Source organism: Dermacentor albipictus, unplaced genomic scaffold (genome assembly GCF_038994185.2).
Source record: "Dermacentor albipictus isolate Rhodes 1998 colony unplaced genomic scaffold, USDA_Dalb.pri_finalv2 scaffold_16, whole genome shotgun sequence".
NCBI classification, from domain to species: domain Eukaryota; kingdom Metazoa; phylum Arthropoda; class Arachnida; order Ixodida; family Ixodidae; genus Dermacentor; species Dermacentor albipictus.
The window spans coordinates 2175708-2752423 of record NW_027225570.1 but is presented as its reverse complement, the minus strand read 5'-3'; the positions used below and the strand labels follow the sequence as shown (position 1 = coordinate 2752423).

Below are 576716 nucleotides of genomic sequence, written 5' to 3'. Positions count from 1 at the left end.
ACATGTTGAGACGAGTGTAGTGACTCATCCGCTGGGCCGGCGCCGGTCAGACCTCCTTGCTTCACACTTGGGGAGCTCCTCTCCCCGGCTGCCACGCTTTGACAAGCATGGGCACCAACACGCACACGCACACACACACACACGCACACTTGAAGACACGTGGCACTGAAACATGCCTGGACGCGCTTGGCGGGGAGACGTTGCGGCGGCGCTGAACGGGCCAAAATGTCCGCCGCTTTGAACGAAGCCCCGGCGTCCGTTGCATCCGCGCCGGCTATACCGCGCGTCGTAGGCGAAACGTAACACCATGTTCGGGTACCGCCCGCACCGGTCCGCGCAAGATGTTCTGCTTCAACTAGACCACGAAATTCTGAATCCCGTTGAATACCCCCTCAATGACAATGCAGTACTCGCCCTCGATATGAAGGGGGCTTTCGACAATGTCACACACGGCATAATTCTGACACACGTCTCCGAAACCAACTGTGGCCACAACACGTTTCAATACGTTAAGCAATTTCTCTCCGAGCCGTAATCGTACATCCGGATACAAGATGAAGAACACGGCCCCTACCAATCATGGCACCAGAGGTACCCCGCAGGGCGCGGTTCTCTCACCCCTACTATTCAATTTGGCAATGCTGAAACTTCCGGCTCAGCTGGAGAATGTAGAAGGCATACAGCACGCGCTGTATGCCGACGACATCACCATCTGGGCTAAAAACGGATCGGTAGGAGACATTGAAGCCAACCTGCAGCAAGCGGCGGAGATCGGGGATGCCTACGCCCGTCGCTGCAGCCGTCAATGCTCCCCGGCCAAATCTCAATTTGCGCACATTCGCCCCTCGCTGAAGTGCACTACCAGAATCGAACTGTCCTTACCAAATGGACCCATCCCAGAACACGATCAGACCAGAGTACTGGGTCTCTTTATTCATAAACACCGCTGAGTCGACAGAACACTGGCCAAACTGCGCAAGGTGGGGGACCAGGTGGGCCGCATGGTTCGCCGGAGGTTACGGAGGGTTACGGTGCAAAGACGCTTTGCGGCGGCTGGCGCACGCATTCGTAACCAGTTGAGTGTTGTACTCGACTCCTTACCTCCAACTTCGCAGGTTGGACGAGAATGCCCTGGGGGCAATTCTCCGTAAAATATACAAGCGTGCTCTCGACCTCCCGATCAACACATCCAACCAGCGCCTGCTCGGCCTGGGAATGGTCAACACCTTCGCGGAGCTCCGAGAAGCACACTTGACGAACCACTACACTTGGCAGCAGCGAGGGCAGCGAAGAGCACGCCTGAAGCGTCTTTCTTGTCGCCGCAGATAAGCCCATCAAACAAGCCACAGCTGCTGCTTGCCGCGGATCCACGTGCCTACGTTGGGGGTGTGGCAACAGTATCTTCTGGAATCTGCAACACTGTACCGCCACCAGGGGCGATCGAAGCCTGCATAAACCGGCCATCATCATGCGCCTGACCACTTGGCAGCAGCGGGGGCAGCGAAGAGCACGCCTGAAACGTCTTTCTTGTCGCCGCAGGTTGGTGTTTCCTCTCGCGCTAGTTTTTAAACATGTGTTTGCTGCCGCTGCTGCCACCCTGATATTCCTGCCGTTTGTGCTTTTTTTAGGTACTTTGTTCTTGTAGCCGTAGTATATTCCTGCTGTGTGTGTGCTTTAAGTAATTTATTCGTGCAATCAAAATGTGCGATGACTACAGATGTCTGCTTTTCCTGTAAGGATACGTACGCGTCAGGTGAAAGTTTTGTATTATGTGATGACTGTAATCATCCATACCATTTTGGAACGTGTGCTGCGCTAACAGAGAAACAATACAAAAAGTCAGCGAAACAGAAATGGGTTTGCGCAACGTGCAAAACTATGAAACGCAAAGGAGAGAACCTGCATGAAAAGATTGCTAATGAGGAGGCAGCCGACATAAGGTCAATCCTAGTTAGCATAAACGAAAAACTTGATGAATTGATGCCACTCAAAGAGACTGTGCCAGACATGGAAAGATCTGTTCAGCTGATGTCAGAAAAATATGACGAAGTTCTAGAGCGTCTCGCCACTCAAGAAAAGGACGCAAAAGAAATGCGCAAGAGAATGGAATCCCTTCAACTAAAAGCACAGAGAATAGAAGCCGAAAATGAAAAACTACGAAGTGAAATTAACGACCTTGAGTGGCGAGGCGAGGGCTAAACCTTGAATTTCACGGAATTCATGTATCCACTGATGAAGGTCTGTTAACCAAAGTGAATTCTCTCGCCGACGCGATCGGTGTGTCCAGGCTTGAAGATACAGACATTGATGCTATTCACAGATTGCCGTCCAATCTTGATAAAATTCCCGAAATTATCGTAAGATACGCAAGGCAAGCAGTGACGGATCTGTGGTTTGAAAAAAAGGCATAAACTGAAGGAGAGCAAATGTAGCGCTTCCATTCTAGAAAACTTTACAAACCATAACCGTCAGTTGCTACAACAAACAAAACACTGGGCGGAGCAAAATGCGCACCAGTACGTCTGGCACAGAAATGGTAAAATTTTGGTGCGGAAATGCAATGGTGATTCAGTTATTGCAGTGCGCAGTGCACGTGATCTTCCTACATAATTCTTCTTATTACGTTATAGCCATGTGTATGAAAGATATTTTTGATGTTTGCCATGGCTAATCGCAGTTACCGTCGTCCTGAAGAGGTAATCACAGTTGAAGCAAGTTACAACAAAACTTCCCTCAAATGTCTTCACTTAAAAACCGGTTCACTGCGTAAGAAGAAAACCGAAGTTGAGGCTTTTATTTCTAGCTTTTCCTTTTTCTTTGATGTCGCCATGTTTACGGAAACTTGGTGAAAAGACGGCCAAAATAACTACACATTCTCCTCTTATCAGTCGTTTTCGTTAAATCGATCCACGCGTCGTGGTGGTGGTGTTATGTTGCTGATAAAGCCGTGTGTCAATTGTGAACTGCTTGATTCGTTTTGCGTTGTTTGCACTGACTTTGAAATACTCTCAGCACGTGTGAACAAACACGTATTTTCTGTTTGCTATCGGCCTCCTGATGGAAATGCTCCGAACTTCTTTCACTTTTATGAGCAATTCCTGGATTTCATTTCTAACAGTGGTTATTATGTGATTTCAGGCGGTGATTTTAATATTGATATGCTGGCAAATACTAATCTGCAAAAAGCAATGGAAACGCTCATTATCTCAAATGGGTGTGAGAATACAATTACATTACCCACAAGAGTAACAAAAGACTGTGAAACACTACTTGATCTTTTCATAACAAACATTGACAAAACGAACATCACGACGGCAGTTGTATCATCCGATCTTAGCGATCACCTCCCGATAATTCTCATGATACAGAAACACAATATGGAAGCCCGTAAAATCCGACAGCGCGTTGTTTGTCAACCCATTACGAAGGTTGGTCTCGACAGTTTTAGAAACGAATTACTGCAGTCTGACTTTGAATGGCTTCTGGAAATAAAAAATGCTGATGACGCATACCACAGGTTTATTAATAAAATAACGGAGGTTTATAAGAAACATTCCCGCTAAAAACGTTTACCCTGGGTAGAAATATTCGTAAGCCCTGGATTACACCCGCACTGCGCAGCAAAATTAACTACAAGAACTCGCTTTACCATAGTTTTGTTAAAACAAAAGATCCGAATCTTCTCAAGAAATATAAAACATATCGAAATAAGCTAAACGAGGAGATTAGAACGAGCAGATCTCGTTACCTTTACTCTGAATTCGAGAGTTGTCTATAAAAAGTGATCAGCTGTGGAAAAAACCAAATACCTTTATAAGGCCTATAAAATCGACAGCAGGTATCTGGAAATTGTCATTGGATGGCCGAGAAGTAAACGGCAACGCACTTGCCAATTCCTTTAATGATCACTTCCTTCAGTATTCAGAATGTGGAGTACTCAATGAGTTCATCGACTTCATGCCTGCTCACAACCAACGTTGCGTTTTTCTCAGTCCAGTAACCGGATCCGAGGTGATGTCAGTTTTTTCCTCTCTTAAATATAGTCCAAGCTGTGACGCAGAACTTATGCAAATTCGTCCAATTAAATATGTTCTTGACATTCTGTGCCTCTATATAACTTACGTTTTTAACATCTTCTTGTCGGGCGCCTTATTTCCGGAAAGAATGCAAATTGCAAAAGTGACTGTACTGTTCAAAAAGGGTGATGTGAATGGCATGGATAATTATCGACCAATTTCTGTGCTACCCATATTCTGTAAGGGATTCGAGAAAGTTATCAACATTCGAATGTCCAGCTTCCTTGATAAACACAATTTAATCTCACATGCACAGTTTGGATTCAGCAAAAACAAATCTACTGAAATGGCATTACTTGAACAGAAAGAATTTATTTTATCACATTTTGAAAAACAAATGTTAGTACTAGGTACTTATGTGGATTTCTCTAAAGCCTTTGACTGTATTCATCACTGTACACTACTCAAAAAACTTGAAATATATGGAATCCGCGGACATTTCCTACAGCTAATTCAGTCATACCTTAGTCACCGGCAACAGTTTGTAAAAATCGAATCATATCAATCTGACTTAAAATCTATTATTAGAGGTGTTCCCCAAGGGAGCATTCTGGACCCACTGCTCTTTAATCTTTACATCAACGACCTTACAAATATCTGTACAAAATCATAATATATTTTATATGCGGATGACGCCAGTATTTTTATAACAGCTCCGGAATGTTATCAACTGGTAGGTGCAGCAATCTCCCTCCTTATAAACCTGAAAAAATGGTCAATAGCAAGCCAGCTGAAAATCAATGTTAACAAAACAAAAGCTGTTATATTTAGGCCGAAATCGAAACAGTTCGACGCTCCAGCAAACTTAACATATAAGGGCGAACCACTACAAATAAATGATCAGATTAAAATCCTTCGCCTAACTTTTTCCGATAATATGCTTTGGGATAACCACATTGACACCGTTTTGACAAAGTTAACTCGTGTAGTTGGCATCTTATCTCGCCTAAGAACATACCTGTCATTCACGGTCAAACTTCTTCTCTACAATTAGCTTTTTTACTCTCATCTAAATTACTGTTTATTGGTTTGGGGCACAACTACTCAAACTAACTTACAGAAACTTTTTGTCCTCCAGAAAAAAATGGTCAGACTGCTTTATGACTTACCGTATAACAGCCATACACACAGTTTCTTTCAAAAAACAAACATTATACCAGTAAAAATTCTGTATGACTATAAGCTAACACTAGCCTTCAAACGCGAAGTATTTGAAAATAGAACGTTTCTGCGCGAGTTATCATCACTAAAAGAGAAAATTTCCATACACACTACCCGGCACAAAGAAAAATGGAATGTTATAACCCCTCGGGCTAACTACTCTACAGAAAAACTGCCCTTCAACCTGCCCACTCTCCTCAATAATTACAACAAAACTTCCACTGATACTTCAAAAATAACTAATGCTGCAATACGACAACACTATGTATAAGGTATCTCATCTTTCTAATTGTTTGATTTTTGTGTTCATTCCCAGTGTCCATTTTGGTGCCTATGTATGTTTTCGATGTTCTTTTCTGTAACCCTTTTTACTGCCGCCTTGTAGAGGGGGCTGCGGGCTCCTCTCAAGCTGCCGTTTGTTCGTGCAGCTTTTACCTGCAGCCTCCTCCATCTTGCTTGATGGGAAATAATAATAATAATAATAATAATAATAATTATTATAATAATAATAATAATTATTATTATTATTATTATTATTATTATTATTATTATTATTATTATTATTATTATTATTATTATTATTAAGATTCTCGAAGACGCTGTCGGGTCGCCGCCTTCTTCCCCGACTACACATCCACCATCCAACACTGACGGAAGATCGCCTGCGCATCCCAGAAATCTGGAGATACGCCCTGCACGTGCGCCCTTTTCCAGCCAACACGAGACGACCATAGTGGCCGGCGCCTCGCGCGGGCGGAAGCATTGGAACGTCACTATGGGAACAAGCACGCAGTATTTTACGCAGAGGCCTCCACCCCACACCATGGGGGTTGGTATAGGGCCGCAGTCGTCCACCTAAACACCGCATGGAACGGCCTTACGTTCAAAGCACAAGACATAACACATGCGGAAGAGGTGGCCATCGCGCTCGCCGCCGCAGATCAGGACTCGCGGTTCATTATCAGTGACTCACGAGGGGCCTGCAGAAATATCGAAAGGGGCTTTATTCCCTATTTGGCGTACCGCATACTTCAAGGCAGCGATTATCTCGGGGTCCCAGCGTCCCGCACAATAATATGGACTCCCGCGCACGAGGGTCTCGAAGGCAACGAAGCGGCCGACGCAGCTGCCCGCGCGCTCACTCTCCGGGCATCGCCCTTGCCTCCCGTCGCTTCGGACTCCAACCCCAATCCGGCATTTACCTTCAAGGAAATCCTAAGCCCTGTAAAGGCCTCATGAAGGCGGAGGAGCATTTACTCCTTCGCCTCTGTACTAAAACACTGTTGTGCGCGGCAGTCCAAAAACATTCCGACCCTGCGGGACGGAAGAAGACGAAGCGGAGCAGTGCCGACGTTCGTCGCATGGGCTCCGTAGATTTCGACCCTCACGGTCTATCTCGACCCACCAGGCCGCCAACTTTTGGGTTGGATATGAGACAGCCCACAAGCTGGATCACCCGGACACCGATTTCAAGACGGTACGCTGTAAACAAAAAAAAAACACCCAGATGGGCGTTTTTTGCTTGTCCTCTAGCGCATTCCCTTTTGTACATCTGTTTCCTCCCATTGAACGGGCGTACGATAAAACTCCCATTGACATGGGCAGTAATTGCGAACACCCCTTATGAAAATGACTGTTGAAATGTTGTTGGCATATTGTTGATGAATTGTTGACTCAATAGTCTTTCAACAATACCTCAACAAGTATTGAAACCACAGAGCAATAATTCAAGAGTAAAGTTGTTGGGCAGTTCACAACAAAAAAGTCGTTGACTAAATGCTGTTGGTATATTGTTGAATAGTGTTGAGTAAAATTGAGCCATTGTTGAGTAATTTTCAACAATAAAGTCGTTGACTAAATTCTTTTGATATATTATTGAATAGTATTGAGTATTATTGAGCCATTGGTGAGCAGTTTCCAACAATGAAGTCGTTGACTAAATTCTCTTGACATATTGTTGAATAGCATTGAGTACTGAACCATTGTTGAGTAGTTTCCAACAATAAAGTCGTTTACTATATGTTGTTAACTTATTGTTGAATAACCTTGAGTCACGAGCAATATTGAATTTCGAAGTATATGTGAAAAGCACACGAACATACGTATGTGTGCGTTTTTTGCATATATATGTTGCTTTACTGATCACTTATCACCATTGCATATATACAGGGTGTTGTTTCACGTTACTTGAACCGTAGACGTATATACACGTGTTTCAGCTAACTTTGCTCAGAGTTTTAAAATATGCCGATGCACCATAAGACGATGCGACCAAATGCATGTTGCTCACTCTTGTATGTGTTACGCTATTCTTGTATTTTTCCTAAGTAGTTAATTAGTCAAGAAAATTAGCCATTCTGAAGGAACAAAGTTAGGCGAAAAATTTCAATTAGAAAGTTCTAGAGCACTTTGTAAAACGTCCGATTAAGCCATTTCTAACTTTCTATCTATTAAGTGTTATTGTTTTTCAGCTTACTGCGGATGCCCGCGAAATACAAAAAATATCACCTGACATACCCGCTTGCACACCGTGCTTGCAGCGCTCTCAAACGAGCATACCATCGAGCAGGGTGTGTTGCCGCTTAAAAGGCGACAGGGCAGTGACGAAGGCGTTGGCTGTGGTATTGACGCCAGCGACGTGCTTCCCTGGCTGCGGTTCATGATGGCGATAAGCAGGTACGCGTGTTCACACCGGTCAAATGGTATGTTTTCGTTTGTGCGCGGAAGGCTTAGGAGCAGTGCAATCACGACTCGCAGGCAGGCATGTCACGTGGTGTTTTTTGTATTTCGCGAGCATCCGCAGTAAGCTGAAAAACACTAATACTTAACACGTACATAGAAAGACAGAAACGGTTTATTCGTACGTGTTGCCAACTGCTCTGCAACCTTTTAATTGGAATTTTTTTCCTAACTTCCTTGCTTCAGAAGTTCGTTAATTATCCTTGACTAATTAGCTAATTAAGCAAAACACAGAAATAGCGCGACACGCTGCATACCAAAGGGAGCAACATGCATTTAGTCGCGTCGTCATAGAGTGCATAGAGTTTACACTCGGCCTAAAGTTAGCAGAAAGAAACACCCTGCATATATATATAAATATAATATATATATATATATATATATATATATATATATATATATATATATATATATATGTGCATATATATATATATATATATATATATATATATATATATATATATATACATGCAGTTTGAGAAGACAAACGTCCCTACAAGCAGTGACAAACCGGTGATTGGACGCATCCTGCATTTCCATAGGCATCCATTATAAGGGGGCAGTGCCCTGGCTGTGTGTTAGGAAACGGCATTGCATGCCTCCGTGTTAAATATGGTCAAGGTGGCAGAGAACGTTAACAAAATTCAAGTCTGGGGTTTGACGTGCCAAAACCACGCTTTGATTATGAGCCGCACCATAGTAAGAAACTCCATATTTATTTTGACCATCTGGGGTCCTTTAACCTGCACCGAACGCACAGTACACGGGCGTTCTTGAATTTCACCTCCATCGAAATGCAGCCGCCCCGGCCGGCATTAGATCCCAAGCACTCGGGTTATTAGCGCAACACCTCAGGCCACTATGCCACCACGGCGGGTGCGGCGGATAAAGGAGTGAACATCGTTTTTACAGAGTGCGTATCGCTTAGATGTTACCCGTTAGCGCGCTACAGAACGAAACGAAAAGCTTGGCTGATATGGACGTCATCGGGCTCATATTTCACATGGAGGCCAAATTCTTTTCTGTGACCTAGACGGGGTGCTGGCGAATGTGTTGGGAATCTGCTCGGCCACCAAGCAGAATATGCGCTGCTATACGTTTTCGGTGACAAATCGCACAGCGCAGAAGCACACGCACAAATGTTTAAAAGAATGGGACGACAGACCGCCTGCAGTTTGCCGTGACGTCGAACGAAGAAGCACAAATAGCGACGTTTCTGTACTTTTCTGGTCAATAGTTCAGTCCGCATGGTTGCGGCACGCATTACTTTTTTTTTAATACAAACGACGAAAACTGTGCGCGCAAACATTAGCACGGCGTTTGCTACGTTTGAATTTGGCGCCTTTTCCCTCGCACTCCATTAGCTCCGGCCGGTGCACCGCGTTACTGCGCTAAAGAAAGTAGTTCATCAAAGAAGTGAAGCAAAAAACTTTTATACACTTGCAAAGCGCAACAATTGTTCTGTAATAACATGACATCAAAGAATTTGTTATCAAATGGTACAATTTATGATAATATAAGCGTGTATTTGTATGAGTGTACATGTATGATTGCGCGTGTGCGCTGTTGATGCTTGGAGCATTCTGTCGAGTTGCACGCCGGTTGTTTGAAAGCTTCCTCCGTTTTTTGCGTTCTTTGTGTGCTTCGCTGTGACATCTTTGGAATATTCCTGCGTGTTGCTGGCTTTTTATGGGCTTGTTGCCTCGAAGATCGCCATGATCGCCTCCGACTCATCGACATCAAAGGTGAGTGAGTGTTTTCGAATTCCCCTTGTTCGTCCATTGCGACGCGGTGCAGCTATGTGGTGCCAGCTAAAACAGGGCATGTTGTACGTCATGATTTCTGATACGGTGTTCGAGCACCGATTGAGTTAGCCTTATTAATGAGCGCATAACAATGCGACGTGAAACCATCCGATCTGTACTGTAATCGAAGATATTTCGTTTGCGCCACGCTAGTACAAGGCGTGTGAGTGAGCTGTAGCAACGGAGGGGGGGGGGGGGGGCGTGGTGGGATCAGCGAAAATGTATTCTGTTGCGCTGGTCCTTTCAGGATCGAGTGACTCCGCGGTGCTTCAACGCCACTATCTGTCACGCCGTGCGGCCGACGTTCGCGCGACTGAAAAACACAGAGGAGGCTGTCTCGCAATAATAAAAAATTTCAAGTGTGTACATGCGATTCTATGCGATACGTGACATACGATAGGGGTGATGCCACAGAGTGCTGCGAAATCATCGAGTTATACGCCTTGCCAACCGCGTGTGTTTTGTTTTCCACCTTTTAGCGCGCATTCAACTTTCTTTTTTTATCTTCTCCGTTCGATGCCATCGAGTGCTTCGCCCAAACGGCTTCGCGTAGGTGCTCTGCATTCACGGAAAGGCAGATTTCATGGCACTCCAGGTCCTACTTTACTGGGATAGAACATTAAAAAAATGTAACAGCGTGAAATTTCAGCTTTTCGCACTTTAGTAACTGATTGATGTAACAAAGTTTTAAAATCAGTAAAGGAACGAGATGCCTGGCATATCTGCCTTGTCGTCCCACTGTGTTTCGAGGCGGCATGTATATGTTATCGGCAACATTGAACATCAATAATTAGCATTGTTTCTTGTGACCATAGGAGTAGCTAGTTATGTCGAAAAGCCATTTTTGCTTTGAATCCGAGCACTACAGAGTGAGCAGATTGAAAGGGGAGCGCATCGTTGTGAACTAAATGACGACGCTTCGCCACAAGCTTGGAATAATGCTTTGTCGAAAGAGCAGGTCTGTGAAATTCTATGAGTGTAAGCAAAACTTCAGTAGCATCAGGTAGACGGGGAGTAAAAGAATGCAACACTGTGGCTTTATATGAAGGAGCTGCCTTTAATATGTGGCCATAACAGTTAAGTAGATGCATGGAAATAATTTTTAAAATAAGATGAGGAATGTGAAATCAATTATTTGACAAGCTCACACTGCCATTGGCAAGAGCGGACACACTTTCGTGTATTCAATGACTAGTCATTTGTATCCGTCCATTTATGTCAGCCTAATGGTCCATGTAGCTCTTTTTATTGTCGCTTTTGCTGCATCGTGGCTTCCCGTTTTAATACTGACATCTCTTTTCAGATTCAAAGTGAGCTGGGAGACGCCCCAGCTGGAACGCTAAAGGTGAATTCTTTGGTCATCCATTCTGTAGCGTCACCATGATCAAATCCAGTGATGCCGTGAAAATGTATTGCAGGAAGCAGAAGAAAAAAAAAACAACATTGCTGATGCAACTGCAAGGCATTTGCTCCAGTGATCAATTTGTGCAGAGTGCCTTCATTAGGAGACATGCCTTTAAGCACTCAGCTGAAAGACTTAACATCTGCACCGGGACTGGGAGTGAATTTCAGTGTCACTTGTGAACATATTAAATGCAGAATGTGCCTTTTTCAGTGTATATGACTGATATGAGAGGGGCGTTCACAAACTTAGTGTGGACATTAGTGGTCTACATGAGTGAACATATTTATAGTTTTACCAGAACGAAGGTATAATGACCTATGTCATACAGCAGTGCACTCCTAGAGGTATCAAACCAGAACAGCAGCACCCTTTGAGAAAGTTGGCTGAAGAACGAGCAATCATCGGGGCTTTCTGCATTTCAAGGGCCAAATTCCAAAACGATTGATACCGAGCTAGATGGTGTAAAGTGCCGGTCACCACATGCTCTATCATGGCATTATGTCTTGTTAAGATACAGAAATTGCATCACTGCTCATAAAGAAATTGGAAAATGGGAGGTTGAGGGGAAGTGGAAGGGCTCCCCTCTGGAGCAGCCAGTGCATGCCCTTTGCTATACTGATAATCCTACCTTAATGAGAACCAGTGATGCATGTTAACCTACTACGCAGCCAAGTGCATTCCTTGTTTTGTATTAAGGGGACACTAATGACACCCTAAATGAATTTTAAATAAAGCACCGTCTTAAATAACTACTTCTGTAAATTTCTTGGTAGTTGCTTGATTATTAGTGAAAATAAAGCTCAAAGTTTAATTTTCTGAGTATCGCCCCAAAATCTTAGTGCTGACACGTCATTGTGACATCATGGATTCCAAGTATGTTTTCCAACTTGGGTTGTATTGGTTCTGTAAATGTTCCTGACGCTTTTTATTTTGGGTTTTTGGAATACGATGAAGAACATCTTTATTTGTAAAAAAATTGCTACACCTGAACAGACATCATCTAAATCCATGACGTCACAGCAAGCGGGTGTGGTAACTTCAAGGCAGCACTGCCACCAATCTTTCCTCTTGCTGCTTTTACAGTTTACTCAGCCTCTTGTCACGGTATGAGTGAATCTCTTGAATTGTAGGAAGGTCACGTACAGATACATCTAAAATAATTTTTCTCTTTAGTGCTTTCATGCCGTAGTTGCTTAGGGGTGTTGGCACAGCTCCTATAAGCACGAGGTCACAGGATCAAACAACCGCATTTTGATGGAGGTTAAATACAAAACTGCCCAGGTACCTTGCAGCCTGATTTGGTAAAAATTAGTCCAGAGTTCCCCACTATGGCTTGCCTAAACATCAGATTGTCAGTTTGGCACTTAAAATGCCAGAATTTAATTAATTTAATTTTGCTTTAGTGCTCCTTTAAGCTGTAGAATTCATGATCTCTGCAAAAACACATGCTCAAAGTATTCTCCATAAAGCATAAATAAACAGTAGATGTAAGTGTCTATTTATATATTGAATTGTGGTGATACGTGATGACTATTAGAACGGGGGTATATTGAGACAGACAGAATTGTAATACAATATGTGACGGCACGATAATGCACATCGACGAAATGACCGAGTCTCCCTAGAAGTCCCTGACATGGACATCAACTGAATGTCCACAAACTTCTGAGTTCACTCCGTGATCTTGTGCAGCCTGTGCTTTGCGAGTCGAATGATTTAATTGAGGTGGTGGTTGGCACATACTGTCCTTGCAGCTTATGTACATTTCATACAGTGGAGTGGAATCTTACAGATTACATCTAGAGCACAGGAAGTGAACATGATGTGTAGTGGTAATCTTAGTAATGATCGACAATCATGTCCCTCTTCGAGCTCCTACTGCTGCTTGCCAACACAAGCAGCAGCAGTTGCCCAAGATAGCGGGAAAGAGATTCATTGAAAAGTGGCGTATGCCCAGGGTTGCATAACCAGTCACCCAAGCTGGTCTGACGGTTGATTTTGAACTCTTCCCTCAACATAGCAGCCCAATCTCCCCTTTAGACCATGGGCTACCTATTGACACAAATGGATGGGAAAATAGAGACAAACTCCTGAAAATATGAAGTATCCTAAGAATGGTAATCACAACAAATAGTACTAGATGTGCATTAGCACAAGCTCTTGGGCCAGTTGGTGCATGAACAACTTGAAAAAGGGGGGTACTAGCAAAACAAAGGACTCGCACCCACGGAAGAGGCGTTAGACAGGGAGTCCGTGTCTAATGCCGTTTCCTTGTGTGCGTGTCATTTGTGTTTCGCTGGTACTCCCCATGTTCAAGTACTGCATGTTTGGATACTTTGGTTTACTATTCTTGTTTGTGCTGGATTGTTTTTCTGAAACATGTGACATCCAGACAGCATAAGAAGTTTGTAAGAAGTCAAGTTTAGCATTCTAGATTTGCAACAGATACTTTTGTAATTTATTTGCAGTAGGGCTGTTGTGTGAATGTGCTTGAAAGGTTTAAAACTGTTTTGCTAACATTTACTTAAACGTGCAGGTTCACATAGGTTGAAGGAGTGCACATTGAGAAAGTTATCCTGGCACAGCTTACCATGGCCTGCCATGGTGGACCAGGAAAGTTTGCAAGGGCCTTGCTTCACCATGTGTTCACAGAGGAGGAGCTCATGGGCCATTTGGGCTTTGGAAATAACACCAAGGGGCAAAAAATTACCGACGATTACGTTACTTCCTAATGCGAAATTTGAGCGCAGCAAATAAGCTGTTTCACCTTTTCGATAGATTGAGGCAAAGAAATCGAGCAACACATGTATGCGCTATCACAGAATTTTTTTTTTATTTTTCACACGTATTCCTTTAACAAAGACTCCATTAACAGTTCTTGACAGTCATGAAGGAAGCTTTGTGGTCGGAGAAATAGACTGATATATGTTCGACTTGGTACACCAATGCTTGATTCTCAAAGACGAGATCTATACAAGTGCCTCGCGAGGTTGTCACAGCCGTGGGACGCGTTACGAGCGAGAGGAACGGGATGTTCTCCCGCATAAGTGTTAGGAAATTGCTGTTTGTCTTTATGTCAACATTAAAGTCCCCCACTACTAACATCGGTGTGGATCGATGGACGGTTAATGCGAGTTGCAGGAAGTGCACGACGTCTTTCGTGAGTGCGGTAGCGGACTCACGAAAGCTGTATCAGTCGGTCGCTGCTAGCGCTGGGGGGATGAAAGGGGGGCGGAGCTGGTTATGAGGCCGACGACAACGCGAAACCCAGGAACGGACGCCAAAGAGCCATTTGTGTAGCCAGCCCTCCTCCACAGTCTCTCCTCCTCCCTTCCATCATCCTCCCTCGCCTGGAGAGCCGACAGCGCGCATGCGCGGCGGCGGAGCAGCGGCGCATGCGCGGCGGCGGAGCGCGGCGGCGGAGGCGAGCTGGTTACGAGGCCGACGCCGTCGACGACGACGCCGAAACCCAGGAACGGACGCCAAAGAGCTGCGCTCTAAAAAGTCTCTTGACCCCACCAGGGTCAGTGCTGTTATAGGCAAGTACCATATATCCTTTCTGGTTGCATTTTTACATTCACATTTTTTTCTAAAATTATGAACTTGCCATTGGCATAACAAACGACTTTCAAGTAGCCCGTGTGTGCAGTTGTGTGCTACAATAACCTATTATTTGGAATGACTGTTCATATGATCATGAGTGCGTAATGCCGCCATACGCAAATGCTTCTAAAACTTGAAAGCTGCCTTCACTACTGAAAGTTTTTAGTGGCTCCACCACATAACATGAGCGGCATTGGCGCATTAGCAGTGCTACTTGGCTGTCATTGCAAGGAATAGTTGTCTGTGAAGCACGCTCCAAATCTACTGGCATGGAGGATATGTTTAATTAGCCTGAAAGTGTTATTCTAATACACGAATTGCGGAGAAGCTATGCTCAAATGTGGTTACTGCTCAGCTCGAGCAGGAGCACATTCACCAAATTGCAGAAATCAAAACAGCTCTCCAGGTTCTGAGATGTGAAACAGTAGTTTCACCAATTTTAACAGACCACATCGAATTAAGGTTGCTCCTATATTGAAGGAGGTCCATGTGATGCCAGACAGCAGCCTTTTAGCAGAGGGAACCTGAGTGGTGTGGCAATTTTCTTTTGGTTGTTTCAATCAAAGAAACAACATGGACAGAGTTGCAAGCATTGCTGTCAACAGTACTACGTTTAGTGGGTGCTTACTCATTCTAAGCACTTAACCTATGACTCGTATTTATTAACGCACACTTTATCTCTTTGTATTCTAAGATATGAAAAAATTATTTATGTGGCTTTTCCCCATATACTTCAATAAATTGAAGATAGGCTCTTGGGGCCTAATGTATAAAGCTTCTTACAGTCCATCGGACATGTCCACTACTCCCATTCTGAAATTGTTAGAATTGATTCCTGCTTCCTTACTTCACCTACCTGTTAACAGGGTTATTATAAACCATTGCCAAGTAGATTATGGGCTTAAATTAATCGAAAAAATGAATGGGCTTTTCTGTCGCTCTTGTTTAGCCCGTTGAGGGTCACATTTTGGGGAGAAATATGCCTCTCTAATTTAGGAGTTATATATTTTTTGTGGTGTGCAGATGTTCAAAACTTTCGAATTGAATAGTGTCCTATTCAATTTAGTCTTTAAATGGTCACTATTTGTAAATGCGAGTATTATTCTAATATTTCTAAAGACCAATAAAACATGAAATTTGAGCCACAGTAAGGTAAATTTTCACTTCCAATAAGATAGTATAGACATAAAATGTAAGAACTTGTAAGAATAGGAGACCAGGCTACATTACTTAAGTAGCTGTACTTTAGAGGCTGTACAGCGATCATTTATGTTTACTGAAGAGTCCTGTGCATGTGAAGAAACTTTTTGCTGCTCCATTTCTGCTTTTAATAAACAGCTCTTTATAACATAACAATGACAGAAACTTGCAAACAATAATAATACTAGGATGTGAGCCTCATCTTACATTAATTCTGATATCAGCTGTTCATTATTCAGAAGCTATCCATTATTTGATTTGCTTCTAGCATTATTCGGTTCAGCCTCAAAAATCACTTTTCGCGCACCGTTAATATTTTTATTGCAGATTTAAGTTCTTCAGAGTGACTTTCCGAGAAAATAAAGTGGTAAATAATATTGTTAAATAACGATGAAGTGGCAATACCATTTCAGTCTTTGCAGTTTTAGATGTTTTTTTATGCAGGATAAAGAAGCATAATTTTTTTGTCTAATGAAACTTACAAAAACGTGTGGCAACACTCCCAAATTACTGCAGTGACAGACACCAAGGAGCTAAGTGAAAATCGGTTTTGGAGAAACCCATGGAGCGACAGCAATTTAAGAATATCTTGCACAAGTCTCAGAAGGTTGCAGCACCTCCAGTGGCATGCTAGGCAACACTTTGTTCTGAAAAGGCAAATTTTTTCAGAACGTTCCCTCACAGCCACAGATGTACGGCAGTAAACCCTAAAAGGGTAAAAGAAGTCAGTCCTATGGCATATGGCTCTTAAAAGACAGCATTTCTTCGTATCTGTCACATTCTGCATGTGTCATGCTAAGCAGCTTGGTGCACAACTACATGGAATCCTCATTATAACAGTAATTCAGTCGTTGAGGCAGAAAACATACTTTGCTGTAAGCAGTGTCTTCTTTAATGTAGAAAGTCCTAAGTCATTGTAAGGCGAGAAGTACATTCCGATTGCATGTGAACTCAGGAAACCTAACTTCAAATGAAGCTACACTCAATTGTAGTGACATGACAGTATTGACTTTGGAGCATGACAAAGCACAGTTAAGTGCTGCACATTTTAATTATGAAAGTTACAAGAAATAATTTAATTGTCAGTTCAGGTTTATTTATGAACAACATGAGTTTTTTTCACCATTTTGTTTCTCAGCAAGCAAAGTTCACATCTTCGACATTGAGGATATTCGTAAAGTTATTTTGCTATAGTGTTTTGTTCCTCTTTGCCCTTTCCTGCATTTGAGACTTAGTGGAGTCCTGTGCCGCACAGAATAAATTTAAAAGCTGTACCCGTGGAAAGTTGGAACTAAGCAACACAAATACATAAATCAAATTCATTATAACAAGGGCATATTGCATGCCATTCTTTTGCATGTAGAAGTTGCTTTTTAAAACTTGTTCTGGCTTCTTGTTTTTGCAGGCTTCACGTGTCACATTTTTCCTGGTACCAACATGCCCTATGTAAAGAACTCTTGTCTCGCTTCTCGCATGGGACCAATAGCCTCTCAAGAGCCCAAGTTGGACAGCTCAAACCAAAACACAAGTGTTGTGCTTTTGTAACTCTCGACATTTTTATGTTTCATGTTAGTCTCCTGAAGGGCCCAATTTGGATTTCTCAAACGAGCATACAAATGTTGTGCCTTTCTATGCCTTGACATTTTTATGTTAATTTTATTTATGTTAATTATGCTAGTCTCCTGAGAAGCCCTCATTGGATTGCTCAATCCAGAATACAAGTACTGTGCTTTGTTATAGTTCACTACATTTTTATGTTAGTTTTTGATATGGTTCCAGTAAGGATAGTGTTTCCTTATTAATATATTTTTTAAGTATCTTAAGTCATTTCATGCCAAACCTCTCAATTTTGTCAAGAACTGTTCCACTATGGCACAGTATTTCAAGTTTGCTTGATTTTGAGTAGGTACAATGAGAAAATTTTTGAGAAAATTTGCTTTCATACATACACTTGAGTCATTCCAGGGCAACCAACCAGCGTTTTTTTGACCATCGCAGTTATAGTTGAAGCTCCGAACTCTTGCTCCCCATTTATTTTCCTTCGCAAAAATGTTTTTGAATTTTGGCAAAAATTTATTGTTCTTGCCCAGCTAAGCTAGAAGGCACTGATAGACGTTTCTTTTTAAAGGGAAATCGTATGATCCAGATATTCAGATGATGTTCATATCAAGAGACTGAAGTGGTGTGACTGCCAAAATTTGCAAAGTTTGAATTTTCTTCTAATGTAGGGAAATACAGAAGGCACAAAATAAATATAAAATCAGACTGGTTGGCTTGGGATAGCTGCAAAATATTTCAAGACTTGTAGGTTCTTGATCAGCTAAAAAAAACTGTAAAGTTCCAATTTTTTGCAAGAAGCTTCGTGTTGAAGGTAAAAAATTAGCTTTGGTGGTTGGCACAAAAGTATATCTCGCCCATCATTACACAGCCCTACATGTCTGCTATGCATGTGACAAGTAACAAAAAGGTATTATTCTTTAAGTGCGATAAATTAGTTTAATAATGTGCATTTGTGGATCACACATACAGCATAAATATAGCATAAATATATGAAGCCGTCATCTAGCAAGGAAAGATTGTTAATATAATTAGCCACAAGAACTACTCAACAGACTGACTGCCTTTTTTTATCATTACGAAGGCAGGTGACGTCAAGCGCTGCAGCTATAGTCTCAACTCGTATTTTTCTCAACATGAATGCAAGAAGTGGTTGCCAATGGTGTCTGACCACATCAGACTGAACATGGCACATATGACTTTTACAGATGAGCATGTTCCGGCTCTGAAACAGTGGTAGCAAACAACACCACAAGAATTTGTTCATGCTCATGTCGGTTTTCAGTCTTAATTATGAAGGTGTTTTCTACTTGCATCATCATTGGGCTTCAGGCAGCAGGGCACAAAGTGTCCTGCTCCCTCTATGTTGCATTGCGATGCGACATGCCCTTGAAATGCTTTGTATGAACAACTTCAGCTTTGATGATGAACTATGAACTTTGAACTATGATCAGCTTTAACAGAACAGGTATTCAGCTTTAACTCAGGAAGAGGACCTTAGTGTTGAAGCAATGAACGACAATCTTGTGGGCATCATTAAGGAGTGTGCAATGGAAGTCGGTGGTAACTCCATTAGGCAGGATACCAGCAAACTATCGCAGGAGACGAAATATCTGATCAAGAACGCCAATGTATGAAAGCCTCTAACCCTACAGCTAGAATAGAACTGGCAGAACTTTCGAAATTAATCAACAAGCGTAAGACAGCTGACATAAAGAAGTATAATATGGATAGAATTCAACATGCTCTCAGGAACGGAGGAAGCCTAAAAACAGTGAAGAAGAAACTAGGGATCGGCAAGAATCAGATGTATGCGTTAAGAGACAAAGCCGGCAATATCATTACTTATATGGATGAGATAGTTCAAGTGGCTGAGGAGTTCTATAGAGATTTATACAGTACCAGTGGCAACCACGACGATAATGGAAGGGAACATAGTTTCGAAAAATTCGAAATCCCAAAGGTAACGCCGGAAGAAGTAAAGAAAGCCTTGGTAGATATGCAAAGGGGGAAGGCAGCTGGGGAGGATCAGGTAACAGCAGATTTGTTGAAGGATGGTGGACAGATTGTTCTAGAGAAACTGGCCACCCTGTATACGCAATGCCTCATGACCTCGAGCGTACCGGAATCTTGGAAGAACGCTAACATAATCCTAATTCATAAGAAAGGAGACGCCAAAAACTTGAAAAATTATAGACCGATCAGCTTACTGTCCGTTGCCTACAAGCTATTTACTAAGGTAATCACAAATAGAATCAGGAACACCTTAGACTTCTGTCAAGCAAAGGACCAGGCAGGATTCCGTAAAGGCTACTCAACAATAGATCATATCCACACTATCAATCAGGTGATAGAGAAATCTGCGGAATATAACCAACCCTTATATACAGCTTTCATTGATTATGAGAAAGCGTTTGATTCTGTCGAAACCTCAGCAGTCATGGAGGCATTACGGAATCAGGGTGTAGACAAGCCGTATGTAAAAATACTGAAAGATATCTATAGCGGCTCCACAGCCACCGTAGTCCTCCATAAAGCAAGCAATAAAATCCCAATAAAGAAAGGCGTCAGGCAGGGAGATACGATCTCTCCAATGCTATTCACAGCATGTTTACAGGAGGTATTCAGAGACCTGGATTGGGAAGAATTGGGAATAAAAGTTAATGGAGAGTATCTTAGTAACTTGCGATTAGTAACTCAGGGGACCAATTGCAATGCATGCTCACTGACCTAGAGGCAAAGCAGAAGAGTGGGTCTAAAAATTAATCTGCAGAAAACTAAAGTAATGTTTAACAGTCGCGGAAGAGAACAGCAATTTACAATAGGCAGCGAGGCGCTAGAAGTCGTAAGGGAATACACCTACTTGGGGCAGGTAGTGACGGCGGATCCGGATCATGAGACGGAAATAATCACGAGGATAAGAATGGGCTGGGGTGCGTTTGGCAGGCATTCTCAGATCATGAACAGCAGGTTACCATTATCCCTCAAGGGAAAAGTATATAATAGCTGTGTCTTACCAGTACTCACCTACGGGGCAGAAACCTGGAGGCTTACGAAAAGAGTTCTACTCAAACTAAGGACAACGCAACGAGCTATGGAAAGAAGAATGATAGGTGTAACGTTAAGGGATAAGAAAAGAGCAGATTGGGTGAGGGAACAAACGCGAGTTAATGCCATCTTAGTTGAAATCAAGAAAAAGAAATGGGCATGGGCAGGACATGTAACGAGGAGGGAAGATAACCGATGGTCATTAAGGGTTACGGACTGGATCCCAAGGGAAGGGAAGCGTAGCAGGGGGCGGCAGAAAGTTAGGTGGGCGGATGAGATTAAGAAGTTTGCAGGGATGGCGTGGCCACAATTAGTACATGACCGGGGTTGTTGGAGAAATATGGGAGAGGCCCTTGCCCTGCAGTGGGCGTAACCAGGCTGATGATGATGATGATGAACAATATCAGCGCTCTTTCTGGATTAACTGTCTACATAATAGCTGATATTTCTTTTTGTAAACTGCATGAAACATATCTTTTAGCACTGCAGGATTCCCTCACATATTTAATACGTACGAGGTCTGTTAGAAAAGTATTTGACCTTTTCTTGCGAACACCTGATGAATATGAAACAAGCGCATTTTCATCAGCCGCCCTTGAACCTTTGTGCGCATGCACAAATTTTTCCCGCCTGCCAATAGCGTGAATTGCTGGGATGCAGCGTTTGAATGAGGTAGTACAGTGCTCTCGTCGATTTTTTATTGCAAGCAAAATGGCGGAGCGACTGGAGCAGTGCTACTGCATCAAATTTTGCCAGAAACTGGGCGACAGCCAAGTGAAAACCATTCGGAAGAATAAGTCTGCTTTCGGTGACTGAGCAGCACACAGATTAAGGAGTGGTACAACCAGCTTAAAGACGGCCACACATCGGTGGAGAGCGAGCCACGCTTCAGTCGGCCATCAACATGCCGAAATGACCAGGTCTTTGCCGAAGTGAACCCTGTGGTGATGCGGGACCGTCGTGTGATTATCCAAGAAATTGCGGAAGAGGTGGGCATCAGCACATTTTATCCACATTCCATTATCACCGAAGATTTGGCCATGAAGAGAGTTGCGCCGAAATTCGTTCCAAAACTGCTCACGGTGGAGGAAAACCAACTTCGTGTTGAAATCTCAGACATGCTGGATTCCACAAACAGTGACCCCAACTTCATGAACACCATAATCACTGGTGACAAGTCTTGGGTGTATGTTTACGACCCAGAAACCAAATCCCAGTCTTTACAGTGGAAGCATTCCACGTCACCAACCAAAGACCGCTAAGTGTGCAGCAACGTCAAAGTGTTGCTTACTGCTTTCTTTTACTCCCGCAGTGTGGTACACCACGGATACGCACCACAGGGTCAAACAATCACTAAAGCCTACTACAGGGATGTCCTCCATGGCCTATGTGATGCGGTATGGCGCAAGATACCAAAGTTGTCAACAGGAAATTGGCACATCCATCACGACAATGCTTTTTCGCCTCGCACTTGATTGACTTTTCTGGCGAAAAACCAGACTCCTGTGGTTCAACAGGCTCCTTACTCTCCTGATATGGCCGCCTGCGACTTCTGGCTGTTCCCCAAACCAAGAGGCCATTGAAATAAGTGCGATTTCAGACAAGAGAAGACATTATAGCTGCAACGACACCTGAGCTAAACTCCATTCGGAAAGAGGCCTTCTCGGAATGCTTCTAACAATGGCAGCACCGCTGGGAGAAGTGGCTGGATTCCCAAGGAGACTACTTTGAGGGTGATTAGGTTTCCAATGCTCCAGTTATGCCAGTCTTTTTCCTCTTCAGCCAAAGGTCGGATACTTTCCTAACAGACCTCGTATTGATATTTTATGTGCAATGGCTATATAGTTTACCTGGCCCACACCAAACACAAGCCTCGTTGCGTTAGAGCATGTGTCCCTTGGCAATAAAATGCAGACCCTAACCCCGCTTCTATGTCATCTGTGTTGCATACGAAGCCAGCTTTGTCGTCTGCATTCCCGGCTGGCACGCTGTGCGCACATCTGAGAAAAGTCGGAGCTGACAAAATTTCAAAAAAGAATTTCTCGCATTTAAACATGCCTTTTTTAACTTCACACAGGCATAGCAGACATGTAGAGCTATCCAATAATGTATCACATATTTTTTGGCCAACTATGAAAGCTGTTTTTTCCTTGAACATGAAGCTTCTTGCAAAAGATTAGAATTTGTTTTTTTTTTTACAGCCGATCAGCTGAACTTTCAGAGCTTCATATATTTTTCTGCTATACTATGTCACCTGGGCTAACATTTATTTAGGTTCTGTCCTGTGAATTTTTTCTTACGAAAAAAAAAACTAACGGTTTGCACTTTGACTCATTTTTGCCGGTGCCAAAAGCAATTGTATTCAAATATTTGAAAAATGGGCTATTTTGGCAGTTCCATCACTTCACCGTATTTCCACGCACACCATTTGAAGGCCTCGATTAATACAATGTGCATGTGAAAAAGAAAAGTATTTGAAGCATTTAAAAAAAAACAATGAAAAGCTAGAGGACATTTGATGTCCTCTAGCTCAGCTGAACAGGAAAACTAAACTGCCACCAAAATGCTACAAAATATCTGGCAAAAATAAATAGAAGTGGGTAACGAGCTTTAAACTCTAGTACACATATGGTAGTGTTTCAGCTATGCTTGTCGATTTGGCATGAAATCGCATACCTGCAAGTGCATCTGTGCCATTTTCAGAGTTCAGTAAAAACTGCATTTTACATAACTTTGTAAAAACGGTTTATTGCTATCTAAAATACATGAGTAAAAATTAATAGGTATAAGTCGGCTTAAATTTAATATGCAACAAAAAATCTCCAGTAATGGCAATGGTGTGCCTTTCATGTTTGCATAAAACCATATCTTCTGAATTCTTTCGTTATTTTTTGTGACAGTGAATAAAATTGAAATGGAACTCACACAAGGAGTAACTTTGCTGTATTCCAGCACATCACTAATAGCTGTCTTTTTTTCATATAAAAAATCTGAAGAAGTTAATATGAATAAGTCGCTTGATATGAAATGACCTGCATAGGAACGTTATCATGGCAGAAAACACAACTGGATCATGCAACAGCAATGCAGCATAATAAACTGCTCCCATAAGCATCACTTATTGTGATTGCCATGTTTAAGAAGTATGTAAGGTTTACTGAAATTGGCACACACCATTCAACCAACAAATAAGTATTGTACAGGGATCCTTTTTCAGTTTTACATATTTTTTTTTAAGTTGTCTGCTAGGTAGCATAATACTTGTTCTTGAGCTGGATTATTCAGAGGTAGACATCACTGGCACAGGCAATAGAAATATTAAACTGATTGTCATAAATTTATTAATTCACTTATAACATCACGGCACATATTACAGTTTGCAAATTGTAGCCAGTGAGTTTGAAAGACATTCACTTGAAATTAATTTGCAGGATGACTCCAGTTTTGAGATTTTTCCATAAATGTGAAATACATGGGCATTCCGGTTACTTTTGTGCTTCAATGCATAACAGTGGGTTTAAAAAAAAGTAAGTGCTACAGCAGTGCATTTCTACAGCCAGTTTGATGGCATGTGTCTCGTTACTAGTGTCATTTTGGAGATTCATTCTAAGTGCATACACCTTGCAAAATTACCGGCTACAATTCGTAACAACTTTATTAGGAACTGAGCTTTTGTTAATCAGCTGACTATGGTGTCTTGATATCTCATGCAAGTAATATTTGGCACTCTGTATCTAGAATTATGTTTTATGTTAGCTGCAACAGTTAGTCTTCAATAAGTTCCATGAAACTTAAAGATAACCACCCTGCATATCAGGTCTCAGTTGAGTATTGTAGGCTCAAGCAAATCGTGACGTGGTGATAGTACCACTGGCTACCTAATAGAGAAAGCAAGTACCTTTTTGAGTGTTCTTATTTAGTCATGTCAGTCTGCTTGTACATTTATTTATTTAGGTATTTATTTTTTTAAATTTATTTCTTTTGGTAAATGTGTTCTACTTGAGGGCCACGCAGACTACATCAGTATTCAATTTTGTTATGGTGTCAAACTGCAGGAAGTTTGTACTGTGCGATAGTTTTTAAGAAGTTTCTGATCTCAAACTACAAATGGTTGTACATTTACACAGATGTTTGGTTACGAATAAACAGTTCACATAGAAAAATGGTTTTTGTCTGCATCAGTTCAGCACTCTTGATTTTTTGGAGGACCATTCACTCTGACAATTGAAAAAAGTGGCATAATAGTACTGCTAGCAGTTTTACAATATGGCTTATTACAGGCAATCTAGGAGCATGCTTTTGAGCCTAGGGTGACGGAGGCCTGCGATACAAAACGCCTGTATTTAAATTTTATCCGTATCCTCTCACAGCAAAAATACCACTGTCACATCAAAGGTAATTATATGCAACATAGCTCAGCAGTATCTTAAGGCAAGTGCAGGTTTAAACTGCTAAATACCCAGTGGGGCATAAAGGGCTTTCAACATCATTTGTGTTGATCTTCAACAGATCTGCAACAATTCTTCCATGGGCTTTCAATATTGACGAACAACACATTTCAACAATACCTTCATGGGCTTTCAATTTTGAGACTCAAAACATCTGCAACAATGCTTCATTGGGCTTTCAACATTGACAAACAACACATTTCAACAATACCTCAATGGGCTTTCAATTTTGAGCTTCAGCAATGTTTCAATAGGCTTTCAACATGACAAACAACACATTTCAACAATACCTCAATGCGCTTTCAATTTTGAGCTTCAACAATGCTTCAATGGGCTTTCAACATTGACAAACAACACATTTCAACAATACCTCAATGGGTTTTCAACATTGATAAACAACACATCTTCAACAATGCTTCAATGGGCTTTCAACAGTGAAATACACCATAGTTTTAACGATATACCAATGATCTTTCAAATTGAGAGGCCACAATGATGTTTCGACAAAATGTCGCGGGAGAATTATCAACATTCCTCAACGATGTTTCAAATTTCAATTATCAAATTTCCTCAACGATGTTTCAACAATTCCCCAATGATCTTTCAAGGTCATTTCTTGACGTTGAACAATATTTCAATAAGCTTTCAACAATTTTTTTTTGTAAGGGACAACGGGGGTACCGTAATACGCCCACTTCACCTCCTTCACCCCCATTTGACGGGGAGATACAATGGGAGTTTTGTGAAGGAATTAAAGGCATTTTAGTTTAGGGGCGGCAAGCACGTAGCGAAATGCTTGGTGGCGCGGGTCCCGCGCTTACGCAGCACCAGACGGAACGCCGCAGGCCTAAATGTCGAACGCCGGCGATCAAGGCTCAAGGGAACTCGTCCGTCCGTGAGCTGCCACCCGAGCAGGCGTCGCACCTGCTCGGAGCGAACGCCGGCGTCCGACACTGCGGCCTCCGGTACTCCGTCTGCTGCTGCATAGGCGCGGCGTACCGCCACGAAGCATTTCGCCGCGGGCTCGCCACACGTGGTCCAATCGACGGCACACGGCCACCGCTGAATCGACCAAGTCACGCGCACACGTGGTCCAATGGTGAATGAACCCGTCACTGCCCGTCTTCATTTTTTCCTTTCGCTGATCACAGAGCCCCTCGTTGCAAAGCTTTTATACAATCGTCCTATCGAAAATGCTAGTTACCGGAAGTGCCTCCGAGGCCAGCAAACGCCTTCGAGATCAGTTGCTACTTACTGAAAGGAAAAATGCACGAGACACACACTGACAGCAAAGAAAATTTATTAAACACCAAATGTAAGAAATATATGATCACTTTCGGGCCCAAAAGAAAGCAAATTTCTGCCCCAGTAAAATAGTTGTCTGGATTTTAAAAAAGAATACTGTACATTGTAGGCATGCATGCCAGTTACTAGTATTCTACATGTCCTAACACAGTGAAATTAGCACATGAATGAAATGCTAAGAAATCTTATCTCGTTTCATACTGAACTGTAACTACATAGCCATGTGTTTGAACGGTTACTTTGCACTGACACTCCACACATTTGCACAGACTATATATTGAGCTTGCTTGACTAACACTAAAACTCCATTTGGGCCTAGTTGGTACATAATTCTGAACTTAAACTTACAGCGCAAACACCTAAGACGGACCACAAAAGGCAGATACGGCACACACTGGCGCTAACTGACAACTTCTTTATTTCTTTGTCATCGATGCATATTGACACGTGTATTTATATTTATCGGGCGACCAGGTTTCACCGCCTAACAAATCTTATCGCGCAGCGCGGGACGCGCTTGCATGTATCCGAAGTTTCTGGAAAGTTATCGATGCTTCTATCCGCGTGTCTGTTGTCGCCGAACCTTGTGTTATCAGATTTCATCGCGTGACATGAATGGTGTAGAACTTTGTGGAAGACACGCGGGTCCCATCAGGTAATCTGGAACATTCGACGACTGATCTATAAAAGCCGACGCGCTTGACCCGCTGATCAGTTTTTCCGACGATCGCCGACCGTGTTCGCCGCTCTGCGAGCCCATATCCGGAAAACTAAAAGCAGCAACCGATGGAGGTGCGGTTGCTGTTCGTCGAATTGACGAAGATCCTCCGCCGCCGACGAAGACGACGAAGAAACCATCTCGACGACCTAATGACGACACGCCGCCGTCCCGACGAAGTCAGGAAGCCAAGACTACACCGACGAAAGACGACTTGACGAAGCGACGTTCCAGCTTCAGTTCAACACGACGCAGCCGTGATCCGGCGCCACGACCTAACTGCAACGCCAGACAAAGAACCACCGACCTTGACGTGCTTCTCGACGGCCACGCAGTCACTGCCTTAGTCGACAAAGGGGCCGATTACTCCGTAATGAGTGGACGCATCGCCGCCCAGTTGAAGAAGGTTAAGACTGCATGGGAGGGCCCCCAAATTCGGACCGCTGGAGGGCACCTCATTACGCCGACTGGAATCTGCACGGCAAGAATTACCATTCATGGCCGGACTTACCCTGCCACCTTCGTTATCCTGCAACAGTGTTCACGAGACGTCATTCTCGGCATGGACTTCCTGAACCAACACGGTGCCATCATCGACCTGAAGTCGCAGTCAATAACGCTGTCGGAAGATCAAGCGATACCATCGGAGCGCCCTTGTAGCCACCACGCCTTGAGTGTGCTCGAAGATCAAGTGAGCATCCCGCCTCGCTCCAGCATCGTTATTTCGGTCGGCACCGAAACACCCGCTGACGTAGAAGGCGTCATCGAAGGCGACCAACGTCTACTGCTAGACCGTGAAATTTGCGTCGCAAGAGGGATCGCTCGACTGCACGGAGGAAACACGATAGTGTTGCTGACAAACTTCAGCCAGGAGTTCAAGCACATCAACAAGGGCACGACGATCGCATTCATCGAGGAAATACAGGAAACCAGTGATGCCTTCGTCCTCTCGGATTCTGTTGCATCTACCCCGACGACCGTAGTTCCCGAGCCAGACTTCAACATAAATCCAAGTCTCCCCGTGATTAAGCAGCAACAGCTCAGAAGTCTGCTTCGACGATACAAAGACTGCTTTTCGACGTCATCAAGGATTCGACAAACACCAGTCGCAAAGCATCGCATAATCACCGAGGAGAGCGCTCGACCACTACGCCAGAGCCCTTACCGAGTTTCGACGCGAGAACGCGAAGCTATAAGACAACAAGTCGACGAAATGCTGCGCGACGACATCATCCAGCCGTCGAAAAGCCCGTGGGCGTCTCCAGTTGTTTTAGTGAAGAAAAAGGACGGAACCCTACGTTTCTGCGTCGATTATCGTCGACTGAACAAAATCACGAAGAAAGACGTATACCCCCTCCCACGGATAGACGACGCATTAGATCGGCTCTGCAATGCTAAATATTTCTCATCGATGGACCTCAAGTCTGGCTACTGGCAAATAGAAGTCGATGAAAGGGATCGCGAAAAGACCGCCTTCATCACGCCAGACGGCCTCTATGAATTCAAGGTTATGCCGTTTGGACTGTGCTCGGCGCCTGCAACGTTCCAGCGCGTGATGGACACGGTTTTAGCAGGATTGAAGTGGCAGACCTGTCTTGTTTACTTGGATGACGTCGTCGTCTTCGCCGGAAATTTCGACGATCACCTTAAGCGGCTTGCGACAGTATTAGAGGCCATCAAGTCATCAGGGCTCACCCTGAAGCCGGAAAAGTGTCACTTCGCTTACGATGAGCTTCAATTCCTAGGCCATGTCATCAGCAAATCTGGAGTACGCCCCGACCCGCAGAAGACAGCTGCCATCGCAAAGTTCCCGCAGCCAATCGACAAGAAGGCAGTGCGCAGATTCCTTGGCATGTGTGCCTACTATAGGCGCTTTGTCAAGGACTTTTCACGCATCGCTGAGCCGCTGACGCAGCTAACTAAATGCGACGTCGAGTTCAAGTGGGAAACGCCGCAGGCCGAGGCATTTCAAGAACTCAAACGACGCATGCAGTCGCCGCCCGTACTTGCGCACTTCGACGAACACGCCGATACCGAAATCCACACTGACGCCAGTAGCCTAGGCCTCGGCGCCGTCCTGGTCCAGAGAAAAGATGGACATGAACACGTGATAGCTTACGCTAGCCGGTCGTTGTCAAAAGCGGAAGGCAATTATTCTACAACCGAAAAGGAATGCCTCGCCATCGTTTGGGCTACAGCGAAATTTCGCCCTTACCTATATGGCAGGCCATTCAAAGTCGTCAGCGACCATCACGCCTTGTGTTGGCTAGCGAATTTAAAGGATCCCTCAGGACGGCTGGCACGGTGGAGCCTCAGACTACAAGAATACGACATCACCGTAACATACAAGTCCGGACGAAAACACTCAGACGCCGATTGCCTATCCCGCGCCCCCATTGACCCGCCGCCGCAAGATGACGAGGATGACGACGCCTTCCTTGGAATAATAAGCGCGGAAGACTTCGCCGAACAACAACGAGCGGACCCGGAACTTAAAGGCCTCGTCGATTATTTGGAAGGGCACACCGACGTTGTCCCCAGGGCATTTAAGCGCGGATTATCTTCCTTCACGCTTCAAGACAGTCTACTCGTGAAGAAGAACTTCTCGCCAGTCCGCGCCAATTACCTTCTTGTTGTCCCGTCAGGACTTCGTCCAGAAGTATTGCATGCCCTACATGACGATCCGACCGCTGGACACCTCGGATTTTCCCGGACACTATCAAGGATACACGAAAAGTATTATTGGCCGCGCCTGACCGCCGACGTCGCCCGTTATGTCAGAACATGCCGAGACTGTCAGCGACGCAAGACACCGCCGACAAGGCCAGCCGGATTACTACAGCCAATCGAGCCTCCTTGCCGACCATTCCAGCAAATCGGGATGGACTTGCTGGGACCCTTTCCGACGTCAATAACCGGAAATAAGTGGATCGTCGTGGCGACGGACTACCTCACCCGCTTCGCTGAAACAAAAGCACTGCCGAAAGGTAGCGCAGCCGAAGTGGCGAAATTCTTTATCGAAAACATCCTGCTGCGACATGGCGCCGCAGAAGTCCTCATCACCGACCGAGGAACGGCCTTTACAGCGGAGCTCACCCAAGCCATTCTGAAATACAGTCAGACAAGGCACAGGAGGACAACGGCTTACCACCCGCAGACGAATGGTCTTACGGAGCGGCTGAATAAGACCCTCGCCGACATGCTAGCGATGTACGTCGACGTCGAACACAAGACCTGGGATGCCGTCCTGCCGTACGTAACATTCGCTTATAACACGGCGGTGCAAGAAACAACACAGATCACGCCGTTCAAGTTGGTTTACGGCAGGAACCCGACGACGACGCTCGACGCCATGCTGCCGCACGTAACGGACGAAGAGAATCTTGACGTCGCTACCTATCTCCAGCGCGCCGAAGAAGCCCGACAGCTCGCCCGCCTGCGAATCAAAAACCAGCAGAGGACCGACAGCCGACACTACAATCTCCGACGACGCTTCGTCGAGTACCAGCCCGGCGACCGTGTTTGGGTATGGACCCCTATACGCCGACGAGGACTGAGCGAGAAGCTTTTGCGTCGCTATTTTGGACCGTACAAGATCATCCGACGTATTGGTGCACTGGACTACGAGGTCGTGCCAGGCGGCATTTCGCTGTCACAGCGGCGCCGCTCACGACCTGAAATTGTCCACGTTGTGCGGCTCAAGCCGTACCACCAGCGTTGACGAACTTTGGGACTTCGCGTAACTGACCTTTGGACTTTATTTCTTTTCGTTGTTTTGTTACTTATGTTTAATAAGTGTCCCTTTGTGTTTCGCTCTCTTTGTAGCATCGGGACGATGCTTTTTAAGAGGGGGGTATTGACACGTGTATTTATATTTATCGGGCGACCAGGTTTCACCGCCTAACAAATCTTATCGCGCAGCGCGGGACGCGCTTGCATGTATCCGAAGTTTCTGGAAAGTTATCGATGCTTCTATCCGCGTGTCTGTTGTCGCCGAACCTTGTGTTATTAGATTTCATCGCGTGACATGAATGGTGTAGAACTTTGTGGAAGACACGCGGGTCCCATCAGGTAATCTGGAACATTCGACGACTGATCTATAAAAGCCGACGCGCTTGACCCGCTGATCAGTTTTTCCGACGATCGCCGACCGTGTTCGCCGCTATCGTTGTGCTATAAGTGTAGCCTGTTTTTGTGGGCACAGGTTCGCCCAATAAAAGTTAGTTTTCTCGTTCACAGTATTGCTACTGTGTTATTGCTTCTTTCTTCACCGTCACTACCACGTGACAATATATAAACCCTAGGCCACACAACCGCACAGACTACATTACAGAGATCTACCAAATTACCGCATAGGCAAACGTAGGAAGTCAAATGCAGATGGGTGCAGGGACAAAGATATGTCACGGATGCAATTATCGCCTTGCCTTTTTATATGGTAGGCCTCTAAGGCAAGCTGCGCATGCTCATTCTTGCTTTTGCCAAGAATCGACGTCCTATCAAGTCGTGTCTCACAACTGTTGTAAAGGTTTGCATGCGCAACAAGGTGCACTCCTCTACCTACATTCTTGTTTACTTTTTTGCGCATGTTCCCTGCGTGGTCCGTTAAATACATGTCATTTATCAACTCAAGGGAGTAGCTTGCAGGCATAGTGTTCCTTTGGCTTTTTCTTCGCCGAACAAGCTTTTAAAGCTATGCTCACGCACTTGCGGAGAGAGCAGAGGAGGAGGCCAAATTCGGCATAGTGCTTCATACGTGTCGCGCGCTGTCGGCGTGGTTTACGCCATTCCACTCTCATGTGGTAAGATATAGCTTGGCTAGATAGGGCATTGCGTCAATGAGCTACTCAGGGAACATGCGCAAAAAGTAAACAACAATGTAGATAGAGCAGCGCACCTTGATGCGCATATAAACTCTTGCAACAATTGTGAGGCACAACTTGACGGGACGTCGATTCTAGGCAAAAGCAAGAATGAGCATGCGCGGCTTACCATAGAGGCCTACCACATAAAAAGGCAAGGCGATATCAGTGAGATATCTTTGTCCCTGCACCCATCTGAATTTGACTTCCTACGTTTGCTTATGTGATAATTTGGCAGATCTCTGTAATGTAATCTGATTGCCTGCACGGTTGTGTGGTCTAGGGTTTATATTGCATCGACGACGAAGAAATAAAGAAGTTGTTAGCCTCAATGTGTCGTATGTTCCTTTTGTGGTCCGTCATGGGTGTTTGTGCTGTAAGTTTAAGTTGCTTGACTAAGCCATTCTAAATTAACAGTGGCTTGTATAATGAGGCTGATCAGTGGTATTTTGCATGGACTAGCACACAAATATGATAAATGTCAAAGTACTAAATTAAGAAATTGGGACTCAACACACAAACAAGCTACAAAATTTAATGTAGTTATTGGGCTGTATTTCCGAGCAGGCTATTAAAAATAAACCGTATTTTACAAACCAGAACCCACCTGCTGATTATGAGACGTGCCATAGCGAGTAACCCCGGATTAATTTGGACAACCTGGGGTTCTTTATCATGCACCTAAATCTAAGTACACGGGTGCTTTTGCATTTCACTCCCACTGAAATGCAGTTTTGTTTACGACTAGATTTGCGAAAGTTCCCAACAGGATCCCCCCTATATTTTTACAGTGGGCACTCTTTAAATGGATACCCGCCGTGGTTGCTCAGTGGCTATGGTATTCGGCTGCTGAGCACGAGGTCGCAGGATCGAATCCCGGCTAGGGCGGCCGCATTTCGACGGTCTGTCGCTCTTGACGACGCTTGCCGAGCCAGTCACGGGGGACCCGCGCATCTGTGACACCAAGATGCTGTTGGCGCGCTTGCATAGGCAGTCGCTCATTCGCCTCCATCACGCGCCCGCGCATGGCGGGGTGTACGGCGGTGGGTTGGCCGACCTGGCGGCGGGGGCGGCGGCGTCGCGGGGGCTGTGTCGGGTTCTTGAAGCGCCTCTCCTGGCGGTTCGCGGAGCGTTTCGCGCGTCTGTCGCCGCCCGGTGGACACAGTGGTGCTGGGCTCTTTGGATGGGTTCCGGTGGCCTCACGCATTCCGCGGTTTTTTCCGCCGCCTCGGCCGCTCGTCACGCTGCTCACGGCACATGGACGTTTCTCTTACTATTTTGCTCGCTTTCACCTCCAGCGTGGGTCGCAGTGTCCGTGTGGCATGCAATGCGCGGACAGCGGCCACTTCTTTACCGAATGTCCGCTAACGGCGGCGGTGGCGGCTCAACTGCGAACGCCCGAGGCGCCTGTTTTAACTAGTCAACATTACCCTCGCCCGTTGCGTTGCGCGCGCTCCCAATGCGTATGGTAGCCATTGTGAGTGCTTGCATCCCCGACATTGTCGGATCGCACGCAAGATCTGCTCCAACTACAGCTCACGTTTGCGCGCCGCCCGGCAGCTGAGTGGGGGGAGCCATCGGTGGGCGGCGGCGCGCCGTCTCGCTCAGGCGGTGGCGGGCTGTCGTAGTGGATTCCCTGCTGTCCGCCGGGTCGCTGTCTGTCCTCCCGACTGGCTTCATTGCCGGCTCACCACAGGACGAATGGGAAAGGAGGCCCTCCTGCTCCATGTAGCGGGCAACCAAATACCGTCTACGGGGGTTCAATCCCCGTAGACGGTACCACTAATTTTTTTTTGTTTATGATCATTTTTATTTTAATACGTCACACATGCAGTTGACACGCCCCACCCTTGCTCTTCCGACATGCTGGCCTTTTGCCCTATTATGGAGAGGCCCTGCCTCGCCAGCATGCTGTTGGCAAGTGGTGTATGTCTCCCTCATTGGCACTTTGGAACGTCATACTGTACCTGCGTATGGGCGCATGCGTGACAGCAGGTTACTCTGCCGGTTACATAAAACATGCCATCTCAAGCCTGCAGGAATACCACCATGGAACTTGCAACACCATCCGCGACGTCTGTGCTGGTGTGTGGGCCGGCCGCCGTGACATCTTTTGGCGGTATCTCCAACGGCCGCACTCCAACCGTATCATGTGTGCATGTCTCGAAGGACCTTCACGCGGCCAACCTTTTGGACGACTTTGCTGTGATGCTTCCTATGCTGGCCGCCGTTACCCTTGTTTGCACTTTGTCTTCCTTCCCCATAGCTGTTCCGTGCGTCCTTGCAGTACAGTGGGTGCTGCTGACCCTGGATGCGGACCCGCGGCATCGGCGATGGACGCTGGGGATTTCCGTCATCGACGAGTGCGATGGCGTGTGGGCCGGTCGTAGTCGCACCTTTTGCGGCATGTACCATGGCTGCACTGTGCCCGCGTCTCGTGTGGATGCCCCCTGCTCGCGCTTCTTGGCTCCTACGCTGCTGACGCCTTTGATCGGGCCGACTTGAGTGCCGGATGACGATGCCTTTGCGGATTGTGGAGGCCCCGGACCAGTGCCCGGTCCCGAAGCGCCGACCAAGACTGTTGGTGCTGTGCGGCTCGTACGCCTTCGGCGTTTTCATGGGCCGTTTTTACTTTTGTTTTTTACTTTTCTCTTCTTGACTTTGCTTTCGTGCACTAACTTTTTAATTTTTTGTTTCCTTTTCCTTTTCGTGACTTTGCGTTCGTGCATTGACTGTGCTGCTTACTTCTTTCTGTCTCATTTTCATTTGTTCTTTTCTTTTGCTGGGGAAAGGGGGGTTTTTCGCAGTTTGTTTTACGGCATGTCCATGCCACCCCGTCTCTGCCTCTTCATTCATAATCATTAAAACGCCCGACGCGAGGGCTTCTGAGCTTCCTGAGACGTCTCAGGACACAAACGCGTTACCTTTGCCCACACTTTTATTTTCTAATTGGCTTTTTCTTTACCAAAATATGCGCTTTGGGTATTACGTAACAACCCCTCTTCATTTATTTTTAATTGGCTTTAAACCTGGTATGCATTTCTGCAGGTGCAGGTTTTCCCCACCATTTATTTTTGTTTTTGCTTTCGGGAATAAGCGGGGAAGCAGTCGGCCGGGGGCGAATGCGAAAACACCCGTGTGCTTAGATTTAGGTGCACGTTAAAGAACCCCAGGTGGTCTAAATTTCCGGAGTCCTCCACTACAGCGTGCCTCATAATCAGAAAGTGGTTTTGGCACGTAAAACCCCAAATATTATTATCTTTAAATGGAGCCTCAAGGGGCCAGGGAAATTGGTTCCATTTACCAGGCATTCTATTTAGTGCGAGACATTGCAGAGAGCCAACCAACCATTAGGATGGTGTCCTGTTTAAGCGGCAGTTTCGCTTAAGCGATTTTCGTTTATGAAGGTTCCACTGCAGTCCTTAATAGTGGATGAGTTGTGTTCTGCATGGACACTTTAGCATGGCTACCATGTTTAGTTGAATATTGTGCAAGCAGCAACATTTCACTGTACCCAGTGCAATATATAAAGCCAGCAATGTAACATGCTGCAAATGCAGGCACGAACAAGTAACTCCCCTATCATACCCAATAACAGCATCTTTAGACAAGATTAGTACTGGTTTCTCAAGTTTAAGTGCCTTGTTTTCAGAAATCAAATCCCCCTGATCGCATTGGTTTCCAATCGTGTCATTCCCCGAGCTGAGGTCATTTGAGATTGCATTTAATTGCACTTCAGATAGCATATTGGTCTTATTTAAAAAGCACATGGCATCACAGTCACAACCTAGATATAGAATTCGAGCTACAACGCAGTAGCAGACATTCTGAGGTAGATGCCTAACTATTCTTTTGAATTGGGATGCATACTCAAAACACTGCTATGCAATTGCAGACAGGGCTGGTAGTGTAGCAACCAGGGCAGATTTAACGGACATACAGGAGCAAAATTGTGTGAGCTTCGAATAAATATTCTCTCTGAGGAACCATGCTGTCCAGTTATAAAATGGGGATCGAAGTAAAGTAGTTTGATAGCAGACCTGCATTTCATTAAGTAAATAAAATACTGTTCATGCTACCTTCCAGGGTGCACACTACATTCTCTTTCTTTGAATGTGAATTTGTTACCTTGCCATGGGTTGCCAAATGTATGGGTGTATTGTTGGTCGAGGGTGGATATAGGTCTCAGCCAAAGGAAATATTTCGACAAGGAGACTTGCCAGGTTGCACAACGAATGTCTCAGGCTGGAGCCATTTGGTTCCCTTGCAATGATGTTGGCTCCAGCTTGAGACTTTTTTTGTTGGACAACTGTTGACAATTAATGTCGCCATCTTTTCATTTACCCTCGTCTTATTCAACCCATTGCTCCACGCAGGAGCTGCACTTTCTTTAAGAATAAAAATAATAATGAGCTAAAAGGCTTTGTGCATGGCTGCGTCCCCAAGTGCAAAAATTCGTTTTCAATGAATGACAGAGTTGGTGCCTTTCTTGAGAATTCAATACGAAGTACCAAAAATTAAGCAAACAGACTGGTTATGACGACAAGTAAACATGAAATGATGTGGAGTGCCATTTCTTCATTTCACACCAGGCTTGGGGCCAGCCGGACTTCTTCCTAAAATTGAGAAAATTTTTCTGATTAATTACATATTAAGAGTATTCTCTTCATAACCTAAAAATTAAAAAAACGGTTATTTGGTTATTCATATTTAGTTGGGAACAGCGCGAAGAACACTGACGAAGTAAGGGCGTATACAGTAATGACACATAGTGCTGGCTGACTACAGATTTATTATTAGAACATACAAACAGGTAAGTACTTTGGAATGCTTCCTAAAAGCCATAAAAAACCAAAGCAGGAAGCAGTTGTACGAAATAATGTATGTGCATGAAAAATGCACCTGATCATCGGTTTGCAGATATGTGTGCCATTTACTTGTCAGTTAACAAAACATGTGTTACACTGAAACATTTCTCCTACAATTTGGCAATTCTGTGGGCATTGATTATTGCTTGGGTCAGTTGGTTCCTGTTGTTACTGCTATTAGTGTATAGTGAAGTGTAATGTAGATGGGGAAGTGCTACTGACAACTCCGAACATTGGCAAATTTTGCTGCACCAGGATAATGCACGCATTGTCCTGCTGGAGCAAAACTTTCCAGTAAACTTTCACAGTTCTCTGTAGTACTTTCCCATCTGTCTCGCCTCACACTGTTTCATCTATAGCGCTTCACCATACCATAATATGCGCCACCAACTGACACAAAATTCTACCCTTCTGAAGTTCCTACTGCTACTTCGCACTCGTCACATTCAGGCTGCCAGCCGTACTGAGCGCAATGTAGTATAACTGCATGGACTGGCAGCTCTTGTCATGGATTTACTCTGGTGTAATGGCACCACAGAAGCAAACGAAGACAAAGACATGCAGGACACAAGTGCTTAACCTCAACTCTGGCTTTAATATGAAAACAGACATATACAACACGTAGTGACACGAAGTGACGTTATTAATTCAAAAACAAATTTTTTGTGCAATTTAATTGAGAATGACCGATGCATTTGTCCTTTTCACGCTAATCTGTCAAAGCTTAATTATCTTATGTACATTTGCTCATAATTTCTGGCAACGAGTTTCGAAGAACACTGGAACGAACCACTCTATTTTGCAGTGCATCACAATGTGCGGATGTGAGTTGTTGCACACAAACTTCATTAGCCTCAATCTCAAATTATTACAAGGCGTGTCTATGCAATGCAAGCATGACTGGATAGGAATGGCAGACTGTACATAACCTCCGTTGCACAGAGCAACGCCTGCAAATTGTGCTGCACGCAACAAACAAATTAGTTTGTTTTCTTGGCTTCAGTCTTTTTTTCGCATCAGAGCAAATCTCTCTTCACATGTTTCATACAAAAAAAAAAAATGTTTGCCCGTAGGGACCAGCTACACAATTACTCACGAAAATCCCAAATGCATACGAAACAACTGCAACCACTTCTTTACTTCATCATCTCATTCATTATATTCCCTAGTCATGCCTGATTTAGTTGTGCAAATCCTTTTTCTCAGGCCCTTGTTAGGAGAGTTTTGTGCTGCAACAAAAGGCAGAAGCCAAAAAAAGAAAGAGGTTGGTTGTGGCTTGAAGCACAATATGCATCTAGTGAGCTAGGCCGCAAGCGTTGCGTAGTCTGCTGCCATCACAAGGCCGTGCCTACATCGGACAGATGGGATGTTCTATTAATGCAAAATCAGGGAGATTGAGGCAGTATGAGTCATCTGTGTGAAACAACCCTCCTTCACACAATGGTAAATGCTGCAAAGAATGTGACCGCGGTCCTGTGTTCCATAAAACTTTCGTTGTAGCGAGGTATTATGACCTGACAACACGCAAGGTAATTGTGGTTTGCAACATTTAAAAAGAATGATAAATGTATCAGTGATCCATTAGTTGCACTGCATAATGAATTTCTTTTAACATATATCGTCACATAATGTTTCCACCTGTTATTAAATATTGCGTTTCCTTATTTTAAAGCTTGAAGTGAGATCCGGTGCTTGTGTCATGCGTACATATCTTTCTTCGATTACTTTTCGTGGTGCCAATACACCAGAATTTGTATAACCAAATGGCCACACTGCTTTTGTCGCGTTATAGTGGTGCTTGCAAAGCCTCGCGAACAGCAGCCTATTTGGTCAAAACGTGCTTTTGTACATATGCTTTTCCAAAAAGAAAAGCTGCGAAAAGGTAACAGAATCAACAGCAGTAGGTTAAATCCACTGCAATGCTTTACTTTTCTGCCTTTATTATTCGTTACACCTAAGTGGATAAGCCAGAGTGTGAATGTTACAGAAATGCACCAAATAAGTTGTTGCACTTATGCAAAAATGTTAACGCAACTAAGCATAGATTTATGTGCAATATTAGACACCACTCAGTTTCTTTCCTTCTGACACAAACGTAGTATATCTTATTTTTTGGCATGAAGAAAAGCATATGTAGACCAGGCAATATTTCAATGAGAGCCTTCACGATTAAGCACCACTATGTGACCATTAGGGTACATACACTGTAAATAGTAAATAGGGAAATTCCTGGTTAGCTCAGATCGTAGACCGGCTGCCCCGGAAAGGCGGTGGTCCCGGGTTCGAGTCCTGGACCAGGACGAATTTTTCTTCAACTATGAGGCCTTTCTTTCGAGGAATCCGTATGGGTTTCCTTTGTAGCAATTGCTACTAACGGGTGGATGTCTGATTTTCCCTTCATTCATTGCTTCTCTCCACCTTGCGGGTTTCCGCAGAACTACTACGTCAAACTCTTGCCTTTGCTTTGTGTTGTCGACAAATTCGACTTCGCCCTGCCATCTGCTAGCCGCCTGGTTAGCTCAGATTGTAGAGCGGCTGCCCCGGAAAGGCGGTGGTTCCGGGTTCGAGTCCCGGACCAGGACGAATTTTTCTTCAACTATGAGGCCTTTCTTTCGAGGAATCCGTATGGGTTTCCTTTGTAGCGATTGCTACGAACGGATGGATGTCTGACTTTCCCTTTATTCACTGGTTCATTCCTATTGAGAAATGTTATGCACATGGTAGAAAAATTATGAAAGTAGAACATTTTATTACTTCTCACCCCTCTCAGTTGAAATATCATACAAATGCATAATAGCCATTTTTGCCTTGTTTCGTCTATCTAAGATGGTTTTTTTTTTTCATGCTGAAAGAAAGGCATGTGTTTAAAGAATAAGCTTGGTTGCAACATGTAAAGGAATTGTGTAATGTGACAAAGGTTGCTGAAATCAAAATATATTTGCGATTTCCTTGCGACTGGAACACTCAAAAGGAAAACGACCTTTTAAACAGACTAAGAAAAAGCCACAGCACACGCACGCATACTAAGCCAGGGACTAGTATATCAAACTGATATGAGAAGACTTTCAAAAAAGAATCTTTCCCGGTTTCGTCAAATTTTTAAAACAATGGTTAACACCCAGCCCCACACCTTAAATCTAGAAGAAATAAAGTTCTTAAGTTACTCTGTGTTCTTTCTTGAACCCAACGAATCTGCCTAGAAAAATGGGTCAAGTCTACATCTGTGGCAAGGTGTGAACACGAAACTAGCTTTAGCTGGCTGCAGTGCTCCCTGCGATGAATATTCAGGCAGAAAATTGTTACTCCAATATGACTGTGCCCCCAAGAAAACCAAATGTGGTTGACTACATCAATGCACATGGGAAAATCTTTAGTCCATGCTTGCTGGCACCCTGTCTGTATTGGCCTCTAGAATAATTGTGGCCCCCACGTGCTGTAATCTTTCCATGGCATAGAAAACAACATTGTGTGATACCAGCTGTGAAGTGTTAATCAGTTTAATCAGCAGTTTAATCATGGCAGCAGTTTATTCACAGTTACTTCCAAGTGTTTACATGTTTTAAGCATTGCTTGTGGGCATCTTGGCTCCAAAACAACCTAGACCTTACATCCCAGTCTGGTGTGTAGTGTAACAAAGGCTTTTGTTGGAGCAACTTGATGCTTTTATATTAGTTATTCAGTTGGCATGATCTTTCACAAAAGAGCTATAGGCAATTTTGCCGCAATAACCCTACTGTTTTTATAGCATTTGTCGTGGGGAGTGTGGCGTGCCCCTTTTGTCAGAGTTCTTGCTGAACGACAATTCATTATCAGTCTGTTATATGTGGAACTTGAACAGCTTATATTTTTCTCCTCAATCCACACATCTGCTGCACTTCTGCCAGCATCTCTACGCAGGGTTTTCTAGGTATTCTTTGTGGCGCAAAATACATTTCTTGAAAAAGGACAGAAAAAAGGAAGACAGTGAAGTGCCAAACTACCAACTGCTTAATGACAGCCTGAACAAACGTGTAGAAGAAAATACAACTTCCGCTCATGCGCAGGGAGCCAAGGTGTCACAGAACAACATGGTCATGATAACATACTTTGGATGAAGCACATTTCTGCGGAATATAGTACGATAGATGTATCGCTGACACAATCAAACCCTTTCTTTTTAATATAAAATGCTTCCAACAACTCCCTTGCAGTTCCGTAGAAATGTGCTTTTTTTCCGCATAAATGTGCTTCATCCAAAGTATGTTGTCGCGACCATGCTGCTCTGTCGCACCTAGGCTCCCTGCGCTTGAGCGGAAGTTGTATTTTCTTCTATACGTTTGTTCAGGCTGTCATTAAACAGTTGGTAGTTTGGCACTTCACTGTCTTCCTTTCTTCTGTCCCTTTCAAGAAATGTATTTTGCGCCACAAAGTATACCTAGGAAATCTAAGCACCAACTTGCCCAAGAAGTCCTTTTGGAACATCTACACAGGGTGTTTTGACTGTCATACCAAGTGAGCACACTACAAACCTTGCGTGCATCGTTTTCATGACTCTTTCGATGACCATATTTCGTTTTCAGTGACTTTATCAACTAAGTATCTAGCGGCAGCTTGAACATAGGCACTCATGAGAACTCGCACCAGGCTTGGTCGAATACGTCCAGCACTGCATCACTGAGTAGCGAACCATGCTGTAAGAGTTGGCAACTAAATTGCCACCTTGAGATTGAAACTTTTCCACCTTACAATCAAGGCTTCAATTGCCCAGCCAGCGAGCTGCAGCAAAGGTATGAACTATAGTCATCTAATGTCACATTCTATGTAATAGCGATAGCAGCTGATCTCTCTAGTGGTGGCCCTCAAGGCCAACAGGCGTCCCTTTCTGTGCACGTGCTTGTGTAGGACTAGGCAGATGGTGCCAGTTTGTTCTTCAGCATTAACACTATGTTCACGCTGTATTGGGAACACATTTTCTTACTCAGTGCAATAGCCCTTGAACCTACATAATTGCCACCAAGAGTCCTTTGTCCACCAACCTTTCCTTTGCCATGTCATTTGCTTCTGCCTTGATGTCATGGAGCAACTTCAGCTAGCTGAAGCATTGATGTTGTTTGAGTACCCAGACAGCCTTGCAGTTTTCCAACCTGAACGTTGCTTCATTAAAAGCTGACATCATTTGATCTCAGCAGACAGATCAGAGTTAAAAAAGAACACTCATAAACTTCTTTCAAAGTCATTCTCACCTCGTCAATAATCCCGGGCCTTTTGATGTGTTATTCAGCATTGTCCAAAGCAAGTCGGCTCTTAAAAATCAAAAAAACAACTTTGTGAGGGCAGCTACTGGGCTACCTGTCTCTTCAGCGAGCCTGAAATGTCTCCTAGCCATCAAAGCAAGAGCGCAAAAAAACGACAATGAAAAGTGTGGCAGACAAAATGTTCATCTAAATCCATATGTTTATGGACTGTTACACTAACTGAAAAAGATAGTGGCTTCCCAGTACAGTCTTGATGTACGTAGTTGTTTCGGTCACGAACAAACAGCCAGTTGCCCAGTCCTGCACAAGCACAGGGTAAAGATGCTTACGGATTAAAATTTGTTGAGTGTGCATGTGGTGCAGTGTACCACATTTCATTTTCCTGAGGCTGCAGTACACTGGGAAGACTGGTTGCTACTTCAATAGGAAGCCCTTACAGTATTGCAGCCCTTTGTTCAGATCTTGCTGCAGATTGTATCAAATCTGAATGCAAACTGTTTTGCAAGACACGTCAGTTCAGTTCAAGCAATTAGACCGAGTAACCCAAGAAATACTTCAAGCCTCCAAAACGTTTTAATACAGTCCCTAGTTTAGTACAGGTTTTCGCCTGATGTTTTCGCTTCTACGGTATAATGCTGTGTATAAGGCTTGCTAGGTACTAGTGGTTTGTTGTGCACACTCTCTTGTGTTGCTATAATTACAACTTGTAACAAAGATTTTCCTTCCTCACAAACGTTTTGACACAGTGCCTGTTAGCTCATCTTTTAACCTGTTTTTCATTCGATCTGTGCATTTACATTGAACGTAAACTACAAAATATCAGTACTGAGAATCACAAAAGAACACACCTGCGTAACGATTCTGCCGAGATCGTTGGAGTGGTCAGTCACAGGATGCAACACCGGTAGAAAGGCACGTTGAGGTAAAGCAAAATAACAATCGTTGTAAGATTTGGATCAAAAATTTTATTCTGTGAGGCTTTTGGCATGTATACTAATTACTACATTTGTATGTAAAATAGTTTTGCATAATAGCTGAGCAAGTTTAACGTCTCGCCCTGTGACTGTCAGCCAATGCTACTCATGGCAATGGTGACAAATATGGCACATCCTTTCAAATGGAACTTTTGTGCATTACATGAATTGAACTTAGCAAACATGAGAAGGACCTAAAATGAAGGTCAGAGAAGCCAAGCAAATTTTTAACCATTCTTCTCTATGTTGCTATGAATGTGAAGGTGCCAGCAAATGATGTATTTGAACTGTAGTTTTTAATGGTGCAATACTAGAGAGCACATTTTTGCAATAATAATGTGACAGAGAAGAATGACAGAAACTAACTTAATGAATATTTTTCTAAACTTGCACGAGGGTTTCGTCATTATGCTGATGCACACACCTGCATATCTCTACTGTGAAGTCTTGTTTTGGTTTCCTATTTTATTTTCACATAGTAATTTATATCATACACTTGTCCTGAAATACATCACGTTAGGCTCCTTCAGTATTTTTTTTTTACTGGAACACACATGCCTATAGAGGGCACACACTCAAATACATGCAAAGCTGCCACGGGACTGGCCATTTGAGGTCGACATGTTTGTACAGCGCAAAAGACGAGGACTGAAGGAAGAACACAACAAAGGTGCTGTCACACACACACTCAAGGCACTCTGCGGGATTCTCAGGCTTCTTTCATGCTCTTACAAACACGTTATGTAGCACATATTGAGCCACAGAAAGCTGTACTGGAAAACGTTCACGTTGCACTACAATTTTATAATTGAGACTTTTTATGTAATTATAATATGTGAGTTGATTATTTGATTAAGAATAATTAGGTAATTAGGCAAAATGCAGAAAACCTAAGTATTTCCAAGAGACAGGAAACATTACCTAGGTTAGGTGCAGCTAGGTGGCACATGCATATTTTTTTAAGTTTGCTAAAGTTACGTGGGATAACCTGCATACGTCCCATGGAACATGTGTCACACCAATCACTCTAAGTGATGCCGCTAAACTAGCCATTGCACTTAAAACATATAGGGTAATAAAAGTAAACTCTAGGTAAGAGCATACCAAGACCTCTATTGATGAAAAGGGAAACTGATGGGAGGCGACTGATCTCCGGTTGTGAAGCTGCTTCATCCTCACAGCTGGCAACGAAACGGCCGCAACCACAGTCCTGAAATGAAAGAGAAAAAGTTGACACTACAATGATCACATGGAACACGAAAAAGCTGGTCGCCAGTTTATCTTGGAGAGCATCTGCTGCTACATTAGGTTTTGTATATATGTCAGCTTATTGTTAAACTAAGCTTGCCAAAATTTTATACCTTAATGGCTTTGCTCTTTACAAACTAAAACCTTTGCCTAACTCATACACTTATGCACTACTTAAGCTATGAGATGTTTACTGATCCCTTACAATGAGTGGCTTCTAAGACAAATTATTTCACACAAAAGGATGCATAACTTAAGAGTGTTACTGACATTGAATACCAAGGTATTACCTTTTTATAATAGACGATGGCAGACTTCAAGCACATTTTTCTCACAGATACAGGTTGATCGGTCTGCCTTTCTTTTTTCACCAGCAGTAGAAATTTTGTTATTAATATTCGTGCAATATAGGATGATGCTATGCTGTGTGATATGATCCCGAGTTGAAAAGCGCCACTTTTTTGTGTGAATTTGGCACCTAGAATTCAAAACTGAATATCTGTACCCAATACGCAACGGCAAAGCAGCAAAGTAATTAAACATTAAACAAGTCCAGGTATCCGGTGCACAGCGCCAGCTGTTGAATAACAACACTGCACAAGCATCGACTGTATAGATGTAGCGTAGTATGTGCACGGCAGGCGTAGTGGCGGCCTCCAGCAAAGAACACAGCCATGGAGCGACGCGCCCGTATGAGCCCTCGCCGGCAATTCCATCGCGTAAATTGATATATCCCGTCACGGCACAGGCATCATTTTCTGGCCGCCGAGGTGCCGACGCCACTGGTACTCACCTGCTCCGGGCGCCGAGGTTCAAGTGACGGCGTATCCAGTAATCTGAATCAAAGAAGGCCACTGTTACCGCCAAGCAGTACGCTAACTATAAACTATAAAGCGTTTCTTATACTCTGACCGGCAGTTCATGCGGCGATGACCCGTAGTGCCGTTGGAAGCTCACCACACGCTTTTAATACCACAAACGCGCCGCAGACATTTCACGCCCGTAGATCAAAGTCGACGGGCGCAGGCTCTACATGCTACACGCCGCAGTCGCACACTCCCTGCACAATCAGCGGCGTGGGCGCGAAGAGACACAGACGATAGCACGGAGCGTACTGGCAAATCTGCACAATGCGCGCTTAGTGAGAGACCTACTGCACACAATCGCACGAGCTAGGGGACTGGCGCCGCGTACGCGCCAGCTAGCAGATACCGCGCACAAAGAAGCGCCGCCGGTTCTCGCTCAAATGATCGCTGTACAAACACTCACACACGCGCACCGCAGTAAACCCTTAACGAGCCGCCACATTTTCAGGCCGCGGTTAGGCGGCGAAGCTTAGCTCACCTCGCACTGCACATAACTATTATGGTAGTGGCTTGCGCTTCGGGGAACATGTCGAATGCTCATATCCACCCTATTAAAGACGCGGCACAGTCCCGCATCATGTAAAATTCTAATGTTTAAGTACACTCGCTTGACCTTAAACACTCAAGTCACCTCGATTACGACAAAGCTCGAAGAAACACAGTGATGGCGCAAAATGGTTCTAGACGGCCAACTGTCGCGCCATGTTGTACTGAGACCTTCAATAAGTCATATCAGCGCGTCTGCTCACTTAGAACATATGCACACTCATAGAACGTGCAATCATCGTTCAAAGTCACTTACCGTGGAGTCTTGAGGGTTCAAAGCAGTGTGAAACATCAACCACGGTAGAAGAATGTGCAGCCGCTGACAAATGGCTGCTCGATCGCAGCTTTCAACGTGCGCGCGCGAGCGCTCCGAAGGCTTGTGTTCGTCCGCGCGTAGTTCCGACTTTCGGCGTCCTCTGCAGCACCAAGGCGCGGCCACTCCGAACAGAAAAACAGCGCCGACACACATTGCGCGGGATATTTCAAATCTGACTGCAGAAATAATCCTACTGAAATTGTCGCGCGGCTGCCTGCCTTGTTGGTCACGGCTGAGTTATTCTTTTCTCTATTTGGCTCGTCTAAGATATGGGCGTATTTCAGCACTCCCACTTTCCCGTACGCCACCGTTATTCCTTGAAAACCCCCATTTTACAACCGCAATGGCCCTTGAAATGGGGCCGGGGGTATAATAATGGTTCTAGCTTATTTTACTTCTTCTCGTGGGAGTACTCATTTTAGGCTAGAGGGGAAAAATGGCATATCAACTGTTAAAACGCCCATATGGGCTCATTTGTGTTTACAGTGTAGGACCATTTTTTGGCAAATTACCGGACTTTGGCGGGAAACGCTTGCCGCTAAGCCTACCGAGGTTTAGCATGACTACGGGCGTTTGCGGGCAGCCAGACCCACCCAGCGATAGCGATGCAGCCTGGGCCCGACTCCCGCTCCACGAAATACCCGAATTTTGAGCCATCGACGAGTAGACTTGCCCAGAATTTGCTAGAAGCACAAGAGATGGACGACGACCACCTCGGCGCCTCCGACTCCGAGAATTCGGCGGACGGGGAGATCGAGGACTCCGCCATGCAGGAGCAGCAAGACACAAAGACGAAGCAAATTGGGAATTGGTCATGACCAAACGCCAAAAGTAGCGACAGCGGAAGAACGGACTGAACGCCGCCAGCGCCGGGAAGTCCGCGGCCCTTAAAGGGAAGCTGAAACACTTTTTTAAAAAAAATTAGTTCTCTGCGGCATACTACAGTTTTGAGTCCCCTGAACACGAATATCTCGTTCAAAAAGGGCGGAAACAAGCGCAAGCGGCTGTTTTTTCATGAAAACGCGCACCAGCGCCTCAGGGTATCGCGCGAACGCCGCTGTTGCCCGTGATTGGTCGGAGCCGCTGTGACGTCAGTGGCGGCAGTCGCCGGTCGGCGCCGCCGTTTGAGAGCGTAGCACGCTGTTCTGTTCTGGCTGCATAGCTGAGTTGTAAGCATTATGGAACGTTCTCGCTGTCTCGGATAGCTTGTATTTTCGCCGTACATGTTTGAACCGACAGCCGATACGGAAAACGATGGCGGCAACGACGATGTTGAGTGTGCCAAAAGCGAGAGCGATGTGTACACCTTATCACGCGCTGGAAATCTTAGCTGTTACGTATGCTTTTTTTTTCATGTAGCTGCACGTTCCAATGACGGGAGAAAAAATGCGCTAAAGTGTCACTGGGAACTTGCTGCTGGAAGAATGCCGAAGCACTAACTTCTCATTAGATTGTAAACACGGGTACAATTCCGCGATGTCAAGCACCTTGCCGCTGCTTGTCTGAAGTCCCGTGGTTTTCTGAGCGTTGATACACGATCGCGAACACAAGTGCCGCGTTTCAAAGCGCGCACATGCAGTGCTGCGAGGTACAGTCATGGAAGTTGCTTATCATACACATCCAGATCGAGATGGTCAGGGGGATTATATGTGCAATATTCAGAATATGGTTCGACGACTTTGCGATTGTGGCTCGATCAAGAATCGGTATGCGCGCTCCATGCTAGTGTTGACATAAAGATATTAGGCAGTTTTAGCACCGCCGTGTGGTAAACATGATAACTGCAACCGTACGTCGAATGTCACTAGGCAAGCCTATACTCAAATTTATAACTGAAGTGCAACGCTGTGGAAGCTACGCACGAAGTCCGGTTACCAAAATTTATTACTGCGCGCGTTTCCGTCTATGGTTCGCAGCGTGCCAGCGGCATTTGCTCGCGCGAGCATGCACGTGAAGCTGCCGCGACGGGCTGCAATGAAAGAATGCCGAAAAGAAAATTGATTTAAAAGAACGTGTTAGCAGCCGTATAAGTACACGGATTGTTTCTATGGGTAAATTCTTTTTTTTTTCATTCAGAACTGAGCTTATATATGAAAAGTTTTCTCAAAAATCGGGTCAGGAAACACCGAACTTTTTCTAAGTGCGAACGCAGCCACTGCAAGAAGTATCTCAAGCCTCCACAGCGTTGCACCTGATGTATGAAACGGAGTATAGCAACGCTAGCAACAACGCGTTTCCGCATTTGTCGTAAGGCTATCCGGCTATCGCGGAAATGGTCCGAGCACAGCACAGTTGATTTCGTCGGCACGAACTTATCTCTCGTCACCGCACTGCGCTGCAAGCTTCTTGTGCTTCGGGAACCTGTGAAACACCACATCGTCTCGCCCGCGTGTGTTCGCGCAGCCGATTGCTGCACAGAACGAGGGCATGTTGGGCGCCCTTGGCTGTAGGCACTCACGCAGCACAGAAGGAAAGAACAGTCTACGAAAATCGCAAAACAAACGTGAGCGGCGGCGCAGCAAATGTCTGGTAGCGTCGTTCAGTAAAGCGCAGGACGGAAAGAGGCATGCCAGCGCATGCCAGCACGCCGGTGCGGCAGCTCGGTCCCCGCCAGTGACGTCACTCTCGCCGGTTCTCTCCTCTGGTAACCTCCTCACCCGGCGCTCCGGGAAGCGATGGGGGCGTGTCCGCGGGGGTGATTTAGAAAGCGATTTCCGCCCCTTATATTAACAAAACGAAGAAAAAAATTTCGGAACCGTAAATTATTAGGTCTGTTCTTCCCAATCCCAGCAATTCATGGAAATTGAAAACCGCTTCAGCTTCCCTTTAAGGCGGCCTCGGAGGGGAATCCCCGGCCCCTCCGCCGACAGCTGGCGCGCCAGCTTCCGGCGCCCTGAACAAAGACGGGAAAGGAGCGCAGCAACAACCTAGGCAGAGGCTGCCCCCGCTCCCCAAAGACGATTTTAAGATTATCTTGCGACCGAAGGGACTCTAGTCAAGTCGCTCCAGCAATTTCAAGGAGCCCGGGCCGTAGCCGCGGCATGCAGCAACAAGTTCGAGGGAAGAAACCTGATCACCAGGCTCCGCACAGGATCCAGCATAATAATCGTGAGCACGCCGAACGAGGAGGCCGCCCAGCTCGCGAGGCGCATCACTAAGGACGTATCACATCGAGGGACGCTCATACGACGTGAAAACTTACGTGGCCGCACCGGAAAACACCCGGCGTGGCGTCATACACGGAGTGGACCCCGGAGCGACACCGGAGGAACTGAAAGCCGACTTGTGGACGCGCACACAGGGTGTCACCATCCACAGCGCCCGAAGACTAGGCAAGACCAAGGCGGCCGTCATCACCTTTGACGGACCCATCACACCGAAACACGTCATCTAGTGCGGATACGAGTACAAGTGTTACCGTACCGGCCCACAAGACAAATCTGCTACGTTTGCTGTCAACAAGGTCACCGCTACGACGTGTGCCCCTCACCGGACGCAAAGGCTTGCAAACAGTGCGGGATGCAGAACCCGCCAAACGACCACCAGTGTACCCCGAGATACCTGATCTGCGGGGGCAAGCACGCTACCGGATCGAGGGAGTGCCATGACCGACTAAAGAAAGCCAGGGACCTGCGAGACAAGGCAGCCGGGACGACCGCGGCAAGAAGCCGAGGTGGTTCAGCTCGGAGGGGGAGACTTCGCGGAACCGTTCGAGATCCCGGGAACCGCGGAGCCGTTCATGGAACCGGGCACGGTCCTTCCCGCCCCTGCCGCCCCTGGCCATCAAAGGAGGCAGCCAGCAGCAGCAGAAGCAGAAGACGAAGAAGGAGCCTGCCCGAAAGGGCAGCGGCGTCAAGGTGAGCTGGGGAGCCGAAAACCCCTGGTTTGCTCCGCACTCCGGTGGGGTAGCTAACAAAAAAACAACACAAACAGCAACCGCGAACATCTTATACAGGAGGACGCGGAGAAAATAGCGCTGAGACGCGAATTAGAGCTATCACGTGCTAGGCAGGGCCGCTATTTTGTAGCGATGCCTTATGCCTAATTCTATGCTATTCTTATCATCCACCATACACGGCCGCCTGATCGCGTTGATAATGTGGGCAGACCGTCGTTCTGACCAGTGGCCAAGCGCGAAAAGCCTGAAAAGGCATAGAATCGGAAAAGGCATCGCTACAAAATACCGGCCCAGAAAGAGCCAAAACGCCAAATAGCAGAGCTAACGAAGGCAGTGCGAGACCTTAGGTCGAACAGCCCTCCGCAACCACAAATCGTACAAACCCAAGCCCATGGCAAGCAGGCAGCGAGGATTTCGCCAAGTTTAAAGCAGAGATTCCACTGTAAAAAATTTCCGTAATTTTACGGTCAAACCTGCCGTAAAAATTACGTAGACCGTTCAGTTTCATGAAAAACGGCGGAATTCTACGTAAAAAAACGGACGTGAGCTCTGTTTTTGAAATACGGAAAACCGTCCGTAATTTCATGTGGAGGGCAACTGAGTATGGTAAGAGCGAAAAATCACCACGCAACGAATATAAAGAAAAGACACGGCCCACGTTTACCAGCTGTTACATAATATCACCATAGGTAACGCTGCTTGAACATTATTCATAGGCGAATCGTAAGTACGCACACACAAACGGAAGAGGTTTCAGTGGTGGCGCTGCTTACCACCCTTCATCGCTTCTACACGACGGGTTGCATTTCTCCGCCGCAACAGTACAGAGTGGACAGTGGCTGGAAATGGCGGTGTGTGGTGGTGGTAGACCTGTTGCATTTGGGATTTCACTGAGAGAATAAGAAGGAATCGACGATGGACTGCTACGCAAGTAAGTGATTTAAGTGTCCTTTTTGTTGTTGGTGCACGTCGCGCGTGCGAAATGCACCGCGATGGCCGCTGACGGGCTCAACTGTGTTGTGTGAGCATGCCCTGTCAATGCCCTGTAACGACGTTCCCGCTTGGCCGTAAGGATTGATAAAGCCGCGGCATTGGGAGTCTGTGATAAATGGCGTAGCGTTTGTTGTGCTGATTTCATATAGAGTACATTGAGACGCGTAGGCAACATCAGCGACGATGTCGTCTGTAGCAGTTCGTTATCGGCTGTATGTGGCAGCCGGTTTACTGGCGTTGGCATTCCAGCTTTGCAGTGTGTTGTGATGTGTTCTTGGCATTCCAAAATAAAGTGAAGTTACTGTTCTCCTTAGCAATCTCTCACGGCGCGTTGTAACCCTATGTTAGCCGTATTCGGCGACGCATTGCATCACAGCGAAATTCTATTTTTCCTTAAGCTTAGGACGCAGTGTGCTTGGCGTGCATAATCGCTGTGTTCATACCCGTAATTGAAAGACTGCTTCTGGAATTGAAAGTCTGCTTGTGTATGAAGACCTCATGGAGCATGTTGCATGCGATGCCCCTACATCACAGTGAATGGACGGTGTAGCGTGCTTGCTGCCGTAACCTCGTGCGGTCTGCAGTGTTAGGCAACACTGGTGTAACACGGTGCCTTGGAACACTTTGGGATCGAGCCCGAGCAATCGTGCGCGATCGCACTTGAAAGTGTCCGCGTGATACCCATTAAGGGTCGCTGGAGAAGAAATTGATTATTTTGCTAGCTGGTAATCGGCATCAGATGTTTCGCGAATTTTTGTTTTTGTTTTGTTTTTACTTCATACAGCTACCAGGCTGACTATCAACGTTCTGACGCAATACGTCAGCATTTAACGTAATCTGGGAGTGGATTGCCACGTAAATTTTGCCCATCTGTGGCCGTAATTGTAAAGCAAGTGCATGTGATAAGTAATTTTTACCGTAACCTTGACACAGAATAGCGGTGCCCAAAAGTGTGTAATGGACATCCAAAGTTACAAATGTTCCAAACTGGTATAAAAAAATCAAAAGATGTGTCAACACTGATGTTAAAGGCTGGTTCTAATACTGACTGTCTCTAATTGCGTAGACTAATTTTCAGCATACAGGCATCAATACAATAATTATTCTAAAATACATGTTGTGAGTTATGTAGAGCAAAATGTCTGCTGTTTTGCCGAATAGAAGGTGCTTCATGAAGTCCTTTCTTTAAATGAGTTGAACGATACAATTGAAGACACCAAGCGATACCACAGCAATCGGTAATTCAGTGACAAGCTTATGTACAAGAGTATTTGTATATGAAAATGTTTTTGCTTTACTGTGGACGACCGGTCTGAAAATACCTGATATTATTTGCTTCAATTGCAGCTATTGCACCTGTCAAGGATGTCTGTGTGCCGGTTTGTGCACAATTTCTCAGCCAGCGGGCCTGAGAAAGTGTGCCACAGCAGTCTGTGTAGTGGTGCTCTTTGTTCTGGTAAGCTGTGCCATTCTATTGTATATTTGTCTTGCATATGCAGTCTTATTAGACAGTGATTGCAAATGTTGGTGGAATGACGAGGCCTATGCAAGTAGAGTAATTTTTGCAAGTGCATTCAAAGGATAATTGATAATTTGTTTTCCTGTGGCAACAAATTGGTTCAGTATGAGCACGTCAACTTGAAAGGGATATTGTTTTATACCTGACTTGGTTGCACATATAAGTGGTGTTTAAAAAACACTTATAGTGCCAGAGTTCAAGACTTGAGGCAACAGATAAAACACGCACCAATAAAATAACTGTTTGTCTAGTGTTGGCTTAATGAGTATGCAACAACACTGCACACTGATCGTTAGCACTGTTATGGCTCCATGGTAACTAAGATTAGCCACGAATAAGCTCACTGTAAGCTAGTGTTGAGCTAACTATAACAGGTGAGTATGCGATGATGTAATTAAGTGCAACATTGGAAGGCAACGTAACAATGTAAAATTATAGCCTGAGCTCGCAGCTACGTTGCGTGGTCAGGCGACCAAAAGATATGAATATTTAAAAGGGAACGAACAGTGCTACTGCCAGTACGAAGTGACAGCGTTGTACACAGCAACGTATTCCCTTTGTCCTGTCTGTAGCCCTGTTCGGTTCCCTTCTAAACATGCACCAACAAGCAGCCCAATTCAGAATGCTCCGGCAGGTTGATCTGAATACTTCAATTTGCCAAGCAGGTTAAGTGATGACACGCTAGCATAGTGGGAGCTATTCTGAAAGTTATGTCTGCTATGAAAATGTGTCATGAAGATACTTCACTGCTAAAAATTTGGTGTACAACTGCACAAAGCGGCATCAATAGCTATGTTGCTCCCCCATGTTGTGTCAAGGGTCTGTGCATGTTTTGTAAGATAATCCTTGAGTCGTCGGCCGGTTTGTCCCACATGATTGCGGCTGCAGGACAGTGGCATATTGTAAACAGCACCAACCGTAGTACCTATGAACTCCAGCACATACTTTTTGATGTAAACTTCACGTGTTGCCCTGGTCCGTTTAGCATTTTGAACGTGCCCAGATTGCTTGGCACTGAAAATAAAAAGGTAGTTTCAACTCTCTGAGTAATTTGCTTGAATTGATGGTTGCCTTTGTGTACAAATTGCATAACAGTCATCGGCCTTGGCTTTCTCGAAGTTGTCTGACCTGAGACGTCAGCTACATTCAACTCCATTAAATGCTTCTTGGCAATGCATGCTAAAAGGCAGTGCGAACGCACTGTTGAAAGCAAACGTATTTGGTTATGGAGGCTCCCCTCCACGTCGGGGTGGTACGAAGTGTTAAATGTGCTCTCCGGTGTTCCTGCAGCAACAACATGCTTCAGTGTTCAGGTGCACCAATAGAAAAGGTAGAAACACCTTTGAGTGCAGGGAATAGCTCCAGCTCTATGCTCACCACAGAAAATCTTCAGGCCCAGATAGTGGAGCTTGCCTTTCAGTAGTAGTTTTGCTTACTTGAACATGCGTGGTACTTTGTAGGAAACATTAAAAAGTTGCTCAACCACTTTAATTGCGACTTTTCACTGCCGAGAACACTGTCAGCTAGTCGTAAAACACTAGCTGCTGTAAGAACCAGCGTAGTAAAGGTATTCTGCTTCATTGGAAACTTTCTACCCTATATGACGTGAAGTAAGCCTACTAAATGGGTTGAGTGATTTGTTTTCTGTCTTCTCTACAGTGCTAGATGAGCTCATGGAAGCAAGAAAACTACATTTCAATGGATGAAGTGCCAACAGAGACAGCACAGTCAGAAAGAACAAAGACAGGACAAGGTGCTACTTGCAACTGTTTATTAAGGTCAAAAGCACTGAATATATAGCCATGGGGAGAGGGGGAAGAAAAAAAAAAGAAGCACTGATTACGTGAATGCACATGTGCAAAAATATGGAAGAGGCATATGAAGGGAATCATAAGATTAACCAAAATCTAAAACTTATCTAAAAACATGCGTTCATTTCTGTAAATAGTCGGAGACGGGGTGTCGACACAGGCGTCTCCTCTTTTCTTAGTCTGGTTGGCCTCCAAAAGTTCACATGCCACAGTGTCTTTGCTTTTAAACATGATTGTTGTATCAGGAAGCCTTGCTTCACGTGCTTGCTTATTCTCATTCCCAGATGCCTTGCAATGAAGCAGCAAGTTTGAGCCATAACCATTTTTGAGTGAAAGCTTGTGCTCCTGCAGGCGTTCATTAATACATCGGCCAGTTTGTCCTGTTTACTCCTTCCCACACTTCAGCGGTATGCAGTATACGACCCCTTCTCCGTACTTCACAAAAGGTTTTGTGTGTTTATTAGAACACTCTACTTTCTTAGTCATCATATCCAATCAGACGGCACAAAGTAGCAAGTTTTTGGGGCTCGGAAGAAACCACAGGAATTTTGTATTTCACGATGACATGTGTAATATTATGCGCTGCTTTGTGAGAATACGATATCACCACTGGTTTAGCTTTCTTTTCCAATGTTTGACCTTCTTCACTGCTTCAGTGTCTTTCTTTATGCACCTTCTTCAACAACGCCTCCAAAACTTTACTCAATACCAAACAAGGAAAGCCAGCTTTCTTCAACTTCAAAATCTGTTCCTCAAAGGTTTTGTGTGCCTTATGACAGCACAATTCTTTAAGGGTAAATTCAAGGCACATAGTGGCAATCGCACGTTTAACAGTCTTGGAGTGCATAGACTTATACTGCAACAATTAATTGCAGGGTCGGTATACCGACCTCGTGCCCACAAAGAATTTCTGCCGTATCCAGTGGCGATACCGTATTCTCACGAAGTAGTGCGTAATCTTAAACACGTCGCCGCAGTATATAAAATTCCTGTGGTTTTTGCTGCGCCCCGAAAGCTTGCTACTTTGTGCCGCCTGATTGGATCTCATGACTCTAAAAGTAGAGTGTTCTATTAAACATACAAATCCTTTTGTGAACTGTGAAGAAGCAGTCGTATACCGTGGAAGTGTGGGAAAGAGTATATCGGGCAAACTGGCTGATGTATTTAGTGAACACCTGTGGGAGCACAAGCTTTCGCTGAAAAATAGTTATGGCTCAAACTTGCCACTTCATTGCAAGGCCTGCAAGAATGAGAATAAGCAAGTATGTGAAGCAAGGCTTCATGATACAACGATCGTGCTTAAAAGCAAATACACTGTGGCACATGAACTGTTGGAGGCCAACCAGGTTAAGAATAGAGGGGATGCCTGTGTCAGCATGCCTGTGTCTGAATATTTACACAAGTGAATGCATGTTTTCAGATAAGCTTTAGATTTTGGCTAATCTTATGATTCCCTTCATCTTCTGTGTTCTCGCACGTGTGCCTTCACACAAGCAATGCTTCTGTTTTTTTCTTCCCCTTCTCCCCATGGCTACATATTCAGCTGCTTTTGACCTCAATAAACAGTTGCAAGTAGCGCCTTGTCCTGTCTTTGTTCTTTCTTACTGTGTTGTCTCTGTTGGCGCTTCATCTTCTGACAGCTCTGCACCAAGTAGCCCCACAACGTGTTCTACTGGAAAACTACCACTAGACAGTGATCTTCCATTTCTTGACCTCATTGTTTTCTTTGGTGAGTGTCATGTGCGCTGCATCTATGCCCCATCTTTTAAGGAGGGAATTCTGCCTTTCGCATCAGCGCACTGTTCGGCTGTGAAGCTCTGTCACAGAAGCACGAAATAGCATCCTCAACAAGTCGAGGAGAACTTCTATACCCAGGTCTAACATTGGTCTACAGTGGTGTGACCACTGTTAGATCACATTCAGAAGGTCAGCCATAGTCTCAAAAAGACTGTTGGGAGAGCTAGAACATTTATTTGTCACGTCAAGCAATCTGGGTTCAAAAAGGTGAATCAGACCAGGCCTTGACGCAAAGTGTAGCAATAGGCACATGCAGCAGTTCAAGTGTGTGGTTGTTTACAACATCCCGCTGTCCTGCAGCTGCAACTAGGCAGGATAAATAGGCCTAATATTTATTTGTGTGAGTGTGCGTGCGTGTGTGCGCGCGCGCATGGCGCGCTTGTGTGTGTGTGTGTGTGTGTGTGTGTGCAATTAACCAAAAGTCTTAGCCTGCGCTCGTGTTGTTGGCCTTCTCCCGTCTTTTCGTGTTGTCCCCAAGTAATCAGTTGGTGTCACATTCTTATAGAATTTGCAGTTATGAGATTCATGCTTTGGAACATGATCAGAAGCTACCAAATGGATGACATAATCCATCTACATGTGTTGGTGTAGATAAATGTGTCTGTGCAGTAGGAGTAGGGCATCATATGTGCTTGTTTAGCACTTATGCACTTTTGTTTCCAGAGCTTGTGACACAGTGATTCAAACTATGTCTGTAAAAACAGTGCTGCACGTTGCAAGGAAATGTTACAACACTTGTAGGTGAAGCTCGGTGTTGTGAGAGGTTATAGAAACTTGCTTTCAACTTGCGTTTTGCAAGTTTCTAGAGCATTTTTTAAAGATGCTTATTTAACTCCCGCGTCCATCGTGTTCATGACTCTCTATGAAACTCAACAAGTATGTCCTTTATGCCATCCGTTTCTGAAGATTACATGAATATAATTAACCCTTTGAGGGTCGATCTTTTTCACCATATTCGACCGCCCAGGTTCTTTTTTTTTATTGCAGATTCCAATTCTTAGAGACTTATTTCGAAAAAAATTGACCGTAATTTTTCTAGGGTGTCCGTAAAGCGAGAAAAAAATTATTTTGTGTTGGTACTTATGTACTCTGTATTCATGAATAACAATAATAAAAAAGGAAATAAACCTATAAGAGTAAAAAATTTGATACATTGTTATAGTTCAAAGCTTTGAAAATGTGCACACGAGAATACCTTGCAAGACTCAAATGTTCCTGCTCTTTGTACTGTTATGTACAAATATGTACTGTTATGAGCAATATGAAAAGGAACACAGGAACGCGTAGAAAACACCCTCAGACCCAGCTGTATGGGTGATACGCAGCGCCCACCATCGGAAACAAAGTGGAAAGGGGAACGCTGTTCTAACAGCTGTTCGCACTCCCGCCATGTGTCTGCAAAGTGCGGAATTTCGCATCGCCAGAACACTGTTCGATATTGCGTCACTGGTAACCTTTTGCGTCAAATCGTTACAAAAGATAGCACTGTTCCAGACTTCGATATTGATTTATGGTAAGTCTTCTAAACCGGGAAAATATGGTCTTTAAGGGTGCGTTCCAAGTTAGTTTATTGGCACTTGCCGAATATTAAAAAGATATTGAAGCAAATGAAATAAGGCAATAGCGTTATCGCAGCTTATCCTCGTCCTTTGTTTTGTTCGTTGGTGGCCTAATAATGCGTCATGTCACCATCGACTTGAACGATGGCCTCCATTCTTTGAGGCAAAGACGCGTAGAGAGCCTCGATGAATGCGGTATCATGCTGAAGGCGCTTCCACTCATGTTCTATTGCTTCCCATAGTTGGTCGGAGTTCGCCAATTGTAGTGAGCTCTTCGAAAGGTTCACTTTCATACGGCCCCAAACGTGCTCTATAATGTTCATGTCGGCACCCTTCGCACACCACTGAAGTTGCATTACCCCTCGCTCTTCCAAAAGGCACGCCACGTCCTTCGATGTGTGAATGGGAGACAAGTCCTGCTGGAAAAAATAACACCCATCTGGGTGCGGCCTGTTCAACGCATAAGGGATCATCTGGTGCTCGAGCAGAGTGCAATACGCAGCACTGGTGAACCTCCCATCAATTCTCGCCAGTGGGCCTAGGCCTGCGTGGGAAATCGCCCCCCAGATGTTCACAGACACGCGTCCACTGGCGGCCACCTCCTGGATATTCTGCAGACTAAAGCGCGTGTTTGCGGTCCACCACACTCTCTTTCGTTGGTCCCAGCGGCTCGAGAACGTGGACTCATCAGAGAAAACTGCATACTTCTACCCACTCTCGCTCCACCTGCGATGTTCAGTAGCGAACCTCAGGCGAGCCGCTTTGTTGGTTGCGGTGAGCAGAGGTTCCTGTGCGGCGATGCGACTTCGCAGTCCTGCTTCTCTAAGCCTTCATCGTACCATGCTGTCGCTCAAGTTGTTCAAGCCAAGAGCACCTCGAACGTCCTTTGCACTTTGAAATGGTTTGTCGCTGACGGCAGCCACGATGCAAAGGTCTTGGTCGTTCGTTGTCGATCGAAATCGTGTGCGGTGCGGCGCATCGTTTATGCGTCCTTCGTCTTGGTAAGCCTAGATAATCCGGTTGACCGTTTTCAATGGGCGGCTTGTCACGAGAGCAATATTGCGCTGTGTATAACCTCTTTTAGACATTTCTATTATGTTTTCCCGTTCTTTAAAAGGCACTCGAGGCATCTTGAGGTTACAAATTCAGAGTTGACTGCTCTGCGTGGGCCATTGCAGTGTGCGATGTGAATTTTTCTGAACGAACTTCGTGCAACAAAGTCGGGCGAGAGGCACTTTGTCAATGTTCTTTTTAAAAAATTTTTCTGTATTCTATTCCTCTGTTGTCATTGGTTCGAGCGTCGCCGCTGTTCGAGGTGCCACTTACAACTGAGTGCGTCTATTCAAATAAAGAATCGGTTTGAAATACAGGGCAAACTTTTTCTCAGAGTACTATCAAGCGGTTGCACGAAGAAAAAAAGAGAATGAAAGAAAAGAAAGTGAATCGGTGTAAGTCGCTGGCGACGATCTCACCGTCTTATCGGCTGTTGGACGATCCATGACGTAAGCTGCTCCTTTGTAGAAATACCAGCGTGGTGGGAGTGCCAACAGTTAGTGGAAGAGCGCTCTCCTTTCCCCCTTCGTTTTTCACAGCACCATCCGCGTATCGCTCCGAGTCTGTTTGCCACACGTTCCTGTGTTCCCTTTCATATTGCTTATGATAGTACATCCATAGCATAATTGAACTGTGTAGGTGCACGCACTCAAGAAAACTGTGCAGTTGTGTGCCCATCAAAAAAGCAAAACGTGTACAAACTTCCGCTAATCTTCATCTTATCGCCAGCCAGATGCAATTAGTTTTCGCGAATCTCAAAAAAAAAAGAAAAGGAGCAACAGAAGCTCATGCACAGCAGCATCCTTCCTATGCGCACCCCTGCGAGCACTAAATGAGCGAGAAACAAGCAGTAGCCTTTTGAGCGATTAGTAACGAGATAGCCATCAGTTTTGCAAGCGCAAGAAGCCAAAACCGCCCGCGAAAACAAAACCCAAACCGCCACCCGTCCGCACGCACGCCAATGCGCAAGCGGTAGTACATAGACGCGCAGGAGCAAACTAGCGCTAAAACAAACCATGCAACGAAAACTGAGAGAGTGAGGTGTGCAAGAGAAATTCCCTGTATTTCCACATAGTGGCAGCACATGACAGAAAAGAAAAGGTTAGGAAATTGTTGTGCTTTTTAAACCTACAGACAGCGCCGTAAATATACGGCCTCTACCATTTTTGTACTGCGCGGTGCGGTATATTTACGTCATTGACCCTAGAAGGGTTAAGGAGTCATGCTCCTTGAAACAATTTCCCGTAACAACATTGCAAAATACCAGCTGAGGGTCTCGCATCTCTTACATATGCTGTTTTGCACATCATACTTTAATAAAACTGCATTTAGTAGCTGCACAGCACAGGCCCCATTTTGTTTTATCACACTTCTTTGTCTTTTCTCCCCCTGCCCCAGGTCTTATTTCAACAACTGCTATCTGCAGGCCGTCATAAAATTGCTTCAACATTGTTGACAGATTCCAATATTTTTTTCGAACCATTCTCTCATGTGAACCAAAGAAAATTAACTTGATTAGCCTGACATGAAGATGAATTCGAAATAATTTATTTATTGTACTTGCTTGGTAGCACTGAACTATTTCTTTAATCAATATAATGCTAACAATTCACCTTTGTATTGCTGGGTGCCGGTAGAGATATGGTTAGTTATTCACCAGAAAGGATCCCGAATTTTCCACCTTCTTAGTGCAGGTTAGACACTCACTTGTTGCACTTCACAAAGAGCAACTTGTGGTTGCTAGGAAATAAAAGTTTACTGAGAATTTTCATGCATCCAATTTGATTCTGTGTACTAGCATGTTTGTATTAGCATGTATTTCATAGAGTTGAGGCTCCATAAATGTACATTCTGTCATTCAATGTCTGTGACATGGTTAAGCAGGTTGACCATATCTAATTAGAACTTCCTATGTTCTGGGGCACTTGTTTGCAACTTAAATTATGTGGTTTGGTGCTGTCAGTGTAAGCCTAATGTCGTCTTTTGTTCTCCCAGGAAGGACGCAAGCATTGCTGAGAAGCCAGTTGACCTGCCGCCACACTAATATTGTATTTGGTAAGGTCTATTACAGATCTTATTTTGTGTAGTACGTGCTATAATTGTGTACAATGTGTTCAAAACTTCAGTAAGTGGGCTGTTCGACAACAGGTGTTTACAAATTAATAATTATAAAAGATGTTCAAGGTCATTAGTGATACAATTGCTGCTCACTGCTGAATTTTTTTCCAAATTAGATGATGAGCCATCCAGCAAGTGCGGCTCTCCTGGCTAATTATACAAACTTTCAAATATGGTTAATTTTTTATCACAAGTGTACAGCAGTCGGGGACAACTGTTCACAGCGACAATTTCATAATATTTACTTACATGCAAAAGTGAGTCAAAGGTCAGGTGTACTTATGAAGTTTTATGAAACAAGTTCATCATCATATTGCTTACTTCATTGGAAAGTTTGTCGCGGAATTATCACTTCTATGAACAGATCAACAGTTGCCGAACGATGGTCGTCTCTATAGCCAATGTTTGGGCAAGAGGCTTGTCTTCAGAGCACTAACTAGGGGCTTCTTTGCCTTGCAGCTTGAGCTGACCATTATGAAGAGATTACATAGGATAGGAACACAAAACATTAGTGAGCCTCTTCGATTATCAGTCCTTGACAGTCCTGGACTTCTTAGCAGTGCTGTCCCGCATTCGATTTTCTCAATCAGCTTCGGACGCCCCATCCACCAGTCCGAGAGCACCCAGTATCGCATTCGTTTTACCAGAAGTCACAGACTCTGCGGACTCGAGCTGTCAGCAGATATTTGTTCTGACATATGCAAGTAGCTAGCAGACGGCGGCTGTCTTAAAAAGATGCACGCGGGCTTGACGCCATGTTTTAAAAGAGGCTGTGTGTTTATGTGTACTTTGCGCGTTCCAGACAGCAAATATCATGCACTCAGCTATTGCTTCCGTTAAATCGATGCTTCGTGTGCCATAATGCGAGGTTTTCATGAGTGGTCTAATTGCTGCAACCTTAGTCCTTGTGTTTTTTAAGACAAAGCACAGTGATCACGCGCAAATGCTTGCTTTTCTTGATGTGTTTCGTGAAATCTGTCATGCTCATTGCTATATGCATAGTAAACAGGTATATTTCGCTTTTCAGATGAGTGAAACTGGTGAACGAGGAAACGTATCATATTGCATGTAGATATTTAATGCTGGTAGCTGGCATGGCGTACAGGGTGTTTCACGTAACTTGAGCCAAACATTAAAAATATGCAAATGCCACATAACTGGACAGAACCAAGGTAATGTTGTTTGCCCTCGCTTCGAGATACTCATTTTTTTTTCATTTTGCCAGATTAAATAATTAGTATTCAGTAATTAATCAAATTCTCAAATATTATGATTAATACATGCTACATAAAAGTGTTTTTCCTAGCGTGAAAGAAGCCTGCAAATACACACTAAATTGTTGCGTGACTGTCCATTCGCAGCACTTTGCGTGTATTCGCGAGCTTCTTTCTCGAAAAAACACTTCTACGCAGCATGTCTCGAACAACACAAAGCTGTATGGGGAGCTTTTCATGTTGCTCTACAATTTTCTCATGGACACTTCTAATCTAGTTATAATATTTGAAAAGTTGATTAATTAACGAAGTTGAAATATTTATTTTGGTGGAATGAAAAAATATCCGAGTATCTCCAAGTGACGGCAAACAACATTACCTTGGTTCTGTCGAGCTACGTCACACTTGCATATTTTTATTGTTTGGCTCAAGTTACGTGGGACAACCTGTATAATCAGAGCTTCACCGATTGCTGTTGTCATGTGTGCTGATCCCTTCTGTTACCCAAATTCGAAATTTTGCTTTTGGATGTGCAGGATTAGTAGACAGTGTAGACGCGCTTTGTCCTAGACACACGTCAGGCCTTTAGTAGACGGTTTCACAAGCTTTGAGGATATCGGCTTGTGCTTTGTGGGTGAACAGTGATCTGGCACAACCGTGCTTTTGCTTATTTTTGTGTGGCAATGACGCTTAAATTTTACAGGAAATAAATGAGCTGGCTTAAATACAGCGGTTACAAGGCCCGAAGAGCGAGAGCACGATGTAAACTGAGCTTTGTTAACATGTTCAATGTGCTCAGGCTGCGATTCCATTATGCAAGCTTTATGGTTGTGCCGGTGACATGGCCTCTGAGACTGCATTATTTTGATGACCACGCTACTGAATTTGCTGGGTAGGGCGCAATCTACAAGTAGCTAAAAGCATGAGGTCACGGGATTGAATCCCGTCCACGGTGGCCGCATATCAATGGGGGCAAAATATGAAAACACCCATGTACTTAGATCTAGGTGCACGTTAACGAACCCCAGGTGGTCGAAATTTCCAGAGTCCTCCACTACGGCTTGCCTCGTAATCAGAAAGTGGATTTGGCACGTAAAACCCCATAATTTAAGTAGCTAATAGCGGACAACAGCAGCCAGGAGAGCGACCTCCAATCGCGGTGCTTTCAAACAAAACCTCGGACAGTCCCAGGCAGCGGGATCACATGACTGTGATGCGCCCTTCTGTCAATGCTAGCCAGACCAGAAGCCGCAGGTGGTTTGCGGACAGTCTGGGACTACATAATCGAAGGGGTGCAGACATACATACGCTCTCACATACATTATGTCCACTGCGGGATGAAGGCCTTTCCTAGTAATCTGTAAATATATATGGCTTGCGCCAACTGACTCCATCCTATGCTTGCATATTTACAAATTTCTTCATGGTGCCTAGTTCTCTACCGTCCTCAACAGCGGCTTTTTTTAATTTATCATGCATATCATTTTTTGTCGTTCCGTTGCTTGTTGAGCAAACCTTCATTCTCAAGCTCCATTTTTATCATGCCAGGTTTCAGTCTCTTAGGTTAGTTTTATCACAATGCAATGATGGTACTTTTAAGACTAATGGTAAGCTATAGACGGTGACTCAGTAATGTGTGACCTAAGTCTTCTAAACAATTTATAGTCTTTAAATTTTCTTCTACTGATCCAGGACTCCTGAGACTAACTGCCTTAAGTAACATACTTCATTGCCTTCTTGCCCTAGAAAATATAACTGGTGCCTTCTTGCAGGCCTTTAAAGTGGCAACATGTGTACTGCAGACAGTAGGGCATGTTCAGATAAATTCAACTGGACATGCCTGGCGATCACTTTTAATTTTGATTTAAAAGTTTATTTTGCTGCCCGAGCCTGGCGACAATGAAATTAACCTTAGTTTTCCAAGAAAAAAAAGGTGTCTCTGCAAAAAACAATATAGAATGAACTGTTTAGTTAGGAGTGAAATCCAGGAGTTTTCCTGGATTTCACCGAATCTGCATTTTGGATAGATCCGAAGGAAATAGTGTTGTCGCTGCGGGTTTAAAAATATTTTGTACCAGACTGCAGGCCAATAGCAATAATTTCAACTAATTACCACAGAGTATCCCCACTACGGTATAAAGAAGAAAAATTTCGGAACGAAACATTGCACAAATTGACCAAAGTTTTTTTTCTTTGCATTTACTAACAGCACGGAATTTGGCCATCCTGTTCCCATGAGTCGCAGAAATTTGAGCAAATAGCTCTGTCCTCATTGGCTCTCAAAATCTATGGGAAGTGCTCATGTTTAGGCATGTTAATGAATTACTCTACTTTAAAATTTTTTAGGAGAGGCTTGATTCATTTCAGAAATTTCCCGAATTAAGCGCATTTGCATGAAGCAATGCAATCTAGAAAAATATGTTGCATTATTTGTTTCGTTATGGGATTGCAAGTCAAGAAACGGACAGAATAAACAGTACTGCCTGCCAGAGCCATGTATGGGGTCCAGGTATAATTGCAGGCTTCTTTACAAAAAGGGCAAATTTTTTGGTGAACACAGTGCAATATTATAACTTTTTATGAAGATGGGAAGGGTATGTTGATACATTCACGACCGTAACTTTCAATTTTCACTGCTTGAGTAAAAAGAATATTACACATTGATACTTCTTCCGTGACACAACAAACCATATCCGAAAGGGGCTGACAGCTGTTGTGACACAGTTGTGGTGCAAGCATGGTTTTTTTGTATTGTCGCTATTCTACCAGCCTGTCAGCTGGACAATATCTTTGGCTTGCTTGTTCTGCGTCGGAAGTAAACAACATGCATAGTTTGCGCTTGTTTCAAGAGTGCTTAATTGTTTAGGGAAACAGTAAAATCTGCAAGGTTGTTTAATGGAGCAGTGAAAGTTGAAAACTATGGTCTGCAGTATGTGGCCATGGCAGCTCTACCTAAATATGGGAGATGTAATCTCCGAATGTCATAATGTGCACGTGACATCTTTGACTGTTCCAAGCAAACCATCAATTGACTTGGGTCCTTTCTATCTGAAGCTTTTTATGCTATTAGGCTACGAATGAATATATACCAACATGGCTGAGTCTGAACCATTTCTTTTGACAAGAGCACTTGTAGTGACAGTTGTGAATACGAAATCATTGTTTATCTGAGTAACAGTAGTGATGATGATGGTAAATAATTGAACAGGCTTAATTGATTGGTGTTTCTTACTTTTCAGTCAAAGCCGAAGGACTCTGCAAGCAGCCAGTCATTCCAAGTCTCAACCAATCCTTCCTCTAGTCAGCCAATTTCTAGTGTCTATGCGGAAAGGACTTGCGCAAAACTGGACACGGGACACTAAAAAGGCGACAAGGACAGGCGTAAACTTCCAACCGGTGTTCATTACAAAAAGGTATGTATATGTACTCTTGCACACTTGATCATAATCTGTTGAAATCGTGCAAGTCAACATGGTCATCACAAATAAACAAGTGCACCAAGGCCTAAGGCGGCTTCCCGCATACAGACCCCAGATATTCAGATTCTTTAACAGTCAGTGCTATAGGGATGGCTTGTTAACGCTGTTGCATTCTGCAATAGCCGCTGCCTCAATGATGAGTCTAGTGTTTTCTTTCACACTGCTTGCTATTATTTCTGTTTTTTCAAACAGTCGATGACATTTGCATTGGCAGCAATGGACTCCAAGGAAACCTCCTTTCCCGTTTTGTACTTTCCGATTATGTTCCTGTAGTCTCAAGTTTAGGGAACTTCCCATTTGTCCCACGTAACGCTGCCTGAGGAAGGAGGTATGCTATACACTATTCCTCTTGAGCATTTGATGAAACCCTTTCTGTGCACAATGTTGCATGATTTTGATTGTCTGCTGACAGGGCTGGTTTTGGCGCATAACTTGGATAGCTTGCGGGGCACGGAAGAAATGACCAAGACTGCAGTCCTTTGGCCTATTTTCTTTAGTTACACCTATGTGATACTGTTCACAGGAATCTAGCAGTCATCCCATACATTACGCTATCTTGCATAAACTAAAGAAAATAGGCCAAAGGGCGGGAGTTTCGGTCGTTTTTCCCGCACCCATCAAGTTATCTCAGTTATGTGCCAAAACCAGCCCTGTCAGCAGACAATCAATTTCATGCAACATTGCTCACAGAAAAGGTTTCGTCGAAATGCTCAGGGGGAGTAGTGAATAGCACACCTCTTTTCTGTGGGCAGCGTTACGTGGGACAAACGGGAAGGTGCCTAAATATGAGACTACAGGAACATAATACAAAAGTACAAAAGGGAGAGAGGGTTTCCTTGGAATCCACAACTCCCAATGCAAATGTCATGCACTCTGAAAAACCAAATAATAGCAAGCAACGCATAAGGAAGCACTAGGCCCATCATTGAGGGGGCAGATATCGCATAAGGCAACTGCGTTAGCAAACTATCCCTAGCGTTGACATTAAAGAATTTGCATACCTGGGGTCTGTATGTGGGAGGCCACCTTAGGCCTTGGGGCGGCCTTAGTGCGCTCGTGTAACTGATTATGATCAAGTGCACAAGAGTATATATACATGCCTTTTCGTAATAAACACCAATTGGAAGTTCGCACCTGTTCTTGTCACGTTTTTAGTGTCCTGCGTTCACTCTTGTGATGGTCACTTCAGCATGGAATACCAACTAGCCCGGTCTCATACACTGCTTTTTTCAGTAAAGCAGAATAAACACAGGTTTTTTCAGATTCAAGTGGCTTGTTGTTTCTCGAACACAAATCTGTATGTATGCTGTGTACATGTTGGGTGTAGAACCCAAGTGCAACATGACAACACTGACACGAAGAATAAGCGGTGTAGAAAACAATTACACTAGGAGGAAACATGCAAACACAGCACGTTCTGTCTGGTGTATTTCCTGTGTGCTATGATTTCTGCCCCATTTCCAGCTATATCTTAAATGATGTTGCAAGTTATCCACGTTCTAATGTACGACTTGGGTGGTTCATTGCCCAAAATAACTTATTCCAATGAACGAAACAATTTGGCTCAAGAACACGAGCGTTCAAGTCCCCGTTTCTTCATTACCAAAGTACGGTCATGTACTATAATCACAAGTACGGGGCTCAATTTACAGCATTTCCGTTTTACGGAACTCACCGTTTTTCTTATTTGCAAAATACGGTCGATTCTGTTATCACAACTGCGGAGCTCACCGTTTTCCATTTAACGGAAATAATTTTACGGCCTGTCCGGTTTACGGAAACACCGTTTTCCATTTAACGGAAATAATTTTACGGCCTGTCCGTTTTACGGAAACACCGTTTTCCATTTAACGGAAATAATTTTTACGGCCTGTCCGTTTTACGGAAACACCGTTTTTCATTTGACGGAAAAGTGTCCGGCAACGTTTTACCTACAGCTTTGACCGTAAACTGAAGAAATTTTTTTTACAGTGCAGCAAATGATGCAGCAGGTGATGCAGCAACAGCAGCAAGCAATGCAGCAAGTGCATTTACAAGTCGCAGAGCTCCGGAGCAGCATCCGCAAGCAGAAGTTTACAGAGAACATTAGAGAGAAGGCCTACTACCGCTCCGCTTTGGCATCCCTCGCGGGCACATCCGCCAACAACACCGAGACTTAAACATGGCCAGTACAACTTTAAGCAAGCAAGAAACCTTAGCTATATGGCAATAGAACCGCAGAGGCTACCGTAAGAAGCAGGGCCTCCTCCAACAATACATTCACACACAAGAAACACCGCCCGACATCATATCGCTTCAAGAGACGGGCACCAGACCAACACTCGCAGGATGCACATGTTACGAGACTCAAGAGAAAGGAAGAACGGCAACCCTAGTCACCAAGGCACTCATCGCCCTAAGTCACGACAGGATAGCCGACACCGACGTAAAGCACGTGATCGTAGAAATTATACCAACGAAGAAAAGAAAGAGGGGCAGTATCTTTATTATAATTGCATACAGCCCCCCGAAACAGAAAAAGGCAAAATTCTACGAGGTTTTCCATGGCGCACGCAAACTAGCGAAAGACAGCACGCTAATCATCCTAGGAGAATATAACGCCATAGACAAAATCTGGGGATACCAAACTGCAAACCCGAAAGGCAGAACGCTAGCGGAGGCAGCAGATAACACCGACTGCAACCTCCTGACAGACCCAGACATTCCGACTAGAATCGGAAACGGCGTTAGTACCTACACCTGCCCCGACCTCATACGAGGAGACGTTCATACGAGGAGCGGAACAAGCAGTGTGGGAGAACCTGTTAGAGAACCTGGGTAGTGACCACTACATACTCAAGGCGCAAGCAGCTTCGGACAGGCTAAGGCGTCAGCTGGAATCGGCAAAAATTACGGACTGGAGCGTTTTTCGAGAGGCATGCGATAGGAGTCTCGCCGAGAACGGGATCCAATCGATAGAAGAATGGGGGAAAATGCTCATTGAAAAACAGCGCAAGTACACCAAAGAAATCGCGCGAACGACGCAGACGCCCGAGGTAGACGCCAGACTGCTCAAGCTGTGGGAAGCTAGACGCGGGCTCACCAAGAGGTGGAAGAAACAAAAATACAACAGGAAGCTAAAGATAAAGATCGCAGAAGTCACAGCGAAAGCAGAGGAGTACGCGGCGGAATTGGCAAGGCAAAATTGGCAGCAATTAAGCGACTCTTTCAACGAAACCTTGAACACAGCGAGGACGTGGCATATCCTCAAGGCTCTCATAGATCCGACCAAGACCAAGGCAGAAAACAACAAAACCATCTACCGGTTCATCCACCAGTTCGAGGGACCAGACTCGGAACTCCTGGAGAAGGTACGCGTTAAGTGATTCGGGGACACAAACCCAGCAGCTGACGCAGAGCGCTACCGGGGAAGAGAAAACGTTAACCTGGACAGACCCATCACGGGAGAAGAGGTGTACGCAGCGATTGGAAACACAACCAGAAACATGGCTGCGGGTGCAGACAACATCAACAACGCACTCATCCGCAACCTCAGTGAAGAGTTAGTCGCAGAATTAACCGACTTTCTCAACAAACACTGGGAAGCTGAGATCGTCCCCGAGTAGTGGAAGCATGTGGAGGTAGTTATGATTCCTAAACCGGGCAAGAAACTGCAAATTGAGAACCTCAGACCGATCTCGCTCACATCGTACCTGGGAGAACTCTACGAACGAGTGATGACGCTGAGACTACAACAGTACATGGAGGACCACGAACTGTATCCCCACAACATGTTCGGCTTCAGAGCAAAATTATCGACCCAAGACGTACTGCTTCAAATCAGAGAAGTACTCGGGAACGTACCCAGTAGCGGGGAGAAAATAATAAAGGCATTGGATATCAAGGGGGCTTTTGACAATGTAAGCCACGAGGCTATCCTCACGGGCATGAACGACCTGAACTGCGGGAGGAGAGTCTACGGCTACGTCAAAGCCTTCCTTTTAAACAGAACGGCAATGATTGGCCTGAGATAGCTGCAATCAGAGAAGTTCCTTACTACAAACAAAGGGACGCCTCAAGGGTCGGTCATCTCCCCCACGCTTTTCAACATAGCCATGATTGGCTTGGCACAACAGTTAAAAGAAATCGACGGCATACACCATGCCATGTATGCCGACGACATCACCATCTGGGTTAACACAGGCACGCTCAGAGAGAAAGAAGTTACAAGAGGCAGCTACCTGCGTAGAGGACTACGTCAGAGCAAGAGGGCTAGCGTGCTCCATTGAGAAGTGCGAGCCCCTGAGAGTTTGGAGAAGAAAGCAAAAACGCACAGTCCCCACCAGCGACGAGTTAAAGCTCAACGTCTACCTCGAGGGGAAGCCGATACCGGAAAAGACGCTCATCAGAATCCTGGGGATGTGGATACAGTCAAACCAACTCTGCTCCACACCCTCGCCCTGCTCAAGGCATCCACCCTACTAGTGGCCGCATGATCACGCGCATCTCACACAGACGCCACGGCATGCGAGACGAGGACACACTCAAGCTGGTCAGAAGTCTGGTGGTCAGCCGAGTGGCGAGTGGCATACAGCCTCCCATACTACAATCCAATCAAGAGTGAGGTACAACAGGCAGACGCGATTCTACGCAAAGCCTACAAAACCGCACTCCACCTTCCCCACTACACCTCAACCGAAATACTCCAAGCCTTAGGACTACACAACAGCTTTGAGGAATTGAAAGAGGCGCAGCTAGCCTCCCAACAGCGCAGACTACAGCAGACCCCATTTGGCAGGGAGCTCCTGAAGAAACTAGGCTGCGCCGATCAACTTCAAGAGATGCAGAGGACCGAAACGATTCCGGACGAGTATCGCAGCACAATAAAAGTCAAACCCATACGCCGGAACATGGATCCCAACCTACACAAAGCACCCAGAGAGGCGAGGACTGAATACCTACAAAAGACACTAGCACCCCAAGAAACGACGGCAAACGTGGACGCAGCCACATACACCAGAGCAGCGGGGCAGAGCAACAGCAATGCGGTAGTAACGGTGATTGATTCGAACCTACGCGAGATCACCAGCACATCACTACTAGGCTGTACGATAGTCGAGTCTGAAGAAGCGGCCGTCACTCTAGCGGCAGCGGAGGGATATTGGTCTAGACGGTCTCTAACAATCCTTACAGACTCCCAAATGGCGTGCCGCAACTACCTATGCGACACAATAGGGCACGGAGCCCTCCGCATACTCCTCTCCGGAGACCACATAACACAACGACAACCAAAAGAACCAATTAGGCATACGATAGTATGGACGCCGGGACACACGGGAGTGACAGGGAACCAAGAGGCAGACAGGATAGCTCGAGGGTACACTTATTGCTGAGCATGCAATGTAGGCGACCTCGAGGGAACCGAACGTGTACCCCAAGACTATTCAGCGATACTACATTGCTACAAGGGCTGCAGAAAGAGGTATGCACCACCGCACAACCCTTAGCAGAAAGGACTCTGTCGCGTGGAGGCAGTTACAAACGAGCTGGTACCCGAACCTAAACGTACTCAGCAAAATGTATCCCACACGATACAATGACAAATGCCCCTGGTGCCACAAAACACCCACGCTGTATAACATAACGTGGGCATGCCAGAACATAGACGTTGTACCCCTTATACCAAACCCGAGTGCGGAGCAACGGGAGGGAGTGCTCTCCAGCGTTCGCCCGGTCGACCAAGGTCTGATTCGGCGAGCACAACTGGCAGCAGCATACAGCGGAGCCCTGGACTAAGGGCAACTGGCCGTTGTGCTAGAAGATGGACGAAGCCATCTTAAGACCGTAGAAGACCAGCGAATCTAGAGCTAATAAAGTTTTTCACTCACTCACAGTCGACCCTTCGTGCACCGGGAAGTGCCCGCACTGTGAGGAAAAAATTGGCGGACGCTTAAGCTTCGCCTTCAAGAGTGGGACGCGACAGCGTTCCCGTCGACCCGCCAAGGGGTATAAGACAATGCGCTACGGCACAGCGATCACTTACGATGCGCCCCGCATCGGACTTGGCGCCCACCTATCACGCGGTGAGCGTCGAGCAACGCAGCGTTCGGCGCCGCAACGAAACGTGCGCCTGAGCGAACGGAACGAAGCAAAGAACTCGGCGTCTCGGAGGGGAAACGATCTACGCCAGCCAAACGTCGTGATCGGCACGGGCAGAGAGATAGATAGTAATCTAAAGAAAGGAACGGCGCTTGATTCTGCAACCGGGAGCACGGCGAAGCGTCGTCAGGGGAGAGGGAGTCGGGACCGCGACGCGCCTGGCAGCGGTCCCAATGCGCGCGCGGCGCGCCTCCTGTCGGGGCAGCGCCGTACATTGAGAGGAGGGGGTCTTCTGTGTTTGCCGCAAGATGGCTCTGCGTGTGCGGAAAGCGCAGAAGAAATGCAGCGGAAACGCACTTCGCAACTCGTGTAATTGTGACTTCTGTAAGTTACATGTTCATAATTACCGATATACACCGCAGTATAACTTTCCACGGCTCGTTTCGAAGGCAACACCGCATTCACTAGAGGCGCGTTTGTACCGCTTGGAAGCATCGAACTCGTGGCTGAGTGGTAGCGTCTCCGTCTCACACTCCGGAGACCCTGGTTCGATTCCCACCGGGCCAATCTTGGAAGTTGCTTTTTATTTATGAAGCGCCTGCCGTGATTTATCGCTCATGGTCAACGCCGCGGACGCCGACACCCGACGGCGACGACACCGGCTTTTCTGCGACACGAGCTCCTTAACGCTATCGCGTTAAAATCTTCGGACGTTTTCCACATGATGTGGGCATGCCAATCAACCCCCTCACCTTCCCCCTATACCCAACCCTACCGGGGAGGACTGGGAGGCGGCCCTATTAGGCTGCTCCGACCTGGAGAGCCAGAAGGCCTTGGTCGGCCAAGCCCGAGCCGCGGCTACAGCAAATGGGCTCTTGTAATGAGGTGGCCACCTAGTCTTTATAAGTAACGGCCCCTTAAGGACTGCTCCACACGCTCCCTAAAAATACTTCGAACAATAAAGTTTTTCAGTCAGTCGATTCGTTTGCTGAATGCTCTGAATTTCGCTTCCATGTTCTTTTGGTCATTCTTGATAGCTTTAATATCGGCGGCTTGTTTGGCTAAAGTTTTTGAGGACTGGAGTGAGCGGGTGGGCATATTTTTAATAAAGCGAAACATAATCTTCATTTGTTCTGCAGGGTCATGAGGCAGTGTTTCAATATCAAAACGTGCGTCCGCCCTAGTATTAGGCCAAGGGTTTGTCTCAACATCTCCTGAAGAGATCAACAATAAGGCAAACGACGACGTCAAGCATTTGCAAATGGTCTCACACAGCGACCTTGGGCACGGGAACAGCCCTAGGAAGCGGTCATCACTTTTTGTCGCGTATAAGGAAAGTTTAGTGCACGCCTGCACCGGACAGAAGCAGAGGTTACGGGCCATGCCAAAAGTGCTGCTCGAGTGCCAACTGAAGGTGAAGCTTCCAGGGAAGCCGTTTAAATGTACACCCGTGAGCAAAAGTATACGGACCACGGGAGCGCGTGCCGAACTACATTGACGCGCCGTCTACCGACGCGGTGCCTGCTGTCGAGAGGGCCGCTAGAGCAGCGGTGCGCATGCGCGTCCCATCGTATCTGCTGGCCTGACGTGTAGCTTCGCTTTTACGTGGTTATGGTGCTCGTAGACTAAACGTCCACTGGGCGTCGTTTTCTCTGCTCCGTCGCATCTGGGCCATTGTTATTCGCAGCGGCTGCGGCCGGGCTGGCCCGCGCGTCCGCCGCGCTTCGCTTTCATTCTGTAGGGGGGATATCCCGTATCGCCTTCTCTGACGCCTTTAGATGACTCGCGCAAAATGGCTCTCTGCGGCGTTGTATTATCTCGAACTGTTCCGATGCTTGCGGCCGCAGGTGGAAGCAAGGTTTTGCAATCGGTGTCCGGCATCGCGTTAAGAAGTAGAAGTGAGTTGCAGGCGCCACTGTGCTCCGCAAGCAGCAGGATGCTAAAAGGAGAAATTACCGGCACCGTACTGGCCTTTATTTCCTAAACCCTTCAACAAGGCTTGAACAAGAAATGCACGCGAGGGTGTCACTACAGACAGCTGCGCCAACGCTGACACATGCGCGAGAACATAAAATCAGGTCCACCTGTGCGGTGCGCGCTGCCATGAAGTTCGAATTGCAGTTTCCCCCTTGCGAATCGGGTTGGGGTGACCACCGACAGACTCCGGTCTTGAAGGCAATGAGCACGAGCCTACGTGCTGCTGTTATTTTCGGAGACTATAATTTTCACAACTGTATACATGATTTCACAACGTTGTCAATTTTCCATAGGCGGCGATGACGCCTCAGAGGTGTCGTCGTATCCACTCGTAATGCGATGCCACGAGGAGACGCCTGAACGCGCTGCCATTCATTGCTAAGTACACAGCATAATGCGTCTGCTGCGGCGCTGGAGAAATGACGCGCTAACCAGGCGGCTCTCCACGATACCCCACACATGTTCGATTTGGTTGAGTTCGAAGCCGACTGGATTTTTCTCCATTATTCTACTTCCAGCGTTTCACAGGTAATTGTCACAATCACCTAAACAGAAAATAGGGTAGAAAAACAAGTCACTCCATATAGCAAGCGTGCTGATTTTGCTAATCATCGAGGTTTCACACATACAGAACACAAAGTTTGCACCAAGGAAAATAAAATACGTTCATAGACAGATTGGCTATGATTTAAACTTGGTAAAACGAGGAGAGGTCCGGAACTGAAGTATGACTTGGATTGAACTTTGACGCACCACATTTAATTAATGCTTTATTTCAATGCTAAACAATACTGAAGTGAGCGAGCCGAACCAATACCAACATCACTTAGAATTGTCGACATCGTGGCGCATAAGAGAGGTGTGATGAATAATTCTGGACGCAACGCCCTTGCGTGCTGCGTAGACAGGCTCTGCGGACGCTGGACAGCCTAATGTTCACAGTGAACTCTCGTTAAACAGAATTCAAGAGCTCAAGTAAATAACTTGGTTTTTCGGAAGAGTTTAATTTACCGGAAGTTTTGAGCTAAATGGTTGTGGTGGGGATGTCGCCGCTAGCGAAGGACGAATCCCAACATAAAAACGCAACGCGTGTTTATTCGGCGAACGATGTCAGCGGACGGGCGTACCAACGCTACGTTTGTCACAGTAGCTGGTGGTAGAAGGCGGCTTTTATCAGCCAGGCAGCCTGTTCTTATAGCCACCGTCGGTGACGCATACCTCGGGTGACATGGCGGTGGCGCTATGCTTTATCGACCATGCAATCCAGCGTGCAGCTGTGGGATGCTTGGCCAGATGATAACATGGCAGGTGCGCAGAAATATGCGCAGAGTGTGTCGCCACATCACCCCCCCGCGGAGTGGAGAGCCCTCAGGGCTTGAAAAAATCTGGGCAGCGTACGAGACGTCCGCTGCGCGTAATGACGGAAGCAGGCTGCGATGTCGGCGGTCGTGGATGGACGTCTGTGGGTGTACTGGTATTCGCTGGTTCGGCGGAATCGGTGTAGGCCGGCTTCAGCCGGTCGATAGAGACGCGGACGGCGTTCCCTTTAATGCGCAGGGTGAAGGTTTTGTCATCGCGACGGATAACTGGGTAGGGTCCGCTGTAAGGTGGCTGCAGAGGCCGGCGGACGGTGTCGTCGCGGAGAAAAGTGTGCGAGCACGTTGCCAGATCCTTGAAGACGAAGGGCGCTGTCTGACAGTGGTGAGCTGCAGGTGACGGGCGGAGGGTAGCGATAGTGCGTCGGAGCCGGGCGATGAAATCGGTGGGATCTGACGTCGCGGTGGTGGATGGCGGTGCAGCGAGAAATTCGCCTGGGAGGCGGAGAGGTTCCCCGTAGACGAGCTCTGCGGGTGTAGCCTGAATGTCGGGCTTAAATGTGGCGCGAAGACCTAGGGAGACGGCTGGGATGGCTTCAGGCCAGGTTGAGTCCGGGTGGCACATGATGGCTGCCTTGAACTGTCGGTGGAAACGTTCGATCATCCCGTTGGCGCATGGGTGGTAGCTGGTGGTCCGCGAGCGTTCGAACCCGATGGTCAGCCCGAGCAGCCGGAAAAGGTGCGATTCGAACTGTCGTCCTTGGTCGGTGGTGACGCGGCGAGGGGGCCCGAAGCGGGCAATCCAGCCGGCGAAGAAGGCCGAGGCGACGTCTTCCGCAGCGATTCCCTCGAGGGGCCATGCCTCAGGCCATCGAGTGTACCGATCGATGGCGGTGAGGCAGTAGCGATAGCGTCCAGCTGGAGGCAAGGGCCCTATGATATCAAGGTGGACGTGTTGAAACCGACCAGAGGTCTGGGGGAATGCGCCGAGTGGTGAAGTGACATGCCTGGTCACTTTAGCGCGCTGGCATTGAATGCAGGAGCGCGCCCAAGTGCGGCAATCACGCTGCATGGAGGGCCAGACATAGCGGTCAGCCACGAGGCGTGCAGAGGCGCGTATGCCGGGATGGCTGAGATTATGTAGCTGGTTAAAGAGGCCACGGCGATGGGAAAGGGGCACGTAAGGCCTGCTTCGTGCTGTTGACATGTCGCAGTAGATAGTCTTTGTCGATTCAGGTATGGAGACTTGCTGCAGTTGTAGCGAGGACCCGCCCTTAAGAAGCTCCTGCAGTTCAGCGTCCGTAGTCTGAGCCTCGGCGAGGACATCAGCTGTTATCTGTGAAGGGCTTATAGCTGCCACACGTGAAAGCGCGTCGGCGACCACGTTGTCCTTCCCGCTGACATGTTGGATGTCGGTGGTAAACTGGGCGATGAACGAGAGCTGGTTCTGCTGAACCGGTGGGAGTTTGTCGCGGCGCTGAGAAAAGGCGTAGGTCAGAGGTTTATGGTCGGTGTAGATAGTGCAGTGTTGCGCTTCGAGAATGTGGCGAAAGTGCTGAACTGCTTCGTATATCGCCAGAAGTTCTCTGTAGTAAGCTGGCGAACTCGACGGCGCGGGGGTCGTGGTTTCGTCGGTGGGAGTGGCCGCAGAAGGGGTCGTTTTGCGAGCTGAGAGTTTCTTGGAGAAGAACGCCAAGGGATGCCAGGTGTTGTCTACGTGCTGCATAAGGGCGGCGCCTACGGCGATGCTAGAGGCGTCCGTGAAGAGCCCCAAGGGAGCGTCTGGCACAGGATGGGAGAGAAGTGTGGCGGTGCAAAGAGCAGCTTTGCATTTTTCGAAAAGTTCTGTTAAAAGCGGTGTCCACGTGATGGGTTGGTTTCCTCGTAGACCAGCCAAGGCATCATGGAGGGGAGCCTGGTACTCGGCTGCGTGTGGCAAGAAACGCCTGTAAAAGTTCAGCATGCCGAGGAAACGGCGAAGGTCTTTAGCGGTGGTTGGTTGAGGGTAATTTTGCATGTCTGAGATGCGTTCAGGTAAGGATCGAGTTCCCTCTGACGAAACTTCATGGCCGAGGAATTTGACGACTGAAGCGCCAAGCGTGCTCTTTGGGACATTGACGAGAAGGCCGTGGTCATCGAGGCGTTGGAAAAGCAGGCGAAGGTGCCTGTGGTGTTTGTCGGCGTTGCGGGAAAAGACCAATATGTCATCAAGATAGACGAAGCAGAAGTCGAGGCCGCGGACGACTTCGTCGATGAAGCGTTGAAAGGTTTGCCCAGCGTTCCTCAGGCCAAAGCTCATGAAGGGAAACTCGAACAAGCCGAAAGGAGTAATGATTGCAGTTTTCGGGACGTCGTCCGGATTGACGGGTATCTGCGTGTAGGCCTTGACCAAGTCTAGCACGGAAAAAACGTGGCAGCCGGAAATGCGATGTGCGAAGTCCTGCATGTGGTGAACGGGGTACCTGTCCGGAATTGTGCGGGCGTTGAGGGCACGGTAGTCCCCACAGGGCCGCCAGCCTTCGGTCTTCTTGGGGACGAGGTGAAGTGGTGAGGCCCATGGGCCGTCAGAGGGGCGGGCGATTCCCTCCTGGAGCATGGCTTCGAACTCTGCTTTGGCTATGCGCATGCGGTCCGGGGCAAGGCGACGGGCGCGACAGAAAACCGGGGGCCCTGGGGTGGTCCGGATGTAGTGCAAGGTGGTATGCTGCACGTCGCGTGGCAACCCGCTGGGGCGCGTCAAACCGGGAAATTCGGCGAGAATGGCGTGGTACGGTGAATTATGTTCGACGCTGAGTACTTTGATGCTTGGCTGGTGGGTATTCGTTCGTTGACCTGGCGCAGAATGTCCCGTTGTCGCGTCGATGAGACGGTCGTGGCGGCAGTGCGGAAGGAGGTTGTAGTGCGCCAAAAAGTCTGAGCCGATGATTGGCTCTGTGACGTCGGCGATGACAAAATTCCAATGAAGGTCAGGGCGTAGGTTTTTGAGCTGGACGTGCAGGCGGAGCGAGCCGTAAGTTTTGATAGTAGACCGGTTTGCCGCGCTGAGCTCGAAAGACGTAGAAGGACGGGGACCCTGTAGGTGGGCTCGCGGGTAGCAGCAAATGTCGGAACCGCTGTCGACAAGGAACCGCTGCTTTGTAATTTGGTCGGTGACGAAGATGCGATGGCCTCCAGGTTGGCAGCTCGCAGCCGTGGCTACGAGCTGCCGTTGGCGTTTCCCTGATTTCTAGCGGAGCAGGGCGGTCGACATTGCCGTGCTCTGTCCCCGAAGCGTCTATGGTAGTAACACCGGTCGTCGTCACCAGGCTGCTGCGACGGGGTAGTGTTCTGGCGACGGCTTTGCGAGTGGCGTGTCGGGAAGTGTTGATCCAGGCGTCGTTGTATGGAGCTGAGCTGTCGGTTGATATCGTCGATACGCCGCGCAAGCTCTATGGTGTTCGGCGGTGCGGCGACAGCCTGGACGGTGGGCGATAACGGCGGCAAAGAGACCTCAATGACGCGGTCAGCGATCCCGGCGAGTTGGTCGAGAGGTAGCGTAAGCTGAGCCTGCAGAATTGCCTGGACGTGCGGTGGAAGTCGTTGAAGCCAAAGTGCTCGCAGTAAGGAATCCTGGACTTCCATGTTGCCCGCGAGAGCACGCATGTGGAGGAGGAGCTGCGAAGGCTTGCGCTCGGCAAGTTCTGCGGACTGAAGTTGTCGCACCTTCTGGTCGTCCGAGAGTGACAGGCGGCGAATGAGTTCCGTCTTGAGGTGTTCGTAAAGGTTGGCCTTTGGTGGATTGGCAAGGATATCCCGGACCTCGCTGGCGTAGCGGGCATCTAGGTGGGCGACGACATAGTCGTAGCGGGTCCGGTCTTGTGTGATGTGCGCAAGAGAGAACTGGGCCTCGACTTGGGCGAACCATACTTCGGGCGAGTCGGCCCAAAACGGCGGAAGCTTGACAGCGACACGCCAGACGCCGTGCGGGGCAGCGTGCGGGATGCCGTCTGCCGGGGTTGTGGCGTCCTCGGCGGAACCGGCAGGATGCTGCTGCACGGAACCAGTGAGCTGGTCGTGCCGTTCCTGAAGCTGTCGCTCTTGCCTCTGGATCACCTCTTGCTGCGTGTGAAGCTGTCTGTTGAGGAGTTCCAGCTGTCGTTGAAGGGCGTCTTGTTCGTCCATGGCGATGCGTTGCTGTTCGTTGTCCGGGTCACCAGATGTGGGGATGTCGCCGCTAGCGAAGGACGAATCCCAACATAAAAACGCAACGCGTCTTCATTCGGCGAACGATGTCAGCGGACGGGCGTACCAACGCTACGTTTGTCACAGTAGCTGGTGGTAGAAGGCGGCTTTTATCAGCCAGGCAGCCTGTTCTTATAGCCACCGTCGGTGACGCATACCTCGGGTGACATGGCGGTGGCGCTATGCTTTATCGACCATGCAATCCAGCGTGCAGCTGTGGGATGCTTGGCCAGATGATAACATGGCAGGTGCGCAGAAATATGCGCAGAGTGTGTCGCCACATGGTAAACAACATGCTCTTTTGAAAGGGGCACATTCTTTATGGTCGACACCATAGAATAAGTGCAGGCGATTTCATTACAAAAGTTATACACGCACCCGATGAGTAGAACTAGCAACAGGAAATAGTTGCAATGCTAAAAGAAAGGCATCTAAGCAATAAAAACATGTGGCCTCGTTGAACTATATATATATATATATACATGCTTACCAATTGGTTTGGCACACATCCATGCGCGGGTGCTAACAATAGCAGCATGGGCGTGCTTAGCACGTCGTTTGGCAGAAATCCAAGTGTGCGCTCTGTTCTGCATGACAAAACAATAAAAAGAACGTTGCTTAGCTTAAGCGGCAATTCAATTTACCAGTACTCTACAACATCAAAATGTACACAATTGTGCGCGTTGTCCCGTACGCTGTTAGTTTTCCTTCGACGGCCATGACGCTTTGCACGCGTCGCGGCATGGATTCATACAGCGACACCACCACCTCAGGAGAATGTCGAAGACGCTCCCACTCCTCCCTCACTGCACCCCAAAGTGCGTCTGACGTCGCGCTTGAGAACCGGCGCGCGGACAGGCGGCTCTTCAAGATGCCCCATGCACTTTCGATGGGATTGAGATCGGCGCCAACGGGTGGCCAAGGAAGCGTGCGGATGGCAAGGTTCTCAAGGACTGTGGTCACAGTGCGAGCTGTGTGAATGGGACTCCTGTCGTGCTGCAATAGGTAGCAGCCATCCTTGAATGATCCTTCCAGGGCGGAAGGCACCAGCACTTCCTGGAGCAATTCGCAGTAGGCTGATGCAGTCAAGGAGCCATCAATTCGAACTAGTGGACCCAGTCCGTCCTTGTTGATGGCTCCCCATACGCTGACGGTGCATCGGCCGCTGGACAGGACGCTGTGGCAGTGACGTGGCTCGTATCTTTAGAAATTTAACTGAAAGAAAGTCGGTCATCGGTCTGAAATTGGTGCACTTGATACCCAAGAATCGTGGTGGTTAATCTAGCCAACTTGTAAATATGTGCCACGTTGGTCACAAATTATTTAGTCATGTGCAAAAAGAAATATAACTCTGGCATCGGAATGAGACCAGCGCTGGCATTTGTAATAGGCGTATTCTCATTGATGGAAAATTTTGATACAAACCGGTACTAAGCTGACATATGACATTATTGAAGTAAGGGAAATTTTTTTTTTACTGCGAATAATTCAAAACTGCTATAAATTCTCACCTGCAACTCAAAGGGCGCCAAACAAGCCGCTACTGATCCCATCGCGATGAGAAGGTGGATTCATCGCTGAAAACCACTTGGCGCCATTGATCCACCGTCCAATCTTCCACAGAGCGCGCGAACTCAAGCCTTAGCTGCCTCTGGCGCTCTGTCAGATGAGGCTTCTGAGCAGCCACGCAGCTCTGCAGCTCTGCTTCTCTCAGTCGCCGCCAGATTGTGCTGGACGAGACGCGTAGCTGAAGCTCATGACGAATTTCGTCAGCGTTCATGAATGGATCCCCCACAACACAGGCAACGATGAGCAAATAGGTGTAATCGTTTGTTGCCCTTGGTCGCCCACTGCGCTCTTCGTCAGCAAAGGTTCCCTCACGGTCGCGGTACGCCCTAATAATTCTGCTCACCGCTGTCCTCGACTTCTCCATCAAGCGGCTGATGTACCCGCCGTGGTTGCTCAGTGGCTATGGTGTTAGACTGCTGAGCACGAGGTCGCGGGATCGAATCCTGGCCACGGCGGCCGCATTTCGATGGGGGCCAAATGCGAAAACACCCGCGTACTTAGATTTAGGTGCATGTCAAAGGACCCCAGGTGGTCGAAATTTCCGGAGTCCTCCATTACGGCGTGCCTCATAATCAGAAAGTGGTTTTGGCACGTAAAACCCCATAACTTATCTTAAGCGGCATATGTCACGCTGCGACCACCCCTCAAGCGACAGCTCCACAATGCGTTTTCGTTGTTCCAACGATATGTATGGCGCCATTTCGAAATATCAACTGAAGCACAACTAATGCAACGCCGCTTTCAAACAGTGTTTCACAGCTTTATTACATGCAATTTTAGGAACCATTTCAATCATGCGTCACTGACGGTGATTGTCTACGCATCTCGCTTCCAATGATAACGGAGGCAGCGCGTCGGCTAAAGCGCGCGATAGATGACCACGCAGTTCTTTCAACGAATTGTCACGGCACACCACCCAAGGCTTCTACGTCTCACTCCTGTTCATCCTGGGCAACACCGTCGTTCAGGTAGCTTTTATCGACGCAAGCTGTCCCAAGAGATCAAGCTGATAGTACATTTATGACACGATAATTTTCAGTTCTTGCTACATGAACGTGTTTCTACATGTTTCCAAACCAAACAAGGCCATATATTGTATAGCCTGGTTGTTCTGTGAGAAATCTATCTGTATAATTGCTTTATATAAAGCTCCATCACTGCCAAAAGTGTCCTATCTAGCGACTGATGTGCCGTCACCGTAAGAAAGTCTGTCAATGTAGAGGCACTCGGTCCACTTGTACGGATTGATGGTCTTTAAATACGTTAAACAGCAGCCCATTGTATACCTTGCACCCTGGACAGACCGCTGCAGCCGCATTACAATTGGGGCAAAACGCAAATGCGCTAGTGCACTTTATTTAACCGCATTTAAAGTCCCATGATGGTTAGAATTAACCCGGAGCCTCCGACTATGACGTGCCTCCTCATCATATCGTGATTTTTGCAGGTATAACCCCACAATGTATTCCGATTTTTTTGCCCAATCCGACATGTGTGGGGTATCGTGGAGAGCCGCCTCGTTAGCGCGTCAGTTCTCCAGCGCCACAGCAGATGCATGATGCCGTGTACTTAGCAGTGGCGTAGCCAGAAATTTTGTTAGGGGGGGGGGGGCTACGCCACTGACCCAATATATATATATATATATATATATATATATATATATATATATATATATATATATATATATATATAGCTGCACGTTGCACCTCAGCCTCCTCCTTAAGAGGAAGCTTTAGCTCGGGTGCTCCTATTTAAGTACACGTAGAAGGGGAATTCGTTTTTCCCTGCAACCACTTCACCAAATTTGAGCAGGTTTGTGGCATTTAAAAGTAAAAGTTTAATGCTAGTGACTACTGGCTTCGAATTTTTCATTTAGGAGGTCAATTATTTATTAAAAATTGGCCAAAATTGAAAATGTTCAGGAAACGAAACTATCAAGCTTAAAACTCCGTGACACAACAATGAAAAATGATATCACAATTCTGTGAATTGCATCTAATGTACATCTACAGCGGACAAAATAGATATGTTACACATGAATCTCAAAAAAAATTTAGTATTGTGGAAATACGGCTTTTGCAGAACCCTTGTACACAACGTAACCAATTCACGTAAGATACAAATTGACACAGCAAACTTGTCCGCTTTGACTGTTATAATAAATGCCGTTTACAGAACCACAATATCTGTTCTTCATGCATAGCTATTAGTTTGTAAACGCCGTGCTTCTATTTTTTCAAACTTTCGAATTTTCCAGGAATATTTTAAACAAAATTCAGGCCCTAAATCGAAGTTCTGTTTCCAACAGACACTAGGATTTAACTTTCTCTCTCAAATGCAACCAATTTCAATAAAAGCGATTAGCAGAATTATCTCACAAAAGCGTTTCTGCATTTTACAAGTATTTGAATAGGCCGCGTCGGATTGGGCCCGAGCTAAAGCTTCCTCTTAAACAATTTATCGAGGGATCAAATACATGAATAATAACTGCATTGTCATTGCCAAAGATGCTGCAAACGAATTCTTGAAAGCTATGCTCTGTATATGCAAGTAAAATATGTCTTTTTTCATAAAATAATATACTCGTATGTGCCAAAAATTGTGCCCAACATAACTGACGTCAATGCTTCCATGTTTTTTGTCTATTTATGAAGTAAAGAAAATATCACACGAACTTCAGAACTATATCAGTTCGAAACCAGGAAAGCAGTGCATGCCGCTGATATGAAAAATTAAAAGGCAATGAACTGAACAAGTTGAGGACAAATATCCTAATGAAACTTTGTCATTCAAGAACCGTGCTTACATTCTTGTATATATGCAATGCCCAGTGAAAAATCTCAATTACGCTGTCGTTTGTTCCAATGTATTACGCAGGAGTAGCTGTCCCTTGTCGTGTATCGTGAGTAATTGCACCGAAGTTATAGTCGCGACAGAGAGCACGTATAAAAAGCAGGCGTTCTGCAAGATACATGAGGGCAAGTCAAATGAATGAGCCAGCAACGGGGTACTTTATTTAAAAGTAGTCTTCATGAGAATTTAGACATTTGTCCTATGGACTAACGAGTTCCGTGATTCCCGTCCTATAAAACTCCTTGGGTTGCTGCTTCAAAAAGTCTGTATCTGGTTCCCTTGAGCTGTTTTTTCGATTGCCCCAAAATGTAGAAGTCGCAAGGTGACAGGTCTGAGCGGTATGGTGGATGTTGCAGCATTTCCCACTTGAACTTTGCCAGTTTTGTATTAACCACATAAGCGACGTGGGGACAGGCATTGTCGTGGAGCAAGGTGACCCCATTTGTCAATTTTCCACGTTGTTCGTTCTTGATTGCGACACGCTGCCGTTCTGGCGTTTCACAATATCGGAAACAATTGATAGCCTCTCAAGATTTAGCAAATTCCATCAGTAATGGACCCTGTCGATCGAAAAGAAAAGTCAACAACACCTTTTCAGCGGAAATGATGGCCTTTACGTTCTTTGGGCGTGGTAAATTTGAATGTTTCCGCTGTAAGCTTTGCCGTCGTGTTTGCAAACAAGAAGTTGCAAACAAGAAGTCGTCATGCTCATTGTGATACCCGATCAGATGAGTCAAGGCAGCGCGAGACTTCTCCGTCTTCTCGCGATGGATAAAAATCTTGGGGATCGATTGCACACCAAAGAGCCGATAACCGAGAAGCTCATGAATTATGGCGTGAACCGAACCGTGACTGATGTTCAGACGGTCTGCCAGTTCATCGATGCTTATCCTCCGTTCTTGTTTCAGCAGCTCATGAACCTTTGAAATTGTGTGGGGGGTGATTGCACGATGGTTTTGGCCCGGTCTTGGAATGTCTTTGCAACGTCCTTGGAACCGTTTACTCCAACGATTCACAGTGGTGAATGAAATGCAGTGTTCAACGTACACGGCAGTCATATGGTGATTAATTTCTGTTTTGGAAACACCTTCAGCTGTCAAAAACTTCGCGACACCGAGTTGTTCAACTTTTGAAGTGTCCATTATGTGACGCAACCATATTCAACCCAGTGTATGAGAGCATTAAAGAACATTTATCTTCACACCTGCGTGTCACTTTTGTAAATGAGACATGCCGTTCTACACGCATGCCTCGCAAATAATGAACCGAACCATTATTGCGCGGTGAGGGTAGGCTCACTTTCATTTGACTCGCCCTCGTACATTAGAAATGCAAAATACAATGGGATATGCAAATGCGAAAATACGGCTTGATAAAGGACAAAAAAGTGTCACTGGAAACAAAGTTCACTGCATGTATACACAATACCTCGCAACAAGATATTTAAGTATACGTATAAGTCTCTAATCAGTCTATGTATGTAACTGTATAAGTTAACTGTATGTAATGCGTGTAATAACTGTATAACTGTAATAACTGTATAATGCGTATATAATACTGTAATAAAGAAGTAACTGTATATATTGCGTCAAACAAGGCAAATAAACATGTTGCACAATCATAGATTCACAGAATCCTAGATTCCGCCCCCATTCCATCCACTCCCCCCGATGTATTGCGCGCGACGGAAGGCGGCGCGCTTGCTCTTCGCTTTTCTCCTTTGCGCACACAAGACTGAGCCACCATCGTCGGCTCAACCATTCCACCTCCCCTCCTACGCTTTCACTCGCGCATACAGCATGCAGCGCGTGGTCACGATGTTATCACCCTTGGACTTTATACGAAACATGAGGGCGATGGCAGGAATGCACCTGGAGTGTCCATATAATTGCTTTCGCAATAATATAATAAACGTATCCGGCAACTGAAGCGTCCCGTCGCCCATTACTTTCCGCAACAGAAGTATCAAAATCGACCTTTCACCATGCGACAATTCGCTGCGCCGCAACAATGTATTTTTTTTTCTGTGAGGCGGAGGCATCGAAATGAAAAAAAAAAACGCATAGGAAAGTATCTTGGCCAGAATCTAATGCCTACTTCGGGCACCTAATGGGGCTACGGAAGGAATACCGAAGAAAACATGAGACGATTGGTCCACTGAGAACCATACGCATACTGCTCAGTATCCTACAGCGGCGAAAGAAGACTTTCCGGAAAGGTTCCGCTCAAGGAATGCGGTGCAATCCTTCGAGTCCCCACAGTGATGGCGGCAAGCGACCATTGTTTTTTCTTTCTCGTCTGCAAGCCAGAAAGCGTCCAAAACTCTGTCCGGTGAAAATCCACTCGGCCAGAGCAAACCGAACGCGCACCGAAGTGTACCGCACGGTGGTCGGGGCCATATGAGAAAAACGTATGCGCTCTGGTTGGCTCTCGCAGCCCGCGGGTAGGGTAGCGAGAACAAAAAAAAAATTGAAGAGGCTCAATGTGTCCTCGCGAATAAAAGTCAAAGTAGAAAAAGTAAATAAGAACGTATTTACTTTGGTTGGCTTTAGTGTCTTGACATGGATGTTCTGGCGTAGGTTAAAAAAATGTTGATATTTTTTTATGTGACATGACGACACAAATGAACCACCCCAACGCTTCGTCTCATTGGACCTCGCTGCCTGCTTTGTCAGCTCATCTGCTAGTGTGTTGATTTGGCTTGTCTCGTTGTATGTTCCGATGTAAGACTTTAGAAAAGTCAATAGACCTTTGGCGTCAAATGTTTATAACAACATTAAACCCACCAAGTTCCTCAATTGAAAATCTAAAGCACAACTTTGGAAATGTCAATGCACCTTTCACATCAAGAGCTTATGAGATTTATACCCATAAAGTTTCGCAATTGATATCCATGCGCTCCATAGATTCCGTGGCCTCAGTGAGATGCCGCGGCGAGCCCGCTCACCATCAAAGCGCCCTTGAAACTGTGTGCTCGGATGGGACTGCTTGGCGTTATGTGACTCCCGGTGTATGGGCGTTGCCACGAAATACAGCCCGAGTTTGCAATCTTCGCGGTTAAATGTCTTTTCGAGCGTCAAAAAGACATTCTAGACAAAATCCAGAGTGATTTCCGGCGCCGGGGGTCGCTTTGGTCGGCGGTGCATGGACAGCACGAAAAAATTTCGGGGGGGGGGGGCTGAAGCCCCATAAGACCCCCCCCCCCCCTGGCTACGCCCCTGGTACTTAGCAATGAATGGCAGCGCGTTCAGGCGTCTCCTCTTGGCATCGCATTGCGAGTGGATACCACGACACCTCTGAGGCGTCATTGCCGCCTGTGGAGAATTGACAACAATGTGAAATCACGCATACAGTTGTGAAAATTATAGTCTCCGAAAATAACAGCAGTACGTTGGCTCGTGCTCAGTGCCTTCAAGACCGGAGTCTGTCGGTGGTCACCCCAACCCGATTCACAAGGGGGAAACTGCATTCGAACTTCATGGCAGCGCGCACCGCACTGCTGCACCTGATTTTGTTCTCGCGCATGTGTCAGTGTTGGCGCAGCTGTCTGTAGTGACACCCTCGCGTGCATTTCTTGTTCAAGCCTTGTTGAAGGGTTTAGGAAATAAAGGCCAGTACGGTGCCGGTAATTTCTCCTTTTAGCATCCTGCTGCTTGCGGAGCACAGTGGCGCCTGCAACTCACTGCTACTTCTTATCGCGATGCCGGACACCGATTGCAAAACCTTGCTTCCACTTGCGGCCGCAAGCATCGGAACAGTTCGAGATAATACAACGCCGCAGAGAGCCATTTTGCGCGAGTCATCTAAAGGCGTCAGAGAAGGCGATACGCGATAACCCCCCTACAGAATGAAAGCGGAGCGCGGCGAACGCGCGTGCCAGCCCGGCCGCAGCCGCTGCGTATAACAATGGTCCAGATGCGACGGAGCGGAGAAAACGACACCCAGTGGACGTTTAGTCTACGAGCACCATAACCACGTAAAAGCAAAGCTACACGTCAGGCCAGCAGATACGATGCGACGCGCATGCGCACTGCTGCTCTAGCGGCCCTCTCGACAGCAGGCACCGCATCGGTAGACGGCGCATCGATGCAGTTCGGCACGCGCTCCCGCGGTCCGTATACTTTTGCTCACGGGTACCATAGACAAGAACGGCACCGAGAGCGGCGCTGCTGCGCCGGCGTTGAGAGCGCCGCATGCGGAGCAAAATTCTATTAGCGGTGGTACCCCTCTCCCATCTCTCGTTCGCGCCGCCTTGATTGCCTCCTGCACTGCGCGTGTTTGGGCACGTTTCGCGCCGCGCGCGGTGTGTGCGCGTGGACATTTCCTTCGAAGGGCGGTGTACAGTCTCTCTCACATTTAGGGGAAAACTCGAAGCGCAGCAGCTCGCGCAGATGCTCGAGCGGCGGGATCTTGAACGGCGTCGTCTGCTACGGCGGCGCACGCTGGCCGCATTGTCGAGAAACGTTCTACTGTCAGGTGCAGGGCGCTGATCACATCGTTACTGCGTGAAATGAGCAGGTATCCTTTGCTAAGCGTTGCGCGACGCCCACTGTTACGCCTCGAATGTAAGTTCATCGCTGCATGGCAGTCATAGACGACGTACTGATTCCATACATTCTTGACGGCCCGTTTCTGGAAGGCGACTATATATTCTAACGCGATAGGACGCCGATCCACACTGCTCGTGCTGTGCAAGAACTGCTAGAAGAGCGCGCAGTCACTCTCTTGGAGCGGCCGCCTCAATCCCCGGGCGCCAACATCATTTAAAATGTCTGGGGCTCGTTGAAAGTATCGCTGGCGCAACATCCCTCTATCAGTCGCCCGAGGATAGGCTTCGATCCACCATCGTCAGTGACTGAGACGTGCAGCGAATGAACACATCCCTGATCAAGTCATTCTACACTTCACTGCCTTCCAGGATGAGCGCTGTCATCGCTGCCGCTGGGGACATGACGAGATACTAACTGAAGTTCCGAGCGTGACGTGTCCAATTCCCCACCGGCGGGCAGGGTCTGTCTGGTGTAGCGAATGATTATCGAGAAAAATCACTTCCAGCTCATTGTCTGAACCTAAAACGTTCATTTAATCGTGTCCGTTTGTTTCACCGTGTTCGACTCCCATTGTTGAGTGCTTTGTTTTCCTTTCGAGTCAAACAAAGACTGAGCACGTTGCGCGCACATCTTGGTGCGTTTTGTCGCTGCTCATTACGGTAGCACACACAGTGAAGAAATATACGTGCACACGCTCAGTACTCCGGCCCTTCGAAAGAACAAATGAACCATGTTGTCAAAAGAAGCTTGTGGAACTCCATTAGCGCCAATGAAGGATCAGAGTGTGGCGACGCACAACGTTTAGTAAAGAATATCAGCTCAGTTCCCGCAGTACCGATGAAATCGGTGCACTGCCCCTGACAGTACCACGCTTCCCGAAAATGCGGCCAGCGCGCGCCGCCGTAGCAGACGACGCAGATCACGACACCGCCCCTCAAGCGTGTGCGCCTGCTCGAGCTGCTGCCGCCGCACGACTCCATTGCTTGCCGCATCGCGATGCAATACGTTCCGAGTTTTCCCCTTAGTGTGAAACAAACTGCACACGCTATATTTGCCTTTAAGAAGATCGGTACGCTTGACGATTATTTTTATGGCTGCAATGCGGCGAAAGGGCAGCGTCTGCTTAACCATGTAAGGGACGCTGAGCAGGTAATTGGAAACGACATCGTATGTGCCGCCGGAAAAATCGTCAGCACATACGATGCGGCACATACATACGGCACCTACGAGCTAAAGTCATTTTTGCAGTTTCTCACATTATGTTTGCTACAAATCCGTGTTGTCTCCGATGGCGACAACGGACTTCTATCGACACTGTGCGGAAATAAACAAGATATATCGCTGCATAGCACAAGTACGACATGCGCACACAACTTTAACTAGTACGTCCCCTACAATATGGAATAGAGGCAGCAATGTAGACAGCTTGGTCATTTTTTAACAGTACTCAAGAGACGGAAGTTGAAAGTATTATTAATCATTCCTGCTTCAGCAATGCCGGCGCGACCAAGACGCGGGTGTGTATCGTCCAGTAACCCGATCGATCGGTGCGATGGTGAAGCGGGAATGAACTCCGGTCATGTTCAATGCATCATGCACATATTCAATTTCTCGGCACGCGTGAACTTCGGCCACTGCTAGCGCATACAACAGACGTGGTTTCCATTCTTAGACAGCGCACACACAAACGAAACACGAGAAAGAAGACAGGACAAGCACTCGTTGAACTTAAAAGTTTTTGTATGAATAAAAGGATTATGTACCGAGTAATTATTAATTTCACGTGGGTTAGATATAGAAACCGTCATACACTCAGGAGTGATCAATAAACGATCTCGCTTCGTTTGCCAGATGTTTACTTTGCTCGGCGCACCGCAGTAATCCATGTCTGTCGTCTGCTTCTTTCGTACCATTTTCTTGTGAATCGGTATAATTTCACTGGTGGCATCAACCTTTTCATGTTTACATTGCTGTCGTGACAGTTAACAACACAATAATAATTTCCGGTCATCCGAAGAGGCGCCGTCGCAAACAAGAGACGTTTCGAGCGCAGCGCGAACTGAACGCGGGCGCGACCGCGAAGGGAAGCGGCGACGGAAACCTACACCTTCTCGCGTGCAGCGAGCGCGAGAAAGCCTTCTCGCGTGCAGCGCGCGCTCAGCCTGGCATCCTCTGGCTCAGCGCGAGCGAAGGGAACCGGCGGAAGCAAACCCCCGGGGGATTGGAAACCGTGCCGCCAGGGGAGAAACGAGCGCTGGCGTCTCGGGCAAAACTTGGCGTGCGCTCGTCTATAGAGAAAGAATACAAGAGCGGACACTCCCATAGAGCCCAGCAGCCGAATTGACTGCAGCGCACCAAGCCGTGGATGTTAGAACCAGAAGCACACTTCCGGTTTCGGTTCTGTGCCCGCGCGTTTTGAATTCTAGCTGGTGCGCGTCACGCCGGCTCCGTTTTTTTTTTTTGCAGCAAATGTTTATTTACATACTTATTCTTTATTTATTAAACATTTATTTGCAAATTATTTTATTAAGTAAAATTGATTGCGAACGATCTTCACAAGCCTCCATTGAATATGTGCCACGTGCAATTTCATGTGAATACGGTCTATTGTTAAGTAGCCTCTACGGAATCCTGCCTGGTCCTTTGATTGACAGAAGTCTAAGGTGTTCCTGATTCTATTTGCGATTACCTTAGTAAATACTTTGTAGGCAACGGACAGTAAGCTGATCGGTCTATAATTTTTTAAGTCTTTGGCGTCCCCTTTCTTATGGATTAGGATTATGTTAGCGTTCTTCCAAAATTCCGGTACGCTAGAGGTTATGAGGCATTGCGTATACAGGGTGGCCAGTTTCTCTAGAACAATCTGACCACCATCCTTCAACAAATCTGCTGTTACCTTATCTTCCCCAGCTGCCTTCCCCCTTTGCATAGCTCCTAAGGCTTTCTTTACTTCTTCTGGCGTTACCTGTGGGATTTCGAATTCCTCTAGGCTATTCTCTTTTCCACTATCGTCGTGGGTGCCACTGGTACTGTATAAATCTCTATAGAACTCCTCAGCCACTTGAACTATCTCATCCATATTAGTAACGATATTGCCGGCTTTGTCTCTTAATGCACAGATCTGACTCTTGCCTATTCCTAGTTTCTTCTTCACTGTTTTTAGGCTTCCTCCGTTCCTGAGAGCCTGTTCAATTCTATCCATATTCTAGTTCCTGATGTCCGCTGTCTTACGCTTGTTGATTAACTTAGAAAGTTCTGCCAGTTCTATTCTAGCTGTAGGGTTAGAGGCTTTCATACATTGGCGTTTCTTGATCAGATCTTTCCTCTCCTGCGATAGCTTACTGGTTTCCTGTCTAACGGCGTTACCACCGACTTCTATTGCGCACTCCTTAATGATGCCCATGAGATTGTCGTTCATTGCTTCGACACTAAGGTCCTCTTCCTGAGTTAAAGCCGAATACCTGTTCTGTAGCTTGATCCTGAATTCCTCTAGTTTCCCTCTTACCGTTAACTCATTGATTGGCTTCTTGTGTACAAGTTTCTTCCGCTCCCTCCTCAAGTCTAGGCTAATTCGAGTTCTTACCATCCTATGGTCACTGCAGCGTACCTTGCCGAGCACTTGTACATCTTGTATGATGCCAGGCTTCGCGCAGAGTATGAAGTCAATTTCATTTCTAGTCTCACCATTCGGGCTCCTCCACGTCCACTTTCGACTAACCCGCTTGCGGAAAAAGGTATTCATTATCCTATTCTGTTCTGCAAACTCTATTAATAATTCTCCTCTGCTATTCCTAGAGCCTATGCCATATTCCCCCACTGACTTGTCTCCAGCCTGCTTCTTGCCTATCCTGGTATTGAAGTCGCCCATTAGTATAGTGTATTTTGTTTTGACTTTACCCATCACCGATTCTACGTCTTCATAAAAGCTTTCGACTTCCTGGTCATCATGACTGCATGTAGGGGCATAGACTTGTACCACCTTCAATTTGTACCTCTTATTAAGTTGCACAACAAGACCTGCCACCCTCTCGTTAATGCTGCAGAATTCCTGTATGTTACCAGCTATTTCCTTATTAATCAGGAATCCGACTCCTAGTTCTCGTCTCTCCGCTAAGCCCCGGTAACACAGTACATGCCCGCTTTTTAGCACTGCATATGTTTCTTTTGTCCTCCTAACCTCACTGAGCCCTATTATATCCCATTTACTGCCCTCTAATTCCTCCAATAACACTGCTAGACTCGCCTCACTAGATAACATTCTAACGTTAAACGTTGCCAGGTTCAGATTCCAATGGCGGCCTGTCCGGAGCCAGGTATTCTTAGCACCCTCTGCAGCGTCAGCGATCTGACCGCCGCCGTGGTCAGTTGCTTCGCGGCTGCTGGGGACTGAGGGCCGGGGTTTGATTGTTGTATTCATATGGGAGGTTGTGGCCAAGTACTGCACCAGGGTGGCCAATCCTGCTGTGGTGAGAGAGTGCGTTACCGGTTCTGGTCGCCGGGATCAGGCCGCACTCCAGGCCTGTTTGTGAAATTTTCTCAACACACGGGTTTTTTATTTTTTTTATTTTCCGGTGGAGAATCGCGCGGCACCGGGATTTGAATCACGGTCCTTTCACACTATTCACGGTATTTTCACACTATCAATCAAGTGATAGAGAAATGTGCAGAATATAACCAACCCTTATATATAGCTTTAATTGATTACGAGAAAGCGTTTGATTCAGTCGAAACCTCAGCAGTCATGGAGGCATTACGGAATCAGGGTGTACATGAGCCATATGTAAAAATACTGGAAGATATCTATAGCGGCTCCACAGCCACCGTAGTCCTCCACAAAGAAAGCAACAAAATCCCTATAAAGAAAGGCGTCAGACAGGGAGATACGATATCTCCAATGCTATTCACAGCATGTTTACAGGAGGTATTCAGAGGCCTGGAGTGGGAAGAATTGGGCATAACAGTTGATGGAGAATACGTTAGCAACTTGCGATTCGCTGATGATATTGCCTTGCTTAGTAACTCAGGAGACCAATTGCAATGCATGCTCACTGACCTGGAGAGGCAAAGCATAAGGTTGGGTCTGAAAATTAATCTGCAGAAAACTAAAGTAATGTTTAACAGTCTCGGAAGAGAACAGCAGTTTGCAATAGGTAGCGAAGCACTGGAAGTGGTAAGGGAATACATCTACTTAGGGCAGGTAGTGACCACGGATCCGGATCATGAGACTGAAATAGCCAGAAGAATAAGAATGGGTTGGGGTGCGTTTGGCAGGCATTCTCAAATCATGAACAGCAGGTTGCCACTATCCCTCAAAAGGAAAGTATAACACCTGTGTGTTACCAGTACTCACATATGCGGCAGAAACCTGGAGGCTTACGAAAAGGGTTCTGCTGAAATTGAGGACGACGCAACGAGCTATGGAAAGAAGAATGATGGGTGTAACGTTAAGGGATAAGAAAAGAGCAGATTGGATGAGGCAACAAACGCGGGTAAACGACATCTTAGTTGAAATCAAGAAAAAGAAATGGGCATGGGCCACACATGTAATGAGGAGGGAAGATAACCGATGGTCACTAAGGGTTACGAACTGGATTCCAAGAGAAGGGAAGCGTAGCAGGGGGCGGCAGAAAGTTAGGTGGGCGGATGACATTCAGACGTTTGCAGGGACAACATGGCCACAATTAGTACATGACCGGGGTAGTTGGAGAAGTATGGGAGAGGCCTTTGCCCAGCTGTGGGCGTAACTAGGCTGATGATGATGATGATGATGATGCAATTTCATAAAGACGCAAGACACCTTGTGAAATGTGGAAAAATTAACGTTTATTTTATTCTTTGTAAATCTTGAAGGGCAGCGCAAAAAGACGATAACAGAAGGGAGGAACACAGAAGACAGCGCTGATCTCACAGCATAATCTACACAATTGTTTACAGTCTCATTTTTCGAGCGCCTCGCTCCTGATCGTCCCAGCAGGTCCACACACTCTGCTATGAAGCGTGGTCTTTCTTCGTCGGACCCCCGGTGGGTGACTGTCCTAGCCATAGTAACCTTGTTCGCCGGGGTGAAGCTTGGCTCGTAGGCGAATTTCGGGCCGAGACCAAGGGTCTTCTGTGCTCTTCTGGTAGACTGTCGTCGCCAAGAACCAACACTTTTGCTTCGGGCATCTTCTTCTTTTGTGGTTTTGGAAGGGTAGGCCAAGCGCTGTTCCACAACCAGTCGGCTACATGATAGGATGTCTTACGCCACTCCAGGAAATCCCTTCTGCTCTTGCCTTTGTCTTTTTCCTGCCAGCAGGCTGTGCGGAGACAATCTTTGAGGTATCGGGCTTGATTCATCCATTCTGCGCGCAGGAGTCTGCAAATCCTTTTGGTATGACCAGTCGATGGTTGTAGGTAGCCGCTCAACGACTGCACTTCTTGGGGGCACAAAGCGTGGCGACAGTACGCTACAAATACACAGAGGTGGCCACAACACAGGCAGGCTCTCAACCAGGGCATGCTGGTTGAGATGCGTGGCTGCCGTTCAGAAGACAGAATTTTCGAGTTACTAGTTCCTGGCGTTTGACCTCCTTGGCTTATCACTTGTGTGTTCTGCAGGCGCAAGCAACGCACTCCCGTGTTTTCACTCTTGACGATTGCTCGTCGCGTTTTCGACAAGCGTGGGTACCGAAAGAAGGCTTAAATTGTTGCGGGGACATAAAAATTGGACAAATTTGTCGCAGTAAGATTCAGTACGCGCCAAACTAACTGTCACCACGGCCGAGCCGATTTTCGCTAACCGAGTCACAGCGCCAGGCGCGCCCACTGTGCTCGAAAGGTAGCCCAAAAAGTAATGAAATTAGTTTCAATAATGTTGGCATTCAGACAAAGCGCCAAAACTTGTCGCAGTAAAATTCAGTACACGCGAAACGGCGTCACAGCACCCTGTGCGAGAACAATATTGGGGCTTATAGGAAGCATCGCAAACATCTTCCAGTGCGATTCTTTAATTCAAATTAACTGCTCCACGATGGCCACGCTGTTGTTCGTTAACTGCGTCACAAGTCTAGCCTAGTTGCCGGGCAGTAAGCCTAATTGGTTGAAGTGCGTCGCAGACTGTCGAACAAAGTTTCTCACCTTTCCGTAGTCCAATAGTGCAGTGCTGCCTTGTCGAAGTTCCGAATGAACGCAATAATTCGCCGGGAGGCCACCAAACCAGGCACAATACCAAAATAGAAACACAGGCGGACGGGTGCCCGAAGAGTCCAACGCTCAGATGCGCGGCCGGCCTCTCTCGCTTCGGCGGCGTGTCTGACAAATGACGCAAACATCTGGCTCGTCATTCGCCGGTTCGCCTGTCGCTAGGCAACGGAAGTAAGCCGCAAAGTTTAATTTAATTTATACGCAGATATTTTTAATTTTTCCGGAAAAGAATAAAAAAATAAAACAATTTCTGTTCATCTCATTTCACATTCTTCTTTTTTTCGATGCTCGCGACCCCAATTCGTCGATGTTAATACCATAGCGTGACGTGTTTCCTGTTTCCAATTTTCGCGGAGTGTCCGCTCTTGTTCAATCCCTTTCTCTATGCGGGTACCTTGATGGATGATGCAGCGGTCGATGTGGTTGGCGCACGGAAGACCAGCCTTGCTGATGACACCACGATAGGAAAATGCGTGTCGACGTCGGTGTAAGCACAGGTTGCGTCAGGAAGATGCGCGGAAACGCATTCTCAGTCGGTGGGTGTGTCCGTTGATAGCGCCAACAGGAGTGCGATGGCAGCCTGCACAGGACAGAAGCAGAGGTTACGGGCCATGCCGAAAGTGCTCCTCGAATGCCCACTCAAGGTGAAGTTTCCACGGGAGCGGTTTAAACGTGTTTTTATGGACGATGCAGCGGTCGATTTGGTAGGCGCAGGGAAGACCAGCCTTGCTGATGACACCACGGTAGGAAAATGCGTGTCGACGTCGGTGTAAGCACAGGTTGCGTCAGGAAGATGCGCGGAAACGCATTCTCAGTCGGTGGGTGTGTCCGTTGATAGCGCCAACAGGAGTGCGATGGCAGCCTGCACAAGACAGAAGCAGAGGTTACGGGCCATGCCGAAAGTGCTGCTCGAATGCCCACTCAAGGTGAAGTTTCCACGGGAGCGGTTTAAACGTGTTTTGATGGACGATGCAGCGGTCGATGTGGCTGGCGCACGGAAGACCAGCCTTGCTGATGACACCACGGTAGGAAAATGCGTGTCGACGTCGGTGTAAGCACAGGTTGCGTCAGGAAGATGCGCGGAAACGCATTCTCAGTCGGTGGGTGTGTCCGTTGATAGCGCCAACAGGAGTGCGATGGCAGCCTGCACAGGACAGAAGCAGAGGTTACGGGCCATGCCGAAAGTGCTGCTCGAATGCCCACTCAAGGCGAAGTGTCCACGGGAGCGGTTTAAACGTGTTTTGATGGACGATGCAGCGGTCGATGTGGTTGGCGCACGGAAGACCAGCCTTGCTGATGACACCACGGTAGGAAAATGCGTGTAGACGTCCGTGTAAGCACAGGTTGCGTTAGGAAGATGCGCGGAAACGCATTCTCAGTCGGTGGGTGTGTCCGTTGATAGCGCCAACAGGAGTGCGATGGCAGCCTGCACAGGACAGAAGCAGAGGTTACGGGCCATGCCGAAAGTGCTGCTCGAATGCCCACTCAAGGCGAAGTGTCCACGGGAGCGGTTTAAACGTGTTTTGATGGACGATGCAGCGGTCGATGTGGCTGGCGCACGGAAGACCAGCCTTGCTGATGACACCACGGTAGGAAAATGCGTGTAGACGTCGGTGTAAGCACAGGTTGCGTTAGGAAGATGCGCGGAAACGCATTCTCAGTCGGTGGGTGTGTCCGTTGATAGCGCCAACAGGAGTGCGATGGCAGCCTGCATGGGACAGAAGCAGAGGTTACGGGCCATGCCGAAAGTGCTCCTCGAATGCCCACTCAAGGTGAAGTTTCCACGGGAGCGGTTTAAACGTGTTTTGATGGACGATGCAGCGGTCGATGTGGTTGGCGCATGGAAGACCAGCCTTGCTGATGACACCACGGTAGGAAAATGCGTGTCGACGTCGGTGTAAGCACAGGTTGCGTCAGGAAGATGCGCGTAAACGCATTCTAGGTCGGTGGGTGTGTCCGTTGATAGCGCCAACAGGAGTGCGATAGCAGCCTGCACAGGACAGAGGCAGAGGTTACGGCGGTTACGGGCCATGCCGAAAGTGCTGCTCGAATACCCACTCAAGGTGAAGTTTCCACGGGAGCGGTTTAAACGTGTTTTGATGGATGATGCAGCGGTCGATTTGGTTGGCGCACGGAAGACGAGCCTTGCTGATGACACCACGGTAGGAAAATGCGCGTCGATGTCGCTGTAAGCGCAAGTTGCGTCAGGAAGATGCGCGGAAACGCATTGTATGTCGGTGGGTGTTTCCGTTGATAGCGCGAACAGGAGTGCGATAGCAGCCTGCACAGGACAGAAGCAGAGGTCACGGGCCATGCCGAATGTGCGGCTCGACTGCCCACTGATTGTGCCGCTAGGGACGGAGCGTACGAGAAGACTGGCGCCAGTTACGTTCTGTTCGCTGTAGTTTGCTTCTGCGATCTGTTCAGCGCTCGTGCTGCCATACAGCAGGCGCAAAACGCTTGTACTGGTGGTAAATGAATAAACTCACAAATATAAAAAGAAAACAAAAATTTTCCAATGCTTTGCGTTCGAATAGTGAAATGAGAGGAGGGAAAGGAGGAGCGGTGCACGAAAGGTAAACAACGAGCGTAAGTGGCCGCTGCAATGCTAGGCGGCATAAATTTCCCTTGCCTAGTCTCCGCAAAAGACTAGTAAAAGCGTATTAAAGGATTGATAGGATAATGTAGCTTTTTCTAGTTGATTACAGATAGCATGATGTCGTAGATGACATTAGGATTTACTACTTGTCGCGATCCGCCCGGATTCGGGAAAGACGGAGGGCTGGAGGAACCCTCCGATAGACGGACGCTCCGCAGCGTGGTGGTGGCGAATGATGACTGACTGCCGAGCTACTGTGCTCGTCGGTAAATATTGCGGTGCGGTGGCCAATGTTGCCTACCGAGCCTGGCAGGCCACCGAGCCTGGCGTGCAAATGAAGATTATGACCGAGGGTGCGTCACATGCTTGTTCTGGGGCTTAGGCGCCTTGAGCACAGCACCAATTTTGCAATGTGCCGAGGCTAGGCCACCGAGGAAATGACATGTCCCAAGTACTGAACAAAGGGGCCAGGAAAATGCACTTTTCTAGCTTGAGCTTGAGACCGGCGTCCTGCAGCGGTGCCAGGACGTTGCACAGGTTCTGCAGGTGGTCCCCGACCTCGCTGCCAGTAACCAGGATGTCATCCAAGTATACCGCCACGTGCCTCATGCATCTGCAGAGGTTGTCCATTTCCCCGTGAAATATGACTGGGGCTGAGGCCCCGCCAAACGGTAAGCGCATGTACTGGAAGAACCCCAAAGTCATCGATACTGTGAGATACTTTCGGGAGGCATCCTGGAGCACCAGCTCCTGGTAAGCATCTCTGAGGTCAAGCTTAGTAAACTTCTGTCCACCACACAACGCTGACCACAGATCTTCTATGCAAGGCAACGGGTACTTCTCGACGGTAACGACGTGGTTGATGGTAACCTTGAAATCCTTGCAGATCCTGACACTGCCATCTCGCTTGAGGACTGGTACGATGGAAGCGGCCCATTCAGATGTTTTGACCGGCACCAGGATGCCCTCTCTCTGTAACCGTTGCAGCTCCTTGATGACCCTGTCCTTCAGGCCGAACGGCAGTGTGCGAGGCTTGAAAAACCGTGGCCGGGCTCAATCTGGTGCATAGATGCCAGCCGTCGTGCGGCAAATATTCCCAACCCTGACTGGAACAGGGTCTTGAACTCGGTAAGGAGACTGGGGACGTCTTTCACCACATGCAGGCTGCCTTCCTGGTACTCTGGCAGATGAACGCCCAGTGCATGAATCCAGTTTCGAATCCCATGGTTAAGTAGAGGGGAAGGGTTGCCTTCCTGTCGCCAAAGCGAACGCTGTCCTGTGCCTGACCCTGGACCTGGGAGAGCTGCCCGGAGTAGCTATACATCATCACGCCCGAAGCCTCGACGAACACGCCGGGGAAAGTACGCTTGAAGAGTTTCCCGGCCATTAATGACACGCTGGCCCCTGTGTCCAGCTCCATGGAAATGGGGTGCCCGCAGATTTCGACAGTCAGCATGTACGGCGCCACACACAACGGAACAAAGCCTGTGTACCACATGTCAAAAATCGGCGGGTCCTCGGCCACGACGTGGAGTCTGGCCGCGGAAGAACTTGAGCCTGCTGCCGCACGCCCCCGCCGCGTACCCTTGCGACGGCTACCCTCGCCGCGGACTTGTTTGCTACCTGGGCTTGAACCAGGCTGCTGTTGCTGTTTGCTTGTTCGTCCTCCCCTTTCGGCATACCCATGCCAGGTGCCCAGTTTTCCGGCACGGAAAGCATTGTGCTTGAGGGAACTGGCACTGTCTGGGGGAGTGGACACAACCACAGCGACCGCAGCTACTGCCCTTTGTCGCCAACTTGCTGACCGCCGCTTCAGCCGACGGTGAGCCAGTCGCACGGGAAATCTCGCCGGCGTCCTTGGCGACAGCTTCCATTGCCAGCGCTGCCTTAACGGCGTCGTCCAGCGAGGGGTCGGAAAGCTCCAGGAGTCATGTCTGCATGCCGGGGTTGTTGATACCGCAGATGAAACGGTCCCGGAGTGGCGAGTCCAGTTGGTCCCCGAAAGCGCAGGCACTCGCTAACCTTCGTGGCGCAGCAACGAGCGGCCTGACGGTATCTCCTTCCCGTTGGCTGCGGTTGTTGAAGCGGAAACGCTCCATTAGTGTGGACGGTGCTGGGTTGATATGCGAGCGCAGTACGGCAAGCAGTTCACGCAGCGTCTTAACATGCGGCGGGGTTGGCTTGAGAAGGTCGAGCAGGAGACTGAAGATGCGGGTCCCGCAGCTGGCCAGGAAAATCTGCCGCTGTTTGGCCTCGGGTGTGTCGTTTGCCCTGAAGAACACGCCGACTTGTTCCTCGTAAATTGGTCAGGCGGACCCATCTCCCTCGAACAGCTCGAGCCTTCCGTACAGCGGCATGGCGGCAGCAACGGGGGGAGGTGTTGCGCCGCTCGGTGCGGCGCGGGACGGTCCATGGGTACTCGTCGCCATTCTCGTCACCAGTATCACGATCCGCCCGGGTTCGTGAACGACGGAGGGCTCGAGCCACCCTCCGTTAGACGTACGCTCCGCAGCGTGGTTGTGACGAACGATGACTGACCGCCAAGCGGCTGTGCTCGTCGGTGTTTGTTGCGGTGTGGTGACCAGTGTTGCATACAGAGCCTGGCCGGCCACCGAACCTGGCAGGTCAACGAAGATTATGCCCGAGGGGGCATCACATGCTTGTTACACTGCTGTGTGCCGTAGTGAAAGGCAGATGATCTGGTAAACGTATTCACAAGTAAGACCTGCGCCCGATATATGCAATAGGTTTATCGAGTCTGTTTCAAGGGAAGATGAGCATAGCTTGTCTTTAACGGTTTTGGATGTCTAGCTCAGTAGAAAGCTTGCAAAAGATTCATCCCCGTGCTTTAAAAGCTGCTGCACTGCAGACCTTGTGTCACCGAACTCTTTACCAACTGCACAGCTATAGCTTTCTGCGTGGTACGGCGACAGCACAACGGTGGCGCGAACAATATGTATGCAGAGGAGCTATATGCGCTATTGTCCTTTTGAACTCACGACGCATTCACGGACAACTTTTAAGGGGTAGAATGAGTGTAACATTTATGTCGCCGAACGCTATGGTGGTTTGCACTTTCAAAGGAGTGCAGAGAAGAACTTTACAACGAACACAATGAAACTGTTATGTACTTTAAGAACTCTAGAAACAATGTAACTTTTAATAATCTGCAATATCTGTGCGGTTTGGTATTGCCTGAAAAAGGCAACAAGAGCGGCTATTTAACGCTATTTTAGAGAGCAGCGGACAGTACGCACAGACATTTTTCAGACTCGGGCGGTCAACGTTTGGAGCCAACGCACCTACCAAAGCCTTGTGAGGTCGCTGTCACTGTGTTCACAATAATCATCAGCTAGGCAAGCAGTTCATCATAACACAGCAGTAGCCGTACTAATTAAAACGCCGCACCCTTGAACCGTAGAGTAGCAGATGGATGGATGATGTTAAAAGCATCCCCTTGGGAATGGTGCAGTGGGTTGCGCCACCTAACTCTTGCTATTATACTGCCTGATGTTCTACCTAGGTTAAACAAGAAAAAAAAATGCTGTTAACTCTCACAACCAAATTTTCTGATCCCCTATTGCGAATTGTGCTTTTGTACGTCTGTGTCTTTTGTCGTTTCCCCACTTTTCTTCCACGAATACTCCAATCGCCTCTTACTAATGCCTACTGCGGACATGTTCACTTTACCACTGCTCTCCCTGAACCCAAAGGCTTCAAGGACGCCAGTGGTGCCTAAATCGACCGCTGGGCAGACGTCTTCACATTCTAATAAAACATTCTCCATAGTTTCCCTAGATTACCGCAGCAGGCACATGCTTGTTCTTCCTTCTTATATCTCGCTTTATAGGGGCGTATTCTAAAGCGTCCCGATCTCGATTCAAAAAGTAATGAGCTTCCCTTTGAGTTATCATAAATTGTTTCTTCCCTCATTTTGTTTCTTCGTCCTAAGTAGTTACTCATGATGAACAGGTTATAAAAGCGACCCCAATGGCCAACGGTTGAACGAGAGTGGGCGCAAGTGGCTACCATAGAAGCCGGATACGTGTATAGGTCTGGAGTTCTAATAGGTCGTGCACACGCTTATGTATACAGGATTTATAGAAACTAGAGTTACTCTATATGCTACCAATGGTAGCACCTACCTTTGGTAGCATATACGGTAACTCTAATGGATGGATGGATGTTATGAGCGTCCCCTTTGGAACGGGCCGTGGGTTGCGCCACCAAGCTCTTGCTATTATACTGCTTAATGTCCTGGCTACGTTAAACAGTAAAAAAAGAAAGAAAAAGCACTATGAACTACCACACCAAATTTTCTGATCCCCTATTGCGAATTGTGCTTTTGTACGTCTCTGTCTTTAGTCGTTTCCACACTTTTCTTCCACCAATCCTCCCTTCGCCTCTTACTAATGCCTACTGCGGACAGGTTTATTTTTCCAATGCTCCCGCTGAACCCAAGGGCTTCAAGGGGGCCAGTAGTGCCTAAATTGACTGCTGCGTAGACGTCTTCACATTCTAATAAAACATGCTCCGTCGTTTCCCTATCTTTACCGCAGCAAGCACATGCTTCTTCGTCCTTCTTGTATCTCGCTTTAAAGGTGCGAGTTCTAAGGCGTCCCAATCTCGCTTCGAAAAGTAATGAGCTTCCCTTTGAGTTATCATAATTTGTTTCTTTCCTGATGTCTCTTTTCCCTCTTAAGTAGTTACTCATGGTAGGTTTCTTTTCCATTGCCGCCACCCATGAGACTTTTTCCGCCTCTCTGAAACATGGCCTAATGGAAACTAAAGCCCCTCAATTTTCCAAAAGTAGCGCCATTCTTAGATCTTTCCGCCACCCCGCTCACCCAGGCGCTTCCTCCTCCACCCTCCTGTCGCCCCAGCCTCCTCCGCTCCCCCATTGGCCAATCTGTGTCACGTGAAAGCGGGCCCCGCGCTTTTGTATATTTTTTTCTTTCCGGCGCAGAGCAGGCGCCGCGCTTTTGTGTATCTTTCCTTTCCAGCGCGCTGCGACCCCCAATCTTGGGCCTGCGACCCCCATTCTTGGGCCTGCGCGACGAAGTACGGCAGGCGGTTTGAAGGAGCGCGGTAGTTTTATACAATGTGTTAGGGCCGAGTGCTTAATTGCGATGCCGTGCTGCTGCGCCTACGGTTGCCACAACAGACCCAGTGACGGCAAAAAGCTTTTTGTTTTACCATCTGCCGGGCGCAACGCAAAACGAAGAAAAGTGTGGATTCACAAGATCGGGCGGGCTGACTTCGAGCAAGTGGCAAAGAACGCGCGGCTTTGTGAAGTGACACGGCTCCTCCAACCTCTTCTTTTGACGCCCGTGTCAAAACGGGCCCGTGTCCAGTGCATTGGGGGTGCGTTAAAGAACCCCAGCTGCAAAAAAAATTAATCCAGAGCCCCCATTATGGCGTGCCTTATGAGATCGTGGTGTTGGGATGTAAAACCCAAGAATCAACTTTTCTTCTGTCTTGTGTGCCTTGACTGTTCCAGTTAACGCAACACTGCTTCCTTGTGAAAACTTACAACGCAAAAGAATACAGACGCACGTAGTATACAGAGATAAAATTAGCACTTCAACAAAAGTGTTGCTGGTGCCAATGAGGGAGGGGGATAATTATTTTCTGAACCTCTTTCCAGTTGTCCCATCAAGTTCCTTCTTTCTTTTCTATCAAATTCTAACCATTTGCACTGTAATAAATAAGTAACGATTTCATATGCTGGTGCGTTGTTAAAATTATCTATACCGTCTATGTGTGAAAACGCTGCTCATGGCCACCACAACCTGTGCATGAGCTACGTACATCTGTAAAAGGCGCGGAACAGAAACGGCCCTGCTGCCAGGCATTGCTGACCGCAGACAGTCGGAATCTCTCACGCGCCGGCCGAACAAAAGCATCCTGCAGGTACGTAAATTAACCTACGAAACCACGTGCACATACTTTCGCGCTGTCAAAACCTGAAACTCTGGTAATTACTCGCGTGTCTGAGCACACCGCGTGCTTGTGTCGTGTTTCAGCAACACGAAATTTCAACGTGCGCGCGCTTTACGCCTTAAATACGCCTTGAATAATGGTGCTTTTCTCTATTTCTTCCGCAAATCCGACACGACATTCTTAAGGCCAGTTACCGACTGACAAAGCAAGATCTAGATTGAAAAAACTGCTCCGCAGGACTCGAACGAACTTTTCCGCGGATTTCCTCCCATAGCGTGTTAGCCGTCGTCTGCTACGGCAGGCCCACCACCAGCGGCGCCACCATCGAGGCCGCGCCGAGCGGAGGAGGAGGGAAGTGAATGGCGCTACTTTGGGAGATTGAGGGGCTTTAATGGAAACAACGCCCTAGCGCCACCTAGAGAGGCTTCAAATTCCTAAACTGTACAGTTACTACGCGCTTCGATAGATGGCGCCAAAAGCTAACAAAAGATAGTGTTCCTGTATAAACTCCCGCAGGGAGCAGAGTTGCGCATAGGTCCGCCGTAGTGATCCAGCTCTGCAGCAAACCCACTCCTCGCGCGTGCAGGAGCCAAATGCCGCGCGGTGTTCCGCCTTTTAACGCGATAGCGTTAAGGAGCTCGTGTCGCAGAAAATCCGGTGTCGTCGGCGTCGGTGTCGGCGTCGGCGTTTGCGGCGTTGACTGTGAGCGATAAATCACGGCCGGCGCTTCATAAATAAAAAGCAACTTCCAAGATTGGCCCGGTGAGAATCGAACCAGGGTCTCCGGAGTGTGAGACGGAGACGCTACCACTCAGCCACGAGTTTTTTTTTTCTTTATTTACCACTCAGCCACGAGTTCGATGCTTCCAAGCGGTGCAAACGCGCCTCTAGTGAATGCGGTGTTGCCTTCGAAACGAGCCGTGGAAAGTTATACTGCGGTGTATATCGGTAATTATGAACATGTAACGTACAGGAGTCACAATTACACGAATTGCGAAGTGCGTTTCCGCTGCATTTCTTCTGCGCTTTCCGCACACGCAGAGCCATCTTGCGGCAAACACAGAAGACCCCCTCCTCTCAATGTACGGCGCTGCCCCGACAGGAGGCGCGCCGCGCGCGCATTGGGACCGCTGCCAGGCGCGTCGCGGGACTCCCTCTCCCCTGACGACGCTTCGCCGTGCTCCCGGTCCTTTCTTTAGATTACTATCTATCTCTCTGCCCGTGCCGATCGCGACGTTTGGCTGGCGTAGATCGTTTCCCCTCCGAGACACCGAGTTCTTTGGTTCGTTCCGTTCGCTCAGGCGCACGTTTCGTTGCCGCGCCGAACGCTGCGTTGCTCGACGCTCACCGCGTGATAGGTGGGCGCTAAGTCCGATGCGGGGCGCATCGTAAGTGATCGCTGTGCCGTAGCGCATTGTCTTATACCCCTTGGCGGGTCGACAGGAACGCTGTCGCGTCCCACTCTTGAAGGCGAAGCTTAAGCGTCCTCCAATTTTTTCTCTAGTGGTCGCGAGCTACAAGCAGTGGCGTAGCAACAGGGGGGGGGGGGCCGGGGGGCCGTGGGCCCCGGGTGCACGGGGCCAGGAAGGGGGGGGGGGTGTCATATACGTCTGAAGACACCCGAAAATTGTCGATATCGTCACATTCCTCGACTACACCCGAGGGGGGGGGGGGAGGGGGGTGACGGAAGAGCTAAGGGCCCCGGGGGCCAGACGACCTAGCAACGCCACTGGCTACAAGCGCCAATTTTTCGCAGGCGCTTAGCAAAGGGCACTTCTTAATACAGGCTACGCTCGAACGAGTCATTCGTGCAGTCGGAGGGGGTGGGCTTCCAACCAACCGAAACTTTGTATGTACCTATGTAAACACGCATATACAAACACACACATGAACGTACAAATAGCGGGTAGGGCCGCCTTCGATTCCCCAAAGTAAAATACTCTCGTGGCTCGAACAGCTCCTAAGTTCGCTCGCAAACGCGCAGTACGTTGCCACAAAAGGCGGTGCAATAAATTTCAGCATGCATATGAAGTTGTCTTATCATTCTCAGAAAGCAAGAAATGTTTTAAAGTGTGTTTAAAACTTCACACACGTAAGGTGGACACTTAGCGCATTTTGGCTGCCGAAACCAGCCGAATAATGACCGTCGCGAAGACAGCTATCTTGCCTGCAGTTATGTCAGTGGCCGTTAACAGACCGTCATTTATCACTAACTATTGTTCACAACAGCTGCACGTTTTCGATGCATGCGGTGCAGACACAGATTTAAGCGCATTTCAAATGTTCACATGCGCACATTTTAAGCGAAGCTTACTTTTACGATCCATTCATACCGCAGACTAATCAGCTATATAGTAGCAGCAAATCTGCAAGTAGAAAAAGATTCAAGATGCAAGAGCTTCTAGATCAAATTTATTTCATACAAGGAAATGTATCAACGGCTGCTGGCAGCAGGCCAAGTGTGCTGGTTCTTGGAACCTTGGGGGCAGAATTCAAAGAAACTGGAAAGGCAACAAGCTATTAAGAGTAACAACAGGTTATTTTTATTGCACTAATCACATCAAGATGGCAAACTTGCAGAGTAATTATTCACACAGTGCAGACTGTAATCTGACAACACATTTTTCTTGATCTCTTACCACTCAGAGAAAAGCCAGTATTTGAAGACACTGTATCAAATCAATGAAATCACTGAAGCAGGCTTTGGCCAAAAAGCCAGGTTACAAAGCCTTGTGACCTATCGCATCAGAGGCAAGGAAATTTTACGTCATTGAACAGTGCATTCACTCCACTCCCGCCCACAGGAAACAGCATTCACCAAAGCACAACGTAGATTTCTAGCGTGTTTAATTGAACGACAAGTTTTTGTTACACTGCCTGATACATGATGCTCACAAGCTAGCACACCTACAATTGCGGCTTAGCTTCTATTGGCAGCAATTAGTTAACAAAATAAATAAGCCTATGCACTTCAAGACAATAAACTGACTAGAATCAATTTTACTGTTCTCAAAACTTCACACTGAGAAGGAATAATTACAATTATCACAGATAAAGAGCTAAATATGCATATGCCAACTTAGCAGCCGTTCTGTCCTTGTTCCCTTGTGTGCTTTCTGCAAAGATGCCCTAGCTCTTCAGAAATTGCGGTTGACGAGAGAGGTACATATTATTCATTTCAATTTTAAACTCTGAAGGGTGCATTTAAAGTCAAGAAGCCCAGACTTGTTAGCAACAATACTCTCACTATAGTATCAGTGTGCCTCCAGCTAGTTTGCTTGTCTGAAACATTTACTCCTATGGGTGAATTCCGTGCGGTTTGTGCAGTGTGGTGCGCTGCACCCCGTCATACTGGAATATAAATGCCAGTACGATGTGTTTCGTATCACTTCACCAAGGTCCTTGACTTAACATCGTCGAATACCGTACCTGAAACCCGCAGCTGCTCCTCTCAACGCACGATCAACGGTCCGCTGATTGCAATGGCGATGGCATTGACGGAAACGACGAGTTCGCATGAGTCGGCGATGCACCCGTAAAGTTGGCTTCGCAGCGGCGCGGATCATTTGACGTCATTTTTCGCGCTCGGCCAATAGCGGTGCGAGCGGCGCCGGAAAAGGTATGCGCAACTCTGCTCCCTGCGGGAGCATATACAGGAACACTAACAAAAGAGCCGAGGTTCTAGACGACGTTCCCGTTAGGCTGATTAATGAACTAGGACCAAAAAGTAAGGAAGCTCTGGCGAAAGCAGTGGAAAAAAACTTTGAAGGATAGAAGAATGCCAGACAGTTGCCGACTAAGTAGAATGAATTTAATTTATAAAGGTAAGGGGGAGAAAGAATTCACTCGTATAGACCGTTGACCATTACATAGGTAATATACAGGATAGCAATGCAGGCAATCAAATTAAAGCTTCAAGTATGGGCAGAGAATAATGGCATTTTGAGAGAACTTCAGAATGGTTTCAGAATAGGTAGGCGTTTAGATGATAACTTATTTGTTCTTATTCAGTGTATTGAAATCTCCAAAGTAGAAAGCAGACCGTTATATGCAGTCTTTGGACATTACACGAGCCTATGACAACGCAGACCGCAACATTTTGTGGGATATCCTGGAAGGGGAAGGCTTAGATGACGATTGTCTTCAGCGTTTGAGAGAGATTTACCGAGGAAATACCGTTTGCGTTGAATGGGAAGGGATGAGGAGCGAGAAGAAAGTTCATACCAACAAGCGACTGAGGCAGGGGTGCCCTTTATCCCCGCTGTTGTTTATGATGTACATGGCGATGATGGAGAGAGCGCTAGAAGGAAGTAATGTCGCGTTTAATCTCTCATACAAGCAGGCGGGTACAGGAGTAGAGCAGCAGCTCCCAGGTTTATTTTGCGCGGACGACCTTGTGTTACTAGCTAAAAAGGAAAGTGATTTGCAACGTCTGGCTAATATCTCTGGGCAGGAATGCAACAATTTAGCTTTGAAATTTAGTGTTACAAAATCAGGTGTTATGGTATTCAATAAAAAGAGTGGACAGTGGAGATACAGGGCCAGGAAATACCTCGGGTAACAGAATATAAATACCTTGGTATATGGATGGACGAAGGCGACAGATATATAGAAACACAGGAAAAAATAACCATGGAGGGGAAGATAAATGCAGCCATAATTAAGCACAGAGCGCTATGGGGATACAATAGGTACCAGGTTCTCCGAGGTATGTGGAAAGGTGTAATGGTTCCAGGACTTACCTTTGGAAATGCGGTTGTTTGCTTTAAATCACCAACACCAACCAACTCAATCACCAACCAACTAGCCCAAGCAAGAGTTTTACTTGTACAATCAGGACTCAATAGGAAGACTACAAATGAAGCTGTGCAGGGTGATATGGGCTGGACTACTATTGAAGTAAGGGAAGCTCGAAATAAAATTGAGTTATAAGAACGGCTGAGGAATATGGAAGAAAGTAAATGGGCTCGGAGAGTGTTCGGGTATCTGTACAGAAAAACATTGATTCACAGTGGAGGAAAAGAACTAGGAAGCTTACCAGCAAGTATGCGGCCTGTAGGGTTGGCAACGCAGCCACAAAGAAGGTCAAGCGCAAAGTCAGAGAGGCTGAAATAATCTCATGGGTGGCGGCAATGGAAAAGAAACCTGCCATGAGTAACTACTTAAGAGGAATAAACGAAGTCAGGAAAGAAATAATTTATGATAACTCAAAGGGAAGCTCATTACTTTTCGAAGCGAGGTCGGGATGCCTTAGAACACACAGCTATAAAGCGAGATGTAAGGAAGAAGAAGCATGTGCTTGCTGCGGTAAAGCTAGGGAAACGACGGAGCATGTTTTATTAGAATGTGAAGACGTCTACCCAACGGTCGATTTAGGCACCACTGGCCTCCTTGAACCCCTTGGGTTCAGCGAGAGCAGTGGAAAAGTAAACATGTCCGCAATAGGCATTAGTAACAAGTGATTGGAGGATTGGTGGAAGAAAAGTGGGCAAACGACAAAAAACGGAGACATACAAAAGCCCAGTTCGAAATAGGGGATCAGAAAATTTGGGTGTGGTAGTTCATAGTGTTTTTTTTTATTGTTTAACCTAGGTAGGACATTAGGCAGTATAATAGCAAGAGCTTGGTGGCCCAACCCACCGCCCCCCGTTCAAAGGGGACGCTCATAACATTCACCCATCCACCCAAAGCTTGAGGTTGCTTGAGATTTTGTGGCGAATGGATGCGCTTTTCGGGGCTCCCTGGCGGCGACGAAATCATAAGTTTTTGTGCATGCTTTCAGCTTGTTTATGCTTTTGATTTGCCGGTTTCTTTTTTTTCCTTTAAATAGGGATTGGGTTGTTTTCTTTTTTCCTTTCTTTTGTCTCTCCTATTTCATGTGCGCGGGTGTGTTTCGTGTGCATTTGGTTTCGCAGGATGGTTAGAGCGCCCTATCGCGCCATGTGCTTCAACACGTGCAGCCGGGTCGGACGTCGTGTTATTAGAGACATTAAGAGCTATTCGTAATAGTCGAGACTACTAATAACGGAGTTGACTACTAATACACTACTAATAGTTGACTAATGGTTGAGACTTATAGCTATTAGTGGTTTTACTGTGCGCGTTTTGGTAGGAAAGTTGGAGCGTGGGCGCGTGGTAGAGCGCGTGCGAGAGCGTGTCATATCTTGGGTCGCCACAGTATGGATTGCTTTCAAAACAGTGGTGAGAGTTGCTTTGCGACATTTTGAAAATTTGGATCCTGTGCACATCAGTTTTTCCTAAAAGGCACGTGCTCCACATTATTATATTATTACAATACCATCGAGCGCTGCTCAAGAGACGAGCCGCCGCGAGAACGACGAAGAAGTTGGTCGGTGCCCTTAGGACGAGCGCGTGTCAGCCTGGCTGCCTGGCTCCAGTGTAAATAGCGTGTTAATAGCATCTTTCGTCTGTGTCTTTACACACGTAACATTTCTGGTGGAGGTCAGCTACCCCCGTCCTCACCACGGAACTCCGAAGCGGTCGGCACACCGAGCTTGTCACCATGCCTCCCGGTGACGAGCCCGCCTTTGCAACGGCTTCGGCTTGTCCGACTGCTCCAATCGTCACGGTTGCCCCACACCGTGACCCAGGTGTGTTCTCTGATGGCAGGATGTCGACGATTGGATCAAGCTGTATGAACACGCCAGTGCTAATAACAGGTGGGACCCAACGATTATGCTCGCCAATGTCATATTTTATCTCGGCGGCACGCCGCGCGTGTTTCACCAAACGCATGATGACGAAATAACCAGTTGGGACAGTTTCAAAGAAAAACTACGCGAACTGTTCGGCGAACCCATTAAGCGCAAGGCTACCGCGACAAAGGGTCTAGTGTCTCGCGCTCAATCATATACAAAGCCGTACGTTTCCTACATCCTCGACATCTTGGCTCAATGCCGTAAAGCTGACGATAATATGTCTGAAGCAGATAAAGTGGCACATGTGCTAAAAGGCATCGCCGACGACGCGTTCAATTTGCTTGTTTTCGGCAACGTCTCGAATATCGACGCCATTATAAAAGAATGCCGCCGCCTTGAACAGGCTAAGAGCCGCCGTATCTCACACCACATTGCGCGGCTACCCAACACTGCTGCTACATCGACATGTGAGGGTCAAACGCGTCAGACCACCACTGTGACGACGTCACCCGTATTGTTCGCCGCGAACTCGAGGCCGCCTGTTCGCCAGCTACTCCACGAAGCCTCCCGATCCGCCAGCAACCACCATTGCGATGATTCGGGCTGTCGTCAGACAGGAATTTGAAAACATGGGTCTGAACACCGTGTGTTCAACGTCTCGACCCAGCGTTCCCCAGTGATCAAGCGGCGCTCCTCGTCCCCGGCAGTCCTTTTCTGCCACATCTCGCCACAACCCGTCCGAATGGCGTACCCCTGATGACAGGCCGATCTGCTTCCACTGCTGTCGCATCGGCCACGTCGCCCGTCACTGCCGAAACCGACGGCCACCACCCCCTCGACTTACGCCGCCACTTATTCCCGCACCTTTGGACCTTCTGTACGCTATGACACCTGCCATGAACCCACTACCGCCGATGCCCCTGTTCCGAACCTTCGCTACAGCCGCTCGCCCTCACCTCGACGCCACCAGTCTCGTTCGCCCCAACCCCGCCGCTTCTCTTCGCCGCCTATCGCCTTTCGGACCCAACCGGAAAACTAGGTACTGCAGCTTCTGGAAGTGAAGCTGCGTTGTCGGCCCTGCCCTCAAATCCTCTGCTCATGTTACCGACTAACCGAAACTTTCTTGACGTTGACGTTGACGGCTACCCTGTCACGGCACTCATCGATACAGGGGCACATCTTTCTATTATGAGTGCTGCCTTCCGACGACTGAACAAGCTCCTCACCCCAGCGTCGGCACGCGTCGTCCGCGTTGCGGACGGCGGTACTGTGCCTATCATCGGCATGTGTACGGCACGTGTCAGCATCGCCGGCCGCCACACTCCTGTCCTCTTCACCGTAATTGCTCATTTCGCCCACGACCTCATTCTCGGCCTCGATTTTCTCTCCGCCCATTCTGCTCTTATTGACTGCTCTTCCAGTACCCTTCGCCTTGCGTTGCCGATGCTCACAGAACCTTCTGACGCACCCCACTGCCGCTTACGCTCCACCGGCTTTCTTCGCCTGCCGCTAAAGTCCATAGCCTACATTGAACTGTTGTCTTTCCAACCAGTTCCTGATGGCGAGTACCTCGTCACTCCTCTGCCCAACATCCCAATACAGTCTGACGTCACCGTGCCTCACAGTATGCTTACTATTACTGCGAACCACACTCGCATGCCTGTCTGTAACTTTGGATTGGCAAAGCAAATTCTACCGCAAGGTATTTGCCTTGCCACCATTGATTGCCTCGGCGACCAATACGTGGCAGCGTTATCGACCGATGGTTCTCGCGAGCTTAGCATGCCCCTCGCGCCAGCCTCTGGCGTTGATACCAACATGAAGAAAATGGTGGCGACGGACCTGTCTTCTATGCAGGCTGCAGACCTTTGCGAAGTATTATCGTCCTAACGCGATATTTTCGACTTCGACGATCGCCCTTTAGGCCAGACGTTCGCGGTCAAGCATCGGATTCTTACTGGCGATGCTGCGCCTATTCACCGACGACCGTACCGAGTTTCTGCGTCGGAACGCCGAGTAATTCAAAACGAAGTGAACAAAATGCTAGATAAGAACATCATTGAGCCTTCATCCAGTACCTTGGCGCCACCTGTAGTGTTGGTTAAGAAGAAGGACGGCACGTGGCGCTTCTGTGTAGACTACCGTCATCTGAACAGCATTAGAAAGAAGTACGTCTACCCGCTCCCACGTATAGACGACGCCCTTGACTGCCTGCACTGTTCCAGCTATTTCTCGTCTATTGATCTTCGTTCGGGATATTCGCAGATTGCTGTTGAAAATATGGCCAGAGAAAAAACGGCGTTCATCACGCCTGATGGCCTATACCAATTTAAAGCAATGCCGTTTGGATTATGCAACGCCCCTGCCACCTTTGAGCATATGATGGACTCCTTGCTCCAAGGTTTCAAATGGTCCACATGCCTCTGCTACCTCGACGACTTCATCGTCTTCTCGCCAACGTTCGACACTCATCTTGAGTGTCTCACAACTATATTTGATGTATTTCGAAAGGCGAAGCTGCAACTTATTTCGTCCAAATGTCGTTTTGGCCACCGACAAATTACTCTTCTGGGTCGTCTCGTTCACGCTTCCGGAGTACAGCCTGATCCCGACAAAACTCACGCTGTCCGAGAGTTTCCGGTTCAGAAGACAGTCGCAGACGTTCGAAGTTTTGTAGGGCTGTGCTCGTACTTTCATCGTTTTGTTCCATATTTGCGACAATTGCTAGGCCCCTAACTAATCTTTTGAAGAAAGGCGTACAATTCTCGTGGGGTACTGCAGAAGCCGCCGCCTTCTCTCACCTCGTCACTCTTCTCTCCTCACCACCCATTCTCGCCCACTTCGACCCTGATGCCCCTACACAATTACGTACAGATGCCAGCGGTCATGGCGTAGGTGCCGTCGCAGCCCAGCGTCAGCGTGGCAAGGATCGCGTTATTGCTGATGCGAGCCGCCTCCTAGTACCATCGGAGCGCAACTATTCCATTACGGAACGCGAATGCCTTGCTGTTGTCTGGGCGGTTGCGAAGTTCCGTCCTTATCTTTACGGTCGCCCTTTTTACGTAGTCACTGACCATCATGCTCTCTGCTGGCTCTCATCGCTAAAAGATCCTACAGGCCGGCTTGGTCGATGGGCTTTGAGGCTGCAGGAAATTTCATATTCCGTGGTGTACAAGTCTGGCCGCCTGCACCAAGACGCTGACAGTTTGTCGCGTTACCCGGTTGACGACTCTGACTCCTCCAATACAGCCTGTGCTTCTTGCGTATTATCTGTATCCCAGCTGCTTCATTTCGCCGACGAGCAACGCTGTGACGCCTACATCAAAGCACTCATCGAGTGTTTTGAACACACTCCGGCCAATCCGGCTCTACGCCTCTTCGTCCTCCGCGACGGTACTCTGTACCGTCGTAACCTTCATCCGGACGGCTCTGAGTTCTTGCTTGCAATACCTAAACACCTCCGCTCCACCGTTCTATAAAGAGCTTAACGGCGCACCAACGGCAGGACACCTCGGCGTATCTCGAACCTATGACAGTGTACGTCACCGTTTTTTCTGGCCGGGCCTTGCCCGTTCCGTACGACGTTACTTCGCTGCTTTTGAACTTTGCCAACGACGCAAGAAGCCTTCCCAGCTCCCCGCTGGTTACCTGCAGCGCTCCACATCCCTGCCGAGCCCTTCCATCGTGTCGGCTTGGACCTTCTCGGCGCATTTTCGGAATCCACATCAGGAAACAAGTGGGTTGCAGTCGCGGTGGACTACGCGACCCGCTATGCCGTAACCTGTGCTCTTCCGACCAGTTGCGCAACTGATGTTGCAGACTTCCGCCTACATGATATCATTTTGATACATGGTGCTCCGCGTCAATTGGGTACACATCGCGGCCGCACCTTTTTGGCCAATGGAATTGACGACATCATGCGTGCCTGCACAATACAGCATAATCTTACCACCTCCTACCACCCTCAAACGAACGGCCTCCTGAGCGTTTGAACCGGACCCTTACAGACATGCTATGCAAATACGTTTCACACGAGCACCCTGACTGGGACCTGGCTCTACCTTACATTACCCTTGCATACAACTCTTACCCTCTCGAAACTGCTGGCTTTTCCCCGTTTTACCTCTTGTATGGCCGCGAACCGACGATACCACTGGACATTGCGCTTCCGTCCGCCACAGCTTCAACTAGCGATTATGCCCGTGATGCAATCGCCCATGCTGACCATGCTCGTCAGCTTGCGCGTGCACGTCTGCAAGTGTCTCAAGACAAGCAGAAACAACGCTGCGAACTCCGTCATCGTGATGTCCATTTTGTGCCCGGCGCCATCGTGTTGCTTTGGTCACCATCGCGTAAACTCGGCCTTTGTGAAAAACTGCTTTCCTGTTACACAGGCCCATATCGCGTGATACGCAAAGTGACCGATGTCACTTATGAAATCGTTCTAGCCACGCCCTCTACGTCCTCCGCTGTGACAACTAGTGACATTGTCCACGTTGCACGACTCAAGCCCTACAACTCTCCATGCACCTTGGATATTTAACAGAACCGTGACGGTGCTTTTGCCGCCGGGGGTGGGGGGGAGGGTAATATTACGATCCCATCGAGCGATGCTCAAGAGACGAGCCGCCGCGAGAACAACGAAGAAGTTTGTCGGTGCCCTTGGCACGAGCGAGTGTTAGCCTGGCTGCCTGGCTCCATTGTAAATAGCGTGTAAATAGCATATTTCGTCTGTGTCTTTCCACACGTAACAATATTATTATAGTATTTGCATCAGAAAAAGCCGTGCAATACATGGCAAAAATGCCGGGTAAGCAGGCAGTGCGGGAGGGGGGGGGGGGGGAGAGGTCCCTCAAGTCATATGAGAGTTCGGATGCGAATGGAGAGGGAATCGAGTCCACCGGCACACACTGTGATGTCAATATGTAAATAAATAAATAAATAAATAAATAAATAAATAAATAAATCATTTTTATTTCTGTATCAAAGGCACTTTGTGGGTACAGACAAAGAGCCATTCATCAGGTTTGACGAGGTCTGCACCCCCGAATACTAAACGACAAGGCGCATAACAAATACAGCATGCCAACATAAATAAACCGTTCTTTGTTACGGTCTTAAATCCGCTGCTATTGTCATAAATACTAGTAAAAGATACATCCAAATGATACAGCTACAGATACAGCCAAATGAGACTAAATCTGATCTAAAGCTCAAAGTAATTACAGAAACGCTCGATCATAAGCTAGGTGTTAAGTGTGTTTCCATTGGCCGTATTCACAGACTTGGTAAGGCAGGCCCTAAAAGACCGGTCATAATGTTTCTTCAGGTTTATAATGAGAAAGTAACAATATATAAAAATGGTTCTAAACTGAAGGGAACCAAGATTTTCGCTCAAAACGACTATTCGCAGGTCACTTTGAAGAAGCGCAAGCTATTATGGGAAAGCGCCAAACATGACAAATCACTCGGAAAGAAGGTTTCACTTCAGCATGATAAGCTACGCATTAACAATGATATGTTCATCTGGAATGACAAAACAAACCAACGCGAGATACCCACTAATTCCCCTACTGGTCAACATTCTGACTGACCAGTCAAAGAGAGACTTATCAGATTACTGAACATTAACGCACGTAGCATCGTGAATAAGACAATTCAACTAGAATCAATTCTTTTATCGCACTCGCCACACGTTGCAGTTATAACGGAAACCTGGCTTCATAGCGAATTCAGTGGCAAGGACGTAATCCCGCCTGCCTACAAAATAATTCGTAGAGACCGGACTACTAGGGGTGGTGGGGTAGCTGTTTTTGTAAGGTCGTCCGTGGAGGCCATTCTGTTATCAGAGTCAAGCAACACCGAAAGTCTGTTCGTAAAACTGAATATTTATGTTCATGTTTTTATTTTATGTGCGGTGTACTGACCACCTGACTCTTCCCCCGATTATTTATTCACGATAAGTGAACAGATGGCACAGTTCAATATAAATAAGCTTTTAGTTGTTGGGGATTTTAACTTGCCGGGCATTGACTGGCATCGTATTATGTCAAGTGCCGGTTCTGTTACCGACGCAAATGTGCTTTTTGATATGATGCTCGACTACAACCTTGTACAAGTAGTTCGTGAACCTACCAGATTTGTAATGGTCCTGGTTCGCTCCTTGACCTTGTCTTTCTTGAACGCTCCTTTTCCGATTATTCTGTATCTATCGAACCTGGGCTGTCCGACCATGCTCTTATTGTTGTATCCTTCCCCTTGAATGTTACCCGCGCGCATGGCACGCATGCGCTTACAATTGTGAAAAATTTTGCGCAGGCTGATGATGTGCGGATAACAGATTATCTGGACTCTTGTCTTTCTGAATATTGCCAGAATGACGTTCTGCAGCTTTGGGAAAAATTTAAAGCAATGTGTTTATTCTGCATTGATCAATTTATACCTAACAAACTTAAAAAGCCTGCTAAACATACACTATGGAAAAATAGACGCACTATTCAATTAAAACGTAAAGCCAAACGCCTAAGAAGAAAGGCCCAGCTACTGACAATTTAACCAGTGTTCGTGTCGCCCTTTCAGAGGCCATTGCAGAAGCAAAAAGTTTTTGTTTCAGTAACACTTCACCAAATTTTATTAAGGACGATCCCAGAAGTTGTGGAACTTTATTAAGGAACGGAATAAATCCATAACGAACATTATCCATGATAACATTTCAATAACTGATCCCAAGGCTGTTGCTAACCTTTTAAATGACCACTTCCACAGTGTCTTCTCACCACCAACTGAACCCTCTTTCCAAACTTCACCATCCTGCTCTTCTGACGTTAACATTTCTCATGGAGGTGTGCTTAACATGCTCCTCCAGTTAAAAGTAAAATCATCTGTTGGTCCAGACGGCATTCCCAACACCTTCCTTCGGCGTTATGCGGAACATTTAAGTAAATTCCTTGTAGTAATCTTTCAGGCCTCTCTACATTCCGCGGTACTTCCGCTCGATTGGAAAGTAGCACGTGTTGTCCCTATATTAAAGAAAGGTGACCCAAGCTCAGCTCTAAAAAACCGTCCGATTTCCATATTATCCTATTCTTGTAAATTAATTGAACACATTGTTGCTGACTACATTAATGATTTCTTAAACAAGCGTAACACTTTATCTCCTTTCCAAAATGGCTTCAGGGAGGGGCTCTCGACAGTCACCCAATTAAGCACAGTCATTCACTCGTTTGCTTCTGTCCTTGACAAAGCTGCCCAAGTGGATGTGATATTATTGGATTTTCAAAAAGCATTTGATGTAGTTCCTTATGACAAATTAATTTGTAAATTAAAATTCCTTGGTCTTCCTGCCTTTATCCTGTCCTGGGTTTCAGCTTACTTGACGCGTCGCAAACAGTACGTAGTGATTAATGGCCAGCAGTCCGATTCTCTTTCGGTAACCTCTGGCGTGCCTCAAGGCAGCGTCCTTGGCCCGCTACTATTTCTTGTTTATTGTAACGACATAGTTGATGTAATAGAGGCCCCTGTCAATATTCGTCTGTTCGCAGACGACTGTATCATTTTTACCGATATTAATACAGTTCATGATCAACTATCTCTTCATTTAACCTTAAACAACATTCTTGAGTGGAGCAACAAGTGGGGAATGAAACTTAACTCAGATAAATCTGTGCTTCTACGTATAACAAACAAAAAACTACCCCTAAAATTTTCTTATTCTATTGGCCAAGATCCCTAGGCCGAAGTGAGCGAATACAAGTACCTTGGAATTACAATTACTAACAACCTGAATTAGAATAGCCATATTGCTGCTACCGCCTCCGCTGCTTTCAGAAAGCTATGTATACTTCGCCATAAGCTTAAACATGCATCCCATGAAGTAAAATCCTTAGCCTATACCACATTTATTCGACCCAAATTGGAATACTTGTGCGTTATTTGGGACCCGTTAACCAAAATCAACATTCACGCCCTTGAAAGGATACAGAGAAGAGCCATACGTTTTATTTTTTCCAAATACGGCCGAGAAGAGTGTGTTTCTGAATTACTGCGGACAAATGGCTTTCACACCCTTCAAACGAGGAGAAAAATAATACGCCTGCAGTTCCTCTACGCCTTGATCAACCGTAAATTTTCTTTAGATCCTAGTCCATACATAACACTTTCCGCATCCAGGAAAACCCGTCATTCCCACCCCCTCGCTTCCTCCCCTTACGTTGCCAGGACAAACCTCTTTAAATTTTCATTCTTTCCTCGAACCACAGAAGAATGGAACCTCATCCCTTTCCATCATCTGAACTCACCTGAATCAATTCAAACTCATATTATTAGTATTTCGTAACTAACATTGCTGTTTCGTGTTATATGTTTTCATTTCTTGAATTTCATATTTTTGCAATTCTGCCTTTTATACATGTACTTTTATTTGTTACCATGCCCCTCCTGCTTGGGCCACATGGCCTGCAGTATGCTGTAAATAAATAAATAACAAATCATTGTGTAGAAATAAATAATAGAACAAGAAATAAATCAAAAATAACGTACAGCGCAAAGGACAAGGACAGCGATAGACGACATACACAGCGCTGACTTCCAACAAGATTTTATTGCGTTGCCACATCGTGTGTATATATACAGGAAGAGGCATGCGCAGAAAATGTACGACATTCACAGGGGGTGCCCTACCAGCAAGTCATTGAACTAAGCACATGGTCATCTGAAAAAAGTTAAGCATTACGATTACTATCTGTTTAGAAACGCGACTTCACCAGGGGTCAGCGCGATTGAGGGCGCACTAACGCACATACTGCCAAGTTTTCTGATGAAATCAGCTTCCACAATTTCCCTGGTGAGCTGTGAGCAGTGTATCGCTAAAACTTGCGGATCTTCAAAAAATGGCACGCAGCCGCAGTCCCGGCAATGAATGCCCAAGTGGCCTTGTACAGTGCTGCGGACGTTGTTACAATGCTCTCTTAGTCGATCGTTTAAGCACCTGCCCATCTGCCCTACATATTTACTGCCACAAGATAGGGGAATTTGGTAGACTACATTAGTTGTGCATGTCACAAACCGTTTTGTGTGCCCGACAGAACAACAACTCTGATGCGATTTTGGCGCGTTTACACGCTTACAGAGCTTTGCCAATTTTTCCGGGGCTGAGAAAACGACTGTGATCCCTGCACGCAGCCCAATTTTCTTCAGCCTATGGGATACATCATGCACATATGGCAGCACTGCAAACCTGCGTCTTTCAGCCCCCTGGTTCCCTGATTGAGCGGGATCGTCACGTTTTGTGCGCCTCAGAAGCTGTTCCGCTAAGGCTGAAATTAAGGCCAAAGGGTAACCAGCCCGAGAAAGACGATCAACCTGAGCAGCCAGACTGTGTTGCATCTGGTGTGGGCACGATTTATTGAGGCTGTTAATGAGACATAACTTTATAATACCTCGTTTAACGAGTTTTGAGTGTGCGGAGTTAAAAGGCAAGAGTGGCTTCTTACTTCTCGGTTCGAAGCGCCAGCACACATGTTTGTTAGCGAGGCTCAGCCTGAGATCTAGAAAGCGCAAGGAATCATCGATGGGGACCTCATGCGTAAGTTCTAGAGGCTCCAGCTCTTTCTTAAAGATATCCAAGACTTCAGAAACAGCAGGCTCAAAAGCGGGATTAGTGCAATCAATAAATAAACGGTTTGCGACATGCACAACTAATGTAGTCTACCAAATTCCCCTATCTTGCGGCAGTAAATATGTAGGGCAGACGGGCAGGTGCGCAAACGATCAACTAAGAGAGCATTGTAACAACGTCCGCAGCACTGTACAAGGCCACTTGGGCATTCATTGCCGGGACTGCGGCTGCGTGCCATTCTTTGAAGATACGCAAGTTTTAGCGAGACACTGCTCACAGCTCACCAGGGAAATTGTGGAAGCTGATTTCATCAGAAAACTTGGCAGTATGTGCGTTAGTGCGCCCTCAATCGCGCTGACCCCTGGTGAAGTCGCGTTTCTAAACAGATAGTAATCGTAATGCTTAACTTTTTTCAGGTGACCATGTGCTTAGTTCAATGACTTGCTGGTAGGACACCCCCTGTGAATGTCGTACATTTTCTGCGCATGCCTCTTCCTGTATATATACACACGATGTGGCAACGCAATAAAATCTTGTTGGAAGTCAGCGCTGTGTATGTCGTCTACCGCTCTCCTTGTCCTTTGCGCTGTACGTTATTTTTGATCATGAATTACCAACTAGCCCACGCAACCACCCAAGAAATAAATACGCTTGAACACACGACAGGGTCACATGAGTACATGAATACTGCATGAGATTACACTTTTTTTCAGTTTATTTTTTAATAAGCAGGAGACATACATGTTTGCACAAGTATACAGAAGGAGGTCCCAGTGCATGGGGCTGAAAGGGGACCTCCTGTCAGAAAATATATAGATTAAAGGAAATACAAAGCATAAAACAGCAATACAGTAGTCACTATGAGGAAGATTATACAAAGTATATGTACAAACTGTAAAGTAATACACAGTCAAGACTGAGAAGAAGAAGCCGAAGGGCGCGGATGCACTTCACGTCGGCTCCATCTTTCGTAAATGATTTCGAAGTGTTTTTGCAAAATATCTCTAATTTTGCACCATCATCTCCCGCAAGTTATCCTGACTCTACCGATATTCGTCTTCAAGGTGGGAACTGCTTTTTCACCTCTTTATTGGACCATTTCTGCCGAGCCGCTGCGCCGCCGAGCTAAGCTTACTGCTAAGCTTAGTGCTCCGGCCGGTATACGTGAGCCGCAGTTACGGCTGCGCGTCAACTTTCTTCAAGCCGCCATGGAAATACAAGTTGAAGGAACTGATATCTCACCCACCGAGATTTCCGAAGAAGCAGGATGGTGCACCATTGGCCCGCGCGAGTGAATTTCTCCTTGGGGCAAGCGCGCTAACCCTAAAACTGCATCAGTCTCCCAAACCGGCGTTGGAGGCATGAGCAAGGCGCAGCGAGGCCCGCGCGCTCACAAGCAGCAAGTTCTTAAGGCAGGGAAGGTGCCCACCCTTCCACGTTATCACCACAAAGTAGTTATCAGGCCACGGGGCGGCTTGAACGTTGCAATAGTCGTTGCGCTCAATAGGGCAGCAAACGTATATCCACAAGACGCCACAGAAGACACTGCCCAAATATGCAGCAATACGTCATCGTTGTGTGTACCACTCACTCTCCTAATGCAGAACGATACCGCCGACTCGACAGCTGTGAGGTCGACGGACCCCAGTTCGAGATACGGGCAAGTTTGCTTATGCCCGAGCATGTTCCCAAATGGTAGCTGTAGTTACATTCAGAACACGTAGGATTCACACAATTATCAGGGAGCAGCTCATTACAGACCAAGCACAACTCCGACATTTCGGTTCAAAGAGCAGAAGCTACAAAGCACTTCAGCGCCCAAATGTAAAGGAAGTATACGCAGCAGTGGTGGTGGCAGAACCAATATAGCACGTTAATGTAGTGAGAAATTAAACCAACCTGCAAAAGCAGAGGATAGCGATCACTGTAGAGCCGTTCCGTCCGTTGCCACCACCACTGAGCAAATGCGCTCGTCGAAGGCTTGCCGTCGTCTCTAAGTCAGCGCGGCGGCGACGTGGCTCATGACGTAGAGCTGTAGCTGACACGTGGTAGCGGCCGCTATCGGGAAGTTGCAGCAAGCAAGCGGTGATTTTGAAGACAGTGAAGTGTTCCAACGCAGTAACTGCGAAAGCAGAGGATAGCGATCACTGTACAGCCGTTCCGTCCGTTGCCACCACCACAGAGCAAATGCCGTAAATGTTCGTAGTTTCCGGCCGTGACCACTGCTGCCAAATGATGCCAAGTCAATTCTACCGTTCTTCGTATACCAACAAGAGCGCGACGTCACGATCAGGAAGGTGCGCAGACGAGGATATCCACTCAGGTGGTCCACGCAGCCAGCTTGCCCCGGTGATGCACGAAGCTGGATGACGAATACGATGCAGAGGAGGCAGACACATCACGTGGGCCGAAGTGACCATGCGTGGCTTGCAGGTATATAGGACGAGCACTGCAAAAGCAAGCAGAATATTTTTCCTCAAGTTCGTAGTTTCCGGCCGTGACCACTGCTGCCAAATGATGCCAAGTCAATTCTACCGTTCTTCTTATACCAACAAGAGCGCGACGTCACGATCAGGAAGGTGCGCAGACGAGGATATCCACTCAGGTGGTCCACGCAGCCAGCTTGCCCCGGTGATGCACGAAGCTGGATGACGAATACGATGCAGAGGAGGCAGACACATCACGTGGGCCGAAGTGACCATGCGTGGCTTGCAGGTATATAGGACGAGCACTGCAAAAGCAAGCAGAATATTTTTCCTGAAGTTCGTAGTTTCCAGCCGTGACCACTGCTGCCAAATGATGCCAAGTCAATTCTACCGTTCTTCTTATACCAACAAGAGCGCGACGTCACGATCAGGAAGGTGCGCAGACGAGGATATCCACTCAGGTGGTCCACGCAGCCAGCTTGCCCCGGTGATGCACGAAGCTGGATGACGAATACGATGCAGAGGAGGCAGACACATCACGTGGGCCGAAGTGACCATGCGTGGCTTGCAGGTATATAGGACGAGCACTGCAAAAGCAAGCAGAATATTTTTCCTGAAGTTCGTAGTTTCCAGCCGTGACCACTGCTGCCAAATGATGCCAAGTCAATTCTACCGTTCTTCTTATACCAACAAGAGCGCGACGTCACGATCAGGAAGGTGCGCAGACGAGGATATCCACTCAGGTGGTCCACGCAGCCAGCTTGCCCCGGTGATGCACGAAGCTGGATGACGAATACGATGCAGAGGAGGCAGACACATCACGTGGGCCGAAGTGACCATGCGTGGCTTGCAGGTATATAGGACGAGCACTGCAAAAGCAAGCAGAATATTTTTCCTCAAGTTCGTAGTTTCCAGCCGTGACCACTGCTGCCAAATGATGCCAAGTCAATTCTACCGTTCTTCTTATACCAACAAGAGCGCGACGTCACGATCAGGAAGGTGCGCAGACGAGGATATCCACTCAGGTGGTCCACGCAGCCAGCTTGCCCCGGTGATGCACGAAGCTGGATGACGAATACGATGCAGAGGAGGCAGACACATCACGTGGGCCGAAGTGACCATGCGTGGCTTGCAGGTATATAGGACGAGCACTGCAAAAGCAAGCAGAATATTTTTCCTGAAGTTCGTAGTTTCCAGCCGTGACCACTGCTGCCAAATGATGCCAAGTCAATTCTACCGTTCTTCTTATACCAACAAGAGCGCGACGTCACGATCAGGAAGGTGCGCAGACGAGGATATCCACTCAGGTGGTCCACGCAGCCAGCTTGCCCCGGTGATGCACGAAGCTGGATGACGAATACGATGCAGAGGAGGCAGACACATCACGTGGGCCGAAGTGACCATGCGTGGCTTGCAGGTATATAGGACGAGCACTGCAAAAGCAAGCAGAATATTTTTCCTGAAGTTCGTAGTTTCCAGCCGTGACCACTGCTGCCAAATGATGCCAATTCAATTCTACCGTTCTTCTTATACCAACAAGAGCGCGACGTCACGATCAGGAAGGTGCGCAGACGAGGATATCCACTCAGGTGGTCCACGCAGCCAGCTTGCCCCGGTGATGCACGAAGCTGGATGACGAATACGATGCAGAGGAGGCAGACACATCACGTGGGCCGAAGTGACCATGCGTGGCTTGCAGGTATAGAGGACGAGCACTGCAAAAGCAAGCAGAATATTTTTTCGGAAGTTCGTATTTTCCGGCCGTGACCACTGCTGCCAAAAAATGGCAGCAGTGGTCACCCCTATTGCGAAGGCAAAAAGCACTGATAAATAGAACGTCACAGTGAAGCAAATAAGACAGTTAGGTGTGGCATTGTGTAATATTTGGAACTCGTGATTATTAAGCAGCGCAGGTATCTGGTATTTTAACATCTGAGTGCCGTACTTTGTACGTATTCTAGGCACCTTCGAAAGCTCACGCATTCTCAATATACGGGCATGCTCAAGCCTGCGTAGTCCGGACAATTCCGTAAGAAATGAATTGTTATTTTTCACTTCAAATTTATGGCGTTTATTTAACATTTTAGGGTAAAGCTCATTTACTGGTAATAGATTTATGGCTTTAATTATTGGTGCCGTGTGTGTGTCGTATGCAGCATTAACGATGTTGCGAAGGGCCTTCTTTTGAAGTTTATGCAGTTTCTGAGTGTTTGTTTGTGTTGTCGTGCCCCAGACTAAATAGCAGTACGATAATTTCGACAAAAACAGGGATTTGTAAATTAACAATTTTAAATTCTGAAGCAAGATGTGGCGATATTTGCACAATACCCCTACAGTTTTTGAAAGTTTATTTATAGTTTCATTTATTTGAACTGTCCACATCATGTGTTCTTCAAGAACGACGCCAGGACTTTTAGCTTCGCGCGATATTGGTATATCTGTTGACCCAATTTTTAGACTGCTGGTTATATTGAGTGCTTTGTGATGAAGGCGAAATAAAACTGCTTTCATCTTTTCAGCATTTAAGTTTAATGAGTTAGCGACACTCCAAGCGTAAAGTTTATTTAACACGACGTTGCCTTTTTCTATGAGGCTAGACGGATCACACCCTGTTATGAAAATACGTGTATTGTCTGCGTATATAATAAATTTTGCGTTTCTGCCTATGTTTGCTATATCATTCACATATATGTTGAAGAGTAATGGGCCGAAGATACTACCTTGAGGCACACTAGCATGAATTGCTTTTACTTCAGATAGAAAACCGTTAACAGTGGTATGCTGCCGACGATGATGAAAATACGATGTGAGAAGTGTTAGGAAAGTGCCTCTAAAGCCATAATATTCCACTTTCTCTAGTAAAGACTGGTGATTAATTGAGCCAAATGCTTTAGAGTAATCAACGAATATGCCTAATGTGCATAGTCGATTTTCAAAGGACTGCAAAATGTGTTCTTTTTGGCTGAGAAGGGCCGTTTCGGTTGAGCAACCTCTCCTAAAACCGTACTGACATGGCGTGATAATACTGTGCTTTATTGTAAAGCTGGACATGTGTTCACATATCAACTTTTTAATGCATTTTAAAAACACGTGGATAATTGAAATTGGCCTGTAATTATAGAAGTCGCTAATATTGTTGCGTGTGGAAAGACACAGACAGAAGAGGCTATGTACAGGCGATTTACACTGGAGCCAGGCAGCCAGGCCGACACTCGCTCGCGCCAAGCGCGCCGATCAACTTCATCGTCGTTCTCTCGGCGGCTCGTTTCTTGAGCATCGCTCGATGCTATCGTAATACTACCCCCTCCCCCCCCCCCCCCCCCGGCGGCAGAAGCACCGTCACGGTGCTGTTAAATATCCAAGGAGCGTGGAGACTTGTAGGGCTTGAGTTGGACGGCGTGGACAATGTCACTGATGGTCACAGCGGAGGACGAAGTGGGCGTGGCTAGAACGATTTCATAGGTGACATCGGTCACTTCGAGGAGCACGCGATGTGGGCCTGTTTAACCAGAAAGGAGTTTTTCACATAGGCCAACCTTACGCGATGGTGACCAAAGGAACACGAGGGCGCCGGGCACAAGATGGACATCATGATGACGGAGGTCGTAGCGTTGTTTCTGCTTGTCTTGATACGTACACTTGTAGACGAGCACGCACAAGTTGGCGAGCATGGTCAGCATGGGCGATTGCATCACGGGCATAATCGCTAGTTGAAGCTGTGGCGGACGGAAGCATAGTGTCCAGTGGTAGCGTCGGTTCGCGGCCATACAAGAGGTAAAACGGGGAAAGGCCAGCAGTTTCGAGACGGTAAGAGTTGTATGCAAAGGTAATGTAAGGTAGAGCCAGGTCCCAGTCACGGTGGTCGTCTGAAACGTATTTGGATATCATGTCTGTAAGGGTGCGATTCAAACGCTCAGTGAGGCCGTTCGTTTGAGGGTGGTAGGAGGTGGTAAACTTATGCTGTATTGAGCAGGCACGCATGATGTCGTCAATGACTTTGGCCAAAAAGGTGCGGCCGCGATCTGTAACCTATTGACGCGGACCACCATGCATCAAGATGATATCATGTAGGAGGAAGTCCGCAACATCAGTTGCGCAACTGGTCGGAAGAGCACGGGTTACGGCATAGAGGGTCGCGTAGTCCGCCGCGACTGCAACCCACTTGTTTCGTGATGTGGATTCCGGAAATGCGCCGAGAAGGTCCAAGCCGACAGGATGGAAGGGCTCGGCAGGGATGTGGAGCGCTGCAGGTAACCAGCGGGGAGCTGGGAAGGCTTCTTGCGTCGTTGGCAAAGTTCACAAGCAGGGACGTAACGTCGTACGGAACGGGCAAGGCCCGGCCAGAAAAAACGGTGACGTACACGGTCATAGGTTCGAGATACGCCGAGGTGTCCTTCCGTTGGTGCGTCGTGAAGCTCTTCTAGAACGGTGGAGCGGAGGTGTTTAGGTATTACAAGCAGCAACTCAGAGCCGTCCGGATAAAGGTTACGATGGTAAAGAGTACCGTCGCGGAGGACGAAGAGGCGTAGAGTAGCATCGGCCGGAAAGTGTTCAAGACGGTCGATGAGTGCTCTGATGTAGGCGCCACGGCGTTGCTCGTCGGCGAAAAGAAGCAGCTGTGATACAGAGAACACGCAAGAAGCACTCGCAATATTAGAGGAGTCAGAGTCGTCAGCAGGGTAACGTGACAAGCTGTCAGCGTCTTGGTGCAGGCGGCCAGACTTGTACACCAAGGAATATGAAAATTCTTGTAGCCTCAAAGCCCATCGACCTAGCCGGCGTGTAAAATCTTTTAGCGAAGAGAGCCAGCAGAGAGCATGATGGTCAGCGACTACGGAAAAAGGGCGACCGTAAAGGTAAGGGCGGAATTTCTGAACCGCCCAGACAACAGCAAGGCATTCTCGTTCCGTAATAGAATAGTTGCGCTCCGATAGCGCTAGGAGGCGGCTCGCATAAGCAATAACGCGATCCTGGCCTCACTAACGCTGGGTTAAGACGAAACCTACGCCATGACCGCTGGCATCTGTACGCGATTCTGTAGGGGTATCAGGGTTGAAGTGGGCGAGAATGGGTGGGGAGGAGAGAAGAGTAACGAGACGAGAGAAGGGACGAAAGTACGAGCATAGCCCTACAAAACTTCGAACGTCTGCGGCTGTCTTCGGAACTAGAAACTCTCTGACAGCGCGAGTTTTTGTCGGGATCAGGCTGTACTCCGGAAGCGTCAACGAGATGGCCCAGAAGAGTAATTTGTCGGTGGCCAAAACGACATTTGGACGAGTTAAGTTGCAGCTTCGCCTTTCGAAATACGTCAAGTATGGTCGTGAGACGTTCAAGTTGAGTGTCGAACGTTGACGAGAAGACGATGACGTCGTCGATGTAGCAGAGGCATGTGGACCATTTGAAACCTTGGAGCAAGGAGTCCATAGTACGCTCGAAGGTGGCAGGGGCGTTGCATAATCCAAACGGCATTATTTTAAATTCCTATAGGCCATCAGGTGTGATGAATGCGGTTTTTTCTCGGTCCCTATTATCAACAGCAATCTACCAATATACCGAACGACGATCAGTAGACGAGAAATAGCTGGAACCGTGCAGGCAGTCAAGGGCGTCGTCTATACGTGGGAGCGGGTAGACGTGCTTCTTTCTAATGCTGTTCAGATGACGGTAGTCTACCCAGAAGCGCCACGTGCCGTCCTTCTTCTTAACCAACACCACAGGTGACGCCCAGGGACTCGAAGAAGGCTCAATGATGTTTTTATCGAGTATTTTGTTGACTTCGTTTTGAATTACTCGGCGTTCCGACGCAGAAACTCAATACGGCCGTCGCTGAATAGGCGTAGCATCGCCAGTAAGAATTCGATGCTTGACCGCGAGCGTCTGGCCTAAAGGGGGATCGTCGACGTCGAAAAGATCTCGGTAGGACGATAATACTTGGCAAAGCTCTTGAGCCTGCGCCGAGGACAGGTCCGTCGCAATCATTTTCTTTATATTGGGATCGGCACCCGACGCCGGCGCGAGGGGCCTGCTAAGCTCGCGAGAACCATCGGTCGATAACGCTGCCACGTATTGGTCCCCGAGACAATCAACGGTGGCAAGGCAAATACCTTGCGGTAGAATTTGCTTTACCAATCCAAAGTTACCGACAGGCATGCGAGTGCGGTTCCCAGTAATATTAGGTATACAGTGAGGCACTGTAACGCCATACCTTATTCGAATGTCGGGCAGAGGAGTGACGAGGTACTCGCCATCAGGAACTGGCGGGAAAGACAACAGTTCAATGTAGGGTATTGTCTTTGGCTGCAGGCGAAGAAAGCCGTTGGGACGTAAGCGGCAGTGGGGTGCGTCAGAATGTTCTGCGAGCATCGGCAACTCAAGGCGAAGGGCACTGGAAGAGCAGTCAATAAGAATAGAATGTGCGGAGAGAAAATCGAGGCCGAGAATGAGGTCATGGGGGCAATGAGCAATTACGGTGAAGAGGACAGGAGTGTGGCGGCCGGCGATGCTGACGCGTGCCGTACACATGCCGATGATAGGCACAGTACCGCCATCCGCAACGCGGACGACGCGTGCCGACGCTGGGATGAGGAGCTTGTTCAGTCGTTGTCGGAAGGCAGCACTCATAATTGAAAGATGTGTTCCTGTATCGATGAGCGCTGTGACAGGATAGCCGTCAACGTCAACAAGGTTTCCGTTCGTGGGTAACGTGAGCAGAGGATTTGAGGGCAGGGTCGACAACGCAGCTTCACCTCCAGAAGCTGCAGTGACTAGTTTTCCGGCTGGATCCGGGAGGCGATAGGCGGCGAAAAGAAGCGACGGGGTTGGGGCGAACGAGACGGATGGCGTCGAGGTGAGGGCGAGCGGCTGTACCGAAGGTTCGGAGCAGGAGCATCAGCGGCAGTGGGTTCATGGCGGGTGGTATAAGGAACGGAAGGTCCAAAGGTGCGGGAATAAGTGGCGGTGTATGTCCGAGGAGGTGGTGGCCATCGGTTGCGGCAGTGACGAGCGACGTGGCCGATGCGAGAACAGTGGAAGCAGATCGGCCGTTCATCAGGGGTACGGCAATCGGACGGGTTGCGGCGAGATGTGGCGGAAATGGACTGCCGAGGACGAGGAGGGCCGCTAGAGAACTGGGGAACGCTGGGTTTACGCGTAGAACTTACGGAGTTCACACCCATATTCTCAAATTCCTGTCGGACGACGGCCTGGATCATCGCAATGGTGGTTGCTGGCGGATCGGAGGGCCTCGTAGAGAAAGCTGGCGAACAGGTGGCCTCGTGTTCGCGGTGAACAATACGGGTGACGTCGTCACAGGTGGTGGTCTAACGTGTTCGACCCTCACATGTCGACGCAGCAGCAGTGTTGGGTAGTCGCGTGATTAGGAGTGAGATACGGCGGCTCTTAGCTTGCTCAAGGCGACGGCATTCTTTGATGATGGCGTCGATAGCGAGACGTTGCCGAAAACAAGCAAATTGAAAGCGTCGTCGGCGATGCCTTTTAGAATATGTGACACTTTATCGATTTCGGACATAGCATCGTCAGCTTTGCGGCATAAAGCTACGACGTTGAAGATGTATGAAACGTACTGCTCCGTAGATGACTGAACACCAGGTGCAAGAGCCTTTCTCGGGGCAGCCTTGCGCCCAATAGTATCGCCGAACAGTTCCCGTAGCTTCTCTTTGAAATTGTCCCAACTGGTTATCTCGTCGTCATGCGTTTGGTGCCACACGCGTGGGATGCCACCGAGATAAAAGATGACATTGGCGAGCATAATAGTTCGGTCCCACCTGTTATTAGCACTGGCGTGTTCATAGAGTTTGATCCAGTCGTGAACATCCTGGCCTTCCAGGCCAGAGAACACACCTGGGTCGCGATGTGGGGCGACCGTGACGATTGGAGCAGTGGAGCAAGCCGAAGCCGTCGCAGAGGTGGGCGCGTCACCGGGAGGCATGGTGACAAGCTCGGTGTGCCGACCACTTCTGAGTTACGTGGTGAGGACGGGGATCGTTGACCTCCACCAGAATCTTGCGAGTGGAAAGACGCAGACACAAGAGGCTATTTACAGAGTGAATTGGTTCTTGTGGGGAAGGAGAAAAGGCTAGCGCTATTTTCTGCAACCCATGCGGGAGCACGGCTCAGCGCCAGCAGGGTGTAGAGGATGGGGTTAAAAGAGGGAGAGGGTAGGAAGGACAAAGGCAGAGGGTCGTAGAGATGGAAGCGAAGTAGTGGCCTATCAGGAAGCCCGAGGTGGTGGGATGGCCGTTAGACCATCCGTCTTTGTATAAATGTCCTATAGTCTCGCCAAGAGCCCGGACGAGTCGAGGTACTCGACGACACTTAGGAAGGCTGGTAGCTGATTACGACAGGGGGAGAGGATATCTTCCTGTCGTGAACATGGGAGCCCCAGGCGGTGTAACTCTTGAAGAAGTCGACCGCGGTGCTGCAGGTGAGCAGGGCAGGCCAGCAGGAGGTGCTCTAGAGTTTCTGGTTCACTACAGGAGGCACAGACTGGCGAGATGGCTTTCCCAAGGCGGTGCCGGCGGCCTGCCGTCCAGTAGCAGCCAACTCGCAGTCGGAGCAGCAACGAGGCATCCCTTCGTAGGATGCCGTGCTGTGGAAGAGGCCGTGGAGGCCGGCCCACGGATACCCATTTGTCCGGGTGACAGGCGATGATGTGCCGGCGCAGCCTGTCTTGAGAAGTCTGCGGCCGTTACAGCAGGGCTGAGGGCGACGCTTGAGTGGTGGACACTTTTTGCCAGACTATTTACACTGGAGCCAGGCAGCCAGGCCGACACTCGCTCGCGCCAAACGCACCGATCAACTTCATCGTCGTTCTCTCGGCGTCTCGTTTCTTGAGGATCGCTCGATGATATCGTAATATTATCACCGCCCTTGAATATCACTAATATTTTTGATGTCTCAAGTCCTTTGGGGAAAGTTCCGATGGAAAACATAAGGTTGACTACATGTTCTAAGATAGGTGCGATTATATTCATGGCATATTTTGCAGGTTGTATCTGGAACTCATGAGCATCGGTACACATACTATTCCGCAGGGTAATGACGGAACTTACAATTTCGTGCACCGTAGTGGGAAAGAAAAATGCACTATCCATTATGCGAGTTGTTAAGTACTCAAGGCATTTGGGATCGTGCTTACTTTTGACTAATGATGTGAAGTACTCGTTAAAGGAATCCGCTAATTGGGTATCTGTTAATGTCTCGCCTCTATTGGTGATTGATGAAATTGATTACACTTTGTTGTCGCCTTGCAGTACGGCATTTAGTTGTTTCCAGACTAGGTGGGGTTTCCTGCACACTTCGGGAGAAAAAAGATTGGTCATGTGTATCCGTTTTGCTCCTCGGAGCTGTTTGTTTAGATTGCTTTGGAAACGCTTAAAAACCTGCAAGTCAGTCGGGTGTCTTGTTTTCATGAAACGCTGGTAGAGCTTATCTTTTTCTTTCACACTCTGCAGGTGTTCCCATGTGACCCATGGCTTACGGGCTTTCCGAGTTCGTTTTCTTAACTTACACGGCAAACTTTGGTCACACGCCGCCTTCAAGACCCTTATGAACTTTGTATAGGATCCTTCTGGTTCAGTACAATGTATGACTTGGATCCAATTAGCGAGACGCAGATTGAAGCAGATGTCGATACTAGGCTGCAGAAAATGGAGGCCTTCCAGGAATAGCTTGTTAAACAGATGGAACAGTTCAAAATGAGCTAAACAGTGAGCGTGATGCACGCAAGGTAGTTGAAAAAATACTTGAAGCAGCCGAGGAAAAGCTGGACAGGGCCATCATTGTGAACGAGAATGTGCGAGACAATGGAACGAAGACCCCCGACGCGACAGCAGAGAGAGTGTCAACAAAGTACGCGGAAAGCGTGCAGCGTGATGAATGATGGAGCTGGAAAGAGCGGCACCTACTTTAAGGCCGCCACGCGGAAAAAGCAGGAGCCAAGGGGACAATGCCCCTTGTCGAGTCCGAATCACGCGGACAAGGAAAAAGAGAAGCAGGGAGAGGTGGTAGGAGAGAGTGAAAGGATAATTATCGCCGCGACTCAAACCTGGCTGGGTGCTCAGAAGCAATTCTGGAGAGGGTGAAAGACGATAAAAATTGGCGGCAGGGACATTTTCAGGGTGGACACTGGAGTCCCTCATGGAGCGAACAAAAGAGGAGCTCGCGGAAATTGCCCACGTGCGCAACCTTGCCATAGTAGCTGGTGGGCTAAATGACGTCCTAAACAGGAAAGGGACAGGACTGGCCCAGCGCCTGGCGAAGGTGGTGGACGACTTGCGCGAGCTATCCCCTCAGGTGCAGATCGTGGCGTGCACGGTGCCGCAGGTGCCTGTACGCGACTGTCACGTACAAAGAGCCGTAGTGGCTGCTAATGAGACGATATTGAAAATGAGCCGAGAGAAAGGCTTCGAGGTTGTCGAAGTAAACAGGGAAGTGAGAAGGCGTGGTGGTTTTCAACGAGACAGGATCCACTCCAATTACAGGCTAGCATGAGAAGTGGGCTGGCGGCTTGGTGGTTGCGCTGTTGCGTATTTAGGGGGCCCACGGGCGCTCAGGAGGCCAGCGTAGGTAGTAATGACGAAGGTTCCCTAGGGGAATTTCAGCAGAGCATCGCCGTTGATAACAGAAAAAAGAGGAAAACAAGAAAGATAGCTCGCCACGCAATAGGCTACATAAACATGCAAGGCGGCAGAAGAAACGAAATGTGGGCCAAGATTGAGGAGCTGTTAAATAGCGAAAAAATAGGAGTGTATTGACACGTGTACTTATATTTAACAGGCGCCAGGGTCTGTCAGGGAGCCCGAGGTGGTGGGCTCCCTGACAGACCGCGCCAGGGCCCTGTCACGCCGCAGTTCCGTCGTCCGCCGCCGCCACCGCCAGCACGACCACCCGTCGCCCAGCGCACCTACGCGAGGAAGACGGACATATGGCGCGCTCCTGACCACCGCCCGCTCTGCTAGCACTGCGGAGAAGCGGGTCATGTCTACCGACGATGTCCCTACCGGGAGATGGGACTGCGAGGGTTCGCCGTGAATGCGCCGCGTCCACAGCTTGGCGAGCGCCCACGTGACATCGCCGATTACCTCGCCGCTACTCAGTGGAGCCCTCGACGGCCGTCCCGTTCGCCGTCACCAGGCCGCTACCTGTCGCCGCAGCGCCGACCATACACCGGCCCAGGCCGGGGCCGCTCTGCGAGCCCATATCCGGAAAACTAAAAGCAGTGACCGATGGAGGTGCGGTTGCTGTTCGTCGAACTGACAAAGATCCTCCATCGCCGACGAAGACGACGAAGAAACCATCTCGACGACCTAATGACGACACGCCGCCGTTCCGACGAAGTCAGGAAGCCAAGACTACACCGACGAAAAACGGCTTGACGACGCGACGTTCCAGCTTCAGTTCAACACGACGCAGCCGCGATCCGACGCCGAGACCTAACTGTAACGCCAGACAAAGAACCACCGACCTCGACGTGCTTCTTGACGGCCACGCAGTCACCGCCTTAGTAGACACAGGAGCCGATTACTCCGTCATGAGTGGACACATCGCCGCCCAGTTGAAGAAGGTTAAGACTGCATGGGAAGGCCCTCAAATACACACCGCTGGAGGACACCTGATTACGCCGACTGGGATCTGCACGGCAAGAATTACCGTTCATGACCGGACTTACCCTGCCACCTTCGTTGTCCTCCAACAGTGTTCACGAGACGTCATTCTCGGCATGGACTTCCTGAATCAACATGACGCAGTCATCGACCTGAAGTCGAAGTCGATAACGCTGTCACAAGATCAAGCGATACCGCCGGAGAGCTGTCGTAGTCACCACGCCTTGAGTGTGCTCGAAGATCAAGTGAGCATCCCGCCGCGCGCCAGCATTATTATTTCCGTCGGCACTGAAACACCCGCTGACATAGAAGGCGTCATCGAGGGCGACCAACATACACTGCTCGACCGTGAAATTTGCGTCGCAAGAGGGATCGCTCGACTCCACGGAGGGCAGGTGGAAGTTATGCTCAGCAACTTCAGCCAAGAGTTCAAGCACATCAACAAGGGCACAACAATCGCATACATCGAGGAAATTGTGGAAACCAGCAATGCCTTTGTCCTCTCGGATTCAGCCGCATCTACCCCGATGAGCATTGTCCCCGAACCAGACTTCGACGTGAATCCAAGTCTTCCTATGAGTAAGCAGCAACAGATCAGAAGTCTTCTCCGACGATACAAAGACTGCTTTTCGACGTCATCGAGGATTCGACAAACACCAGTTGCAAAGCATCGCATAATAACCGAAGAGAGCGCTCGACCACTCCGCCAGAGCCCTTACCGAGTTTCGACGCGAGAACGTGAAGCTATTAGGCAACAAGTCGACGAAATGCTGCGCGACGACATCATCCAGCCGTCGAAAAGCCCGTGGGCCTCTCCTGTAGTCCTGGTAAAGAAAAAGGACGGAACCCTACGCTTCTGCGTCGACTATCGTCGACTGAACAAGATCACGAAGAAGGATGTGTACCCCCTTCCACGGATAGACGACGCATTGGATCGGCTCTGCAACGCTAAATACTTCTCATCGATGAACCTCAAGTCTGGCTGCTGGCAAATAGAAGTCGACGAGAGAGATCGCGAAAAGACTGCCTTCATCACGCCAGACAGCCTCTACGAGTTCAAGGTCATGCCATTCGGACTGTGCTCGGCGCCTGCAACGTTTCAGCGCGTCATGGACACGGTGTTAGCCGGACTGAAGTGGCAGACGTGCCTTGTTTACCTGGATGACGTCGTTGTCTTCGCCGGAAATTTCGACGATCACCTTAGGCGGCTTGCGACAGTGTTAGAAGCCATCAACTCATCAGGGCTCACTCTGAAGCCGGAAAAGTGCCGCTTCGCTTACGATGAGCTTTTGTTCCTAGGCCACGTGATCAGCAAATCAGGAGTACGCCCCGACCCACAGAAGACAGCTGCCATCGCAAAGTTCCCGCAGCCAACCGACAAGAAGGCAGTGCGCAGATTCCTTGGCATGTGTGCCTACTATAGGCGCTTTGTCAAGGACTTCTCACGCATCGCGGAGCCGCTAACACATGTAACCAAATGTGATGTCGCGTTCAAGTGGGAAACGCCGCAGGCCAAGGCATTTCAAGAACTCAAACGACGCATGCAGTCGCCGCCGGTACTTGCACACTTCGACGAGGACGCCGATACCGAAATCCACACTGACGCCAGTAGCCTAGGCCTCGGTGCCGTCCTAGTCCAGAGGAAAGAAGGACTTGAAAGGGTGATATCGTATGCTAGCCGGTCGCTGTCAAAAGCAGAAAGCAACTATTCTACGACTGAAAAGGAATGCCTCGCCATCATTTGGGCTATAGCTAAATTCCGCCCTTACCTCTATGGCAGGCCATTGAAAGTCGTCAGTGACCATCGTGCATTGTGTTGGCTAGCTAACTTAAAGGACCCTTCAGGACGGCTGGCGCGGTGGAGCCTCAGACTACAAGAATATGACGTCACGGTAATATACAAGTCCGGAAGAAAACACTCCGACGCCGACTGTTTATCGCGCGCCCCCATCGATCCCCCGCCGCAAGACGACGAGGACGACGACGCCTTCCTTGGGATAATAAGCGCGGAAGACTTCACTAAACAGCAACGAGCAGACCCGGAGCTAAAAGGTCTCGTCGAGTATCTGGAAGGGAACACCGACGTTGTCCCTAGGGCATTTAAGCGCGGGTTGTCGTCATTCTCGCTACAAAACAACGTGCTCGTGAAGAAGAACTTCTCACCAGTCCGCGCCAGCTACCTTCTTGTTGTACCGTCAGCGCTGCGTCCAGAAATACTGCACACCCTACACGACGATCCAACCGCTGGGCACCTCGGATTCTCCCGGACGCTGCCGAGAATACAGGAAAGGTATTACTGGCCGCGTCTGACCGCCGACGTCGCCCGTTACGTCAAGACATGCCGAGACTGCCAACGACGCAAGACACCACCGACAAGGCCAGCAGGATTACTACAGCCGATCGAACCTCCTCGCCGACCATTCCAGCAGATTGGGATGGATTTGTTGGGGCCGTTTCCGATATCAACATCCGGGAATAAGTGGATCGTCGTGGCGACGGACTATCTCACCCGCTTTGCCGAAACTAAAGCTCTACCAAAAGGCAGCGCAGCCGAAGTGGCGAAATTTTTCGTCGAGAACATCCTGCTGCGACATGGTGCCCCACAAGTCCTCATCACCGACAGAGGAACGGCTTTTACAGCAGAGCTCACCCAAGCCATTCTGCAGTACAGCCAGACAAGCCGCAGGAGGACAACTGCCTACCATCCGCATACGAATGGTCTCACGGAGCGCCTGAACAAGACCCTCGCCGACATGCTAGCAATGTACGTGGACGTCGAACACAAGACTTGGGACGCGGTCCTGCCGTACGTAACCTTTGCGTACAACACGGCGGTGCAAGAAACAACTCAGATCACGCCATTCAAGCTGGTCTACGGCAGGAACCCGACGACGACGCTTGACGCCATGCTGCCGCACGTAACTGACGAAGAGAATGTTGACGTTCTTTGATTGATTTGGTTGATTGTCTTTGCGTGGTAAACGTAGTCATGTACCAAAGAAGATCATCCGCAGGATAAATGATCAGTCATTGAAACTCTTTTGCGTTCTGGTTGCTACCGTTGATTGGGCATGCGTATTAAAAGAAGACGACCCTAGTAAGGCGTACAATATTTTTCTTGATAAACTTATTGCATGCTACAATCAAGCATTTCCAACGGAACTGAGTAGGCCAAGATGTAAAAGAATACGGAAGCCCTGGATTAACAACTCCTTATTAAAGAAAATAACAAAAAAGAACCGTTTGTTCCATATGTTTTTAAAAACGCGAGGAGAAGATGCCCTAATCACTTTCAAACAGTATAGAAATAAACTGAGCAGTGAAATTAAAAATGCTAAGGTAGAATATTATGAACAGGTTTTTGCCAAAATAGGTAAGGATCCTAGGAAAATATGGAATGAAGTAAAAAATCTAACTGGGAAGAAAGAACAATGTACCGTACTAAAAATAGTCACACCTACAGGCACACTAACCGGTCTTGAAGCGGCCACCGCCCTTAACGCCTATCTTGCCACGAGCGCAGTGTACGAGCAGGAAAATGATGAAGAGCATAACTTGGTTGATAACAGCGTTACGATAGTGAACTCCATGGTTCTCGCACCAGTAACTCCTCACGAAATCAACAAACTTATCAATGGGATTAGAAATGATGTTGCTTCTGGTTCTGATGAAATTAAAGCAATACCAATTAAACATGTGTCTGAAATCCTATCCCCCATCCTAGCAGACATAATAAATAAAATGTTTGAGACTGGAATCTTCCCTGACTCGCTCAAGATAGCCCGCATCTGTCCTATTCACAAGGGTGGTGCTGAAGGAGACATAAGCAACTATAGGCCAATCTCGGTCCTGCCTGTTCTATCGAAAGTATTTGAAGGGGCCATAAATATAAGACTAGAAAAATTCTTTGCGAAATATGGGGTAATAAGTGACATGCAGTTCGGATTTCAAAAAGGAAAATCTACCGAGGACGCACTTCTCAGTATCAAGCATGATATTATACATAACTTTGAGCACAGGCTTTACACGCTAGGACTGTTTGTAGATCTACGAAAAGCTTTTGACTCAGTGTGTCATGATGTGCTATTAATTAAACTAAAAAGATACGGTGTTCGCGGCGTCGTCCTTAAACTGATAGAGAGTTACTTAAGCAATAGGCTTCAATATGTAAGTGTCCACCAAGGAACGACTACAAAAATAGTAATTAAACAAGGTGTTCCTCAAGGCTCTATTCTTGGACCGCTATTATTCTTAGTCTATATTAATGATCTCTGTAGCATCTATAATTCCCCTAAACTAATAATGTACGCAGATGACACGAATATTTTCTTCACTGCACGTACCCTTACAGAGCTTCAGGAGATTGTTAATAAGTATATGGAGTCACTTTCTGACTGGTTACATGCCAACAGGTTACAGTTGAATACTAATAAAACCAAATATATTATATTCGCCCCGATTAACAAGCCAATGAAGAATGATATTCATATTACCTTTCGGGGCACTCCGTTAAAACAAGAGGTGAAGCAAAAATTTCTGGGAGTATGGTTCCAAGAAAATTTGTCTTGGAACACCCACATTGATAATCTTGCTTTGGAGCTCAGTAGATCGCTCGGCTGCTTGTATAGAATAAGCTCACTTATACCTTTGTGGCTTAAAGTTTCTCTTTATTATACTCTCTTTTATTCCAGACTTTCCTACTGTATTTTGGTTTGGGGTACAACCTCTAGTAGAAACTACCTCCGAATACTAAAGTTTCAGAAGCGTGTACTTCGCCTACTTGAAAGATATGCAGGACACCCACAAGACTTGCCAACAGGTCCACTGTTTGTAAAGTATTCTCTGCTAAGAGCTGATGAAATTTATTGCTTCAAGTTATTGCAGTATGTACAAAAACATAAACTACACGCATTTAGCAATCCCGCTGAAACACACACGCTCGCCCTTCGAAGGCAAGAGCGCAGATAGCCTCGAACACGCACGAATTATGGAAAACAACATTTAAATTACCAAATTCCGGTGCTTCTAAATAAACTTCCAGATGATGTCGACCTCAACAAATCGATTAAGAAAAAAACATTCAAAACAATGGTTATCGAGAAAGAAATTCGCTACCAGTGACATCTCATTTAAAACCATATGTAGCGTTTGTCTGTAAAACAGTGCTCTTTTACTGTGTGTTGGATGTCGCCTTTTTTCTCTTTTTTCATATGTTCGCTACGATGATTGACCTTTTGCATTTGCGTTCATATGTTTTTTTTTCCCGTTCTGTCACATCTATGACAAGAAATCTGTTTTATATATTTGTGTGCAGTGATATGAACTAGATCCTCTATGACATAGAACTGTGTAGAGTGTAACTACAAATGTGTGTGCTGTTTTCTCAAATCTCTTTTGTAATGTTGTCGAAACTGTATGCGGAGGGAGGGCCTCGTCAGGCTAGTAGCCTTTAGCTCTCCCTTCGCTTTTTCCTTGTATTGGAAAGAAACCAATAAACAAACAAACAAACAAACGTCGCTAGCTATCTTCAGCGCGCCGAAGAAGCCCGACAGCTCGCCCGCCTGCGAATCAAAAGCCAGCAGAGGACCGACAGCCGACACTACAACCTCCGACGACGCTTCGTCGAGTACCAGCCTGGCGACCGTGTTTGGGTCTGGACCCCGATACGCCGACGAGGACTCAGTGAGAAACTGCTCCGACAATATTTCGGACCCTACAAGGTCATACGACGTATTGGCGCACTGGACTATGAGGTTGTGCCAGACGGCATTTCGCATTCACAGCGGCGCCGCGCACGATCTGAAGTGGTCCACGTGGTGCGCCTTAAACCCTTTTACGGACGCTGACGAACTTCGTTATTTTTGTTTTCTTTTCTACGAGTGCTTTTGTTTATTAACTTCGTTTGTTTGCAGCATCGGGTCGATGCTTTTTAAGAGGGGGGTATTGACACGTGTACTTATATTTAACAGGCGACCACGTTTCGCCGCCTAACAAATGTTATCGCACAGCGCGGGACGCGTCTGCATGTATCCGAAGTTTCTGGAAAGTTACCGATGCTTCTATCCGCTGTGTTGTCGCCGAACCTTGTGTTATCTGATTTCATCGTGTGACTGGAATGTTGTAGAACTTTGTGGAATGCATGCGGGTCCGAACGATAATTCTGGAACATGCGATGACTGCTGTATAAAAGCCGACGCACTTGACCCGCTGATCAGATTTCCGACGATCGCCGACCGTGTTTGCCGCTATCGTTGTGCTATAAGTGTAGCCTGTTTTTGTGGGCACAGGTTCGCCCAATAAAAGCTAGTTTTATATTCCACCGTATTCTTGCTTTCTTCACCGTCACTACCCCGTGACAGTATGGGGGGACAGAAATGCACCTTAGAGGCTCAGAAGAGCCGCCAGTGATTGAGAATCATGTTTGGGAAGGGTGCAACAGAACTAAGTCGGAAAGACAGGGGGGGGAGTCGGAATGCTCATCCATCAGGGAGCCAAATGAATAAGAGTAAATTCAATATGTCAAGATCATGTTTGGTTATCAGGTACAACGAGTGGGAAAAAACTTGGCTGGGCGTTACGCCTTTGTGTATAACTACAATTACGTATTTACGTATAATTGCACAGACAATATTAAAGATTTAGTGGAATGCATAAACGCTGATATTAAGGGTTTCGGGAATGGTACTGAAATTGTCCTATTAGGTGATGAGAATTCCCACATACAGGATTTAGACAGCTATACTGACAACATAGTTTAGTAGAACTTGTTGTTGGGCGAGTTGGTAGATATTAGCGAACATTGTTTAACTGCGCGAACAAACGAACCACAAAGACAGAGAGGGACAAGGACGGGCGCAGACTTGCAACTAAAGTTTATTCCACAATGTACACATATAAGTACACAGCCGACATGCATCACTGCGCGTGCGCGAAAAAAAACAAAGGTAAAAGAAAAGTAAAACCTTGTATAAGCGAAACGCGACCTACCTACGCTCGTCAATAAACCTCATCTCACTGTGATGTAAATAAACTGAGGTGTCACTGACACATTGTTGCCCCTTCTTTCTGATGTGGTACGCCTCAAGTAGCTCTCTGGCTCGGCTATCTCGGCATCGGCACAAAATCTTCACTTCCTTCATTATCGGCTTGCACGTGCACGCCAGGCAGTGGACAGGCAGGTGTCCATTCGTTTTATTTCTAATAGATAATTCATGCTCACGCAAGCGCACATTCACACACCTTCCTGTTTGGCCTATGTAAACTTTGCCGCATGATAGAGGTATCTGATATACTACTCCAACACAGCAATCTACGTGGGCAATGGAGTGCTTAGTTCCGCACCCTTGGAAGTTATTTTTACTGCTTCCTATGCGCGAGCATAGCCTAGCGAGCTTGCCGGGAGCCGAGAACGCTATCTCAACTCCATACCGTTTCACAACCTTCTTTAAGTTGTGGGAAGTCTTGTGAACATAAGGCACAACTGTCTATCATGCGGCAAAGTTTACATAGGCCAAACAGGAAGGTGTGTGAATGTGCGCTTGCGTGAGCATGAATTATCTATTAGAAATAAAACGAATGGACACCTGCCTGTCCACTGCCTGGCGTGCACGTGCAAGCCGATAATGAAGGAAGTGAAGATTTTGTGCCGATGCCGAGATAGCCGAGCCAGAGAGCTACTTGAGGCGTACCACATCAGAAAGAAGGGGCAACAATGTGTCAGTGACACCTCAGTTTATTTACATCACAGTGAGATGAGGTTTATTGACGAGCGTAGGTAGGTCGCGTTTCGCTTATACAAGGTTTTACTTTTCTTTTACCTTTGTTTTTTTTTTCGCGCACGCGCAGTGATGCATGTCGGCTGTGTACTTATATGTGTACATTGTGGAATAAACTTTAGTTGCAAGTCTGCGCCCGTCCTTGTCCCTCTCTGTCTTTGTGGTTCGTTTGTTCGCGCAGTTAAACAATGTTCGCTATACTGACGACAACGGGAATTTAATGCTAGATCTTTGTGAGCAACATAACCTCGTTATCGTGAATATAGGGCCTAAGTGTGAAGGGCAGGTCAGCAGGGAAGTGGGAAACCGGCAATCAACCATTGATTACTGTCTGAAGACAGAAGGAATTAATGATAAGTTGAGAGAAATAGTCATTGATGAGGAAGGGTATAGCAGCATAGGGAGTGACCATAAACGCATCATTTTGAAAATAGGATATGAAGTTCGGAATAAGAGCAAGGAGTGTGAAATGGTTAGTCCTAATTTGAACGCTGAACAAATAACACATATAGTCACTAGAGTCGAGGAAGGACTTGGCAAATGGCCAAATAAAGAATGGGAATAGAGTGAGCTTCTAAGTGTAATCACAACAGAAATACGGAAAGAGAAACAACATGTTCGTTGGAAAGGAACAAAGAAACCGAAATGCTGGTGGAACACGAAGATACGAGCAGTGATCGCCGAACGACAGAAAGCATCCCAAGAGCACAGGCAGGCAACGAATACGCTGTTGCCTCAGGATGAAGTAGCCAGTAAATGGGAAATATACCGGGAGAAAAAGGCTATGGTTCAAATACTGGTGCAAGCAAAATTAAAAGGTGAAAGTGAACGTTGGTTGTGAGAAATACGTGAGAAAAGGAAGCCCGCACCTAGAATATTTTGGAACCACATAAAATTATTAGGCAGGAAGTCACATCACATCACTTTATTTTTCTTATAGACCCCTATTGGGGTGTTACATATGGGGTGGGGTTTACAAGATGCAGCCGTTTATAGAAGTCGAAAATGTGGATGGACAGGTTATGGCAGCGATATGGTGGAAGTGGCCGTTCCAGTCAGTTGTCGTTCGTCAAAAATTGGAGGACGCTTAAGCTTCGCCCTCAAGAGTGGGACGCGACAGCGTTCCCGTCGACCCGCCAAGGGGTATAAGACAGTGCGCTACGGCACAGCGATCACTTACGATGCGCCCCGCATCGGACTTAGCGCCCACCTATCACGCGGTGAGCGTCGAGCAACGCAGCGTTCGGCGCGGCAACGAAACGTGCGCCTGAGCGAACGGAATGAACCAAAGAACTCGGTGTCTCGGAGGGGAAACGATCTACGCCAGCCAAACGTCGTGATCGGCACGGGCAGAGAGATAGATAGTAATCTAAACCGGGAGCACGGCGAAGCGTCGTCAGGGGAGAGGGAGTCCCGCGACGCGCCTGGCAGCGGTCCCAATGCGCGCGCGGCGCGCCTCCTGTCGGGGCAGCGCCGTACATTGAGAGGAGGGGGTCTTCTGTGTTTGCCACAAGATGGCTCTGCGTGTGCGGAAAGCGCAGAAGAAATGCAGCGGAAACGCACTTCGCAACTCGTGTAATTGTGACTTCTGTACGTTACATGTTCATAATTACCGATATACACCGCAGTATAACTTTCCACGGCTCGTTTCGAAGGCAACACCGCATTCACTAGAGGCGCGTTTGCACCGCTTGGAAGCATCGAACTCGTGGCTGAGTGGTAGCGTCTCCGTCTCACACTCCGGAGACCCTGGTTCGATTCCCACCGGGCCAATCTTGGAAGTTGCTTTTTATTTATGAAGCGCCTGCCGTGATTTATCGCTCACGACCAACGCCGCAAACGCCGACACCGACGACACCGGCTTTTCTGCGACACGAGCTCCTTAACGCTATCGCGTTAAAAAATGAGTTCCTGAAGGTACGGGCTCGTAGACGGAAAAGTTGAAGAGGGTGACCGATGAGATGGGATCTGCGTGGAGGGGGTGCGCAGATGTATGGTTCTTGTCTTAGGGGCGAATAAAAGAACTTGTCATACGAAACGAGATTGGCCATGCGACGGCGAGCAGAAAGATCACACAAACCTGATTGCAATTTTAGAGACGATATGCTAACGTCGTATGAGTATGAGGAGTGAATAAATCTGGTAGCCGGTTTTTGTACAGCTTCGATGGCATTTGTTAAATATGCTTGATGAGGGTTCCAGATGGGCGATGCGTATTCCAGTTTAGTTCTGATAAGAAAGATGTATGCTTGTAGTCTGACGTGTTGTGGGGCTTCCCGCAGGTGACGTTTTAAGAAACCTAATGTTTTATTAGCTGATGATATTAGGTTACTCACGTGCAGTCGCCAAGATAAGTCATCAGAAATGGTGATACCTAAGTATTTGTAAGACTGGACGAGGTCAACAGGGGAGTTAGAAACAGGATATTCAAAAACAACAGGGTTGCGACGGCGGAGACATATACAAGACATGTACTTACATTTGTTAGGGTTGAGTATCATCATCCACTGCCAACACCAGTTTAGCACGTGGTTTAGGTTTGCCTGAAGGGATTCTTGGCCAGAAGGGTTAGTTACCGAACGATGAATAACGCAATCATCAGCGAACAAGCGGATATGACAAGATACGCGCTGGGGTAAGTCGTTATTGTAAATGAGGAGTAACAAGGGACCGAGGACAGAACCCTGCGGGACGCCGGAGGTGACTGGGAGCGGGTTGGAGGATTGGTTATTGATGAAGACAGACTGAGAGCGACGCGTGAGGAATTCGTTCATCCACGCGATTATGTTTGGATGTAGGTTCAACTGGGAAAGTTTAAGAAGCAAGCGTTGGTGAAGAACTTTATCGAACGCCTTAGCGAGGTCTAAGAAGGTGGCGTCAGTTTGTAGATTAATATCAAGATTGGCGTGAATGTCATGAAGAAAAATGGCTAGTTGAGTCTCACACAAAAACCCTTGCGAAAACCGTGCTGTGACAGATGGAAGAAGTTATTGCAATCTAAAGATTGCATGATTTTGGAGTAAATGTCATGTGCCATGATTTGGCAGGTTATAGTTGTTAATGAAATGGGCCGATAATTAGGAGGTGAATCAGTATTACCTGTTTTCTGCACGGCAACGACCTTCCCCACTTTCTAGTCGACTGGAATGGTCGGAGAGTGATTGTGAAAACAATAAACAGAACATACTGGAACAGGCTAGGTTAGCATTTTTCAAAATTTTTGGATTGATTTCATCTATGCCGGCGGCAGAAGAATTTTTTACTTTATCTATTATGCACGAAATTCCACTACTGCTAAACGTTGTGGCGTACATGGCTGTAGTAACAATAAGTGCTAATGTAAAACACAGTGCTTCGGATTCGTTGTTAAAACAGATGCAAATGCAGTGTTAAAGATGTCTGCACAGTCGGTATCAGCCATGTCTTCACCAGCACTGTTCCTTGGGGTTTATCACCTTCCACAATTTCTTGCGGTTATCGACTATCATTTTTGGTAGCACTACTTCGTAAAATGAGCGCTTAGCACTTCCAATCTCGGCCAAGTATGCGTTCTCAGCTTCATATTACGTGGGGCTTTGCGTAGCATTTAGCTGTACAAAATGCACGTTTTTTCTTGTTTTCGAGTCTTTTTATTGTCTCCGTGAACGGGGGTTTCCGATTACTCTTTTATAAGCTTCATGACGGAATGTATTTATTTGTTAGTTCCATAATTTTATGTTTGAAAAGGGTCCAGTTCTCATTTACACTTCTGGTAAGATAGGTCGTTTCAAAGACCGACAGAAAGTTCATTATTTCAGTGTTGATTGCTTGGTAGTTTCCCTTATCGCAGAGCCTAATAGTTTTCTGGGAAGTTTGTTTTAACTCAGGTGAGAAGCTAAAATTTCCATGGATAACTATATGGTCGCTGATTTCACGGAGGCCTGTAATGAAATTAAGACTGTCTTGATGAGTGGGCAGTATGCGATCCAGACGGTTAGCTGCTTTCTCTGCGACGCGTGTCGGTTCGGATACAACTTGGGTCAAGTTAAAATTAAGGCAAACGTCAATGAAGTCATTCGGCTCTTCTTGACGAAATATGGGCTGAGGTTGATTACTCCAGCCGATATCGGGGTAATAGAAGTCCTGAAATATTAGGATGAGCGCTTTAGGGTGCTTTGAAACTAGTTTGTTTCGAGCATTGTGAAGCTTGCGGGGAAAGTCGGGTCTTTTACGAGGTGGCCTATAACACACGCCAATTATTAACATCAGTTGTGAAGCGCGGCACATAATCCCCAACATTTCTAAGTCTGACGCGACATTAATGGCAGAACAAGGCAAGTGTTCGCTGACTGCGATTAGAAATCCTCCCCCGCGAGAATACTTGCGATCAGCACGAAAAAGATTAAAATTGGGCAGGTCAAACAGAATTTCTGAGTCAGTGATATCGTTGTTCAACCATGTTTCGGTTAATGTAAGTAGATTGCTTCCTGACGAAGTTACAAGGTTCAATACGATGTCGCGTTTCGGCAGGAATCTGCGAATGTTAGTAAAGATTACGGATAGTGAAACGTTGGCACATGGCATAGGTGGAGGATAGCGCGATGACCGGCAAGGATGAATTGATTGCTAAGACATTTCCTTTACGGATTCTGAAAGTTCATCAAAGACGTAACGTTTTGGGCCAATATGCAAAGTTTTAAATCTCAGGGAGAAAGACACGGACTTCGCCCTGTCGATAGCGATGTTTCCGGTTTCACCTACGCGGTCTTCGCCTACGTGGTAGTCAGTACCTTTGAAATTTGAGCCTCTAGAAAGAATTGATTCTTTAGTTTTAAAGGATGTAAACTTAACGATAATTGGGCGTTTTCTGTCCTTAGGGTGTTGTCCGAGGCGATGGATGCGTTCAATGTCGATAGGGTTTAACTGGGTGTCCAGGTGGTCAGAGCAGTGGCGAATGATTAAGTCTTCTGTAAGCGAATACGTTTCAGTGGGGTTAGTATCGGGTAAACCATAGAAAAGTAGGTTGTTTTGCCGAGAGCGATTTTCTGCGTCATCTAGACGAGCTTCTAGCACATTAACTAAACGAGTCATTGCAGCTGAAGTAGCTTGAATCGTCTCTACATCACTGCGGAGTGTAGATCGACTTTCGCAGTGAGTTTATAAGGCGCTGAGACGCGTAGTCAGATTAGTCATTTTCTGGTCTATTGACAGCAGCCGGCTCTTAAGCTCTTGCACTTCATTAACCAATTCAGCCTGGCCAGCAGACATCTTTTTGAGTTCGTCAAGGATTACGTCTGGCTTGTGGGGGCCAGCGTTGCTCTAAATGTAACCGCACATCAGCAATAGGGACAGAACACCATGAAAGCACTCGATACAGGTATCAAGGCAACACTGGGGGCTCGGAAGCTCTACCAAAAAGTAGTTGCTGATTTTTTATGTGAATAGAGTTTGGTGGTTACCAACCTGTATGGCGAAGACGAGTGGATTCCACAACTGTGTGGTGGCACAGCCACCGAGCCCACAGGGTGCAGCAGACGGTCGCTGCTCATTTATAGTTGGCACGTTCTGGGTCAAGTTGAGTTGAGTCGGCAGAGTGGAAAAGGGGGAATTGGGGGTTGCTGCGCAGAATGCCCCTCCATCAGCCGCGCCGCCCAAGGACGCTTTAAGGGTTCTATGTCGTAGGGAGGAACTTGGGGGACAGGACTAGGCGAGCAGGATTTATTTACAGATATTTACATTAGATCAAGGGACATTCTACAGTCTAGCGTGGCTCCTAAATGGAGCACGCAATACGAAGCATACAGCATGCGAGCACGAAGCTCCAAACACGCAGCACAGAGCACGACCACACTGTTCTCGAGCACGATACGAGCACGTAGCTTCCGAGCACACACCAGCAGCGACAAACAGCTGCTTATAAACACTCCGTGTTCCCTAGATCGCTAGGTGGGGGACACGTTCGACCAGTCAGCGTAGAAAGTCCTCGTGGCCGGCCCGCCTTTGAGGGAAAGGGGTAGGGGGTTTACACACACATACTCCGCACAGGTTTCACTGCCCCCTCCGAGGTGAGACGGGCTTCGCAGAACTCGAGGCTTACGTCTTGAAAGGCGCGTTGGTTCCTCTAGCTGACCCCCACAGCGGGGCCGCCGGTTGTCCAATGTCTTGCGTCTCTAAATTCCAGAGCTGCCTTTCTCCTGTAATCGCCACGAGCGTCAGCAGACTGTGACGAATCCTGGGGCCCACGTACCGCAAAGCACCCTTTTGTTAGGGAAACTCTTTTCGCTGCAGAGAGATCATGAATACCCGGCAAATCAGTCAACAGTACACGGGGAGCCATACGTGGCCAGCCCTGTTGCCGTAGTTTCCAGTTCTCCGAAGAGAGTTCATGGTCATGGTTCATGGTTAGCGTTGTCGTCCACGCTGGTTCTCTGAAGGACGCCACTACCGCGGGTCGATCGAACCGGCTGCAGCTGGCTGAGATAGTTTTGCAGAGCACTACCCCTGAAGGTCGATCGTAACAGCGCACGCTCTATCGTGGTCGCCCAGGAAGCGCAAAATACAGCAGGGAGCATGACGTAGATGATCAAGGGCGAGTACACGTCCATGACGAAGACGAGTGGATTAGACAACAGTGTTGTGGCACAGCCACCGAGCCCACAGGGTGCGGCGGATGGTCGCTGCTCATTTATAGTTGGCAAGTTCAAGATTCAACATTCAAGATTCATTTATTTCTCCAAGAGAAAAAGGCCGGGGACAAAAAGCCGCCTTGGAGCAGCTTGACGGGGTCCGGGGCCCATTAGCATAATGGCAGCAGTGAAGGGAAAAAAGTACAATTTGAGATACATCATGAATCAAGGAACCATACACGATGCAGAATTACAATTAAACTTAATGTAAGACAAAGTAAAATTCAAGTATACAGTGCGCTGAGAAGTAACAAAAAAGCATAAAACAGCGGTGTAGCTGAAACAGAAGGATTAAAACATAATTGCAATTCAACACTACAATATAATATATGAAGTTCAAACACAAATCATAGCAGTATTTCTTTTTATACGATGGCAAAAAAAACTATTAGCCTAATTTGGGTTTGAACCCACCACATGCTCAAAAAGTTGCTGTACAATTGTTTTTTAGTTTAGGTTCACACTTTCTGTGTACCATTTGTTTATGTTAAGGGTGTTCGGAACCAGAAAATGCAACATATGGGAGTCATACGTTGTGCGAAGTCGGAGTAGATACCATTTTTCTTTGCGAGTGGTGCTTGTATGAGTGTGCGTTTGTGTCACCGATGAGAGTTGGATTATGAACTTAGCCCGAGGTAAGCTCAAGTTATTCAAGGCGCGAAGAATGGTAAATTACACTAGATGATGAATGGGAGATATACCATGTTTAATAAACAGTGGTCTGGAGTGAGGTAGGTAATCTGAGCCAGAAACTATGCGGATAGCTTTTTTTTTGCAGAAGTAGTAGTTCGTTTAGATGCACGCGAGCCACAGTTCCCCACACAAGATGACAGTAGCTTATTTGAGAATGAAATAGTGAATGATATATTAATTTTTTAACTTTCACGGGAAACAAGTCGCGACCTCGGGAAAGAGCTCCTACAGATTTCGACAAGCTTAAAGAAAGATGACGGAAGTGATCAGGCCATTTAAGATGGTCGTCAAATATTAAGGCAAGAGATTTATATTTACTTACTATTTCGATAGCGAAGTCTACAATAAGCAGTGGAATTGATATGGTTACTTTCTGATTTATCGAACGAGAAATAACCGCTTTTGTTTTATTATAATTTCCGTTTAAACTGCATACACGTGACCAGTTACAGAGGCTTTCAATATGACGTTCACTTCAAATAGGAGTTCCATCGTTGAGTTTCCAGATAAAAATAAACTAGTGTCGACAGCATATGTACTAAATTTAGCCTTTTTGGAAATATGGACGAGATCGTTTATATACACGTTAAAAAGGAGCGGACCTAAGATACTGCCCTGTGGTACTCCGCATCTTATATATTCAAAACTGGAGCTACAACCATCGACACATACAGGTTGCTGCCGTTTTTCAAGGTACTACCTTATCAACTGAAGCGGATTGCCTTTTATACCGTAGGCATAAAGTTTATCTAAAAGAACGTTATGATGATTACAGTCAAATCCTTTGCTGAAATCGACAAAAAAATGCCCAGTGTTAGAAGTTTATTTTCAATGTTTTGCAAAATTAGTTCTTTTTGTTTAGGTAGCGCAGATTCCGTACATAATCCTTGTCTAAAACCAAATTGGGAATCTGTGAGAAGGCGATTATCATTACAGTAAATTTCCAAACGCTTAAGCAAAATTTTTTTCGAGTGTTTTCGAGAAAATTGGCAGAATCGATATCGGTCGATAGTTCCCCATGTCTTGCATCGTCCCGCATTTATGGATAACAATAACTTTGGCTAAATTTAGTCTGTCTGGTAAGGCAGAGGAGGATATCGATTGGTTAAACATATACGATAAGTGAGGTGCAAGAAGGTCAGCTACAAATTTTATTGGTTACACTGGCATAACCCTTGCGTCAAGGCTGGAGCTACTCGAGGCCATTAGTGTAGAAAAACGTCGAATGGGTGCCTATGGTGGAGAAAAAAGGAGTCAGGTGTCTGTAAAGAAATTAGGCAGGTAGCATCTTTGTTGTAGTCTGTTTTAGGGAGACCAATAAGGTGTTTATTAAAGCTATCCGCTAGTTCAGTAGCCATTAAGGTTACACCGTTCATTGTAAGACCTCCTATAGAATTGGAGGGCTAAGACCTCCTATAGAATTTGGGCATGTTAATGACTGCGTTTATCGTTTTCCAAGCTAATTTTGCATCAAAGCGGCCGTCTTTCTCAAATATATTCGCATAATATTCCTTACACGCCTTGCGCGACTCGCTGTTTATTTCTGAACTGTTTGAAGGCAGTCAAGTCGGCCAAATCTAGGCTGGATAAAAAATTTTGAAACATGTTGTCCTACTTTTTTATCTGTTTATAAAGAGACGGCGTCATCCATTGTTTTCCTTTTTTTTTATTCGCGCTTTGTGGACCACGGGAAACATGCTTCATATATTTCACGAAATTTATTTATAAATATATGGCACGCTTCATCTGCACTGATATTAGTATACATTTTGCACCAGTCTGCACTGTTTATCATTTCTCTGAATTTATTAAGGTTTCTGTCATTATTTGACTGATAGGTAGTAAGGGCTTTTCAGTGAAAGATGAAAGTTTTTGTACAACCGACACAAAAATTGGACAGTGGTCGCTAAGGTCGGATGGGAATGTACGAGCGCACTCGACAGTAGTTTCTGCATTCACGACCTATAAATCTATAGTTGTCTGGCTGGAACCAGTAATTCTTGTAGGAGACACTATTACGTTTCTAAAACCATTAGATTCAATTATGTTGGCAAGACTAAGGGACGTGTAATTATCTTCAGCTATATTTATATTGAAATCGCCACCCAATACCACTCTATAACGGCAAAAATTTTTTAGCTTTATTGAGAAACTGGTCACTGTTCCCGCTCGGGGGCCTATAGACTACTGATAAGAATTGATGGTTATGACGTAATGTGAGAATTTCATAGTCATTTGTTATAACTGAAAATTCATCAACACGCTCCAATGCGTAACAAGATTTAATACAGACTGCCAGGCCGCCCCCACGGGTCCCTCTGCGGAGAATGACTGCATCGAAGTGAGATCATTTTCTTGTGCGCACCATGTTTCCGTAAGCATAAAACAATCAAAAGTTACCGGAAGATTATGTATCAACTGATCTAGTTGCTCGTGCTTATGCCTCATTGAGTGAACGTTTAAATGCAACGCTGAGAACACGCCTTTCTTTTTCATACTACATCCCGTTCACAGGGGCAAATACGTTCAAAATACCGATTGACAGTCATCAAGGAATGATAAAAAGAATAAAGTACGTGACCATACGGAATATGGTTGGCAAGCGCAACATGTGTAACTGCAAGGCCGAGTTCTTGCTGACATATGCAGATATCTCTAGTACAGTAACAATAACCAGGTGGGACTGTCAATTGGTACGATATGAACTTGGGCAATCAAACTGGGTGCTTCATCACAACTGAAACTGTTTAGTGCCACAACCTTAAGCACAGGGGCACAACAACGTAATATGACGCAATTCGTTTTGGGCATAATATCCTTACAAGCATGTACGAGGGTACGACAAAACTTCTACAGAATAAACATGTCGCACTGCAAGTGCGCTTGGTTTCAGAAGCATAGACATGCGACATGTTTTCAAACGTTACCATTCCTGAGCCAGTGACACCTTTTGCTTTAGACACTACCTAATTATGCAGTGAGCCTCGCAATGTCCTCTCTGCATGCAATTCTGATTGTGGGCGTATCGTCGGTATGACGAGCAAAGATTTTACCATTGCGCACACAAACATGCTTTCATTTGGCTTGGTGCTTCTGCGCAGTTGCCTCGCCCAAAATGCGCCTGAGTTCAAGGCAAAGGTGCTCATTAATAAAAATTCGCATGTCAGAATCAAAACCGATGTCAGAGCATACCAAATTAGCAGCGCGCGCTTTCTGAAGAAAAGCGTCACGGACCTGCCTCCGATTGAACTGCAAAAGTATATTTTTTACTGCCGAGTTTGCTGTCGGGACGCGTTGAATTACGTCAATGTCAGTTGGCAAAATAGAGGCATTCACTTTTGCTGCAGTTCTACTTATTATGTCGGTTAGGTTCCCTGGCATGTTGCAAGGAACACCTTTAATTTCAACATTTGTGTTTCGAGAGTATTGTTCTGCATGAAGGAGACGACTTTCATGAGCCTTCAAGTGCTGTGCAAGGTCGCTGCACCGACTTTCAAGTTGAACGTTCGCCTCTTTCAGTTCCTTGTTCTCCACTTTCATTTTATCATACTCTTTACTAATGAACGGCAGGCTGTTCTTCACCTCCCTCATTTCATTCCGAAAATCTCTGACAAATGTATCTCTAAAATCTTTAAACTCTGCATGAAGTTCAGGTTTCAGTTCCTCGAAAAGAGCCCTGATTTCTTTAGACATTGCAATGCAAATACACCGTGGCAGCAGCAGCAACACCAGGAAACCAATTTCCAAACCAGTTGAATGTGGTTGCTGACAATGGGGCCTTCCAGTTTGCGCTCAGAGACAAGTTGACTTGAGTCGCCAGAGCGGAGAAGGGGGCGTTCGTGGTTGTTGCGCAGAATGACCCTCGGTTAGCCGCGCCGCGCAAGGGCGCTTGCTCTATCGCGGTCGCCCAGGGAGTGCAACAGGCAGCAGGGAGCATGACGCAGATGATCAAGCGCGAGTACACCTGCATGGCGAAGACGAGTGGATGTGACAACTGTGTTGTGGCACAGCCACCGAGCCCACCAACACGCCCCCAACAATACGATACCATATCCTAGACGAAGATGAAAACAGACTGGAAGGAGAAGCGGAAATAAATTAACATCCGAAAAATAACAGCCGAATCTTTCCAAGGCAATGCCGAGGTTGCATCTGAAGAAAAAAAGAGCATGAAAAAGACCCAGGTGAAAAAGTAGCTGGTGCTGACAAATTTGAAATCGAAGAAAGCCGATGAGAAAATCCCTAAGCGCAGCGCCACAGGGCTAGACGAGGTTCCCGTTAGGCTCAATATTGAACTAGGACCGAAAAGTAAGGAAGCTCTGGTGAAAGCAGTGGAAAAAGCTTTAAAAGATAGACGAATACCAGACAGCTGGCAACAAAGTAGAATGAATTTAATTTATAAAGGGAAGGGGTAGAACTGGTACAGTGCAACATACAAAGGAAGAAACAAGCCCAGCCGGTCAGATAAGTGAACAGAGCGCTGACTTCCAACTGCGTTGTGCCAGTTCTAGAATGCAATACCAACTCGCCCAATCCTCAACCATAGGGGGAGAAAGAATTCACTCGTATAGACCGTTGACCATCACATAAGTAATATACAGACTAGCAATGCAGGCAATCAAATTGAAGCTTCAAGCATGGGCAAGAATAATGGCATTTTTGGAGAACTTCGGAATGGCTTCAGAATAGGTTGGTTTTTAGATGATAACGTATTTCATTTCATTTCATTTATTATAACCTTGAAGGCCGGAAGGCATTACACAAGGGGGGGGGGGGGCAATACAAACACGTGTAAGAGTGGTTTCTTGCAAAACAACGAAAAAAAGAAAAAACACATTGCTTATTTTGCACGACTTTAAACAATCAAAGAAAAAGTTCGAATTGAAAGAAGTAACACGGCAATACATCCGCAATAAAAGAAACAAAAGAAAAAGACTAGGTGGAAGGGTTGACAAGGGTACACTATTCCAATTGGTTTATGATGGGTTCATGAACGATGTACACTGGGAACAGAAAGTTATTCAAAGTGATTTGTTAGGTATTCACGAAATTTTTCGCGGTCAGTACAGGTAACGAAGTTGTCAGGGAGCGCATTCTAATAAACGACTGCATCAGGAAAGAAGGAAGTTGTCATGGCAGATGAGCGGCTGGGTGAACGTGCTATGGCAGAGCTGTGACTTATGCGAGAGGAAGTTCGTAATGGTGGTTTTAGAAGGTGGTGCCCTGAGCGTGGATTGTAAAGAAAAGAGTGCAGCAAGCAAGGACGTGGTATGATGCGGCGAGACTTCAGTGTTGGCAGACCTATTGTTTGCTTCAAAGAAGTGACACTAGTGTACCGTGAATAGTGTGAAGTGATGAAGCGGACGGCTCGGTTTTGAACGGATTCCAATGATGCGGCTAGGTAATCTTAAGATGGATGCCAGACAGCAGAAGCAAATTCGAGTTGTGGACCGACATATGTCAAGTACGCCAACTTCTTTACCTCTGGGGATGCCTTCTTTAGATTTCTTTGTAGATACCCGAGTGAATGCTTTGTCCGCATCGGCTCTGACCGGATGACCGGAGTTTCTGACCGGATTTTTTGCTTGTGGGAGCCCAATGTCATCGTCGACGGATTCGTGAAGTTGTGAGCTCCAACTCGATACCAGACTGTTGCCAGTGAGTGGACGTTTTCAAATTTTACGGCTCTTTTCACTTCGACCGCGTCGCCGGTGGACCATAAGAGTTCGTGGCAGAAAACCGCTCCCGGCCTTTTGGCCGCTCGGCGATACCTCTTCTTATGGGATATACAGTGCAAGAGGAGGAGCTACCTCCCGACGAATTTCTCGAGGATTCCGGGTGGCAATTGCCTGCCCGAAGACACCATTTGAAGAAATCGCGAAAGAAAGGCCCAGCAATGGAGCCAGGCCTAGCGCGGTGCCTGGACACAACGGTCGTCGCAGGACCGGAGCTGGTGTCAAGAGCCGCGTTATTCGTCGTGGAAGGATGCCGCCGCTTCCCAGAGAGGACATCAAAATTGTGATCAGAGTGAGGGGTGGCCTGAATATATCCAGGATAGGCCCGACTGTGGTGGCTGATGCAATCAACACCGCTGCTTGCATCGAAGATTCGAAGCGTGAAGCTGACACAATCTGTCCTAACTATCAACAGAATATCGTCGTGGTCAGTACCCCAGAGGAGGAGAACGCAACGAAGTATGTTAGAATCAAGAATATTTTAGTGGCGGGTTGTCTGCACGAGGTAGCGGCATACCGCACGACACCACATGCTACGTGCAAAGGTGTAATACGAGACGCTGCCCGTTGTGACGGGCCAGAGGTGTTGCAGCGCAAGATTGGTAATGCAAGAAACCCCCTGGCGCTGGCAGCCAAGAGGATCAAGGACACCGGCACCGTCATAGTTGCCTCTGACGGATACCGGGTACCCAACTACGTCAGGTATGACAATGCACTGGTCAGATGTACTTTATATCGTAAGCAGATCGACATCTGCTACGCTTGCGGAAGGCTTGGCCATTGTGCCGACGTATGTCCGACACCCAGTGAAGCCATATGCAGAGGATGTGGAGCCTCGAACCGAGACCAGCAACATCAGTACATGCCTAAATGCAAGTTGTGCGGCGAGGGCCATCTCACGGCAGGAAAGGAATGCAGACAACGCTTTAAAATCCCATACGTCGTTCGACGTCGTCGAAGAGAACGAGCCAGAGCCGAAAGGAGCCGGATGAGAAGCGCTACCCCTGATTACCGCGGTGCCGAGCTCCAGTTCCCGGAACTCGACCAGCATCGGTCCGAACATACAGCCCCCAAGGGAGGTCGCCGTCGCTCCAGATCGCGGCCTAGGGGTCGCGACCGTTCCTGGAGTTTATCCGGGAGCCATTCCCGTGGTCGCTCCAGAGGACGATCTGCTTCCATGGTTCGCTTCGAGCCGAGAAGCCGGTCCAGGTCAAGATCCAGAGCCAGGGGACATGATCATCAGCATCAGGTTGTCCACAAGGAGGGCCGCCCCACTTGGGCAGATCGTGTCCGTGGAGGACCATCAGAGGTGATGTCGAGGTCGCTGCCAGAGCATGATGATAGTTTGAAAAAAATCACGAGATTAGAGCGCGAGAACGCGGCTATGAGAGAGAACATTAATAGGCTAATGGCTGAGATAGCAGAGATTAAGTGCGCTAGGAACTCGCAACCCACCGCTACCGTCCACGCGGAAATTCTGGAAGTCCCGATGGCCGAGGGTAGCGACGAGTCACGACCACCGAAGAAGAGGGCCATAGCTTGTGATCAGGAGAATGTGTCACGTAAAGCTAAATCAGAAGTGCGCCAGATGTTAACCACTCTGAGCGAAAGTGTGAAACAGTTAGGTGATAGCATCTCTGAGATGCAAAGCGAGATGACGACCTTAGAAGCAAACACCAACCGACGGTTGGCCAAAATTGAATCCTTTCTCGAGTTTGTTGTGGGCCCGGTAACGCCACCGAACTCACCGATACGTCTTTCTGACCCAACAGCTAGCAACGTAGCCACGATTCTAACCCCACCTAGGGTCGGTGTTCAGCTCGTAAGAGATGGCTCCGCCCCTTGATACATTCCGAATTTGGCAATGGAAGTGTAGGGGCTTCTCTAGGAAGAAGGCTCCCCTACAGCAACATCTACGCAGTTGTAAAAAGATGCCCCAGGTTATCTTAGTACAGGAAACCCTCTCGCCTGGCATCTCGATAACTGGGTTTTGCTCCGTCGCCGTGCAGTTGGGGGGAAGGGGGGCATGTACTCTCGTTAGTAGGAAACTCACTCGTGTGACGCATTATCTCAAATTGGCTGGTAGTAATATTGAGTATATTATGGTAGAGATCATACCTAGTCGGCTCAACCGAGGCAGCATATATGTTCTTAAAATATATAGTAGTCCCAACGAGAAAAGGCTACGATTTAAGACTGCTACACAAGGCCATAGACATGGCAGGCTCAAGCCCTCTTATTGTCGCAGGGGACTTTAATGCACCGCTTCATGTCTGAGGTTATAAATATGATACCAATAAGGGTAAGCATCTCTGGCAGAATGCCATGGATCTGGACCTGACCCTGATCACTGATCCTAACTTTCCAACGCGAATCGGGACATCCACGTGTAGAGACTCTACCCCCGATCTCATCTTCGGCAACAACGCGACCGAGGCCAAATGGAATAACTTGGCTGAGAACCTTGGTAGTGACCACTATATTTGTGAGGCCCCACTTCTTATCATGGGTAAAAAACAACGCAAATTCTCATACACGGACTGGGATAAATTCCGCAAGCTCCGGGAGGAGAGGTCTCGCTCAGATTCCCGACCTACTATAGAGCAACGGATGGTTCAGGTCCAAGAGGACGTTCGGCGTGTAACCTCTAAGGTCTGCACCAACCTTCCTGTTGGGAAAATGGATAGCAGGTTAGCCCATCTATTAAAAGCCAAACAGTCCATTCTCAACAGATGGAAGTGTCAACGACTTAATCGTAGGCTACGCAAAAAGATAACTGAGATTAACAAACACATTGAGGAGCATTGTGTCACCCTGCCTAAACAGCAGTGGGACGAGGTTTGCAATTCGATAGACGGCCAAATGCGCAATGGTAAAACTTGGTGCTTGCTTAAGCATCTGCTTAACCAGACCAATACTAAGTCTAATCAGAGGCATGTCATTGGTAGAACCATACATGAGGCCGCACGAATGGCCTCTGAGGACGAATAAACCCGCACGCTTGCTAACAAATATCTCCCAGTCGGCTCAGGGCGGTCTCCTGTACATCTCGGTTACCAGGGCCAAGCCAATTCCTACCTGGATGCAGAGTTTTGCGTTGAGGAGATTCATAGGGTTCTACATGGACTCAATGGTAGATCCGCACTAGGGCCGCATGGCATCTCCAACAAGGCGTTGCAAAATCTGGATGAAAAATCAATTGCATACCTCACAGAGGACATTAATGAAATTTGGAGGAATGGAACTGTCCCATAACCTTGGAAGACTGCTCTCGCAGTACTCATCCCCAAATCTGGCAAAACACCTAGCGTTGATAAATTGAGGCCCATCTCGATTACATCCTGTGTGGGTAAGGTAGCGGAGCACGCGGTTTTGAATCGACTCTCCCGGTTCCTGGAGAATAATGAGATTTACCCCCATAGTATGATAGGATTCAGACCAGGCCTATCCACACAACATACCATGAAATTGATTAAACATCAAATCATAGACAACGACTCTAGCGACACTCGAGCCATTTTGGGACTTGATCTTGAGAAGGCCTTCGACAGCGTTCTTCATTCGCATATCCTAGCCTCGATATCTCGGCTCAATCTGTGTGAGAGATTTTATACCTATGTTAGATCGTTCCTCTCGGATAGGAAGGCTACCCCCGGGTGGCCGATCTCGAATCACAACTGCTGGAACTTGGCAAGAAGGGCACCCCACAGGGGTCAGTCATTTCCCCCTGTTTATTCAATATAGCCATGGTTAACCTAAGCAGAAAGCTTCTCGAGATTGAAGGCATCAAACACACTATGTATGCTGATGATATAACTATATGGTGCACAGGAGGCAATGACGGTCAGGTTGAGGGAGCCTTACAGGAGGCAATAGACACTGTTGAAACTTATCTCGAACCCACCGGTCTCAGATGCTCCCCCTTGAATTCGGAACTTTTGCTGTATAGTCCCAAGAAACGTGGTCCAAGGCCCAAGGGAGGGACATCGTTAGAAGACAGAGACATTACCTTTTATACAAGAAACGGTTGCCGTATACCCAGAGTCGATTCAATCAAGGTCTTGGGCATGATCATTGAGTCAGGGGGTACGAATGGCAAGACTATACGCAAGCTAATTGCTAAAACTGAATGTGCTGTTCGTTTAGTTCGGAGGGTATCAAATGGGCATCATGGACTCAAGGAGGATAACCTCATTCGACTAATGCATGCCTTCGTTCTGTGCCACTTTAGAGACGCGGCAGCCATGCATCGATGGAAATGGGCAGAGCGGGATAAATTTAATGCTCTGCTTAGGAAGATTACCAAGCGGGTTCTCGGGTTACCCGAATACACTTGTACAGAGCGCTTAATGCAGCTTGGCATTCATAACACTCTTGAAGAGATTCCAGAGGCCCAGGAGCGCGCACAGCTAACTCACCTAACAACAACGAAGGCAGGGAGATCCATCTAAGGTGGAGGTTATTTTGGTAAATATATTATATAATGCTAGGAGTAAGCTAATGCGCCTATAATTTTTGAATTTTTAACGTGTCCCTTTTTCTGGATTAGTATGATTGCATTTTTCCACTTTTCTGGGACCCTTGCAGTCGATAGACACTTCGTATAAAGAGACGCCATTTTTTCGAGCATTATGCCTCCTCCATCTTGGATTAAATCGACTGTTATTCCATATTCTCCGGCCGCTCTTCCTCGTTTCATGTCTTGTCAGGTCTTTCTGACCTCATCCTTTATTATAGGAGGAGTCCCTCTATCCTGTTCATTACTGTTTCTAATTCAGGTATCCTGACTCTTCTGGGTACTGTACAGGTCAGTATGGAATTCTTCCACTAATTATACTATAGCTTCGAGATTGCTGATGGTATTACCTTGCTTACCTTTCAGTGCATACATCTTGGTTTGCCCTATGTCAAGTTTCTTTCTCGCCTATTTCAAGCTGCGTCCATTATTTACAGATTCTTCAGGCTCTCTCACGTTATAGTTTCGAATATCCCTTATTTTCTCCCTGTTGATCAGTTTTGACAGTTCCGCGAATTCTATCCTTTCTCTTGAGTTGGACACTTTCACTTTTTGTCGTTTCTTTGTTAGGTCCTTTGTTAGTTGGGAGAGCTTGCCTACTGGTTGCCTTGGTGTCTTTGCTCCCACTTAAATTGCTGCCTCTGAAGGCAACCTAGTTACGGTTTCATTCATTAGATCTATGTCATCATCATCTCTCCGTTCTAAAGCTTCATATTTGTTTGCAAGTAGCAGCCTGAATTTGTCTGCTTTTAACCTTACTGTCCCTAGGTTGACCTGTTTCTTCTTGACCAATTTAGCTATTTGTCTCTTCAAATTGAGGTGAATCCTATCCTCACTAACCTATGATCACCGCATTTTACCCTGCCTATCACATCTATACTCGGCACTATGCTGGTATCAGCAGAAACTACGAAGTCAATTTCCTTTCTTGTTTCACCATTAGGGCTTTTCCAGGTCCACATTCTGTTGCTACGCTTGTTGATAAAGGTGTTCATTATTCGAAGCTTATTCCTTCCTGCAAATTCTGCCAGCATCTTTCCTTTAGCGTTCATAGAATCAACGCCGTAGTTGCCAATTGCTTGTTCACCAGCCTTCTTTTCCCCCACTTTTGCATTGAAATCTCCCATTACTACATTATATTGAGGTTGCACTTTTCTCACCGCTAATTGAGCATCTTCATAAAACTGATGTACTTCCTCATCATCGTGACTGGATGTTAAAGCGTAGGCTTTTACTACCTTTAATCTATACCTCTTATTACGTTTGATTACGAGTACAGCTTCCTTCTCATTTGCTGTAGAATTCTTCGATGTTGCCCGCTATGTCCTTATAGATTAGAAATCCTACCCTGTATTGCTTCTTATCTAGGACACCTCTAAGCAGAGGACATGTCCGTTATGCAGCAAAGTATAAGCCTGACTAGTTCTTGTAATCTCACTAGGACCGACAATATCCCAAACAATGTCTGATAATTCCTCAAAGAGCCCTGCTAAGCTAGCCTCACTCGAGAGGGTTCGGGTGTTAAAAATTGCAAGGGTAAGTTTCTATTGGTGGCCTGCCCGGACCCAGAGATTCTTAGCACCCTCTCCTTAGTTACAGGTCTGACTTGGTCAAGTGTTCCGCAGCTGCTTGGGACTGAGGACCATTGGGTAATTAAGTGAGCCATTTGGAAGGGGTTGGCCGAAAACAGCACCAGGGAAGCCAATTCCTGATCTGGTGAGGCAATGTCTTGATGAAGCTTTGTTGGCCTTCCTAATTTGGTTGTACCTGGATTAGTATGGCCCCACTCGCTCTCGGCATCTTTGGCGGTGACAGGCGTCACTCCAAGCCTGCAGAAGTTGTGCACTGGAGAAAGTGAAGTTCAGGCTCACCACCGTAAAAAAAAAAGAGAGAGAGAGAAAACCTATAGCGGGATTCGAACTTCCGACTATGGCAACCGAGCATTCGCCATAGCTCAGTGAGATAATCCCGAGGCGGAGAGGCTACCTAATCGCGGACAAGTACAGCCCCGAGGGCCCTACATGCCTCAAAACTTCTTTCATTTGTCCGCCATAGAAGTGTTATTGATTTAGCCGCAATAGGAGCGATAAAACTTAATATAGAACGGTTTCTAAACGGTTCCGGCCTCTTAGCTCCAGAGTCGCACGTGCGAACGCGACACGGCGTAGTATTTCCTAATGGTTCCAACAACGCCGTTTCGGAGTCACCCGTACGCTCGCGGCCATGAAGGCGGCTAGATATACGATACATTTTCGATGAACTTGAACAATACTTAAATGTTGTGTGGAAAAAAAAGAAAATGAAAAGAAATAAAAACTTTCAGCGCTTACCGGGAATTCACTAGTAGCGTGTTTAAGGCGGTGTGTTTCCCACAATCACTTACTTAAAAAACTTGCATCTATCAGAATCCCAAGTAGCTTGCTTTCCTGGCTTGAACACTTCTTGAATGGGCGTACACACTTCATCTCCACAAATAACCATAATTGGTCCCTTAGCAGCGTAGGTGCGCCACCAGGCGCTGGTTTATCGCCTCTACTTTCCCTTATCTACATGAATGACCTACCTGCTAACTTTAAGAATAAATTATGTTATTTTGTGGCCGACTGTGTAATATATTCCCCTATCAAAGGCTCAAATGACATTACCGCACTACCACAGGATCTCGATTCCATCGCAGTATGGTGCAACAAGTGGTTCATGCTGCTTAACCTTACTACATGCAAAGCTCTGTCATTCACCCTCAACCACAGCTTAACCAGTCACACCTACACAATAAATTTAGCTTCTATCAATCATGCCCCGTCTCACAGATACCTCGGCCTTCACATGCCATCGGCACTATCATGGTCAACTCATATTGACACCATTTGTTCTAATGCTTCACGTACCGTTGGATATTTAAAACGTAGCTTGAAAACCGAATCACCAGAAATTAAAAATAAACCATCATATCTAGCGTTCATACGTACGCAGTTAGAATATGCGTCATCCATCTGGCACCCTTCAAAATCATATTTTACCTATGGCATAGAAACAATACAAAATTGCGCTGCTCGGTTTATGACTTCCAATCACTGTTGTGAAACCAGCATAACTGCAATAAAACGTATACTTGAACTAACATCACTTGCTTCCTTCAGCCCATCTCTCGTCTCTGCTTGCTTCACATCTTTTGTTACCATCCACACTCCAGGCATTCTATATTAAATCCACTCGTACGTACATCCTCCCGCTTAAGCCACAGTTTTCCCATTACAGGCATTGTAACGCGATCGTCTGCCATGAACACTTCATTCTTCCCTGACGCAATAACCCAGTGGAACAATCTCCCAGAAGATATCGTCTCATGCACCGACGGTAAATCATACCACGAAATGTTAAATAACCACATTGCTGAATTACCGATCCTGGCTCATTTTTCTCCTGTTCCTCAAGCCAGAATCCTGTTCCTGGCTTGTTTTTGTTTATTGTTGTTTTTTTACTGCTCTGTGTGTTTACTCTAATATCATTACGAGGATTAAAGCCCTACCTTATGCGTCCGGGCCTTTAAGGTGAAAATAAATGAAATAAAAAAATACAATAACTAGCAACACAAGGGAAAGCGGGAGATGGAAATTCAAGACGATGAGGAAATGAGAACAATGTGAAAGCGTGAGCCAACGTTTCAACCAGCGGACGTGTCTTTTTCAAGGCGACATATGCTTTCCTCAGCACAGTATATATGGGTAGGGTTCTTCTAAAGGGGAGGGAGGGTAAGGCGGGTAGGTGCGGCAACGAGCGAATGTGTGTTAGCGCCGAGGGTGTAGAACTGAGAATAAAGGAGTGCTGTGCACAAAGCCGGTGGCAGGGCGGTCTCTCAATCACGTGCCAACGGCTGTGCGCCAGCCGGCGTGCCAAAGGCGTGCACAGCAGCCCTCTATCACCTCCTTCGCCGGCGGTCGAGGGCCATCGTGCCTGTGAAAGAGATAACAGAAGCGCGGCAGAAACCGTGCTTGTGAAAAATATATATATAAGAAATACTGAAATGGAATAAATAAATTATATAATTATGCAGTAAGTCATAAGTTATTATTGCAGTTCTCAAATATTATAATTAGATGAAAAGTGTCAATGAGAAGATTGTAGAGCGGCATGAAAAACTCCCGATACAGCTTTCCGTTGCTCAATACGTGCTACATAAGAACACCCGTGCATACACGCAAAGTGCCTCGAGCGGCCAGTCGCGCGGAAATTTTGCGTGCATTTCCGGGCTTCCATCACGATCGGGAAAACACTTTTCTGTAGCACGTATTGAGGAACAGAAAGCTATATCGGGAGCTTTTCATGTCGCTGTACAATTTTCTAATTGACACTCTTCACCTAATTATATTACTTGAGAAGTTTAATAATTACTCATGAGTAATTACATAGCTGATCGGAATGACAAAATAATTTGAGTATCTCCAAGCGACGGAAACAACATTGTGTTTGTTCTGCCCAGCTACGTGGCATTCGCATATATTAAAGCTCTGGCTAAACTTAGCGGGAACTCCCTTTATATACACACTCTCTGCACTCCATTTCAGGATGAAAAAAAAAAGAACGAAGCTGGCGCTAATATTTCATCAGATCACCACATTCACAAGTGAAATGTTAAAATCTACGTGAACTTTTCTCGCTTGCGAGCAGACTTGCACATTCCAGACAGGTTCTCGCTGCAGGAACGGAGCATATGAATGCGCATTCGCGTCCCCAAATAAAATTGGATGATAGGGGCCGTAAACTCGTCAAAATGCACACGGCACTCAAAACGCACAAGAGCGTCGCAAAAAGCAACGAGTCTGCAGCCACGCGTGAACCGTCGCGCACAGTGCTTCGCCGCCCCGTCCGCACCGTGCTGACCTAGAGAAGCATAGAGAAAGATATTTAAACAAGAGCGGACACTCCCATAGAGCTCAGCGGCCGAATTGACTGTAGCACACCAAGCGGATGGTATTAACTCCTTCCGGTTTTGGGCGCGCGCGTTGTGAAAAGAGTCGCAGTGTCGTGCCCCTAGGGGGCGCACGACACCGCGACTAGAATGGAGCCCTTACCATTTATATTCTTCCAGGCTACCATGCTGCTCGGCATTGCTGTTCCTGCACCGGTAATGAACATGCTTTCCCGCGGGCAAGTCACGGGGGCAGCACCTCCCCATCACTGGACGCTACCGCGAATTTTGGACCCGGCGCAGCTAACCGGCTGGCAACATCTATGTGATACCGGGACCGGCATCGCTATCTGCACGGAGCGCGCCCTATAGAAGCTGCTGCCCACCGACTGCGCGCTGGGGCACGACACCGCGACTAGAATGGAGCCCTTACCATTTATATTCTTCCAGGCTACCATGCTGCTCGGCATTGCTGTTCCTGCACCGGTAATGAACATGCTTTCCCGCGGTAAGTCACGGGGGCAGCACCTCCCCATCACTGGACGCTACCGCCAATTTTGGACCCGGCGCAGCTAACCGGCTGGCAACATCTATGTGATACCGGGACCGGCATCGCTATCTGCACGGAGCGCGCCCTATAGAAGCTGCTGCCCACCGACTGCGCGCTGGGGCACGACACCGCGACTAGAATGGAGCCCTTACCATTTATATTCTTCCAGGTTAGTTACCTTAAACGGTGTTCTTGCCTGAAAACATCGAATCGCTGCCTGTTCGTGGTGTCGTGCCCATACGACTTGTTAGACATGCTAGCAAGGAGCAAAAACTATGTTTTCAATTGTCTCAGACACTTGTTATTGATGCTTTCGGGTGATATTGAGTCCAACCCTGGCCCGGATAATGATGCTGTTGTGGTTACTGTATTAGCAACCGTCCAGAGAATTGAATCCGGACAAGTAGACATTCTCAGCAAGCGTCAGGTTATGAATCAGTGGAGGGCGTTAGTCGACGTTGAACTGAAGCAATTGTCAGCCAGGATTCGAGCCGTTCAAGTAGACATAGTTGACGTAAAAAGCGCCCATGCCTCTGCAGTCCCTCCACCGTCCGCACCAGACAGCGTCGCACTACAGCTAAAGAAAATAGAATCGCGCTGCGACGACGCTGCAAACAACAGGCAACGCTTATCCAATGTACTTTTTTTTGGCATCGCTGATGACCCTGCAGAGACATGGTCGACTTCCGAGAAAAATGTTATCTACTTGTGTTCGGAAATTCTGGGTATTACCATTGTTTCATCCCAGATTGAACGTGCTCACCGCCTTGGACGACATCAGCCAGATAAAATTATGCCGATTGTTGTAAAGTTCATGCAGTTTAAAGACAAAGATAACGTTATGGGATTAGGTAAAAAATTTAAGGGCACTGACTATGCTGTTCGGGAGGACTTTTCGCTCCAGACGCGTATCGCCAGGAAAAAGTTGCGTGAGTACAGCAAGGCTTTAAATGTTCCTTTCAAGCTTAATGTTGAAAGACTGCGCGTGGGCGGCATTTATTATGTGTATGACCCTGCGTCAGACACGGTCATGAAATCACCAAGATAGCTAACCCGTAGGCCGACTTCACGCATTACTCACAACTCATGTCAAACTTACACCAGGCGGTCTCAGTTACCTGTTTCGTTATCTGTTTCATTTACAAGCATTAAAAGCTTCCTTCCGAAACGTGACCAACTTTGTTCTTTCCTTGACGATAGTAACTCTGACATCGTTGTCCTAAGAGAAACTTGGCTCAACCCTGAAATAAATGATACGGAAATATTTCCTGATAACAACTATTACAATGTGTACCGCCATGATCGTAGAACTAAAAGGGGATGAGGCGTCCTGCTAGGCATAAAAGAAAAGTTTTCTTTTGATAAGATTTCGAATTGATTCGAAATCTGATCTTGAAATCGTTTGGTGTGCATGCTCATCATCATCGACTAAGGTACCTATAGGTGTGTGTTATCGACCACCTGACTTTCGCCATTCCTTTGTGGATGAATTTCGCATTAGTATATCCACAGCTGTGGAGCTATTTCCGTCTGATTACACGTACATTTTTGGAGATTTTAATTATCCCCTAATTTATTGGTCTGCCTTGTTTTCTCCCTGCTGTAAATCTATGGAGTTCATTACCTTAGCTTTAGATTTTAATTTATTTCAGGTCAATAACGAACCCACTCGTGGTCAAAATTTGTTAGACTTAATGCTCACCTCTGCTCCTGATACAGTCGGACAAACGCTCACCCTCGATGGATTCAGTGATCATAAATTACTACAAATACCTCTTTACATACCACTTGAAGATGTCAGCTTTACATCCAAGAATATAAGAAACTACAATAAAGGTAATATAAAGATATGAATTCTGATCTTGAAATGCTCTTCCGCCAAGAATTTATGCCCCCTTTCTCTGTACGTCCCGTTTATGAAAACTGGACTCTTTTCAAAGACAAAATATCTTCGCTAATTAATAATATTTGGGGTTTTACGTGCCAAAACCACTTTCTGATTATGAGGCACGCCGTAGTGGAGGACGCCGGAAATTTTGACCACCTGGGGTTCTTTAACGTGCACCTAAATCTAAGCACACGGGTGTTTTCGCATTTCGCCCCCATCGAAATGCGGCCGCCGGGGCCGGGATTCGATCCCGCGACCTCGTGCTCAGCAGCCCAACACCATAGCCACTGAGCAACCCCGGCGGGTGGTCTTCGCTAATTGACAAGTATGTCCCATTGATTACGAGCAATAAAAACAGCGCTAAACAACGGGACGAGTGAAGAGACACAGACAACGATTCAGCGCTGTTGTCTGTGTCTCTTCACTCGTCCTGTTGTTTAGCGCTGTTTTTATTGCTCGTAATCATGAACCAACCAGCCCAAATGCGTACCCTTTTGCAGTTTATGTCCCATTGATTATCATATATAATAGCAGGACTAACCAATGGTTCAACAAGTACCTTCGTAGGTTAAAAAATAGGAAAAAAAAACGCTTATACCAGAAAGCCAAGCAAAACCCGACAGCTTGGGTTGAGTACAAAAACTTTTTAAAAACTTACTGCTCTGCTATATCTGCTGCCAAAGATAAATATTTCAACCGTGATCTACCCTCACTCCTCAAATCGGACCCGAAAAGATTTTGGAGAACAATTTCGCCGGACATTGGCTCAACTCACATTTCCCTGCACGGAGCCAACAACATACCTCTAGCTGACCACGAGTGCCCTGTCGCTTTTAAAATTTTTTTTTCATAAGTATTCACGACGGATCAGACCACTGTACCCCTTATCCCTGAACCCGACTACCCTAACATGGAACCTATTAACATCACCGTCGAAGGTATACCGCGTCTAATTACAAACCTCAAATTATCTACATCTGCCGATATTGATAACATTCGCTCCAAAATACTAAAAAACACTGTCTCTGTTTCCAGCCAAATATTACTTCACATATTCCGACAATCATTATCATCCGGTCGCCTCCCTTCTGACTGGAAAATTGCTAAGGTAGTGCCTGTATTTAAGGCTGGTGATATAAATTCGCCTGGTAATTACCATTCTATCTCCTTAACTTGCATTTCTTGTAAATTACTTGAGCATATCATCGCTTCTCATGTCTACAGCTACCTTGAGTCAAATCATTTCTTTTTTCCTAACCAACATGGCTTCAGGAAAGGGTTTTCATGCGATTCACAGCTATTTGAACTTACAACCGACCAACATTTTAGCATGAATAACAACAAACAATCCGTTTGTATTTTCCTTGATTACTCAAAAGCCTTTGACCGTGTCGCTCATTGTCGTCTAATCTCGAAATTATCTTCACTCCGGCTAGATTCGGTAACTCTTTCTTGGCTACGGAATTTTTTGTCACTTCGCCAGCATTTCACAGTTGTTAACAATTCGTACTCACCCCCTTGCTATGTCACTTCCGGTGTTCCAGAAGGCAGTGTTTTAGGACCCTTACTATTTCTAATATACATCAACAACCTGCCTGCTAACATAACTTCTTCCATCCGTCTTTTTGCTGACGATTGCATAATTTACCGCACCATTAATTCTATCGACGACCACATCGCACTTCAATATGACCTCAAGAATGTTTCTGATTGTTGTAGTACCTGGCAAATGCATCTTAACGAATCTAAATGTAACGTTATCACTTTAAGCCGTATGCATGTCCATTCTCAGTGCACCTACTTTCTTAACGACTCTCAGGTCTCGGAAGCATCTTCATATAGATATCTCGGAGTTCACCTCGCTCCTAACCTGTCCTGGGCATCCCACGTCACCGCCGTTTGCGACAAAGCCTCACGAACTTTGGGGTATTTACGAAGAAACTTAAAAAACGCCCCAACCGGGATCCGGAAGCTTGCATATGCAACATTTGTCCGGCCTTAACTAGAATGTGCAAGCCCTGTGTGGTCGCCTCATCAAAAATATCTAATCGATATGCTAGAAGCCGTACAGAACAGAGCAGCACGTTTTATTTCTTGCGATTATAACTATTCTCATAGCGTAACTGAGATTAAACAGAATCATGACATCATTTCACTTGACACTCGCCGTTGTGTCACACTTCTCTGTTTGTTCCACAAGTACGTTCATAGGCTGTCTCCGCTACCTCTCGAAAGGCATTTGCGCATGTCAAAACGCCTCCATAACAATTTCAGTTACTCGCGCACCTTCGGTCACACATTAACCTTCAACAGCTCTGCGCTTCCACGTGCCATTTCTCTGTGGAACGATTTGCCCGACACTATCGCTTCCTTAACAAACCATGATTCCTTCCGCAACCAAGTCAGCAGTTATCTTTGAATAACACCCTTTTAATCGGTTCAGCGACTTATTGCTTTTCATTGCTATTTCTCAGCTGCATCGTGGTTTGTACTGCACATCAGTTACATTTTTAAAGTGCTGTATCTCTTTTGTTTGAATGTTTTATAGTAGAAATGTATAAGTTCCACTTGCTACATAATATGTTCACTAGCTCATATAGTACTGTTGCTGTTTATACCCCTCCTTACATCATGCTCCTATGGGGGCCTGTAAGGTCATTGTAAATAAATAAATAAATAAACACCAGTTGGCACACGCCCCGCCGGCTCCGCTGTTAAGGGCGGCATTTATTTATTTATTTTTTTGCTTCTGTTGAACCCCGCGTGGTCTTGGCGTGTGATCGTTTCATTATTTAGTTAAAATGATTGCGAACGACCTTTACAAGACTCCGCCGAATCCGTCAGGTGCAATTTCATAAAGAAAACGCAAGATGTCTCCTGAAATTATGAAATGTTTATTTTGCTTTATATAAATACTCGCTCCGGGCTTCTACATTCATGTAAAGTTGGGGTACCGGGTAAGCAGCAGTCGTTGCCGTACGAAGCTCCACCGGATGCCATCAGGTGAAAGTAAATTACAAGCATGTATCATTTTGGTATATTGACCTAACAGGAGTATTGCGTGTAGAGGCGAAACGTGCGTAAGTGGTGAATGAGTGGCATTACAGATGCATTCACTTTTACGTACATTTCGCAGCAAAGACTCCTCTCAAACAGTGCCATAAAATCTCAAAACATCCAATTTTCAAGCACCGCTCCCTTCCCGGGCATTATTTCCGGCACTTTAAGAGCACAAATACACCGGTGACTGCGCGTTTACAAAACAACTTGGCCTCAGTCGACGTGATGGTACGCCAAGTACACAGAGGTGGCTACAACACAGGCTCAGCCAGACCATGTTACACGCTCGCATAATGCCTTCTAGTCGCACTCAAGACAGATTCGTGGGTGCAAAGCCTGTTTTCAGTCGCTCAGAATACATAAATGTCATGTTCTTGAGCTGCTCCTCCGTGTTATCGCTTACGCGTACTGCCGGCGCATGCAACACTCCCGTGTTATCACTCTCGGCAATCGCTCTTCGCGTTTTCGACAAGCGTGAATACCGAAATAAGGTATATGTTGCAGCGCTATAAAACGCGTCACAAATTTGTCCCACTAAAATTCAGTACACGCAAAACTAACTCACTATGGCCGGCTTGCTTTTTTGCTAGCAGCTGCCTCAAGAGGTCGCAGAAAGTTACCAAATAAATTACAATACTTTCTCGGGTCACAGACTGCGTCAAGAATTTCTACCAGTAAGATTCAGTACACGCGAAACTGCGGCACACAGCCGAGCTGCTTTTCGCTAACTGCGCCACTACGCCGAGCGCGGCCACTGCGCTTGAAAAGTACCCCCAAAAGTACTGAAATTAGTTACAATATTGTCTGGGATCAGAGAAAGCGCCAAAATTTGTCCCGATAAGATTCAGTACACGCGAAGGAGAAGGAGGAGAGACAAAGAGGAGGAAAGACAGGGAGGTTAGCCAGTGTAAGTACCGGCTGGCTACCCTGTGCTGGGGAAAGGGGCAAAGGGAATAAAAGGAGAAAGAAGAAGAGGAGAAAGAAAAAGAGAGAAATCGAAAAATTCAAGCAGTAACGCTATAGTGCGCGATACAACACTCAAAGGCGATCGCACAATTCGCATGTTCTTAAAAACTTCAGCAAAGCCCTTAAGGCCTTGAGTGCCGAAGCCCGTCTGGACCAGTGTCCTAAAGCTTTTTACTCTGTAAAGGGGCGTTTGTCCAGTTTTTCGAGCGCGGTCACGAGCTCTGTTCTTGGCACTTTGTAGCTTGGACAGTCACAAAGGAGGTGCTCAATCGTCTCCTCGCAACCGCAGGTGTCGCAAGTTCGGCTGTCGGCCATTCCAATGCGGAATGAATAGGAGTTTGTGAATGCCACGCCGAGGCACATGCGGCACAGAAGTGTTGCTTCCGCTCGTGGTAACCCTGGTGGTAGACGGAATTGCAGACATGGATCCAATCTGTGGAGACGTGCGTTCCTGAACTCATTGGTGTTCCACAGATTCTGCGTAAGCTCGCGGGCGAGGGAGCGAAGACTTGTGGCTGCGTCTGTTCGTGACAGTGGTATTGGTATAACGTGGGCACCATCGTGGGCCGATCGGGCAGCATCATCCGCACTGTGATTGCGCGCAATGCCGCAGTGACCTGGTATCCACTGGTAGATGATATTGTGCCCCTTGTTGATTGCGTCGTGGTGAAGTAGTCGGATGTCTGCCACTAGTTGCATATTTGGTCCGTGGCTGAAAGGGGACATCAGACACTGGAGAGCTGCCTTCGAGTCACATAAGAGGGACCATGACTGTGACGATTTGTGACAAATAAACTCTAGAGCAGCACGGATAGCTGCGAGTTCTGCAGCCATCGATGATGTAATGTCAGACGTCTTGAACTTGAGGGTGACAGAGTCTGCGGGAATCACCACTGCTCCAGCTGAACTATTAGAGGATACAGAACCGTCTGTGTAAATGTGGATGCGTTCTTTGTGTTTGTCATGTAGGAATGAAAGCACGGTTTGTTTGAGGGAGAAAGATGAGATCTCCGTTTTCTTTTTGATACCGGGAATAACAAGAAGAGCCTGGAGTGGATGGAGGCACCACAGTGGTAGAGATGGTCGTGCTGCAGGCGTGAAGTGTGATGGTAAAAGTCCGTGGTTGGCGGCAATAATCCTGCTAAACGCTGAACGAGGTCGAGCGGCAGGAAGGGAGGCGAGATGATGCGATGGAAGTCGCGCGAAGTGCCTGATATGCATCCCTAAAGTGTCGACTTGAAGATACATATCGATAGGGTGGTCATGCGCGATGGCTATTGTTGCTGCCGTGGATGCACATCTGGGAAGTCCAAGGCAAATTCCTAGAGCTTGAGCTTGTACAGACTGGAAGACATGGAGGTTGGTCTTACTGGTCCCACCCAGTACACACGAAACTGCGTCACACGGCCATGGTGCTTCTCGTTAGAAAGCCAGGTGCGGCGAGCGTGCCCAAAAACTACCGAAATAAGTTATAGTTATGCTTGGGCTCATAGAAAGCGTCGCAAACATCTTCCAGTACGAGTAAATAACTCATATTAACTAGGCTTGGAGTGCGGAGCTGTTTTTCGATAACTGCGTCACTACATAGATTCAGTTTTGTGCAGTAAGCCTATATGTGCTTGAAGTGCGTCGCAGGCTGTCAAACAAAGTTCCTCACCTTGCTGTAGTCCGGTAGTGCAGCGGTGCCGTGTCGAAATGCAGACGGAACACAAGAGAACGCCGGGAGCCCCAAAAACGGGCTACATCCCAAACAGACGGGTCGCCGAGCACGCGAGCTACACATGGGCATCCGGCCTCGCTCACTCCTGCGGCTTGTCTGGCGCATGACGTATGCACGCGCGTCTGGCGTGCCGCTAGCTTGTTGCTAGGCAACGCAACAAAAAGTTGCGAAGTATAAGTTCATTTACACGCGAAACGTTTTGACTTTTAGTGGGAAAGATTTTAAAAAATAAAACGTTGTCTGTAAGTTTATTTCACATTCTTTTTTTCTGATGCTCGCGTCAACTAACGGATGGAGTTGAAACTAGGGGTGACGTGTTTCCTGTTGCCAGTTTCCTGTCCCTGTTGCCAGCGCCACGAGATGCGAGGATCGGTGGTGGGTCCACGCAGTTACACGAGTACGAAAACTGAACATAGTGACACTGTGCTAGAATAGGGGCAGTGTGTTCAAGAAGCGCTCGCCGCTGGGGCGCTTCATGTCGATAGCACGAGATGGCGCTGTAAGAACATGGGCATAACATGAGTTAAATAGAAAGCTAAGGGTGTATGCGGTTACAGAAACGCATCTTGACTCAGAAGAGCCGCCAGTTATTGAGAATTATGTTTGGGAAGGGTGCAACAGAACTAAGTCGGAAAGAAAGGGAGGGGGAGTCGGAATGCTCATCCATCAGGGAGCCAAATGAAAACGAGTAAATTTAAAATGTCAAAAACATCTTTGGTTATCAGGTACAATGAGTGGGAAAAAAATACTTGGCTGGGCGTTACGTATTTGTGGACCGGAAAAAATTGCACAGAGAATAATAAAGAGTTAGTGGAATGCATAAGCGCTGATATTAAGGGTTTCGGGAATGGTGCTGAGATTGTCCTATTAGGTGACATGAATGCCCACATACAGGATTTAGATGGCTATACCGACAATAACGGGAAGCCAATGCTAGACCTTTGTGAGCAACATAACCTCCTTAACGTGAACACAGGGGCTAAGTATGAAGGGCAGATCACGTGGGAAGTGGGAGACTGGCAATCCACCATTGATTACCATCTGATGAAAGAAGGAATTCATGATAAGTTGCGAGAAATGGTCACTGATAAAGGGCATAGCAGCATAGGGAGTGAGCATAAACGCATCATTTTGAAAATGGGATATGTAGTTGGGAAAGAGAGCAAGGAGCGCAAAATGGCAAGTCCAAATTTGAACGCCGAACAAATAGCAAGTATAGTCACTAGAGTCGAGAAAGAACTTGGCAAATGGCCAAGTAAAGAGTGGGAATATGGTGAGCTTCTAAGTGTAAAAACGACAGAAATACGCAAAGAGAAACAACATGTTCGTTGGAAACGAACAAAGAAACCGAAAAACTGGTGGAACAAGGAGATACGAGAAGTGATCGCCGAACGACAGAAAGCATCTCGAGTGCACAGGCAGGCAAAGAAGGCACAGCTGCCACAGGATGAAGTAACCAGTAAATGGGAAATATACCGGGAGAAAAAGTCAGTGGTTCAAAGACTGGTGCAAGCAGATTTAAAGGTGAAAGTGAACATTGGTTGTCACAATTATGTGAGAAAAAGAAGGCCGCACCTAGAATAATTTGGAACTACATAAAACTATTAGGCGGGAAGTCAACAACAATACAATAACATATCCTAGACGACGATGAAAACAGACTGTAAGGAGAAGTGGCAATAAAATACATCCGAAAAATAGCAGCCGAAGCTTTCCAAGCCAATGACGTGGTTGTATTCGAAGAAAAAAAAAGAGCATGAAAGAGACCCAAGTGGAAAAGGAGCTGGTGCTGACAAATTTCATCTGGAAGACAGCTGAAGAGAAAATTCCTAAGCGCACAGCCACGGTGCTAGACGAGGTTCCCGTTAGGCTGATCAATGAACTAGGACCAAAAAGTAAGGAAGCTCCGGTGAAAGCAGTGGAAAAAACTTTAAAAGATAGACGAATACCAGACAGTTGGCGACAAAGTAGAATGAATTTAATTTATAAAGGTAAGGGGGGAAAAGACTGAATTCACTCGTATAGACCGTCGACAATTACATCGGTAATATACAGGGTAGCAATGCAGGCAATCAAATTAAAGTTTCAAGCATGGGCCCAGAATAATGGCATTTCGGGAGAACTTCAGTATGACTTCAGAATAGGTAGGCGTTTAGATAACTTATTTTTTCTTACTCAGCGTATTGAAATATCAAAGGTAGAAAGCAGACCACTATATGTGGCCTTTTTAGATATTACAGGAGCCTATGACAACCTAGACGGCAACATTTTGTGGGATATGCTGGAAGGGTAAGGCTTAGGTAACGATCGTATACAGCTTTTGAGAGAGATTTACCTAGAAAATGCCGTTTGCGTTGAATGGGAAGGGATGAGGAGCGAGGAGACAGTTCATATCAACAAGGGACTGAGGCAGGGGTGCCCTTTATCCCCGCCGCTGTTTATGATGTACATGGTGAGGATGGAGAGGGCGCTAGAAGGAAGTAATATCGGGTTTAATCTCTCATACAAACTGGCGGGTACAGAAATAGAGCAGCAGCACCCAGGTTTATTTTATGGAGATGGCATTGCGTTGCTAGCTAACAAACAAAGTGATTTGCAACGTCTGGATAATAACTGTGGGCAGGAAGGCAACAATTTAAGTTTGAAATTGAGTGTTCGAAAATCACGTGTTATGGTGTGGGGATGTCGTGTCTAGCGAAGGACGAATCCCAACATAAAATCGTAAGGCTTCTTTATTCGACGAACGATGGCAGCGGACGGGCATGCCAACGCTATGTTCGTCACACTAGCGGATGGCCGCTTTTCTCAGCCAGGCAGCCTGTTTTTATAGCCACCGTCGGTGACGCATACCTCGGGTGACATGGCGGTGGCGCTATGCTTTATCGACCATGCAATCCAGTGTGCAGCTGTGGTATGCTTGGCCAGATGATAAGATGGAAGGTGCGCAGAAATATGCGCAGAGTGTGTCGCCACAATGGTATTCAACGAAAACAGTGAACACACAGTGGAGATACAGGGCCAGGAAATACCTCGGGTAACAGAATATAAATACCTTGGTATATGGATAACCGAAGGCAATAGATATATGGAAACGCAGGAAAAAAACAATAACAGTGAAGGGGAACTTAAAAGAGAATACACCTACATATGAGACGCGCAGCCATGAAAAATGGCTCATACCCTTCTCGAGGACAAATTACGGCCATCAAATGGTCGCAAATACCTTGCCACGGCTATTAAATTATTACCTAGAAGCCGGCATTGACATCCATGCCTTGACACCATCGCAGCTCATCTGTCTGGTGAAAACTACCATTTAAATCGCCATGATTTCGTAAAACCATATGCATTCAATGAAAGAAATGTTTTTATTTTGATGTAACCCATTGTTCTTTATTTTTTTCATTTCTGAAAGTGTTCTTTGCCACCGTTCTGCCAATATGTAAAGGGGGCCAGGGACCACTCAAGCTGCCAATAAGCAGCTTTTACCTTGGCCCCCTCCATTTGCTTGTAAATGGGCACAAATAAAATGAAATGAAATGAAGAGAAATGCAGTCATAATGAAGAACAGAGCGCTATGGGGATACAACAAGTACGAGGTCCTCCGAGGTATGTGGAAAGGTGTAATGGTTCCAGGACTTACTTTTGGAAATGCGATTGTTTGCATTAAATCAGGGGTACAATCAGGACTCGACGGGAACCAAAGGTTAGTGAGTCGCCTTGCATTGGGCGCTCACGGGACGACTAGAAATGAAGCTGTGCATGGTGATATGAGCTGGACTAGTTTTGAAGTGAGGGAAGCTCGCAGTAAAATTAAGTATGAAGAACGGCTGAGGAATTTGGAAGAAAGTGAATGGGATGGGAGAGTGTTCAGGTATCTGTACAGGAAAAACATTGATTCACAGTGGAGGAAAACAACTAGGAAGCTTACCAGCAAGTATGCGGCCTGTAGGGTGGGCAACACAGCAACAGATAAGGTCAAGCCGAAAGTCAGAGAGGCTGAATTAATCTCATGGGTGGCAGCAATGCAAAGGAAACCTGCCATGAGTAGCTACTTAAGAGGAAAAAACGAAATCAGGAAAGAAATTCTTTATGATAACTCAAAGGGAAGCTCATTACTTTTCGAAGCGAGATCGGGATGCCTTAGAACACGCACCTATAACGCGAAATATAAGAAGGAAGAAGAAGCATGTGCTTGCTGCGGTAAAGCTAGCGAAACGACGGAGCATCTTTTATTAGAATGTGAAGACGTCTACCCAGCAGTTAATTTAGGCACTACTGGCCCCCTTGAAGCCCTTGGGTTCAGCGGGAGCAGTGGATAAATAAACCTGTCCGAAATAGGCATTAGTAAGAGGCGATTTGAGGAATGATGGAAGAAAAGTAGGGAACCGACAAAAAACGGAGACGTACAAAAGCACAGTTCGCAAAGGTGATCTGAAAATTTGGGTGTGGTAGTTCATAGTTGTTGTTTTTTTTTTCTTTTTTATTGTTTAACCTAGGTAGGAAATTAGCTAATATAACAGCAAGAGCTTGGTGGCGCAACCTACCGCCCCGTTCCAAAGGGGACACTCATAACATCGATACATCCATCCTGTACGGAACTGATGGCGCAGCATTTTCTGCCGCAGTCGAATAGGCGTGCAAATGTTCGGCAGATGTTAAGATGTATGCTGGAAACTCACATGGTACAAGAGTTGAATTGTATGTGCACTCCTAGGGCATCTCAAGGCCCATTAGACGGATTGATTAACCTGACAGCAAAGGCTTCGCAGAGACCGAAGTAGTGGCGTAAAGCCAATAAATCTGTTTTGAGTCGCGCTATCACGCAACCAGAAATTATTTGGACGCAAAAAGAAAACTGATTGATTAATGGGTTTAATATCTGCAAGCAACACTCGTGCTAGAAGTAGCACTTTAGTAAAGGGCTTCGAATTGATTTGATGCAACTCAGATTGCAGGTGCCCACAGTTTTTTTTTTGTGTGTGTGTGTGGTTCGCATTCACAAAAAAGTGACCGCAACATCCGCGACCCAACATCAAGCGCTTAGTTCCTCAGTCGCCGTTGTAGAAGAGAAGGTAAAACAATATGTACGCACATAGCATAGCCCAAAGCCAGAGACCTTCCCTGCTTGGCATTTACCCTCTTTCGCTATAAACATTTGCCCCTCGTTCTTTCATTTTGTTTCGCGAATCCCCCGCAATGACTACATTTGGACATACAGTTTACTTGTGATTTTTTTTATTTACATCATGAAGTACTCCCAAACGTCACGCTCTTGTGCGAGTATGAGACACACCAATATCCTACATTTCTATGAAAGAAATCAAACAGGTAGGAAAGGCGCCAAGTAAAAGACATCTCTGAAAAACTAGAGACTATGCGAAAACAAAGAAAAACAGTGCGAGTATACTCTAACCCAAACAATGGAGGCCGACAGCGGAATTAATATGCCTAATTGAATTCCTTAATTCATTTCTTAATAATATTCACAAAATTAGCTTTTTGAATGCAGCAGAAAAAGTTTTGTAGTTAGATAAAAAACACGAAGAAGTATCAGCATGCAAGTTGCGCCAGCCTGCTAAAAAACAGTGGCTAACTTTCAAGTGCAATTTCCTTTTTCGTTGTGTTTCTCTTGACTGAATAACACTTTTAACATAAAAGCGCACAAGTGCTGATGCGAAATCATCAGCATGCAATTTGCAGCCTCTGGCATAGACAAACTTTTCTTTCACTAGAATTATGATTCTGCCGCTGCAAAGCACCTCTTGGCTGAAGTTTGTAAATGTTCCCTCAAGTTTCTATACTGCTTCGAAAAGCAACTTGGAGGGATACAGCAAGCCTCCCCCGTCACAAATTTCGTGAATTTTGAGACTATGTTACTGACACTAAAGTTCTGCAAAGGAAGAGCACGGCGGTCCTCACATTTGCTGCGAGTAAAAAATTTCTGCGCGATATACCTTGGCATATGATGGATGAGGCGGTCATCGCTCGTTTCCTTCACATAAGCCCAGTGCTCTGCCGGAGTACTGTTTAGCCTTTGCTCTACAAGCGTCAGTTTTCCAGCTTCAACTAACTCATGAAGTGACGCAACGTCCCCTTTTTTGTCAGAATTATCAAGTAAGTGAAGTAGCGATACCAAGTTTTCACTGACCTCTGTTTTCCCTGTTTGCATTGCTTTCACCAAGTTATAAAAAGACAGGTGATCAATGACAATCAAAAATTGAGGCGGCGTTGAGTGATCGTTGGATCCGTACGACTGCCCACCATACCAAAGAAGTTCTCCAACTTATCTTGGTTTAGTCTAGGGGTGCGATCTTGTACGCGTTCCAAAATAGAACGGAGGCGGTCCGTTCCACCGAGCCGCACACGGTTGGTCAGTTTGAATGGTGACGAACGCCATGACGTCAATTGTGAAGTGATATCTGCTGTCAATCACTCCGTGTCGTCTGCTATCGGACGAACGCAACGGAACGGACCACCGATTTCGCGACGGAATGAACGGACCGCCTCCGTTCGATTTTGGAACGCGTACAAGATCGCACCGTAGATGTCAATAATGTGAATAGTTATTTACAACCCTCTGCTCCCAAGTATCCTAACAGAGCCAAAGTGCTGCAGAATGCCACACGAAGCCCATCTAGCGTCGGCAGGCTCCAGCCACCAAGTCATTTTGCATGTGTCTCCTAGCGAGACAGAAACTCGAGAAATTCCTTCACAGTGCTCCAGAGCAAGCACGCTGCAACCGGCCGCAACACACGGAGAACGCGTCCGTATAGCCCGTGCGACTGCAGCGCCGCCGCATACATCTGAGACCTGTCTACGCTCCCGGCTTCAAAGCGGTACGTGGCGCGCTCCGCCGTCTGAACACACTGCCCCTATTGTAGTGCACTGTAACCTAGTCCAGTAACGTTGGTCCATAGCTGCTGGCGACCGGAAACAGGCCAGCGCGAGAGGAAGCAGAAATGGGTGAAGGAAATACGTCACGCGGTCTTCCGGTCAAATCTGCCGATTACGGCGGAGAAAATATTTTTCCTCCGCAAAGCGATTCCGAATCGGTGGCTGCTCCCAATCTGCCACACACAACTCGCGCTCCCAATCAGCCATTGTCATAGAATTGCTCCATGCAGGCAGAGCAGAAAAATTTGGAGGACGCTTAAGCTTCGCCTTCAAGAGTGGGACGTGACAGCGTTCCCGTCGACCCGCCAAGGGGTATAAGACAATGCGCTACGGCACAGCGATCACTTACGATGCGCCCCGCATCGGACTTAGCGCTCACCTATCACGCGGTGAGCGTCGAGCAACGCAGCGTTCGGCGCGGCAACGAAACGTGCGCCTGAGCGAACGGAACGAACCAAAGAACTCGGTGTCTCGGAGGGGAAACGGTCTACGCCAGCCAAACGTCGTGATCGGCACGGGCAGAGAGATAGATAGTAATCTAAACCGGGAGCACGGCGAAGCGTCGTCAGGGGAGAGGGAGTCCCGCGACGCGCCTGGCAGCGGTCCCAATGCGCGCGCGGCGCGCCTCCTGTCGGGGCAGCGCCGTACATTGAGAGGAGGGGGTCTTCTGTGTTTGCCGCAAGATGGCTCTGCGTGTGCGGAAAGCGCAGAAGAAATGCAGCGGAAACGCACTTCGCAACTCGTGTAATTGTGACTTCTGTACGTTACATGTTCATAATTACCGATATACACCGCAGTATAACTTTCCACGGCTCGTTTCGAAGGCAACACCGCATTCACTAGAGGCGCGTTTGCACCGCTTGGAAGCATCGAACTCGTGGCTGAGTGGTAGCGTCTCCGTCTCACACTCCGGAGACCCTGGTTCGATTCCGACCGGGCCAATCTTGGAAGTTGCTTTTTATTTATGAAGCGCCTGCCGTGATTTATCGCTCACGGTCAACGCCGCAAACGCCGACGCCGACACCGACACCGACGCCGACGACACCGGCTTTTCTGCGACACGAGCTCCTTAACGCTATCGCGTTAAAAACTTGATCCGGATCTACCACTGGAATTCCACATTAGAGACGCCACATTGCTGGCTCGATCAGCTTCGACCAACACCTCCCCCACGTATCACCCGCGGGCAGCCTGTGTATAGTTTTCCGACAATGGAAACAACCACGCATGTCTTTCTGCAGCGCGACTCTATCAAGCCACCGTTGACTCCTTCCTATGAAGGTCCCTTCGTGTGGCTTTGCGTTCAGAGGAAACGTGAAAAATTGACATACGCGGTAAACAAGACACAACGTCTTGCGGCCGCGTGAAACCAGCCTACTTTCAGCATGAACGCTTCATTCCTTCTGTCATTCACACCTAAGCCTCCGGCGTTCTAGGGTTGGGGGCAGCACCTTTAGCAACCGTCTGTTAGTGTGGTTTGTCCCCCGGGTCTGTGAAATTCACTTACATCGCCTGGCCTCCCCGTGGGGGTCATTGGCCCCTGCTCTTTCTTGTGATGTGAGGTGGCTGCCCGACAGCGGCGCCACCACCGGCACTCGACAAACCTGTTTTACTGTGGAATAAACCCAGTGCACTCTTCGTTCGCAACGTGGCAAAACGTGTACTCGCCTCCGTTAAGCTGACCTCCAAACAAGAGAAAGAAACAATAAGTTACGCAATCGTGAGCATCTTGTTCCATAAAAGCTCAAAAATAATTCTTGTGAAGATCAACGATCGTATACACATATTTTCCAGCTCTTATTGGCACGCAAACTTCTTTTTCCCATTGAAACCCGCAGCGAAACCAACGAGGCGACACGCTGCTGCTGATGATGATTTACTGGCATCCCCTTTGGAACTGGGTGCTGATAAATAGTCAGCCAGCCTGCTTGAGTCAATCGGGTGTGCTACACATACATTTCATTCTAATATTTTTGCATTCATCTCCTTATTCTTCTTTCTTTTCCTCAAAAATAACTACCTACTTTCTGCGGACACCTAGCCTGTAACTGATCCAGTTGTATCTTCCCAGCTTTTCCCCCACCAGTACTCTAAACCTCTCTTGCTTATCTGGACTGCTGACGGGTTGGTGCCCTTCCGTCTACTTTAAATCCAAAGCGCTTCTGGAGAGAGCACGTTACCTTGGTGTCTAATACCCGTGTCAAGCGGGCAAGCTAAGTGTACTTACGGGGAGTGCACTTCGGGACCTTGAGTAACACTTTAGGCGACGTGGTGCTAAACGGCAAAACAGAGTGCACTCGCACTAAAAAAGAAGGGCGACAGACTAAAATCATGCTTTTTGAAGATGTAGATTAAAACCTAAAAATAACTTCTAAAAAGCAATTGGTTTAGTTGTATTATAACTGAAGAACAATCTTAATCTATATTTACTCAAAAAAAACGAGAATGTCTTTATCATAAGACTGTTACAATTCAAGGCGGGCCAAGACGAATGCCTAGCTAATCCAGAACACGGTGGTGGCGTGCGGCGAGGCGGAATTCGATCCTGATAGAATGGAATATCAGCGAGTAGTGTTTTGATTATTTCGTTAAAAGCTGTTCGGCACCTAGAATGAGCTTTTGTGTCCTGTTTCGATGCATTATATTTCGTATCGTTGAGACCGCTGGCGGCGAGGCTAAGTACTCGACCAGCAAAGTGCGTTCCGTGAAAGCGCTCCGACTGGAGTACAATCTTCTGCGAGTACACTCCGCTTGCGACGTTTAGATCTGGGAAAGTGCACTTAAACCCGAGTGCACTCTCCCTAAGTGCAATTAACTTGACCGCTTGATGGGGGTATAAATGAGCTGCCCCTAGCGGCATGAACATTCATTCGATATTTATCCCACGTTGTGGCGTGAGCGCCGTCGGAGCACTTTCCTTCGAGCACAGTGTTGAAAAGTAACCAACTCTATTTCACAAAATCAAATCGCTAAAGTCTGGCTGCTGTTCTTTGTGAATTGAACGAAGTGTCGCGAATGATCAGGAGTGCTACAACGACAAACGTTTTCGTAGCAATACAGAAAAAAAATTCCTATTGGTGTCGTGGCGGAAGTCTACACGAGAACCCGTGGTATTTGGTTGTAGCATGTCATTTAGTGCTTTCGGCATTCTATTCATGTCACCGTTTTACCTTTTACGCTAAAACCAGCGGTGTTTTTCTTGCAGCGGGCCCTTTACATGTCCCCACGATACGCACATTCATCAGCAGGTTCTTTTTTTTTTCTTTTCTACAACTTCTGATGTTTTCGCGACTACTATTTATTCAACAATTTTCGAGAGCTTTCCATACAGCAGTCATTCATTCTTAAAAGACCTGTTTGCGACCAGGCTCATAAGTAGTTGATAGGCTATTCGTGCTGTCTTTTAATGACGATTAGAGATCCTGCGTTTGCAAAAGATCCTTTTTCCTTAACAGGTACGGTCCTTTTTGCAGTAGTCTGTACAGATGGTACCTAATTACACTGACCTGTGTTTTCCTCCCGTAAATATATGTGTTTGCGTTTGAGCATTCGATATTTGTGTCAATACCTGACTATGTCAGTTTTCTTATTAGATGTCCCGTAGGAAATCTTTAGCCTTATTATCCTTATACAGGACGGCAACTTCTCCCAATATAGTTCGGCTTTCATAGATGTACAAGTATTGTGCGCAAGTTGCAATTGTAATTTTAATTAGTCGCAAGTGAAGACCTTTTTCTAAAACCTTCAAGAAGTCGACGAAGATTGCACCAACTTTGTGTAAGCAGAATGCACAGCGTGACACAGGTCACAATTAATTATGGTATCTCGTAGGGTCGTGTAAATCGGTGCTGATTGACAAAAAATAAGTTATCCTTTGTTTGGTATCTAATGACAGCGGTTAAACACAAACAAGAGCAGCGTGGTTCTTCATGTTCATGTTTTGTACTTAGTGACAACTGTCAACAATCTTTTGCATTTCTCTCTGCTGCAGGTGAAATGAAAGGTCTCTAAACGTACTCTGTGTCCTTGGCTTCTTTCATTCATTTTCCTCTCAATTCCGTAGCAAGGAAGAGCTTCAATTGTTGCATCTTAGGCTCTACTTTCAGGATACGCACTTATGTGAGTAGTAGCATGCTCCTACGTTTTCGAAGCCATTACTAGACTTTTGGTAACGACGCCTTAAATTGAGAAGCGTGGACGCAGTTACGTGGATTTCTTCAGCTTTGAAAGCAAGGGCCCTATAACGTAAAACTATTCCAAAATGCTTTTATTCCAATCTGCTGACGACAAATTTGCGTAACCGCCGACTCAAGCACCGGGCGGTCACCCGCAGGGTTGTCTGAACAGGCCAATCAAACGCTCTCCTCGTTCATAGGAGGTCACTGTTATTTGCTTTAAAAACGAATACCATTGCCTGCACTGAGCGATTTGTCTTATCTAATTGGCTGACAAGAGGCAAGGAGCGCTCAAGTGGAGAGGGATTTGATGGGGCTGAGCCACTGCACTGAAAACCGATAACCGGTTGAAGATAGGGGTGCCGGCGTCTGCGATTGGTCCGCTTTCCTTTGTTTAACTGGCGGTGACTGGTCGAAAATCCCGGCGGCATGCAGCGGAAGCTTAAGAATGACGCTAAAATTGATCCTCAGCAAACAAGAGTTGGTAGAGCGAGGTCGTAAACGTGTCGAGAGTGCTAGAAAACGTTACGCGGCCACGCAGAAGTGTTATTATACACTAATAAACTCATGCTTTCCGGTAGGTGCGAGTAGTCAGTGCCTGGGCGATCGGCGGCAGCCATCTTTTATTCCTTTCGGAACGGGGCAGCCTGTGGCTATTCAGAATAGAATTCAATTTTGTTCGGCGTATTAATGAATCTTTAACGCGTACAAGTCACTTTGACGCGATGATTTTTTTGTGGTTTTGTGACGTTGCGTGACAGGCAGGTGAAGTGGGTGCAGCCCGAAAGCCTTTGACCAGTAGCTGAGGACTAATGGCGAATAGGCGTCGAATCAGAAATAACCATATTGCTTTTGTTTGGTCAAATCATGCATAATCAGTGTGCCACGTCATATCAGATGGAGAGCTATCGCGGTTTTCATGACCTCCCGTGACAGCCAGGCGAAGTGGGGGTGATCCAAAAAAGTTTTCAGCCAATCGCGTAAGGCTGATTGCAGAATTGGAATAGAAAAGTTTGGAATAGTTTTACGTTAGAGCGCCCCAAAATTTTGTTCGCAGAAGGATTGGGCTAGCACTTCTGAGCAAGTTAAAGGTGGAGGGGTTGTGTTGCCGCCAGTCTTGCGCGGCGAACTTCACAATTGCTGGTAACATTGAAGTCTCCAAATCACGTTAACGTACATGGTGGGATTGATCGGCAATGAAGTGTTACCTTTGATCTGCATGTTCACGGGATGCTTTTGTAACGTTTTGTAACGTGTAGTTTTACGTTGCTGATACATTGTATTTGATGACTAACAAGTTGGGTACGTAGATTGTTTCACATAAGCCGCCAAAGTGGACGGATCCTAATTATACGGCCTGGTCAATTTTTTTAAAGGGGCCACTAGCAAACGTGGGCGTGTTAACTGAGGATAACATGTAACGAAGCGTTTAAAAGATTCAGCAACCAGTGGAGGAAACCGTCTAAAATTTAGTGAGCATGACAACTTCGTTAAAAATAAGACTGTCTGTTGCATCACAGCACTTTGAAAGGTTTGACATAACACGCGAATGCATACTGCAGTGACGTATCATGCATTCATTTACAGCCTTTTAATCTACTGTGTCAGCTTATGGGGTCTCACATACAGCTGCCACATAGCAGCATTGTAGCACGTCCAAAATAGCGCTGTTATGATTACGCAGCTCTCCTTATAGGACTCACATGTTGCTCCAACCTTCTCGGTGTTAAACCTCCTCTCACTAATGAAAATTACATTGTAGAAACATGACATCGCTATATCCTGCCTACTTCAGAAGCCACACTTCATTTATGTGATAGGTAGAAGGGCATCACTCATCCCAACGCTACTAGATTTTCTTTACAGAATGATATGTTACTTCCTAATCGCACGTCAAAAGCGATGAGATTCACATGGTACTTCAAAATCTCCGTCGAAACACGGCCCCAAAGGCAGATCATATCAGATCTGCACGTTTCGAAACCTCAGTGTTTCAGATCTGCATCATCTAACAAACCTGCCCTATTGCAAAACCATGTATCCAGTGTCTAGGGCCCTGCCGGATTATGGGCCAAGGGTCGCGCGCTCTATGCTGGGGACAGGCTCGGCATACTGGGAGGCACTGGGTACTGGTGCGAAAAGCAGCTCGAGAGCGTAAAATACGCGGTGTCTGGCCACCATATATATTTTTCTAATAGAGAAAGCGACAGAGCGCGTTTTGGTGCTATCAAAGCTATGGGAAAAAAATCTACAACAGGATTCTGCCACCTGACCTACATATCCCGAACCCGGTACTTCACCACTAATACTACGCCGTGCCCGCACACGGAAACGTGCGGATAATTGACCATGTCAAGATCCAGGCGCAGTTTTAGTTTATCGCCCCGCAACTAAAGCTTGCGCCTGTATCAAAAATGGCTCTGGCTTAGGTAAGGTTAAGCCCAGGATGCGAAGCATACTAGCCTTTATTTTAGTTGTTGAGCCACTGTTTAGCCTGGTGAACTGCTGTTGCTTGGCTATATTTGGTTCGGCTAGACGAAGAAACAACTCATGCGTTACTCTGCTTCGCCTTGGAGGCCCGCATTGGACGCGGTGAGCGTCGAGCATCGCAGCCTTCGGCGCGGCAACGAAATGTGCGCCTGAGCAAGCGACGCACGCCTGAGCCTTAGAAACAGCTCGTTTCTAAGGCAACACCGCATTCACTAGAGGCGCTTTTGTACCGCTTTGAAGCATCGTACTCGTGGCTCAGTTGTAGCGTCTCCGTCTCACACTCCGGAGACCCTGGTTCGATTCCCACCCAGCCCATCTTGCAAGAGTTGAGCCAAAGCCACTTCTCCTCTGTCGTGACGTCACGGTGTCACGTGGTATTCAAGGCGACACCGCCGCGCCTGAGGAGCTGGGTTGAGCTCTCGTAATATGCTTCGCATAACAGAATAAGTTTTTGTCCGTATTCAGTAGTATGCTTGGAAGTACCGCAACACCGATTTTCGATTGGAATTAGTATTTCAACTTCGAAAAAAGCCCTAAATGAACCACCGACCCGGGACGCTGTATGGACTTACTGCCAATTTTGATAGCCATTTCTTGTTCTTCGTGCAAGGGATAGGCAAGGTTTTCTTAGTTCAATGATGCGCTTCAATGGACACGTCTATCTAGTCACATATCTTCGTCAGAGAAGCGTAGGCAAGGCGGCACCACCCGTCGGCGATCGGCTCCGCGACAGCCACAAGCGTCATGCGGCCCCCCGCTTAGCTGGGTGCAGGACGTTCGTTAATAAAACGGAGGCAGCCTCACCCATCCCCTTTTGCAATAATACCCCTCCCTTTCTACCGTAGCGTCTTCGGTGGAAATGTGGAATAAACGTGTTTTCATTCATTCATTCTTTATCGGCGCTCATCGCTTCTGGTGCTGACACTGTAGACACGAAAACATGGTTTAATAAAAACAACGATGCGAAAGCTGATATGTCGAGTGATTTATCCGTGTTAAACTTGTCGATTCTTGAGCCTAGATGGGCCCATAGCGTGTAGACCGACTCTGCGGATGCGCCAAGCCTAAGCTTCGGTGGAAGAAACCGATCTCGTCGCGGGTGCCTGGCGAATGCTTCAATGTGTGTATTTGAGCCTCAGAACCTTTTATGAATTATTTTTTAGTGTATGAAAGAAAGTGGAAGCCCACGAATCGCCTCAGCTTCATTATCAGTGCGAATATTAATCAGTGGTAGGCTTCGAACTCAGGATCTGTTCGAATGCGTCTGAACGACTTCTGGGTTTCGTGTCGATCCCACAACACTACGACAACTCGCAGTGATCGGTTACGTACAAACTACTAAAAAACAAGAAATCTGCTGTGTTTGCGTGGATTCGGGCAAGAATCTAGCTATCCGCCCAGTAAAAAGGGAAAATGCAATAAACGAAACCGATTTACAGCATCAAGTATAGGCATTCATTAACAGGGCAGCTCACGTACCGTTATTCAAAGCGGCGACACAAAATTGACTTTTATGACCTCAATATATAGCGGTATGTAGGACAGGACACTAGTATAAAGCGATGAAATCACATGAAGCATTTAGTATTCAGCAGCGCCTATCCTCCTAGCGTACTGGAACCAGTGCGGCACAAATGCAACCAGCGCAGTTTCAAATGAGAGCCAGCGAACTGCAGCGAGAACCAGCGCATGTGCAGCACAAACCAGCGCGCCCCAGCGTCATGGAAGTGAAACCAGCGTCTCGCCCAGTGGCCCAGCTCCTATCCAGCGTTCTCACTGGTGTACCGGTGGCTCGTAGTGAGCGCCAGCTTCCCCAGTATGATCTAGTGTCAAAACACGCGCTGGTTTCACACTGGAAGGCACTGGAAGACGCTGGCTTTTGCAATAGGGTATTCAGTGATCATTGGCATCAGGGCACGCTCTCACAGGCATGGCATCACGCTGACATTTCGCTAATACCCAAACTAAGCAAACCCATAGCCATAGAAAACATATGGCCAATATCTCTTACTTCATGCATGGGAAAGGTAATGGAACACGTGATTTTGTGGCGTCAGCAATCTTTCCTGGAACGTTCTCCGACTCACAGTTTGGGTTCCGGGAACTTCTCTCCACGCAGGACGTGCTTCTACATCTTAAGGAAGAGGTTATCGGCGCCCCGCCCGTGCCCAGACGAGGGCATCCTAGCCCTCTATCTAGAAGGAACATTTGATAACGTGGCGATCAACGTAATTCTTCGAAATATTGCTGAATCACATTGCGGTGGCCGCACGTTTAACTACATTCGTTCCTGTCTGCGCGACGAAACAGCCACCATTGGGATAGGGCCACATCGGCCGGACAGGATTCGCTTCGCAGGTCGCGGCACACCACAGGGATCAGTTCTGTCCCCCACTGTGTTTAATATTGCCCTCGCAAGACTACCTGAGCGGCTCGACCAGATCCCCAATGTTGCACATGCGATTCACGCAGAAGACATCTGGGCGCCGCGAGCATTTGGCTACGGCTGTGATGTCGGCTGGCGCCGGCATCGTCACCGCTTAAGTACAACAGGGCAGCTTGTCCTGTGCTTCACAAAAGTCCGAGCTTCTTCTCACACGCGCGCGTTGCATCACCCCTCCACCCCAAATCACGGTGCACGTGGATGGCAGTCCTGTGCCCGAGGTGGTTCATGCTCGCACTCTTGACAACACGTCCAAGCGAACGGCACGGCGAACTACGCTGTCTCCCTCTCGTCCCGACAGACCGAACAGACCTGGCCATAATTCGGCTGGTCTCCAACAGGCGCTCAGGTCTACGAGAACGGGACTTACTGCGCCTGGTGGAGGCCTGCGTGATCGGTTGCATTACTTACCAACTTCCCTTCCACAGACTTACCCAAACGCAGCAGGTGGACGCGATGCTATGAAAGGCGACTAAGCCTGCCCATGGCCTCCCACACCACCACGGAACGTCTGCTAGCCCTAGGGACGCATAACACTCTCGGCGAGTTGTTGGAAGCTCAGTGGGCCAGTCAGCATCTTTTGCTCACGCTCACTGGGCGGCACCTGCTATCGATATATCCGGTTCCCCGTAATGACCATCAAGACATCGCCATCACTGTTCCGACTTGGGTCCGTACAGCCTTATAGACGCACCACGAAACATGCATCCTGAACACGATGCGGGACGACGACGCGCCCGCGTACGATACCTGGTGCACATACTCGGTGATATCCCTGAGACAAATACCTTCTACACGGATGCCGCTCGGTGCCGCAACGGGTATTCCGCGTTTGTGTTGAATGATGCCAAAACATTTTTTTTAATGCGAGGGTAAATGCCTTAGCGCATACAGGGGTATGGGATGCGAGCGAACAAGGATGATTAAATGAATGAAATAAGCATTTCTTACGGCCGCCTCCTTGTGGGGTTCTATACCTAGACACGGAGAACTTGGAGTAGAGATCGTTGTGCGACACGCTCTCCACATTCCTGGGGAGGTTCATATCCTAACCAATTCCCAGCAAGCATGCCGCATCTTTTTGACAGGACGCGGCTTCTTCAAGGCGGATCCCCGATCCTACACCAGTCCCCAAACACAGACACATCTGTCCCTCGACGCATCCACCTGCTCTGTACTCCTGGCTATGCCTCACTGTCGTGTAATTCGCTCGAGAAATTACCCTCCGACATGGCAAAAATGGGAGTCCATATCAGGTGGGCCCTCCACTCACATACATGTTGGGAAACTACACACGAGTTAAACACGCCATGGGCCCACCGCTGCTGTCGTCCTCTCGAGAGGAAGAGGTGGCAGTCCACCAACTCCAAACAAGTACATATCCCAATTTGCTCTCCTTACACAAATTGTACCCTGACTGCTATGCAAACTCTTGACCGGCTGTGACAGCTTCCCCACGGCGTTCAGTGTCATGGTGGAGTGCACCGCAAAAGTATTCCCTATCATCTGTCAGCTTTCCTGCACGCCTTCCGCAACAAAGAGCTGTGAGGGAGGAGGGGGGGGGGGAAGGCCCTCTGCAACGGGCCTCCCGAGGTCGGCCGGGCTCGACGGGCCTGAGCTGGGATCGTTTTAGGGACCCCTGACTAGGTGTCCATCCCGCACTCTCGCTACGCTTTTGATAAAGATGTGTACCCTCTCTATGGCACACAAACTGTTTTGATGGTGTGAAAATTTGGAATGTCTTTGGGATGTAACTGCTGTGTCAACGTTATTATCGTTTTCGCATTTGCGTATAACCTTACGCTGCAAGTTTGTCGACTCAATTCTTACTTTAGTGGTTCTTTTTTTTCTGTATCCCATTGCTTAGTCATCATATGCGAGTTCACTATGTCGATTTGTGTTGCTTCAACATTATACATCCTGTGCAGTAGTTCTGTATTGTTCCTCCTATTTGCAAATTTTCGCCTTTTTAATAATGTATTTTTTTATAGCAGATAACAAGAGGTCTCATTCCAGTTTTAATCTTTCGCGCCTCTTCATGGATAACGCCACATTTACGTACGAATATACTACAATAACTGAGACTGAACTAAATAATTATCAAGAGAACAGACTAGTGGGCTGGTTGGTACTCCATAACTTGAGACAAAGCGCAAAAAAAGGAAACAAGGGGCCAACAGAAGGGAGCGCTGTGTCTTCGTTCCCTTCTGTCGTCCTCGTTTTTTTTGTGTGCGCTTTGCCTCAAGTTAAATAATTATCCTACACTTCATTAGTGCGCAATCCTGTTGATAAGTGATATTGTGGTTATTCCTTGTTTTGCACTAGCATATTTTAGTGGTTGTTGCTTTTAGCTTTCGCTTTCCGACCCCCTGACACGACAGCTGCTTCATGCGATTTTCTTTTTTGTTTAAATTTTATCGTTGTCTACTACTCGCGATCAATTTTTGACATACACCCGCTAGAATATGCCGGATTTTTCGGCCAGCTGTTCTCGTGAACTACAGAAAAAACTGAAATAATCTGAAAAATAAAAATTAAAAAACGTGCAGACCGGAGGAGTCTGCGCACTCTCTGACCTAACCAACATGTAAATAGCGTATATAAAGCTTTAAATTCGCGCTATTCATTGCGGCTCTGTCCTTCTTACTTGCACTTTCTTGATGCACGCGAACCATCACCGACCGTTCACGGACGTGCATACTTACCTTCGTCACAACAGATGCCCAGTATACTGTGCTATGCAGTGTGGAGAAGGCATTCTTTAGCACTACCAGCGGACCTATCGGCGGCAATGACGCCACGGGCGAATCACGTCAGGAAGCTATTTTTCATCTCCTCGAATTGAGCTAGTCTATGCACTTTGAAGGAATTCCCTTTAGAGATTGGTGCATCTAGACTAACCCGAAAACGAGAACACGAGACCTGGAAGCGCTGCTGCTTTCGACGCATGCGTGGCTGCAAATCGCTTAATCTGGCTTTTCACGGCCACGAAGAAAGGTCGGCGCCCTTCGACGCCATAAGACGAATGCGCGATTGTCTTGTGGCCCGTAATACGGCACTGGAGCGTAGGAGAACGATGCGAGATGAAAACAAAGCGGACGGTGCATGTGCGTGACAACCTCCGGTACGATTGACGATTGACTGAACGCGCAAAATGAGGAGAGGCTGAGTCGCTGCACCGTGCACGGAGATTGTCGCCCCGAGAGGGCGAGAGTGCTCAAAGGGAAGCGAAGAATCGGCAAGTTTCGCCGCCCCCCCCCCCCCCCCCCGAACGATGATAGCTGGAGGCGACTTCCTCGAGAGATTTGGAGACGGCGCAAGGCAAGCATGGGAAGAAGAGGAGGGTCCTTCGTAACCCAACACGGCCGCTGGACGCCATCGGGACGGCCCGGCGGTAATCTGCAGCAGCACTGGCCGCTCCTCTTTCCACCGAAAGTCACACGAGGCGTGCCAAGGAAAGAAGGCGGTGTGTGAGGCCGGCGGCGACAGGCCTAGCGACGCTCCTTTCTCGAGCTGGATGACTCGCAGGCTCCCGGCGGCCTCTTCCACCGCGCCAGCACCATGAAGACTACGAGCGAGCGCCTGCCTCCGTCCACGAGCCGGACACTGTTGGCCGCCGACCAGTACCATCTTCGGCTTGTTCGCCGCGGTCGTCGCCTGGCCGCATATGTGCTTCGGCGGTGTCATCTCCTCGTCACGGCCCTCACCGTATGCGTCCTGGTGATGGCGCCCGCTGTTGAGGGGTCCTGTCCATCGCGGGAGTTCATCTACCCATGCACCTGCACCGAGACCTTCATAGGGAACTACGTCATGTGCACCGTTGTGCGCGATGACCAGCTGAGGCTGCCGTTCCAGTACCTTAGAGATTATAACCTGAGTCGGTTGTTCCTTAGTAACGTTACGTCGAGCCTCAATCCGGACGTGTTCACCGGACTCAAGGTCGGCACCTTTAAGGTGGCCGATTCTAGATTTAAGATGGAGGACACGCGTCAAATGGGAGGTTGGCCTTCGGTTTCGACAGAACGCTGGACGAGGATTCAGAACCTGGAGTTTATGCGCTGTTACGTGGACGCCGGTGCCAACTTCTTCGGTGCGCTGGACCAGCTGGAAACGTTATCGCTGTTGAACAGCACGGTGACCCGCTTCGGCCGCGAGTGGATTGGAGCGCTTGTGAATCTGACCCATTTGATGGTCGATGCTGTGAGTTTCCACAAGCTCGATGACGATGCGCTCGCGGACTTGCCGAACCTGAGCACGCTGGTGTGGTCCGGCAACGGCGCCGTCGTCCTGAAGCGCCAGTTCTTTCCCCTCCGAGCACGTCGCCTGAAGAGCATCGATCTCAGGTGAGCAGGCCTCGCGCTGGCGGCGACGCGCGCTGCGTGCGACGGAGAAAATCATTTCGAACCTAAACCTGCGAAATATTCCCAACTCACCAAAACTTTCTATTTCGGCCTGAACAGTGGATTTTAAGCATATTCATAACGACAGTTTACTGAAACAGTACACAATTTATCGAAATTCCATTTATTTGTTGGTCCAAAGAAAAAAAAGATAAACTTTACGAACGGAGAGGATCACTTGATTGCGAGAATGGCCTCGAGGTCACCCTGTGGACGTAACGTATCTTCTCTCTGTGTAATTACTTTCTTGTTGTTTAGTTGCAAGAATATGAGCTCGTAGCTTGCAGGCCTCGTGATACGTTCGTTACAGATAAGTAAGCAGCGGGCAAAAGTCTCCAGCGGATGCTGCACGCGCCAGCGCACTCTCAGAGCGAGACGACAAGACGGATTTTCTCGCAAAATACTTTTGCCGAACAGTATTTAGTGGCACCGAAAGCACAGCGCCTAAAGAGACAATGCGCGAAGGAGACGGCGCCTTGGACAAGCGGGGACAAAATCGTCATTGGGTGGCCGTTGCGAAAACTGTCTGGCTGCCAAAGTGACATAGCGGGAAATGTGCGTACACAACTCAAGGAATGCGGGGTCTTGCTTCGAAGATTTCTTCGGATGATGAAATTGCTCAACTTCTGTAGAAAGAGCTGTAGGTCGGTGGCCGCATGTCGCAAATGCTTACTAGATGTACCGGTGACAACAGGTTACATAAAGCTGGCACCTGTTGTGGGAATGCGCAAAAGGTTTCTTGAACGGCTTATCATGAGAGGTGGTTGACGGGTGGGAAAGCGTTGTGTAACACGCATTTCACTGACAAAACTGTCTATCTCAAGAGGCCAAGAATATTGCCGGGTGGGGAGGGGGGAGGGGTGCACCTATAAAGGCTAAAAGAGCGTAGCACCAGAAGACGGAAAGAAAGGCCTGTCGTCCATTGTTTCTTTGTTAATTGTGACTTCACAGCCTTGCTAAGCACGTGGAGCAGGTCATATGCCGTCGAGTAAGCACAGACACTCTCAAAGTTGTCTACAGCCTACGTTCTTTCGAAGTGTCGAGCAGTGTCCTGTTTACCTGAAAGTACATGAAAAATTGAAGATTGAAACAGTTTTCGTTCTCGTTAAGCTTATTTCATTATTGGCATAAACTTAGCCTTGAGCAATCGTTGCTATAATTTCTCCTCATTGGCCACAAGTAAGCTGCCAGATACGACTGGAGAGTGCCTATTGTCAATTGACATGAAAAAATACCACAACTGTAGGTTACAGTCCAGGTGCGCAAGCATGGTGCGCCCCAAAATGTTTACAAGAGGCGCATACTTCCGAGCATTCCGTTGCTTGGCCGAAGGCCAATCAACCTGGGGTTTTATCTTGAAGATAAAGTGGAAGGACCTGCGGACATGACGAACTTCCTAATTACCAACAAGAGGGCGTATAGCACACAGGGCGGAACGCATTGTGGGGCACCAGTGTTGGTGCGTAGTTCTTCCGCTTTCGTCACGGATATTTCATTCGAGAAAGTGTGATAACGCTCAAACGAAGCGGCTGATGCCGGGTGCTGTTCATGCCCGGTTCTGACACAGTGCGCCATGCGATAACAGTTTTGCGCTGGCAGATGTCGGGGCGTCGGCGCCTCGCGCGGGGGGCTCTACCGCACGTATCGCGATGCTGTCATTGACTCCATGCGTCGTGTATGAACCATGGGTACCTACGCGAGGCGCCTTAGGATACCTATGGATGCCTGAGATAACAAAATCCTTAGGGAAAACAATGCGATTCACGCATGCTTAGACGTTCCTGTACTATGTACCAGACGCACACTGACACTTTCTGTCGAATGGTGATTGAGCTTTTAAATCAAAGCTTTCTTCGCCAACCGGCCCGCGGTTAGCGCGAGGCATGAGTGTTCGGTTTCTAGCTGAACATGCACGCGAGGTACGGTCCAGGAGCGACAACGTAGTGCCAGCGGGCGCATCTTCTGTGTTCTCAACCAATAACTCACCTCTTAAAACGTGCGCATATTATGTCATACGTATCTCTAAAGCAAACGAACCTCATAATGGCTTAACGAATGATATGGAACGGCTTCTTTGATTTCTACAATTTACTCATTTTTGGGATATCCCTTTCTTGAGCCATTGGGCCCATTTAATTTGGTATCCGTCGCTGAAGGTACGTGCCTATTCTGGGCCAGTGCGGTGAAGGGAGGGGCACAGAAGCTTTGAATGCATGTGTTTCGTGGCTCTCTGTGAAACACTGCAGCTGTCATTTTTGACACGCAGTATACGTCGCCTTCGTCGTGGATGCATTGCTGCATCGACGTCTCGCCCTGCAGCACACCTGCCTGACTTCGTGCTTGCATGTCGGCATCGCTGTTAGACGGTGTAGCACATAAGCAAAAACAATGTGCGATATTACACGTTGGATGTATAGGATAAAAATAGCGTAACTTTATGTGTCGCATTTTATTGTAGGCTGACTTGCACATAACAAATGACACGCAATGAATTACTAGTGACCAAGTGCGCTTTTGCTAGTTTTGTTATTTGACATATACTTAGTCTACTCGGTGCCGCTCACTGTATTTCAGTAACCAATCACATGTAACCAGTTACCTTACTGACGAGACGAGCCGTAACAGGCGGTGCAGCATAGAGAACCTGATTTTCGTGAAACCCTCGGCAGAACGCCAGAGATGGTGCCACGCAGCAGCAGTCTTGCGAATGCGCATGTTCTGGGAGGCCTCAGTATTGGTTTACGTTTCCTCATCTTAACGCTCCACCAGATGTATGTCGACGAAACAAACTGGTGCCTGAATGTCTCGATAGCGACTGCCATTTGGGACGTAAATACGAGGTATTCAAATTCGGACAATGTTTTCTGCCTTTCATCGACGACCGTCGTCTCCGGGATCCCGCAACAAAGAAGCGCTTCGCTCCATCGATGCTGCGTAATCGCACTCTTATGCGCCAATCCCGTATATGTGCTAAAACCCAAGCGCGCATTTCGAGCGAACATGCCCACACTCTTCCTCCTAGAGCGAGTTTTAGTGTCGCTGCTTATGTATTCGCAACAAAAAACGAGGAACGATGACGGACAAACATTTTCAAAGCCAATTGTTAGTGCAGATCAGTAAAATATGAAGGGCCGCAGAGGACGCACTGAATGTACCAGACTAGGTCGTCCTGTTTACTCTATCTACGCAACACTAACGTTCGAAGAAAAGTAACTTAAATGTAATCGATTAAGTTTGCAACAATTTAATTACTTTCGTAGGACAATAAATGGCTGCTGTAATCTATTACTTATCTAAACGTACTATTGTAATTGTAACCGCTTACTTTTTTTTCTTGCCATATGTACGAGTTTAATCATAGGCATCTATTACCCGCTTCACAAAAGCTTCACTTGAAATAATTTCTAAATATGCGCTGGATATGCCTATTTTTGACGTTCCTCCTGCGCACTTTCGTTTGAAATAATCCTTGGTGTGTTTTTTCCTTAAAGTATGCTTCATCTCTGGAATATTCTTCCTCTGCCGGAAGGGAAGTCGGGTGTCATGAAGTGTAGTGTGTCTATGTCGTGGTACGGTGATACTGGAGTCTCCATCTTCAAGTGTGTTTCAGTTGATCAAAACATTATTACATGTATAGAATACGCAGGAGGAGTCTGTGAAGAGTCTTACTGTCCCATGCCACCTACTTCTCGATAGATAGCTAAGCGCCTGGAACTCACGCCCTAAGCAAGCAGCCGGCCAGGAGTACGCTTGAACCTATTTTGCCGGTACAGATACTCGGCGGCATCGCTCGTCTACCTCCCTCAGCAGCGGCGGATCCCCGGATATTTCACTAAAGCTGGGTTGCAAGACACGGTCTGTCGTCTCGCTTCTTTTCTGTTCTCCTGATTGTAACAGGCTCATCTTCTTCGCTCAAAATATCGGAAGGACCTCGAATCCGGAATCAGGATCCTTGATTTAACTTGAGGGAGGGGTGGCCATGTCAACACATGTCTATCGGCAATTTTCACTCAATCCCGGTTTGGGGTCAATTCTCCGCCTGCATATGTAGTGCCCAAATCCAGCACCCAGACATCACTTCCTCGAAGCCACAGAAACAGATCTCGAAGGTCGTGCTTTTCCATGCTGTATGCGCCGGAAGCAATTGCGGAGCGGGAAACTTTTCATAGCTGCCATGTGTTGAACATCGCCTATAGTTGCCAGGGGCCTGCGTCATTGATGTGTGCAAGGGGCGTTTTTCTCAATAGGTGTTGTGCAGTTTGTAGTATCGCTTACAAGTTGCCAAAAAACCGTCAACTTCTCCAAAGAAAAGTACCGCAGATCCAACGAGTTTAAATCTATATAAGCGAAGCACGCAATGCACAAACGCATGCACGGACACTATCACGGGCGCACACAAATGCTTTATAAATAAAATAGAACACATACAAAATTAGCAATTAGGTTTGTATATTCGGACTACAAAAGACAGTCCAGTATCTCAGGTCTGTTGGCAAGGGCAAACCTAAAATTACTCTCGCAGAGAAGAGCAATTTCGCGACTAAAATTCATCTATCAATTATACCATGGTTATTTCCAGGTAGCACGTTCTCACTACCTGCAAGATCCTCCAAAATGCTCAACCAGACTAAATCATTCCAAAACAATCTATCTTCCCTCGAGCCGTCTTAATGTTCACAAGCATTCCCTTTTTCCGTCAGCCATTTCCCAGTGGGACAAGTTAACTAACGATATTGTGTGTTGCAATAAAATCGACTCTTTTATTAACCGCATTCAGTGTACTGACTTGTCACCATGATTTTTTTTTTCATTGCATTTCCGTACCACTCCTGCACGGACCGGGAAGGGCCTGCAGTATATTCAAATAAAAAAGAATATTATGCTGAGCACTTTGTTAAGCAGAGTTGCTGTCTACTACACTCGGTTTCATACATCTGGTGCAACGCTGTTGAGTCTAGAGGTACATTTGCAGTGGCTGCATTCGCACTTAGAAATAGTTCAGTGTATTTTCACAAAATAGTGTGAAAAATTATCTTTGTATTAGCTCCGTTCTGAATGAAAAAAAAGAATGTGCCCTTAAAAAGGAACAATCCATGTCGCGCCAGCCTCACGTGCATGCTCGCGCGAGCAAACGCCGCTGGCGCGCAGCGAAGCGTAAGCGGAACGCGCGGAGGGATAGACTTCGCCGACCGTACTTCTTGCGTAGCTTCCACAGTGTTGCATCTGACGTATGAAACGGAGCGTAGCGAGTACGACGGGCGCCTTGAACGCACCACGGTTTCTGAGGCAGTACGAGCATACATACGTAGCGCAGTTCGATTCCACTATATCCCCAAGAAGCAGTTACTTCCTCATCACCGTGCAGGCTAAGATGAGCGAAGGCGAGCTTTCTGGTCCTTTATATTATTTCCCCCGCACGACTGCCACCGGCGCGGCCGCGGATGTATGCACGGATGGATGGGTGGATGGATGGATGCTATGAGCGTCCTCTTTGGAACGAGCCGTTAGGCTGCACCACAAAGCTCTTGTTATGCTTTGGCTAATTTCTGCTGGTCTTAAGAGAGAGAACAACTTTAGTAAATATGCCTGCAGAGTCGGTTAGACTCCCTCCACGCAGGGAGGACAAGCTTTTACCGCGACGCGGCCACTACGTCAGTCTCGTGCATTGTGCTCCTCGAGGTCTTGGTTCCTCGCTACTTCCGCGGATCCGAGAGGGCCGCCACCCCCTTCCTTGGGAGTACTGCCCCTCTTCTCCTCGGTTTCGCGAGGTCGCTGCCTCTCTAGAGCTGCCGAGACCTGCTGGACGGCCTTGAGTTGTGTATCTTGGTCATAGGTCCTCGTTGCAGCCTCTAGCTGCGGCGGGATCGTCGTCTTCTCGCTGGGTTCTCGTGGATTTATACTACAGTCCCGAAGGATGTGAGCCGCGGTGGCTCTCTCCTTAGCGCAAAGTCTACACACGTCACTCGCCACTCGCGCACACGCTCGCACACACGTGCTTAGCTAGCACCGCGGTGAGCAGGGACCCCGTCTGTAATTGCCTGAGTAATTGTCTGTAATTGCTGATCTTAAAAAAAAAACACGAAGCCTTCCCACCACCAACCTTTCTGAACCCTTACAGGGAATTTTGCTTTTGTACGCCTCCGTGGTTTGTCGTCTCTCTACTTTTCTTCCACCAAACTTCCTATCGCCCTTTACTAAGCTCCATTGCGGACATGTTTACCATCCCCCTGCCCTCGCTGAACCCGAGGCCTTGAGGAGGCCTGAGGGGCCTAAATAGACCGTTGGGCAGACGTCTTCCCATTCTAATAAAACATGCTCCGTCCTTTCCCCAGCTTTATCGCAGCAAGCACATGCTTCTTCTTCTTTTTTATATCTCACTTTATAAGTGCGTGTTCTAAGGCATCCTGATCTCGCTTCGAAAAGGGCTTGGTTTTAGGTTATAATAAATTCCTGTTATCATAAATTGTTTCTTTCCTAATTTCGTCTGTTTCCTCTTAAGTCGTCGCTCATTGCAGCCTTCTTTTCCACTGCCGCCACCCGTGAGATTATCTCAGCCTCTCTTACTTTGCGTTTGACGTTCTCTGTTGCCGTGTTTTTGACCATGATGGTCGCACTCTTGCTGGCAAGCTTCCTAGTTATTTTCCTTCACTGTGAATCAATGTTCTCAAATATCTGAATACTGTACCAGCCCGTTTACTTTCTTCCACATTAATCATTGGTTTTTCAAAATCAATTTTACTCTGAGCTTCCCTCACTTCAAAATTTGTCCTGCCCATTACACCCTGGACAGCTTCTTTTGAAGACTTCCCCTCAGTGCCCACTGCGAGGCGTCCCAATGAACTTTGGTTACGATCGAGTCCTGATTGTGCCCCTGACTTCACGCAAACAACCGCATTTTCAAATGTAAGTCATCGAACCATTCATTCCACATTTCCACATATCACATAGCACCGCGTACGTACTGTATCCTCACAGCGGTCTGTGTTTTAATATGGCGGCATTTCTCTTACCTTTCACTGATATTGTTTTTTCATGTGTTTCCATATACCCATTCCCTTCGTTTATCCGTATACCAAGGTATTTCTATTTTTTGACCCGAGGTATTTCCTGGCCCTGTATTGACGCTGTCTGATCACTGTTTTCATTGAATACCATAACACCTGATTTTTAAAGCTAAATTTCGGACCGAATTTATCGCTTTCCTGCCTACAGAGATTCGCCAGACATTGCATATCACTTTGCTTCTTAGCTAGCAGCACAGTGCCATCCGCATAAAACAAAACTAGAAGCTGCTGCTCTACTACTGTACCCGCCTGTTTGTACGAGAGATTAAACCCGATGTTATTTCGCTCTGGCACCCTCTCCATCCTCACCATGTACATCATAAAGAGCAGTGGAGATAAAGGGCACCGCTGCCTCAGTCCCTTGTTAATATCACCTTTATTCGCACTCCTCATCCCTTCCCATTCATCGCAAACGGTATTTTCTGGGTAACGCTCTCTCAAAAGGTGTAGACAATCGTCGTCGATGCATTCCCCTTCCAGAATATCCCGCAAAATGTTGCAGTCTACGTCGTCATACGCTCCTGTAATGTCTAAAAGGGCCACATACAACGGTTTCCTTTCTACTCTTGATATTTAAATACACTGAGCATGAACTAATAAGTTGTCATCCCGACCTCTACCGGTTCTGAACCCATTCTTAAGTTCTCGCAATGTGCCTTTATGCTCTCCCATGCTTGCACCTACAATTTAATCACCTGCATTGCTAACCTGTATATTACCGATGTAATGGTCAACGGTGTATACGAGTGAATTCTATCTTTCTCTCCCTTATCTTTATCAATTGAGTTCATTCTACTTTGTCGCCAACTGTCTGGTATTCGTCTATATTTTAGAGTTTTTTTTTTCTGCTGCTTTCAACGGAGCTTCCTTACTTTTTGGTCCTAGTTCGTTAATCAGCCTAACGAGAACCCCGTCTAGCCCTGTAGCTGTGCGCTGAGGAATTTTAGGCTTTCTCTTCGGCACTCACCTCCTCGGATACTGAAGCGCACTCAATAGTTTTGTTCAGGGGGTTTAGGGATGAACGTTACAAATGGCGTCCCATGTGGAACGAGGTGGTGGGTTGCGCCACGAAGATCTCGTTATTTTTTTGGCGCTCGGCTCTGGATACGCGGAGGTGAGCGCCATCTGGTGGTGCTGCAGGGAACCCAGCGCTGCGCACGTCGCGCTTCCTCGGCTGTGATTGGTGGGCCTATTCTACACGGGCACAGCCAGGCTACAACACCTAGGTCACAAAACCCGGTGAGGTTTTAAAAGTCCTGAAGAGTTGGTTGAGGCATGTCACTTTGCAAGACTGCGTGTGATCGTTGCGTTAAACGAATTAACTTTACATATTCCTTAATATGACCGCCACTAAGGGTTTTTCCGTTATCGCTTATATTATTCTGGAAAAAAGGATTGCTTTGTGAGCTTTTCTGGCTTAGGCTTGCTCAAAGGGACAATCAGGTAAGTATTTCGCCCTTTTTAAAATGTGCCGAGGGAAGGTACGCATAACAACTGATGCATCGCTCGCGTTCTCTGTGAGCTATGGATAGGGACGAGCCTTAATTACGTGGCGTAAACGTAGATAGTGAGGTTAGCAGCGCTTACATGAACTCGATAAATTCGGACAGAGACGGCTGTTCGTGCCCAAATCTGGTCATCCGATTCATGTACGCGCTGGCGGGTTGGGCTGAACGAGCGTCGAGGCAAGATCTGTGAAACTGCCTGCGGAAGGCTGGCTGATTCGCACAACAAACTTGTAAACGCGGTCGAGACGAACAGGGTCAGCTCCAACACTTGTGGCTATACACGCGCCGACTTCACTCAAAGGAAGTTCCCAGAAACTAAGCTCAATAAACCTTGCTTTAGGCTAGCTGATTAAGAATGCTTACGAAAAAGATATTAAGCAGCGCAGATGAAGGTGAGAAGGAAGAGATATTGACAAGTGAGCAGTACGCCAATATCTTTGTTTGGTAGCGAAATGAGGTTCTGGCGTGTCATGTTGAAGCCACACGATCATTTTGTACATATTTCATCGTTTCTTAAGCAAAACTTTCTTTGCCTACCACCCCATGATTTTACTTGGGTAGGTCGGTGGTCTGTCGGTCACTGGTCGGGTTCCCGCCGAGTAAGATTCAATATTACTCTTGAAGATAACAGTTAAGCGCGTCTGGCGGCAGGATTCGAACCTGGATCCGTAAGCGTAGTAGACCTAGCTTTTGTGTGACAACTTTACTGGATATTCACACCTGTACTTGTTTATCTTTATCGGGGACCACATTTCACCGCCTAACAAATGTTATCGCACAGCGCAGGACGCGCCTGCATGTATCGGAAGTATCTCGAAAGTAATCGATGATTCTATCCACTGTCTGTTGTCACCGAACCTTGAGTAATCGGATTTCATCGCGCGACGCGAATGGCATAGAACTTTCCTGAAGACACGCGGGTCTCAGCGATTACTGTGGAACCTTCGATGACTGATGTATAAAAGCCGACGCGCTTGACCCGCTGATCAGATTTTCGACGATCGCCGAGCGTGTTCGCCGCTATCGGTGTTCTTTAATGCTATCTTCGGCTGGTCGTTTCTGAGCGCTCTGGAGCGCTCTCGTGAGCGGCGTTGTCTTCGGCTGGTTGAAAGAGGGTGCGCGCCCTGCGTTCGGCTGGTTCTTCTCGATTGCTCTCCTCCATCTTGGAGCGCTCTGGGGCGCTCCGAGCCCTGTCGTCGGAGCAGTCATCGAGATTGAAACGTCATCGCAGCGCCGCGTCGCTGCTGTTGGCGACGGCCCACCGTAACCTTGGCAACCTAGGCCACTGCATGCTGGCGCCTCGACGAACGCTCTTCCCGCCGGCACGTCTGCCGGTTTTTCTGGCAGTGCCGGGAGCTTTGGATAGGCGAATCATTGGACGTTGGCAGTAGTCACGTGGTTTCGCATCGGCAATTTCATCCTCCGAGAGCGAGTCGCACGTTCGGCTTGCGCGCTTGTCCTCTAACTTTGAGCTCGGGAAACGCCCGATCTACCCGACTCTGCTTCGGGGCATACAGGCGACCAGTCGAAGATACCATAAGTGTATCCTGTTTTTGAGGGCACAGGTTCGCCCGATAAAAAGCTAGTTTCGTCATTCCCAGTTTTGCTGCTTTCTTTAGCGTCACCACTACGTGACCATATCCTGCAAGTTGATGGCCTGGGTCTAGGCCGCGTCAGGGTCAGCAAAGAAGCCCTCGGTAACTTAACGGGCTTGCTGGATGGCCCGGATTTTACGCCAGTATCTTTGTGTTACATGGTATTTATCGCAATATGTATAAAAACCGTATACTTCTGTTGCGCCAAAATCAACTGGCTCTTTGCGGTCGTCCCCCCACATATGCGAGACCCATACAAATAGACACACGGCCAACGGTTATAGGCCTATAGCTCTGACAAGTTGTATATGCAAATTATTTGAGAAAATGATTAACCGTCGCCTCATCCATTTTCTTGAAAGCAACAAGATGCTCGATCCCTTACAGTGCGGTTTTAGAGAGGGTAGATCCACACCAGATCACCTTATCCGCATCGAGACAAATATCCGTGATGCCTTTGTCCACAAACAGTTTTCCTGTCCGTATTTTAGATATGGAGAAGGCATACGACACAACCTGGCGCTTTGGAATCCTCTGTGATCTGTCTGAAATGGGAGTTCGAGGCAACTTCCTACACGTCATTCAGAGTTACCCCTCCAATCGCACGTTCCGTGGTAGAGTTGGTAACGTTCTGTCTCGTCCATTTACGCAAGAGGCTGGTCTTCCACAAGGAGGTATGCTGAGCTGCACTCTTTTTATTGTCAAAATGAACTTAATCCAGACTGCCATACCACGTAGTATGTTTTATTCTGTATATGTAGATGACATCCAGATAGGTTTTAAATCATGTAATCTAAGTATCTGGGAACGACATGTACAGCTTTGCATAAATAAATTGTCTAAGTGGGCGGACGAAACTGGTTTTAAGCTAAATCCGAAAAAAAGTACGTGCGTCCTGTTCTGTAATAAGAGAGGTATACTGGCGGACCTCGTAATCAATCTCAACGGAGAACGGTTATCTGTGAGCTGTGAACACAAATTCTTAGAGATTCTTCTAGACAGTAGGCTAACTTTTGTGCCACACTTAAAGTATCTTAAGGCAAAGTGCCTCAAGACTATGAATCTGCTGAAGCTGTTGTCACGCACAGCTTGGGGAAGCGACAGGAGATGCCTAATAAACTTGTGCAAACGTCTAATATTAACACGCCTTGACTATGGGGCCATAGTCTATAATTCTGCTGGACCTACTACTATAAAAATGCTAGATCCTGTCCACTACTTAGGCATGCGCCTTCCAACAGGCGCCTTTAGAACTAGTCCTGTGCAAAGCCTTTACGTCGAATCTAATGAAAGGTCCCTATGCTACCAAAGGACATATTTAAGTCTTTCGTATGCCTTGAAGGTAAAATCAGCTGTGGATAATCCATGTCATTCAATTATTCACGACTCCTCCACGGCCAGGCTGTTCCGTAACCGCCCAGGTATCCGGCCTCCTCTGTCCCTCCGGTTGGAAGCACTCTCAGAAAAAACAAGGGTCTCTCTTTTAGAGAATCTCTTAATGGCCCCCTCTTGGCTTCCACCGCCTTGGGAGTGGCAAACTATCCAATGGGACATCTCTTTCTTAGAATTATCGAAACAAGCACCTGAGGCTCACATACAATCACATTTTATTGAAATTAAAGAGAAGTATTCCTGTGACGAATATTACACAGATGCTTCGAAGTCTCGTGCTGGTGTTGCTTACGCAGCTCTCGGACCCTCATTTTCAACATCTGGGCCACTAAACCCACACACCAGTATCTTTACGGCAGAAGCATACGGTATACTTTCGGCTATTAAACACTTAAGGCGCAGAAATGTCGCTAAGGCTGTTGTCTTTACAGACTCAATAAGTGTCGTGAGAGCCCTGATTAGCTTACGGGAAGCATAAGAATCCAGTTTTGAATGAGCTGTATAGCTTGTTGTGCTCCGCATATATGTGCAACCAAGCGATTATACCATGCTGGGTACCTGGCCATAAAGGTATAAAAGGCAACTTTGCTGCTGACGAAAACGCTACGTCAGTGAGTTTTAGCAACACAGATGGAAATATCCCCATTCTTGCCACAGACCTAAAGCCCTTTCTGCACCGTAAATTGAGGAATCATTGGCAAGCAGAGTGGGATACAGAAGCATTGAATAAGTTACACATCATAAAACCAAAACTGCGGAGTTGGGTAAGTGAGAAAACAGTACGGTACAAAGAAGTACTTTTTTGCCGATTAAGAATAGGACACACTTACAGTACTCATTCCTACCTCTTGAATAGCGGAGATTCTCCTACTTGTAGGAGGCGCTGCGATAGTTTCACAGTGCTCCATGTTCTTATCCAGTGCCCTGCAATAGAAACAGAGAGGAAAAATTATTTCCCTTCTGCATATCGGGAAAATATACCACTTCACCCGGCTTTTTTTCGTAGTGATGAACCGCTTTTTTAACTGCAAATAGTCTTAGATTTCTTAGCCGAAATTGACATTCTGAAAATAATTTGGCCAGGAAATTTTAACACGTGATTACCAGCCTTTGTATTGGAGGGCCGTCTTGATGCTCTAGTGTGACTGTTGTTTCGTTTTCGTATGTTTATTTATCAAAACACAACTGCCATCGTCCACGTCCATAACTAATCAGTGTCATTATTTTAATAGCTACATATTTTACGTCATTTACGGCGAAAGTTTTCAGGGCCCTTATAAAGCCATGTCACACCTACCATAATAAATTCACTGTCCACGCCATTCAGAATAAATCCTTTAAATTACCATTTCTCATGGCACTCTTTGGCCATAAGTGGCCCTTGCGCCATTCAAAACCACATATCATCATCATCAAATGGAGACACGGGAGATGTCCCACATAATATATGGGAGCATACAGGGTTTCACTTTGTTACGGGAATACTGGATGCGGGGTTGTTTTCGATAGGGCGGCTCTGGCTTTGTGCGAACACCCGTGTGCGCCGACCGCGTGGTATGTCACAACCGAGTACGACCTGCTCGCGACTGAATGAAGGCGTAAGCGGACACCGTGCGCGTACGCACGGCCTGCCAAAGATTGCAAACGTGCACCGTGGCCGTAAAGTGAGGAGCCAGGGGCGGCGATAAAGGGCGCGCCGCTTCCGCCCAGGCAGCTCGCGTAGGCAACCCTTCGATACGACGGTGTCCCCACGGTGACACGCCTCGAAAGTGCGCGCCACTGGGGGGGGGGGGCACGGCCGAGCTGGAGGCGCAGTGAGCGCGTTGTCGGCACCACTGCATTTCCTTAAAGGGACAAGGGGTGCGCAAATTAAATTATGAGGTTTTACGTGCCAAAACCACTTTCTGATTTTGAGGCACGCCGTAGTGGGGGACTCCGGAAATTTCGACCACCTGGGGATCTTTAACGTGCACCTATATCTAAGTACACGGGTGTTTTCGCATTTCGCCCCCATTGAAATGCGGCCGCCGTGGCCGTGATTCGATCTGGCGACCTCGTGCTCAACAGCCTTACACCATAGCCACTGAGCTACCACGGCGGGTAGGAAGTGCGCATACAACGCATTCGAGAGAAAAGAAGCCGCGTCACCTCAGTTTCAAAGCGAGAAAAAGTTGTTGCACATTAAAGCAAGTTTGACAAGCTAGCTCGTGACGGCAGCCACTTGATTTGGAAGGGCATTCCAGTCTCTAGAAGCTCAGCAAGGAAATGGTAATGATTAATAAATAATAAAGAATGAAAACGACGCTCAAAATTTTTTTGTGTCCGAGAGGGGTTGTGCTATTGAAAGAGGATAACCAAAGCGTTACGATCCGTGTGATGGAGGGACATTAGATGGTGGGTTATTAAGCGTCGAACAGAATAACCTGTGAAAGAGGGAGAGGGTGGTGATGCGGCGGCGACAAAATGACGCCATTTGACTCGCTTATTTATTTGTAAGGGTGCTTCATATATTCCATAGGTAACACTATGGGTCAAATCGGTGATGGGAACCCATTTCCTCTTTGTATCCCCATTAGCGTGCACCCATGCACGATACGAGAGCGCGTCGTTGCATCCCCCCCCCCCCACCGGGATGCGGTGCGACTGAACCAGTGGTGGCATCGAGCTCAGCAGCGCGACGCCACGGATATCCTGCGCGTTCTTACGTTGATTATTAATTTGTATTTAACGCTAATGAAAAAATAATTTAATGAGGTAAGCCAATTAGAAAGATTTTACCCTGCAGTCCGACCACGCTATGTATGAAAGAAACCAAATGATGCAAATATTTGCAAGTCCCCTTAAAACTTCCACAGAGACTGCTGAATTTAAGATCTCTTACTAGCAAAGCAAACATTTCCCTTAAATAGATGCAGCGTAGCTTTTACGGCTAGAATGAACAAATACTGACAATTTTGCACCCAGTAGATCGAGATCTGGCGGTGCGCGACGCTGCTTGAAACTCGTCCGAGTCGGCACTTCAAAACTGGCCGAAACCCCGCCGCGCCTAAACCGCTTAAGTTGCGAAAGAAAGAAATAAAGCACATTATCGGAGAGCGTAAGCCGGGGTCAAGGGATCATCGAGAAGCCAAAAAGTTGGCATTACACGAAGGAGAGTTCATTATTCGATGAAATTATTATTATTATTATTATTATTATTATTATTATTATTATTATTATTATTATTATTATTATTATTATTATTATTATTATTATTATTATTATTATTATTATTATTATTATTATACAAGGTATGGAAGCACAGATCATCGCCAAACTCAAGCAATCATGGACGGTACAGCACGTACAGCAGCATCCACCGCCAGTGAGAGACCTCTTGGTCTGGCACTGGAACTGCAACGGCTTTACCGGCAAGAGAGCGGTGCTGCAGCAACACTTGCAGCAACTAACAAGGAAACCGGACGTTATAATGATTCAAGAAACACACAGCGAAGAGACGCCGAGATTACCTGGCTACCGGTCGCACGACAGCCCGCCGAGCAAAAGGGACACATCCAAGGGCAAGGGCAGAGGGGTCTGCACCTTCGTTAGGAAAGGGATCACCTTCATGGAACACGAAATGATCGGCAGAAGCGCCATCGAACACTGCACGGTGGAAGTAATCACGGGAAAGAGGAGGAAGGAGAGCACTTTCCTGGTGAACGTCTACAGCAATCCGTCCCACGGACAACAGAAATTCAAGGCATTCTTCCACAAAGCGAGTTCAGTCGCGGGGAGCAATACGCTCGTAGTGTGCGGAGACTTTAACGCTCCCAACCAAGACTGGGGCTACCACATAACGACGGTCAAGCGGAGAGAACTGATGCATGACGCCACCGACGTGGGACTGAACCTAATCACGGATCCGGCCTTTCCCACCAGAATAGGCACATCGGTTACGAGAGACACCACTCCGGACCTTACCTTCGTCAAAACCGACGGAGGATCGAGAGAAGCAAAATGGAGAAACACGGGCCAAGAGCTGGGCAGCGATCATTACATCGTGGAGGTCGTCGTACCGCTCGAAAGCCAAGGTGACAGCTGCATAAGGAAGCATCGCATTACGGACTGGGACGCCTTTCGAAAGGCGCTACCCGCGGTGCAACTGGACATTACGGACATCGAACAATGGGTGGCCAACGTCGTTGAGACGATGGAAGGAGCCACCAAGAGCTGGAGACGGACGAACGGATAGACAAGATGGGCAGTCGGCTGGCCCACCTGATAGATGCCAAGCAGTCCATAAAGGCGAGGTGGCAGAAGCGACGAACCAACCGAAGTCTAAGGAAGAAGATCGCCGAGCTCAACAGGCAGATCGAGGTCCACTGCAGGGTGCTATGCAACCAACAGTGGAACGAGGCCTGCAACGCAGCCGACGGACAGATGCACAAGAGCAAGACGTGGAACATGCTGCGGCACCCCCTCGACGAAACCAAGACCAAGGGCCACCAACACAACAATCTGGCCAGAATCCTACACAAGGCAATCTATGAACACGGGGAGGACGAGGTCAAGGGGCGCTTGGACGCCAAGTACCTACTGACCACCCCCACGGAAAGACACCTGGATTACCAAGGCAACGAGAACGAGAAGCTAGACCGAGACATCCAGACATGGGAAGTCAGAGTTGCCCTGCAGGATCTCAATGGCAGGTCCGCCGTGGGTCCCGATCGAGTGACCAACAGAGCGCTCAAGAACCTCAATGAAGCGGCCATCGAAATGCTCACGAATTTCTACAAGTGCTGGCAATAAGGAAGGCTGCCCAAGCAATGGAAAGCAGCCAAGACGATCCTCATCCCCAAGCCTGGCAAGCCGCCGAACGTAGAGAACTTCAGGCCGATCTCGCTCACTTCGTGCGTGGGAAAGGTCCTCGACCACGTTCTAATGAACAGGTGGCAGCGTTACCTGGAAGAATCGGAGCTTTACCCGAATTCCATCATCGGGTTTCGGAAGAAGCTCGGGACGCAGGACGCCATGATCTTACTGAAGAACGAGATCATCGATGATACGACGGGCACCAAGGACAACAGAGCGATACTCGGGCTGGACTTGCAGAGCGCCTTCGATAATGTGAGGCACTCGGCTATCCTGGCCCAAGTATCCTGACTAAACATGGGCAGAAGGACATACCAGTACATCAAAGACTTCCTGACGGAACGGACCACCGAAATCTGCGCGGGAGACCTGCAGCTCGTAGAGAAGAAGCTGGGCAGCGTCGGAACTCCACAGGGCTTGGTGATCTCCCCGCTTCTCTTCAACCTCGTGATGATCGGGGTGGCCAACCAGCTAGAAAGAGTAGCAGGAGTCCGGCACACCATCTACACCGACGACGTTACGCTATGTGTATTGGGAGGAAGCGACGGACACATCGAGACAACGCTGCAAGAATCGGTCAGTGCCATCGAGAGCAGCTGGGCGGGTCTGGACTCGTTCGCTCTCCGGCCAAGTGAGAACAGGTGGTGATTCCACCGACAGGAGTGGGCAGCAAAAGAAAGAAGATGGAAGTCAAGTACGAGCGGCCCAACATCACGGTCAAGACAGCGGGAGGACATGTAATACCGGAGGTCGAGAAGATTCGAGTGCTCGGGCTGCTCATCCAGCGAAACCGAGTCAACGGTGAAACGGTCAACAAGCTCGCGGGCAAAGCGGCTGCGGCAATGAGACTCATCAAAACGGTGTCCAACAGAAAAGCGAGGATGAAGAAGGAGAGCCTGACTAGGCTCGTTCAGTCCTACGCAGTCAGCCACATAACGTACGTGGCCGCCTTCCACAACTGGAGGCCGAGCGCACGTAACAAGATAGACGCCACCATACGCAAGGCGTATAAGGCGGCACTCGGCCTCCTCGGGAGCACGAGCACCGAAAAATTCATGGCGGTGGGAGTCCACAACACGCTGGACGAAATAGCCGAAGCACAGAGAACGGCGCAACTCGAGCGTCTCTCTGAAACGAGAACCGGAAGAAAAATACTGCGGGACCTTGGCCTCGAGCCGAGGGAAGGCGAGCAGCAGGAAGACGTACCTATACCGGATAGCATAGAAAGCTCAATAGAAAGCTCAGGGTCTGCTCGATCCCGAGGAACGTGAACCCCGAGCACAACAAGGAGCGGAGGTTGGCGAGGGCCAGGGCTCTCGTGGACCTCCACGCCAGAGAAGAAGGCGCCATCTAGGTGGACGCGGCGGAGTATCGAGGGAGCAGCGACGCATACGCGGTGGTGGCTGTCGGGGCATCGACGGGTGCAACGAAGACCGCGGCGAGCGTCCGGACTCGAGAGGCGCACCGGGCGGAGGAGGTGGCCATCGCCTTGGCCCTCTCCGACCCCGGATGCACTACAGTGTTGTGTGACTCTAGAACGGCAGTGAAGAACTACGCCAAGGCTAGGGTATGTAGTGAGGCTGCGCATATACTGCGCAAGGCCGAAGACATCGGACGCAAAAGCGCTGTGGTGATCAAGTGGTTTCCGGCCCACGTAGGCAGTGACGTGTCGGAACGCCGGAACGTGAACCACAACGAGACGGCCAACTCGGCCGCGCGAGGACTAACCAACCGCTCAGCTGCAAGCACGGCCGACTCGGAGTGTTGATCGCGGTGCAGTGCCAAGGAGAAGATGACCACCTTCAACGAAATATTGAAGTGGTACAGACTTAACAGACAGACTATGCCGCCACCTCACGCGGGGCTTACCCGGTAGGAGGCAGTGTTATACAGGCAATTACAGACGGGATCCCTGCTCACCCCGGTGCTAGCTAAGCACGTGCGTCCGAGCGTGTACGCGAGTGACGTGTGTAGACTTTGCGCTAAGGAGAGAGCCACCGCGGCTCACATCCTTTGGGACTGTAGTATAAATCCACGAGAACCCTGCGAGAAGACGACGATCCCGCCGCAGCTAGAGGCTGCAACGAGGACCTATGACCAAGATACACAACTCAAGGCCGTCCAGCAGGTCTCGGCAGCTCTAGAGAGGCAGCGACCTCGCGAAACTGAGGAGAAGAGGGGCAGTACTCCCAAGGAAGGGGGTGGCGGCCCTCTCGGATCCGCGGAAGTAGCGAGGAACCAAGACCTCGAGGAGCACAATACACGAGACTGACGTAGTGGCCGCGTCGCGGTAAAAGCTTTTCCTCCCTGCGTGGAGGGAGTCTAACCGACTCTGCAGGCATTTTTACTAAATTTGTTCTCTATCTCTCTCTCTTCTTAGATATGGAAATTACTAAACAGAAAATGAGACATACACCAAATCGTAGCAATTGCTGCAAAGGAAACTCATGCGGGCTCCTCGAAAGAAAAGCCTCGCAGCTGCAGAAAAATTCGTTCTGGTCCGGGACACGGACCCGGGACCATCGCCTTTTTGGCATAGCCTCTACCATCTGAGCTAACCAGGCGGCTAGCAGATGGAAGGGCGAACTGCAATTTGTCAACAACTCAAAGGCAAGAGTTTTACGTAATAGTTCTGCGTAATAGATATAGAAACATACAAACACACAAGGGAAGCAGAGAGGGAGCAAGCTGGCAACTGCCACCGAGAAGGGCACAACGCCTGCCTATATTTCGGTAGGAGGGTATGAAAAGAGGAAAAGAAGAGAAGAAGATAGGAAAGAAGAATGCCGAGAAAACAACAAGATGGCTAGTGAGCTCGTGCAAGAGAAAATTAAATGCCCAAGTGATCGTTGGGTGCGTAACGTTCTCGAAAGAGGCTAAGGCGCATTAAACGATTCTGTAAGCGTGTAAGAACACTCGGAGCTCCCACTAATAATTCGGAAATGGCTACAAGGGATGAAGGCTGTACCACCTTCGAAGGAGACGATGCGCTGCGATAAAACGTAGACATTATTAAGGATAACTTCGGCTCAAAAGAAAGCGTAGATCAGACTCACACAGATCAAGCAACAACCGAGAAGCCTGAGAAATCAAGATTTAGCACATAAACATTTTGCTGGAAAGAAAGCAGAAGAAAATGTCGTTAATAACACTGCCGCAGTACCTGAATTCCCAATACAGTTAATTAAAAACCTCTATCCAAAAAGCAAGACACGGCTGACTTATGCCATGGAGCAAGTGATTTAAACAAAGAAAATGAAACAAGATGAACTTGATCTACAAAGGCAAAGGCGGCAAGGATAAGAGGAGCTCCTACAGACGAGTTACGGTATTGTCGGTGATATACAGAATGACTGGCAAGCCGTAATATTGGAACTGTCGAAATGGATGGGGAAAAAGTGATGCACTTAGGGAACCACATAATGGTTTCAGAAGAGTCAGCGGTGTGAAGACGACGACGACGCTTAGAGGCTGGCCCTGGCTGTTGCCTCTTGGCCAAGTGCAGCGTTTTCACTTGTAAATGTACTCGTATATAGCTTCCCGCTCCCCTAATTACCCTCCCACACGAAGTGCCGCTAGCTAGACTCCGAACCTCCCAATACGCCTGCAAAATGTAAATAGCTTTTCGTTTCTGTCCTACTACACCTATTAGCAATGCTTGTTTTGAAACTGTATTCCGCGCAGTAAGTCTTTGTCCATGGTGAGCTGCGCGCTACCTGAAAAAAAGAAAAATTGGAATCTTTCCCATTCCACGTGACCGCACAGACCAATCACGCAAGTCTAATGGTGGGAAAGCGTGAGGATGGGCAGGACGGCGGCTGAAACAACGGCGCTACCCGAATCCACGGTGCCTGAATATTATCTACGGACGTCACTCGGGTGCACACAACACGCCTTGGTCTAAGGGGCGAGACCTATGTCAATGCGCTATATGCTGAGATGTCTGGCCTACGCCGCGATACACGAGAAACACGGAACACTGTATATAGACCTTCAGTGCGACTGCTTGAGCGCGCACGATTGCGACGAAGACGGTTTAGCGCTCGATGGGACAAGGCAGTCGTCTCGTTGACGGAGACACGGCAGCAAATAATGTTCTTTCGGTGGTGCCTTTGCATACAGGCTTACCCTGTGCATACGAAGTGCGCAGTCCCGCTTTTTGTGACGACCAATATCGGCCGCAAGGGTAAACCATCGCTATTACGAAAATTGATACAAAGAGCTAAGTGCGGCTTATTCTTCAACTTCGTCAGAGAGGGTTCTTGTATTGTTATTCTGAATAATGTAGTAATGTGACTGTCTCCTGTGAGCTAATTCTGTGCACGAAGAAGCATCTGTCAGCAGCCCTTGAATCTTTATCGTAAGCGTTGTCACGGTCGGCTTATTGAGGCCGTTATGCATTCTGATGCATACGACTTGCCGATGTATTGTTCGCCAGCGACAAGTTTTTTTTTTTTTCATCAGGCCGGAACAAACAGCTGGTGTGGCAAAATTTTGTTCAAGCTGCCTCTTGAAAGCTGTACACCAAGGAGCAGGTCATCGCCACGCCCATGAGGAAGAATGACACGCGACTGAGCTTAAGGAGATCGTCGCATCGGCTGGCAGAACTCAAATTGGATCCTATTTTTGGCTGTAGTTGATGATTACTATATATTTGACTGTTCGCGTCGTTTCGTGCCACTTGTTCCCCTTCGCCATGTCTCACTCTGTCGCGGTCATCTGGTCTTCTACGTATTCACGGCGAAGTCCTGCGAACAGATGGGGGTCCTGCTGGTCACCGCTAACCATTTAAGAGGCGGCAGCTCGCGGTGCCGGGATCCTAACGGAAAAAACACCAGCTTGCTCGTCCTGCGGCGCGTTGAAAAACAGTGAGCGCCAGCGGTGAACTGAGCAAAGTTCCAAAGAGCAAACCGGGTAGGCAGACGATTCAGGATTGAGGCACCCCTCCACCACCTGGGACGTAGCAGTTACGCCGACCTTTCCTTGAGCCCGAGAGAGAAGGTGAAGGCCCCAGGCGTAACCAAGGATAAAATGACAGATGAGCAAGATGGGCCCAATAAGTACCCAACCTGACAATGGTGCTGAGCATTGACACGCCCGTCAAAGTCTGTTCTTCCGCGCCGAGACTAACGGCCTCCCAGAAGGTCATGACAGAAGTGTGCAAGAACAAGCACAGATGACGCAGAAACACTATTTCGATCGCCGGCGTCGTGCGAGACAGTTAAGTTGGCGACGAGGCCTCGAAACCTCTGCGCAAAGGCGGCGAGGTTATAATATTCTGTACAGTATTAAGGCGGGCCCCCTCAGTTGCTAAAGTTAGGGGCCTCCTTTTAGAGCGCAGCTCTTTGGCGTCCGTTCCTGGGTTTCGCGTCGTCGTCGTCGTCGGCGTTGGCGTTGTCGTCGTCGGCGTCGGCCTCGTAACCAGCTCGCCGACGAATCTGCTGCTCCGCCGCCGCGCATGCGCGCTGTCGGCTCTCCGGGCGAGGGAGGATGATGGAAGGGAGGAGGAGAGAGTGTGGAGGAGGGCTGGCTACACAAATGGCTCTTTGGAGTCCGTTCCTGGGTTTCGCGTCGTCGTCGGCGTCGTCGTCGGCGTTGTCGTCGGCCTCGTAACCAGCTCGCCGACGAATCTGCTCCGCCGCCGCGCATGCGCGCTGTCGGCTCTCCGGGCGAGGGAGGATGATGGAAGGGAGGAGGAGAGACTGTGGAGCAGGGCTGGCTACACAAATGGCTCTTTGGCGTCCGTTCCTGGGTTTCGCGTCGTCGTCGGCGTTATCGTCGGCCTCGTAACCAGCTCCGCCCCCCTTTCATCCCCCCAGCGCTAGCAGCGACCGACTGATACCGCTTTCGTGAGTCCGCTACCGCACTCACGAAAGACGTCGTGCACTTCCTGCAACTCGCATTAACCGTCCATCGATCCACACCGATGTTAGTAGTGGGGGACTTTAATGTTGACATAAAGACAAACAGCAATTTCCTAACACTTATGCGGGAGAACATCCCGTTCCTCTCGCTCGTAACGCGTCCCACGGCTGTGACAACCTCGCGAGGCACTTGTATAGATCTCGTCTTTGAGAATCAAGCATTGGTGTACCAAGTCGAACATATATCAGTCTATTTCTCCGACCACAAAGCTTCCTTCATGACTGTCAAGAACTGTTAGTGGAGTCTTTGTTAAAGGAATACGTGTGAAAAATAAAAAAAAAATTCTGTGATAGCGCATACATGTGTTGCTCGATTTCTTTGCCTCAATCTATCGAAAAGGTGAAACAGCTTATTTGCTGCGCTCAAATTTCGCATTAGGAAGTAACGTAATCGTCGGTAATTTTTTATTCCCTCCCATGCTATGTGCACAAAGTTTCGCTAGTCAGTGACTGGGCCCGTCTTACTGAGGCGCACAGTAACATCTCAACGACGCGTCATTTTTCATTGGTCTGCGGCCGTTAAAGTGGCATCTACCTAAGGCCCACTCACCCCTCTTCTGGGCTACACAGAGGGTCGCTTCGCTCTCCTTGGCAAGAGCCCTCCATGTCAGGCATGGTGGTGAAGCATAGCATAAGAAAACAGGCATGGCTGAAATCAAACGAGAAAATAATATTGCAGGAATGTAAAAAAAAATTTCCCCGACGTGATTTGAGCCCAGAATTCCGCAATCATGAGCACAACGCTTCTCCGCGACGTCAGGTAACCAGACGGGTAGGTCCGCTATGACACGGATTCTGCATCGGTTTCTGTTAGCCCGTCACTGTATAGTGTTATGGCTATACTGGAGGGCATCCTCAAGGAAATTCCTAAAAGAGACAGCGGAATCACAGCGCTCCAACTCATTTGTGATTTGCCACAAGATTTGATGCGAATCACTTTCATTTTGGATATTGAGGAGGCAAACGCGTCAAGCTAGCTGCGATCACGGCGGATGCCACGCCAGAGCGGTGAAGGTACGCGCTCAGCTCGTCTGGGAAGCTTTATTCGGCTCAGCTTTTTCATGTTGCATCGAAGCGTTTCCGTGGACCGATTCCGAAAGCAGTGCAGCCTGCAGCGTATCAAAGCGTGACAAGCGAATAGTGCGAGAACCTGGCACGTGACGCACGGGCCCGACATTTCGAATAGCGACTTTGGCGCGAGAGAAGCTTGCGTGTGACAGTGGCCTGGACTGCTGTGCTGGAAGACAATGGATCCATCTCCCCATAGTTGAAGCATTTCTTTGGAGCAATTACGCAGTTGTCTAACAGGAAAGTCGAGGTGTGTATTACGTACGCGAGCGGGTCACAGTGTAAACTAGTTCCTAAGTATGTAAGTGATACGAGGTATGGAATACACACGTTAATAACGCGAATAGCTTCCTAGAAGCTTTCAACTATTCACTTACATTGACGATCACTGTCGACTGGCTCTGAACGATTTTTTATAAGCCACAACATTGTAACGAGCCTTATGGTGCGCGATCGATGTCCACCAAGTATTGCTCTGTGGCATGGCGTGACAATAATGTTGATGACGCCTGGGAGGCATCTTGAAATAGATTTTAGTGTTATAAATCCAATAGGTTGCAATAGTCATGAGCGATGCAGTGGCTGCTCCAGGGGTGTACAGTTTTTGTTCTCGTGAAGAAGTGTCGTTTCGAAGCTGAGTGGGCCTTCCTTGAGGTTGCACTTTGATTATTATAGCCCTTGTGGCTCACGGCATTTTTTTTTTCTCGGTTTTAGGCGGCACTCCGAGCCTGGAAGTGCAGTCGTCTGGACATAGATACTATATTGCCACCTTGAGTATTATAAACCCAATATTTTGCCTCTTTTCCATGGCAACACGGTTGGAAAAATTCCAACATCATTCTAACCGGTCAGAAGGCAGACACTAAAGAACTGAAGAATTGTAGGCCCATTAGGGCTCACCTTCGTTATTAAAGTTAACCCTTGACCGCTTTCTGTCGTTTACGCAGTTAGTCGCTTCTCGGACTCATCAAAGAAAACGTTCGTTCGTTCGTTCGTTCGTTCGTTCGTTCGTTCGTTCGTTCGTTCGTTCGTTCGTTCGTTCGTTCGTTCGTTCGTTCGTTCGTTCGTTCGTTCGTTCGTTCGTTCGTTCGTTCGTTCGTTCGTTCGTTCGTTCGTTCGTTCGTTCGTTCGTTCGTTCGTTCGTTCGTTCGTTCGTTCGTTCGTTCGTTCGTTCGTTCGTTCGTTCGTTCGTTCGTTCGTTCGTTCGTTCGTTCGTTCGTTCGTTCGTTCGTTCGTTCGTTCGTTCGTTCGTTCGTTCGTTCGTTCGTTCGTTCGTTCGTTCGTTCGTTCGTTCGTTCGTTCGTTCGTTCGTTCGTTCGTTCGTTCGTTCGTTCGTTCGTTCGTTCGTTCGTTCGTTCGTTCGTTCGTTCGTTCGTTCGTTCGTTCGTTCGTTCGTTCGTTCGTTCGTTCGTTCGTTCGTTCGTTCGTTCGTTCGTTCGTTCGTTCGTTCGTTCGTTCGTTCGTTCGTTCGTTCGTTCGTTCGTTCGTTCGTTCGTTCGTTCGTTCGTTCGTTCGTTCGTTCGTTCGTTCGTTCGTTCGTTCGTTCGTTCGTTCGTTCGTTCGTTCGTTCGTTCGTTCGTTCGTTCGTTCGTTCGTTCGTTCGTTCGTTCGTTCGTTCGTTCGTTCGTTCGTTCGTTCGTTCGTTCGTTCGTTCGTTCGTTCGTTCGTTCGTTCGTTCGTTCGTTCGTTCGTTCGTTCGTTCGTTCGTTCGTTCGTTCGTTCGTTCGTTCGTTCGTTCGTTCGTTCGTTCGTTCGTTCGTTCGTTCGTTCGTTCGTTCGTTCGTTCGTTCGTTCGTTCGTTCGTTCGTTCGTTCGTTCGTTCGTTCGTTCGTTCGTTCGTTCGTTCGTTCGTTCGTTCGTTCGTTCGTTCGTTCGTTCGTTCGTTCGTTCGTTCGTTCGTTCCCGCTATTTGCTTACATCCACATCATCGTCCATAGTTTCCGCACAATTTTCTGCGAACTATTCGCCAAGGTAACTGTCTATAGAAAAGCTGATTTTAGCCAACCCAGGGACCAGGCTTGTTACAGGAAAGGATGTTAAACAATCGATCGCATATCCATGTCACCATTCAGATAGTTTGGAAGTGTGAGGAGTAAGGCCAACCTCTATATGCGGCTTTCAGTGATTACAAAAAGGCGTTTTGTTCAGTAGAAACACTAAAGTCATGGAGTCATTGCGTTGTCCAGAAGAATCGGAAGCATATGTGAATGCCTTAATAAATGTTTATAAAGAGTGTACTGCAGCCTTAATTCTATACACTACAATCTGGAGTGGAGTACAGTACCTATTGATGGCAGCCATCTTTGACAGGTGCTGGGCAACTGGCGAACAAACGAGAAGGACACCGCTGAGCTCGGTATCCGTTACGTCAGAAATCCCCAGACCCTGCGCATGGAGTGCCGATGCATGGTGACGGGGATCGAAATTAAGTACAATTGCTTGGAAAGCATGTTCGAGAGTAACAGATGTTGGACTATGCAGGTAACGCGCGAAGATACCGATTAGGAGAAGAGTCTGGCAAGTGGACACAATCTCCCAACGCCATTCACTGCATCCTTTGAAGTGTTAAGCTCTTAGATTGGGAAGGATTAGAAGCGTGGATAAACGGGGAGCTTCTGAGATGATGACATTGTACGATTCCGCAAGGATGGCGATTGCTTTCAACATTGAGAACCTTAGCCGACATTGTCTAAGAGTACAGGTCTTTAGATTAGCACGCAGTAGGCTAAGGTTATGTTTAATGGCCGACCAAGCAGCAAGAGTTCACGATTGTCAGTCAATCTCTAGAATCCCTGCAACAGTGCGTTTATTGACATATAATCCAGTCAAAAGACGAAGAACAGAAAAGAGACGTGGCACGCACCAAGTGCGTTTATGTAGGCGACATAGCAACACGAGGACCCGGATGATGAGAAGGAAATGCATACAGAAGAGTAAAACCAAATTCGGGCCTATAAGGTAAAGCTATTCTAATCTGTTTTTATGCAAATCTCCTGACGTCAAATTTACGCAAGCACCGACGCAAGCATCAGGCGGTAACCTGCAGCGTTGTTCGATACAGCTCAATCAAAAGCGCTTCTCGTTTATAGGATGTCCCTTGCTTTTGATTTTAAAGCGAATAACATTGCCTACATCGAGCAGTTTTTCGTATCTAATTGGCTGAAAACAGGCGAGGAGCAAGCCCAAAAAAAGAGTTTCGATGGGGCCGAGCCAGCGCAGTGACTCCATGACTGGATGAGGAGGAAGGTGCCGGTGTCTGCGATTGGTACGCTTCCCCTTCTTAGCTTGTGGTGGCTGGTCGAAAATTGCGGCGACGTGCAGCGGAAGGTTAAAAATGCCGTTAAAACAGATTCTCAACAAAGTAGAGTTGACAGAGCGATGTCGTATACGTGCCAAAAAGCCTCGATAACGTTATACTGCCACACAAAGTTTAATGTTATACGCAAATAAATCCATGCTCCCTGGCAGCTCCAAGCAGCAAGTCCAACAGTGATCGGCGGGCAGCCATCTTCTATTCGTTTTGGAATGGGGCAATGTCCGGCTATTCAGTTCTGTTCAGCATATGAATGCGTTCTCGACGCGTGCACGTCACTTTGACGTGGTGAGTTCTCGTGGTTTTGTGACGTCGCGCGACAGACAGGTACAGTGAGCGTAGCCCGAACAGTTTTGACCAATAGCAATTGGTAATACGATGCGTCGAATGAGAAATCATTTTTCTTTCGTTCGGTAGAAACATGCGTAACCACAGTGTCGACATATAATATGAGATGGGGCGTTTTCGCGATTTTCGTGACGTCGCATGGCAAAAAGGCGCAGTAGGTGGTGACTGCATAATATTTTGACCAATCGTGACAGGCTGACTGCATAATTGGAATAGAAAAGTTTGGGATAGCTTTACGTTATAGCGCCGCTAGAACTCATACGGCAGCTGTCACAAAATCATGACCGGCAGCTTACCGCTATCCTAGAAACGTATATAGTTATTTCACTCATCGGTACTAAAGTATGGGGCAGGAGTTTAACAGCGAAGCTTGAAAGAAAGGACCGCACAATGAACGATGGAACGAAACAAAATGTTAGACATAACGTTAAGAGTCATTAGGACACATTCTAGTTGACATTAAGAGGAAAAGGCATAGCTAGGCTGGCCATTTGCGTAGGGTGGACGAAGGGTCGTGTGTTAGAGTTACAGAATGGGAACAAAGAGAAGCGTAGTTGGTGGCGGCTGATATGCTATAGGTAGAGTGACAAAATTAGGAAATTTGCAGGCATAAGATGGTGCATGCTGGCAGTAGACATTGGTAATTGGGGATCGCTGGGATAATAAGCCTTCGTGGTGCAGTGGACATAAATAGGTCGATAATAATGAAGACTATGATGATGTTGCAGAAGATTCCAAACCTTGATACCCGCGTGGTGTCATCATTTTACATGCAATAAGCATGTGGACAGGCCGCCATTGGAATATGAACCTGGCAACGTTTAACGCTAGAACGTTATCTAGTGAAGCGAGTCTAGCAGTGCTATTGGAGGAATTAGAGGAGAGTAAATGGGATATAATAGGGCTCAGTGAAGTTAGGAAGCCAAAAGAAGCACATACAGTGCTAAAAAGCGGGCACGTCCTGTGCTACCGGGGCTTAGCGGAGAGAAGAGAACTAGGAGTCGGATTCCTGATTAATAAGAATATAGCTGCTAACCTACAGGAATTCTATAGCACTAACGAGAGGGTGGCAGGTCTTGTTGTGAAACTTAATAAGAGGTACAAAATGAAGATTGTATAGGTCTACGCCCCTACATCCAGTCATGATGACCAGGAAGTGGAAAGCTTCTATGAAGACGTGGAATCGGCGATGGGTAGAGTGAAAACCAAATACACTATACTAATGGGCGACTTTAATGCCAAGGTAGGCAAGACGCAGGCTAGAGACAAAGCAGTGGGGGAATATGGCATAGGCACTAGGAATAGCAGGGGAGAGTTATTAGTCGAGTTTGCGGAACAGAATAATATGAGGATAATGAATACCTTCTTCCGCAAGCGGGCTAGCCGAAAGTGGACGTGGAGGAGCCCGAACGGCGAGACTAGAAATGAAATAGACTTCATACTCTGCGCTAACCCTGGCATCATACAAGATGTGGACGTGCTCGGCAAGGTGCGCTGCAGTGACCACAGGATGGTAAGAATTCGAATTAGCCTAGACCTCAGAAGGGAACGGAAGAAACTGCTACATAAGAAGCCGATCAATGAGTTAGCGGTAAGAGGGAAAATAGAGGAATTCCAGATCAAGCTACAGAACAGGTACTCGGCTTTAACTCTGGAAGAGGACCTTAGTGTTGAAGCAATGAACGACAATCTTGTGGGCATCATTAAGGAGTGTGCAATGGAAGTCGGTGGCAACTCCGTTAGGCAGGATGCCAGTAAACTATCACAGGAGACGAAAGATCTGATCAAGAAACGCCAATGTATGAAAGCCTCTAACCCTACAGCTAGAATAGAACTGGCAGAACTTTCGAAATTAATCAACAAGCGTAAGACAGCTGACATCAGGAAGTATAATATGGATAGAATTGAACATGCTCTCAGGAATGGAGGAAACCTAAAAACAGTGAAGAAGAAACTAGGAATTGGCAAGAATCAGATGTATGCGTTAAGAGACAAAGCCGGCAATATCATAACTAATATGGATGAGATAGTTCAAGTGGCTGAGGAGTTCTATAGAGATTTATACAGTACCAGTGACACCCACGACGATAATGGAAGAGAAAGTAGTCTAGAGGAATTCGAAATCCCAAAGGTAACGCTGGAAGAAGTAAAGAAAGCCTTAGGAGATATGCAAAGGGGGAAGGCAGCTGGGGAGGATCAGGTAACAGCAGATTTGTTGAAGGATGGTGGGCAGATTGTTCTAGAGAAACTGGCCACCCTGTATACGCAATGCCTCATGACCTCGAGCGTACCGGAATCTTGGAAGAACGCTAACATAATCCTAATCCATAAGAAAGGGGACGCCAAAGACTTGAAAAATTATAGACCGATCAGCTTACTGTCCGTTGCCTACAAACTATTCACTGAGGTAATAGCAAATAGAATCAGGAACACCTTAGACTTCTGTCAAGCAAAGGACCAGGCAGGATTGCGTAAAGGCTACTCAACAATGGATCATATTCACACTATCAATCAGGTGATAGAGAAATGTGCGGAATATAACCGACCCTTATATATAGCTTTCATTGATTACGAGAAAGCGTTTGATTCTGTCGAAACCTCAGCAGTCATGGAGGCATTACGGAATCAGGGTGTAGACGAGCCGTATGTAAATATACTGAAAGATATCTATAGCGGCTCCACAGCCACCGTAGTCCTCCATAAAGAAAGCAACAAAATCCCAATAAAGAAAGGCGTCAGACAGGGAGATACGATCTCTCCAATGCTATTCACAGCGTGTTTACAGGAGGTATTCAGAGACCTGGATTTGGAAGAATTGGGGATAAAAGTTAATGGAGAATACGTTAGTAACTTGCGATTCGCTGATGATATAGCCTTGCTTAGTAACTCAGGGGACCAACTGCAATGCATGCTCACTGACCTGGAGAGGCAAAGCAGAAGAGTTGGTTTAAAGATTAATCTGCAGAAAACTAAAGTAATGTTTAACAGTCTCGGAAGAGAACAGCAATTTACTATAGGCAGTGAGGCACTGGAAGTAGTAAGGGAATACATCTACTTAGGGCAGGTAGTGACGGCAAATCCGGATCATGAGACAGAAATAATCAGAAGAATAAGAATGGGCTGGGGTGCGTTTGGCAGGCATTCTCAGATCATGAACAGCAAGTTGCCATTATCCCTCAAGAGGAAAGTGTATAATAGCTGCGTCTTACCAGTACTCACCTACGGGGCAGAAACCTGGAAGCTTACGAAAAGGGTTCTACTCAAATTGAGGACGATGCAACGAGCTATGATAGGAGTAACGCTAAGGATCAAGAAAAGAGCAGATTGGGTGAGGGAACAAACGCGAGTTAATGACATATTAGTTGAAATCAAGAAAACGAAATGGGCATGGGCAGGACATGTAATGAGGAGGGAGGATAACCGATGGTCATTAAGGGTTACGGACTGGATCCCAAGGGAAGGGAAGCGTAGCAGGGGGCGGCAGAAAGTTAGGTGGGCGGATGAGTGGGCGGATGAGATTAAGCAGTTTGCAGGGACGGCATGGCCACAATTAGTACATGACCGGGGTTGTTGGAGAAGTATGGGAGAGGCCTTTGCCCTGCAGTGGGCGTAACCAGGCTGATGATGATGATGATGATGAAGCATGTGGTAGAGTTTCTAGATCTTGGACATAATGCGTCAGTACTACTTTGAAATGGAATCACCGCGTTGCTTGTTGCCATATATACCGCAGCCGAAGTTTGTTTACTCGTCAGTGCCGGTTATCGTCGCTTGTCAGTGGAGAAACACCGTGGCGAACAAACATCGTCGCGGGGTTTGCGCGCTGCCGCAGAAAGCGGAAGCGCCGCGCGCGCGGAATCGGCGCTGTCTGAATGAGAAAGGTCACGTGTTGGTTCGCAGCGTAGTATACGCGAAGCGTATGCAAGCTTCGTCACGCGAGCATTTGGTTGCTGGCTGACTCGTACGCAGCCGCCGGTTATCAGCGACCGGATCCGGCCGTTGCAAAATTGTCGCAGAAAAACACCGGCAACGCGCGACGCTTTCAGAAGATCGAGTTCCCATCTTTACGGTAATCACCGCGTGCTGAACAAACCAGTCGCAAGGTGTATCGTGCAGAGAGAAGGCGTTTACTTCGCGACAAAAAAGATATTTCACCCACGATTACAATACTGCGTAATTTCGAGCACTGGTGTTTAGGCCATTTGAATTCGCGATACATTATTGCAAAAAATCTGTTTCTGAAGGACAAGGTAACCTCGGCGCTGGCGCTGAGCCTCTGCTCGGGCAGCTCGTTTAAGGCCGATCGACACGACGAACCAAATCACTTTTTTCGACCGCGGTCCGCGCATCACGTGATAGGACGTCACCAGTTCGTGCGTACCGCCGTTGGTCCGCGCAAGACCGCAGCCCTCGCGGTCCAATAAATCGCCGAGACTTTTCCCGCTTCAGTTCTGGCGGCGGACCGCATGCAAACCGCAGCGATTTTGGCGTAGCCAGCGAATGTTGTCCGGGAACAGAGTGTCTTCAGCCAAATCCAATCTAGTTTTCGGCTCAGCAAAAGCCAGTCATGCCAGTCGTTTCATGTCCGCCGTTCCGCCTACACGTGCGTGCAGCAGATATATTTTTTAAACACCGTGTCCTCTTGGAGTGACGAGGAGGTTTTTATGCGAAGCATATTACGAGAGCTCAACCCAGCTCCTCAGGCGCGGCGGTGTCGCCTTGAATACCACGTGACACCGTGACGTCACGACAGAGGAGAAGTGGCTTTGGCTCAACTCTTGCAAGATGGGCTGGGTGGGAATCGAACCAGGGTCTCCGGAGTGTGAGACGGAGACGCTACCACTGAGCCACGAGTACGATGCTTCAAAGCGGTACAAAAGCACCTCTAGTGAATGCGGTGTTGCCTTAGAAACGAGCTGTTTCTAAGGCTCAGGCGTGCGTCGCTTGCTCAGGCGCACATTTCGTTGCCGCGCCGAACGCTGCGTTGCTCGACGCTCACCGCGTCCAATGCGGGGCGTCCAAGGCGAAGCAGAGTAACGCATGAGTTGTTTCTTCGTCTAGCCGAACCAAATATAGCCAAGCAACAGCAGTTCACCAAACTAAACAGTGGTTCAACAACTAAAATAAAGGCTAGTATGCTTCGCATCCTGGGCTTAACCTTACCTAAGCCACAGCCATTTTTTTTTTTATTCTGTATCCCTCGTTGAGCAGTTCCCGGGTTTGTGGGACTCGAGCCGGATTGATAACAACGATAACACTCTTGCCGAAAGTGTAGCTGGTTGGTCTGCTCTGCCGTCTGCCATGGTGGTCCCCCGTGTGGATGTGCTCTGCGCCGGACCTGACCGCGGCGGGCCGTGACGTCACATAACGTGACCGATCGGCCCGCAGAGTTGGTCCGTCGTGTGGATCGGCCTTTAGCAGCAGCGGCAGAAAAAACATTTCGACCAGTTGCATCGCTCATCGCTCACAAGAGAGAACTGGAACGCCTGACTGGCGTAGAGCACATTCTCTAGCGGTGGCGCCGCAGCAGGCGTAGTAGTAGCGGATGCGAAGTGGGTGCGAAGCCCACGCCAGAGCTTCGTTTCCGCGCGGGCCGCGTCTCTGGTCGTGCCGGCACTCTGCTTTCCTCCTCACCCTTTCGCCGTGCCCTACTCCGTCTCTCCGCCTCATTGCTGCGCTGTACCCTCCTCTCCGCTGTCCTCCTCGCGCCTTTCATTCGCCTGCCCTCCGCGTTCCCTTTAATCTTTCGCAGTGCTCGCTCGGTGACGCCGACTCCAACGCTCGCCACAGGAACGGGCGCCTCCGCGGTGCGTTCTAAAAGGAAATGCTTCTTTCGTGTTCAATGAGCGCGAAGAAGGGGATGCGAGAAGGTGAATTTTTTTAGAACCAAATGAAGAAAAGCGAGTATTCGATGAGCCAGAACAAAGGGAACCCAGGGTCTCGGTTTCGGTGAGGCAGGCGTCGAAGACGACAGAGGGCAGGGGTGAAAGAGGAGGAAAGTCGCGGTCTTTGCCATCATCTCCTGGATACATTGCGTTGCCTGGGATGCTATGGAGAACGCAGTCTACGGCAAATGAGTCTGATGGTTGCACGATGAACACAAGCCTGGCTATTCGTTAACTTAGGTAAGAATATTTAATGCATTCTGCATGAATTTTTGTGCTCCGTTACGGAGCGTCGCCTCGCCTTCATATCGCCGTTAGGCTAGAGCTCAATTTAACCAGTTTGTAAAGCGTACGTCCGGCTACTACGTACGTCACGCCTATTTGAGGTTAAGCGGCTTACGTAGACATCGCCGGGGCATGGGGACATGCGTTGATACGATTCATGGGGAGACAGCGGGGACCTCGCTGACTAATCTAGCAACCGATCAATCTCCACTCACTCGCATCAACATTACCAGCACCTTCGCGAGTGCTCGGGGGGTCTTGTTCCCTGCTTAGTGAGTCTTTTTTCAGTGTCACGAATCCCTGCTTACACGTCGAAGCTCAGCGATGAAGCGGCTCCGTTTTAAAAACAAGGACTTCTTTGGCGACTTCACACGGCTTTGGCGCATGTTAACTATTTGGCCTTTTGGTCATAAAACATGACCTCCAGAGAATCGTGGCACCTCCAGAGAATCGTGGTGAGTCGCAGAAGGTATAAAGAGGAAAAATGTTTTATAATCTGCTTATTGCGTGAAATTTTAATCCAAACACCACTATTACTCAAAATGTGCCACTAGCTGCATGTTTTCTGTAACATGATCACATTGATTAGTAAAATGTCCACTGTTATGACTGTTTATAATTAAAGTGGCAGATCAAAAGGGGTAACCTTTTAGTCAGGGAATTTTTTATGATACCTATATATTTTGTACGGTGTTTTTTACTTATTTACCCCAAAAGAAACAGAAATTTATAAAAAAAATCACGAGCCATTCCTCTCTGTGAAGGTGGTTGACCAGCGAAGCTGTTTAGCACACGACGCGCAGGTGACACATAATTTTGAACATAGGTACGCAAACTCATTTATTGTTTTGATCGGTGGTCATTATTTCACTCCCAACTGCAATCACACTTTTTGATAATAACAATTCGATGCACGTACGCCGCTGGGTGGTCGGATGGGCTGGATCGTTGTGGCATCGTAAGGGTGATGCCTGTAACACGGAAAGCGGAAACCGATACTTTTTCGGTACCGACACATCAACGTCGACATTGAAATCACCGACACCGGCAACAGGGGTAGCGTCATCGCAGCTAATTCACGCAAAATGAGTAGCCATGAGCCTTACGGGACTATGAGTCTTTACATTTTTTGCTTTGCTTGTGGGTGCATGAGCCATTGCTCACGGGGTTATGAGCCACTGATGATGAGAACTTTCGACAAGCTACTCTGCATGTTGTATGGGCGAGTAGAAAGAATTACAGCATGGTTCACTTCACTTTGCTGAGTGGTAGTAGCCTCTGCCTTATGGGGTTATGAGCCATTGCATTTTTTGCTTGCTTAAGGGAGCATGAATCCTTACGGGAGTATGAGCCATTGATGATGGTAGTTTTTGTTCACGGAGAACTAGAATGCATGGAACCCTAGCCATATACAGCTTCGCTGTAAAATGTATGATGTCGCTGTGAACGAGACTAGAAAGAAGAATTTGTTGCATAGTAGGTCAAATTGACGGTACTGGCGCAGTTAGCGCCAATATAGTAGGAATTAACCAAATTGCATCATAGAATGCTTTACCTGGCACACAGTTCAAAATAACAAAATCACTAAGGTGTGGCAACCAAAGTCGACATAAAAGAAGACAGCGTCGGCGTGCATGCGGGCAAAAAATGTTAATGTAAACGCTCAACGTGAATAAAAAAAAATATAGGGTCCGGAAAGAAAAGAAATACAACGTAGGACAATTGAACGAAGAAAGTCATGTAAATAATGCAAAAATATAATTTCAGTATGCGACATTCTGGCAATGAAACAAAGAAAGTCATTCAAATAATGCAAGAATGTAATTTATGTATGCGACATTTTAATGCCTCAATTTTAGTACACCTAAATGCATATATCATGTACGTACGTTGGCCTCGTGTCCTCTTGCGTCGACTTACATTCCTAAATCCCTGCGCAGTCCGCGTCAGCGGCGGCGAAGATCAAAGCAACGTCACGGCTCATGACACGTGACGCTTCGTTCTGCGTCGAGGCCCCCCACGCGTGAATACTGCTGAGGGCGCTGAAGAATGAGCGCGCTCGCCTACTTCAGGACTGAGCGTGGTGTGCTGAACACACGGTGACACAAGAATTTCTGCTCTTGCGATCAAGACGTCTTTGACAATCAGCTGCTCTTTAAGAGCATGCTGCCTGCAACAGACATCAAAAGAGGCACCAGATAGCAGCACATCTGTCACGTATTGCAGCATGTGCTGCTTTCTGGTGTTTTTCTGGCCCCTGGATAAATGCTTTTCATTAATTTATTCTTTCGCATCTCTGCTGTACGTGTCGATAACTGCTTGGGGTATTGGAATATTCCAATTGGACATTCTGGTGCACCTACCCTGTTAGCCTCGGACGTCTCTTCAACGTCTATGATTGATCCAAGCGTCAACGTCTTGAAGCCACGTATGTATTACATCTCGATTACGAGTCATATTTATAAGAAAAAGCGCGGCTGTTTATAGGCCGTACTATCTACGTCATTGTTTGGCTACCAGATAACGTATTGTGGATGCACATAGGATATCATTCAAGCTCCAATTGGTAGCTATATTTTGTTGGTGCACACCGTTTGAGCAATATCACCTAAAGTTCGTCCATATATGTATGTATAGATAAGTATACATATGGGTGTATCTATACTTTCGATAAAGAACGGTCTTCGGCCGGCCACAGCGTCGAAAGCAAACTTGTGTTTAATTATTGATTATTGTATTAAGTTGTATTTTTCAAGGATTTCGTCATATATATATATATATATATATATATATATATATATATATATATATATATATATATATATATATATATATATATATATCAACGAGAGGAAAGGGGGTTAACCGAGGGGCCCGATTTTTATTAGTCATATCATAAGAAGCCAACAAACACTGACACCAAGGACAACATAGGGGAAATTACTTGTGCTTAGTAAATTAAATAATGAAATGATAAATTAATGGAAATTAAAGTGGATGGAAAAACAACTTGCCGCAGGTGGGAACCGAACCCACAACCTTCGCATTTCGCGAAATTTTGCGAAATGCGAAGGTTGTGTATATATATATATATATATATATATATATATATATATATATATATATATATCGCCTGGCTTCCAGTGTCTTTGGTAAGGACCTGACAAAACCATTTCAACTATACATGAATTGTTGTCCTCCCAGAGGCGTTTCTTTGTCAGTTTCCCTATGGCAAACATGTTTTCTCACTTGTTCCAATTAAATTTCATGACTAACATGTTTGCATGTCATATGTTTGCATCTACTCTCCTATTGCCGCCTTCAATATACTCTTAAAGTGTGACGTAATTCCATGATATACTTGCACCAGGTGTGAGGTCCTGAAGAATAGGGACTGTGAGCAATTATGCATCCACGCGAAGTATTTATTCTTGTTGTGTGGCGTTCACCCCCTTGCACTTGTCACATAGCGCCGACAGAGGATGTAACATTCAATATAGCAAGCCATATACAAAAGCCCTTATGCGGCAGCCAATCTCGCGAATTTTTATTTCCCAGCAATCATATTGAAATTTTGTTGTCTATTTACAGTTCGTCAATAAAAATGGGCTAAACTGTTCCCACACAGTAATGGGAATGTAAAGAATATCATCAGGGTGACGCGGTTATAGCGCATTTCAGCCTTATGCTAATATACAAACAATGTTGCGAATGTCCAGCAGAGACATCTATATAACGTCTTTTCACAGTAAAAAAAGAGGACTTTTGGCAGCACCATGAACGTTATTTTCACGTAAACAAGAGCAATCTCAACCTATATTGGAGGTGTTGGATCTCCAACTGATACATCTAATGTATACTTCGAGGCAATGTTCGTGGTTTGTGGGGTATAGGGAACTGAGCAAATGAATGCACTCTGAAAACCTGATTCCCCGAGAGCATGAACACGAGACAAAAACAAAACTCGATCGCTAACAACACGACAAGTCGAAAACGATCGCGAATGCAGCATGGCTTCGGGCGTGGTGCAGGCCGCAAGTGGCGTCGCGGCCGTCGTAGGTGGTCATGCGCCACCACACACCACTGAAACGCGCACCGGCCAGCCCTGCGTAAGTGGTCGCAGGACACGTCAGGACCACGACACCGAAAGGTGAGCACAACCCGGGCGATATAACGTAGAGCTATTCCAAACTTTTCTATTCCAATTCGGCAGTCTGCCCTCCACAGTTGGCGAAAAATTTTTCGGGCAATTCCCACTTGCCTGTCTGTCAGGCGACGTCACAAAAACCGCGGTAGCTCCCCATCTGATATAACGCGTGCACACTGATTATGCATCATTAAACGAAATAGAAATAATAGTTATTCCATATTCGACGCCTTATTTGCGCCATTAGCCGTCTGCCATGGGACAAAAGCTTTCGGGCTGCGCCTGTCTGTCAATTCGCCTGTCTGTCATGCGACGTGACGAAATCGCGGAAACTCACCACGTTAAAGTGAGGTGTACGCGTTAAGGATGTATTAATATGCCGAACAAAACCAAACCACGCAGTTCCAAAAGGAATCGAAGATTGCTGCCCACCGATCGCTCAGGCACTCGCTACTCGCACGTGCCGGTCAACATGACTTTGTTTTCGTATGATAAATCTATAAGGGGTTCCAGCAAGTACAGACGTGAGAACAAGTGAAAGGAACGGACAGGACTGCGCTATCCTGTCAGTTTCTTGTACTTGTGCTCGTGTCTGTACTTGCTGGAACCCCTTATACGGTCACGATGCACCAACTGGCCCAGAAAACCACGCTACTAAATCGCATGATAAATCTTTTTGCGTGGGAGTAAAACGTTATCGAGCCCTTTCGGCACGTATACGACATCACTCTGCCAACTCACCTTCGCTGAGGACACGTTTTAGCAGCATTCTAAACTTCCGTTGCACGCCGCCCTGATTTTTAAATAAGGGGAAGCGGAACAATCGCCGATGCCGGCACCCCCTCTTCGTCCTGTTATCAACTTTCACTGGCCTGGTTGAACCACATCGAAACCCCCTCCACTTGAGCGTGCTCCTCGCCTCTTGTCAGCCAATTAGATAAGCAAAACCGCTCAGTTTGGTAATGCTATTTGTTTTGAAAGCGAAAGCGAACAAAGGCGACGTCCTATGAACGAGCCGAGTGTTTGATTGGGCTGTAAAGACGACGCTACGCGCCACCGTGCGATGCTTGCGTCAGCGGTCACCCCAATGTGACGTGAGGGGACTGGAATAAAAGGATATTGGAATAGTTTTGCGTCATAGGGATATAGGTCAGCAAAATAAACGGGACTCAGACTACTCAACGAAATTCTACTCAGCTGGACACAATCGGACTCACATTTATGAAAATTATACCCAGCCACTTTCACTAGAACTCACTCAGACTCAAAACGCTCAAGCTTGTCCTCAACACCCCCCTTTCCCCCCCCCCCATCACTCGGACTCAGACTGACCGAAATTCTACTCAGACGGGCTCACACAGGCTCAGACTCGCGGGTAGGTCAGAGTCTGAGTGAGCCAACCCATAAGTGAGCTTGCGGACCTATGGGTGAGCGCGTTAAGATGAACGAGAGCGCATGTGCGACCTCCGCAAAACCAGTTCTTTATCTGTTAATGCAATTGACGGCTTACTAACTGAGTCACCTTCGGCAATCGCTGCTGCTTCAGTGATAAGTCTCGTGCCTTCATTAGAATTCCTGGCTAAGATAGTGGTTTCGTCAAACTGCACCAGACTTACGACCAGAATGCACCAAACTTACCCCCGTATTCATAAATGCAACTTAAGTTCAAGCCCATGCTTGACTTGATCTAAGTGACGCCTATCGTGAACGTGCCGAAGGAAACGCAGTGAGCGTCTTTATGCATGTTAACGCCAGGCGTCATCTACATCAAGTCAAGCATGGGCTTCGACTCAAGTTGCATTTCTGAATACGGGGGTTATCGTCGATAACCGGTCACGGTTCCTTTGCATTTTGAATGCATACTCATGTAGGTTTGATGCTTTGTGGGGGGCGCTAGTAAGGATAGTAGTTTTATCGCCCGTATAAACTTGGGAACATTTGATTACTAACTGAATTACCAAGCGTGGTGTCAGCGCGCCCAAGCAAGCATGAGCACATAACTAACTCGATGAGCGCAGAAACTTGCTGTCAAAATGCTGGTGCGAGCAAGCGCGGCAGCAACAGCGAGCGAAGAGACGTTCGTGCGGTCTCGCTTCAACGCAACAGCGGCGAGAACGCAGCGCGCACAAAGGTATGAAGGCTGTTCCACAAGACGCGATTGGGGCGAAAAAGATCGTTCTGCCGCGCACATCGCTGAGCGATTTTCGCTGTCAGCATTCACATGCGTTTGCGGCAGCCCGATTTCCGTCGCAACGATGTGCAAGGCTGCCCCTTGCTCACGAAGTATCCATGCCTGAATTGTTAAATAAAAACAACACGGAAACTAGTCAAATAATCAGATTTTCTTAGGCCCAAACAATAAAACGTTCCTTTCCTTCGAGCGCTTCCTAACCTTACGTGAGGCCTCCTTACAGCGAAGGACCGATGGAGGAAGCAAGCATACTCTGAAAGCTCCCTTCCCCCGTCCTCACGTAAGGAGCGGTTGCCGCCATGCCTGGGTTCGAGATTATCTTTAAAAGCTTAAGGCGAACACCAGAACACCACTATTCAATAAAAAAGGTTGTATCGTCGCACAATCTTTAAGTTGATGAGCTAATATAGAGAACCGTGGACGCTTTTTTTCTAGTTTTGTTTACTAAACCTAAAGAAGTAGCGCATTACGGTGCAAAACTTGATGTGATCCAGCAACGCTGGTACGCCGGCGTCGTGCAACGCCTAGCAACGCTTCCATGCCGCACGCGTGACTGAAACGAACGTGCCTGGCAAAGCGTACCGTGCTCGCGCTTCTCCGAAGGTGGGCGACAGCGCGCATGCGCAAGCAAACGTCACGTGGTTAAGCAGTGAGGCGAAGCGCTCGTTCAGGGCCAGGAGCGGCGTAAGGACGCATGAAGGTAGGTTTGGAGCTACCTTATGCTGAGGAAGCACCAAGGAAGCCTTCACCGAGGGCCCCTCAGTAAGGAAGCTTTCAGAGTGACATAAGGTAGCCTCACCGCAATGAAGGCTTCCTTAGTGAGGTAAGGAAGATTTCATTGTTTGGCTGAGGAAGTACCAAGGAAGCCTTTGACCGAGGGCGCCTCAGTAAGGAAGCTTTCAGAGTGACATAAGGTAGCCTCACTGCAATGAAGGCTTCCTTACTGAGGTAAGGAAGATTTCATTGTCTGGCCCTTATTATTATTTGATAATAGAATAAGTACACCACTTTTTAACGTTTAAAAGCCTGGAGATCTTACCACAGCTTGCAGGTGCGGTGAGTGAGACGCTGCACAACACCGCGAGTATGAGCGTGTGGCTTGTGCGGCGTCGATGGTGTGGTTCCGTTTAGTGCACTCTAGTTTCGTTGCTGCTAGGGAAGCCATAGCTGTTTTCCTGAATGAGTATTTGCCTTTGCAGAAGAACAAGCTACTATTGAGTGTGCATGTATAAGCAGCTGGTACAATTTCAAGCGATGAAGAAGTTGACAACGGTGGCAATCAAGTGTGTACGTGCCTTATGTTGAAGCGGCGTCCTTCTCCCGACCTGCATAGCATGCATCTCCTCATTTTTAACGAACTGTGTAAACGGGAGAAAAACTAATGTTTATGAATCTCCTAAGCCGCAGGTGCTGGTGGGTACGCCCTACTAAAACATAACTAAATCTGGCGCGCAACAGTGCTCCCCAGAGCTACCAACGCACGGTAAAATAGGACAGCGCCTATTTTCACGGCGCTTTGTTTCATCAGGCACCACAGAGTTTCTCACTATAACACCTAGAGGGTAATCTCACGCCACCGTCCATGGGAGTTTCTTAAGGGGGCACCGTGCCGTCATGGGAATGACGGTACATGTGTCTGCGAGGCTCGTGTTGGCTGGTGTTGTAAGAGGCTTCGTCTAAAACATAAATATGACTACGCAAATAACGCGTTCTCAAAGTAAAATCTTCATAAAATATTTCCATTCACGCATATTACATCTTTACTCACCCACGATGCATGACCAAGCGAAGAAAAGCAAGAACGGACGACCAACTGTTTCAAAGCGAGCGCGAACCTTGTCGTCTGTCCTCCAACTTTAGCGGCCCGCTGATACTTTTTACGTAACATGTAGTCGTACACACAATAACAAGTTCTCGTAGTTCAACTAAACATGGTTTCGCGTAATAATAAAACTAAAACGGCTTTTCACGTGCTGTTCTAGTAGAAAATGAATTATTGTGACAGACGGAACGGTACTCGCGAAGCGCGTCTTCAAGGTGTCCTGTCTCTACGAGAACGATGCCAATCCGAATCCACAATATACCGGCATTCCCATGCATACCACAGCGCAGCAGCGCCAGATTTCCCTCTAGGTAGTGTAGTGAAAAACTCTATGTCAGGCACATTGCCCCTCCCACATCGCGCCGATCGCTGCGACCAGGCTGCGACTGAGCGACGACGCGACCAATTTGTTGGAATTCAGTTGCGGAGAGCCCACGACGTCGCGGCGGTCGCTGAGCGATTGAATTCGCTGTGTCGCTGACTGAAAATCGCACCATGTGAAACAGCCGTGAGCCGTCTGCTCATCCCTTTGAAGTTACGCCGCGAGCGGCCGTGCAAAGTACGCACTTGGCAGAGTCGAAGCTGCTCCTCCTCCCTCCCGCGCTACCTACTCGCTTTCCTCGCGGCGAGCTCCACCACTGGAAAAGCTGGCGCCGCCGTTGGCGTGACGTGACATGAGGGATCACGTGGACACAGCGGCCGCGTCGGCTGCTTCGGAAGCGCCGAAACAAGCTGAAAACGAATGTTTAAGGTCCCAGCTGCGCTGCGGTTCTGATTAAGTGGTGAGGATTTACCGTCTTGGCTGTCTGCTTGACAATTGAAAGTACTATAATAGGTAGTGGCTGCGTTTGGAGCCGTGCAGCATGGTAGGCTATTGCTCGGGGCCGCAGTGCCGGACGTACGCAACGGAACCCGGTGTCAGCCTTATTCACACGTAGCCGCAGTGCAAGGAGCTGCGTGATGCTTGGCTGGCGAAACTTAGAACCGGCAGACAGCGATCGGCTACAACTCGGTTATGCAGCAAGCTCAGACGCGAGAAAGATTTCTGCTACGGCGCCGGGACTGCGCGATGCTCGGTGAGTAGCAGAAAACGCGCACTGAGACGCTCGCCGGCGCCCGCTGCCCGGCTGATGTCATGACGGTTTGGTCTATGAATTTCTTGATGCTAGACACTGGCAAGTTCACTGGAACGGAAAGGGAGTGGTAAGACGCACATTAAGAAAAGGCATGGCATATGGTCATGTTTGTGTTATGAATTAATGCACTTGTAAAGATGTTTATTGAGCGAGTCCAACAAACGGGCGGTAGCTCGGAACAGTGAGCGCGGAGAGCAAGATGGTGGTCTTCGAACGCCGGTCTCGTGCCCTCTGTTCTTGATGATGATCGGTGTGCCATTCTCCTCCTTGCTTCATTACAATTGCCCCCGTCGAGAAAGGTGGAGCCATCCTGGCGATCTAACACGTGGGTACAAGAGGGTCGAAGTACGGCTTGAGGCGGTTTACGTGAACAACATCACGTCCACGTCGACGACGGTCGCCTTGCAGCGTAAGAGGCTCAATGACATAGTTTACGGGGGAAGTACGCTCGACGATGCGGTAGGGACCATGATAATTTGGGAGCAGTCTGGACGACAAGCCAGGGGCGCAGGGTGGTACAAGCAGCCACACAAGTGCTCCAGGAGCGAATGTTGCGGCCGGAGAGTGATCATCATCGCGGGCGTTTTTCTGGCGTTGTTGGTCGGCTGTAGTAAAGCGCTTGGCTAGTTGTCGGCAATCTTCAGCGTAACGGGCAGCTGCTGACACGGGCGTGCACTCTGAGGTATCTGGTGCGTATGGCAGCAACGTGTCGATAGTGTGCGTCGGCTGGCGACCGTACAAAAGGAAGAAGGGGGAAAACCCGGTTGTGACTTGCGTAGCGGTGTTATACGCGTATGTCGCAAATGGGAGAACCAGGTCCCAGTTTGATTGATCAGATGCAACATGTGTCGCAAGCATGTCGCCCAGAGTCCGATTAAACCGCTCAGTGAGACCGTTCGTCTGAGGGTGGTAGGCAGTACACGTCCGATGTACAATTTTGCACTGGTGGAGAAGTGCTTGAATTGCATCGGAGAGAAATACGCGGCCACGGTCACTGAGGAGTTCGCGAGGAGGACCATGCCGAAGCACAAAACGCCTCAGGGTGAAAGAGGCGACGTCCTGTGCTGTCGCCGTGGGAAGAGCAGCGGTTTCGGCGTATCGTGTAAGGTGGTCGACAGCAATGATAGCCCATCGGTTTCCGGCCGTGGTCAAAGGTAAAGGTCCATAAAGGTCAATTCCAACGCGGTCGAATGGGCGTTCTGGGCATGGAAGGGGCTGCAATGAACCTGCGGCAGGATGCGGTGGTTTTTTTCGTCGCTGACACTCGTGGCAGCCGCGAATGAACTTGCGGACAAAGCGAAACATTCCGCGCCAGTAGTACCTTTTCCGTAAGCGTTCATAGGTCTTGAAGACACCACCGTGAGCACACTGCGGGTCGGAGTGAAAGGAAGCGCAGATTGTAGAGCGAAGCGTTCGAGGGATAACTAGGAGCCACTTCCTACCATCTGGCGAGTAGTTGCGCCGGTACAAGAGGCCATCACGGATGCTGAAGTGCGAAGCTTGGCGTCGCAGAGTTCGAGTGGTCGAAAGAGTGGGTGCCCCGGATAAAATGTCAAGAAGCGAAGCGATCCAGGGATCGTGGCGCTGTGCAGAGGAGACGGTGGCGACGTCAAGAGCTGACAATGGAAGGTCTATAGTGGATATGGACGCAGTTTCGGTGGATAGTGGTGACCGCGACAGTGCATCAGCATCGGCATGCTTGCGTCCGGAACGATATATAACGCGGATGTCAAACTCTTGAAGTCGAAGAGCCCAGCGGGCAAGGCGACCTGACGGATCCTTCAACGAAGACAACCAACATAATGCATGATGGTCCGTAACTACATCAAACGTGCGGCCATATAAGTAAGGGCGGAACTTGACAAGCGCCCAGACTATTGCCAAGCATTCTTTCTCGGTGACGCTATAGTTTGATTCAGCCTTGGTGAGCGTTCTGCTGGCGTATGCGACGACATACTCTGCGAACCCAGGCTTTCGTTGCGCGAGAACAGCACCGAGGCCGACACCGCTGGCGTCTGTGTGCACCTCAGTTGCGGCCGTAGGATCGTAGTGGCGCAGTATAGGTGGTGACGTCAGGAGACGGCGAAGGGTGGAGAAGGCTTGGTCACACTCAGAAGACCATGACGAGATATTGGAGGCGCTGCTTAGTAGTTGGGTCAAAGGCGCAATTATAGAGGCGAAGTTGCGCACAAACCGACGAAAGTAGGAACATAACCCTATGAAGCTTCGTAACTGCTTTAGAGTCGTCGGTTTGGGGAAGTCAGTCACGGCACGTAATTTAGCTGGGTCCGGAAGCACACCATCCTTTGATACAACGTGACCAAGAATTGTAAGTTTTCGCGCAGCAAAACGGCACTTCTTGAGATTTAGTTGCAGCTGAGCGGTTTTCAGACACGTCAGGACATGGTTGAGGCGTTCTAGATGGGTTGCGAAATCTGGCGCAAAGACAACGATGTCGTCGAGATAGCAGAGACACATGTGCCACTTCAAACCCCGCAGAACCGAGTCCATCATGCGTTCGAAGGTGGCAGGCGCATTGCAGAGGCCGAAGGGCATGACATTGAATTCATATAGACCGTCAGGCGTGACGAAGGCTGTCTTTGAACGGTCGGCCTCTGCTAAAGGTACCTGCCAATACCCGGAACGCAAATCTAACGACGAATTGGATTACGAAAAAGAAGCAGGGGGAAATCGCACGCTGAGAAAACCGATAAACATGCAGTGGAAGGCAACTTGAGAAATTATATTGAAATGTCCAAGAATTTATAAGACAAAAATGATTGAATCGGCGCAACGGCACATTGCAGTTGCCGTAGGCGTCGAAGTCTCTATACGAAATTATTTTTGAACTGTTCTTATAGCGTCCACGCAACAATGGTTGATAGTGTGCTGTCAAATGCTCATATGCTGCGGCCTAAAGCTCACGGCACGGCGCGAAAAGGCGCTCACAGCGAAAGCAAACATTGTGCGCCGACATGCATGCAGACGCGCAGTCGGTCGCTGCGAACCCGTGCGATCGCTGCATTGAGGCTCTATTCTGTTATGCCTGATTTGGTTACACAGACAGCCCACTATAAGAACATATTCTACGTAGTTTACTCAGCTTTTGCCTACCTTTCACGCAAGAAGCCGGTTCGGGAGACTCCATCGCGGCGACCGCGCGCAGTGGCGTTCACTGTACGTATTCGGTAAAGAGATAGCGTCTCTAAATTATTCTGCGCTTTCAGTTTGCCCAAGATTATTATATCTACAGTCAAAAACTTCCCTCATTTTGAGACTACCTACATAACTGTCCAGGAGGGCTGCCGCATGGTGTTTCTATTGAGCGCCGTAAGCGACACCTATGAGGAGCGCGCCGCGTGAGCCCTCATACTACGCTAGGCAGGCGCTTCGAACAGATGGCGACTCCGTAACCCGTCGCCCCCAATGTGGCGCGCGAGATCTAGCCGCCATCTTCGGCTTCCCTCTCATGCTTTCCTTCGCACATGCAGCATACTACGCGCGGCGACGGTGTTAGCAACCTTGGACTTTATGGGTAACATCACGGCAACGGCGGTGACGGGAAAATGCGCCTGGGGTGCCTACGCAATTGCTATCGCAATAAAAAAAAGAACTTTTGAAGTCTCAATCAATACTGTAGCAAATAATGTTGCGCACGTTTTTCGCACAAGCATAAACACATTTTGTGACCTCTTATTTTTCCAGGCCGTAGTTGCCTGTAGTTCCTGTAGTCATTAATCATTCGGGTAGAGCAAAGCCCATTGCAACGTAATCTTACAACGTTTCCCTCGTAGTGGGTGAGTGATCTTATTTGAAGAAAAACCAGGCAACCAAAATTAACATGGCGGTCATCAAGGAGAATGCAGCTGTAACAGTATATTAGCTCCGAGCCGTAGGAATCACTCAAGCCACGTGCTTGTTTCACATTTAGTGGTGGACGAACGGACACAATTTTCCGACATGTTTATCTTACGTCCTGTTATCATGCCTTCTGAACATTCGACAGCGCGCGCAACGGTATGGAAAGCTTTACAAATCACCGCAGACTCGCGCAAGGTGCAAGCTTTTGTGACCTGGCCGCTTTTAGCAGTTTCTTTTACCCTCCGCCAAGCACGCTCTTGCTGAAACGAATACTTCTTGGCCACTAGATGTTAGATGTTATGGTGTTCACCGAAACCTAGGAGTTAAATTTAAAGCTTAGTTCCTCAAGAAAACGGTAAGGAGGTAATTCTAACTAAATGTTGCTGTCATTAAATGTACTTCAACATTATAACGAAGGGTTTTAGCGAACATCACAAGTGTAGAATGTGCACAATATCACGTTTATAACTGCCACCGCAGAGGTATTTAACTTCTAGGTATACAGTGAAAGAGCTGCATTGAGTAAAAATTGAGTAATGTAATGAACTGGGCAAGTGTTATTTAGTCTACTGGCAAATTTACCGGTTTTATAGTCGCTTCTAAGGTCAAGATTTAGCCATCCCGGACCGTGTGCCTATTGAATACCAACTCCCTTCCGGGATCTCAGACTTCCATTCCCATTGCGTCTGCAAGACTGGTGCCATCATTCTATTTCTATTGAATTCCGATTGTTTAAAATGTGCAATGATTACGGAATCATTCCAACTCCGCAGTTACCGCTCTGCAATTCTGCTGTCGACTACTGCAGCTTCGCTTTCCACAATAAAACTGCAACCTGATTCACGCCTGCAGCAGGGTTGTTGTTGTTCGGGCGTATTTGTCTAACCTAATAAATGCAAATAAACTGCTCGTCTTTATATAATGTATATTTGACGACTGCATTTACAATTTGAATGCATGAAAGAGAGAGAGAGGAAAGGCAAATAGGTTAACCAGAGGCGAGTTTCCGGTTCGGTATACCGTCCACTGTGGTGGGGGATATGGGGGCTGTGGAGACAACGAAGAGTGAGAGGAGAAAAGTAAATGAAAAAAAAACAAGAAGAAGAAAAAAGAGAAAGAAAACCGGTAACAGAAATGGCGTTCCAGTCACAGGGTTCACACAGGTGAGTCGATCTCAAGAAGCGCAGTAGCGCTTGCAACGGCCTTCTGAAGCGATGTCAAGTCGCGTCGCTGTTTCAAAATTTTTTCTTCCGACAATGGCTGGTCGTCGAGCTGGTTCAGCACGACGGAAAGCGACCTTCGAGTCGGGCCACGAGGTTCATCTCTCCTAGGTAACAAAGGAGTGTATTTAGTATTACGGCCTTCGTTTTGAACTGGTCGCAGCAGAATGTCATATACAGGGTGATCATTTCTAAGTTTTATGGAATCTTCAAATATCGCTTGAGGCAGATAGGGCTTGAGCTCTCTTATTCGAAGAGACGGACATTACTAGAACGAGAAATCAATACATATTGAACTCACTAACAAACGCTTACTTAATACCTTCCTAATTAATTAGATTATGGCACATAGTGCAATTTACAATGCTACCCGGTGAGCTACCAAGACGTAACCACTTGAAATGAATTTCCAGGATGGCACCAGCGTCGAGATAATATTTCCCTACGAGCGGAGCGAAATACATGGACATTCTAGTTATTTTTCTGCTTGAATGCATAAAAGAGCGTTTTGTTAAAGAAAGTAAGTGGGGCAACAGTGAATTTTATTGCGATGACAATTGTACGGACACTCGAGGCGCATTTTTGCCGTCGCCGTCACGTTCCGTAAAGTCTAAGGGTGATAAGACCATTCGCTGTATGTGCTGTATGTGCGAGTGAAGCCTAGCTCGCGCGAATGCAAAAAGCGTAGACCAAGCGCGCTGTCTTCTGTCACGTGAAGGGCCCTAAGGGGATGGGATTGAGAGGGGGGGGGGGGCGTTGTGCTCGGACAGCAAGTGCGCATTTGGCGACCGGGCGCAAGGGCAACTCACGATGGCGGCTCAATATCGCGCGCCACCTATGGAGAAAAGTGGGCAGGCAGCGCCTTCGACTGCGCCAACAAGTGCGTGCTTTGCACGGCCGCGCAGCATCGTGCGCGCCTTGTCTCGAAAGGGATCTGCAGGCGGCGCTTGCCTTCGTGCACCCATATTTAAAACAGCGCCAAAACACGGACAAGGGAGGACACAGGACGAGCGCTGACTGCCAACAACACCTCTATTGTCCTCCCTTGTCCGTGTTTTTTTTTTGGTGCTGTTTTAAATATGAATGATCCGTACCAACTAGCTCGCACCCAAACCCTTCTGAGCCTTCGCGCACGCTGTGTTCTCGCCGCTCTTGCGTTGAACCGGTAGACCGCACGAAGGTCACTTCGCTCGCTGCAGCTGCCGCGTTTGCTCGCACCGGCGTTTTGATAGCCAGTGTCCGTGCCCATAGAGTGTTATGCGTTAATGTTTGTGCGCGCTGACACCATGCTTGTTAATTAGAAAATGAATGTTTCGAAGTCTATGCGGCCAGTAATACTACTATCCTTCCGTCGTACAGTGGTTTCCTGATTTGCTATCGCAATCATTGCTTCGCCTTTGGGGCGAAACTCCTACTTCTTCAGGCCATGTTTGATGGCGCATATCTTTCAACTGGTGTCAATCTGGAAATTCATTCCAAGGGGGTACGGTACGCCTTGTAAACTCACCGGCTACAATTCGTAAATAGCTACATGAGCCGGAAAGTATTTAATGCAAAATATATTTAGGGGATAATTTTTAAATTATTGAATATGTGTCTCGATGTATCGTGCACGTAATGCCCACCTCTATGAATAATGCAGCTCAAGGACTACAATTATGTTATCTGCAATATAGGCTGTTTTTAAAAATTCTGTGAAAGTTAAAAATGATCACCCGATGTATCAAGCGTTGTCGAAAAAAGAAGCAGCTGCCAAAGAAAATTCATCTTAGTTCGTCTTAAGTTCATCTTAGAGTCCACTTTCAAGAAAAACATTCTCAAGGAACGCGTACCTTTCATATCCACACTCAGTGACCTCATTGCACGGCAACATGCAACGTGCGCGGTTCGAAGCTGTCAGCCTTAAGGTATAGAGAAATAACTATATTTTCGGCACAGCTGTACCGGCGCAATCGGTGTTATTTCGTAGTCCCACTTACCGATTTCCTGTTACCCATAATACAAAATTATGCCACTACATTGTTGCGCGCTTTTTATCGCAGCGCTCTCCAATCAGCTTTCAACGAATGACGCCTGCATGCATACGTAGCAAATTGTAGCAAGCAGGTGGACCAGCTTGTTTTCATCGACTTTCGTTGCCAGATTATCGCCTGCGGTGAGCGGTGCTGCGTAGGGCTGCGAAAAAAACAGCACCTATAGCTCTCCGCTATCGCTCTATGACAGCGCTTATCACCTGCCGCCGTGGTGTCGCCCTGTCCATGCAGCAAATTTGATGTGGCTCCATGTGTGACGAGTGCTTGATGTCGAGTCCGGTGGCTCCATTGTCCGGTTGGGCATGCTTCATTCTGTTTGAGCGCTGCGGTCCATGCCTGCCGTATTAAAGTGTTACCTGCATACCGGGTGTTTCAACGAATTCCTTAAGTTACACTTAAAAATAGACCATTGGAAATAAAGAGACAATTCCTTCGTATTTATATAGTGTCCCGCATGGCTGACAGGTGCGATGTGCTGATTGGCGTAACAAGACAGAAACTGCCGGAGCAGAACGTTGTTTGCCTCAGAACAGAAACGTACCGGGGAAAACATTCGCAACAGGATGAGGCGTGTTCATGCCCCAGTAAAAATGCGGAGAGAACTCATCGCGTCCTAAAGCGATTCTGAGATACTTCTCCAGCCAGACCAGTAGGAAATGTCGACTTTCCCAAAGCGCCTGGATTTAAAGCGAATGGAAAGCATTAACCGCTCAGCAGTCAAGATCAGAAAGAAACGCTGATAGTATGGGTGGGAAGAAAAGTTGCAGTTTCTCCCGAAAGGCGAAGCACCGATTCCGATAGAAATTTACTAGATAGCTATACGAATTCGTAAAGATAACGGTTTTATCAGCCTTATAAACTTCTGGAACTTCGCCTACTAACTAAATTACCAATGATATTATGTTCAAGTGCCAGTGAACGAGGACGTAGAAAGAAACAGACACGTGTATGTTTCTTTCTACGTCCTCGTTCAGTCTCGCTTACACATTCTAACATGGGTTCAAACCAACGTGCCCGCCAGCGTGTTTAAATAAATTAACAGACATGCTGTCACACGCGCAGAGGTAAACGTGAACACATCTCGCTCGATGAGCGCAGAAACTCAATGTCAAAATGATGGAGTGAGGAAACGCGGCAGCAGCAGCGATTGAATTGATTTTCGTGCCATCTCTCGCTTCGACGCGAACGAAACTTTAAAAGCACTGCACATACGAAGCTACCGGCACTACGCGCACTATGCAATCATTGCAGATCACTTTGAAGCTGAGGCCCCCACGGCCGCTGCCGTAAGCAACAGCCGCGGGAGAAGGACGCGCGTTCGCCGGCTCGCTCTTGCTCGCACATGTACACCATGCGGCGAGGATTTTGTCGCCCTTGTACTTTATGCGGAACCTCACGGTGAAGCCGCCGCCGACGGTCGCATGGAGTAGCCATGTGATTGCAATGAACGCAGGGCAGAAATTGTCAGGACCCAATTCGTTACAGGCGTAAGTGACCGCACGAGGCAGATACAGAGGTTTTAAGGAATAGAGGAAACTACGATCACCTAATTACCCGCTGCATAATCTATTCATATTAGAGTAGACAGCTTTAGCCTTGTGCTATCCTTACTGCAAAGCGTGGTACTCTAGTCCCCCTGCGCAAGCGTCACCTCTACGTCGTGCCACGGCAGACGTGCCCAAAGATAACCCGTTTAGCATACCGTTATCGCGTACCGTCCTGGAGCGTATTCATAAATTAAAGATGAAGGAATAAAGTAAGCTTTAGAGTATTCCGCATCACCCATGCTGTGGCGCCTCTTGTGCAAATCATACCATTTTTCCGATTTGGTGGCACTAAAGTTCGTTCTTTGTCCACAAAGTTGATCACGTCTCTTCTAGGTGATAATCGGCGATGATGAAGCAGGAGGCTGGTTGGAGGTAACAAACTTGGAGATATATTGCAGCAAAAATATTCACAGAGTCAAATGCAGAGTTTGCCGAAGGACATTGATGATAAACACAGCAGTAAACTGCGCCTCACTCTTCTACTTTTCCGAAGTTGGAACGTAGGACAACTGTCCCTACATACGGCCAACTGAGCTAGCGTTGGATCGTGCGGGGTCTTACTGGTCTACAAGTTTAGTGATTAGAACCTAAACTGAATGAAATCGGTTCCACACACCCTTTAAATACATTTCCATAAACAAAAAAGGGGGGGGGGGCGTGAAAATTGTGGGCACGCCTCTACATTCTCCTAGTCAATGAGGTTACAAAAGAATTTAAGCCCCAGCCTACTGGGTTCTGCCTAATCTTTTGAGCAGAGCTGCTCATCAGGCACTCTTCCACATCATGGCTCTCTCCTTGCTATTCGTATGCTGTTGGCGATTCCTCGGTGCATGGATGCCTCTAATTTCTGTCGTCGAGTTTCAGCGAAATTTGTGCCCAGGCTCACTCTCAAGGATTACCAGCAGTGACACTCGCACCGGCAATTCACAAGCGCTTCGTCAAACGCGCATTTTTGTCCACTTCTACGCTGTCACTACGCTGGCTATGAGCTTTTGACTGCTGGGTTGTTCTCCCTAAGGGGAGTTCTTGGAACCGTCTTCGCGTCACTCGTAGACCGCGTGAAATGTCTTGGCCATTGTGTGTCCTTTGTCGTAGGCACTTAGACCTGACAAGGGAGCGTGCGAAATCATTGCCCCCCCCCCACACACACTTTAGCGATGGTGTCAACGTCCCCACACTCGTTGGTAGGGATCAGTACGTACTTACCCCTGCATTCGAGTGCTTCATGTACAGTGAATTACCGTGCAGAGAGAGAGCCGAGAAAGTCCTAGTATGCTAGTCCTAGTAAACGCACACATGCTACCTAAAAGTAGCAAGGTTGTGGAATCATTCTCCACGTGCGGCAAGTTGTCTTTTCATCCGCTTTGATGTCAATAAATTCAACTTTTCTTTATTTCATTTATTAGGCACAAGTAATTTCCCCTATGTTGTCTTGGGTGTCAGTGTTTGTGGGCTTCTTATGATATGACATCTTAAATATCGGGCCCATCGGTTAACCCCTTTCCTTCTCGTTATTACATGACGAGGGTATCGAATCCGTCAACATTGATGCCTTCAGGTAGCATGTGTGGGCTTATTGACCGGTTGCCTTCACCCAAAAAGACCACGTTCTCGTGACACCTGCGGCAGAAAGGATGTTCCACGTCCGCCACCAAGGTCTGTGAGTGGTGGCGCTGGCTAACACCCCCAGGATTCTACTAGGAAACATAAATACCGAAGAAAATGGGATGGGGAAACGGCGCCACGGTAGCTCAGTTGGTAGAGCATCACACGCGAAATGCAAAGATTGTGTAATCGTTCCCCACCTGGGGCAAGTTGTTTTTTCATCCACTTTCATTTCCACTAATTTATGGTTTCTTTTATTATCGACCACGTAATTTCCTCCCTGTTGTCCTTGGTGTCAGTGTTTGTTCGCTTTTTATGATATATATATATAGATGTATATATATATATTGACACGTGTACTTATCTTTATCGGGCGACCACGTTTCGCCGCTTAACAACTGTAATCGCACAGCGAGGGATGCGCCTGAATGTATCCGATGTTTCTGGAAAGTTATCGATGCTTCTACCCGGCTGTCTGTTGTCGCCGAACCTTGTGTTATCTGATTTCATCGCGTAACGCGAATGATGTAGAACTTTGTGGAAGGCACGCGGGTCCGAACGATTAGTCTGGAACATTCGACGAGTGCTCTATAAAAGCCGACGCGCTTGACCCGCTGATCAGATTTTCGACGATCGCCGACTGTGTTCGCCGCTATCGTTGTGCTTTAAGTGTAGCCTGTTTTGTGGGCACAGGTTCGCCCAATAAAAGCTAGCTTTGTCTTTCACAGTACTGCTACTGTGTTCTCTCTTTACCGTCACTACCACGTGACATCTGGTGGAGGTGCTGGGTACGTTCATGTACCGAACGCCCCCGCAAAGCCGCGATCCAAGTCCGAAGCCCGAGGACAGAACCTACGTCGACCAAGACCAGCCACCAGCCAACCAAGACCAGCGAGCTAGCCGCCGGCTGCAGGGACTGCCCCCAGAGCACGGACTCCTACCTGAGACGAGCAGGAAGATTGCCACCAAGTCCTCCCCAATGGCAGCCCCAGCATCCCCCGTCGTGCTGCAGCAGCCCAGGGAGCCCCCCACGTTCCGCGGTTCAACATTCGAGGACCCGGAAACCTGGCTCGAGACGTACGAGAGGGTCGCTGCATTTAACAGCTGGAACAGCGACGACAAACTGCGACATGTCTTCTTCGCATTGGAAGACGCTGCCAGGACGTGGTTCGAGAACAGAGAAGCCACGTTAACGACCTGGGACCTTTTCCGAAGCGCCTTCCTGAAGACATTCACAAGCGTCGTTCGCCGAGAACGAGCCCAAGCACTACTGGAAACCCGAGTGCAGCTGCCCAACGAGACCACGGCGATTTTTACAGAAGAAATGAGCCGCCTATTCCGCCACGCCGACCCGGAAATGTCCGAGGAAAAGAAAGTCCGGCTACTAATGCGTGGTGTTAAGGAGGAACTTTTCGCCGGTATGGTACGAAACCCGCCGAAGACTGTCGACGAGTTTCTTCGCGAGGCCACTAGCATCGAGAAGACACTCGAGATGCGAAACCGGCAATTCGACCGCCGCACCAACGCTACAAACTATGCCGGAGTTCAATCACTGGCCTCCGAAGACCTGCGCGAGGCTATCAGGGCAGTCGTACGAGAGGAGCTTCAGAAGATCTTCCCGTCGTCGCAGCCTGAAGTGGCCTCGATCGCTGACATCGTCAAAGATGAGGTTCAGAGGTCGCTTGGAGTTCCGGAGGTGCAACCTCAATTACCGCAACCCCAACCCGAAGCGATGACCTACGCCGCCGCCGTACGCCGTCAAGGCCCACCTCAGCGACCGCGCCAGGGCCCTGTAACGCCACAATTCCGTCGACCACCGCCGCCGCCGCCGACAGCGCGCCCACCCGTCGCCCAGCGGAGCTACCCGAGGAAGACCGACGTTTGGCGCGCTCCTGACCACCGCCCACTCTGCTACCACTGCGGGGAAGCGGGTCACGTCTACCGCCGATGCCCATACCGCGACATGGGACTGAGAGGGTTCGCCGTCAACGCGCCGCGTCCAAAGCTTGGAGAGCGCCCACGTGACATCGCCGACTACCTCGCCGCTAGTCAATGGAGCCCTCGACGACCGTCCCGTTCGCCGTCACCAGGCCGCTACCTGTCGCCGCAGCGCCGACCATACACCGGCCCAGCGCGGGGCCGCTCTGCGAGCCCATATCCGGAAAACTAAAAGCAGCAACCGATGGAGGTGCGGTTGCTGTTCGTCGAACTGACGAAGATCCTCCGCCGTCGACGAACATGACGAAGAAATCATCTCGACGACCTAATGACGACACGCCGCCGTCCCGAAGAAGTCGCGAAGCCAACACTACACCGACGAAAGACGACTTGACGACGCAACGTTCCAGCTTCAGTTCAACACGACGCAGCCGTGATCCGACGCCAAGACCCAACTGCAACGCCAGACAAAGAACCACCGACCTCGACGTACTTCTAGACGGCCACGCAGTCACTGCCTTAGTCGACACAGGGGCCGATTACTCTGTAATGAGTGGACACATCGCCGCCCAGTTAAAGAAGGTTAAGACTGCATGGGAGGGTCCCCAAATTCGGACCGCTGGAGGACACCTCATTACGCCGACTGGAATCTGCACGGCAAGAATTACCGTTCATGACCGTACTTACCCTGCCACCTTCGTTATCCTGCAACAGTGTTCGCGAGACGTCATTCTCGGCATGGACTTCCTGAACCAACACGGCGCAATCATTGACCTGAAGTCGAAGTCCATAACGCTGTCGGAAGATCGAGCGATACCACCGGAGAGCTCTAGTAGTCACCGTGCCTTAAGTGTGCTCGAAAGTCAAATCAGCATCCCGCCTCGCTCCAGCATTGTCATTTCCGTAGGCACCAAAACGCCTGCCGACGTAGAAGGCGTCATCGAGGGTGACCAACGTCTACTGCTAGACCGTGAAATTTGCGTCGCAAGAGGGATCGCTCGACTGCATGGAGGAAAAACTGAAGTGTTGCTGACAAACTTCAGCCAGGAGTTCAAGCACATCAACAAGGGCACGACGATCGCGTAGATCGAAGAAATTGTGGAAACCAGTAATGCGTTTGTCATCTCGGATTCCGCCGCATGTAGCCCGACGACCATGGTTCCCGAACCAGACTACGACATTAATCCAAGTCTCCCAGTGATTAAGCAACAGCAGCTCAGAAGTCTGCTCCGACGATACAAAGGCTGCTTTTCGACGACATCGAGGATTCGACAAACACCAGTCGCCAAGCATCGCATAATCACCGAGGAGTACGCTCGACCACTCCGCCAGAGCCCTTACCGAGTTTCGCCGCGAGAACGCGAAGCTATAAGAGAACAAGTCGACGAAATGCTGCGCGACGACATCATCCAGCCGTCGAAAAGCCCGTGGGCATCCCCTGTTGTGCTGGTGAAGAAAAAGGACGGAACCCTACGTTTCTGCGTCGATTATCGTCGTCTGAACAAGATCACGAAGAAGGACGTATACCCCCTTCCACGGATAGACGACGCATTGGATCGGCTCTGCAACGCTAAGTACTTCTCCTCGATGGACCTCAAGTCTGGCTATTGGCAAATAGAAGTCGACGAAAGAGATCGCGAAAAGACCGCCTTCATCACCCCAGACGGCCTCTACGAGTTCAAGGTTATGCCATTTGGACTGTGCTCGGCGCCTGCAACGTTCCAGCGCGTGATGGACACGGTTTTAGCGGGATTGAAATGGCAGACCTGTCTCGTTTACTTGGATGACGTCGTTGTATTCGCCGGAAATTTCGACGACCACCTTAGGCGGCTTGCCACAGTACTAGAGGCCATCAAGTCGTCCGGGCTCACTCTGAAGCCAGAAAAATGCCGCTTCGCTTACGACGAGCTTCTGTTCCTAGGCCACGTCATCAGTAAATCCGGAGTTCGCCCCGACCCCCAGAAAACAGCTGCCATCGCAAAGTTCCCGCAGCCCACCGACAAGAAGGCAGTGCGTAGATTCCTTGGCATGTGTGCCTACTACAGGCGCTTTGTCAAGGACTTTTCACGCATCGCCGAGCCGTTGACACGTCTAACTAAATGTGATGTTGAGTTCAAGTGGGAAACGCCGCAGGCCGACGCATTTGAAGAACTCAAACGACGCATGCAGCCGCCGCCGGTACTTGCGCACTTCGACGAGTACGCCGATACAGAAATCCATACTGACGCCAGTAGCCTAGGCCTCGATGCCGTTCTAGTCCAAAGGAAAAACGGAGTCGAAGAGGTGATCTCTTACGCTAGCCGGTCGCTGTCAAAAGCAGAAAGCAACTATTCTATGACCGAAAAGGAATGCCTCGCCATCGTTTGGGCTACAGCTAAATTTCGCCCTTATCTTTATGGCAGGCCATTTAAAGTCGTCAGTGACCATCACGCGTTGTGTTGGCTAGCGAGTATAAAGGATCCTTCAGGACGACTGGCGCGGTGGAGCCTCAGACTACAAGAATACGACATCACTGTAACCTACAAGTCCGGACGAAAACACTCCGATGCCGATTGTCTATCACGCGCCCCCATAGACCCGCCGCCGCAAGATGACGAAGATGACGACGCCTTCCTTGGCATGATAAGCGCGGAAGACTTCGCTGAACAGCAACGGGCAGACCCGGAGCTAAAAGGCCTGGTGGAATATTTGGAAGGGCACACCGACGTTGTCCCCAGGGCATTTAGGCGCGGATTATCTTCCTTCACGCTTCGAAACAATCTACTCGTGAAGAAGAACTTTTCACCAGTCCGCGCAAACTACCTTCTTGTTGTCCCGTCAGGACTTCGTCCAGAAGTATTGCACGCCCTACATGACGATCCGACCGCTGGACACCTCGGTTTTTCCCGGACACTATCGAGGATACAAGAAAAGTATTATTGGCCGCGCCTGACCGCCGACGTCGCCCGTTATGTCAGAACATGCCGAGACTGTCAGCGACGCAAGACACCGCCGACAAGGCCAGCCGGATTACTACAGCCAATCGAGCCTCCTTGCCGACCATTCCAGCAGATCGGGATGGACTTGCTGGGACCCTTTCCGACGTCAACAGCCGGAAATAAGTGGATCGTCGTGGCGACAGACTACCTCACCCGCTTCGCTGAAACTAAAGCACTGCCGAAAGGTAGCGCAGCCGAAGTGGCGAAATTCTTTGTCGAAAACATCCTGCTTCGACATGGCGCCCCAGAAGTCCTCATCACCGACAGAGGAACGGCCTTTACAGCGGAGCTCACCCAAGCCATTCTGAAATACAGTCAGACAAGGCACAGGAGGACCACGGCCTACCACCCGCAGACGAATGGTCTTACGGAGCGGCTGAATAAGACCCTCGCCGACATGCTAGCGATGTACGTCGACGTCGAACACAAGACGTGGGATGCCGTCCTGCCGTACGTAACATTCGCTTACAACACGGCGGTGCAAGAAACAACACAGATCACGCCGTTTAAGCAGGAACCCGACGACGACGCTCGACGCCATGCTGCCCCACGTCACTGACGAAGAGAATGTTGACGTCGCTAGCTATCTCCAGCGCGCCGAAGAAGCCCGACAGCTCGCCCGCCTACGGATCAAGAACCAACAGAGGACCGACAGCCGACACTACAACCTCCGACGACGCTTTGTTGAGTACCAGCCCGGCGACCGTGTTTGGGTTTGGACACCGATACGCCGACGAGGACTCAGTGAGAAACTACTCCGACGCTATTTCGGACCCTACAAGGTCATCCGACGTATTGGCGCTCTGGACTATGAGGTCGTGCCAGACGGCATTTCGCATTCACAGCGGCGCCGCGCACGATCTGAAGTGGTCCACGTGGTGCGCCTTAAACCCTTTTACGGACGCTGACGAAATTCCTTATTTTTTGTTGTTGTTTTCTTTGCTACGGGTGTTTTTATTTCGCTTGTATGTAGCATCGGGTCGATGCTTTTTAAGAGGGGGGTATTGACACGTGTACTTATCTTTATCGGGCGACCACGTTTCGCCGCTTAACAACTGTAATCGCACAGCGAGGGATGCGCCTGAATGTATCCGATGTTTCTGGAAAGTTATCGATGCTTCTACCCGGCTGTCTGTTGTCGCCGAACCTTGTGTTATCTGATTTCATCGCGTAACGCGAATGATGTAGAACTTTGTGGAAGGCACGCGGGTCCGAACGATTAGTCTGGAACATTCGACGAGTGCTCTATAAAAGCCGACGCGCTTGACCCGCTGATCAGATTTTCGACGATCGCCGACTGTGTTCGCCGCTATCGTTGTGCTTTAAGTGTAGCCTGTTTTGTGGGCACAGGTTCGCCCAATAAAAGCTAGCTTTGTCTTTCACAGTACTGCTACTGTGTTCTCTCTTTACCGTCACTACCACGTGACAATATATATATATATATATATATATATATATATATATATATATATATATATATATTGCAGGGGAAGAGCTACTGATACAGCGGACGTACCTTAAAAGGGGTACTGAGCATACACTTTATTTTTATGATGGTCCCGTACCTCTAAATTCCAGAAAGCAACATGGTTAAGCTTCGCAGCGCTGTGAATAATTTAATATAATATCTTTTCTACAGTCAGTGTACCTTAGAGGGTTGCCTTGGAGTCTCAGAAAACTGTCCATTGTTGCGGTGGCCCCAGACTAATAAATGCAAGTGCAGCAAGTTTAGTGCCCGTCGATATGGTCACGCAAGATGTCTTCAACTTGATTTCTACAGAGCTGAATTGCGACAGCAGCCACAGAGCTATCGAACTTGGCCCGATCATCTGCGGAGACATGTTGCCGGGTTCTGTGCCCATTAAAAAGTAATTCCAATTTTGCATTCCTTAGACAGAGACAGGTTCGCTGTACATGTTATAGAGTCCAGTGGCAATGCAAAAGACGCTCAGGCAGAGCAATGGTCGGCCTGCGCATCGCCAGGCCAAACTCGAGAGCTGCTACACCACCAGCATCATCCTATGGTGTTTAGAAGTGGCGTTGCAGCTTTTTTCTTAGTACCCAGATTAGTCAGTTGTACTTGAGGCCGGTGCAGTAACCACAATGGTAGTGTAGCAGGCGCGAAATCTCTTGGCAAGTAGGCCTGATATGTCGCAGCGGATTCGGTGAACGTTCTAAAATGCTTCATTGCTGGCAAACAAGTAGGACGTGAGAGAAGCCGTGCCAGGTGCCGAATGTGGGTTCTCAGTGCACCCAGCAGCAGTATACACTCCATTATGATAACATATGACAATGACTACTGTCGCGATCGAGGCTCCACTTTCTTACGGTCCAGGAGAGGCTCTCAGAGCTTGCACACCCTGAAGCCTGTGGACATTTATCACGTGAATATATTCTACTAAAGGCCCCCTGCGCTGCAGGATGCCATAAAACATTGTGCTGCTTAATTTTTGCACTGACTGTGCTGAAGCGCCATAGGATTGCCGAGAAAGGCAAGAAGGTCGGCCTAGTGCTTTTACAAATATGAGGGCACTAAACAAGTTTCTATCGATGATGACGACAATATCTGGCGCGTTATTCTGTTAGGTAAAATTTAACCATTAATCCACAAAGTGTGCGTCGTCACTTGCGGTTAAAAGCAACGAGTGAACATTTTTTCAAGCGAGAGCTCCAGTCTTCACCTTAGGTATATCGACAACAGAATTATTGTAGTACAATTGTGAACAATAAATTTTGTATGTTCAAGGGTGAGGGACATGAGAAAAAACACCATCTGTAATGGTGTTAAAAGTAGTAGAATGCCTTCGCACGGCAAGAAGTTCAGTGTGGCGACAGCGGATAACACTGACATCGTCAGAAATGTGTTGGTTCAGCTGCGTTCTGCGTGGTGTGTGAACAAGAGCGAAATACTTTCTTTCGTGGTTTGAAATGTACGGAGGCACCCGTGCGCTAACACACGTCACTTTTCTAGCCTCCCCGCGGAGACACTGCGCTGTCAGTAGAAAGGCATTTCGCAGCCTCCTGAAGTTTCTAAGGTAGATCTGTTCAGCGTGCGGTGATATATCGTAGCATGCACTTACAAAAGTCGCATTGCTTGATAAACTTAATCAATCACTTGACGTAGTAGAAATGCTCAATACAATAGAGGTGTTGTATCTTTGCTTCGTGTGTCTTTTGTTCATCCTGGCTTGTTGATATCTCTTTGCGGTGTCACTGATACGCCTTCTAATCATGCGACGTTTAACATTGCGGCACGTTCAACCCAACGCGCATTAAATTCATACACTCTGGTGTAGGAATTACCGGCATGCCTTTGAGAGGTTATGTACGCCTTTATCTAACAGCAGTATTGATGCGAAGCGTTCTTTGCCTCATTCTAGTCACATTGAGGTAGGCAGGCTGGTAGGTTTCAAAACTCATCAATAACAGGAAATGCCGGCTCGACTGAGCGATCGAACCTCTGGCTACAGCAGGTTCGTCATTTAATCATTGGGCCACGACTGCTCGCATTCTTCTTTCGTGCCAAAGCTCTATGATACTTTTGGCGCGCGCGTCACTTACGAGCTTCTCTCCTCCTCTACTCGTGACAGCGAGCGCTTTGACACACCGTGTCAGACACCTTGTGGAACAGCCCGCACTTCGCAGTTGCCTCCTCGTAGCAGCTAACGCTCTATAGAAACGGTGCGACCATGCACTGCCTTCGTGATCGGCCTCGTTCGGACAGGTTTTCAACATTTATTGGCTGGAGCACAAATGCCGCCGTAGTTTAGACGTACACCACGTGGAAGAGAGAGATGCACGTGCGTTGGTATAACACATAGTTGCATAAGACATCGCGATTCGTGTTTCTGCGGAAGCGAACGTATAGTACAGTCGTGTCGAACAGCCGGGGTAGAAGTCATGCCATTGCGATCTTGGTTGTCGCCATCGCAAGTGCTGAGTGCTACTGTTGTGACACAAATGCTTACGCCGCACGCACAGCTGCCCGCTTCGCACAAACATATTGGTCCACCTGGTAGCGCTTTGCTAATCTCCTAACGTCGTCAGATAGCCAGCTGCTTGCAAAATGCTTCGCATAACATTAATTCCCACAGTGCGCGGGATCTGCATAATTATTCTCCATCCCCGCTTTAACGCTTCGAGCTCTTCAGTCAAATTTACCTACTCGCTCATACGTAGAGGTGGTTGGTGTGTGCACATGTGTATGCAATCAATGCACATTGATTTCTTGCACCATGAAATGTTGTCAATCAATAAAAATGCGCTGGCTGCCAATAAATTGTAATTGCGTCGACGATGGAATTGTTGAAGATTCTCGGTGTAGAAAAAAATGGGTTCCCGAAATTGTGCTACAGCGATATGTTCCCAGAGTCTTCAGGTTGAGACAAGATTTTAATACTTGATTTACGATGGGAAACATTGCTCTCTTATTGCACTGTCTAGCTGCGTATCGTTCTGCGTTCTTTTCTCTTTTTCTCCCCATACATGGGCACACTCCAAGTGGTGACCTTCTGTGCATAAGAAGCTACAGAAGCTGACAACTCTGCAGTCTGGCAAGGACGGCTTTGAAGTTGAGAGTATGACGGAAGCCCGTCTGGTCCGGATGATGCATACTTAAAAGGAAGAGGTCTGGACACCGACCAAAAATGGTTTAAAATAGTTACGCACACGGGCCGCTACCTAAACTACACATCGGTGCACCCTGCTTCGCAAAAAAAGGTCTGTTGTCGGCTCTCTACCCCTCCTGAAGGTATAAACATAAACAAACAAACAAAAACACACAGAAATGCCCTAACGGGAGGGGGGATATTAATTTTGTGCAAATTCGAGGTTGAGGTTCAGGTTGAAGTTTATTTTCCTTCAAAGATGAAAGAAGGAACTGTGACAAAAGGCGGTAAGCCTGACAAGGTCACAGTTCCCAAAACAGTCGATACAGCAGTGAGCAACACAGAAATAAATATTAACATAGTATGATAGCGAACAAAATACATTGCACCAAACGACAGTATTATCTGTCCATAACCAGTTTTTGAAGCTTTCTAACCCTGCTTTTTGCGGGATGCTTTTTCCAGTAAACTGTGGGTTGTCTTCGCGGACGTGTTTGCCTCAGCGTTGCTTAGTTTCCTCACCGAAGGCATAGCGAGTGTCTCGACTCCGGCAGGTTTAATGGCTTCAGGTAGGATACGAGTGTTCGTTGGTGGGCTGACTGCTCCTAAAGCTCAAGTATAGTAGGTGACTCCATCAGTCAGAAAAATGCTTCGCACCAACCTCTGTCGCCTCGAGTGGCGCTGGCTAAGAACCCTTGGGTTGCATCTTGTACACATACTACGTAAATACCGAAGAATGCCAACGGAGGAACAGCAGCCACCATAGCCCAGTTGGTAAGGCAACGCGTGTATAATGAGGGGGTTGTGGCTGCGGCTCGAATCAAGGGCAAGTTGTTCCTTTCTCCATTTTCATTTGCCTTTAGCTTATCAATTAAACGGTTCGATTAAAACTACAAATAACATTTGTGTTTTGTTCGGTCTCCCAATCGGTTTCATATGGTTGTGTTTAATTATGTTTAAAAGTTGTTCTTCGCCATGATATGATAGCCTTTATTAGTTCAGGTCCATGCGGTGTTCCTTTCAGTCCGAAGTACTGTGCTGACAAAACTACACAGCACCTGCAGCGCAAGACCATTTTTGCTGGCGGTGCATACTGGCATAGGTGAGGTGCGGCCTCTGGAGATCTTCGTCGCTGCACTGTCGTCCTGCGGACGAGGGTTTCACCTCGGCTAGCCCAGAATCGCGTTAAGAGCTTCTTCCGAGCTTACGTTGGCCCAATGGGATTAGGCAGACTTTAAAAACCAGAGCCTTTGTCACCTGGATCGTGGTCTGAAGCTCCGCTTTCCACTTGGATTACAACGGCGGAAGGTAACTCTATTTTGTCCCTTGTGGTTTGGAGTAGCTCGCCACAAGTCCAGATATGGAAGTTTGCCGGTGTAACGAGCCGATAGCGCACCTTCTGCGTGATTGCGTCGTTTCAATTTACAAAGAAAAGCACTCAGCACCACGCTCGACAAGATTGACAACCGTTCCCTTAGGGAAGCCAGAATTCTCCGACCCTCGACCAACCAGACTGCACAGACTAAACCCTTCACTGCGACACAGACCTCCGCCCGGACTGCATCGACGCGAAACATCTCTTGTGTGTCGGTTGAGGCTGGGTGTTGCCTTCACGAAATCTTATTCACCCCTAATTGGAATGGCTGATAGCCTGCATGTGATTTCGCTGATGCGAGGAGAACATTGACCACTTGCTTTGCCACTGTCCTCAATTTCAAGCACAGAGGCAATCTTTGTAGAACACAAAGAGGAAGCTAGATGACCGTCCTCTGAGTGAACAGACGGTACTAGAGCACCGTCCCCACCAATCATAGCCTCAGAAGGCAGTGAAGGCACTTTTGTGCTTTGTGAGAAAGTCTTGTTTTTAGGAGCGGCTTTGACTCAAGCACTCTCCGTGCACGTCTCTATACTCTCTCTCTCTCTCCCTCTTCTCCCTTCCCCTGCGTAGGGTAGCCGACCGGGCTCATGAAGGGTTAACATCCCTGCCTCCCTTATCTCTCTCTTTCTCTCTCTTGGACCCCGGTCCCAGCCGACGCCTGCACGAACTGTTTTAAAAGCGTTAGTGGGCTTTCGAAAGGAAACTGGACTCACTGAAAAACTGTAGAATGTGCGAACTGATGCGTTCCCATTTTTCTTTCTTTTTTTAATCTTCTCTCGTTGTCTTATCATTAATTTCCTTTACCTCACGTCCTCCTGTGCAGAGTAGCCAACCAGACAGTTAATTTGGTTAACCTCCCTGGTTTTCACCTCTTCTTTTTCCCCTTCCTTTCCTTGTCTTTCTCCAGCAGTCCCGTGCACTCTAATAATCAACAAGTGTGCGTTTGGCTACCGAATATTTATTCTGTGAATTTCTATTGTTACTGCTAGAGGACTCACTTGATAGGAAGTCTTCATAACGACACATCTAACTTTTAAATATTGGTAGCTGCGCTCAAAGGCCGAATCAGTGACAATGATAGCAATGTTAAGCGATGCGCTCGAGCTCGTTGATCGGTGTCCCCAAGCCACCGTCAGCGCGTTTGTTTGTGAAGGCCGCCTACGCTGGCGCAGCGGTGCCACCACAGCACCGCGGCGCTGGAGGCACCCAGCGCTGGCGTTTCTCAGGTGCTGCGTCAGCGTCGTCAGGGGCGACGCGCATCAGCAGTTCACGAAATACATTAGACGGTAAACTGTCACCGTTCGCAGCCAGCACTGTGAACGAAAATAAACCCACCTGGGAGTTTTTAACAGGTGACGTGGCCTTTAACCTCCCATCCTCGAATATGTTACTCTTATGTATGGGAGCAATACAGCGCCATTCCCACCTTTCACTCCGTTGGCTAGCTGCGGGAAGATTATAGGCGACATGACGCGATTTTACTCTGCTTCAAAATCTTGTTCTCTTGTGAAACTCCGACAGGGTGTTTTAAAAAACTCCCCTCCGCCGAAACAGGTTTGTCACGTGGCAAGATCCGCGCCTCTATTCATTGCCACAGTAGGTTGTTGTCAGCGAGTATAGCGTTTATGCGCGTAGCGCTCGTGACAGCCGCGGAAAGGAGCTGTACTCGTTGCTACAGCGGAACGCACCGCACACCTCCCGCGTCTCTGAAGCCCCAGCCTTGCAGCATCGAGCGTGACAGCGCGACGACGACGGTGGCGCTGATGAGCTCCTTGAGCGCCCTTGCTGTCGGAATGAAATAAACTCTGGCGGTGACGATTCGTTCCTTAAGGTACCACTGCTCCGACGCCTTGTCCGGTGCAATAGGCTCTAGCGGAACTCGTGCTGTGTTTTCTAATGTGGATGAGAGACCGCAATGCCTTTTACCAGCGCTGCTGAAACCTCAACCTGGACTGAGCAGTTCTCCGAGCGAAATTCAGGGACACTGGGCAACGGCGCTAATTTGCTTATCTCGCCGCGTTCGAACGAGGTCATGGCTCGCACAGCCTCGCCGAGGTGCGCGCCGGCCGCGCCTCTCCCCGTTGTCGGCGCCCGATAAGGCAAGCTCGCAGAAGCCGCAACTGCGGAGGGGGGGCATTGTTCTTTGAAATCGCATCGCCGACTGACGAACGATGCGGCGGCTGACTTCTCCCGCCGGCGTCCTCGTAGTGGCCGCTGCTCTGCTGGCCGCCGCCCAAGCACGCAAGCAGGCGTCATGCCCGCAGGCAGCGTTCCTCATGCCCTGCCGATGCATCGAAGCCAGCATCGGACTGCGGATCCTGTGCAGCGGCATACGTAGCACGCATCACCTGGAAGTGCCGTTCAGCTATTTGCGTGCGTACGATCTAAACGCGCTGACGCTCCAGCACGTCAATTTCTCCATAACGGTGGACCTCTTCAAAGGCCTCAACGTGGTGACGATTAAAATCTTGCATTCCACATTCCGGGTCTCTCCCATGCAAGGCCACAACGATGCCACCATCATTTTCGGGAGCATGCTGCAGGGCCTCGACGTTCGCCACACGGACCTCGACTTGGGCGATGCTCACCTGGGTGCGACGGACAGTCTGAGGCACGTCATGGTCGACACCAGCACCATCGAAGTGCTGCGGAGAAACTGGTTTCACGGATTGATGCGGCTCAAGACTTTCTCCATTGAGAACACGCGAATAGAACGCGTCGAAGACGAGGCTCTTTCGGGACTGGACAGTGTGGAAGAGATCAAGCTTCCTTCGAATCGACTGCAGAAAGTGCGCCGGACGTACTTTCCGCAACTGGCCTCCAATCTGCGTCATCTAGATCTCAGGTAATGTGGTCTAAACTTAGGCTCCTCACAATCACTGCAACGCGAATTCACGAGCGTTTGGTGCGATATCAAATACAGTGCACTTCATGTGCGACAGCATGCTCACGACGCATCTAGTCATGATGCTAAAGTATGCAAAACATGATCTCGATTAGACGATGAGGACAACAGGATATAGCGGCGAGATAGCTAATATTTAGCGGGAGCGCGCGCCGTACATTAGGATGCCTCTATGTATTTGAGTCTGCGTCAGAGAAATCCTTAGGCTTTTTGTCATTCTAGTGGCCTTCGTGAGCTATATCGCCATGAGACTAACCTTTTTTTATTATAGATAATAGCCATACATAGACAAACATAACAACAAGAACAAAGAAAATTGAAGAGCGATGAAGAAAGCACAAATAACACCAACTAGGGTGAAGAAATAATCAAAGGCTTCACGTTTCGGCCCTCAACACTGAAGCCTTGTTCAGACAGCAAACGCGTTTCGCACAATGGGACGCGACGCTTGTAGTAATTTTTCTCCTTGGCCGTCATCACTTCATTTTCGTTTTTCAAGATTCTTCGCGACTAGATGACATTTGCTCAGATTCTCGACTTCAACATGACGCAATAGTTTACATATTCAAAGCATAAATCAAAGAACCGATTCGCAATCCTACCGTGAAATTAATTACAACAATATTAATTACAATATTGTGTTGTATTTTTCATGGAGGCAGGTACACCTGATTCTAATCCCTTGCAATCCTCGCTACAAATGATTGTGAACAAGCAGTCGTCGTAAAAGAAGGTAGGTTAACATTACTATAGTAATGGAGCCACGCGAGTGAACTGGTGCCGCAAGTGTAGGGACTGAAAGCATGGTTACCCAATATATTGCTACGGGGTATGTTCCCACTGACGAAGAGCTGAGCAGGAAGAAGACGACGACAACGATTGGAGGCTAGCGCGGGCTGTTGCCTCTTGGCCAAGTGCGGCGTATTACGTTGTAAATATACTTGTATATAGCTTTTCATTTGCGTCTTCTTACGTAACATATCTGGTGGAGGTGGACGTTCCCTGTACCTCGTCACGGAGCTTCGCAGTGGACGGTACGTCGAGCCTAGCTTCATGGCTCCCGGCAATGACAATTCGACTCAGCCGCCTCCGACCCCCCCTGCCACTTCGACGACCTACATCTCTCTCCCTGCTCCTCGTGATCCTGGCGTATTCTCGGGCAAAGATGGGGACGACGTCGGCGACTGGATCAGCCTGTGCGAACACGTCAGCCGCAATAACCGGTGGGACCCTACTATCATGCTCGCCAACGTAGTCTTTTACCTCGGTGGCACACCTGGAGTTTGGTTTCGGACGCACGAAGAGGAGCTCACCAGTTGGGATTCGTTCAAGCAAAAGCTCCGAGACTTGTTCGGCAACCCCTACGGTCACAAACTTGCCGCGCAGAAGGCGCTTTCCGGCCGTGTGCAGACGTCAACAGAGCCCTATGTCACGTACATTCAGGACGTCCTGGCTCTGTGCCGCAAAGTTGATGCACACATGCCTGAGTCAGACAAGGTATCCCACATCCTCAAAGGCATTGCCGATGACGCCTTCAACTTGCTCGTATTCAACAACGTCGCGACGGTGGATGCTGTTAACAAAGAGTGCCGCCGCCTGGAACTCGCTAAAAGCAGACGTATCGATCAGCAGTTTGCCCGTCTGCCCAACACCCCAGCGACTTCTTCCTGTGCCGACGCTCCTCGTCCCAACAACACCGGCGATATTACCAAGATCGTTCGGCGTGAGCTTGAGGCCGCCTATCCGGCTGCCTTCGACTCCAGCCCCACCAACGCACCGGCAGTCACGGTTTCCCTGATCCAGGCAGTTGTCCGCCAGGAGTTCGAAAACATGGGCCTTCACACCATCTGCTCGGCCCATCACCCTGATACCCATCCGGCTTCTTCGATTCCGCCCCGTCCCGCATCGTCTTACCCACCACGTTTCCGCAACCCAGCTGAATGGCGCACTGCTGACGACAAGCCCATTTGTTTTCACTGCCGTCGCATCGGGCACATTTCTCGGCACTGTCGAAGTCGCTGGACTTCCCCGACCCGGTCTGCTTATACTGCCTATTCTCGCCCCTCGGGTGGCCCTTCTCGTCCTTATGCCGCACGCTCCGATAATGCCGCCACTGACTCTCCTGCGCCGAACCGCCCCTATTCTCGTTCACCTTCGCCCCAAGGACGACAATCTCGCTCTCCCCAGCCCCGTCGCTCCTTTTCGCCGACTCCCTTCGGACGCCGCTCCCAGCCGGAAAACTGAATGATGCAGCGCCTCGAGGTGACGCTGCATTGCTCCCTACGCCGCCAAATCCTCCACTGACGTTGCCCACTCATCTGAACCTTCTTGACGTGCAAGTCGACGGTGTTCCTGTATCTGCTCTTATAGACACTGGAGCGCATTTGTCGGTAATGAGCGCGGACTTTCGTACCCGCCTGAAAAAAATAATCACGCCCGCCACGACGCTTGTTGTCCGTGTCGCCGATGGCGGAACAGCCCCCGTAATTGGTATGTGTGCCGCCCGCGTCTCCTTCGCCGATCGCTCAACAGTCGTGCTATTCACAGTCATCGCCCACTGTCCCCACGACATCATCTTCGGCTTAGACTTCCTCTCCGCACATTCTGCTCTCATTGATTGTTCCGCCAGTACTCTCCGCCTTGACCTGCCTGTTCTGGATCCCGCTGAACCACACCCCAGTCGCCTCAGTTCCGTCGACTTTGTTCGCTTGCCACCTACGGCACTGACTTACGTTGACCTAGTGTCATCCCCACCAGTGCCCGACGGTCACTATATCGCGGCTCCTATACAAGACGTCCTCCTTACACACGGGATCACGGTACCTCATACCGTTTTATCTATTACGGCTAATTGCGTCTGCCTGCCAGTGGTCAATTTTGGCTTGACGACACAAGTGCTGCCCCGCGGGATGTCTCTGGCCCAGTAGCGCCTTGTCTGTCGTACATGTGTTCTAAGTAGCGCCTTGTCTGTCGTACATGTGTTCTAAGTAGCGCCTTGTCTGTCGTACATGTGTTCTTTCGTCCGCGTATTCGTAGCGCTCATTTCATCAAGCCAGCTTTGCTCATTCGACGATCACTCAATAGCATCTATTGAGGTAGACAGCAATTCAGCCGATCCTCCTCTACCATCTCAGTCGACACCTTGCACCATCGCCGACTTACAGAAAATGATTGCGCCCGACATGCCGTCCGAGCACGCTCGTGAGCTCTACCGCGTTCTGCTTTCCTACAGCGATATTTTTTACTTTAACGATCGTCCTTTGGCCCAAACTACAACTGTTAAACATCGCATTAATACCGGCGATGCCCCTCCTATTCATCGCCGCCCGTATCGAGTGTCACCGGTTGAGCGTCAAGTTATTCACGCTGAAGTTCGCAAAATACTTGCCAATAACATCATACAACCTTCATGTAGTCCATGGGCGTCACCGGTTGTACTGGTAAAAAAGAAGGATGGTTCATGGCGCTTTTGCGTGGATTATCGGCACCTTAACAGGGTTAGCAAAAAGGACGTGTATCCCCTACCTCGGATCGATGACGCCCTTGACTGCCTCCATGGTGCTCGCTACTTCTCTTCTATTGACCTCCGCTCCGGCTACTGGCAGATTGCTGTGGACGATCTCGACCGCGAGAAGACTGCTTTTGTAACTCCGGACGGTCTTTATCAATTCAAAGTAATGCCGTTTGGTCTATGTAACGCTCCTGCCACTTTTGAACGCATGATGGACTCCCTTCTTCACGGTTTCAAATGGTCCACATGCCTGTGCTACTTGGACGACGTCATAGTATTCTCCCCAACGTTCGCTACGCACCTCGAGCGCCTCTCGGCAGTCCTGGACGTTTTTCGTCGCGCCGGTCTGCAACTGAACGCATCGAAGTGCCAATTCGGCCGTCGCCAGATTACCGTCCTTGGGCATCTCGTTGACGCGAACGGAGTGCAACCGGACCCAGGCAAGATCCATGCTGTTACGCACTTTCCTGTTCCGACGTGTGTCAAGGATGTGCGCAGCTTCATCGGCCTTTGTTCCTACTTCCGCCGTTTCGTGAAAAATTTCGCGGCCATAGCACGACCACTAACCGAGCTTTTGAAAAAAGACGCCCCTTTCCTGTGGGGCGTTAACGAGGCCTCTGCATTCTCGCATCTAATCGACGTTCTCACAACGCCTCCCGTTCTGGCCCATTTCGATCCGTCTGCGCCTACCGAAGTTCGTACTGATGCCAGCGGTCACGGAATTGGCGCAGTACTGGCACAACGCCAGCGCGGCAACGACCGTGTTATCGCTTACGCCAGCAGGCTCCTCTCACCCGCGGAGCGCAACTATTCCATCACTGAGCGTGAGTGTCTGGCCCTAGTTTGGGCGGTTGCGAAGTTCCGCCCATACTTATATGGCCGACCCTTTTCCGTTATCACAGACCATCACGCGCTTTGTATGTTATGCTCATTGAAAGACCCTTCAGGAAGACTTGGTCGCTGGGCCCTACGCCTCCAAGAATATTCGTTCTCTGTCACCTACAAATCTGGCCGACTACACAAGGACGCTGACTGCCTGTCTCGCTACCCGGTAGACGAGCCTGACGACGCCGACAGTCGTACCGCCGACGGCATTTTCTCTGTGTCTGCCTTCGTTAACATCGCCGATGAGCAGTACCGAGACCTATCGCTGCGAGTACTCATCGAGCGTCTGCGCTCTACACCTAACGACGCATCCGTTCGCCGATATGTCCTCCAGGGCGACATTCTGTACCAAAGGAACTTCCTCCCTGACGGATCTGATCTTCTTCTTGTCGTGCCAAAACATCTACGACAGACTGTGCTCTTTGAGATGCATGACGCACCTACTGCAGGCCATCTTGGCGTAACCCGCACGTACGACCGCGTCCGCCGCCGCTTCTATTGGCCTGGTCTCGCTCGCTCTGTCCGACACTATGTTGCTGCCTGTGATACCTGCCAGCGTCGGAAAACACCTCAGGTGCTACCTGCCGGTCATCTCCAGCCGATCACTGTCCCTGTGGAACCGTTCTTTCGTGTTGGATTAGACCTCCTCGGTGCCTTTCCCACGTCATCCTCTGGGAACAAATGGGTAGCCGTCGCAACTGACTACGCCACCCGATACGCTATCACGCGGGCTCTCCCTACCAGTTGCGCCACTGACGTCGCGGACTTTCTATTGCGGGACATTATCTTACTTCATGGCGCCCCGCGACAGCTGCTCACTGACCGTGGTCGTAACTTCCTCTCGAAAGTTATCGCCGACATCGTACGTTCCTGCTCCACTCAACACAAGCTGACTACCTCATACCATCCTCAAACCAATGGCCTGACAGAGCGGTTAAACCGTACTCTCACCGATATGCTGTCAAAGTACGTTTCCAAGGACCACCGCGACTGGGACATTGCCCTTCCTTACGTCACATTCGCTTATAATTCTTCCCGGCACGACACCGCCGGATTTTCTCCCTTTTATCTGCTCTACGGTCGCGAACCGACCTTGCCCCTTGACACGGCACTTCCTCGTACTTCGATCTCAACAAGCGAGTATGCGCGCGACGCCATCGCTCTCGCCGACCATGCACGCCAGCTTGCCCGTGCTCGACTGACGGACTCGCAAACCACTCAGCAGCGTCAGTACAACGCCCGCCACCGTGACGTACAGTTTTCGCCTGGTGCGCTCGTGCTCTTGTGGTCGCCCTCTCGTCACGTCGGACTTTCACAAAAGCTCCTTTCGCGATACACAGGACCCTACCGCGTGCTGCGCCAGGTGACGCCTGTGACTTATGAAATTGCTCCTGTGAGCTCAACCTCGTCATCTACTCTGGCGTCTAGTGATGTCGTGCACGTCAGTAGGCTCAAGAGCTACTACACTGCTTCAGAGTCCAGCCTTTAGTCGCTCCGGGACGGCGCTTTTGCCGCCGGGGGTAGTGCTACGGGGTATGTTCCCACTGACGAAGAGCTCAGCAGGAAGAAGACGACAACGATTGGAGGCTAGCGCGGGCTGTTGCCTCTTGGCCAAGTGCGGCGTATTACGTTGTAAATATACTTGTATATAGCTTTTCATTTGCGTCTTCTTACGTAACAATATAAAAAGGAACGTCACTACAGTCGGGGATGGGAGGGTGAGGACAGCTCTCACTTTTGTAACGATAGCAGCGCTATCAAAAGAAACGAACGAAAGAATTTTCGACTGCTTTAATAGCGTGTATCACCATAATGTTGCAAAAGTGACATACAGGCGAGCGTATTAAGGCATTAGCATTCCTAGGGTACCTGACGCACTTTCCCGGAGGATATCTATGTTTCTATGCATCTAACCGCTTTTTCGCCTGCCTGGTTCGCTTGGTGGTCCGTGGTCAAATGGGTAGCACATCGGGCTGCTGATAATGATGTGCCAGTAAATGTGTACCAGTCATCAATGAACGTCTTTCAGGCTAACTTCGGTAACTAGATATGTGCCACAGGGAACGTGCCTTTCTACAATGCCAAAAAAGTCCTTTAAATATTACCGATTTTGAGCGGAATCGAGCCTAGGTCAAAAAGGCTCCACGACGACAGCAATCCGACGCACCGCAAAAGGACCGGGCACGTGCCGCTTTCTCAACGAACGACTTTCGGGACAACGCTTCAGTGAGCTGCGCCGTGAATCCACTGGGCAAGTGACACTGCGGCAAAGCGAGGGAACAATCCTCAGCGTTCGCAGGCGCCGACACGCAACGCTTCTCGTCTCGGAAGCAACGCGCGCTTTCTCGGCAGTGACACTGGATGACGTAACGTCTCGAGAAAGAAGGGCGAGAGAGGAGCCCAGTTCACGCAAGACTCGTTTTTCAGCGTTCGCGTGCATTTCAGAGGTTTCGCGGCGCCACCGCTAGATGGCACCGAGGGTTCTAACCCAAACGTGAAAGAAGAATCTGGCTTCAGTACACGCCTCGTGCATAACCCGTTTCGATGGTGGCGATACGTTGCGCCGCTATACTGATTAAATGCTAAATGCATTAACGTCGACAGTCGCCGTGAGGTGGGTTCCGCCGAGTTTTCTGGCTAGGGTCGGAACTACTTAAAGTGGCAATTTTAGTATTGGTGAGGAAAAAGAAAATATGCAGATCCCACGCACTGTGCAAATCGATGTAAAGGAAATTTTTTGCCCTGGTTGCTTTGACCGACGATAATTAGTGGTGTTATTGACGGTGAATCTTCAATTTCTTCAACGTTCAGTCTAACATGAGAGTGGTGAGTTGATGTTAACCTTTAGCTTGCGTGCACCACTGCTGTTTGTCTGCGTAGTACACAGAACACACAGGGAGAGGTGTTTGCTTAAGGCGTTGTTGCGCGCCATATTTCATAATTTCCGAGAGGGTTGAGCATAGTCATTGCCTGCCATGAAACGTCGCATTGTGGCAGAAGTATCAAACTTGCATTGGATTATGGCACTGTATGTGCGAAAACCACAATCGGAATATGAGGTAAGCCGTAGTGGCGGATATCGGATTAATTTTGACACAGTGATGTTGTTTAACATGTCCCAAAATCAAAGTGCACGGGTGTTTTCTATTTCGCCCCCGTCGAAATGCGGCTGCTGTGGTTGGGATCAAAGCCACGGCCTCTAGCAATGCCATAGCCGCAAAGCTGCCGCGGCGGGCACAGAGGCGTTGATTTCACGGTCGACCGCTTCCATAGTGTCGCATGGACCCTGCGGTGCGCGTTAATTTGCCTTTAATTGTCCTGCGTAATTTGTCCGCTTGACATATTTGCATGGTCTTTATTTTTCAGCAATAGCAGGGACGTACTGTACCGCACCTTGAACTTAAGCTTATCCAGTTTCCCCTCAACCCCTGTCGTATAGAAGCAGGGTTTCCTTGCCTTCTCGTCACCTCCCCCCTCTCTCTGTATGGGAACTGCCTCTTCTCCTCCCTCCTCTCTACAGTTCTACCTGCGTCCCCTGCGGGGCAGCCGCCGCCGCGTCTCTTTCACCCTTCTTTCAATTCCCTCTCCCTCTTGTGCAGCGCGGTTGACGTGTCCTCATCTGAGAGAGAGTTACTGCGCTGCACTTTACCCCAATTTTTCCTCCCACCAACAAGAACCTCTCTCTCTCACCCGTTAGTAGAAGTAGAAGCACTGCAGTTTCTTAAAAAATTAAATTATGGGGTTTTACGTGCCAAAACCACTTTCTGATTATGAGGCACGCCGTAGTGGAGGACTCCGGAAATTTCGACCACCTGGGGTTCTTTAACGTGCACCTAAATCTAAGTACACGGGTGTTTTCGCATTTCGCCCCCATCGAAATGCGGCCGCCGTGGCCGGGATTCGATCCCGCGACCTCGTGCTCAGCAGCCTAACACCATAGCCACTGAGCAACCACGGCGGGTGCACTGCAGTTTCTGCGCTGTTATTGAGGGGGGTCACTGATAATTACAGCCGTCAAGAGGCTAAAGCGTCGACGCCCAGGGCGATCCAGAGGGCATCATGAGCATTGGACGCGGTTGAGTACAAACAAGTTTCTCGCGTAGGCTTTCCTTTGTGACTCCCGTCATGTATAAGCACGGTCTTAACCTCCCCCCGACGCGACGCGGTGTGCCAGATAGCAGCAGACACAGCAGCAGCAGCAGCAGCAGCAGCAGCAGCAGCAGCAGCGGCGGCGGCGGCGGCAGTGGGAAAGTCGAAGACGCAAAGAAAGCTTCACTTTAAAACTACTTCTTCAGATAGTCTAATGTTCGGTTAGTTTAAGCTAATATGCACCCATGTTACAATGGAACGTGTTTAGTTATGTGCACACCAAGGTAGCCTTAAGTTGTGCCGGCTAGCAAGGGGGATGGTTAATGAAACAAAACAAGCGATACGTCGTGCAGTGTTTCCAACTACACTACTTGGTGTTATTTTCCATGGCGGATATGCGTTGAATTACACAGAGACATAAAAAAAAATTGGAGGACGCTTAAGCTTCGCCTTCAAGAGTGGAACGCGACAGCGTTCCCGTCGACCCGCCAAGGGGTATAAGACAATGCGCTACGGCGCAGCGATCACTTATGAGGCGCCCCGCATCGGGCTTAGCGCCCACCTATCACGCGCGGGGCGTCGAGCAACGCAGCGTTCGGCGCGGCAACGAAACGTGCGCCTGAGCAAAGGGTACGAACCAAAGAACTCGGTGTCTCGGAGGGGGAAACGATCTACGCCAGCCAAACGTCGTGATCGGCGCGGGCAGAGAGATAGATAGATAGTAATCTAAAGAAAGGAACGGCGCTTGATTCTGCAACCCGCGTGGGAGCACGGCGAAGCGTCGTCAGGGGAGAGGGAGTCGGGACCGCGACGCGCCCGGCACCGGTTCCGATGCGAGCGCGGCGCGCCTCCTGTCGGGGCAGCGCCGTACATTGAGAGGAGGCGGTCTTCTGTGTTTGCCGCAAGATGGTTCTGCGTGTGCGGTAAGCGCAGAAGAAATGTAGCGGAAACGTACTTCGCTACTCGTGTAACTGCGACTTCTGTAAGTTACATGCTCATAATTACCGATATACATCGCAATATAACTTTTATGCGAAGCATATTACGAGGGCTCAACCCAGCTCCTCAGGCGCGGCGGTGACCATGAAATCACGTGACACCGTGACGTCACGACAGAGGAGAAGTGGCTTTGGCTCAACTCTTGCAAGACGGGCTGGGTGGGAATCGAACCAGGGTCTCCGGAGTGTGGGACGGAGACGCTACCACTGAGCCACGAGTACAACGCTTCAAAGCGGTACAAAAGCGCCTCTAGTGAATGCGGTGTTGCCTTAGAAACGCGCTGTTTCTAAGGCGTGCGTCTCTTGCTCAGGCGCACATTTCGTTGCCGCGCCGAACGCTGCTTTGCTCGACGCTCACCGCGTCCAATGCGGGACGCGTAGTCGCTGCCCTGTAGCCCATTGTCTTACACCCCTTGGCGGGTCGACGGGAACGCTGTCGCGTTCCACTCTTGAAGGCGAAGAAGTAATGCATGAGTTGTTTCTTCGTCTAGCCGAACCAAATATAGCCAAGCAACAGCAGTTCACCAGGCTAAACAGTGGTTCAACAACTAAAAATTGGAGGACGCTTAAGCTTCGCCTTCAAGAGTGGGACGCGACAGCGTTCCCGTCGACCCGCCAAGGGGTATAAGACAATGCGCTACGGCACAGCAATCACTTACGATGCGCCCCGCATCGGACTTAGCGCCCACCTATCACGCGGTGAACGTCGAGCAACGCAGCGTTCGGCGCGACAACGAAACGTGCGCCTGAGCGAACGAAACGAACCAAAGAACTCGGTGTCTCGGAGGGGAAACGATCTACGCCAGCCAAACGTCGTGATCGGCACGGGCAGAGAGATAGATAGTAATCTAAACCGGAAGCACGGCGAAGCGTCGTCAGGGGAGAGGGAGTCCCGCGACGCGCCTGGCAGCGGTCCCAATGCGCGCGCGGCGCGCCTCCTGTCGGGGCAGCGCCGTACATTGAGAGGAGGGGGTCTTCTGTGTTTGCCGCAAGATGGCTCTGCGTGTGCGGAAAGCGCAAAAGAAATGCAGCGGAAACGCACTTCGCAACTCGTGTAATTGTGACTTCTGTACGTTACATGTTCATAATTACCGATATACACCGCAGTATAACTTTCCACGGCTGGTTTCGAAGGCAACACCGCATTCACTAGAGGCGCGTTTGCACCGCTTGGAAGCATCGAACTCGTGGCTGAGTGGTAGCGTCTCTGTCTCACACTCCGGAGACCCGGGTTCGATTCCCACCGCGCCAATCTTGGAAGTTGCTTTTTATTTATGAAGCGCCTGCCGTGATTTATCGCTCACGGTCAACGCCGCCGACGCCGACACCCGACGCCGACGACACCGGCTTTTCTGCGACACGCTAACGTCTCCTTAACGCTATCGCGTTAAAAGAGACATAAAAGACTAGGAAAAACTAGGTGAGAAGCGGGACATTACTAACGTTTCAGCAGTGGGACCGCCTCTTGGGTAATAAGGCATGACAGTGAATCTCGCAGCACACACAGCTCGCCTCATTCACTTTTATAAAAAACACAAACTAATATCACCAAACCGGAGTCTATCTAGTAGGCTGTGTTCTTAGAAAATAATTTATCCTCAGATGCACAGTGGAACCTCAGGCCGACCTCTCGGCATTTCGTGTCATTACACTTCTTTCTCTCTCTCTCTTATTGAGCCGATTCTATGTATGGACCCGATGAAGTCATAGCTTTCGTGCCTTTATGGGTGCATAAAACACTACTTCTTAGTACTAAAACAGCAGGTGTTTAATTATCACACTTCGTATGTGGTCGCCAAGCACCGGCACAATCAAGTACCGTATTGGGCGCAACTGCAAATAAAGAAAAGTTACACTGACGTTTCCCTTTGTGAACGCGGGTGACGCCCAAGGGTATGGGTGCTACAGCGCATGCGACGCTATCGGCCCTCGGTGTGCCTTGACGGTCCGCATCGCAGATCGCATTCAATACAGGGCTCGCGCGGCCTCGTCATACGCAGCAGGCGCCGGAGTAGAACGCCTGCATGTAAACATTCGTTAATTAACTAAATTAAGAAGCACCGTGTGAGTGCGCTCATGGAAACATGAACGCAAAACACGAGTATCCGCTGTCACCCCCGGTTACCGCGGACTCGTCAAAACGCTGGCGTGAGAAATAGCGGCACCAGCAGCGAGCGCACTGGCCTTCGTGCATCTCTCGCTTTAACGCAAACTGTGCGGCGAGAACAGAGCTCATACAAAGCTACGAGCGATAGACCAACCCAGAGGTCCATGGCTCCAAAGCAAATCGCTTTCACGATAAAGCCCGCGCCATGGCGCACGGCTGAAGTACAACGCCCCCTCGCCCCTCCCCACCCCTGGCGGCATGCGTGCGCGACGGAAGACGGCGCACTAAGTTGAGCCGCCATCGTGGGCTCTGCATCGCACGCCTTCATTCCCACACAGCGTACGGCACGCGAGAGCGATGTTATCACGAGGCGAACCCGGTGCGTCCGCATCGCAAACAAAACCTGTAGCAACTAGTAGCAACCGCTTGAGGAGGTCAACCCAGCGCGTCTCCACCTTAGCGACGCTTCGTTTCTCCTTCCCTCCTCCACCACTTCGTTCAAGGTGACTTAATGGGACTGACAACCAATTTTTATGCCACCCATTTTTTCTTTAGTGCAATGGAAAGCTTACCGGTCAGAGTGTCTAATCATGAAGTGCTAACGCAGAAAACGCCGTGTAACATTTTTTTATCAGAACGTTTCCATCTCCAGTGAGGATATAATCGTTCACTGGAAGCATGCTGAAAACGGGGATAGGTGAGCGCGATAGCGATTATGCTGACAAGTGTGGCCGTGCTGTAACAAAGTATGATTTTGTTTATCAAGTGGATGTTCCTGCGATTTATGTTTGCCGAATTACTAAATTACTTCTGCGATAATAGCTACGTGTTTTTGTGGTTTGCTGTCCCACTGCTCTGGTATATAGCAAGTCAAAACGAAACCATTTGGATAGAAAACGAAACGATCCCTTTACACATGATATCGAGTTTAGCGTGTTGCCAGACCAACGCTTGTGTTTTTGATTTCCGAATCACATAATAATGCGTGAGTATGTAATAATATACCGACTGCAATTTTAAGCAATAATTATTATTTACTTATTAACAGTGGACTTACGCACAGTAATCTCATAGAATACATCTTAAGTACGAAGATTTCACCGCCAGGTCTCGCCGCTTACTGGTTTTTGAGACTTTCTTTGCCAATTTAAAATTTTATTTCCCTTTAAATAGCGAACAGCGTGCTGTATTCTATCACTATAAATCATGATCTTTTCATTTCCATCAACGTCTCACAACACATTCTGGCCAGTTCCTTTAAGGCCAAGCTCAATGAAGCGAGAAACCGACCATGGAGATCGCAGAGGCTCAATGAATACCGCAAATAGCGAGACTATCTACAACCAGCACGGGAAAATCAATCCTAGAAAAGATCATGATGAGCCACATTACGGATCCAGAGCAGTACACTAATGTTCATCAAGAATTCGCAGACAACATAATTGTCGCACCGCTACCCAGGAATATGCACCCAACACACAACATCATCAGGAGGATTGCACGAGCTGGAGCGTTAATCAAGAAAACGGTTAAAGTGGGCAGAGGGGCCTCCTTTGCTGATTCGTCTGCCTGCGAGGATTGAACAAAGTTCGTGGCGGCGGTAGTGCAGCACCAGGGCGAGTGCACCGACTGCGCCGCAGTTTACGCTTACAAACCTGAAGTCGCTGAACAAGTCGCCATTGCATTGGCGCTAACACATAATAGATACACAGAAATATATAGTGACTCGAAAACGGCTATTGCAGCTTTCAACAGGGGCAGGATTTTCCCACAGGATCCAAGGATAATTAAGACAAACAAATGTTACACATTACATTTATTGGTTCCCGGCGCACCTTGGTTCACATGGCGATATTCCCGTCGATCCAAATCGACCGGCCAACAGCGTCGCCCGCGAACTTACAGGCCGACAGACTTATATGGCTTTGATTCTGCTCGATTGGAGAACCTATAGAGAAATACGCTCATGACATAGAATAAAATTACAAAGCAATACTATGAGAACGAGGGAGTTTCCACCCGCTCACTATAGACTAAACACAGCACGAGCAGTTACACTTAGGCAATTGCAAGCACACTCCTATTATTCACCTCCTCAAATAAAGGAATGCATGGCATAACACTGAACACAAGAATATTACATGCAGAGCATGCAAAAAAGGACCTACTCACGCTTGACCATATACTCTGAGTGTGTGGGTCACTCGACCCTGACATTTCACGGAATCGGATTTCAGGAATGACTATATCTCACGATCATATGCCTCAAGTCCTGGCTGTTTAGTACGTCCCTAATAGTGCTAGGAGGCTTTACCTCCCGGTCCCAACATGGGACTAGCCAGGCAGGTGGCAACACTTTGTACAGGACCTCAATAAAGTTTTTTTTTCCTCCTGGTCCGACGAACTTTCGGCGGCCGCCGCTCGGCGATGGCGTCCAAGAATTGGCTGCTCGCCTCCGATTCCCTCGACCCCGACATTCGTCGCCCAGCAAACCGCCGCCACCGGAAGTCGTAGCACGTGGCGGAGAGCGTCGACCAATCGGACCCGAGCTCAGAGGCTGGCGTCTGCCGGAGGGCGTTTTGTTTGTTGACGCTTGGCTACGATTGCACCTCCGTCGTAACATAAATACCTAGCTTTCCGCGTTTCCTCTATTGCAGGGAACGCTCGAAGGCGGACGCTGACGGGATAAAAAGTCAGCTGTGCGAACGGAGCCAGCGGTAAACAAACACAGGCTCACAGACGAGAGATCATCATCATCATCATCATCATCATCATCATCATCATCATTATCATCATCATCAGCCTGGTTACGCCGACTGCAGGGCAAAGGCCTCTCCCATATTTCTCCAACAACCCCGGTCATGTACTAATTGTGGCCATGCCGTCACTGCAAATTTCTTAATCTCATCCGCCCACCTAACTTTCTGCCATCCCCTGCTATGCTTCCCTTCCCTTGGAATCCAGTCCGTAACCCTTAATGACCATCGGTTATCTTCCCTCCTCATTACATGTCCTGCCCATGCCCATTTCTTTTTCTTGATTTCAACTAAGATGTCATTGACTCGCGTTTGTTCCCTCACCCAATCTGCTCTTTTCTTATCCCTTAACGTTACACCTATCATTCTTCTTTCCATAGCTCGTTGCGTCGTCCTCAATTTGTGTAGAACCCTTTTCGTAAGCCTCCAGGTTTCTGCCCCGTAGGTGAGTACTGGTAAGACACAGCTATTATATACTTTTCTTTTGAGGGATAATGGCAACCTGCTGTTCATGATCTGAGAATGCCTGCCAAACGCACCCCAGCCCAGTCTTATTCTTCTTATTATTTTCGTCTCATGATCCGGATCCGCCGTCACCCTAAGTAGATGTATTCCCTTACGACTTCCAGTGCCTCGCTGCCTATTGTAAATTGCTGTTCTCTTCCGAAGCTGCTAAACATTACTTTAGTTTTCTGCAGATTAATTTTTAGACCCACTCTTCTGCTTTGCCTCTCCAGGTCAGTGAGCATGCATTGCAGTTGGTCCCCTGAGTTACTAAGCAAGGCAATATCATCAGCGAATCGCAAGTTACTAAGGTTTTCTCCATTAACCTTTATCCCCATTTCTTCCCAATCCAGGTCTCTGAATACATCCTGTAAACACGCTGTGAATAGCATTGGAGAGATCGTATCTCCCTGCCTGACGCCTTTCTTTATTGGGATTTTGTTGCTTTCTTTATGGAGGACTACGGTGGCTGTGGAGCCGCTATAGATATTTTTCAGTATTTTTACATATGGCTCGTCTACACCCTGATTCCGTAATGCCTCCATGACTGCTGAGGTTTCGACAGAATCAAATGCTTTCGCGTAATCAATGAAACCTATATATAAGGGTTGGTTGTATTCCGCACATTTCTCTATCACCTGATTGATAGTGTGAATATGATCTATTGTTGAGTAGCCTTTACGGAATCCTGCCTGGTCCTTTGCTTGACAGAAGTCTAAGGTGTTCCTGATTCTATTTCCGATTACCTTAGTAAATAGTTTGTAGGCAACGGACAGTAAGCTGATCGGTCTATAATGTTTCAAGTCTTTGGCGTCCCCTTTCTTATGGGTTAGGATTATGTTAGCGTTTTTCCAAGATTCCGGTACGCTAGACGTTATGAGGCATTGCGTATACAGGGTGGCCAGTTTCGCTAGAACAATCTGCCCACCATCCTTTCTGCTGTTACCTGATCCTCCCCAGCTGCCTTCCCCCTTTGCATATCTCCCAAGGCTTTCTTTACTTCTTCCGGTGTTACCTGTGGGATTTCGAATTGCTCTAGACTATTTTCTCTTTCATTATTGTCGTGGGTGGCACTGGTACTGTATAAATCTCTATAGAACTCCTCAGCCACTTGTACTATCTCATCCATATTAGTAATGATATTGCCGGCTTTGTCTCTTAACGCATACATCTGATTCTTGCCAATTCCGAGTTTCTTCTTCACTGTTTTTAGGCTTCCTCCGTTCCTGAGAGCATGTTCAATTCTATCCATATTATACTTCCTTATGTCAGCTGTCTTACGCTTGTTGATTAACTTCGAAAGTTCTGCCAGTTCTATTCTAGCTGTAGGGTTAGAGGCTTTCATACATTGGCGTTTCTTGATGAGACCTTTCGTCTCCTGCGATAGTTTACTGGTATCCTGCCTAACGGAGTTACCACCGACTTTTTATTTATTCATACTGCAGGCCAACATACTGGCCCATGCAGGAGGAATAATACAGTTTACAAGGTAATAACAATGCAACAAAGATAATAAAACTGTATATATAACCAGTGCATGAAAATGATGCATCCCATAGCCACGTTACAAAGATCCTAATGCTTCCCTTAGCACAGTAACTACAACAAAATAATCGCACATTTGAATTTATTTGTCGATCAAAACGCTGTGCCAACAACAATCGGACACTAAACATAACTATATACTGGAAATTTCACATATGAAAACGAGAAAAATAGTGAAAAAATTTGTGTTTATGGTTGTGTTATTTTCTGTGAAAAATAGTTCTCCAACGCATTTGTGAAGTTCCCCGATTGAAGTACTTCAACAGGGAGAGAATTCCATTCCTTTATAGTACGCGGATAAAAACTATTCATGTGAGATTTAGTTTTAGCAAATAATGGCGTAAGGGAAAAGTTGTGTCTATGTCTTATTTTTCGTGCATTAAGAGGCGTTACATATTGAGGTATTTGAAGCCCGATTTTTCCATTTATGATGTTATGTAAAAACTGGAGACGACTAACTTTGCGCCTGTGTTCCAGCGAAGTGATGTTATTCCTAAGCATTAGTAAGGACTGGGAATCCTCTCTTTTATATTTTCCAAAGATAAATCTAACGGCCTTCCTTTGAACACGTTCCAAATTCATGATGTCCTTTTTGGTATGAGGATCCCATACAAGCGCTGCGTATTCAAGTCGCGATCGCACGAATGTGTTATATGCTAAAATTCTTGTGTTTGCCGGTGCCTTTTTAAGTTTCCTTTTCAAGAACCATAATTTCCGCAAAGCTGCTGAACATGTAAGGGAAATATGGTGTGACCAGGAGAATCTGTTAGTGAATGTGACGCCTAAGTATTTGTATTGTTCAACTTCAGTTATTTTTGTGTCGTTTAGAACATACGAAAACATACTAGGTTCGTTTTTTCTTGTTACTCGCAGCAGGACTGTTTTATGTACGTTTAATTCCGTGCCCCAAAGTTTGCACCAATTGGAAATTGCCATGACCGATTTCTGCAAGCATGCGTGATCATTTCGTGAAGCGATTTTTTTAAATATGACGCAGTCATCCGCAAATAGATTGACATGCACATCATCGGGGATTGTGTCTATTACATCATTAATATAGATTAAAAATAAAAGCGGTCCTAATACGCTGCCTTGCGGTACGCCTGAAGTTACCTGACGGACACTGGAGGAACATTTATTAATTTCTACGAACTGCTGCCTGTGTCGGAGATAGGCTTGGATCCATGATATAATATTTAATGGAAGACCAATGCGCTCGAGCTTGTGGATTAATTTTCCGTGGGGTACCTTATCGAACGCTTTGCTAAAATCTAAAAAGAGCATGTCAACTTGTCCGGACGAGTCAAGTACTTAGGAGATTTCATGAACGACTGACACAAGCTGAGTTGAAGTCGATAATCCCTTTCTGAACCCATGCTGTAGTGGGGATAGGACATTGTGATCTGTCAAAAACTGACGAATAAAGCCTGCAACAATGTGCTCCAATAATTTGCTGCATGTGCTTGTAATAGAAACAGGACGATAATTTGACACTGTCAGGTGATCGCCCTTTTTATGAATTGGGACAACTCTTGCCTTGCGCCAATCTGATGGTATCTCTGCTAAGTGTAAGGATAATTTGAAAAAGTCTGTTAAGAATACACATATCTGTTCCGCATACCTTCGTAAAAACGCATTCGGAAGCTTGTCAGGGCCTGCAGATTTTCTAACGTTGATATTAAGGAGCATTTCCAAGACACCTTCTCGGGAAATCGTTATGTCATGCAAGACAGATCTATTTGTATTGGACCGTTCGAAATCATCTAGGTCCGAGAATACACTGCCGAAGTAATCATTAAAATGCTCAGCAATTACGTGGGCGTCTTCAATAATTTTACCATTAATGTTTATTTTATACTCTGCCTCTTTTGACTGACTTAAATAGCGCCAAAACTTTTGTGGAACATTTGAAATGAAATCAGCAAGACTATGACTGAAGAATCTTTCTCGCGCAGCTTACACTTTTCCCAGTAATTCATTTTTTAATTGTGTGACTTGCGAACTCCTTGTTTTTTTATGTTTTCGTTTCATTCTTTTCAGCTTCCGCCTAGTTTGAATGATATCTCTGTTGATCCAAGGGTTTGATGGATGCTTCTTGACCGCCTTTAATGGAATGAATCTTTCAATACAATAAGTAACAGTCTCCCTGAACCTTTGCCATGAAAGCTCGACGTCATCCTGGACAATGTTAAGGTGCAGGTCTAAGTAATCAATAATCGATTCATCATCTGCTTTAGCATAATCCCTAATCTGTGCGTCATTGCACACTCCTTAATGATGTCCACAAGATTGTCGTTCATTGCTTCAACACTAAGGTCCTCTTCCTGAGTTAAAGCCGAATACCTGTTCTGAAGCTTGATCTGGAATTCCTCTATTTTCCCTCTTACCGCTAACTCATTGATCGGCTTCTTATGTACCAGTTTCTTCCGTTCCCTTCTCAGGTCTAGGCTAATTCGAGTTCTTACCATCCTGTGGTCACTGCAGCGCACCTTGGCGAGCACGTCCACATCTTGTATGATGCCAGGGTTAGCGCAGAGTATGAAGTCTATTTCATTTCTAGTCTCGCCGTTCGGGCCCCTCCACGTCCACTTTCGGCTATCCCGCTTGCGGAAGAAGGTATTCATTATCCTCATATTATTCTGTTCAGCAAACTCCACTAATAACTCCCCCCTGATATTCCTAGTGCCTATGCCAGATTCCCCCACTGCCTTGTCTCCAGCCTGCTTTTTGCCTACCTTGGCATTCAAGTCACCCATTAGTATAGTGTATTTAGTTTTCACTCTATCCATCGCCGATTCCACGTCTTCATAGAAGCTTTCCACTTCCTGGTCATCATGACTGGATGTAGGGGCGTAGACCTGTACAATCTTCATTTTGTACCTCTTATTAAGTTTCACAACAAGACCTGCCACCTTCTCGTTAATGCTATAGAATTCCTGTATGTTACCAGCTATATTCTTATTAATCAGGAATCCGACTCCTAGTTTTCGTCTCTCCGCTGTGCCCCGGTAGCACAGTACGTGCCCGCTTTTTAGCACTGTATGTGCTTCTCTTGTCCTCCTAACCTCACTGAGCCCTATTATATCCCATTTACTACCCTCTCATTCCTCCAATAACACTGCTAGACTCGCCTCACTTGTTGACGTTCTAACGATAAACGTTGCCAGGTTGAGATTCTAATGGCGGCCTGTCTATTAACTGTTCGTTGTATTTCTTTTGAATTCATCATTGATCTAGACTAAGTGCATGTGTGTTAGTGTTCTTGTGTTTTCTTGTTTCTTTTAATCTTTTTATCATTGTCAGTCATTATATTATTTTTGTCTTTCTCCCGACTCCTTCACTGTGTTCGCTTGAGTTCAGAACGACCAACCGGCTTGTCTACCCCGTCGACGGCTTCGTGCCGACGGCGAACCGGTGACAAGCCGTGACAGTGTCCTCGTTCCTCTTTTTTTCCTCGTTCAAGGGCTGATCGTCCAGTTTCTCGAGTGCGGTCGCGAGCACATTTCTCGCCACACTGTAACGGAGCAAGTCAAAGAGGAGGTGCTTGATCGTCTTCTCGCAGTCACAGTTGTCGCAAGGAGTGCTGTCGACTATTCCGATGGGGTAGGAATAGGTGTTCGTGAATCCTACGCCGAGTCAGAGGTGGCACAGAAGTGTTGCTTCCGCTCATTGTGACTCTGGTGGAAAACGGTATCGCAGATCGCATCCAACCTGTGGAGACGTGCGTTCTTGAATTTAGTGGTGAGCCGCAGAACCTGCGTAAGCTAGCGTATGAGGTAGCGAAGCCTTGTGACTGCATCCGTTATCGACGGTAGTTAACGACCGTGTTCCACATGAAGAGCTTGTTAATAAGCTGTTTGACCTTGGTGTAAACAGAAATACTGTGTTCTGGATAAAAGCATACCTCACCGACAGAACTCAGTTCGTGGAGGTAAATGTCTCACAATTCGACGTCCTTGGAGTAACCTCTGGTGTCATTCAGCGGTCTGTGCTAGATCTCATATAATTTTTATGCTACATCAATGATATTACAGTTTCCGTCCGGCCCCATGTTACAGTCCGCCTATTCGCGGATGATTGTTTAATTTATTCTGTTATCTGAAAACAAGAACACCAGTTTACATTGAACTCTGCATTGAATGCTATTATTCAATGGTGTACAGCACACAAAATGAAAATTATTCATGCAAAACATTATATATTGTGATTACAAACAAAACCAATAAAGCATTTTCTTTTGATTATGAAATGAACAAGCAGCATTGACACGAGTCAACCATATTAAATATTTAGGCGTTACTATATCATCATAGCATGACTGGATGTAGGTCTACGCCCCTACATTCAGTCATGATGACCAGGAAGCTGGAAGCTTCTATGAAGACGCGGAACCGGCGATGGGTAATGTGAAAACAAAGTACACTATACTGATGGGCGACTTCAATGCCAGGGTAGGCAAGAAGCAGCCTGGAGACAAGTCAGTGGAGAAATATGGCATAGGGTCTAGGAATGGCAGGGGAGAGTTAGTGGTAGAGTTTGCAGAATGGAATAATATGCGGATAATCAATACCTTCTTCCGCAAGCGGAATAGCCGAAAGTGGACGTGGAGGACCCCGAATGGCGAGACTAGAAATGAAATAGACCTTATCATCATCAGCAGCAGCAGCAGCCTGGTTATACCTTATACTCTGCGCTAACCCTGGCATCATGCAAGGTGTGGACGTGCTCGGCAAAGTGCGCTGCAGTGACCATAGGATGGTAAGAACTCAAATTAGCCTAGACTTGAAGAGGGAACGGAAGAAACCGGCACATAAGAAGCCGATGAATGAGTTAGTGGTAAGAGCGAAAATAGAGGAATTCCGGATCAAGCTACAGAACAAGCACTCGGCTTTAACTCAGGAAGAGGACCGTACTGTTGAACGATGAACGACAATCTTATGGCCATCATTAAGGAGTGTGCAATAGAAGTCGGTGGTAACTCATTTAGATAATATGCCACTAAGCTATCGCAGGAGACGAATGATCTGATTAAGAAACACCAATGTGTGAGTCTCTAACCCTGCAGCTAGAATAGAACTGGCAGAACTTTCCCAGTTAATCAACAAGCGTAAGACAGCTAACATAAGGAAATAAAATGTGGATAGAATTGAAAAGGCTCTCAGGAAGGGAGGAAGCCTGAAAGCAGTGAATAAGAAACTAGGAACAGGCAAGAATCAGATGTATGCGTCAAGAGAAAAAGCTGGCAATTGTTCAAAGCTCACAGGTTTCGTACTGAACTTAAGTATTTTCTTTTAGCTTCCGACTTTCCCATTTGAGTGTACAATGTGTTATATTTTTAACTTTCACTTTGTTTATACGTCTCTCGCATTTTTTTACTCCTTTTTTTTCTTTTTAAGCTATTTTATATAGTTTCACCTTTTGTTGTCTGTAGTAGCGTGCGGCAACCTTGAAGCCGTACTCCAGAAAACGACAGTGGCCGGTGCAGAACAAGGAATCCGCGTTTATTCTTTAGCGCACGCTTTTTATAGGCAGCGGTTGCTTATCCGCTGCTGATATCAGTGCCCGTGATGACGATGTGGCACGGCATGCGCTTGGCGTTACGTCATCACATTGTCTAATCTAAATTCTTGTTATTGCTTAATACATTCATCTGCTGCTTTTCTATTCATTTATGCCTTCTCTCCTAAAACCTTTATTATCGGAAAATTCACATGTTGCCATTGTTGCTTTAATATTTCTGGTCATCATGCGCAGGAGGTCGCATTTCAGTTTCTAACTACGGGACCCTCTTCTGTAAATACTTATCATGTATTTATCCCCATTTATATCTTGCATAAACTGATTCTGATTCTGATCATTACTACATGGATAATATTGTTCAAATGGCTGAGGAGTTTTATCGATATTTATACAGTACCAGTGGCATCCACGACGATAATGGAAGAATAAAAAGTCAAGAGGAATTTCCCATCGCACAAGTTACGCCGTAAGAAGTAAAGAAAGCCTTGGGAAGGGGTAGGGGAAGGCAGCTGGGGAAGGTCAGGTAACAGCAGATTTGTTGAAGGATGGTGGGCAGATTGTTCTACAAGAACTGGCTACCCTGTATACGCAATGCCTCATGACCTCGAGCGTACCGGAATCTTGGAAGAACGCTAACATAATCCTAATCGATAAGAAAGGGGAGGCCAGAGACTTGAAAAAATATAGACCCATCAGCTTACTGTCCGTTGCCTACAAACTATTTACTAAGGTAATCGCAAATAGGATCAGGAATATCTTATATATATATATAGACTTCTGTCAATCAAAGGACTATGCAGGATTTCTAAATGCTACTCAACAATAGACCGTATTTACACTGTCAATCAGGTGATAGAGAAATATGCGGAATATAGCCAACCCGTATTTATAGCTTTCATTTGTTGCGAGAAAGCGTTTGATTCAGTCGAAACCTCAGCAGTCATGGAGGCATTACGGAATCAGGGTGTAGACGAGCCATATGTAAAAATACTGAAAGATATCCATAGCGGCTCCACAGCCACCGTAGTCCTCCACAAAGAAAGCAACAAAATCCCAATAAAGAAAGGCGTCAGGCAGGGAGATACGATCTCTCCAATGCTATTCACAGCATGTTTACAGGAGGTATTCAGAGACCTGGATTGGGAAGAATGGGGGATAAAAGTTGATGGAGAATACCTTAGCAGCTTGCGATTCGCTGATGATATTGTCACGTAGGTCACGGTGAGCTACCTGGCACGCAGGCAGACAGAAAGGAACACTGCGTCGAGGTTAGATGTAAAAAGAGTTTAATGGGCGAACTTGTGCCCGAAATCAACTGAACAACGCGGTGACGGCGAAAGCAGCAAGCGCGTCTGGGGCGTTCGTCGGACTGGGCCAGCGCAGGCGGTGGTCCCGCATTTATACGTTTCGCGTGCATGATCGAAACGCGTCAAGCGACGCCGGCTGCGGCGCAGCGACGCGAGCTGCGTACCTCGCGTCGCTAGAAGCTGAAATAAACGCACGTGGCATTACCCCCCCGTGAAAAAGCATCGCCCCGATGCTAAAGAGAACAAGAAACCTGTAAGCATGCAATCAACCAAGGATAACGAAAAAAAAAAGCATGTCTGTTAGTCCGCTAACGTTCAAAAAACTTCTTGAGGCGCGCGACGTGCACCATCTCAGGTCGTGCGCGACGTCGCTGTGACTGCGTCACTCCATCGGGCACAACCTCGTACACCAGCGGTCCAAGTCGTCGAGTTATCTTGTAGGGCCCGAAGTAACGGCGCAGGAGCTTCTCACTAAGGCCGCGGCGACGAATCGGTGTCCAAACCATAACGCGGTCACCAAGTGCGTACTCTTGGTCTCGTCGTCGTAGGTTGTAGAGTCGGGTGTCGACGTTTTGCTGCTCTTTAATACGCATTCGGGCTAGCTGACGAGCTTCCTGGGCACGTTGAAGGAAGCCGGCAACGTCTTCATGGATGCTGTCGTCTTCAACGTGAGGCAACATCGCATCAAGCATCGTGGCGGCTTGGCGACCGAAGACAAGCTCGAATGGCGTCATCTGCGTTGTCTCCTGTGGCGCGGTGTTGTAGGCAAACGTCACGTACGGAAGCGTTTCGTCCCAAGTCTTGTGCCCGGCGTCGACATACATGGCGAGCATGTCGGCGAGTGTTTTATTTAAACGCTCCGTAAGGCCGTTTGTCTGCGGGTGGTACGCTGTAGTGCGCCGATGGCTCGTGTGGCTCAAGTGCAGAATCTGTTGCGTAAGTTCAGCTGTGAATGCCGTACCTCTGTCTGTAATAAGGACCTCGGGTGCACCATGACGGAGAACGATGTTCTTTAAGAAGAATCTGCCGACCTGGATTGCATTTCCCGATGCTAACGCCGCTGTCTCGGCATAGCGCGTCAGATAGTCCGTTGCTACCACTATCCACCTGTTCCCGCAAGTAGACGTCAGGAAGGGGCCAAGCAGATCCATGCCTATCTGCTGGAATGGTTTCCATGGTGGCTCGATTGGTTGCAGGAGGCCGGCTGGCCTTGTAGGCGGTGTTTTCCGACGTTGGCAATCTCGGCAGGTTTTCACGTAGCGTGCGACGTCTGCGTTCAGGGCCGGCCAGTAGTATTTCTCTTGAATTCTTCTGAGAGTTCGAGTGAATCCCAGATGCCCCGCTGTCGGCTCATCGTGAGACGCTTCTAAAATCTCTTGCCTTAGCTTGACTGGCTCGACGAGTAGATATGCCGCTTTGTACGGCGTGAAGTTCTTTTTCACAAGCACATTGTCGCGCAGGCATAGCGATGAAAGCGCGCGTCTGAATGCCTTTGGCACTGAATCGGTCTTCCCTTCGAGATATTGAACCACTCAGCGTAGATCAGGATCGGCACGTTGATCTTGTGCGAAGGTGTTAGAGCTTATGGGCCCAAGGAAGGCATCGTCGTCATCGTCAGAGGTCGGGGCGGATTCAACCGGTGCTCTCGAAAGGCAGTCGGCGTCTGTGTGCTTTCGGTCTGACTTATACACGACGGTGACGTCGAACTCCTGTAGTCGCAGGCTCCAACGAGCGAGGCGACCTGACGGGTCCTTTAGGTTAGCGAGCCAGCACAGAGCGTGGTGGTCACTGACGACCTTGAAGTGCTTCCCGTAAAGGTACGGCCGAAATTTTGTGACCGCCCAGATGACAGCGAGGCATTCCTTTTCGGTCGTCGAATAGTTCAATTCGGTTTTCGACAGTGATCTGCTCGCGTAGGCGATGGCTCGCTCCAGGCCGTTCTTCTTTTGAATCAACACAGCACCGAGTCCTATGCCGCTAGCATCCGTGTGGATCTCGGTGTCAGCGCTCTCGTCGAAATGGCCGAGTACGGGCGGTGACTGCAAGCGTCGTTGAAGTTCGCGAAAAGCGTCTTCTTGGGGCTTCTTCCATGTGAACTGCGCGTTGGCTTTCGCAAGGCGAGTGAGAGGCTCTGCAATTCGAGAGAAATCTCGGACAAAACGCCTGTAATACGCACAGAGCCTCAAAATCTACGGGCAGCTTTCTTGTCACTAGGTATCGGGAAACTTTCGATGGCTGCCGTCTTTTTGGGGTCCGGACGCACGCCATCGCGATTAACTACGTGACCGAGGAACAGGAGCTCTTCGTAGGCGAAACGACATTTCTCTGGTTTCAGAGTGAGTCCCGACACCCTAATTGCCTCTAGCACGGTCTCCAGCCTATTAAGGTGCTCGTCGAAGGTGGATGCCAAAACGACTACGTCGTCGAGATATACGAGGCATATCTGCCATTTCAGCCCAGACAACGCGGTGTCCATGACAGGCTGAAATGTCGCCGGCGCTGAGCATAGTCCGAATGGCATGACTTTAAATTCGTAAAGACCGTCCGGCGTGATGAAGGCAGTCTTCTCGCGGTCCCTTTTATCGATCTCAATCTGCCAGTAGCCGCTGCGAAGGTCCATCGACGAAAAATACTTGGCACCGCACAGTCGAGCTAACGTGTCGTCGATTCTCGGAAGCGGGTCGACGTCCTTTTTTGTGACGCTGTTGAGACGCCTATAATCGACGCAAAATCGTAGGGTACCATCTTTCTTCCTTACAAGCACCACCGGTGAAGACCACGGGCTCTTGGACGGCTGAATGACGTCGTCGCGAAGCATTTCTTCAACTTGTGTCTTGATTGTTTCACGTTCTCGCGCTGAAACGCGGTAGGGACTTCGGCGGACGGGACGAGTCGATTCATCGGTTATAATGCGATGCTTCGCTATGTGCGTTTGCCGGATCCTCGACGACTTAGAAAAACATTCGGAATATCGCAGAAGAAGGCGACGTAGCTTTTCTTGCTTTTGTTGAGGCAGGGAGGTGTTAATGTCAAAGTTCACCACATCAGCCACCGTCGACGACGCCTCATGGGACGACTCGGAGAGCGCTACTGCGTCGCTTATTTCGGCGAACTCTTCCAAGAAAGCGACCGTCGTACCCCTGTTGAGGGGCTTGTGTTCCGTGCTGAAATTGGCTAGTAGCACAGCCGCTCTGCCTTCACGCAGGTGGACGACACCGCGTGCGACGCAAATTTGGCGATCCAGAAGCAGCTGCAAGTTCGCTTCGACAATCGCATCGCCGCTTGAGGACGCGTCTGTTTCGACGAGTGCGATGACGCCAGCATTTGGCGGGAGGCTCACTTGATCGCCGAGGATGGTGAACGCGGCGCGATGATGATTGCTTTGCATTCTTTCTGACCGTTTTGTCGTCAGTGTTATGGTTTTCGTCTGCAGGTCGATCACCGCGCCGTTTTCGTTCAGGAAGTCCATCCCGAGGATTACGTCGCGAGAGCAGTGCTGTAGGATGATGAAGTTCACAGGGTAGGTGTGACCGTGAACAGCCACTCGCGCAGTGCATCGTCCCGTCGGGGTTATGAGGTGGCCTCCTGCTGTGCGTATTTGAGGACCTTCCCATGCGGTTTTGACTTTCTTGAGTTGGGACAAAAATCGTCCACTAACGACGGAGTAGTCAGCCCCGGTGTCGACGAGTGCAACCACTGAATGTCCATCTAGGGTAACTTGTAAGTCCGCACTTGGTGTTCGCGTTCGATGTCGATCGGTCACCGACTGTGCGGTCTGTCGCTTCGCACGGTCGCGGCTGCGTCGGGTGGAAGCCTCGTGGCAAGGTGCTGTTGTGGCCTTCAGCCGCGTCATCGAATTTGTGGTGTCGGGTTGCGGCTTCGTGTTTTGTGGCATCGGTGCGTCGGGTCGCGTCTTGTTGTCGGAATGCAACGAGGCGTCGGAATGCGTCGAGGCGGCGGAATGCGTCGTGGTTGTAGGAGGGTTTTTCGGTCTTCGCTCGAGAGCGGCGTCACCTCCTGACGTCGCTGGCTTTAGTTTCCCCTACGAGGGCTCAGTGACCTCTCCCTCGCGTGCCCTGGGTACGGCGAAGACGAACGGCGTGGGTAGGGTGAAGGGGACCTGAAACGACGTGGGGCGGCATCTTCGGTCACTCGAAGATAGGCTTCAATTTCTCGAGGCCGTTGGCCAGGAAGAGGTCGTGGGGCGTCGATGTTGTACCCGCGGAGGCCCATCTGACGGTAGGGGCATTCTCGAAGGAGGTGGCCGGCTTCACCACAGTGAAAACAAAGCGGTCGTCGATCTGGGGTTCTCCAGATGTCAGTCTTCCTCGTGGTGGTTTGCCGAAACGTGTTTGAGCGGACGGCCTGCTGCGGACGCGGCGGTGGCGGGTAGGCTTGGATGCGTTGAGGTGGCGCGTACGTATCCCGTCGCCAGCTGGTCGGCCTCACTTGGCTTTGCAGAGTGGCGGCGTAAGTTGGAACGCGTGGCTCCTGGCAAGGTGGCGATATGGTTGGCGCCGTTTCGGCAGGATCGAGTGTGCCCAGCGCTTGTTGTACCTCGTCCCTTACAACGTCGGCGAGCGAGGATATTTCTGGTTGCGGACCCGGTAGCAACTTGCGCAGCTCGTCGCGCACGATGGCACGGATGGTATCTCGAAGGGCCACTGCGGAGGTACTTCGGGAGTCGTCGCAGTCTCACGGAGGAGTGCGTAAGTTGCGGTCGTATTGCTTTGCGCGCAGCTCGAGCGTCTTCTCGATAGTGGCCGCTTCGCTAATCTATTCGGCGACGGTCCTCGGCGGGTTGCGAATGAGAGCAACGAAAAGTTGCTCCTTGACGGCCTTCATAAGGTACTGAAGCTTCTTGTCTTCAGTCATGTTGGCATCCGCGTGGCGGAAGAGCTTTTGCATTTCTTCCGCAAAGACGGTTACGGACTCGTTTGGATGCTGCTGGCGAGTTTGAAGCAAGGCCTCAGCTCGTTCTTTGCGCAGAATACTTGCGAAAGTTGCAGATAAGTGCCTCTTGAAAGCCTCCCACGTTGTCAGGGACAGCTCCTGGTTCTCGTACCAGGTTCTAGCAGAGTCTTCGAGAGAGAAGAAGACGTTCCGAAGTTTGTCTTCATCAGACCACTTGTTGAAGGTTGCAACTCGTTCGTAACGTTCCAGCCAATCTTGTACATCTTCACAAGTGGAGCCGCTAAAAAGCGGAGGTACTTGCGGCTGCTGGACGACGAGCGGCGCAGGTGTAGTGGCGGCTTGCATTGGTGACGTCGAGCGGTGGTTCACACGGCGACCAGGGGCAGGTAGTGGTCCAAATCCAGCCGGCAGTCCTTGAAGTCGGCGGCTGCTCCGGGTTTCTTCCTTCTCGTCTTCTCTGGAGCTCTCTTCCGCGTCGCCAGCTCCAGATGCACTTGGGCTGGTGTCACGGCTTTGAGGGGGTGTCCGGGGCATAAGCACCTCCACCAAAATGTCACGTAGGTCACGGGGAGCTACCTGGCACGCAGGCAGACAGAAAGGAACACTGCGTCGAGGTTAGATGTAAAAAGAGTTTAATGGGCGAACTTGTGCCCGAAATCAACTGAACAACGCGGTGACGGCGAAAGCAGCAAGCGCGTCTGGGGCGTTCGTCGGACTGAGCCAGCGCAGGCGGTGGTCCCGCATTTATACGTTTCGCGTGCATGATCGAAACGCGTCAAGCGACGCCGGCTGCGGCGCAGCGACGCGAGCTGCGTACCTCGCGTCGCTAGAAGCTGAAATAAACGCACGTGCCAATATTGCCTTGCTTAGTAAGTCAGGGGACCAACTGCAATGCATGCTCACTGACCTGGAGAGGCAAAGCAGGAAGGTGGGTCTAAAATCAATCTGCAAAAAACTAAAGTAACGTTTAATAGTCTCGGAAGAGAACAGCAGTTTAGGAAAGGTAGCGAGGCACTGGAAGTGGTAAGGGAATACACCTACTTAGGGCGGTAGGGCGGTACGTACTTAGGGCGGTACACCTACACTTAGGGCAGGTAGTGACCAGGAATTTGTATCATGCGATTGAAATAATCAGAAGAATAAGAATGGGTTGGGGTGTGTTTGGCAGGCATTCTTAGATAATGAATAGCAGGTTGCCATTCCCCCTCGGAAGAAAGGTGTATAACAGCTGTGTCTTACCAGTACTCACCTACGGGGCAGAAACCTTGTGGCTTACGAAAAGAGTCCTACTTTAATTGAGGACGACGCAACGAGCTATGGAAGAAGAATGATAGATGTAACGTTAAGCGATAAGAAAAGCGCAGATTGGGTGAGGTAAGAAACGTGAGTTACTGACATCCGAATTGAAATCAAGAAAAAGAAATGGGCATGGGCATGGGCAGGGAAGATAACCGATGGTCATTAAGGGTTACGGATTGGATTCCTAGAGAAGGAGAGCATAGCAGAGGGCAGCAGGAAGTTCAGTGGGCAGATGAGATTAAGAAGTTTGCACTGACAACATGCCCACAATTAGCACATAACCGGGGTAGTTGAAGAAGTATGGGAGAGGCCTTTGCCCTGCAGTGGGCGTAGCTTGTCTTATGATGACGATGATGATGATGATGCAGATGATGATATCATCAAATCTAAAGTGGCATATACATATCAATAACATATGTTTTAAAGCCGAAACTCAGTTGTGGTTATCAGAAGAAAACTGAACCTTGCTTCCACAAAAGCAAAACTCGCTGCCTATGTCGCAATGGTACGTGCGACACTGGAATATGCGAGCGTCGCATGGGATCCGCATTATAGAAACCAAGTTGATAAGATTGAAAAAGTTCAAAGAGCGGCAAGGTTCATTTTGCTTACATTCAAATTTACATATTCAGTAACTGACATGCTCCGTGAGCCAAACTTAACTTCACTTTCAAGCCCAAGAAACGTCACCAGGCTAAAATTTCTTTGTCTGCTGCGCTATAATCACTTAAACCTAAACAAAGGTCTTACTTGAAGCAGCGTTCCTCGCGAGCTGTGCGAACTTCTCACAAAGGTGAGATTACACCCATGACGGCTTAAATTAACTGTTTTAAGTATACTTTCCTTCCAAGAACAATAGCAGAATGGAATGCCCTGCCTCAGGTTCTCTTAGAAGCAAATAACCTGCTCAATTTCGAGCACTGTTTGTCCCATTACTTATCCGAATAGATGTTCTTGCTAATATCTGGGTTGACGATTATATTGCACTTAGCGCTACACTGACGAACGTGAAGGACCGGACGCGGACGTACGTAGCACGAACTACCATCTGTTTAATACTCTTAAAGAACGCGCTTATATACAAGGAGATATGGCGCGGGGGGCGGGGGTATAAAAATATATGGCAAGGTGACAACATGTGATGACACTTTGGGCCCGAAATACACTGTTCACTTGCAGCTGTTCGCCCTGGCAAACTCGACCTGAGCTTCGATAAGCGCGAAGGACGGAGTGCTCACGCACATCTCTTTTTCTTTTGCTATCGCAAGTGCCCCCAACGTTTCTCGCTCCGTTTCTGTTTTTGATGTGCCAATGACTGGGGTGCTTTCTAGTAGCGGAGAGCGATCAAGTTTGCCAGAGCGAACGGGTGCAAGTGAACAATGTGTTTTCGGACCAAGGTATCATCACATGTTCTCACTTTGTCATGCCTTTCTATATCCCCCCTCCGCGTCATATGTCCTTGTATATAAGCGCGTTCGTTAACAGTAATAAACAGTTGGTAGTTTGCACTACGTACGCCCGCGTCCTGTCCTTCACGTTCGTGAGTGTAACACAAAGCGCAATGTAATCGAACGTCCACCAACTAGTCCCGTTCATTCCTTTACTAAACATTATCTGGTCTTTCTTGTCATGTCTTTGTGGAAGTTTCGAGTTTCAAAGGCCTTAAACCCATCGCACTGTTGTGGTTATTGGTCGGTGAATATGTTGTATTTCCGACCTGGATCCACGCGGCCGCTGGGCGATTGTGTTATTGTTGTTGTTGGTCACCAGTTAATTGAACTAGGTTTGTATAAAAGTTGTACTTGTGGCTGTGTGCACTTATGAGTTGTATTGTTTGCATCCACTCTGAAACGGCCTTATGACTGACACTATAAATAAATAAATAAACAAATAAATAAATAAATAAATAAATAAATAAATATTGGTATAATATGGGCACCATCGTGGGTCAATCGGACAGCGTCATTTGGAATGTCTTTGAATGAAGTAGTGGAATGTCTGCGACTAATAGCGCGTTAGGTCCGTCGTTGAAAGCGGACAACAGGCACTGGAGAACTGCCTTGAAGTAATAAAAGATGGACGATGACTGTGATGATTTATGACTAATAACTCCAGAGCAGCACAAATAGCGGCGAATTTTTCACCCGTCGATGATGTAAGACGTCTTGAATTGGATGGTGACAGATTTCGTGGGAGTTACCACTGCTCCAGCTGAACTATTGCAGGAGACGAAACCGTCCGTATAAGCGAGAATGCGTTCTTTCAGGAGTGAAAGCACAGTTTGTTTGAGGGCGAAACATGACACCTCTGTTCTCTTTTTGATGTCAGTAAGGACAAGAAGGGCTTGGAGTGGATGCAGGCACCACAGCGGTAGAGACCGTCATGTTGCAGGTATGCAGTTCGCCGGTGAAGTTCTGCGGCTGGCGGCGATAATCTTGCTAAACGCTGAACGAGGCCTAGAAGCAGGAAAGGAAGCGAGATGATGCGATAGAAGTCAGGCGAAATGCCTGATTGTGCATTCTTATAGCGTCGACATGAATGAAAGTACTAATGGTGCGGTCATGCGCGATGGCTACTGTTGCTGCTCTGGATGCACAAATGGGAAGGCCAAGAGATATTCTCGGAGCTTGAGCTTTCACACACTGGAGGGCACGGAGGCTGGTCCTACTGGTGCCACTCAGTACAGGCAAGCTATAGAATAGGAGACCGAGAAACAATGCGTTATAGAGTTGAAGCGTCGGTCTCATAGGTGCACCCCATGACTTTCCCGCGAGAAATCACAGGACATGGTCTATCAAACTTGCCATGGTTAGCATTTCTTTCAGGTAGGAGAAATAAGAAGCCCACGAGGCGGCTTGATCTATTATCACTGCTAGAAAGCGGTGTGTCTTCTCGTAGGTGACTGGCCACCCAATAATTCTGATGACGTACGATCTCATTGATTTGCGCATGAAAGCGACTATCGAGAACTCCTCAGGGGGCGCCTACAGACCTCGAGATCGAAGATATGATGTTAGTGTAATCTTTTGTAATTTGGTGCGCACCTGTGGTCGCGTCACTGCTGATGCCGAAATGCATATATGGTCAGCATGGATCGAGAAATGAACGGGTTGTAGAATCGAAAAAAGCAGGTCGAGGAGCACGAGGTTAAATACCATGGGTCTCAAGACTCTACCTTGTGGTACGCCACAGTAGGTATTATGTTATAATCTCACACCATCATCTGTATGCACAAAGAATGACCTGCCCTTCAAGTATCTGCATAGCCATCGAAAAAATTTCGGACCAAACCATTCATATAGTGGCGAATTAGCCTGCGAAGCTGTTTAAGTTATTAGGTGCCCCGTTATATATCGTACATTCACACACACGTAGACATGTATATATATAATTTTTATTTATCTTATTTCGAAACGATTATGATCACGGCTTGTTCTTCGATCGGGCACACAATGCTTGTCTTCCCATTTTCCCCATTTTTGTTCGAGTTGCAACTGTTGCAATGGCGCACCTCTGCAAAGAACAATCCGGTTCTTGCACACCGCGGCGGCTACCGCGTCGCATATCACCGTGTTTTCCCACCTCAACTGGCGCGCCGTTGTATAGAGGGCAGACGGCAGCCGACGCAACCGGCAGTAACGGTGGCCAACACGGGTGCACTCCCCCACTCGGTGAGCGGTGAAGTCTAGTGACCTTTATTTTCTTCAGCACCGTACTAATGTTCGTAATCCTTTGTTCACTTTACGGACATTAGCCAGCCCAGATACCCCACTCCCTCAATCACGAGACCACGCATACGCCTCATTCATACAAATCCGTCAGGTAAACAGCTTCGCTGTAAAACAAGGCCACGTAAGCCGTCATTGTCAGGGATGGTTTGATGAGTTATGTTGTCGTTAGCGCCTTTAACGTCCGAGAACATTGGCGTTGACACTCGTCAGGATTGTTTTGCTGCTGAACAGACGGGACAAGGTCTATGACGCTGTCTGGAGAAGAGCATCCGCGTCGGAAGCCTGCAATAGCGTCAGGGTATATCCCGAAATGTTCAAGATACCACTCTAGACGTGTCAGAACCATGCTCTCTGTCACTTTTCGTAGACAACTGGCCAGAGTAATGGAACGCTGAGGCCACGTCTAGGAGGATTTTCCAGGTTTGAGCAGTAGGACAAGGTGGCTGGACTTCGATGCAGCGGGAACCACTCCTTCCATGCATTGTTGCACTACTCCAGAAGAACGTGGTGGGCTGTTTGGCCGAGGTTACCAAGACCCGCGTATGTAAAATCGCCGTGAGGACTGGCTATTCGAGAATTCCTCGAGATTGGAGCGTCATGGGGATGATTTGTAGTGAACAAGGACGGTTGACCAGCAACCTTCGAACAGAAGTCCTCCGCTACGTTCATCTATCGGCAATTTTGGCAAAGAGCGAGGCATCTTAAGTGGTGGCGTTGTTGCCGCGATGTTCGAAGACCGCACATCGTTCTCCAAATATGTCACATGAATTTGTGTGGCTGAAGAGGCTGAAAATACGACTTCCATCCCAGACATGGTAGCAAGTTGATCCGACAGGGGCTTTTCTTCTGCATGCGCTTCCGTATCTCTTCTGTATCCCTTAAGTCGCAGATGGACTTCCTGTGCCTGTACTATCGTTCTGCACGACGCCGAATTGCTCACAGCCTCTCAAATTCCGCTTCGAATGGGGAAAATTATTAACTGGTCCTAAAGTGCTTGTGACTTTTTGAGCAGCGTCGTTAATTATCTCGATGTTTTTAGGCAGATTGTGTTGAGTCTTTTGACATGGGGACATCGGGCTGATGCATCATGGTATACGATGAAGGCGAGGGTGTGTATAAGTTATGAGTTATGAGTATTGCTGCGATTGGGGACTCCAGCAATCACCCAGTTTTCACCAGTGGAGTAAAATGGGACGGCCACAATGTGTGTCGATTATCTAGTTTAAATCGCTCAGTACTGGGTGCTGTTTTACGTTGTTACTGGCCACCGCTTTTTTTCACCGGATTATCACTGGTATTGTTTGGCGCAATACGCCCCTCTATTACAGTATCCGGAAGTTTTCGAATCTCGCCAAATGCACAACAAAATACTCTCGTCTTACCCGACTGCGCGCGCGACGTGAATACGGTTCTATTATTGATGCACGCAAGCGCTAGCGCTCACTCTGGAATGTGCGGTGGTACATGCATAGCTATTAGGGGCGCCCTTGACCCGCCGGTTCAGATTCGACGATCGATGACTGAGTTCGCTGCTATCGTTGTGAGTTCAGTGCTCTTCTTTCTGAGCACAAGCTCGCCTAATGAAGGGTAACATTCTTAACCGGCAGTTCTGGCACTGCATGGTGGTATTGCACTGTCGAATGTACACAATAAACAGCGATTACTCTGCCGTGTGTGGTAACTCTGTATTTGACGAGAAATCTGTAACAGGTACGTTGCTTTACATTTTTTTTTTCTGGTGACCGTTTCTCATAGATAACACGTTGTAGTGACGGTGAAGAACCAGACAGTAGCAGTACTGCGAGCTAACCCGTTGTATACCTCGATCATTTGCTTATCGCAAACAAAATTTCAGCTTCTGGGTCCTCTTCAGCATGTTCTAAAAAAGAATAACTAAGTGTTCATTGAGCTGTTCAACTTCATTTTCATTAAATAGCTTTTCTTGCTCATTTCGGTACGCCCGGAGCATCGAATCCTTTCATGTGGACTTTTGAAACTGTTTGAAAATCCATTCTATACAGTGCAGAGAAAAACAGAAAGACTCTTTAATGAGAACTGGAGAGCACAGTTAGACTCTGCACTTGTTCCTTTGTAAACTCGTTGTTCGGGCGCAAATATTCTCCGGAAATTGTGCAGGTATATCATTTATGCCAGTGTACCCAAAAGAGGCACATAGGAGTCATGTTATAGTTTATAAGGCATCTGGTGACTACACTGTTTTCCTGTTGCGCATCAATAGTCCGTTCCACCTTCATGAGCCCAATAGCTTCCTGCCACTAGAGACCTGCAAGCTGCGCTTGCACTCCGTAGTCAGAGACAGCACGGCACAGAAGTCAGTTATATTCTAGTTGGCATTTTGCTAGTGGCATGAAGAGCAGGCCATGGATGCAATGCGGAGGACAGACGACTGTTAATACAAGAAAGCTACCTAAGGGATACCAAATGAAGGAAAGAAAAACAGGCGAAGACGGCAAAGATGCGGTGGTGGGATAAGATTAGAAAATTGGCACGCGTAGGATGGAGTTGACGGACGTAAGGCAGAGACTTTCGACCTACAGTGACAATTTATTTATTTATTTATTTATTTATTTATTTATTTATTTATTTATTTATTTATTTATTTATTTATTTATTTATTTATTTATTATACCCCAAAGGCCCCAGGAAAGAGGTAATACATGAGGTATGGGCTCCCTTTAACAAAACAGTGATTCGAGAGCAACATTGAAGTGATGTGCGTCGGAGTGGTGCGTGACGTCGGCAGACAGGCCATTCCAGTCCCTTGCGGTTTTCACCAAAAATGATCGTAGATGCGAGGTCGTCTACGCCGGAGCAGGATACACGGCTTTTCTGTGGTTAATGCGGCTGGATTACGATGAATTGGTAATACGTCTGAAATCTGGAGTGGTGAATGATAGAATTTGTGAAAAAGACACAGTCCAGAAATGTGACGTCGTGATTCCAGATTACTAAGAACGGCACGGGTTTGTAGTTCAGACACGCTTGCATGATAATAATATTCAGAGTAAATAAACCAGGCTGCACGGTTTTGAACTGATTCAAGTGTATTAGATTGGTTATGTTGATGAGGATCCCAGAAAGAGCATGCATATTCAAACTTAGGGCGGACATATGTAACCTAAGCTAATAATTTTGCTAATGGGGGAGCGAGTCTTAGGTTCCGGTGGAGAAAACCGAGAGTTCGACTCGCGGCATTCGCTAAGTTAATGACATGATGCGACCAAGTTAGGGTAGTTGAGAAGGTTATGCTGAGGTATTCATATGAGTCAGCGGATGAGATTTCGGAACCGTATATGGGGTATTTCCCTGATTGGTGATGCTGTATGTGATGGAAAGAAACTAGTGAAGCTTTTTAGTATTCAAGGACATCAACCATTGGTTAATCCATAATTCAATGCGTTTTAGGTCATTTTGAAGAACAACTATGCCTGAAGTGAAGGGAATTGCGCTAAAAAAGACACGGACGAGTAAGGACGTGGACGGGCTTCATTAAGTATGTATTAAGTACTTAATTAAGTACTTCATTAAGTATGTACTACCGACTCGCCCAACAACGTGCTCTCCTGTATGCCTGAAGTGTTAGTTATGCGTCGATATCCACTATCCTAAACATGATTTACTCCGCATTTCTCCTTTTTCATGGAAAGTGTCTTTATTTTGATTGAAATCTTATGTAGAATACTACCAAGATAGGCGACTTCACGACTGTATCTAGTTTTGGGGCACAGCGTTCAGAGTATTGAAAAACAAGCTCTTTAAAGTAATGAATTTTTGTACGCAAATCGGGCACTACGATTTGAAGATAATTAGTCGAAACTTCGGCAATGCTTCGTACTTATTTTCGGCACAGCAGCCTGTTAGTGGTTACAAGCGACTTTCCTCAAGAGGAAGCTTCAGCCTAGGAGCTGCTAAGTACTTGATAATGGAGAAATCGGTCTTATAGTTGACCACTGCACCACTTTAATAAGGTTTATTGCATTCAAATAAATATAAAATCTACTATGCAATCGAATTTTCAAAGTATGTCATCAACGTTTGTTTTAAAGCTTTCGGAAATCTCAGAATCTAAAAAAAAATATCTAGTTTCGGACAGTGCAGCTTTGAAAACTGCAGCACCATTCTGCTAACTGAACCTAATACCCACATTTAAAGCGGTCAAAATTGACCTGCTATGCAACGCTATCAAATATACCTTTAATGTTTCACTAGGATGCTTTCAAAATCCTCGTAAGCATTGCAACAATTTCATGGAGGCGCTGATAAAACTTTTCCGCCTCAGAAAATCTAACAGATGGAGTATACGGGAGTGGGATATCTTTTTTTTTTTTGTGAAGAGTTTCAAGTCTGAAAATTTCGCGATTCCAAATCTTTAAAAGGTAATTACATCCGGAAATGTTGCAAAACATTCAAGCTCATAAATCAAAATTTTCCTTTCTAGATTTTCTGGGACTTAGCTTTCTCTCACAAATTTGATAAGTTTAATAGAAATTGGTGCAGTTATTGTCTAGTGAAAGCATTCCTGCGTTTTAAGCGTGTCTTATATTAACTCGTGCTAGATCGACAAAATATTGATTACAAGTGTTTCTTCGCTCTCCGAGCGCCAATATATGAATTTGTTGTGTGGAAAATTGCCACCAGATTTCAATGCTCCTGCTTAATTACAATAGCAGCGCAATAACGGACGACTTCAAATTATTAGCATGTCGCCCGTCTCCATTTACCGCCCTCTGTTAATCAGGTAGTGCTGACGTAGCATAAGAGGCACGATAGTCGAAATAGCTGGTGCGAATACTCAATTTCATTCGCATCATTTACTTAGAAAAGCTCTATTATCGCTGCGAACAAGTAATACGGTATTACAGACACCTAATCTTTGAATCCAGCTCGACTTATCATTTTCTTCAGTGTCCTTTTACAGGCGAGGTGCAGTGTGTATCTATAGAAGTATTTACGCTTATTTAAAATTTTTTTTCTCAGTGGTTCTCTCATTGGTTTTCACAGAGGTTTCTAAAGTTCTACCCTGAGCTATCAGCAAACATTAAGATTTCCGAGTGAGTTTTGGAATGTAATCATTGTGTTAGGGAAAGAACACAAACACCAGCGCTTCAATTAAGAACATATTAGGTCTTGTCAGAACAGGGCTGATATCATCTGCTATTGTTTCTTGAGCTGTTATTGTATGTTTATACTATTTTCCCCTATAAGGGATTGTAATCCTTGATTGAATGAGCAGTTTTAATTATCGGCAATAATAGTTGCTTCTCCCCCGAGTTGAGACGCAACCAAGCGGGGGGGGGGGGGAATGCTTTAGGGCAGGAAAGTGTATTTTTTTTCACCCTTTGTTGCGTTTTAACTTCGGCGAATAAGATAAACCAACTAGCCCAGTGAAATTTTTCTAGCCAAGCTGTATGTCTCTAGCGTCCAAGGAAATTTTCGTGCCGTTGTAGGCAAATAACTCCCCATACGTGGGCCGATCCTGAAGTTAGTGTGATGCCGGGCCCACCAGCGCGGAGGTGAAGCAGGCGTTAAGCACTCCTCATACGTGGGCTCATCCCGAAGATTGTGCCATGCCGGGCCGACCCGCAGCAGAAGTGAAGCCAGCGTTAAGCACTCCCCGTACGTGGGCCGATCCCGAAGTAGTGCAATGCCATGTGAACCCATGGCGGAGGTGAACCAGGCGTTAAGCCCTTCCCATACGTAGGCCGAACCCAAAGATAGGTCAATGCCTGGCCGACCCGCGGCCGAGGAGAAGCAGGCGTTAAGCACTCCCCATACGTGGGCAGATCCTGAAGATAGGGCAATGCCAGGCCGACCCGCGGCGGAGGTGAAGCAGGCGTTAAGCACTCCCCATACGTGGGCCGATACCGAAGATAGTTCCATGCCGGCCGACCCACGGCGGAGGTGAAGCAGGCGTTAAGCACTCCCCATATGTCGTCCAATCCCGAAGTTAGTGCAAGGCAGGGCCGGCCCACGGCGGAGGTGAAGCATGCGTGAAGCACCCCGATGCGCGGGCAGATCCCGAAGATAGGGCAATGCCCGGCCGACACGCGGTGGAGGTGAAGCAGGCATTAAGCACTCCCCGTACGTGGGCCGATCCCGAAGATAATGCGATGCCTGGTCGACCAGCGCGGAGGTGAAGCAGGCGTTAAGCACTCCGTAAACGTGTGCCTATCCCGAAGATTGTACCATGCCGGGCCGACATGTGGTGGAGGTGAAGCAGGCGTTATAGCACTTCCCATACGTGGGCCGATCCCGACGTTAGTGCAATGCGGGACCAACCCGCGGCCACGGAGCAAGAAATATAGGAGTGGAAACTCCGCTGTTTGCGGCGACCAGAAAAGGTCACAAGCCCGCGGATATATTTTCATGCTGGCGCCACCTGGCGGCATGGGAAGAAATTACCGCTGTTTCGGTTGCCAGGGCAACCGGTCGAGTGTTGCTCCCGTTCGGCCGCGCGCGCCTGACTAGCCCGAAAAGCAACTGCTGCTACGCTTCAGCCATTTGAGCACAGTAAAAAATAAAACGCGTTTTCCATGACAGCTATAAGATGATACGTAGCTTCTGGTTGTAGCCAGGTATATCTTGCTCCGTGGCGGGCGGTTTTCGGCTTTTTGCGCTTGCGAAACTGATGGCTATCTCGTTCCTAATCGCTCAAAGGGCGACCGCTTCTTTCTCGCTCTAGTGCTCACAGGGGTGCGCTTAGGAAGGATGCCGCCGTGCATGTGTTTCCGTTCCTTTTCTTTTTTATAAGACTCGCGAAAACTAGTTGCCCTAGCTGCTTGGCGATAAGAGGAAGATTAGCGGAAGTTTGCCACACGTGTTGCTTTTTTTGATGGGCACACAACAAAACAGTTTTCTTGAGTGCGCGCACCTACGCAGTTCGGTTACGGCGTGCCCGCTGAAGCAAACACCCGTGTCGTCTGCTTTGAGCGGGTGCCGCCGGAGTGAGCGCCGGGCGCTGCTTTTTTTTTTTCCGCTGCTGCTTCTACGACGCGCCGCATGGTGCCGCCACTGCATAGGGTAGCGTCGGCGCATGCAACAATTGTGACTTTATCTGGTCGCCCGCGCTCGCTCGCGCTGACGGGAGTTTCACCTCCTATATGTCTTACTCCGTGCCCGCGGCGGAGGTGCAGCAGGCGTTAAGGTCTCCCCATACGTGGGCATATCCCGACGTTAGTGCAATGCCGGCCGACCCACGGCGGAGGTGAAGTAGGCGTTAAGCACTCCCCACACCTGGGCCGGACCCGAAGTTAGTGCAGTGCCGGGCCGGCCCGCGGCCGAGGTGAAGCAGGCGTTAAACACTCCCATACGTGGGCAGATCCCGAAGATAGTGCAAGGCAGGGCCGACCCGCGGTGGAGGGGAAGCATGCGTGAAGCACACCGATGCGTGGGCGGATCCCGAAGATAGGGTAATGCCCGGCCGACACGCGGTGGAGGTGAAGCAGGCGTTAAGCACTCGCCGTACGTGGGCCGATCACGAAGATACTGCGATGCCGGGCCGACCTGCCCGGAGGTGAAGCAGGCGTTAAGCACTCCCCATACGTGTGCCTATCCCGAAGTTAGTGCAATGGATTGCCTACCTGCGGCGGAGGCGGAGTTCGCCATTAAGGGCCCCCATACACAGCTTCGCTGGTCATCCTCCTTCACAGAGTGAAAGGGCACTGAGATTTTTTCGAATTTGTCGTGTTTGACGTGTTCGCATGAGACACACACACATTAGTAATTTTTTTTTATTTAGAAAGAATAACTGCTTTGTAACCGATGCTAGAAGCCGGTTACCAATAATCACACTTTATTACCATTTCCACCGTTGGAGGAGAAAACGCAAAAATACCATTATGAACTTTACCAAACACTATCGCCACTTGACCCGTGTTTGATCTCATCGAAAAACGAACGTGTCGATGTGTTTAGAAGCAACATATTTTTTGAATAAACTGTGAAGAAAATAATTGTGTTGATTAAAGCGTTATGTAGCCATAAAATCTCAACTTGTGGCTCGCGCTTCGTATCTATGCGGACTTTCTCCCATAATGTCCTGCATGCTGAAAGAACTTAGAAGAACGTGTAACATCCCCCCCCCCCCTAGCCCATCGATTTCATCAATATTCTCTCGTTTTCTAGCTAATCGTCAGTAGCGATGTGAATGTGTATGTACTCGTTGCAACCTTCATATAAGAGTAGCATGGTAAGCTACTTCAGAGCTCGCGATGGCAAATTCTCTTTTTTCTTGACACTATGTGATAGTCACATGAACTTGCGTATGAATGAGACACCAAGGAGGCGTCGAAAGTTTCGCTGCAGGCGTAAAGCCAGATGGTAATGACTCGTGCTGAAGTCATCTGTTGTCATCCCAACGAATGACACCGGGCGGCCCCGACGGTAACGCGCGCCCGGCCAGGCCGCGGTACATTGAAAGCCATCTGCGACGGGGACAGTGTCCGCCGCGTGCTGCGTCTTCGCGGCTCAGTTCGGGTTGATGCAAGACGCAGCACAAAGGTCAATTCGCTCGCTGATGCTGCCGCGCTGTCTTCAGCGTTTTGAGAGCGAGTTTCCGCGGTCATCGAGTGAGATGTATCCATGTTTGCTTGTACGGGCGTGGCATAATGCTTCTTAATTTAGTTAGCGTGCCTATGTCTAAAAGTTTACACGGCCGATAAAGCTACTATGCTTACTTTGTTTAGATGTCCACCAATTTTCTATCGCAATCGACGCTCCGCCTTTCAGGCGAAACTGCGACTTTTTTTTACCTAAAGTTCTCTCTGATTTACACAAAGTTTGCTCAATCTGGCTTACTCTGCCTCAGGCTTACAAAAATTCTCCTCAGCCGGGCTCAGCCAGGCTTACTGAGACTCAGGCTGACCTCAGTTCGGGCTCACCATAGTTCTACTCAGCCTCAGGGTTGGCAGGCGCGGAGCTGGGCGACAAGGCGGACGGCCACTCGCTCGATCTTCGTATTCGCGCGATGCACGCTGGCCAGTGGGATCGCAGTGCGACCGTCTATCGATGTTTTTTATGGCGCCGCAAAATAAGCAGAACTCACTCAGACTCACTCGCAGAATCTATACATACATATATATATATATATATATATATATATATATATATATATATATATATATATATATATATATATATATATATATATATATATATATTGCTGAGGGCTCACTCAAACTTACACTCGCTAAAATGCTACTCAGCGGTGTTCATTCGGCTCAGCGTCAATAAAATTCTACTAAGTTGGGGTCATTCAGGCTCAGACTCACAAGAAGTCTACTCAGCTTGATTCACTCGGATTCAGACTCACCGTAGTCCTACTCAGTGGAAGGGGGAGGGCGTGGAAGGTGCGGCGTGGAGCCGGGCAACAACGCAGCCGGCCACGCACTCCCGTTCACCGGTGTAGCACTTCCTGCTTTCTTTTCCCCCGCTCTCGTCCCTTCTCTTCTTTTTAGCCCCCTTCCCCTTGAACTGGGTGCAGGGTAGCAAAGCGGGCACTTGCGCCTTAACTTCCCTGCCTTTCCTCTCTTTATTTCTCTCTTTCTTTTTCCAACTCTCTATTCGTGCAAATAAATTTTTGTACCAGCTCACGCTCCCTGAACTTTGGGGGAGAGCGAGCTAGCGTTATAAAACTGTCGAGGAAAGCAATGAATGAATGAATGAATGAGCCAGTCAATCAATCAACGAATCAAATACTGTAGCTGCTCCATTCAAAAATGGAACAGCTGCGCAGCCTTCGTACTGGTGCGCCTAAAAGTAAAACGCAATACACAATGTACAGAGAAGACACATATATTAGAAGATGCGTAACCATAGAATAATAATATTAATAGTCGTTAAGACTAAACATCGATCAATCAAGAATTTATTTGATGTGCCCAGAAGCAACACTGAGTATTAGCGCGGGTGCACAGAGACATCAACAAAGAAATAATAGTAATACTCTTATTATTGGTAGTACCACCATAATGATAAAGTTAATATGCATATTCAACCCGCACATTGGAAGGTATACGTAAAGCGAAGCTTTTTGAGTGCCCTATGGCTCTTCATTTGGCGCTTCGAGCTTTGCAACATAGCGATTACATGCATACCCTGCCAGGCATGGAAATCTCCATACGTGATCCACATGACCACAGCTTACACTGACTCGGGGATCGGCTCAGCAATCATTATACCTTCTCCGAGATAGCACCAGTTCACTATTGCACGATCTGGAGGAAAACCACCGTTTACTTGGCATCAACTCAAGTGAGCAGACGTATCACGCCGCACAGAAGAAAGGTGCAGAAAGACTTTATTCACTAAAAAAATTATGGGGTTCAAGGTGTACTTTTGTTGCAGTGCGGATGTTTAGGCAACATTTGTTGTTTCACTTCGCAGTTGCCGCCGAGAACGGAGCGGGTCACCGGTACATCTGCGGGGACTGTATGAGGGCCCATTCATTACGTGAATGCTGTTTCGTGTGTGAGGTATTTGACAAAACAGCAGCAGCATTACCCAGCAGCCATGGTCAGCAGAGCCCGGGAGGCTTCGCAAAAACATGCTTCACTTTCGTAGGCACTGACGACGTGTCTCCTTGGCGAAACGCTGACTCCAGCCTGACGCCTTCATTGTTCGCTTCCAAAGAGTGCAACCTATTTACTTCCTTTACGAATTGCGTGGTAGAAGGCAATGGATGGATGGATGGATGGATGGATCGTTGCGATGAGCGTCCTTCTTGAAACGTAGCGGTGGGTTGCACCACCAAGCGTTTCGCCCGAATACAGCGACCTCTACGTGCGAAGTCCAGAAGCACCACCGTTAGGCGAGTAAATATATCCTGGCCATCGTTTCCATGGTGGCTAATAGGCCGCAGAGCTTTTTAGCATGACAATACCAATTCAGGCGAATGGGCTAACAATGCACGTTCTCAACAAGGGACGCATAAATGTGATTACCCAACTGGCAGTGCATCTTATGTTACTCGAGTTCTTCCACGATTACGGCGCAGCCAAGTCGCCTGTCCTGTTATCAGAAATCGTGACAACAAAGGCTGAAGCGAAATTGGATTACTTCGGCGCATTCCTCACGCTCACTGGATTCACAATTATCTTAACTGCCGCATCCGGATGATTTCCTGGAAATATGCATATCTTGTCATTGTGCTCCGCACAGTTCAGCGGTCAAGGGACACAAAGGCACGGACGAAGCAACGCAGTGGGTGGAAGGGCCCCCCGTTGCGGTAACGCAGCAGCAGCGATAAATGGACAGCTGTTGTCGAAGCCATTTAGACGCATATTTCGTGCACTCTGATAAAACGGCACGCAAGAAACGCGCTTCTTCTAGTGCTGCTGCTGATATCGGTTCTTAGTCTTTAGTAGCGTTACGTGCATAAATCTGAATGTGCTTTTTGGGTTGAGCACGTGGAACCGCCCCTGTTGCGCCAAATATAATTGCCCACATCTAGCAAGCGCTAGAGCTAGTAAGACGACGCTCTGGATAATGGCTTTGCGTCTTTAGCATCAAATAAAGTGTTAATCGTCACAATCGTCATCCGAGAGCCATGTTGTCGTCGTCTGAGGGCGCTGGACATTGTGCGCTCGCTTACGCACCTGCGGAGGAATCCAAATCAGCTGCAGCGCTTATGTGAGGCGTTCGCAAGTCGTGAACGCCAGCATACGATTTCACTGAATAATTACGGGGTTTTTCGTGCCCAAGACCACGATCTGATTATGAGGCATGCAGTAGCGGGGGGCTACGGATGGATGGATGTCAGCTATTTGCCAATAGCAACCACGTGTGGGAATCTGCCACATTACGAAATAAAGCGTCCAGAAAAGGCTTCTGTTGAAGAGAGAGTGTTTGAGAGAAAGGGGACTTGGCGCCCTGCTTGCGAGATCCACGCGCCGCGCACGACTGGACAATTTGGCTGCGACGTTCAGAGCATCGCGTGCTATCCACGCACTGTGGTTTTCCACAGAGCCCGAGGGGTATTCAGGGCCCCTTTGAGGCACGCAGACAAGATAACGATCGTCGTTCGGCAACGAGATCGCTTCCGAAGGGTGCGAGAGTATTTTCTAAGAGTGTGGAGCAAGTTGGTTGGAAGTCATGTTACTGGAAGGCAGATGTGCAAAAAACGGCCATAAGGAGGAACAAAAATTATGCAGATCCCACGCACTGTGGAAGTCGGAGCAAGCGGAGCTTTCTGTATTGTTTGCGTTCATTGACAGCAATCGGCCATGATGCTGATCAGCAAAGCTTGAGTTAATGACCGCTTGTAGCGATGACATAGTTGTGAGGTGATGTTTCCTCTGCGTGCAAAACTTGTGTTAGTCCGCGTAGTACACAGAGCACACAGTGACACGTTGTTAACTTGAGGCACTGTTGTGTGCCATTGTTTATAACCTGCGAGAAAGTCACTGCCTCATTATGCAAAAACGTGACGCGCGCAGACAGGACACAAGAGAAATGGACAACACGAACGCCGGCTATCAACTGAAGGGAGCGTTGAGGCGAAAAGAAGGAAGAAGACATAAAACTCATCTGCGCATGCTCTCGAATGGTATCACCTCGTGTCAGTCGGGTACATGCGCCGGTTTACGCGAGAGCTAGCTGTTAAGGCATTTAATCTCTTTCTTATGTAAAGTCATCAAAAGCTGACTCGCGCACGCACTTCCACTATTACACATATGCCATGCTTCTACCATAAGACACGTATCTTCATTCTTGTGCCCGTACAATATCGCGCATTCATCTAACTCTGGCGTGCAGTTACAATCTTGACAATGTAACGAAAGATTAGAAGGCGATCCGCCGGTCAACGACCTTTTATTTTCCATTAGCCTCTGCACCACCCCGTTTGCCTCACGTAGAAATGGCCACAGCTAAAGGGAACATTATAAACCGCCCCCATACGACATTCAATAAAACTGTTGTTCTTGTTGTGCTTCACAGGACAAATATCTGTTCTTTTTTTGTTTTGCCGTTTAGCTGCTCATTTCTCCTCTGCACGGCAGCGCATATCTTACCGAACTTATTGGGGGCAGTGAAAGCACCATTAACATTATACCTACTTGCAATTTTTTACGCATGTGTGGTACTGAACGAACGTACGGAATAGCCACTACTATTTTTTTGTTATTACTGCTTTCTGTAATACCGTCCGTCTACCCCTCGAAACCGACTTCCTTAGGCGTTCAGCCGCAGTGGCCACTGCTACACTAGGATAACCGGCTTCTAAAAGGTGCCGGACCTGTGCATTAAAACTGGCGCTCATTTTGTGCATGCAGGATTTGGTGAGAGAAGACTTAAGGCACGACATGGCAATTCCGGTTTTTACTATTTTGGAATGCTCGAATTGAAAATTTAACAACGGCTTCGAAATATGCCTCACATGGTACATTGCATCGTGGCATGGTGTGTTAACTTTTTTTTTATTGATATGATATAAGGAGTTGTTGGCGCGCAATTTAAGGCGTCGGCTACTCCTTATCTCTTGGGTGGTTCCGTCACATATAATTCAGGGTTCACGGTTACATATCACATAATCTTTTCCCACAAGCACCAGGACTTATAAAGCAACGTTTCCACAGGAAGACTATGGCAAATGTCTCCACACCTATGTAGTCAAAAGTCTCAAAAGTACAAACGATACTGTCGTCTAATAACACATTTTCTAGTCAGCGAGTCAGCGGGTACATACAATATACATGGCAAATGTCTGCACACTTATGTAGTCGAAAGTCTCAAAAGTACAAACGATACTGTCGCCTAATAACACATTGTCTAGTCAGCGGGTGGTATATACATCGTGTAAGTATATTAGCACATACAGTCACAACAGAGCAGTCAACATAACATAATTCCCAAACAGATGGATATGTAGAGTGACATTGAAATGAACAGAACAATGAAAGCACTAATAACGTCCAACGATACCGCTGTCTTCAAAAAAAAAAAGTCTTTAGTGCTTTTAAAGCGCTCTTCTGCAAGGCCGTTGTTGGCCAAGGGCCCAAAAGTTTCCTTAAACTGAAAGGTCTTCGGTCTAATTTACTTAACGCTGATTTAAGACGGCATCTTGGTGTGTCGTGATGTGGGCAATCTAGAAGGAGGTGATATATATCTTCATCTACAAATCCACAGTCACATTCGGGGGTTTCCGCTCGGCCAATTCTGTGTAAGAAATGCTTTGTGTAGGCAGTGCCTAGCCTTACTCGATGAATAAGCGTTTCCATAGTTCTATCTAATGACAATGAAAATTTGAATTCAATAAATGGATCAATATGATATAAGTCAGACCTCTTAGAATTCTGGTCAAACCAAGTGTTTCTAGACATGTTGAAAGACGTTGTCCTTATGATGCAGCGTAATTCATTCTTTGATATTGGGAGCGGAGCCGTATCATCTTTCGAGTGCGCTTGTCGTGCTGCTTCATCGGCTGCTGTGTTACCAGGAATGTTGCAATGCCCTGGTATCCACTGGAATGCTATTGCATGTTTCGCTTCGCTTGCCTTTGTGAGGTTTTTAAGTGTTTCATATATTATACTGTCGCTGAATGTTTTCCCCTTTGTGCTGCAGAGTGATGTTAGAGCCGCCTGTGAATCGCTGAAAATTACCCATTTTTGTGCTTCTGTTACTGACAATATAAATTTTACCGCACATAGGATTGCGAACAGTTCAGCCGTTGTGGACGAAGTCGCACGAGATAACTTAAATGATTCTTGTTTGTTGAGGTGCGGTATAATGAATGATGAAGTTGAAGAGGTTGCTGTACTGGAGCCGTCTGTATAGACGTGTGTGTATCCTGAATACCGCATATATATCTTGTATAGTGCTAGTTGCTGAGCAGCTTGAATGAACATGTCTCTTTTGCTGAATATCCCTTCTACTGACAATTCGATTTTTGAAATTGTAAGCAGCCATGGAGGATATTCGATGTCTGAGTTCCAAAATTCATTTCCTGGCAATATGTGAAGATTTTTTTGAATTTCTATATGAACATAACTTCTATCTCTTTTCATTACGTCTAGAGCCAATGGGTGGTTTTTATGCTGGGTTTGAAGACGGAAATAATGCCGGCATGTTTCTGCAGTTTGCATAAATGGAAATGGTGATTGGCGAGCCTCAGCTATTACAACAGAACTAGAAGTCGCTCGTGGAACTCCTAGACATAGGCGTAGTCCTGTAGCTAAAAGTCTTTGAAGTCTCTCTTCTGACGTGTGAGAAAGTCCGTGTAAAATGGGCGCGGAATATGCAATTGTTTGTCGTATTAATGCATTGTAAACAGTAAGCATGGACGATACTGATCCGCCCCATGTTGTGCCTGCAAGTCTGCGAAGTACAGTCACTATGGCGTGGACCTCGTTTTCGAGTTTTTTTAAGTGGGGTGCCCAGGATAGCTGCCTATCAAGTATTATGCCAAGAAATCGATGCTGTGTGACAATCATTAGAGGGTGTCCGTCCAGATTAAGAGTGAAATTTTTTAACTGCCTCCGAGTGAAGGGCAATACAGCAGTCTTTGCGTGTGATAGTACCATTCCTCTTTCTCTCAAAAATTGGTTGATGATATTTATGCCCTCTTGCAATGCCATCTGGAGTAGTTGAGCATTAGACCCAGATGTCCAAATACACACATCATCTGCATACAGTGAAAACTTTAACTGTGATAGCAGTCTTCGCGTTAAATCAGCCATGACGCAGTTAAAAAGGAAGGGGCTGAGTACACTTCCCTGTGGTACTCCCTGTTTGACAATATGCTCATCACTCTTTCCTTCACCCGTCTGAACAAATATTTTGCGACCTGATAAAAATGCAGAATGTGTTAAAATGCAAAATGCAAAATATGTTAACTTAAGGAAGTGATGCTGCTCTACGAGCAAAAACCACAAACTGATGATTAGGCACGCGGTAGCGAGGGACTCCAGAGGATTATTTTGACCAGCGAATTTTCTTCTAAGTAAATATGCGTTTTTATTTCTTCTTTTAAAGCGAAAACCTTACTGGCCGCGACCTTGCAACTTCGCCGTGGCCGTGCTCCGAGGAGGCACATGACGTCATACCGCGTTCTTCGTCGTTGCGTTCGCCTCCGCTCGCTTCGCCAGCTGCTTCGCATGCCTGATAACATGTCGGAGGATTGAAGAGGAAGAGCTCCCGGCCCCTGCAACCACAGCTAAGGTGGCAGTATGGACAGCGACAATTCCGATAAGCAGGAGGAGGCCTGGAATCGACGTCGGAACGAGATGAAGAGGAAGCGAGTCGCCCAGGAAACAGACGAACAGCGTGCCGAACGACTGTCTAAACGCCGCAACATAGCGAGACAACCAGAATAACCTGGATTTGCAATCAAGATTAACCAAGGCAAACCATGCATTCACTACGTATATCCTGGCATAGCCGAGCTAAGCCACTGCCAATTTCTTTTCTTTTGCATTTCGCCCTCGTCCAAGTGTGGCCATCGCATCCGGGATCGAAATGGCGACCTCGACCGATGCCATAATCACAATCGTTGCATAGCCCATCTCTCGGGAGTGCACTGCAAGTACGCAATTATGTCATTAGATTATCGTCCGCGGGCGCACTTTGTGCTAAAAAATGGCTTGAATATGCGGCAGGGCATATTAAGGAACGCTGGCGTGAGGAAGAGAGGCAGCAGCAGCGAGCGTATTAGCCTTAGTGCTGCCTCTGGCTTCAACGCGAAGTAAGCGGCGAGAACGTGGCGCACACGATGCTATGAGAACCCGGCGCAATTAGACTCGGTACTCACTGCAGATCGCTTTCAAGATAAGGCCCGTGCGGCCGCGTCATAAGAAGCCGCTGCCGAAGGTATAACGCCCCCACCCCCTGGTGCCTTACGCGTGGTGGAAGACCGCGTGCTTTCGCCCCGCCTTCCTCATTTGCGCGCCTGAAATCGAGCCACCGTCCTCGGTTCACCCTCGCACGCTTTCACTCGCACCTGCAGCAGCATACTACACGCGGCTCCAGTGTTATCGCGCTGGGATTTATAGGGAACGCCACGGCGACGCCTGCAACGGCGCCAGAAATGCGCCTGGAGGGTGCATATAATTTCTATCTGATCAGTAGTTTGTTAGAGAAGCTGGCTTTCTCATAGTAAGAAAGGTTAACGAAACCGAATCCATTCTTTTCACTCCAAGACAATCGACCGTCGCGCTAACAAGAAATCTTACTGAAAGCGGAAAATTGGAATCCACCCGAATTGTAGCACGAAGTTGCAAAGAAACCCGTATGGCTTTCCTTTGTAGCTTCGTGCTACAATTCAGGTGGATGCAAATTTTTACTTTTCACGTACTTTCCTCATCTGTAAGCTTCAATATTTCTTTCCTGGATTAAACTTTTCTCTTAAGATTAACACAGATAACTGAGTTTTCAATAGTGTAATTAGAAAACTACTGATGCAGCGAAGTTACACTGACAAGATTTCATTATGGTCTGATAAGCACGTAATCAAATAAAATATATCTGAAACAAAATAAAATAAAATAGTGAGCATATCACGTCATCTCTGCTAAAGGGAAGTCTTATTCAGTGAATCAATCAATCACTCAATCAATCAATCAAGCATTCAATCTTTTACTTCACTTTTTTCCGCACAATAAAGTGAGAACGGCAAAGTAAAGCAGTGCCTTGACGGGCCTCACCACCCACCAAGTTTGTCGCCCTCTTAGCCTCTCAACAAAATACTTCTTCGTTAAAGTGTCCGCGCATTCATATCAGTGTTCTGGACCTTTCCGGGAAAATTGATGCCGATTTTGTAGATGTGTACGTTAGCGGTATGCTTGGCTGCGACTTTGTTTCGCCTTCCACATCTGAAGCTTCTTGGTCTGATCTAAACATGAAAAGAATTTGGCAGACTCGACTGTAGTTGCGCAATGCGAAGCATTCATGATTTGTGGAGAGCAGTCATGAATATATGATCTAATGTTTATATTTAATATACGTGAGACAAAATGTTTCTGATGGCACGATGTACGATTGAGCAGTCATGTATGTATGAACATATGATGTAATGTTTATATTTATATGTAAGAGAAAACGTTTCTAATGGCACGATATACGATTTAAGGCAAACAAAAACCGAATGGCATATCAAGTGATACATACGCAGTCGTCTCTGCCTCGCATATTTCAGACTGCGCTAACTCCCATAGGGACTTGACAATTCTGCGGGCGATGGCCAGAAAGGGTGGAGTAATCTATACTTCGATTGACTTTCACCCCTGCTGAGGCCACTGAGCCATTCTTGTTATTAATGTTTGTTCGCTCCCTCTCTTCAGAGTGCACTGTCAACGAGATACTGGAGTGGCTGCACTCGGTGAAGAATGCTTCGCATTGATATTACCTGTTTCTTTCGCACTATTTGTTCTTGACGATGATAATTATATATATGTATAAGGGACCCTTCTACATTCCACTCAACGTATTGAACGAGTTCAACGTCGTGGAGGTAGTTTTGTAGCGTAGAGTCGCTCCCAGAGGGGCATCGTTTGCTCCACCACAAAAAGGCCATACATTTAATTTAGCCATGAATTGATTCAGATATAACCTACCTAGCGCTTGCACAGGAAACTTCACACAGAGTCTGCATCCATGAGTCAATAACTGCGCTAAGTAGCCTGTCAAAACAGCTATGTCAAAAACAAGGTGGGAATGTTCACTTTGCGGCATGCTGATGGGCGCAAAACAGACTAATGGTGAAATTGAAATGAGTTGTCTCTTGAAGACGCGGTATGCAACATGTTGTGTTGACCTTGAGGTATGCAAAGCTGTAGCCTCAGATCACGCAAATGTTTCAACGCTTCTTGTCATGTACAAATCCTCAGCAGAGCATTACATTGCAGCTATTAAAACGCATCGGGAAACGAATCTTGGGCTCAATTACTATGGCGAGTAATTACCCTTTAGACCGATGGACATTGGCGTAGCCATGGGTGGTGTCGAAACCTCCTCCGAAATTCTCCAAGGAATCCCCCCTCCTTCCCTCCTTTCCCATGAAACGTGAAGTTTAAGGATAGGTGGTAAAATGCGCTGCACTTTACCCCAACCTTTCCTTCCCATCAAGAATCTCCTTCTCTCCAAAATAGCGACGTGGATGAAAGGGAAACGTTGAATGTAAAAGCAAGGCGTGGCTTAGCGGGAGTCCTAGAGCGGGTTTCCACAGGGGTGATTCCCTCCGCCAAGCGCAGAACACGGCGGCCCCGCTCGTGATGCGCCTCTGCTTCATTCCGGATTGTGTTAAACATAACTGCTAAGCGGGGCGGATCAGCGCTAAATATTCCACACACAGATAAAGATGGAAAGAGCGCGTGCATAAAACCTGCAACAACACTGTCACTCCCCACCAGGGGTGCTATGCAGGATGCGTCGAGTTTCTCGTTCACCCGAGTTTTACCCGAGTTTGCTCGACGGCAGTCAGTGAACGGAGATAGCGTGAAACGCGCAAAGGCTGCAGGCAAAAAAATATGTAGACAAAAAGCCGCGTATGACAACATGGGCGCACCCTGCGCGGCACGCTGCTTCTACGTTTCAAGCGCAGACGGCTGCACAACGAAACGCGCCAGCGCCGCGTATTGTTACCAACGGATTATCGCAACTTAGCAATACCGTGACTGTCCCGCTGTCTGTCTGCACACTTGCCGTAAGCCGCTTGCCACGCCTTTCCCGGGCGCGTCAAGGGCGTGCTTCTTCTTTCGAGAACTATCTTTCTATCCTAAATCGAATGCGAACAGGGTACATGCGGCGCATTCTTGCACCTGCGCTTTCGCTCAAACGAATACGTTAAAATACAACAATTAAAATAACAAACATTTTTTATTTCTTTAAGTGTTTGTTTTTCATTTTGAATGCTAGAAATTTCTGATGACAAACGGTGATCGAGCAAATTATTAAATTTTGCACTTCTTGCCGCGAGTGGCGACAGTGAGGCGAAAGCTTAGAAGCGGATACATTGAAGCGGGTCGCACGCACGAGGCAATTCATACGGTGAGAAGTCGCCTAGGGGCGCTACAGTGCTATTCTCAATAATCTCAGTGATCACCACTCTTTCTCTATTAGGGGAATGGAAACGCAGCGTCGTGATGCGGCTGTTCATCGCAGGCGCCTTAAGGCCCCCGCTTTACCAACTAAAAACGACGCACTAGTCATAAATACGAGAGCAGCGGCTGTCGCTGTAAAATGGCGGTCCGTAGTGACGCAGTTTAGTGAAAATGTACCAGTTTATCTTTGTGCGCGAAGCCTCGGCAATGCATTGCGAAGAAGTGCGTGCTTCCCATCGACACAATTCATCGCTTGTCATCGCTTGCCCACTGAAAGTGCCTCTGAGCGCATGTACGCAGTATTTGAGTGTTTTGTGCGCACCAAGGTGCTTGCGGATTACTTTTGCTGGAGCCAGCAGCGATCGCAGAAGGGTATCGTAACGACACCGCAACAATCGCATTTTGGCAGGTGAGGGCTCTTGTGTGCGGTTATGAAATGAGACTTCGAACTGAAGAAGGTGTTGGAACTGTTGAGGGCGCACTGTTTGTGATGAAGAAATGCCATTGCACTGGGTCTAGAAGAGCGAGCGATTCTCGGACGCTGATCGTGTTTACGACGTTGCGGCTCCGATACATCACCGATGACAGAGCAGTCATCTCAAACGACTGTTGCGATACGCACTCCTCAGCATCGTCGTCACCCTCGGCGCATCGACGCCTTGTAAGCAGCTACAGTGACGTGCCGATAATTATTTACTGTGCGCTACGCGCCACAATGCAGGCCATGAAACCGTGTTGTGTGGCCATCTCAGCCCGAGATGTATGCATAAGCCAGCGACAGTCAACGCTTTGTTTTTGATAGTGGTGCTCAGTACATCACCGATGACAGTGCGTTGTGCGCGTTTTATGTTGGCGGTCAAGATTGTTGATGCCTCTCAGCTCGACACCGCGTCGCTGTTGCCGGAAGTTGGGCGTGGCCCAACTGTAGTGGGTGCGCGCACAAGAGTGACATGCCTCGCGCGGGGCGTGACCTCTGGCTTTGATTGATAGGCGAACTCGTGCTAAACTCGTACATCGCGAAACCCCTTCCGAGTTCAACTCGGGAACATGGCGGCGGCAGCAGCAGCCTGTGTTATTGCAGCCAGCGACAGCAAGCGTCAGTATGACCGTCTGGACCCGTTCACGTACATGACCGCCTTGGAGTTTCAGCGTCATTTTGGCCTGTCGAAGACATCAGTGCGCTGGCTGTGTGACGAGCTAGGCGAAGACTCTCGTCTGCGGAGACAGCGTGGCGGGCTTCATTCGCTCACCGTCGAAGAGCAAGTCCTCTGCGCCCTCCATTTCTACGGGACTGGGAGTTTTCAGGGAAGCGTCGGCGCCGAGCGCTACATTGGACGTCATAAAACTACTGTGAGCCTCTGTGTCATAGATGTCTGATGCGCTTGTTGACGCGGCAGTGCGGAAGCGGTGGCTGGCTTTCCCGAAGACTGCGGCTGAGCGGGCATTTATAAAAGAACGCTTCTAACTTCGCGGAAACATTACGAACGTAGTCGGGTGTGTCGACGGAACGTTCGTAGGAATTAAGGTGCCTTCAATGTCAGCGTTACTGTGATTAGCATTGAAGCAATGTCTAGACGAACCATATTGCCAAATTTATCACTTCTGTGTAGCCGACTTAAATTTTGTGTTACAGACATCACACATGCGGCAGCATATATGATACTGACTTTTTCGCTGGTTGCTGACGTTTTACCGATTGTTCTACTTGTCTATCAGGGTGCCTTCCAAATAGCTCACTTTTTGGGGAAAGAGGTTAATGAAGTATAACTAGATAAATGGATATCACAAATTGTGTGAAATACCCTGTGAATGCTAATCTCATAAAGAACTTGGGATTTTTTATGAGATTACTTAGTACAAGTTACTCAGTATGCATAATGCTGAACTTTGGTCATGCGTCATCTATCGACCACACTATGAAACAGCAAGGCATTGCACAATTGCAGTGCGAGATGCGGATGTCGCGCCAAGCCGGTTGTGCCTATGCATGTATGGCAAAATGAAAATGCATTAAGAATCTTAGTGTGCTGGCTTGCATAAGAAAATACTTCACAGTGTTTGCTGTGTTCACTGTTGGTGCATGTGCCAGTGGTTCAGTGTAATTTCTTTTGGGGGGGGGGGCAGCGTTATTCTGTATGAACAAATCATATATTTTCCTCTCACAATGGGGCTCTAATTCCTCAGCAGTAGAACAATAAAGATCCAATGCTCTGCAAAACTCAGTGTGCGTGAAGATGTGAACCACCAAGGCAAAATTACATATCGGGAGAAATGTGGTGCAGATGCCAATGAAAAGTTGGTCTTTAACCTGTCATGATACAAACAAAGATTGCAGAGCGAATAGACCTTTTTTACAGCTTTAGACCAATGATTACACAAACTGTGACATGCTCAAACGTGTAAAAGCTTGCCGCAATGCCAAAGTAGGATGAGCGATATGCAGCATATTTTGGCATTGAACATGTCTTGTAAATGCTATTTTTATTGTAAGCCTCGCTGTCACGCCTTTCCCTCCGCCACTACCTTTACTTAAACGCAGCACTGTCTTTCTATAGGTGTCATGATGTGGATGGTAACGGCATCAGTAAGGCTGGTTAATGCTTGCCCCTTTGATTCCTGTGAGTTTAGTGGTACAGAATATGGCACGTGCATACACCTGTGCAGCAAAATTTTATGCTTGTGGTGATTTGTTGGAGAGCTAATTCTTGTTGGGACATTTCAAAGACGTGGGCCATTTTGGCTTAATAACTAGATCATTGTTGAGGTTGAAGACTCATTGTATTGGTATAAAAGCTTGAAGCTGAATTGCACAACAATTCGACGGGACACAAAGAAGAGAAATACACACAGCAGAACACTCTGCTGTGTGTCTTACTCTTCTTTGTGTGCCGTCGAATTGTGGCGCGATCCAACTTCAAATAGAGCATTGGGCCTCTTTGGTGCAGGACCGAGGAAGAGAAATACACACAGCAGAACGCTCTGCTGTGTGTATTACTCTTCTTTGTGTGCCATGGAATTGTTGCGCGATCCAACTTCAAATAGAGCATTGGGCCTCTTTGGTGCAGGACCGAGGAAGTGTGAGCTATTTGACACCATGCCGGTGCCTTGCCACACAATTATGGAAGTCTGAGGGTTTGCAAACAAAGCTTTGCATTCAAATCCACTTGCTCATGTAATACAAGCACTGATTGAAAGAACCGTCATAGAAAAATAATGGTGAAATGAATGGCCTTTGAAAATTTGTATGTTGACACTAATGACATAATAGGTGCCACAGCGAACTCGACAATTGTACTGGACAGAGTACTTTGTTTCCTATGTGAAGCACAAGCTTCCATTACATGCTGTGCAGATAACCAAGCTCAGTTTGTTTTAACGTGGTACACAACATTCACTGTAATGTGTTTTTGATTCCAAAGTGCCAAACACCACCTCTTTTTCAAGGAAGTCATGGGAATATTTGACGAGAACTGTTTACAGCCCCTCATAATGGAAGTGTGGCCAGCCAGCTTTGCTGGAGTGCCTTTATAGATTTCTATTCCTGATCACTGTGTGCTATCAAGTTGCTAAAGGCTATGCAACCAGTGTAAGGCATTACGTGATTCTATAGTCTGATACGGCTTTAGGAGGCCGCAGAACCTGCACTTTATAGGCAGGTGAACACAAGCTTGCACCAATGGGCACACACTCTACACTGACGTCGTGCCGCTGGACGCACTAATACCCGCTCACTGGAGATGGATGGATGGATGGATACAACTTTCTTGTACGTCCGGCAAGGTTTAACGCGACCCGGGCTCAGGTCTCCCATGGAGGAACGTCAAGGCCCTGCCTCAACGCCGCCTCACGGGCTTGCTGGACTGCCCACGTCTGGATTCCGAGGTCTGAGCTGCGCAGAGCGGCGGCCCACCTCGACGACAGGGTCTCCGGAGTAACTGCCATCCCTCCTATAACTACATTGCACTCCCACAGCATGTGTTTGAGTGTTGCTGGTCCTTCCTGGCACAATTTGCACGTGTCGTCCTGATGCTTATCTGGGAAGATGCGTTTGAGACGGAATGGATTAGGGAACGTGTTTGTCTGGAGTTGTCGCCAGGCGACGGCCTGCCTCCTGTTCAATTTGGGACTCGGCGGGGGGTATATCCTTCTGGCGTTCAAATATGCACTGGTGATGTCGTTGTATCTTGTGAGCCTGTCCCGTTCTGCTCGAGAAGCGTTCGCTATCGTGCGAGAGGCGTTTCCCTGTTCGGCGCGGCGGGTCATGTCTCGCGCCGTCCGGTGCGCCGTCTCGTTTAGGTTCGGGAGCGCGTCGCCTTCCGTGGTGACGTGCGCGGGGAACCATATGATCCTCGAGTTCGCGGTTTTGGATCTGCCCGCTTTGGCCAGAATGGACATGGCTTCCTTGGAAATTCGACCTTTGGCATAATTCCTTACTGCCGTTTGCGAGTCACTTAGTACGACTTCGCATTCCTGTTCTGTGAGGGCTAGCGCAATCGCTACTTCCTCCGCTATTTCTGAGTGTTTGGTGTATGCACTACATGTGGTTCTGATTTTTGATTCTGCGTCTATGACTACGGCGGCGTATGTTTGGCCGTTCGCATATTCGGCTGCGTCGACAAAGCGCGCGTTTCTGTCCCTGCCGAATGAACGGAGCAGAGCCTCGGCTCTTGCCTTTCGTCTACCTCGGTTGTAATCGGGGTGCACGTTTCTTGGGATGGTTGCCACCGTAATGGTCTCTCTGATTTTGTTGGGGATTGGCATTTTCTGGCCGTGCTGGTTGTGGTACGTTATGCCGAGCGTGTTCATAATGTGTCTTCCCGTCGTGGTGGTCGACAGGCGTTCGAGCTGCGAGATGCGTTGTGCTTCGGCTATTTCTTCTATGGTGTTGTATATGCCCAGCTGAGTCAGGAGCTCGGTGCTCGTCGATTCCGGTAGGCCCAGGGCTATCTTGTACGTTTTCCTTATGAGCGTGTTAATCTTGTTCTTTTCCGCGACGTACCAGTTGTGGTAGGCGGCGATGTGGCTGACAACGAATGAGTGGATCAGTCGAATGACGTTGTCTTCCTTCATGCCCCCGTGTCTATTGGTTATTCTCTTTATGAGTCTCGTGGCGCTGATGACTTTGCCTTCGATCTTCCTCACGGTTTCACCGTTAGCTCCGTTGGCCTCAATGATCATTCCGAGGATTTTGATCTTGTTCACTTTGGGGATTGCGTTTCCGTCTTGGGTGTACAGGCGGATTTCCTCGTACTCCCGGGGTCCTGTGTAGCTCTTTGGTGGCATGCCTCTGCGCGTGGGCCGGTAAAGGAGTAGTTCGGACTTGCTCGGGGAGCATTTTAGGCCCGTTCCTTGGAGGTACTCTTCCACTTTGTTAATGGCCGTTTGTAGTGCGTGTTCAATTTGCCCATCACTGCCGCGGTCTGCCCATATCGTTATATCGTCTGCATATATAGCGTGGTGGATTCCTTCGATTCCTCACTGGAGAGGGACTATTTCTTTAGACATGGAGGCAATCGGCTGCTGCGCTTTGGTCATCTGGGCGGGGCCTCTCCTGTCTTGTGAAGTTGTATCCGACGAGAGGATGCCACTTTTCATACAACACAAAAGGACAAAGTGTACAATTATTTGGCCTATGAAATGGATACATCACAAGTGAGCTACGCATGGGCTTAAGCTGTGTGAAAATTAGTACATGCAAATATATGACATTGTTAAAGAATATGTGGTATCGAACATGCATGTAATGGTACGTTTAAATCGGGGAGTGTTGCATTCATGTGCACAGTCTATAGGTGATAGCATTATTAAGGTCATGCCGTTTCCTGTCTTTTCATTGTGAAATACACAGACCGTTCATATTTTGGCTAATAAACACCCACTGCATTCTTGCACATAGAAAGAACAAACAGCACAATGACGTATATGCTGCATTAGTGTCTTTTTCATTTACACGGTCCAATAGTGGCACAGGTTGTCTTACGTGTTTGCCCATTTTCAAGAGACATCAAGTGCATGTTACAAGTGTCCCAATATGCACAGCACAATGTTTACTGCAGTAATTTTATTCATGCTCTTGAATAATAAACAAAATAATAAACTGAAAGCTCCTTTGTAAGGTGTGTTCTGGGGGTTCGACTGGAAAGCAGTGAGGGCACTGATCCTACTGTTGCAGAGCTACTGTTGCCACACTCAAGAGCATGTGCCTGGCGCTCGCCTACTGCCACCAGGCGGTTGAATGCCTCCAGCAGCAGAATGTTTTGCTGCAAAAAAAGTGGATTGTTGGAATGAATCAATCGCATATAAACCATTATTTACAAATAAAAATGCTCATTGCACTATTGGTACTAACTGCCCTTAACTGTGGAAGCCTTTAGTGTATGCATAATAAAACAATTTGTCGGGATAACATTGCTTTATTTTTCATAACAGGTTTTTTTCAGAGCCAATTGTAATGTTTACTAGTGTGCCAACAGCTGAGGTGTCCTCGCACCTTCACGAGTCTCTACTGTCAGCACCACAAACCTATTTTTGTTCACTGCAAAACCAATGACGCTCCCTACAATCCCTTCTTATGCGAGCTGATTGCATCCTATGCCTACAAACATCATATTTTTGTCCCATTACACAATTTTCTACTATCCTCAGCTGCAGTTCTCTCTCCTTGACATCCATTCTCTCATGCTTATGTAATCACCTGCTATAAATTGGCAACAAGTGATTGAAGACGTGCATTGCCTGCCCACCGATTCCATTTTTTTTTTCTTAATCTCAACTAGCATATCAGTTGCCACGGTTTACTACGCCACTGTCTTCCTGCCTTAATGCTATCTCCAACAATTTTTGTTACTTCGCTTTCTGCACAGTCCTCGACTTCTCAAGTTTCTTTGTTAACCTCCAGGTTTATGTCCCATATTGGATAACCGGTAGAATCCAACGATTCTAAACATTTTTCAAGGATATCGGTACAGTGGCGATCACGATTCGGAAATGCCTCCCATGTGCTGTTCAACCCATTAAATTTTTGTATAAGTTTCCTGCTTTATATCAGTACCTGCTATTGATATTTCACTTGGACAAAGATACTCTTTCATAGATTCTGCGGGCTGAATGTCGCTGATGAATTTCTGTTATACCACTAAGTTAGTGAAGGTTACCTTTATATTTTCCATATTTTCGCGGGCCCACGTACATGCAACAGCACGAGCACTCATTGGCTCTCAATGCCTTTTTTAAACTGCTGGACATTCAGTTCGTTACTACGAAAGTGACTTAATCCGTGCACTATTATTATGCTAAATATGAAACAGTAGAAATATACTTATCTGCAGTTTGTCGATGCCTCCTTCACTGTGTTGGTTGCGAGAACCATGGTCGGCACCACCTCTTTGTCGCATCGTAGCTATATCGACTGTCTTCCTTTTGCACACACTGTGCAATATTCGTGACGCTCGCAGTCACGCAGAGTGGAGGAACTCAGCGCACTCACATAAGCAGCACCGGATAAGTTGTTTGTTCAGGATTGTGCCGTGAACAGTAGGTACGCGTTGCGATCTGTAAAATCGCCTAAGCTATTGGCAGTCTTTCGGGGTGCACGGAAAGATTGCTCACGGAGCAACAGAACTATCCAAGAAATAGTGGTCATCGTCGAGCCTGATCACTACGTCGCGCACTGCAAGCCCGTAGTACGAGTTTGTTTACACTGGGCATCGCCGATGCTTAGCCGCCATGCTCGCCCGATGAATGTATGTGATGACGCCACCACAGCGTTCCCTCGTGGTATAATGCGAAGCGTACTAAATTACAAATTAGTCGAATAAACATTCAGTGTACATCTTGTAAGCTTTAAAATGCTATTAAACCACGTTAAACTAACTAATAATATTGTACTAAATGCATTTGTTTTATAACTCGCTTGTGCGTGTAATGCACTCGGTGGAACGACAAACAAGTGAAAGAAGGCGCGACCATGCACCGACGGTACGATCACGTGATCCCCAGTTTGTCGACCGCCCAGAAGGCAACGCCCAAGGAATGATAGCCAGCCAGAGTGAGTCTAGATCAACCAATGAAACTGGAGGCTTGTCGAAAGATAAACTGTGTCTCGGTACCATTCGTGCTTTCATCTTGGGGTGTCGCCAGAGCTCGTGAAGATCCCGAGTTTCGCCAAACTCGACGCATCCTGCATAGCACCCCAGGCCTTTGTGTCGTCGAAGAGCGTCTCATGCCTGGTACTCAACCGAATCGTCGACCACGCTGTACACAACGAAAGCGTTCCAAAAGTATTACGACTTGCTTGCCTAGGAAATACATAATAAGCGCCCCCAGTTTCTTTCTTCATTTTTGTTCCATTGCCCCTGGCTTTCACTGTGTTAATAAACTTCAGAAGAGCTGGCTATTATGCTAGTTTGCACGTGCAGTTAAGAATGAAAACAGGGAGAGAAACGGGATAAGAAAGAAAGACCTACAGAACGCTGATTTGCACACGGCAAAATATATCAAGGACGGGGGTGGTGGCCCAGGGAAGCTCAGAAACCGCGACAACAATCATGTTGGAGGGCATGTAGTTAAATGGCTTTGATCTCCACGAAGAAACAGAAATATAGGAATGATGGGGGTCTCCGCGCCGTTCAGCAACCCGGTGAATGTTGAAGAGTGTGACAGGGACCAACGGAGTTTTAGCAGAGTGGGTTGGTGGATACGAGGAGGGTGGGGGGTTGAGACGCGTTTAAAAGCATGAAGAGCGCAATTGGACGATAATTACGGAGATCGGGAGAGCGCCTGCCCGATCGCTCAACGCCAGAAGTCAGTCGCCTGGCTGAGGCTCGCCTGCCCGGTCGTTACACGCGCTGCATGCCGCGGAAGGCCCATCCTGACCAAACATCTCAGCAATTTCCAGGATAGGCGGGTGTGCGGATACACGACGCTGTCAAATCTCTCGGAGCTACTCGTCCGTATTTTATTGCAAACTACGGATGCCATAAATTTCATAAAGGCTTCTGAACAGGAAGCAGCCCTGCTTTTGACAATCTGCCTCATGAATTAACGAGTGCTGTCACACAACAATATGCGTCACGTGTTGACTACAATACCATGATTGTAAGTTACTTCCAAACAAGTCGGACAGCGGGTCACCGAAAGCGAGTGAAACTTAGAATTAAATTATGAGGATTTACGTGCCAAAAACCACTTTCCGATTATGAGGTACGCCGTAGTGGAGGACTCCGCAATATTTGACCACCTGGGGTTCTTTAACGTGCACCTAAATCTAAGTAAACGGGTGTTTTCGCATTTCGCCCTCATAGAAATGCGGCCGCCGTGGCTGGGATTCGATCCCGCGACCTCGTGCTCAGCAGCCCAACACCATAGCCACTGAGCAACCACGGCGGTTCGAGTAAAACTTGCATCACATAGTACTATCGAAATTCTAGGGTAAAGCTTCGTTCCTTTATAATTAACTCTAGAATAGTATTGCGTGCCCAAAACGCCGAAAGTGCGATGCAGTGTCAGGCGACGTCCAAAATATTTCCAAAGTGCGAAATAGTGGAATGTGTGTGCGTGTGTGTGTGTGTGTGTGTGTGTGTGTGTGTGTGTGTGTGTGTGTGTGTGTGTGTGTGTGTGTGTGTGTGTGTGTGTGTGTGTGTGTGTGTAGAGAGAGAGAGAGAGAAAGAGGTGAAGGAGGAGGAAGAGTGGTATTTGTCTTTTTCGCCAGTGTAACTCCTTGCCCCCCACCCCGAAATAAATTTCTGGCTGCACCACTGCCGGTGCACGTTGCACGCGTCATGAGATCCACAAGGCAGCCATTCCGGCGTGCAACGTGAAACCTTGCTTATCGGCGGGCAAATTATCGACGACCGACCTTCTATGCAGCGCCGATAAGGCAGTCGATTGTCAGGCGCTCCCTCGGCTCCCGGGGAGGCATTGTGTGCTGGGACATTCGCGCAGCAAGCAGCCCGACCGATGATGGCTGTGGCTAGGCTGCTCCGCGTAGCCCTGGCGGTCCCGCTGTTCTTTCCGGGGCAGGCGAGATATTCGTCCGCCGTCTGCCCGTCGGACAGCATGATCCACCCGTGTTCGTGCACACGCGTGGCCCTCGGCATCCGAGTGTTGTGCTCGGGCATCGCAAACGAACACCACCTGAGGACCATACTGGGGTACCTGAGCAGCTACAAGCTGAACGCACTCTCACTGGAGCACATCAACTTCACCTTGACGCCGGACCTGTTCGACAGACTCCAAGTCATCACGGTGAGGGTCATGGAATCGCAGTTTCGGATGGAGAACCCCTTCGAGCTACGCGCCACAGGGGGCACGAGCCGCATCGAAGCATTGAATGTGAGGCAGTCGACGCTTGACCTGGGTGACAGCTCCTTGGCCATCCTTCAGGGACTCAGGCAGGTCGACGTCGTCAACAGCGCCATTAGAGTTCTACGGAGGCGCTGGTTCAATGGAATGAGCCGGCTGAACCGGCTCGTGATTGAGCACACCAAGATGGGACGCTTGGAAGACCGAGCACTCGCGGGACTCAATGAAGTGCAAAAGGTCGTCCTCAAGGCCAATGAACTCAAGTCACTGCGCAGAAGTTACTTTCCTCAATTGGCGGCGAGGTTGGCGCATCTGGACTTCAGGTAAGGAGCCACTCTTGTCGCGATGATAGCATTTGTGCTTTTGTTTCCTGGAAAAGAAACCGTAGGCAAAACCTTACTGAAGTGGCAGGAATATCTTAATGCCCTTCATATTCTGTCAAGAATAGTTTTTCGGAAATTGTAAACAAGAAGTATAGCTCGAACAATTTTTTTTTTTAAAGGGGAACGACATCTGTGTAGCCTTGATGACCGGAAAGGCTGTCTTCTGTTTTGGTCCAGCGACGTTTGTTGATACATTTCGGTCGCGCGTCTGGTTAACCTTTCTGCCTTTCCTTCCTTGTCTCTTTCTCTTTGTTGTTATGTGTGTTGTGCGTAACACATGTCTTGTCGGCGAGGTGTGGCGGTAACGTGGTTATATATTTTTGATAGTCGTGTTATTAGGAAGTGTTCCGCGTTTATTTTCTGGGTCGAGCACAAGTGGCACACACCAAACAGTATCCCCTAACACCATACTTCTCTCGCAATAAAAAGGTTGCAGTTCTTTAAAAAAGAGAAAAAAGAAAACATCACCTTCAAACATTTAGTGTCATTTCAAGTTTTCTTCGTTATGGGGTAAAAGCGCACTTGTTCCAGTTTATGTGTGTGTGAAATGTGTGTGAAAAGCAATGTCTATGGTTTGCGTTTTTCTTGTAGGGATAGAATGATGCAGGCATTAAGAGGCAATGTAACTTTTTCGGCGCCATTTTCATACAATGCCAAAAAGCTGTACGTTGCATGAAATTTAGCACGAAGCAAATATTGCGACGCAGAAACGGGGAGAACATTCTATGTCTGATGCGCTGCACTTTCCATGATGATGAGTGTGATAATTTATATTTGCATGCCCGTTGAACCACAAGGGCGGCAAATAGTCCTGAGCCTGCTTGAGCTGATGAGGTGTATTTATTCTATTTCACCTATTTCAGTCTAGAATTTCGCCCATCTCTCCGTGATGTTTTCTCCCTATATTAAAGCCTCGATTTCTGAGTTGTACAGCTACCTATGCCTGTAACAACCTCGGCTCTATGAATCTTGATTTAGAGCAAACGCCAGCCTATCGGCAGTGAAAGCTGGAATAGGATGGGACCAACACGCCAGGGATCCCGCAGCTGTTACAGAGAGCTTTACAGTACAAAGCTGAATTCATCGCAGGGAAAAGGAAACAGCACGTGTTTATCATGACCTACATAATACGGTGAAGTGGAAAGTGCAGTCAAGAATATTTCGAATGTATGTACTTGTTATTTTCGTAAGAGCCGAGCATCAGTCATAGGTTCCGGCGCTAAGTGAGAAATGCCGATGCGCTACTCTGCCTCGTATTCGGGAGGCATTACTTGTCTTCGCATTTTTGAAATTCGAGGATTTAGAGCAGCCGCGAGCAGATCTCGCTGAAAAATGTTCATCATAGCCTGTACCAGTACTCATGTACCAAAATATGCGCGACGAAGCCGGCCACAAGTAGGACAAGTGGAAGTATGCTTTGCCATTTCTGTTTATTATCCCAACTGCGATGCCTATCTCGGTGAGGGCTGTCAAGCCCAACATATTTTTTTATCCGTCTGTGCTGTATGTTCCGCACGCGTGTGTCCGGTCCTTTGCGCGTTTACCTTCACAGAACCTAGGCTTTACGCTGTACGCAACAATGAATCCGTGTTTATTGACTCTATAAGGCTGGTCATTTGGGCGAAGTATGTGGCACATTAAGGTGTTGTGTCTTTTGGTAATTTGACTGCGCCTTTAATAGAGCGAATAAGTAAGCTAATTAGTATGACATCGTGAAAACTGGCCTAAGTATTACAAGACACATTCGATGACGAAGAAGTACAAACGTATAAAGGCTTAGCTCGATCGTTATATACATGTGTGACCGTTCTTCTTCGCGTATGTCTTCTCCTAATGCTTAGCGAAATGTTCACCATGGCTGTGCTCACGCTTCTGGAGGTGTTTCGTCGGGCAGTGCACACCTAAAAATTGGGAAAACGGAAGAACTATGATATGCACGACATGTAGCATGAAGGTACAAAGGAAATTCGTGCGAGTTTTTCAAGAAAAATTCACTCGCTCGTGATCCCGCAGCTAACCAGCAAGCTAGCAGCTCAGATGGCAGAGCGACTTACTTGGACAATTCTTTCTTCAGCTGTGAAACCATTTTTCTCAGAAACCCGTTTTTCCCAGTTTCCTTTGTAGTTTCGTGCCTACACTCAGTTGGATGGCAATTTCTCCCTTGCGTGAAAATTTCCCCACCTTGCGAGCTTCCGCAGAACTGATTTCCCATCTAAGAAATGGATATCAGTGTCGCTCGTTCTCCATGCCTACGTGATGACGACGCCAAGGGCTTGCGCATGAAGTGTTGCTACAGTACTCATAAGGTTATCGAGTGATAAGCATCCTTTGGAATTCAGTATTTGCAGTTCCTGCGTGAACAATTACTACCTGGTAGGTTATCCTACAGCCGTACTTCATGGCTTGAGCTGCCACTACCAAACATACGAGTGACGTTTGGCATGACAAGCGTGGCTGTGGCTTAGACCAAGCGATGTCTCTGCGGCATAATTGAATGATCTGGAACATTCTGCGTTCGATTGGCAGATGACACTGGGAGTTGGTTTTCTTTTTTCGACTGGAGATTTTACCAAGAGCTTAATAGAGCATCAATACAGATACTCCTAGTACTACCACTAGTACAACAACAACAGCTAGTACTGCGACTACTAACAATAATTAAATATACATATCGGCGATTACTTCCAGGCGCAACTCCGCCATTCATGCAAGCTGCCTATATTTTGGTGACGATATACTGTATAGCAGGGTGCATTGGTATTGTTTTTTTTTTCTTCTTTCCTCTCACCGTGCGCAGCACCATAGTGCGCAGGTAACACGCACGAGACGGAGCACATGCAATTGTTGTACTCCAACATGTACTCAGGCGTGTGCAGCAGCGGGATCCTTCTTTCGCGCTTCCCTAAAGAGTCGCTGGCCTGCGCGGCATCCAGCGCAGTCACAGCGTAAGCTAGAGGAGCGACACCATAGGAGCTCCATTTGCAACAGCACGTGTGCTAGAGGGTAATTGCGGCGAAGGCTGTTTGCGTCGTTATAACGATCCGGACTGCCCGCCCGTAGTCGACGGCGAGCTGTGGCTCGCGCTGCAGTCGGCGGAGCCTGACGTTCCCTGGTTGTAGCTGCGGCGTTCTACGGTTCGACTCCCTTCTTCAGCAGTGGTTCGTAGATTGCAAGGACGCGTCGTAAAGTGTACCGAAGCGTAAACACTGGTATCTAAGCTACGCGGCGCACGTATCACATCCCTCTAACCGTGGCACGATACGATGATGATAATGGTTTTTGTTGGCCTCCCCTTTGATGCAGGGCGGTGACGAATGGTCATTTAGCCTGCTTGAGCCAACCAGGTCCAGCTACATGCAGCATGCAACTGCTACATGCAACTGCCACATGTCGGGACACCTGGTGTAATATAACGCAACTGCAATGCAAAGCTTCCCTGTATCGATCGATTCATGCCATACATGTAACATGCGCGCCACGTAGAGTCGGCGCTACGCGGCACGCATGTCACATCGCGTGACGAGTGGCACGTTTGGACGCTGATGATACTGCTGATGGGGATGCTTTATCGGCATACCCTTTGAAATGTGGCGGTGACAGTCACCTAGCGTTGGTTAAAACACGTTGGTGGGCTAGTTGGTTTCAGTCCATGATAGTGTGTGCGAGCGCTACTGAACGAAGACGCAGAATGAAACAGATAGACAAAGAGAACGCTAATTTTCAACTATCGGCCCTAGCAGTTCTACTGCCAGAGCAAAGAAAGTTGCTGCGGTACTGTACATTCGTTGTATTTCGTATAATCTCTTACGAATAGCGGCAAAGTCCGAGCCCGAAGAACCCGACATCCGAACCCCAAGATAGTGCAATGCCAGGCGAAACCGCGGCGGAGGTGAAGCCGGCTTTAAGCATTCCCCATACGTGGGCCGATCCCGAAGATAGTGTAATGCCGGGCGAACCCGTGGCTGAGGTGAAGCAGGCATTAAGCGCTCCCCATACGTAGGGAGCATCAACCTACGGACATAACACGAGTGGGACAATTAGGCACCTGATATACATGCAGAACACAATGTAACAGTACACACTGAAACGAAGGTATCAATACAAAAAGGGCGTCATATCAGGAAAAATATTCATTGTGCGTTTGGCCAGAGTAGGTTTCTTCTACTAGCTGCACAAAAATTGCAGGTCCGCTCTGTTGAGTAATTACCGGATCCAGTTTGTTACCCGATCCAGTGGGAAGACAGAATAAAAAAAGTGTTATTGTTGCACGAAAATTCCTTAAGTGTGACAGCATGTTTGTGACGTGTATATCTGGAACGGTTGATACTGATAAAGGCTGAGGGATCAATCTTAAAGCAATTGTGGAGTAGTATGAATACAAATTTCAAGCGATCTACCTTTGCTCGATCGTTTAGCGTTGGGAGGCATGCACGATGCAGCAGTTTCGTTGGGGAATCGGTAACTGTTGAGGATAAACCGTACAGCCTTGGGCTGCACGCTTTCTGACATGTCCGCTTCATTTTTGACATGCGGAAATGAGGCTATAGACCGTTTTTTCGTAGGCGCCGCCATACTGTGAACGCAGTGGCGCCTCCTATGAGCAGCGCCATACTGGCTTGGGTGAAAGCGGTCTTTTGCATGGCAGGTATACGCTCGGCGGCAGATTCTGGCGTTTGTTTTCGCGGTCGTGCGGTCTGTTTAGTATGACGTGCGTATTCTACGTGGTAAACGGTTCTGTGAGACGTGCTGCAGTGGTTTAAGGCTTCATGGCCGGAGTTTTTGCTGGCGTTGAGGTGGACGGAACACGCAGCGCGATGTGTGCGCGCATATTTGAACGTATAATCAGCCTCGGAGATCAATTGTGTATTTCTGAATGTTCCAGTCATTAACGTGACCTTATTGCAGTATTATCCTCTATTTCTAAGCTGTGGTTTAGGAGCCATGAAACATACGCGACGATCGTAACAGCGTCGGTACCGTTCTGCTACGATAGGAGCTCGGATGTTATACTTTGACAAGCATTCAAACTGTTCGCTGCAGGTTACATTGCGTGACTACATGGTTCGATGGATGAGCTTTCCGCCCCTGACTAAAATAGTGTTGGCAAGTAATAGCAGCATACCTTACAGTCTGAATTAACCTTGTCCAGCAAAGGGGCTGTTTACGAACTGCGCGAGCGTCCTAAGCAGTGGTAGGTGCTGGATTACAGCTATCTTTGTTCTATATACCGCATGGTCCAAGCATACGGCATCAGCGGTTATATATTTATAAACGTTGTGCGGCGTGACTATGCGAAGTCCTATTGCGGCGTTAGCCCGTTTTCTCTTACTTTTTCGAGAAAGATGATGATAACCGAATTTTTATTTTCGGTTGTGTTCGTTGCGTTCTCTACGACGCACTCACACGTATTACGGCAATTTTGTCCTCAAAAATAGGCATCGCATTCTTTTTATGCGATCCCTCATATATTATGGCTGTATGCAGGCCAAAAAGGCAATGGCGAAGCGCACAGCTTACATATGTATCGTGCTGGTTCACCAACCGCAGTGATCGCTGTGTTGAGCAGCGCCATCGGCCTCATGCAGGAAGGCTAGCATAGACATATGGTAATTTGAAGCTTACTAGACTTGAAATGCACGAGAACGATGCCGGTGTATCACAAATATTTTATAGCGCCTGCCGCTTAGATGTTTCGTGGTTGCTTTAGGTTGGCCGTGCACGAGCATGCGCTCTTATGCTTTATGTTTTACTCCCTACGCCAAGCGATCAGATAGTGAGCAGATTTACCATTTCATGCCGCTAATACAGAGACACCGGTTTTTTTTGTTGTTGAATTAAAACCGATATAAGCAAAATAGTTCACAACACACACACACACCGCGACTGATAATGTGCGTACACCGCGGCTGATAAAACGCGTCACATTTTTGCGCTCCCAAGAGATATTTACACCTACTGTAGTTACCGATGCACCGAAAGGCTTCCCTTACGACCTTATATGAACGGACAAGGCGTAAATTTCACAAAGTACGATCTAAAACATCTCGAAATCGTTCCGCAGCAACGCGACAGCAGTACTTTCAAGCAGCGCCGCGCCGGATCGCCCAAGCCAGAGAAGAGGAAAGGCTCTCCGCGCGCCCTATCCTCCTCACCCGATGAAACGGTCTATATTCGTGTATTCAAGAACTGCACGAATGAGGGTGACATATGCGAGATGCTTAATGCTAGAGGCAGAATGATGGAGTGCCCGTTTAAGAAGGAACAGTTTATTCGTAGCTTTTTTGGTGACATCTGGAACATGCGTTTAGCAGCTAAGATGTTTGGTTATTGATAGGCCCAAGTACCGATACTCAAGGACATTACCTGGTAGTACGTTCTCAATACGATATTCAAAATTTAATGGTGCCTTTTTCTTCGTAATCGTCATGGAAAGAGTTTTGTCTGTGTAATAACCATTTGCCATTTATTGCACCGTTGTTGCACCATTTATTGCGCGACGTCGTTAATGGCATTGTTAAAGGTGTACTGACACACAAAAAAATCCACGTGGTTTTTTCTGCTTTAATGAGTAGTTAATGACCCAGTAATCACGCCACGATACCTCATTTACTTCAGAGCGCGACAGGTAATTATTTGCAGTCATTCTTGTAGCGACCAGTCGAAGTTTCGGTTCCAGAGAGCAACGAGACGGGACAAACGGGTATGTAAACTAAGTGGTCACGTGTTCGCAAAAAGCCATGACGTATGCTCTGACACGCAGCCAGCGTGCGCGACCTACTTGCTGAATATTGTCGTGCGACTGCCGCATCGGTCGGACGACCGCAGCCAATGACCGCGCCGGTAGCGTGAACGTCATGGCGACGTGGTAGACCCGGCGGGTCGGGGCCGGCGAGCGGGTGCCTCGCCGCTCTGATCATGTCTTTTTTCTTCTCCCTCTGGTCGAAACACGGGCCTCTTTCGCCGCTGACGGCGGCACATAAATCGGCTACAATTTGTTTCTGACACGAAATAACTTCTAGAATAAAGTGACCTCGAAAGAGTGCGAGTTATAAAACGTTGTACGAAATAGTAAATCGTTGGCGTGATTTCTACTCGGACGCGGTAAGCGCAGACGCGCCAGCAATCGTCTGTATACGAAGCGGCTCGCCTGACTGGCGTGTTTACTCATCGCTGCTAACGGCACCGGAAAAACTAACCATATTTTTACTTAAGAGAAACATAAATGTTCAGGCATTGATTGTGCTGACGAATTTAGACGCTTTATTACGAGCTGCGGACGCATCGCAAGGACCCTCGGCCCCGGATAGACGGCCGGCGAGCTAGGCCTACATCGTCTCCGCGCGATCGCAAGCTCGCCTGGCATGCTCGTTCGCTTCTGTCGGCGCCAATGAAATCAAGTGCTGCAATTTAAGCGTGACATAACTGTGTACGCGTTGTGCCGACTAACATAGGCGCCTCGTTATGGAGCCGGCGAGCTATGCCTGCCGGCTCCTGGCTATCGGCGGCTGTCAACGGATCCGATACTGCTAACGCGACCTTGCGGAAGCACGTCTACAGCGATCGCATAGACGTGTTTATATTGTCATCGTTTGTTTCAAACAAGATAGCTGTGCAAATATGGTTGCTTTAACTTTCTGTTCGAAGTTACGCAGCATTCCGAACTTCCACGCAGGGGCGCCGGTTCCGGGCGAAACTCATTCGTACCATGTGTCCCGAATCGCCGCATGAGGCAAGTCGCACACGACACGTCGTACGACAGATCGCACGGAAAATCGCACCATGTGTCTCGCGCTTTAGACGTGGCCAATCACTTAGCGACTCCGATATTGCGGCCGGCGATGGCGAGGACGAACCTCAACAAAACTCTCGCAACGGCCACAATCAATGGTAAGACACAAAAAATTGGAGATGAACGTTGTGGCAGCGCAGTCAAGCTGATAGTGTGGGAAATATCCCGATGGACACGACAAAAACTGCAGTTGCAGCGACACGGAGAACGTCCCACTACAACAGCTAGAACAAGCAACAACAGAGAAGAGCACATGTAAGTCGCATGGCGGCCAACGAAAATTCGTGACGTAGCCACATGACGTAGCGTTTTCTTGGCTATTTACAATCCCGGTTGATGTCAATGTCGCGAGGTGCTCTGTTTTGCGGTTGGCTGCGCGCACGTACATTAAAATTTATTTTAAATTTGTTCTAAGCGATATTCGACGCTGATATTTTATAGACGATGTGTGTGTGACCAACTAAATCGCTCTCACAAGGTATCTCGACTTCAAATTTCTGTGTCAGTGCTCCTTTAAGATTTACGTGGTGACTGGGGCTTTTTACTTCACAATAAATCATGCAATCGTCTGCGAATAGTCGAACCTTGGCATTTATATCATTCGTTACGTCATTACTGTAGAGTAGAAATAATAGCCGAGCTAGTACGGAGCCCTGCGGTACACCGGATAGAACACGAACCGTGTCCGAAAACAGTAACCGAGCTGTACAAACTGCGATAACGCTCTGTGAGGTAATCTGCAATCTAACAAAGAATCAGTCCGTCTCCAATTACCTTCTGCAGTTTAAAGAGCTATTTAATGTGCGACACATGGTCGAAGGCTTTCGACAGGTCCAAAAAATGATATCGATCTGTGATTTGTTGTTTATGCCTAATGCGAAGTCATGAAGCGTTTCAATTAGCTGGGTAACGGTGGATAGGCCGGAATGAAAAGTAGGTTGTGTTCTACAAACTCTGAGGTGTACTTCAAGATAATATGCTCTAGTAATTTACATGTGCAGGTGAAGGATACGGGACGAAAGTTATCTGATGTGGATGGATGTTCTGACTTGAGCACAGGGACTTCTTTAGCGACTTTCCATTCTGTAGGTAGAAAAATGATAGAAAAATGTGCGAAATATAACCAACCTTTATATATAGCTTTCATTGATTACGAGAAAGCGTTTGATTAAGTCGAAACCTCAGCAGTCATGGAGGCATTGCGGAATCAGGGTGTGGACGAGCCGTATGTAAAAATACTGAAAGATATCTATAGCCGCTCCACAGCCACCCTAGGCCTCCATAAAGAAAGCAACAGAATCCCAATAAAGAAAGGCGTCAGGCAGGGAGATACGAGCTCTCCAATGCTATTCACAGCATGTTTACAGGAGGTATTCAGAAACCTGGATTGGGAAGAATTGGGGATAAGAGTTAATGGAGAATACCTTGGTAACTTGCGATTCGCTGAGGATATTGCCTTGCTTAGTAACTCAGGGGACCAGTTGCAATGCATGCTCACTGACCTGGAGAGGCAAAGCCGAAGGGTGGGTCTAAAAATTATTCTGCAGAAAACTAAAGTAATGTTTAACAGTCTCGGAAGAGAACAGCAATTTACAATAGGTAGCGAGGCACTGGAAGTGGTAAGGGAATACATCTACTTAGGGCAGGTAGCGACGGCGGATCCGGATCATGAGACGGATATTATCAGAAAAATAAGAATGGGCTGGGGTGCGTTTGGCAGGCATTCTCAGGTGATGAACAGCAGGTTGCCATTATCCCTCAAGAGAAATGTGTGTAACAGCTGTGTCTTACCAGTACTCAGGTACGGTGCAGAAACCTGGAGGCTTACGAAAAGGGTTCTACTTAAATTGAGGACGACGCAACGAGCTATGGAAAGAAGAATGATAGGTGTAACGTTAAGGGATAAGTAAAGGGCAGATTGGGTGAGGGAACAAACGCGAGTTAATGATATCTTAGTTTAAATCAAGAAAAAGAAATGGGCGTGGGCAGGACACGTAATGAGGAGGGAAGATAACCGATGGTCATTAGGAGTTACGGAATGGGTTCCAAGGGAAGGGAAGCGTACCAGAGGGCGGGAGAAAGTTAGGTGGCCGGATGAGATTAAGAAATTTGCAGGGACAACATGGCCACAATTAGTACATGACAGGGGTAGTTGGAGAAGTATGGGAGAGGCCTTTACCCTGCAGTGGGCGTAACCAGGCTGATGATGATGATGATGATTCTGTAGGTAAGCGGCCTTCGTGTAGTTACTCCCAAAAAGATCAGGCTATAGAATTTACTTATTGGCTCAGCATACCGTTTCAAAAAGCTTTTCAGTATACCTTCTTGTTCTTTGCTTTTCTTCTCATCTAGTTTCGGCAGCAGCGATAGCAGTCCAGCCTGAGATATAACAGGAACGCCTAACAATGGGAGCTGGCTAGTAGCGCTGGACCCGTACTCAGCAAGCAGACAATTGTATGGCGTAAAAATGGACTGAAAGTACTGGTTGAATAAGTTTTCTTTTTCTGTACCTTCCTAGGGAGATATCGGCAGATGAAGGCTGGGACGTTCATTTAGATGCTGCCAAAACTTATGCGGGGCAGCTTTCATAACATTGTTCAATGTTGTGTTACAGAAGAGTTATCTGGCGCACCAAAGTTTATGCTTGAGTGATTTCGTTAATCCATTTATCCGTAACTGGTAAAGTGGTAAGCTAAGACACGTCGTGACTTGTTAGATTTGCGCATCCTTATTATTTTGTGGTTCATATGTATTATGTCACGCGTGATCCATGGATTCTGCTTCCGGATGACCTTTTGTATTGTAGGTACAAAACTATCTATGCAGTGTCCAATATGAGTTTTGAATTGCGGCCATACGTCGTCTATGTCAGTTTGATCATTTGTGCAGAGGTTATAGAAGTCCGGCTATTCGTTATAGAAATCTGGGTGCGCCCAGACTTCGCGCGTTATTGGGCGAGTGACTGAACACCGTAGCATGCCACGTATAAGAATTTATACGCTAGAAGATAGTCTGTGCTAGAGAATCTCACTTGTTTATGTTCAAGAGAATAGTGTGAAATATATGTCCGCCTGTGCAACCCATCCCATTACCGCCTTGGAGGCATTTCTCACTTCACCGCACGTCAACAAACGTGACGGTCCACGTGATTACTATATACATGGCCACGCAAAAATTTTTGTTATACGCAAATAAACCCATGCCCTCCGGCAGGTGCGTGTAGCCAGTGCCTGAGTGATCGGCAGCAGCCATCTTTTATTCCTTTCGGAACGGGCAGCCTGCTGCTATTGAGAAGAAAATTCAGTTTTGTTCGGCATATTAATGCATCTTTAACGCGTACGCATCACTTTGACGTGGTGCGTGTTTGCGGTTTTGTGACGACGCGTCACAGGCAGATGAAGTGGGTGCAGGCCGAAAACTTTTGACCAATAGCCTAGGGCTAATGGGGAAAGGGCGTCGAATCAGAAATAACTATTTGGCTTTTGTTCAGTCAAATCATGCATAATCAGTGTGTACAAGTCATATCAGATGGGGAGATATTCCGGTTCTCGTGATGTCGCGTGGTAGACAAGTGAAGTGGGGGTCGTCCAAAAAAGTATTTGACCAATCTTGAAGGGCTGGCGCGGAATTAGAATAGAAACGGTTGGAATAGTTTTACATTAGCGCTCCATCTCCCCGTAATCACGACAATGTCGGCTTTCAATGCCAGAAGGATAGCTTCAAGTTCATGCACTTTATTTATAATACTGCGTGTATTTAAATTGAGAGCCAGTTAACGCGCTGACTGCGAGTTATTCGCTTTCCAATAGTGTCTTTGTCTTCGTTTTTTGACTTAACGTCAACTATGTCCTTGCATTCATCGTCCCATGTGAATAAGCGTCCATTTATTTTTACTTTGTCGTATACCAGAGAGACCTTTTCATTTGTGCCCCGGTGTTCTTTAGTTCGTTCCCATAATTTTTTCCTAATATTCCTGACAGTAAGGGAAAAATATTCCCCGATAGAGTAACCGGAATTCTTTAGTTTGGAACATTTCTTAAGAATCCTTATCTTGTCTCGGTAGTCAAGGAAATTTATGATTATCGGCCTAGGTCTAGATTCGTTGTCTTCTCCAGCTCCGACCAGCCCATGAATTCTTTCAATGCCTGTCGTAGTAACTCCCATTATATCCTCAAAGACTGATTTTCTGACGGTATCATGCGAATTATCTGCAGATTCACCCTCCCACTCCGTAATACCATAAATGATTAGATTAGAGAGGCGGCTTCTGTTCTCAATCTCGTCGACCTTGCTTGTCATGATAGCAAGGTTACGTTCTAACTGTGAGACCCTATTGGCACACTCCGTTACTTGTTTTTCGAGCCCATTGAGTTTTTGAAGCTTCTTTTCTATTGCACTCAGTTTCTGATTGGTTACACCTTTTCCCTTCTTAATTTCCTGAATTTCTTCCGCAATCATCTTCAGCTGATCAGCAATCGCTGTATCAATGGGGCCGGAATTCTGCTCAGTGTTACTGCCAAGCAGAAGCAAATTTCTAAGCAAAACAATCACATTCGAGAGCAATTCACAAAGCGGCTGTGGCCACGGCAGCAAATCAAGCAGGCATTGTTACTTCGGAATGATTTTCCATCACGTTTGCTCACCTCTGCTGAAAAATGCTAACGGGTTGGTGATGCTCATCTTGGCGTTGCCGCCGTGCCCATGCCGAGGGATCCAGCGACGCCGCATCTTATACTGGACGGTTCTGATGCCTGTGACGATGCGTTCGTTGGTTCTGTTGATTGTTGCGTGGTGCCGTACGGGATATGAAAGACGCGCTGGTGAAACGTGCCTGGTAGAAATGTTCATGCATCGGCCAAGCGAGATTCAAGCACCGTGAGGTGTATATTCTGAACCGGCTACCGGTGAAACCGTGACTGCGTGCAGCTGTAGTTGGCGTATCTGCGTGTAGTGCGTAATTAGCCGCACGGCGAACTAGCCCAGGACCTGACTGATAGTAGTGGAGGCTCTTCCATGCGGCGTCGCTTTAATTCCGGCTGCAGAGTCAAACCTCGGCAGAACGACGTGCGGGAGTGGAATAATCGAAGTGTCGGTACGCCGCAAGGATGGCTTCAGTTGTTGCACAGTGCTTGCACAAAAGCCAATTGAATGCGTCGTCTGCAATTCCCTTCAGTACATGGCCGACTTTGTCCGATTCCGAGATGTCTTTGTCTGCTTTTTTACAAAGAGTCATCAGGTCCTGTATATGGGGAATATACTCTGTGGACGAATGAGCCCGTATCGCAAGCTCTTATCGGCCTGATAGCTGAGGTCCGGCAGGTTTAACAAATACGTCATGCATATTTTGTTTGTAGACTTTCCAACTAGTCTCCTTCGTGTGCGTCAAACCACGTGCGAGCCGTGCCTTGGAGGTAGATGGTTACGTTCGCATGCATGAGTGTGGCATCCCATCTGTTATGGTCGCTGATGTGTTCATACCAGTCTTCCACGTCTGTGTCATCTGTGCCGCTGAAAATCCCTAGGTCACGAGGGTGCGATGTCACTAGATGTGATCAAGCCTGCGTGGATGTGGACGAGGCGTCGCCGTTTCAAGACATGGGTACGGAACTGTCCAGTACGAAGATCCAGCGCAGCATCGTAGTGAGAGTACCCCGCACCTCCATCAAGTGTGACAATGTAGGAGGTCTGCACCGGTGTTTAAATAAACGCAACAGCGAGTGCTCCGAAACACAGTATCGGAAAGCAATTAACCTCGTCTTTCTCTGTCCTCGCGATGCTGGCACGTACCATACTGTAACAATGTGTGTGTGTATGCGTATGTATATATATATATATATATATATATATATATATATATATGTATACACGGGGTGTTTGTGCTATGATGTTACGTAGCTTCTGAAAATCATCTGTGGCAGATAGCACCCATAATAATCCTTGAGATATATTGCCCCAACAGGTGGACATTATTTGGACGGGAACTCTAAATACATAATTGAATATCTAACGCAAATTTATTATTTCAGTTTCTAGCTAGTTACTTCCCAGGACAAATCACAATTTACAAATTGTAGGCGGGGAGTTCGCAAGGTAGATCCAATTGGAATGAATTCTCAGGGTGACACCAGTATCGATATATAAATTCCCGTACTTTGGAAAGAAATACACTGACGGTCCAGTTACTTTTCGCTTAAATGCAGATAACAGTGTTTTCTCTAAAACGTAAGTGGAAAATTTTTACAGCTAGTTTAATGGATCATATTTTGAAAATGTCTTCCACAGAATTGCTTCCTGTAGGATATACCTTGCAGTCTCACGAGCTAAAATTTGTAAATTGGAACATGGAACGCAATGTATTTAGATGAAAACCTAATTATGAATTTTTGATAATTAGTAGAATATGAACTTGGATCTTTCCTGCAAGTAATGTCGCCTCTACGAGTAGACTAGCTCAAGGACTAGGACTGTGCTACCTGTCGCAGGTGATATTTCAAGATTGCCTAAAGTCTTCGCAGAAACACCTGGTATACGCACACATGAACACATATATTATACACGAGTGTATCTGCAAGTGTGCACACGCTGCTTTTCCAAAAAAAAAAAGATCCAGTTTGTTGACTTCCAATACATTTGAAGTATTCTTTAACCCTTTTGTTTATTCGGCGCATCGTCATGGGGGTAAGTAACTGCAGCAGCACTTTGCCCTCGTAGGGCAGCCGCATCTAATTTCAGATTATCACAGACTGATTGGACTGCTCTGGAGTGTCTTGCTATAGCCACTGCTGAAGTCGAAGGGTTTACGTCCCCTTCAATACAGTGCGCGCTCGCGAAGTGAACCGGGGAAAAAGTTTAAAATTCGGCACTTAAGACTGCTTACGTGTGGGAATGCGAAACTGTCATGGTGCCGCGAAATGGCCTTTTTTCGCTCGCTCCTCCTCCGCGCAAGCCTGCGCTCCAACTGCGGCTCGACGAGGCCCAAATGTGAACGCGCCAAGCGTCTCGGCGCCCTCGCTTGCCTGCGCGTAGTTCGTAACTCGAAGAACCGACAGGCGGCGTTCAATCGGGAATTTTTTTTATGTTGTACAGGAATTTTATGCACTGGTGACGTGGCGTCACATCCTCCTCATTTGCCTGCACCGTCACTTGCCCAAGTAGGCACGCGCAAGGCCACACGTTTAGCCAGGCTGCGACGTGACCTCTGCAATGATGCAAGCAACAGGCACATCTTTAATCAACCATAGTGTACCTGTATATGCTCCCGCAGGGAGCAGAGTTGCGCATAGGTCTGGTTTATGATCCAGCTCTGCAGTGGAGCCAATCCTCGCGCGCGCAGGAGGCAAATGCCGCGCTGTGTTCCATTTGCTTTTTTGTCTGCTGGTCGCGAGATGCATGCGGTAACTGTACGCAAGAGCTGAGCAAGACGACACTTTTTAATGGAGGCCAAGCTCGAACGATTGGCGTAGCCGGAGAGGTGTCAACCCCCCGAAATTTTTAGTTTGTGTGTACATGCACATACACACGTACATATACAAACACACGCACGAATGCACATATAAAGGACAGGACCCCCCTCGATCCCTCGAAATAAAATCCTGACTACGCCCGTGGCTCGAGCAGCTCAAAAGTTCGCGTGCAAACGCGCATTACCTGGCAACAAAAAGTTCTGCAATGTTTTTCAGCACGCATATGAAGTCGTCTCGCGGAGGCGGAAGGCAAGAAATGTTTTAAAGGGTATTTAATGAAGACTTCACAGACTTGTAGTAGACAATTATGTGAGCACATTTTGGCTGGCGAAACGAGACGAATAATGAATCTCGCCAACAGAATTATCGTGCCTGCAATTATGTCAGTGACCGTTGACCGTCATTCATCACTAAACGTCGGTCAGAGCAGCTGCAAGTTTTCGATATATGCGGGGCAAACACGTAAATTTAAACGCATTTCCAATGTTCCCATGCGCTTATTTTTACGATTCATACCGCAAACTTAACACCTTCTTCGTAGCAGCAAATCTGCAAGTGGAAAAAGATTCAAGGTGCACGAGCTTCTAAGTCAAATTTATTTCGTACAAGGGAATGGATGAGCAATTGCTAGTGGCAGCAGGGGATGAGCGCTGGTTCTTGGAGCCTTGGGGGGCAGAATTGTAAGCCACTGGAAAGGCAATGAGTTACCAAAAGCAACAGCAGGTTATTTTTATTGGACTAATCACATAACAGGACAAACTGGCAAAATAATTATTCAGACATAGCAGACCGTAATATGAAAGCACATTTTTTTTTAAATCTCTTCATACTACTCAAGTTAATTTACTATAAAGAAGCTCGTATTAAACGTACAAAAAATAATTTCACATTCCTCACGTCGACTAATGCTGATCCAACAGGCAACATATTGCGGGCGGTAAATGCTGAAGCTATCGCAACTGTCTCATAAGCGGGAGCGCACGGTGTTTTCGCTAACAACAAAACAATGAACACCAGCATGCCAATCGACTTTACATAAAAATCAGAACGCCGACAAAACACTAAAAACAAAACGGAGCAGAGGAAACCTAGGGTGCAGCAGGCAAATTACTTTGTTCTGAACACACTTTTCTGGAGCCGCATAGTCAGAATACTCGAACAAGCAGCAAAGCGAATTGAGCGAGTTGTTAAGTTAACATTCTTGGCGTATATGTGCAGCGCGACACAGACGTGTCGTCCTTTCTTTGTACCGCGTGTGTGTCGCGCTGCATACATACACCAAAAATTGCACTAGTGAACAACCTCTCGCGCTAGGCGTACGCATTTCAGCGTGTACAGGAGTGTTACTCGAGATAAATTCCGCTTTAGTGTAAACGAGCCGAACTCACCTCTGTGAACAAGGCGAACGCACCTCGCATATCTGGGTCCCTTTCGGAGCCGGCCGGTCTCGTCTGTCCGCACAGCGCCGCGTAAAAAGCTTCGCCACCTTCCGCGCGATTTGCGCAGCTTGGGGCGCTGCAACCCGTCATACTGGAAAACAAGCGTCAAAATGATCTGCTTCGTAGCACTTCACCAAAGTCGTTGACTTAATATGCTCGAATACCGTACCTGTAACCCGGAGCCGATCGTCGCTACGCACGCTGACGGTCCGCTGATTGCAATTTCGATGACAAAAACGAGTCGGCGCCGTTTTCGTAAAGTTGGCTTCGGAGCGCGCAGTTGATCATTTGACGTCATTTTGCACCACGTGATCGCGCCCGGTGATTAGCTAGTGGTGCTAGCGGCGCCGGAAATGTTATGCGCAACTCTGCTCCCTGCGGGAACACCCGCCGGCACCAACCAGAGCCGGTGGAGCCGCCTCGGGGAAGCGTGCTTGTCTCGCACTCCGGAGGACCGGCCTCTTTTCCAGCCCATACCGAAATTGACCAAATTTTCTTTTCAGAAGGATGGCTTGGTGTGCTAGTTGCTAAAGCATCTTCAAGCATTAACAGCGCACACAGACGGCAACAGAGAGAGGAACAACGGGGCACAGCGCCAAACTACGACCAGTACCCTATTGAAAGGAGCAACACATATGTAGGCTGAAACAGCCAATGGGAAAGCTAACAAAGCAAAAATAAATAAATAAATTCCAAAAAAGAAATGGGACTCTCATCATGTCGCCCTCTGCCATTTACATTGCGTCATCCCGATATTTAATTTCCTTTTTCGAGGGCGTTACTGTAGGCGTCCTTCAGAATTTGTTTATCACGATAGTTTTCATAGCATCGATCGCTCGACGAGTCGCCGTTTCCTTCTCTTTATTAATCAATCACTGTACAGTCCCCGTCGACCGGTCTACAAGTGCAACATGGGCAGTGTAGGGACAGGTGGCTCCATGCGACAGTCTTTCCAACCAGATTTTTGTGCTCTCCAAGCGTGTCGTTCACACACCTAGCCGACTGGCCGATATTCCTTTCCTCGCAGTGCAAGGGGAGGTACTAAATTACGTCTTCCTCGCAATTAACAAACCCTGTGATTTATTGAGCATCTTCGTTTCTTTCTGGTGTTACGATTGACCATCGGATAAATTTTTGAATGTTTGTTGAGCGCAGAGAATACAACACCCACACCAGCCCACATGCCTCTTTCCTTGAGATTGTGTGCGATTCTGTGCATATAGGGCACCACGACGAACCTCTCTTTGTTTTTTGTTATCAACTGTCTGTCCTGGTCACCACGGTTTTGAAGAAGCCGCAAGCCAATGTTATGACCCGATGATGAGGTAGCCAGCCGACACCAGGCAAGAGATATGAGCGAAAAACCGGAGGTGGAGTTCACTAAGCGAGCTTAGAATTTTAGGGTAGAAAAAATCTTACGGGGAAGTAGTATTCACAAAGCTAAAACTGTTCGTAAGATCAGCAAGCTTGCAATGCCCACATCTGCAAAGACGAGTGCTGTGTATGTAATGGTGGCGCAGGTGCGAGCTTGGGCACTTGCACCAATAGTAAGTCGATCCACAAAACATAAAACAACCGACATAAGAAGACATTTCTACAATGTATGCCTACTCCGCTGACGCGGGTAAGTGTTGGAACGCGCTGCCGATTGGCCAGAGGCCACCACTGATAACCGAGGGTGTGCTTATATGTGTGGGGCGCGGTCGGGTTTGTCGTCTCAGGATGCATTGCACCGTCCATAATTGTATTGGGCATACGCTGCTGTGGAAGACAGGAACCTTAATGCTCAGCTGCGAGCTTTTACCTAATGTCTTATAGGCTGTGTATCTTAATGCGTGCAATAGCCCGACTTTTCATACTCGTCATGAAACTCTATTGGGTGATAGCGAAGAGAAGGGCGGCGTCCGTCCCTGACAACGGTTTGCCGTTGATGTCTTTTGAGTACTTCTATGTTCCTTTTTTGAGCTTTCTCTCTCTCGTAGGGTTGCCCATGATTGTTTTTCCCGACACTTCTGAGGCTGTAATTCTCCATGCGCGATGAAAGAACGAAAAAAAGACGCCTTAACGTTTCTAATTACCAAAAGTTGTTGCTGTCCAGGTACCCTCAGCCTTACCCGCCGTGGTTGCTCAGTGGCTGTGGTGTTCGGTTGCTGAGCATGAGGTCGCGGGATCGAATCCCGGCTACGGCGGCCGCATTTCGATGGGGGCGAAATGCGAAAACACCCGTGTACTTAGATTTAGGTGCACGTTAAAGAACCCCAGGTGGTCAAAATTTCCGGTGTCCCCCACTACGGCGTGCCTCATAATCAGAAAGTGGTTTTGGCACGTAAAACCCCATAATCTAATCTACCCTCAGCCTTCCACGTGTTATATTGCTGATAGTTTCAATTCCGCACTAGGTCGATGTGAGGTAGTGACTGTGCACACGGTTTTGTTCACCCTGTGGTCTACGGTGTGAGCGAACGAATGCGCACGGCCAATCCTGCCTGCAATGTGACGGGGGACGTCAAATGCGATGGCATAGACAAAAGGAAATGGCGAACAAATTCACGTGCCACCATTGATACGAAAGTAATGTGTACTGCTCGAAGGAGAGTGATGCTGTGAAATAAAATACACCTCGTGAACGGACCGAATAATTGTCGCATGAATTCACACACACACACAAACAAACGCGCGCGTGCATCCACATTGTATATAGAACCACATTGACGCGCATATCAGTGGAGACACTTTGTTTTAGGTAAAAAAAAAGAAGCACGCAGAAGAGCGCCCATAGAGACGCCACTACGTTTTGTATTGCATGCGCAAATCCCGTAAGAAGCAACAGGCATTGGGAAGACCAGGTGACAGAGAAAAGCGACAGCAGACGACAGCCGTCGTCGTCTTACAATTGGTTGGAGTTGCTTATTCGTTACCACAGACTAACACCTGTCACGGACGTAATGGCGTAACTCATGTCTCTCAGTCGCTTCGTGCGGTGTTCTTTCTATGTTTCCCTCCATCGCTTAAGAAGACCTTAACAGGCGTTTGCGGATTCAGCGCGAGAATTCTCGTTTGGCCGACGACAGTCTTATGGTACTCCACGCCCGCTGAGTCAGGTCTACATGGCGGCATGGGAAAACCGACCACAGTGGCCTGATATAACGAAGTGAACGGTGTGAAGCGTGCACGACGATAAGAATGGTCACTAAAAGGCGTCGTATCAGTAATATCAATGTCTGCTTTGCTCGTATTATACAGCCCTGCCCGGTCTCCAGGCGGCGCCCAGTTCTGTCACTCAACTCAGCGCGCTTGGACGAAGCTACGCATTTGCGCGTAGTTCTCAGTGCAAGTGCATATCGTATGGATTGTACTGAAGGGCTGAATGAACTTCACATCAACGTAATTGCAGCATGCGCCTGACAACGCAAAGATTATTTTATTTATGTGTCACTTCCATGTCTAAGTTCAATCACAGCGTACATATACGGAAGTCCTCAGGCTTCGACTCTGCTTCCATGATAGTTCCGGCTTTAGATGGTTTAAGTATACGCAACAAAAGGGGTAATATAGCGAGAAAACGGTCGGGCAAGGAGGCAATCTGTCCCAATAATATTCATTGCATGCTTGGAAGATATGTTCAAGTTGTCACACTGGGAAGGATTAAGAGCGACTATCAATGGCTAATATTAGGTTACGAAAAGAAAGTCCGATGCAAAAATGTATTTACAACAATGCCATGGGAGAAAGTTAGTGGCGAAATTTAGCCATTGCGCACACCAGAGCGAGGCCCTCGCACTCGGTGGTAGAAAAATTGCGCCCTGAAGGGCGGCAAGAGGCGACTTGGGTCGGCAATGGCGCGCTCGACTCGATTTTGCTCTTGGACGAGGACAGCACCTATGCCATGGCCGCTGTCGTCTGTGGTTGGTGCAGATGGATCAAAGTGGCCTGATATCGAAGGCATTGTTAACAAGCGGATGAGGGTGTTCGCAGCCCCACAAGAACGCCATGTCCGTCTTGAGAAGGTCAGTCAGTGGCCTGCCTAATATGCACCGTGTAACCCACAACTTAAAGAAGGTTACAGACAGATAGGCGGTGCCAGTCGTATTCTGGGCGCCACGCAAGCTCGCCCAGCTGTGTCCGTGCATTCTTTCTGATAGGAGCAACAAACGTGGCTGTATTATAATACATGCCAAGCCGTACACAATATGTGCTACCGGAGTCGGGTATGAGGTTCCGCTGTCTTGCGGTAAGACATATGTCGGCCAGACTGGGCGACGCGTAAATGAGCGTGCGTGGGAACATGAGCTGTCACCGAAAGGTAAAGACGGAACACATTTGCCTCAGCACTGAAATTCACATCCGTGTGCGCCACGACCAGACAAGGTACGGATTCTTGGACGAAGCAGGGACACCACGGCACGTGAACTGTTAGAGCCGTTTCATATTAAAGAACGAGGTTTTTCTTGTGTTAGAGAAACATCAGTTTTACTTTTGCGTGCAGAAAAAATATTTTCGATAGCCGGCCGCGATTAGGGTGTTGTGCGATTGAAGCTGTTTTGTGTGTTTCACATTCGCCTGCCTGTATATATTGCATTTTATACAATAGAGAATAAACAGTCGAAAGTTGGCGCTCCCCTCGTTCCCTTCTGTCCTTCCTTGTTTTCACTAAAGCGATCATATTTATGGTCTTTTCAGCAATATGAACCGACTAGCTCAGCAACGTGTACCTCTGAGGTGCACAGCCGCGGGACACATGGCTTCCAGCTCAAGCCAAACGATTTTCTTCAGCTGCTCTGAAAGCTGCTGCTGCCGCGAAAGAGAGCCCTGACGGTCTTCACAAGACGATTTTGCAGCCGTATAGGGAAGTCGTGGGAATGACTGATAAATAGGACGGCTTCTGACCTGCTCGAAACACTTGCACAATGTGGTAATGTCATTAACCGAAGTGCAGTTCTTACAAATGAGTAAATTGAAGGCGTCATCGGCTGTACCTTTCAAGACACGCCCGACTTTTTCAGACTCCGGCATTTCAGCGTCGGCCTTGCGGCAGAGTGCCAGCACGTCTTGTATATAGTTGACGTAGCCTTCAGTGGACGTCTAAACTGGTAATGCCAACTCTTTCTTGGCGACGACCTTCCGACCCAGTGGTTTTTCGAAGAGATCTCGTAGTTTCTACTTGCACGTATCCCACCCAGTGGTTTTTCGAAGAGATCTCGTAGTTTCTACTTGCACGTATCCCAGTCACGGAGTTCCTCGTGCTTTTGAAACCACACTCACGCATTTCCCGCTAAGTAAAATTTATGTTCGTCGGCATCACTGTGGGATCTTATTTGTTGCGACTGTTCACCCGCTCATACATGTCCAGCCAGTCGTCGACGTCGGTGCCATCGGTGCCGCAGAATGTTCCTGGACTACGTGGATGCGTGAGAACGACAGTCGATGCAGGAGTTGCCGAACTAGGCACCCTCTCCTGCGGCATCATTGAAGAACCGAAGCGGCGGCCACTGCTAAGATCCGTTCTGAGTCGTTACCCAGAACCTCCACCAAATGTTCCGAAGAGGAAGCCCAATTCACGAATGTATTTACAAGTATTTACATGGGCGAACGTTAGTGGTAATCGCACAGACTGGTACAAAGGTCACGGCTCCAGGATACAGTCTACCACTTCCTCTTCGTCTTCCTCATGCGCGCACGGTCCAGTCGAAATGCGCCGTAACAATACCCACAACCTTCAGCTTCTCGATGACGTTCGTTTTGTTCAACAATGCTGGGGACACATTGCAAGAAATGATTGAGGACCTTACCCAAGAAAGTATAAGAGTAGGTTGAAGATTACTATGCAGTAGACAAAAGTAATTGTGAATCATCTGTCAAGCGAACAAGAATTCCTGATCAGCAATCAGCCTCTTGAAGGTGTGCAAAATTAAATTCATCTAAGTCACTTACCTACAAAGAGCCCTGCTCATGAGAAGAAAATTTACAGAAGAATAAAAATGGGTCGGAGTGCATACGGCCGGCATTACCTATTTATGACTGAGAGCTCACCGCTTTCGTTGAGACAGATAGTCTACAATCATTCTATTCTTCGAGTACTATCATATGGGCCAGAAACTTGGTGGTTAATATTGAAGCTTGAGAATAAGTTCAGGACCACCTAAACAAGCGATGGAACGAGAAATGTTCGGCCGAACGCTGAGAGAGGGAAGGGATTAGAGAACAAACGGATGTAGTCGTAACTGAAATTGAGAGCAAAAAAAGGAGCTGGGGAAGTCGTGTAATCCATAGGCCAGATAACCAGTGGTTCATTAGAAATACAGAGTGGATGCTAGGCGAAAGGAAGCGCTGTCGACATCGACTCAAGATTAGGTGGGGTAATGAAATCGGTAAACTTCAGAAATAACGCAGGTCATGTGTAATTATAAATCCCTGGGAGAGTGGAGTGAACACCAAAGTACGCTGAAGACGTTTTACAACATCCAAAATTTGTGCGTACTTTTATCGAACCGTTGCTCTTGAGGTGTAGTTCGTTCGTACTGCGAGGCCGCATTCATATCTTTAAAAAATACGGTCAGGCATCGCTTGGATCCCACCACCCCCACCTTGGCATTGTACTGTATGTGCAATGACTGCTCTGAACAAGGTGCGTCAGTGTCGCGAGATCGAGGCCTTAAACCGATTTGATCCGAAACCAGCTAGATTGTTGAACCGCTATGTGCTTCATGTAAGGTGCTGTGCAGTATTCTGACGTGCGCATGACGTGTGTTCTTATGAGGCAGGTAAATTTATACCAATGTTGGCGCTGATAATTGCTCTGTTGGGGACTGATTAGCCTTGACTTCTATGAGGTGCCATTGTGCTATGACAGACAATGTGGCTAGAGGTTGCAGGCCCTGACGTAATCAACTTATGATTTATTACCGCTCTCCAAAATTGAACCGTGCGCTCTTTTGTGCATTTCGCCTGTGTCAGAATGCGGCCTACTGAAGCTGCAAAACAATATCTTGACCTCCTACGAGTCATGTTCCTTTTTGATCAACTGAGGGGACATCAAGAAGCGATGAACGCTGACACCCCGTCACAGTGTGATAGGCAGCGAAAGTTGTACTTGCGGATGTTACGAAGTGAAGTCTGCGGTTAATAAATGAAATAAACAAACGATAAATTAATGGAAATTAAAGTGCATGAAAAAACAACTTGCCGCACGTGGGAACTGAACCCAAAGCCTTCGCATTTCGCATGCGATGCTCTACCGATTGAGCTACCGCGGCGCCGTTTTCCCATCAACTTTCTTGGGTATTTATGTCTCCTAATGTCTCCTATGTCTCCTAGATACGAAGGCTGTGGGTTCGGTTCCCACCTGCGGCAAGTTGTTTTTTCATCCACTTTAATTTCCATTAATTGCTCGTTTCTTTATTTCATTTATTAAGCACAAGTAATTTCCCCTGTGCTGTCCTTGGTGTCAGTGTTTGTTGGCTTCTTATGATATGACTAATAAAAATCGGGTCCCTCGGTTAACCCCCTGTCTTCTCGTTATTACATAACGAGGGTCTCGACTCCGGCAACATTGATGCCTTCAGGTAGCATATGTGGGTTTATTGACCAGTTGCCTTCACCCTAAAGGATCACGTTCTCGTGACGCCTGCGGCAAAAAAGACGTTCCACGTCCGCCGCCTAGGTTTGTGAGTGGTGGCACTGGCTAACACTCCCAGGGTTCTACTGGAGACATAAATACCCAAGAATGTGGATGGGAAAACGGCGCCGCGGCAGCTCAATTGGTAGAGCATCGCACGCGAAATGCGAAGGCTGAGGGTTCGGTTCCAACCTGCGGCAAGTTGTTTTTTCATCCACTTTAATTTCCATTAATGGATCGTTTCTTTATTTCATTTATTAAGCACAAGTAATTTCCCCTATGCTGTCCTTGGTGTCAGTGTTTGTTGGCTTCTTATGATACGAAGTGAAGTCTGTCACAATATTGGAGTGTCGGCAGGCCCGGCTTCTTCCTGCATTTCAGCTGCTGCCATAGCTTTCCGTGCCCTCGACAGAGGTCCTATGCGAAGGAAGGGCGCATTCCGTGGTTGGTTGACACTCGACGGCCGCATCCTCCAGATCTTTAGACGGGGCTGGCTACTGAGGGAGCTGATATTGGCCCAATGCGACGAATTATAACAGCACCTGCAACCTTGCGCAGCGCCATCACATACCATGCCGATGAACATACGAGGGCTGGTCGCCTTGCCCCATATGAACTATATACAGCTTCCTATTTACCCTTTCGTAATTAGTATACAAATAAAGAAATTTAGTCGTTTCATAATACGGTGGTGGTGGCGGTGATGTCTAAGCAGGTAGGGTTAGCATTGAAGACTTGGTCGGTAATTGCTCTAATGAGTGTCTTTTCCTGCGCCAAATATGCCACGGTGGGTCCGTCAGTTCGGTGTCACGCAGGAACCCGAGAAGAATGTGCAGCACTACCACCGCTATACGTGTAACGGCAGTGCGGTGAACGGTCCAGCAGGGTTCCGCTTGTCGGCTCTGCAGCAAACGCCCGGAAAAGGAACCCGTCGAATAGGGATGTAGAGTGAATTGCCGTAACAACGTAGCCTCAACTACAGATGCGTGATGTGCGATCATGCTGTCAGTTGACCGTAATTATTTAATGCTCTGCCACTTCGGATGCACGCTTATTTAAGGTAAGAACTTTTTGGCTCCGAAAATGCGTACGGACACCGCATTTTAGTGAATTCCGTCCATGCTCTCTGTCAAATGACAACATCATTTTAGGAAAGAAATTCTTAAAGAAGACGGACTTTTTTACAAGCTTTGTGTGATTGGAGGTGTACGGCAGCTGGTTTACTGATCCTAGGCTCAAACAACCAGCAAACATGTTTTTCAGTAAGATGAATCCTTAATCAGGAAACTTAATGGAGTGACTTGTCCACCGGAACTTCATTTATTAACTGCAGTTGCTTCAGACACTGGCTGTGCCTTTTTGACAGGGACTTTCCTGAGTGACTTGATGTCAATCCGAGCATCTTGACGTGTTTTTACTCATTGCGCGGTCTGCCATGTTTGGTACCATCGCATGCTGGCGACGCCCACGATGCTGGAGTTTAACGTAATGGGGCATATAATGTTCTCGCATTAACAACTATATTGACGTAAAGAAGGTCCGTTTTACAGTGTGCCAGAGAATGTTTACAATAATATACGGTAATGTTAAACATTAACGCATACTTTTGACATCATGATTCATACAATTCACCCATGGCCCTCAGTCCCCAGCAGCTGCGGAGCACCTGACCAAGGCGGCCCTGTATGCCCTGTAACGCAGCAGAGGGTGCTAAGAATCTCGGGATCCGGACAGGCCGCCAATGGAGACTGACCCTGTCAGCCTTTTATTGCCGAACTCTGTCGAGTGAGGCTATCCTAGCAGTAGTCTTTGAGGAACTATAAGACATTGTTTGGGATATCATGGACCTTACTGAGATTAGAACTGGTGGGGCTTATACACTGCTGAATAACGGTCATGTCCTCTGCTATAGAGGCCTCCTAGATAAGAAGCAATACGAGGTAGGATTCCTAATCCATAACGACAAAGCGGGCAACACTGACGAAATCTGCAGCAATAATGAGAGGGTGGCTATAGTCGTAGTCAAACTAATAAGAAGCACAGATTAAAAGTAGTACGCTCTAACATTCAGTCACGATGATGATGAAGTAGATCAGTTGTAATATGTTGAAATAGGGATGAGGAAAGTGCAAACACAGTACAGTTTATAAATGAGTGGCTTCATTGCAAAAGTTAAGAAAGAGCAGGCTGGTGAACAAGCAATCGGCCACTACAGCGTCGATTCTAGGAACGTTAAAGGAGAGAGGCTGGTAGAATTCGCAGAAAGGAATACGCTTCCAGTAATGGACACCTTATTCAGTAATCATAGCAATATAAAGTGGACCTGGAAAATCCCTAATGGTGAAACAAGAAATTAAATTGATTGCATACTTTCTGCTGATCCCAGCATAGTGCAGGATGTAGAAGTGATAGGTAGGGTAAAGCACCGTGATCATAGGTTAGTGAGGGCTAGGATTCACCTCAATTTGAAGAGAGAAAAAGTAAAATTGGTCAAGAAGAAAAAGGTAAACTTAGAGGCAGTAAGGGTAAAAGCGGACGAATTCAGGTCGGTACTTGCAAACGAATATGCAACCTTTGAAGAGAGAGATGAAGATGACATAGAGATAGTGAATGAAACCGTAACTAGGCTGGATTCAGAGGCAGCAATTGAAGTTGGAGGCAAGGCACCTAGGTAACCAGTAGGCAAGCTCTCCCAAGCAACAAAGGACCTAATAAAAAAACGACAAAGAATGAAAGTGTCCGACTAAAGAGATAAGATAGAATTCGCGGAACAGTCAAAACTGATCAACAAGACGAAAATAAGTAATATTCGAAACTATAATGTGACAAAGACTGAAGGAGCCTTAAAAGAAAGACGCAGCCTGAAATCAGTAAGAAAGAATCTCGGCATAGGACAAACCAAGATGTATGCACTGAAAGATAAGCAGGGTAATATCATCAGCAATCTCGAAGGTATAATAAACGCAGTGGACGAATTCTACACTGACCTGCGCAGTACACGGAGGATTATAGATACCTTCATAAAACAGTATTTAATCATCATCATCATCATCATCATCATCATCATCAGCCTGGTTACGCCCACTGCAGGGCAAAGGCTTCTCCCATATTTCTCCAACAACCCCGGTCATGTACTAATTGTGGACATGCCGTCCCTGCAAACTTCCTAATCTCATCCGCCCACCTAACTTTCTGCCGTCCCCTGCTACGCTTCCCTTCCCTTGGAATCCAGTCCGTAACCCTTAATGACCATCGGTTATCTTCCCTCCTCATTACATGTCCTGCCCATGCCCATTTCTTTTTCTTGATTTCAACTAAGATGTCATTAACTCGCGTTTGTTCCCTCACCAAATCTGCTCTTTTCTTATCCCTTAACGTTACACCTATCATTCTTCTTTCCATAGCTCGTTGCGTCGTCCTCAATTTAAGTAGAACCCTTTTCGTAAGCCTCCAGGTTTCTGCCCCGTACGTGAGTACTGGTAAGACACAGCTGTTATAAACTTTCCTCTTGAGGGATAATGGCAATCTGCTGTTCATGATCTGAGAATGCCTGCCAAACGCACCCCAGCCCATTCTTATTCTTCTGATTATTTCAGCCTCATGATCCGGATCCGCAGTCACTACCTGCCCTAAGTAGATGTATTCCCTTACCACTTCCAGTGCCTCACTACCTATCGTAAACTGCTGTTCTCTTCCGACAATGTTAAACATTAGTTTTCTGCAGATTAATTTTTAGACCCACTCTTCTGCTTTGCCTCTCCAGGTCAGTGAGCATCCATTGCAGTTGGTCCCCTGAGTTACTAAGCAAGGCAATATCATCAGCGAATCGCAAGTTACTAAGGTATTCTCCATTAACTTTTATCCCCATTTCTTCCCAATCCAGGTCTCTGAATACCTCCTGTAAACACGCTGTGAATAGCATTGGAGAGATCATATCTCCCTGACTGACGCCTTTCTTTATTGGGATTTTGTTGCTTTCTTTATGGAGGACTACGGTGGCTGTGGAGCCGCTATAGATATCTTTCAGTATTTTTACATACGGCTCGTCTACACCCTGATTCCGTAATGCCTCCATGACTACTGAGGTTTCGACAGAATCAACAGAATCAAAGAGTATTTAATAGTATACAGAAACTCCTCCTATAACTAGCGATGAGGTCAGAAGGGCCTTGCAAGACGTAAAACGAGGAAGATTGTCAGGAGAAGATGGAATAATAATCGATTTAATAAGAGATGGAGGAGTCTTAGTGCTTGGAAAGTTGGCGGCTCAATATACGAAGTGTCTATCGACCGGTTCCAGAAAACTGCAATGCAAACACTCTACTAATGCACAAATAATAATAATATTTGGGGTTTTGCGTGCCAAAACCACTTTCTGATTATGAGGCACGCCGTAGTGGAGGACTCCGGAAATTTTGACCACCTGGGGTTCTTTAACGTGCACCTAAATCTAAGCACACGGGTGTTTTCGCATTTCGCCCCCATCGAAATGCGGCCGCCGTGGCCGGGATTCGATCCCGCGACCTCGTGCTCAGCAGCCCAACACTACTAATGCACAAAACGGGACACGTTGAAGAATTGGAAAATTATAGGCCCATTAGCTTACTCCCAGTATTGTAAAAATATTTACCAAAATAATCTCCAATAGAATTAGGACAACACATGGCTTTATCCAGCCGAGGGAATATACTGACTTCAGGAAGGGATACTCTATAATGGATCACATCGATGTCATTAATCAGGTTATCGAGACATCCGCAGAGTCCAATAAGCCTATCTATATGGCTTTCATGGATTACAAAAAAGCATTTTATTCTGTAGAGATACCACCAGTCATAGAGGCATTACTCAACCAAGGAGTACAGAACGCTTACGTAAATACCTTGGAAAATATCTACAGAGGTACCACAGCTACCTTAATTCTACGCAAGAAAAGCAGGAAGATACAAGTAAAGAAAGGGGTAAGACAGGGAGACATAATCTCTCCAATGCTATTCACTGCGTGCATGGAAGAAGTATTCAAGCTGTTAAACTGGGAAGGCTTAGGAGTAAGGATCGACGGCGAATATCTCAGCAGCCTTCGGTTTGCCGATGACATTGTTCGATTCAGCAACAATGCAGACGCATTACAACAAAGGATTGAGGACCTCAACAGAGAGAGTAAGAGTGTGGTTGAAGATTAATATGCAGAAGAGAAAGAAAATTATGAATAGCCGGGAAAGGGAAAAAGAGTCCAGGATCGTCAGTCAGCCTCTAGAGTCTGTAAAGGAGTTCGTTTACCTAAGTCAACTAATCACAGGGAACCCTGATCATGAGAAGGAAATTCATAGAAAAATAAAAATGGGTTGAATCGCGTACGACAGACTTTGCCAGCTCTTGACTGGAAGCTTACCATTAGCATTGAAAAGGAAAGTATACAATCAGTGCATTTTACCAGTGCTGACATATGGGGCAGAGACTTGCAGACTGAGGAAGAAGCTTGAGAACAAGCTAAGGACCGCGCAAAGAGTGATGGAACGAAGATTGCTAGGCATAACGTTCAGAGACAGAAAGATAGCAGTTAGGATCAGAGAGCAAACTGGCATAGGCGATATTCTAATTACCATCAAGAGAAAAAATGGAGCTGGGCAGATTATGTAATGCGCCGGTTAGATAACCGTTGGACCATTAGTGTTACAGAATGGGTAACAAGAGAAGGGAAACGGAAGCGAGGGCGGCAGAAGACTACGTGGAGTGATGAAATTAGGAAATTCGCGGGTGGTAGTTGTATTCGGTTGGCGCACGACAGTTGTGATTGGAGATCGCCTTCGTCTTTCAGTGGACAATAACCAGGCTGATGATGATGATGATTTGACATCATCTTCCGTAGTGACAATTTAAATGCTTGATCAAGAGAGTAAACATTGGCAGAAATAGGGATGAGTCCGTGTATGCTGCATGTAAGGTTTTCAATCTTAGGTAATTGCAGATTACAGCGCCAAAAGAAAGTGTAATTGGTCGCAAATCGCTTCTCTGGAGTGGATATAGCAATCCTTCATAGATGTCTATAGAAATCATTCATTTAGAGCCGACACTATAGCTGGGTTAAATGTTCCGAAACTGATTGTTTGGCAGCGGGCGCCGTCAATGTACTGTATATATCCGTACTTTCATGAATAACACTCCATGCGGGCTGCGTAGTGTGCGTTGTAATTGAGCACTGCAGCAGTATGTTAGAATCTATACAAAACAAGGCTGCACGATTCATCCTTTCCCGTTACCTTCGGTATCAAAGTGCAACATCACTGAAAATATCGCTCCATCTCCCGCCTCTGGTCATGCGCAGAAAATTCAGCGGTTTATCCTTTTTCCACACCCTCTACCACAATAACACACGATTTGCAAGTTCACATCTTCTCCCGGCGCCGCACACATCGGCTCGTGTAGATCATATGAAGAAGACTAAACCCATTTTCGCTCGAACAGAACGATTCAAATACTCACCTTTGGTCCTGGCTATCGAAGAGTGGAATTCGCTTCCTTCTAGCATTGCGGCAATCGCTGAAACACCATCATTTCAAACAGCTGTTTGGTCATAGATAAAAAATTTCAACGTAAAATGATGTGCGTCGTTCTTTTTTCTGTCTTTTTTTGTGCATGCCGGCCGTATCGTTCCGTGAAATGTTAGATGCCATGTTTTGCAACTTCTGAAGGTGCCTTGCTTTTATTGTTTTTGTCTTGTGGAATTTGCTACATGTGCAATTTTCCAGTTCCTGTTCCTAACAATTTTTTTCTTAATAACTTGTACCTGGCTTCTTAACTTGTTTATTTCTGTCTTCAGCCGTTTATAACCTGTGTTGTATATTTATAAGTTTTCTTTGATGAATCCCCCCCCCCTATGTAATGCCCGCATTCGGCCTTTAGGGTATTGAAATAAATACATAAATAAATAAATAAATAAATAAATAAATAAATAAATAAATAAATAAATAAATAAATAAATAAATAAATACTTCCTTGTGTCATCTGTCTTACGCTTGTTGGTTACCTTGGAAAGTTCTGCCAGTTCTATTCTAGCTGTAGGGCTAGATGCTTTCATACACTGGCGTTTTTTGATCAGATCTTTCGTGTCCTGCGATAGCTTACTAGTATCCTGTCTAACGGAGTTACTGCCGACTTCTATTGCACACTCCTTAATGATGCCCACAAGATTGTCGTTCATTGCTTCAACACTAAGGTCCTTTTCCTGAGTTAAAGCCGAATACCTGTTCTGTAGCTTGATCTGGAATTCCTCTATTTTCCCTCTTACCGCTAACGCATTGATCGACTTCTTATGAACCAGTTTCTTCCGTTCGCTCCTTACGTTTAGGCTAATTCGAGTTCTTACCATCCTATGGTCATTGCAGTGCACCTTGCCGAGCACGTCCACATCCTGTATGATGCCAGGGTTAGCGCAGAGTATGAAGTCTATTTCATTTCTAGTCTCGCCGTTCGGGCTCCTCCACGTCCACTTTCGGCTATCCCGCTTGCGGAAGAAGGTATTCATTATCCACATATTATTCTATTCCGCAAACTCTACTAATAACTCTCCCTTGCTATTCCTAGTGCCTATGCCATATCCCCCCCCCCTGCCTTGTCTCCAGCGTGCTTCTTGCCTACCTTGGCATTGAAGTCGCCCATCAGTATAGTGTATTTTGTTTTCACTCTACCCATCGCCGATTCCACGTCTTCATAAACGCTTTCGACTTCCTGGTCATTATGAGTGGATGTGGGGGCGTAGGCCTGTACAACCTTCATTTTTTACCTCTTATTAAGTTTCACAACAAGACTTGCCACCCTCTCGCTAATGCTATGGAGTTCCAGTATGTTACAAGCTATATTCTTATTAATCAGGAATCCGACTCCTAGTTCTCGTCTCTCCGCTAAGCCCCGGTAGCACAGGACGTGCCCGCTTTTTAGCACTGTATATGCTTCTCTTGGCCTCCTAACTTCACTGAGCCCTATTATATCCCATTTACTGCCCTCTAATTCCTCCAATAGCAATTCCTCCGATATAAGTAGCGCGTGACAAAGCCTTTGTGCGTGGTAGAGACAGCATGAGAATCGTGCTGTTATTGTGGTCGCATTAGCGTTTGGATATAGTTGCTGTCCTCCCCCCCCCCCCTCCGAAGAGAAACGACAAGAAAACTGTAATGAAATTTTGCCATTAGATTGCTGATTGTCGATGCGAACAAAATAGACCATTGAGCCGGCGCCTGTCATCGGGTGTAGTGAAACCGCTCCTAAATTCTCACTGGTTACGACGCCTGGTCACGCGCGCGCCTCGACTGCGGGCCAAAGAGAGCACCTGCTGCCACGCTGGCCCGCTAGGGGTTGCGTGAGGGGAGAGGGCGACGGCGGGACGCCCCACCACCTCCGTCACCCGTTGGGGGCCTGTGGTATCCGCGCAATGCCTCGCCCGCGTTATAACTTCGTCTCGGTAATCGCCATAAAGAAACTGATGTATAAAAAACAACATAAATTCGAAAAGAAAACACGTTGGCAGCGGCGAGTTTCGAACCTACAACCCCACGCTCAGAAGCGAAGTGTCTTAACCGCGGGGCTACACCAGCATTTTCTTTTCCTCTATTGCCGGCTTTGACACACACAAACAATACACAAGAGATAAAACATCTCAACAAGGATTTTGCTGGCACGACATATTAACATTTTTTCCGTGCTGTCATCTTATCTAGCATGTCAATTCATGTTGGCTGTTCAGGGAGTGGCCGATGGACATCTTTGAATGGTACTACAGCTGAAATGAAGTGATCGCGTGTAGGTCGCGAACTGACATCAGCATTGTTGAACTGCGTTCTTGCTTTCCACAAACCGTGGAGGCCCAGGAGCATTATATCGTCATGCGGAAAAGCCTCTGTTTCTACCGGTAAGAATCTTATTCCATGTGAATCTAAAGATAACTCTTCCTTTAACGTCCTTTGTAGCACATCCTAGACCAATATGCGACCCCAGCAATCTAGAAACGCATGCTCTATCATTTGAGGTTCCTTGCATAAGAAGCAGTAAATGAACCACGGGACAAAAATACCTTTGTTATGCACCCATATTTTAACAGATAATGTATTATTGTCTAGTTTAAAGAAAAATGCTTTTACCAAAGGGTCTACTGGCATTCTTTTAACCCTTTTGAGGACATCACCCGGGCCTCCTCGGTTTGACACACAGTAAATCGGTTCAGGGAGCATAGTGTCAATAAACCAGTGCGTCGTCGTTAGTTGGAGCACAGCCCGGCATGACGAAAGCGATGACGTCAAAATCACCGCGGCTTACTCCGGAGCGTCCCCACTAGATTCTATGGCAGTCGAGCAAGGTAGCATGACATCCCGGATTGAAGTGCACCGGCTTTGCGGTCTAGGAGGCGTTGGCCAAGCGTCCTAACGCGCTGGCTTGCCCGCAAGGAGTTCATAACTCGAAATACCGCTCAGTAGCGTTCAATTGGACAATAATCCTGTCGCATTCACAACTCATAAGAAGCGCTCAGGTGTACTCAGATTTTTTTATTAAAAATTACGAACATTTATGTAATATTGGGAGGTCATGAACTTAACTCGTATTTTCTTTGACAGGGGAAAAAACATCATCGTGTGACCCTATTTGTGAGCACATTCCACCGGCCCAAGATCTCTAAATGTTCCCTACTATTCTGTCAACTACAGCAGTTTAGATGCTCGCAATATAGATGGCGCATGGTCATATAGCAAAGAGAACAAAAATCAATGATTTATCACTATTGTGTGTTGTTCACCCTCAGAACATGGTATGTGGAAGGCCTAATGAGATCCACAAGGTAGCCAGCGTGCTGGAGGGCTTATCGACGACGCATTATCGACGCAACGCGTTTATAGGACCGTAGATAAGGCGTTATCGCAGCTCCACTCGGTTTCCTTCCTAGGCGAGGCATTGTGTGTTGGGACGTTGGTGCAGCGAGCAGAACGCGAGCAAAGGCAGGGCGACGATGGCTGCCGCTTCGGCTCGGCCGTTGCGTGTCGCATGCGTGTTGGCGCTGGCCCTCGTGGGTGTGTGTCGCGCGAGGTACACGTCCGCCGTCTGTCCGTCGGAGAGCAACATCCATCCGTGCCGGTGCACCCGCACCGCTCTGGGTATCCGAGTGATATGTTCAGCCATTACCAACAAGCGCTCCCTGAGTTCCATCCTCGGCTATCTGAGCAGTTACAAGATGAACGCGCTCGCGCTGAAGCACATCAACTTCACCCTTACGCCGGACCTATTCGACAGGCTCGAAGTTGTGACGGTCATTGTCACAGAGTCGCAGTTCCGTATGCACAGCCCTGGCGTGCCTCCGAGCAGGCGAGTCGCGAGTTTCGTCCACGACCTAGACGTTCGGCAGTCAACGCTTGACCTGGGAAACAGCTCTCTGGCCATTATGCATGGACTCAAGCAGGTTTTAGTAAGCAATAGTGCCATCCACGTTCTAAGGAGGCGCTGGTTCGACGGCCTCAGCGGTCTCTACCAGTTCGTGATCGAGAACACCAAACTAGAGCACTTCGAAGACCGAGCACTCGCGGGTCTCGACGTAGTGCAGAGCATTACTCTGAAGGCCAGTGCACTCAGGGCCCTGCGAAGGAGTTACTTCCCTGAACTGGCGCCTAGGCTGGCGCACCTGGACTTCAGGTAAACAACTTCTGCATACACCCGCGATACGCCTCGCTTAATTTCGAGCGTTTAGGTGTTTATTTTCTGCCATAAATCTTAAAGGGACACTAAAGCGAAACAATAAATCAGTTTAGACTAATAAATCATTGTCTGAGAACCCTGCAGGCTGTCATTTCAAAATAAGAGTTTATTAGATGAGAAAATGAAGGCCCAAGTATAAGTGTCTGAATTTCGCGCCGAAACCGCGACGCCGGTACTTCAATGTGACGTCAAGGATTCCAAAGTATGTTTTCGCATTTGGGCCGCGTTGCCTGAATAAAGGTTCACGACACTAGCCATGTTTAATATGCAGTTACTTTAGAACACAATGTAGTCAGTCTGTACCGCTGTATAATTAAGTAGGCCCTAGAAGATGCCATCGAAATCCATGACGTCACACCGACCAGATGCGTCGAGGACGCGTCGCCACCCGTCATTCGTTCTCGCGCTTTTTGTGGCATACGAAAAGCCTTTCGTGCTAAGAGTGGTGTTTTAGTGCTGTAGAAAAGTAATTTACGGACGCAGAAGAAATCATTTTTCTCTTTAGCGCCCCTCTAAACAAGGCGCCAGTGACAAAGCTTACCGTTGCGCTCTTTACTGCGTTAGCACTCCTACGGTACTTGACGGACTTTCTCTCTATCTATCTATCTATCTATCTATCTATCTATCTATCTATCTATCTATCTATCTATCTATCTATCTATCTATCTATCTATCTATCTATCTATCTATCTATCTATCTATCTATCTATCTATCTATCTATCTATCTATCTATCTATCTATCTATCTATCTATCTATCTATCTATCTATCTATCTATCTATTACAGCCGAAGCTGTTAGCCTCTAGTTGGTCGGGATTTTCCGGTCTGTGCTCGTCTAAAAAACACCACCACCACCTAGCGGCCACGGCTACTCGACAGACCTCAAACGGCAGCTACGAAAGTCTCCGCGTAACGGTGCTTCCTTGTTTACTGGTATTACAATCCGACGCTATCATGTGTGCAGCTTGTGTGTAAGTCGTACGTTACGCATTTTTACAGCGAAGCTGTTAAGCGGAAGCTTTAGCTCGGCACCAACTGCGACGCGGCCTATTCAATTACATTTAGAACGCAGATACGCTTTTCTGAGATAACCCCTGGACCGACTTTAATGAAATTTGTTGCATTTCAGAGAGAAAGCTAAATTCTAGTCACTGTTCAAAGCAAAATTTCAATTTAGGGTTGCATATTCTTAAAGGAATTTTCAAAATTTTGAAAGTACGAAAAATATAAAAGCGCGAAGTCTACAAACTAATAGCTCTGCAACAAAAACAGATATCGCGGTTCTGTCGACAGCATCCATTAGATCATTCCAAGCGGACAAATTCGATATGTCAATTTATATATTACATGAACTTGTTGCGTTGTGTACAAGGGTGCTGCAAACGCTGTAATTTCACATTACTAATTCTTTTTTTTTTAGATTCTTGTGCAATGCATCAATTTTGTCCGGTTTAGATGTACTATTGCATGCAATTCACAATGACTATTAGTACTATTAGGTGCCGTTGTACTATCATTTTCCATAGCTGAGTTATGGAGTTTCAAACTTGACAGTTTCGTTTTCTGAAAATTTGCGATTTTTGCACATATTTAGCATAAACTGACGACCTAAATCAAAAATTCGAAACTAACCGTCACTAGTTTTGGAGCTTTTCTTTTAATGGAACCAGTCTCGCCAACTTATGTACAGTGTTTGCCGAGAAAAACAAATTCTTCTTTTACATGTATTTAGACAGGAGCACGCGAGCTGAAGCTTCCTCTGCATGGTTGTTTCCCCTAGGATTGTGTCCGTGTGTATGTACAAAATTACCATGAGGATTGGCTCCATCGTCGCCGTTTTTTCCACAGCTGGCTCGTTGGCGCCCCGCGGCGCTACCGCGCGAGGGCGCTCGTGCCACTGCTCCTGCGTTTGTCGTCGTCGTTAGTTAATCAACTAATTAATCAAGAAGGTCAGTGGGTCGCCTCGCATTGGGCGCTCACGGGAAGACTACAAATGAAGCTGTGCAGGGTGATATGGGCTGGACTAGTTTTGAAGTGAGGGAATCTCGCAGTAAAATTGAGTATGAAGAACGGCTGAGGAATATGGAAGAAAGTAAATGGGCTGGCAGAGTGTTCACGTATCTGTACAGGAAAAACATTGATTCACAGTGGAGGAAAAGAACTAGGAAGCTTACCAGCAAGTATGCGGCCTGTAGGGTGGGCAACACAGCAACAAAGAACGTCAAACGGAAAGTCATAGAAGCTGCATTAATCTCATGGGTGGCGGCAATGGAAAAGAAACCTGCCATGAGTAACTACTTAAGAGGAAAAAACGAAACCAGGAAAGAAGCCATTTATGATAACTCAAAGGGAAGCTCATTACTTTTCGAAGCGAGATCAGGATGCCTTAGAACACGCACCTATAAAGCGAGATATAAGAAGGAAGAAGAAGCATGTGCTTGCTGTGGTAAAGATAGGGAAACTACGGAGCATGTTTTATTAGAATGTGAAGACGTCTACCCAGCAGTTGATTTAGGCACCACTGGCCTCCTTGAAGCCCTTGGGTTCAGAGGGAGCAGTGGTAAAGCAAACATGTCCGCAATAGACATTAGTAAGAGGCGACTGGAGGATTGGTGGAAGTAGGGAAACGACAAAAGACGGAGACGTACAAAAGCACAGTTCGCAATAGGGGATCAGAAAATTTGGGCGTGGTAGTTCATAGTGTTTTTTGTGTCTTTTTTCATTGTTTAACCTAGGTAGCATATAAGGCAGTATAGTAGCAAGAGCTTGGTGGCGCAACCCATCGCCCCGTTCCAAAGGGGAGGCTCATAACATCCATCCATCCATCCAGTGCAATTTATGATAACTCAAAGGGAAGCTCATTACTTTTCGATGCAAGATCGGTATGCCTTAGAACACGGACCTATAAAGCGAGATATAAGAAGAAGAAGCATGTGCTTCTTCTTCCTTCTTGACTAAAAAACGGTGACGTACAAAAGCACAGTTCGCAATAGGGGATCAGAAAATGTGGTTGTGGGAGTTCATAGTGTATTTCTTTTTCTCTTTTTATTGTTTAACCTAGGTAGGACATTGGGCAATATAATAGCAAGAGCTGGGTGGCGCAACCCACCGCTCCGTTCCAAAGGTGGCGCTCATAACATCCATCTAGTGCAAAAGTGGACTTCCACCTGCCGTACACGCCTCATAAATAACTCGTTTGGACGGTGGCAATCGGTTGTGTCGCTATATTGATTCAAGGCTGAGTACATTAGCGTCGACAGTCATCGTGACGTGGTTTCTGCGGAATTTTATTTCGAGCTTCGCCCGAAGCATAACTTCATTGCGTTAGCAATTGTACGGACACTCGAAGCGTATTTTCGACGTCGCCGCCAAGTTCCGTACAAAGTCCAAGGGCGATAACACCGTCGCCACGCGTGTAATGCTGTGTGTGCGAGTGAAGGCGCGCGAGGGAAGCCAATGATCGAGGCTCAATCTGGCGCGAGCACACAAAGAAAGCGGACCGCAAACGCGTCATTTCCCATCGCGCGAAAGGCTGCGAAGGAATGGGAGGGAGGGAGGAGGGCCGTTGCGCATCGGCAACAGCTGCGCATTTCGCGACCGGGCGCAATTGACGATCACGGCTGAATCTCGCAAGCGGGAAGCAAAGCGGAGGGAGGGAGGGGGGTGGCTTCGACTCCGCCAGCAAGTACGCACTTAGTACGGCTGCGGGCGGTCGCGCGCGCCTATCTTGGCATGCAGACGGCTCGTGCCATTGTGCGCGTTGTGTTCTCGCCGCTCTTGCGCTGAAGCGATAGGCTGCACGAAGGTTGCTTCGCTCGCTGCTGCTGCGGCGCTTGATCACACCAGAGTTTTGCCAGCGAGTGTCCGCGCTAATCGAGTGTGATGTGTTCGTGTTTGCTCGTTCGCACTGACACCATGCTTGGTGATTCAGGTAGCAAGCGAATGTTTCCAAGTTTACAAGGCCGATAAAAGTACTATCCTTACTTCGTATAGCTCTGCACTAATTTGTTGTCGCAATCAATGCTACGCTTTGCGGACGAAACTGTGACCTTTTTCGTAATACCAAAATGTTAAGCGAATATATTAGGAACATTTACTTTTGTTCGAGTAAATGTAGTCTTCTAATAACAAAAAACCCTAGGACACCTATAGGCCAGTCCCTAGAAAAAAATTGAGTGGCGCCATTTTCAAAGCGCGGTGGTGCCACCTCCAGCTCCAACGGCTCCGAGCTGCCAAGCGAGGCGACCCCAGGTAGACGCAGTGCTTGCGCTGCTTGCACTTCGACATTTCTTTGAAGTTCTCACGAAGGACGGGATGGTGAATCTTAGCTAATGAATTTAGTTAGCGAACTTTAGCTTCTGGGCAAGATTGTGCTGGAAATCGGAATGGCTGTGGCAATAGCAACGTCCGCAGACGGAGCGGATCGTTCGGGTATGTACGGGTTACCTTTGCATGCGGAAACATTGCTTCTGCGCCCATTCAACTTTGATTGGCACGTCTGACAATATGTCATGAACGAGTAAAAGCCTTGCAGTACGCGTATACTGTACGTCCGCGTTGTAGTGCCTGGAAAAATCTCGCGGCCCACACCTTGAAAACAGGCGGCATGCCGTAGGTTAGAGCAAGCGTAGCACACGCGCGCGGATGCTCAGATGTATCCGTTTTTTGTCTCGGGACGACGGAAGGATGACTTCACATTAGTTCAACCGTGTAGGATCTACTGTGCAATGTATGAACACTTTTTTAACAAACATCGCCGCTCTTGCCCTCTGGCCAGCAGTTACCATAAGCAACACAAACCAGCTTTCACGCGTAAAGGCTTCGAATAGGTGCTGAAAGGTATTGCGAAATTTCGTGGCCACTGACGCCAGTGCATGGAATTCAATTTGTTACACATGAGTTCGATTGTCATGAGCGTCAGAACTTTGTTCCGATGCGAACACTTTCGTGGCATTTACTTGTGAATCAGGTGCGAATTTCTATGGCGAGAGCCGCTGTACGAAGCCCACCTCAGGCCTTTGCGTAATCGAGGCCCGTAGAAAGACGCATACACATAGAGGGACACGCACATATACACACATACAGAGAAAATAGGACATGCACGGCTGACACAGCGGCACAGCTCTCGACGTACGTCGTGTTCGTCGCAAACGGCGCTCTGCAATCTGCTTCGTTTTCGCTGGTTATTTGCACATCCATATATGAGGCAGTGACGCCCCGATAATGTTGTGTACTTGGATATTGCGAGCAAAGACATATTTACACATTGAACACCCCGTAACACACACACACGCTACATGCACGCGAACGCGTCTTGGCAGCTATGGGAAGATGACGGCCGGTCGCGGAGTTCCGGAGTATGCGCTCAGCCCATCAGTTTCGAAGCTATCGTATTCTGGTCTATATCGGATACAACTTTAGATAAAAAGGGGCGTTTACTCCTCCGAGGCGGATGCACACGAGCATCCACCAATGGGCGCACACTCTGGACTGACGTAATGAGCCGGACGGTGGGTGACTCCGCCGACGGAGAAAACGGCCGCCCGCGCTTCAAGTGAGGCAACTTCCCGTCCGCTGTGTGCGTCAGCCCCTCGTCAGGTTGAATCTACGAATTGTTTGTGGTGGTCTATCATGCCGGGAATATTACTGCGAGCTTACGATGCACCATTTGTGCCGCGTGCATTTATTTTGAGCCATGATACGGTGAAGAAACATTTCAGCGACCATTGCTGATGCTGCGCTACGCTTTACCTGAAAACAGGATCCCGCGGCGACACACCGCTAGAAACACACATTCTGCGTGTTTGTCCCATATTGTTTAGTCTCTCTGCCGAGGGAAGTTACGACGACGAAAATTTGGCAATGCGTTGTGCGTAGCGGCGGGTGTGTTCGTGCACCATGTCGCTGCGTTTTCAGTAGGAAGGGGTGAAGTGATGGATCCCCACCATGATCGGGAGAAATGAGAAAAGCGTGCGCGCATGAAACATACCTACGAGTGAGTGTCTCAAGAGGAAATATTTGCAAAAGCAGCCTCGAACGCAAAGATTTGTTGCCGTCAACTTAGCGCAAACGATCATTGTCAGCAGTGAGATAGCCGAGCGTCTAGTGGCGGTGTTCGAGCGTTGTGTAACACCATCGACTGATTGCTGTCCACCAGTGTTAACTGCACGCGCAATCTGTTGGATGCGGGCTATGACACAATCACGCATAAAGTGCGCTGCCAGCGCTCGATATGCTTTCCCACAGCACAGCTCCGCGCTGCTTTTCGATTCTCGTGATACGTTGCTAGTAAAAATTGCCAAGGCAGTGTTAAGGGACCGGTAAAACACGAAAAAAAAAACATACGAGAAGTTAGGCACAGCAGTTTGTGAACCCGCTCCTAATACGTCTACCCGCGTCTGTTTGTAAATATGTGTGTATGTTTTCTTGCGTTTGAGGGGGTCTAGTTTTTTATTGCCCCCATTTCTTTATATAACATGTTTTCTTAGTTTCCACGTTTGTGTGTGAATATGTGCCTGCTTCCATGCGTGTTTGCGCTTACTCTTATTTCTGACCTTTTATTTTATACTAGCATTTGTAGCATTTAAAGTGCAGACTGATAATGCTGCCTTTCAAGAGTGTCATCAACTATTGCTATAATTAGCTAACCGAATGAATATTTTGAGCCTCATTAAGCTAATGATGTTTGATAATTGTTCTCTTATTCGCGTTACTTGCCTGAACCAGATAGCCAAAATAAAAAATGCAACCACATGAATATGCTTTGGCATGCAAGCTGTCAAGACTGGCTGTCAATTTCGCGTTGACTACTGCTGTTTCATCAACAATGGCTACGACATACCTGCGCTTTGAAGTGCAGACTGCTAAGGATGCCTTTCAAGTGTGCCCCCGACTATTGTTATTAATAGCTACCCGAATGAGTATATTGGGCCTCAGTAAGCTAATGATGTTTAAGTTTATTTCTTTAATAAGTAAATATACATGCTTACACAAGTGTGCAGAAGGAAGTCCCAGAGCATGTGACTGAAAGGGGACCTCCTGTCACAAAATCCGCACATTAGAGCAAATACACAGCATAAAATAGCAATACAGCAGTCACTAAGTGGAATATAAGGCAAAGTAAATGTAGTACAAACTGCGAGATAATATAAGTCAATAACCAGTCGCAGAATTAAAACAGTAGTTAAGGCATTCGCAAAAGAACAAACCAAAAATATTTACGAAGGCTACAAATGTAAAGAAAGAAACTAGGAAAAACGAAAAGTAAATGAGCAGGAGTGAAGTGTGAATAGCTTAGATATGTGGATTATTTTGGTTATCTAGTAGAAAAGTGAATAATAAATAAAGAAACTTAAAGACGAAGAGCGCGAGGCGGTTCCAAGTGGATAATGCTGCGAAATATCCGAATTTGTTTCCATAGTTTGTATGTATTACTTGCAATAGGAAATTGTTGTTAGCTGCAAATCTTGTGCGGCTTAAGTTAAGCAAAGTAGCCTCAGAAATGAGGCCCTCAGAAAGGAGGGCCTCAGTTTCTGATAAAGAAGCGGGTAAATAATTTATGTAAAGCAAGAATGACCCCTGCCAGACCCCTTTATTGATTATTCTGAAATTAGAAAGTGAAGAACTAAAGTATACAGCGTGTTGCCTATCTGTTAGGTACCTTTTTATAAATGTTAATGCTGGGCCATCGACGCCTACTGCCCGTAGTTTAGCAAATGGGGTGATGTGGTTTATGGATTCAAATATTTTTGATAATTGTTCTCTTATTTGCATTGCATGCTTGAGCCACATAACCAAGATAAGCAATGCAACCACGTAATTATGCTTTTGCATGCAAGCTGCTAATAGTGGCTGTCAATTTCGCGTTGACTACCGCTGTTTCACTAACAATGGCTACAACATGACTGCGCTTTGAAGTTCAGACTGCTAAAGATGGGCCTTCCAAGCGTGTCCCTGACTGTTGCTGTTTCACCAAGGGGCCCATCAAGCTCGGCGGTGGTTGCCCGAATGAGTTTTCGGAGCCTCACTAAGCGAATAATGTTAAATAATTGCTCTCTTATTCGCATTGCTTGCCTGAGCTGGATAGCGAAAATAAACAATGCAGCCACATAGTTATGCTTTGACATGCAAGCTGCTAACAGTGGCTGTCAACTTCGCGTTGACCAGTGCTGTTTCGTTTTAAATGCAGACTGCTAAAGGTACCTTTCAAGCGTACCCCGACTACCGTTATTTTATCACAGTGCCCGTCATGCTCGATTGTGGCTTCCCAATAGAGTAATTTGGGCCATATGATCACATTGGCATTATTCATCTCAACAGGCTGGAAAGAGCTGTAGGGGCAGCATAACTACCCGGAAGAAGGCCGCCTAACAGGGGCATGTCACTCTGCATTGCTCTTATTTGTTCAAGCGGCTTGATGAAATTAACATTGACATTGCGGTGGAGTAAACCAAACCGACAGTGTGTTTTTTATAGCTTGGATGCATGTGTTGGCCTTTAGGGGCATGAAAAACTTGACGATGGCCCCAACATGACTGCTATTGTTTTCCTTTCGAAATGCACTGGCTGCCAACATTGGTGGTCAGTTTCGCCTCGGCTGCTGCTACTTCACCATAAGGCCCGTCAGCTCGAGTATGGGGCTGCCCTCGTGAGCACTTTGGGCCTCACTAAGCTAATGATGCTTGATAATTCTTCATTTATTCCCATTATTTGCCTGAGCCAGATAACCAAAATAAGCGATGTAACCACATGAATGTGCTTTGGCGTGCTGGCTGCTAAGAGTGGCTGTCAATTTCGCGTTGACTACTGCTTTTTCGTCACAAGCTGGGCAGTGGCTGCCCGAATGAGCATTTTGGGCCCCACATAGTTATTCAGGGTTAATAATTGCATTTGCATTCCATTTCTCCAGCATTTAAGAATGTTTCCATGCCAGTACTTAAATTGAGCACGATATTTACAGGACGTTGCTTCTTCAAAATTGACCTTTCCTTAAAAGGAATATGCCACCAAATGATCTGCTCATTTATTTGAGAGTTCACGGGAAGATGGTTGGCTGCTGGGAACCTACCGGCAAAATTTTGGCAGCCCTACTAAGGGCTGTTCTTTCGTCAATCAGAAGCTGTTATGCTTCGTCGAGCGGCTCAATGCTGGACACCTCGCAGTCGGAGTCGCTTTCCTTAGTGTCATCTTCACCCAGTTATCTGATGATGGGTAGGATGTGGCAGCTGCCAGACGTGTCAAGCCTGAATTTTGCCTCCAGATCTATCACGTAGCGAACTTTCTTCCTTCAGTCTTTCGTCGTTACGTGCTTGATTTTTTCCCTCAAGGCGTCTTCGACCATGGACAGCTTGAAGACTGTGTTGTCCGCAGCGATGCCATTTTTCACATTTGCCCGCATGAGCTCGATAGGATTAAATTCGCATTGTTACCGTGGGACACTGAGCACAGTGCAAGCGGCTCTTTTTCAGCTGCATTGTCTGCGATGTAGCTCAAAAAGCGTGACATTACAGATGCTACCAACTCAAGCAGCTGCTTTTTTCACCATCCTTTCGCTGTGGGCGAGGTTCTTGCTTTTGAGCCACTCCTGTAGCTTTTCCTTCTTCCAATCTGTCGTCGGCAATTTTTCTCCTCGCCGGGTATAGTAAGGTGCATCGTCCAAAACAATGACGCTAATAGCTGGCAACTTTTGCAGAACGTCATTAAACCATCCCACGAAGCGACTGCCATCAATTTTTTCGTCGCAGTTGCCTGTTCTTTTTTTTTTTGGCCTCGGGAAAACATTCAAGCTGCTGTCGACGAAGCCATCCTCGCTGCCGATGCGCGTCACAATAAGGCGCCGGCCTTTTCCAGAAGGTTGTGTCAGACCCGTCCACAGGCCATTTACTCGAGCCTACATACATCCGCGCTTTTGCACATCGGTGTCTGTCCACACGATCGACCGAGTGTGTCCCGCCGTCACCCATGTCTCAGCCAGGAAAAAGATCTTTCCGCCTTCCGCCCGGTAGCGCTCCACGTCACGAAGGTAGCGATACCGCCATGCAGCGATGTCATCCCGGTCGATAAGCAACGAATTTCGGCTCCTCTTCTCGTGCTTGAATTCGATCTCGACAAGCAGGCGACGCACAGTGCATCGCTTCAAAGATGGGACATCCATACGCTTAGAGAACTGGAGTTATCTTCTCGACCGTCGGTATCTCGCTGCGGCGAAAGAAATCGTGCACACATGACCTCAACGCACACAACGTGAAGCTGTCATACTTCGCGCTGCGTCTATTTTCTCTGCATTTCGTGGGGGCTTTCGCGAGGGCGTCGACAGTTTGCCACTCGAAATATGCGATGCTTCGACCTCCCTCCTCTCCTTGAACACTGTCCTTATGCTGACACAGAGCATCTCGGCGACAAACTTGGTCGTGTCCTCCACGCTGTGTTCAGGCTCCCTGTTACGCCAATACGTGCAGCAGTGTATAGATCATGTTGCGTGAATCGGTATTCAGGATGTGGCCACTCTTGTTCTTCTTGTCGAGGCTCCTTGGTTCTGTGAACATCGAGGCGACACAAGGCTCTTTCGGCAACAAAGGATCGCATTCCGATGTCACCTCGCTGGGCTCCATGGCGGAAAACTCGCACGGAATGCGTTGCTCGAACTGGCGAGATTGCAGGCTCGCAAAAAAAAAGGTGAAAGGGAAAGAAAAGCCTATCACATTCTTGAAAATAAACTTGTGACAACGCAAAACCAGACGAATATATATTTTAGGCTATTTAAAACCAGGAATATTTATTTATAACGATGAATGAAAACGTATTCCCGCCCGCCCGAGGTTTTTAATGGTTGAGATAAATGCATTGTTTTTATAAGTAGTTGCTCAATAACAACTCACTCATTTTAAACCCGAAAAAGGAGTAGTAAATGTGCCGTGTACACGTAAACCAGCGCAAAAGCCATGCGAAACTGCTCGTCCTACTTTTGTTCATTTTAATGAAGCTAAGAGATGACGACGGGCAGCGTTGTAGGAGGCACGGCGTTATATTTCTGTCGCGATCCGGCATGCGCTGTTGCACATGAGAGCTCTATTTAAACCAGTCATCAAAATAGAAAAGACTATTATACCGAGAATTGCGCGTTTCAAAACCATGAGTTTTGGAGTGGACTATTTTAGTCGCGGAGGCATTCGGCTGTCGCTCTTCGATCATCTGGGCGGGGCCTCCACAATTTTTTCTAATGTTGTACCCCATTAAGGGGAACCAGCGCTGCATAGGCGGCGCTTCGAAAAGAGTGCGTTGCCCGCCGCCCTGGCGACAAAACGCGGCATATTCCAGCCGCTCGACCAGACCACACGTCCGCGGCCGTTTTATAGTTCGTATGTTTCCGTTTTCGCACCGCTTCAAGTGGACAGTTTTCGTAAAAAAGCTAGCGCCATCACGTGAAGAAATGACGAAAAAAGCTTTTTAAGCATTATATATTTTTCGCAGTGTGTCGCGGCGAGCACGTGTGTTTCTTGCCGTGTGCCGTTGCCATGCTTCTGTGGCAGCCTGCCTCGCAAATCTAGCAGCTATAGCGCCAGTCATGCTGCGCTATGGTTTCGAATGTATTTGCTGGCCTGAAGACATTCCGTACTTCTCTGGCTAGACATAAAAAATTCTGATGTTACTTCGCCACAGCAGTCAATGGAGAAGAAAGCTTTATCACATCAGCTGACTCGCCCAAGCAAAGGTTTGAGTGCTCCGCTGCTTGATCCATAACAACTCTGGCTACATTTACCACTAATTACATAAATTTACCGGGTGCATCTCAGCGCCGAGTCCTCATCCGCATGCGCATTTTTAAAAACACATAGACAGCTAAGTCGCGCATGCGCCGGCAGTATGCGCACACAACTAGTATTACAAGGCAGCTTCCCTCCCACATAATTCTTGGCAATGAATGGATAATATTTACCTTTCGTATCGTTCGCTTGTTGCGGTGGTATTGCGAAGGAAAAATGGTTGGTACATATGCCGGATGGTGCATGCTATTGCTAATTTTGTTTCCTACGAAATGCCGACTGCAGATTCTGCTGTTTGGCACAGTGTGCCACGGCTGACCGCCTTCACTATCGAGTACACCAAGCACACACCCGAAATTCGATTTAGAAACGAGCCCGAAAGTCAGAGAGGCGCAAATAATCTCATGGGTGGCGGCAATGGAAAAGAAATCTGCCATGAGTAACTACTTAAGAGGAAAAAACGAAACCAGGAAAGAAGCAATGTATGATAACGCAAATGGAAGCTCATTACTTTTCGAAGCGAGATTAGGATGCCTTAGAACACGCACCTATAAAGCGAGATATAAGGAAGAAGAAGCATGTGCTTGCTGCGGTAAAGCTAGGGAAACTATGGAGCATGTTTTATTGAACTGTGAAGACGTCTGCCCAGCGGCCTATTTAGGCCCCACTGGCCTCCTTGAAGCCCTTGGGTTCAGCGAGAGCAGTGGAAAAGTAAACATGTCCGCAGTAGGGATTAGTAAGAGGCGATAGGAGGATTGGTGGAATAAAAGTTGGGGAAACGACAAAAAACGGAGACGTACAAAAGCACAGTTCGCAATAGGGGATCAGAAAATTTGGTTGTGTGAGTTCATAGCGTTCTTTTTTTCTTTTTTATTGTTTAACCTAGGTAGGACATTTGGCAGAATAAGAGCAAGAGCTTGGTGGTGCAACCCACCACCCCGTTCCAAAGGGGACGCTCATAACATCCATCCATCCATCCATCCATCCAGGACCCGTCGGCTTTCTGCGCTCGGGAAACAAGTAGAAAGCCAAAGGCGTCCGCTACGCGCTGTAGTTTTCTTGAGTTCCGTTTCTACGGAAGACACTTGGAGACTATTTAAATTCAATGGAGTGGTACGGCATGGGCAGCATGTAATGCAAAAAAATCTCAGTGTCCAATTCCACTCTGTGAAGAAGGATGACCAGCGAAGCTTTGTATTTGGGCCCCTTAATGGCGAACTGCACCTCCGCCGTGGGTCGGCCCGGCATTGCATTATCTTCACCTATGGCGAGTGCTTAATGCCGGCTTCACCTCCGCCGCGGGTAGGCCCGGTACTGTATTATTTTCGAAATCGGCCCCCGTATGTGGAGTGCTTACTGCCTGCTTCATTAGGATAGGTATAGTTGGGCGTGTTGGTTAAGCATGATCTGAAGTGAAGGCGTGACAACGACGGTGGACGAAGAGGGAACACACACACACGCAGGGCGCCGCTTCCAACAGTGTTTAATCAGAAAAAGACGCCACTATTTTATACATGGCGCGCAGCACAATTTCTCAGTGCGCATTCGCGTTCAGGTAAAGCAGTTCTTTGCGTGATAGTGATATTGATGCAACACTTACGCATTCATCACCTGCCTCAACGTTCATTTTGGCCTCAAATATTATTCGAACCCAATGGTCATGGCTTCTGGCAGCCACCGCGCAGGCGTAGAAGTCTGGCTTGCATTTGCAATTTCTACAATGAATTGCCAGGCGGCCCTCCCTCCGAATGTTCACTTTGTTATTTTGTTGCCTCAGCCTGTCATTCAGGCACTGCTCTGGTTGACCCACGTACTTTCTACCATAATATAAAGGAATCTCATAAACGACTCCTGCCTGACAATCTACGTGCTTATTACCGCGTTTTGTGACACAGGCCGGTGCCTTGCGGAAAAAAGGGTTGGTCATTCTGCAGAGCTTAGAGCTTAGAGCTTCTGCCCCGTGCAAGCTCTCTAAGCTTGGACGGGGCTAGACATGTGTAATCAGCTGGGCTCAGCTGGCTAACATATTCTTTCTTCGTTAGTAGAATATCGCGACAGTGTTAGCATTTTGTTTTCAGAAAAAACTTCCCAGTCACATGGCCGCAAAGGTAAAAAAGATTAGCCTTTCGTCACTTTTTGAGACATGCGTTCGTCGTGATCCGGTTATGCACCGGACTGGTTGCCTTCTTCTATCAGCTTTTCGATCAAGCCACATTTTCTGTCTTTGAACCAACTGGATCATCTTGAAATCATCATTCGCTCTGAATTAATACAATGATACAATGCCTAGCACTGCGGTAGAGGCGCATAACTACGGAATGAGCGATGAGAAGAAAGTAAAAATGCATTGGGGGCGGTGATGCAATGTGGCCACGAGAATACAGCGTATGATAGCTCAATATGAGAAGCAAGAAGGGTTATGAGACTGGAAGTGATGATGTAATGCGAATAAAACTTTACTAAGGGGTCGTATAACGTAAAACTATTCCAATATGTTTTTATTCCAATTTCCTGACGCCAAATTTACGTAAACGCCGACGCAAGCATCGGGCAGTCACCCGCAGGGTTGTCTGAACAAACCAATCAAACGCTTTCCTCGTTCGTAGGAGGTTACTTTTGTCTGCTTGAAAAACGAATAACATTCCCTGCACTGAGCGGCTTGTCTTATCTCATTGGTTCACAAGAGGCGAGGAGCATGCTCAAGTGGAAAGGGATTCGATGGGGCTGAGCCACTGCACTGAATATCGATAACCAGATGAAGATGGTGCTGCCGGCGTCTGCGATTAGTCCGCTTTCCCTTACTTAGCTTGTGGTGGCTGGTAGAAAGTCGCGGCGGCATGCAACGGAAGCTCAAGAATGACGCTAAAAGGGATCCTCAGCAAAGAACAGTTAGCAGAACGAGGTTATAAACGCGCCGAACGTTCCCGAAAATGTTACATGCCCACGTAAAACGTTTTATCACACGCAAATAAACCTACGCTCTGCGTTAGGGGCGAGTAGCCAGTGCCGGAGCTATTGGTGGCAGCCATCTTTTATTCCGTTCGGAACGGGGCAGCCTGCGGCTATTCAGAAGAAAATTCAATTTCGTTCAGCGTATTAATGCATATTTATCGCGTACACATCACTTTGACGCGGTGATGTTTTGCGGTTTTGTGACGTCGCGTGAGAGGCAGGTGAAGTGGGTGCAGCCCGAAAACTTTTGACGAATAGCCAAGAGCTAATGGCGAAAAGGCATCGAATCAGAAATAACTATTTTTGTTTTGTTCGGTAAAATTATGCATAATCAGTGTGTACACGTCATATCAGATGGGGAGCTATTGCGGTTTTCGTGACGTCGCGTGACAGACAGGTGAAGTGGGGGTGGTCCCAAAAAGTTTTTGACCAATCGCGGTGAGCTGATTGCAGAATTGGAATAGAAAAGTTTGGAATAGTTTTACTTTATAGCGCCCAAGGTTAGGCTGTATGACTAAAAAGGTGCAGGGACTTTATGTATGATAGGATAGTGAGAAGAGAGAAAGTAGTAAGGTCTGGAGGTGATATGATGCGGAGACATCTGGTCAACCTGCCAGAAGCATTCAATCTTCCATCTGCGTCACCTGCATTTGCCCGGCCCCTCCTCCTTTTATGAAATTTCCCATTTATATACAATTTTTTTTTTCTAGATTGAAATGAATATATAAGTATTACTGGCCCAGCCATTTATGCATATAATCTGTGCGTCCTCCCATAAATCAACACGTAAACTGTCTCGTGCTATCATATGCGAATGGCCCAGCAGTGGGATAAGTGTAATTATTGCCTAACGTAGGATTGTTACGTAAACTAACAAGCATTTATTGTGCATGGCAATGTTATGTGTGTTTGCAGTAAATTACCACCCTTATGCACTGGAAATATTTCTATTAACTTTAAATATCAGTACTGCTATTGCCGTCAATGGCAGTAAAAGGTGAAAAATTTACGGGGGTAATGCTTGTTGGGGGGCTAGTTGGTGCATGTTTCCAGAAGAGGGTTATAGCGCCGAAAAAAACAACACACAGCAAGCGAGACGGGACAGGCGCAACTTCCAACTGTTTATTCACCGCGTATGCTAATGAATATAAGGACAAATAAAGATGGTAACAAGAACCACACATTCGCACGAAGTTTAAAAAAAATGGATAAAGATAGGTGAGGTACACACGTATCTCACGTCCGTGTATCTAAAAAAGCAGTTTCATTCTTATAAATGGAGATAGATGGGGCGCTAACACAATCGCTACAGTTTCTTTCAATGTAGCAGGCCTCCAACAGTTCACGGGCTGTCTGGTCCTTACTTCTGTTTAAAACATTTGCTTCTTTCAGCCTTGCCACACACTTAATCTTCCTTTCTTCTCCGCAGGCTTTGCAATGATGCGGCAGATGAGAACTAGAGCCATTTTTTACATCCCGATTATGTTCCGCTGATCGATCGTTAATACAACGGCCGGTTGGTCCAATGTACTTCTTTCCACATGTGCGAGGTATCTGATATACGACTCCCACGGCACAGTTAACAAGCGGAGCTGCATGTCTCTATTTACAGTCAGTTTTGTTTACCTTGCTGGGATCAGTTTTAACGCACAAGCCAGCCAGTTTCTTTGGGGCGGAAAAAACCACAGGAACCTTATATTTTGTCGTTACATGCTTCAAATTGTGCGCTACCTTATGGGCGTACAGGATGACAACTGGTCTACCTTTGCTTTTGGGGACGTCATGTTGGTCGCCCTTCTTTGTACTTTCTTTTTTCAATTTTCGCAGCAAGGCTTCAGCTACTCCGGTTAAGATCGAGGTGGGAAAGCCTGCTTTTTCCAACTTCCGAATTTGGGTGTGAAAGCTTTCCTTCGCCTTATGGCAACAAGATTTCTTCAGCGACGCTTCCAGGCACATTTGAGCAATGGCGCGCTTTATTGTCTTTGAGTGGGAGGAATCATAGGGCATTAGTTTTTTTTGTGCGCGAGGGCGATACATCCAGCAAAAGCTTTGGTCATTAAGGGTGATGTCAATGTCTAAAAACTGCAATCTGTTGCCTTGTGCAAGCTCATGGGTGAAGTCCAAACCTTTTCCAAGTAGTTTAAAACCAGATAAAACTTCCTTCACTATTTGTGGGCAAGATGAGGAAACATGTTTCTTTCAAATAATTAAAAAATCATTAAACATATCTAAACGTTTTCAGGACTTTGGCTTCGTCGAAAGTATCCGCCAGTGACCTGTCCATCTGCGCGAGAAAGATGTTACATAGCACTGGAGCGACGCAGGAACCAACATGTGTGGTTCTTGCTACCCATCTTTATTTGTCCTTATATTCATTCGCATACACGGTGAATAAACAGGTGGAAGTTGCGCCTGTGCCGTCTCGCTTGCTGTGTGTCAGGCACGTACCCAGAATTTTTTTTCGGGGGGGGGGGGGGCCCACACCTCCATCATCATCATCATCATCATCATCATCATAATCATCCTGTTTTATGTCCACTGCAGGACGGAGGCGTCTCCCTGCGATCTCCATTTACCCGTGTCCTGCGCCAACCGATTCCAACTAGCGCCCGCGAATTTCCTGATTTCATCGCTCCACTTAGTGTTTTGTCGTCCTCGATTGCGCTTTCCTTCTCCGGCGCATTACATGACCTGCCCAGCTACATTTTTTCCTCTTGATGTCAATAAGAATATCGGCTATACCCGTTCGCTCTCTGATCCAAACCGCTCTCTTTCTCTCTCTTAACGTTATGTCTAGCAAACTTCGTTCGATCGCTCTTTGCGCGGTCCTTAACTTGTTCTCAAGTCTCTGCCCCATACGTCAGCACTGGCAAAATGCACTGATTGCACACCTTACTTTTCAATAATAATGGTAAGCTTCCAGTCAGGAGCTGGCAATGTCTGCCGTATGCGATCCAACCTATTTTTATTCTTCTGTGAATTTCCTTCTCATGATCAGGGTTCGCTGTGATTAATTGACCTAGGTAAACGTACTCTTTCACAGTCTCTAGTGGCCGACTGGCGATCCTGATCTCTTGTTCCTTTGCCCGGCTATTTATCATTATCTTCATCTTCTGCATAATAATATTCAACCCCACTTTTACACTCTCTCTGTTAAGGTCTCCAATCATTTCTTGTAACTCGTCTGCATTGTTGTTGAATAGAACAACGTCATTGGCAAACCGAAGGTTGCTGAGATATTTGCCGTCTATCTTTACTCCTAAGCCTTCCCAGTTTAATAGCTTGAATTCTTCTAAGCACGCAGTGAATAGCTTTGGAGAAATTGTGTCTCCCTGTCTGACCCCTTTCTCTATAGGTATGTATGTCCCTGCTTTTCTTGCGTAGAATGAAGGTAGCTGTAGAACCTCTGTAGATATTCTTACGCGAAGGACGAGTTAGTAAGACGAGAGACTATTTACAGATTATATTTACAACAACGGTTGCAGAGCTGACCGGTTAGATTCACAGCGCGAGCCCAGTTCGTCCTTCCTCCTTTTTTCTGGGGTGATGGCGCCCACGTACCTCGTTCAAACAAACAAATACCACACGCGTGTAACAATATTTTTCAAGCTTTTTACGTAACCGTTCTGTAGTCCTTGATTACGTAGTGCCTCTATGACTACTGGTATCTCTACTGAATCAAATGCATTTTCGTAATCTATATAAGCCACATAGAGAAGCTTATTGTACTCTGCAGATTTCGCAATAACCTGATTGATGACATGGATGTGATCCATTGTAAGGTATCTCTACCTGAAGCCAGCCTGTTCCCATGGTTGACAAAATCCAGTGTTGCCCTTATTCTATTGGAGATTATTTCGGTAAATATTTTATATAATACTGGGAGCAAGCCAATGGTCCTATATTATTTCAATTCTTTGACTCGCCTTTTTTGAGGATTGGTTTAATGTCTGCATTTATCCAGTTTTCTGGGACCCTTGCAGTCGATAGACACTTCGTATAAAGAGCCGCCAGCTTTCCAAGCATTATGTCTCCTCCATCTTTGATTAAATCGACTCTTATCAGTGGCGTAGCAACAGGGGGGGGGGGGGGGGGGGAGCAAAGGGGCCGTGGGCACCGGGTGCAAGGGGCCAGTGGGGGGGTGTCATATATGTCTGAAGACACCCCTCTGACTGCCGGCTACACCCTGGGGGAGGGAGGGGGGCTGACAGAAGACCTACGGGCCCCGGGTGCCAGGCGACCTAGCTATGCCACTGACTGTTATTCCACCGTCTCCTCCCGCTCTTCATCGTTTCATGTCTTGCAGGGCCCTTCTGACCTCATCGCTAGTTATAGGAGAGTTTCTGTATCCTGTTCATTACTGTTTCTAAGTAAGGTATCGTGACTCCTCTGTGTACTGTATACAGGTCAGCTTAGAATTTTTCCGCTGCTTTTACTATATCTTCGAGATTGCTTATGATATTATCCTTCTTATATTTTAGTGAATACATCGTGGTTTGTCCCTATGCCAGGCTTCTTATTTACTGATTTCAGGCTGCGTTCCTTTTTTTACGGCTTCTTCAGTCTTTCTCATGTTATAGTTTCGAATATCAGTTATTTTCGCCTTGTGGATCAGTTTTGACAGTTCCGCGAATTGCGTAACGCTGTGCGGCCGCCAGTCCCATACAACCGCGTAGAGCGCAGGACTCTGCAATTCTAGACGGACTGCGCTCACCGCGAAAGGCTAGAAAAAAACCCACATAAGCACAGCAGAGAAGTGGCTACGCGAGGCGGTTCGACCGATAGCTGTAGAAGCGTCATTCAAAAGAAGTAATTGCTCTCCACTTCCGGCGACATTTTCTCTACTTACTTTTTAAATAAAAAGATGTTGATCCATAAATATTCTCATAAACAACGGTTAACTTTTTTATTATTCGCTTTTGCTTGCAGTTTGGTTGTTGCCTTGGCTCTCTCCCTTAGTAGATCGCTTAATTTCTCAACTCCTTGCGATTTTTGTTTCCAGTTGCCAATTTTTCACGAAAAGTGCTATACAATTAGGGAAAACAGACAAGGTAACGGGCGACAGTCATCTTGCTTATGGGTTTAAGGGTTATTGCAGGGTTTCATGATTGACGCTCTTTCACATTATTTCCCAACTTATCTAACCCATATCACGTGTATATGGTTCCGGGCATGTGGCAGCGTCGCGGCGAGCCGTAATTCAAGGAAATAATGAAGCAAAGGCAAAAAAGTGAACGCAATCGGCGTTTTATCCGGCCGTAACTCGTTCCATGAGAGTACAGGCCAGCTGAGTAACAGTCGCATCCCTCTCCTGGTCCCTGGATCAGCCTAAACAAAGAAACTTGAACTAAAAAAAGCAACAGCTATGCGCGTGATGGTTGAATAGATGGTGACAACTGAACGCATCTCGAGTTAATCGCGCGGGTGCGGAATCTATGAGAAAACTTTCCTTCGCATTACAAGAGATGCCGATAACTACCGCCATGTAAAAGGAGTGAAAAAGGCAGCATAATGCTGACCGATGAACAGCTGCCAAGTCTCAACATTGATCTGGCGGCGCTTTAGGAATGTGTGAGGAGTGGTGGCGTGCGTGGGGAGGGGGGGAGGGGTTATGCCAAATGATTTCGGGGGGGGGCGGGCCCCCCCGCCCCCCCCCCCCCGGGTATGTGCTTGCTGTGTGTTGTGTTTTTTTCGGCGCTATAACCCTCTTCTGGAAAAAAATTTACGTCCTTATAAGTTGTCTCTTTTCATTAGGTAATTACAACTACGTATTATTAGATCAGCAAATATATTTGCTATGTACGAACCTGCGAGCATACAAAATAAATTGTTAAATTTACTTCCATGTTAGGAACGAAACAGCAGAGCGCGGGAGGCAGTCTTGTGGGCAAATCCAACGCACAAAATGAAATAAACCAAATGAAAGACGTAACGCGTTAGCTTGACCAAGCCGTTTTTGTCTGCTTCGGTCTCCTGGTTATGCGCGTCATCTTGTGCGTATTCGATTTTGCAACATGTTTACGTTTGCCATGCCACACTTAACTAAATACCTCTGCTCACAATGAAGTGCGCGCTGAATGTGTGCCAGAAACAGCCCAGCAAGTGCGGGCCATTGCGGTGACAAACCTGCAAGCATAGAAGGAAATATACAAAATCCCCGTATTTACAGCACACAAAAGCGTTCTCTGTGTGGCGAGTCGCTGCAGTATTATCTTGCAATTATGTAGTGTAATATAGATAGAAGCTTAACTATCGCAATGTTCTCTAATAGCGACCAAATATCAAGCATATAGCAGACGCCCGCCGCTTTGGTCCAGCTTCTACAGCGGAGAAAGCACGCGGGTACGGCACAGCAGCGCGGCGATGTGGCAGTTCTCCAGGAAAAGCTTCACTCTCCCAGTATTCGAACTCACCCTAGCAAGGTTTCGTCTAGTAAGGAATGCAGGTGCAAGATTGAACCATAAATGGACATAACTGTATCATGTGCGATCCTGCAGGCACCCAGTGCCAACTTGTCGCGTCGGCAGGCGGTGAGAAGGGGTGAGCGTCCGAAGGAAGAGTATAGGCGCCGCTGGTACACACACGCACGCACACACACGGCTCGCATGACTTCCAACAGTCGTGTCTCGCCGACTCGTCGGCGCCTCCCTAAAGCCGAGGAGCTTTTTTTATTCTTCCCGGCCTTTTGGCGCCGTCTGCAAAGAACTGATTTTGAATGTCTCTGCGCTTTCGCGCTCGCGCTACCAGTTGCCGCACAAGAGAAGCATAACATTTGCTATGGTGGAAATTATTGCACACGACGAGCAGTTTCTGCCACATTTTTTTAAAACCTGCACCTCAATTTTGGTTCAATAATCTGATCGCGCATCCTGTTATTATATCTTTTCGTAATTTCTATTTATTTACTCATACCAAGCGTACTGCGACTAATAATTTCATGTGTTAATTCTGCTACCGGTGTAGTGTTTGCCATCGTATAAATTACTTGACTGTGGTTATTATATATATATATATATATATAGATATATATATAGTGCGCTGAAGCAGACGAACGGAAGGCGCGTAGCGTTCATTTAATTCTTCCGGACTACTGCGGTTTTCACAAGACATCGTTCGAGGGAGGGCACAGACACACCATATATATATACTGTATATATATATATATATATATATATATATATATATATATATATATGCTGCAAGAATGGAAATATAGTTCCACCGTTGGCCCGCCTAACAAGGACGATCCAGCGGAAGTGCCATTCGCACAACAAATGCCGAGAACACGAAAAAAACTCTATAAACTACAGCAATGTGGTAGGCGCATGTTGCGCAGGGCTGGAGAAAAAGACCTGGCTTCAAAACACCCCCGACGAGCAGCAGACAGCCAACACAACGCGACAAAAGAAAAAAAAACAATGAAATGCAGATATTCTGCTGAAATGCACTAAAATCACTTGGCTGGGGGAGGTTAACAGCGCTCTCATTGTTTCTCAAGTATTACACAATACAAGATACGATGAAAACACATGTGCAAGCAGCAGAACTTATTATTTAATGCTTCAACTCGCGTAACCATAAGGACGCTGCTAGACACCTCCCGAGCAAGCGCCGGAACTGGGACGGCGAGACAAGTGAAGAGAGGCGCTCGGGATGAGCAGATATGTCTCTATGCTGAGCTTTTTTTTCAGTCCTGAAGAGACTAATTAATTCAACACTTTGCAGATTGAGATTTTATTTTCACTTTGCTACCAAAGCAGTTTTGGACGGAGATATTAGAAATATGATGAACAGCCCAGAATACCTGTAATCCTAGAATTTACAGCAGCAGGCACGTTAAACTTAGCAGAATAGAATCCGCTCGCTTTTGTGTTTGTGCTATTCTTTGAGACTATTCTTGTGGTTCTGCCAAATGCCATTAAATTTGAAAAAGAGCATTGCTAGGCTCGAAGAAACGGGTTTGATCCCCAGCCGCAGCGGCCACCTTTCGATGGCGGTGGAATGCCAGAACCCCAGGTGTTCAATGTTAATCCGGAGTTCACCACTGCGGCGTGCCTATGAATCATATGGTGCCTTTGGAAAATAAAATACCGGAAATTATTATTTGAGAACTTCGCTGAATCATGCGTAATTAATACACTATAAAGGCACAATTTTAAAATGACGCAATGAGACCTAAATATTGTCACGAGAGGAAAAGCCAGTCAGACAGTTCTAAGCGAACGGCCGTTTACAGTTCGTTTTCGCAGCAGCTACCACGCACACTTCTTCTTCCTCGACAGCTCGCGTAACTAGCGCGTGCCATTACCCCTCCCTCCAAAAAAAAAGAAAAAAAAACAAATAAATAAATAAATAAAGTTGGGGAGATGTTAAATGCCACAAGGAAAAAATAAAAGAAATGAGAAAGACAACGGACGAGACGACAGGGGCCGAATCACAAAGTTAGTGGATGAGAGTCAGCGCGAATGGTAGGGCTTCATCCTGGTAACGTGAACAATGTCAGAGGAACGTGGTCTACGGGAGTGGTGCGAACTGTCGGCTGGAATAACTTCGTAGTTGACAGGACTTAGACGACGCAAAACAATGTAGGGTCCAAAGTATCGGCGCAATAATTTTTCTGACCGGCCTCTTTGACGTATAGGGGTCCAAACCCATACAAGATCTCCCGGGTTGTATGTGACGTCTCGATGACATAGGTTGTATCGACGAGCATCATGACGTTGTCGGGATAGAATTCGTTGCCGCGCAAGGTGCCGCGCTGCTTCGGCACGCTGAACAAAGGCGTCTGTATCTGGTGCGGTATGTTGCGACGAAGTTGGTAGGAGCATCACGTCGAGCATAGTGGTGACGTCGCGTCCGTAGACCAGACGAAAAGGAGGAAACCCGGTGGTTTCTTGTAGGGCAGTGTTGTACGCGAATGTCACATACGGGAGCAGTTCGTCCCAATTTTTATGGTCCGTGGCAACATACATGGAAAGCATATCCGCGATCGTTTTGTTGAGACGCTCAGTTAAACCGTTAGTCTGCGGGTGATACGCAGTTGCCGTACGGTGCGTTGTCCCGCTCAGCTGCAGGATATTTCGGACCAACTGGGCAGTGAAGGCCGTACCACGGTCTGTGATGACGACAGCGGGAGCACCATGTCGAAGGACGATATTTTTGATGAAGAAGTTAGCAACATCTGAAGCAGTAGCTCGCTGAGCGGCTTGTGTTTCGCAGTATCGAGTGAGGTAATCGGTGGCGACGACGATCCAACGGTTATCAGCCGAAGACTTGGGAAATGGGCCGAGTAAATCCATCCCAACTTGTTCAAAAGGTGAGCAAGGAGGTCGGACAGGCTGAAGCAGACCGGCTGGTTTCAGAGGTGGAACTTTGCGACGCTGGCAATCTCGACAACTTCTGACGTACTGCTTCACGGTTTTTGTGAGTTTTTGCCAATAGTACTTCTGCTTGATCCTCGCGAGAGTACGCGTGAAACCAAGATGCCCAGACGTTGGTTCGTCGTGGCATGCACGTATAACGTCGTCGCGGAGAGTAGCGGGAACAACGAGCAGGAAAGCGGTTGCCGTAGGGTGAAAGTTCTGCTTGTATAGGATGTCGCCACGTAGGCAGAAAGATGACAAGTGACGCGCGAACTGCCGTGGGGGTTGTGGGCGGCTTCCTTCAAGGTATTCAATCAAGGGCTGGAGCTCGGAATCTTGGCGTTGCTGTTGAGCAAGGTTTAAAGACGGAAGAGTACAAAGAAAACCCGAATCGTCGTCAGTATCTAGTGGTGCGGGTTCGACGGGGGCGCGAGAGAGACAGTCGGCGTCAGTGTGTTTCTGGCCAGACTTATAGACGATGGTCACATCAAATTCCTGCAACCGAAGGCTCCATCTTGCGAGACGGCCTGAAGGATCTTTGAGGTTCGCCAGCCAGCAGAGAGAGTGGTGGTCGCTGACGACACGGAAGGGGCGTCCGTACAGGTATGGGCGGAACTTCTGGAGAGACCATATGACTGCCAGACATTCTTTTTCAGTTGCTGAGTAGTTTTTTTCAGCAGCAGACAAGGTTCGGCTGGCATACGCAATAACGCGCTCAACACCAGCTTGAAACTGTACGAGTGTCGCTCCGAGACCAACGTTACTAGCATCAGTATGCACTTCTGTGTCAGCCTCGGTGTCAAAGTGACCAAGGATCGGTGGTGTCTGTAGACGTTGCTGAAGGTCGTGGAAGGCGTCGGATTGTGCCGGGCCCCAAACAAATGTGACGTCGTTCTTGATGAGTCGTTGTAAAGGTTCGGCAATTTCACAAAAATTGGGTACAAAACGCCGGTAATACGCGCAAAGTCCTAAAAATCGGCGGACATCGTGTTTTGTCTTCGGTATCGGGAACAGAGCGACTGCCATGGCTTTGTCAGGGTCAGGGCGCACACCGGTGCTGCTGACAATATGACCTAGAAATTTGAGCTCCTCGTAGCCAAAGTGACATTTTTCGGGCTTCAGGGAGAGGCCGGCGGTGCGGATAGCTTGAAGAACCGCCTCAAGCCGCTGGATGTGTTGTTCAAACGTGGTGGAAAAAACAACTACATCGTCTAAGTAGACTAAACACGAGTTCCACTTGAGGTCAGATAAAACTGTGTCCATCATGCGTTGAAATGTGGCCGGAGCGGAACACAATCCAAAAGGGAGGACCTTAAATTGATAGAGACCGTCGGGTGTTATAAACGGCGTTTTTTCCTGGTCCCGTTCGTCAACTTCAATTTGCCAGTACCCACTACGCAGATCCATTGAAGAAAAGTAACGGGCATGTCGCAGGCGATCCAAGGAGTCGTCAATTCGAGGAAGTGGGTAAACGTCTTTTTTCGTGACCTTGTTCAGTTTGCGGTAATCGACACAGAAGCGTAGTGAACCATCTTTCTTTTTAACTAATACAACAGGTGAAGACCAAGGACTTGTCGATGGTTGAATGACATCATCGTCGAGCATTTGTTTAACTTGATGACGAATAGCATCCTGTTCTCTTTGCGACACGCGATAAGCGTGTTGGCGAACAGGTTGGACGGTCGGTTCAGTGATGATTCTGTGTTTGATTAAAGGAGTCTGTTTGACCTTCGACGTGGTGGCGAAACAGTCGCTAAATGACGATAGCAGAGTGAGGAGCCTCTGCTTCTCATTTTGGTCTAGCTGTGGGTTGACGTTGATGTGACTGGTCAAGTCCACATCGCTGGGTTCCGGAATCGAGATGGTCGTTACCGAAGCACAGGCGTTGGAATCGGCCACCGTTTCAAAGTAGGCCATGGTGGTATGCCTCGCAAAGTGCTTGTATTCGCCACTGAAGTTGGTAACTAGAATCGTGGTTTGCCTATGTTGGAGCTCTACGAGACCTCTTGCGACGCCGACTTCGCGATCCAGCAATATGGCGAGGTTACCTTCGGCAATGCCTATTCCTAGTTGTTCTTGGGGGCATTCAACGCGGACGAAGATGCTACTTCGAGGCGGTAACGTCACGCAGTCATCGACCACACGTAAAGCCGCGCGGTGATGTTCATCCTCCACAATCGAATCCGAAGAAACGTAGTTAGAAAAAGTCACGAACAAGTCACGAAGGTTAATGATCGCCCCATACTCCTGGAGAAAATCCATGCCCAGTATAACTAGTCGAGAACACTTGGGCAGCACAAGGAAAGACGCTACGAAAGTCGAAGTAGAAATTGCAAGTCGGGCGGTGCATCGTCCAATGGGTGACACGAGGTGTCCTCCGGCCGTAATCAGATGTGGGCCGTCCCACGCTGTCAGCACCTTGCGTAGCCGAGTGGCCAGTGAGGCACTCATAACCGAGTAGTCAGCTCCCGTATCGACAAGTGCAGTTACCGGATAACCGTCGATTGAAGCAGTAATAACAGCAGAAGTTCTTTTTGCAGTTTCGAATGAAGGCGTCAGCGGTACGTCGCGAGGGGATGGCGTCGGCGGAGGATATTTGACGGTTCGCATGACAGCGGCCTCACCCCCGGAGGTCGCCGTTTTCAGTTTCCCCGGCGCGGGCTTCCACCGTTGACTCCAGCGGAATCAAAGGCGGGTCGAGCACGGTTTGGTGACGCGTACCGACGAGGTGAAGGCGACCGTGACTGTCTTCGCTGTTGGGCAGGAGGAAGCCGGTTACTTTCTAGGTATTGCTCGATGTCGTGCGGGCGTTCGCCATAGCGCGGGCAACGGGCGTCCGGATGGTATCCCCGCAGACCAATCCGTCGGTACTGGCAGTCGCGATACATGTGACCAGCCTCCCCGCAGTGATAGCACAACGGACTGTTGTCGGGGGCGCGCCATACTGTAGATTTGCGCGGACCAGGATGAAAAGGTGCTTGCGGGTTCGTGCGGTGGATCGGACTTGGGGAGCGTCGAGAAATCCCAGCAGGCGGCTGCGAAAAACGGCCCGTCGACGGCGCGGAAGCCCGAAGAGCATCCGCGTACGAGAACGTGGGAGGTTCGGGTCGTGTTGGTGGCGAGGGATGAACCACTTTGCCGATTTCTTCCCGAATGACATCCGTAAGAACCGCGGCACTGGGAGGTGCCGGAGCTGATGCATAGGACTTCTGCAGTTCTTCTCGAATGATTTGTCGTATTAGCTCGGTAAGGGACTCCCTGTCATCATTTGCAGGTACGAGAGAGCATGCAGCAGTCATGGTGGTCTGGCGTTCATACTGCGAGAGCCGCTGCCGAAGCATACGTTCCATGACTGTTGCCTCACGAATGAACTGAGAGACTGTTGTAGGAGGATTGCGCACGAGGCCCGCGAAAAGCTGTTCTTTTACGCCTCGCATTAACAGACGCACCTTCTTGTCTTCTGGCATTAGTGGATCGGCCCGACGGAACAATCGCGTCATGTCTTCAACGAACATGGCGACGGTTTCGTTTGGCATTTGGAACCTCGAAGACAGTGCCTGTTCGGCTCTTTGTTTCCTTTCGGGAGTGCTGAAGGCTTCGCAAAGCAGTCGGTAAAACTCCTGCCAGCTGGTAAACGAGGCTTCGTGGTTTTCGTACCATACTCTCGCCGCGTCTAAAAGGGAAAAGTAGACGTTCTTCAACTTACGGCGATCGTCCCAGTCGTTAAAGGCGGCGGCCCGGTTGAAATGGTCCAACCAGTCTTCAACGTCCTCAAAGGCGTCACCATGGAACGGGTTAGGCGTGCGAGGCGCGTTGAGAATGCATGGTACGGCAGCATTTGGCATCCCCTCGGTTTGGCTTGCGGTAGTTGTTGACATCTTCCTCACGGAGCTTGCCAGGGGGCTGTATTGCGGTGGAAGACCTTGGAGGCGACGGCTGCTTCGATAGATTTCTGCCGTCCCCGAGGTACTGGCGTCGGTAGCTTCTGGTTGAGGACCCGTAGGCATACGATGGATGCGTACCCAGCACGTCCACCAGTTTGTCACGAGAGGAAAAGCCAGTCAGACAGTTCTAAGCGAACGGCCGTTTACAGTTCGTTTTCGCAGCAGCTACCACGCACACTTCTTCCTCGACAGCTCGCGTAACTAGCGCGTGCCAATATTGACACATGTACTTATCTTTATCGGGCAACCACGTTTCGCCGCCTAACAAATGTTACCGCACAGCGCGGGACGCGCCTGCATGTATCCGATGTTTCTGGAAAGTTATCGATGCTTCTATCCCCTGTCTGCTGTCGTAGAACCTTGTGTTATCTGATTTCAGCGCCTGACGCGAATGGTGCAGAACTTTGTGGAAGACACGCGGGTCCCAACGATTAGTCTGGAACATTCGACGACTGCTGTATAAAAGCCGACGCGCTTGACCCGCTGATCAGATTTTCGACGATCGCTGGTGTGTTCGCCGCTACCGTTGTTCTTTGAGTGTAGCCAGTTTTTGAGGGCACAAGTTCGCCCAATAAAACTCTCGTTTCGTTAATCACAATTTTGCTGCCTTCTTAACCGTCACTACCACGTGACATCTGGTGGAGGTGATAGTGCGTTCATGTATCGAACGCCCCCGCAAAGCCGCGATACAAGCCCGAAGCGCGAGGAAAAAACCGATAACCCCCAAGACCAGCGTGTTAGCCGCAGACTGCAAAAACTGCCCCCAGAGCGCGGACTTCTACCTGCGTCGACAAAGTAAATCGTGGTCAAAACAACCCCAATGGCTGCCCCAGCGTTCCCCGTTATCCTACGACAACCTCGGGACCCATCGACCTTCCATGGAGCAGCGACTGAAGACCCGGAATCCTGGCTGGAGACCTACGAACGAATCGCGACATTTAACAACTGGGACTCCGCTGACAAGCTGCGGCATGTATACTTTGCTTTAGAAGATGCCGCCAGAATGAGGTTTGAGAACCGGAAGTCGAACTTGACAACATGGGACCTCTTCCGTAGCGGCTTCCTGCGCACCTTTACCAGCCTCGTGCGCAAGGAAAGGGCCGAAGCCATGCTGGACGCCCGAGTGCAGCTACTTAACGAGAACGTTGCCATCTTCATGGAAGAAATAAACCGTCTGTTCTGCCACGCCGACCTAGATATGCCCGAGGAGAAGAAAGTCCGCCTTCTCATGCGTCGTGTGAAGGAATAACTTTTCGGCGCAGTGATACGAAGCCCACCGAAGATCGTAGAAGAGTTCTTTCGCGAGGCCACCAGCATCGAGAAGACACTTGAAATGCGGAACCGGCAATTCAACCGCCGTACAAACTCTACCCACTACGCAGAAATTCAATCACTGGCCATTGACGATCTGCGCGAGACCATCAGGGCCATTGTGCGCGAAGAACTGCGCATGGTCTTGCCTTCGTCACAGCCTGAAGTGGCCTCAATCGCCGACATCGTGAAAGAAGTGGTGCACCGATCGCTTGAAGTTCCGGAGGTGCAACCAGAATCACCGCAGCCCCAGCCGGAACCGATGACCTACGCCGCCGTCGCCCGCCGTCAAGGCCTCCCTGCACGACCGCGCCAGGGTCCTCTAACGCCACAATTCCGTCGTCCACCGCCGCCACCGTCAGCACGCCCGCCCGTCGCCCAGCGATGCTACGCGAGGAAGACGGACATTTGGCGCGCTCTTGACCACCGCCCGTTCTGCTACCACTGCGGAGAAGCCGGCCATGTGTACCGCCGATGTCCATACCGGGAAATGTGACTGCGAGGGTTCGCCGTTAATGCGCCGCGACCACAGCTTGGCGAACGACCTCGCGATATCGCTAAATACCTCGCCGCCACTCACTGAAGCGCTCGACGACCGTCCCGTTCGCCGTAACCATGCCGCTACCTGTCGCTACAGTGCCGACCATACACTCGCCCAGCCCGGGGCCGGTCAGTGAGCCCGTATCCGGAACACTAAAAGGGGTTGTCGCTGTTCGTCGAACTGACGAAGATCCTCCGTCGCCGACGAAGACGCCAAAGAAACTACCTCGACAAAATAATGACACGCCGCCGCCCCGACGAAGTGTGGAAGCAAAGAATACGACGATGAAAGACTACCTGACGACGTCACATACCAGCCACAGGTCTACGCGACGCAGCCGTGATCCCATGCCAAGACTGAACTGTAATGCAAGACAAAGAACCACCGACTTCCACGTGCTTCTCGACGACCACGCAATCACCGCCTTAGTCGACACAGGGGCTGATTACTCCGTCATGAGTGGACACATCGCCGCCCAGTTGAAGAAAGTAAGAACTGCATGGGAAGGCCCTCAAATTCGGACCGCTGGAGGACACATCATCGCGCCGACTGGAATCTGCACGGCGAGAATTTGCGTTTACGACCGGACTTACCCTGCCACCTTCGTTATTCTCCAACAGTATTCACGAGACGTCAATCTCGGCATGGACTTCCTAAACCAATACGGCGCAATCATCGACATGAAATCGAAGTCGATAACGCTGTCGGGAGATGGAGTGATACCGCCGGAGAGCTCTCGTAGTCACCATGCCTTAAGCGTGCTCGAAAGTCAAGTCAGCATCCCGCCTCGTTCCAGCATTGTCTCTTCTGTCGGCACCAAAACAATTGTCGACATAGAAGGCGTCATCGAGGGTAACCGACGTCTACTGCTCGACCGTGAAATTTGCGTCGCAAGAGGGATCGCTCGACTGCACGGAGGGAAAACTGAAGTGTTGCTTACAAACTTCAGCCAGGAGTTCAAGCACATCAACAAGGGCACGACGATCGCGTACATCGACGAAATTCTGGAAACCAGTAATGCGTTTGTCCTCTTGGATTCCGCTGCAACTACTCCGACGACCATGGTTCCCGAACCAAACTGCAATAGTAATCCAAGTCTCCCCATGATTAAGCAAGAACAGCTCAGATGTCTGCTCCAACGATACAAAGGCTGCTTCGCGACGTCATCAAGGATTCGACAGACACCAGTCGCAAAACATCCCATAATCACCGAAGAGCGCGCGCGACCACTCCGTCAGAGCCCTTACCGAGTTTTGCCGCGAGAACATGAAGCTATTAGGCAACAAGTCGACGAAATGCTGCGCGACGACATCATCCAGCCGTCGAAAAGCCCGTGGGCATCTCCTGTTGTCTTGGTGAAGAAAAAGTACGGAACCTTACGTTTCTGCGTCGATTATCGTCAACTGAACAAGATCACAAAGGATGTATACCCCCTGCCACGGACAGACGACGCATTAGATCGGCTCTGCAACGCAAAGTACTTCTCGTCGATGGATCTCAAGTCTGGCTACTGGCAAATAGAAGTCGACGAAAGAGATTGCGAAAAAAGCGCCTTCATCACGCCAGACGGCCTCTACGAGTTCAAGGTCATGCCATTCGGACTGTGCTCGGCGCCTACAACGTTCCAGCGCGTCATGGACACGGTGTTAGCAGCATTCAAGTGGCAGACCTGTCTTGTTTACTTGGATGACGTCGTCGTCTTCTCCGGAAATTTCGACGATCACCTTAGGCGGCTAGCGACAGTACTAGAGGCCGTCAAGTCATCAGGGCTCACTCTGAAGCCAGAGAAGTGCCGCTTCGCTTACAATGAACTTCTGTTCCTAGGCCACGTCATCAGCAAGTCTGGAGTCCGCCCCGACCCGCAGAAGACAGCTGCCATCGGAAAGTTCCCGCAACCCATCGACAAGAAGGCAGTGCGTAGATTCCTTGGCATGTGTGCCTACTGTGGGCGCTTTGTCAAGGACTTTTCACGCATCGCTGAGCCGCTGACACAGCTAACTAAATGTGACGTCGAGTTCAAGTGGGAAACGCCGCAGGGCAACGCATTTCGAGAACTCAAACGACGCATGCAGTCGCCGCCCGTACTTGCGCACTTCGATGAGGACGCCGATACCGAAATCCACACTAACGCCAGTAGCCTGGGCTTCGGTGCTGTCCTAGTCCAGAGAAAGGGTGGACACGAACATGTGATAGCATACGGTAGCCGGTCGTTGTCAAAAGCGGAAGGCAATTATTTTACAACCGAAAAGGAATGCCTCGCCATCCTTTGGACCACAGTGAAATTTCGCCCTTACCTATATGGCAGGCCATTCAAAGTCGTCAGCGATCTCCACGGCTTACGTTGGCTAGCGAATTTAAAGGATCCTTCAGGACGGCTGGCGCAGTGGAGACTAAGACTGCAAGAATATGATATCACTGTAACTTGTAAGTCCGGATGAAAACACTCTGATGCCGATTGCCTATGATGAAGATGACGATGCCTTCCTTGGCATTTTCAGCACGGAAGACTTCGCTGAACAGCAGCGAGCAGACCCGGAGTTGAAAAACGTCGTCGACTATTTGGAAGGCCACACCGACGTTGTCCCTAGGGCATTTAAGCGAGGATTGTCTTCGTTCTCGCTTCAAAACAACCTACTCGTAAAGAAGAACTGCTCACCAGTGCGCGCCAACTACCTTCTTGCTGTTCCGTCAGGACTGCGTCCAGAAGTATTGCACGCCCTGCATGACGATCCCACCGCTGGACACCTCGGATTTTCCCGGACACCATGGAGACTACAAGAAAGATATTATTGGCCGCGCCTCACCGCCGCCGTCGCCCGTTGTGTCAGAGCATGCCGAGCTGTCAGCGACGCAAGACACCACAGACGAGGGCAGCGGGATTAGTACAGCCATTCGAGCCTCCTTGCCGACCATTCCAGCAGATCGGGATGGAATTGTTGGGACCTTTTCCGACGTCAACCACCGGAAATAAGAGGATCGTCGTGGCGACAGACTAACTCAACCGTTTCGCTGAAACCAAAGCACTGCCGAAAGGTAGCGCAGCCGAAGTGGCGAAATTCTTTGTCGAAAACATCCTGCTGCAACATGGCGCCCCAGAAGTCCTCATTACCGACAGCGGAACGGCCTTTACAGCGGAGCTCACCCAAGCCATTCTGAAATACAGTCAGACAAGGCACAGGAGGACAACGGCCTACCACTCACAGACGAATGGTCTTACGGAGCGCCTGAATAAGACCCTCGCCAACATGCTAGCAATGTACGTCGACGTCGTACACAAGACCTGCGATGCCGTCCTGTCGTACGTAACATTCGCTTACAGCACGGCGGTGCAAGAAACAACAGAGATCACGCCGTTTAAGCTGGTTTACGGCAGGAACCCGATGACGACGCTCGACGCCATGCTGCCACACGTCACTGACGAGGAGAATCTTGATGTCGCTACCTATCTCCAGCACGCCGAAGAAGCCCGACAGCTCGCCCACCTGCGGATCAAGAACCAGCAGAGGACCACAGCCGGTACTACAACCTCCGACGACGCTTCGTCGAGTACCAGCCCGCGGGTCTCAACACTTAATCTGGAACATTCAATGACTGCTGTATACAAGCCTAAGCGCTTGACCCCCTGATCAGATTTTCGACGATCGCCGATTGTGTTCGTCGCTACCTTTGTTCTTTGAGTGTAGCCAGTTTTTGAGGGCACAAGTTCGCCCAATAAAACGCTCGTTTCGTTAATCACAGTTTTGCTGCCTTCTTAACCGTCACTACCACGCGACAATATTAGTCTCTCGATTGGCGTTATGTCTCAACACCACAAAGTTGTTAATTGGACGTTGGCCACGTGTCAAAACCACCACCCGTCCTATCGAGACGTCAACGCAGCTTCGACACTGACGGTTGAAGGGTCCTACGAAGTGCGCTCACCCCACCATTACCTGGAAACCTGAGTAGAGGAAGAAAAGGAGAGAACCATGACAGCTAACTGAGAGGTGAAATTAAACGTTTACGACGAGTCAAATCACCGCCCATCGCTCAGCGCTTATCCAGACGTCGTCTCACCGTGGACGCCAACTGTTGCGGGGTTCCACGAAAGGCGCTCTCCCCGCCCTTTACCTAGCTGTCTGAGCGAAGAAAAGGGGGGGGGGGGCATCGACGACGAACGGGGTGTCGCCGGTTGCTTGCTTGCCACACATTCCAAACCAGTCTTTTCGGATGCGCTGTTACTGCGGGTTATTGCGAGCATGGGCGAGGTAGCGCAACGGAGTCGACGATGGTGATTTGCTGCTGGACAGTCTTCAGATTCCCTAGTCGACTCGCCTAGGGAAGGCGACGGTATTAAAAGAAGATACTTCTGTAGAGTTAGCACAGAGAGTCCTGATGGGAACTTGGATGTTTAACTTGCTCTCGCATAGGGTGGGCTTCCATAACTGGAGTCGTGCAAATAAACCAAATAGCCTTTTTCGAGGAAGAAGAAGTCCCTCCGAGCGGCCGCCGCTTCTTCGGTGAGATATTGTTTTCTGTTTTCTTCAAGAATCAGTGCTGTGTTGAGACTTCGCTGTTGTCCAGAGAGAACGGACATCCTGTGGGATACCTGTGTGCTGGAGATCGCGCACAGTATCGCGTGGTTTTGCTGCGCTCCGCAACCCATCTACGCCTGCCACGGCGGTGGGTGGCAAAGAACACCGGCACGAGCCATACGTCCGACAGCGCATTCCTAGGCGCATGAGCGCCGCAGAATCGGCGCCGCACTCGGAAGTGCCACACCACACGCCTAATGTCATCAAGCCGGCGACGCTAGTTTTCAACGCTGCCCTACCTTCCAGCACACCTTCAGTGAATATGGCTGAGACAAGCGAAAGTGACGCCAAGAAACCACGGGTTGACGACGACAAGACATCTATCTATGAGCTAAGTGACGATGAAGACATAGACTGCGATGACACGCCGTTCTCCTTGGTATCGTATAAAAAGAAGCGGCCTGAGGGAATTCCAGTTGTTTTTCGACCCTCACAGGAAGGGCGCAACTTCTGGCAAGTGAATCCGAACCGCGCTGCGTCGGAAATTGTCTCCGCGGCAAAGGAAAAAGTACAGTCATTCCGCGTGAACAGAGATGGAAGTTTCGCTGTCAACGTTACTTCAGTCTCATCTGCACGACATCTTCTGTCGATGAGCGAAGTGGCTGGTTTGGGAGTCAAACCGTTCATTCCGGCATCTTATACCAAGAATGTCGGCAAGATACGCCATGTGCCAGTTGAGTATACAGAAGAACAACTGGTTGACTTCCTGAAGGACTTTGGCGTGACATCTGCCCGTCGTCAGGTACGCTACAATCGCCAAGAAGATGGAGCGGTAGAATCAAGCCCTCTGAGATCTGTCATTCTCCATTTCAGAGAAGACAAACCAATGCCGCAACGAGTGCATCTAGGTTTCACAAGTCATCCCGTAGAAGAATATCACGGCCCTGCTCTGAGATGCTACAACTGCCAGAGATTTGGACATTTATCGAAGAACTGCCGCAGTCCACGTCGCTGCAAAATGTGCTCAGAAGACCACGACCATTCAGAGTGCAAGTATATGTGTCAGCCAAAGTATGCCAACTGTGGCGGAAACCATACAGCTTCCTTCTCCGGGTGCCCTCAGAGCGGAGCTGCCTAAAGGTTGCGCAGACATGAGTTGAAATACGGAAGGCTGCCTCCTCGTAATGCGCCCCCACCCAACCTTGATGCTGTAAGATGCGCGCCCCCAACTGCCAACAAAGAGAAAGAGCAAGTGGTCAATATGAACTATTCTGCAGCTCTAATGCACTCAGGTCGACAACATTCTGACAGCGAGCGACACGATCCACCTCCAGAGAACACTACTCATCTTGCCCAGGCTTCGAGTGAACTTCGCCGACCTTCCAAACAACGGCCTGTGCCATTGACACAGCAGCCTCACCTAACATCTGAGCGACTACCTCAACATTCGCCTCAACCACATCTGTCATCCCAGCGACCATCTCAGTCAGCTCTTCAGCGACCTGCTTCGAGCACACGTGGAGCTTCAGCGTCGTTTGGTGACTACGCGTCTTTACCCGTGGCACAGATGATCCTGCCCGTGCTATTCACAGCTCTGCGTGCAATTCTCAGTGCCATTCCACACGCAAACAACCTTCCAGAGGTAAAAGCACTGCTTTCTATGGAATCGTTGGTGCTTCCACAACCACCAACAGCTCCACTGCAGGCTTACATTGAATAATCGTTATAACAATGTTTTCATATTGCAGTGGAATGCTAATAGCCTTCGAAATAAGTCAGCTGATTTTCGCAAACTACTAGCTCAACATAACTTTCATGTTTTATGCATACAGGAAGCAGGCGTACCAGATGACTTTCGTCTTTCCAACTATGTTATATATAAATCATCGCGCATTGCTGGAAGTAGTAGAGCGATGTTATGCGTGAGAAAAGACCTGCCGTCCTATTTAATACAGTCGAGCGATTCAAACATACCGGAGTTCGTAACATGCAAGATATCTTTTAGAAATACAAGCGTCACAGTGGTCAGTCTTTATCTACAATGTTCTAGCAAAATATCAGTAGAAAGCTTGGTGAATGTGTTTGGTATCGCAAACTCACATGTGCTGGTTTGTGGGGACTTCAACGCACATAACGTCATCTGGGGCAGTGAATATAATGACTCCCGTGGAAGCATTATAGAGTCTGCCGCAGAAAAAAGTAATCTGATTGTGTTAAATGACAGCTCTCCAACGTTCTTGCGGGGGTTTCATTACTCAAGCTGTATAGATGTTACGCTCTGCTCCCAAGACCTTCTTGATGGTGTTGAATGGTCAACGGACATAGAACCGCACGGTAGTGATCATTTTCCGATCCTGGTCAAACATCGCCTCATACGGAGTGAAGGGACCCGCCGCTACTCAAAGTATACTAATTGGCAAAGTTTTCGGCACCATTTAAGTAATTCATTAGGTGAAAATACGAACTTTCAAAGTTTTGCAAATACATTGTGTGAGTCCTACAAGAACTGCACAAAGCAAGTCATTATTCCAAATGAATACGCTGCAGTCGACGGCGAATATGAATGCCTAAGAGCAATTAGAAGGCGCGCGGAACGGGCTTACCGCCGCAGTGGAAAGCTGGATGACTACAAAATGGCACAGAAAGTTCAGTCAACTTCGCGCAGACGCTTACAAAAATTAGGTACAAGAAAATGGCGAGAATACTGCGCGTCGTTGTCTCCGTTTACTCCAGTTCCCAGAATATGGTCCGTAGTCCGATCTTTTAGTGGTCCAGTTACCCAGAGCCATCCCTTTCGAGCCCTTGCCGTAGCTCGAAGCACTCCGGAAACATCTGTTGCTGACGAATTTTGTCAACTTATATCCAGACCAGGAATTCCGGTTACTTGCCAAGAATTATCAAGTTCGACAACACTAGCAGAACAGAAGCTTCATGCGTGCTTTATGTCACAACATCCACAACTTGATTGTGAGTTTAGATTAAATGAATTGAAAAGTGCTCTTTCGTCATGCCGTACAAAGACAACCGCAGGCCCAGATGGTGTTACGTATGTGATGTTGAAGAACCTAGGTCCAGTAGGAAGAATGACTCTTTTGGAGATATTTAATGATATCTGGATAAGAGAGACTTTACCGGATTCGTGGAAATTAGCTCGGGTAATTCCAGTGCTAAAACCAGGAAAGACTCCACTTTGTCTTGACTCCTACCGACCCGTCAGTCTCACAAGCTGTTTCTCCAAACTAATGGAGAAGATGATAGACAGTCGACTGCAACGGTGGTGTGAACACACACATGTGTTTTCCGACCACATGACCGGTTTTCAACAAAATCGATGTACAATGGATGCAGTATTAGATATTGCCACATACGTCGAACAGGAACGAAGCCGCGAAAATGTGACAGTAGCAGTATTCTTAGACATTCAAAGAGCATTCGGCACTGTAAGTCACATACACGTCCTTGCTGGTATGTTAGAGCTTGGCCTACACGGTCGAACGCTGCGATGGGTGTCCAACTTCTTGAAAGATAGAAAATTATTTATGGAAACAATAGAAGGAGAAAGTAATTATCACAGCATCACGCAGGGCGTTCCGCAGGGCAGTGTTCTCAGTCCGTTCTTATTCAATTGTGTCATGGCAGCCTTGCCACAAAAGCTCCCGTCTGGTCTACGGTATTCTCTGTACGCAGATGACATCTGCATATGGGCCTCTGTTGCTAATATACAAGACGTTCAAACAACGCTGCAAGAGGGCCTTGATAGTATCGACACCTTTTTAAAAAAAAGAGGCATGAGTCTCTCATACGCAAAGACAGCCGTACTTCCTTTCACTAGACGACAGTTGATTAATTTCCAACTTAGGCTTAACGGGCAAGCTTTGATTTTTGTGAAAGAGCATAAATTTCTTGGAGTTATTCTTGATCGCCAACTTACATGGGCTTCACACATCCGCGCAATTGAAAAACAGACCAATGCAGTAATAAACGTACTTCGGCGACTCGCAGGCACAACGTGGAGGGGATCAGTCTCTTCGCTACTACAAGTTCATAACGCACTCATAAAACAAAAAATTGCTTACTCGGCACCTATTCTCCATGATTTGTCGCAGACTTCTTAGGAACGTCTTCAGCGTTTACTAGCAAGGGGGCTGCGAGTGTGTCTTGGGGTTCTGCAGGCTACCTCGAGTTCTTTAGTAATTGCTGAAGCTCGTCACCCCCCATTTCCAGTCATACGAATGGTTGAAACATGCCGACATATTTATCGCATCTCAACCCAACACGAGAAGCATCCATTAAACCTCGCGCTCACCGAAAGAAACAAAAGCAAAATTCATGATGTTGTTCGAGAACATAAAGCATTATTACCAAGATTTGAATTATTCAAAGTGGATGTAAGTTACCCTCCCTGGATGTTAACATGCCCTAAAATAGAATAATCGGCTGATGGGATTATATCAAAGAGATACATGTTCATAGTAGCCGCACAGCAACTGGCACTCTTCCAAATTTACTCATTATATCCCCAGTACATCCACGTTTATACAGATGGTTCGTGTCATAAAAATTCCTCGACTTCAGCATTCGTCATTGCACATTTAGCGCTAGAGCAAACATTCAAATTATCCCGGGAGACATCTTCCACCATGGCAGAACTATTTGCAATCCTGTGTGCTTTGCGTTTCATAACATCAGAAAGACATTCGCAAAAATGGGTGTCTTTAGCGATTCGCAAGCCGCTCGCACATTACTACAGAGCAATAAGAAAAATTCTTTGAACACTTCGCTATTGTATGAGAGGCTCAAACAACTTACCAAAGCAAACGCAATGGACCACGTAATTGCATTACAATGGATACCTGGGCACTGCAATATTCCTGGCAATACTGCAGCGGCCGCAGCTGCGAAGCGAGCGCACAATAACGCAGAGACCACCAATCTTCCCCTATTGCGTAGTGAAGTCCGTCTGATCCTGAGACAGATTTCTTGTCGTCTCAGCAAAACTACCTGGTTTGACCAGCAAACTAAAAACTCGGAGTTATACTCAATAGACCCATGTATAAACTTATCAATGCCGGAAACTCTAAGAAATAACAGAAAATTTGAAACTTTGGTACACCGGCTGCGTCTTGGTACTGCATTTACGAGACACTTCTTGTACAGAATAAAACGTGTCTCTAGTCCGCAGTGTTCTTGTGGCCATTCAGACGAAGATGTGCATCATCTTCTTCTCGAGTGCTCGAAATACGACACACAAAGAACGGTACTGCAAGCTAATTTGTTTATATTAGACAGAAGACCATTCACCCTAAAAAAGATACTTGGCCCATGGCCAACTGCGGGCCTTCAAAAAAGAGCGCTTCTCGCTCTGAAAACGTTTTTAGAGGACACCAACATTTTGGGAAAATATTAAGTATTGGACAATCCGAATACGCTAAGTGAGTTACATAAACGTTGTTCGTGGTGCATAGTTGGTTTATGTGGTGATCGCAACTTTTACGCAATACGTATAATTCTGTCCTGTACTTGGAGTGTATTACAAGTGTTGTTGTGTGTTTTGGCTGTTCAAAACATCGGACTTCATATATGCGTACGTGGACTGAACTCATGCACAGACCTTTGCGACTCATGTACTGTTGGACTGTATATTTTTTATTGATCCGGTGTTCTACTGAATGTTATATTTAGTGTCGCTATTCTCCCTTTTTGCGTAAATTTTTTTCGTCAGCCAAGTGACAAGGAGTAGCCGGTGCCACCACATAAAGGCGCCAACCTCTCCTAACATTCACTTCAATAAAAAAAAAGCCCTTTTTCCTTCATTTTCTACAGCCTAACGTAGCTGTCAATGGGCTCGGTGGATTCCATGCCCTGAACGCCACCCTAGCCACAACAGCGTTCACATAAGCAGAGCTCGGCAATACGTTTGTCAGTCTGAGTGGGAGTGGTCGCGTTCGAGAAAGCTCGCCCTGGGCAGGGTGGGTGCGAACCACGAAGCTCAAACCCACGGTTCGTCGGTAGTTATAAAGCTCCTAAGGGTGCAAATTGCGGGGAAATTTGATGGCTGCGCCGCTACGACGCCATTGCGTTCGACACGTAAGCTCCAGAAAAGGTTGTGAGAGACTGGGGCTTCCAATAAGTGCTGACCACGTTTGACCATGGCGAGCACATTACTGATAGGGAGTGAGCGCAATCGCAAGACTATACCGTAGGGACCCCACTAGCTGTATCATGAGTTTTGCGTGGAAACGTTATGCCGCACGAATAAATGCGACAATTGCCCCAACTGAATTATTGAGATAACATTTGTGCGCGACAACTGAAAGTTAATTCGTGAAGATAATTCTCGGGTCTCGTAGTGCTTCCCTGACAATACCCGATCAATGAACGTGATTCTGAAGCGCCAGTGTATATAAGTCAATTAAGGGCGCCTCGAGCATTCGATTGGCTGACTAGTCAGCCGATCGTTAGCGCCATGTTGGCCTTGTGTGACCGAGCCCTTAGCGTTACGATGTGTGAAGAAAGGACCGAGAAAGATAGGAGAGGAGCACGCGATTGGTTTTTAGCTGTCAGAGTTGGTTTAGGGGGCCCTTTAACAGGCTCATCATTGAATGGAATGTGCGCATCAGTGTGATATTTGCTTCCATCGAACAGCCTACCAAGAACAAGTTCAGGCTCGAGTGCACCCAGTGTGTCATTGTGCTCGTTATTTTGTGTATCGCGTTTTGGTGCGACTCTGGAGTTGCACCAATATAGCCGAAGCGTGGGCAGCTGGCGACGGGAGCTCCTCTGCTTTAACGCAGTAAAACAGAAGCCGTGGGGAGAACTCCTCACGTCGACGTCACGACACCCTTTCCGCAAAACTCCCTGAACAAATAAAAGCCAATAGCCCCTTGAGCAAACTCGGTGGCAGCGCGGCCGAACACTTTCGAGGGCCATTTCTAGGGCCCTCATTGTACGGCCGCCACTTTTACATCCGGTCGCCGCAAGGACGCGACAAGTGGCCGCAGCTGCCGTGCTCACAAAGACTGACACGCGCCACTCGTGCGATCCACATATCGGCCTCGCTTAGATGCGTTACCCGTATGTGTCGAATTATGGGCCTAGCGACGTAGTAAAGTGCAAGCAAAAACTTTGCTAAAACACGTGCCGCAAACGGATCGTCGGCGTTTTAAAGCGAATCTTTCTACGCGAACCACTCCTCACTTACTTTGCTGACCGTCTTTACTGTTGCGGTCTTGTTAGGACAGCTTTCAAACATGACTGCCCTCGTATAACGAGTCGGCTTTTATGCGCCCCTGTTATTGCTACGCGTGTGCCGTTTGCCAGTTCTGTTTTTCACCCAGTAAGGCGAATAAACGGCGCCTGCGAGTGCGTAATTGCGTATTGAAAGACGAGCTTTCTACGTCATCCTGCCTGGGGTTCGACGCGACTGCTCAGTTGGCTCTTTGCTGAGAGGGATCCTAGAGTTTCTAGGCATTTCGGCTGATTGCTTGCGAAGTTAAATATGTGTCGTTAAAGTGCGCCCTTTGTAAAAAATAAAGGCAATGTGCTCAGGCCAGTTTTTCAACGCCTTATACGCACGAGTAGCTGTTGTCTAAGAAGGAAAATCGACGACTCCAACAAGGGGACTGTGCCCTGTCGAAACGTTGCCCCCGACGACACTCGTGGCTGTCTGCAGGCCTCCACCTTCCTGTGAACTTGTTTCGCGGTCACATTTGGTGGAATGGGAAATACTCTGAGTAGTATGCGTGGCGAAAATTTATCATTTTTAGCCTATTGATGCACCTTGAAACTAATCCTGAATTCGCGTTCCCTGCATGTTCAAAGCGCTTAGACGGCATGCCACTGTCCTGGGAATGCTGAGTGTGGCACCGACTTTATACTTGGTGGAAAGGGAGCACAGTTTATGTCTGACGGGTGCGCTAAGTAAAGTGTGCACCTTGCTTAATTACGGCTTTATACGGAACGTTATAGCATGTCCTCTTGGTGTACTGAGATAACAAACTGTGGCATAGAGCAGACATTTACATAAAGTACATATCATGTCATGGTTCATACTGGGACAGCGTTTTAAAATTTGGTATTCACATTTGGAGGTAATTTACCTTAAGTAAACAGTTAGGTCGTCCAGAGAAAGAGCTGTGAATCGGTCTTTCATTCTATAATGTGGCCCCAGTTTGCTGTGTTTTGTTTCTATAATTCATCATCCAGAGCACTTCCCTGGCCACGGCATCTCTCGTGGCATCGGCGCAAATCGAAATCGTAGGGGCGCGCGAATAGTAATTTTTGAGACCGAAATGAGCGCGAACTAAATTGGGCCAGATGCGAATCATATATTGAATATTTTCGTATAGCTTTAGAATAATGAACAGCTCGTCACTTTCAATTTGATGGCGTGAGCAAGCTTCCGTCCTCAAACTGAGCGTTAATAAGTGTTGTTGACTCAGAATACTAATAGCAAATAATAGCAAATGAGCAGTTTATTCGTATGCTCAGAACTCATTGGTGAATTCGCAGGACTGTGGTTTAGCCGGAAAAGTATGTCTTCCTGAGCGACATAGGTGATCCCCATGCGTAACTTCCCATGCTTTATGTCTGCTTTGGGCGCTGGGATCAAATTTCTCCCATATTTGCTCCAATGTTATGCTTGGTCGCGCACAGTTGGTATATTTAGATAATCGAAAACTGTTAAAAATATATTGGTATTGTATCGTAAGAACATTCGCATTTGTCAAGAGTGACTATTCAATTGCAGGCCCGAATGAAATATGGCAACATTCAATTTCTTATTCAAATATTTTGAATAATAACACGCCCTGAAGGATTTCAAACAGTTTGATTTGATTTAATTTGATTTGATTTATTCATTTCCATTTACACACACACACACACACACACACACACACACACACATGTACAGAGGAGTGGCAAATGGAGGTGGATGAGGGAAAAAAGCCGCACAGACGCGGCTTGAGGTAACCTCACCCCCTTAGGTACTATATGGCTGCATGGGGTAACACATCAAGCGCCATATAAGTTACATTTATATGGTAGCAATAAAACATTGCAGTTTTACAATATATGAAAAACAGTGAAACATTTACACAAGTAATTACAATGCAAAACACACTGCGGCATTGAAATAATTATATGACATACACATGGTAACATAGACAAAAAAGAAAAACATAGCATACATTATTAATCATTCACAAACGGGCTCTAAAGAGGTGAAAGCAATAGAGTTTTAAATTCTGGCAGTGATAAATCCTGTAAATTGTAGCCTGCTCTATCATATGAATTCAGTAATCTTGGAAGGTTGTTACACAACATTTGACAGCCGTAGTTAGTGCAAGAGCGCGGAACCTTCCATACTTCAGGTGTACGAGTTGAATAACGGTATGAATTGACGGATATGTTTGCAAGTTCTACAAGTAAAGTATTGTTACGTTTGGTGCTAAGGCAATACTCGCGTAATAGTCTGCAATTATAGATGTTATGCGCTGTAGCAATGTTGTATTTCTCAAATAGGTTTTCAGTATGCGCGGCAAACCGTACATTAGCGACGACACGTATTATTTTTTTCTGCATACGAAATAATTTATTCAGGTTACACTCAGTTGTGGTGCCCCATACAAGATGCCCATAATGTATGTGAGACAAAAATAAGGCATTATAAGTTAATAATTTTACAGAGAAGGGTAAAGTCTGTCTGTAGCGATTTAAAACACCTGTTATGCAGCTAAGTTTTTCGAGTACGAAGCTTACATGGTCGTCCCATTGCATCGTACTTGTGAAGTGTGCCCCTAACACCTTTGCAGAAAGTGCAAGTTCTATATTTGTGGATCTATACGCTAATGCTACATCTGAAGGAAGAATCATGACTTTAGTATGAAAAATTATGGCCTTAGTTTTCGCCGTATTTACTTTTAAGCAGTTCTGTGTGGACCAATATGATAGGCTGCACAAGAAGTCATTTGCCATAGTAATTAAATTGGTGCAAGAACCGGACGAGATGAAAGCACTTGTGGCATATGCGTAAACTATAAATTTCACCTTTTCGTAGATGGAAGTAATATCGTTAGCATATAAGTTAAAGAGCAACGGTCCCAAAGTACTACCCTGTGGGACGCCACAAAATATTTCTTTGGTTACCGATGTATTGTGGCCTACAGAAACAAGCTGGCGTCTGTTATTAAGATAAGATTTTAATAACTGAAGTGCAATGCCTCTAATCCCAAATTTCTATAGTTTGTAGAATAAAATGGTCTGAATAATGTGGTCAAATGCTTGTGTAAAGTCGAGAAATATGCCTATTGTTTATAGCTTATGTCCAAAGTTCTGCAATATTAATTCTTTTCTATCGAGAAGAGCTAGTTCAGTCGACCTATTGTTACGAAAACCATATTGAGCATTTGAAATTACCTTGTATTTTTCACAGAATGAAGACAACTGACTTATAATGATTTTTTCAGGACCTTTTGAATAAACAGAGAGGATCGAGATCGGGCGAAAACTTTTTACATCTAATTTATCAGCCTTTTTAAATAATACTATTACCTTGGCAACCTTCATATTTTCTGGAAATACGCCTGTAGAAATGCACAAATTATAAATATGTGTCAAAATAGGCGCTCTATCATCTATACGAAATTTTATAGGTTGAATCTGTAGACCATCGGCATCCCAGCTGCGAGATGTTTTGAGTCTTAGGTATACAGAACATACATCCGAAGGCATCAGTGGCTGAAAAAAATAGTGTTTGCGTTTGGAGTAATGTGCACATAATGCGGCATGAGATGATTGAGGTCAACGTCCCTGTGTGGAAAATAATCATTGAAGGCGTTTGCCAAATCCTCCTTTACCAACAATCTCCATTTAAACTAATTTATTAATTTGGATCACTCCTCTGATTTATATTCATAAGAGCATTTAGTTTATTCCATAGATTCTTTGAGTCATTCATACAAGACGAAAGCATCTGCATAAAATAACCATCACGTGCTTTCCGTAGCTCTTTGGTTAATTTGTTACGAAACATTGTAATTGTTTTTAAGTACAGAAACTCCCGAGTTTTGATAAATTTGACATATAGTTTGTCACGCTTCTTCATTTTTTTACAAAGAGCATTCGTTTGGCATGGCTTTCTGAGGCATTTTTTTCTCTTGTTAACATAGTAAACAAAATGTTTTTTATACACGGCAACAAACCTGCTAAGAAATATATTGTAAGCTGATTCAGCATCATGTTCCTGTAAAACATCATCTCAGTTAATTTACTTCAGCTCTGTTTGAAAAGACGTTAGGGTATTCTCAGTTACTTTCTGGAAGCTTCCGTTTGTGTCTCTGTGCGAGGTTCTAGCCATTCTAGTTTTAACAAATATGCAAATAGGCATATGGTCACTTAAAGCACTACTCAAAACAGCAGTAATGATACACTGATGAGAGCAATTCGTTATAAACAAATCAAACGTTGTTTCTGTATTTTCTGTTTGTCTAATGCTGGAGGAAAGTGTACTTAAACAACCATTTGAAATGAATACCCTTTCAAAATCGAACCGCCGTACTCTGTCCGCGCCAATATTTAGATTAAAGTCTCCTCCAATAATCACGTTTAGGCGGCTTTCATTAGCAAATGATAACAGATCATCAAAAAAATCCGGAAAATGGGCAAGAACACCATTAAGAGGGCGGTGGCATACAGCAAAGAGGTCGTTCTCCGACTGGACACATAGCACTTCGTAATCGCTCGTTGTACACGACAAATTAGGGAGTGTACCACAAGGTATAGGGTCAGACATTAATAGGAACACACCTCCCCCGCGTTTGTTAACCTATTAAGGTAAAATGTTTTTTATGAGCAGAAGCTGAAAAATGTGACTGTCATTCGTATACCAGGTTTCGCTTATCATAACAACGTCACACAGCTTGTCTATCCTAACAAAAAAAAAAGCTTTCCAGTTCTTATATTTTGATAGAAACAGATTGAGCGTTATTATGAACACAACTATTTCCCTTTTGTTCGGCTTCTATGTGAGCAAACCATTCTTAGAACGACAGAAAGCTGAGCTAGTTGGTAAGGATTCATTATGCAAACTAGAAGTGAGGCGTGCAGACAGGACACAAGAGTAGAGAAGTGGACAACACGAACGCCGACTATCAACTGAAGGGAGCACTGAGGCGAAAAATGCATGCGCAGATGAGTTTTGCGCAGATGAGTTTTGTGTCTTCTTTCATTTTTCGCCTCAGTGCTCCCTTCAGTTGGTAGTCGGCGTTCGTGTTGTCCACTTCTCTACTCTTGTGTCCTGTCTGCACGCCTCACTTCTAGTTTGCATAATCAAACCATTCTTGTTTAGAAAGCGACCCTAAGTGATTGGTGATGCTGAAAAAAATCAACAGCAAGGAACATTAGCAATTAATACTAAGTAAGAGTCGAGAGCTCATCCTCATGCTTAATGACTACAGCGTGGGCAACATTTTCTTTGCGTACAAGCAGATGCCCGTTCGTGTGCCATGCATACTTATACCCGGAATGTGTTGCCCATTCCTTAGCGGCAGCCAGAAGCTTTCTAGATCGAGTTGTCATCTTGTCGGCAATGAAAACTTTCACCGAACTATCTCTGAGTGATTGTTTCTTAGCAAGCTGGGCATTTCGCAGCTCCTGACGCGCGAAGCGCACAATAATGCCGCGTGTCCTCCCCGACCTAGCTGGCAACCTGTGTTTAGCCACAACGTCCTGCTCCGATAAGTAATAGTTGTTAAGTTGTGATGGTGAGTTTCATTTCCCAATATCGTTTTTTTTTCAGTGCTAACTGGACCATGGGCCCTATAACGTAAAACTATTCCAAACTTTTCTATTCCAATTCTGCAATCAGCCCTACACGATTGGTTAAAAACTTTTTTGGACCATACCCACTTCGCCTGCTTGTCACGGGACATCACGAAAGTCGCGATATCTCCCCATCTGATATGACGTGTGCACACTGATTATGCATAATTTGACCGAAAAAAGGCAAAATAGTTATTTCTGATTCGACGCCTTTCTGCCATTAGCCCCCGGCGATTGGTCAAAGGCTTTCGCGCTGCACCCACTTCACTTGCCTGTCACGCGACGTCACAAAAACACAAAAACTCACCGCGTCAAAGTGACGTGTACGCGCTAAAGATGCATTAATATGTCGAACAAAACTGAGATTTCTTCTGAATAGCCGCAGGCTGCCCCGTTCCAAAAGGAATATAAGATGGCTGCCGCCGATCGCCCAGGCACTGGCTACTCGCACCTACCGGAAAGCATGGGTTTATTTGCGTACAATAAATGTTTTTGCGCTGTCGTGTAACGTTCTCCAGCACTTTCGTCACATTTACGACCCCGTTTTGCCAACTCTTCTTTGCTGAAGATCCACTTTAGCGGCAATCTTAACCTTTCATTGCATGCCTCCGCGATTTGCGACCAGCCACCGCAAGCTAAGTAAGGGAAAGCGGACCAATCGCAGACGTCGGCACCACCTTCTTCGTCCGGTTATCGATTTTCAGTGCAGTGGCTCGGCCTCATCAAATCCCTCTCCACTTGAGCGTGCTCCTCGCCTCTTGTCAGCGAATTAGATAAGACAAGCCGCTCAGCGTAGGCAATGTTATTCATTTTTGAAGCAAACAAAAGTGACCTCCTATGAACGAGGAGAGCGTTTGATTGGTCTGTTCACACAACCCTGCGGGTGACCGCCCGATGCTTGCGTCGGCGGTTAGGCACATTTGACGGCAGGAGATTGGAATAAAAACATTTTGGAATAGTTTTAAGTTATAGGGCCCCACATTACGTGTCCAATGTTTTTTCACTGGCTTGAGCTCAATCTTACAGAGAAGCCTTGCGAGCACGATTTTTTACCCAAGTCAAAACACCCTTATAGCAGAACTTTCAAGAACTCCGAAACTGTGAGTCTTCGCTTTCACTATGGCGTGTTGGAGAAATTGCACCAAAGGCTCACTAGTAAACTGTTTGGCCCTCTAGGCTCTTGGGTCCTATTAAAATGATACGAAGAAAAATGGTTGTAAATAGCGACTTAAGTTATTGCGAAAGTGAAGCCAAATCTAGAAGTATTCTTCTCAGGACATCTCCGTCAGCAGAGACAGCACTTTCTTTGTCCTTGCCTTCATGGGAAAGCAATCGAGGTGAAACTAAATAGGCGGAACGCGCGAAGGACGGCATCAACAGCAACATCTGCGACATCTGCGACATCTTAGACATCTGCGCTGATTTTAATCTAACCCAGCTGATTCATGAACCCACACGCACTACCAGCACTTCCTCTAATACTTTAGATCTCTTTTTTTACAACAGCTCCAGATTTTGTTTCTCCTCCAACATACCTTAAAGGAATAAGTGACCACTCGCTTCTCCACTTAACACTTAAGAAGAAAGTTCGCTCGATGGAAACCGTTAAAACTATATGTGATTACAATGCCGCCGATACCACATCCATTTTAAATGAACTAGAATCATTCATTACTGACTACACAGTCAACTTTATTGAACGTACCGTTGAAGAGAACTGGTCATTGTACAAGAACAAACTGCTAACACTAATGGATCGCTATGTGCCTAAAAGAAAGATTGTTTCGAGTCCTTCCTCGCCATGGTTTACTGGAATTCTACGCCGTCTGCGCAACAAAAAGAAACGTATTTTTCGTCGCGCCAAAGCAACTAACCTTCCCGAACGCTGGGCAGCATATCATTGCATTCACGCTGAATATACTATGGCTATTACAAATGCAAAAATGATTTTTTTCGATAACACCCTCCCATCACTTTTGCAGTCTAATCCACGTAAATTCTGGAATGTTGTTGGTGGCAAAGAAAGCAAAACAATCCAACTAGCCCGTTCGGACAATGTCGCGATCCCTCCGAACCAGTGCTGTTCCGTTTTGAATGATGTATTTGCTTCCGTTTTTCACAAATGTGCTCCTGCCACTCTACCGTCGGTAACTAAATGCTCCTATTTGCCAATGAACTCCATTTATATAGATTGGCTCGGCATACAAAAGCTGATTGAACACCTGAAAATATCTTTTTCATCAGGTGAAGATTCAATTACCTGTTAAATGCTTAAAATTACTGAACCATATTCTTCCATTATGCTTTCGATGCTCTTTTCCCGGTCTCTAGGTTCCTCAGTTCTTCCAAGCGATTGGAAGGTTGGCAAGGTTGTTCCGGTCCCTAAATCAGGTAACACTCATTCCCCCGATAACTATCGTCCTATATCGCTGACAAGTATACCATGCAAAATATTGGAGCATATTATACATTCCCATTTGAATGTTTTCCTTGAGTCTAATTTCTTCTTTTCGACTGAACAACACGGTTTCAGGAAAACATTTTCATGTGAAACGCAACTCATATGTTTTACTAATGACCTATTTACCCATACTGATATGGGCTTCGATGTAGACTGCGTTTTTTTGGACTTTGCAAAAGCTTTCGACACTGTTTCACATGATCTCCTCATTCTTAAACTTAGCATGCTTAACATTGACCCTAATGTACTAAACTGGATTAAAAGCTTTCTGTCTAATCGAACTCAGTACGTTTCAGCTAATGAATGTTCATCCTCTCGCACTTCCGTAACATCGGGTGTACCACAGGGATCGGTACTGGGACCCCTGCTTTTCCTGATTTACATAAACGACCTTCCTAAATGCATTTCCCATTCATCTATCAGGCTTTTCGCAGATGACTGCGTCATTTATCGCAAACTAACTAACCACACTGATTCTGATAAGCTTTGGAGACTTTGGAGTGTGGCTCTGGCGAGTCTTATTCACCGCGCAGCTTGCGACTGACCAGGCAGTGGATGTATTCGTGCTTCCGCAACGTTCATTCGGGCCCCGCTTCCTGGGCTGTGCGGTATTCACGGAGCGCCCGAGGACGATTGCAAAGGATCTTGAGGGCGTGCAGAAATTTATGGCACGGGAGCCAATGATTAGGATTTTGTTCACTTACATTTACAGAAACAAACAAACAAACAAAACAAAAGGAGATTGGGATAACGCTTCTGAAGAGACTTGTTGACGTGCTGACGGAACCACGGGCGCCGGGCGGGCAGGCACGGGCGCCGCCGAACGGCACGCCCTGCACGAGCGCGTAAACAGCATCTGGGCGCCCAAGATTATGGGGGACGCGATAGAGCACGGCGGGCCGAGGGGCGGGAGAACGTGGGACGATAAGCGTATGACGCACCCTGACGAAGACGAGTCTCCTGTCGAAACGCTGCCTACAGCGACACCCCTTGTTCAACCGCTGTTCATCACTGTTAACGGGCAGCCGAGAAACGGGACAGAGGGTAGCACGGATTACAATTCGAGAAAAGAAAGAAAAATGTGCGGAAATCGTCACAGGTGACCGTCAAAGCCAACAGTTGTTTCTGATTGATTTGCTGATTTTCCCGACGAGGCGCCCAATCATTAAATATCTTTCTCAGGAGATATCATTGGCTCAATGTTGCCTGATAGTTACGCACACTTCTGAAATTGTCCATGACCGTTGCTCATTAGGTTAAACTGTGGTGCTTGTGAGTATTTGAAGCGCACCTTTCTTTGCCTCTTCCTTCGATTTCCCCACTGCTGCTGCTGACGTGGCAGCTGCGACTGCTGCTGTCAAGCAGACCGCGTCAGGGGGCAGAGGGGGGGGGGGGGCTGTTCAAAGCGCGTGTAAGTATCACAGGAGCCAGTCAGTAAGTTCAAGGTACATCATAGTACGTTGCTGCTATTTCTAAAAAATGAACACTATGCAAATATGTCAAGCGGGCAAACTACGCAGGGCGTGCAGAAGCAGAGCCGCATTAATTAAAGCGCACCGCAGGGTCCAGGAGACACTACGGAAGCGGTCGACCGTCCGTCAAATGAACACTTCTGTGCCCGCGGCGGTAGGTTTCCGGCTATGATGTTACTAGAGGTGGCGCATTTGACTCGAATCGCGGCAGCCGCATTTCGACGGGGGCCAAATAGAAAACACACGTGCACTTAGATTTTGCGACACGTTATAGAACATCACTGTGTCAAAATTAATCCGATATCCGCCACTACGGAGTACCTTATAATCCGATTGTGGTTTTCGCACGTACAGTGCCATAATCCAATTCAAGTTTGATACTTCTACCACACTGCGACGTTTCATGGGAGGCAATGACTATGCTCAACCCTCTCGGTGGTTATGAAATATGGCGCACAACAACGCCTCAAGCAAACACCTCTGCACGCAAGGTAAAGTTTAACGTCCACTCACAACTCTCGTCTTAGACTAAACGTTGAAGAAATTAAGCTTTAGCCGTCAACATCACTGCTAATTGTTGTCAATCAAAGCATCCAGCACGGAAAGCTTCGCCCACATCGATTCCCACAGTTTCTGAGATCTGCATAATTTTCCATTTGATAGTAGGAGAATTGATCGGCTTTCACCGCACCTCTCCTCCAGATCTCGGCGCGTCGGGGCGCCCCGTGAACCAATCGTGCCCCGCAGCACGGTGTTGTGGCCACTTGCACCGCACATGCGCCGAACGCTGCAATCATCTGCGTCGGTTTCTGGACACTTCAAGTACGTACGGCGCAAGCAAGCTGAACGCGAGCGAGGGGCAGCCGAGGTGAGCCTCAGTTGCTGGGCCAAGTACTACGTGCTGCGACACCATAGCTGCCGATGACGTCCCCTCAGCGCGCCATCATATGGGACGCCCGCATCATGCAACTCCGGCGTGGCGTCCCTTTGAAGCTCAGCAGATACGCTACCCTCGTCCGAGGACAGATCGGGGAAAACCAGGAAGTGGGCGCAAATAGGTGTGAAACAAATAGGTGTAGCCCACGTACTACTCAAGGCTAAGGTAAAAGAAAAAGGTGGGGTTAGGCGAATCGTGTTAGGCAAGTAGCAGGTACCCGGTTGTCAATCAGAGTAGCAGTTCATTCTATTGCTTCGGCCTTTTATGTCTCGTTTGAATTCCGTTTTACCTCTTTGTTTATGTTGACCAATTGCATTGTTGACTTGGCTTTTAAGTCAAGCTCGAGTTCTGTATTTTTGTTTGTAACTGGTGCTAATTATTATGTGTAGGTCATACAAATATCGTCTCCTGATCTTGGTACCCCGTTTTGCATATTCTGTGTATGAAATCCATGGGCGTACCTATCAGGGGTAGGGGGGGAGGGCGAAGGGTCCCTTGTTCCCCCACTGTCAGAAGCGGGGGGGGGGGGGGCACAGTATGTCATTTGACCTCCCCAACACCCCCCCCCCCCCGCTTCAGAAAGCAGTCATTTTCGGCTGCGCGCTGCAAAGTCCAACAAAAGTACACCTGAAACTAAATTTTCTTTCTTAATAGAGTGACCACGTAAGTGATGCTTTTTGATAGCGAGGATCGTCCTTCGTGCCTTCTCGGTACCCCATGTAGCGGGGGAAGCGCGGTGTTCGCCATACACGCTTGCGTTGCGGAGGACGCCTGGCACTGGGCAGTTCCGCCCTACGAACTATCAGCTTGCGCAACTTGCATCATACCCAGTTTTTGGGAAGACTGCCATATCCGTATTCGAAAACGCAATCAGCTTGCTACCTTCAACCTTCGGAAGAGGTGGAAGTTTCGATAAAGTATTATAATCAGCCGAGCCCAACAACTGCATGGTGAGCCTTATGGCATGAAATCATTAAATTATCAAGCGCCGAATGTATTTAATTATTGTCCAGAGACAGCCCGCATAGCGTTAGAGTCTGAGTACCTTATTACTATAAATATATAATCGAACTTCTTAAAGGTATAACTGCTGAAATTCATTGTGTAATCATGACATATCGTAGGTTTGCTCGTGAAAATGACCTTGGCAGAGCGTGCACAGCCATTTAAATACCAATAAACACTGAATTGAATTTCGTTCTGAATGCATGTGTCACTTCTAACTGACCCCTTATTTATTTATTTATTTATTTATTTATTGTACCCTCAAGGCATACAAGCATTATAGAGGGGAGGGGGTCAATCATTCAGCATAAGTTCAGTTATTTGCACATACACAATCAAAAATTTCAAAAAATGGGAATGAATGTAATTTCTAATAACAAAAATTCACACTGTCATGCACGGCTTATACAATGATTACGGCAAGAACATACCATTGCAACCGATTGAGACACTAAAAGATGAAGTTTCCAACCAACATAGAGAAAAAAAAAGTTGGAATGCGTTAAATTTCGCTGGAAAGAGCATCACGAAAATGGTCACAGTTGGTAATGTTAACTAATGAGGCGGGAAGATTGTTCCAGTCGAGGCTGGTTTTGGGCAGGAAAGAGTGCGAGTATGTTGCAGTGTTTTGGTGAGGAACATGGACTTTATGGTTGTGATCAAGTCGAGATGAAACAAAATTAGGCGGTTTAATCAGACGAGTCCTAAGAACATGATTATGATGATAGATCTTATGAAACAATGCAAGTCGAGATAGGTTCCGTCTATTTGCACTATGCACTATTTGCACTATTGTCTATGCTGCACTACTACTTTTTTTTGCTGAAAGCAGAAAAACATCATCTATATTGTATCTTGAAAAAATGAGGACCACTTTTTTATCGACGTGTTCGGAAAATTTTCACTGTGTAGGTTGCTTATATGCTCGGAAAAAAATTACTAGGTGGTAGATTTCTCCCAATTTTTGTATGCGTTATACACGGCATTTAGTTTTCGCCCGGTGTCATTCTCTGTTCTTCTAATAAAGAAGAACAGAGAATTGATCTCTCTCTCCCCCGGTGTCCTTCGTAAAATATGTGGTGCACGGTGTTTCTGTTTATTTGAAGTACGAAGCAATGTCCTAAGTGACCAGCGATATATGTTTTATTTATTTATTTATTTTATTTACAAAATACTGCAGACCGGATCGGTCCAAGCAGGAGAGGGTACATACATTTGTTAGTAAGCACTATGCCTTAGGATCAGAAACAATGGGGAAGTTATGATTTACATCCAGAAAATATAATAACAAAACTAAACAGAGTTACAAAGCAAATACAATTTGTGAGAGTGCGTGCCCCAAACACAGGTACATAGACAAAAAAGCACACTACGCACAGTTAATAAGTAATCATCATTTCTAGCCATACACATAGATACTTATATACAGGCTCTCAAGAAGTTGAAGAAAGGAGAGGTGAGTCATGAGGCAGGGAATTCCAGTCGGATTCTTTGTAGGTTCATTACAGCCGTTGTAGAAAGCTACTCATTGAAGCACTTCAGGATTTTATACTGCCGGTAAACCAAATGTTTCACCCAGACTCCTAAAACAAGAGCACAAGAGATCGACAATTGAAATTCCGTTAAAATAGAAAGAGTATTAAATACAATGCATTGCGAAACTTTCACATTCTTGCTGTAAATGCAAGTGTCGCAGATAACTAATAAACGCCCGCTTTTCCACCTGTTTTGGTGCATCGTTCGAAATTCGTAGTTCGTTTCTCCGGTGTTCTCGGTGAGCTAAACAAGGAACCTTGTTTCTATCAGGGGCAAAATAGGGGCATGGTGTGGCCAATATGTAGGCATTGTTCCAAATGGGTGGATTAAATGCGTATTTTCCAGAAGAATCTCTATGCAAGTAGTCCATAGCGTCATTAGTCTTTTTCGCAGGTGGTACAAAACTCAAACGGCTGCGCTGGCATAGTTACAACTACAACTGAGGTTGAACTTTGCGAACATAAGGGGAACAATACGCCAAGTTTATTTGCGATGGTAAATGCGTGCTGATAAAATACAGCTCAGATCAATACAGCATAAGCTCGCAGAGTGTTAGGTGATGTGTGAGGTCAGGAAGTTTGCTCGTCAGCAGAGCGGAGCTCTCCAAACATAGCGCACATCAAACCACACGAGCTCGACCCTTCACTGCAGCTCTGACCTCTAACTACCGGAACTGGGTGGGAAGTGGTGGCGAGCGATCTCACATGTTCAAATACAAGGGGGAACTGTCGTCAAAGGGCCGAACCGTCGTTAATGTAGTAATTAAACATCGGCTTAACAATAAGACAAGTATCTGTGAGCAAGATTGGCTACCATCCCCATCCCACACACTCATCGTACACTTCCGGAACTTCAGCCTCTACCCGTACCGAGGCTAGGAATTGCTTCTGTGTCGGCTGTGAGTTCCCCTCGTGAAGGCTACAATAGCTGAAATTAGCAACAGTGCTTCGTGCGATGTGTGCGGCTGTGACGGGAACGTCGAGCCGTTCTTGTGCCGCTGTCCTCCACTTAAATCACCTGCCGCGCTCCGTTCGGGCGCTGCTCGAAAACCTTGCCCGCCACTCGATGGCCCACAGGAAATATTTCTTTCTCCTTTATTTTGAATACCGCCATGTTTTGAAGTTCAGTACACAATCCCAAAAGGAATGCGTATCAGCCAGGAATATATATGGCTCTGGATCGATCACTTTTTACTCTCAGTGGAATATTTTTGGTTAAGCGGGCTAGCAGTGTGGGGCCGTGCCTCTACAGGGGATCACGCCGCGTTCCTTGTCACGCAAGAGTCAGCACTTGTGAAGACGGCGACAATTATTGTAACTGTGCAAGAGAATAGATTAATTGTGAGCTCAATGCGCGGACATGTTGCTCTCACGTGTGCACAATCATCACCATCGCCTGTTGTCGTCTTCTAGCTACAAGTCCTCACCACCAGCCTATTTTTACGTCCACTGGATGACAAAGGCCTCTCCCGGCAATATCCAGTTACCTCTGTCTTGCACCAGCTGACACCATGTTATGCTTGCTAACTTTGCGGCTTCCTCACACCACATAGTTCTCTTTCCTCCTCTGTGGTGCTTCCCTTTTCTTGGCACCGATAATGTGGCTATGGCATTGTTTGCCCAATGCGTTACATGCGCTGCCCTACTCCGTTTCTTCCTCTATATCTGCGATAAAATATTCGCTACCCCCGTTTGCTGTCTAATCTGCAGTGCTGCCCTCCTGTCTCTAAACGTTACGCTTATCATTTTTAGTTTTATGGCTCATTGTGCGGTCCGTAGCTTTTACTCAAGTTTCTTTGTTAACTTACCAGTTTCTGCCCATATATAAGCACATTAAGAATGCTATGATTGCACACTTTCCTTTTCAATAAAAGCGGTAAGTTGCCCCTCGTGTGTACAATTAGAGCAGAACAGGTGACGCGAGGCGCTGCCGAGCAGAAAGAGCGGCTCCCGACCACACCGGCGCAATGCGCGCTATCGGGCGGCTCGGCCGTTGTTGCTCGCACGTGATCGCCAACTGCGCACAGGACAGGCACGTGTCGATCGACAACGGCCGGGTTTCTGCGCCTATGTCGCACAAACAGCAGGACAGCACAAATTCAGGCGGGAACAGCGCTGAGCACGCGGACACAGGTGAAGGCACGATGCGCTGGCTAACGACTGATGCACTATTGCGACAGGCAAACATTTGAATACGCTGAAGCGCCATCGTTGGAGGCATGGAAAGATAGGCAAGAGCAGGCACGAGTCTGTCAAACGCGCGCAATGGTGCATGCGCGTGGTAAATGCGCACAGGTTTGCAGACAAGTATGCAATTTCATTGTCAGATGCCGCACTGATGCAACAATTGTGTTTTTTTTTTCTCAGTCTGATATACTGTGGGCTTAGATTATTTCTAGGATCTTTTGTCGCTGCTTGTTGCGAATACCTCGCGCGTGTCATATTCAGGTTCGCAACCACGCAGCTTGCATTGTACGCCCTGATGGCCACCCCCTGATTTTGCCACGTGTTGCAAGTCCTCTCGTTTAAACACGGCCCTGTTGGACGGGCCCAAGCTTGACTACATGTCAAAAAGATAAAGTACACCACGTTCACGGCAAAAAGAAGAAACTGGGATCGGTGTCTTTTCGTGCTTTTGGATCGGTGCCAAACTAATCTCTAATCTTTCACATGAGTGCTATAGTGAGCCTACCTAAAGAGTGGAACAGTAATGTATAACGTACTGTCGTCTTTGTCGTGAATTTTGTATACCCAAAGGTTCGCATAGCGTAAAACAAACGAAAACTTTTCACAAGCTTTAAAAGAAGCCCTCACCAGGTTTGTTTCTTTTGAGCAAATAAGTGCACCGCGTAGACCACGCAAGGTCTTAACAATGGTAACAATGTGTGCGACTTTAGGACCGACAGTCTGCTAAGAGTTAAGAACGTAATAAAAAAACAGCAGGGTGGCTCGTGTTTTATCTGGCGCAGATTTTAGCGGCTGGGGTGACCTTCGTTGACCTCATCAGGAATTTTCTTTTCTCTGAGCATACCACGCACTGGTCAGCCTATCATCACAACGTGGAAGTTGGGTTAGTGGCAACTATATGTTAATTTACTATTTCTATTCTAATTAAAAACACTCTATATAACAACATCAGACGCCATTGAAAGCAATTCCAGCTCTTTAGCGGCAGACAGTTCGAAAGCATATTTAGCGCCAGCAAACAAGGACGGAAGGGAGACGACAACACAATGCGCTTCGACTGTTCGACTACAGGACGCTCCCAGTGCCTGATTTCGTATTTCGTTCCTTTGAACACGAGCAAGCTTCCGCATTTAGCGTGCATGAGTTTTATCATATTGTGCGAATACGTCGGTGTTGTCAAATCACAAAAGCTACGGATGATTTGTTTCGTTAAATCGTGGAAAGGCTATAGAACTGCTTATAAGGTTACCTAAAGGAAAACTTACACCATCGAGTTCGCGAGTTTGATATAGCCCACTATGACGGGAAAGCCAAGATGCAGAGTAAGTGAGCTTGGCTATATGTGTGTCAGTGCCCCTTCCGCCGCACACTTGAAATTAGAATTTGAATACCTTGCAGGTTTTGAGGTAATTGTAGGCACGTGCTTGGAATGCGACTGCTGATTTATGACATGCGACGTTCTTCTTTTCCTTTCTTTCTTTCTACCACTGTTATATGCCATTCTTAATGCAAGTAAGGAACTGTTGAAAGTCAGCACTGTTTTACTATCTGTGTCGTTCCGTTACTCGAGGTTTTCAGCATCGTGAACACGATCGAAGTGCTATTAGGTTGAAGGTTAGCAGTTAGCAGGATAAGGTGTTTTTACATCAACGACAGCCACTGGCAGCAACAGAAAAATGGCCGCGGGCACCTGTTGCAAGGGGTGTCAATTCTGATTTGGCCTCAAACATCCGTGACGTCAGTAAGAACTTGTTGCCCTTCTTATGAGTATTTCAACACCAGAGATGACATTACGCAGTGGAGCTGATTGCTGACGCTGTCGAATGTACGCACCTACCAATATTTTCGACATCGCAGAGACAATGACCTCGAGATATAGAAAGCTCGCAAGATGATAAAATTGATCTCACTAGAGAGAGGCCTTCCGGCGAGGTCTGCAGGCAGAGCGCACGGTTGCGTGATAAGGAACAAGAGCGCCAAGCTGAGGAAACGCTGCCAGCATGCAGTGCAGTCCGCTGCTGTGATACATGTTGGTGTCGATGGAAATGCCGAGGCGGCGGATGAAAATTTTGGGCCAAACCTTACATATAGTGGCGATTATCCAGCGAAGCTGTCGATCGCAGACCGAGCAACTATGGCCAAACTATGTGTCCAGAAACATTCTCGTTCATTTGGAATTCGCCCCCATGAAACTCCAAGGAGGTGGCAACTCATGTTTCTGCCGCTTGGACGCAGACTAGAACGAACTAGCTTGACGTCTACTAGCGGCCTCTGGTACGCGACCTTCGTCGGTCGCGCTTGCACTCGACCTCGACGATCGGACTTCGGGGGCAAACTCGCTCGCCGCATCATCCGCTTTCGCACGTGCCCGTTGTCGTTGGTTACAGTCGCGCCTTTGCTGTCAACGCCTCTCTTCGTACACCGCTTGTTCTTCGGCCATGCGCACAACGCGCGGTCTTCCCACTTTTCCCATTTTTGTTGCGCTTGCAACTGCTTTCAATGGGTTACCTCTGCAATGCACAATCCGGTTCTTACACACCACGGCGACTGTTCGGCGAACATCGCCGTGTTTTCCCGCCACAACTGCTGCGCCGTTGCGATGAGGGCAGACGACAGCAGCCGGCAGCAATGGCGGCCAGCGCTGGAAATGACGTGTCCGTTCTTCTGCGTCATACTATCATTTGTTATCTTTTTGTTCACATTACGGACGTTAGCTAGCCCAGATAGCCTCCTACGAGACCACGCAGCGCCGCCATCTTTTTTGTTCGCTTTACGGACGTTAGCCAGTGAGGATAGCCCCCTACGACAGCAGGCATACGGCTCATTCATTCAGATCTGTCATGCGAACAGCTTCGCTGTAAAAGCACTTGCGAAGTGGAAGCGCCACAGCACGATCGTTTATGCTTACGCTGGAGGGTCCGCCATGTTCAGCACCTGATCTTGTGCCTGAAATTCGATTACTAGGCGGGCGGGTTGGATTAAGTAGATGATGTAGCCGCGCAAAGAACAGCCGCAGGAGCTCGAGCGCATGGTAAGCCATAGTATCACTGTCATTGCAGTTTCCCGTTACAGTAGAAGCTGCACTCTGAGGTGCCCGACGAAGGCTGAGAAAAAAAAAACCTTAGAAAACACAACCACCAATAGTACAAGACGTTCGGTGAACACCAAGCATTGAAGACCAGGCATTTTGAGTTCGTGTTTAATCTTCTTAATGCCTTCTTAATCTTCTAATACCTAAATCTACTTTAATACCTTCTCAAAAGACAAAACTGGCGATTTCTTTCGGTATGTACATTGAGGGCTGGTACGAGCTTCTAAAAAACTCAGACAATCTGTTCTGCTAAATGCATTTGTGGAAAATGGAATGTAACTTCACCACTAAACTAATTTCATAGTGCAAGAAAATAAAAAAAAGAAAGCGAATATTGCAATATATTAAGTTTCTTTTGTACGTGTGACTAAAGAAAATTAAAATTTATTAGCATTTCATGAGGGACGAACATTTTTGAAGATTTTACGAGACCTCAACCTGCATACCCCCTTCTTGAAATATGAAAGCGTGAAGCTGCATATATATATATATATATATATATATATATATATATATATATATATATATATATATATATATATATATATATATATATATATATATATATATATATATATAGATATATATGAAGCAGCTGCCACCGGTGTGGCAGCCGGGCTAAGGCAACGCAAAGGTAATAGAGCAGAACCGATAGTTTCGCCTGTTCTCGTCACCGCAACTTGGAAACCGCCCTCCGGCGGCGCATTCACTGCAACGCTGGCGCTTTAACTTTCGTATCGCGCGTGACTGTGCACGTGCAGCTCGATTTCCAGAAGCGGTGTTTACCAGGGCGAGCGTGCTACCAAGAACCTGACGCGCGTGACTTTGGATTCCGCTCACCACTGCCTAAATTTCAAAGGATATTTTTTTTCAAATAAAAAGTACCATGAACGATGTTAGATCCAGGTTTTTTTTAGACAGCACAGTTTTCGGGACGGGTTGATATTTTGATTAGATAGCCACAGAGAAAACTGCACCAGACTCAACTCCAGTTGAGAGTAACGCACTTAACCTTTTTTCGCTTCTTCTTTTCAATTTTTGCTTTATGGTACGGCACGTAAAGAACTTGCTTGTTGGAATTCCTATATATATATATATATATATATATATATATATATATATATATATATATATATATATATATATATATATATATATATATATATATATTGTTCAGAAACAGGAGGCACGCACTACGGTGAAGCGAGCTCATTGTGCGTCCGCACAGCGGAGGAGCGCGAGCAGAGCAGGAGCCGGCTCGAGAGTGCCCGGCTTCTGATGCATTCATTTATTGCACTCGCGAGGGCACTCGACAGTTCGCGACTTTTATTTCATTCGCGCAAAAGTCGCGTACGATGACTACACAAACCGCGCTTTCTTTCATTTTATTGCATGCTTTTCAAAAGAATTCAAAAGTCAGAAACATTACAAAAACCGAGTTGACTCGGGCAAACATTCCTCGCATTTATATTTCTTGCACAATCCATTTCACGATAAATGTCGACGTTCTTGCGATCAGCATTGAAACAATGTAGCGGCGCGTAGTAATGTCAAATTTTTCATTTCTGTTTAGCTGACTTCTTAAATTTCCCGTTACTGACATCTCCACTACTCTGTAGTTAAACCCTCTTCTCTCTATCCATGTTCTGGTCGCATTCCCTTCGGTTTGTTCTCCACACTCAGCTGATTTTCATGCAGACTTCTCTGTAGCTGGCTTCTCCAATTTTCCGTTGCCGACACGTTCACTTCTCGTTCTGCTTTTCTATCTGGCCACCTACCCAGTGGCACACACCTATTGTGGAGGATTGGCGAAGAATGTTCACACGAGCCCCAAGCCCAAGCACACGGCCCAAGATGTATAATGTGGCACGTACCCGGAGTGACTCATACCCAGTGGCCGACGTTGGTGTCAAAGGGGCAAGGCACAAACAGGCCACAAAGTGTGCCAAGTTCGCAAGTATGCTAATCACATTAAAGCGCTACGTCTTTGGGCTGCCATGGTTATTCACTTAGAGGGAAGGTACGTATAGCGGCGCAATTTGTCATTACTCTACAGGCATGTGGTTGCAGAAGTCGGTTTGCTATCTACCGAAGGCGCCAACAGCTTAGCAGAGGGATGACGAAGCGTCGCTACCCGGAGTTTCTTTATTCGGTGGTGGGTTTCGCCGCCTATGCTTTTCGCGCGATATCATGCGCAATTAAGAGAACAATACTATCGGCTTGTTCGGCAACGGATCACCGCGATGACATCTGGCTCGACAGAGGGACTGGCGCCGTCACAGTGACGTGCTGTTTTCTTTCTGTTTTAGCCACAATGAGCATGATATGTTATGGGTCTCGTCGGGCCTCTTAGGAGACACAGGAGGTGCTGATATACCCAGCGGCTACTACGTGTCGGCGGAGTACGTGACCAACGGTACTAGACGCGCTGTCAACGACACATTTAATATCTCCCGTCCTTGACAGCGGGCGTTTTCTCGTGGAACGCATGGGCACCTGCGCTCGCTTTTCCGGTGCGGCGCATGGCTTTAGAGTGTCCAAATGTGTCGTCGGATAATTTGAAAACGCAAAGTCCAACAGCTGCGCCGCCCCTGGATGTGTTAAAATCGGTGTAAAAGTATAACTCGAAGAGCGGAACACTGAAACAGAACATCTGTCATAGGCGTACATCTGACCTCATTATCATCTGCGAAGTGTAATCGCACAAACCGTTTACGCTTGTATCACCACATCAAAGGGACACTAAGCAGAAACGCTTAATCAGCTTACAATGATAAATTCTTAAACATATCTTTTGCTAGTTCATTATTTATTTTAACTATCTATATTGTTTATTTAGCTATACATTGTCTGGTATGAAGGAAATAAATGCAGATGCAACTGCCTGAAGAAGGCCCCCCTAGCCGTTTATTGCTCAGAGACCGAAAGGAACAAGCACCCGGTGAAACAATAGAATTTAGCAGTTGCACTGCGATTATATATATTCTGGCAAAATGAAGGTCAGGTAGATTTTTCGAGTTTAGCGCCGAAATCTAAACCCTGCCACGTCAATTTGACATCCCGGATTTCAGTGTATCACCTCGTGTATTTGGTATTGTAGCTTAAAAAAGTCGCGATTTCGCGCCACAGGCGAAGCACCGACTGCGATAGCAAATCGTTAGACAGGTGTACGAATTAAGGATAGTAGTTTCATAAGCCATATAAACTCGTAGGCAGTGGTGTAACTAAATTAACAACCACGGCGTCACGTGCACACTGGCTAACATGAACACATCTCACTCGATGACTAGCTGTCAAAACGCTAGCGCGAGGAAGCGCGGCAGCACCGGTGAGCGAAATGACCTTCGTGCAGCCTCTCGCTTCGACGCGAACTAAGCGGCGAGAACACAGCGCACACGGAGCTATCAGCCCTCGGCGCGAGTCGCAGTTTGCTTTCAAGATTGGGCTCGTGTGGCCGCGCGACACGCAGCCGCCGCCGCCGCAGTAACACGCCCCCCGCCCCTCCCACGTGCAACGTTGCGCACAATGCGACGTTTCCTCCCCGCCTTTCTCCCTTGCGTACGCGAGGTGGAGCCACCATTCTGGGCTCACCCTCGCGCGCTTTCAGTCGCGCACAGCATGCGGTGCGTGGGCACGATTTTATCGCTGTTGGTTTTTATACGCAACATCACGGCGATGCCTCCGAGGACGACTACGGGGGAAGTGCGCCTGGAGTGCCCACATAAGTGCTATCGCAATAATAAAAGTCATCAACTCTTGCCAATATCAGTCTTTGCCCATTTAGAAAACGATGTAGTCCATAATTTCCGATAAGCAATTAACTAGGCCCCAGCAGGTGCAATTGAAGTCAGTGATGTTTCAACGAGTCGATGCCGGAACCTGAAATGAAACTTTAAAAAATTAAGTCCTGCAACATTACAGACTAAAGCTGGAATTTAATTATGGACACGATTATGAGGAACTTTTTTTCTTCGAAAGGCAACATATTTCGTGAAATTTAATGCAGTGGTTCCTAAGACAAACGATTTCTGCCACTCCCATGTAGGTAGATAGAAGCTTCCGAGCGAAAGCTTCCATTTAAGGCGGAGGTGCCAACAATGTGTCGCTTGTGCGCTTTTTCTGGTTTTTCAAGCCTCTACGAACGACAGCACTAGCCCTATTGAAGAAGCCCGACACGCCACGTACCTTTATCCTGTGTGGTCACATTGGTGTATATGATAACTCACAGGTGTGAACACAGAGAAAAAGAGAAAAGTCCTAAGGGAGGGGCAGGGAGGTTAACCAGGCTGAGCCCGGTAGGCTACCTTGCACTGGAAAAGAGGGATTGAAAGAGGAGAAGGAAGAAAGCAGTTCAGAGTGTCCACTGTCACACAAGCGTTCATCGCCGAGTCACTCACAGGTGGCCATACAGGCTGGTACATTTCAAGAAACGCACCAGCGCTTCGTGGCCCTGCACATAGTATACGTACAAGGCACGGGCCCGAAATCTTCTCTGTGAAAGGACGCTCGACGAAGACCCCCAAAACTGTCAGAAGGGCACTCCTCTTGTCTTCGTATGTTGGGCAGTGGCATAGGAGATGAGGATAGCAATAGGGGCTTGTTGGTACGGCATATCTTATTTTCTTATAGCGCAAGCTTGACAAGGACAAAAGAAGGCACATCAGACACACATAGCGCTGTGTGTGTCTGATGTGCCTTCTTTTGTCCTTGTCAAGCTTGCGCTATAAGAAAATAAGCATAGGAGATGTTTCCTTGTTTATTCGACACCACATGTGGTACAATTGGGAATATCCGCCATTCCAATTATGAATGAGTTGGCGTTTGTGAAAGAAACTCCTACTCGCAGGCGGCACAGAAGCGTTTCTTCCCATCGGTTATTACCAGGTAAAATTTGTTATCTTATATGCGGATCGATAGTATATAGGCGCCGGTTGGTGAACTCCGGTGCGTTCCATTTCCTTCGAGTAATATTATGCCGAAGACCGCTGAGGTGACGCGCTGAATCCGTTCTCGGCAATGGTATTATGGTGATTTCGCATTCATCAAGTGCCTCACGGGCAGCGTTGTCGTCTTTTTCATTGCCAGTAATGTTACAGTGCCCAGGTAGCCACTGAGGCACAATGTCGTGGCCTTTGTCCGCCGCTTAATGGTACGTAATCGTATCTCTGCTACCAATTGTTCATGGGGACCACGGCGCAGAGCTGATAAGAGTGATTGCAGGGCTGCCTTTGACTCACAGGATATGTAGCCCAGTGATTTGGTGACTTTTCTTGTTCATATAGCGCTGCACTACGGAGGGCGGAATGTTCGGTTGCTGTGGATGTTGTGACGTGACCTATCTTGAACTTGTTACAGATTGACATCGGCGGAATGACAACCGCACCAGTAGAGCTGGTTAAAATAGGAGAGCCGTCTGTATAAATAGGAACTCTATTGGAATAGGAATCATACAGTAGATGTAGAGCGGGTTAATTCAGGGTAGAAGTTGGCAAGTCGAACTCCTTTCAAACTCTCGGAACGGAAAGCCGCACTTGTGGCTGCCGCAAACACCACAAAGAACATGGTGATCTTGCTGCAGGTGTGAAATCGGGTGGAAGAGAGGATCGGTACGAGGCTACAATGCCAGAAAAAGTAGCCTCTGGTCTACTTTCAGTGAGAGTAGCAAGGCGTTCAGACTGGAGTCGGTAAAGGTAACGCAGATGATTTCTAAGGGTGTCTGTGACAATATACGTACCGATAGGATGTTCCCTGGCGATGGAAATTGTCGCGGCTGTTGAAGCGCACTATGGCAGGCCCAGACATGTTCTAAGCGCTTTAGATTACATGCTCTCAAGCACTCTGAGATTTGGCTTCCGTGTGCTTGACAGCATCGAAGTGCTGTAACTCAAGAAAGCCATGAAGAGCGCCTTCTATAGTAGAAGCATAGAGCACACCGACGGTCCCTATGCTTTTCCAGCTATGGCTTTCAGAAGGTGAGTGATTGATAGGAGTCTCTTCTTCGGTAGGATACATGGGGGCTCCAGGAGAGGTCGCGTTTGATAACTATCTTGACAGCATCGAAGTGCTGTAACTCAAGAAAGCCATGAAGAGCGCCTTCTATAGTAGAAGCATAGAGCACACCGACGGTCCCCATGCTTTTCCAGCTATGGCTTTCAGAACGTGAGTGATTGATAGGAGTTTCTTCTTAGGTAGGATACATGGGGGCTCCAGGAGAGGTCGCATTTGATAAGTATCCCTAAAAATCGAGGGGTTCTCTTGTACAAGATATGCTGGTCATTATTTAATAGATACCGGGTATTTAGTCATTGATTTTCGCCTGAAGGCGACTAATGCGCACTTTTCTGTTGAAACTCCGAGGCCTTGTCTTGGAAGATAACTAGACGTCATCGCTGCAGCATTTCGCAACCTGGCGCGAACCTACGGCCGAGTTACTCTTGAAGCCCAGATGCAGATGTCATTAGCGTAAATTGACATACTGACCCACTGTGGGAGAAATTTTCCCAGCCCAGTCAAAGCCAGGGTGAACGAAACCGGGTTGACAACGCAACCTTGTGGAACTCGACGGCTGGTGTAGTGGTCGGTAGCTTGACCACCCTCGTAGAATATAAAGAAGCTCCTTTCGGTCAGGTAGCCCCGAGTCTACCGAAAAGTGTGACCTCCTACAGACCTTTGCACCGGAAGCCTCGAACCAGAGAGTCGGAAACGGATATCAGGCCCCCGGTAGCGAGAGTAGCTAGCGTCTCATAGTTGCCCTCTTTTGCTGGGCTGTCGCGCGCAGTTCCCGCATAGAATGCACGACGTTTTCGCGATATTAAGCTTATCCGCACAGGCTATGCGAACGTCCGGGCAACACTGCGCTGTGTACCGTTGTTCGAACAACCAGAAGAAGCGCAGTGCAGCAAGAAAAGTGCCGTGCAGCGCGCACAATGTTCTGCAAGAGGAGTGCGGCTGCAACGTGTACCTGCTGTATCGGTTTCCTGCCGACGCGGTACTGAAGCATCGCTGGATTAGCGCTGTATATCGTAAAGCAGGAGACACACGGTACGATTCGGCGTCCGATCCGACTTGCGGCGCCGCATGCTCCGGCATGCGATATACGACGATTCGGGGCACACGGTGCGTGCATCCGAAAGATCGAGCTGCGCGTAAGCTCCGCCCAGATACAGTCCCCCCCCCCCCTAGCTTCACTTCATACCGCGTCGAGAAACGCAATATAAACAACTCTGCACAACACTGCTTCGCTTTACGCGAACACTACCAATAAAATTATGCCCCTGCGAGTGACGGAACACTTCACGACGGCGCGTTGTTCACTGACGGTTCCGCCAACAGCAAGTGATAGGGCCGGGAGGCCTAGCTAGGCGGACGCTGCGGCCGACGGCGCTTGCGATCCAACGGGAGCTCGTCAAAGAGCGCTTATTTTTGCCAAAACAATTAACACTGTACACTAAGGTCGCCCGTAATTAAATACAATTGGTTTACTCGATGCCGTCGTTGCGAAGGGCAAACGTGCAAGCGAAGCGAACAGCCTCGCTCAGACGGTCGCTCAGCCTCGCTCAGACGGTCAGAGACGGTCTACCCGCGAAATGCCCTCGCGTCACGGCTCCCGATCTCGCCAGTAGCTGGGTGCTAGTGTACTAGGCGCATAACAGGCACATGTTCCAGATGATTTTACTAAATTGGTAACTATTTCGTGTCAGAAACAAACTGCAGCAGGCAAGGAAAAAAACAACAAGACTGCGAAAAACCGGCCAGCGAGCGCCGCCTCCGTGGAGGAAATGTCAGAGAACGTCACATGCCAGCCACGCTGTCATTGGCTGCGGCCAAACGACGGTGCGGTTGTCGGACGCGTCGGACGATGAAATCTGCCCGGTTGCCGCACGCCAGACTTCCGATCCGGCGCTTCGGCACGGCAAAACACCTCGACTCCGGCTGCCGTTCTGGCGCGTCAGCCGCCGGATCGGACCGTGTGTCTCCCCCGTCCTTACGGAGTCGTCGCGCGTCTGCTCGATTCATTTTATCGACGGGAAGCGGACATCAGAGAATCCAGAGCCGATGCTTCAGCTCGGTTACGCGAGGAAGGTAAGATGCGCTGTGTGTGTATCCATCGTCAGCCCCTAATGTTTAGACGGGCTATAAATATGCAAATATGAGCCAACAAGGTCAATTTCTGGCCTTGTTTGCTCAAGGTGGCAAGCCGACAGTGGCTGACGTCGACGCCATTCCGCAATCGCACGGACTGATTCGCAGCCACGGGCGCTCAAAACAGGAAAGTATTCGCCTTAATGCGTAAAGCGACACCGCTTAACACTGGTGATACTTGCACTAAAGGTCCAAGACGACGCTGAGGAGACTTAAGACATGGAGAATCATAGGTGAAAGCAGCTGCAGCGCTGAGCTGACGCTTCCCGGCGCCGTCCGACAGTCGCGTGCAGTCGTACGGCCGCTGCCAGCGGGAAAGTTTCCGTCGCGATGTGTAGCCGAGGCCTCTCGATACTGGTCAGAATAGCACGAAAGTGGCAAGACGACTCTGTGAAGGCCGAAGATACGGAGCAAAACAGATGTAGATAGCAACCAACGTTTTTAGATCTGTTTGTTCATAGGAACAGCAGCGCTGAGCCGGCTGAGGCTGAGCAACGACAGTCCAGTATGGCGTCGCCGCCAAGCAGACGCTAGGCGGCGCCAGTAGTCCAAATATGGTGGCGCCCATGGAAGCCTCAGTGCAAAGGTCTATTGCAGCAGTAACGAGCGCGTCAAGAATGGCTTCGTGAGATATGTTATCATAAGCGCGCCCTCACATCTAAAAATAGTGCTATACAGTGAGGCGTTTGGATGATTTCTGTTGTTGGATCGAAGGCACAAGATCAATGATGTCGACCGACAAACGGCCGCGTTGAAAACCTGTCATCGCGTTTCGATCATCGCGTTTGTAATGCTCAAAAAACCACTCGAGGCGCGCGAGGATCATTCTTTCCGTCAGCTTGCCAACACAACTTGCAGGAGCAATAGGTAGATATGATGTCAGTTCAAGGCGAGACTTTTCATGCTTTCAGATTGGCACAAGACGGCTACCCTTCCGCTCAGAAGGAACAAAGATGTCACTCTATGAAACGTTGAGATGACGCGGTAGGGTCTGTCCTGCTTCATGGTCAAGGTGGCGGAAAGCAGCGTACGTGATGTAGGGTCCGGGCGAAGAGAAACGCCTGTGCTTGGCTAGAGAAGCCTCCAATTCTTCCATGAAGGAAGGTTCGTCCATTGCCGAAACTTTCATGAAGGGAACTTCGTACAATTCAAGGTTCTTCGGTAGCTCTCTGTCAACTGCAATTACCTCACAAAAGTCTTTCCCAACATCTACTTCTCGACAGCCTTGGGGGAGAGCCAGTGCCTTAAAGGGGTGGCGCTGTTGAGAAGAACAGCGAGGGCCCTGGGGAGGTCGCCATACGCGAGGAAGAGCTTCGCGTGAGTCCAACCAGTTGCAGAATGATTGCCATCGTTCGTTGTGTAATTTGTCCATGGACTAAGTATTTTCTTCGGCATGCGTCAGGCTTCCCTAAGCGCTATTATCTACTTTCTGCGTGTATACCTCCTTTCGGCGTGCCAACGTACTGCACGAACCCTTTCTAATTCAGTGTCAAACCCGTGCGAGTAGCTCGGCTTGAGAAGCAGCGCGTTGCAGCATGCATCGCGTCCGCAATCACAAGTTCTATGCTACATGCAAGGCCGACCTTGCATTCAGCGTTCACAGAGGCTTGAAATGTGGGCCAATCGGTTGTTCGAGGCACCATAGGGAAAAACATACTGCTTAGACCTTTGATGGCAACGTAAGTAGGAATATGGTCACCTCCACGTGTATCCAACTCAGTAAACTGGCAGACGCTCAACGTAAGGCACCGTGACACCAAATTCAGACCTAGGCAGCTAGCTGCTGTACGACACACTATTAAGAATGTTGAGATGCCGTCCTTCAAAAGCCATAGGTCTTGGTCCGAAGCAAAAGATACAAGACTCCTGCTTCTTAAATTGGTTCTTGTACTTCCGCACACAGGTTGATGAGCATTAAAATCTCCTGTGATTATGTAAGGACTGGAAGTCGTCAAAACAATTTCAACACTTTTGCGGTTGAAATGACTTGATGGGGAACTGTAGCTTGCGATGAGTATGAAGGAGAACCTCTTCTTCTTTATGCTTGTTGGCCTAGCTGGGCCACGTAGCTGAGCTCCTTGCGAACATCAACAAGGACCTTGCTGCTTTTATCATAGGTGGCGAAAACAAAAGCTTCGTATCCTTATCAATAAATAAGTAAGTAAATAAATAAATCTGAGGATGCTTGTCAAATTTCATTCACAGATGACAAGCCTCGGGAACCAATTTGCATATGCAAATGGACAGAAATCAGAACTACGTGATTTCAGGACTCGTATTCCACTGAAGAATTGAGGCATTCTTGACTTCTTTTTTCAAGGATCGCTTCTGCACAAGAAGCCGAGCCATGTTTCTAAATTTCTAATGCAAGCTTTGAAGCATAGGAGCAAGAGCATCCAATACTTGTAAACAGCATCTAGCAGTCGAAGTTAGTGCATTTCCCAAAAGTGTGCGAATAGCAACCATTAGCGACTTCAACAATATAACCACCTGCATGTCCTGTTCAGGCAACTTGTTGGCAGCAATGGGTACGTTTGATGACGGCGATGTACACCGCTCAAGCTCAGCAGGTGGGCGTGCATTCGGCCGTGCACACAGGCAACGTCATAAGCACTTTTCTAGGCTTCACTCACGCAGTCTCACGCAAAGACTGCTGTTCTACGATTCGAGGTGATGAAGCGGGACCACAAGGCGCTGTGGGGTCCTTTCGCTTTCTTTGGCGAACGTCGGCGATGGCGGCGGGAGCGTCGTTTTTTCACAGAATCGGCTGCTTCCTGGTGCGTAACCGGTGCTTCCCGGTGTAATTTCTAGACGTGGCTTCATGCGAGCCTTTGCAGTTTCTACGCTTAACTGCAGTTGCTAAGCAGGATTCCGTGATATGGGGATCAGCACAGCGAGCACATACTGCCGTGTTATTACTAACACCTCTGACGTGATCCAACCGAAGCCACTTGTGGTACTGCAGAGGTTTCCGAATGAACGGTTTTAAGGGGTGGCAAAAATGTATCATTTTGACATGAGATAATATGGTGTTGCCCTTGAAGACTGTTAAGAATTGGTAGCGACCGTCGCGCGTTTCTAGCTGCAACCATGGTTGGGGGCCCGGCGACGCACGAAGAGGGAGCCGGCGAACGGACGAGGGGGCGCCCCGCTGGGCTGGTGTCCCGACCGGCGCCTCGACCCGCAACCTGATCCGTGCCCCGCGTTTTCGGCGGACCTCCTGCTGGGCGCAAATGGCCGGCGCTTCCGAGAAGGACGAAGGCGTCAGTGCGGCCAACGGACAACTTGGATTTTGTATTTTCTTTTCTCTACTTTTCTAGTCACTGCGATGTCTTTTGTAAAATAAACGTTCAGTCTTGAAGCGAACCCCGACGAGTGAGAATCGTTCCTTCGAGGCTCCTGCGTGCGCGGCCGCTGTATACGCCGCCGCCCGAAAGAGTCTCACGCGGCAGCAGTTCAGTTTTTTTGTAGTCGCACTCGCGAAGTGACCTCCACAGAGCGTTGGTCGTAGCCTCTAATTATTCTACATTTTCTGGTGCCGAAACCCGGGAGTGCTACATCTGGAATAACTTCGCCTGCATCATGGAGCGACTACAAAAGAAGCAAGCGGCCCTGCGACAAGCCATCGACACTACCATCGCAGCGGCCAGCACCTTACTTCAAGCGACAGAAGCGCCAACCGGTGAGCTTGAAGAACATTTGGACATACTTCTTGAGCAAGCTGAAGAGCTTAAAGCAGTCAACGACGCCATAGAAAAGAAAGTGGACCTACAGGAGCTCGACACCGTATTAACAGAGTGCGCTGCGTACAGCTTGAGAATTTGCAACATGAAAACAAGGATAAAAAAAAATTACCGACGATTACGTTACTTCCTAATGCGAAATTTGAGCGCAGCAAATAAGCTGTTTCACCTTTTCGATAGATTGAGGCAAAGAAATCGAGCAACACATGTATGCGCTATCACAGAATTTTTTTTTTATTTTTCACACGTATTCCTTTAACAAAGACTCCATTAACAGTTCTTGACAGTCATGAAGGAAGCTTTGTGGTCGGAGAAATAGACTGATATATGTTCGACTTGGTACACCAATGCTTGATTCTCAAAGACGAGATCTATACAAGTGCCTCGCGAGGTTGTCACAGCCGTGGGACGCGTTACGAGCGAGAGGAACGGGATGTTCTCCCGCATAAGTGTTAGGAAATTGCTGTTTGTCTTTATGTCAACATTAAAGTCCCCCACTACTAACATCGGTGTGGATCGATGGACGGTTAATGCGAGTTGCAGGAAGTGCACGACGTCTTTCGTGAGTGCGGTAGCGGACTCACGAAAGCGGTATCAGTCGGTCGCTGCTAGCGCTGGGGGGATGAAAGGGGGGCGGAGCTGGTTATGAGGCCGACGACAACGCGAAACCCAGGAACGGACGCCAAAGAGCCATTTGTGTAGCCAGCCCTCCTCCACAGTCTCTCCTCCTCCCTTCCATCATCCTCCCTCGCCCGGAGAGCCGACAGCGCGCATGCGCGGCGGCGGAGCAGCGGCGCATGCGCGGCGGCGGAGCGCGGCGGCGGAGGCGAGCTGGTTACGAGGCCGACGCCGACGCCGACGACGACGCGAAACCCAGGAACGGACGCCAAAGAGCTGCGCTCTAAAAGGGCACTGAGAGGTGGAGCCGCGAGCGAAACGAGGTCAAGTACACCATCAGAAACAGGAAATAACTCTGACCACGTCGCACAGTGAGGTTCCGTCCAGCATGCAGTTACGACGACTCTTCAGCTACCGTCGACAACGACAAGACTTCCGAAGCTAGAGATCGCCAAATTCGACGGAAACCTGCGCTCGTGGCACAGATTCTGGAATCAGTTCGAGTCTACCATCCACAAGAATCCAGCTCTACATCCTATTGACAAGTTTCAGTACTTGACGAGCTATCTCACCGGCAAAGCAGCAGCCGCTATCGACGGGCTACCACTCAGTGACCGAAATTATGAAATTGCAGTGAAGACATTGGTCGAAAGATTCGGAAAGGACGACGTTATCATTGAAGAACATATGTCGAGGTTGCTCAACATCCGACCTGTCCATAACATCCTCGACACCGAGAGGCTGCGGACCCTTTATGATGAGGTACAGACGGGGGTTCGGAGCCTCGAGGCATTGGATGTGGCGTCGAGCACTTATGGAGTGCTTTTAATGACAGTCCTACGGAAGAACATCCCGAATGAGCTTTGCCTCGGTTACTGTAGACAGAAGACAACATCTGCAGTCGCGCCAGGAGATGACCTTCGAAATTTCCTCAGTTACCTCAAGACCGAAGTAGAAAGTCGAGAGAGAGCCGAATGTGGAACCCGTCAACAGCTGAGCACCGACAGGCTGAGTCACCCGATCCGCAAGGATATTCCGGAAAAGAAGGCGTCCGCGTCGGTTTTAACTATCGTCATGAAAGCTGAAACACAGTGCAAATTATGCGAAGCGAGCAGCCACTCAACCGCCGACTGTGAAGTTGATTTGACTGCGGATCAGAAGAGGAGAATTGTGCAGCGGGAAAGACTCTGCTTTAGGTGCGCCAAGGCAGGTCATCGAGCATACGAATGCCGCACCGCAAGATGGCTTAAATGTAAGAGATGTTCTGGCCGGCACGTTGCAGCCCTGTGTAACCTGAATCGACCACCAGCAACAGGAAAGTCGGAAGAGAAGACTGTACTCACTGAGACAATCGTACAGTCTTCGCTGCAAGTCGAAGGCACCAAGAAGAGAAGCCGTGTCCTTCTGCAGACGGCTCAAGCGTGGGTTCAGGGTAGCGAGAAGCGAGCGATGGTCAGGCTGATGATTGACGGCGGAAGTCAGCGCACCTTTGTCAAGAAAGAGGTTTCAGAGAAGATGGGACTGCGTGTGATGGGAGAGGAAACCCTGAAAATAATGACATTTGGAAACGACAAGCCGTCTTCAGGAATGAAGTGCCGCCGAGTGGAGTTATGGCTGTGCAGTCGACACAACGAAAGAAAGATCCGCGTTGAAGCGCTCGAGATCCCACAAATCTGCTGCGACATCATGCCAGCACCTGAAGCTTCCACCGTCAACTACCTCGAAGAGCAAGGCCTCGAACTCGCCGACAGTACGCAAGATGGAGCAGAGATAGGGCTGTTGCTGGGATCCGATTACTACTGGGAGGTCACAACCGGTGGTTTCAGGCGCCTCGACAGCGGTCTCGTAGCCGTGGAGACTATTTTTGGCTGGACCCTGCAGGGGACAACGCACACCACAGAATCAACATCAACGTACGTGTCCACTGTAGGAGTGTTGCGCGTGGCTGTCATCGGCGAGGAAGAACAAAACGACATTGCTGATCAACTTAAATCGTTTTGGCAGCTCGAGCACATAGGAATTGTCGACGAAGGAGAGGCCGACGTGGAAGACAACCAAGTTTTGCGGGAATTTCGGGAGAACGTATCCAGGAACAACTGCCGATATCAAGTTTCCCTTCCCTGGAAAGAGAATGCTGGCGATTTGGCAGACAACAAAGCCACGGCTTTCAGTAGGTTCAGGTTGTTGACGACAAAATTTGTGAGCAACAGAGTACAGGAGACACAAGCACGAACTGATCCCGCTGTTTGGAAACATTGCCCAGGGAGAGAAAATCCAGCAGATCTGTTGACACGGGGCATGCTGCCCTCCGCTTTGGTTGTCAGTGAGAGCTGGTGGACGGGGCCGAAGTGGCTAAAAGGTGTTCAAACGTACGACGCGATGCCTTCACACGCCCCTGAAGCTGAATGTTGCACCGAAGAGCTCCGAAAAGTTCACGTGCTGAACACCGTGACGCTGGTAGACGGAATGCCTCTCATGGACATTGAGCACAAGAGCTCAATGACACGGGTACTTCGTGTCACCGCATGGGTTATGCGCTTTCTTCATAACGCACGGAACGCGTCGGAGAAGCGAAGGGGGAGCCTGTCAGCGGAAGAGTTAGCACAGGCCGAGAGTTACTGGCTGAAAGTATCACAAAGAGAAACCTTTGGGAAGGACATCCATTCTCTAATCTCTACCGGGACACTTAATCGCAAGTCCGCCATCGCGGGTCTGACTCCATTCATTGACAGCGACGGCCTATTGAGAGTTGGAGGCAGGCTACAGAATAGCGCGCATAAAGAAGAGACGCGGCACCCAGTCATTTTGTCCGCTGTGCGTCCGTTTACACGCTTATTGGTGGCCTGGGAGCATAGGCGGCTCTTACACGCTGGAGTAAGGGACACTCTGACTCAACTTCGCGAAAGATATTGGATCCTGCGAGCAAGACAGGCCGTGAAGAAAATCATTCGTCGTTGTGTTCCGTGTCAAAGACAAAGCAGCCGCCCCGCAGATGAGCCGTTTGCACCGCTCCCATACGACCGTATCCGCGAATCACAGCCATTTGAAATTACTGGAGTGGACTTCGCAGGGCCGATATTTTATACCGAGCTTGGAAATTCCTACAAGGCCTATATAGCCCTGTTCACGTGTGCCACCACGCGAGCTGTGCATTTGGAACTCGTCAGGGACTTGACAACACAATCTTTCCTTATGTCTTTCAAAAGGTTCGTGGCCCGGCGGGGAATGCCCAGGAAAATTTATTCAGACAACGCTCTAACGTTCAAGCGAGCGTCGAGAGACTTGGAAAAGCTATTCTACGCTATAAAGGGAGACGAGATGCAGGCTTACTTGGGCGACAACCGCATCGCCTGGAAGTTCATCGTAGAAAGAGCACCGTGGTGGGGCGGTTTTGGGGAACGCATGGTGCGAACTGTTAAGACAGGGCTGCGAAAGGTCCTCGGAAGAAGTGCCTTGCATTATGACAGCTTGACCACCGTCCTCACTCAGATCGAGGCGGTTGTGAACTCCCGCCCGCTCACGTTCCTTCACTCGGACGCGGGGGAGCTTCTGCCCCTAACGCCATCGCATTTCTTAATAGGGCGCCGAATGACAAGTTTGCCCAGCACTGGAGAAGCGGTCTCCAGCGAATCTACGAAGGCTGCGCTCACCAAACGTTGGCAACACCGTATGACACTTGTCGATTCATTCTGGAGACGATGGAGGCAGGAATACCTGCTAGAGCTTCGCTCTGCTTATGTTACCGCTCAGCGCAAAGAGAGAAGCATAAGGGAAGGGGACATTGTCCTACTCGGAGAAGAGAAGGTCCCGCGACAGATGTGGAAGCTGTGCCGGGTTGTCGAGACGTTTCCTGGAAGGGACGGCCGAGTTCGAGCATGCAAGATTTCTCTGCCGGACCGAAAGCTGCTGAGACGACAGGTTCAAGCCCTCTACCCGCTTGAACTAGGGGAGGAATGAGCCGACGCTCATTGCGGGGGAGGTTGTTAAGAATTGGCAACGACCGTCGCGCGTTTCTAGCTGCAACCATGGTTGGGGGCCCGGCGACGCACGAAGAGGGAGCCGGCGAACGGACGAGGGGGCGCCCCGCTGGGCTGGTGTCCCGACCGGCGCCTCGACCCGCAACCTGATCCGTGCCCCGCGTTTTCGGCGGACCTCCTGCTGGGCGCAAATGGCCGGCGCTTCCGAGAAGGACGAAGGCGTCAGTGCGGCCAACGGACAACTTGGATTTTGTATTTTCTTTTCTCTACTTTTCTAGTCACTGCGATGTCTTTTGTAAAATAAACGTTCAGTCTTGAAGCGAACCCCGACGAGTGAGAATCGTTCCTTCGAGGCTCCTGCGTGCGCGGCCGCTGTATACGCCGCCGCCCGAAAGAGTCTCACGCGGCAGCAGTTCAGTTTTTTTGTAGTCGCACTCGCGAAGTGACCTCCACAGAGCGTTGGTCGTAGCCTCTAATTATTCTACAAAGACTCTCTTCACACCATCAATTGCCAATCCGAGATACCTGCATAATGGTAGCATCAGAGTAGCTGTCTTCACTACGATAGGCAAGTCGCATTCAGTATTACAACATTTACGTCGTAGATGACACCTGTTGCTGTATCCTTGTTTACTGGAATGTGGGAGTGCACTCTGTTGCTTTTCAAATCGGCTACAGTAAGCAAGACGTCAAAAGCCGTTGAATGCACATAAACGGCGAGTATGTTCTTGCGAGTGTTGATTCGTATACCGGTTATCTCATTTGGTACTAATCCTTCAAGAAAGGTGGAGAGAGCTCCACCTTCCTTGAATTCTGGGTACAGGGTCACCAAAACACTTTTGGGTGAAGGGTCATCAGAACACTTGCAGCACAGTGCAGCACGCTCATTAGTGCAGTTTCTGGAAGAAGGGAAAATATCTGAAAGTTGTTATATTTTATAATTGTAACTGTAAAATTCATCATGACACTGTATTTGTTGAAGCGATTCATATTTTTTTTACATTTTATTATATATGGGTCTTGTGTATTCGTTCATGTTATCGTATCCTTTATGTTTGTATGTGTGTGTCTTGTGTGTGTTTATGTGCACAGTGTTTTCCACAAACGGTGGTCTCGTTGTGTACGTCAAGATGAACACTTGAAAGTCTGCAAACTGCTCAGGGACAATTGTTTCTTTTTGTGTGTGTGTGTGTGTGTGTGTGTACGTGAACTTTAGAACTGTGGCCATTACAGTCCTGTAGTTTTCTATTATCTCTTTGCCGCTTTCTTTTGAACTCATCTATGAATTAAGAGAAAAGAATACCCGGCATCGTCCCATTACAAGCGCTAAGTTGATAATTGTTGATTGCAGAGTGTTGATAAAAAATAAAACGGGGCTTGCAAACTCTTCTGTCCTAGTGACACTCATCCTGGAATGTCGGCCAAGACTGGGCCAGTAACCCATGAAAGGGGTAGCTTAAATAGTAAAAATACAAACATGGTGGGCGGCCCTAATCTTAGACTTAGGTGCCTCGTAGTGGCACTAGCACCTCGACGTTGGTGTTCTTTAGATTAACTTTAGGCGAACGCAACATGCGAACCGAACTCGGAGGCAACTGTTTTCAGTTGCCTCCGAGTTCAGTTTTCAGGCAATAATTAGCCGGTTAAATATCATGTCACCTTATTATGTGTGATGTCATTAGAGACGTCATTGCTTCCGCTTGCTACTTCTGGGTTTCCTGGAAATTCACCAAAGTCATGCTCACGTGGCGGGTCTCTAAAGCCTACGATTTTGTGCTTTAATCTGCGGTAATCAGTACTTTTTAATTAATTCTAACTATTCCAGACACTTCAGTAATACAACTTGTAACTAAACTTACGTTCGGATGTCATATATATAATGAAACCTATGACTTTTGCACTGGACTATTTTTTTCTATTTGTTTCTTATTTATTATGAATTTCGCACCAGGTCGTCTCAGTGATCTTTTTTTACTTCTAATTATTAAAGACAGTTCAGTAACTCAACTTGTAAGTAAACTGATGCTCTGATTACGATATGTATAGTAAAACGCATGACTTTTCTACTGTAATATTCTGTTCTATTTCTTTCTGATTTATTTTGAATTTCCTTCCCAATCGTCTCGGGAGGTAAACCGGAAATGCTGCGCAAAAAACAAAAGTGTCACTGGACGCTCGTGCCACTAAAAATAATTAGAATGGAGCTTAATAGCGGGCGTTTTTTTATTAAGGTGCCTATGTTTTTTAGGGATACGACGGTGCTGACGTTATATCTTCATGTTTCTGCCATGATTTATTTATTAATTAGGCACAACACAGGTACCTTTCATGGCGCTTAGTTTTGATAAAAAATCTATGGCAAGAAATCCGGAGAATTTTATGGTACATACCTGGCTCCCCAAAAATGGGGTAAACCAAATATATGATGCTTATTAAGTATTTGCCCCAATATATTATGGTCACTCTCGAACAGCTTTCATAGTACAGAAAGAACACACATCGATCGGTAATTTGTCATAAAGTGTTGATTATCTAATTTGTAAATGGGGCGTACTCACGTTATCTTCAAGTGATCTGCAAATAACATTCCTATAAGTGATGTCAAGTGTTTTAGATACGATTTCATAAAAGATACATTTAGTGGCTAGGGATCTATCATGGTAGCTAGCAGTAGCGTTGTTCTTGACTTTGTGCTCTTGTTGGATGATTTAAGAGGGAACAACAGGGGTGAGTGCTACTGAATTTGAAAGGCTAAAATTGCTCTCCACAGGAGAGAACAGGGATTTGCTTCGTTCACAGTGCTGGGTACTGGAGACAAAATATTATTCAGAAAGTGCGCTGGTTCGCTGTCTCTCAAGATGTCTGAGGTTGTCGTTGTATTTTGTCACTGTGTTATCTTAGAGACCAGATTCTGAATTTTATTCCGTTCCATCATGGAGACATTGATAGTTTCAGCAAATAACCGTTTTTAGTGACTATAATTGCCCCCGTCAATTTAGTATTTACGTTGCTTTGTATGTTTTTGTTCTCCGAGAGGCAGCTTCGCGTTCAGGAATCGTACAAAAAATCTGATATTTATGGTTCTCGTTATAACTTTTAGCAGGGCAGCTTTTACGCAAGTTCTTCCTATATTCCAACTCCTCTGGTTTCACAACCTGTACACGAATGATGGGCTTGTTGGTTAGGCATCACGACGCGCGACAGCGCAGAGACAGAAAGACGGCAAGAGATAACAGACTAGCACTAACCATCAACAAATGCTTCCCTCCCGCGATCGGTGTTTGTGCTGCAAGTTATCGCCGTTTGAAATGCCCGATTCACTTTCCTAGGAAGAATAACGCCTTATCTGGAAGGCGCACAGACGGAGTATTCCGACCAAGAGAAGCAAACCTCGATAATTTTAATGCCTCTTTTCGCGTGGAAGTTTACCGCTACTTCTAGTGACAAAACTACACTGAGCAAGAAATAGTTCACAGTGGCACGAGCAAGCCATTCATCGCACGCATCTTTTATTTTTGATCTGGTTACACTGTTGTTACTTACACAGCTTTGCGTACTGTTGATCCCAAGAATGCGAGAAACAAAAAGCCTGGTTACCAAAGCAGGCCACGAAAGAAACTGCGCTTCTTTTTGCACATTCTGCATGTAACTGCTTCCTCACAGACTACTACACTTGGCAAGCTTATGAAGTGCGTAATCCATTTTGACGTTCTGGCAAATTTCCTCTTTGGCTAATAGATGCCCTACAGACTCCGTCAGGGTGACTGAATGGTCTCTCATTCGCCGCCGCTCCGTGCAGGGTGGGGACAACCTTTAGAGGGGCACTCGCCACTTCGAACGGTTTTTCTCGATGGCGTCCTCCATGGCGGATCTCACTTCGCAAGGCAAGAGGTGCGAGGAAGGAACTGCCGTCGTTTGGCTGCTCCGTTTTTCAATGAAATGACTGGCTGCTGCGCACCCATGTGCACGAACAGTTCAAGAAATGGTTGGAAACTTTCCCATATTCCCACAGAGCCCAAGAAAAAGCTGCAGTGGATCGTGAAAATTTGGCGGGACCTCGTAGACATGCTGTCAAAAGGTAAATAAGAGCGTGGAGAAGTGGTGGCCAATCTCATCGATGACTTTATGATAATTTTATATGGCTCAGATACGGACATTTGCGGCATCTGCGAGCTGAAATTATCACCATCAGCAATGGCTCGAGCATCGTCGGCTTTTTTTGTTGGCGCATCTCGGTGCAAATGCACGAACGCGTTCATGCACACTGCTCACGCGTTCGTCGTATTCTTCCACTGCTGGTTCCGTTGCCGCTCATCATCTCAGCGTATCATTTCACTTCTCTCGTCGTAGTGGGGAGGCCGCGTTTACGCGGGTTTGAGCCATTCATTGTTTTACGTGACGGACGCATTTAGTAACAGAGGTGATACGCGAATGTGTGCGCGTACCTATATCGTCACGATGACCACAGATCAGGAGAACAAATATGCTGGTGCCTTTGTTAAGAATTTTGTCACCTTTGTGTCGTGCGCTAAACAGCTCCGATTGTCGTCCAGAGTAGAATGGCTCACAAATTTTTATTCATCCAAGAACTTGAGAGAAATGAATACGACATCATATTCTACATCGGCGGTTTTCCTGTGAAGGAAATGCTGCCAGCTGTTGCAGGATGTGAGCAGTGCAACACTGCCTTGTTGGGCACAGGTGGCAGCGAGCACACGCATCTGACTCCCAGAAAAAACACAGACCTGAAGGTGGCAACCTCACACATCCAAGGCAGAATGTTTTGCTGACGCTGAAGTCAAGCGAATAACATCTCAGGGGTATAAGTTGGACTGCGAGGCTGCTTGACTTGAGGTCCCCTCTGAAAGCTGCAAGGCTGTGACTGAGTATTTGAGAAAAAATGGTGCACACTTGCATCATGCTTGATGTGTTCATATAGGAGGCAGTCTGTTGAGAAGCTCCTCATCTCGAGTTATGGAAGGCTGAGGCTTCGCACATGGCGTCAACGAATGTGGAAGCAAAACATGCGCCGGGGATCTCTAGGATGGTATGCTATTGTAAAGCGTTATTCAGGTCCTTCCGAACGACTGTCAGCACGTATAGCGGGCCGCTCCCACGTTGGCACAGAAAGACCTAGCCTCCCTGCTGCGTCGTGGGCCTGATGGACAGCCCACAGCTGTGCTTCCAGATCGGGCAGCTTAGGCAGCTTCAAATTTAACTGGACTGGTTTTTTTACAGCGGGTATTGGTAGTCTTTTTTAGGACATTTTATAGTATTATTATATTATTTTGTGCTCACAGAGATTGCCCTTACTTATAGCAAGATAACGCATGTATAAATAAACGAAACATTGTAATCTTTGAGGTAATTAAGGTTGTGACTTTTGCATGGGGGTTTATCTCAGTGAAAATGATGATTGTCGGAGCGATGCAAGACACAGCGTCAATAAAGCGGAGGTCGTCAGAGAGGCTTCACTGCTGATTCGATCGGGCGCTTTTATTATAAGGAAAGATAAAAATACAGGCGGTCTGTCACAGTACCCACGTGGTTATTACTCTATTTCCCTTTCTACCCTCCTAGACATCTCTAAGAAGTTTCTTTTGTGCTTTCAATGGTAGGGCAAAAAAACAACGCAAAATTAATTTATGTGAACGCTGTTTCGCATTGTCCGTCAGAATAAAGGGAAAAAGAGCGATTTGAAAATCCTTGATAGACCTACGTGCGCACGCGCCATAGATGGCAAAAGAAAGCAGGTTTAAACGGCGTATGGCAAGTACAGAGAGCACAATGACAAAAAATGATGGCTCTCCCGTAAGCGAGAGTAGATGTAAGCATGAAATGGCAAGCAGTGAAGCAGATTGGTGGGAGATGATACCAGCCACAATCTTAAAAATGGGCGTACTTCATGTTCGCAACGGCACACCTCACCACACCACACCGCGTCACGCTATACCATGCGCTGGTCCATATCTACGGTGCCCAGCTACGAGAAGAAAACTGGCTGAAGGCCTCACGACAGGCAGCGAAAGACACCAGGGAGACAGAGCGCACAGCCAAGCTAGAAGCGGTTGAAGGGGGCGACGCAAAACACGCGCCGTGGAACTCACGGACCACTGGCGTTCAAAAGAGCACAAGCAACCCTCAGCGCAAAGAGATGACAGAGAAGTGTCAGGTGCCCTGTATCTGCCTTTTGATTGTCGCTATTGGAAATGGCATATAAAATTTCAGCGTGCTAGAAGTTAAAGATTTAATGATAATGTGAACAAACATTATAAAGAACTCGGAAGCAATATTTCTGTAACTGCGGTCCTGTACCAAAGGTTTGGGGCCAGAGACTGCATTTTCTGATGTTTTGACTGTTTCCCGGATGATCTCATTCTGTTCTCGCAACTTGCCTGGAGGTTCTCCTTTGAATGCCCGGATAACGTCTGCAGCTTTCGGCACAAGGTCACTTGAAAGTCACCGGCTACAGGACCTAAAAGCAATGGTTAAAAACTACACCGAGCAGCTGACAGGCCGCAGGGCCACCGAGAAGTCCACTGAAGAGAAGTTGCGGTGAGAGGAGACAGCGTGCGACAGCTAAATCAATGTAGTTTGAGCCTGCAAACAGTTTTTGAGCACACACATCCATATTCCGACCAGTCTTTTTTTGCGTGAATTGCCTTTGGTTGCAAAAAGCCCATGCTATGCGCTCGCTAGCAGAGCGCTCCCTATAGGGAGGGATCTTTGTAATGGCGGACGTAGTAGCAGATGACGCGGTTGTCCCCGCCCTGTACAGAGCGGCGGCAAAGAAGAGGCCATTCCGGCGCCCTAGTTTGTACACGTTCGTCAGGCAGAGATATCCAAAATGGCGGTTCTCTGTGGCGTGTTGCCGCGCCTGTCTTGAAATAATGGTTTTCATTTGATGGAGTCGACAAGCTTCAAAGATGGTTTGCTTCTGCATGAAAGCATTGACAGTGATGACAGTGTTTGTAGCTATATACACGTATAGTGATTCTGCTGTTACCGACAACGACAAGAGTTTTGATATGGCCTGGTAGTGTACGAAGTTCTATAGATGCAAGCTTCTGCCCACGCCTCCGCGTTTTACATTTGTGTACTCGTATTAACGCGACAGTGTTTAGGGCGCCGTGTCGCAGAAAATCTGGCGTCGGCGGAGTTGTCCGTGAGCGAAAGTTTCCGTATATATTTAGGTATATGTACATGCCACGTCTAGCTATATGACATGACCGGATTATATATGGCGAATATGCAGATTATATTCGCCATTACATCACTAACGTTACTCATACCTTGTCTTACATTCTTGACGAAAAGCAAAACGAGAACAAGGTAACATCGGAGTCAACGTTTCAACAAGTGGACTTGCCTTTTTCAAGGCGCCATATGCTTTTCTCGGCACTGTATTCATATAAGGTAGTGTTCTTGTAAAGGGGAGAAGGAGTAAGGCGGGCGGGTGTAGCAGCGACCCAAGGTATGTTAGCGGCGAGGGTGTCGAATTGAGAATAAAGGAGTGCTGTGCACAAGGGCGGTGATACAGCCGTGTGTCAGCGGCCATGTCAACGGCTCAGCCCCACTCTACTATCTGCTTGACAAAGTTATTCCATTGAATTTTGAGAATCACAACCCACAAACAAATGTCATGAAGGACCGACAGCACTCGCCTTTATGTACAATCTTCTCAGACTCGAGTAATAAAAGTGCGAAACAGTTAAAACTACCTGTAAATGTTGTATTTCTTTATTTTTGGCGCGGGAAATGCCCACTACCTGCGGTATCGGCCCACGCAACTGGCCGCGTTTCTAGCAGAAAGCTCGACTTCATGCATACGGTTCACCGCCAGCGCTTCCTGGTAAGCATTACGGTTACATAAGCTGCATTTGCAGGCAAGTGTGAGTAGCGATCAGGGATCTAGGAATGCTATCACGCTCCACTCTTACAGGCAAAGACCAAGCTTAAGCGGCCTCCAAGTTTTTTGAGATACGAGTTATGAATTTAAAACTCCCGTCTGCCATACATACTTCCAACGTGCAAAACATTTGCTACAAGCTGTTAAACAACCAAAAGTGATTTTCTGAACGCGTTTTCGATTTTTTGCCGGCACTTAAGTGTTAATCGTAATATGCTATGTTCGGTTTTAAGTAAACACCATCACCTTTCTCTCACCTGTAAATGCCACGATCCTAACTTTCCTGGGTTTTTATTTTTGTTTCCGGCCCTTATCCTCCTTGTGTTTTCTGTCCCCGATCCCTTCTCTACGCAGAGTAACATGTAAGCATCTACTTACACACTGGCAGACTTATCTGTATGTGAATAAAGAGCTCTCTCTCGCTCTCTCCAAGGTTCGAATCTTGCTCTTCAAATATACATGGTCAGCCTGTTGATTTGATCACGAAGCAAAAGCTATACGACCCTTTCTGTTACGAATAGGGGTTCTTTCTTAACCTTTGCTACCGTAGTGTGCGTAAATAGCAAAATGAATCTGCCAGGTAATCGCTTACCTCAGCTAATAAGACATGTAGGAAAATAGTCTGTTGGGTGATATATCATATAGGTGACGGATATATGAGGTAACATAGCAGTTCTCAACGTGAGCCAAGAAGACTCAGTAATTACGTTTGTGCAAGCGAAGGAATTGATTAAAGTAGTAAACTATCTGGCTAAAGCATCATCCGATACCTTATTTATGTTTATATTACCCATGAAAACAAACGGAGGTGACGAGCATGCCGGAGAGCATACCGTGTAACATGGTGGGCTTCGACGAGCATACCTTTACACAGGGACGACCAAAAGGAAACGTTAACAAAGGCGACTAATTTCTTTCCTAGCGTCAGGTGACACGTGAGTACAATTGCAGTAAATTCATAATGTGCTATTGTACGTTTTATGGTGTTCATTAAAATTGAAAATTCTAGAATGACCGCGCCGTGTAGGAGACTGTGGCCACTCTCCCTCCCTTGCTTAATGAGCTTACTACACTATGTGTAATTTTGATAATACGAGATATTATCATTTATGGTCAGCCATGTTTTAGTGTACAATAAAATATCAAAATTGCGCAAGATTGATCATTGCAAACAGTTTAGTTTTATTCCTTCTTCTATATATCGTCACGTTGTAATGACGGTGAAGGATACGGTAGCCAAAACTGTCAATCACGAAACTAACTCTCTATTGTGCGGACCAGTGCCCACAAAAGCAGGCGACACTCATACCACAACGGCAGCGGCGAGCACATTTGCCGATCGTTGAAGTCTGATCAGCGGGTCAAGCGCGTCGGCTTTATGCACGACTCGTTGAAGGTTACAATGCAATCGCTGACGCCCGCGTGCCGCACAGAAAGTACTGCATGTTCCGCGTCGCGCATACAATCTGATTACATATGGTTGGGTGACAACTAGAGAACGAATAAAATCATCGATAACATTTGAGGAACTTCCGATACATGTAGGAACGTCCTGCGCCGAGTGATAACGTTTAACATTTGATAGCTGGTGAAGAGCGGTCATCGGAGAGAGACTAATGTGTTCACGTGTCAATGTCCCCTTCATAAAAAGTGTTGTGCCGATGCTCCAAACGAACACAAAAGCGATAAACTTAAACACCCATGCACAGAAGCAATAAAGCAACAAAGAGACAAAGTTCCAAAGTTCGTCAGCGCGCGTAGGAAGTCTTGAGAGGCACCACGTACACAATTTCAGGTCCTGCTCGGCGCCGCTATGATTACAAAATGCCGTCTGGCGCGCGTCATACTCCAGTGTGCCAATACGTCGGGTGATATTGTAGAGCCAGAAACAGCGCCGCAAAACTTTCTCACTACGTACTCGTCGGCGCGTCGGGGTGCAAACCCAAACACGTTCGCCGGACTGGTATTCAACGCAGCGTCTTCGAAGATTGTGGTGTCGGCTGTCCGTCCTTTGCTAGCTTTTGATGCACAGCTGGGTAAGTTCCCGTGCTGCAGATAGGCGCCGACGTCCAGACTCTGTTCGTCGGTGACGTGGGGCAGCATGGTGTCGAGAGTCATCGTCGGGTTTCTTCCGTCAACCAGCTTGAACAGCATGATCTGTGTTGTTTCTGGCACCGCCGTGTCGTAAGTGAAGGTTACACAGGGATGAACCGCATCTCAGGTGTTGTGTTCGACGTCAACGTGCATGTTTATCATCTCAGCGAGGATCTTATTCTGGAGCTCTGTAAGGTCATTCGCCTGTGGGTGGTAGGTGGTTGTCCTATGGTGACTTGTCTGGCTGCATTGCAGGTTGGTATGAGTAATCTCCGCTGTAACAGCCGTCCCTCCGCTGGTAGTGAGGTCTTCTGGCACACCATATTGCAGCAGCATGCTCTCGACAAAGGATTGAGCTACTTCCACTGCACTATAATTGACTTGTTTCCAGATGTTGACGTCGGAAAAGGTCCCAACAAATCAATACCGATCTGCTAAAATGGCCGGCAAGAAGGTTCGATCTGCTTTAGTAATAATGCTGGCATTGTTGGTGCTGTTCGCGTCGCTGGCAGTCTCGTCACGACTTGGCGTAATGGGTGACCTCCGCGTGCAGGCGTGACCAGTAATGCCCCTGAATCCTCGCGAGCGTACGAGAAAAGCTGAGATGCCCTGCCACTGGGTCATCATGAAGGGTGTGTAAAACCTCTGGCCGCAGTACAGAAGGCGCAACCAGACGGTAGTTCAATGGACTGGCGAGAAGTTTGATTGACGAGGGCGCTGCTTTGTAACAAAAGCGAGGACAATCGGCTCCTAATTACTCTTGCCACAATATCGGTCTTCCTTTCCAAGAAGTCGACAAGGCTTCTTCGCTTCTATTGAGATGTCGTCAGCACTTATTGTTCATAAGAAAGACTCCTCGTCGTGGTCGTCTTGCTGCGGTGGGTCGATAGGAGCTCGGGCGAGGCAGTCGGCAACAGAGTCTTTTGTTCCTCACTTGTATGGCACGGTAATACCGAACTCTTGCAGTTGGAGGCTCCACCGTTCTAGGTGTCCTGAAGGGGCCTTTCAATTGGCTAGCCAACACAGATCGTGATCGTTGCTTACGACTTTTTTTGCAATTTCTTGCGAAATTTCTTTGCAACCAAAATTATGACAAGGCACTCCTTTTCCGTCGTTAATTATCGGCTTCCGTTTTCGAAGGCGGCCCGCAAGCGTAAGATACGACGCTTTGAAGTCCCTGTTTCCGCTGGTCTAGGACAACGCCGAGACCTACGCTGCTTGCGTCGGTGTGGATTTCGGTATCGGCATCTACTTCGAGTTGGTATTGCTGGTGAAAGCAGGCGTCTTTTTTGATGTGTCAATTCCTCGACATGCGGTGTTTTCCACTTATATTCAACGTCGGATTTCATGAGAAGTGTAATAGGAGCGGCAATGCGATAATTCTTCACAAAGCGCCTATAATAGGCACACAGTTCGAGAAACCTGTGCAGTGACTTCATCTCGACGGGCTGTGGAAATATTGCAATGGCAGTTGTCTTCTGCAGATCAGGAGGGTGTTCTGACGTGCTGATGACGTGACCCAGCAACAGAAGTTCTTTGTAAGCGAAGTGGCATTTATGCGGCCTAAGGATAAGCCCAGATAAGTTGATAGTGTCTGGTAAGGTTTCAAGGTGCCGAAGATGATCGTTGAAGTTTGAGGCAAAGACGATGACGTCGTCAAGGTAGACTAAACACGTTTGACATTTCAAGCAAGTCTGTACCGTGTCCATTACACGCTGGAAAATTGCCGAGCAAAGACCGAATGGCATGACCTGGAATTCATGCAGGCTGTCTGGCGTGATTACATACGGTGTTCTTCTGATTCCTCTTGCCGAGTTCGATTTGCCAGTATCCCGTCATCCGGCGCATTGACGAAAAATACTTTGCATCGCAGAGCCGGTGCAATGCGTCGTCTATCCGTGAGTGAGCGTATACGTCCATTACTGAAGTACTAAAGCGCCAAACAGACGACACAAGAAGAGACACGGACGATGTGTCTTCGGGCAACGTGTCACAAGAAGACACACGGTGTCGTCTGTTTGGCGCTTTAGTACGTCACTAACACGCACCAACTAGCCCAACAAAAGGTTCTGCTGGAGTATACGTCCGTCCTTCTTCGTAATTTTGTTCAGGCGACAGTAATCGATGCAGAAACGCAGAGTTCCATCCGTTTTCTTCCCCAAGACTACAGATGACGCCAGAGGGCTTTTCGATGGCTGGGTGATATCATCGTGCAGTATATCGTTGACTTGCTGTCCTATAGCTTCGCATTCTCGCGTTAAAACTAGTTGAAAGTATCTGGCGGAGTGGTCGAGCGTATTCTTCTATTGCTGTGTGATGCAGAGCAGCTGGTGTTTGTCGGATCCTTGATCACGACGAGAAGCATTCGTTGTATTGCTGGAAAAGACGCTTGAACTGTTCTTGCTTATGGCTGGGAAGAAACGGATTATTATGCGAAAGTCCTTCAAGACCACGCACCATCGTTATAGCTTCTCTGTCGTCTTAAACGGCATGATGGGCGAGTTGACCAGAAGGCGTTAAACTTAAAGGTACGACGAAAAAAAGGTACCGAATCACTTCTAACGAACACATTGACTGGAGATGATTAAAGAAAATAAATGTGACGCCCATCATTCGAAGGTCTTGAAGCCACAACAAGAATCACTGGATGCGTTGCGATATTCAGCTACCACAAGAATGATGATTAGTAGGTAGTGTTGTCTGATCTTTGTGTTTTTGGCTACGACTATTCTCTTGAGGTTATTTATTACGCTCTATCTTGGTAAATTATGAAGTCCTTAGTTTGCTCAAAACATGAAGAGAACCAGTCTCTGCCCGCATGCGTAGTCACTGTGAATTGTTGCACATATCACGCAGTATTTTTTCGAGTATGATCAATTTGCAAAGTAGCAAAGTTCTTTCAAGCGAAATGAGCGAACTTTATAGTCCATCTACTGCCCATCTCTCTCACCTTGGCTGACCCGCCATACTTGCCGTTTCGTGCACAGTAGCGCCAGAGTTACATCCAGTAATTTTTGTAGGCAACTCTGGTTGAAGCGATTGAGGAACAGCTGATTGCTCCTCCTCAAGCTGCCCACCTTTCTGCTAATAAAGTATGTATGAATATACGCCTTTTGTGGCACGTTTGACAGAATGTTTTCTTAGCAACTAGGAAAAAAGCATTGTACCACGCCTGCTAGTGCTCTAACGAACATGTTCATTTTGTGCAGCGACAACGAGCTCACGTCTCTGCCGTCGGACATGTTCCAAAACATGCCTGTGCTGGAAAGCGTCACGCTAAGCCGCAACCACTTCCAGACGCTGTCGCCGGAACCCTGGAAACCGATGCTGGGCCAGCTGCGGCTTGTCACACTCGACGGTGAGTGCTCGTGCCAGAGTTCCCCGAAAAGCGGCACTTGCTCAGAAACTTCATTTAATATCATAGCGCTCGGGATATAGTTGGCACTGTGGACGGCATGAAGTGTTTCGACGCGCATCCAATGCTCGGAGCACGAGCATTGGATGCACGAGCATCGCAGTGCAGCCATGGTTGCCGGGAATCCAATCTGCGAACACACACACACACACACACACACACACACACACACACACACACACACACACACACACACACACACACACACACACACACACACACACACACACACACACACACACACACACACACACACACACACACACACACACACACACACACACACACACACACACACACACACACACTACCTAAGGTTCTATGAAATTCCGTAGCTCACCATCTAAACCATTGCTGTGGCTGAAAAACAGTACACACACGTACACACAAGTTATTTCTCATGGCTTCATGTTCTCGTTACTGTAACGCTTATGCCACGCATTAGCTTATCGTATTTACGATCGTGCTATGCTTTTGTTGATTGTTCGTAGCCATGAATGCACATGCCTTCCCATTTTTGTACAATTTATTAAAGCATTTCGCTGGTCGCATTAGGTTAACATCTCTTATCATTTCAATGAATTTCCACCCTTCTTCGTGTACACAAACCTCCTTAATTTACGCCACTGTACCTTTCAAGTGCGCGTCAATGATATTTTCGTAGAACAGATTGCAGTACACCTAGACAGGAAATTCGCTGGCAAGGTAGTAACAACCAAAAGCACATAAATTGGTGGCACTGCTCTAAAGCCCTAACTTATTCGTAATGTATGACTATGAAGCACCAGGAGGGAAATGATGTGCATTGCAATTCATCTTCATACCATTAATTAAATTTTGGGATTTTACGTGCCAAAACTACTTTCTAATTATGAGGCACGCCGTAGTGGAGGACTGCGGAAATTTCGAGCACCTGGGGTTCTGTAACGTGAACCTAAATCTAAGTCCACGGGTGTTTTCGCATTTCGCTCCCATCGAAATGCGGCCGCCGTGGCCGGGATTCGATCCCGCGACCTCGTGCTCAGCAGCCTAACACCATAGCCACTCAGCAACCATGGCGGGTCATCTTCATACCGTACGAATTCATATAGGCGAACTTATTGCTTCAGATCGGGTATACCGAAGGCAATTCAGGGTTGTGTAGACGATGTCATCTACACGACTACTGTAACAAGTTAGGTCAAATGCTAAAATAACCAAAAACCATGCACTACCACAGGCTGTGGGCATCGATCTCTTATGAAGTATTTTGCATATAGCTTGTAGTTGAGCGTTGTTTGAAGATTTGCGAAGATCTAAAGTGTTTGTGATGTGTATGCGACGCAACCTTGTGCGGGACGAGACGACGGCGCCGGTTAGAGCTATGCTATGCGACGTCGATGCCATGACGACAGATATCTCCGGCAAAGAAACATTGATAGCTTTGTGTGACATCCCGCTTCGCTTCAAGCAAGTGCCATGTAACATACGTCGCCGAATACCTTGGTGGAGATGTGAGTATTCTCCAGAGTGTTCTGGTCGAGATGTGAGAGAATGCCATGAATGAGGAGAGCGATTTGATTTTCTTAAAGGTGGCCTGGACCCATCCTGATTGACATAAATGAAAACTGAGACAAGAAACTGACGTCTTCCGAATACACCATATGCTCCAGAATTTAACCGCATGCACAAGAGACGGATATGGGTGGTAACTCATTTGTCCGTTAAGACCTCTTTATTTCTCAAAAATCCTAACGACATTGTAAACCCAGCAGTCAGCTGGAACTGAATCTGTAGTGAGCAATTGCTGGAATATACATGACGAAATGAAATTAGCGCGCCTTTAAGTTGGGGTGAGTCCTTGTAAAGCGCTGGTTTGAATTATTCATATAGCAATAGTCGTAGTTGGGCTGTCTATAGAGCTCAAAATCTTAAAAATATTCGTTTACGTTTCTTGTTTGCTTGTTTTGGGTTTTTTTTATGTACCCATTTACAAATATCATAGTAGCAGAACTTTTCCATTTCACAAACGCAAGGACAATGATGCGCTAGACATGCGGAATTAGAATTTTGTAGACAGCGAAAATATTTAAGGCAAAATATTTTTTGCATTGTCCAACTGCCACTGTGACATGCTTTTTATTTGCTTAATGAACTACCATTACCTTGCAAATAAAAGTTGTACGAGGCACCAACTCAAATGTTCATAAATTTAGATACCATACAGCCGGATGTCTTTTACAAAAGTTGGAAAGGTGTCCTAAAATTGCGTTGTGAGCAAAACACGAATAAAGCGGGGTCATACTGCTTGATTTCATTACCAAGGATTGCAGCCTTTCTCGTGGTCAACCTAACTATGGCTTTTCTGGAACTGCGAATAGGGTGACAATAATAGAGCCTCATATATGTTAATAATACCTCACGTAGGAATATAGAATCTTTGGCTTTTCAGCTGAAACTGCTTTCGCAGCAGGTGGTTTGGCGCTGAGAATTCAGGTTTGGCAAAGTTGCACTTCGTGCTACTGAGCTTACCGACAACGAACCTGGCATGGAAAGAGGCTTAGCAGCGGGCTTTTGCGATCCCTGTAAGGAACGTTATATCATCAGTGTGAGTTACGTTTATTTATTTCACTTCCGTGTTCAAACCTGCACTAGACAATCGAGTACAGCTTTTATACAACGCTATTGTCTCGAATTGTGGAAGGAAGAAGAAGAAGACGAGATAGCAAGACGTGCCTGTTATGGGCTCCAGCTTTCCGAGGTTGTGCCCGAAAAAGTATTACTCCGTGTACCCTACCACTACCAAGGAGGTCTTTGCGAAGTTATCAGCTCTCCGATATGACCACGCGCATCGGAGCCGGAGCTCTACTAGTGACTTCATTTGAAGAATTCGTACGAAATCACGCCACCGTCTCGATAACCATAACGAACGGAGTGCCCGCCCGCTAAGCAGCTGTGCAGCCATCCGTGGAGCAGCAGATGGCGGCGTCGGTTTCGCAGCCGCTGCGTTGAGTAAAATGAGCACGCAACAGCGGGAGCCAAGGCTTATCGTCGAGACCTAACCAGTCGGCCTGCTCGAACAATGGAGGTGGTGGAGGTGGAAGGAATAGACATCGAAGCAGAGGAATGCATTGAAGAATCTGGATGGCCGACTAGACAGAAGAACAAGAATAAGCAACAACGACAGCAACAATAAATTAAGACGATGCAAGACTCCGTCCAAGGAATGCAATGGTTACAACGACAACATATCACCTACAGATCATGAATACCAAGAATGTCCAAATTACCGGAGAACGCTATTAAATCGTGATCCGCTTTAGGGACGGTTTCAACGCCACCAAGGTTGGAGGAGTCCAGATCAGAGATGTAATGCTCGCTTCAGCAGGACTCACGATAAATGACACAGCAGAAGACACGTACAGAACAGACATAGCAGGTAACATTGTTATCACCAGAATCCCAAGTATGCAAAACGCAGAGAAATATAGCAAGCTTTCGTCTCTGCAAATTGAAGGGAAGCAATCCCAGGCACCCGCATATGCCACTTCATCGGACGACACAGTCAGAGATGTCATACACAACATACCAAGCTACGACACAGAAGCGGATGTCACGAACAGCTTAGTGAACAAAAGAAACCCCTACATAATGCAAACACGAATAATTGGCAAGATGAACTCCCTGCGCATCGCATTTGACCGAAAGAAAGTACCATTTTGAGTCTGCTACAGAGGGGCCGAATATAAGTGCTACAAGGGCTGTGGCCTAGTCAAGCTGTTCTGAAAAACAGCTTTTTGTCACAGTCCTTCTTTCTGTATCATTGACAGAAGGAAAATGAAGATTGATCGATTGATTGATTGATTGATTGATTGATTGATTGATTGATTGATTGATTGATTGATTGATTGATTGATTGATTGATTGATTGATTGATTGATTGATTGATTGATTGACACAATAAGCAAGCCGAACTTCGCACCGTGTTTGGTGCTGTGGGACATCGTGCTGACGTGTGTCCAGAGCCAACCCGCAACCCCTCCAACGCATGCTACAAGGAGGAGCTAGAACAAAATCATGACTGCAAGCTGCAATGTGCACTCTGTGGACTTGGACATGCCACCGGGGATAAATGCTACACCAAACGCTACCACACTCCTCGATGCTACACCCAGAGGAGACAAGAACCAGCGCAGATCCCAAAACCGCCACAATTGGAACCAACCTCAAGAAATCCGGCACCTCAACGAAGTCCTGACTGTGCATTAATGGCATTCAGATGCTCCTCCCAAATCTACTCCAAAGCCCGTGACCAGTCTAGGAGCACTTCCAGAAGCAGCACCAGGGGCACCTCCCAGAAAATGCGGAGTGACGCTACCGCAGACCAAGTCCGTACAGAAACATCCCAGGTAAGCTGGACAACTATGGCCTCCCACTGTCACACAAAACACACAACACCACACTTAGCACAACCACCTAAAATAGATAATAGAAGGGAAAACGCATCGTTCCAGGCAAATATGCAAGAACTCAAAGCCCTGCGCTCAGAAATAACAGAATTGAAACGTAAAAATGCATAACTGAAACAGTAACTTCTAGCATGCCAAAAGAAAGAAACAACAAAGGGCACACCTTCAACAAGCATTTATAACAACTTAGTGCAGCAGCAAGCATCAGAACAAGAGGGTCCAATGGAAGTCACTGCAGTAATCCATCCTACTATTGCATCATCAACAATGGAAAGAGAACTGCGTATTGGTCGTACGAGACGCGAGCCAACAAGCCACTTCTGCAATATACGTCTGCCTATTCTAAGCTTGTTAAGCAGGCCATTATCAGTTTGTGCTTCATGAATGCCCTTAGCAAGTCGTGTTGCCATGTGGTGCACGTCCTAAAGTGGTGCAGGTGTCGGTCGCGGAATGCATTTTAAAAGAAGCGCGTTCTAGCACGCAGAAGTCAGTTGCCGATCTCCCTCCCGCCAAACGCCCTGAAGTAAGTGTTGTACCCTACATGCCCGGGATATCCCATAATTTGAAAAAGATAACCCAAACGGCGAATGTAAGAGCGGTCTTTTCTTTCCCCTGCAAACTCGGCAAGCTTTGCAAGGTGACGCAACCAAATGCCGTCCCGTCCGATCAGTGTACTAAGGATCACCGCAAAACGTTCTTCGAGTGTGCTCACCGTGTGGTTTACGACTTCCCGCTTTGATGTGGGAAGCATTAGGCAAACTGGGCGTTGCCTCAATGACCGACTTCGCGAACACTGCAACAACGTAAAAAATGGCACCGGTGGGTCCTTGGCGATTCATTGTCGCGATCATGGCTGCAAACTTATCGAGGACGATTGCACGATTGTGTCCCGTGGCAGGACGCAGCCCATCCGTGAAATAACTGAAGCGGAGATGATAGCAAAATTGGGTGATAAATGTGTTAGTTTCCTTCCACTGGCTCTCACAGAAAAAGAACTAAGTTTCTTGGAGGCGGCATCCCATGACTCATAACTATGTTACACGAATCCGCAGTTCGTTTTCTTCGTGTAAGCGCATGCGCAGTCTATGCTGCTTCAGATATATAAACCGACTCAGTGACACAATTAATTTAGTTGAAAGTTTGCGATTGGTGTGTGTTCTTCTCTTACATCCGCGCCGTTCCTGTTGCGCAGTGATACTTCGGTAATGGATTAACAACTGGCCCGGAATATTGTTCTCATTGAATTCAAGAGCCATACTCGGACTGAATCTCAAGAAAGCATTTGTCAACGTAAGCCATTATGCAATACTAGAAGAACTTTCTATGTTAAACGCAGGGCATAAGACATACCGATATATTGAGGATTTCTTTTCCGGCAGAACTACTATATACCACGAATATCGGGGGACCCAAGTCGAACATTGTGAATATGGGTGACAAAGGCACGCCTCAAGGATCGCTGCTATCACCCATATTATTCAACATCGCACTAATTGGGCTCCCGCGAAGACTCGAGAACATACTGCGCCTACACCTCAGTTTATATGTGGATGATATAACTTTATGGGATGATGCGATGGCAAAATCCAGGAGGCCCTGCTGGAAGTAATAAATACGGTCACAACATACGTAGAACCGAGAGGACTCTCATGTCTCCCGAAGAAATCTGAGCTTCTACTGATCAAAACAAAATACCATAAAAAAATCGCAATTCACTAAACAACATAGAATTGCTTTGGAAATCCAAAGTATACCCGTACGCCAGGTCTCATGTCTAAGGGCACTGGGATTGTACCTGCAAAGTGACCAAAAAAGCACCACAACAATCCAACGCTTAAAGACATACATGGCACAGGTGGGCCTGCTTATGTCGGTGAGTGCTGCCAGATACACCGGCATGAAAGAGAGCAATATCATTCGACTGGTACAAGCCTTTATCATCCTCATATAGCGGTATATAGTGCGCCTTTCTTAAATTTCACGCATACTGAGAAGGACACAAATGACATAATTATAAGGGAAGCATTAAAACAGGCATTACAACTTCTTCCAAGCACTGCAAACGAAAAGTTATTAGGCCTAGGATTACACAATACACTGGACGAAATTATAGAAGCACAGAGAACATCACACTATGAACGCCTAACACACTCGAAGACTGGACGGACAATACTAAACAAGCTGGCAATACAATACCAGACGCGAATCGAAGAAACTAGATATTACTCTGGACATCGAGAACACCTTTATAGTACCCCCACCCCAAAGAACATGCACAAAAACCTTAGCGCAGAGCGTCGGAAAGCAAGAGCCCAATGACTCAATAATGTACTCAAAGACGCCTAACATGTGGCTTATGTTGATGCTGAAAAGTATCCGTCACAACTAGCCATGACTCTTGCAGTTGTTACGGGTACAAAAATGAATATCGCAGCAACTAGCTCTATGCGTACTAAACACCCAGAAGGAAGGGAAGAGGCTGCAATAGCTTTAGCACACGCATCAAGCAATGCATCACGCATCGATCGTCACCGATTCCAAAGCAGCCCTTATTAATTACACTGAGGGACTTATATTACCTGAGTAAAACTCTTGCTTGGACTAGTTGGTTCATGCTTGAAGTAGTAAAGGCAAGGCGCAGAACACCAGGACTCAAGAAGAATAACGCAAACGACAGCACCGGCGCCATGGACCGGCAAGGACCGACAAGGCGCCGGTCCTGTCTTTTGTGTTCTTCTTCTTGAGTCCTGGTCTTCTGCACCTTGCCTTTACTACTTATATCACCTCAAGCCTATCGAATTCTCATTGGAATACATCCTACCCGCAGAAGAACTGCTCGGCTCATCTATACGCCAGTCCATGCAGGGGAATTTGGGAACAATGCTGCGCACGACGCTGCCCGAGCAAGCATCAACCGGGAGTTATTTGCGTCGCCCATCTCTCTCCGAACAACTAATCACTGAAGAGACCCAAACAGAACTACTTCCCCAGAATTACAACCAGATCAAGAATTAACATCTTCCCATTACGAACAAATGACTACCTATAGAGAAATCCTCGAATAGTACCGAAATTCTCGCTATAAATACGTTCCTCCTGACAAATCATTAAACAAGCACCAAGCAACTACATGGAGACTTCTACAAGCAAGCACTTTCCCTACGCCAGTACTCATTTCATTTCATTTATTCAACCTTAAGGGCCCGAAGGCATTACATAAGGGGGGGCGTGCATCAAAGTCGAACAGCTTCATAAGAAAGTTACATAATAAAGTGCACATTAGTTGTAATAGGTACATAAAAAGAAAATTTCAAAAAAGAAGAAGACGGAACATATACACAATAACAACAAGGCGATAAATAAATAAATGTGGTATTCATGCGGTTATGTTGGCGTTATCAAAATCGTTTAGTTTTTCGAGAAATGTTTTGCGGTCACTGCACGAAACAATGTCATCCGGGAGTGCGTTCCAAAGTGTTATGGCATGGGGGAAGAATGAGCTGCTCATCGCCGTCGTCCGGCACTTTATCGCCGCCAAGGGGCGAGTATGAGATAAAAGGGATGATGTTCTGAACGGGCGTTTTAAGAGGGCGTGTCCTGAATGGGTGAAGTAAAAGAAAGTGTGAAGAAGGCAAAGACGAGAAGTTACGCGCCGTGAAGCAAGCAATGGGAGAGACAAAGTTTGTTTTAAGGTGGTTACGCTGATATGTCTAGAATATTGTGACGTAATGAAGCGAGCAGCGCGGTTTTGTATGGCTTCTAAGTCATCGGCGAGATAAGCTTGTGAGGGATGCCAGATAGATGATGCGTACTCAAGTTTGGGTCGCACATACGTTAAATATGCTTGTGGGTGTATATGCGCTGAATACACCCAGAAGCATAGTCATCACACTGTGACACATGCAATACACCACGTGCAGACCTCCATCACATTAAATAGGCATGCCCATCAGCTCCAAACAATATCAGACACAGCATAAACCACAATGCTAAAATAAAAACCCCTGAGCAATTGGAGGCTATACTGCTTAGCGAATGCCCACAGGACCAGTTCTGGGCTGTCCGGCTGGCGGAGGACGCCGCTACGGTTCCAGGCCTGGCCTGCGTCTGACAGTAAGTGGAACTTTACGGGGCTAGCTTCCCAGCCTCTCCGTTCGCCTTTTGAACCCAGCAGGGACTTTTCAATAAAGTTATTTTATCTCTATCTCACTCCCGGATGGTGACAAAATTTCGCCAAAATATTTGAAAGGCTCCACAGAGGCCTACCAATTTTACTCGCTCCCTGTTACGCTGCCCCGCTGACTGCCATTTACCAACAACGCGACAAACCACATCGATGAAACCAGCTCTTCAAGACATAGCTAGAAAATGAAGTCGACGAGCTGAGCTTCTCCTTTTCCGTTTTCACCGGATGCTGTTTTGCATCGGCTTTCAGTTCGAAGGCACCTTTGGTACCCGTCTCAAGTCCACCGATTGTGGGCACATGGAAATATATTAGTTTCCAGGAGTGACCTTAGGTCCTTTACCACTCTTGCACCTGTAGTGGCTGCCATAGAGCTTTCGTTTTCACGTAGTCTGAAACGAGTCTAAATATCTTCAGATCTACCCCAGACAGACTAAGGCACACCCTTTGACGAGCACACCGAACATTTATTGGTAGTCCACTTGGGGCATCGCCGATGCATTCCCTGTGTCCCACTGTGTTCGACCACCAGCGAGATTTGACGCATGAATCGACGCGCAGTGGTACCCGCGCTTGAGCTGCCCGTAGGCTCTGAAGCATACGAGGTTTAAAATCTCCTTGCATATAACCTTCAACCGGCATATAATTACCTCACTGCAAATAAAATTGTTTCCTAGTATAACATACTTCGCCCTAATATTCATACCGCTTCAACCACACTTGATGTACAAGGTTCAAGACGAAATCTCACAAAGGCTGTTCTTTTTCTTTACGTACCAATAAATATGCAGAAGGAGGTCCGACAGTACTAGGCTGTAGAGGGAACTACTGTCCAAGGTTACAAACTAGTGTGGTGACTAAACAAGTTAATGTAGTTGTATTAACGTACCTAACGTAGTTATTTATTTACACAATACTGCAGGCAGCAATGCTCCCAAGCAGGAGAGGATTTAGAAAGGATGCTTTGTCAAGATATTTTGAAATGAAACATAAGAAGTGCATTCAACAACACATTCCGCTAAATGATTCCATTCTTCGCTCGTAAGTGGAAAAAATGATTTCTGAAAGATTTTAGTTCGAGCAAAGTATGACCGAACTACTTTAGAAAGAAAAATACGCGACGACCTTTGTGGAGCATGGGTAATATATGTGGCATTTGTTTAACCTGTTTGATTATGAAACAACGAGTAAAAAAAATTCAGCCTGGCGATATTACGGCGCACGTGGAGCGGATCCAGTCCAAGTTGGCCTAACATGCCAGAAACTGATGAAGATGCTCTGTAATCGGAGCAAATAAGCCGTGCAGCCAGGCGCTGAATTCGTTCAAATTTGTCAATTTCCTTAATAATGAACGCGTCCCACAATATATGGAAGCATACTCGCGGACTGGGCATACGAGGGAACGATAAGCCTGCAGCTCGACAGATGAACGGGACTTCTTTAGCTTTCTACGCAGAAAACAGTTTTTTTTACAGCTTTGTTGCATATGTTGTTAATATGGGTGTCCCATTTGAGGTTACTGTTAATTGTTATGCCTAAATATCTAACAGAGGCAATAGATTCAAGGTTCTCATTGCCAATGTGGTAAGTATAAAGTAGTGGTTTTCGTTTCAATGTTATTGTCATTGGCACAGTTTGGAAAAGTTTATTTGCATTCCTCTGTTGTCGCACCAGTCCGCGAGTTCAATCCGCGTGTTCACGAGGTTCAATCCGCAAGTCACGAGGTCAATCCGCGTGAGCCGAGCTCGTGCTACCACCACAAGGATCAAACTGTGCTGCTGGTGATGATATATACACATGAAGAAGATGTACAATGGATGATGATATGTGGAGATGATGAAGTCAGGCATGCGTTGCACTCACATTAATTCCCTCTCGCTGTGGAAGCGGCCGCCTGGCCGCGAAGAATGTACGGTTCTGAGCGAGTGACATGCACTATCTCTGTCCCACTGCAACGGTAATCAGACGGCGTTCTAAGGGACGAGACGCGGTAATTGACAAGTCATATCTACTCAATGACCATGTAAGGTCCAATAAAACGCGTGATAAATTTTTCGCATAGCCGGGAACGCGCACAGGAGTCCAAAGAACTTCGTCGCCAGGAGAAAAAGCCACAGCACGGTGGGTCGAGTCGTAACGAAACTTAAGAGCGACCGGAGAGATTCCGGCGTTAAGGTGGGCGAGGTGACGGCAGTCCACGAAGCGAGGCAGAAGCTGTTCCGAGAAAGGACTCCTGGTAGTACGGGAGTCGCAAGGAACGAGACATCAAGAACGAAACTTGGTGAACGGCCATAGACGAGAAAAAGGGCGAAAAGCCGGTGGTACGTTGCGTACCCGTCTTATAGGCGAATGTCACAAACGGCAAAATCGCATCCCAGTTCGTATGGTCGGGGCGGATGTACATCGCAATCATGTCGGAGAGAACTAGGGTGGTTTCTTGGGCTAGTTGGTAATTCATGATCAAAAATAACGTACAGCGCGAAGGCCAAGGGCAGCCATAGACGACATACACAGCACTGTGTATGTCGTCTATCGCTGTCCTTGTCCGCACTGTACGTTATTTTTGATCATGTCGTAGAGGGTGCGATGGAAACGCTCCGTGAAGCCATAGGCCTGCAGATGGTAATTGGAAGTCGTCTTGTGAACGGTGTTTTAGGCGCGCAGAACTTCGGTAAAGATAGAAAAGAAGACTGCTACGGTGGCTGAGGAGAATGCGCGGAGCGCCATGGCTTAATAAAATGTTGTGTAGAAAGAAATCAGGGAGTTCAGCCGCTGTTGCCGATGACATAGGTGCTGTTTCCGCGTAGCGTGTTATATAGTTTAGTAGAACTTGTTGTTGGGCGAGTTGCTAGATATTAGCGAACATTGTTTAACTGCGCGAACAAACGAACCACAAAGACAGAGAGGGACAAGGACGGGCGCAGACTTGCAAATTAAGTTTATTCCACAATGTACACATATAAGTACACAGCCGACATGCACCACTGCGCGTGCGCGAAAAAAAAACGCAAAGGTAAAAGAAAGGTAAAACCTTGTATAAGCGAAACGCGACCTACCTACGCTCGTCAATAAACCTCATCTCACTGTTATGTAAATAAACTGAGGTGTCACTGACACATTGTTGCCCCTTCTTTCTGATGTGGTACGCCTCGAGTAGCTCTCTGGCTCGGCTATCTCGGCAGCGGCACAAAATCTTCACTTCTTTCATTATCGGCTTGCACGTGCACGCCAGGCAGTGGACAGGCAGGTGCCCATTCGTTTTATTTCTAATAGACAATTCATGCTCACGCAAGCGCACATTCACACACCTTCCTGTTTGGCCTATGTAAACTTTGCCGCATGATAGAGTTATCTGATATACTACTCCAACACAGCAATCTACGTGGGAAATGGAGTGCTTAGTTCCGCACCCTCGGGAGTTATTTTTACTGCTTCCTATGCGCGAGCATAGCCCAGCGAGCTTGCCGGGAGCCGAGAACGCTATCTCAACCCCATACCGCTTCACAACCTTCTTTAAGTTGTGGGAAGTCTTGTGAACATAAGGCACAACTGTCCTTTTCTTATTTTTGCGCTCCCTTGTGTCTTCAGCTTCATTGCCTTCTGTCTTTATCTTCTTGAGCACTGCCTCCACTACTGCTGAAATGACTGATTGCGGGAAACCGGCTTCTTCCAGCCTTACAATCTGCTTGTCAAAGCTTTCCTGTATTTTGTGTGTGCAGGACTTCCTTAAGGCTGATATGATGCACTGGGTGGCTATTGCCCGCTTTACCGTTTTTGAATGAGCCGAATCGTAGGGCAACAATTTCTTTTGGGATCTTGGGTTATACTTCCAGCACACATGGTCGTCACAGAAGCTTATAGCGTTGTCTAAAAACTGAATATTATTATCCTTTGTTAGCTCATGGGTGAATGTTAAGCCTTTGCCAAGGCGCTGAAAAATGTCTAGTACCCTGCGATGGCGTCGTCATATGTGTAACTGGCTTGCTTTTTTAAAAGTACAAGAAAATCGTCAACATAACGGAACACGGAAACAACCAGGTCACGATCAATCCCTTCGTTTACCGCTCTGTCAAATTCCGATAAGTAAATATTGCACAAGACAGGTGCAACGCAAGATCCTATACATATGCCTTGTTTCTGCACGTAATCGTCTTCTTTAAACTGGATGAAGGTAGATTTAAGGTAAAACTCAAGCAACGCTAAAAACCTATTAACAGTCAAGCCGGTAGAATTCTGAAAAGACACTTCGCCATTAACTTCAATACATTTCTGAACAGCCTGAAACAATGCAGTGTGAGGGATAGAATAAAACAAATCTTCTATGTCAATGGAAAAAGCATGGCCAATATCGTGATTCGACTCTATAAAGCTAGTAACAGCTTCCGAGTTTCTTGTTTCAAACGGGTCGTGCACTTTCAGGTGCGATAAACATTTCTGCAAAAAATTACCGACGATTACGTTACTTCCTAATGCGAAATTTGAGCGCAGCAAATAAGCTGTTTCACCTTTTCGATAGATTGAGGCAAAGAAATCGAGCAACACATGTATGCGCTATCACAGAATTTTTTGTTTATTTTTCACACGTATTCCTTTAACAAAGACTCCACTAACAGTTCTTGACAGTCATGAAGGAAGCTTCATGACTGTCACGCTAGGAAGACTGATATATGTTCGACTTGGTACACCAATGCTTGATTCTCTAAGACGAGATCTATACAAGTGCCTCGCGAGGTTGTCACAGCCGTCGGACGCGTTACGAGCGAGAGGAACGGGATGTTCTCCCGCATAAGTGTTAGGAAATTGCTGTTTGTCTTTATGTCAACATTAAAGTCCCCCACTACTAACATCGGTTTGGATCGATGGACGGTTAATGCGAGTTGCAGGAAGTGCACGACGTCTTTCGTGAGTGCGGTAGCGGACTCACGAAAGCGGTATCAGTCGGTCGCTGCTAGCGCTGGGGGGATGAAAGGGGGGCGGAGCTGGTTACGAGGCCGACGACAACGCCGACGACGACGCGAAACCCAGGAACCCAGGAAAGAGCCATTTGTGTAGCCAGCCCTCCTCCACAGTCTCTCCTCCTCCCTTCCATCATCCTCCCTCGCCCGGAGAGCCGACAGCGCGCATGCACGGCGGCGGAGCAGGTTACGAGGCCGACGACGACGCGAAACCCAGGAACGGACGCCAAAGAGCCATTTGTGTAGCCAGCCCTCCTCCACAGTCTCTCCTCCTCCCTTCCATCATCCTCCCTCGCCCGGAGAGCCGACAGCGCGCATGCGCGGCGGCGGAGCAGGTTACGAGGCCGACGACAACGCCGACAACGCCGACGCCGACGACGACGACGACGCGAAACCCAGGAACGGACGCCAAAGAGCTGCGCTCTAAAACTTGCTTACTTCGTTCTGCCAAGTTCCTCTTTCACTCACGATAGACCGGAAAGGGATATCTTCTTTGTGTGTCTTGGCCGTAAAAAACACGATCAAGCCGGCACCTTTACTTTTGTTGACTGAGGTAGCCAGTTTGTGCAGTTCCATCTCCTTGCACATAGAAACGGCCTTCGCCTTTATCCTTGCGGCTTTCACAGGCACAGGCTTGAAGTTCTTTTTCACAGCAGCCGTCGCCTTCTCGTCGAAAAGCCCCGACGGCATTACCACAAACCCTCCTTCTTTATCCTGTTGTAGCAATCTGAGGTCGTTCTGTCTAAAAAACCTGACGATTTCTGACGTTGGGTCCTTCCGCTTTGGCCTTTCTTCAGTCTTCTTGACTGTGTTGATAAGGCTGTCCACGCCATCCAACAAACACCTTTCTTGATCTTGATTATTAAGGAAATTGACAGCGTTCTCGGCTCCCGGCAAGCTCGCTGGGCTATGCTCGCGCATAGGAAGCAGTAAAAATAACTCCCAAGGGTGCGGAACTAAGCACTCCATTTCCCACGTAGATTGCTGTGTTGGAGTAGTATATCAGATAACTCTATCATGCGGCAAAGTTTACATAGGCCAAACAGGAAGGTGTGTGAATGTGCGCTTGCGTGAGCATGAATTGTCTATTAGAAATAAAACGAATGGGCACCTGCCTGTCCACTGCCTGGCGTGCACGTGCAAGCCGATAATGAAAGAAGTGAAGATTTTGTGCCGCTGCCGAGATAGCCGAGCCAGAGAGCTACTCGAGGCGTACCACATCAGAAAGAAGGGGCAACAATGTGTCAGTGACACCTCAGTTTATTTACATAACAGTGAGATGAGGTTTATTGACGAGCGTAGGTAGGTCGCGTTTCGCTTATACAAGGTTTTACCTTTCTTTTACCTTTGCGTTTTTTTTTCGCGCACGCGCAGTGGTGCATGTCGGCTGTGTACTTATATGTGTACATTGTGGAATAAACTTAATTTGCAAGTCTGCGCCCGTCCTTGTCCCTCTCTGTCTTTGTGGTTCGTTTGTTCGCGCAGTTAAACAATGTTCGCGTGTTATATAGTCTACGGCCGTTACAATCCTAAGATTACCATGTGAGATCATGGGAAGAGCACCGCACAAGTCTATTGCAACTACTTCGAAAGGCGAAGGGCGGCAAGTCAGAGGTTTTAAAGAGTCAGAAGCAGCTATTGTCGGTCGTTTGCGGCTTTGGCAATGAATGCAGGATGCTACGTACTTCGCAACAGCTGAACATAGGCCAGGCCAGGAGCCGCGACTTCGTATTCTGTCGTAAGTCTTGTGGTAGATGATGAGTAGTAGATGACCGGCCGTCGGATGATCGGGAGAGGCTTCGAGCACCTTACGTTGCAGAGAACGTGGTATGACCTGGACCCATTTGTTGTGCCATCGACGTGATAAACGTAGCGATGTAAAGCCCCATTGTGCAGCTTGAATTGATTAGGTTTTCAACGAAGTCGGCCATTCAGAGGTGATGAAGAACCTTCCATTCGTTGGAGAAATTTTTGCAGTATGGGTCAATACGTTGGTGGGGCACAAGGACAGATTGGCTGTCGGGTATTAGCCAATCGATGGTTGCGATGGGTAAAGCCGATAAATACGACTCGGGACGTACGCTAGTACGGAGAGGCGATGGTGAATCGTCATGATTCGTCTGAGGGTGGTGAGATAGAGCATCGGCGTATTGGTGCTTTTTTCCAGCCCTGTAGGTGACATCAAAATCGTACCCCTGTAGGCGAAGCATCCAGGGACCAATGCGACCCGATAAATACTTTAGCGATGAAAGCCAGCACATTGCGTTAAGGTCGGTAGCGACTGTAACATGGCGGCCTTGATGATACGGGCGAAATTATTGCACTGCCCAAATAACAGCAAGGCACTCCTGCTGTGTTATGGTGTAATTCTTCTCTGCAGTAGTTACTGTACGACTAGCGTAAGCAATTACTCGTTCGCCGAAAGTGTTATCACGTTATAGTAGAATGCACCGAGGCCTTGACTGCTAGTGTCAGTGTGAAGAATGGTGGGCGCGGTCGGATCGAAGTCGCACAGTGCTGGTTCCGACCTCAGTGCATGTATAAAATCCAGGAAAGCACGTTCCCATTCGTCGAAGCAAACACAGGGCGCATTACTGTCCAGGAGTTGTTGGAGTGGGGACGCAAGCGTAGCAAAGTTGCGTATGAAGCACCGGAAGTAAGAAGCAAGTCCGAGAAAACTGCGCAGGTCTTTTTGACGCAGCGGACCTCAAAAATCGAGGACGGCAGCAAGCTTCTCAGAGTCCCGTCGTATACCTTCATTGCTGAATATGTGCCCCAGATCTTTAATGGTCTTGCTGGCGAAACTGCATTTTTTTGTGTGGTGAGCTGCACGCCAGCGTTTTCACGACAGGCAAGCACTTCATCAAGATGTTTCAGATGTGAGAATGTGGTTTAAAACCCTACAATGTCGTCGAGATAGCACAGACAGGTTTTCCGCTTCAAACCCGGCAAGACATTATCGATCATGCGTTCGATGGTGGCAGGTGCAACGCAGAGTCCAAAAGGCATCACATTGAACTCGTAGAGCCCATCAGGGATAGCAAAAGCCGTTCTTTCTTTGTCGGATTCGGACATCGGTATCTAGGCTAGGCTAGAAAAGGTCAAGGCTAGAAAAATATTCGGCGCCATGGAGCGAATCTATGGCATTTGTGAGTTTGCTCATCGCATGGTAATCGACGCAAAAACGCGCTGAGCCGTCTCTGTTCTGCACTAGAACAACTGGGGAGGACCAGTGACTCGAGGAAGGACGTATGATATTATTAGGATATCATCGAGCGATGCTCAAGAGACGAGCCGCCGCGAGAACGACGATGAAGTGGGTGTGTGCGTTTGGTGCGAGCGAGTGTCTGCCTGGCTGCCTGGCTCCAGTGTAAATAGCGTGTAAATAGCCTCTTTCGTTTGTGTCTTTCCATACGTAACATTCTGGTGGAGGTCAGCGATCCCCGTCCTCACCACGCAACTCAGAAGTGGTCGGCAAACCGAGCTTGTCACCATGCCTCCCGGTGACGAGCCCGCCTCGGTAACGTCTTCGGCTTGTCCGGCTGCTCCAATCGTCACGGTTGCCCCACATCGTGACCCAGATGTGTTCTCTGGCCTGGAGGGACAGGACGTCGACGACTGGATCAAGCTTTATGAACACGCCAGTGCTAATAGCAGGTGGGACCCAACGAATATGCTCCCCAATGTCATTTTTTTTTCTCGGCGGCACCCCACGCGTGTGGCACCAAACGCATGATGACGAGCTAACCAGTTGGGACAGCTTCAAAGAAAAGCTACGGGAACTGTTCGGCGACCCCATTGGGCGCAAGGCTGCCGCGAGAAAGGCTCTTGCGTCTCGTGTTCAGTCATCTACAGAGCCGTACGTTTCCTACATCCTCGACGTCTTGGCTCTTTGCCGCAAAGCTGACAATAATAGGTCCGAAGCAGATAAAGTGGCACATGTGCTAAAAGGCACCGCCGACGACGTTTTCAATTTGCTTGTTTTCGGCAACGTCTCGACTATAAACGCCATTATAAAAGAATGCCGTCGCCTTGAACAAGCAAAGAGCCGCCGTACCTCACACCACATTGCGCGGCTACCCAACACTGCTGCTACGTCGACATGTGAGGGTCGACCACGTCAGACCACCACTGTGACGACGTCATCCGTATTGTTCGCCGCGAACTCGAGGCCGCCTGTTCGCCAGCTTTCTCCACGACGCCTCCCGATCCACCAGCAACCATCATTGCGATGATTCAGGCCGTCGTAAGACAGGAATTCGAGAACATGAGTCTGAACTCCGTGTGCTCCAAGTCTCGACCCAGCGTTCCCCAGTTCTCTAGCGGCCCTCCTCGTCCCTGCAGTCCTTTTCTGCCACATCTCGACGCAACCCGTCCAAATGGCGTATCCCTGATGACAGGCCGATCTGCTTCCACTGCTGTCGCATCGGCCACGTCGCCCGTCACTGCCGAAACCGATGGCCACCACCTCCTCGGACTTACGCCGCCACTTATTCCCGCACCTTTGGACCTTCCGTTCCCTATGCCACCCGCCATGAACCCACTGCCGCTGATGCTCCTGCTCCGAACCTTCGGTACAGCCGCTCGCCCTCACCTCGACGCCATCAGTCTCGTTCGCCCCAACCCCACCGCTTCTCTTCGCCGCCTATCGCCTCCAGGACCCAGCCGGAAAACTAGGCACTGCAGCTTCTGGAGGCGAAGCTGCGTTGTCGACCCTGCCCTCAAGTCCTCTGCTCACGTTACCCACTAACCGAAACCTTCTTTACGTTGACGCTGACGGCTACCCTGTCACGGCACTCATCGATACAGGAGCACATCTTTCTATTATGAGTGCTGCGTTCCGACGACGACTGAACAACCTCCTCACACCAGTGTCGGCACGCGTTGTCCGCGTTGCGGATGGTGGTACTGTGCCTATCATCGGCATGTGCACGGCACGTGTCAGCATCACCGGCCGCCACACTCCTGTCCTCTTCAGCCTAATTGCTCATTGCCCCGCCGCCCCCCCCCCCCCGACCTGAATCTCAGCCTCGATTTTCTCTCCGCACATTCTGCTCTTATTGACTGCAGTTCCAGTTCCCTTCGCCTTGAGTTGCCGATGCTCGCAGAACCTTCTGACGCACCCCACTGCCGCTTACGCTCCACCGGCTTTCTTCGCCTGCCGCCAAAGTCCATAGCCTACATTGAACTGTTGTCTTTCCCACCAGTTCCTGATAGCGAGTACCTCATCAGTCCTCTGCCTGACATCCCAATGCAGTATGACCTCACCGTGCCTCACAGTATACTTACTATTACTGCGAACCGCACTCGCATGCCTGTCTGTAACTTTGGATCGGCAAAGCAAATTCTACCGCAAGGTATTGCCATGCCACCATTGATTGTCTGGGCGACCAATACGTGGCAGCGTTATCGACCGATGGTTCTCGCGAGCTTAGCATGCCCCTCGCGCCAGCCTCGGGCGCCGATCCCAACATAAAGAAAATGGTTGCGACGGACCTGTCCTCTACGCAGGCTGAAGACCTTTGCGAAGTATCATCGTCCTACTACGATATTTTTGACTTCGACGATCGCCCTTTAGGCCAGACGCTCGCGGTAAAGCATTGGATTCTTACTGGCGATGCTGCGCCTATTCACCGACGACCGTACCGAGTTTCTGCGTCGGAACGCCGAGCAATTCAAAACGAAGTCAACAAGATGCTAGATAAAAACATCATTGAGCCTTCTTCGAGTCTCTGGGCGTCACCTGGGGTGTTGGTCAAGAAGAAGGACGGCACGTGGCGCTTCTGTGTAGACTACCATCATCTTAACAACATTACTAAGAAGGACGTCTACCCGCTCCCACGTATAGACGACGCCCTTGACTGCCTGCACGGTTCCAGCTATTTCTCGTCTATTCATCTTCGTTCGGGATACTGGCAGATTGCTGTTGACGATATGGACAGAGAAAAAACCGCGTTCATCACACCTAATGGCTTGTACCAATTTAAAGTAATGCCGTTTGGATTATGCAACGCCCTTGCCACCTTTGATCGTATGATAGACTCCTTGCCCCAAGGTTTCAAATGGACCACATGCCTCTGCTACCTCGATGACGTCATCGTCTTCTCGCCAACGTTCGACACTCACCTTGAGCGTCTCACAACTATATTTGATGTATTTCGATAGGCGAAGCTGCAACTTGACTCGTGCAAATGTCGTTTCTGCCACCGACAAATTACTCTTCTGGGCCATCTCGTTGACGCTTCCAGAGTACAGCCTGATCCCGGCACAACTCGCGCTGTCCAAGAGTTTCCGGTTCCGAAGACAGCCGCAGACGTTCGAAGTTTTGTAGGGCTGTGCTCGTACTTTGATCGTTTTGTTCCAGATTTTGCGACAATCTGGAACAAAACGACAAGGCGACGGTGTTTATACCTTTTATTATATGGCGTATTCGGTCACTCTAAGGCGTGGTGGCGTTCACACGCTTACGCAATCCAATCACATCCTCATTGTTTGAGGTGTGCGATTCCCCAGCGATTTGGATGTGCTCAATGAGCTTCTTCTTCGCGGCCTCAGCACGAACAGCTGGAGTAGCGAAAATCTGCCGAAGCTGTTGCGTGAACGTCGCCCAGTCAGAAAGATGTGGCTCAGGGTTCCAAAACCAGCTTTTTGCGACATTTGACTGGTAGAACGGGACGTTCCGTAATTTCTGTGAACTGTCCCACTTGTTGAAGTCGCTTACGAGGTCGTAGTTTTGGAGCCAGTATTCTACGTCATCCATCGCGTAGACCAGCGAAGAGTTGGTGGTCACGCTGGCGGCTGTTGATGGTCACGACGGAAGGCGAAGGCAGTAGTGGAGCAGCGGCCTCCGACGTGCCTGGATTCGCTGAAGCGAGCGTGGCCGGTGGTGTTATGGGGCGACCCTAGCGTAGCTCCAGTGAGAACGTGCGATAGGCCTTGGGGAAGGAAAAGCACCGTCCAACACTTGTGAGGAACCGCTTTATTTCAGCCAAGCTCGTGCTACTACCACGAGCATCAAGCTGTGCTGCTGGTTATATATACACACGAAGAAGATGTACAATGGATCATGATATGTGGAGATGATGAAGTTGAAAGTCAGGTATGTGTTGCGCTCACAGTATATTAAAACTATGAAGCAATATAGAGTCACTGCTGCCATATGAATAGAACGTTAGTATTCTAGTGGCTTGGTTTTGTATGTGCTGTACAGGGCATAAATGAGTTAGGTAAGTATTGTCCCATGACGTGATACAATAGTTCATGTGACTATGAATAGAGGCAAGGAAACACGGGGACTGCGTGAGATGGAAATTCAAAACGATGAGCAACACGAGAACAAGGTGAAAGCGGGAGCCAGCGTTCCGACAAATGGACTTGTCTTATCAAGGCCTTGAAAAAGACAAGTCCACTTGTCGGAACGCTGGCTCCCGCTTTTACCTTGTTCTCGTTTTGCTCATCGTGTGAATAAAGGCGTAGTATAGCGTAATTTATTTATTTATTTATTTATTTATTTATTTGTACATACTGCAGCCCCTATATGGGGCTATCGCAGGAGTGGGTTCGACAAAAAAAAGTCATACAAAAAACCAAGTAAACAATAAAATTCGCAAGAAATAAGGCAGATGACCCAAATGAAACTCAAAATAGCAGCAACACTGAGAATCAGTACAAAAACGAGAATGAGTAAATACACTGTAACAACAAGAAAATACATAAAATCAGGTGTGGTTGATTTTTAACAGGAAATCGTTTAATGGCAGTGACCTAATTGTTCCGGGAATTAAGTTCCAGAATTCAATGGTACATGGGAAAAAGCTGTATTTAAATTTATTAGATCGAGCAAAGTACGGCTTAATATTAAGGTTATGGTGACTCCTACTTGACCGAGGAATGTCTGAAGGAATATATATGGGATGTGAGACACGATAAGAAAAATTGACGATGCCATGCAGAAACTTCAATGACTCAATGTGACGGCGTACGGATAAAGGGGTTAGGTTCAAAGAAGATAAGGCACGAGAGGGTGAAAAATAGTGATCATAGCGACGATATATGAACCTAATAGATTTTCGTTTTATGCTCTCAATGGAGTTAATGTCGCACTGCTTATGACGGTTCCAGACAGGAGAAGCATAATCTGCGATTGGGCGAATTAAAGTTTTGTACATTAGTAACTTAGTTTCCTTTGGAGAATTGTTAAAATTGTGCCTCAAATACCCGAGCTTCCGGAGTGCTTTAGTGCAAATGAAATGAATGTGTTGTGACCAGGACATGTGAGTGGTAAATATAACGCCAATATACTTGTATTCTGAGACCCTGTGCAAGCATAAGTCGTTGAAAGTGTAATTGGTCAATGAAGGAGAGGCACTATTAGAAAATGACATTATCACAGTTTTAGTAAAATTAATTTTCATTTGCCAAGTGTTGCACCAGGTACAGAAGCTGACGAATGAGGAATTTAGTTCAAGATGATCGTCTGGTGTGTTAATCACGCGATAAAACACAGTATTACAATAGTGACATGCTGTGATTGGAATTCTACTGCCATAAGCTAGTTTTGTTTGTAAGTGTGCAACATGGTTAGCGCGTTTTGAATTGACATAAAGAATAACACTCAGGAAGGAGCATTCGCTAATGGGAGCAATGAGCGTGTCATTAAGTTTGATCGTAGGGCATTCTGAAGGACCCTTGTGATCTGAATGAAAAAATATGAGTTTTGCCTTTGAAGGAATGCTACTGAGAGAGTTAAATCTGCAGCAGGGAAAGTGTTGTTTAGGTCTGTCTTTACTTTTAGAGTAAGAGTAGATACATTAGTCAGAAGCAAGTCTAGACGTATAATCTGCACGAAAAAAAGGTTCAGATTTAATAACAATCTGAGGACGGTCATTTATATAAATCAAAAGAAAATCGGGTCCAGTATTGACCCTTTTTCAATGCCTTTATCAGCAGTAATATGATTTGGTAGTGTCGGACGAATGTATACAGCCTATTGCCGATCAAACAGGTATCTATTATTTAGTGTTAAAGCAGGGCCAATAATTTCAATAGATTGAAATCAAGCTCCCAAATTGTGGGGATCCGTACAATCAAAAGGTTGTGTTATATGAATAAATAAGGCTCCAGCCAATTTTTTGGCTGGAGCCTTATAGCTCTAACCTTTAGCCTAGCCTATAGCTTTAACCTTAACATTAAAGTGAGCGAAGCAAGATCAGTAGAAAAACCCGGTCGGAAGCCGAACTGATTGAGAGTTAAAACGGCGAATTTAGATAAGTACATAGTCAGGCGTTTCTCGATACAGTTCTCAATTATTTTACATAAAAAAATGTGAGAATGGCAGTAGAGCGATAATATTATATTAAAGGAGTGCGAGACATCAAAATTTTCGTTCATGCGCTTGTTGATTCAAACGTTGCGTCGTGCTTCAGGGAGCACGATACACACAGCGGGATTCATATATATCCAATAAATAATTTAATAATAGCATTTTTATTCCGAGCGATTTCGGTTTCGGTTTCTGGGCTCCAGGGGATGCTATGACGTCACCGAGGAGGAAATGCAACATGGCTTGGTCACGTGGGCCGCAAAAAATAGTGACGTAAAACTATGCTGCGTCGTCTGCTCGCGCACACGCGTGCTCTGCCAGCAGAGGCCAACAACTGGCGATCCGAAGTGCATGTCGCGATTATTATAAGAATTGCGAAGAGCGACAACAACGGTAAGAAAATATTGCGGGTTGTGAGAGTCGGTGATTTATTCCGAAGCGCCGTAAGCTTTAGTTTTGAAGTGAACCGGAAAAGGCCTAGCGACGATATCGGCGGCGCCGAACGATCAGAGGCGGTGAAGCTGCCGTCGGTGCCAGAGGGACCACTCCTCGGTCGCTGATTGACCGCTTCGCCGTATGGCCGCCGCACAAATGGGCCCCGGGCCCGTCCTCTCTACGGCAAGGAAATCTCGCCGTTCGCGAGCAAAACCGCCGTCGCACGGGCGCCCGCGAACGGCAGACGGCATGCGGCGAGTTTCCGTGCCGGTAACGTGGACGGGCCCTCAGATTGGGAAAGGCCAAGCGAACGAGAGACCGCTCCGAGCTGCCGAACTATGCGACTATGCGAGGAGAGAAGCGGACAACACGAACGCCGCATATCCTGGTCCCTTTTGGAGTCGGACGGCTAGTGTTACACGCCGCACTGCAACTGCGTGCGGCAACTCGCCGCACGCCGTTTGCCGTTCGCGGGATGCCGTGCGGCGTTCGTGTTGTCCCCTTCTCTCCTCTTGTGTCCGTGTCTGCACGCCTTGCTCCTTCTTTGCATTAAGAAAGGATTTCTATATGCCTGTAGCTCGGTCATAGTGGAGGCTATGCTCGGTCGCTCGGCTCAGCAGGCTCCGTAATCGGCATTTCATCGCTACTCATCATACGTCACGTTTTTGTGCTAGTGTGCTATGACGTCAATATTTTCGTTCCTCCTCTGTGACGTAGTAGCTGCCGCGCTAGCGATGGGTCTCGACTACGAGAAGGAGTTTTTAATGACTTTTCGGAGCTGAATTAAAATTATTTTGAAATGTTTGCAGCGTCCAATACCTCGTTCTGGGTGTCCTTGCATATGGAAGCAGCCTACAACATGCTTTTTATAGCCTCAAAATTTGGTGTCCCAACCCCTTTAATGTTCTTTCACCTTTCTGAAACGCTGGGATAATTTTACCCTTTCTTATTGTACTGCAAATGGTCCAGTCTTATAATTTAAATTGATAATACGCAAAAGGGGATAGTATTGTGGTGAGCAATTAAGTTAATGTTACACGGATTAATTTCATCAAGCCTCGCACTAGTTACGTTTAGTTTATTTATAATGACCATTATTTCATTAGCGCTCAGCATTTCGTAGCTGTCGACTGGAGTTGAGTCTGCCTGTTCCTTTCTTGTGAGTAAAATGCTAAGCACTGTCCTCGCCCTCCCCCAACGGCTATGCGTTTCAAGCACTTTACGTTCATCCTAAACCATGCATGGATGTGAGTCCCCGCGTCATCGTGCTGTATCTTTTGTAATTTAGTCTTCAAAGGAAGATAGTAACCAATTAACTTTATCACCAAATATAAATCACAAATTGGCGCATGTATTCCTGAAGGCGTTTTTAAGGCATCGTATGCATGCGGTGGCTTGTAGACTTTCTTGAAGCTTGTATTCGGAGTGAAATGTTCATTTCTCCTGTACCATACATCGTTTAATAATAAAGTTTCAGTCACAGATTAAAATCGACTGTACACGTGAATATCTGAATGAGACAGCAAAACTACCCTTGTATTGCTGTAAAAGCAGGTAGGTAAAGGAGTGATTTAAAGCAGTGATTTACAATAAAAGGTTGGTCGCAAGCTCCAATCAGAATTTTGGGCAACGTGATATACCCATAACTTAGTCAATCTCGTTATCAGGATATCTGTATTAAGGAGTTATGATGTTACCGCTCTTTACACGCCTAACAGCGCTCTGACGCATCTTATCTTTTGCGTGACCTTCGCTGGCGGTGTCACAGAAGTACCAACGAGAACAATCTCGCTTTAAACTACTTGTGTGTACGCCCAGGTTTACTTGAAATATTTTATGTTTGAGGGACCTATTTATTTATTTATTTATTGAACATACCTTAAAGGCCTCTTGACAGGGCAGGGGGTTAATAAAAAGTACAAAGTAACTTGTCTCAAAGAAACAAAGTGACATACGGCTCAAATTTTCAATTTAACACAAAGGAGAGGAATCGATGATAATGTGGTATGACAGCAAATATGAGGTTGGGCGGGAAAAGGGATAATACGAAAAAAAAATATTGGCTGGCATTATACATATGGCAAAACTGCATACAAGAACTGTAAGGTATACCAGTCACAATTACAACAGCAAAAAGAAAAGAAACTACAACCAAAGATAGACTGCCAAATATTCGGATTCTAGGTGCAGGAAGAGTTGGCAGGGTTTCAAAGACGCACAATGGTAGGGCATTATACTTCTAGCGCTGACGTCTCTTACCACACACGTGACTGAACGTTACCTCACGGACTCGTTGGCCAGATTTTAGAGACGTCACTCGAACGCTAAGACATTACCTTCATCGTGGCTCATTTCCGGTAGTATCTATGGAGGCGTACCTGCTTGCACAGCCTACGTCCGATTACTGTAGTTCATATTTACCGCAGTTTATTTATCTTTTTTACATTGCATTACATGCTTGCAAATAAATGTGTAGTACGTCATTATCCTCCCGCCCATCGCACTGAAGAATACATTAGCAAGGTTCAACTGATATACGGAGCGTCTTTTTTATTGTTAACAGAATTTTGTGACATCACCCGTGGTATCCAGCACAGTTTTGTTAGTGCAGCAGAGGTGGACCTTATTTGCACGAGAAGTCAAAATGAACATATGGCTAACTAATAAAGCATTGCTATTTAACTTCTTCAATATTACTTTACGGCACATATTGCAATTTATAAATTGTAACCAGTGAATTCGAAAGTCTATCCATTTATAACGGATTCAGAGCAAGACACCAGTCTCGAGATATGGGTACCCAAAAGTTGGCAACGAAATGCGCATTGCTGTTTCACGAAATTTTCAATTTCAATCCATAGGAAGGCAGTAATTTTGTTAAAAAAATAAGTGGAAGAGCATTCTTACCGCAAGTGTGACAGCGCGTATTTCAGAACTGGTGCCCGTTTTAAAATTTATTCCAAGTTGATGTGTCTTGTGAAATCGCTGGCTTCATTCACATTTGGAATAAGCACTCTACTGTATTAAAACAACTGAGTAGCCTAATACAGCAATTACTTAATGATCCATTTTTGGTTTCCGGTGAAAGTAATGCCCACCTCTTTGAGTAATCGTTCTCATTGAGTAGATCTGTGCTGTATGTTAAAGATGTTTTAAAATTCTGTTAGCGCTCAAAAAAGGACGCCCACCGCTATAGCTCACAGCTCATCCGTGTATTGAGCAACATGGAAGGCGTGCAGAAACCTCCCCCAGGTCGGACGTTCCGCTCTGATAACTCCTGACAGCCGCCCCAACAAATACCGGACGAGCTCTGTGAACGCGATAAGATTATCTGGCGACCTTGCGACCTTTTTGTCTAGGAATCGTCACAAAGGCGAAGTCCTTGGTCCGTTATCATTTCACTGCTAAACACATCTGAATTCTTTAAAAAGCGCCTTTGCAATGCGTGCCTCGTGGCTATAGCGCTATCGGTCATCAGCGACAACGCAAAACAATTGACTTGAAGACACCAGTCCAGCCACCGAACAGATGAAGACAACATATAATGCCTCACTAAATAATAGCGAACTACACAATGGCGCCCACACTGATAAAATTTTCAAGTTGCCATGTTGCCGTCGTCGTGCGATCGTCGTGCCGTTGTTTTCACGCACACTTTAGCACCACACGTGCTCGTTTTACGTTGACACATCCGGCCATCTATTATCATTTCGCACAAAGTGAGGCTAGCTAAAGAAAATAGTTTTCGCGAGAAGGAAAGGGAGAGTGAAGCCAAAGATGGTTTCGCAATAAATTGTAAACCACTGCAGAAGCAGAACCCTGGTTCCACGTCACCAACGGTGGCTATTTCTCTGTTTCGCCTTTTCGACGACTTCTCTCTATGGTTCGTCGCTGTGGCTTGTCGTTTTGATTGCCTTTTTTAATTGCTAGAAATTGCAAGCTCGAAGCCAGATAGGAAAGCTTCTGATGGGACCATTAAAACCATGGTTCTGCTTCACTGGCTGTCCAGCTTCTTTCAATGCGGCTATTGATTACTTTAGGCGTTTGGAGCCTATCTATCTATCTATCTATCTATCTATCTATCTATCTATCTACCTATCTATCTATCTATCTATCTATCTATCTATCTATCTATCTATCTATCTATCTATCTATCTATCTATCTATCTATCTATCTATCTATCTATCCTCTTACGCCGACCAAGTGGCCCAAGCTGTCTACCAGCTCGGGCCGCTAGTTATGTGCTAGTGGTCATTCCATCGTAGTCGTTCCAGTTCGTGATCTGACTCTCATCGTGCCATTATCGTCATGCAGTCGTCAGGTATTCGTTGACTTACCGTCGTTGTGATAGCGTCGTGGTCCTTCTATCGCCGTGTCTCCAACTTCGTCATTCGTTCTCCTTCATGGCATCGTAGTCATGCTGTTGTGATTACCGTATTTACTCGATTGTAAGCACCCCCTTTTTTTCACGATCGCGATGCCCAAAGTGAGGGGGGGTGCTTAGATTCGAAAAATCAAGAATGACCCCCCCCCCTCCCTCTTTTCGCTGCGACATCACGGCGAGGCGTGTGCGAGGAATAACATTTTATTTTGCAAACATTCAAAAGAAAAATCGGTGCACACAGTGAACCCACCGCTTGTGTCGGATGCTCAGTTACTATCACTGCCACTCGAGTTCGTCGCACCGCTTGAACCGCCGCTCTCAGTATCCCACAGCAGGTCGACTTCCGTTCCGTCGAAGTGGTTTGTGATCGAGCAGTTCTTAAATGATTTGACTACAACGTCCACTTGAACCCGCTTCCGATCGTCCGAAATCCACTTTGCGATGGTTGATGGGGGCCTTTCTGTAGCTTTCACCATACATCCGTACAGTCCGGCTGTGCGGAGTACTCGCGCCGCGGACGCCGTGCCACCTCGCGACTCCGACGGCTCCGGCTCGATAACAGCTAGGGTGCGCAAGCGCGCTTGGCGGCCTTGGCTACGCGCGCTTCCTAACAAATAGGGGTGTGCTTAGATTCGCATGCAAACTTTTTTCCCAACTTTCTCGCGAAAATAGAGGGAGGGGGGGGGGGGGGTGCTTAGAATCGGGGGGTGCTTAGAATCGCGAAAATACGGTAAATGGAGATTATGTCACTGTTGTCATGTCATCGTCGTCATTGTGTCGTCGTCTGAAAGTCGCTGTCATGCACCCGTTGTCACATGGACGTCGTCATGCCATGCCATGATCGGCATTGTCTTCATACAGTCATCAAACATTCATTGTAATACCGTCGTTGCGATGCCATCACTTCAGGTTTGTCATCCGACTCTCCTCCTTCCGTTGTCGACAAACCATCGTTGTCAGTGCGTCATCTTCATACTGTCGTCGTCATAGATTTGTTATCATACCCTCGTGGTGATGCCTTTATTGTCATTCCATTGTAGTCGTTCTAACCTTGTGAACCCACTTTCATCATGTCATCGTCGCCACGCCATCGTCGTCACGCAGTATCATCATACCACTGTGTTCATGTCACTGCCACGCTGGTATTTCATCATCTCAGAAACATCATACCGTTATCGTCATGCCATCGTGGTGATGCTATCTTCGTCGTTCCCTTGATGTCATTCCTGCTCCATCAATTTAGCATAATTATGCTGCCGTTATTCAATCGTGATGCTCCCGCCGTTGTAATTTCAGCGCCATCATTGCGTTGTCTGTCGCTGTCACGCATGCGTTGTCATGCCGTCGTGTCCATGCCGGTGGCGTCATCGCAGACTGTTCCTCACCTCGTCGTACCTCGACGCCATCCCATTGTGCTCATGCCATCGTTGTGAGTCGTTATACCATCCTCACCCGAATATCGTCCAACCACCTTTGCCATTCCATAGCTGCACACATTTTCCTTATCATTCCATCGTTGTCACTGTGTCGTCGTTGTACAAAAGTCGTCGTGCCGTCATGCTCATGGGCGACCTTGGCCAGCGGGTGTCATGCCAAAGGGAGCCGATACTGGAGACAGTGCATGTCGCATATAGCCAATGCAACATACGTCTCTTAATGTCGTTTTAAATACGAATGACTTCCACTATGCGGTGTGTCGCTACATCCCTGAATGCTAATCGCATTGCCGTCTGCAGTCATCGTGAGATTGGCTCTACCGTAATATTTTTAGCCGTAGTTCGTACATAGTACAAAGGATTTAAAAAATGGCCCCAGGTGTCCTTCGCTGAGAGACGCGGAAGCGAAAGCCTTGCAAAACCTACTGCAATTTACCTTAAGCCTGCTTAATCCACCCTAATCCATTCTAGTCCTCCCTCATCCACTTATTCGACATTAATCTACCGCAATCCTCCTTAATGCACCTTAATTCAAACTAATCCAATCACTAATCTATCATTTATTAACTTTGCTAATCATTTTTCATCTCTTATACACGGTTGTACATGCTTTGCTTCACTTCTGGCCTTCTTTGGCTCACGTCATATTTTCTGTACCTCACAACGCGACCTTGAAACAGATATATCTAAGGATTTCGCCTCTAAAGAAACGACGCTTACGAAGTGGATTGCCATTGACGGATTACCGCGGCGTGGATTGGACATTTTTTTTCCCAAAGTATCTATGCAGTTTTGCTAGCGCATCATTCAAGATTGTTGTATAGTCACATTATTTTTTTCGTCGAGATTTAGTCTTTTTTTTCTATAAAAACGGTTTTCAGTCCTTTTATTCTGGAGACACCTGTTCGTGCCCGTTTGGAGTCGCTTGGCACCCAGGGCCCCATTCGGCACCCGACTTGGCGCCTATTTGGTAGCGTGACCAAGCTATACTAGTTTATGTACCAATTAGGCTACGTTAGAGGGAATCCAGCTTTTCTTCAACGGTAACATTACGTTAAACAATAAGTGTCCACTGGCATCTTTGACCAGCGTCGTTAGTGCTTTAAAACCAAGGGACGCTACGGAAATTTAACCCAAGCAAATGAGAATTCCTATGCGACGTCGCTAGCTCGGCCGAGGGCATGAATGGACGGGTGGACACAGGCAATGTCGAATGCCCGGATTAGAGCTTCAGCAGTAAGCCGGCAAAAAAGTAAAAGTGAGCCACTCTTAAACATGCTCCTTTTCTGTTTTAAGGAAATGTTTGAGCTCAGCGTGTCATCTCTTGTGCGGTATACATTCTCGCAGTGATTCTCATGCTCAGCAAATCCTTCTCTCTGGCTGCAGGCAACCCGATCGACTGCAATGGAACCATCTCGTGGATGTTGCAGAGCAACGCCCGGCACAAAGTCAGTGGCACGTGCGCAGCGCCCCCGAATTTGGCTGGCACACGGATCAGCGATCTGGATGATAGCAGGTGAGCACCTCGTACAGCAGGCTCCAGGTACTACAGAGCATCAAGATTTGTGTTCTTCAAAAAAAAAAAAAAGAACAGAAAAACTAAGCCTTCTGGGTGGATGCTGTGTTTTTAGCAGCAACCTGATGGAGCATTCAGTATAACTGTGGTATTTATTGGTGTGAATTAAGCTGCAATAATCCTGAAATCCGCATTTATTATATCTTCAGTATATATATATATATATATATATATATATATATATATATATATATATACACATACATAATTCAAGCAGATAACAACGCTTTGTATGTCGGATTTTCAGTTCAGTTTTCATAAAAGAACACGATAACAGGTTCGGAAGGCTAATTGTGAATTTCCGAAGCTCTGCATATTAGAGTTGCATTTTATTTTGTTGTGTTCATCGCTATTAAAGGTTTTGTGCGATATTTGTTGGTTATCGACATGTAAAACGTACGCGCCACGTCCGATACAACGGCTCATGGCAGAAGAATGCCTGACGAAGGGTGCAGGAACAGAGAACAACATTGAAGAGCTTCACAGTATCAAAAAAAAGTTTCAAGGAATTTATGGAATTTATACCTTTCTGGGCCCAGTGTACTTTATTGCGGCCTTGATAGTTTAATTGCTACTTTGTCATCACATGTTGACATGCCTAGTGCATGCCCGCTGCGACTGTACGATGTATGCTTGCACTTGCTTTCTGGGCCCCAGATGTCCTGAAGCTACTTTCGGGTAGGTCCTTGTCTTCGGACCATTCCTTAGCTTGCTGGGACTCACCATTTATTAGAACAACGACGTACAGACAAGTGCCCGCATTAGTTGTAGTGCTGACTTTGCACTGGAGGCTAGCTTGTACTATACCAACATGATATATTGGTATCTATTATTCGACCCTTTGCAAATTGGCTACAAGCCTAATGTTGAATTGCAATGGTGGAGTCGCAGCACGTTTTTCTGCTCGTTTCGGAGCAAGTTTGTTCCAATGACAGAGTGAGGGCACGAGTAAGGGTTTCCAATGAGAGAGTCGGAGGGGATTCGGAGCGAGAGCCACTCCGTGGAGCAGAAAAAGATGCTCCGCCAAAGTCGGCGGAGTGTACCGAAACTCTGAGTGGCGTATTTCCTTTACCACGATTGCCTGCTGCGAGGCGCCACCGGTCACGACTCGCGAGCAAGCAAAAGCTGCTGCACGCTTGGCGAGATATCCATTCCACACTTTTAAAAAAGCAACAGGTGAACGGCGCTGAAGAGACAAGTGACCGGTGCGGCGGTGCTGGGAGCAAACAGCGGAAGGAAATGGACGACACGCAAGGTATCCTGGGTAACTTGGTGATAGGAGTTCCGCTTCCGCCTTGCTCCGGCGGCTCAGGTTGTGTTCCACTCGTGGATTTGGAGGCGTTGCTCTACGCCAGAGTCGAGTGCTCGCTCGCGGAGTCCGTCGGCCGCTCCGACTCCGCCATTGCAATTCAACATAACTTAAATGTCATATGATATCTGACTATATGTAAAAAGAAAGTGAGAAATAAAATGATAAATGAAAGGCAGGGAGATTTGCCAGTACTCAGCACGGTTGGCTACTCTACATTGGGGTAGGGAAAGGGTAGGCAAAGTATAAAATAAGAAACTCCACTGTGAATATCGCCGACACGCTAATTTTTTTTTTGTTCTATACACACTGATGGTCACTAAGTCCGGGTCAAAGGCGTTCGCTCAATCCGACAACTTTCAGTATCGCAGCAACGTTCTCGTGGCCTTTGGTGGCTGCGATATGCGAGGCCATGGTCCCAAGATCTTCTTCAAGGTAAACAGTTTCCTATCTAACCGATTTCGAGCGGTGCCGAACACATGTATTTCATTTTTCAAAGATGGGAAGAAGCACAGTAGCTGTTCTATAGTCTCTTCGACACCGCAGCCATTCCAGTCAAACGCGTATATGCATTGTTGATTGCGACGGCTAAACGTGAGCATTACAGCACTGTTTCCTCATTTCGCGGAAGCCCAGGTAACAGCCGCATTTGTACAGATCGGTGGAGGGAATGCAATCGATGGTGAGTAAATTAATGTGTGTGCCACTTCTCCAATGTCCTACGGTGCGCTAGCTTGCTTAAGTGTTGGGCTTCCGCGAAATTAGGAAACAATGACGTGCCGCTAACGCTTGGACGTCGCATTCACCAATGCATATATATGTTTGCTTGGAATGGCTGATAGCGCCGAATGCAATGCTTGCGGTGTCCAGGAGACTATACAACATCTATCTTGCTACTGCACATCTTTTGAAAATGAAAGGCATGATTTCTGCACAGTTCTAACTCAGTTGGAGAGAAAACAGTTCATCGTCAACAAGATCTTTGGACCATGGCCTCGCATAGCGCAGCTGCAAAAGGTTGCAAGAGCTCTGCTGCGATGTTTGAAAGCTACCGGATTGAGCGACCGTCTGTGATGCGGACTAAGTAACCTCCAGTGAATATAAAGCAGAAAACTGTTGCCGCGTTGGCGATATCCGCCATGGAATTTCTCTTCTTTTCTTAATGTTTCCCTTCTCCCTTCCCCCAGTATAGTGTAGCCAGTCGGGCTCAGTTAACCCCTCTGACTTTTATTTATCATTTTCCCTCTGCTCCTCTTGCTTAAGTGCTGTACTGCGTCACTCCTCGGTAAAAGCCCAGAAATAAAGTTTGCTCCTTCCCGTGCTTTTCCAGCAGCTTAGTCGGCAAGGTCGTTGCCGGAGATACCGCAATGACCGGGCAGCCACTGCAAAATGACGTCGGTTCCTCTCGCAATCACATGATGGTGGTTTCTCGTATCTCTGACACAAGCTGTTCACAGGAACCGCGACGGAGAGCAGAAAAAAGGCATTGTAGGACAGCCTTCGAGTCGCACAATATCACCCGCCGATCAGCCGGTTCGTTGTTAATTAATATAATCAGCGACACGTCGGAGCATAACAAGCTCCGAAATAACCGAAAAGCCTCTTCCTTCGACTTTCTCACTGCATCAGCTGCTGTGGGCTGCTGTCGCGCACACGGATTCGCGGGGTGGTTCAGAGCACGTACATAGATGACAGGCGCGAGTAGGAGGAAAGGCGACGGAAGAAACTCGTCTTCACCCCAGCGCGTCGAATGAGCACAATACCCTCTGGAGCTCCCTGACCGTCGCCACCTTATCCGCTTGACAGCTGTAATTATCCGCAACTCCCCCCAGAAGCATTGCAGAAACTGCAGCGCTTCCCTTTCTACTAACGTGCGAGGCCAGAAGGGATGCAGATAGAACTGTAGAGGGGAGAGAAGGAGAGGGGACACAGGATAAGCTTGCTGCTACGTTGCTGGTATTTCTGAAAAATAAACACCATGCACATATGTCACGTAGGCAACTTACGCAGGGCACGCAGAAGCAGAGCCGCTATAATTAAAGCGCACCGCAGGGTCCAGAAGACACTACGGAAGCGGTCGACCGTCAAATCAACACTTCTGTGCCCGCCGCGTTAGCTTTACGGCTGTGGCACTGCAAGAGGTCGTGTATTTGACCCCAATCGTGCAGCTGCATTTCGACGGGGTGAAATAGAAGACTCACGTGCATTTAGACTTTGGGATACGTTAAAGGTCATCACGGCGTCGTAGTTAATCTGGAGTCCGCCACTACGGTGTGCCTCATAATTCGAGTGTGGTTTTGGCACGTACAGCCCCACAATCCAAGGTTAATACTTCTGCCACAATGCGATGTGCCATGTGAGGCAATGACAACGTTCAACCCTCTCAGAGGTTATAAACTATGGCGCACAACAACGCCTCAAGCAAACACCTCTCCCTGTCTGTTCTGTGTACTACGCAGATGAACAGCAATGGTGCACCCAAGGTAACGTTTAACATCAACTCGCCACTCTCGTGTTAGCCTAAATGTTGAAGAAATTAAGCTTTTGCCGTCAACATATCCGCTAATTATCCTCTATCAAAGCATCCAGCACGGGAAGCTTCGCTTACATCGATTCCCACAGTGCGTGGGATCTGCATATTTTTACTTTACGCCTCTTATTTACCCAAAGAGATGATGCCTGCCTGATGTAGAAAAACCTTTCTAATTTTAACCTTTCTAAAATTAACTGCCTATAAAACTCTGGTCTGACCTATTTTAGAATACGGAAGCATAGCGTGGGACCCTCATCAAAAGTACCTTCGTGATAAACTTGAAAGATTACAGAATAGGGCTCTTAGGTTTATCTATTCAAAGTATTCTTGGCACGACAGTGTAACGGACATGCGCAATCAAGCGCATTTGGCAACTCTTTCCTGTCGGCGTCATGTTGCATCTATGAAGTTTTTTTATCTCCTCTTTAACGGACACATCAAAATCGGAAAATACGACTATATTCATCCGCCTGGCCGTCGGTCTAGTAGGACAAACCACGATAAGTGCGTCCGGCCATTTAATACGCATTGCAATACGTTTAAGTTTTCCTACTTCCCTCGCGCTGTGAACGCTTGGAATGCGCTACCAAGCGAAGCTGTAAGTAATCCAAATTTAGATCAGTTTTGTTCTCTAGTGGAGCAGCTAATGGACCCTGCATAACTACTTTTCCTGTTGTAAAACCCCAGAAAGTATCTCGTAGTGCTGTATTATTCTCGTGTGTACATTTTTCTTATGTATAGCATACGATACATAATGCTAGATTTTCTGTTTTCGTGTACGCGAGGCGTAACCATGTATGTAATATAATATTGATGCACTTGTTGTTGAAGTGTTCTGATCTACCTCATGTTTTCCTGTTGTCTTTTTGAGAACTTGATGTATCTTATTACATGCCTATGATGATGAAAGCCCGCTCCCTGTATGGGTCTGCAGAAGACCTACAGTAGTGACAAATAAATAATAAAAAATAATAATTTTCTTTAGACAAGCTTGCGTAAACCAGAACCGTGGAGTTTAACACTCTAACATTGTGTACTCACTTTTCTTATGCTGCAGGCTGAGAAGATAACGGCACAATTCCTGACGGCGAATTTGCCAACGCATACAACGATCACGTCCAGGCGCCGACTGCTTCCATGTGCCGAAAATAAGGCAGTCCATCGTCAAGCAGCGGGCGCTAACAGAGCCTGGCCAGCAAGTCGACTGCCGCCTCACTCCACACAGACAAATATTCGCGTCACATCAGACTTCATCAACACATCATGCTTCTTTCCGGGTGGGCCGACAGAATCACGGTGCGGCCAATCAACCGCAGGCCAAGCAAGACAAATGTGTGACGTAGACTGTTAGCTCGTGCTTGCTGGCTTGGCTGTAGGTCGTGTGACTGTGACTCCCTGTGACGCCAGCACCATTGCGCGTTGGTAAACACAGATTGAGATACGCAGAACATGCATGCGCTGTGATGCGTACTCGAAACGAGAAGCAGCAGTGCGCGGCACACGTTGGAGCGCACCAGTTTTGGTTTTCGCAACATTCCGATGAGCTGCTTTTTCTCGGTGGGGCGATACGAATGCGCGCCTCAGGATTGCTGCTCACGCACCACACGTCAGTGCAGCTCCCTCCTGCGACACTGAACTTAAAGCACATCTGCGAACAACGGTGCTTCCTTTTTTTTGTAGCAGTTTCTCGTGTTCTGATGAGAAGCTTAGGATGTCTAATATTGGGAAATTTCATTCGGTAATTCAAGCTTGTACAAGAAGATAGCGTCAACATTTACTCGTGCGAACAAACAAGTAAATGTTAAAACTGGCATCGAAATGTGTGAAAATTACTGCGTGCAGGAGCAAGTGACAGCTGTATTTCGATATTCAAACAAAGAGAAGAGAGAAGTCACTCGAACCACGTAACAGCTGTCAACTGTCACTACTACTGTACAGCGTTAAGAAGACAGAGATCTGAAAGCATGGCGATACGTTAGGTAGATGAACTGGAATATTAACGAGGAATTCAATAACGCTATGTGTGCCGTAGCAGTCCATAGTCTGCGTTCGATGTGCGTGACGCGTCACTGGGTGGTGGAAAATATGTCCATGAGAGTGGCAGAACTCGGGTGTAAATAGAGCCATCGAATTTCAATGAGTGTACCATTGACATTGTTCTTTTTTCACTTTTGCTAATATTTAATTTAGTTTCCTAGTTTGTGAACTTATTTTTCCTTTTTGTGTTGTTAGTACGTATTCGGAGATCTGAGGTGAACTGGTTGAACGAGCGGTATTAAAAACTGGATCGACAATTCTGTGAATCCCAAGTGCACACATGGTCCACGCTTTGTTTCCAGAAGCCGATGATGGTAGTCGTGGCCAAACCTTTGGACAGCGAAAGTCATCGGGGCATGGCAGCAGTCATGACAACGTGAAATTAGTTGCTCAATGCACAATCTAAATGAACAAACAACAGACTGCGCTAGGGGCCAGGGAGAGGCCAGAGACAAGAAAATGCTTCTACACAGAGATATTTTTTTTTCTTCATCAGGTTTAACAACCCGCAGATACTGGACCAGTTATCTGCTTGTTGTGCACAGAGATGTGAAACAGTTTGCTTTACATGCCTGCCTATTTTAAGAAAGTGTTGCTGCTCTCTAAAAGAATGGCTGAACAGTTTCCTGGTCATGTAAATATAGACAGTAATAAATGATTTTATGCACCGAGCGCACCGTAGTTGAGCTTCTAGACTTACGATTGCGTTGCCAAACGACTACAGACATTAGAAATGTCTTATGCATGGTACTGTTGTGTGAAATAAAGAAATGCCAGAGAATCCCTTAAGGGGAATGACCCTGGTGCGAAGCATCATATAGGGGCTCCTTATTTGCGCGTTTGCGAGCTGAGCGTTTTTGCTTCATTCCTTCTGTTAGATTAGGGCAGCGCTGCCTATCCGTGGCGGTTCGGCGCATGACGTGGCAGCAAGACTCACCTTCGAGTTATCATTGCAGTCCTCGTGAGAGCAGAAGCGGCGGAGGGTGGCATGCCGGGTCATTGCACCAGTGGGCCTCCGCGGCAGGCGCGCGCCAGTTGCGCGAAGGGCTTCGTACTTTGCTGCCGACGAGGTGCCGTTCGTGCACAGAGGACCCGGGACCCCCCAAATTATTGTATGATCACGTGACTCATCCTCAGTGAAGGATTACTGCAGAAATAATACAAATTGGCTATTTTCAATCTCCCAAGCTACATCGTCATTTCACACTAGTCACGAAACGAAGAATTTGAATTTATTTGAAATGTAGTTATCAAAGCCGCCCCGAACAATTTTCTATCGATGTGGAGAAATCCATTCGAAGTTAACTGAGGCTATTTCAGGGGCACACATCCCCTGCGCAATGCTCGCGCTTTTTCTCCAATGACTTGCACTGCGATCGCTACGGCGGACCGGGGCATGCCCACATCGCTCCACCTACCGAACGTCACCGTGGCGAGCTGTTCAAATTTGATTTTGGATGTTCACGTAGACGCGACTATTTCCGCTTCTGGCGCCTAGGACGCACACCAAACGTGCCAGACACGGTTGCACTCGACGAGCCTCATCCAGCGGACTCGTCGCGTCACCCCTCGGCGCCGCTGTATCGACGCTGCCAGACCGCGAGCTACCTGCCACAGCAGCGTTTGCTTTGGGCACGCTCTCGCTCATAGGCTCCGGTCCGGCTGTGATACGTGGTGCGGCTTTGTCCTGCACCAGCTTGACTGATGGATAATAGCCACACCCAACCTGCGCTATCATTGGCTGGATTCTTACGAAGCGAGATTTGCCGTCTAACCAGGAGCGGCCAGGAGGGAGAGGTTGCGTGTGGGCTGACCTTAAGCTTCGCGGGACGTCGCGGCTACGACACCGACGAGTAGAGTGGCCGAATTCTTGCACGGGCGTCTGCGGCCGACAATGAGCAGACGATAGTCGACGTCTTCAGGAAGTACGTAGTTACTGTCTAAATTCGAAAGCATATTTTCCCTTATCTGTTTAATGAACCGCGCTAATAAATACGCACAGTAATAGTAGGAAGAAGCACACTGATCCAAACACCCTTCTTGATTGATGTCCGCTATTGGACGATCAGCCGCGTATGGGAATCTGCCATACATTGCGAAATAAAGCGTCTAGAAAAGAATGAGGAGCAGGTTTCTGTTGAAAAGAGAGCGTTTGAGAAAAAGGTGACTTCGTGCTCCGCTTGCGATTTCTACGCGCCTCGTTCGACTGCAAGACTTGGCTGAGATATTCACCGAAACCTATGCTATCGCTGACTGTGTTTTTTCACCAAGCCCGAGGGGCGGTTCAGGGCCTCTTTAACTGTTGTATATACTCTCAAGACTTTTTCAGTAATATAGAGATTATTATATCTGGTTCACGACTGCAGGATTATTTTGCTGGATTTATAAGCGGAAAGTTTCTTTGTAAGTGAACCAGGAAAAAAAATCACCATGCATGACTTTGCTGAGAGCTTTCCATATTAGGGCCCGCACTAAAAATGCTTGCGAAAATTCCTGTGCAAGTATGCCGGCAGTTCCATTCAGCAGCTCGCTGCTAAAGACAGAGAAAGACACCCCAGGGCAGCAAGAAAAGTGTCGTAGGGACATTTGAAATACGAGTGTTGTACTTTTATTCGCGTTCCAGTATTGAAGTATTGGCTGCCACCTGCAACCTACTTCTAGAAACAGCGTTGCTTGCAGATTAGGATAACTTTTGTATGTTGCCGCTGCACTGAGGCATCGGTGGCATTACCTGCCTATGGTTGGCAGAAATTGTTGCGGTTGTGCCCAGAATGCTCTCTCACTCTCCTTGAGCGGTCCCATTGGAGCACTTGCAAGTGTTTGGTTGAAGTAAAAGAAGGTGAAGCGAGCAGAGAGGACACAAGAGAAGTGGACAACATGAACGCCGTCTTTTGCATAATGAGTCCTTACCAGCTAGCTCAGCTTTCTGTCGTTCTTTGGTTGATGTAAGGGGCGGAAATGTGTAGGACGCTATCATCCTGCTGAAATTTGACGCGAGATTGCGCTGCTGAGGTTGAGATCGCAGGTTCAAATTCTGACTGCGGCGGCCACATTTCGTTCGCGCAAATATTCGACAACATTCATGTATCCAAATTTAGGCAAACGTTGCAGAACCTGAGGTGGTCAAAACTAATCCGAAGCTTTCCCCAGTGAAGTCCCACGTAACCTACTGTACACTTTTGGGTAGTTAAGCTCTATAATACCTAATTATTGAAGGGGAAAAAATCGACGACCATAGATACCGCAATGGCCCGGTATCCACTGATAAACTGCGTTGTGTTTTTGTATATTGCGTGGCAATGAAGCTTTGTGTCAGCGACTAATTGTTCATTCGGTCCATGACGAAATGACAACACAATGCACTGGAGAGCGACCTTGGAGAGCGAGAAGATTGACCCTGTCTGTGACGGCTCTTCAATTACGAATTCTACAGCAGCATGGAGGGCGGCGAGCTCTGCAGCCATGGATGATGTAAAATGCGATCTCTTGAATTTTATGACGTCGGAATTCGCGGAAATAGGCAATCCTCCTGCTGAGATTGTACAAGAAACTGAACCGTCCGTGTAAATGTGAAGGCGTCCGCTGTGTCTGTCATGCAGGAGCAGTAGTGTGCCTTGTTGTAGGGCCAAAAATGAAGATTGCCTTATCTTTTGGATTCCAGAAATGGTCAGGATGGCTTCGAGGGAACGTAGGCACTACAACGGTAATGATGGTCCTGCTACAGGCGTGAAGCTCGAGGGAAGCAGTGAACGATGCAAAGCAATAATATCACTGAACGCAGAGTGTGACCTAGAAGCAGGAAGCGAGGCGAGGTGATGTGATGAAATGTGTACGAAATTCCTGATGTACATTCTTAAGGCATGAACGCGAATATATGCTATGATTGGGTGACCAGGCGCGATGACGGCAGTCGCTGCTGAAGATGCACATCTCGGAAGGCCAAGGCATGTTCTCAGTGCTTGAGCTTGAATCGACTGGAGGACGTGTACGTTTGTTCTGCGGGTGCTGTGCAGCACAGGTAAGCAGTAGCTCATGAACCCGGCGAAAAGTACAGTATAAAGATGAAGCATCGCTGGTGCACCTCACGAATTTCCCGCAAGAAATCTCAGTACGTGGGTGATCATGGTGAGCTTCGTTTTCAAGTTGGCAATATGGCGGCTCCAGGACAGATCGCGATCTACTGTTACTCCCAAAAAGCGGTTGGCCTTCTCATGTCGAATAGCCTGTCCATTCATTTTAATGACGTATGGGCCCATCATCTTGCGCGTGAGGGCAAGCAGCGAGCACTTCTCAGATGACAGCTCTAGTCCCCCGTCCTTGAAGGCACTTTGACGTCAGTGTAGCCGCTCTCTGCAGCCTGGCACGTACGTGTAGACGTGTCACTCCTCATGCCCAGATGCAGATGCCGTCTGCGTATATTGACAGATACACGGACCGCGGGAGTACATCAACAAGGTCGATGAACGCAAGATTATAGAGAGCGGGGCTCAGGACTCCATCTTGAGGCACACTGCGGCAAATACAATAGCGCGTTGTTGAACCATTCTCTTGCTTGTACAAAGAAGGTCTGACATTCAAATAATTGTAAATCCATTGGTGGTACGACCTCTCAATGCAATATTCTCCAAGGCATTCAGAATAGCTTCATATGATACATTGTCGTACGCGCCCTTCAAGTACAAGAACATTGCTGCAGATAATCCCTTTAGGCTTTTTCGTTGCTGTACATACAAGGTCAATCGCGTTATCTATCGAGGATGGTCCACGCCAAAAGCCAGTCGTGGCATCAGGGTATCTCTAGTTCAGCTCAAGGTACCGCTCTAGGCCAGGGACTACCCTACTTTCCATTACCTTTCCATGTCGTTCCCATAATTCCCACTTTGACTGAACCGCCCGCCTCTCCTCAGTTTCCTTCCTCCATGGAACCGCCCCTACTGTAGCTGCCGTAGAGGCCGGCGCCAGAGTTCCTCTAGTATTTATTGTGTGGAACTATGTATTGGGTGGTTTCTTAGCTTTGCTCGCGCTACGCCAGGTGTCAGCACATGCCTTGCTGGTTTGCTTTGCCTCCTCATAGAGGGCGTGGGAGCCTTGAGACAAGCCAGGCTCCCACAACAAATAATCTCATGGGTGGCGGCAATGGAAAAGAAACCTGCCATGAGTAACTACTTAAGAGGAAAAACCGAAATCAGGAAAGAAACAATTTATGATAACTTAAAGGGAAGCTCATTACTTTTCGAAGTGAGATCGGGATACCTAAGATCACGCACCTATAAAGCGAGATGTAATGCCTGTTTCACATGATGCGATTTTCGTCGCACCGGAAGTGCGATTTCCGTCGTTTGCGATGAAAATCGCAGTCGCAGTGCCGACCCCCCGATTTTCGGCTGCGACCAACCGGTTGGTCGCACAGTCACACCGATCGCTGCGATTTTCCGTCGAAATTGCGCGGAGAGCTGTCAACGGAGCTATTTCGCCGGTTTGTTTTGATGGCGTCTCGCACGACAAGTGCAATCGCGGAGACGTGGATCGTCGAATTAGGTACGTGCGCGAATTAAGGGAGAATAAAAAACTTGTACAGATTGCATTCTCCTATTGCTATGCGTTTGTTGACACGCTACACAGCAAATGAAGTGCATTTTCACGGTTGCTTCGTGCGCCTTTGCGAGTTGTCAGTCCTAGGAGGTGTTCGATCCCCAGCAGACGACGAGGTCGTCACAATTTTCTTTTGTTGAGTAGCATGCAAAAATCGCGCTTACGGAGCAGCTTGAATTATTTCAACCTCGGCAAGGGCAAATGACAAGACAGCAAAGTACCCGAAGTTTCTACGTTGCGCTGAACGCGGTACCGTTCAGTTGCATTTTCTTGTCGGTTTTCAAGCATGAATTTCCCGATGCATCTTGAAAGCTTATCTTGCCTCTCATTAAATTCGACAGAGCAAAAGTGTAGGCTATCGTAATGAATTTGCTACGGTAGCATTAAATCCGTGGCTTGAATAAAATATTACATGCACGTTAAGTTGCACCTCTTCTCTGGAGATTTTTTTTTTTCTTGCACAGAAACCAGTAAACATAGACTATGTTGCGGACTTTGTATCCTTACTGCATCTGTATGAACACTTGCTCTGCAAGGTAATTAACTGTACAGCTAGCAGATTAATTAAACTGCTTGCTATATTGGCAAAGTGACAACGTACCCTCCAGCACAATTATGTAGAACTCGTGCAACAATGCGAAAAGCAGGCAAACGGCCTGTTCTTGTGGGGATAAAACAGTATAAAACGACACGCTGAAGAAAAGTAAATCAAAACTGTGCAGTGAAGTCAGCCAGTACAAGCAGTTCTTGCACATTCACAGCGGATCAAGTGTGCAGAAACATTCATGCCTTACATGTTTCTAGTTAGTTTCTAATAAGTTTGTGATCACATATATTAGTGTGTAAATCCATATAACGATATCCGCTGCGATTATTATCTTTATAAGTAATAAAATACCATGCTACTTGCAAGAACATATATCACCCGAGGATTTCAGAACAAATTTCTGCATTTCAACTATACACAATATGTGGCTTATTCAATAAAAGACCATAAACTGGGCTTTTTTGCAATGACAAACTTATACCAAACTTTACTTACATACAGGCAAGAAAAAAAATTATAGACAGATATATTGTTCTTCAATTTGTTCACCTGCCACTGTGGCTATAGCATTCTGCTGCTGACACAAGGCGAGGGGTTGATTTGCCAGCCATGGAAGTCGCATTTCGATGGGAGTCGTAGGTGAGAAAAAAAGCTCTTGCACTTAGATTTAGTTCATCACCTTTTATTGAACCCTCAGACTTCAAAATACTATTGCATAGGGGGGCATGCTTATGCAAAATCTAACACCAATAGAAAGCAAAGAGCGGAATTGTAAAACAACCATCTTTCGTGATAATTCGAGTGTGTAAATATTCATTGCATCGATATGTATTGTTCAACAGCACTGCACAAATAAGCATGATCAGGTATAGCAAGTACTCTGTCAGGAAGCTGGTTCTACAGATGTACAAAAGGCATGAATGCTTATACTACGTCGCACACATAGCACAAAGAAAACCTTTTATGCGAAGCATATTACGAGGGCTCAACCCAGCTCCTCAGGCGCGGCGGTGACCATGAAATCACGTGACACCGTGACGTCACGACAGAGGAGAACGAGGGCTCAACCCAGCTCCTCAGGCGCGGCGGTGACCATGAAATCACGTGACACCGTGACGTCACGACAGAGGAGAAGTGGCTTTGGCTCAACTCTTGCAAGACGGGCTGGGTGGGAATCGAACCAGGGTCTCCGGAGTGTGGGACGGAGACTCTACCACTGAGCCACGAGTACAACGCTTCAAAGCGGTACAAAAGCGCCTCTAGTGAATGCGGTGTTGCCTTAGAAACGCGCTGTTTCTAAGGCGTGCGTCTCTTGCTCAGGCGCACATTTCGTTGCCGCGCCGAACGCTGCTTTGCTCGACGCTCACCGCGTCCAATGCGGGGCGCGTAGTCGCTGCCCTGTAGCCCATTGTCTTACACCCCTTGGCGGGTCGACGGGAACGCTGTCGCGTTCCACTCTTGAAGGCGAAGAAGTAATGCATGAGTTGTTTCTTCGTCTAGCCGAACCAAATATAGCCAAGCAACAGCAGTTCACCAGGCTAAACAGTGGTTCAACAACTAAAATAAAGGCTAGTATGCTTCGCATCCTGGGCTTAACCTTACCTAAGCCACAGCCATTTTTTCAAGAGTTGTCCCTTCTGGCAGATATGAGTGGGCCATAAGCAGCAGAAACTTTATTGCAGGACATTGTGTAATACCGCTTATGAAAGAATGAAGAGAGTGAAAAAGCTTTTAACAGCAGTACCTCATGCTGCTCTAATAAGAGGAACGATGAGCAAAAGCATTTCTGGTAGAGCACTTAAACAGTAACTTCCTGAAAGACAGAAAATTCCAGGTGAGAGTTGGAGGTACATTTGACCCACACGCACCAACAACACAGGCATACTACAAGAAACACTACAGCCTATGGTGTATTACAGTCCATGGGAAAGCTATCTTATACAGAAATCAAGAATGATGCAACAAGCCCTCGACAACACTGCAGACTTTCTTGGCCAGTCTGGCCTCTCGCTTTCTGATAAGTCAGCTCATTTCGACGTCGGAAAAAAAAGAAAGACTAGAATCAAGAACTACCCAATATTGCACATTGTGATCCACATAGCTGGACAAATATGCCCGCAAGTCAACATCCACAAATCCTCAGCTAGTGTAAGCCCATGACGGCAGAGCCAGCACGTGGGTGAAACAATTATGCAATGCCTGGACGCAACTTTCACACCTGGTGAAAAGAATAATCTCGAAATAATGGGTGTGGACGAGTGCATACAATAGAAAATCGCAGATGCTGTGCTTGTGTCCAAGGTATGGTACGGTATGAATTACCAGCAGCACACAAAAAAGACAACTCATCGAATACAGGCATCGGGTAGTAATAACAGGTCTTTCCAACTGTACCATGCTTGAAGACCTCTATGAAAAAGAGCTAACGAACAAGCACCTACACAGAGTAGAGTTGCAGCCTGCAGCACAAATTTTTTGTCTCAAGAGCTCAGAACCTCGTCCCAAGATACTATGCCAGCTAGCATATGAGATTCAAAGACGACTGCCCCCCCCCTTCAGAAACACAACCTCGGGAGTACCTGAACTCGAAACACAACAGGCCCAACCGTGGAATATGGGGGCAAACAATTAGGGCAGGAGACTATATGCAACTGCCAAACACACAGAGGAGGTTGCTAATCATGAAGATGCAAGCAAACATAAGGCACATATAGTACACTGATCTGGCAATAGCAGTGTAACAGTAGTATGACACTACATAAAACTAAACCCCATATAAGTGAGTACCATTCCAGGTCATCCTACACCTAGAAAAGCTGAACTGAAGGCAATCAAAGCAGCACTTGTAGTGCAGATTACACCCTGCACAACACCCTGCATGGATTCACTAGAAACTGTCTGGGCCTGCACATCACACAAGATTGTCAGGAAAATCAGGAGATTGATACGCGACTTGCAAGCACATGGCCAGAAATTAAATTACAGGATACATAGCCATGCAGATATTCCAGGACACAAGCGGGCTTATAAGCCCGACATAATAACTGAAAACTAGATGAGTTTGTGTATATTCATTATTAACTAAAGTGCAACAGATAGACAACAGACAAGAACGAAGTACTCGGTGTGTTCACTTCGTTCCTGTCCATCGAATTTCTGTTGCACTATAGTTAATGAATTCATAAGGCTGCACAGGAGAAGAATGATACCTCTGCCCAAGGGCCCAATCTCACATCCAAATCCACGCGTGTGCACACACACACACACACAAATGTTGCAAGAGTGCATAGCATGAAGCAGTATCAACAGGATGACACTAGATATGGATGAGGACTAACTTTCAACTGAGGTTCATTTGTAAAAATGTGGCGAGTTATACAAATTACCAGAAAAAGAAAGGACGACGAGCAAAACGAGAACAAGGTGAAAGCAGGAGCCAACGTCTCGACTAGTGGACTTGTCTTCTTCAAGGTCCACGTTTGGAAACGTTGGCTCCTACTTTCACCTTGTTCTCATGTTGCTCATCGTCTTGAATTTCCATCTCCTGCCTTCCCCAAGTTTTCCCCAGAATAAGAAAGACGTCTTTGAAAGATAGATAAAAATTGGTGCTTGATGCAGCCAAACATAAATAAAAATGCTACAGAAAGAAAACAGAGAAAAATTCCAAGTGCAGGAAAAAATCATTACAATTGCCAATCCTGCATGCCAGCACCTTTCAAGAAACACTGTTGTTATTCCAATAGACAGACTGACAGCTTGCTTATGCAAGCACATTCTTCCAGTTCCATGCCATTGGGAAAAAAATTAGTTTCCTGGAAGGTAGCCACATGCACACTTGGTGATCACAATGTTTTTTTTTTCCTGGACTTGTATATCTATATGTATTTTCTCCCTTTCCTGCTTTTATGTTTGGTTTCATCAAGCACTAGTCTTTATCAGGTTTTATTGTTGTACTACTTTGTGGTAACCTTTATAGATCATTGCATTTTCACAATAAACCTTTTAATTAGAAGTTAGCATAACCTGTTCTTACTGCTTCACACTGTACGTTCTTGCTACATTGGCCAAATAAAAGATTTTATAAGGTCTCATGAGGGCCATTAAAGTGACTTCTTGCAGTCTAAAAAAAAACGAATAGCCTGGCTGCAAATGGTACCAGAGAACACATAGGACAAACAAGAAAACCGAGATGATCTAACAATCAAAAGTTTAATGTACACACAGAGTTAATGTTCGCTGATAAGCAATAGACTGAACATACACAAAAAGGAGAAGCAAAAATTCATGTGCGTTTCCTGACAGGAAATGCATCCATTCTAACGGAGGCCGTGATGACAAGATTAACACAGCATTTTTAGAACTACAGCTTCCGTAATTTCTCTAGGCAGCCGATCTGCACAGAATGCTAGCTTCTTCCTCTACAATGCACGCTCAGATGTGGAGAGTGCATTGTAGAGGAAGAAGCTAGCATTCTGTGGAGATCGGCTGCCTAGAGAAATTATGGATGCTGTAGATGCAAATACACTGGGAGAATCTTGTGTCAGCATGATCGCTGTTATACTTTCAGAGATGGATGCGTTTCTTGTTGGGATCTGTATGGACACACATCAGATCTTGCTCTTGCTTTTTGTGTAAATATAATTTATTGCTTGTCGAACAGCATTTACTCGGCATGTTCAATAAACTTTCATTTGTTAATACACCTCATGATTGTCTTGGTCTCTAGTAGAAAGGTGTTCATTCTTTTTACAGTGAAGCTGTGTATGCCTAGGCGAAACACTCATGGTCCGATCCCAAAACCCCTAGTGTAGGGGTATGAGCCATTGTTTAGGGGGTTGTGAGCCATTGTTCGTCTTACATGAGGGACGGAGACATTTCTTGTTGGGTATACATAGAAATGCTTATGCATGTAACACATAAACATTTATCAACGCGTTATTGCAAGGAAGGGACACAGAGTGGGACGGGGTTAAGACAAGATCATGATGTCATAATTATCTTGCAGCAAAGGTGTGGCGGGCTATTGGCTACACCGATAGTGACGTCGTTTCTCTTTCGCAGCAGAGTGCGCGTGCAGCAGTCTCTCTCCGACTTCCCAAGAGGTTCGAAAATGTGTCCCTCTATTAACGCGATAGCGTTAAGGAGCTCGTGTCGCAGAAAAGCCGGTGTCGTCGGCGTCGGGTGTCGGCGTCGGCGGCGTTGACCGTGAGCGATAAATCACGGCAGGCGCTTCATAAATAAAAAGCAACTTCCAAGATTGGCCCGGTGGGAATCGAACCCGGGTCTCCGGAGTGTGAGACGGAGACGCTACCACTCAGCCACGAGTTCGATGCTTTCAAGCGGTGCAAACGCGCCTCTAGTGAATGCGGTGTTGCCTTCGAAACGAGCCGTGGAAAGTTATACTGCGGTGTATATCGGTAATTATGAACATGTAACGTACAGAAGTCACAATTACACGAGTTGCGAAGTGCGTTTCCGCTGCATTTCTTCTGCGCTTTCCGCACACGCAGAGCCATCTTGCGGCAAACACAGAAGACCCCCTCCTCTCAATGTACGGCGCTGCCCCGACAGGAGGCGCGCCGCGCGCGCATTGGGACCGCTGCCAGGCGCGTCGCGGGACTCCTTCTCCCCTGACGACGCTTCGCCGTGCTCCCGGTTTAGATTACTATCTATCTCTCTGCCCGTGCCGATCACGACGTTTGGCTGGCGTAGATCGTTTCCCCTCCGAGACACCGAGTTCTTTGGTTCGTTTCGTTCGCTCAGGCGCACGTTTCGTTGCCGCGCCGAACGCTGCGTTGCTCGACGCTCACCGCGTGATAGGTGGGCGCTAAGTCCGATGCGGGACGCATCGTAAGTGATTGCTGTGCCGTAGCGCATTGTCTTATACCCCTTGGCGGGTCGACGGGAACGCTGTCGCGTCCCACTCTTGAAGGCGAAGCTTAAGCGTCCTCCAATTTTTTAATTAAATGAAATGTGCAGCCCCGGTTTGTCACTTCGTAACTATAGTGCATAACTGAGTCATAAACATTATGATTAACGCATTACAAAACACAAGTGCGTAACATAATCCAGAAAGACTTTGATGGACCCGCTGGATTAACACAATGAACCACTCATTGCACTTTCCGCGATGGTGATCTTGCAAAGTGCAATGTGTGGCATTCCAAACAAACAATGTGATAAACCCAAGCCAAACATGTGCATAACCTCATTAAGAAACACAGACATAACCAATAATATAGAAAGACTTGAATAAACCATTGGAATTACCTCAGTGATAAACACCGGGGCCGCACATTTCAGCTTCGCAGGTTTACCGTCTGTACAGGGTGCATGGGCAGTAACTTTTTCTGTTATTGTTTGTTAAGTATTGTATAATGTTGTGCCAGTAAAACATGTTGGGCTAGTTGGTGCAATGTATTGGTACTGCTTTTTTTCTTAATGTTGTGCCCTTCTTCCTTTTGTAACAACTTTTTTTATTCCTCCTTGCATAATACTTCAACCTTGCAGCCTGCGAGGTATATAAATAAATAAGTGCATAAGCACGTCATTCATTCATCTGCATACACCTCGCACCATTTCTTGCTCAACAAATGTCACTGTGTTGATGTCTTGCAGCATGCATCTACATTAACTGTCATTTGCGTTTCGGTATGGTTTGTGAACAGTGTAATGCATAAAGATTACATGACATTAAGGTTGTGGCCTATGCGGCGTATAAGCAAACCTTGCAAAAGATGACATGTTGGATTGTTGAAAATAAGACAAATTGTATATATCGCAGTTACTTTAACCGCATTTAATTGACCACTTGACAAAAACTTAACTTCGCATAGATTCCAACACGTACACTGAATCTGCAGGTTTTTTTTTTTGCTTATTAATGTAGTTGTTACTGCATGGCCACATTGTAGATTTGAAAAGAAAGTTAAATAAATTTGTTTGTTGCAACATAACAATATGTGTAGATCACTGCGATTGTAACACCAGAACTTGATACAAACATGCACACTATAGGATGCAAGCAAATGCTCAGGACAAACTCCAGAATGTTTGCATCCTGATACTTATGAAAGTGAACGGTTTCATTCCATGGCTGTCAAAAGAGGGAGAGAGAAAACTTAATTGTGTTCGTGGAACAAAAACGCATTGATAAGCTTAGACATATAGTCATTGCTTAAAACTTTCGAAATGAATAATTATAGCTTGATATCGACATTGAAGCAGCCTTTCGACAGCAAGAAAAGTAATCAGTTTTTCCAGCTCTGAACATTGAATTGCAGGAAATGCAAGCAGGCATAAAATTCTGCCAATATAATCTGTTTAGGAATACCAAATTCGAATAAACATTGAGACTTGCATTTGTACTTTCTCTGGCTGAGCAATCTAGTTTGAAATGACTCCCATAAGCATGTCGTAACAATGTTTATCTAATACAGGTTAAATGCATGCCTAGCTTAAGAAATCTGGATGATTGCTATAAATTACAGTGAAGAAACTATAATATCTAATAACATTAATAATATAAGAATAATATTTATTTCCACAAAACAGGCTAACCGTGAGAGAAGTGCGAGGCTGAGCAGAAAGCTGAAAAATTCTACGGCAAGTGCGAATGCATCAGGCCTACGATCCTGCTTTATGAATGGCGCGTATTGATATGGTCTCCTTGTTAGAAGTTCCGAGTATACTGCCAGCGCGAGACACAGAACAACAAAGTGGACGAGAAGCGTGTCCTTTAGAATGATATGTTACAACGTACAGGTTTCTACAAAAGTGACGGTAACTGCTCGAAACATTTGATGCGTCGGCTTTTGCGCCTTTAGAAATATTTAGAGAGGGCTCCCATATATATATTCGCAGCGCAAGCACGGCGATGGACGAACCAGGATAGCGCTAAGGTTGAATTTCACAACACAATTTTCATTCCACGTCGTAATCACACAGATCATTTGAGGCTTCGTTCAGTGGCACATGCGTGCTTTCGGGTTGGTGCTTCTTGTTGCGTTCGGCGTAAGAATATGGCTAGTAGCAGGCACCACATATGCGCAATCACGGGCAATATACACGCATCATTTCTTCAGAAGCTGGCGCTGAGCACAGGTAGCGCAAGGATCTTGTTGGGCTGACACGACGACTTCGTGGCAGCCGAATTCCGAATACTGCATATGCGGTGAGGGTAGCAATATGAACTGGTGGATAGGTCATCTTGGAGATTGTTGTAGCGCAGGCAGAACGAAACGGTCATAGAAGGCAGATAAGACACACGGCGCAGAACCACCTGCGAACAGCTGTTTACGTGCGCCATGTCGCACTGAACTACCGAAACCGCCGTCGCGCACTCCAAGACAAATCTTAACTAACGTTTTAAATTAGTAAACGTACATATTATTTGCTTCTAATCAAGAAAAGTCAAGAATATTATACTGTAAACGTTTTATTCATTACAATAAAAGAATTATGCAGCGTGTGCCACGAAACCTGGCAGTAAGCAACCCTGGGCGTCGCACCAGTCGCATTGTTGAAATCGCAATCATGTGAAATGAGCCCTCGAAAAATCGCATTGCGACGCGTGCGACAGCACCGATTTTCGTCGTTGCAGTCGCAGCATGTGAAACAGACTTAAGAAGGAAGAAGAAGCATGTGCTTGCTGCGGTAAAGCTAGGGAAACTATGGACCATGTTTTTATTAGAACGTGAAGACGTCTACCCAGCGGTCGATTTAGGCACCACTGGCCTCCGTGAAGTTGTTAGGTACAGCGAAAGCAGAGGAAAAGTAAACATATCCGCAATAGGGATTAGTAAGAGGTGATTGGAGGATTGCTGGAATAAAAGTACGGAAACGACAAAAAACTGAGACGTACAAAAGCACAGGTCGCAATAGGGGATAAGAAAATTTGGTTGTGGGAGTTCATAGTGTTCATTTTTCTTTTTTATTGTTTAACCTAGGTAGGAGATTAGGCAGTATAATAGCAAGAGCTTGGTGGCGCTACCCACCACTCTGTTCCAAAGGGGACGCTCATAACATCCATCCACCCACGCACCTATAAAGCGAGATATAAGAAGAAAGAAGACGCATCTGCTTGCTGCCTCTAGGGAAACGATGGAGCATGTTTTATTAGAATGCGAACATATCTGTCCATCAGTCGATTTAGGCACCACTGGCCGCCCTGAAGCCTTCGGGTTAAGCGAGAGCAGAGGTAAGTAAACATATCTCTAATAGAGGCTACTAAGAGGTGAACATTGTTTAACTGCGCGAACAAACGCGCAGTTGTTCGCGCAGTTAAACAATGTTCGCTAATATCTACCAACTCGCCCAACAACAAGTTCTACTAAACTACTAGGAGGTGATTGGAAGATTGGTGGAAGAAAAGTAGGGAAACGACAAAAAATAAACCGGAGACGTAGAAAAACAAACTTCACAATAGGGGGTCAGAAAATTTTCTTATGGAAATTCATCGTGGGTTTTTTTTTTCTTTTTTAACCTAGGTAGGACATTACACGGTATAATAGCAAAAGCTTGGTGGCGCAACCCACGGCCCCGTTCCAAGGAGGACACAAATAACATCCATCCATCCATCCATCCATCCATCCATCCATCTATCCATCCATCCATCCATCCATCCATCCATCCATCCATCCATCCATCCATCCATCCATCCATCCATCCATCCACCCATCCATCCAAGGACATTGAAAAATTTATGGGAGGGTAGATATATAGAGCAGAAGAGTATGCATTTGGGCTGATTAGTTCGTGATTACGAGCAGTAAACATCACTAAACAAGCGGGCGAAGTGAGGGACACAGACCACGGCGCTGACAAACAACCACATGTCTTTATTATTTGAGTCAGCATATATATACTTTTTCGCTATGGCAAAGCATAAAAGCAACAGAAATTCAGCATGCGTAGAGGCAATAAATTGCAATCAATGAGATAGGAAACCTATCTCCTTCGGTAGGAGAGAAATGGAGAGGATGCTTACAAATCCTTCGCCGCTATTAGGAATGTGAAATGCTTCGGAAATAAGACGTATACGGTCATGGCGGTGTTTTGACAAGCCTAGGGCGCTATAACGTAAAACTATTACAAACTTTTCTATTCCAATTTTGCAATCAGGCCTACGCGATTGGTTAAAAACTTTTTTTGGACCACCCCCACTTCACTGGACTGTCACGCGAGGTCACGAAAACCGCGATAGTTCCCCATCTGATATGACGTGTACACACTGATTATGCAGGTTCTGACCGAACAAAAGCAAAATAGTTATTTCTGCTTCGACGCTTTTTTCGCCATTAGTCCTCGGCTATTAGTTAAAGGCTTTCAGCCTGCACCAACTTCACCTGCCGGTCAAGCGACGTCACAAAACCACGAAAACTCACTGTGTCAAAGTGACGTGTACGCGTTAAAGATGCAATAACATGCCGAACAGAACTGAATATTCTTCTGAATAGCCGCAGGCTGCCTCGTTCCGAAAGGAACAACAGATGGCTGCCGCCCATCACCCCAGGCACTGGCTACTAGCTCCTACCGGAAAACATGCCTTTATTTGCGTATAATAAAGCTTTTTGCGTGGCCCCGTAATGTTTTCCAGCACTTTCGGCACGTTTACGCCCTCGTATTGCCAACACTACTGAGAATTCATTTTAGTGGCATTCTTAACCTTCCGTTGCATGCCGCCGCGATTTTCGACCAGCCACCCCGAGTTAAATATGGGACAGCGGACCAATCGCAGAGGCCGGCACCACCCTTTTCGTCCGGTTATTAATTTTCAGTGCAGTGGCCCTGCCTTATCAAACCCCTCTCCACTTGAGCATGCTCCTCGCCTCTTGTCAGCCAATGAGATAAGACAAGCCGCTCAGCGTAGGCAATGTTATTCGTTTTTGAGTCAAACAAGTTACCTCCTATAAGCAAGGAGAGCGTTTGATTGGTCTCTTCATACAACCATGCGGGTGACTACACAATGCTTGTGTCGGCGGTCACGCAAATTTGACGTCAGGAGATTGGAATAAAAACATTTTGGAATAGTTTTACGTTATAGGACCCAGGTCATATATTTAAAAGACGGCTCGCAACCACATTCATTGCAATGCAGGGATAATTGACTATCTCCGGCTTGTTTATGAACCTTGTTTGACTAGTCGCGCTTGCGGTCATTGATGCACCGCCCAGTTTGATCGATATAGAAACGCTTAAATGAAAGAGGTATATTATAAACCACATAGTCACAACAGTCAGCAACAAACATATGCCTGTTCAAGAACAAGTCAGAGATAGTCAATTATTACTGCATTGCAATGAAAGCGGCTGCAAGCCGTCTTTTAAAGATGTGACCTATTTGTCAAAACACGTCGATGACTACGGACGTCTTATTTCCGAGCCCTCTCTTCGTCCTGTTGTTTAGCGCTGTTTACTGCTCGTATACCATATACAGTATACCACATACAGCTCCGCTGTAATAAAGCACCTCACTTCACACTGTCAGCGGTTGCCCGTTGTCGCAGCCGCTGTTTTAGGGACTCCTGGCGACCGCAAATCGGGCTTGGCGACTTGGTTACTTTCTGGCTACTTTCGGCGGCCCCCTCGAAGCAACAGCTCCAAACACCAGATCTTGAAGTCAATGCTTTTGTGCCTTGCAAGCTATGGAAGCCAGTTCATGAGCTGAAGATATATCATAGCCGCCATATGGTCAGTAGACCTATTCGACTTATCTTGGGCTGTCCAGGACAGCCCCAGATGTTTTATATGCAACGCTCATTGGCTGAACTCAACGTTTCGGGCAGTCCGGGGCTGCCATGTCCCTATTGCAAAAACCAGCGTCTTCCAGTGCCCTCCAGTGAGAAACCAGCGCGTTTTTCGACATTGTGTCGCACTGGGGACGCTGGCGCTCGCTGGGAGTCACTGGGACACCAGTGTGAACGCAGGACAAAAGTTGTGTCACACTGTACAAGACGCTGCTTTCACTGCCTGGTTTGTGCTGTACACGCGCTGGTTCCCGCTGCAGTTCGCTGACTCGCACTGGAAACTGCGCTAGTTGCGTTTGTGCTGCACTGGCTCCAGTACGGAAGGTAATAATATTCCATAGCTAGATAAAAATATTTAGTCCTAATTAAGGGTATATGTTCGGGCCATAAAAGTATATTTCGTGTCGCAGCTTGGAATAAAGGTGCATGGTGACGCATCTTTCATGGTTTATTCCTTGTTTACGCATGCGTATTATTTGACACTAAAAATCACTTCCATTTTTTGCATTTCCCTTTTGATTGGGTGGATAGCTACATTCTGGACACGATCACGCAAACGCAGGTGACGCCCTGTTTTTATTAGGTTGTACGCAAGCGATTACTGGGAGTTCAAGCTGTGTTAGCAATGCTGCGGAGTCGACACGAAACGCAGAAGTCGTTCAGACGCGTTCGAAGGGACTCTCAGGAAGCCTGCCGTTGATTGATATTATCGCACCGACAATAAAACTAAGGTGATTCGAGTGCTTGCACTTTCCCTAGTGTGCTAAAAAATAATAGATAAAAGCCTCTGAGGCTCAAATTCACACATTTTAGCCATGGCCTGGAACCCGCGCCAACATCGTTCTCTTCAACCGAAACTTACATTCTCAGAAAAAAAAGGAATGGCAGTGTCCCCTGTGTTCGTCTTTTAACCACGTAACTTTCCTCCCTCATGCATGGGAGAAACAGTTGCTCCCCCTTCAAAACCAAGATGGTTGGCGTCGGGCAAGCGAAGCCAGTGATACGATTTTAGGCTTTCTAACTGCGCCTATTCTCAGCATATAGAAAGTGTGTGTTTCGTAAGCGCATTTCACGTGTTCGTAAGAAAAAAAAAGGTAGTCTGGGTCAGCTTACTATCATTTATATGAAAATGCAACGCAGTAAGTGTAAACAAGACAAACTGTGCGGGTGACAACCTCGTGTAGACGGAATTCGCGCATTTCGCTCGGCCAGCAAGAAAGCCTGTCATTTTTGACGGACGTACCAAGGTACTACAAAATAATTGTCACTCAACGACCGCAAGGCTCGCTGTCTTGATTTCTCTAAGCGTTACAAGGCGTAGCGATCTGTAGCGGCGTCCGTCACGTACGCGTTCACAGGGCAATCGGCGCTGACGATAACAGCCGGTGAATCGGCATAAACAACGTGCTTTGAGCAGAGCTGTGCAGCTCACCTTTGCATGACTGAGTATCCTAGACTAAACTTGTACTGCATAGCTACGCAGTCGCACAACATTGTAGTCTTTTCCACTCAATAAACTCTCCGATACGAGCAAATACGAGCACAAATACGAGCACGAACAAAACTGCTCCGAGACACTACAGTGACAGACACATTGCACTACACTTAACTGCGTGGATTCATGATTCCGCGCTAACACCTTAAATCGATGGATGGATGGATGGATGGATGGATGGATGGATGGATGGATGGATGGATGGATGGATGGATGGATGGATGGATGGATGGATGGATGGATGGATGGATGGATGGATGGATGGATGGATGGATGGATGGATGGATGGATGGATGGATGGACGGACGGACGGACGGACGGACGGACGGACGGACGGACGGACGGACGGACGGACGGACGGACGGACGTTATGAGCGTCCCCTTTGGAACGGGACGGTGGGTCGCGCCACCTTGCTCTTGCTATTATACTGTTTAATCAACATCATAAACAGCAGTGGGGATAAAGGGTACCCCTACCTCAGTCCCTTGTTGATATTGTTACGTAGGAAGACGCCGACGAAAAGCTATATCCAAGTATATTTACAAGGCAATACACCGCACTTGGGCAAGAGGCAACAGCCCGCGCTAGCCTCTAATCGTCGTCGTCGTATTCACCCTGCTCGCCTCTTTGTCACGGCAAATACTCTTCCGTAGCACTACCCCCGGCGACAAAAGCGCCGTCCCGGAGCGACCAAACGTCGGACTTGGAAGCAGTGTAGTACGCCTTGAACCTACAGACGTGCGCGACATCACTAGATGCCAGAGTAGAGTATGAGGTTGAACGCACAGGAGCAATTTCGTACGTCACAGGCGTCACCTTGGCGCAGCACGCGATAGGGCTCTGTATAGCGCGAAAGGAGCTTTTCTGAAAGTCCGACATGACGAGAGGGCGACCACAGGAGCTCGAGCGCACCAGGAGAAAACTGTACGTCACGGTGGCGGGCGTTGTACTGACGATTCTGAGTGGTTTGCGAGTCCGTCAGTCGAGTACGGGCAAGATGGCGTGCATGGTTCGCGAGGGCGATGGCGTCGCGCGCATACTCGCTCGTTGAGATCACAGCAGGAGGAAGTGCCGTGTCTAGGCGCAAGGTCGGTTCGCGACTGCACAACATATAATATGTAGAAAGTCCGGCGGTGTCGGGCCGGGAAGAATTGTACTCAAATGTTACGTATAAGGAAGGGCAATGTCCCAGTCGTGGTGGTCCTTGGAAACGTACTTGGACAGCATATCCGTAAGAGTATGGTTTAACCGCTCTTTCAGTCCATTGGTTTGAGGATGGTATGAGGCAGTCAGCTTGTGTTGAATGCAGCAGGAATGTACAATCTTGGCGATAACCTTCGAGACGAAGCTACGACCACGGTCAGTAAGCAGCTGTCGCGGGGCGCCATGAAGTAAGACAATGTCACGCAAGAGAAAGTCCACAACGTCAGTGGCGCAACTGGTAGGGAGAGCCCGCGTGATAGCGTATCGGGTGGCGTAACCAGTCGCGACGGCTACCCATTTGTTCCCAGAGGATGACGTGGGAAAGGGACCGAGGAGGTCTAATCCAACACGAAAGTACGGTTCCACAGGGACGGTGATCGGCTGGAGATGACCGGCAGGTAGCACCTGAGGTGTTTTCCGACGCTGGCAGGGATCACAGGCAGCAACATAGCGTCGGACGGAGTGAGCGAGACCAGGCCAATAGAAGCGGCGGTGGACGCCGTCGTACGTGCGAGTTACCCCAAGATGTCCTGCAGTGGGTGCGTCATGCATCTCAAAGAGCACAGGCTGTCGTAGATGTTTTGGCACGGCAAGAAGAAGATCAGAGCCGTCAGGGAGGAAGTTCCTTCGGTACAGAATGCCACCCTGGAGGACATATCGGCGAACGGATGCGTCGGTAGGTGTAGAGCGCCGACGCTCGATGAGTACTCGCAGCGATAGGTCTCAGTACTGCTCATCGGCGATGTTAGCGAAGGCAGACAGAGAGAAAATGCCGTCGGCGGTACTACTGTCGGCGTCGTCAGGCTCGTTTACCGGGTAGCGAGACAGGCAGTCAGCGTCCTTGTGTAGTCGGCCAGATTCGTAGGTGACAGAGTACGAATATTCTTGGAGGCGTAAGGCCCAGCGACCAAGTCTTTCTGTAGGATCTTTCAGTGAGCATAACCAGCAAAGCGCGTGATGGTCTGTGACAACGGAAAAAGGTCGGCAATATAGGTGTGGGCGGAACTTCGCAACCGCCAAAACTGGGGCCAGACACTCACGCTCAGTGATGGAATAGTTGCGCTCCGAGGGCGAGAGGAGCCTGCTGGCGTAAGCGATAACACGGTCGTGGCCGCGCTGGCGTTGTGCCAGTACTGCGCCAATTCCGTGACCGCTGGCATTAGTACGGACTTCGGTAGGCGCAGAAGGATCGAAATGGGCCAGAACGGGAGGCGTTGTGAGAAGATCGATTAGAAGCGAGAATGCAGAGGCCTCGTTATTACCCCACTGGCAAGGGGCGTCTTTTTTCAAAAGTTCGGTTAGTGGTCGTGCTATGGCTGCGAAATTTTTCACAAAACGGCGGAAGTACGAGCATTTGGCGTAACGACATGGCAACGTCCCAGTCTTCTCAGAGTACCCAGTTTATAAACACTTGTTTGGATTTCCACTTCACCCAGCTTGTGCTGAAACTAAAGCGCGTGTCTGCCTCTTCATCTAACATACTAGATCTGATTCTTACTACGAACCCTGACACAGTTTCCCCAATTCTTTACATAAAAGGCTTAAGTGATCACCTTGCACTCACTTTTCATATCAACACACGCGCTCCTGTTAAGAAAACTACGAAGGTGATCCGCGATTACAGCAAAGCCGACTTGGCTTCCATTACCACTGAAATGGAAAATTTCGCAGCTTCTTACATCGCTAATTGCGATCAGCGCTGTGTTGAAGAAAACTGGTGCATTTTCAAAAATAAATTGTTGTCATTAATCGAACGTTTCGTACCGCAAAGAACAGTCACTTGCAAGCCACGGACCCCTTGGTTCAACCCCTTTTTGAAGCGACTACGTAACAAAAAAAAAATCGGTTGTTTCGTCGCGCAAAAGCTTCATGCAGTGACGTTGCTTGGTCCGCTTACCACCTCACTGAAAGTGACTACAACACAGCCGCCGCTAGTGCGAAACAGCATTTTTATTCTGTTACCCTTCCATCCATCTTGCAAACTAATCCTCGTAAATTCTGGACCATAGTTAACGGTACTCCAAGCAAAATATTCCAATTAACATACCCAAATGATCTACCTGTTGCTCCTGAAGAATGCTGTAATGTATTTAATGATGTGTTCTCTTCCCTTGTTACCACAATGCCACGTGGATTACCGCTTGTATCCAATTCTGGTTTTTCGCTCATGGATCCAATCTCTATTGACTGGGTTGCTGTTAGCTGCCTAATTAACAATCAGAAAACGTCCTCCTCTGCCGGCCCAGACTGCCTGAACTCAAAAATTTTGAAGTGTACGAATCTATTTTCTGCTGCTATTTTGTCGCACATTTTAACGCGATAGCGTTAAGGAGCTCGTGTCGCAGAAAAGCCGGTGTCGTCGGCGTCGGGTGTCGGTGTCGGCGTTTGCAGCGTTGACCGTGAGCGATAAATCACGGCAGGCGCTTCATAAATAAAAAGCAACTTCCAAGATTGGCCCGCTGGGAATCGAACCAGGGCCTCCGGAGTGTGAGACGGAGACGCTACCACTCAGCCACGAGTTCGATGCTTCCAAGCGGTGCAAACGCGCCTCTAGTGAATGCGGTGTTGCCTTCGAAACGAGCCGTGGAAAGTTATACTGCGGTGTATATCGGTAATTATGAAGATGTAACGTACAGAAGTCACAATTACACGAGTTGCGAAGTGCGTTTCCGCTGCATTTCTTCTGCGCTTTCCGCACACGCAGAGCCATCTTGCGGCAAACACAGAAGACCCCCTCCTCTCAATGTACGGCGCTGCCCCGACAGGAGGCGCGCCGCGCGCGCATTGGGACCGCTGCCAGGCGCGTCGCGGGACTCCCTCTCCCCTGACGACGCTTCGCCGTGCTCCCGGTTTAGATCACTATCTATCTCTCTGCCCGTGCCGATCACGACGTTTGGCTGGCGTAGGTCGTTTCCCCTCCGAGACACCGAGTTCTTTGGTTCGTTCCGTTCGCTCAGGCGCACGTTTCGTTGCCGCGCCGAACGCTGCGTTGCTCGACGCTCACCGCGTGATAGGTGGGCGCTAAGTCCGATGCGGGGCGCATCGTAAGTGATCGCTGTGCCATATAGCGCATTGTCTTATACCCCTTGGCGGGTCGACGGGAACGCTGTCGCGTCCCACTCTTGAAGGCGAAGCTTAAGCGTCCTCCAATTTTTCACTCAGTCATTACAGCAGTCTGTTCTTCCACACGACTGGTGCGTGGGAAAGGTGATTACAGTTCATAAATCAGGTAACACACTCTTACCCAGCAATTACAGGCCTATCTCACTAACAAGCATTAATGTAAAATTCTTGAGCATATAATACGTATATTCACATTTGGCTGAGTTTTTGGAATCAAACTCCTTTTTCAACCCCTGTCAACATGGTTTCCGTAAGTTCTTTTCCTGTGAAACACAGCTCTTAACATTTCCTAACGATCTCTTTGCAATTTCTGATCTAGGTACCGACATTGACTGCGTATTTCTTGGTTTTGCCAAAGCCTTTGACTCTGTTACCCATGATTTACTTCTGCTGAAGCTGTCTCAACTTAACTTGGACGCAAATGTACTCGAGTGGATAAAAAGCTTTCTTTCTAAAAGGACGCAGTTTGTAAACACTAATAACTGTAATTCTTGGTTTTCTATCGTACCAGCAGGTGTTCCTCAAGGGTCAGTCCTGGGTCCACTTCTCTTTCTAATCTATATTAACGATCTTCCGAACTGCGTTCTTTCCTTTTCCGTAAAGCTTTTCGCGGATGACTGTGTTTTTTACCGTAAAATTACTAATCCTTCAGATTCCCAAGAGCTGCAGGACGACCTTAACCGCGTAAATGAGTGGTGTTCTAATTGGTGCATGCAACTAAATTCAAATAAATACAAGGCCATGCGTATATCTCGTAACACTGCCACGCACACCTACTTTATTAATGGCGCACCTGTGACGTCAGTTAGCTCTTACAAGTATCTCGGCCTTCACATAGCAAATAACTTCTCTTGGCACACGCATATTGACTATGTTACTAAAAACGCTAATAGCATGCTTGGTTACTTACGCCGTAATTTTAGCTCTGCCCCTTCTTCCCTGAAGCTAACTCTTTATAAAACTTTAGTTCACTCCAAATTGGAGTATGCTTCAGCCATTTGGGATCCGACTCAGTCTTCATTAGTTTCTACTCTTGAAAGTATTCAAAACCGCAGTGTACGCTTTGTCTTATCGAATTATTATCGCTGTACAAGTATTTCTTCAATGAAACGAACTCTTAACTTACCTGATCTTTCGTCACACCGCAAATCTTCCCGTCGCTCCCTTTTTCACAAAGTTTTTGCTTGAACCCCCTTTTAAAAGAGACCCTTCTTGCCCCTCCGTCTTATATTTCTGCCCGCACTGACCACAGCCTTAAAATCGGGGTGCCATTGTGCCGTACTAACCGGTACAGTGACTCATTCATCCCCAGTAACAGCACGGACTGGAATGGCCTTCCCGCCTCAATCGCACTCATCACCGACCCTACTAACTTCAAGACCGCCGTTCAGAATGCCTTTTGTTAATATTTTTTATTAGTACTTTTTTGTTTGTATTTTTTACTGCATTACTTCTTGTTTTGACTCCACTCCTTTCTGTAACGCCTTCGGGCCTCTAAAGTACGTGAAATAAATAAATAAATAAGTAAATAAATAAATGAAGGTCGATGAAGCTGCGCACATCCTTGACACACTTTGAAACAGGGAAGTGCGTAACAACATGGATCTTGCCTGGGTCCGATTGCACTCCGTTCGCGTCAACGAGATGGCCAAGGACGGTAATTTGGCGACGGCCGAATTGGCACTTCGATGCGTTGAGTTGCAGACCGGCTCGCCGAAAAACGTCCAGTACTGCCGAGAGGCGCTCGAGGTGCGTAGCGAACGTTGGGGAGAATAGTATAACGTCGTCCAAGTAGCACAGCCATGTGGACCATTTGAAACCGTGAAGAAGGGAGTCCATCATGCGTTCAAAAATTGGAGGACGCTTAAGCTTCGCCTTCAAGAGTGGGACGCGACAGCGTTCCCGTCGACCCGCCAAGGGGTATAAGACAATGCGCTACGGCACAGCAATCACTTACGATGCGCCCCGCATCGGACTTAGCGCCCACCTATCACGCGGTGAGCGTCGAGCAACGCAGCGTTCGGCGCGGCAACGAAACGTGCGCCTGAGCGAACGAAACGAACCAAAGAACTCGGTGTCTCGGAGGGGAAACGATCTACGCCAGCCAAACGTCGTGATCGGCACGGGCAGAGAGATAGATAGTAATCTAAACCGGGAGCACGGCGAAGCGTCGTCAGGGGAGAGGGAGTCCCGCGACGCGCCTGGCAGCGGTCCCAATGCGCGCGCGGCGCGCCTCCTGTCGGGGCAGCGCCGTACATTGAGAGGAGGGGGTCTTCTGTGTTTGCCGCAAGATGGCTCTGCGTGTGCGGAAAGCGCAGAAGAAATGCAGCAGAAACGCACTTCGCAACTCGTGTAATTGTGACTTCTGTACGTTACATGTTCATAATTACCGATATACTCCGCAGTATAACTTTCCACGGCTCGTTTCGAAGGCAACACCGCATTCACTAGAGGCGCGTTTGCAGCGCGTGAAAGCATCGATCTCGTGGCTGAGTGGTAGCGTCTCCGTCTCACACTCTGGAGACCCGGGTTCGATTCCCACCGGGCCAATCTTGGAAGTTGCTTTTTATTTATGAAGCGCCTGCCGTGATTTATCGCTCACGGTCAACGCCGCCGACGCCGACGACACCGGCTTTTCTGCGACACGAGCTCCTTAACGCTATCGCGTTAAAAGTGGCAGGAGCGTTACATAGACCGAACTGCATCACTTTGAATTGATAAAGACCATCGGGTGTTACAAAGGCAGTCTTCTCGCGGTCGAAATCGTTCACGGCAATCTGCCAATAGCCGGAGCGAAGGTCAATAGAGGAGAAGTAGCGAGCACCGTGGAGGCAGTCAAGGGCGTCATCAAACCGAGGTAGGGGATACACGTCGTTTTTGGTAACACTGTTAAGGTGCCGATAATACACGCAAAAGCGCCATGATCCATCCTTTTTTACCCGTACAACAGGTGACGCCCATGGAGTACGTGACGGTTCAATAATGTTCTTGGCAAGCATCTTGCAAACTTCGGCGTGAATAACTTTACCCTCAGCAGGTGATACTCGATACGGGCGGCGATGTATAGGAGGGGCATAGCCGGTATTAATGCGATGTTTAACAGCTGTAGTTTGGGCCAAAGGACGATCGTTAAAGTAAAAAAATATCGTGGTAGGAAAACAGAACGCGGTAGAGCTCACGAGCGTGCTCGGACGGCATGTCGGGCGCAATCATTTTCTGTAAGTCGGTGATGTTACAGGTTGCCGACTGCGATGGGAGAGGAGGATCGGCTGAATCGTCTTCTACTGCAATAGATGCTACTGAGTGATCCTCAAAAGGGCAAAGCTGGGTCAGAGACATCCCGCGTGGCAGCACTTGTGTCGCCAAGCCAAAGTTGACCACTGGCAGGCTGACGCAATTCGCCGTAATAGATAAAACTGTATGCGGTACTGTAATCCCGTGTGTAAGGAGGACGTCTTGCATAGGATCAGCGATGTAGTGAGCGTCGGGGATGGTGGGGATGACACGAAGTCAACGTAAGTCAGTGCCGAAGGTGGCAAGCGAACGAACTCGACGGAACTGAGACCAACTGGGGTGTGGTTCAGCGGGATCCAGAACGGGCAGGTCAAGGCGGAGAGTACTGGCGGAACAATCGATGAGAGCAGAATGTTTGGAGAGGAAGTCTAAGCCGAGGATGATGTCGTGGGGACAGTGGGTGATGACTGTGAATAGCACGAGAGTGGAGCGATGAGCGAAGGAGACGCGGGCGGCACACCTACCAATTACAGGGGCTGTTCCACCATCGGTGACACGGACAACAGACGTCATGGTGGGCGTGATTATTTTCCTCAATTTTATCCTCAATCCTCATCCCTTCCCAAGTTCCCAAGCAACGCAAACGTTATTTTCTAGGTAAATCTATCTCAAAAGCTGTAGACAATCGTCACCTAAGCCCTTCGCCTCCCAGAATATACCACAAAATGTTGTGGTCTACGTTGTCATACGCTCCTGCAATGTCTGAGAAGGCCACATATATCGGCCTGCTTTCTACACTTGATATTTCAATACACTGAGTAAGAACAAATAAGTTATCCGAACGCCCACCTATGCTGAAGCCATTCTGAAGTCCTCCCAAAATTTCATTATTCTCTGCCCATGCTTGCAACTTTAATTTGATTGCCTGCATTGCCAGTCCGCAATTACCGTTTTAATGGCCAACGGTCTATACGAGTGAATTGTATATTTCTCCCCCTTACCTTTATAAATTAAATTCGTTCTATTTTGTCGCCAACTTTCTGGTATTCGTCTATCTTTTAAAGTTTTTCCCGTTGGTTTCACCAGAGCTTCCTTACTTTTGGGTCCTAATTCATTAATCAGCCTAACGGGAACCTCGTCTAGCCCTGTGGCTGTGCGCTTAGGAATTTCCTCATCGACTCTGTTCCATTTGAAATCTGTCAGCACCAGCTCCTTTTCCCACCTGGGGCTCTTTCACGCTCTTTTTTTCTTCAAATACAACCTTGTCATTCCCTTGGAAAGAATTGGCTGTTATTTTTCGGATGTAACTTCTGCTGCTTCCCCTTCCAGTTTGTTTCACTCTTCGTCTAGGATATGTTGCTGTATTGTTGTCGACTTCCTTCCAAATAATTTTGTGTGGTTCCAAAATTACGTGCGGCCTTATTTTTCTCACGTAGTTCGAACAAGCAACGTTAACTTTCAGCTTTTATCTTTGCTTGCACCAGTATTTGAACCATAGACTTTTTCTCCCGGTATGTTTCCCATTTACTGGCTACTTCATCCTGCGGCAACTGCGCCTTCTTTGCCTGCCTGTGCATTCGAGATGCTTTCTGTCGTTCGGCGATCGCTTCTCGTATCTCCTTGTTTCACCAGCTTTTCGGTTTCTTTCTTGCTTTCCAATGAACATGTTGTTTCTCTTTCCGTATTTCTGTCGTTATTACACTCAGAAGCTCACTATATTCCCCCTCTTAGCCATTTGCCAAGTTCGTCGTCGACTCTAGTGAGTATATTTGTTATTGGTTCAGCGTTCAAATTTGGACTGGCCATTTTGCACTCCTTGCACTCTTTCCCAACTACATATCCCATTTTCAAAATGACGCATTTTCGCAATCAGAAAGTCGTTTTGCCACGTAAAACTCCATAATTTTTTTAAACGATGCGTTTATGGTAAATCCCTATGCTGTTATACCCTACCTCATCAATGACCATTTCTCTCAACTTATCATGAGTTCCTTCTGTCATCAGACAGTAATCAATGGTTGATTGCCGGTTTCCCACTTCCCACGTGATCTGCCCTTCACACTTTGGTCCTGTATTCACGATAACGAGGTTATGTTGCTCACAAAGGTCTAGTAGCATTGACTTCCCGTTCTTGTCGGTATAGCCATCTAAATCCTGTATGTGGGCATTCATGTCATCAAATAGGATCATTTCAGCATCATTCCCAAAACCCTTCATATGCATTCCACTGTTTATTCTTCGCTGTGCAATAATTTCGGGTACCACAAATACGTAACGCCCAGCCAAGTTTTTTTCCCCTCTCATTGTACCTGATAACCAAAGATGCCTTTGACATTTTGGATTTACTTTTTCCCATTTGGCTCCCTGGTGGATCAGCATTCCGACTCCCCCTCCCTTTCTTTCTGACTTAGTTCTATTGCACCCTTCCCAAACATAATTCTCAATCACTGGTGGCTCTTGCGAGTTTCTGTAACTGCATACATGCGTATTTGTTCTCTATTTAACTGCTTCTCAATCTCTGCCCACCTTCCTTTCTTCTGTCGCCCTGCATGTTTATGTAGCCTCTTGCATAGCGAGCTCTCTTTCTTGCTTTCCTCCTTTTTTTTGACGGCGTTGCTATTCTGAGGTTCCCTTGGGGGCCTTCTTCATTACCACCTACTCTGGCCTCCTGATCGCACGTGCGCCCCCTAAATAAGCTAGAGCGCGACGAGCAAGTCGCCAGCCCTGTAATTGAAGTGGATTCCGTCTCGATGAAAACCATCACACCTTCTCACTTCCCTGTTTACTTCGACAGCCTTGAAGCCTTTCTCTCGGCTCCATATCGTCTCATTAGCAGCCACTACGGGTCCTTGTACGTGACTGTCACGTAGAGGCACCTGCGGCACCGTGCACGCCACGATCGGCACCTGAGGGGACAGTTCGCGCAAGCCATCCACCCCCTTCGCCAAGCGCTGGGCTAGTCCTGTCCCTTTCCTGTTTAAGACGTCATTTAGCCCACCAGCTACTATGACAAGGATGCGCACGTGGGCATTTTCCGTGAGCTTTGCTTTTGCTTGCTCCATGACAGAACGCAGTGTCCGCCCTGGAAATGTCCCTACCGTCATTCTTTTATCGCCTTTCACCCTCTCCACAATTGTTTCTGAGCACCTAGCCAGGTTTGAGTCGCCGGCGGTAATCACCATTTCACTCTCTCCTACCTCTCCCTTACTCCGTTTGTCATTTTCCCGTGATTCGGACTCGACAAGGGGCATTGACTCCTGCGCTCCTGCCTTTTCCGCGTGGCGGTTTCAAGGTAGGTGCGGCTCTTTCCAGCTAACCCCTCACCACGTTGCACGCATTCCACGTGCTTTGCTGACACTCCCTCTCCTGTCAGCATGGTCTGGTTGAGAGCCTGTGTTGTGGCCACCTCTGTCTATTTGTAGTGCACTATCGCGTCGGTTGCAGCCATCTTTTGGAAAAGCGCAGGAGCACGTGTATTCGTGATGTGAAAGTGCACGAAATAAGGCCCGGGCAGAGGGGGATGCTTGTTAATAGGATGGTTTCGTGGTATGTACGGTATGGTTTCGGATGAGTGGAGTATTTTCTACGCCGTGTATGTAAAAAGCGAACTGCTTTTGTTTGTAATGCCGCCCATTCCCCACTTTCGCACGTTTCGCCTCTACACACATTATTCGTATATGTTAATAGCAAAATGACGCTTGTAATTTAGTTTTTTCAGTTGACGTTGCCCGGTGGAGCTTCGTATGGGAACTACTGCTGCTTACCTGGTGCCACAATGTTGGATGAATGCACAAAAAGCCCGCAAATCGCATTTATAAAGTATAAAATAAATATTTTCTCATTTCACAAGGCGTCTTGCGTCTTCATAAAATTGCTCGTTGCGCATATTCGATGGTGGCTTTCGATGGAGATCGTTCGTAATCAATTTTATTAATAAAACGTTTTCGCACGAAGAAAAAACGCAAAAAAAGCCGATTAGCGCAGCAGGCATCACGCGTACCAGCTAGCGTTCAAAACGCGCGCGGCTAAAACCGAAATTGGAAGTGTGGTTCAGGTGTTAACGCTGACGGCTTCGTGAGCTGCAGTCAGTTCTGCCGTTGGGCTCTATGAGAGTGTCCGCTCTTGTATAATTTATTTCTCTATGCCACCGCCAACCACTCGTCCCACTCAACCGTACTCTTGTACACTCTAGCCCAAAGCACGACCAACCAGATATACACGTCGCATACCATCTGTAACTGTATTTTTTGTCTTTATTACCTACATGGCAACATACAAAACAAAAGGTTTTAACAATACATTATAGTCACGATAAAAACTCTGCCATTAGTTGGCAGTCACGGGGGCTAAAAACGCTTGAATTTCGAGAGCTTAGTCCACCCACTGAGCCATGTTGGTTTTTCTTTTTGCAGATAATGCATTTCCTTAATAAAGCAAATGCTTTCGATGAAGTACTCACTAACAGGCCGGGCGTTTATTTCAGCGTGTCTCGAGGCCATTCTGGTTTTCCATAAATTTTGTAAGGAGAACAGCATCAATGCGGTGCGGTGTATTCATTTAGAGCCGGCAAGAAAGGAATCCCATATGGCGTAATCGGCAACTTCTTTAGGGTTCTTTGTGAGTTATCCCAATGGAAGGCGCCATCCCAGCAGTCAAGAAACACGTGTTCGACTGTTTCGGGTTTTCGGCATAGTAAACAGTTGACGCTTCAAGGCACAAAAAGTCTTTTTTCCTGTATGCATGGCTTCACAGGTAAAGTATCGGTGTGACGCTGGTAAAAGAAGGACTTTGCCGATGGGCGTACTGGCATTCGTTTCACTCTTTTTGGAACATCCTTTTCAGGTCCAGTGCAGAACATCGGGCGATACAATGGCACCGGCAACACTGTGTCTATCAGGGCCTTATATAAGCGCTTTCGTGGTACCCTTGTTAAGTATTCTACGGAAAACCGAACCTTCAACAGCTGAAAAGGCCAGACTACTTTTAGAAAACCACGCACACTGCCTTGACTGCACCGACGAGACGATACAATGAATACAGGTATAGCTTCATTCAGCCTTACTAGAAACATAGTTAACAAAAGTGGGCCCTTTTCCCCGTAAGTAAACAAACCTCGGCACAATCTGCCTAATGAACAAATGTGCCACACCTAATCCTCCACTCCTAATGGAACGAATGAGATTAGTGCGTCTGGTGCGCTCTCAGCTTGAAATCCATAAAAACGTTAAGAGTACTCTGTGTAAACGTTGTATGTTGGCCCTTGACAGGCACAACTTTCGAAGCACGTAACAAATTTTGGGAACGGCAAACAGGTTGCACAACGTCGCGCGAGCAAACATTGAGAGGTTGCGGCAGTTAAGTGTCACGAACCCTTTCAGCCTCGGCATTCCAGTAATACACCGCATCACGGTGGTGCTCAAGCGGCACTCCGAGATATTTTGCCCGTGTGACGGTCCAGTGGATATTTGCACACGTACTCGTACGGTCTTCCCAGTGGCCGATCCATACCCCTAGGGATTTATCAAAGTTGATAGCACAGCCTGACTGTACATTTTTTATTGATCCGGTGTTCTACTGAGTGTTATATTTTGTGTCACTATTCTTCCTTTTTACGCAAATTTGTTTCGTTTGCCAAGTGGCAAGGAGTAGTCGGTGCCACCATAAAGGCGCCAACCTCTCCTAACATTCACTTCATTAAAAAAAAAAAACGCTTCCGCGACCGCGATTTCAACGCTTTCTTTATCCCGACAAACAACGCGATGTCGTCCGCATATACGAGCACTTTCACTTCCGCGGACTGGACTCTGAAACCCGATATTCTATTGTCATTCTTGATCTTCCTACAAAGCGGCTCTAGATATATTGAGGATAAAAAAGCGGACAAACCACATTCTGGCACACGGATGACCGGACGATAAAGCTTTTGGCAATCTCTTTGTTTATAATGAGGCTGGTGGTAGAGTCTTGACAGCACATCTTTACCCCCCATCTAGATAAACTCCCCTACATTTATATGTTCTAGAATACTGAAAAGCATCTTATGGGCCACACGGCCGAAAGCCTTCTAGCATATCTAGCTGTAACATAGCTCCGTGCTAACCTAGGTCATCACAGTATTGTAATATGCTTCTGGCAATATGAATGTTTGTGTAGATAGGCCTTCCTTTAATGCCGCATGTTTAATATGCGACCCTACGGTGTGGGTCACCACTCCCTATAATCGCTTTCCGAACACTCTTATAAATATATTATAATCTCATTCATTAGTGATATCGGACGGTAAGCGTCGACAGCTAACAATTTTTTCGGCTCCTCTGTTTTCGGTTTCAGCACTACGTGCGATGTCCGAAGAGATGGAGGTACCTGTTTTGCGCGTAGGCCTCCTTAAACAAACCTAACAGGATCTCGCTGACGACACTTTTGAAGGCTTCGTAAAAAGGTCGCTCCGGGTCAATCGCGTCCCGGGGACTTGCCTACAACTAAATCATCCACGGCTCCTCCCACTTCGGTGACGCGCAGAGGCCACTCCGGACGCTTTTGAATGTCGTCCTCCAATTGCGGCATGTTTGACAAGAAGTCCGTTTCAAATTCTCCTGTGACATCCTTAACAGCCCAGAATATTCGCTATAGTGATGAAGAAGCGCCTACCCGATTTTTTGAGGTTGGCTCTTGATTACGTTCCCGTATTGAATCACCCTGATTTCATTTGGCCTCCTTTTCATCGGCTCGTTCTGTCGGTGTCCCATCCTTTCGCCCCGTGTCCTTATAACTGCTGCTTTGAACTTGTCTTCTTCGATAAGCTCAAGCTGGCTTTTCAGCTCTTTTATTTCTTTTGCTCGGCTCCCAGGTCTCGCGCTTCTCACGGTGTAGAAAAATCAATTTAGCGTTGTATTTCATTTTCTTTTTTCTTTTATTAAATTTCTCTTTAGTGGGTTCTTCTATAGCGCTGATCTTAACTTCCTTTTTTAAAGTTCTCCCATAATTCTAGCACTTTTCGATCTTCGGCCTCGATCAAATTATCTAACTTTGCTTTCACGCTTACATAAAAGTATTCGTGCATTAGCAGTCCATCGTTAAACTTCCACACCTTTCGGTTAAATCTCGATTTTCTTTCTTTAACACCTACACTAAAGGTTACAAGGCTGTGAACGCTGAACGAAACATGTTTCACACTATAGCTACTGCACATCGGAAAACACGTTGCAGTGCGACATACCCTCTGTCTAGCCTGGCGTGACTTTGCCCTTTCAAAATGTGTGAATGCAGGCGTATCAGTACTAGACAGGGGGTGACCGACATCATCCAGATTATATTAGTGCACGAGTGCGTTTAAAAGTAAAGCACTGTTGTCGCGCACTGGAAGGTTTTTCACTTGATCGGCCGCAAAACATACACTGTAATGAAAAATTGGAGGACGCTTAAGCTTCGCCTTCAAGAGTGGAACGCGACAGCGTTCCCGTCGACCCGCCAAGGGGTGTAAGACAATGCGCTACGGCACAGCGATCACTTACGAGGCGCCCCGCATCGGACTTAGCGCCCACCTATCACGCGGTGAGCGTCGAGCAACGTAGCGTTCGGCGCGGCAACGAAACGTGCGCCTGAGCGAACGGAACGAACCAAAGAACTCGATGTCTCGGAGGGGAAATGATCTACGCCAGCCAAACGTCGTGATCGGCACGGGTAGAGAGATAGATAGATAGTAATCTAAAGAAAGGAACGGCGCTTGATTCTGCAGCCGGAAGCACGGCGAAATGTCGTCAGGAAAGAGGGAGTCGGGACCGCGACGCGCCTGGCACCGGTCCCAATGCGCGCGCGGCGCGCCTCCTGTCGGGGCAGCGCCGTACATTGAAAGGAGGGAGTCTCAAAGGAGTGTTTGCCGCAAGATGGTTCTGCGTGTGCGGAAAGCGCAGAAGAAATGCAGCGGAAACGCACTTCGCAACTCGTGTAATTGCGACTTCTGTAAGTTACATGTTCATAATTACCGATATACACCGCAGTATAACTTTCCACGGCTCTTTTCGAAGGCAACACCGCATTCACTAGAGGCGCGTTTGCACCGCTTGGAAGCATCGAACTCGTGGCTGAATGGTGGCGTCACCGTCTCACACTCCGGAGACCCTGGTTCGATTCCCACCGAGCCAATCTTGGAAGCTGCTTTTTATTTATGAAGCGCCTGCCATGATTTATCGCTCACGGTCAACGCCGCAAACGCCGACGCCGACACCGACACCGACGACACTGGCTTTTCTGCGACACGAGCTCCTTAACGCTATCGCGTTAATAAAGCAGACGCGCCCCTGTGAATGTGCCGACTTAAGAGGACGACGAAGGACCGTGCCGTGATCGCGAGCGAGCCCCGTTCTACGGACAGCCCTTGCAGTGCCTTTATACACCTAGCGTTTCACAACGTTGTGGACGACAATAAACCTCGTCGCAACACAAATAAAATCTCCCAGCACTACGGCTTTCCTGCCACACTGTAAATGCTGAGTTACTCTCTAATAAAGAGGCCCACGCTCACATTCAATGTTGGGGGTGCAGACACATATCCCGCGCCAATCTACCCCCCAAAAAGAAAAAAAAATCCACAAAAGGCAGTCTTCCACTTTTAGAAGAAAAACAACCCTTCTTCACTAATTCCCAGATCATTTCTAATGAAAATAGCGCACCCCGCGGAAGTCCCAACAGCACGTGATACACAAACATTGTACCTATTGCGGAACTGCAGCACCATGCGATCCTTTCTATCTTTGTCTCCTGCACTTCGCCCCTTTGGCTTCAAACGGCTTGGTGACTTGGTAAACTCGTCTTTTTTTAACAATGTACTGCGTCATAAGCAATTGAATATATATATATATATATATATATATATATATATATATATATATATATATATATATATATATATATACCATTATTATTGTCCAACGGCAGCATTTGAACACAGAAACTCTAGCACAGAAGCCTGATATTGGGAACATTAAGCTTTTTCTTTTTCTTTCATGGTATTTATTGCAGTAGCATTGAACCCGACATTCAAGAGTTCTGCATAGTTAGAGAATCGAGGGCACACTGAACGTCACGCACAGAAAAGGCAGCGTTCATACTGTGAGTAGAAACGTTGGTTTCACTTTAGAAGGGGAGGTAAGGATAAACACCTCACCAAAATGGGGTACCAGTCTGATTGTATATCGAGTCCATCCTAACCATATTTTAGGTGTAGTGTCATTTGGATAAAATGTACGTACCCTTGTAGGTGCCACCGTTTCGGCGTTCCGGTCCATCAGTCGCATTTTCCACAACCTGTGTATTCCCAAGAGAAAAAACATATCTAAAGGTGCACTATTATCAGAGGTTGGCAGGTGGTATCGCACAGTATCAGCGTTAATCTCAGTCTTTTTAAATCCGTTGGAGGACATTGCAGAATAGGATTGCGTTTTTTTTTTTTGCCAACGAGTGACACAATCGCGGATTTTGCGAAGCACTTCTCTCGCGATGACTTCTTTCTCTCCGGTGAGTCGACTGCCATTTTTTAAATGTGTACGTCTGTTTAATTACACGCCGGCTTCAAACAGCTGATTGTACTCGAAGTCGTTTAGCCAGGCGCCTTAAAAGTTAGTGACGTACGCGAAATGTTGTTTTCTCTGTTTACGCACGACCTTTAGTGTAACTGATGCTCAAATTAGGCTGCTGAAACGTTCTCACCGCCGTACTTTTGTCCGCAAGCACGGTAGCAGTGAAGCTGAAGTAGACTATATATGACATCCATATATAAGTTATGGCACCATCCAACAAATCGTTTTCGTAGCCTGCTTTAGTTCTGAAGTGTAATGCCGGTGATGCTGTTGTCTCGTGAAGCGCGGTGCGTTGTCAATATATCTGCTACCAAGAAAAGCTGCAGCAAACAGCACTTGTTCCACTTTTTGGAGTTTGAGACTCATGTACGGCTGGGTCATGCGGTATCCGTAATATTCCCAAGCACTGGTCCTGCTTCAAACACTACGAACACGAACAAGCGGTAGGTCATGGGACGCATACGATCTTATTGCAAAAAAAAAAAAAATCTGGGGTTTTACGTGCCAAAACCACGATCTCGTTATGAGGCATGGCGTAGTGGAGGTCTCCGGAACAACTTAGGCCACCCGGAGTTCTTTAACGTGCATCTAAATCTAAGTACACGGGTGCTTTCGCCTTTCGCTCCCGTCGAAATGCGGCCGCCGTGGTCGGGATCCGATCTTGCGATGTGGTGCTTAGCAGTCCAACACCATAGCCACTAAGCAGCCACGGAGGGTGAAACATAGCGTGTATCGGCGAACGAAAGAGAAAGGTGCACTCCACCCATGTAGCACACAAAGTCTTCAAAACATTGTATTAATGGATTCAACGTCTCAAACAGATTTTTGACCAAACTCGACGCATTAGAAACGCCGCTAGCAGGATAGCTTAAAAACGAGGGGTGAATACGTCTCGCAAACCTTTTCATAAGTCTGGCCCTATTTGTTCAGTTAGCGTGCTGGGTTTTAAACGGCGCCCTTCTTGGCGGGAGAATCCTCCGTTTATCAAGTGGCACTCGTGTCAATTGCCGCTGTATTCGCCCTGCATTAGCATGTGTTCGGCTAGGAAAAAGAAGCCTTTTGTGGTCGCGTCAGAATAGACGAACGATCGCAAACGAAGTTGACACCGCAACAGGCCACGAAGAAATGGTGCGCGAGTGCAGTAATATTCAAGCCGCTCTTTAAATTGTGACGCCGGACAGCGGCTCCACATCGACTTCGGACGAGCGCTTCCAGTCAGTAAACCATGCGGGTGTTAGTGCTGATTCTGACAGCGCATCCTCTACTTCAATAGCTTTGCTTTTTCATAAACTTTATCATCATTCAATTCTTTCTCGCAATTTCTTTCAGTGCCCTGCTCTAATTTTTTTGTCAAGACTACTAGCGAAAATGTGAAACGACCGATATGTCACTCTCATCGTTTTGCAAGTTCATTCATAGCGCGCACTTTTGTAGTATGGAACCACTTGCCATTGCACGTAGGCACTGAAGGATACTCAGCAAAATTCAAAGAGCTGCCACACACTGAGCGCAGTGCCCAACCTAACTTATTTGTTTACTTTTTGCGCGTTTTGTTTTCACAATTTCTTACACAATGAGATGTATTTTACCGATGGCATGTTAATGTTACCCCTGCGCCATTTTGTAAGCATCCTCATGCGGTGTATTTATAAGGCGTTTTCTATCCCATGCACTTGAAAAACAGAACAGGAAATTTCAGTCTGTCGTATTTTGGGATGTTTTTTTTTTTTCTGTCGTTCTGTTGTCTGACGTTCTGTTGTCTGTAGTGTGACGTCCTGTAGTCGAAAGTTCCGTAGTTCTTAATCAATATTTAGTTAAAAATTGGCAGATACCTCTTTAGGCCTATGTAAATTTGTTATTACGAAAAAGAAAAATATGAAAGAAATGAAAAAACAGCGCTCCCCGCCGGGGATTCGAACTTGGGACCTGAGGATTTTGAACCTAGCATCTTGCCACTGCACCACGCCGAATTTTACTACTTTGTTACATGGAAAACAAAACCGAAAGTCTAATACAACGTTGACACAACTACACACTTAAATCTCAGGCAAACACACAGATGCAACCAACAACTGCATCCAGTCTGGCGGCGGGTCCTGCACAGCGTAAACACTTCTTACATAGGCAGCATTTTCACGAAAGAAGGATTGTGTAGATCGCGGGCTTTCGGCATGGTGATCACACAGGCTTCTCCACAGGCTATATAAGCCAAGTGCTATGAACATGTCATAGGGAGGACCACTCGTAACGTTAAACGGCAGAAACCTAATTGAATATGAAGTTATGTCAATGTCCTTTTTAAGCGTCCATTGGAGAATATCCCCAAAAAATACAGCGTCCCTAGTCAATGAAGCAGTGATCTACGGTTTCAGCACGTGGACAGAGCCTACAGTTTGTTGACCACGGCACAAAGCAACCTGGTGTTTTTTATAGTAGCATTAACTCGACATTCAGCAGTTCTGCATAGTCAGAAAATGGAGGGCACAATGACAGTCATACACTGAAAAGGCAGCGTTCATAGTGTGAGTTGAAGCGTTGGTTTCACTTTAGAAGGGTGGTAAGGATAAGCACCTCACCAAAACAGGGTAACCGTCCGGTTGTATATCGAGTCCATCATAAACATGTTTTAGATGTAGTGTCATTTGGATAAAATGCACCCTTGTAGGTACCACCGCTTCGGCGTTTTGGTCCATCATTCGCGTTTTCCACAAACTGTGCATTCCCATGAGAAAAAACATATCGAAAGGTGCATTATTATCAGAGGTTGGCAACAGGTATCGCACAGTATGAGCATTAATCTCAAAGTCTTTCTTTAAAGTCCGTTGGAGGACATCTCAAACTAGGATGGCGTCGGTGCAGCTAAAAAAACAATGTTCAATTGTCTCTGGTACATCACAAAGGCGACAGTTAACAGAAGAGACAAAGATCCACCTTTTTTGTAGCCTTGTTTTTACCGGTATGGTTTCACTAATAAGTTTATAAAAGAATTTTTTGTAGCAAGGAGATAAATACATTTTGCGAACTCTCTTTAGTACATCGTGGCATGGCCATTTAATGTATAGTGATCGGTGAAATGGAGGCGGAAATGGCATGGATAGTAAATCTTTGTACAACCTTTTACGTGACACAGTGCACCAGTATTCAGTGGAAAACCGAACTGACAGGAAACGAACCGCCAAGTAAACTTCTTGCATGAACCCCCACAAACATAAACGCGAAGAAAAATTTGAAGAAAGAACTAAATCAGGTAGCGCATTAACAAGTGCGACTTGCATGTATGACCGAATTACAGGATGCGAAGTATCGCGAAAAAAGAAGAAACGAGACACTATTTGCCGCACATAAAGATGAAGTAAGCCCAGCCCCCCTTTACTAACAGGCCTAAAAATATTGTCTCGCCTCATGGGCTCGAAAGTTGAAGACCATACGAAGGTTGCAAAGCTACGGTGAACGCGTTGGGTGTACAGCCTAGCACAATGAATAAATAGAAATTCGCTGTGGAACGAATGTCTGGACGTAACTTTGCAGGGCCGCAAAACCCGTTCTTTCCAATAGTGTGCGCTTAATTTATATGCGTCTAGCGGCACGCCAAGATACTTTGGCGGGAGTCCACTAAACGGCAGCAAACTCACCGAACATGTCTCTGAGTGTACATTTCGGCTATATCAACAGTAAGATTATCTGTCTGCCTTCATGTTTACATTTGCATTTTAAGAACCAAGATGCGCTATCACTCCACCGCATCAACTGCCGCATCTCTAGAAGAGCAAAAGTGTTGTTACCATCCACAGGTACATCGCGGAGTGCTAGAACATCGATTTTGCTGTACGATATCTATTTTAAGTAATAACTTCAGAAATCGACAACGGTAACCCGGGACACTGTTAGGGCTGTTACTGCTAATTTCGACAGTTGTTTGTCGCTCTTTAGATTTTTGAGCGCGCATATAATTCGTGTGATCCATGCAAAATAGCTACATAAACATTCGTGGATGAGTATTCATTCTGACAGCATACTGGCTTCTCACGGCAGCGCTGTACCAGAATAATGAGACCCGAGCGAGACAGCTTTTCACGCAACTTTGTGTAACAATCCAAAAGTTCTCTTTCGCTTCGTAAAAGCTTATGGAATATTTCTTGGAAATCAAATAATGTGTCAGTTTAACGGCACATGTAAGTCCACAGGCCTGTGCGCCACTTCTTACCAAATAAAACATAACGGATACGCAGCCATTCCCGCAGATGGTATGATTTGGATCAGCGACCGATTTTGAGGAGGCGGGTGGGGCGTTACTGGTGCGTCGTCGTCACGGCACAATTATAAGAACTGGCCTATCTATTTGGCCTATCTATTTTAAATAAGAAATCCAGAAATCGCCACGCCGACTTTAATACCGATGTCGGTGCTATCAGCATTGCCGGCTTCAGAGAAGCACGATTGAATACCGCGCAAGAGAGAAGTACAGTCTAAACCTCCAAGGCGATATAGACATACAATTTTAAAGCGTCGCCACGGAAAGCGCTTCTGTCGCGGCGTCAGAACTTATGTCGCTGCGACAGGAAGTGGCACATTTCTAACGCCATGACAGAAGATGTGTAGTCCCGACAGGGAATTCCTGTTGCGACATCAGAATCGCTGTTGCGACAAATAGTTGTTGTTGCGAGTTCATAAACACTTGTTGTGGCGACAGAATCTATCTGTTGCGACTTCAGAACTCTTGGCCGTCGCGACTGAATGTTCCTGTTGCGACGACAGAATTTCTATCGTAACGTCAGAATCACTGTCATGATAGAAAGCTGTTGTCACAACTTCCGAACACTTGTTGTCGCGACAGAACGTTTCTGTTGCGACTTCAGAACTCTTGGTCTTCGCGACAGAATGTTGATTTTGCGACATCAGAATTTCTGTCGTAACGTCAGAAGTGTCTGTCGCAACTAGAAAAACGTCAGGGGCTTCTGTCGTACAACAGAAATTTCTGTAGTTGCGGCAGGAATTCCTGCTGTCTTTTTCAACTTGGATATTACGAATGAATAAAGGGATCGAGTTAAAGAACAAACATCACTTTCGGTGGCACCGAAGGAATGCATCGGTACATCCGTTACTATAGGAACGGTGCTCTGCAGAAAGTGTTGCGGTGAATTCTACTGTGAGCACAATGTGTACAAAAACAATGTGCAGAAACCACTGTCGATGAATGTCAGTACAAGCGAATAGCTCAAACGAGCGAGCGAACGAAAGAACGAGAGCGGGCCAAATATAGTTGAACTTGACGAGTGAGGAAAACAACGAACGAACGTCTTCTTCGCACATCAGCAGCACTGACCACTGACCTCTTAGCAAACATAAAACAGCGGGAGACACTAAGCTATTTGCTTTAATATTCATGGCACTAAAATGTATGGGCTCGGCGCGCTTGGGCACATAGCTTGGTGTGATCACGCATGGTCAGACGCGCCGATCGTCTAACCACAATGATGCGGTGCTGACGGCGTCCGAAATGAAAGGCCCGCGAAATGCGCCCCGGGAACGGCCTGCTCACTGCTCCGGTTTGAGACGGAGTGGCATACCGAGCAAGCGAGCCAGCGACCGAAAGAACAACAGAAGAGAGGGCGGCGTCTGACGGGGGCGACGAACGCTACGACGAGCACGCCTAAACCAAGCTACATTGAAGCTTCAAGCTCGCACGAACCACTAAAGGTACGAGCGACGCTCTCGGACCTGGACCGGGAACAAATGGAGTACCAAGACACCGACGAAGGGGATCGTATCATCCTACAAGACACCGATATGCCCGTCACACGCGTCGGGCAGGAGGAGGACAGAGAAGGAGACTGGCAAACGGTGTTAACTGTTCGCCAGAAGAAGGCTCTCGCAAGAGTTGGAAGAAAAACCATGGGAGCAGGGGGTGCCCACGACTCGTCGAGCCAGCACCTCGGACCAGCCAAGAAGCCGCCGATGAAGAAAAAGCCACGAGTCAACAGACTACCTCCGTTACCAAAGGAAGACTTCAAAATAATAGTCCGACCACATCAAGGGCTACCAATTAAAGACTTGACGGCTCCGCAGATTTCCGAAGCGGTCATCATGGCCACACAAAGGAAGGTGAGAGGGGAACACTTCCTTTTGCGGCTAAAGCCAGGATCAAACATCTTTATCATATCTACCCCCAAACAAGAGGTAGCAGATATAGTCAGGAAGATAACGACGCTCGTTATCAACGGCAAACAACATGCAGTAAACGCTTACGTGACGGCCGGAGAAGACACAAAGAAAGGTGTAGTGCACGGATTTGCACCGCACACGAGTCCAGGAACACTCCAAGCCAACCTGCGCATCAGAACGCAAGGAGTGGATACTACGAGCGCGCATGCTTGGGGAAACAAAGACACCGGTCATTACTTTCTATGGCCCCATGATACCGCGCTTTGTCTACTACATGGGAGGATAAATGCCCTGTTACCCATTCAAGAACACCGTACAATTCTGCAACGCCTGCATGCAAACAGGCCACAGGACGGACGTGTGCCCTCAACCCCATACCTCAGTATGCAGCAAATGTGGCACTAAGGAGCCAGAGCCATAGCACGAATGTAAACCCACATGCTCCACTTGTGGAGAGGAGCACCTTGCCGGTTCGAAGGACTGCAAGAAACAGTACAAACAGCCATGGCAAAACAGCAAAACGCATAGGAAGCCTTCCTCCAGACCACTCAAAACTCCGATCGAGGAGTCTGTACCAAGGCCACGGGGGTACGACACGGATGAAACGGATGACGACGGATGGCCACCATTAAAGCGACAAGAAGACCTACCAGCGGTGTCGCCACGACGACAACGACCCCGATCAAGAGAGCGACGAAGGCGACATAAGGACTCTGACTCTTCAGACCACCCCACTTCCCACCGCCAGCCCATTCTAACAGGGTCCAGGCAAAGATCTCCCACTCCAACAAGGAAGAAGGAACCCACCGACAACAAGGTGAGCTGGGCGGGGATGGTTCGTACCAGGGCTCCCATAACATCGAACCCTGAATACCAAAAAATTGTATTAGAAAATAGGCAACTCAAGCGAAGCTTAGAAGAACTTAGGCTGGAGATCGCCGCACTTAAAAGCCAACTCACAGCTAAGGCGGAACAAGCAAAACCCACACATGTGGTACAACAAGAACACACGAAAGCGACACCCACTACGGACAAAACACTACAACTCCTAGTGTAACAGATGCAAAGCATCCAAAACTTCCAAGAACAACTATACGCTGATTTACAGGGACTTAAAGGATACGTGGAAGAAACGCTAGCCCGACAAAGACCACTGCGTAAAAGAGCGAATAGCAACCCCAGCGCACCGTCGGCTAGAAAAGCCAAGAATGGCATAATCTCGGACTCGACGGACATCGAAAGCGTGATCAGCAATGGCCAGTAAAACGCCCAGAATCGTAGACACCGCTGAGATATGGCATTGGAACTGCCGCTCTTTCCAAAGAGCGGCAGCGCTACAGACTTTCATCGATTCGGCCATCAGCAAACCTGATATTATATGCCTCCAAGAAGTAGGAAAGGGTACAGTCAAGCTAAGGGATTACTACACAGTTACGAATCAGCAGTACCCCCGGGTTGCTACATTAGTGCATAAAGGAATAGCGGTGAGCTCACACTATGTCGCTCAATGCGCAACCGAGCACCAAATCATTGAAATACACACATCGAAGACAGGGGGAGCAAAGACCTTTATTTGCAACGTATACAGCCCTCCAAAAGAACGTCGACCGGACTTTGCGGCAATTATAGAATACGCATTAGGCCACCTGAGAGGAAAAGAAATTTTTACTCCTAGGCGACTTCAACGCTCCCCACACCCATTGGGATACCGACGAGATACCCCCAAAGGCACAAGCCTGGTAGAAATTACAGACAAATATGATCTAGAACTAGTAACTCTCCCACTAACACCCACTAGATTAGGAAATAGCGTGTGCGGGGACACCTACCCCGACCTAACCTTCACGTTAAACATAGCGGATGGGCAATGGAGAAATTTAGACGAAAATCTGGGGAGTGACCACTATATTATTAGCTATTCAATGACCACACCCCGGCTCAAACTTCCACCAAAGCAGGCCAGAATCACAAACTAGACGGCATACAGGAAATATCCAATGTCCACAACACCTCCCAACACAGCTGAGGACTGGGCAAAGGAACTCAAAGTCGCGCACGAAGCCACAATACGAAACATATCCATTAACACGAAAACACCTGCAGTAGACCCACATCTGCTGCACCTGTGGGAGGGCCGGCGCAGCTTAACCAGGCGCTGGAAAACTCAAAGACTGAACAGAAAACTTAGGGCAAGAATAGCAACGCAAACAGAACAAGCAAATGAGTATGCCAGAGAGCTGCAAGCGGAAAATTGGCTCCAGTTTTGCGACTCACTGAGAGGGACGTTATCCACCGCTAAGACATGGGCTATCTTACGTAGCATGATAGACCCGGACTCTACAAAGACGGCAACAGCGAGAACGATACGCACCCTAGTAGGTGAATACAAGGGTGACACCGATAAACTGATCCAAGCGCTCAGGGAGAAATACATTAAAACAGGGGGCGATAGCGTCGAATCTCTCAGCTACAAAGGGCCGACAAACAAACCTCTAGATGAGCCCGTTACGGTTGCCGAATTGTATGCAGCGGCGCAGGACATCAGACGAAACACAGCACCCGGAGCGGACGGCATCACCAATGCAAGGCTGCGCAACCTCAGCAATGAGCAACTCGGACGACTAGTCGACTACTTCAACAAGGGCATGTGGGAAACTGGTACCATTCCACAGCAGTGGAAGGAAGCCACCATAGTCCTAATCCCTAAACCGGGAAAACAGAAAACTATTCAGAACTTAAGACCAATCTCACTAACGTCGTGTCTCGGGAAGCTGTTTGAATAAATGATACTCACCAGGTTAACTGATTATATCGAAAGTCACAACCTCCTATCGGTGAACATGTATGGTTTCCGCAAACATCTGTCAACACAGGATGTTTTCCTTAGGCTAAGAGACGAAGTAATAAACAACGTGGCGACTGGCGAAGAAAACATAGTGGTGGCGTTGGACCTAAAGAGCGCATTCGACACTATGTCCCATAAGCTCATCATGGAGTAACTAGAAGAAATGGGATGCGGAAAGAGAATTTTAGACTACGTCAAATCCTTCTTAACTGGTAGGACTGCCACGATAGGTTTAGAAGATATGCGATCACCCAAGCTCAATCTCCCCAACAAAGGAACTCCACAGGGAGCTATACTCTCACCATTATTGTTTAACATTGGCATGAACAATTTGGCAAGAAGGTTGCATCAAATCCAAGATCTCAAATTGGCGCTCTATGCGGATGATATCACCTTATGGATGCACAAGGGATCGTTAGGCCACAAAGAAAGTACCCTACAAGAAGCCATCAACACCGTTCAAAACTTCGTGGCAGAACACGGCATGGCCTGGGCTCCAGAAAAGTTGGAATTGGTCAGAGTCCATGGACGAAACGACCGTAACAGGCCAAACCTACACCTCCAACTAGAGAACCGAATGCTTCCAGAAAAGACCAAGGTTCGTGTGTTGGGCATCTCGATCCAAAGCAACAGGCGAGCAGATCACACTATCGCGACCCTTAAAGCGACAATGAAGCAAATAGCAAGACTAATAGGACGAATCACAAAGAAAGGAAGAGGCCTATACGAAAACGAAACAATACGACGCGTTCAAGCTTTTGTCATCAGCCGGATAACATATGAACTTCCCTATCAAAACTTAAATCGCACAGAAATCAAGATGGTGGACCAGGTCATACGGTGCACGTACAAGGTGGCGCTAGGATTACCGGTGAACACCGGAAATGAAAGACTACACGACACAGGAGTTTACAACACCTTTGAAGAGCTCAAGGCAGTGGTTATGATAAATCAGACAGAACGCCTGTGTCTCACACAAGCCGGACCACAACTACTGACTGAACTAAGATATTCGGTGAAACCGCAATATTGCAGTGACCAAATCCACCAGATACCAGGCCACATCAGGAAGCAAATACAAGCCACACCGATACCAAAGAACATGAATCCCGAATTGCACAAAGGCCGAAGACAAGCCCGAGCCAAGGAACTTATCAAAAGCTTTGGGAATAATCAGGAGGTGCAATACACAGATGCCGCTCGGACTGCTAGAGGACACGTCATTGTAGCAGTTCGCAACACGCAGCGGAAAAGAGCCGAAATAACGGCCTCAATAAATACAACATGCACAGCCACTGCTGAAGCTTCAGCAATCGCGATGGCAATCAAACACAGCGACAGCACCGGGCACTCGGCACTGGTTATCTCCGACTCTCAAGCAGCATGCAGAATGTACATGCAAGGCAGATTGCCACGAATCGCGCTGAGAATCTTAGGCGACACGCTCCAAGAAGAACATGCAATCATATGGTGTCCAGGACACGAGGGCATCCCAGGCAATGAGAGGGCACACTCCCTAGCTCGAGAACTCACAAACCGAGCGGGGAACCACAGCCCTTTCCAAGACAGTCCATTTACAGCCCGAGACATCCTCGAACACCAACGTCGCACGAGAGAGCGCCTTGCCCCCCCGCATCGGCAACTGGGGGTACGAGAAGCCCGCGCATACAGACGAATACAGACGCACACCTATCCCCACTTGGGAAGAGCACACCACATGAATCCCACACTACATGCCAGCGCTTGTCCATGGTGCGGTGCGTGGCCGTCGCTGCCACATGTGACGTGGGAATGTACAAAAAGACCACGACACGCGAACTCGCCTGAGATGCTTGCCTACAATAGGGAGCCGTGGGAGATCCTCCTCGCCCGGCCGGGGCTGGGGGCCCAAAGGGGCCTCTTGGACCAGGCGGAGAGAGTAGCCAGGATCACTGGTGTCCTGGAATAGGGAACCACCCAGCCGCTTCCCTCCCACCCGACCCTTTTCCTTACTCCCCTCTTCCCTCTCAATAATTAATAAAGTTTGTCCACCACCACAACCACCACCACCACCAAGCGTTCACAACGCGGTGCTTCAACAGCCCGTCAACTAGTCACATCGGTCACGTAACCAAGCGTCTGGCCAAGGCTGCCGTGGCTGCCGTGTGTAACCGGGCTGTGCGTAGTTGGGCAATTGTGCTCGTTTGGGCAGCCGTGTGTTTCTCACTGTTTTCGGTTGCGCTGTCCTATGTCAAGCAAGTGCTTTGTTGTCGTACTTGGCACTGCGTGTGCAGCGATCTTTTTGTATGATTTTAATTTGGAGAGCACCTGAGTTTTTCATTCGAGAGCGCCCTGTAGAGGGCGCTAATTTGCTCTTCAAGCTCATTGTCATGCCGCTATGGCTATGTGAGGCGCCTTTCCAGTCACGTTGTAATTAAGGCATTAAGAGCAGTATAAAGATGAAAGTGAGATGAAATGTTGCTTTGGGTGCCTGGCATCGGGATCGGCCGTCATGCGTGAAACTATCAGGTTTTGCAGCATACAAAAACAGGCGGGAATGCCGTGTCCACGCACATTGCCAATATCCTCTAGACAGCAGTCGCTGGTATTTCAGTCTTCCGTTTAGCAAGAGTGTTGGAGAGAACAGAACTGATAAACGGGCTCTTTGTTGATCTTCACCACAAGCATGGTAGCGCAAGACATGATGTGACGTGGCCTTCGTATTTCCGTGCCCTGGCCTACAGCGCACTCGTAGAATATTGCATGCACCACACCTTGCTGTTATCGCTTGCGATTCAGCTTCGATTGTGTTTTGGCCCCTTTTATCCGACGTGACTGGTATTTCATGGTCTTAAGAGGAACTTTGTGGCCAATATGAGACGACCGAATTCGATTTTCTTCGGCGCCTCGGAATGCTAGCAATATCTTTCGTTGCTTCTAGCTTTGTCATTGTTATAGTTTCTGTAGTTCGCGATCGGATACCGCATATTCTATGTATAACTCACTAGTGGATACTGTACTCGTGAGTCGTGAATCCCCTTGGCGTAACATATCCTGTTACTCCAGGTAGTCACTACATTTTGCTGTTTCTTACTTGTGCAGTTCTCCACGTTGCTTGACCTGCCGAGTTCGTGCATGTGCCATGTGTACGCACGCAGTTTCGGAAGCGCTCGCGCGTTTGTTTGTTTTTTTTTGTTTTTTTTTGTGCGCTGTTCGTGCACTTCGCGCAACAGGGCATCCGCTGTTCTTGGTTCTCGTGCAACAAATTTTCCAAACCTACGTCAAACGGAAGAACCTCTCAGGCATTAAGGGATGTCGGTTCATTAAGTAAGTTGGTGGGCAAAAGTGCACAGCAATTGCTGCTTAGAGTTCATGTAATATTGCCATGTAATGCCGCAGAGAGCTCTCCACATTACAGTTACGAGCAATCTCGTTAGTGCACTGGTTTCTGGCTTGGAGAGCGTGCTCTGCCTTCTCTCGCCGATCGGGGCTAGCATATATGGCAAGCAACTGTCTCGCGAATTCTTCCCATGAAGATCACGCCGCTTCATGATTCACGTACTACGTCCTCGCTGACTCTTTTTACGCAAAGCAAGCGTTGCGAAGCTGCCTTGCCTTGTCACAGCCGTTGAAATCTGCGACTCGCTCGAAGTTTTCTCACCAGACTTTCACATCTTCGAACGCATCGCCATGGGAGAACTCGGGCGTGCGTGGTGGGTACACGGTGAGTTGACACGATGCCACCGGGCTGGTCTTGGTTGTACCAGGCACGTACCCACGATTTTTTTTCGGGGGGGGGCCCACCACCTCCATCATCATCATCATCATCATCATCATCAACAACAACAACATCATCATCATCAGCCTGTTTTATGCCCACTGCAGGACGAAGGCCTCTCCCTGCAATGCGATCGTGTGGCTCCTACCCACGAAGGGGGATTGGCCAAGAAATGGGTGGATTATTCCAAAATAATATAGAGCATAAATTTCCTAATATCTATGCGAATAGCATTGAATAGAGTTGAATTACCGGCTAAAATAGAATCAGGAAGCTGCTGTTGAATGAGGAATAATTATTTAAAAGTAATAAAAAAATAGAATTTAGCAGGGCATTCGTTTAGATTTTGTAAGGAATGTTTGGACAGCGAAGCATGCATCCCTGTGGCTGAATCCCAAAGTGGACGCCCCGAACTAAAGAATTGCAGGTTCTGTCAAGTCCAGGCCAATTCTTCGAAAAGGTATCTCCAACAATGTTTTTCTTAACGCAGCAAAGCGGCGGCAAGATAAAAGAAAGTGCTGTATCGTCTCCTCCTCCTCACAAAAAGAACAAAGGGGAGAGGGAACCAAACCCGACCTGTATAAATAGAAATTTAGGGAGGGAATGCGGCAGCGTAATTTGGTGAGGCAGACCTCAAGCATCTTTGTGTAACAAGATTCGCTATGCCAGGGAAATGCCAGGTGTTTATACTCTGGAGAAGCTGTCAAATGTGGGTTTCTGGGTTTCTGTGAATTTCAAATGTGGTTTCTGTCAAATAGGAGTTTCTGTATCCTGTTCATTACTGTTTCTAAGTGAGTTATCGTGACTCCTCTTGGTACTGTATACAGGTCAGCTTAGAATTTTTCCGCTGCTTTTACTATATCTTCGAGATTGCTGATGATATTCCCCTTTTTATTTTTTAGTGCATACATCATGGTTTGTCCTATGCCAGGTTTCTTTTTTACTGATTTCAGGCTGCGTTCATTTTTTACGGCTTCTTCAGTGTTTCTCATGTTATAGTTTCGAATATCAGTTATTCTCGCCTTGTTGATCAGTTTTGACAGTTCCGCGAATTGCGTAACGCTGTGCGGCCACCAGTCCCACACAAACGCGTAGAGCGCAGGACTCTGCGATTCTAGACGTACTGCGCTCACCGCGAAAGGCTAGAAAAACACCCGCATAAGCACAGCAGAGAAGTGGCTACATGAGGCGGTTCGACCGATAACTGTAGAAGCGTCATTCAAAACAAGTAATTGTTCTCCACTTCCGGCGGCGTTTTCTCTACTTCCTTTTTCAATAAAAAGATGTTGATCCATAAATAGTCTTATAAAGAACGCTTAACTTTTTTATTATTCGCTTTTGCTTGCAGTTTGGTTGTTGCCTTGGCTCTCTCCCTTAGTAAATCGCTTAATTTCTCAACTCCTTGCGATTTTCGTTTCCAGTTGGCAATTTTGCATGAAAAGTGCTATACAGTGAGGGAAAAACAGGCGAGGTAACGGGCGACAGTCATCTTGCTTATGGGTTTAAGAGTTATTGCAGGGTTTCATGATGGACGCTCTTTCACATTATTTTATTTCCCACCTTATCTAACCCATATCACGTGTATATGGTTCCGGGCATCTGCCAGCGTCGCGGCGAGCCATAACTCAAGAAAATAATGAAGCAAAGGGAAAAGTTAAACGCAATTGGCGTTTTCTCCGGCCGCAACTTGTTCCATGAGTACAGACCAGCTGAGTAACAGCCGCATCCCTCTCCTGGTCCCAGGATCAGCCTAAACAAAGAAGGTTGAACTAACAAAAGCAACAGCTATGCGCATGATGGTTGAATAGATGGTGACAACTGAACGCATCTCGAGTTAATCGCGCCGGTGCGGAATCTATGAGAAACCTGTCCTTCGCATTACAAGAGGTGCCGATAACTACCGCCGTCTAAAAGGAGTGAAAAAGGCAGCATAATGCTGACCGATGAATAGCTGTCAAGACTCAACATTGATCTGGTGGCGCATTAGGAATGTGTGCGGAGTGGTGGCGTGGGTGGGGAAGGGGGGTATGCCACTTGATTTCGGGGGGGGGGGGCCTGGGCCCCCCCGGGCCCCCCCCCCCCCCCTGGGTACGTGCCTGGGTTGTACCGTCGCTGGCAAATGTTGCCTGCACTGCTGCAGCAACAGGCAGTCCAAACTCGGGTGGGTCTCTTCGGAGGCACCGGCTAGTGCGCTGGTGTACTGTAGTCAGTTCTCTGGATTCTATTGTAATCGGACCGCTGGCACGAGTTGTTGCAAATGGGTCGCAAGCCCCAAGGGTAGCGTTGGCCTGGCGGCCTGGGGCACAACTGGAAGCATCCGAAGGTCCGAGCAAAGCATGAGTTGACTGCTAACAGAACAACTTGTTTATTCTAGCATCGCAAAAGAGCGGCCGGTCAGGTCGACCGAAGTGGAGAGACGGGAGAGCACGTTACTCAACAGAAGAAATCGGAGCCTCTCTCCTGGCGTCCGGGGGCAGCTGCTTTTATACTCTCGAAGTTGAGGGCAAGAAGGAACGTCACGGGATGAGGCCACGTGACGGCGGGGCACGGACAAGCTGAGAGACATGTTGAGACGAGTGTAGTGACGCATCCGCAGGGCCGGCGCCGATCAGACCTCCTCGCTTCATACTTGGGGAGCTGCTCTCCCCGGCTGCCGCACTTTGACAAGCGTGGGCACCACCATGCACACACACACACACGCACACTTGAAGACACGTGGCACTGAAACATGCCTGGACGCGCTTGGCGGGGAGGCGTTGCGGCGGCGCGGAACGGGCCAAAATGTCCGCCGCTTTGAATGAAGCCCCGGCGTCCGTTGCATCCGCGCCGGCTATACCGCGCGTCGTAGGTGAAACGTAACAATTCCTATCGCTGAGGGTCGGTGCTCCGATCTCTTACGAACTGGGTACTTAGAACCATATCCCACACCTCTACCAAAAATGTAGCACTCTTTAATGAAGCACACTAAACAAACTGGATTATTGAGGGCTAACTTGTGCACGGAAACTCAAGCCTAAAGCGCTTTCACGCACTTTGCAAGCAGAGTTAGGAGCCCACCAATAGTGAGCGGCGTCTCCACACCGAAGACACTTTCACGCGCCCCGCAGACCAGGAGCGACGCCGTCACTTCTCATTGGACGGGGGGAGTCGGGCGCTGCCGTGCGCGCATACACGAGGGACACGCGCTGTCTCGCCATCCACGAGCCGTTGCTGGCGCTCTTCTAATGGCGATGCGATGAGTAATGCCTAGAGGCTTTAGCGATAAGGCGCTTGGAAAGGTACCTCACGAGAGTGCTCGTAACTGTCATGTGGAGAGCTGTCTGCGGCAATATGGGTTATTTGCACAGCAATTTTAGCCTTGTATTGCGGAATGTATTTGTGCATAATTAATTGCATATATTGGTCCCTACCTGGAGGTCTTAGTTGAAAATGTGATTACAAGGTGACAGTGTGCCAATAAATGGAGCAATAACGGACTAATGCTTGGTAACTTAGTGTGGTGTCTTGAATGGTAGTGAGCAGACGACAGGTGACATAAAACGTGATAGTATCTTAAGTACATAGCGGCTTTAATTCTTGCTTCACTGCAATGCGCCAACTGCTCGTTCTCATTCAGACCACTGGCATCAACACAGTGGCCCCTGGTCAGAGCGCGGGAAAATACGTGGATATACATTGGGGCATCTTCCCTCACGTGCTGTTAACGACGTCCTCAAATCGTTTAAGTAATGCAAGCAATCAGATTGCTGGCACAAGAATGGCGAGTGAACGCAATTCATATTGTCATTGCATAGTTGAAATGCTTAGCATACTTAATGCGGAACCGACATATTCCGCACCCTTTACATTAAACAGCCTGTTCAAAACAATTTGCGAAATACATTTTTATAGTTAGCATTAGTTATGTTCATTTTTATTATCTGGATACAGTGTTGTAGTTCCATATATTGGGCTCATGCCACTTTCATAAGTCATAAAATTTAGCATATCTTTCACAGTGTAGCTTAAGTGTGCTGCTATATGTTTCATTAGAAGCCGCAACATTTTGAGTGTGAGGCCTGCCCACTTATTTGGCAGGCACACCGAGCGGGAACACTTAATGTTCAGTGCTACCAAGTGAAGAGTGAGCGCATACATGTGTCAGAGATGGTACGTGGGCAAATCAACCTGGTGAAGCCACTGCATCTGCATTCAAAACATTTCAACTACCAGCGTAGTGCCAAATTTCGTGCCCAGTTCGACAAAATGGAGCACCAGTGCAAATACCTGGGCATACCTGTCCAGGGCAGCAAGTGTGTCTACATTGAAAACGTTTCAAGTACCAGCACACACGGCAGTGCCATTTCCAGCGGAGCTGTAGAGTACAAAGCGGTGTGTTCCCAAGCTGGTCAGTAATGGAACTCTGCCTGGACTCTGTGCCAAATATCTTTAGGTGTGAAAGTGAGGGTGAACTGGTAAAGCATTGGCTCGGGGCTACATGTGAGAAAGGTTTTTGTCATTCAGACTGCTTTTTACAGCGAAACTGTTAGTCACCAGTTGGTCGGCATTTTTTGTGTCCGTGTTCGTTACCGAAAATGTGGGCCAATCACGGTGGCAGTGCAGGGCCAGAAGCGATGCCTCGTACCCCCGTAAGGCAGAGGCTTCAGCAAAGTGAAGCGCACAGTGCATACATTCTTTGGAAGCCCGGATGCCACATATACGACAGCGTACCTTTCAATAAAGAACAAGCGCAAAACAAGTATCCGAGCGACCTAATTGATAAGGTGCGCCTGGTAACAATGCAAAGCACGTAGCGCACCCCGCATACGTTTCCCAATAGCGATCACTGCTGCGCAAGCTGCCGCGGCGATGGCAGCTTGCGATGTGGGGAGTGAGGTTCTTAGCTTTGCGTTTATGGAATAACCAGCCTAGCACCTGATTTTAGTGTTGCTGAAGTCCCGCTACGGGCGGCAGCGTGATGTCAAAATTACCATCACTCTAAAGCAGTAAAGCACTGCAATCCCCCACAGCAGTTGTAGTGGTGGTACTTAACAGCTTTGCTGGACATCCACTTCCGCAGGGCCGGGATGGGGAGCCAATTTCTTTTATTTACTTCAGGAGACTGGAGATGTGTGCAAGGTGTACTAATGTATTCATGGGTTTGCAAATCATTCATTGCTACCTTATGCCTGTTTTTGTGAGAGTGGTAGATATGTGCCTTTAGTACAATTCCGTTTATATAAACGGATTCGTATTTATTATGACCATTGCTCCCTTACTTACTGAAGCGCGTCTTCCTGTGCATTCCAGCTAATTTCAGGTTCAAAAATTCAATTATGAGGCTTTGCGTGCCAAAACCCCTATCTGATTATGAGGAATGCCGTAGTGGGGAACTCCAGAAAATTTGAGCCACCTGGAGTTCTTTAACGTGCACCTAAATCTAAGTACATGGGTGTTTTCGCATTTAGCCCCCATCAAAATGTGGCCGCCGCGGCCGGCAGATTTCCAGGTTTATACAATTTTCTAATAATGAGGCTTGCACATTCATTTCTCGTGTACTAAAGTACTAAGATTGTTTTAGTTATGTATGGCGTTATTCAGTCTCATCGTACTCTGCATTACAGTGTTGTTCACTTGGTACGTAAATTTCCTTGTTTGAGTATTCTTGAGGATCATTCACTGATTGTATTTATTTTCTTTCGCCATGACTCTATTTGATGTACCGTACAGGCAACATTTTCGAGCTTAACATGTTCCCGTTGTTTAGTTTTTATCAAAGCATCGATTTTTGATGGTATGTGTCGTTATTCCTTTTTGTGTTCTTTTCAAGCTTCTAGATTATTGGTAACATAGCTTGTAGGCAGATACCATGCGAGTAAATGTCGCATTTTCATTCTGCTTGTTGCAGTTGCTTTGATATATCAATTTCTAAATAACTCCATTCTGTTCATCTGATAGCATATGTGCTCTTAAGTGTGCAAAATAAGAAACTTTAGCGCACTTCACGTTCTTGCTGTTCGTCATTGTATGCGTACTTACGAATTTCGTTTATGCATGTTCCAGTCGTTGATGATCAATTTCTAGTTCATTCAGAATTGTTTCTGGTAGTTTTATTCATTCTTGACGTGCTTTTAATTTGATTTACTTTGAATTTCTCATATATTTTGCTCAAACCTTGCGTAAGTACTATTTTTGCAATAAAGTGTTGCTTTGTGATATGCGCATTTGATGCGCTCTTGGCCCAAATGCCCTGGTCTGGCCGATTGTCAAGACGCGCCCATTTCTTAGCGGGATGTGATTCCCATTTTGTTTTTAAACATCGTTGCTGCATACCAAAGGCGACAGTGTGAAGTCATTTTCGTGGACATGTGCCTTTTCAGGTGACTTGGTCGAGGATGCGTCGACCTCCATAGGCAACAGTGCTTGGCGCTGCGCCAGGAGCTCAGTAGCACTAGACACCGACGCTTCGATTCATTCGGAAACCGTGAAAACGAGCTTTAGATTATCGTAAACCTTTCCAGACTGCTTCTAGAGCAGCTTTTAGATAACGGCTTAAAAGGGTTTAGAAATCGCATATGAAGAGCCCTGGCCAAGAGATTATTTGTGTGTTTCCCAATCCTATTTCAAGACCAGCTTTGAGATACATTTTGAAGAGCTGTTCTAGATCGTCTGAAAAAGGTAATTAATCCGGACATCAGCAGGCATATACGACGTTTTACCAACGAAGTTGTCTTACTCGTGTCTTCTTTAAACCGTTTCGTTCGTCTCTTAAACACGATAAAAAACCGTTATGTATCTCTTTTGTGCTACCTGGGTGACTCGTAAACTAAATCGCTTTGTCCCTCACACGAGGGCTGACCAGTTCACAAAACAATTTCTAGGCTCCCTTTATAATTAAAGCATATGCGTGCTTAGCTTATGAAATGACAACAGACATTGCTATGCAATTTACTGCAACACGAAGCGCAGCGCACACTTACCGCAAAAGCAGCCAGCAGTCAAGCAAAGCCGCGCCCCTTTCGGAGAGGCCTGCTGCATTTGCTTTGTTCAACTTCCGACACGCTTGAGAGGCATTCTCTGTGATGCGGCTCACCGGACGTACCTACATGCATAGCGCAACACGGCCAATCAACGCCACAATCCAGAAACTTGAGCGCGGCATAAAGCCAAGCTGCCGCGGTGTTAGCCACGTTCTTGTTTATTTGAAGAGTTTCGAATGGTTTCGAATGTGTATAAAAAAGCTAACCGGGAGTGCTAAAAAAATTACCGACGATTACGTTACTTCCTAATGCGAAATTTGAGCGCAGCAAATAAGCTGTTTCACCTTTTCGATAGATTGAGGCAAAGAAATCGAGCAACACATGTATGCGCTATCACAGAATTTTTTTTTATTTTTCACACGTATTCCTTTAACAAAGACTCCATTAACAGTTCTTGACAGTCATGAAGGAAGCTTTGTGGTCGGAGAAATAGACTGATATATGTTCGACTTGGTACACCAATGCTTGATTCTCAAAGACGAGATCTATACAAGTGCCTCGCGAGGTTGTCACAGCCGTGGGACGCGTTACGAGCGAGAGGAACGGGATGTTCTCCCGCATAAGTGTTAGGAAATTGCTGTTTGTCTTTATGTCAACATTAAAGTCCCCCACTACTAACATCGGTGTGGATCGATGGACGGTTAATGCGAGTTGCAGGAAGTGCACGACGTCTTTCGTGAGTGCGGTAGCGGACTCACGAAAGCGGTATCAGTCGGTCGCTGCTAGCGCTGGGGGGATGAAAGGGGGGCGGAGCTGGTTATGAGGCCGACGACAACGCGAAACCCAGGAACGGACGCCAAAGAGCCATTTGTGTAGCCAGCCCTCCTCCACAGTCTCTCCTCCTCCCTTCCATCATCCTCCCTCGCCCGGAGAGCCGACAGCGCGCATGCGCGGCGGCGGAGCAGCGGCGCATGCGCGGCGGCGGAGCGCGGCGGCGGAGGCGAGCTGGTTACGAGGCCGACGCCGTCGACGACGACGCCGACGACGACGACGACGACGACGACGCGAAACCCAGGAACGGACGCCAAAGAGCTGCGCTCTAAAACCTGCCGCGTGCTCTGTCACGTGTTGGGCCGCCCCAACAGATTCGTTGCGGCGTGCTCCCTCCTATTATTTCTTTCCTCCGTGGCGCGCAGCCTCTCCAAACTCTCCGCCAGCTGCTTTGGCAGTTGACCCCAGGTGAGAGCTATCGAAGCAGCGTGCGCTGCGAGCATTCTTTCGCAGCGCCGAACGTGTCCGGTATTCCGGTAACCACAGCCGAGATGGGCGTGTCGATGGATAGCAGGAGGCATGAACTTAAGCTGATCAAGGAACTTTGGCATAGGCGTACATACGTGAGCGGCCAGATAGGTTTGCACTGTCCAGTCACCCGCTGGCGTAGAGCTTAGCCAGGGGCCCTATAACGTAAAACTATTCCAAAATGTTGTTATTACAATCTGCTGGCGTCAAATTTGTGTAACCGCCGAAGCAAGCATCGGGTGGTGACCCACAGGGTAGTATGAACAGACCAATCAAACTTTCTCCTCGTTCACACGAGGTCACTTACGTTTGCTTGAAAAACGAATAACATTGCCTACACTGAGTGGCTTGTCTTATCTAATTGGATGACAAGAGGCGAGGCGTACACTCAACTGGAGAGGGATTTGATGGGGCCGAGCCAGTGCACTGAAAATGTATAACCGGATGAAGAAGACAGCGCCGGAGTCTGCGATTGGTCCGCTTTCCCTTACTTAGCTTGCGGCGACTGGTAGAAAATCGCGACGGCATGCCACAGAAAGTTAAGAATGACACTAAAATGGATCCTCAGCAAAGAAGCGTTGGTAGAACTGGGTCGTAAACATTCCAAAAGTGCTCGAAAACGTTACACGGCCACGCAGAAAGCTTTATTATACGCAAATATTCCCATGCTCTGCGGCAGGTGCGAGTAGCCAATTCCTGAGTGATCGGCGGCAGCCATCTTTTATTCCTTTCGGAATGGGGCAGCCTGCGGCTATTCAGAAGAAAATTCAGTTTTGTTCGGCATATTAATGCATCTTTAACGCGTACACGTCACTTTGACGCGGTGAGTTTTCGTGGTTTTGTGACGTCGCGTGACCGGCTGAGGAAGTGGGTGCAGCCCGAAAACTCTTCACTAATAGCCGAGGGCTAATGGGGAAAAGACGTCAAATGACAAATAACTATCTCTCTTTTGTTCGGTCAAATCATGCATAATCGGTGTGTACGCGTCATGTCAGATGGCGAGCTATCGCGGTTTTCGTGACGTCGCATGACAGGAAGGCGAAATCGGGGTGGTCCAAAACAGTGTTTGACCAATCGCGGGGGGCTAATTGCAGAGTTGGAATAGAAAAGTTGGAAATAGTTTTAGGCTATAGCACCCCAGCCAAACAAACCGCTAATATTACTGTAACCAAATGTAAAACATTTGAGACATTTACAAAAACAACGTGTCGAAGATTACACTCCTGCGAAAAATTTACACCAGCAGCAAAGAATACATTTCGTTGCTGCCACTATGTGTGGTTGATCTCTGCGCCACCAGGTGGTTGCACCAATCACATTTGCGCTTCTGCTCATCCCATGAAACGGCACGTCAAACGGGCAGGTCCGGTCTGTTGCGCTTGCTTTATCTGACTACCGGACTCGCGAAACGCTGTTGTGCTAGTAATCCTGCGGTGTAAAGTGACGGCCGCAAACGCGCAAATCCTGGTGCCGATCGGACAGCGGCAGTCCGATGCGCTGCAGCCACTCCGCTCGTTTGCTGCCTTGCAGAGGGACACGATCTCGTAGCTTGAAATATGGCCAGTCGCTACGTTCGCAGCGCACAACGCAACGAAGTCGAATCATAGTGCTCGCGAAAAGACTGAGACCGACTCTGACCTCGGAGCTCTCGTCAACATGGAGCACGTTGTAACGCTGTGTGCCGGAAGTGCTTAAGTGTAGAGAGAAATGGTTCTTGTGCATTCTCTTTCTGCTTCTATTGTGGAACACATCTCGCCCGTCTCTGTGCTTTTCTGGACTTCTCACTGCACCTGTGGGGTCTACAGCCCCCTCCGTCACGGTGATGGATGTGCAACACCCCGAGGATCCTCTCGGTTCCCGTTCACCCGCGGACATCGGTTCGAGGAAGCGAGGGAATACGTCGAGTGGTAGCGAGGACACAGAGCTGTACTCCGCATCAGGTGACGAGTCCTCGGAAGACAGCTTTCGACTTGTCCAATACCGCAAGGCCAAGCGAAGAATTATCAACTCATCTTCGGCGTCCAGCTCGAACACTGTGAAAACAGCGCCTCAACGATGGCCTCACTCCATCTTGTTTGTGCCACAGAACGCTACCGACAACCTGCGCGTCCTCAACAGGCAAGCCCTCTCTGTGTATCTAGAAAACACTGTGCCAAACGAGATCAAGGATGTCAGGATAAACACTAGGCGAAACATCCTGGCAATCGATGTGATGAACCCGAGCGCACTGACCATACTACAACATGTAACGCAGCTGGGAAACATCAAGGTCCGACCCATTATGCCAACGAATGGTGCCACAATAACAGGAGTGATCTATGACATTGACAACGAAATTCCTAATGCAGACCTCCCAGTTCTCATAAAACCAGCAAGTGAACACAACGTTATTGTGCATATTTGTCGCCTCGGCAACACACGTTGTGTGAGGCTAACGTTCAAAGGCGACTGCCTTCCACCCTACGTGAAGGTCGGCCACTTTCGCCACCAGGTTCGACCATTTATCACAAGACCAATGCAATGCTACAATTGTCAGAAGATTGGCCATGTGAAGGGTGTCTGCAGAAATTCGGCCGTGTGCCCTCGATGTGCCGAACCTCACTCAGAAGACAACTGCAGCGCAACCACATTGAAGTGTCCTAACTGTCAGGGTGATCACTGCGCCTCTTCCAAAGACTGTCCCCAGATCAAGAAAGAGATCACCATTCTTAAACAAATGGTGAGAGACAATTCTACCCACAAAGAGGCCGCTGTGAAAGTACGGCGAAGACGACGTCACCGTCGAAGGTCTTCACGACGGAAAACCTCAAGCTTCCAGGAAAAGTCAATGCGTCAAGCATCATCATCAGCGGAAGTTTCCAGCACTCCGAACATCGATGTTGGAAGGGAGAATACTGCCAGATCTCTCTCCACAAAGGAATGGCCGCCACTTCCACGTACACGACCGCCAGAAGAGCCGCAGAAGAAGCCGCCCCCTGTACAGCAAGGTGCTGTATCCGAGGAGTCACGGGAAACAGATGAGCAAGTGATAGCACTTATTAGGCCTTTAATGAATGCCATTCGCGTGTTGCTAAGCAACATGCACACACCGTCTGCCAGAAGTGCGCTTCAAGCTAGTACTGGACGCTCTGAGTCCGGTGCTGGCAACCCTTGAGTAGATCATGGCTCCACAGCCACGGTCTTTTAGGGAAGAGGTCCGACAAGCACCTGTTTTCCAGTGGAATGCGCGCGGACTCAGAGCGCGCCTTTCGGATTTCCGTCGCTTCGTGTACGCCAATATGTTTCCCATTATCGTCATTTGCGAGCCGAACTTATCGAACACAATCAGGCTTTCTGGATATGAATTATTCATGTCGTCAACTGTTTCTGAAAACAGTAAGGTTTTGGTGTGTATTCGCCGTGACCTCACCTAAACTCATCAGCCTGTCCCACCTAATGACAATAACCAATATATATGCCTAAACGTAAGGAAAAAGAACTTGGCCTTTACTTTTGTGGGCGCATACCTATCTCCGTCAAGTCGATTTGATTACAAAATACTACAAGACATCCTTTCCTCAACCTCCCATCCCTGGGTCATCATTGGAGATTTGAACGCCCACCATGCACTCTGGGGAAGTCCGATGATCAACAGAAGAGGCAGATCTCTGGTATCTTTCGCCTCCAGTAATGAACTTTGGCTGCTGAATGATGGAAGTCCTACGTTCTTACGTGGCTCCACGTACAGCAGCTGTCTTGACTTGGCTTTCGTCTCACGTATCAGACGCGCAGGGTGGTTTGCGGACATAGAGACGCACAGAAGTGACCATATCCCCACGTACATCAAGATCAGAGGATTGTCCCCTTCCAAAATAAGGGATACGATCCAAAGAGTGGACTGGCCTAAATTTCAATCCTTTATAGAAGAACACTGCGACGCCAATCCATCTTTCGACTTGGAAGAGGCAATCAAGAGCGCGGCGCAAGACACTATGCGTACTCTCACATGCTCTTCGAGACTGAATGACTTTGATGTGGAACTAGAACGACTTCGAGCAATCCGACGACGTGCTGAACGAAGATACCGCCGTACGAAGACAGAGGACGATCTACGGACCGCCAGGCGCACGCAAAAGAAGATACAGCGCCGGTTAGACAAGCTCGATTCGCAACGTTGGGCTGCCTTCTGTGAGTCGCTAGATCCACGCAAGCCTTTATCTCAACTATGGAGAACGGTGCGCGGTCTCCGGACACTTCCAGTACAGCGATTCCCATTCAAAGCGCTTGCCCTCTCTCAAAAGAGATCGGAGATTGACGTGGCAGAGGAATTCTGCGCCAGGCTATCCGGCCAACTCACAGCTACCAACATTCTATCACCTTCGAGCAGCTGTCCGCCACCACGTGATCACCGGTTGGATCTACCATTCTCAGTCCACGAACTTAAGGCAGCATTAGCTTTGTGTAGCCGCACATCAGCGCCAGGACCTGACGGAATTTCCTACCGAGCTCTGTGTCACCTGGGGCAGCGAGCGAGAGGAGTTCTCCTCGAGGTGTACAATGAATCTTGGAGAAATGGCACGCTACCAACAACCTGGAAGACAAGTCGCCTTGTTCCACTGCTGAAGCCTGGCAAATCGCCGTTGGAGCTCTCATCCTATCGCCCGATCGCTTTGGCGAGCTGTGTGGGCAAAGTAATGGAGAGGATGGTCCTAGGACGTCTGGAGTGGTACCTGGAGTACCACAACACCTACCCAGATGCCATGGCGGGCTTCCGACGCGGTCGATCATCGATCGATAACGTCATGGACCTGGTCACCTACATTCAACATGAGAAATGCCGTAAGCGTCTCTGCGCTTCTTTATTCCTCGACGTTAAAGGGGCGTATGACAACGTTACGAATGAAGCCGTCCTCTCTGCTCTCGCAGAGGTAGGAATGGGTGGTCGGTTGTTTCAATGGATACGGAGCTATCTATCCATGCGATCCTTCTTTGTAAGCACCGAGGGAGGCCATACTTCTCTACATTACAGCTACCGCGGCGACCCTCAGGGCGGTGTACTTAGCCCTGTGTTATTTAACCTAACACTAATTGCTACACCGCCCTGAGGTACACCGCCCTAAGTACACTAAGTACACCGCCCTGAGGGTCGCCGCGGTAGCTGTAATGTACCAACGTGCCAACCACAGTCAGGCTTTCAATGTACGCCGATGACATTTGCATATGGACGTCTGCAGTAACACGCCTACAGTTGAGAGCGAGAATTCAGAGAGCCGCCACACAAGCTGTTATCTACCTCCGTAATCGAGGCCTGGAAATTTCCTCAGAGAAATGCGCACTAGTGCCATTTACGCGCAAACCCATGGCCAATTACAGTGTAATGATAAATGGCCAAATAATACGACGTGTCCGATCGCACAAGTTCCTAGGTGTCATAATCGACAGGGACTTGTCATGGAGCCCACACTATCATACGTGAAAAAAGGTTGACAGGCATCTGTCACCTGCTCAAGTTTTTCGCTGGCAAGACCTGGGGAATGTCGCCCAGTGCCATGTTGCAACTGTACAGGGTACTTTTTCTAGGATTTCTGCGATACAGCTTGCCAGCAATAAGCAGCACAGGTAAAACAAATGTACGCACAATACAAAGTCTTCAGGGTCAAGTGCTCCGGATCTGTCTAGGCCTGCCTCAGAGTGCTTCGACAGTGGCTACAATAGCAATCGCTGGAGACCACCTTGTCAGGACCCACACTGAAATTGAAGTACTCAGGACACATATAAGGCATCTGGCCAGGACTCCCCGTCACCACCTGGCTTCCCTAACAACGGACAGACCACACACATCTTTCAGCCAGACGATAACCGCATATTATGAGTCATTGCCAGCTTGTTTCACCCCGGCTGCGAGACCTTCGATTCCTCCATAGTGCCTCGCTCAGCCAAAAATCAACCTCGCTATACCTGGTATCTCGAAAAAAGCTGATCTATCATCGCCAGCCCTTAGACAGCTCACGCTACTACTACATTTGTGCGAGAACTACCGTGATTCTACGCATATTTACACTGATGGATCTGTTCTTCCAAGCAGCTCCGCGGCGGCAATCGTCATACCAGCGAAAGCTACAACAATCAAATTTAAGACGACTCACGCCACAACATCGACGGCAGCAGAGCTCGCAGCGCTCTTTACTGCCCTTCAACACATTGGTGATGAACCACCACACAAATGGACAATATTCTGCGATTCGAAGGCGGCACTGCAGTCTCTACTGTCACCTTTACGACGCGGACCGCACGAAGAGCTAATATTCCATATTACAGAAATGTTACAACATACAAGTGATGCAGGCCACGAAATAACCTTTCAGTGGCTTCCAAGTCATTGCGGGATTATCGGCAATGAACGGGCGGATCACGCTTCCCGCTCAGCCCATACTGAGGAGCGCCACATCCCAATTCCTCTTTCTAGAACTGACGCAGCACGGAAGCTCCGCCTACTTGCTCGGCAGTGCACCGCGTCGCAATGGAATGAGCCACATTTAAGAAACACGCGACTGTACTCACTTGATCCCACACTAAGTCTTCGAGCGCCATCACAGCTTCGCCGTAGAGACGCCACGCTTTTATATCGACTTTGGTTGGGCGTTGCCTTTACTAAAGCCTATGCATTCCGCATAGGGATGACCGACAGCCCAACCTGTGACCACTGCGGCCTTGAAGAATCAATTGGCCACATCTTGTGTGCCTTCCCGCAATACAGTTCCCAGAGGGCATGCCTTCGCCACGCACTTGACCAACCAACCGCTATCCGAAAAATTAATTCTACAACATCGGAAGGACCTATCGTCACAGAAGAAGGCCGTGCAAGGGCTATTGCGCTTTTTACGATCTACCGGCCTGTGTGAACGACTTTAACTGGAACGCCATTTGTGTGTGCGCCTCCATGTGTGCGTGTCTTTTTTTTTCCTTTTCTTTAGCGTTTTCCTCTGCCATCTTTCTAACCACTATCGCCCATCCCCAGTGCAGGGTAGCAAACCGTAGACTCATATCTGGTTAACCTCCCTGCCTTTCCTTTTCATTCTCTCTCTCTCTTCTTTTTGTAGAAGCAAATTAACTGACATTCCAACTATTACGAACGATATTCGTTCACCATAAAGTTGAAAAAATTATTGATGACGTGCCCTGGGCAGCCAATCGGATAGCTCGCCCTACTAAAGTCATTAGGGAAAATGATGTCAAATGACTAGGGGCGGCTTACAATTCAGCCGAGTGATGTGCTGCGATTGGCAGCGATTTCCATCTTTAAAACCTTATAATAAAATACACGCTTTACGCGGAGCGCTTAATGCGTAACCTAATGATCAGGACCTAGTCTAACGATCGGTACGTTTGTACAAAATGTCAAAATCGTTTCAGGGTCCCTTTACGGGTTACGTAGTGAGCACGGCGTAAGCGGCGTTGAGCCCGAGTTGACCGTGAACAAAACGTGTCTACCAATCACCGTGATTCGCACCGCGTGCTTTTCATAGCGCGGCGCGCCGCGTTTCTAGCATCTGCGGCGGCGCGGGCCGGGCGGGGAAAAGCAAAAAAAAAGGAGAACCAGAAAGCTAGCCTTAATATATAGCGTTCGCCGCAAGCCTCCTGGCAAATATCACGTTTGCATAAGCTGCACTTGCCGGGACGCGTCAGAAGCAGTCACGGACTTTATATGCTATCGCGTTCACCTCTTCAAGGCGAAGCGTAAAGCCCGGAATACATGGAGCGTTTTTGAGGCGATTTTCGCCTCACGGCGCCGATTTGACGCCCGGCGTGGCGAAAAACGCCCGCCGCCGCCGATCAGGCCCGGCCTGATTTTGACGCGGCGCGCACGCGTCTGACGCTACCGGAAGTGCCTGTCGGAGACACTTCCGTCTGTTTTCGGCGGGAGCGGCCAGCCGTCTCACCGTTCCTTGAACACCTCGCGCGCGCGCGCTGGTCAGCACCATGGCTACGTCGGCGAAAGCATCACGCGTGGAGTTTAATGACAAACTTATAGGCGCGATACAGAAACGTCCCATACTGTGGGACAGCACAAGGAAGGATTTCAAGGAGCAGAGGAAGAGGATGGCGGCGTGGGCCGAAGTGGCCACCGAAGTTGGATGTGACCCGGAAGGTATGGTTGCATTGCTACTAGTATTTCTAGCAAGACACAGTGCAAAAACTTTGTTTTAGAACCAATGTTTTACAACCAGGTCAGATAAGAAGGGATGCGCGGTATATCCGCGCCTACTTGCTTGAATAACCAACCACGTCAGTGGAAGCCAAGATAAAATACTGGCATGCTTCTGCAATGAACAATTGTCATTGATATTACAAAAGTATTATATTTAACTGTTTTATTTGGTGGTAATGTGTGGTAGTAAACAGAGGCTAATCTGTGCAATTCTACTTGCAGACAATAATCTACAGGGGCGGTGGAAGAGCCTCCGTGATACATTCACGAAGAAGCACCGCGCGTGGAAGACTGGTGCACCAAGTGGCTCGGGAGCTGCTGATGCAGTGCACGTGAAGTGGCCGTATTTCCACATGATGATGTTTCTGAAAGATCAGGTGGATATTGGCAGGTATATCCCCAATGCTTCGTGGTTTACTTCTCGAAATAACTTACTTGCAAAAGGAGCTGAAGAAAGCCTTATGTAGCAACATAAGGATGCTGGGCAGTAAAAGCATATTCTCAGTAAGACCAAATGCCATAGAAACAGTTGTACAGAGTAGATGTTGAAATTTGTCTTGTTATGAACACACATTTGTTGGGCCCACCACTAGACCAATCAACTGCATTTCAATACGAGGCCTGTGCTTCCAAACAAGAAAATTAATGAAACATTCGAGCAACCAAATCGTGAAATGTAAACTGTGTGGTGTTCCGTGTCATTTGACGCTTAATTTTTCTTTCAGCACCTTCTCAAACAGCCATGTGCAGGACGGTGAAACTGCAGAGTCGGTCCTGGAATCGATCTACAGTGAAACAGAAGGTGCAAATTTACATTCCAATTATGCTGCTATGCACCTGCAAACACTGTCGACACAAGTACCCACACTTGCAATATAATGAGCCAGCAGTCAAGTCTCTCAGATTTGAAAATAATTTATTTACTTCTGATGCTGAAACACTGCAAGGTAATTTAGCTAAGAGCAAGAAGCTATCATTGTACACACTGCGTTCAACTTATGCTGAACACCATCTTGTCCTGTGTGAGCTCGGTCCTACGTGTGGGCTCTGTTCTGAAATACATACTTTCATTTACGAAGAAGCAGCATGGGAAGTTTACAAATCATTTTTTTACTTTTCCACTCTTTAAAACGATCCAAAAACCTTTTTGAGTGCTTAAGGTTTGCAATTCTTTTCTTTATTCAAGACGGAGCGGAACCTCCTGAAGATGATGCCCTCTCTCCACCTGTGCCCTCAAGAAGTACCAGCCCAGAGCCACACACACCAAGCGGCAGCTCACAAGCCAGCACCGCTGCAAGAACCCTGGTAGCCCCTCGGTCTGGCGCAGGAAAGAAAAGGAAAGAGAAAGAGAGGTCTCGGTGGCAGGACGACATTGATAAAGTTGACGCCCTGATAGCTGAGGACAAGGACCAAGCGTCAGTCTATGGGCAGCTAGTTGCCCACAAGCTGCGGGCATGCCCGAAGCATGCGAAACGGGACATGGAAATGGATTTGCTGCAATTCATCGCGAAGTATACATTTCCTGACAACCCTGAATAAATGGGTGCTTTAAATCCACTATGGATTCTGTGGCACTGTAAGTCCAGTGTGAGCCCACTGCCATGCAATGGCACCTTCATTAAAAAAGTACTGGGCGAAAAGATTCCTTGTGTCAGCAGCACTTGCTCTGTAGTTCCTAGACTGCGTTGTTTCAAGGTCAAGCAGGCTACTTGACACAGCATCACTTCTCCACTGGCCTGGGACGATATTCCCATAATCATCCTCGGAATCCACATAGCCTGGTGGACAGTAGGTTGTTTCCCGGGCAGAAGAGATGAAGTTATGGAGAGCGCAGCAAGCCAGGACAGCAAAGGTTGCATTTTTAGGTAGAAGGTTCATGGGCGCCAGCAAGATTCTCCAACGAGCTGTCAAAATGCCAAAGGCATTTTCCACGATGCGCCTGCACCACATTTTGTAAAAACATGATTATTTGCAGCTGTGCAATAGCATTAAACAAGTTATTTTACTTCAAAGAAGTTTGTTCGAGTGCACTTTGTTTATTAGTAATTGAAAGAATATCACATGAGATAACATTTGCTAAATCTTGTTTCAAAGGTGCATACACACCAAACTTTAGTGCTGCATTCACTGCTTCATTGCCTTAATTCACCATAACACTAAATAATGCTGCCTCAAAAGAAAGTGTGACAATGACTGAAAAGAATGGGGACCATATTGCAGTTTTCTTGTGCCTCATGCGACCTGTGTATAACTGTAGTATCGAAGCCACCATTTGGCTATTTATGCCGGAACAGCGTGACCAAAGGAATTCATTTTTAAACTATGCATTGGTCGTAGACAAATACGACGTGGTAATTTATGTTTATAATGCCTCATGAATCAATACAAAGAACAAAACACACTATCAAGAGAAGGTGTTTAAAACTTAGTTTTTTACAGGCCGGAACGAGAAGTATGTACTGCAGAAAACAATTTTCTCTTGCTTCCTTGTCACTCAATCACAGCATAAGATACTATATTGAGCCATCGCTGGGCATGAAAAGCAGTGCAAGAACACTTGAGTTCGTCTTTTTTTTTTCAACAACACAAATAAAACAATGCCATATTTTTACAATGGCATTCAATACCTTGCTCTGCTCAGCCGGTAGTTGAATACCCTCTGGATTGGCAGCATGCCTTTGCCCGGGAATGGACGCAAAAAATCTGTCCTCAATTGGAATGCTTCGTCCCCGACGAAAACATGTGGCGCAACCTTCTGGCTTTTTGGAAGGCGTGCTGCTGCTGGTAGGGCCACGACGCCATCGTTTAGCTTTTTTCCAAATGTGCACGATTTGAAGACTCCGCCGTCACTGTGTCGGCCTGGTGCACCGACATCTACCATCATGAACTTGTACTTTGCATCCACGATGGCCATCAAAACAATGGAGAACGTCCCCTAATAAAAGGAGAACATTAGACATGCATGAGCATCCCCTGTATATGTATGACATCTGGTTCAGCTTATGGAGTGAACAGTACCTTATAGTTGAAATAGCTGCTTCCAGAATTTGGTGGTGCAATAATCTGGACGTGCTTTCCGTCTACTGCTCCTACACAATGAGGAAAGTTCCAACGCCTGCTGAATTCTTGTGCAGATTCCTCCCATTGCACAGGCCCTGGCTCCTAAATGAAAAAAAAAAAAAAAGAGCAAACCTGAATATTTGGGCGAATGGTTTGGAAGTGACAGATGCTAAAAATGGTCTTGCTTTCTGAATTAATTCATTTAAGCCACTGCAATGCCCTTCACTTTTGCCCTTTTGGCTCTTTCATGCAAATTTAAGTTTGCTACATCGCCTATTAAAGTTCCACAACCAGAGTCAGGAACAGAATTAGGCAAGAAATACATACAGGCAGGTAGAGCGGCTCCAAGTGCTTCCAGATCACTCTGCAGGCATTGTGAATCACAAGCCGACATGTTGCTGGCGCAACTCGAAATGCGAGTGCTATCTGCTTGATTGCCATTCCCGAGGATAGGTACCTGCGTACAAGTAGTTGAAAAGTTCTGTGAGAGCGTCACTGCAGTCACAAGTGCTACAGTACCTGAGGGTTATAGCAAGTCTCTCTTCAGAGCAAAGAGGCTCCCGGCAAACAAAATTCCTCCTCAAGTCCCTGCGGACAATGCTGTGCAGTTCGTCAAATTGCTTCGGACTCATCCGATAGTATCGGAAGAACATGTCTTCATCTGTCTTCATGACTGGAAACTGCAATGACAACAGTGAAACAAAAATTACCAACTGACACCACATATTTACCCCACCCTTCATCATTACACAAATGGTAGGTGACGTACAGAGATGTGGAGCTTGTTTTGTGATTATTATTATTATTGGAGTGGGCGTTTTTCTAGCGACCCGGACCTCAGTTTACATCGTCCCGTTTTTTAAAGTCACACCGCCAGCCTCTCTTCCAAGTACTGTTTCTTAATAGCGTGTGTTGACATTAACGCAAAATAGGGAGTGGTACACACCAAGCGTAACAAAGTGTCTTCCGAGTGCATTCTGAGCTCTCGGATGCGAATCTTAATCAATGCGAAAACGCCGCAGGCGCTGAAGCAAAACTGGTCAAGGGTACGTTGGCCTATGCTGCCGACGCGGCAACCAGTTTCTCAGGCATATGCGGAAAAGCAACGCTAGAGAATGCAACCGCTTACAATGACACACCACGGAGTTCCTGGATTCATCGCAATTAATACAGCTCGTATGAAGCCATTCGTGCATTTATAAGAGTGATAAATACATAACGTGGGTGGCATTCAGCTGGCACCTTAAGCGTGAAAAAAAAAAAAGGAAAATATGCTAGTTTTGAACTACGACCTCCGACTGGCACAAAATTTGATTATGGCAAGCACAAGCCGCAAAACATTGAGCTGGGCGAGTTGGTACAGATACATCATGTAAAACATAGCAAAAAAACGACGAACACAAGAAAAAGGAAGGAAGCAGGTAAGATAAAACGAAGAGTTGGGGTAGTTAAAGTTCCCGAACGCACAACAGGAGATCGATCGCTACATACCGACAAGTTACTTACCGCGGTGTGGTATTCACCCTCCTCCTTTCTGACTTGCCAGATGGGGTGCACCCAGAATTTCCTCTTTCTTTTCTTCTTTTCTTCTAGGTCCCTCATCTTCATCAGCAGTAATCTTTTTTTTAACAACACAAGACGCCGATGTACCCCCATGGACACTGGGTTTGGTCACAAGAATAGAAGCGGCGCGTTCTCCCTCGCAGTAACGCTTCCTGCTTGCCGTCCGCGCGAAGTAAATGAAAACTCTTTTTAAAATTAGTTTTCAGCAACGAGAGCCACAAGCAATGTACAGAACAAAGCTCACACAGAAACTCTGCGCAACCCGCACACCTGTTGCAGTCGCACAAGGTCGCCAGACGAAACATTTCCGGCCAACTCTCTCCGCTGAACATCGACAAAAATATCGATACAATACTAAACATACGTGGTAATGTGTTTAGACATATTAGTGAGGTATTTATTGCATAATTTATTAATTATAACACAAGCAAACAACATATAAGCATTGTTTGTTCATTTAGTGGTAGCCAAAACATTTTTGCCTTGTCTGGCCACACTGCGGCGGCGTTCGCCGCCCGTGCGCCTCATGTAGCCTGGCCGGCGTCCTACCAGCGCGTTTTTTTTTTGGCGCGCGATAATCGCAGGAGAAAAACGCCCCATGTAGCCCCCGCTTAAGCGTCGCCCAAGTTCTTGCTTAACCTTTCGGAGTTAAATAAAACATACCACACCATACCAAGCACAGATGCTTTGCGAATGTTCTCTGTAGCTACTCGATTTGCATGAGTACAGCAGGGCTAATACTATTAGCAAAGAGTATCGGCTCAGTTAATTCAGTAACGATGAAATCCGCCCACTGCCTCTGCCAGTAGCGTGCTTCTCGACAATGCGGCCAGCGCGCGCCGCCGTTGCAGACGACGCGGTTTAAGACCCCGCCCTCGATCGTCTGCGCCTGCGCGAGCTACTGCCGCCGCCTGACACAAGCGTTCGCTGTACCGCGATGAAATGCGCTCTGACCTTTCCCCTAAGTGTGGAACAGACTTATGCTATCTTCGGCTGGTCGTTTCTGAGCACTCTGGAGCGCTCTCGCGAGCGGCGTTTACTTCGACTGGTTGAAAGAGGGTGCGCGCCCTGCGTTCGGCTGGTTCATGTCGATTGCTCTCTTCTAGCTCGGAGCGCCCCGAGCCCTGTCGTCGTAGCAGTCATCGAGATTGAAACGTCATCGCAGCACCGCGCCGCTGCTGTTGTCGACGGCCCACCGTAACCTTGGCAACCTAGGCCACTGCATGATGGCGTCTCGACGAACGTTCGTCCCGCCGGCACGTCCGCCGGTTTTTCGGGCAGCGCCGGGAGCTTTGGATAGGCGAAACATCGGACGTTGGCAGTAGTCACGTGGTTTCGCATCAGCAATTTCCTCCTCCGAGAGCGAGTCGCACGTTCGGCTTGCGCGCTTGTCCCCTGCCTTTGAGCTCGGGAAACGACCGATCTACCCGACTCTGCTTCGGGGCATACAGGCGACCAGTCGAAGATACCATTAGAATCTGCTCCAAAAGCGGATCGCTCCCACGATACGGCTGGGCCGTATCGTACAGCCGCCACGCCCTGGTGCTTCGCAACGTTTGGTACTTGGCGTGTGAAAGAAGACGGCGCGCTTCCTCTTCGCATTCGTCGCTTTCGCGTAGGCGAGATTGTGCGGCGACCGTCGGCTCCCTTTGCACGCTTTCCCTTGCACATACGGCGTAGGGTGAGCGGAGACATTGCCCTTCGACTTTATCGGAATCTCACGTCGACGCCGACGGTAGAAGTGCGCTTGGAGTGTCCATGTATTTGCTATTGCGTAAAAGGAGGGGAGAGTGCACGCCAACTTTTCGCGCGCGCTAAGGAAGGAAGGGAAGCGTGTAGCTGTGCGCGCGCTATAAAAAAATAGCAGGGGGCCAAGGCAGCGAGCGTGATCCGCCGGCCGCTACAGCGCATGACGGGCTGAGCGCGGCGGTTATCTCCGGGGATTCGAAGGCTGGCTGACCCAAGGTAGCTAATGGCTTCGCGTGCGCTGTTTCTCGCGCGCCCAGTTCGCGTTGAAGCGAGAAGCAGCACGAAGGGGAACTCGCTCGCCGCTGCTGCCGACTACATCGCGCCAGCGTTCTGACAGCGAGTGTCCGCGGTCATTGAGACAGACGTGCGCACGCGACACCGTGCTTGGTAATTTAGCTAGTAAGTGAATATTGTCACGTGGTAGTGACGGCGAAGAAAGAAGCAGTACGGTGGAATACAAAACTAGCTTTTATTGGGCGAACCTGTGCCCACAAAACAGGCTACACTTATAGCACAACGAAAGCGGCGAACACAGTCGGCGATCGTCGAAAAAACTGATCAGCGGGTCAAGCGCGTCGGCTTTTATACAGCAGTGATCGAATGTTCCAGATTAATCGTTGGGACCCGCATGCCTTCTACAAAGTTCTACACCATTCGTGTCAAGCGATGAAATCAGATAACACAACGTTCGGCGACAACAGACAGCGGATAGAAGCATCGATAACTTTCCAGAAACTTTGGATACATGCAGGCGCGTCCCGCGCTGTGCGATAACATTTGTTAGGCGACAAAACTTGTCGCCCGATAAAGACAAGTACACGTGTCAATACCCCCCTCTTAAAAAGCATCGACCCGATGCTACATACAAGCGAAATAAAAACACCCGTAGCAAAGAAAACAACAACAAAAGAAAATAAGGAATTTCGTCAGCGTCCGTAAAACGGTTTAAGGCGCACCACGTGGACCACTTCAGATCGTGCGCGGCGCCGCTGTGAATGCGAAATGCCGTCTGGCACGACCTCATAGTCCAGAGCGCCAATACGTCGGATGACCTTGTAGGGTCCGAAATAGCGTCGGAGTAGTTTCTCACTGAGTCCCCGTCGGCGTATCGGTGTCCAAACCCAAACACGGTCGCCGGGCTGGTACTCAACAAAGCGTCGTCGGAGGTTGTAGTGTCGGCTGTCGGTCCGCTGTTGGTTCTTGATCCGTAGGCGGGCGAGCTGTCGGGCTTCTTCGGCGCGCTGGAGATAGCTAGCGACGTCAACATTCTCTTCGTCAGTGACGTGGGGCAGCATGGCGTCGAGCGTCGTCGTCGGGTTCCTGCCGTAAACCAGCTTAAACGGCGTGATCTGTGTTGTTTCTTGCACCGCCGTGTTATAAGCGAATGTTACGTATGGCAGGACGGCATCCCAGGTCTTGTGTTCGACGTCGACGTACATCGCTAGCATGTCGGCGAGGGTCTTATTCAGCCGCTCCGTGAGACCATTCGTCTGCGGGTGGTAAGCCGTTGTCCTCCTGTGCCTTGTCTGACTGTATTTCAGAATGGCTTGGGTGAGCTCCGCTGTAAAGGCCGTTCCTCGGTCGGTGATGAGGACTTCTGGGGCGCCATGTCGCAGCAGGATGTTTTCGACAAAGAATTTCGCCACTTCGGCTGCGCTACCTTTCGGCAGTGCTTTTGTTTCAGCGAAGCGGGTGAGGTAGTCCGTCGCCACGACGATCCACTTATTTCCGGTTATTGACGTCGGAAAGGGTCCCAGCAAGTCCATCCCGATCTGCTGGAATGGTCGGCAAGGAGGCTCGATTGGCTGTAGTAATCCGGCTGGCCTTGTCGGCGGTGTCTTGCGTCGCTGACAGTCTCGGCATGTTCTGACATAACGGGCGACGTCGGCGGTCAGGCGCGGCCAATAATACTTTTCTTGTATCCTTGATAGTGTCCGGGAAAATCCGAGGTGTCCAGCGGTCGGATCGTCATGTAGGGCTTGCAATACTTCTGGACGAAGTCCTGACGGGACAACAAGAAGGTAATTGGCGCGGACTGGCGAGAAGTTCTTCTTCACGAGTAGACTGTCTTGAAGCGTGAAGGAAGATAATCCGCGCTTAAATGCCCTGGGGACAACGTCGGTGTGCCCTTCCAAATAATCCACGAGGCCTTTAAGTTCCGGGTCCGCTCGTTGTTGTTCGGCGAAGTCTTCCGCGCTTATTATTCCAAGGAAGGCGTCGTCATCCTCGTCATCTTGCGGCGGCGGGTCAATGGGGGCGCGGGATAGGCAATCGGCGTCTGAGTGTTTTCGTCCGGACTTGTATGTTACGGTGATGTCGTATTCTTGTAGTCTGAGGCTCCACCGTGCCAGCCGTCCTGAGGGATCCTTTAAATTCGCTAGCCAACACAAGGCGTGATGGTCGCTGACGACTTTGAATGGCCTGCCATATAAGTAAGGGCGAAATTTCGCTGTAGCCCAAACGATGGCGAGGCATTCCTTTTCGGTTGTAGAATAATTGCCTTCCGCTTTTGACAACGACCGGCTAGCGTAAGCTATCACGTGTTCATGTCCATCTTTTCTCTGGACCAGGACGGCGCCGAGGCCTAGGCTACTGGCGTCAGTGTGGATTTCGGTATCGGCGTGATCGTCGAAGTGCGCAAGTACGGGCGGCGACTGCATGCGTCGTTTGAGTTCTTGAAATGCCTCGGCCTGCGGCGTTTCCCACCTGAACTCGACGTCGCATTTATTTAGCTGCGTCAGCGGCTCAGCGATGCGTGAAAAGTTCTTGACAAATCGCCTGTAGTAGGCACACATGCCAAGAAATCTACGCACTGCCTTCTTGTCGATGGGCTGTGGGAACTTTGCTATGGCAGCTGTCTTCTGCGGGTCGGGGCGGACTCCAGATTTGCTGATGACGTGGCCTAAAAATAGAAGCTCCTCGTAAGCGAAGCGGCACTTTTCCGGCTTCAGAGTAAGTCCTGATGACCTGATGGCCTCTAGTACTGTTGCCAGCCGCCTAAGGTGAACGTCGAAATTTCCGGCGAAGACGACGACGTCATCCAAGTATACGAGACAGGTCTGCCACTTCAATCCTGCTAAAACCGTGTCCATCACGCGCTGGAACGTTGCAGGCGCCGAGCACAGTCCGAATGGCATAACCTTGAACTCGTAGAGGCCGTCTGGGGTGATGAAGGCGGTCTTTTCGCGATCTCTTTCGTCGACTTCTATCTGCCAATAGCCAGACTTTAGGTCCATGGACGAGAAGTATTTAGCGTTGCAGAGCCGATCCAATGCGTCGTCTATCCGTGGGAGGGGGTATACGTCCTTCTTCGTGATCTTGTTCAGACGACGATAATCGACGCAGAAACGTAGGGTTCCGTCCTTTTTCTTTACCAGAACAACAGGGGATGCCCATGGGCTTTTCGACGGCTGGATGATGTCGTCGCGCAGCATTTCGTCGACTTGTTCTCTTATAGCTTCACGTTCTCGCGCCGAAACTCGGTAAGGGCTCTGACGGAGTGGGCGAGCGCATTCCTCGGTGATTATGCGATGCTTGGCGACTGGTGTTTGTCGAATCCTCGATGACGTCGAAAAGCAGCCTTTGTATCGTCGGAGCAGACTTCTGAGCTGCTGTTGCTTATTCATTGGGAGATTTGGATTAATGTCGTAGTCTGGTTCGGGAACCATGGTCGTCGGGGTAGATGCGGCGGAATCCGAGAGGACAAACGCATTACTTGTTTCCAGAATTTCCTCGATGTACGCGATCGTCGTGCCCTTGTTGATGTGCTTGAACTCCTGGCTGAAGTTTGTCAGCAACACTTCAGTTTTCCCTCCATGCAGTCGAGCGATCCCTCTTGCGACGCAAATTTCATGGTCTAGCAGTAGACGTTGGTCGCCTTCAATGACGCCTTCTACGTCAGCGGGTGTTTCGGTGCTGACCGAAATAACGATGCTGCAGCGAGGCGGGACGCTCACTTGATCTTCGAGCACACTCAAGGCGTGGTGACTACGAGGGCTCTCCGGCGGCATTGCCTTATCTTCCGACAGCGTTACTGACTTCGACTTCAGGTTGATGATTGCGCCGTGTTGGTCCAGGAAGTCCATACCGAGAATGACGTCGCGTGAACACTGTTGGAGGATAACGAAGGTGGCAGGGTAAGTCCGGTCATGAATGGTTATTCTTGCCGTGCAGATCCCAGTCGGCGTGATGAGGTGTCCTCCAGCGGTGCGAATCTGAGGGCCTTCCCATGCGGTCTTAACTTTCTTCAACTGGGCGGCGATGTGTCCACTCATTACGGAGTAATCGGCCCCTGTGTCGACTAAGGCAGTGACTGCGTGGCCGTCGAGAAGCACGTCGAGGTCGGTTGTTCTTTGTCTGGCATTGCAGTTAGGTCTTGGCGTTGGATCACGGCTGCGTCGTGTTGAACTGAGGTTGGAACGTCGCGTCGTCAAGTCGTCTTTCGTCGGTGTAGTTTTGGCTTCCAGACTTCGTCGGGACGGCGGCGTGTCGTTACGTCGTCGAGATGGTCTCTTCGTCGTCTTCGTCGGCGGCGGAGGATCTTCGTCAGTTCGACGAACAGCAACCGCACCTCCATCGGTTGCTGCTTTTAGTTTTCCGGGTATGGGCTCGCAGAGCGGCCCCGGGCTGGGCCAGTGTATGGACGGCGCTGCGGCGACAGGTAGCGGCCTGGTGACGGCGAACGGGACGGTCGTCGAGAGTTCCACTGAGTGGCGGCTAGGTAATCGGCAATGTCACGTGGGCGCTCCCCAAGCTGTGGACGCGGCGCGTTGACGGCGAACCCTCTCAGTCCCATGTCGCGGTATGGGCATCGGCGGTACACATGGCCGGCTTCTCCGCAGTGATAGCAGAGCGGGCGGTGGTCGGGGGCTCGCCAAATGTCCGTCTTCCTCGTATAGGTGCGCTGGGCGACGGGTGGGCGCGCTGGCGGCGGCGGTGGTGGACGACGGAATTGCGGTGTTGCAGGACCTTGGCGCGGTCGCGCAGGGGGGCCTTGACGGCGGGCGACGGCGGCGGCGTAGGTCATTGCTTCCGGCTGCGGTGGTTCTGGTTGCACCTCAGAAACTCCAAGGGATCGGTGCACCTCTTCCTTCACGATGTCGGCGATAGAGGCCACTTGAGGCTGCGACGAAGGCAGGACCTTGCGCAGTTCTTCGCGCACAATGGCCCTGATGGTCTCTTGAAGGTCGTCCGAACCTAGTCCTTGGATGGCATACTGCGGCGTGTGCCCCTGGCGGTTATATTGCCGGGTGCGCATCTCCAGAGTTTTCTCGATCGTCGATGCCTCTGCAGAAAACTCAGCCACAGTCTTCGGTGGGTTACGAATAAGTCCGGCAAAAAGGTCTTGCTTGACGCCGCGCATCAGGAAGCGAACTTTTTTCTCCTCCGACATTTCCGGGTCGGCGTGCCGGAAAAGACGGGCCATCTCCTCCGTGAAGATTGCGATCGTCTCGTTTGGCAGCTGTACTCTGGTTTCTAGTAGAGCTTGGGCTCGCTCTTTTCGCACGACGCTTGTAAACGTGTGCAAGAAGCCGCTTCGGAAAAGGTCCCACGTCGTTAAGGTGGCTTCCCGATTCTCGAACCACGTCCTGGCGGCGTCTTCCAATGCGAAATAGACATGCCGCAGCTTGTCGTCGCTGTCCCAACTGTTAAACTTAGCGACTCTCTCATACGTTTCGAGCCAGGTTTCCGGGTCCTCGAATGTTGATCCGCGGAACGTCGGAGGTTCCCTGGGCTGCTGCAGCACGATGGGGGATGCTGGGGCTGCCATTGGGGTTGCCTTGTCCACAATCTTCTTGGTCTTCTCAGGTAGAAGTCCGTGCTCCGGGGGCAGCTGTTGAAGACGGCGGCTTGCTCGATGTTCCGGGGCGGCGCTGGTGTTGTCTTTGCGGTCCGGGCTTGTATTACGGCTTGTCGGGGGCGTCCGGTACATGGACGTAAAGCACCTCCACCAGATGTCACGTGGTAGTGACGGCGAAGAAAGAAGCAGTACGGTGGAATACAAAACTAGCTTTTATTGGGCGAACCTGTGCCCACAAAACAGGCTACACTTATAGCACAACGAAAGCGGCGAACACAGTCGGCGATCGTCGAAAAAACTGATCAGCGGGTCAAGCGCGTCGGCTTTTATACAGCAGTGATCGAATGTTCCAGATTAATCGTTGGGACCCGCATGCCTTCTACAAAGTTCTACACCATTCGTGTCAAGCGATGAAATCAGATAACACAACGTTCGGCGACAACAGACAGCGGATAGAAGCATCGATAACTTTCCAGAAACTTTGGATACATGCAGGCGCGTCCCGCGCTGTGCGATAACATTTGTTAGGCGACAAAACTTGTCGCCCGATAAAGACAAGTACACGTGTCAATATTTACAGCAGTTTATACAGCTGATAAAACTACTTAACTTGCTGCATAAGCTGTCTATAATGTGCTATCGCAACCAATGCTTTGCTTTTCGGGCGAGACTGCGACATTTCTTCGTGTTGACATGAGCCCGCTTACACTGTTATATGGCGATGGAAATCAAATAAACAAAAACAGGAAGTAAACGGAATAACAAATTCGCAAAACGTAATTCGCATGGTGCGTGTGTTCATTACGGGCGCGCCGGCCGCGCCTGTCTTGATTGCCTGAAGAAAACGTGTTCGCATGTCGCGGACGCCTCGCGAGCGCGCCCCTTTCCCCCGATTGAACACGCCCCCAGTGATGTTGTAAACGCGTCATTTTGTATTATTTGTGTATTGTTTTGCGTAAGACGTCCAGCAACCACCAGGGGTGGAAGAGGCGCTGGCGCGGCGAGTCGGCAAGCGACCGCGTTGCAATTGCGACTCCACAATGAAAGTATAGGGAGTCGCCGCACCCTGATCCAACCTTGACGTCAATGAAACACAGTGCCTACCTTGGGAGACTTAGAGGTTAGAATATGGTGTATGAACTATACAGGCACCGGAAGCACAGGCTTTCCATAGCGACATCATGCTAAAGTATTCACGGGCGCCAGATCACACGGCCATGTAGTCAGCCAGGAGGCGGAAACTCCCATCGGACACTCGGTCAGCTGCCGATACGGGACGGCAGCGCTGCTTCCACCACTGGCGGCTGCAGGATATCCAACTGGAAATAATTCACAAACAAAACAATGCCAACATGACGTCAATGATGAGGTCAGAAGGTAGAGGAAAAGGGCGCGCCGCCGGAAGGGAAAAGCCTGCCGCGAAGCTCTCCTTTCCCACTTCTCATGCAAGCGGTGGTGGTAGAAACATTTATTGCCAATAATATGAATGGTGGGGGCAAAGCCCCCTACATGGCCGTTGGGTACTCCCTTAATATGAGGGGGCACCCTTACAAAGCGAAGGAGAGTCCTTCGTATTGCACTGTAGATGATCCGGCACTGGTCTTGAGCGGAAGTGCAGGTCAGAAGAGTCTCCCAGTAACACACCGCCACGGCAGGTGAACAGGGATGAGGGAAGGTGGGGCATGTGAGGAGGGCGTGCAGGAAGTCTCCTGGTTTGCCGCAAAGTTTGCATGTTGAGGGGAATTGGTCTGGGTATCTGGCATGTATGGGTTATGGAGCAGTCCGTGTTTGTAGTCGACGCCAGTGTGCGGCCTGCTCTATGGTGAGGGATGGGGCTGGGGGTGTGCATTCCCTTCGTGTGTCCCAGTAGTACGAGAGAATATCACGGAAGGAGAGCAGGCACTCCCCAGCCCGTATAGGGGGCTCCGCTCCCACTGCCCGGAATCTGAGACCTCGGGCGAAGAAGTGAGCCTCCTCGTTGCCGGGGAGGCCGGCATGTGCTAGCGTGCAGATTAGGGTTATGCGGCGCCGGGGCTGCCAGAAGCGTAGTAAGCGCGCAGCGGTGCGGGATATGTAGCCATTGCCATAGTTGAGAATGGCGGATTTGCAGTCAGTGATAATTTTGGCGGCAGATGAAGAGATGAGAGCAAGCGCGATGGCTGCCTCTTCTGCCTCTATGGTGGAATTGGTGATGATTCAACTGGAGGTTAGAAGCTTTGCTTGATTGTCGGCTACCGCCAGGACCATACGGGAGCCTGACGTATATTCCGCTGCGCCCACGTAGACCACCTCATGGTCCTCGCCATACTGTTTGTGCAGGGCCCGAGCCCTTGCTATTCGGCGGTTCCCGTCTCGCTCAGGGTTCATGTTCTTGGGGACAGGGGGTATGTTGAGGTTAGAGCGGAGGATAGGAGAAAGGGAGACCCTCTCGGTAGGGTGTGTAATTGGGGTTAGGCTTAATTCGGATAACAGAGTGCGGCCAGCCTCTGAGTTAGACGGGATATTTGTACCGTAAAGGTGGCTTCTCTGAGTTCCTCAAAGGTGTTGTGGACACCGAGTTTGAGGAGTCGGTCATTGGATGTGCTGGGAGGAAGGCGTAGAGCTGCTTTCGTGCAACTCCGTAGGAGCGCGTTTACCCTGTCTCTCGCCTTCTGTCGAAGGGGTAGGTAAGGAAGAGCATATGCGGTGCGGCTTATTATGTAAGCCTGGTTGAGGCGAAGCGTGTTTCCCTCGCGTAAGCCAGCCGGGCGGTTCGCTATGCGGCGAATCAGTCGGGTGGTCTGTTGAGCGTGTGTTTGGAGAGTTTTTATGACTTCTCCGAGCGCGCCATGAGAATGGATAACTAGCCCTAGCACTCGGATTTTTGATACTAGTGGGATGGGATGAGTACCTAGCGTAAGGGTGATGGGAGGAACGACTGAATCGTATTGCTTGTGGGAGTATAGAAAGAGCTCCGATTCTGAGGGGGAGCAGGTCAGGCCACACTCTCGTACGTATGTGTCGATGGTGGTTAGTGCCAATTGTAGGTGTTCTTCTATTTCGGCGTTACTGCCTCGGTTTTTCCAGACAGTGATGTCGTCGGCGTAGAGACTAAAATGGATATCTGGGATTTGAGCTAGTTGTTGGGGTAGGTGAAGGAGTGCTATATTGAATAATATCGGGGAAAGGGCGGCTCCCTGGGGCGTACCTCATGCCACTAGTGTGATACCTCGGAGGCTGTGGTCGCCGAAAGTAAGTGTGGCTGTGCGGTGGCCAAGGAAGTCTCGGATGTAGTTGCACATCCTGGCTCCGACTCCCAAGGTTGTAAGGTTTTGTAGGATAGCTGTGTGTAACGTTGTCAAATGCCTTAGTGAGACCCACACCTAGGATAGCTTTGGTGTCGTTAATTTGGGAACGTAGAATGTGATGTTTTAGCTGTAGGAAGACGTCCTGTGTGGAAAGTCCAGGATGAAATCCAAACATGCAGGTGGGCATCAGATCATTGCTTCCTAGGTAATGGCGCAGCCTGGTCTGGAGTACGTGTTCCATCAGTTTGCCCACCGAAGATGTCAGAGAGATGGGTCTGAGGTTAGAGGTAAGCAGAGGTTTCCCGGGTTTACGTATGAAGACGACTTTGGTCTCTTTCCATTGCGGTGGGAGGGTGCCCTTTTTCCAGCACACATTAAAGTATTTGGTAAGGGCCGCAATGGATTTGGCGTCGAGATTCCGGAGTGCCTTGCTACGTACCCCGTTCGGACCGGGGTTTGAGCACGTGTTAAGTCTCTGGAGTTCAGCCTGAACTTCTGCTTTTGTAATGGGTTGGTCGAGGAAGTCGTTAGGGAGTACGTAGCCCTGCATAGTCTGGGTGTGTTGAAGGAGTGTGTGTGTGGAGAAGTACGGGTCTCAAAGTTCTTGGAGGAGTTCCAATGGAGGTGTATCGGAAGTATGTAGGAGTTTGGTGAGGTTGTGTCTGTGTGTAGTCTTAGACTGTGTGGAGTCTATTAAGTGTCTAAAGAGGTTCCAGGTCTGAAGTAAACTCATATTGCCATCTAGCTTGTTGCATAGTGATTCCCAGTTTTGTCGTGAAAGAGTCGCTGCGTGTTTCTCTATCTCTTTGTTGAGACGGGCGAGGTGGCGTCTAAGTGTCCGGTTCCAACGCTGCCTTTGCCAGCGTCGTTCTAGGCTTGCTTTAGCTTCCCATAAATGTAGGAGGTGGGAGTCAACTGTGTCGCTGGGGCAGTCCTCCCATAGGGGACGAGTTACGAGTCGGACATCACTTTGTAGTTGTTTGGACCATTCGGTGACGTCCTTGATGGGGGCGGATGTGCGGGCTGCTCTACATGATCGGAAAGAATCCCACTTCGTGAAAGCGGAGCCTCTGGGAGGTCTGCGGTGTAGTTGAATGTTTAAGATAATTTCGATGATGCAATGGTCACTACCCAAATTCTCTTGTGTGTTGCACCATGTGGCGTGAGGGAGACGATGTGCGAACGTAAGGTCTGGCGTAGTGTCTCTACAGACGGTGGTTCCCGTGCGTGTAGGAGAGGTAGGGTCGGTGAGTAGAGAGAGACCGGCTTGTTGCGCTACTAACCACACCCGACGGCCTTTCGGTGTGTCATGTAACCCCAGGCCGTATGCGGAGCATTAAAGTCTCCTACAACGAGTAACGGGCACTTGTTTGCTATGCGCTTCGCAAGTGTAAAGAGGCGTTCGAAGTTGTGTTGCAGGCACTTTGAGTTGCTATATACATTTAGGATGAAGAGACTGTTGGCTCGAGCGTGTTGCGGCACAAGCTTAATTAGAAAGTGATCAATGCCTTGAATCGGTAGGGTATGTGAGATGGTGGTGATTGAGCGACTAACTAGAAACGCTACCCGGGAGGGTAGGGGAGATGTGGGCAGAATAGGAATATAGCCAGGGAGGGTAAGTGGTTTGGAGGGTTCCTGCAGGGCAAGGATCTCGGGCCCCATTGCGCAGGACAGCAGTTGGTGGACCACATGACGCTTCTGGCGAAAGCCCCGGCAGTTCCACTGCCAGAGTGTAAGATCATGGTTTGGAGCTGCCATCATGAGAGTCGATAGGAGGGGAAGGAATAACGGAGGGGAGTCGTGAGCTATGGCAGGCATAGGGTTGTCGTTTCCTTCCGCTGCTTCAGCCTTCTTGCGTCTATTTGGGGTGGGGTCCCGCTTCGGGAGGGTGGTTGAGTAAGAATTGAGCCGGGGCTCAAGCTCGCTACATCGTTCAGAGAAGCCTTGGGTTAACTTAGCAAGTCTAATCGTTGGTTAAAAGCAGTATTGTCTTGTGTTATGTGGATTACCGCGTTTTTGATGGTTGCACATTCCTGGTTGATGTGAGTAAAAGCATCCTGCAATTTTGCCTCAAAGCGAGCAGCGAAGGACTCAAGCAGGGTTGGAATGTCGTCTCGTGAGGTAGCGGTGAAGGAAGTGGGTGCTGTGCATGGGGTTGAATTTGCGGATGGTTCCGTGCCAGCCTCCATCGCTAGCAAATCAGGAGAGGAAGTAGGGTTGGAGTGACTGGGCAAGGTATGGGCGGTCGGAGGGTTGAGGGTGGGAAGCTGGGATGCGGCAGGAACGGGGGTAGGTGTAATGGGAGATCCAGAGGCAAGAGCACTTATCTGGGTTTGCAGTTTGGCGATATGTTGACGAAGGGCGGTGGCTTCTTTCCGGGCTGCTGTAGCTTCTGCTTTGGCCGCCGCTGCCTCCTTCTGGGATTTCGCAAGGGCGTGTTGTAGATTGGGAGTCACTGTCATGGATGGCATGTACTTGTGAGAAGAGAGAGGAATATCCCAGGCTTGCTTCAAGGGTGCTGTCCAGGCTTGCTTGTGTTGGTTTGGCGACAACTGGGGAAAATTGTCCCCTGATGGGATCAATTCTTGATGCCGCGTTTGTGGGTGGATCGGCTGTTTTCGTGTCTGGTGAAGATTTGGTCCCTTGCAGGATCCCATGCCGGTAGGTTAGGGCCCTCGCTCAGAATGCAATTAGGCGTGCAAGGAGGTTCTTGTTGCGGATGTTGTATTGCACAGCGGGGGCAAAGATTAGTCTTGGGGCTTGGGCATACGTCATGACGGTGACCCGGCTGTCTGCAATTTGTACAGGCTTCCGGACTGCCGCGGTATTGGGTGCAGCAGTGGATGGCTCCCATGTATTTATGGAGTTCGGAACTGCGCTTGCATCGAAGGTGATTAGGATAGAGTGCGTCTTTCCAATGCGTAGGGCTGCTAATATGGTGTGCTCTGGATTTCTTCCGACCTGGTCTTGGTAGAGTTGCAATGGGGTCTTGTCGTCATAGGCGTTTGTGATGACTCGTCTGGTAGCCCCCGGTGGGGGTGCCACGTAAGTTGCGCACGGGTAGGTTCGGTCTTTAATGGCGAGGGAGGTCAGCATCTTCAGAGTGTCGGCTGTTGGGAAATGTGTTGTTGCCATGGTGAAAGTATTGTTGGTCGGGTGGATGCGAAGGCAGAAGTCGACCGGTAGAGTGATTTGGAGCTGGGTCTGCACTGCCTTTCTGAGTCGAGGTGTTGGGATGTCTAGCAGTCGCACTTGGGCGAACGACCACTCTAATAGCGTTTGGTGAGAGTGGAGGCAGTTGCTTGCTGCGTTGCACTGTGAGGCCAGCCTCCTTGGTCGCAGCTGGTCGGCGGGCCGGCGTCTTGCCGCTGCTAGTTGCGGCTGCTGCGTCGGGCGCCACGTTCCTGGCGTTCGGGTTTGCTGCCTCGGAGGTAGCGTTGTCCGAGCGTTGAGGTGGTTTCGGCGAACTGGCCGGTCGGGAGGCGTAGGCTTTATATAGAACTGGTGTCCAATCGTCTGACTGGAGCTCTTGTGCGGTTACGGTGTGGCCTTCAACTGTTACTTCCATGTTAACGGCTGGCGTCGCCGGCGGAGTGGCGGAGTCCGAGTGAGGCTTAGCTCGGCGGCTGAGCGTCACTCCGGAGCTGGGGAGCCTGAGCCGTCGGGGTCTCGAGGCCAGCCGTGCCGCTCGCGGTGCCTCGGGGGCCCCTGGCTGGGGGCGGCGGTTCGGGCCGAAGTACGTGCCGTGGAGCGTGTGTAGGCACGTCTGACCTCGACGAGCGCCCGTGATGCCCTCCCTCATGCAAGCGGGCTGTGTTCCTGCTTTCTTGCCGATCCGCTGGCAGCGCGGCGACATTGGCCAAATCGCGGAGCAGAAACCGCTCAAGTGTGCCGTGCTTACGAAGCGCTTTTTTCTGCCGCATTTAGCTTGGAAGCTAAACTCGGTAAAAGGTGAAAGGTAAACCGTTTAATGGCGTCCGGACAGGCCGCCATTGGAATATGAACCTGGCAACGTTTAACGCTAGAACGTTATCTAGTGAGGCGAGTCTAGCAGTGCTATTGGAGGAACTAGAGGGCAGTAAATGGGATATAATAGGGCTCAGTGAAGTTAGGAGGCCAAAAGAGGCATATACAGTGCTAAAAAGCGGGCACGTCCTGTGCTACCGGGGCTTAGCGGAGAGAAGGGAACTAGGCGTCGGATTCCTGATTAATAAGAACATAGCTGGTAACATACAGGAATTCTATAGCATTAACGAGAGGGTGGCAGGTCTTGTTGTGAAACTTAATAAGAGGTACAAAATGAAGATTGTACAGGCCTACGCCCCTACATCCAGTCATGATGACCAGGAAGTCGAAAGCTTCTATGAAGACGTGGAATCGGCGATGGGTAGAGTGAAAACCAAATACACTATACTAATGGGTGACTTTAATGCCAAGGTAGGCAAAAAGCAGGCTGGAGACAAGGCAGTGGGGGAATATGGCATAGGCGCTAGGAATATCAGGGGGGAGTTATTAGTAGAGTTTGCGGAACAGAATAATATGAGGATAATGAATACCTTCTTCCGCAAGCGGGATAGCCGAAAGTGGACGTGGAGGGGCCCGAACGGCGAGACTAGAAATAAAATAGACTTCATACTCTGCGCTAACCCTGGCATCATACAAGATGTGGACGTGCTCGGCAAGGTGCGCTGCAGTGACCACAGGATGGTAAGAACTAGAATTAGCCTAGACCTGAGAAGGGAACGGAAGAAACTGGTACATAAGAAGCCGATCAATGAGTTAGCGGTAAGAGGGAAAATAGAGGAATTCCAGATCAAGCTTCAGAACAGGTATTCGGCTTTAACTCAGGAAGAGGACCTTAGTGTTGAAGCAATGAACGACAGTCTTGTGGACATCATTAAGGAGTGTGCAATGGAAGTCGGTGGTAACTCCGTTAGGCAGGATACCAGTAAACTATCGCAGGAGGCGAAATATCTCATCAAGAAACGCCAATGTATGAAAGCCTCTAACCCTACAGCTAGAATAGAACTGGCAGAACTTTCGAAGTTAATCAACAAGCGTAAGACAGCTGACATAAGGAAGTATAATATGGATAGAATTGAACATGCTCTCAGGAACGGAAGAAGCCTAAAAACAGTGAAGAAGAAACTAGGAATTGGCAAGAATCAGATGTATGCGTTAAGAGACAAAGCCGGCAATATCATTACTAATATGGATGAGATAGTACAAGTGGCTGAGGAGTTCTATAGAGATTTATACAGTACCAGTGCCACCCACGACGATAATGAAAGAGAAAATAGTCTAGAGGAATTCGAAATCCCAAAGGTAACGCCGGAAGAAGTAAAGAAAGCCTTGGGAGATATGCAAAGGGGGAAGGCAGCTGGGGAGGATCAGGTAACAGGAAAAAGACTGACCTCCACGCAGCGCGAAAAAGCGTCAATCTGCCGAGTGAGTGAGTGAATGAAACAACTTTATTTCTACATAATGAGAGAACATCGAGTCCAGAAGATTCAAACCAATGCGAAAATCAGCCATCACGGGCTGGTCACACGGAACTTGACTATCACCTATGTTATGACGGCAACACATTTTGTGGCTTACAGAAAGAAGGTAGAGAACTGGCTACATGCGTCTGCATGAACAGGAAAAAGCCTATAATTGTTCTCATTATTTGAAATACATGCCGAATGAGGAAGCATACTTCTATAGTGCTTACAAGCGCGTGTAATCTGCCGGTCTTCATACTTTTCGTCCTATTCATATAGACAGAAAAGCACGGCGAGTATTAGGACACTATCTTCATTTATTAAATTCATTAAAAAAAACATAGTAGCACTCTTCATCGCAAGGGCGACTAGCAGTTCGTACTTAATTGGCATTAAATACTTTACACTTGTATTAATGGTATAATTAAATACATTTCGCCGGCAAATCAAAAAGCACTACCCCTTGTTTATAATACAGGTGTTCAAATACTTGCACGCACCGAAGCCGAGTCTAAAGGTAACCTAGCGTATGGTACCATCTAAGTTCCAAATTCCGACAAAATACAGAGCTTAAACCTTCTTCAGTATGATATCTTGGTAATGGTGCATCAAAACGCAACAAGAAATTACATGCGTGCCTCCTTTTTCCGTCATTGCTCTTTCAGTTTGATAAAAACATCACGGCGGTCTTTCTTTCTTTAGCCTTGGCTGTATGGATCGGCAACGAGTGAACAAAATGTATAGCCCAACAAACACACACTCAAGCCCTTAGTGGTGACAACAAACGGAATGACTCGGACAAGCTGGCTTACGTATCGTTCTACCTCGCGTGTGTGGCCAATCTCGGGTTCAGAAATCATGAGAGGGATATCCGAACGTGGTCAGAAGTATTTGACCAACCCGCCATCAGGAAACTCCGAGCTGAGCAGCGTTTGCGTACACGCGCAAAGGACACGGGTGAGACATTCACCAGCTATATAGAAGACGTTCTAGATTTGAGCAGGCACGTGAACCTTGCCATAACGGAAGCGGGAAAGATCAAGCACGTCATGAAGGGAATCGATGATGACGCGTTGCAGATGCTTCTGCCAAGGATTCGCGCACTGTTGGCGACGTTATCAGCTTGTGCCAGAGCTATGATGAATTACGTAAACAGCGAGCACTGACAAGGCGACATCCCACACCAAATGCGGCATCACTCTGCAGCCTGACACCCGCCCCGAACAAGCCTTCCTGATAACCCAAATCAAGGATTTCGTCCGCGAAGAAGTCGCACGACAGCTATCTCTGGTGTCCGTCACTCAGGAGTCTGCCAGCACTTTGCCGTCTCATCTCCGTAACGTGATCTATGAAGAGGTCGCGGAAGCGCTGCCGGCTGTTCACCAGCAGGATGTCGTGACTACACCAGTCACTTATGCTACGGCTGCTGCAATGGCCCCTCGCACTGTGCCCGTACGTCGCTTCCAGCCGCCTGCGCCCGGCCCTCCCCCTTCCGTCCCCTGGGCCACCACTGCCGTCGCTGATCCGTGGCGTACGCCGGACAATCGCCCTATATGCTTTGCATGTAGGTATCCCGGTCATGTTGCAAGGTTCTACCGCCGCCGATCGGAGGCGTTTGATGACGATTGACGAACACCCTATGTGCCGCGTGGTCCAGGTGGGCCTTAGGGACCCTTCCACCCATCACCAGCTCGCTTCCATACTGATCGCCGTCCTCGCTTCGAACGCATCCGGTCACCCTCCCCACGTCACGGATCACTTTCCCCTTTGCGTCGACGAACCGCATCTAACGAAGAGGGAAACTAGACGACGCAGGTCCCGAGGCAAGAACTTCGCAAGTGTGGACATGTCGAAGTCCTCATCCTTTACCTGCCAATGGCATTGATGTGTTTATCTAAGGAGTCGCTACAGTTGCCCTCGTCGATACCGGTGCCGCTACTTCAGTTATGGATGCCAGGTTTTGCCGCTCGCTTCGTAAAATGACGATGTCTGTGTCTGGATTGTCGCTTTCTAAGGGCGAGCGCTCAGCCCATTCGCCCTACCGCTGCTTGTAGAGTCCGTGTGACCATAAAGGACGTTTTACACACAATTGAGTTCATAGTTCTTTCATCGTGCTACCACGCCGTTATTCTAGGATGGGATTTTCCCTCACGCCACAATGCCATTATCAACTGCGCTCGGACTGAGCTTGAACTTTCCCACCTTGGCGACCTGGCCTCGGTCGATGCTCATCCTGCCGCTAAAGCTATGGTGAAAGAAGACACTTGTATTCCCCCGTTCTCTTCAGCGATCGTACCAGCCTTGTGTAGTACGATATCTGACGGGACGGTCTTCTTCATGCCCTCTCATCACTCTTTTACCCGAAAAGCGCTTCCTTTCCCCTTTGCAACTTTTGACCTTGCCGCCGGTGTCAGCACGATGCGCATTTACAATCATCTTTCATAGCCGCTATCACTGCTGCGCCGCGAATGCCTTGGTTACGTCGAGTCCGTCGATTCAACACAAATTGTCTCCACCCTCGACAAAGTGCATCCTTCTGCCGTCCATGAACTGAGTGCCCTCTCCATTGCCGATTCAATGTGGACTGGTTTGTTTAGCCCACTCATCACCGAAGATCTGACACATTCGCAGCGATCTCAACTTCTTGCAATCATTCAGCATTTACGCCGTTCTTTCAACGTTGCGCAAACATCTCTTGGTCATGCATCGACAGTCGAGCATCACATCGACACTGGCTCTCACTCACCGCTGCGACAAAGACCACATCGCGTGTCCGCTATGGAACGTCGCGTCATTGCAGACCAGGTCGATTACATGCTCCGTCGCGGCGTCATTCAGCCTTCACAGAGCCCATGGGCCTCTCCCGTGGTACTCGCCACAAAGACGGTTCCATCCGCTGCTGTGTTGATTTTCGATGGCTGAACTAGACCACGCAGAAGGACGCCTACTCATTACCACGCATCGTTGATGCTCTGGACTGTTTGCAAGGAGCCGAGTTCTTTTCTTCGCTGGATTTGCGGTCACGCTACCGGCAGGTTCGGATGGCAGAGGCCGATTGCCCGAAAACTGCCTTTGTCACACCTGACGGCTTGTATGAATTCACCATCATGCCTTTCGGACTTTGCAACGCATCTGCTACGTTCGAAAGAATGATGGGTACTGTTCTGCGTGGCCTCAAATGGAAAACCTGTCTTTGGTATCTTGACGACGTTGTGGTTTCACCCCTGATTTCGCAATGCATCTGCTCCGCCTCCAGCACGTACTCACTTGCTTGACCAACGCCGGGTTGCAACGTAACCTGAACAAGTGTCGATTTGCTGTTCTTCAGCTCACAAAATAGACCATGTCGTGTCAAAGGAGGGTATTCGCTAGTATCCCGAGAAGCTACGTGCTATTACTGCGTTCCATAAACTTTCCAACATGAAAGAGCTACGCAGTTTCATAGGCCTCTGCTCTTACTTCCGGTGATTCGTTCGAAACATTGCGTCAACTATATCGCCTCTCACGGAGCTCATTGGTGGCAATAGAGATCTCTCATCATGGTCTACATAGTCTGACGACGCCTTCACAACCTTGCGCCGTCTTCTCACGACGCCACCAATTCTTCGCCATTTTAACTCTCAAGCGCCAACCGAAATCCATACCGATGAAGGTGGTGTAGACCTTGGCACTGTGTTGGCACAGCGTCAACCTGGCCACACAGAATACGTCGTCGCATACGCGAGTCGCACGTTATCTAAGGCGAAAACCAATTACAGTGTTACAGAAAAGGAGTGTTTGGCCATAGTGTGGGCGCTTGGCAAGTTTCACCCATATTTATGCGGCCGATGTTTTAACGTAGTGACCGACCACCGCGCACTTTGTTGGCTGTCGACGCTCAAAGACCCATCGGGCCGCCTTGCCCGCTGGGCATTGCGAACCCAAGAATACAACATCCGAGTGGTTTACCTTTCCGGGCGAAAGCACTCCGACGCTGAAGCGCTATCCCGATCACCGCTTCCCCCAAAGCCAGTCATGACTCCTCCTGCGAGTACACATTGTCCTCTCTGGACTTTGACACTATCGCTGCTGCACAGCAGCGACCATGGACTGCATCTTTACATCCATGCACTGCATCTCTGTTCGACCTTCTCGCAGATACGTCGAAAGTTCCAGCGTCACGAACACTTCGTCGCCAAGTTCATTATTTTGCGATTCGAGACCAGCTACTGTATCGACGTAACAATGCCCCAGAGGGACGCACTTGGTTACTAGTCATTCCGAGAATCTTGCGATCAGACCTCTGCTCCTCGTTCCACGTGGACTCTCAGTGCGGCCACGCGAGAGCCTTCAAGACCTACGAAAGACTTCGACACCGCTATTACTGGCGGGGAATGTGCAGTTTCGTTCGAAACTTCGTCCGTTCTTATAATGACTGCCAACATCGCGCAGCGCCACCGCACAACTCCGCCGGTGAACTCCAGCCTTTACAATGCCCATCCCGACCCTTTGATCGCGTGGGCGTTCGTCATGGAGGTCCACGTGAACCTTTAATCGACAAAGGCCGCGCCTTCTTATCTGAAGTCATGGAACAACTGCTTGCTGAATGCGGTATTGTTCACCGTAAATACACTGCTTATCACCCACAGACTAACGGTACCACCGAACGCTTTAATCGAGCTCTTGGTGACATGCTCCCCATGTATAGCTCACCTGATCACTCTAATTCAGACCTAGTTCTTCCCTTTGTCATCTACGCCTACAACATCGCGACTCAGGCAACTACCGCATTCTCACCCTTTTACCTTCTTTACGGCCGTCATCCTTCGCACACAACCGTTGCCATTCTGCCCTACCGGTCGAACCCATCCGAATACCTGCTGATCTTGGAAGCCGCCTGACACGCCGAAGAATGTCGCCAGCTGGCCCGTCGATTCACCTCGGAGGACCAGAACCGTCAAAAAGCCCTCCAAGACGCCGAAAACCAGACACCCACTTTTCTGCCGGGCACCCTCGTCTGGTTGTTAGTGCCACTCCGCACGCCTGGGCTCGCTTCAAAGCTCCTTCCGAAGTACGACGGGCTATACCGCGTTCTCGAGAGAACATCACCCATTAATTACCTGGTTGAGCCTCTAACGCCGCCGTTCGACATGCGACCTCGTAACCGCGAAGCCGTTCACGTTCAACGTC

At 47.6% G+C, this 576716-nt stretch overlaps 3 protein-coding genes, 3 long non-coding RNA genes and 1 pseudogene across 12 annotated transcripts; 3 read left to right on the top strand and 4 right to left on the bottom strand.

The window, feature by feature from the left end:
* Window positions 1–36482: 36482 nt before the first annotated feature.
* Window positions 36483–47165, bottom strand: LOC139051954 (uncharacterized). 2 transcript variants are annotated; one of them, XR_011509628.1, is made up of 4 exons: window positions 45920–47165; window positions 45045–45087; window positions 44108–44213; window positions 36483–36543 (listed from the first exon to the last, which is right to left on the bottom strand). It is a non-coding gene; the product is annotated as an uncharacterized lncRNA (long non-coding RNA). The 2 variants fall into 2 exon arrangements; XR_011509627.1 differs by having other exon boundaries at window positions 36490–36543; window positions 42878–44213.
* Window positions 47166–50651: 3486 nt separating this feature from the next.
* On the top strand, window positions 50652–65727 carry LOC139051933 (uncharacterized). Its single transcript, XR_011509622.1, has 4 exons — window positions 50652–50808; window positions 52218–52326; window positions 60605–60664; window positions 65181–65727. It is a non-coding gene; the product is annotated as an uncharacterized lncRNA (long non-coding RNA).
* Window positions 65728–98143: 32416 nt separating this feature from the next.
* LOC139051939 (uncharacterized) lies at window positions 98144–100194 on the bottom strand. The gene is made up of 4 exons (XM_070528986.1): window positions 100082–100194; window positions 99788–100036; window positions 99015–99504; window positions 98144–98797 (listed from the first exon to the last, which is right to left on the bottom strand). The coding sequence occupies exons 1-4, from the start codon at window positions 100192–100194 to the stop codon at window positions 98144–98146; spliced, it is 1506 nt and encodes a 501-aa protein (XP_070385087.1).
* A 20682-nt stretch (window positions 100195–120876) lies between these two features.
* On the bottom strand, window positions 120877–124184 carry LOC135899654 (uncharacterized). The gene is made up of 2 exons (XR_010563668.1): window positions 123943–124184; window positions 120877–123842 (listed from the first exon to the last, which is right to left on the bottom strand). It is a non-coding gene; the product is annotated as an uncharacterized lncRNA (long non-coding RNA).
* A 67769-nt stretch (window positions 124185–191953) lies between these two features.
* On the top strand, window positions 191954–485547 carry LOC135899653 (leucine-rich repeat-containing protein 24-like). Of its 5 annotated transcripts, XM_070529006.1 has the most exons (5): window positions 322668–323361; window positions 331094–331465; window positions 448051–448199; window positions 478807–478936; window positions 483896–485547. In XM_070529006.1, the coding sequence occupies exons 1-5, from the start codon at window positions 322694–322696 to the stop codon at window positions 483906–483908; spliced, it is 1332 nt and encodes a 443-aa protein (XP_070385107.1). In that variant the 5' UTR covers window positions 322668–322693; the 3' UTR covers window positions 483909–485547. The 5 variants fall into 5 exon arrangements, with proteins under 5 accessions (XP_065285035.1, XP_065285037.1, XP_070385107.1 ...); XM_065428963.1 differs by lacking the exons at window positions 322668–323361; window positions 331094–331465 and adding an exon at window positions 191954–192858; XM_065428965.1 differs by lacking the exons at window positions 322668–323361; window positions 331094–331465 and adding an exon at window positions 258774–259459.
* LOC135899699 (uncharacterized) lies at window positions 209398–211559 on the top strand (annotated as a pseudogene).
* A 65952-nt stretch (window positions 485548–551499) lies between the features above and the next one.
* On the bottom strand, window positions 551500–555484 carry LOC135899698 (uncharacterized). Of its 2 annotated transcripts, XM_065429025.2 has the most exons (6): window positions 555169–555484; window positions 554182–554342; window positions 553990–554119; window positions 553621–553764; window positions 553230–553537; window positions 551500–552541 (listed from the first exon to the last, which is right to left on the bottom strand). In XM_065429025.2, exons 1-6 carry the CDS (start codon window positions 555316–555318, stop codon window positions 552160–552162), a joined length of 1275 nt encoding a protein of 424 aa, XP_065285097.1. In that variant the 5' UTR covers window positions 555319–555484; the 3' UTR covers window positions 551500–552159. The 2 variants fall into 2 exon arrangements, with proteins under 2 accessions (XP_065285097.1, XP_065285098.1); XM_065429026.2 differs by lacking the exon at window positions 553621–553764.
* Window positions 555485–576716: the final 21232 nt, after the last annotated feature.

What these genes read in the sequence shown, in the direction of transcription:
- LOC139051939 (XM_070528986.1), bottom strand. Translation starts at nt 100,194, where the DNA reads ATGGCGACGAGTACCCATGGACCGTCCCGCGCCGCACCGAGCGGCGCA. An exon ending in GAGCTGTTCGAGGGAGATGG is followed by an intron (nt 100,037 to 100,081) that starts GTCCGCCTGACC and finishes CGTGTTCTTCAG; the next exon opens with GGCAAACGACACACCCGAGG. An exon ending in CTCGTTGCTGCGCCACGAAG is followed by an intron (nt 99,505 to 99,787) that starts GTTAGCGAGTGC and finishes TCCCCCAGACAG; the next exon opens with TGCCAGTTCCCTCAAGCACA.
- LOC135899698 (XM_065429025.2), bottom strand. Translation starts at nt 555,318, where the DNA reads ATGGGGGTACATCGGCGTCTTGTGTTGTTAAAAAAAAGATTACTGCTG. An exon ending in AGGGTGAATACCACACCGCG is followed by an intron (nt 554,343 to 555,168) that starts GTAAGTAACTTG and finishes TTGTCATTGCAG; the next exon opens with TTTCCAGTCATGAAGACAGA. An exon ending in AGACTTGCTATAACCCTCAG is followed by an intron (nt 554,120 to 554,181) that starts GTACTGTAGCAC and finishes ACTTGTACGCAG; the next exon opens with GTACCTATCCTCGGGAATGG.
- LOC135899653 (XM_070529006.1), top strand. Translation starts at nt 322,694, where the DNA reads ATGATGGCTGTGGCTAGGCTGCTCCGCGTAGCCCTGGCGGTCCCGCTG. An exon ending in AACAACAGAGAAGAGCACAT is followed by an intron (nt 331,466 to 448,050) that starts GTAAGTCGCATG and finishes CATTTTGTGCAG; the next exon opens with CGACAACGAGCTCACGTCTC. An exon ending in GCGGCTTGTCACACTCGACG is followed by an intron (nt 448,200 to 478,806) that starts GTGAGTGCTCGT and finishes CTCTGGCTGCAG; the next exon opens with GCAACCCGATCGACTGCAAT.